This window comes from Alosa pseudoharengus, unplaced genomic scaffold (genome assembly GCF_046254945.1).
Source record: "Alosa pseudoharengus isolate Yale_2024_CS ecotype anadromous, Long Island Sound unplaced genomic scaffold, YU_APseudo_1.1 YU_APseudo_1.1_scf_11, whole genome shotgun sequence".
Classification (NCBI taxonomy): domain Eukaryota; kingdom Metazoa; phylum Chordata; class Actinopteri; order Clupeiformes; family Clupeidae; genus Alosa; species Alosa pseudoharengus.
Genome location: NW_027468576.1, coordinates 41453335 through 41929692, shown reverse-complemented (window position 1 = coordinate 41929692; position 476358 = coordinate 41453335). Strand labels below are relative to the sequence as shown.

Sequence of the window (476358 nt, the reverse complement as noted above, 5' to 3'; positions counted from 1 at the left end):
ATAGGGCAGACATTCGAAAGACACGTCGCCGCCGCCGAGGGCGCGCGATCGGCCCGAGGTTATCTAGAGTCACCAAAGCGGACCGGGGGCACGAGGCCCCCGGATGGGTTTTTGGATCTGATAAATGCACGCATCCGCAGCCCCCCGTGAAGGGGGCCAGTCAGCGCTCGTTTGCATGTATTAGCTCTGGAATTGCCACAGTTATCCAAGTACGGGTGGGAGCGATCAAAGGAACCATAACTGATTTAATGAGCCATTCGCAGTTTCACTGTACCGGCCGTGTGCACTTAGACCTGCATGGCTTAATCTTTGAGACAAGCATATGTTACTGGCAGGATCAACCAGGTAGCTGCTGGTAGCGAGCCCGACCCCCCGGAGCGTGGGGGCCTCTAGGGCAGGCCTCCCCCGAGAGGGAAGCCCGCCCACGCAGGTGCTGGCAGCGTGGACAGAGGACCACGTCGTGTGGACCAGGAGGACTCGGAGAGTGCGCTTCAAGGCTGCCGCGGGGCTTGGACGGAGCAGGGGGTGAGCCCTGCCCGCCTCGCCGCCGACGGCCTCCTGTTTCGGACGGCTCGGTCAGACGGGGCTTCTGGGCCTCGCAACAGAACGTTTCGGCGCTGGGGGCGGAGACTCCGTGGAGCCTCATGTACCCCCGGCCTGGTGGCGGACCCGCTGGGTTCGGGGAGGGGCGTCCGGCCGCACTGGGCGGTCGGGGTGCCTCCCCTGGCGGGTCTCGTACTCCAATCGGTCAGGTGATAGCGTTTGGGTGTGGGTTAAACCTGCTGAAAAGTGTCCCCGGAGCTTAGATTTTTGGCTGTGAGCATGCACCAGTATGTACCCCGTAGGGCGGCAGAGAGAGGCCGTGGAGGCGAGTCAGACATGCGGGAGGTGTCAGAGAGTCCCTGGGAACATTCTGTGAAATTTTGGTTTCAGACCTCCAGGGCACCCCCATGCCCCCTTTAACGTGCCCCAGCACAGTGCACCTCTGCCTGGGTAAGCGTTCGGCCCTTTCTGGGGGGTGTGGAGGTCAGCCAGACACGTGGGAGGTGTCAGAGAGTCCCTGGGAACATTCTGTGAAATTTCGCTTGGATACCTCCATAAGACCCCATTGACTCACATATGTGTCCCAGCACAGTGCACCTCTGCCTGGGTAAGCGTTCGGCCCTTTCTGGGGGGTGTGGAGGTCAGCCAGACACGTGGGAAGTGTCAGAGAGTCCCTGGGAACATTCTGTGAAATTTCGCTTGGATACCTCCATAAGACCCCATTGACTCACATATGTGTCCCAGCACAGTGCACCTCTGCTGGGCAAGCTTTCGGCCCTTTCCGGGGGGTGTGGAGGTCAGCCATACCCATCCAAAGTGACAGAAAGTCCCAGGGAACATTCTGTGAAATTTCGCTTGGATACCTCCATAAGACCCCATTGACTCACATATGTGTCCCAGCACAGTGCACCTCTGCTGGGCAAGCTTTCGGCCCTTTCCGGGGGGTGTGGAGGTCAGCCATACCCATCCAAAGTGACAGAAAGTCCCAGGGAACATTCTCTGAAATTTTGCTTGGATACCTCCATAAGACCCCATTGACTCACATATGTGTCCCAGCACAGTGCACCTCTGCTGGGCAAGCTTTCGGCCCTTTCCGGGGGGTGTGGAGGTCAACCAGACATGTAGGAAGTGACAGAAAGTCCCAGGGAACATTCTCTGAAATTTTGCTTGGATACCTCCATAAGACCCCATTGACTCACATATGTGTCCCAGCACAGTGCACCTCTGCTGGGCAAGCTTTCGGCCCTTTCCGGGGGGTGTGGAGGTCAACCAGACATGTAGGAAGTGACAGAAAGTCCCAGGGAACATTCTCTGAAATTTTGGTTTTTGACCTCCATGAGACCCCATTCACCCACACATGAGGCCCAGCTCCATGCACTGTGGTCGGGTACTCAACTGGCTCAGTCCGGGGTAGCCTGGATGTCTGGGAACTTCCATGCACTCTGACCATGTGTCTGATACTCCAAAAGGCCCAAAAACACTGCCATAGTTCGGGGAAAACCTACTGGATGCATTGCCTGGGAGTTCAACTTTTTGCCAAAATTATTCTAAGTCCACTTTTTTACCCTCTCCTCGATTTCGCGCCGATACCCGGCGCGGGGGGGTCAATAAGAGTACCTCCAGGCCAAGGGGAGCTCCTCAGAAGTGTCCGAAGCCGTCGGACACATTTGCTGGCCTCCCTGGGTGTCCGTTTCTGGAGCCTGCCACCTGCCCCGCGTATATAATTAAATAAGTAGGGACTTAGGTTTTGGACGAGTTTTCTCTTTTGGACTTAGGTTTTGAGCGAGTTGTTCCTTTTGGACTTAGGTTTTGAACGAAAACCCATGGTTAACCTAGCCACCCATGGTATACCTGCCTACCCAGGGTGAACCTGCCTACCCAGGGTGAACCTGCTTACTCCTGTGTCCCGCAGGGGGCGACATTTCCCGCTTTTTTTCCATTTTCATCAGTTTTATTCTATCTTTTTTTACATTTTGCCCATTTTTACACATTTTCAGCCCAGCTTCCATGCACCTCTATAGGCATGATTTTTACACATTTTGGGCATTTTTGGACACTTTTCTGGGCAGCCTTTTCATCCATTTTGGGGCTTTTTGGGGGGTTTTGGCCTGTTTCTGGCCCTGATGGAGACACAGAGAGGAGGTTTTTTTCAACATTGGGAGCCTTTTTACACATTTTGCCCATTTTTCCCCCCAGCTTGGAGGCACTTTCCTGGGCAGGAATTTTAACCACTTTGGCCAGTTTTGACCTCTCTCTGGCCAGCCCCCCCACACTTTTTGACCACATTCTCCTGCGGGGGCCTTGTTTTTTCTACGGGGGCTACTATTCCCAGCCGTTTTTGGGGTCGCCACGGCGAAGGGGGGGGGACTTTTTTGGGCATTTTTTGCATATTTTGGCCTCTTCTATGGCCCCCAGCTACTCACCTGTTGCACCCAGACAGGCAGGGAGCCTAGTGGGCATTGACTTTCACCTCTGTGTGGGTTCACTACTTGCCTTTTGCCACCAGGTGGCGGCGAGAGCTCAACTCCAATCTCAGGCTTTTTTAAACAGCTATTTTAACAGTTTTTGCCCTTTTTGACCCCCTGTCAGTATTTTTTCGACCCCAACCTCCAGTGGCCTCTCCGGGCATGAATTTCAGACAGTTTGACCATTTTTAGCCTCTTGTGTTTGCAGCTATTTGCTCCATTTTCACCGTTTTCAGCTTCCAGAGGGCTTTTTTTTTAAATTGGCTACCTGGAATTCAGAGGCTTGCCCTGCAGGGCAGGGAGAGGCCTGGGGATGAGTGCTTGTGCTCAGACGGGCTCAACTTGGGCCTAGGAGTAGGGAGAGACACACAGGGATGTGCTAGACCCCCCCCAGCACGCACAGCCACACACACGCACACGCGCGCGCGCAGGAGATAGAGAGGGAAGAGGAACGGCACATGTGCCGTCGGGGACCCAGGGGGACCAGAGTCAAGCTCAGAGTCAAGCTCGACAGCTTTTATGGTAAAAATGGCCCCCCCCCACAATTTTTACATCGTTTTTCTCGTCATGTTCAGCACATGTTCAAGCCCATCTTACAGAGGCCTTTCTGGGCAGGAATTTGAACCTTTTGTGGCTTATTTGTTTTAAATACAAGCATGTGATAATGCAGTGGGATGCCTACTCCACACCTCAGGGATGCAGTGTTTGAGCTGGCATTTCCGGAAACATCCTGGTGTGTAGGTGTTCGCTCCTAACCCTAACCCTAACCCTAACCCCTACCCCTCATCTTAACCCTTCCTTAATTAATTATTTATTTATTTATTTATATTGTTTTTTCTTCCTTCTTCCCTCCCCTTTTCTAATATACATAGTTTCTATTTAAATAACTAGATGTACCGCATAGCGGTACAAAATATGACCGCCGCTCAGTCCTGCACATCCATTCCGCGAAAATAAATCATATTAATGAATTTGTCTCCATCTTCTACTCCATTCCCTACTCTTGAAACTTTTGTGTATGCTTGTTTGAAATGTGTGTTTGCACACATTCCGCACACAAAGTAGCCTACTGGCGCTGCAAAGGTGAATAGATTTGTTTCTGGGCCAAAAAATCTGTAACATTGTTATAAAACCTTTAAAATCTCTAAACAATCACAAGTAGGGCAGTTCATCACAGTCCATCCATTGCAACTGGACTGATGAAAGGTACACCTGTAGGCTACATTGTATTTGGGAAAAGCAGAAGGTAGCAGCATAATGTATTTATTTATTTATTATTAAACAAAACAATCCCTGTCAGTTCCATGCAGTTTTCAACAGCTATCAAGAAGAGAGGTCATGTCATGGATTTTTGTGAATGTTTCTTCTTCTACATATGCATAAGTTTAGTCATCTAGTTCAAATGATATTCAGCTTTATTGTCAATGCACAAATGAAATACCAGTAGTCTAAAACAAAATGCCGTTTTTCCCAGTGGTGCAAATAACTGACATGTCCAAAGGGCCTTCATGAAATGCGTTGCGAGACTGTTCATACACATTTTAACGGGCAAAGTTGAAGAGCTACTCTCCGTTATTGTTTGTGCAAATAATATGCTGATTCATGTTCCCTTGCATTTTGCAACCATGAGGTCAATGGTTAAGCTCAATCTTTTGACGCAATCTTTTGATTTTCACCCAGCCTAGTCCATGGTAGGCGCCCGATAGAAATATTGTTTAATTTTGCGATTGAGATATCCACGCACTGGCGCCCCCCCTGCGACGTGTTCGCCCCCCGGTTTTAGAGCTATTCTAAATGCAAAAATGCATAGAGGGAGTTATGACAAAACCGTGACTGTTAACAAACTATAAGCTATATAAGGTAGGCCCTATGCTAGGCCTATTACACAACACAAATTGTCGCTAGGCTATGCTGGCGACCCAAATAAAATCTCCGTTGGAACCAATGGCTTACACCTTACAGTATCAAGCTGCCACCTCTTGGCGAAAAAGTTAATAGTTTTGCATATCAGTAGTAATACATTTCACGTAGCTGTGAATCACGGAAAGGGCGAATGAAGTGGACACTTCTAAACGGAACCCAACCCACTGTACAGTAGCTCAAGGTCTGTGGCTAAAGCAGCCATGATGAAAGCGTTATCATTGTTTGGATACTTCACACACACGTGTTTTTTAATCGCATAGACTTCAACTACCAAGCTGGAATCAAAGCACATCGACTCCCCTCTCACACCCTAAACACGCACTTCGAACAAACAAAAAGCGCCTCAGTCTCACGGAATAGCCATAGGCAAAACTGTATCTGACCCTTGTAACGTTGGTACTAAATCATTCATCGCAAAGAATGATTTTTGTAGCACGTGCAACAAATATGTGTAGGTACAGCCCTGCCCTGAATACATCTCAACGTGCGCTCTAAAACATCTGGTTTAAATGGAGATTGTAGATCATCACGGGATCATAGACAGGTTATCTTTCAGGTAGCCTATATATTTTCCATTAAAAAACCATCACGTAGCGAACGTGTTGTGGCTAACTCACTTAGCTCCTGTTAGTAGCCTAGGTTATGGTCATAAGCAAATGAGATGACAGTCGAAAGATACAATTAGTGCTGTTATCGATTTGCTTGGTAGCTTATAAACGCATTTATGGTTTTCTACAAATACATCAATAATCAAATTGGCCTCCATCACTCAACCATGCTAACGGTAACATTATTTTACCTACGTTCTGCTATTGATAGGATTAACGTAGCCTACCTGCAGTAAAAAACAAGCATGTCCGATAAACATTCTCAGATTTATTTCGGCTTCAAGAGGAAATGGGAATTACATGTCATGCAGAAATCATCCTACCCTTAGACGTTCTCTGCGGTAAACTACTGTAGCCTACAGTCTTGTCCTTGTAGGAAGCATAGTGTCTTTCCAACCCATTTAAGATTAACTTCCAACAAAATTACGTCTCACTGCAACGATGCGCCATCTAGTGGACAAACGACTACTTATCGCCAATACTGGAAATGCAGCCATGATGATGATGATGAATATTTATTTTGGCTTTCTTTTAATCCTACTGAATTTGTAATTATGTATCGGCCGTTCTAATACCGATAGTATGTGGGTGCCTGTGTGTGTGTGTGCATGTGTATATGTGTGCACCACCATCTACAGGCCAATGAGTGTAGAGTCACTAAATGTACACATAACTTAATTTTTTAGACCCCCCCATGGATGAAATTCTACGAAACTTGGCATACCCCCAGAGAATGTCAGGTTAATCATACACATAAAATTTGGTGCAGTTCTGAACGTCTTTACTGAAGAGAGGGGCGATTAAAGCAGAATGATATTGCATTTTCATTTTTTACCGGGGGGGTGCAAATCACAAATGAGTGATTATGGGCTAGGTTGATATGGGCCCTTGAGACCAACATACCATAAAAATTTCTTCATCCTCGGTGCCACGGTTCAGGTAGTTATTGAGGAAAAACTGCATTTTTTGGGTTTCGGGGGGCCCAGCGCGGAGGGGGAGTGGCCCCCGGGGACCAAACGAAATTTTTCCGTAAAAGTCTAGTGGGGCTACATACCCACCAAATTTCATGTGCCCTGGTGTTTCGGTGCCCCGGGTATCATTGACCAAAATTTCAGGAAGTAGATGACGGGGAAAAAAAAAAAAAAAAAAAAAAAAACAACTTTGACAATCCCTATATGACCGCTTCGCTAGCTTTGCTAGCGGCGGTCATAATTATCTTTATATATATTATTTTATTTTTAGACAGTTGACTTCTTCCTACCTTTATTCCCCTCCTTGTTGGTGTGGTTGGATCCAATCGGCCAGTGCACCCACAGTCACCCACTCCACCAAAGATCATGTTCCCCTAACCTAACCCTAACCCTAGCAACTGCCTACCAACCACCTCAAGTACCTTAGCAACAGGCTAGCAACCACTTCCATGATTGCATCCTAGCAACCAACATAGCAACCCACAAGATGAGCCCAGCAACCAGCATAGCAACCAACTTAACTACCCTTGCAACTGCTTAGCAACCACATGAGGTACCCTGGTGACAGCCTACCAACCATCTAAACTACCCTAACAACAGCTTAGCAACCTAACCCTAACCCACTTCCACAGTTGCATCCTAGAAAGCTACATAGCAACCAACATGATTTGCCTAGCAACCAGCATAGCAACCACTTAAGTACCCTTGCCACTGCCGAGTTACTACCTCAAGTACCCTAGCAACAACCTAGCAACCATCTTAAGAACCCTGGCAACAGCCTAGCAACCACCTTGATAGTTGTATCCTAGCAACCAACATAGCAACTGACATGATGCTTTTATTGTAGGTCCTGTCCTGTCCTGTCCAGTAGGTCAGGAGGAGATTTGTGGGAAACCAGGTGGAAGCCTACTTGAAAAGGAAGATGATGTTGAAAGGGAAGAAGATGTTGAAAGGGAAGATGATATTTGTGAATTTGATAGGCTTGAATTAAGTGAGAGTGAGTTCTCCACTTTCCAGAAGTGTTCAACGCCCATCTCGGGGCGCAACATGGGCCACCAAGATGGGAGTAAAAAAAGTGAAGCTTCTACCAGTTGCACATGCAACTGCGAGTACTTTGAAGGGAGGTTACAACAGCTGGAGGAGAAAGTGGAAAAGTTGATGATGAAGCAGACACCCAGCAGCACAAAAATCCAAGCACCCGTGTCAGCGCAGAAATGGCAGCATGTGGGCTTGGGGAAGAAGAAAAGTCATATGTTTAGTAGGTTTCCCTCCTTTTTCATACACATTAAATCAATTTCTTATTTTAGCTTACTTTGCAGTTTTGAAGCTAGCTCCCCCTGACCTAATCAAAGTGTCCTTGAGCAAAACACTAGCCTTGCCAAAAATGTCATACAGTTTTGTTGCATGCTGCATGTTCCCCAGTACACAGTGCAGCACACACTGCTGCCTACCCAATTAATTCAAAAGTTAAATCAAAAGTTTATTGAGCCTCAAACACTACTCCCCAGTATGCAGCATGGTATACAAGCAGCAACAGAGGCCTATCAGTACATCATTAATTAATGGACTGTAGATGCTCCTAATTGAGCCCCATACATTATTAGTCCTGTGCTATTTGTCTGGTACTGCATACCACACGCTGCTCTCTGCAGAGATCCGTATGTCAGCAGTATGTAGTAGGTATTTTCAGAGATGGCAACTGTTCCCCGTTGCTTCCAATGTGCACAATGGTGACTTGCATGGCAGCCTCTGACATCGGTGTGTGATTGGGTGAATTTGAGGCAAACTGTACAGCTCTTTGGAGGAGAGCACTATATAAGTGTAGTCCATTTACAATTTAATCTTAACTTTGTTGTGCTGCAGACAAGGTTCTTGATGACTTTTACGAGTTTCGTCTGGGGGCACGAACAGGGAGAAAGGACCAAGAGAATGCTCGGCAAAATGCTAGCCATGCTCACCGCTTTTGACTCTACATGGTGGCCGATCATCCATTGACTCTCGTCTCCAAAAGCCTAAAGTTCTTAGGCCAGATGGATAGGCTTCGCACGTAAGTATTTTGTCACTTCAGCCGTGTTACACTAACTGGCTGCTACACAAATTACTTCTATATTTTCACATGGTTTCCAGTTGATTTAAGATGTTTTAAATAATGAGAATCTGGAAGTTATATGGAATGTGGAAGCTGGTGTTGGGTGACTTGAGCATGTTTACCTTTTTTATAGATGGCCGACATATCTCCAACAGAAGGGATATGCCCCAACAACGATTAAAAACCAGATGAACACCATCACCTTGTTCATTAAACACATCCAGAATTCATTTTTGGATGTCAGTCTGCTCAAACCAAAACAAATCAGCAAAATTCTTTACGAGCTGCAGAGACTTACAGCTGACATTCATAGAAGAGTGTTAGTCCACAGGCAAAACGTTTTGCGCTGCAAAAGTGGTAAACATTGTCACTGCCTTTCAGTCTGACAATACACACTTTCATATATATATATATATATTTTTTTTTTTTTCTCAGTGCCCTAACATAATTATTGGCACCCCTGTTAAAGTTGGCTAAAACACACACATTAAGACTGTTTTAATAATAATTTGTCAATAATTTTCCTTCTCCACATATTGAAACCATTGATTAAAAATAAAACCTTGAAGAGAATCAAATTCAATTTGATAGACCTCTGTTTCATTTCCATATCATTCTAAACCATGGAGTAATGGAATACTACCTACTTTAAGAGATAGAAAATTGGTTGAAAATGATTTAAGTACATTAGTATTTATCTGATTTTGCAGGGGTGCTAATAATTGTGGCACGTGTTTTTGTGAAAAATATTTATTTATTTTTATGCATTGTGCTTTCTGAGATGAAATTATTCTCTATTATTTTCATTATGAGACCTTCATAAATTCCCAAAGAGATTGTTTATTCATTCCACTTTATAGTCATCTTTACCAGGAGTGCCAATAATTATGGAGGGCGCTGTATATATTTCATATCTTGTCATTTCATGAAAACCTTAAAAGTTTTTGATGCATGTCAAATTTAGTTTTCATAGCGGACCAGCTTGGTGCAGGCCAGGAGGTCAATTTCATGATGACAGCCAAGAAGAAGATTTCTGAACTTTTTGGTAATATGGCATACAAGAGTGCATAAAAATTCTGCAGTTTCAACATAGCTACCAGCATAGCAACCACCACAAGTACCCTAGCAACAGCCTAGCAACCACCTCCACAATCGTAAGCTAGCAACCAGTAGAGCAATGGACATAATCAATCTACCAACCAGCATAGCTACCGCGATGACTACTTTAGCAACAGTGTGCCACAAAGTTCACCTCAAGCAACTGCAATTTGCATTTTAATGCACTCTTAATTCCCTACATTGAATATTTAAATATATCTTTGTTTTCTAGAATGCTTGACCAGTGATGAAGCACAGTCAGATGACCATGCCAAGCTCATGGGCTATATAATGGGCTACTTGTCCATGCTCACTGGCCACAGATCCATTGTTCTGATCAACATGACGAAGGAAAATGTGTCCAAATTCGAAACTTTCAATCACGGCAAACAATTCCAAATACTGGTTAGTATTTTTTAATCAGGGAATTGCATTGTTCCTGTACAAGTCACCATTCCATAATTACATAATCATTCACATTTTCTTACTGTTCTTCATTTTCTTTATGTCCTGGGGCGGTGGTGGCGTAGTGGTTAAGGAATGGTTAAGGTTAGCGTGTCAGTAGCCTGAAAACTGTGGGCTCGAATCCCGTCTGCCACTGTTGTGCCCTTGAGCAAGGCGCGTAACCCTAAGTTGCTCCAGGGTGACTGGCCCTGATGTGAATGCTCCAGGGTGACTGAGCCAGATGTGAATGATATATAATAGATTCAAGATTCAAGGGTTTTATTCGTCACATACATAGAAATACTATTGTATGAAATGTAGTGAAATTGCATTCAGAGAGAAAAAGAAAGAAAGACTTGGTTACAGGAGAAGTAAAATAAGTAAACTAAATTTGTTAAAATAATAGGCTAATAATAATAATGGCAAAAAGAATGTCCATCAGGATCAGAATGGTCAGGATCCGCCTGTAGTTCTAGGGATGTGGCCATCAAGAGGGAGTAGAGAGAAGAGATGAGTGATGAGAAACTCTCAGACAAGGTGGGCATGGAGGCGTCAACACTGCCCTCCGATGTGGATTCCTGTTCAGTTTGCATGAGCAGTCCCAGGGCGGCAGATGACATAGACGGCCCGCTAGCACTAGTGGATCCACATCTGAAACCCACATGCAGGGGACAGCGCTATCGGATGTAGAGTAGGCCTAGCCATCTTGATGTTAATATTTAAGTTGATCAGCCTCCGCTGGAATGATGCAATATAATATAATATAATATAATGTAATGTTTTGGATAAATGCTTTGGATAAAAGCGTCTGCTAAATGTAAATGTAATGTTCTTTTCCAAGGTGGACGAGCACAAAACCTCTAAAACACATGGGCATGCTGTGTTGATTCTCAATCAGGAGCAGTTTGGCTGGCTTGAGAAACTAACCAATGGCATGTGCTGTTTACCTGGTCAAGACAGTCCTTATGTGTTTCACACAGTACAAGGCAATTAGATCCAGAAGCCCGTTTACTCTCTTCAAATGGCTTGGGCAGACAGTGGAATGACAGGCAAAATTAATTTCACCAAGATACGGAGCAGCGTCTCCACTCAAGTAAGACATTGATATAGATTGGGGACTGGTCATAGAATACAATTCCAATCTTCCACATAAGTTTCTGACCATAGGGTGCAGTTTTGAAATGTAATATGACCATAGATTAGATTTTGGAAGTTGGGATTTGGCCATGGATTTGAACTAGTTGTAGATTAGAATTTGGAAATGGGAATCCTCAATATGCAATCTATATATGGATCCAAGGGTACAGGGAAATAATGGCTCTTTCCCACTGAGCCGTTTTGGCCCTACTCTACTCGGCTCTACCTGCTTACGGCGCTTTTCCACTGGGAGTTGGACCTGGAACCTGGTACCATTTTTGATACCTGCTTTGAGCAGGTTCCAACCGGGCTGAGTAGGTACTAAAAGTGAAGTGAATAGACAGATGGCCACTGATTAGTCTGAGAAGGGCGGCGAGAGAACTTCTCATCAGCTTTAGCGAGTGACCAGGAAAGTCTGTTTAAAATTATTTAATTCTGGGTTTATGGCTTGTTATTTTCATCCACCAGCCAACCACTTGCTTTAACAGGTTAGCAACCAGTTACTGCCGGGGAAGGCTATTGATGTTATCAGAATTTCAAGGCAGATCAGTGGTGAGGGTAAAGCCTGCGGGGGTGCTGTAGCCTATGGCTAGGTTAGCCTAGTGTAGACTTGCCTGTTTGGGCTACCCTTCGCCACACTCACTTAATTCAGGGCCAAAGTGGAACTTTTTTGAGTGGAAAAGCAAACCGGGCCGGCCAAAGTGTGTAGAGTAGTGCTGAGTAGAGCCGAGACGAGTTGGTACTGTGCAGTGGAAAAGCGCCATAAGTAAGCTTATCTATTACACACTTATAATTACTGGGTGCAAGAAATGCAGTGAAAATATCTGTGGCGGCAGTCTATCTGTACATTAATGGGAAGGGGGGGGTAATCATGTTGGTTACAACAATTTGTACATTAATGGGGGGCACACATACATACCATGATTGACATCACCCACATACAGCACAATGCCCCCCCACTACCACCACTCCATCTCCCTGTCAATATATCCTGAAGACCCAGCTCTTCAAAGACTATCTCCTGATCTCATGAGCTCCTGATTAAATTTGAGTTGTAGCTTGAATGTTAATCCTCTTTTTGTAAGTCGCTTTGGAAAAAAGTGTCTGCTAAATGTATAAATGTAAATGTAAATATGCCCCCTCCCCCCACACATACTCATTTCAGACAGCCTCTGACATACATCAACCATCCTACACGTAACAGCACACCATAACCATACCCCTTTACACCACATAACAGCACACTGTCCCATCTCCCTTGTCATCCACCACTACCCCACCATGGGACATAACAACAGAGTTTTTCTTTGCCCCTGGAGTGCTCTTGGCTGCTTCTTGTTTGTGCCCCCAAATGACTTTCATATGTTTTGGATTCCAGGCCCAGAAACACCTCACTGAGAAGCAGCGAAGGGATGTTGCAAAGGCCATGGCCCATGACCCTCAGACAGCAGAGAGATTTTATGTGGCTTTGCCCGATAAGAAGAAGAGCTACCAAACAAGGGAGCTGCGACTCAAAGCACTAGGGATGGCTGCAGAGGAAGAGGAATCCCTGAGTACACCTGAGACGAGCTCTGATGAAGATGAACCTGTGCTAGATGATGAGTCTGACTCTGCCTCCTCCCTTTCATCTGGAGAGATAAGAAGGCTGCAAGACAGACGTAAGAGGCCTTATCCAGAAGCCAGTGTTAGCATTACCTTCGGAGAGGAACAAGAGGAAAGTCCCTGTTCAAAGTCCAAAAGGAGACTTGATTTCTCTCATCAGTCTGAGGTTCCAGAGAACATACATATTCGCATTCACACACCATCAAAATGTTCAGTGGTACTCCACAGACTGAAGGAGTGTAACATACAACATCATTGTGGGAAGCCAGCTGAACAAGCGCCATCTCTTACCCATGAAACATCAGAAGAGGGGTTGAAACCAACAAAATACCCAGCTGCAGAGATCCAAGCTACCCCAGTGAATAAACCAGGCTCCCTGCAAGGAGCCCCAGCAGAAGATATGGCTGAGAACCCAGATGCAGAGTACATACCTCCACTGAAGACTCAGCCAGACTCCCAGCCATGTTCCCAGCCAATCCCTGACACCCCGGCAGAAGATATGGCTGAGAACCCAGATGCAGTTTACATACCTCCACTGGAGACTCAGCCAGACTCCCAGCCATGTTCCCAGCCAATCCCTGACACCCCGGCAGAAAATATGGCTGAGAACCCAGATGCGGAGCTAGCGACACTGGGGGATGAGCTTGACTCCCTGCCAGGTTCCCAACCAATCCCTGACACCCCGGCAGAAAATATGGCTGAGAACCCAGATGCGGAGCTAGCGACACTGGGGGAAGAGCTTGACTCCCTGCCAGGTTCTCAACCAATCCCTGACACCCCGGCAGAGGATATGGCTAACAACCCAGATGCAAGAAACCCAGGTGTGGAGCTCCTTGGGTTGACCCTTGGGTCCATTTAGGGTTAGGGTTAGGGTTGATCCCAAGTTAATTTGAAAGGTTAGGTTACAAAGGTTAGGTTTATTTGAAGGCGTCTACAGAAGGGTGACATGAGCCTGTTATAAACATGGCATGGCGTGTATCATGAACATTATTATATTATTCACACCTTACTCATGTTCATGACTGTTGTATTTCGTGTCATTCGGTTTTTGAAATGCAAATTTAGAGGTGCAGACTGTAGAAAAACCGAATGACACTTAATGACACCAGTCACAAATATGAATAAGGTGTCATGAATGTTCTTGATCTGTGTCATGTCAATGACAGACTCATGTCATCCTTATGTAGACACCTTCAAAAAAGAGGTTTCTTGTTTATTGTGCCCTAAATAAAACAGGTTTCTTGTTTATTGTGCCCTAAAATATATTTGTGAATGTAGTATATATATATATATATATATATATTGTGAATGTAGTTTTTCTTTCTACATTTTCTGTTTATATTTTACAGACTACATTTTTATTTTTATAAAACTTGGAAATATTTGTACAGAAACAATATTTTGATACACATTTAATTTTGGTACACATGTATTTTATTTTATTTCCATCATGAAACTGTTTAAGCTATAAAGTAAAAAAAAAAGAAACTGTTTAAGCTATTTTCCCTGTTTAAGCTATTTTCTATAGCTTTTTGTCTAATATATGCTTTAAATCAAGAAAGATAAAGTCAACATGTTCAACAGCAATTTTCATCTTTCTTTGGTTTTTGTTTTCAACATTCATATTGGACTGCACATTTAGCTGAAATTATCAAAAATCAAAAGATTGGGATTGTCTGCCCCCAAACAAAACAGAACATATTAAAGGCCATTTTTAAAGAACAAAAGTACAATGAGTACAATGTCAAATGCAATGGCGCCGGTGTTCAGGGCCGTCAGAACGCTTCTCTCTACTTTTCAAAGGGCTAGAATGCCATTCTTATGTAACAGTAGTACCACAATTACATAAAGGACCACAATGGCCGCGAAGATCAGGCCTATCAAGGCCATTGTAAGTGGACCATCATGACATGTGCATCTGTAAGAGAGAGAAAACATTTTAAAAATCACAAAGTTCATAGTATGCAAAATGTTCCGATTCATGGTGTTTAAGGTAAAAACATATTTTTGAAATGCTCTTCTTGACAACACTTATTTGTCATTAACCCAAAATAGTGTTGTCACGATACCAAAATTAGGACTTCGATACGATACCTGCCATAAATATCACGATGCTCGATACTGAAACGATACTACGGCGAAATCCTAAGATATCTGGACAAGAAAGGACTCATAACTCCTCCAAGTGTATTGAGTCATTTGTGTTGAATTCGGTGCAGTTTTGTAGTGTGCAGGTCAATTCTGGGTTCTAAACTTCTAAACTTCCTACATAATTATTATTTTTTATAGTCAGTAAAATAGTAGGCCTACTTTGTGTGATTAAGTCCTTGTTATAGTTCATTTGTTGTGTTGTGTTTTGGCAATAAAGTATCTTTAAATAGCCAAACTAGGCTAGATCAAGGTCAGTGTTACTTAGGTCAATTACTTCATGCAAATCACTGAATGCTATGCAGAGGGGCCTAATCTTTAGGCCATCTGATGTACAGTATAGGCTACCCTAGGCCTTCCCGTGTTAATGGGATTTCTTTGACAGTTGCAAAGGGTGAAAATGTGAGGATAGTCTTCTTTGCGCCCAGTGTACAAGTACGACGTTCCAAACACTCAGGTCTTCGTCAGATAGGCTTACACCATTACCTGTTGCAAAATATCTGTGTGCATTACTTTACGTCTATTTCTTTGATAACATGATTTGCTACCACGTAACAATAAGCCGCTATTATTATTAGGACTCAACACGCTTTGATGGTAATATGCTGTGGGCTTTAATTAGGGCATTTCGGGTAGCCTATCCTACATCTGGGCAATAATTATTGTACAAATTGCAGTCTACATGCCATGACAAATATTACCAGTAGTACTGACCGAACATGAAATAGATTGTTTGGTAGGGTTGGTATTCTGGCGTGAACATTTCGCTTTCATCACGTTAGCACCCTATGATTACAGCTCGTTATGTCTCGTCAAAATGATTACAGCTCGTTATGTCTCGTCAAAATTCATTGATGAAGGAAGGTTCGCTTTATCCCAAAGAACCATACTCGTTTCACTTTCACAAAACAGAAGAGAAGAACTTGCCACTAACCATGTAGTTGTGTTTTCTATAGCATATTCGTTAACCTGTCGTTCTTTGAACTCTTTAAAAATGTTGGGATATGTCTGCGAGGTGTTTAGCCAAGTTCCATGCGTAGCATACTGCTTTTAAATGACTTTAAAACATATTTTACAAACGGGCCTCTGTGTACCTGATGGCTTGCCTTCACTATTCGCGATGTATCCGAAATAGTTCCAGATTTCACATCACCTTTTGCTTTATCCACAAGGCCGAGGACTGACTGCAAAGAACTATGTTGACGTTGCTGCGCGCTCACTCACTCAGAGCTGCCTGCTTGACACGCCCACTTGCCTAGATGCGTGCAAGGAGCAGTGAGAGCAGCAGTTCACACAGACCGTTATTATTTTAATAAAGTATCGATTCTAAAAACGTCGGAAATCGTATCGTTTTTTGCGTGAAGGCATCGTGATACCTTTTTAGTATCGATACACCGTGCAACACTAACCCAAAAACAAAAATCACACTTGCCTACAGGATCTTTCTGCATGATTTGTTGGTGGCCTCTGTTCGTGGCCTCTGATGGGTTGCACCTGGTGCACAAACAATCTCACTGGCTCTGCTTAACCCATTCGCGCTGGATGCTGCATGACGCAACATTGACCCTCCCGCTGGATGCTGCGTAGCGCAACATTGACCCTCCCGCTGGATGCTGCGTAGCGCAGCATGCTTTTTATTTCATGTTTCTAGGTGCTACAGAGGCTTAGATATAAAATTTTGGTAGACGTTGACAATTTTTAGTATGTTTTCAGAAAACCCTCAGGAAATAAGGTTATTTAGTCTAGAATGCCATAGGATTCTATAGGCGTTTTTAGCAGGCATTTTAGGCGTAAATGGGTTAATAAAGGTGGACATTACAAGGATACAAGGATACAAGGAAGTTTATTGTCACATGCATATAGTTACTAAGTGTAGGAAATGCAGTGAAATTATGTCTGGTGTCAGCCTATTTGTGCATTTATGGGGGGGATAAAGTGCAGTAGAGAAGGGGTTTAGTTGATTAAGTGGCAAGGGCTGCATAAGAAGGGGGCAGATTGAAAGTATTTCTGGAATCAGAAAACTCTAGCATACAATAACTTTATGCTTGCAATAACTTTAACATATGGAAGATGCATTTATCCAGAGCCACTTCCATTTTCAACATTACATTACATCTCATTCCAACTATCAATTATATCAAGGTCAGTCGCCCTAGACCAACTTAGGGTTAAATGCCAGGGCACAACGGTGGCAGCCAGGATCAAATCCACAATTCCAAGGCTACTTGCACGCTAGCCAGATTCCTTAAGGCGAGACACGGCAGGTGAAAACATCGTTTTTTCATGCACTGGTCAATTTCGAGATTTTGAGCTAGTCTGTTACCTTAGCATGTATTCTATCACACTAATACAACAAAAAAATCCGATTTATACATTTACGTGTTTATTTCATTATATTGTGTCTACTCGCGCCTGTATATTTATCCTAAATTCAGCAAAAGTTAGCATTCTAACCTTGCATGCACTCCCGCGACTGTGACCCAAAACATATCGTGTGTAGTACCGTTGGAAAGCTCTGTTTTTCCTGTATCACGCTATGTGATCCATATATGGACACTTCCTTTGTATCAGCAACCAATCGCGAAAGTTCAAAGACGAGTCTAGGCTGAGAACGGAATCTCATTGGCTGTCTTTCAAGGCTGTTTTCTCAAAACGAGTTTCCTCTCCCACTCTGAGCAAGGAAACTCCACTTCAGAAGCACTTACATACACCAAACTTTCTAGACTTATGCCTAACTATATTTCGAAGATATTTACAGAGGGGTTTGTTGATATATTATTCCTAGCCTGACTTACATGACATTTTATGCCTAAAAACATGGCAAAAATCGATTGTTTAGGGCTATTGACATTATATTCTGATTTACAGGATAACTAAAGTAGATATTCATAAATCCCTCTGTAAATTTTTCAACATCTATTATCTGAACACAATGAAAACATAATTTTGAACCTGGCTGTATCCAATGCTCAGGTTTCTTGTTTTAAAATGTATGCAAATTAGCGCATTTCCAAAAATAAGAACAGCCATAATTAACTATAGTTCCACATTTACATCTATTTCATATGCAAGACGAAATTCCATTAAAAATGGATTTTAAAAGTTTAAAATTTGCATGGAAACACTGGTTAACATGACAGTAGGATGTTTGACACTAGCATAAGTGATGAACAACCAAATTACAACACATTTTGTTGAAGAAAAGTCTAAACATGACAGAGCTATTCCTGACTTACCCTGTTCTTGATTCTGGAGTAATACTTCCTGCTTCCTGTTTTGACAGGAAGTCCAAGTTTTCATATACATGCATTTACTGTTTAAAAGATGAAAACCTGGAAGGCAAGTGCATTATGGGTAATTGAAATGGAAATGAAAAGCAATCTTTCCGGTAACTTTTTAGTAGTAGAGTAGTAGGCTTAAAGTATATTAGTAACACTATGGTGCTTTATTACACTTTATTAATGTATAGAAATGCTATGCTATGTTAATATGTAATACATTTTTCTACACACCTCACTATATACACGCTGGAGGGGAATCCAGGTTGGACCTGGAAACAGAGAAAGAGAGCGGAGAAACTCTGGATTTTAAAATTAAATACAATTTATCCTTTAGGTCTTAACGAGAAATTACATTGATTTTAACCCTCTATACCCCGTAACGGCCGTCGACGGCCGTTCTGTATTCTCCTGTAACGGCCGCGGCCGGCCGCAATTCTTAAAGAGACACCTGCTACAGTATAACCTTCATACATGAAATAATACAGCGTTAGTGGGTACATAAACACCAGACTTTTATTTTGACACACTTAAATGGCTAGGTCGCTATTGACATTTCTCCGGTATTTTTGAGTTTAGCCTGTTGACTGACCGGCTGAGGACTTACGGTGCCTCTGGAGTTATGGCTTCTAACAAGCGTTCGCGTCTTTTCTCATTAGATGAGATAGTATTGATGTGCATCCACCATGTTTTGATGTAAGTGACGATCACATTGATGTAAGAAAATGACAAAATAAAAACATGAAAGTGTAATATATTTAACGTTAGCATCCTCCCGTTTGTCATGACTGACTAGCTGCCTCTCTGGCATAAAAAAAATCGTATGGCTGTCACTGTGAAAGTTTGAGTTTGAGTTTAGCTAGCACCAGCAAAATATAGGCATAATTCAGTGATGGGTCATGGCCTAATTAACAATAAAGTTTATGATAAACCCATGCCAGGTTTATTTGCAGTTATATCTTAACACATAACATTAACATTACCCCTTTCTGGCATGTACAGTAAAGCTAACATTATCAAATCCCACTTACAGATAGTTATTGCAAACTAGGCTACTATTATGTATGTCTCTCTCAATGAGTTTTTATGTTGACTAATAACCAAAGCGGGAACCACCGTTGTGTTTTCTGCTTATGGATGTTAGGAAAATGTATTTGTATACAAGTAGGCCAATGTCTCGTCATCTTTGTGATTACAAAAAAGCCTGCTAATTTGCTACCTTCACTGATGTAACGTTAGTCTGAGACTCGTAATGTTAACGTTAGCACAGGATAGGTTGAAGGTTAGTGAATGAATGCAACAGGTTCATTATCATCAACTGATCAAGTTTAGATAAATTATATTTATATAACATGATGTGCATGTAAAACAAAACGTAAATCCATGTCAGGTTTAACAGTCCCTGTTCTTGGTGACATGCTTATCAAATGAGTCACGATTTCATGCGCTATGCTTCTGGCCTACGTTAGTTCATATCCTCATCATTTTTTAGCTGTAGCCTAAGGCTTACTGTCCAGCTAAATCCCAAATAAGTGCAAGATATGCCAGTCTATTTCAATGAAATCAGTATTCATATAGTATCTTGTTTCCCAGCTTCTAATACATAAATATGTGAACCATATTTATAACTTTTTGTTAGTGAAAGACTTTGAGACTGTAAGTGAGTAGGCCTATGGCCGTCTATGGGAAACATGAATATATAATTCTTAATGGATCATATATCATTTGAAAGAAACTTACAATTGACACTTTTCATTAGATTTTTAGTTATTCTTGGTTATTTGAAATGTTTCTCAAATTGCCCTTTTCTCTTAGAATTCCCAGGAATCTGGGGCATTGTTATAGAATTCCACTGGGGTATAGAGGGTTAAACTCTCTCCTCTACTCTCTATTTTTTTATTGCCAATTGAAGTTGAATAAAGCTATTTATAATTTACTGTCTGAGTCCATGGTTTTAATTGTATTACATTTATATTGTTATTGTTTTATAAACTATTATTGTATACTATTCTTATGGGTGTATTTATATTTATATATGTCTATAACCTATTACATCTTAACACATTGTAACAGATTATTTAGGGATATGGTCTATTTATTTTAAAAGTTTAACCACTAATTAAATGATGTATTTAATGTTATTACAGACTTATAAAATATTTATACCCTATATATTACATATTTATTACATATTTGATACTTGTATTACCTACATTTATTTATAATGGTTTTACTGTTCTAGTATTATCATCTATTTATTATCTATTTATTATCTTTTTATTATCTTATTTTATAAATATAGACCATGGACATTTGTATTTTAACATATCACCTGTTTAGAGCAGAGAAGGAAATTTGACAAAGAGGCCTGTGCACAAAAGAAAAAAACTTTCACACACCAAATTATCTCCTTAATTCTAATTCTAAACCTAACCTCCAAAAGGGGAGCCCAAAAGCTATTACCCAGCCTCCTCCAGTGGGCAAAATGTAAACGCGCACCCAAACTGTGGCTAAACGCGCACCCAAACTTTGGCTAACCCTAGCCCGGCCCGGGAAAGACTTGGGGCCGAGCCCTTTGTTAGGTCAAAGCACCTCCTCATAATGTACCCAGCACAAGTTAAAGCTAAACTCCAGCATCTTCCACTACCCAGCAAAGTGGAATTTTCTCTCCCGGGCAAAAGCTTTACTCCAGCCTGGCTTAGGAACGAGCTAGGGCCAAGCCCTTTGGGCGTCGAGACCTCCTGCTGGAGGTGAGCCAACCCCTGAAAAATCTAAGCTCTAGCACCTTCCCTCGCCCTGAATTTAAACACCCCAAGGCTGAAGGTACCAAAATTGGGCCCAGGCATTGGTGTTTCTCGGGCCCAGAAAGTCCCAGGATTAAGCCCATTGGTGGGTCGAAGCAACCGCTCGAGAGGGTCTGGGGGAATTTCAAAGCTAAGCTCTAGCCCCTTCCGGCAGGCCACAGGGGCCCCAAACATCCGGGAACAGGTGTTACTCCCCAGGGAGAACCGCGGGGTCCAGGGTCACCAAACTCGGGTCACACATAGGGACCTAGCCCTTAACCATAACCTCCAAAGGGGAGCCCGAAATCTCTTACCCAGCCTCATCCGGTGGGGAAAATGTAAAAAGCCACCTCAACTTTGGTTAACCCTAACCCGGCCCGGGAAAGACTTGGGGCCGAGCCCTTTGGGGGCTAATTACCACAGCCTAAGAGGCCCCCAAACCAAGTTCGAGCTAAGCTCTAGCACCTCCAGGAAGGGCTGGGAGTAACCCCCTTTTCATTTTAGTGAGCAGGGAGGCCTTTGGGGTCTTAAGTCAAAGAAGCTGGTTTCAGTGAAAATGCCCTCCTTGGCCCGAAATAATTTACCTCGAGATATCGGCCTGATTTTCATTTATGTGCAACAGGTCTCTGTGCTGATTCGGGAACGCCTACCACTGCGTCCGTAACCCCATCTGATTCCAAGTTATGGCTTCCCAAAGCTGAGAGGTCAAAAAGGTCACCTAATACTTCGAACAGGTTTTTGGGGGCTAACTCCGCTATGCAGTAGGCTAGAGACTTGCGGCAACTTTTGGCTGAAAGCTAGCTTTCCGCCGATGGAGGAAGTTCATTTTGGACCCTCTACCCCCGGTGGAAGGCTTTCAAAATGGCCCCTGATGTCAAGGAGGTCGTCTGACTTAATTAGATAGGAATTTGAATATCAGAAATGATTTTGAAACCTCTTTGCAGCTGGAGTAAAAGGGAAGCGATGAGCACTGAGCCCACCGTTGCATTCTCCTCATCGAGGGCTTTCGTGTGGATCAGATCCCATGTGCGCAATCAATATTATTACAGAGTTTGCTCCAGGACAGAGCCACCTACATGGCACACTACTATGTAATAGAGCTGTCCAAACTTGGAGGGTGGCTCTACGGGGACCTCCAAAGACGACGCTTCGGGGCTGGGGGCCACAGCACCTTCCTAACCCCTAACTCTGGAACCCTAGGGAATGATGATACAATAACTAGTGTTGACAGGTGATGAAATGAGATGATAGTTGGCTTACTTTTATGGCGATACAGACTTCGAGGTACCGCCGGAGTGTTGACCCAGATATATTTAACATCTGCAGAAAGGCCCAAGTCTATCCAACCATCCTATCAAGAGCCCAAGGCGACAGACTTTATATCATACTTACATTCTGGACCAAGTACAAAGTCCATTCAACCATCCTAAGGTGGCTAAGGAGATAGAGACTTTCAGTCACTGCCTGAGTGAGGACACAGTAATACCTACTATCTAGACTAAGTTCCTAGTCCATCTGACCATCCTATGTTGGCAAAGGACATAGAGACTTCCAGTCACTGCCAGAGTGAAGACCCAGTCATACTTAACATCTGGACCAAGTCTTAGGTCCTCCATCTATTTATCAACAATCAATAATATCTCATAGCCAAAGTATGCAAACTATGGTGTGAAAAAACTGTCCCTGGCCTCCCATACAGTGAGCAAATTGATGTTATTATTTAACTCTAAAAAAGGAATGAAACAAATTCCTTTTAGATCAATTTATGGATTCATTAAATAAATTTGGAATAATATCAGTCATCTTTGACTTAAATCTGGAATCATCAACTACGAACTTGAAATGTGGAAGTGGAATTAGGGTTAGTATTTATGGTCTTATAGTGACCCCCAGTGGTCATGTTTGATACTGCAGTCATTCCAAATTAATATTCCCAATTCCAGATTCCAACTTCCATATCCTTCACTAAAAGATAGGAATCTGGCATAATATTCTGTCTCCATTGACTTTGAATGGGTTTCCCCTAACCCTAAAACTCAACACTGCGTGGTCTCTTTTCGTAACCACTACACCTGAACTTAATTCTAAAACTTAACCTTAAAACGGTCTGGCCTCCTAAAACTCCACACTATACGTCATGCCAAACCCAACTACAGACTCACTCGGAACACATATGTATTGTATCCCTGAATCTTACCCAACTACTAACCTTAACCTGTCACTGCAACATTATGCCTTAACTTAACCCTCAACTTAACCAACCCATATCAATAGGTTTTCTCATCTTGACCCTACACCTAAAAATTCAGTCCTAAAATTAACCCAATAAGACCTGACCCTTAAAACTCTACACTTCAGGGTCCCTTATCGTAATCCTACACCTAAATTTAATTCTAAACTTTACCTTAAAACGGCCTGGCCTCCTAAAACTCAACACTATGCCCTATTATTTTAGAAACTCACCATTTTGATCTGCTAGGACGCCACCCTAATAATCTGATATGTAGATAGGACTAAGAGGAATCCCAAGCCCATAAAAGCTTTCTACACCAGGAAGTAACCACAGGTCTTGTGACAATGCTTAACAAGCGCTGGCCCGTGCATTTCCCTCGATTCCTCCTTCAACCTCGCTTGGAGTAAATCCAAGTTTGGGGAGGATCGTTGTACATTGTTTCCCACCTAACCCCAACCCCATGACCCCCAACCCCTACCCCTCGGTTTGGACGTAATTCTGACCCATGTCCGAACTTGGCTGGACGAGGAAAATTCTCCCCTAACTTTGCGCGTGCCTCCCTTTCCTACGTCACTGTCTGTCTCTCTAAATTCAATGATCACTAACGTACACTTTAATAAATAAATAAATAAATAAATATATAAATAATTTCTATAAATAAATTACATTCATGGATAAAAAGATTGAATATCTATTAAAATCAGAACATACACAGACACGATTTTATGACTTCAGAAAACGAAAATGTCAATATCAGTCAATGGTGGTGAGAGCATATATAAGGAACTGCAGGCTATGGAGGAGCTCATTTGGCTTCAGAGCTTGGTAGAGTCAACATCTCAGTGCTAACCACACAATTCAACTTAATTCTGGTTCATAGCCTGATGAAGAGACATTTTTAGTCTCGAAACGTTGCAACGTGAACCAGAACGATAATTTGACCTTTGAAACATGACTATAGACAATAATTGGACTGAAGTTCACTACAGACGTGGACGAATGGTCCCTCGTAGTCGAATAAACTTACCACAATGAAGATCCACTTCCCGTGGCCGTTCAATTTCCCGAAATCGTCCATTTGCAAACGATGTGGCCTACCGTATGAGTAGTGTGGACCGTTGCAATTACCAAACTAGACCCTACCAAAAACGTCCATTTGCAAACGATGTGGCCCACCAAAGAGATGGAGCAAACCGTTCTGAATACCGAAATAGACCTTATCATGATCCTAGACAAAAACCTTACCAAGATCGCTCGATTTCGAGCAATGCGGCCTACCGTAGAGGTGGCGCAAATCGGACTGATTATCGAACTACACGAAAGGATGAGACCTACAACAACGATGATAATTACCCCATCCTTTATCAAAACAGGCCTAAATATCGAACTGACAATAGGTACAGGGCTGCAGACCAGAGTCAAAATTCCAATCGTTTGACTTATGCACAGGTGGTAAAGGGAAATCAATCACGAGACCAAAAAAAATCTGGTCCATCTAGGAGGACTAAAAATAACCCCAACGGATCTCCAGATCAGCCACCTAGAATGTCTGCACCGCCTGAATTACGGGCTATGGCAAAACCGATGGTCAAATTGATTAAAATGGTGCATCATCTGCATGAAGTGTCAGACGAAAACACACAACCCCCTACATTCACTGCATTGAAGGATTATCTCTCAACAATAATCCATCCAGCATATTCAAATGAGAATACCCAACTCTTATTAGAGGGAAATGCTAAGAATTGGATGCATACAACTTGCTTGATTTTACAAGAACACTATAAACAGGGTATTGAGGATATTCTTACAAACTTGGTCCCTTTATTGGAAGAAAATTGGCATGTGGCTTTTGACATAGCACAAAGATGGGCCAAGAGAGAATTGGGACAAAGACTTACCCCTGATACAATAACACAGGTTGAAGCACTCATTACTGCTGAATTTCCCAAAACAACAGATAGGGATACAAGAAAAAATACTCCTGAACACCAGGAGGTTAATCTGATTGATATTGAAACTCAGGAACCTCCGGCCGGGGATGAAACATCCACGGAGGAAAATCCTTCATCCTCACAAGCAAGGCCTCTAGAACAAAGAGCAACGCGTTCAAAGCGACCAGGCAATCCATGTGTACAGGCAGTGAACGTGGAAATTACAACATGTTCTTTGGAAGTCAATGATCAAGAAACTGATGGTGCGATAATGGGTGATGTTCCTGTGGATTCAGCGCCTTCAGCTGAACTTCAGGACTCAATCCTTGATATTGATCTGGAATTACAACAAATCAGATCAGATGAGACTTCAAAAACCTCTGCAGAAGGGGCAGAAACAACACAAGCCAACAAAACACCATACAAAGCAGCAACACATTACATTTCACCAATACTTACACCAGTTACAAACACAGGGCTGGTTACAAAACAGACAGTACTCACAACACCAATCAACAAGGTGAACAGACACATTCAAACAACCAGAAAATTGACAGATTGGGGGCTGACAATACGAAAAAAATGGGTGGTAAATGGGGACTCTAATATTTCCCGTATACCCCCATTCCAAATCCCAAACTTACAACTGGATAGCTATCCAGGTGGCACGTTTTTACATGCAGAATCACTAATAAAGGCAGCTACCATCAACGTTCCTGTTGAGAAGATTGTCTTGTCTTTTGGCATAAATCATAGGGATCAAAAAGCACAAGAAACTGCGATTAAACAACTACAGGCAGCGGTTAGAACAACCAAGAGAAGGCTGCCACATGCTGAAATATGGATCCCAGGGATTCATATTCCAAATAGTCTAAGTGATACACAGAAAGATACTATGTTGGAACTGAACAGATACATCAGAACACACACAGGCTTCATTCCAGCTCTGCCTAGTGAGGAATACAGAGTTATGGATGGTGCGCATTGGACTAAAGACACAGCAAAAGCTATGTTACAACATTGGGCTGAATTTTTAAACTTCAGAGCCCTTTAAACTTCAATTTTGAAGAGGGCTATAAAACCATAGTTAATCTCTCAAAAGGTTTTCAGCCTACCAAGGCGCAAGTTACACTACTTAATCGAGGTTTGACTGTTATTCCCACACTAGACCTTATGAAAGATAGAAAAAGACAATTAAAACTTGATTTACAAAATTATCATAGACGGCTGAAATTGGAAAGTTTCTTTGAAGGAAAAAAGAAGACTGAGCCTACTCCTTTCACTCCAAAATCTGATTGGACACCAGGATTAAGTCAACTTCCTCCTGCTATTAGAAAGATCATAATCGCTGATGAATATGCCTTTCAGCATCTCAATTGGGGAATAAAAGTAGCACCAAATCTGGAAATGGAAGAAAAACTAGCGTTAAAACAATTACAAACAAACAAACACATAGTTATTAAGCCCGCAGATAAAGGCAATGCAATAGTAATCTTGGATCGAGAACAGTACCTATGGGAAGGCCTAAGACAACTCAATAGTTCAGAGCATTATGCTAAATTACAAAGCCCCATTTATCCACATACGGGCAAGGAGGTAAAAACTATTTTGGATAATCTGTGTAAAGATGGATTCATAAACAAAAAACAGAGACAGTATCTTCTAGGAAACGATACACCTAGACCCAGAAGATTCTATCTCTTACCAAAAATACACAAAGACAAAACACAATGGAGTAAACCAGGAGAAATTCCTCCTGGAAGACCCATCGTGTCTGACTGTGACAGCGAAACATATTTTATAGCTGAATATTTAGAATATTATCTCCATCCCATCTCTATAAAACATCCAAGCTACTTGAAAGATACCTATGATTTTATCGAGAAAGTAGGACAGCTCCAAATCCCTCCTTCAGCCCTCCTTTGTACTATAGATATCGATAGCTTATATACAAATATAGAAACGCCACTTGGCTTGGATGCAATACGCGAGTGGTTTTCACGATATCCCGACGTTAATAGGCCAGATAAATATTAACTTCAGTTGTTACACATCAGTCTGACAAAAAATGATTTCGAATTTGATTCAGAATTTTATTTGCAGATTAAAGGAACAGCCATGGGAAAGAAATTTGCACCCTCATATGCAAACATTTTTATGGCTAAATGGGAGGAATCGGCCCTAGCCACGGCCGCCCTCAGACCACTCCATTATTTTCGTTTTCTCGACGATATTTACATTATTTGGAATCACTCAAAAGAGGAGTTCGTCAAATTTGCACAACATTTAAATAAACATACTGACTCGATAAAAATTAAATACACAATTCATGAGACGGAAGTAAATTTTTTGGATACGATAACATACAAAGGTACAAGATTTCAACAGACTGGTCAACTGGATTTTAAGATTTATTTCAAAGACACAGACACCCATTCGTTACTATTTAAAACCAGTTATCATCCGAAACATACATACAGAGGGATTGTGAAGTCACAGTTACTTAGGTTCCATAGGATTTGTTCGGACAAGGAACACTTCTATGAGGCAACACAAATTTTATTCACAGCCCTCAGAGAAAGGGGATACTCTCGAACGTTCCTTCGAAAAGCCTTGAAAAACTTTCTCAAAACCAGAAAGAAGGAAGATTCTAAATCGAGAATTATCCCCTTTGTATCAACTTTTTCAGAAAACAGCGTCCAGCTGAATAGATTGACTAAAACTAACTTTGAGAAGTTTCTAAAAGGCACAAAAATCCTTCAGAAACATAAAGCTATTGCTGCATTCAGGAGAAATCACAATCTAAAAGACCTCCTAGTGAAAAGTAAGTTATCTTCACTTAATCCTAAAAAGACCTTGGATAACAAACAATTTTTTAAACCCAAGAAGTGGGTAGTCAATCATTCAAATGGACAAGTTTTTAAAATTACAGACACTATAACTCATCAATCCCTTAACTGTATATACTTAATAAGTTGTACGAAATGCAATGCTCAGTATGTGGGACAGACAAAAAATACCATCATAACTAGACTATACCAACATATACATAACATTTTAAATAAGAAGGAGACACAAAGACATATAGTTAGTCATTTCATAAAACATGGTCTTATTTCTCTGCAAGTCTGTGGCCTCCAAAGCAATCAGTCTTGGAATCTCACTGAACAACTGGCTACTGAGAAAAAATGGATTACACGACTGGATACAAAATTTCCAAAAGGTTTGAATGATGAGTAGATGGACATGACATGGAATTAGGGAAGGACAGAGCCTAACCTGGTCTTGGTCATTTGGACGGGTGTGTTAGAATGAACCTAAACCCTAACCCCAACCCCATGACCCCTAACCCAACCCCATGACCCCCAACCCCTACCCCTCGGTTTGGACGTAATTCTGACCCATGTCCGAACTTGGCTGGACGAGGAAAATTCTCCCCTAAACTAAATCCTAACCCTAACCGATAGCAAACCTGCTTAAAAATCTAAGGCCTTATTTTGGCATTGTGTGTGTGTGTGGGGGGACCCTGATGAAGAGGGGCAATGGACAGTGCACAACATGGAGTCCTGGACTTCGGTCTGGGACCCATGAGTTCGTGAGAGTAAGGCCATCTCCCGGCTCGACCACACCTTGCTGGTGTTGGCCGGCAACACCATTGTGTGGGAGTGGGTCCTCTTGGACCAGGAGCTGGCAGTCAGCAACCTCCAGTTCCTCCTCCCTGTCTGGTTCCTGGTTGCTGGGTGCTGCTGGGGCAACCCTAGCCTCACCCACCTTGAAAGGGATGTCGGGTCCCAGCTGAAACAGCTGGAGCCCTTCCACATTTAGAGGCAGAGTGAAGTTGCCCAATATTTTCAGCCCCTTTAGGCCCTTGATGGTTACAGGGCAGGTCCTGTAGAGGTCTATAAGGGACTGGAACACCACAAACGTGTTGTTCTGTATAAAGGCAATACAGCTGACGAATGTTAGCAGCCGAAGCTGCTTGTCTTCATCGCTGGGGGTTTGGGGGTGCCTCCACCTGACCACAAGCCTCTGCAACACCGGAGACAGCCAAGGCATGCCCCACTCCCTGTACCTTTGGACTCCGGTCTCAAAGCACAGCTCCCTCTTTACCGCCAGCTCCAGGATTGAATTCTGGAGTGTCAGGCTGTAGGGCATGACTCTCTCGGCTTCACTGAAGTATACTTCAGTGTACTCCCTGCCGTCCCAGTTTACCCTCCGGACCTTTCCCTTGAATACCTTGAAACGAGGGAACCACCTCAGGCCGAGCATCTTCATGCCCTCCTTGACCAGCATGGAGAAGTCATGGCCAAAGTGCATGTGTATATTGTATGCCCTCTGAAAGACACATGGAAACCGAAAGTTTCTAATGTGGTCTTCCACCATCTTTATGAAGGACTCGATGCTGATCGAGTCTGCCACGACCCCGGGTTTGGTAGTTGACGACAAGTCGTCCAAAGGAATGGCGAAATTCCTTTTGTAAATATCCTTGAGAAGGATCAATAGGAGCTCCTTCCCAACCACTGCCGGGCCAGCCGACAGCGAGTCTGAGAACAGAAAAATTCTGTTGATCCTGTCTCGTTGGATAAGACCTCCAGGGGCGGCCGAGTGGGGCGCCAGACCCAAAAACCCCTGGGTCCTTGTTAGGCTCTTCACGTGAGTGGAGCTCGTGCCCAGGCTCACACTATATGGGCGGGAGGTAGAGGACCGTGGCTGGCCGTGGAAATACTCTTCCAGAGCCAGCTCGCTCTGGAAGGCCTTCCACGCATGGTCGTACCCGCCCATGTGTCATGAAGTCTGGTAGAGGTCCCTGAGCTTTCCGCACAGGTACCTTAAAACACCCTGGGTCACTGTATGCAGTCCCCGCCCTTCAATATCTCTGAAGGGCAACAGCATGGCTTCCCTTGAGAGCATGGCATGAAGGCCCTCCATGAGAAAAAACGAGGCCACATCCAAGAGTTCGGGGATGCCCCGTTCTGCCCCGAACTGGAGCACCACCTCCACCCTCGCGGGCAGCTGAATGTCAACAAGCTCCTCAAAATGAGCCATATATTCCTCAGCCCGCCATGCCAAGGCCACAGACTGTTGTGGGTGCAAAACACCACAGCCAGCGATTACCGCCGTAACCGGATGTTTAAAAAAAGGCACCTGGTGGGTGTGCGGTGAATCACAATAAAATCTCAAATATATTTATTGGGAAACATTTCCTTGAAAAAGGCACTTTGTGTGGTATTACATGTTTCTTTTAGAAGACATACAGACAAATAAGAAGCAAAGACAGCAACAAAAAAAATATATATTACAGAAAAACCACAAACTAAAACTAAAAAGGTAAACAAAAAAAAACCACAACATACACAAGACATAATTCACCCCACCCTGACCCCAAGCCCAGTACCCATGTCAACCTTCCCCAGGAGTGCATTGCTACAGACTTTATTGTTCAGTTTCCCTATCCAGGTAAGAGACCAAAGGTTGCCAAATCTTCTCAAAATCCCTCAGTTTATCTTTTAAGATGTATCTGATTCTCTCCAGGTGAAGAGTGTCTGTCAAGTGTGTCAGCCAGTGTTTGAAGGTAGGCACCTCTTTCTTTTTCCAGTGGAGAAGGATCAGTTTTTTGCCAGTTATAGCACCATATGCCAGGAGACGCTGTTGTGCTATGTTAAGCTTTCGAAGGATCCCAGATATTCCCAGAATAATCAAAATGGATCTGGTGCTATCTGAACTTTCAGTATCAAGGAAAAGAAGTGGAATATGTCACACCAATATTGTTGTAGTTTAGGGCATAGGGCATAACTGTGTGAAAGGTTAGCCTCCATGGATTCACTTTTCTCGCATAGGGGTGATGCATCTGGAAATATTTTATGCAGCCTAGCCTTTGAGTAGTGTAACCTGTGCAGAATTTTAAACTGAATTAAACAGTGTCGGGCATTAATGGAGCATTCGTGGATGTACTCTAGACTCTCTTCCCACACGTCTAGGGATATCAGGGTTCCAAGCTCTTTTTCCCATCCTTCCTTTATACTGACCATCTTGGGAAGGGACATACTTTGTAAGGTGTCGTATAGTTGAGAAATTTTAAAGCGTGAGTTGGCAAACATTCTGATAAAGTTCTCTAGCTTGTCTGGCTTTGCCCTTTCAAAATTAGGGAGGTGCGTTTTAACATAGTTTCTGACCTGAAGATATCTGAAAAAGTGATGCTTGGGTAAGTTGTACTTCTGTAAGTTGGAGTTTCTGCTGGAGCAAAAGTCCCCTCAATATACAGGCTTCCAATATTACAGAGCCCCACTTCCTTCCAGACACTGAAAGACCCATCAAAAGTGAAGGGAGTGAAGGTGGGGTTTGCTGCTATTGGCAATAAAAATGACAACGTGCTGAGATTGAAATGTTTTTTTAGTTGTTTCCATACCCTTATTGTGTCATGAATAATAGGGTTGTGCTTATAGTATGCTCTTTTGACTGGTACAGGTGATAGTATAACTGCTCTTATAGAGTATGGAAAGCAATCCTCGCGTTCCATCTCTAGCCCATCAAATGGAGATGGGGTGTCCTCTAGCCAATGTGCAATTGATCGTAATGTGGTGGCCCAATAATACAACTTGAAATCAGGCAGTGCTAGCCCTCCATTTGTTTTGTGCTTGCAAAGATGGTCTTTTTTAATTCTGTGTGCTTTATAGTTTCATACAAAGGGAAGGATGATAGAATCCAGTTTTTTAAAGAAGGATTTAGTAAGGAATATAGGTAGGTTTTGAAAGAGGTAAAGTATTTGAGGAAGAAAAATCATTTTAATAGCGTTGACTCTTCCCACTAAGGAGAGTGGGAGTGTTCTCCAAAACTGAATGTTGCGTTCAAGTTTCTCAAGTAGTGTAGGGAAGTTGGCCTTATAAAGGGCACTGTATTTCTTGGTGATTACCACTCCCAGATAAGTTAAGTTGTCTTGAGTTATACGGAAGGAAAGCTGTTTGAGCCATTCCTGATTCTCAACTCGTATTGGTAGCAGCTCACTTTTACCCCAATTGATCTTGTATCCAGAATAAGTGCCAAATGAGTGAAACACTTCCAGTATTGATGGGACAGTTATCTGAGGTTGAGTGACATATAATAAGATGTCGTCAGTGTACAAAGATATCTTATTCTCTGTACACCTTGTATTATAACCATGAATTTTGGGATGTGATCGAACGGTTTCTGCAAGCGGCTCTATGGATAGGGCAAATAGCAATGGACTAAGTGGGCATCCCTGCCTTGTGCCTCTGCCAAGTTGGAATGGAGTAGAAAGGGTCTGATTAGTAAGTATCCTAGCGCAGGGGTTATTGTATAATAGTTTAATCCAGGAAGTAAACGTATGGCCACAATTGAACTACTATTGAGCAACTATTCACAGGATCCAAGATGGCGGCGCGTACACACGCAGCGACCTCTCTCTGTCCCAACCGTACGGTGTTTTGTTCGTTTAAAAAGTGTTTGTCCGAAAGTTTTACGTGTTCGTCTCGTCTTACTACGTCGTACTACAAGTACAGCAGACAGTTTTTAATTGACATCTGCAAAAGCAAGTTTTGCAGCGTTCTGGACTTTGCAACAGAGACGCTAAAGGAACTCGGACTACTCCGGCCTGCAACAACACCGGACTCGCCTGCTACTCCTCCCCCGGAAAGAAAGCGTCGGAAGCGGTGTGCGAGGAAGCAGAAGAGGGGCAAGCGCGGAGGCGTCCGGGCCAGGCTAGCGGCCAGCCCAACTCGCCCAGCCATACCATCCATTCTCCTGGCAAATGTACGATCACTGGACAACAAAATGGATCACATACGACTGCTGAGATCAACGAACCGGACAGTAAGTAACTGCTGTGTGCTTGTCTTCACTGAGACTTGGTTAAATGACAACATTCCGGACTCTGCTGTACAACTGGAGCAGCTAGCATGCTATCGAGCAGACCGGGCCATTGTAAAGGGAGGTAAATCACGAGGAGGAGGAATCTGTGTTTACATCCGTGATGAATGGTGCCGGGACACTGTAGTAGTATGCAAACACTGCTCACCACTGGCAGAGTTTATGATCATAAAGTGCCGTCCTTTTTACCTGCCAAGGGAAATTACTGCGATTCTGCTAGTCGCAGTATACATCCCGCCTACCAACAACAACAACGATAAGAACGCGGCTCTTAGTGAACTGTACCAGGCTGTCAGTGAACAACAGACGGCACACCCAGACGGTTTCACCATCTTCACTGGAGATTTTAACCATGCTAACCTTAAAACTGTACTTCCAAAGCTACACCAGCATGTTGATTTTCCAACAAGAGGAGATAACATCCTGGACCTGGTCTACACTACACACAAAGGAGCATACAAAGCCACCCCCCTCCCCCACATTGGACTTTCAGACCATATCACTGTTATGCTAATGCCCGCATACAGACAAAGGGTAAAAGTGAACAAACCGGTTCGTAAGCAGGTAAAAGTGTGGCCTGAGGGAGCCTCCGATGCTCTTCAATACTGCTTTGACACAACAGACTGGGAAATGTTTAAGCAGGCAGCCACTTACAACAACCAGACAGACATAGAGGAGTATACAGACACTGTAACCTCTTACATCACCAAGTGCATTGATGATGTGACCCACACAAAAGACATCATCACTCGGGCTAACTGGAAGCCATGGCTGACAGGGGATGTCCTCAGGCTGCTGAGGGCCAGAGACAAAGCCTACAGAGCTGGGGATGAAGCTGGCATGAGAACAGCGAGAGCCAACCTGTCCCGTGGCATCAAGGAAGCAAAAAAGGAATACACTCACAAGATAACCACCCACTTCAAAGACAGCAGGAACGCACAAAGCCTATGGCAGGGCATTCAGGCCCTCACGGACTACAAGCCCGCGCCACAGAGCTGCGAGAGCAACATCCCTCTGCTCAACAACCTGAACCGCTTCTTTGCTCGCTTTGAAGCACAAAACAGCACCTGCCCACAGAAGACCCATCCCCCTCTACATGAGCAGCCCCTGTGCCTCTCTGCCGACAGCGTGAAGAGGACACTTGCTGCTATCAACACCCGTAAGGCAACAGGTCCAGACAACATCCCTGGTCGTGCGCTGAAGGACTGCGCAGGGGAGCTTAAGGATGTCTTCACAGACATCTTTAACACTTCCCTGAAGCAAGCCATCGTCCCATCTTGTTTCAAAGCTGCCACCATCATACCTGTGCCGAAGAAAACTGCTCCATCCTGCTTCAATGACTACCGCCCTGTGGCACTGACACCCATCATCATGAAGTGCTTTGAGCGGCTTGTCATGTCACATATCAAATCCATTCTCCCCCCCACCCTGGACCCCTTCCAGTTTGCATACCGAGCCAAACGGTCTACAGAGGATGCAATCTGCTCTGCCCTCCACCCAGCCCTCACCCACCTGGAAAAAAGAGACTCATATGTGAGATTGCTGTTTATAGACTTCAGTTCTGCATTCAACACCATAATACCACAACAACTCATCTGCAAACTTGACAAACTGGGACTCAGTACCTACCTCTGCAACTGGCTACTGGACTTCCTCTGTCAGAGGCCTCAAGTAGTACGTGTTGGCAACAATACCTCAAGCAGCATCACACTGAGCACAGGGGCCCCCCAAGGCTGCGTGCTCAGTCCACTGCTCTTCACCCTGCTGACACATGACTGCACTGCAACCTACAGCAACAATCACATAGTGAAATTTGCTGACGACACAACTCTGGTGGGTCTCATCACCAAGGGCGACGAGACTCAATACAGGTTGGAGGTCGACCATCTGACCACGTGGTGCAGGGACAACAACCTCCTGCTGAACGTCAGCAAGACCAAAGAGATTGTTGTTGACTTCCGGAGAGGTCACACCCAACACCTGCCACTGACCATCGACGGTGCTGTGGTGGAGAGAGCGAGCAGCACCAAATTCCTGGGGGTGCACATCAGTGAAGACCTCTCCTGGACCACCAACACAGCATCACTGGCGAAGAGAGCTCAGCGCCGCCTGTACTTCCTGCGGAAACTCAGGCGAGCAAGTGCTCCACCAGCCATCATGACCACATTCTACCGAGGCACCATTGAGAGCATCCTCTCCAGCTGTATCGCTGTGTGGGGCGGAAGCTGCACTGAATACAACAGGAAAGCCCTGCAGCGCATAGTGAACACAGCTGGAAGGATTATTGGTGCTTCACTCCCCTCCCTGAAGGACATTTACACCACCCAACTCACCCGCAAGGCGACCAAAATTGTGAGTGATGCAAGTCACCCCGCTCACAATCTGTTTGATCTACTGCCCTCTGGGAAGAGGTACAGAAGCCTGCGCTCCCGCACTACCAGACTCACCAACAGCTTCATACACCAAGCTGTTAGGATGCTGAACTCTCTCCCTCCTCTCCCCCCTCCACCCTCAGCTACATAACATCCTGGACATTGGACCCACAATGGCCGCCTGCACCACTCCACTTGCACACTTGTACACTTTGCAACTTGTTGCTGTTGTCCTGAAAACACAACACTTCTGCTGCTCTTACATAACTTGCACCACTATGCCACTTTATTTCTTACTTAGGTCAAACAGAACTACCTCAGCCTCTTATTGGCCTGACTTTGCACTAGTATTTTATTTTATTGACTGTCTATGCACAATTTCAACCAAATTTTGCTGCTCTTATTTTTTCATTATATGTGCCCTCTTATTTACTTATTTACTTACTTTTTTGTTTACTTGAATGTTATGTTTGTCTGTGGACTTAAAATTGGTAAAATATGTCTTGTCTCCACCGTGGGATAGTGAGAAACGTAATTTCGATCTCTTTGTATGTCTGGAACATGTGAAGAAATTGACAATAAAGCTGACTTTGACTTTGACTTTGACTTTGAACTTCTCCAAAACTGCAAATAAGTAAGGCCATTCGACCCTGTCGAATGCCTTTTCGGCATCCAAACTAAGAATAGCAAGGTCATGTGTGGATGGTCTAGGGCAATGTATAATATTAAAAAGGCGTCTGAGGTTGTGAAAATAATTCCTATTGGGGATAAACCCAGTTTGGTCCGGATGTACTAGTTTACTCATAAAGGCGTTAAGTCTCTTGGCTAATGTTTTGGCGAGAATTTTTTGATCCGTATTTAATAATGATTATTGGCCTGTATGAGCCCACCTCTTCTGGGTCCTTCCCTTTCTTAAGGAGTAGGGTGATGGTGGCCTCAGACAGCGTCTGTGGCAATATGCCATCCTCATATGACTGTGTATAATTTACGTAAATAAGGAACCAGCAGCCCACCAAACTTCTTGTAAATCTCATTACTTAGCCCATCAGGGCCTGGGCTTTTACCATTAGTCAGTGACCCTATAGAAGCTAATACTTCCTCACATGTAATGTCTGCATTTAAGACCTTTTGCTCCTCTTCACTTAAAGAGGGGAGTCTGCATCCATCGAGGAATAATTGTACTGTAGTGGGTGACGTGTTATGTTCCGGTGTGTATAAAGTTTCATAAAATTGCTTGAACCGGTCGTTAATGTCTTTATGGGAGGTCAAAGCTATACCCTCTACTGACTTGACTTTGTGAATAGCCCTGTCATTTTCAATTTTCCGTAATTGCCTCGCTAACAATTTATGTGGTTTATCACCAAATTCAAAGTATTTTTGTTTAGCAAAGGTAAAGGCTCTGCAAATTCTGTCAGACAGTATTTTATTCAGCTTGTATTAGAGTGCTGCAATTTCTGTGTTTTTCCAGAGAGGGTTGTTGAGGATTATCCATATCCAACTGATGAATGCGTTCTTCTAATTCTAATTGTGTTGCTTTATTATGCTTTTTGAGGGACGACTGGAAAGAGATAATGCAGCCCCTCAGGTAAGCCTTAACCCTTTCGTGCCCGTGCCGAACATTCCATTTTTGGTGCTGGATGACCTCCTCACATAAAAAACCTTATTTCTTGAGTATAATACATACCATCAATGGGAAAAATATAGAGTGTATGAAATGGTCAGCAAGTTGTGGGCTATTTAACAAAAAAAACTGTATTGGAATATCATTAACCTTTCAAAAGTTATGTTATGATATTTTTAGTGATCAGTGTAAAAAAATGCAGGAAACGGGATTTAGAATGTTGACAGAATTCACATTCACTTTCTCACCAACAACATAAAAGTATGCATAAAAACTAATAATCAAGTCCGAAACAATGGTTTAGATGTATTTGGTCTATAAGAATAAACCATTTATTTGTATATAAGCAAATGCTACAGTCAATAAGAATGACATTAAAAAAAACATACTGTACCTTACCAGTAATACAGGATGTAAGTATACTGTATTCATTGAAGACCATTTCGGAAAAGAGACATAAAATACATTTGATTCAACAAATACAACTTCCTTATATAAATCAGTATAATATGAAAATTATATACATATATAAAATGTATTATTATTCATGAAAAGCTAGGAATACAATCAACATCACTCAAAACTCAATGTGTTCTAAACATTTGAAAGTGGATTACATACTTAGAACAAGCCTGTGGAGAATAAACACATATACACACAAACTCATACCCACACACACACTTACAGAGGAGGATAGGGAAAGGTGGGGTGGGGAACCTGAAGGTTGAACACAGAACAGCTATGACTCATTACTAAACGCATCCCCTTTTGCAGAATGCCAAATCTGACAGCAATTTGTTTATCAATAAAACAAATTCGCCTACACTCTAAAAAATACTGGGTTATTTTCTCAACCCAAACGCTGGGTTGAGGCTGTCAGGGCATTTTGTGGGGTTGTTTTTACTCATGTTGGGTTATTTTCTGTAACCCAGCTTGTTGGGTTAATAGTTTAGGACAGCGCCCCTCCTCTCTCCCACCTGACGTGGAATACACTACCTGGGTGACTTTAACACAGCTGCATAGTTATTTGAGAGTTCGAAAAAGCATCGTTATTCTTCCAACCGTCCAGTCCACCAGCTGTCAGCATGCAATGGAAATCAGGCGATTTCGTAAGGTATGTATCTTTAACTTTTTTTAAATGTTTTATCTAGACGGATTTTAAAAGTCCACCCTGAGATGTAGAAGCTACCCTTCATGATATGAATGGATATTCTGCCTGCCAATTTCGTTCAGCCTCAAACAGGTTAACAATTGTGTCATTCATGCTAACTAACGTTAGCTAACATTAACTTACAATTACTGTTCATGTTAAATATACACAAAGACAGACTCATAAAAACATAGTTCTTTGTTCACTGGGTATGAACTGCTGACAGAAACAAAACGAACTTTTACAACTAACTAAAATGAGCATACCAAGCTGGTTAACATTAGCAGACCATATAGCTAGCATCAATGCTAATTAAATATGCTTCGTGGTGGTTGTAGCCTAGACTATGGTTGCAGCTAACGTTTGTCAGCTAATATTAGCCAACACAGTTGAAGTAATATTAGTCTCTTCACAAGCCACACGTACGGTAATAATAATGGCAAACAACATTTTATTAATTCATTCAGGGTAGCTTCATATTATAGCCATGTAACTTAACGTTACTGGGTGTTTTTGGTTGTAGCAGAGAAGACGGGCTCTGGTTGTAACATCAGACAGTCATTTAGTTAACGTTACCCGGTAACGTTAGCATCTAGAACTAGAAGCTACAAGTTATTATAACAACTCCATAGGTGGTCTTGGTTTCCGAGTGTGTTGCGCTTATATTTTGTCTCCTGGTGGATTTTTTAATGTTTGTCAACATCATTCAATGATAATGGTTCATGAAAATCTTGATATAAAGTTCTGTAAATAACAGTGATTAATGCACTCTTTTTTTTTTTCTTTGATTCACAGGGGTGATGCCCAAAACAGACGGTGGAATCTAGGGCTGTCACTTTACGTTCGAAAATCGATTGCACAATCGATTGGACCAAACAACACAAGTTTCGAAAACTAAAATAGGGAATCGATTTTAACCAAATATGAACACTATTAAAGACTATAAAAGAATTCCGAAGTGCAGTAAGCATTGCGAAAGCTAAAAAGAAAATTCCCACCAATTTTACGCACCGGAAACAGCTGTTTCAATCAGCTGCTGTGCTGCTCAGGTTTTGCCAAAAATGGAGGACAACGCGATCAACCTGTGCGACATGAGAGAGGAGTGATAGGCCCTAATAACTTGAGGAGTTCGGTGTGGAAGTACTTCGGATTTTTGGTATATCAAACTATGGAGAAGAACAAAGCGGTAGGCTATGCAAACTGTGCAATGGAGTTCTACGTAGGCGAAATTTGTTTGACATTTCTAATCGTAAACACAGCTACGTTGAAGCCTGCAGTAATGTTTGTCACTGATGTAATGGCAGGATACTCGGCTTATTGTTTTTCGAGAATGTAGCACTCCTGTTTGTCATTGTGCACGAATCTTCACGCCAATAAATCATCAGAAATATTGCTGGCTTGCGTTTACAAGCACCCTCTTTACGTTCGTCCTAATGCCTGTTATTTTTTTGTGGATTGGCCTATATTTGGCGTTGAAAATGGAAACGTCTTTAGACATGAAAAATCGATTTTACAATCGATTCCATGAACACTTATGTCTCAATAATCGAACAGGATTTTTTCACAAAAGTGACAGCCCTAGTGGAATTTGCCTGCCTTCATGGAAGTATCACAAGCTTTTTCTAGCTATCTGTTCAAAAAATAAACTGCCAAATAAATAAATGTCGAACTGTTTTATTTCATTGCATGGCTATTGTTGCCCATTGGATGGATTTTAAAACATTATATTGTAACATTAATGATTTGCAAACATTTATTTCAAATTATTATCAATTAATAGTGATTGGATTAAGGAGAAAAATAAGATACTTAGAATAACCCATAAATTAGGTCAGCATAACCCAGAAATGACAGTGAAAATAATATAAATTCTGGGTTGTATAAGATAGCCTACCCAACAATTATGTAGGTTTAACCTAACAGTTTTGTTACAATAACCCAATGTTTGGGTTAGACTATCAACCCAACTCATTGGGTTGACCGAACAACCCAATTTTCGGGGCTAATATAACTCAGTGCTGGGCTCGACCACTATTTACCCAGTTGGTGGGTTGAAATTGGGTTGTTTTTAACCCAATGTTTTTTAGAGTGTACCTTTACACTCCAGGGCCATACAAGCTACTTTAGTTTTATTATGTACGTTGTTTTATAACAAGCTCCTGCTGTACAGGAATATGTACTTGATGGAAAGATGACAGAGTAGTAGTTGGAGCAGCTGAAGGTGAGGCTGAAATTTCAACAGAAATGCCTACCAGCTGTTGTGATAGATTTCCTCCAAATTCTTTCTGGTTGTAGCTACCAAACCTAGGTTCAACACCAGATTCTGCATTGCATTGTCAAACTTGAAATAACAAGAAGCTACTGACAACGGCAATGTCAATGGAGAAAAAGTGCTTTCTGGTATTCTGCGTTTTTTGGAGTACACAATATGTATTCATCATTTGGTCAATGTCCCCTGATCCCTGCCAAGACTTGGTTCCCCAGTAGCAATGGATATTAGGGAGGGAAGTGAACCCCATGTAAATTATCAATCCCAGAAACCTGAAACTCTTCTGGGGTCTTTGTCCCATGCCCCTGCACTGTTTGCATACAATGGCCTACTAAGCACAAGCTCCCATTCCTTCCGGTTGGTAAAACCACATATGCCTGGGACAACAATGTGAGTAAAAAAGAACATAACAAGTCTATTTCACACAGTTTTTTAGTCTGCACCATCCTACGCATGGCACATAAAGCTATACCTTCTTCCTCCATCCCCTCATGGTCTTCAGCATTGTGAGCGCAAGCTCATGAGCAGTCAGCTACCTCTTCAGGCTTGCGAGAAGGTCTGTGTAGGTCTTGTCATCCTCCATCTGAAACAAGAGCGAAATCATACAAATACCTTTATTAATGTAAAAAATAACACACAAATGCACACAAAAGAAGAGGTAGCCTAAACTATTGAAGCATCCTCAGAAAATACTCGAAATATTTCTAAGTAGGCCTGAATGAAAAATCATTGTATTACACATGGGTTTAGCTACCTAAAATCTGATTGCCTGGCTGGCATCAAGATAAAGACAGATTACATTTCACCTAGTAACAAACTGCTGAAATGCAATAATGACATTTCTGACAGAATATGAGATTTCACATCATGTTTTCTATAACTAAATATTGGGAGGAGTTGTGCTTCATCTATTTCAAGTCATTCCATCTTAGAAAATGTTGAGACAAGCACGTCTGATGTTTGTTATTTAGAAGTTAGCAAGCTAAAATAGTTCACTACAGACTGCACTACAGATAACAACCGGAGGAAAGGCAATAAGTTAATTACATTTCTGACAGAATATGTGATTTCACATCTTATTTTCTACAACTAACGTTACATATTGAGAGGAGTAAAAATATCGCTCAACTTATTTCATGTAAGAGAACGCAACTTAGAAACGCGGCGCCCATTGATTTATTCAGCTTTGGTTTGCTATACTGTCTTGCCAATATATAATGCTTACCTAACAAGCAAATTGGTACTAGAAAACAAACTTACCTACAGGTTATATACTTAGAGGTTTTTAAATGAAACTGTCAAATGAAAATAACTGACATCAAAAGCAAACGATAATATTGCAAGCAGTTCAGAATTATACAGTTAGCTAAGTTACGTGACGATGCACTAGCCCCCCGCTAAGCCATAATGTTGACGCTGATGAGAAAGCATATTACTGTCAAATAACATGATTTAAGGACTTCAAATTAAGATAAACCATAACTAGAACCGATGTTAAAACAATATTACCTCAGTTTATCCAGCTTTGTGGTTTCCAGTCGAGGTAAACTCCAACTTAAGTGCAGGTGGCATCCAGCTGTACACGTCAAATGCACCGACTCAAGTGAAAATATTTTTTCAAGACTCATCTTCAAGTATCCAAAACATTTCGCGCCATAAACCCCTTAACCAATCATATCAAATTGAAGCTTATGTTGTCAGTATTACGGGGAAGATTTCAGAAATAAAATCAGTCATTGGACAGCTGAGATATTAGATGATTGGTCATCGTTAAAATTTTAACGAAATTAGAACGGTCGGGCTTGTAAGGGTTAAAGGTTTCCCATAGTAGTGTGGGGGAAATGTCATCTTTATCATTGGTTTCAAAAAAGAGCTGTATGTGTATTTCTAAATATTCACAAAACTTGACATCCGTAATATGTTGAGGGTTAAATCTCCAACTTCTATGGTTAGGAATATTTTCAGAGAGCTTAAGCATAAATTACACTGGACTATGGTCAGAAATAATAATATTGTGATACTTGGCATTATACGAGAGTGGTAATAATTTGCCATCAACTAGAAAAAAGTCTATCCTTGTATAGACATTGTGTACTTTGGAATGAAAGGAATACTCTCTGCCAGGAGTTAGAGATCCGCCATATATCAAACAGATTCATATTTTCAGTGTATGATTTTACAAGGTTGCATCACAACACAAAGTTAAAGTCACCACCAATGACTAAATTAGTGCTAGAGATGTCTGGTATTAAGTTTAGGACCTTTCTAAAAAACTCCGGGTCGTCATTATTTGGACCGTATATATTCAGTAGAGTTATTGGGGTAGAATGAATTTCCCCCACAAGAATGACATATCTTCCATCCCTGTCAATTATTGTAGACAGATGCTTAAAGGGAACTCCCCTACGGATCAGAATAGCTGTGCCTCTAGCCTTTATAGTAAAATTAGATTGATAAATCTGTTGTATCCATCTACATCTAAGTCTAGCATGCGAGTCATTCCTCAGGTGCGTTTCTTGCAAAAAAATTATGTCAGCCTTCAATGATTTAAGATGGGCAAGCACCTTTCCTCTTTTAACTGGTTCATTAATGCCATTCACATTCCAAGAGCAGAAGGTTATATTACCCCACTATTCCTATTCTGCATTCCAGTATGCATTACGTGGGTAGATTAAGGGCATACATTAGTCTCTCCTTCTCTGTTTGATGTCTGTAAGCTGAATGCCACTCCTCCCAATATTCTCCCATACCACCCATCCTCCCACCCACCCTAAAAACACAAAACACATAGAAGAACATAATAATGTCAGTTGTACACTTAGTGCGTAGTTTAAACCTTCTGAACAGAGAATTAACTCTAACTTTAACAACCAACAGTGGTCAAACTCTTAATCTTAGTAACTCTACAGTTGTAGAATATATAACCAAACCTACTTTAATCCAAAATTTAAGGTTATGCATCAACCTTGGGGTACATTGAAAGAGTGTAAACTCCAAAGTCCTGTAGGCCTACAGACTTGAAAAGGCAAAAATAAATAACCATATAAATGAAACTGTGAGGCCTATTAGTTTAGACAAAATAAAACAGTATCAATATTACCAAATGAGGACTGCCTTCAGGAGGGTGGCCAATCAAAAGAAAATGGAGGAAATAGCTGCCTTAAAAGAAATGTGCATTCTGTGCTCACGGCCATGAAAGTAATGCGTCTCAGTCTTGCTCCTGGCCGAAAAGCCGTTCTGCAAACTGACGGGCCTCCTCTGCATCTGTGAACGTGGACTCATTCCCGTTGTGCGTCACTCTCAGCTTGGCCGGGTATAAGAGACCAAATTTAACCCCGGGTTTGTTTCGTAATAAGTTCCTGGCTGGGGTGAAAGCCGCTCGGCGTTTAACTACGGCGGGTGGAAAGTCTCTGAAAATTTGAATTTGTTGACCTTGGTACTTAAGGGTTCTGGACTTCATGATCTTGTGTAGAATATCCTCAAGGGTATGGCAGTAATGGACCCTGAGAATCAAGTGTCGTGGTGGCTCCTCATCCCCAGGGCGCTCCCGTAGGGCTCTATGGGCTCGGTCAATCACCGGTTTCTCATCAAGCTGCAGCACTTCTGCTAACAGCTGGGCCACGAAATCTCTCGGTTTCTGACCTTTTTTCATCCCCTCTTTAACTCCAGCAATCCTCAAATTCTGCCGCTTAGACCGCCCCTCCAAATCCAGGCACTTTTCTGAAAGTTGTTCCACTTGGCTATGTAGTTTCTTAACTTTAGCTTCGAGATCCACCACAACATTGGAAGTAGCATTAGGCGATTCACCCAAACTTTTCAGTGTGTCATTTTGGCTGTCTATGCGGGCATGTACAGCAATAAATGCATTATCAGTATCTGTTTTCAGAACGGCAATTTCTCCTCTCAAGATTGTACTCACGTCTGCAATTTTTTCATCAATTTTGTCACAGATGTCCGATTTAGCTTTCGACAAGTCTTCTCGCAGGGATGCTATGGCGGCTAGCACAGTTTGATCCGCGTTCTGAGCACTCGGCTCCGGGTTCTCTTTCCCAATCTGGCTCGGCGCTTCAGTTGGGCCTCCATCCCCAAACGGCTCGGCCTTGGAGTTCTGCTTGGTTCTCCGCATTTGGAATACACTGTAGATACTAGGAGTATCGTAGATACAGAAACCTTCAAGCAAATGAGTCAAAGTTGCGTAGGTTTAGTGTAAAATGTAATTTTAAGTTAAACTCTGCAGGAGCTACAGCCTAGCGCGTCTTATCTCCTCATTGATCAACAGCGCCCCCCACACACAATAATCGAATCACAATAAAACTGAACGTGGTTCAGTTTTGGCTCCTCTGGCCGCTTGTCCAGGAAACCATGGACCAAAGGGCCGAGGTCCAGCTCCCTGGAGTCGAGGTTGGATTGGTAATTGGCCGATTCGTGGATGGAAAGATTTGTGTATATGTGGCCCCTAGGCCCCATCACCTTATCCAGCCCATGTGAGTAAGGGAGCCTGGGGACACCAGCGGATTTGCCCGGATTGACTTGGCGGCGTGAACACTGATGCTCACCACCTCGGGCAAGTCCACGATGTCTGACAGTTTCAATGGTGCCGGGTCTTTTTGGCCGAACAACCCTAGGGTCAACATGACCTCAACACCATCGGGCAGACTCGTCATATCGATGGCTCTGTCCAGCAGAGTGAGGACAAACATCTGGTCCGGCGGACACACGGCCATACATGAGAGGTCTGCCCCATTCCTCTGAAATGTGGGCATTGCCTTTTGAAATGAGTTGAGGTCCTTTATTTGGTCCCTGAAATTACACACCACATCGTGGTAAATTTCCACTGTCATCTCCCTAGCAGCCTGAGCAGTGGGGAACTTGTGGGATGGAACCGTTTTTTCAAACGGCACCACGGACAGCACAAGGTGCCAACCCCCGTCCACGTGTGCCACCCTGACCCCATGGCACTTTGAGAATTCAGTTAGCACCTGCGGGGAAAACCCAGCGGTGCCAACATGTTTCTTTAAAAACGGCCAAGTGCAGTATGCCTTGACCGTGTCGCCCATGTAAAGCTGGCGTACGCCAGCGTACAGGGTATAGAGGGACTTTAACTGGATGACAACCCCGTCGAGGTCTGCCCTGTAAACGAGCTCCTCAGGGTTGGGGTGTGGGGTGGGGAAAAATGGCATGACCAGTTCGTCCTCCCGGAGGAACTGGGATGCACTGGGGTGGGCTCTGTAACCCTTAAGTAGGGTACAGGTGTTTTGAATTGCAACCTCGTTGAACTGCATGCTCTCTGTATGCTCTCTGCTCTCTGTAGCTCTGAATGGCACTCGTGCTGTAGCACCCCTATTTATACCCTCTGGTTTCTCAGAAAAAAAAATGCAAAATGCAACAAATATTTAATCTTATCATATTTGTTTCTCTTGATAGGAAGATCGACCATGCCCTTTCCATTGGTACCACTCCCGACGTTGTACGACGTCAGAAAATATGCGTAAGACAGTTCGTTTTTTTCCAATTTTGAAAAAATCATAACTCTGGAACCGTACGTCGTACAACCTAGTGGGTGGTACCGTTGGAAAGCTCGTGGTCGAATGATGTCTGGCGGATCATGGTTTCGAGTCTCTATGACCTTTGGTTCTCGAGTTATTAACGAAAAACCAAATGCCCATTGAATAAGGTAAGTATTTTCTGAGGTAAGTATTCTCTGATTTGTTTCTCTTGATAGGAAGGTCGTAGAAACCTCAAACCAAGTTCTACCCCCACTAAATCGGCCATGCCCTTTCCAACGGGACCACCCACGACGATGTCGGGAAATATGCGTAATAAAGTTCGGTATTTTTTAAAAATCGTAACTCATGAACCATATGTACAACCTAGTGGGTGGTACCGTTGGAAAGCTCGTGGTCCAATTATGGGGGGCGGATCATGGTTTCGAGTCTCTACGACCTTTGGTTCTCGAGTTATTAACAAATAAACAAACGTAAAATGGACGGTGCCAAGGTAAGTAATGTTTTAAGTTCTGTCTTTTTTTAGGTCAAAGGTCAATCAAAGGTCAAAGGTCATTCAAAGGTCAAAGGTCAATCTACTCCCTTACCATACCCTTATACTAACCATAACCCTTCGTCTAAGATTTGAAGTGTAGCCCTAAGAAAAATTTTTATGGGAAAAAAAAAATTCGACTCAGAATCACCTAAAACGTACTCATACACTTTCTGGGGGAACTTTTTTCAGAACCCACTTTGGACTTTTCAATGGGGAAACTTCAAACGGCTATAACTTCCGAACGAAAGGTCATAGGTCAAATATTTCCGCCTCCCCAAAACCGGCCACGAGGAAGCCGAGGAACTTGTCCGCTTCTTTCTACGACCTTCCGTTCTCGAGATATAAGGATTTTAAGGTTTATTTTTGGTTTTTAATCAACTTCCGGTCATCGGAGGAAGTCGAGGGTGGGCTCAATCGAAAGGTCTGGCCCTTTAGTATATAGTCTCTACTACCTTCCTATCTTGAGTTATGGCCATTAACAATGAGGCCGGAGTTATTAGACACCCATCTAATTCGGGGTTTTAACCCTTTCGTGCCATTCCATTTTTGGTGCTGGATGACCTCCTCACACAAAAAACCTTATTTCTTAAGTATAATACATACCATCAATGGGATATACATACCATTGTAATCAGAAGGATCAGTTCTATGAAATGATGTAAAATACATATGGTAATGTTGATATAGTAATGAACAGTATTTGAAAATCCTCTCCAAATGTATATCCGGAATTTGTCAACATTTTATTTAATTCACATAAAAATGAATTTTACAAGATAGAGAAACATATAGAGTGTATGAAATGTTCAGCAAGTTGTGGGCTATTTAACAAAAAAGACTGTATTGAAATATCATTAACCTTTCAAAAGTTATGATAATTTTAGTGATCAGTGTAAAAAAATGCAGGAAGCAGGATTTAGAATGTTGACAGAATTCACATTCACTTTCTCACCAACAACATAAAAGTATGCATAAAAACTAATAATCAAGTCAGAAACAATGGTTTAGATGTATTTGGTCTATAAGAATAAACCATTTATTTGTATATAAGCAAATGCTACAGTCAATAAGAATGACATTAAAAAAAAACATACTGTACCTTACCAGTAATACAGGAAGTAAGTATACTGTATTCATTTAAGACCATTTCGGAAAAGAGAAATAAAATACATTTGATTCAACAAATACAACTTCCTTATATAAATCAGTATAATATGAAAATTATATACATATATAAAATGTATTATTATTCATGAAAAGCTAGGAATACAATCAACATCACTCAAAACAAGTCTGTGGAGAATAAACACATACACACATATACACACAAACTCATACCCACACACACTTACAGAGGAGGATAGGGAAAGGTGGGGTGGGGAACCTGAAGGTTGAACACAGAAGAGCTATGACTCATTACTAAACGCATCCCCTTTTGCAGAATGCCAAATCTGACAGCAATTTGTTTATCAATAAAACAAATTTGCCTACCGTTACACTCCAGGGCCATACAAGCTACTTTAGTTTTATTATGTACGTTTTTTATAACTCCTGCTGTACAGGAATATGTACTTGATGGAAAGACGACAGAGTAGTAGTTGGAGCAGCTGAAGGTGAGGCTGAAATTTCAACGGAAATGCCTACCAGCTGTTGTGATAGATTTCCTCCAAATTCTTTCTGGTTGTAGCTACCAAACCTAGGTTCAACACCAGATTCTGCATTGCATTGTCAAACTTGAAATAACAAGAAGCTACTGACAATGGCAATGTCAATGGAGAAAAAGTGCTTTCTGGTATTCTGCGTTTTTTGTACACAATATGTATTCATCATTTGGTCAATGTCACCTGATCCCTGCCAAGACTTGGTTCCCCAGTAGCAATGGATATTAGGGAGGGAAGTGAACCCCATGTAAATGATCAATCCCAGAAACCTGTGAAACTCTTCTGGGGTCTTTGTCCAATGCCCCTGCACTGTTTGCATACGATGGCCTACTAAGCACAAGCTCCCATTCCTTCCGGTTGGTAAAACCACATATGCCTGGGACAACAATGTGAGTAAAAAATAACATAACAAGTCTATTTCACACAGTTTTTTAGTCTGCACCATCCTACGCATGGCACATAAATCTATACCTTCTTCCTCCATCCCCTCATGGTCTTCAGCATTGTGAGCGCAAGCTCATGAGCAGTCAGCTACCTCTTCAGGCTTGCGAGAAGGTCTGTGTAGGTCTTGTCACCCTCCATCTGAAACAAGAGCGAAATCATACAAATACCTTTATTAATGTAAAAAAATAAAATCACAAAACTACAGATTTGTGCATGTATGCACACAAAAGAAGAGGTAGCCTAAACTATTGAAGCATCCTCAGAACAGGGCTGTAGTCAAGACCACCTTTGTCGAGTCCAAGACAAGTCCAAGACCAGGACTAGTCGAGACCAAGTCAAGACCGAGTCCAAAGAGGTTCGAGTCCAAGACAAGACAGAGTCCAAAAAGGTTCGAGTCCGAGTCAAGACCGAGTCCAGGATAGGAAAAAAAGTCTTATGCATGACAGTATCAAGACAATCATTTTGGGTTATTATTATTATTATCTAAAAGCAAAAACAGTGTGACAACACCCAGGATTTGTAAGTGTAGCCATTCCCCTTCTCCTCCAATATTATTATAGGGCTGTCAAACGATATATATTTTGAAATGAATTCATCTCGATTAACCGCAATTAAAAAGTTTCTAAAGACTAAAGCTTCTTAAATGGCATATTAAATACAACATAAATCACAAAATTAATGAGTAACCACAAAGGTAAAAGTAAAACACTTTTATATTATTTAAATGATAATACTGACAGTAATTGTGTTTTAAAGTATTCATTTCTTAAGAAATACTACACATTTGATGCTGTTTAACTCATTTGTAAATGGTGCACTGTCACTTTAAGCCCATTGTGGCCACGTTCTCATAATGATCTTTTTTTACCAGCTCCATTGAAATATAGCCTATAGTCCACAAGCTCTAATATTGTTTGTACCACATGTATTGCACAATATTAACAATGATAAGCATGATATTAAGTTGGTATAAACAGCTTTCATTCCTTTAGAAATAGAAGCATGTAATGACATGATGCTAGCTAGACATTTTCTGTTTGCAATTAAAAGTGAATGATGAGCCTGAGCCAGTCACCTAGCTAGCTGAGTGGAATATGTTTCAATCGGCATAATATGTGCTTCATGTAAACAAATTATTGAAGACTTCAAGACTCACCAGTTCCATTACACAAAGGCAAAGACAACTCTTCATATTTTTGTCCATTTTTCAAATCACAGTGAGTGCAGCCTACATGTCGTGCCCTGGCTCTCACAGTTTATACCTGTCAGTAGTGTAAATAATATATAAAAAATCCGCATAAATCCGCAATCTCCTCTAACCTCGTCTTTGTTGCCTTCCTTCCCTGCTGAAAAAGCCAGCTAGAAACCAGCTTATGCTGGTAGCTGGTTTTAGCTGGTCTTTGATGGTTTTCTTCCAGCTCTTGCTGGTCTTTGCTGGTGTAGCTGGTTGGACCACCAGCTGGATATGCTGGCGTGACCATCTGAGGAAGCTGGTCATGCTGGTTTGACCAGCCTGTCGTGTGGGATACAGCTGGTGCAAGATGGTCATGCTGGTGACCAGCCTGCCAAGCTTGACATTGTTGGTGTAAGATGGTCATGCTGGTTTGACCAACATAAGCTGGCACGGCCAGTTAAACCAGCAGTGTAGACCAGCAACACCAGCTAAAATGACCAGCTTGAGGTGGTACGACAAGCAAAACCAGCTGAATTACTAGGGCTGTAACGATTTACGATTCGAAACCGAAATCGCGACATTCATATCCACAATACTGTGTCGCGGTGTGAAAAGGCAGAATCGCGACACACCCTTTCTAGTGTTTCACGCAGTGCTTTGCAGCTTATGCGGCCGCAAAAGCAACCCACAACTCCCGCTTTACTTATCGGTAGCCTACGTTGTCCAAAAACAAACAAATAAATAACAAATAATTTCATACCTCACCTTGCTTTCATTGTAGACTATGTGTGCAACTTTACCAAACAGTAGAAGTAAACCCCCTCTCCTTGCCCCGCTCTCTCTCGCGCTTCCTCCCTCTCAGTCTCCCTCCCTCTCCTGCTCAATGAACACACGCGACTTAAATAAAACATTCACAATCGTGAAAGCAAGGACGCATAGACGACTAGCTAAATTACTATTAAATCCATTAGCATGCTGCACATATTTGTTTAAAACTCTTGCATTGAAGTTGACTGATCATCTCAATACCAACGTTTCCCAAAAGGGCCTGTCCCAAGGAGAACAAGTATTACCTTGAAACTTAAACACACATGGGGAAACTGAACAGTCTAATCAGTAGACTATGATAGGCTAAGCTATATGCTACTTTGTTTACAATATTTCCAGGCTTCAAACAGACAGCTGAATTAAAGAGGTAGAGTTGTAATAAAAAATAGTAGGCCTAGGCTATAGGCTAATCTGCATAAAGTGTGCTGTCATAAATATCAGTCATTCAGAAAAAATATTTTTATATCAGGATATAAAATAAAAGATATATTATATTGTAATCCTCTGGTGTTCTAAGGGAGGCTATTAAAATGTTATTTAATAAAATGCCCCCCCCCCCAAAAAAAAAAAAAAAAAAAAATCGAGATTCATATCGAACCGTGGGTCAAAAATCATGATACAAACCGAATCGTAAGGTTGGTGTATCCAGCCCTATGAATTACCATCGTTAGGTGGGTAAACCAGCTGAAGGTATGCAAGAGATTTGCTGGTCTAGCTGGTCAACCATCATAGGGTGGTCAAACAAGCTGGTCAACAAGCTGGTCAACCAGCAAACCACCTTTAGCTGGTCAGGCTGGTTTTTTTCAGTAGGGTTTTATAAGTTTCTTATATTAAAAAGGAGATATCAATTATCATCAACAACGACAAGCCAGCTGGAGCCTGCCAATCGTTTTCTCTCCCTCTCGTGTGCGCTCAGACACGCTCTCAATTAAATGGAGTAGCATAGGCCTACGTTCAAGTTGGATCTTAATGGAGAGGACCCGAAAAGTATCATCTTTATGTAACATAATGTTTACAATGTGCATTTTGACATTGTAAACGATCTAACAAGAGTGAAAAGCAGTTTGCAGCAAAGCTACTATTTATTGGCTAAATGTTGGTTCCTCTTCATCTTCAGCTAACTCCACAGACAGTAAAATAAACTCTCAGGCTTGCGGTTTTAGGTTTTGCTGCTTCCGTTACGTGACATCAGCCCCCCACAAAGGTAAACACTATTGCGTTAATATTTTGTAACGGATTATGTATTTCAAAATGAATCGCGGCGATTAACACGTTAATTTTGATGGCCCTAAAGACACCTGGACTCGGTCGAGACCAAAAGCCATATTTGGCAAGACCAGTGGCCGAGACCGAGACAAGACCAAGTCCAAATACTAGCGAGTCCGAGACAAGTCCGAGACCATAGAAAAACGGTCTCGAGACCGGACTCGAGTACTACAGCCCTGCCTCAGAATATACTTGAAATATTTCTAAGTAGGCCTATGAAAAGTCATTGTATTACACATGGGTTTAGCTACCCTAAATGTGATTGCATGGCTGGCATCAAGATAAAGACAGATTACATTTCACCTAGTAACAAACTGCTGAAATGCAATAATGACATTTCTGACAGAATATGTGATTTCACATCATGTTTTCTATAACTAAATATTGAGAGGAGTTGTGCTTCATCTATTTCAAATCATGCCATCTTAGAAAATGTTGAGACAAGCACGTCTGATGTTTGTCATTTAGAAGTTAGCAAGCTAAAATAGTTCACTACAGACTGCACTACAGATAACAACCGGAGGAAAGGCAATAAGTTAATTACATTTCTGACAGAATATGTGATTTCACATCTTATTTTCTACAACTAACGTTACATATTGAGAGGAGTAAAAATATCGCTCAACTTATTTCATGTAAGAGAACGCAACTTAGAAATGCGGCGCCCATTGATTTATTCAGCTTTGGTTTGCTATACTGTCTTGCCAATATAATGCTTACCTAACAAGCAAATTGGTACTAGAAAACAAACTTACCTACAGGTTATATACTTAGAGGTTTTTAAATGAAACTGTCAAATGAAAATAACTGACATCAAAAGCAAACGATAATATTGCAAGCAGTTCAGAATTATACAGTTAGCTAAGTTACGTGACGATGCACTAGCCCCCCGCTAAGCCATAATGTTGACGCTGATGAGAAAGCATATTACTGTCAAATAACATGATTTAAGGACTTCAAATTAAGATAAACCATAACTAGAACCGATTTATCCAGCTGTGTGGTTTCCAGTCGAGGTAAACTCCAACTTAAGTGCAGGTGGCATCCGGCTGTCCACGTCAAATGCACCAACTCAAGTGAAAATATTTTTTCAAGACTCATCTTCAAGTATCCAAAACATTTCGCGCCATAAACCCCTTAACCAATCATATCACATTGAAGCTTATGTTGTCAGCATTACGGGGAAGATTTCAGAAATAAAATCAGTCATTGGACAGCTGAGATATTAGACGATTGGCCATCGTTACTTTTGTAACGAAATTAGAACGGTTGGGCTCATAAGGGTTAAGCCTATAACCCTAGTGACCACCATAGCAACCAGCATGATTGCCCTAGCAACCAGCATAGCAACCACGTTATTTATGCGTTTTAGCTTATTGGATGTTGCGTTAATGCAGATAACTTTTGATCCGTGTGCCCGATTTTCATAAATGAGGTACCGTCGGAATCCTTGGATGAGGCCGAGTTCCATGCCACTGATCAAACCCACTCTTGCAGTTCCTCGGAACCGCAATTCTAGTTAGTGGGTTTGATCCAGCAAGCCCACTATTGTTCTTCTTAAGTTTTCTTCTTGTTATTATTATTAGTGGGTTTGATCCAGCAAGCCCACTATTATTAGTGGGTTTGATCCAGCAAGCCCACAGCATGGCTGAAAGCCATGCTGTGGGCCACTATTGTTCTTCTTAAGTTTTCTTATTTATTATTTCTTTTCACCCACTTTTTGGCCGAACTACTGCTCCTAGACCGTTTGAGCTATCGACGCGGTTCGAACTCCAAAAATTCAGGCCCGAACCGGTGTAATTTGCTTGTTAATTTCGTGTCGCTGGCCCTTGTCGTTTTCGCGGTATTCCCGTTTTCGGCGTTTTTGGGCCCCATTGAAATGAATGGCGGAATGTTCAAGGATTCTAATTCGATTGTGACATCACAGCTCTAATTGTTTAAGCTTGCACCTGGCAGAGTTCTGAGCCATCTGGCAGAGCTCTAATGGGCTGGGCTGGGCTGTCTGTGTATATGAAGGTGTGTGCATGTAACTTTTGACCCGTATGTCCGATTTTCACGAATGAGGTACCGTTGGAATCCTCGAAAGAAGCCCAGTTCAATGCCTTGCCAGCACTAAGTGTAAAGGTAATGTAAAAAAAGATGAGACAGCGCGAAGCGCTGTCTCATCTTTTTTTTAAAGCCAAACCATGTTCATATAGGTCATTAAAAAAATAAATAAATAGTATTTTCCCAATCCATTCAGCCCAGTCCTATGCCCAGCTAGCTCCATTCAAACTTAGTCATGTGTACAGTTGTATAGATTATTACATTGAGAAACACATTTTCATACAGATATTATGCACATCCACGCATCATTACTATTCAAGTTAAGTTACTCATCATTGCCCGGCAAGAAGTCCACAATCAATTCAATTGTCTTGCCACGATCTGTGGAGCTTACAGACAACGTTATATTACTATAGGTTCTGTATGCTATTTAAAGCCGACCTAACGATGAGTCCCTTTAAGACGGTGTGTTGCAATGCATTCTGGGTGCTGTGCTGTGATCCGACGGCTCGTCACCTGACCCACCAAACACAACGATGCTTGAACCAGAGCACTTGAACTAAACGTAGTAAAAATAAATAGCTACCAAGGCTCCAAATAGCAACACACTTACACCGTAGCATAATGAGGGTATCTACATGTAAACCGAAGCATTCAGAACTGTGTAAGTCTACAGGCAGTTTATTAAAAAGAAAAACAGTACCGTTCACGTCTCGTTCACACAGACGGGCGCCATCTTGAGACAACAACTCTCTGGGATGTGGCGTAATCTCCCGTGAAACCTTGTTGCCAGAACAGCAGGAAGAGGTTACAGGATAGCAGCACGAAAGATACACAGGATGCACACGGAATTTGAACGAATTTGAAGACATCGAACGAACCCTTTTTGTTTGATGGACGTCCTTATCAGTCTATGGTCTAACTTATGAACGTGTCGGGTCAACGTCAACGATAAGTAAGTTAGGCTAACGTAAACGTTAGCTATTTGCTGTTGTCATATGCTATATGCTTTAGGCTACGTGATGGCCATTTATCACACTCATTTTAGGTACTACTTTTACGAGGTCTGTAGTTCTGTCAAAATGTATCTTGTCGTTTAACAGACTACATGGTTATCTTCCTTAGACTTCGTAGATGTAGTTACTACAATTTGGAAGCGAATTTCGAAGTGTAAATATGGTTTTAATGTGTAAACAGACCAACCGCGATTTTGCAATGAAGTGAATGGAGTCTTTTTAGGTAGGGCTACTAGGCTACTTTCACGAAGTCTGTAGTTCTGTCAAAATTTATCTTATCTATGAACAGACTACATGGTTATCTTCCTTAGACTTCGTAGATGTAGTTACTACAATTTGGAAGCGAAATTCAAAGTGCAAATGTGGTTTAAATGTGTAAACAAGACGCCTGATGTTTAATATATGTTAATGAATGGGCACAGTATTATTGTGTACAGTAATGGGCTATCAGTAGTATGTAAACAGTTCACGTGTTATGTGATTTACATAAACTAGTAAACAACAGAAATGTTAAAAGCTGGTATTGTGTTTCCTGAATTCTTACATTCAGGCATTCAAATGAAATGTAATTAAATAGCATATCAATCATGCAACAATGCAAAAACAATGAAACTAGTGTAGGCCTAATTATATTTTACATTAGTAAAGCAGTACTCTGATGTGCATGCTTTCACAAACTTTTGTGAACAATCTTAGCACTTTAAACATTGACTGTTTTGAAGTGCATGTAGGCAATATAGTATAAAAATAATAATAATAATTGTGATATCGTTACAATTTGATGGGGGGGTGGGAGGAGGGGTGCATGGGTTCATGTAGGTGGGCCCTATGACCCCAAAGTATGCCTTGACTGGGCCTCAGGTCAAAGAAGTTTGAGAAATGCTGATGTAGACGACAAAGCAGCAAGGAGGCGTCGTGTGATCATTTAAACAAGTTTTATGACAAGGTCGATGAGGGTGGGAAAAATCGTACATTTCTGTCCAAACTTTGCCCGCACTTCAGTCACATTGTCTTTTAAGAAAATGCAGTCCATTTTTCGGTTTCAGCAGCCAACAACCTTAGAACTGACCCTTCAGGCCTCTCAGGAGGCGCTGGCCTTTAAACCGTAGCCAGAAGAGAGTCAGCAGAAATTTGATTGCCTTTAAAAAATCTGACTTCTTAAAAAATGTTAAACTGGCTGCATTACATGATTATTTCTGAGATTCTGATACGTTTTTAACCATGACCTATACACAGTTCTGGTTCGAAAATGTATCTCTTAAAATAATCACTTTATGCAGTCCGCTTAAGATGGCTTACTAGCAACTAACTAATTACCCTAGCAACAACCTAGAAACCACCCCTGTAATGTCAACCTAGCGACCACCATAGCAACCAGCATAGCAACCATGTTATTTATGCGTTTTAGCTTATTGGATGTTGCGTTAATGCAGATAACTTTTGATCCGTGTGCCCGATTTTCATAAATGAGGTACCGTTGGAATCCTTGGATGAGGCCGAGTTCCGTGCCCCAGATCAAACCCACTCTTGCAGTTCCTCGGAACCGCAATTCTAGTTCTTCTTAAGTTTTCTTATTATTTATTATTCCTATTCACTACTGCTCCTAGACCGTTTGAGCTATCGACGCAGTTCGAACTCCAAAAATTCAGGCCCGAACCGGTGTAACTTGCTTGTTACTTTCGTGTTGCTGGCCCTCGTCGTTTTCGCGGTATTCCCGTTTTTCGGCGTTTTTGGGCCCCATTGAAATGAATGGCGGAATGTTCAAGGATTCTAATTCCGATTGTGACATCACAGCTCTAATTGTTTAAGCTTGCACCTGGCAGAGTTCTGAGCCATCTGGCAGAGCTCTAATGGGCTGGGGTGTCTGTGTATATGAAGGTGTGTGCATGTAACTTTTGACCCGTATGTCCGATTTTCAAATATGAGGTACCGTTGGAATCCTCGAAATGAAACCCAGTTCCCAGCCCATTAGACCCAGTTGTAAAGGTCATGTAAAAAAAGATGCGCTGTCTCATCTTTTTTTTAAAGCCAAACCATGTTCATATAGGTCATTAAAAAAAAAAGTATTTTCCCAATCCATTCAGCCCAGTTCTATGCCCAGACAGCTCCATTCAAACTTAGTCATGTGTACAGTTGTATAGATAACATTGAGAAACACACATTCATTCAGATATTGTACACATCCACGCAACACTACTATTCAATTAAGTTACTCATCATTGCCCAGCAAGAAGTCAACAATCAATTCAATTGTCTTGCCACGATCTGTGGAGCTTACAGACAACGTTGAATTACTATAGGCTCTGTATGCTATTTAAAGCCGACCTAACGATGAGTCCCTTCATGACGGTGTGTTGCAATGCATTCTGGGTGCTGTGCTGTGATTCGACGGCTCGTCACCTGACCCACCAAACAACGATGCCTGAACTAAAAGTAGAGTAAAAATAAATCGCTACCAAGGCTCCAAATAGCAACACACTTACACCATAGCATAATGAGGGTATCTACATGTAAACCGAAGCATTGAGAACTGTGTAAGTCTACAGGCAGTTTATTAAAAAGAAAAACAGTACCGTTCACGTCTCGTTCACATATACAGACGGACGCCATTTTGGGAAAACACAACTCTCTGGGATGTGGCGTAAATCTCGCGTGAAACCTTGTTGCCGGAACAGCAGGGAAGAGGCAACAGGATAGCAGCACGAAAGATACACAGGATACACACGGAATTCGAACGAATTTGAAGACATCGAAGAACGAACCCTTTTAGTTTGATCGACATCCTTATCAATCTATGGTCTAACTTATGAACGTGTCGGGTCAACGTCAACGATAAGTAAGTTAGGCTAACGTAAACGTTAGCTATTTGCTGTTGTCATATGCTTTACGTGATGGCCATTCACCACACTGTTTGGATGTTACTAGCTCTCAGTAAGTTACAGTTTATTATAGTCATGTGATTTACATAAAGTAGTAAACAACAGTAATGTTAAACGTGTCAACAAGTTAGATTCTACCCCACAAGCCACAATAGGGAACGTTCAAGTAAGCGTTAGCACATATACAAACCTATTAATGTTAGCCAACATGCTAAGCATTGAAAATGAATGCGTTAGCAATAGCCACTGCTTTTTTGAGCTAAAATGCATGGAAATGCTTTAAAAACGTAATCAGCCAAATTGACTCACTTCTTAAGACCCTTGGTATGGTGTTACAACGATGAGTCGAAATGTAAATTGTTAGTCCTATGGTTTTAATGTGTAAACAGCCCAACCGCGATTTTGCAATGAAGTGAATGGAGTCATTTTAGGTACTACTTTCACAAGGTCTGTAGTTCTGTCAAAATGTATCTTATCTTTGAACAGACTACATGGTTATCTTCCTTAGACTTCGTAGATGTAGTTACTACAATTTGGAGGCGAAATTCGAAGTGTAAATATGGTTTTAATGTGTAAACAAGACGCCTGATGTTTAAAATATGTTAATGAATGGGCACAGTATTATTGTGTACAGTAATGGGCTATCAGTAGTATGTAAACAGTTCATGTGTTATGTGATTTACATAAACTAGTAAACAACAGAAATGTTACAAGCTGGTATTGTGTTTCCTGAATTCTTACATTCAGGCATTCAAATGAAATGTAATTAAATAGCATATATATACTCTATCAGTGTATGATGCTTGCATGAGGGAAACATCCCAAAACAACAGCACCCATATAATTGCTGTTGTTTTGAGAAGTATTTCTCATGCAAGCATCATGCAACAATGCGAAAACAATGAAACTATTGTAGGCTTAATTCTATTTTACATTAGTAAAGCAGTACTCTGATGTGCATGCTTTCACAAACTTTTGTGAACAATCTTGGCACTTTAAACATTGACTGTTTTGAAGTGCATGTATAGCAATATAGTATAAAAATATTAATAATTGTGATATCATTACAATTTGATGGGGGGTGGGAGGAGGGGGTGGGTTCATGTAGGTGGGCCCTATGACCCCAAAGTTTGCATCAATGCCACATTGTCTTTTAAGAAAATGCAGTCCATTTTTCGGTTCCAGCAGCCAACAACCTCAGAACTGACCCTTCAGGCCTCTCAGGAGGCGCTGGCCTTCTAACCTAGTGACCACCATAGCAACCAGCATGATTGCCCTAGCAACCAGCATAGCAACCACGTTATTTATGCGTTTTAGCTTATTGGATGTTGCGTTAATGCAGATAACTTTTGATCCGTGTGCCCGATTTTCATAAATGAGGTACCGTTGGAATCCTTGGATGAGGCCGAGTTCCATGCCCCAGATCAAACCCACTCTTGATCAAACCCACTCTTGCAGTTCCTCGGAACCGCAATTCTAGTTATTAAGTGTGCTTGCAAAGCAGCACACTTATTGTTCTTCTTAAGTTTTCTTATTAATATTATTATTATTATTCCCGTCTCCCTAATTTTCTTCCAGCTCCTGTGCCTAGGCCCTTTGAGACAGAGACACAGTTCCAACTTTAAAACGTCCGGGCAGTACCGGTGTAACTTGCTCGAGAAGATGACGTCAAGTGGGCGTGTCGTTCGTCCGCCATATTGGATTAAATAGAAAGCGAAACTAAATTTTCACAGGTCACAAATTTGGTCCGAACGCCACGAAACTTGACGTACATTATCATTGGACCAAGCCTCACAAAAGTTACTAGAAGGATTTTTGATTTTCGAAAGCGTTTGCCCGTCACAGCCAAACGAAATCAGCGGCGAAGCTCCGAAACAGGAAGTCGTCCATATCTCAGGAACACTGTCACATATCGATACCAAATTTTGTATATGAACTGGGGACTCCAGTTTGAGGGTGCATAAGGTTAAAAAAAAAGAGACATATTCCAAAAGTTTCCATCATTTGGCAAACCACCCACAGGAATTTGGTTACTCTCACCATTCACCTTTGCACCATTCACCTTCTATCACAATGCCTTCCAAGTATGCTCAATATCTCTGGGCAGCCACAGTGTCTCCGGGCAACCTTGCCCAATCATGAATTCCTTGCTCTGCCATGGGATAGTATGGACTTACGAACTGAAATAGCAAGGAGAACAGTAACTATATATAGCTTACATAATAGAGTTGTTTTCACATTGCCGGTATTCAAATTAAATGTTTCATTATTGTTAAATATCATGATGGGAGAGTATTATTAAAAATGTTACAAGTATGCAAATGCATATGTTTATGGGCATTTAGGTTTTACTGTGTTGTTTTGTCGTAAAGACATGCAAGGCATTCTGGGCCGTAATGAACAGTGGTCGGCAGCACTCCATAGGCTACGTATTAATATGAAAAGGTGTTTCTGTAAACCTAGGGACAATAAACAGCTATCTCTGTTACAAAAACGAGCTGGTAATCGCTCATTGAAGAGGGAACTATGATAAAAAGATTGTTTTTCTAAAAGCATGGAGTTGACGAAAGAATAAGCAAACAATGTCACGTTAATGTTAAATAGCCTAATGCTAGGTGGCAATGTTGTATTAGCAGAGCAAAGATTCTAGAACAGAGCTTCAGAGAGACACGTTTTGAGTTCGTGGCCAAGTACCTAAAATATCGGTTTCCATGTGTATGTGCTGGATGGCGTGCTTCCTTTATGAAAGTAAGTGTTTTATAGAGTTACATACATAATGAGTCATGTTGTAGTGGTCAACATAAATGTGCCCCTTCTGTCATTAGAATGCTAAGCGGAGATTTAAAATCATTCATTTCTTGTGTGGCTAGAAGCTAGCTAGCTATGTCAGGGAGGAGATGTTGCTGTAACGTTATGGGATTTATGTCGCTTAGCGTAATGCCATGGTCATTTGATATGAGATGCTTGTACTCGTAACTTCGTCACTCGTAACTTTAGGACTCCTATTTTTTTTTACTAAGAGTAATTCAGGAAGCATTTTAGCTCTAAAATTAGCGCCTGAGTCTGTGACAGCTTAAGCGAGGACTCCTAATAAGACCGATTCACAAATAATGTTTTGTGGTGGCATTTCACGTCGCGATGTTTTGAAATGCGTCTAACAATCACGAGGGAACAATTTTGCATTGTAGGCATAACTAAGGGATGCAGTAACACCACCAACAACAACCAAAACTAGCCTACTCATTGTTTACATGTACATTAAATGTAACGTTTCATTGTGAATCATTGTGAAAAGATTCTCCTCTTTGCAAACGTTGGCATAGGCATATGGTGACAGATTAGATTAATAATGTTGCTGCGTGAATCACGGTAAGCGCGAATGAAGTGGCCACTTCTTAACAGGAGTCACTGTATGGAAGTAAGCTAAGTAAAATAGAGATGTTTAAAATAAGATAAAGTTAGGATATTCCCGCTTGACAACGGCAGAGATAACTGGCCTTTGGCCATAGCAACCATCCATTTAGAACGACTGGCCTTCATAGCAACCAAGGATCTTAGCTGTGATTCATGTAGTTACAGTATGCATACAATGTGATGCAAAGTATAGAAAGGTAATGAAATATACAGAGACAGGTCAAGAAATATAGTGCAATGTAGACAGTAGTATACAGTTGATTTACAGAAGGTGGTTTAGAGTAATATGAATTAAATATAAATATGTGCAGTGTATTAGCAGTTATCTCATACAATAAGTAGAATAATGTATGTAGATGTAGCAGTAACATTATAATAGTATAAATAATAATATAGATATTTGCAGTATATTAACAGAATATAATAAAACAGAATAAATATGGATATTCAATATGACATATATAACAGATATGTACATAACATACAGCTATGTGCCGTGTGGAAACAGTGTCATTGTAGTGCAGAAACAACATTATAAGAGTAGTAAGAATAAGTTAATGTGCAGGATGAATAGTATAAAGATCAGTAGAATAACTGTATAAATGTAATTACAGTAGGCCTATGTACATTTGTAAATAAATAGAAAACTATGGGTGAGAGGGATAAATTAATTTTATTTAATCGTAAAAGTAAATTGCATTCAATTAAATTGCAATTAAAAATCTTTCCAGTAGGCTTAAATATCACGCAAAAAGTACAACCAAAGCTGAGCTTGATCAACTAGAACGTCTAAAGAACCAGAACTTGAGTGTAGTTTTTTGCTGGGTCCCAGGCCATGTTGGTCTGAGGGGAAATGAGAAAGCGGACAGTGCTGCTAAGCAAGCCCTCAATGAAGAAGTCACAGAATGTCAAATCCCTGCCCCAGACCTTAAACCTATACTGAACTCTTACATCACAGATAAGTGGCAATCTGAATGGGATTAATGTACCAACATCAAGCAAGGAATGTGAATTTTGGCACGTTTTCATGATCCACTGGGTCGTTATGGGCCACACAAAATACGGTGTTGCTAAAATTACTCCTATTGTGGCTATTAGAGACATGCGTTCATGAGTATCCAGCTACATTCAATGAGTTAAGTAAAATACATTCACACACAAAAAAAAACATCACTAATGTTGTGGACATTCCTTTATTCTGAGATACATCAATAGGCTCTCAAAACAATCCCAGACATAAGGTCTTTATAGAGCAAATCCATATAGACCAGGGGTGTCAAACTCATTTTGGTTCAGGGGCCACATACAGCCCATCTGATCTCAAGTGGGCCGGACCAGTGAAATAATTGCAAAACATCCAAAACATCCACAGCTTTTTTTCAGTAGGCTATGCTTTACCCTTCAGCCTACATTTGTAGCCTACATAATCACACAAGGCCGTAGCCAGGATTCTTCAAATACCGAGGTCAGGGGCGTCGCTAGAAATTTTGGGCACTCCCCCCCCATTTTGCCAACAACCATATATTTGTTCAGATTATAACATGTTTTGTTTATAACTTGAACCAACACACTTTTCCACAATATTATTTTTTTTAGATGCACCTGTATATCTGAGCCTTTTCCCAAATTGGCTTTGGATATTTATACTGGACCCTGCTCCATCTGTTATTAAGAATGAGCTGCTTCTCCTCATCAGTATAGCAAATGTTGCAGAATTTGTCATAGGCTGCAGATCTTGTAGGCTACCTTCCGACACAGTGAGTGTCACATCTTGACTCTCACTTGGAAGGGCCCTTCACTTATCATTTCCCTCTTCTCCTCTTTCTTCTCAACTGCCTGATTTCTATGTGTTGGATTTCTTAAAACAACAAGTCTCTAAATTACTGAACAATAATTGATATAATTTGACAATAGGTAATATTTGTGCCATGAGATAATATCCTTCACAACATTATCCATCCTATATAACATTGATAGCTTCGTTTTCAATGCAGTTTAGCTAACTGCATCTCCACTGAATTTCAACATACATTTTCATTATTTAGCATCTCATTGGTAGCCCTAGGCCTAGCCTACATTTCTCACCTTCCCTCCTTCTCTGTCTGCTCTTCTGCTGGCTTTCCAAACGTTAACTTTGTAACAGCCTTTGTTCAGGTCAGGTGAATTAAGATTAGAAATTAACAAGACGTCAAGTTTATTTTTAAATGTATTTTTAAACTATGTGAGCTGCGTTGCGTTCGTTAATTAGTTTAGGACACACTCCGCGATAGCCGACTAGACTCTACGTTCGTTTTGACATGTCCTAGGTAGGCTATCATGTGACGGTCCGTTGATGCAAAGATAATTGTCTCGTCGGATAGGCCTATTTGTAGCCTAGGCTACTTAATAAATGAAACGAAACTTGAAGAAAAAAATACCGAGGACATGACCTCGGTGTCCTCTATGGTAGCTACGGCCATGTAATCACAAGGGATATATTAGATTATTACACATTTATCCAGAGAGGCCAATGAAATTGAAATAAAATGCATTTCACTCTCGTAAACAACTGGTTTATTTTTATAGTTGAGTGGATAGGCCTACATTTTTACATCTGACCACCTGAACCAACTCACCACACTAAACTCAAGTGGGAGCTATGAAGAAAGTTAACATCCTGCCTTAAAAATGTAAATGTGCAAATGTATGAAAAATAAAATGAATTTAACAAACATAAGTTAGCAGTGCATGAGCAATACGATCAACTGATACGATTAGGTTACATCAGATCAAATCATTTTGTAGGCTAGGTGGTGGTGCTGTGTAATAGGCTATCCACCATAAAGGCCAGATCCTGCACCCATTCCGGGCATTTAAATTGCTACTGGTCTGCCTTTTTTCTCCAAGAACTGTCCAATTTCCTCTCGTAGTTCAAAGAAACGCTTGAGTACGGCACCTCGGCTTAACCACCGTACTACAGCGTGGTATGGTAAGCCAGACAGAATGCCATTATCACTAAGAAAACAGTCAAACTGACGGTGAGTCAGACCTCGCGACCTGATTAAATTTACAGTTTGCACAACCACACTTTAACATGATCCAAGTTTAGTGTTTTACAACACAACACTTCCTGGTGCAAAATACAATAAAATGCCCAAACATCTTGTCCTCCGTTTGCAGGCTGCACTTTGTCTCTGAATTTTGTCGCAACGCCTGCTTTTCTCCCGACAATGTAGCCAAACTGACAGCACAGGACCAGTCAACTCCGAACTTTTTTTTTGTTTTATGGCTGCGCCTAGCGGCTGAATTGAGCATTTCGGTTATTTTTTTGAAAATTCATAACTCCTCACAGGAATGGGCTAGAGATTTTTTTTTTTTTGACATCGTCAGAAATTTATTCTCTATTTATTCTGGGCCGGATTAAACCATCTAGCGGGCCGCATCCGGCCCACGGGCCGTATGTTTGACACCCCTGATATAGACTATTTGTCAAATAAACCAGTAAAACAGAATTAGGGGATGGAATATATAACATTCACACTCATAGCTCATATTTTTTAAATAAATCAGTGAAAAAGTATCCTGACAAACAAGCAGCATTTTAATGCCTTAGTCATATTTCATAATTTCAAATTTTTCTCTAGGTTACCTGATAGCCCAGTTTGAGAGGTGCAAGACGCGTGACATTATTTATTTTTGCAGCCAATCACTGCTGTTGTTTTATTTTATTGATTTGATTTTAGTCATAGAAGCTAAATTCGAAGGCAGGCCACAGGTAAAATCCAACGAACCGCATTCACCCCGCAAGGCAATAGTTGAATAGAGCTTTTGAGGTATTGCCACTGCTCCAACACTGAAAGGCACTGTTAGAATGCTTGGATCAAGCCAGGTTCAGCATAGCGTATGTCACTGTCTGCTCACGTTGGTGACCGGACCAGGGCAAGCACACTTTCGCAGTTCCCGCCAGAAATGCAGTCTAGTTATCAATGTAGCCTTTTATTGTTTTTTTGCCATGAATCGTCTGAGCTGTGATGAAATCGTGTGTTGTTTAAAGTTCAGACGATTGCTGTAGGCCTAGGCTACTGCCCATATTGGAATAAAAAAATAAAGGCCCACCCTACTTCGCAAAAGTCTACTCTGTTGAAAAATCCTGGCTACGCCACTGTTAATGACCTCATGTCGGAATGGCAGGACGTTTGAAAAAATGTCAAGTGCCGCTACTCCGACAATGGAAAAAAAATGTTGCAGTAGTGGGACGCTTGAAAATTAATGTTAATGCCGCCACTTCGCGATTAGACGCCAATTTGGTTTTGTTTCCCAATAGTATTTATCACTGTTTACACACATCAGTGTTGCAGTGCCGTCCTGAATCATAGGCTTCTTCAGTTCATAATGATTCTAAATATCAGGTTAATTCCAACACTTAATTTTATTATAAAGTCCAGTAAAATCCAGCAATCCAGTTAACTCAACTCATGTGATGTCAGACAGTGTTTTAAACTTGCGACACCACACATGTCATAATGACATCAACTTTGATTAAGGTCAGACTGACATCTGATGACACAAGGTGCATTTTGTGTAGAACAAATCCCACTGGAGAGAAATCTACTAGCTTTCTAATGGAAAATTGAAATGAATATTATTTGGGGTGAACACCTGAAACATGATCATATCATGAAGTACATGAAATCTATTACACCATTCCTCACCATAACACAGACCAAATAACCCTTTCCATGAATGCAAATTCTATTAATGCAAATTCTACAGAAGGCAACTACAAATGCCTTTATGCCAAATGCTGTAGTGTTAGCCACACCAGGCCCAAGGGACACACACACTGATGGAAACATACACACACACTGTAGTATAAGTGGTCTGTTGCATGAATACACACACTGTAGTACAAGTGGTCTGTTGCATGAACACACACACTGTAGTATAAGTGGTCTGTTGCATGAATACAAGTAAATGTAAATTGATTAATTCAGAAATATCTGCTAATCTGTCCTTTTAAACGCTATGTTATGGAAAAATACAGTATATAATACGTATTGGAGTTATGTGTGGAGAATTCATTCCTTCTTCCATTTGATCAATAAAGTATCTATCTATCTATCATTTGGTGATTATAATTGATGGAAAAGCCAAATATCTAGGGTGTTTCTTCCTACATTCACATTTCCATATGGGAATTTGTAAATATTGACAAATCTCTGAGTGCAGGTAGAAAAAAACAATCAACCAGCCATGCCACTGGTCCTAGGATACTCAAAGAATACGGTCAGGTTAACCTAACTGTTAATTTAGTTGTTTCATGTCATAGCCTGAACGTGGGCTGTACAAAAAAGGGTCAAACTAAGAGTTTAGTTAATGATACATTTCAGATTAAACATGTTCTCAGCCAAATTTGGAGTATAAAAGGGGACCATGCTGGTGTTGTTCTTTACATCCATCCGACAATGAGAGTGGTTGTGCTTGCACTGACTCTGGCCCTTGTGGGTAAGTTGACTCATATTTTTTAATTCAGGTTTAAAATACGTGTTCAGAGTAGCAATGCCATGGAACTTATTCAAGACTTTAAATCAACTTCTTGCAAAAATCTTTTTATTTGTATTATTTTCTAGCGAGTCAACATATTAATCTTGGTGAGTGTAAGCACTTGTTAACTTTATCATAAGTTATTATATTTTTAGAGTTATTGGGGAAAAGATTCAAACGCAATAGGTTCTCAAAACAACCTGTTTAACTCCACAGCTCCTGAGTTTGCTGCCTCTAAGACCTATATCTACAAATATGAGGCGCTGCTTCTTGGTGGGCTTCCTGTGGAAGGTCTGGCCAGAGCAGGAATGAAAGTCAGCAGCAAGGTTCTCATCAGTGCTGTGGCTCAGAACACCTACTTGCTGAAGGTAAGATAACACCCTATTTTAGTTCAAAAATGTGTTAAAAAAAAAAAATTCAGTGAATGATTATTAATGAATGGTCAATTTAATTTAATTAGCTCGCAGATCCTGAGATCTTTGAGTACAGCGGTGTCTGGCCAAAGGACCCCTTCGTCCCAGCCACCAAGCTCACCTCAGCATTGGCTTCTCAGCTTCTGATTCCCATCAAGTTTGAGTATGCTAATGGTGTGGTTGGCAAGGTGTTTGCCCCCGCTGGAGTCTCTGCTACAGTTCTGAATGTTCACAGAGGTATCCTCAACATTCTTCAGCTTAACCTCAAGAAGACACAGAATGTTTATGAGCTGCAAGAGGTGAGAAAATAAACAGGAATGATTATATCATACTGTTTTCAGATAATGTTCTGAAATGAATGAAAAATGAATGTCATCTCATGAATATGTCCATCTTTGCTCTTAAGGCTGGAGCTCAGGGAGTGTGCAAGACCCAATACATCATTAGTGAGGATGTGAAGGCAGAGCGCATTGTTGTCACCAAGTCCAAAGATCTCACCAACTGCCAAGAGAGGATCATAAAGGATTTGGGCCTGGCTTATTTGGAAACACTGGTCAGTAGAAAAAGATCATTTAGTTCAGATCTGGTGATGTCTAGTGATCTTATAATAACTGCCCAATCTCACACACACAGCAAGCAAAGAGCCTGACTGGAGCCGCAACCTACAGCTACATCATGAAACCAAGTGCCACTGGTGCTCTGATCACTGAAGCCACAGTTCGGGAACTTCATCAGGTCACACCTGTTGCTGAGATGGGTGGAGTTGCACAGATGGAAGCCAAGTATGTATTATTACATGTTGTATGATCCTATCATCACAGAATATATTGATAGCCTATGAATTAAATGCCTTATAACTATCTATTTCTCTTTCCAGGCAAAGCCTGACCTTCCTGGAGATTGAGAAGACTCCCATTGTGCCCATCACTGCAGACTATGTGGCCCGCGGATCCCTGTTCTATGAGTTTGCCACTGAAATTCTTCAGTCTCCAATTCAGCTTCTGAAGATTAGTAATGCACAGGCTCAGGTGAATTTATAATGTGTCATATAAGCACCTGCACACCTCCTTGTCTCAACTCATTTTCAGATACTTCATCATCTCAATTCATTTTTCAGATTGTGGAGATTCTGCACCATCTTGTTGCCAACAATGTGGCTAAGGTCCATGAGGATGCTCCTCTGAAGTTCATCCAGTTGATCCAGGTCTTCCGTGTGGCCAGTTTGGAGAACATCGAAGCCATCTGGACCCAGTTCAGGGCCAGGCCAGAGTACAGGTAATACATGGCATAGTTCAAGGCCAGAATACAGGTAATACATGGCATAGTTCAAGGCCAGAGTACAGGTAATACATGGCATAGTTCAAGGCCAGAGTACGGGTAATACATGGCATAGTTCAAGGCCAGAGTACAGGTAATACATGGCATAGTTCAAGGCCAGAGTACAGGTAATACATTGCAGACAGAATACAGGTAATACATGGCATAGTTCAAGGCCAGAATACAGGTAATACATTGCATAGTTCAAGGCCAGAATACAGGTAATACATTACAGACAGAATACAGGTAATACATGCCAGGCCAGAATACAGGTAATACATTGCATAGTTCAAGGCCAGAGTACAGGTAATACATTGCATAGTTAAAGGCCAGAATACAGGTAATACATGGCATAGTTCAAGGCCAGAATACAGGTAATACATTGCATATTTTCAGTATTTCCCAGCACCTAAATTGAAATATTTGTACATCATGTATGTACATCTTGTTTTAGACGTTGGATTTTGGATACCATTCCACTTGTTGGAACACCAAATGCTCTGCAGTTAATCAAGGATAAGTTTCTGGCTGAAGACATCAGCATTCCTGAAACTGTTACGATTCTTGTGGCTGCTGTGCATATGGTTCCTGCTGATCTAGAGATCATCAGACTCGTCAATGTAAGCATACCAAAGCAGCATAGGTTTTAATAAAACATTTATATTTAAAAAAAACCTAATATGTCTACTCTATCAATCACACAGATCCTAGCCCTGCACCCCAAGATTCAGGCAAACCCTGTTCTGCGTGAGATTGCTATGCTGGGATATGGTACCATGATTTCCAAGTACTGTGCTGTAGTTCCTACATGCCCAGCTGAACTCCTGAAGGTGAATATTTCCCTTAGTCATCAGCATTTGCCTGAATTTGCATAGTTTTTCTTCATAATTGACAGAAAATATTAAACGTCTTTCTTTAGCCCATCCATGAACTTGCAGCTGAGGCTATTTCTAAGGCTGATATTGCTGAGATCACCCTGCTGGTCAAAGCTCTCGGGAACGCTGGTCATCCTGCCAGTCTTAAACCAATCATGAAGATCCTCCCTGGATTCGGTTCCGCAGCTGCTGCTCTCCCTATCAGAGTGCAAGTCGACGCCATCTTGGCTCTCAGAACCATTGCTAAGAAGGAACCCAGATTGGTAAGTCTAGTATGCATCTGCCAACAAGGAGAATTACAAACCCAACTCTTACTGATGTCTAACGGTATAGTTTAATTTGGTCTTGTAGATCCAGCCATTGGCCCTGCAGCTGTTTGTGGACAAGGCCCTCCACCCTGAGCTGCGTATGGTGGCTGCTGTGGTTCTGTTTGAGACCAAACCCACAGTTGCACTGGTATCTACTATTGCTAGCGTTCTGAAGAAGGAGACCAGCATGCAGATTGTCAGTTTTGTGTATTCCTACATCAGATCCCTTACCAGGAGCACTGTCCCAGACTACGCCACAGTGTAAGCACACTTTGCCTTTGTGCATTTTGCTTTCCTCTTGAACCATGGTTAGTTGTCTAACACAGTCATCCATGCCCATGTTAGTGCTGCTGCCAGCAATGTTGCTATCAAGATCTTGAGTCCCAAGCTGGACAGACTGAGCTACCGTTACAGCAAAGCTATCCACCTTGACATCTACAAAAGTAAGTTTATACCCCTCTGCTCTACTAAATAAGAATAAACATTACTAGTTAAATTACGAGAAGTGCTGTATTCAAGGCGGGTTTAGACCAGTCTAGGTTCTAAATAAGGGGGGGGGGACAATAAGTAAAGTGGTATAAATAAATAATGCAGGTTTATTAAATACAAGTATACATTTTCTCTGAGATAATAGAAGAGAGAATATTAATAAACTAGAAAATTACCATTGCATGTAAAAGCAAACTGCTGTGTATAACATTACTTACAGTATGATTATTCAGATTACATAGACTTAAAGCATTCTTGAAAACCACGTCCTTGGTTAGATGTTAGCTTAGAGTATATGGCAGTCAGTACAAATAAATGGTTAATTCAATATTGATCAACATTCTTTGTTTTAATACAGTACTGCAGAAACAGCAGAATGATACTCAGAACACACTAATGAACACTTAACAACCAATGCAAGCTTCAAGTCAAAAAAATCAAAGTTGTTGAAACCAATTTTAAAGTTAACCAATAATGATATGGGAGAAAACAGTCTACTGAATGTCTACTGAATTTGCATTCTTACAGAACTTGATGATGCCAATCATATTATCCTAAGACAGATATATTAATCAGTTATCAGCAGGGTAGGAATTTCACGGCGGCCATGGCCGTCGTAGCCCCTTGCATTGGCCGTGAGGCCCCTTTGAAAATCAGAGGTTTACAGGTTACGGTGGCCTTGGTGCCCCCTTCTTTCAATATTCTGCTTTGCGTCCTACTAATAGCGATTTTTATTTAGCTTGTGCTAAATAAAATTAATTTACTCTTTTACGCAGTGGAGAAAGTGACAGCGCAAGAAAGAAAGTGCGTCCAAATTCACCCATTCTCAGTTGAACTACTCGCGAAGTAGCCTATTCATCACACAGACATCACAAGTATCACATGAAAGAGCTTTTTCTCAGCTTTTAAACGATGTTAGCCGATAATTGCTGTGTTGAACGGTTCGCGAGAAAAGTAAATAATATAATTCAATTTAATCATACATTCTACTGAAGGTTTTGCGTCCCATGATCTCCCTACCCATTCATCTCGGTGGAATACTTTACGAACCCTTCTTTTAACACATGACAAACCATATATCAGAATAAACAGGAAACCTTACCGAACACAAAGGTGTAAAGCAGTCCCCTGTACAGTTAGCCGTTCCAGAGTAATCCAGTTTGGAATTTGCAGTAAAGTTCGACATACATGGATGTCTCCAAATTTGGGCTTTAAGTTTTACAATGTGTTTAAATTGTTCCACATGATTTCATAACGGGCCAAATACAAAATAAATGTTACAAATATCGCCTAGATATTGGTAAATCAGAGGACAGCTAAGAGTTTGTGAAAGTAGCCTTAATGATCACAAAATGCATGCATCTAGGCTATTTGAGTTTCTTAAAGCTGATCTGTGCTTAAATTGTTCAATACATGATTTCATAACAGGCCAAATATAAAATAAATGGTGTATCATGTTTCATGTTTTTGTAATGTTTCATACAGTGATGCAGGTCTACTGCAGTGAATAGGCTAAATACAACTTTGATCATTTTTATAGCATACTACTGTATAGTTAACTTTGGCCTTGGTGCCCTGTCTTGTGGCCTTTGTGCCCCCCACCAAATATGCCCAACTGAAGGCCAAGTGGCCTTGCCCCTAGAATGGTGAAATTCCAAGCCTGGTTATCAGTATTCTGAACTGGCAGCAACAGCTAGAGGTCTAACAGCATAACTAAGTTTCACAGATGTTACAGCACAGGTATGATTCAAAGGTATGAATGGTTGACAAATATGATTCACAGGTATACAAGTTCCATATAGTTAATTATTATAGTCCTCACACAACAATATAGTTCTCAGAATGTTTCAGTGTAGATCTCAGAAACGTCTCAGTATGGTTAAATGGTATGTGCACAGATATGTTGAGATGTGGTCACATGTTTGTAAGAATGTATGTTAGTAGGTATGTTGCTAGCAACATTGTCAGAGATGTATGGTTGACAGGTGTGCACAGACAGGCACACACACAATGTCAATGGTCATCACCACTGGTCTGGTCTGGAACCTAAAAGACAAAAGCAAGCAAGTTTAACAGTTATACCAAAACAATACAAGGAATGTCTGCAATTGTACAATTGTTCAATACACAGGGCTGTACAGTGCGACATATATGCATTCATTATCTAGGTGCTTGATTGTATACAACTGTGAAAAGGGACCTGATGAAACCCATCAATAGACGAACTATGATAGCATACCGTGATAGTGTTTACTTAGGCTACATAAGAATCAACAGCCTAGAATGAAAACGTAGCCTGGTCTATTTACACAAACAAGCGGTGTACAACGTTTGGTAAATAAAAACAGGAGCATATTTGTTAGCTTTAACTAAAATGTGAACGGTAGCTACAGTATAACATTACGACCATCAACAATGAGTATTCATGCCATGAATGAAACCATGATGGGTTTCATCAGGTCCCTTCACACAGTATAATCAAGCACCAGTCTGCATTTATAATCTATTCTAGGTGCTTGATTCTATACACCTGTGGAAAGTGACCTAATGTTAAATAGAACCAGAGTTTACGTTTACGTTCTAGTTAAAACGCTGCTGCCTAATGAAATGTAATGTTAGTGCTTAGCTGGGAGCCAACTGTTTGACTGTCGTTAGCTATCAAAACCTACAGCTAACCGGTCACTGTAAAGTCGACGACATTAACGTTGATTAACAGTGGGTTTCCTTACATAATAAATATCAACGTAATAAGGTGCTAACATTAACTATTTCACTAACATTAACGTTAACGTTTTCTAACGTTATAACGTTAGTTTTTGTGACCCACTGTCATACATGCTAACGTTATAGCCAGAAAATGTCTAATAGGAAACATAACGTTTGACGACATGAATGACTCAAATACCAAAAACCAAAACACTTACCTTGTTTGTTATTAGAGAAATGTGCCTCTGAAGGAGAGTTTTACGAGCAAGTAAAGTATCACGGCAGGCGAAAACGTCCAAAACGTTCAGAATATTCACAGCTCCAGTGGGAGAAAGATTGTGGTGATTGCTTTCAGCTGCCGGTCACGTCATAATGCTAAAAGTTGCCGCCACAGCGGTCAATGTTAACTCTATGGGAATTTTTTTGCTCTTTTATCTTAAATATCTCAAAAAGTATAACGTTCACAAATATGAAAAATACATTGTACGATTGTCCGTTACAAGAGCTTTGTAGGAGTCTTTGAATGAGGTCAGACGGTTCAGCAGTTTCAGTCGCATTAAACGTTGAATTTGGTCGGAAGAAGAACTAGAAAATAATTTCCTGAAGGAAATACAGTGCATGAAAATGCAAAAATATGATGTAAAATATCATACAGAGTAAAAACAAATAATATTGGTTGCTAGGTAGATGAGGTTTAATATAGTTGGAATGACTGAACAGTTAAATAGGTGGATAGTTTAAATGGTTAAATTATTTAGGTAGATAGTTGACGATAACTGACACTTTGAATGGCTCTAATGTTTGCTAGCAGTTATGCTAACTATGTTAACAAAGATAATAATGTTAACCAAGTTACTATGCTAACTAGCATACTAACAATATTAAAATGCTAACTATGCTAACCATGTGACTTAGCTAACCTAGCTAATCAATTTAGTAGTTATGCTAACTATTCTAACTAGCATGCTAACATGCTAACTATGTTAACCATGTTACTTAGCTAACCTAGCTAATAATTTTTAGCAGTTATGCTAACTATGCTAATTAACATGCTAACTATGCTAACCATGTTACTTAGCTAATCATTTTTAGCAGTTATGCTAACTATGCTAACTAGCATGTTAACATGCTAACTATGCTAACAATGGTTGAAGCTGCATTAAATGCGTTAGAACAGTGGTTCACAAACTTTTTTAACAGGCATGTACCCCCTGAGACATTATGATTTTCCAGAGTACCCCCAACACCACCAATTGTTAACAAGTTTTTTTTTTATTGTTTTATTAATATTTATTTTTATCAATTTTGTCTAAAATAGTGAATAGGATCATAAACACATGATACAAATCTCATCAATAGTCAACATATGATAGGCCTACAAATGTGCTGAATAGAATGATTTTAAATAGATCTGCACCTAATCTCACACACAATCGTCTTGTTGAATGCAGTGATCTTATCTGCTAGGTGCTTTGCCTTGTAACTGGAGATTTAACTCATTGAGCTTTCCAAATATATCGCTAAAATAAGCCAGCTTCGTCAAGAAATGTTCATTAGTGAACGTGCTTGCAGATTCAAACATGCGCTCTTCCTCCAAGAAGAGGCGACTCGGAGCTCAAACACGCGACAGCACTTTACCTCGGGAAAACCTTGCCTCGCTGTGAAACAGTAGCCTACAGCCTTTTGGTCAGTTCCCATCTCCTCTCAAAGTGCGGAGAATAGACACGCTTTTAAGGGCCGGGTCTTGATGAAATTCACCACTCTCACAACCTCGTTCAAAATCTCATTCAGGTCGGGACTAACTAAGCTGCCTTGACACAAGCGCTTCCCTATGAATAACACAGTGCGTCCATTGCGCATCGGGTGCTACCTGGGCCTAGGCTACAGATAAAAAAATAAATAAATAAAACTCCTGTTTTTCACGTCAGTTCGCGCCCCACCTGGCATGTCTCCGCGGCCCACAGTTTGAGAAACGCGGTTTTACCCTCTCTGTCTCCACTCTCGAATATTTTGTTAATCCGGAGAAAATAAGATTTTGATGTGCAGTGCACATGCGGAAGTTAAGTTACCAACGTGGGATAGAGAAAACGTTTGAAAAGGCATAGGCTAAGTTATGACTTATGATATTTTTTCGCGTACCCCCTGAAATCAGTCCACGTACCCCTGGGGGTACGCGTACCCCAGTTTGACAACCGTGGCGTTAGAAGAAGAAGAAGAAGCAGAAGAAGAAAAAGCCTTGGAAGAACAGTACAGTGCATTTTCATGCACTGTAATAATTATAAAAAGAACAGTGATAATAGTCCATTGCATTTACATGCAATGCATAAAATAAAAACATAAATAGAAACCCCACAAAATAATAAGAGCTCTTAAAATACAAAGTATCAAATCAATAGTTAAAATCTCAAATGTCCAAAAGATAAAGAAATACTCGTGAAAGATAGTGTGAGTGTACAATGTCAGTGTATGTGTGAAGGCTTATCTGTGTCCAGGGAACAGAATAAGGGTTGGTCCAAGGGGTCAAGTTCAAAAGGTTGGGAATCCAGTGTCAAAGGGCAGAACAGTTCAATCGGGATCCAAGGGGACTGACTCGCCATCCAACGAAATCCAGAGTACATAAAAAACAATCCGCTTACAGCAGTTTGAGAATACTAATCAATATATTAAAGTTATGACATCTCATTAAATTCCAATTCTAAAACAAAGCTCTTCAAGCTTTCTAGATAGCAAAAAATATGTAGAAGGAAAGGTAAGCTGATTCAGATAGGTAGACTTTGAAAAAAGTTCGATTATATTACAAAAGTATTATTTTTCTCAAGAGGGTCATCAATAATGTCTAGTTATGTTCATTCAAGTGGAGCATCCAGAGTGAAAAAACAAACCAGTCACCTAGGAGATGACTATACCAAAATAAAAGTCTTTGAGAATACTTTCACTTTCAACAAGACCAGAAAGAGAATGAAAAATAAATAGATATAATCATGTAAACTCAGCTTCTTGTTCTTGCTATTTATTCATATTTATTTTATTTATCCATATTTATATATTTATTTAGTTATTGGACTCAGACCATTCTAATACTAAAGTTATGGTCTTAGCAACCAAACTTTTAGGGTGGGTTACATACGCATGTTTATATTTAGCATTTTTCTGAATTTATCCAGGTTAAAATGAAAAGCAGAATAATTGGTTTTAAAGTCCCCCCCTGTTCTGAAGTAAAATTCTCTATTATCTATAAAGGTCCTGTGATGGCTGGTGCTGCCGGTACTGCTTTCATCATCAATGATGGTGCCACCATTCTGCCCAGAGCTGTTGTGGCCAAAACTCGTGCCTACCTGGCTGGAGCTGCTGCTGATGTTCTGGAGGTGTGATACCAACAATGTTCTCAGATCAATCTCATCTTGTTCTCATATCAATCTCATCTTGTTCTCATATACATCTCATCTTGTTCTCATATAAATCTTATCCATATTTCCATCATTTTATCTAATGTGTTACTTTTTCACTCTCAGTTTGGAGTGAGAACTGAGGGAATTCAGGAGGCCCTTCTGAAAACTCGTGTTTTGGAAGATTTGGAGAATGACAGGATCACCAAGATGAAGCGTGTCATGAAGGCGGTATGTAAAAGTGAAATCACTTTTCACTTAATTATTTTCAAAAGTAAATATCTTGAGAATATTGAAAAATATAATTTTTGACTGTGATAACATCTTATCTTCTTGAAGATTGCTGAATGGAAGGCCTTGCCATCTAGCCAGCCACTCGCATCTGTCTACGTGAAATTCTTTGGACAGGAGATTGCTTTTGCCAACATTGACAAAGCTATTGTTGATCAAGCAGTTCAGGTATACAATAATGTCTTCCCCCTGCTTGTTCATGAGGTGACACTGTCATATGTCTTTGGTTTGACTTCCAATGATATGATATGATTAAAGTGTGGAAATGTTATTGTCCTGTTTATCTCCAGCTTGCCACCAGTGCCGATGCCAAGACTGTGCTGAAGGATGCTCTGAGGGCACTGCAGACTGGCATTACCGCTCAGGCTGCTAAGCCTCTTCTGGTCGCAGAGATTCGCCGCATCTTCCCCACTGCTGTTGGTGTGCCAATGGAGCTCAGTCTCTATTCTGCTGCTGTTGCTGCTGCTACCATCAAAGGTAGGTAGGATTAGGATAATTATGCAATAATGAATGGGCATAATTGGCATTTTTCAATGCTATTTGTTTTTTAATACAATACATCTCCCCTCCATCCAATATCTACAGTGAAATCAACAATTACCCCTCCTCTTTCTGAACCTCTCAATGCTGCGGAGCTGCTGAAAGCAGACATCCAGTTGGAAGCTGAGGCCACTCCAAGGTACATCTCAACATTTAGTCAACATTCAGCTTTCAAAACACATGTACGTTTGAGAACTGACTTGTTTGTGCTTGTTTTTGCATTCTTATCATTTCTGCAGGTGTAAAGTATAATAGAATATATACAATAGAATATTTATTTATATATTTATATTTATATAATATAATTTAATCATTTATTATATATTTTAATACAAATATTATTATTATTTTTAAGAAAATAAATTTCACTATTTTACAACCCATTAAGGTATTTGAAAATAAATAAACGAATAACACTTTTCCACTTTTTATACTGACTACTAAATATATAACGACTCATTTACTGTTCAATTCCTGCAGCAGTGCTTTCACTTCAAAGCATGTGTCATATACTGTAATCAAATTGTCTTCCTCATGTAGTGTATAATTTACGGTAGAACCTGTTGCCTCAGCCTCAATTTGTGTGCACACGGCCCTGCAGTATCATGTCCTTTTATGGGGATTGCTAAAGATATTGATGAATGAAGCCCATTTACTTTAGTAGAAAACATACAAAATGTAGATCTTCTCCTTCCTCAGCATCTCCATGCACACTTTTGCTGTGATGGGAGTCAACACTGCCTACCTTCAGGCTGTCGTCATGGCCACAGCCAAGGCTGTCACTGTGCTTCCTGCTAAGCTTGCTGCAAGAGCAGACATTCCTAAACTGAACTTCAAGATTGAGGCTCTTCCTGTTGTGACACCTGAGCACATTGCAGACATTCGGTAATATTACCCGTGTTAAACGATGTGAAAAATAATATAGATATTATATAGACATTCATGACTATAAGCCTGTATGATTTTTATTACTCCTAGTGTTGAGACACTGGCTATTGCACATAACATTGAGGACCTTGCAGCTGAGAGAATTACACCAATGGTACCTGTTGTTGCTGCACAGCGTGTTTCTGCTGAGTACAGTTTGGTAAGTCTAATGGGAATGGTTCTTTTCTTACTTTGAGGTATTTTCTGATGCGCTGATGATTCTCTCTTGCAGTCTCAGTCCGCTGAGATCATTTACTCTGATGTATCATCTGAAGTGCAACCTCAGCTGAAAGCAAATGCACCAATCCACAAGACACTTTGTGTCCCTGCTGCTCTCCTGGGAATTAAGGGATGTTTCGAGTTCACCTCTAGCAATGCTGCCTTCATCAGGAACGTTCCCCTACTCAACCTAATTGGACAGCATGCAGCTCTTGTTGCCGTGAAACCAGGTCAGTTATTTATATATATATGTTATGAATTTCTGGAGTGGATAGGAGTAATCAGATAGTTCAACTCAACCCATTTTTCGTCTTTTGTGTAGCTGATGGCCCAGCAATTGAAAGACTGGAGGTTGAAGTTCAAGTTGGACCCAAGGCTGCAGAAAGGCTCCTGAAGGAGATCAACATCATTGATGAGCAAAGTGCCGAGGGCAGAAGCATTGTTTCTAAGCTGAAGAAGATCCTTGAGCCTGCTCTGAGAAACAACTCTTCCAGCTCCAGCAGCTCCAGCAGCTTGCTCAGCTCCAGCCTGTTTGGCGTTAGCAGCTTGTTGAGTTCCTCTAGCTCCAGCTCTAGCTCCTCCAGCTCCCGCATGTCAAAGGTCAGTTTGGGCCATATCACATGGTATCATTGATCAAGAATGTTAATGTGTCAGGACTGAGGACATGATTCATTCATTTTTTGTATTTATGGCAGAAGTTATTACATCTTTTACACATTATTATCCTACTTTTCTGTAGGCTTCTTTTAAGGACTACCCATTCAAGAAATTCCACAAGAACCAGGTATAATCAGTGTTGAAAAAGCTCAAATATCTAAAGTATAGTGAAACATGTCTAACATGTCTCAAATATCTAAAATATAGTGTGAAACATGTCTAACTCCAATATGTGTGACTGGATATCAGCACTTGGTCTCTCAAGGAATCTCTGCTCAGAAGCTCGGAAGCAGCGCATCCAGCTTTGAAGCCATTTACCAACAAGTAAGGTCAATGAAATGACACAAGCCATTTACCAACAAGTAAGGTCCATCAAATGACACAAGCCATTTATCAACAAGTAAGGTCCATCAAATGACAAGCCATTTACCAACAAGTAAAGTCCATTAAATGACACAAGCCATTTACCAACAAGTAAAGTCCATTAAATGACACAAGCCATTTACCAACAAGGTCCATTAAGGTCCAATAATGCATCAACCATTTACCAACAAGTAAGGTCCATTAAATGACACAAGCCATTTACCAACAAGTAAAGTCCATTAAATGACACAAGCCATTTACCAACAAGTAAGGTCCAATAATGCATCAACCATTTACCAACAAGTAAGGTCCATTAAATGACACAAGCCATTTACCAACAAGTAAGGTCCATTAAGGTCCAATAATGCATCAACCATTTACCAACAAGTAATGTGCATCTAATGGCATACATCTCTATACTATAATTTGGTACTGGGTGGAAATTAATCTATCTATAAATTGCAGGAACGTTTGTCTGTGTGTGTGTGTGCCACATATCTGTCGAACTGTTGGCCCGATTGATTTGAAACTTGGCAGGTGTCTCGGTACGGGCACGAGTAAGTGCAGTGCCAAGTTTGACGTTGTTTGAATAAGAAATGCAAAAGATATCGGTAAATATATCGGTAAAATAGGCACACATTGGCTTTCCCCGCTCTGCTGTAGCCACTCCCCCATCTGTGTGTTTGTGTGTTAACCGCATATCTGTCGAACCATTCGTGGGATTGATTTCAGTTGGCAGGTGTCTTGCTTGCACACAATGATTCCGCGGATTTTGCAAACAACATGGCAACAAACACAGATATGCAGTGGCTAATTAAAATGACGTGAAAATGCTGTGCAATAAACTAACACTTGGAATAGCCCAGGCTACTTTGGACTTGAGACTTTGACGAGCGAGGGAAGTTATTCAATAACATTAACAATAAACATATAGGGCCCTATCATGACATTCTAAAGTGCATCGTCACTCGTCAAAAGTCTATTCAAATTTAGTAGGATGTCCAGTTCACATTGGGAGGGGTTTCGTTATCAAACGTGGAGCGCATGACGCAACAAGGTGTTCCTAGGTCTTTTAATCAGTCATATGGGTGTGTTTGGGGCGTAACATCATTTAAACCAATGAGAATGACATCTGTCATTCCCTTTAACAGCGCAAAGCGTGATATGTCAAATAAATGCATCGGTATTTTGACATTCAACGGCGCATTTGAAGGAGGCTGCTTGCGAGACCGTATGAAATAGTCATTCTTAAACCATGCTTTACTAAAACCTAGCATAGCCTTCACACATTTGCACTCGTCTATTATTTGAACTCATTGGCAAAGTGAAACTAACTTCACCAAAGTGTCAGTCAACGAAGACAGTTATATGCAGTTACTTTCACTATTGACTGACAATGAAACAAAATTTATCTTTCACTATTGACTGAGAATAAAACAACATTTATCCTGCAGAGGAGTTACTTATATCTCGTGATAGTGCGTCTTCAGCTGTGCTCCATACGTGTGTCTCGCCTCTCCCCTAATCACTTTTAACTGTCATTACCAATTTGCAAATGATGGTGAATAACTACTCATCATGAGATGTACAGTATTCCGTAATATCTATTCTAATTATTTTTCCCATTGTAATCGTGCAATTTGTAATGCTTTGCATGGACGTGCGCTGGTGTGCGTTCATGAATGATAGAAGGATGGTGCGTGCACCTGCCAATATGACTGTTGACATGCACTCTTAAAATAGCATATGAACAACTCGCCATTGACTTCTGACCAGGTTTAGGTGGTGTACGATAGCGATTTTTAGACAACGCGCCAGGCCCCTCCCTAGGTTGTTAATTGCCACACCCCTGGGCGCAATGTTTAAAACGTGCAAAATACCGAATTAAACTTTGCACGGGTGGAAAACGAGTTTTACGCCATGCGCTGGTGTGCAAAATACAGCCCATAGCCTTAACTCAAAGCAGTTATTAGGCTTGTCATTTTCATATGTAAAAATGTCACATGCAGACATCAGGGTTGCCAACTTTGGGTGTTTGGCTGGAGTGAGATTTTGTGAAGTCATAGTGCGTGTGCGTTAAATTTTTCCCTAAACCTAATTTTAAAAATGTCTGTCCCCTGACTCTTTTGCTATGTATGATCACTGATTTATGTAAAAAAAAACCGAATAGAATGGAAAAGTTTCTTCAAAATGTACAATTAATTTATTGAGTGCACTTGAAAACAAGACCAGTGTTTTTAACCCTATGTCATGGAAGGATTATGAGCCACTGGGCCCCTGGGCACAGACATGAAAAGGGGCGCCCTGCCCACCTGAAAAAGGTAGTAGCTCAGCAATTGTAGGGGGGTCTGGGGGCATGCCCCCCCGGTAGAAAAAATTGAAAAATAACCCCTTAAATAATGACTTCTGGCGAGTTTTGTGGAAAGAAATGGACGGATTGAGACTTACAAATATGAATGTGTGTATGAATGTACGTATGTATCAGGGATGGAAATCAATATTTTTTTTCATCCTACCATTGTGGCTGGTGGATTCCAAAGTCTCCCAGCCACTCAACTTTACTACCAGCCACTAGAGATACAGTATGAACATTTGATGAAAAATCATGACCAAAATGATCACGGTTATTGGTATTATTGCGATATGATTGTGCTGACTTTTTTTCTAAACCTACCATCAATGTTGAATGGAACTCATAATTTGCCTGCCCTTCATGCCCAGTAGCAACAAAACTAAAGGTCACAGAACAGCTAGTGTCATAAAAGTGGTGTGGCTTCTTTAAGACACAATCCACTGGTGTGAGTTCTGGAGCCATCCAACTTTATCTAACTCTATACTACTACATCATCTAATTTTAATATTATGTCTAGGCTATATTTAACATGTAAGCTATTTTCTATTTAGCCTGTTATGAAATCATGCATTGACCAATTTAAGCACACTTTTTTCACTTAAAGGAAAACGCCACCCAAAATCAGTAGTAATATATGTTCTTACCTTAACTTTCACGAGTTGAGTCATACCTCTCCCGCGCCGGTAGGTGCACTCAAACGCTCTGGCGCGCGGCGCGAATGTGTTAGCATGTTGCTATGCTAGCGGGCTCTGCCGTGGCCGTAGAGAGAGGAGCATAGCAGTAATCAAACACCTCCACGTTTTCCCTACTTAAATACAGTTGCACGAGTAGTTGATAAAAATGTGTAGGTCACACAACATGAAACGTGGCGATTTTCCAAGCGAATAAACAGGAGAACTACAATGTGTGGCGCAATAGCACTTGGGAGTACTTCGACCTAGCGTAGTAATATTGTTAACACCTAATTGTAGATCCTATCCACCACAGAGTTTAGAATCCATGCTGGATCGACCCTCAGCCTCTCCCTCCCCTCTGAGCGAGAGAGAGGCACACACACTAGAGATGCACTGATGGGCTATTATTTCAACCATAACTGCATAGCAAAACTTATCATCCATCAGCCATCCATCAGCACCAAAGTTTGTTGACCAATTTTCAAAACCGCACCCGCCCACCATCCGTTGGTTGTTTTAATGTAGGCTATATGGGTGATGCAGCGCTGCTGACGTGAGGCTAGAAAGCCCTTGCCTGTTCTAGAAAGACTGATCTAATGCAGCAAATATATTAAAAGGCTAAAGTCGTACATTGGCTAGGCCTATCCCCAGAATATCAGCAGCAAACTCAGTCTCTGTCACGCAAAACAGTCTCCAAATAAAACGCACATCGGCCTGTTGCCTATTCTGCCATGCAGCTTGTGACAATATATCGTCCAAAATGCTTGATTGCATTACATTCTCCACATTTTTAGCTAAATTTTCATGTACCACATCAGCATTTTTGTTCAGTGAATCTTTTGTAAATTGCTTTACAATTACCGTCGGGCCTATAGGCCTATTGCCTGGCTTGCCTCAGCTTCGGTCACGTCCTTTTACAATTTTATCATTGTAATAAAAAACGCAATTTGCCACATAATTTCAGCATGCTCCTGGCCTACTAATTAATGCCTATTGTACTTTATTTTTTGCAAAAAGAAAGAAATCCTTGATAAAATAACAAGTCATTCATATTATAGGCTACTTTACAAACTGTTATGTCAGGTTACTGACAAGCCTGTTCTGAAGTCTTTTTCAGACAGACGTCGCAATTCATTTTATAGCAGGCCATCGGACAAATATGACGCCTCGATATTAAAGAAACTCCGACTCCATTCATTCTGAAAGTCCACCGCAGAACAGTGCAACGTGCATGTTCACATTTTTAATAACAACCGCCAAACTTGCTTGCTTGCCTTACACATCTAAGTTTTCCGACTATTTTTCTTACCTTCTTTTTCCGCTGTGGATGTTATTGAGTTTGTAGAAGTTTTAGCTCTTACGTTCTGAACATCTCGCACTGCCATCGCCCGATGTCATTTCTGAGTCATATCACTCTCTGTCTCTCTTTTAAAGGCCTATTCCCTGAATGGTAGGCTACAATTATGTGTTTTATATATAGGCTAATATCTAAACAAAATAACCCAGGCAGTCTCATCTAGGATATAACACAGGTTGAAGTCAACGTCAAGTTGGTTCTATTTAGGGAGGTGAATGTGTGTAAACATCTGTAGATGACTCAGAAATGACATGAAGACAAGGAGTGAGTAGTGGCAAGAGGCAAGCCAAAGTCTGCTGACAAGGGCCCGACGGTAATTGTAAAGCAATTTACAAAAGATTCACTGAACAAAAATGCTGATGTGGTACATGAAAATTTAGCTAAAAATGTGGAGAATGTAATGCAATCAAGCATTTTGGACGATATATTGTCACAAGCTGCATGGCAGAATAGGCAACAGGCCGATGTGCGTTTTATTTGGAGACTGTTTTGCGTGACAGAGACTGAGTTTGCTGCTGATATTCTGGGGATAGGCCTAGCCAATGTACGACTTTAGCCTTTTAATATATTTGCTGCATTAGATCAGTCTTTCTAGAACAGGCAAGGGCTTTCTAGCCTCACGTCAGCAGCGCTGCATCACCCATATAGCCTACATTAAAACAACCAACGGATGGTGGGCGGGTGCGGTTTTGAAAATTGGTCAACAAACTTTGGTGCTGATGGATGGCTGATGGATGATAAGTTTTGCTATGCAGTTATGGTTGAAATAATAGCCCATCAGCGCATCTCTAGTGTGTGTGCCTCTCTCGCTCAGAGGGGAGGGAGAGGCTGAGGGTCGATCCAGCATGGATTCTAAACTCTGTGGTGGATAGGATCTACAATTAGGTGTTAATAATATTACCACGCTATGTCGAAGTACTCCCAAGTGCTATTGCGCCACACATTGTAGTTCTCCTGTTTATTCGCTTGGAAAATCGCCACGTTTCATGTTGTGTGACCTACACATTTTTATCAACTACTCGTGCAACTGTATTTAAGTAGGGAAAACGTGGAGGTGTTTGATTACTGCTATGCTCCTCTCTCTACGGCCACGGCAGAGCCCGCTAGCATAGCAACATGCTAACACATTCGCGCCGCGCGCCAGAGCGTTTGAGTGCACCTACCGGCGCGGGAGAGGTATGACTCAACTCGTGAAAGTTAAGGTAAGAACATATATTACTACTGATTTTGGGTGGCGTGTTCCTTTAAATACATGCATGCTTAGCATTTTGTGAAAATAAATCATTATGGCTACATCGACAAACTCTTAGCCATGAGGTGTATATCCTCTGATTTTAATATTTACAGATATATAGGTATTTAAGCACAGCTCAGTTTTAAGACACTTAATGCCCAAAGTTGGAGACCATATAGAAATTTGCTACCATTTAAAAACCGGATTACTCTGGAATGGCTTATTGTACAGGGGATTGCATTACACCTTTGTCGGTTTGTCATGTGTTGAACAAAAAAAAGTGAGATATTCCACCTATTTGAATTGAGAGGAGTGCAGAGTATATAAGTATAGTATATATACTCTTTTGATCCCATGAGGGAAATTTGGTCTCTGCATTTATCCCAATCCGTGAATTGGTGAAACACACTCGGCACACAGTGAACACACAGTGAGGTGAAGCACACACTAATCCCGGCACAGTGAGCTGCCTGCAACAACAGCGGTGCTCGGGGAGCAGTGAGGGGTTAGGTGCCTTGCTCAAGGGCACTTTAGCCGTGCCTACTGGTTGGGGTTCGAACCGGCAACCCTCCGGTTACAAGTCCGAAACGCTAACCAGTAGGCCACGGCTGCCCCTGAGCTATAGAGTAATATGATTATTTCTTGAAAGTTAATTTTCTCGCGAACCGTTTATCACAGCAAATAGCGTCTATAGCACTGTATAAAAGATGAGAAAAAGTTCTTTCATGTGATGTCTGGGCTACTTCGCGAGTAGTTCAACAGAGAAGAATGGGCGGCCACACTTTGTGTCCGTCTACCTCATGTCTAAATAGCAGCGTGTTCCGAAGGTGTCGCCGGACCGGATTTAAATAGCCATCAGAATAGGTGCCAACTCTCACGCATTGGCCATGAGACACACGCATTTGATTAGTTATACACACTCACACGCCACACCCCCGATTTCTCACGCTGAAGTGTCAACCCGGTCGGTCAGATGCCTGAAAAATTAGTTTAGCCTATCTATAGATCTACCTGTTGAGACACGGTTATGCTTTCAGAGACGGTGAAAGGGTTCAAGTGCACCCCGTCTGTGGAATTTTCTAAATTTTCTCTCATTTGCGATGCTACTTCAGAAGCCGTCCCAGGCGCATTCCCCCCGCATTTCCCCGGCTTCAGGTATGCTTTGAGTATTATTGAGTAGGCTATTTTTCACGCTGAAGTGTCAACCTGGTAGGTAAAATACCTGGCAGATGAGGTTCAACTAAACTAAACCTATACATATGATATCACACATCAGGTGAACGTGCGGAATCTAAGCTTTCCAATGATATTAGCGCCAAGTTGCTGTGATAAATGGTTTGCGAGAAAATTATCATTGAACCGACGTGCAATTTAGGCTAATCATATTTGCATTTTGCACACAGTGCACACCCATTACTCTCGGTTTAATATTTCACTAACCCTTCACACAACACGTGGCAAACCCAATATCACAATAAACAGCAAACCGTAACGAATACGAGGATATAGCATGCCTCTGTGCAATAAGTGGTTCCTGAGTAATCCGGTTTTGAAATTGCAACACATTTCTACATAGCCTCATTGGGGCGAAATTATAATGTATTCTAATGTAAACTATTTGTCAGTAGGCTTACATACATTTTTGTAAATTGCTCAGCCGTAGATTATCCCACTATATGGTTCTTATATTGTCAGGTTCCAGCCAATTCCATTACAGATAAATTACTATATTTATATTGGCATGCTTCCTAGTGACATTAATGCAAAAATATGAAGAAAATCAAATAACGAGACACAAATATTGATATAAAGCCTGACATAAGCCATATGCAAACATTCACATTATGCAGATATGGTTACATCCTGAAAAAGGAATAGCATGTAGGCTATAGGCTATGGCCATTACAATGACCAATATATTAATAAACTAGCTGAATAACACAGGTGACCACTTCTGCATAATTTCATGTGCTGAAATATACACACATTTTTGAACATTTCTGAACTGTGAAATGTAGCATATGTTTTTGTGGTTTTGAACTTATTGCAATATCACCATAACTATTCCACCTGTGTGTGCATGGTTATAATTCTGAAGTGCAAAATAGCTTAGGCTACAGCACAAATATTTCCATAAAAATAAGCAAGTCTGACCTCTGAATTTATTTAGAAAGTGCACTTGATTGATGCATTTAAAAGTTAAAATATACAAACATTTCTTAAATTCTTACAAAACACCCACCCACTTTTTAAAATTGTTGTTTGGACCCCCTCACTTTTGCCGTGCAAAATACCAGTGCTGTTTTCAGCATCTGTTTAGTGCTTCATTGTCATTTTCTTTGGATTTACGGTTAGTTTGATATTTAATTTACTTTTGGACTGTTTGATTATATTGTTAAATGTTGGGACTGATGGGCACTGAAATCTGGGGAGGTATTTGATGATCACTATTACGTTCCATGTAGTTGAAAGAGTGTCAGGATTTCAAACAAACCATCCGCTTTCATTGAACGTCTGCGGTGCTGTAATGGAAACCTTATTGCGTAGCCAAGTAGCCTATTGAGTTTTTTTTTAATTATGCATGATTTACTTTTTATTAATTTCGTAGGCTGGCTTTATTTTGTTATATAGAAGTATCTAAATAACCTGTTAAAATGTACCAGAATTCAGGAAATTGCATCTAGTCCAAAAAAATTTTTCTGGGGGAGGACCCCCATACCCCCCCTCTGAAATGTCCCACCCACTTTCACAATGCCTCCAACGCCCATGGTCCTAGTAGTAGGCTAGATCCCTTTGATACCAATGTTCATTTAACTCTGGGACCCTGGTCCCAGGGATGGATTACTGCACGGGCCTTCCGGGCCCAGATCCAGGGCCCCAAGGTGTCAGGGGGCCCTGAAGCCCAAGCCTTTGCATGGAATCATTGCCTCAATATCAACACATCAGGATGTAGGTTATGAATCTGATTGAATTTAGTATTGGCAATCCCCAAAATGCTAGCCTGACGAGCCAGACCCACATTCAAATGTAGGGTCTGGGCACTCACCGTTTGCAGTGCTCAGTCCGAGGGGCGGGATAATCGGTTGTCTTTCAAATTCCCTCTGCACGCAATAGGACAGCACTGAGTCCCATGCGTTTTCCCACCAGCGGAGCTAGTTGGCTAGTTCAAACTTTTGCCATCTCAAAACAAGCTTAACTCGTGTCACACTGTTGGCCAACAGCAATATCCATCTTCTTTGTTTTCAAGTAGCAGGGAATTCAAGCCAAACCGTTGCAACTCTGCCATCAATCATTATGTTATGCCCCCCTAACGACTCTATAGACGATTTGATTGGCCTGATAGAAGTTAAATTTTTCGAGCTTACAAGCCAACGGAGAGTTGCTAGACTAGCCATGGAAGCAAATGTAATTTGCTGCCGCTAGGGTGTGTCTAGATTTCTAAGCTACCAAAATGCACCAGAATACAGGAAATCACATCAAACAAATGAAAAAAATTCTGGGGAGGACCCCCAAACCCCCCTTCCACATATGCGACAATTAGTGGGGAGCCCTTAATGCATGTGGGCCCAGGGGCCCGAAAGTTCATAATCCGTCCATGCCTGGTCCCTACACCTGAGAACCACTGATGTACGTTTTTTTTACTGTACGGTATAATGCTGAATGAGCCAAACTAAAATTTCCGCAGCAAAATTTTGGTTGGCCCCACCAAATCTCACTCCAAGGTTTTTTGAAAAGTTGGCAGCCCTGCATCAGCATGGTCTAGTATAGTCACATCCATAAACCCAGTTAAAATAGCCTAGTCAGCACGGTCTAGTATAGTCACATCCATAACGCCAGTTAAAATAGCCTAGTCAGCACGGGCTAGTATAGTCACATCCATAACGCCAGTTAACCCTTTAGGCGCCAGAGTTTTTTTTTTTTCGAAACGTTCGATTTTGACATCTTCATTTCAAATGGCTATATCTTAAAAGTGATAAGAGATAGAGGCTTTCTGTAAATTAGAGAAATATTAAGGATGACCCAAAGTTTATGTAGGGATTAAATTGCCATATCTAATTTGCATATTATGACATCATATGGTGGCGGCCATCTTGGATTATAGAATTTTTTTAGGAAAAGTCGCATGTTTGAATGATAAAATGCACCACTTCTTTCCCCCCAAAATGTCCCTCACCTTCTGTATGCTATATTGCACAATACTGAATGCTCAGGTAAATAGTAAGTAGTAAACAAACTGTGTAAATCATAACTAATAAATGGCAGAAACAAACCGAATGTCTGCCATCTAGTGGAGTGGAGGTGGAACGAAATATGACACCCTATTGGACAAAATCGGCCGTTTTATTCAGTGCCGCATCTTGTCGAGTAAACTCGACCGTGGCGCCTAGAGGGTTAAAATAGCCGTCAGCATGGGCTAGAACAGGGCAATTACACTACGGTCACATCCATAACGCCAGTGAAATGCTTTTTGTCACATCCTTAACGCCAGTGAAATGCCTTGGCATTTGTATGATGTGAATGATAACATTCATTTTTTCTGCATTTTTTCTCATGTACATTCTTCAGAAATAGCAAATGCTCAAATTTCATGTAATCATTCACATCATACCATACCATCACATTTTATTGGCATTATTGCCCTATAGTCATCAACAGAAAATGAACTGATTGCAAAAAAAAGAATGGATTTGGCATGTCATTTCCTGCGTGTGCGTGAGAGCGTGAGATTGGTGCTGAAAGTGTGAGTGTCGCGCCAGATGCGTGACAGTTGGCAACCCTGAGACATGCCTAAATTCTGCTTACTGCACATTAATTAGGCTAATATATTATAATATTCAGTTTTCATTATTAAAATCTTAGCTGGAATGATGTTTTTCCCTATCATCCTATTTTTAAACCAGGTGTACCTGCGGGCATGTTATTGGGCTACGGGTCTCCTACAGGAATGGTATGTTTGAACGGGCACTGCACTAGAAATATTTCATTTTTAATCCATACTTTCAGAACAAGTTCCTTGGTAACGGTGTCGCTCCTGCGGTGGTGGTCCTCTTCCGTGCTGTGAGAGCAGACCAGAAACTGCTGGGATACCAGGCTGCTGCTTATCTGGACAAGGCCAACTACAGACTGCAGACCATCATCTCTGCCCTGGCTGAGACGGACAACTGGAAGATGTGTGCTGATGGTGTGCTTCTGAGCAAGCACAAAGTCATGGTGCGATTCGGTCACACATTTGACCTTTTCAGCATTTTCTTCAGATTTGGCTTGAAAGTAAGTTTCAACCATTATTGTAAATGGTTGAGTGTTTGACATTTTTGTGCAATCAGGGTAAGGTTGCATGGGGAGCAGAGTGCCAGGAATACGCCACTATCCTGAAGGCGGAAGCTGGTCTTCTTGGTGCTAGCCCTGCAGCCCGTCTTGAGCTGGAATGGGTGAAGATCCCTAAAATTGTCACCACCTATGCAACCAGGTACTTTGTCATTCATCAAAAACTGTCAGGCTATAATGTACAATCCAGGAATATTTTTTGAACATATTTTTCCACCCAGGCTGGCTAAGTATATCCCTGGAGTCGCTCTGGTGGCTGGAGTCACTGTCAACAAAGCCAAGAACAGTGAAAAGGAAATTGAACTGACTGTTGCCATTCCCACAGAGAGGACCGTCGATGTCATTGTGAAACTGCCAGCGGTGAATATATCCAAATAGCCTCATAATTATTTTCAAACGAATGAATCATGCTGATGTTCATCACACCGCATGTTTTGTTTGTCTAGATGACTCTCTCCAAACTGGCCCTACCTCTGCCCATTGCCTTGCCTATTGGTGCTGATGCTGTTATTCAAGCCATTCCCGAGGACAACATCCTCGACCAGTTGCATTTCCTGTATGCTGAGGCTACCTCTGGTAGGAACAAATAAATATGCAGTGAAAGATGTGTGATTCACTTTTGGTCCCTGCTCATTTACATGAAAAAGTTCATATTTACTTTCAGCCCAATGTAGTTTGGTCCAGAAGAAACTGACCACATTCAACAACAGGAAATACACAATTGAGATGCCACTCTCTTGCTACCAAGTGCTGGCTCAAGACTGCACTCCAGAGCTTAAATTCATGGTGTTGCTGAAGAAGGATCAGATTACCCAGCAGAACCACATCAATGTGAAGATTGCTGATATGTGAGTATTCCTAAATATGAATGGCCCATTGCATCATAATGGTGTAGCTAAGAATGCTGATGATTTTGCTGTGTCCTCCTGTAGGGATGTTGACCTGTACCTCACTGGCAGTGATGTCCTGGTGAAGGTTAATGGTGTTGAGGTTCCTATTTCCAACCTTCCCTACCAACATCCCTCAGGTAAACTGAACATTTTCCTTTTCCTTTGATCCAAAAATACTTATTTTTTCCACGACTGTTCTATAACAATATGTTTCTGGCTTTAGTCCCAGTTCAGATTAGACAGAAAGCTCAGGGCCTGTCACTTTACGCTCCTAGCCTTGGTCTTCAGGAGGTTTACTTCGGCAAGGACACATGGAGGGTAAATATAGCTAAAATGTCACATCAGCATTGTTTTTTTTAGAAGAAATACAAGTGGATAAAACTCAATAAAAATGTTCTTTAGGTCAATGTTGTGGACTGGATGAAGGGCCAGACTTGTGGGCTCTGTGGTAAAGCCGACGGAGAGATCAGACAGGAGTACTCCACACCCAGTGGCTACCAGACCAAGAGCTCCATCAGCTTCGCCCATTCCTGGACCCTTCCAGCCGAGAACTGCCGTGACAACACTCGTAAGAAAGATACCTTTCAATATCCATCGGAAGCTTTGGCAGGAATGTTCTTCTCCTGTCTTGATGTGTTGAAATGCCTTTCTTTTTGTTTCAGAGTGCCGTCTGAAGCTTGAATCTGTGAAGCTGGAGAAAGAGTTGATTGGCCAGGATTCTAAATGCTATTCTGTTGAACCAGTGCTGCGTTGTCTGCCTGGTTGCGTCCCCGTGAAGACCATGCCAGTCACTGTTGGATTCCACTGCTTGCCCTCAGGTGAGTCTTATATATCACTTGGTGGCTAATAAACTGATTTCCTAGTTGATCTAAACATTAACGTTGTGCTTAACCCTAACCCTTATATATCACTTGGTGGCTAATAAACTGATTTCCTAGTTGATCTAAACATTAACGTTGTGCTTAACCCTAACCCTAACCCTTATATATCACTTGGTGGCTAATAAACTGATTTCCTAGTTGATCTAAACATTGACGTTGTGCTTAACCCTAACCCTAACCCTTATATATCACTTGGTGGCTAATAAACTGATTTCCTAGTTGATCTAAACATTGACGTTGTGCTTAACCCTAACCCTAACCCTTATATATCACTTGGTGGCTAATAAACTGATTTCCTAGTTGATCTAAACATTGACGTTGTGCTTAACCCTAACCCCTAACCCTTATATATCACTTGGTGGCTAATAAACTGATTTCCTACTTGATCTAAACATTAACGTTATGCTTAACCCTAACCCTAACGTTGTGAAAAGCTTAACTGAACCTACGCTTATTTTTCTTTTCTTTAGACTCCATCAGCCGCTCGGTGGATCTTAGCAACATCTCTCAGAAGAGTGTGGATCTGAGGGAGACTGCAGTAGCTCACATGGCTTGCCAGTGCAATGCAGATTGTGCATAGAATGTTTTAAATTCCAGCCCATATATTTATCAATTAGGTATGTCTGTCCCTGTCGTGATGCTAAATCCCATGTATGCAATCTATGCAAATGAATGAAATAAATAAACATTCAGCACTTACATTTGCAATTTCATCAATTTTAATTTTGTGCCAATATGCACATGGTTTATCAGTTAGTCATCCAGTCTTTGAATATTTGAAAGTAACTAAATGTACCGCATAGCGGTACAAAATATGACCGCCGCTCAGTCCTGTACATCCATTCCGCGAAAATAAATCATATTAATGAATTTGTCTCCATCTTCTACTCCATCCCCCACTCTTGAAACTTTTGTGTATGCTTGTTTGCACACATTCCGCACACAAAGTAGCCTACTGGCACTGCAAAGGTGAATAGATTTGTTTCTGGGCCAAAAAATGTGTAGCATTGTTATAAAACCTTTAAAATCTCTAAACAATCACAAGTAGGGCAGTTCATCACAGTCCATCCATTGCAACTGGACTGATGAAAGGTACACCTGTAGGCTACATTGTATTTGGGAAAAGCAGAAGGTAGCAGCATAATGTATTTATTTATTTATTATTAAACAAAACAATCCCTGTCAGTTCCATGCAGTTTTCAACAGCTATCAAGAAGAGAGGTCATGTCATGGATTTTTGTGAATGTTTCTTCTTCTACATATGCATAAGTTTAGCCATCTAGTTCAAATGATATTCAGCTTTATTGTCAATGCACAAATTAAATACCAGTAGTCTAAAACAAAATGCCGTTTTACCCAGTGGTGCAAATAACTGACATGTCCAAAAGGGCCTTCATGAAATGCGTTGCGAGACTTCATACACATTTTAACGGGCAAAGTTGAAGAGCTACTGTCCGTTATCGTTTGTGCAAATAATATGCTGATTCATGTTCCCTTGCATTTTGCAACTATGAGGTCCATGGTTAAGCTCAATCTTTTGACGCAATCTTTTGATTTTCACCCAGCCTAGTCCATGGTAGGCGCCCGATAGAAATATTGTTTAATTTTGCGATTGCGATATCCACGCACTGGCGCCCCCCCCTGCGACGTGTTCGCCCCCCGGTTTTAGAGCAAAAAACCGTGACTGTTAACAAACTATAAGCTATATAAGGTAGGCCCTATGCTAGGCCTATTACACAACACAAATTGTCACTAGGCTATGCTGGCGACCCAAATAAAATCTCCTTTGGAACCAATGGCTTACACCTTACAGTATCAAGCTGCCACCTCTTGGTGAAAAGTTAATAGTTTTGCATATCAGTTGTAGGCTAATACATTTCACGTAGCTGTGTGAATCACGGAAAGGGCGAATGAAGTGGACACTTCTAAATGGAACCCAACCCACTATACAGTAACTCAAGGTCTGTGGCTAAAGCAGCCATAATGAAAGCGTTATCATTGTTTGGATACTTCACACACACATGTTTTTTAATCGCAATAGACTACAACTACCAAGCTGGAATCAAAGCACATCGACTCCCCTCTCACACCCTAAACACGCACTTCGAACAAACAAAAAGCGCCTCAGTCTCACGGAATAGCCATAGGCAAAACTGTATCTGACCGGTGTAACGTTGGTACTAAATCATCCATCGCAAAGAATGATTTTTGTAGCACGTGCAACAAATATGTGTAGGTACAGCCCTGCCCTGAATACATCTCAACGTGCGCTCTAAAACATCTGGTTTAAATGGAGATGTAGATCATCACGGGTGCGTTAATAAATCTACATTGCGGCGAGTTGACACAAATTATTCACTTTGACGAATTTATGTAGTTTCAGTTACTTTACTTTGAGCCATGCTCTTCCTTACTTGAATCACCTTTGAAAATAGAGGATTGAAGTAGCCTATATGGGTGTTTGGGAATGAACGTTGACTCAGATGCTTTTTGAGACCTTGATCAGAAATGTCCCAGCCCGGTGTTTAGGATGCATCATAGACATGTTATCTTTCAGGTAGCCTATATATTTTCCATTAAAAAACCATCACGTAGCGAACGTGTTGTGGCTAACTCACTTAGCTCATGTTAGTAGCCTAGGTTATGGTCATAAGCAAATGAGATGACAGTCGAAAGATACAATTAGTGCTGTTATCGATTTGCTTGGTAGCCTATAAACGCATTTATGGTTTTCTACAAATACATCAATAATTTAATTTAATTTAATTTATTGTGCTTATAGAGCGCCAAAACATAACACATGTATCATGGCGCTTTACAGAATGTAGGCAATCAGAGAAAGAAGGAAAGAAAGGAAGAAAAGGAAAGCAAGAGAGAGGCCCATGGGTAACAAGGGCGAGGAAAAACTCCCTAGAATTGGATATATATATAGGAAGAAACCTCGAGCAGATCCACGACTCAAGGGCCTGACCCATCTGCCTAGGGTCAGTACATGACAGTAAGGTCTGTATACATGACAAATGCATATGATAGTCGGGTGTAGAGAATAAGACATGGTGTTAAGCACTTGAGCTGAAAGTTACAAGAGGTGGGATGATTACGTATCCGTTATGGTAATTCGTTATTCCTGATTTAGTGACAGAAAGTTCAATAGTCCAGCGTTGGGACTGTCCAGGGGAAGGGAGTTTTCGAGGGGCATGTGGTGGGTTGGCGGATGGGCCAGTAATCCGGGCAGAGTTGTCATAGGCTGGTGGTGGGTCGCTAGGCTGTACGGGCCAGGAGTCCAGATAGGGGGCAGTAATAGGGCAGTCGAGGATGGGACTTCAGGTGAGATGGGTGAGAGGAGGGCCAACACACGGATGGTTGATGACTGGTGATGATATACCTCACAAGTGAGGTACAGTAAGGGGGAAGAAAGAGAGATGTAGAGTGGGTTAGTATTACTGAAAATCAAAATGGTTAATGTCAATAAGTAATCAGTAGTACTATATGTTGTTACAGTATACCATGGTGGGAATAGGCAAGAGAGGGAGAGTTGAGAGAGAGAGAGAGAGAAGGGGGGAGAGGAGAGGGGGGGGGGGGTTGTACGGCGTGACACATGAAAAGTCCATGACAGCACTATGCTATAGCAGCATAACTAAGGCGAGGGGTAGTCGACACCAGCGCAGGTATGGTCAGTGACCACCATCGCACGTGCGACTGGGGTGCCAGTCACACGAGGACTCAGCAGGGTGGTCCATTCCAAAAAACCCTGAGGTTGGCCTCCATCACTCAACCATGCTAACGGTAACATTATTTTACCTACGTTCTGCTATTGATAGGATTAACGTAGCCTACCTGCAGTAAAAAACAAGCATGTCCGATAAACATTCTCAGATTTATTTCGGCTTCAAGAGGAAATGGGAATTACATGTCATGCAGAAATCATCCTACCCTTAGACGTTCTCTGCGGTAAACTACTGTAGCCTACAGTCTTGTCCTTGTAGGAAGCGTAGTGTCTTTCCAACCCACTTTAGATTAAAGGACAATTCCGGCGCAAAATGAACCTGGGGTTAATAACAAATGTGTACAGAGTTCGGCCGTTCGCTGGGATTTATTTTCATGCTAGTCGAATGTGACCAGTTTTATTGCAAACCGCTAATTAGCGTTTAACGCTAGCCTTCGGGGCACACGTACAGTAAAAAGGAAATCGCTATTTCTATACCACTAACAAGGCTCAAAATAGCACCACACTTACACAGTAGCATAATGAGGGTCTCTACATGTAAACCGAAGCATTGAGAACTTTTTAAGTGTACAGGCAGTTTATTAAAAAGAAACACATTACCGTTCACGTCTGGTTCACATACAGGCAGGCATCTTGGGGAAACAGAACTCTGGGATTTGAAGTGAATTTAGCGTGAAACGTTGTTGCTGAAAGGAAGCACTGAACGCAACAGGAGACGAGATGGCAGGTTATTTGAACGAATTTGAAGACATCGAGGATAAACCTTTTCGGTTTGATGGACGTCCTTATCTTTTCAAGCTGGAATATAGGCTACCGACAAAGAGCTGCGGGAGCTCCGTGAAAGGGCTACGAGAGAGAGAGCTACCTGAAGTCAATGCTACACACAGCCTCGTACTTCTGGAAACTGGTGGTGTACCTGCGGACTTTGTGAAGCTATGGCCACCGAAGAGGAGTGCCTGTGTTGCATGGAGTGGGACCTGTTGCGTTGTGACACCCAAGACACACAGTGTTTTGTAGAGTCTGAAGATTTCCCCTCATTGATAAACAGGGCTGTAGTTGAAACTATTTTCCATGTCCCGAAAATAAATTGGAGGCGGCGATCCATACCAGAGGGACCAGATGGACATCCACTAAGTAAGTACTAGACAAGTTATGTTACATCGGAGCTATTATTTCTGATAGGCCTATATTGAGCAAATTACGTTGATTTTAGTTCACATTGCCTGCCTGTAGGCTATGTGAACCAGACGTGAACAGTAATGTGTTTCTTTTTAATAAACTGCCTGTACACTTAAAAAGTTCTCAATGCTTCGGTGTACATGTAGAGACCCTCATTATGCTACTTTGTAAGTGTGGTGCTATTTTGAGCCTTGTTAGTGGTATAGAAATAGCGATTTCTTTTTACTGTACGTGTGCCCCGAAGGGTAGCGTTAAACGCTAATTAGCGGTTTGCAATAAAACTGGTCACATTCGACTAGCATGAAAATAAATCCCAACGAACGGCCGAACTCTGTACACATTTGTTATTAACCTCAGGTTCATTTTGCGCCGGAATTGTCCTTTAACTTCCAACAAAATTACGTCTCACTGCAACGATGCGCCATCTAGTGGACAAACGACTACTTATCGCCAATACTGGAAATGCAGCCATGATGATGATGATGAATATTTGTTTTGGCTTTCTTTTAATCCTACTGAATTTGTAATTATGTATCGGCCGTTCTAATACCGATAGTATGTGGGTGCCTGTGTGTGTGTGTGCATGTGTATATGTGTGCACCACCATCTACAGGCCAATGAGTGTACAGTCACAAAATGTACATAACTTAATTTTTTAGACCCCCCCATGGATGAAATTCTACGAAACTTGGCATACCCCCAGAGAATGTCAGGTTAATCATACACATAAAATTTGGTGCAGTTCTGAACGTCTTTACTGAAGAGAGGGGCGATTAAAGTAGAATGATATTGCATTTTAATTTTTTACCGGGGGGGTGCAAATCACAAATGAGTGATTATGGGTTGATGTGGGCCCTTGAGACCAACATACCATAAAAATGTCTTTATCCTCTGTGCCACGGTTCAGGTAGTTATTTAGGAAAAACTGAATTTTTTGGCCCAGCGCGGAGGGGGAGTGGCCCCCGGGGACCAAAGCTTCGCTAGCGGCGGTCATAAAAATACCAAACCTTGATTTTGTTTTACAAAAGTGACCAAGTTAACCAATTCAAGGTTTTTAAAGGTAGGCTAGTAGTGCCCCAATGGCCTAATGGTAACAAAAAGATAGATAGATAAATAGATACTTTATTGATCCCCAAGGGGAAATTCAAGGGTCTCAGTAGCATACAGACATTACACACAACATGCACTTACAGCAGAAATGGTAAATATAAGTATAAGTATAAACATATAACTAAACTCCACTGTACAATAAAGACAATAGAAGATAAAAAAAACTAACAAAACTAAATACTAAATATACAATATAAATTAAATTTAAAAAGTCCAATGTGCTTGAGGGTGATCAAGCATAAGACGCTTGTAGTGACAGGGCCGGGACTGGTAAGATGCTCAAGGGAGTGAGTGTCATGGTGAAGGTGCAAAAAGTAGTCCAACCATAGTCCTTTAATTATGTGTGCATGGTAAGGTGCTCAAGAAAGTGAGTGTCATGGTGAAGGTGCAAAAAGTAGTCCAACATTAGTCCAACAGTGCAACAGTGCAAGAATAAGGTCTAGAGACCAGCATAAATAATATGGACAAATAGGAGAGTAAAGTATAATGTAGACAAGGTGATATAAAAAACTATGTCAGTGCAAGAACAGGTTGAGGTAATAAGGTTAAAGCCATTCAGTATTGTAGCAGAAGCCTGACCGCAGCCATTGATCATGTGTGCTAATATACAGTGTAGCAGTAAAACAGTAGTGAAAACATTAGGCTGTGGACATTAGTAAAACAGTAGTAAAGCAGTAGTGGGCAGTCAGCAGGGTTGGGTAGTAACGGATTACATGTAATCTTGATTACGTAATCAGATTACAAAAATCAAGTAACTATAATCAGCCCAGATTACAATAAAAAAATTGTGTAATCAGATTAGTTACATTGTTGGGGATTACCTGATTACATTTTATCATGCAAGCAATGCAACTTTTTAATGATAGCCTAGTTATCTTTTAATTCGACAAGCTTCGGGCTTGCCGGTTCGATCCCCGACCAGTAGAAAAAATGTGGGCGGGAGAAGTGGTTGAGCACTGCTCTCCCATGCCCACATCCACGACTGAAGTGCCCTTGAGTAAGGCACCTAAACCCTCATTGATCCCCGAGCGCCATTGTAGCAGACAGCTCACTGCTCCGGGTTGGTGTGTGCCTCACCCCCACAATTGAAATGGACATGGTGTCATTCAATCTTGTCTCAATAACAAAATAAATCAGTCAGATGTGCACCACCACCAGGCATACTGCTTATTTTCCCCTGGGGGATGAGGGGGCACTGGAGGTCTTGGAGCGCGACCTCACAAGCAGGGACCTTCACCAGGAATTGGTGAGCTCCTTTTGATTTCTCTTAGAATGGTATGCTGAGTGATTTATCAAACAATAGTACTTTTATTTTGAGTAAATAATACCACTGGTTCTTTTATAGGTCATCACTCTTGGATTGGCAGGGGGAATGGATGTGAAGGACAGTGTCTCTGGCGCATACTGAAGCAGGCCATTAGGAACAATCTGGCCAAGAAAATGTCATGGCGGGGATTGAACGGGAAAATCCCGTTTGAGAAATTACATCTCAAATCAGTTGTTATGGGTAAGCATTTAAACTGTTCATCACTGTTCACAAATATCCTGTTCTCGGCTCTGACATTTTTTTCCCCAAAGGCTCCTGTAGCTATAGGGATATCAGGCTGAAACCATCATTCAACTGTCAGCCAATTCTTAGTAGAATTTAACTGAACTCAAAGCATTTTTGCAATGTGGAAGACAACAGAACCTTCACACCTATCTTCCAGATGATTAGTTTGTTTGACAATGCTTACAGTTCGCATAGTGAAGAAGATTGTAGCATACATTATTGCTGTTTAGAATCTGTTAAATCACTGACACTGAAAACTTGTTTTGTGTTTGTTCTCATTTACAGATGCAGTGAGGAGAAATCCATCATGCTTATCTGCTACAAACAAAGAAATTGAGGAGGCTGTGAAGAGGTAGTTTTACTGGGCTGGGGATAGGGAGGGTGGGAGGAAAAACCACCAGCTGCCTCCCAACCAGGAGCAACAAGCAGAACAGCTTTAATAAAACATATATCATTTTAAAATATTTTGCTTCATTTAATTTTTTTTGCATAACACACAGAACCTAGTTTAACCATATAACTTAATATGAGCCTAGAATACTAGGACATAGTAGGTTTAAATAAATAAATAAACAAATAAATAAATAAATAGAAACACTTTGGGTCAGTTATGGCATCACTTTGGGTCATTTAAGGCCTCTTTTCGGCAAGGTTTTGGGGTTTTGGCAACTCTTTGGGATATGTCTGGCTACATTTTGGTATTCCAAAATTGGTTTTGGCTGGGTTTTGGCCGCCTTTTGTTTTTCTTTTGGCAAGCCTAATTTGGCCTAAATTTGGGCCGTACATCATCCCAAAGCTTTGCCAAAATGGCATGCCAGTTTTGGCCCAAATTTGGGCCAAAATGATTTTGCTATCTGGGAAGGCTTGACTACACGGTGGTAGCGAAAATCGAAATCTGCTTTTGATAGCCTACCGGTGCCGCTCCACAAAACGAAAAAATATCTTAATTTGCTGTCTATTGTCAGTGTTGGGGGTAACGCAACTACGCAAATCAAAACAATGTCTTAATTTACCCTACTTCTTGACTGCAATGTAGTCAATTGCCTGCTTGACATGTCATTTTTATTTTTCTGTACAATAAACAAATACATCTGCTTTTGCCGCAGAATTACATTCATATTTGGCTGACTGCAGACACGCCACTTCCCTCCCCATATTCCAAGATTAAGATAGTAGCCTATACAAAAAGCACTTCATACTATCATAAAAATTTGTTAAAACGAATAGCTATTTGGAATTTGACAAAACACTGGTCCTCATTTTGCGAATGCGAGGACGATATGAGCCTGTTGCATTTAGTTAGATGTCCGAGTCACGCATAATGTTTGAAAACCACTGGCTCGTAATCACAATAATTTAACACACGACAGTTGGATAGCCTACTTCATCATGTCCCCATGCCTACATTTTTGTGAGTAGCATAGAGATCGTTAAAATCAATAAAGTATGGCTCTCCGTTTGGGTCATCGAAAATGTATATTTTTAATAGACTACCGTCGAAGATGCTGACTTGCAAAAGCCTCGGGATAACACGTTATCTCCACTATCATCAGTCATGCCCCTTGATCAAAGTGGGGAATGAAATAAAAGTTTGAGAACCACTGGCTTAACAAGTTACCTGCAGTCCAGAACACACAGAATCTGTTGCAATATTCTGATGATCGGCGATGATATCGGCAAATGTTTGTTTTCCAAAGTAAGAATTTCACTTCACCATGCACCTTCGACAATGAATAGCTCATTACACTTGTTACTGTTAAACGTAGGCCTACCTGGTATCATTACAAACATTATTCTGTGTCCTAAAACTGGCATATTTTATGGCATTGTGTCATGTAAGTTCGTTGCAAAATCTAGAGAAATGTGTGAGGTGGTCAGCGGGGGACAATTGAGACACACATTGGATTGTGTTATTACTTAAACATTCCACACTATCCACAGCTGTGGTAGGCCTATCAGGGGCAGGAGGATTACTGTTAGCGCAGGCTTTATATAAAATTCTTCAACAGAAGGCCTCGAATGTTGTCTTGTTTGTGGAGCGCTTTGCTTCGCTTCTGTAATCTCAGCTTCATTGAAAATGAGGGCTTCCCTCAATGACCCTCCGAGAATTAATAAAGGTTGAATGAATGAATGAATGAATGAATGAATGCAGGCTTGCCCAAAATAGGCTAAAGGCCTGTGGTTTGCGCAGCCTACAGTAAATAACAGACACGCCAGAATGTGCGTTATGATGCTTTTTTACGAGCAAGATGTTTTTGGTACCCTACGCACACTGCATGTTCTTAAATAACAATGATCATCAGTAATATTCGACCATTAATTTGGGTAAATGGGCAAGCGTGACCACCTTGATTGGCTGATGATTGTAATGCGGGCATGATTCCAAACACCTCCCTTACGATGATGAGTGACAGGACAGGTCTCAGAATGCGTGCGCTACACAAGGACGGAAGATGATGAATAACTGGGGCCGTAGGCTATTCACAAAGGCTTTTATCTTACTACTAGGAGTAGGCTACTCCTAAATCGCACTTAAAGATTTTAGCTTGGAGTTTTCTCTTAAAAGTTATTCACAAAGCCTTTCAGACAACTCCTAAACTAGGAGTGAGTCTTCGTTGCTATGTATGACATCATTACTCATGCACGAGCTTGACTGAAGTGACCACCTTGATTGGCTGACGATTGTAACGCGGAAATTCCAAACACCTCTCTTCCGATGATGAGTGACAGGTGACAGGTCGGAGAATGCGTGCGCTACAAAAGTAGTGCGAAGGACGGAAGATGATTAATAACTGAATAAAAAGGCCTTGCCTAAATGAATAAAGAGTAAGGCAAAACAAATAGCCTAGTAGCCTAATGAAACATAGGCCTATGGATTGATGCAGTAGCCTACCTTTGCAACATTATTAAATTAATCTGTCACCATATGCCTAGGCTACGTTTGCAAAGAGGAGAACATTTTAATTTGATTCACAATGAAACGTTGCATTTCATTTACATGTTAACAATGAGTAGTTTTGGTTGTTGTTGGTGGCGTTATCACTTTTATGAATGCGAAATTGTTCCCTCGCGATTGGAAGCTCCTGTTGCGCATAGGCTACGCATTTCAAAACATCGCAACGTAAAATGCCTCAAAAAAGCTGTTTATGAATAGGTCTTAGTGAGTTAGGAGTCCTCTCGACATAAGCTGTCCCAGACTTAGGTGCTACTTTTAGGTCTAAAATGCTATATGAATTACTTTTTGTGAAAAAATTAGGAGTCCTAAAGTTAGGAGTGGCACGCCCATTATTTTTAGGAGTTGCTCCTAAATTTGACAGTTAGGAGCTACTTTTAGCCTTAAAATTCTTTGTGAATACGGCCCCTGAATAAAAAGGCCTAGCCTAAATGAATCAAGGCAAAAAAAATAGCCTAGTAGCCTAATGAAACATACGGATTGATGTAGTATCTTTGTAACATTATTAAATTATTCTGTTACTATGCTTACGTTTGCAAAAGAGAACATTTTAATTTGATTCACAATAATGTTACAATTAATTTACATGTTGACAATGATTAGCCTAGTTTTGGTTGTTGTTGGTGGCGTTATTGCATGTTAGTTATGCCTACAATGCAAAATTGCTTCCTCACGATTGGAAGCTCCTGTAACTGCATAGGATTTCAAAACACGGCAAAATGCCGCAGGTTTGTGAATAGGTCTGTGAGTAAGGAGTCCTCTTGACTTCTTTTAAGATGTCAGAGGTGGGAAGGTGTGATTTGTTGGGGGCAGGGCCGATTAACTGGACACAAATGTCTGATGGCCCCCCTTCCCCCCAGCCAACGTGAATCGGGTGGTTAGTTAATAGGCCTATCGTGAAGATTTTTCCTGCCATCTAAGGCACGAGCGCATCTGTGAGGCCAAGCATCACCAAGTAGCTCGTTTGTTTACAACTAACATTCAATTTAATTAAACTGCTTTATAGGCTATGCCGAAATATTTTTCAACATTTTGAATATTAGTGTCGGGTGAATTGAAATGTTCTCAAAGTATCCTTATGGCTGAAAGCTGCTTGGGATCCCCCCGTCAAGCAATATAACCATACAAACGCGCTTCCTGCACTCATTGTTTCAAAAGGAGTAATTTTGGCTTTGTCAGAACTGAAGAGCTGTGGACGGCACAGCACGGTATGCCCAATGAAAATAAATTAACGCAACGCAACACAACACAGACCCCGCTTCTCTTGCGTCAGTCACTGACATGAACGAAACACAGAACCCGCTTCTCTCACGGCAGTCACTGACAGTAACCTAGAATAAATGCATGGGGGAAAACACTTCCCCATGACAAAGACATCGTAAAACACTGAAAGTTAATATTTTGTCACTAGCAACATACATCTGTCCTTTGACAAATGTGTTATGTTCCAAGTAGCCTATGCGTAATTCTGCTTCATAAAGTTGAACAAATACATATGCTTATTTCACAGAAAATATAAATAGCCAGTTAGGGTCTACAGTGCAGAGTTGGTAAGTTATGGTAGGCCAACTTGGAGTGAACATACAAACAGGGGAAATTCTTTCTCTTGTAGCTGAGTAGCCTCAGGTGTGCACGTAGACATAAGGCCGAACATGTAAGCGCCAATGAATCGTGCTCTCACGACAATCACGCCGTTAAACTTAAATAGGTTAACATCACTCTAAGTTCACCTTCAAGCAAGGAAAACGATGATTTGAAGACATCTGTTTCGTTGGAAGGGCAAGGGGTAGCAACAGGGCAACACAGAGACAGGCCCGATGGCAGGGCTGTTATGAGAGTATTAAAATATGGGATATTCTACGGGAAAACATTAAAACGGCAAGACAGCGGGGGAAAGTTAAAATACGTGATAAACACGGAAAAAGTTGGCATGCATTGTTTCGGTCCCCGTGCACAGGGATTATTTGTCATATTATTAATCACATATGATTATTTGTGAAATTGTGCAAACAGGCGCAACACATTTGAAAAGGAAGGACTGGTAGCATGCAAGCTCACGGGAAAGATTGATTTAAGGCGAGACACTACAGGTGAATAGGGTAAAATTTTTAACAAGCAGATATCACTATGAAACTTCCACAGTTGATTACTTACATTAATATGAGAAAAATGTATTACAAGTTTGCTGTAATTTAATGTTTACATATGCAAATTAGGCATTATCTAATTGAATATGCGCTAATTTGCATACATTTTAAGGCACGAAACCTGAGCATTGGATACAGCCAGGTTCAAAATTATGTTTTCATTGTGTTCAGATATTAGATGGGGAAACATTTACAGAGGGATTTATGAATATCTACTTTTGTTATCCTGTAAATCAGAAAATGATGCCACTAGCCCTAAAAAATCGATTTTTTTCAATGTTTTTAGGCATAAAATGTCATGTACGTCAGGCTAGGAATAATATATCAACAAACCCCTCTGTAGAAATCTTTGACATATAGTTAGGCATAAGTCTAGAAAGTTTGGTGTATGTACGTGCTTCTGAAGTGGAGTTTTTGAGCTCAGAGTGTGAGCGGAAACTCAGTTTGAGAAAACAGCCAATGAGATTCCGTTCTCAGCCTAGATTTGCCTTTGAACTTTCGCGATTGGTTGCTGATACAAAGGAAGTGTCCATATATGGATCACATAGCGTGATACATGAAAAACAGAGCTTTCCAACGGTAGTACACATGTTATGTTTTGGACCACGGTCGCGGGAGTGTATGCAAGGTTAGAATGCTAACTTTTGCTGAATTTAGGAGAAATATACAGGCGCGAGTAGACACAATATAATGAAATAAACACCTAAATGTGTAAATCGGACTTTTTTGTTGTAGTAGTGTGATAGAATACATGCTAAGGTAACATACTAGCTTAAAATCTCGAAATTGACCAGTGCATGAAAAAAACGATGTTTTCACCTGCCGTGTCTCGCCTTAAGAACGTTATCACAGTGTGTGGCTGTGGCGCGCGAAAGACAGCGACAATTGGCAGGGGAGGGTCATGTCTTTTTTAACAATTCTGTCGGAGGGTCATTGAACAATTTCTAGCAGGCAAGAGAGGGTCATGGAACTTTTGACTGATGCACTCAAAATTCCTCCGGTGGCCCCTTAAATAAATAACGAACAGTCCCTAGATTGCTGCTGGGCTATATGTCTTGGTTCATGTCTGTTAACAACTCATTGCCGTCAAACGCATAGCCTATCTCGCGGTTGTATCCATTACAAACAAACATGCAATGTGATCGTCTGGGATTGGGGAGAGGACTAAATGCTCTACTGAATAAGCACAAAGTCAAATATTTAAATGAAAAACACTCTTTAATAATAAAAAAAAATAAATAAACCGCTAATGAAGTAAACTTGTGACCATCAAAAATTGTTTATCGCCTATAACTCCGTGATAACAGGACGTAACAGGAAGGCATTTGGCTGAGCAACGGAGGTTAATATGCTCTATATTTTGTCCAAATGATGTCTGTCTATCATCGTTGCACTCGGAGAAAAACAGAATGTTTAATTTGTCCTGCGTTTCTTCTACGGCTGCAAACGGGATTCACTCGCAGTTAACCAAATATTTCTTTATTAGGGCAGGGCAGGCATATTTCTGGCTATTAAATTATTTCTAAACCAGTCTGCTAAAGTCTGTAGTGAAGTCTGTGTAGGGTTTTCCAGGCTCCATTTCTTTTTACGAGACACCCTGCTCACTTGAGCCATCTACCGGTTGTTTGGGTTGTTGCAGCGTCTCACTGGAAAAATACTAATTAAAGTCGTGTGATACCGCGTGATCCCACGCGCGGACCGTGAGTCAAGCTGGCCAAGTCGAAGCACTGCCCACTGTAGTGGTCAAACATTTATTTACGTTTAAACAATTGTTTTCGTCTGCACATATTTCTCTCCAGTCGGAGATGATAGTTTAACTTTAGAGTACTATAAATAATGAAAGAGGCTATTGTCTATTGACAGTCTGACTCTGGTCAGTAAAAGTTGACTTTTCAGCCGGGGGGGGATTGGATGTCCCCACCAAAGCTGAGACCAAACCTACGCCCTTGCACTGGAACAATCCTTCCTAAAACGCGGTGGGGGGGCCCTATCACAGAAAACGAAAACTCTCAGACCAGCAGCATATGTCCAAATTTCAATCTTAACCGTTCTATTTCATCAGAAACAATCTGAAAACAGGGCTTTAAGTGTAAAATACCGAACTTGTCCTTTAAGAACATTTCTGTTCACACAACACATTATTTGCGATCTACACACCAATTACAGATACAGAAGTATCAAATGGAAATATAAAGTCAAGTCAACTTTATTTATATAGCACACTTCATAGGTCATTCAATTTGTAGTTTCTACATCAGGTAAGTTGTATTTGCCATAGACTGTACATAAGATAAGCTACCAGACAAACATAACATTCAAGTAAACAATAAATGAGTAAATAAGAAGGCACATACAATGAAGAAATAAGAGCAGCAAAATTGGGTTGAAATTGTGCATAGACAGTCAATATAATAGTGCAAAGTCAGGCCAATAAATGGCTGAGGTAGTTCTGTTTGACCTAAGTAAGCAAGTGGCATAGTGGTGCAAGTTATGTAAGAGCAGCAGAAGTGTTGTGTTTCCAGGACAACAGGACAACAACAACAAGTTGCAAAGTGTGCAAGTGTACAAGTGGAGTAGTGCAAGGCAGCCATTGTAAGTCCAGGATGTTATGTAACTGAGGGTGGAGGGGGGAGAGAATTCAGCATCCTAAGCCTGGTGTATGAAGCTGTTGGTGAGTCTGGTGGTGCGGGAGCGCAGGCTTCTGTACCTCTTCCCAGAGGGCAGTAGATCAAACAAATTGTGAGTGGGGTGACTTGCATCACTCACAATTGTGGTCGCTTTGCGGGTGAGGTGGGTAGTGTAAATGTCCTTCAGGGAGGGGAGTGAAGCACCAATAATCCTTCCAGCTGTGTTCACTATGCGCTGCAGGGCTTTCCTGTTGTATTCAGTGCAGCTTCCGCCCCACACAGCGATACAGCTGGAGAGGATGCTCTCAATGGTGCCTCGGTAGAATGTGGTCATGATGGCTGGTGGAGCACTTGCTCGCCTGAGTTTCCGCAGGAAGTAGAGGCGGCGCTGAGCTTTCCTCGCCAGTGATGCAGTGTTGGTGGTCCAGGAGAGGTCTTCACTGATGTGCACCCCCAGGAATTTGGCGCTGCTCACTCTCTCCACCACAGCACCGTCAATGGTCAGTGGCAGGTGTTGGATGTGACCTCTCCGGAAGTCAACAACAATCTCCTTGGTCTTGCTGACGTTCAGCAGGAGGTTGTTGTCCCTGCACCATGAGGTCAGAAGGTCGACCTCCAACCTGTAATGAGTCTCGTCGCCCTTGGTAATGAGACCCACCAGAGTTGTGTCGTCAGCAAATTTCACTATGTGATTGTTGCTGTAGGTTGCAGTGCAGTCATGCGTCAGCAGGGTGAAGAGCAGCGGACTGAGCACACAGCCTTGGGGGGCCCCCATGCTCAGTGTGATGCTGCTTGAGATATTGTTGCCAACACGTACTACTTGAGGCCTCTGACAGAGGAAGTCCAGTAGCCAGTTGCAGAGGTAGGTACTGAGTCCCAGTTTGTCAAGTTTGCAGATGAGTTGTTGTGGTATTATGGTGTTGAATGCAGAACTGAAGTCTATAAACAGCTATCTCACATGAGTCTCCTTTTTCCAGGTGGGTGAGGGCTGGCTGGAGGGCAGAGCAGATTGCATCCTCTGTGGACCGTTTGGCTCGGTATGCAAACTGGAAGGGGTCCAGGGTGGGGGGGAGAATGGATTTGATGATGATGGGTGTCAGTGCCACAGGGTGGTAGTCATTGAAGCAGGATGGAGCAGTTTTCTTCGGCACAGGTATGATGGTGGCAGCTTTGAAACATGATGGGACGATGGCTTGCTTCAGGGAAGTGTTAAAGATGTCTGTGAAGACATCCTTAAGCTCCTGCGCAGTCCTTCAGCGCACGACCTGGGATGTTGTCTGGGCCTGTTGCCTTACGGGTGTTGATAGCAACAAGTGTCCTCTTCACGCTGTCGGCAGAGAGGCACAGGGGCTGCTCGTGTAGAGGGGGAGGGGTCTTCTGTGGGCAAGTGCTGTTTTGTGCTTCAAAGCGAGCAAAGAAGCGGTTCAGATTGTTGAGCAGAGGGATGTTGCTCTCAGCTCTGTGGAGCGGGCTTGTAGTCCGTGAGGGCCTGAATGCCCTGCCATAGGCTTTGTGCGTTTCTGCTGTCTTTGAAGTGGGTGGTTATCTTGTGAGTGTATTCCTTTTTTGCTTCCTTGATGCCACGGGACAGGTTGGCTCTCGCTGTTCTCATGCCAGCTTCATCCCCAGCTCTGTAGGCGTTGTCTCTGGCCCTCAGCAGCCTGAGGACATCCCCTGTCAGCCATGGCTTCCAGTTAGCCCGAGTGATGATGTCTTTTGTGTGGGTCACATCATCGATGCACTTGGTGATGTAAGAGGTTACAGTGTCTGTATACTCCTCTATGTCTGTCTGGTTGTTGTAAGTGGCTGCCTGCTTAAACATTTCCCAGTCTGTTGTGTCAAGAGCATCGGAGGCTCCCTCAGGCCACACTTTTACCTGCTTACGAACCGGTTTGTTTGCTTTTACTCTTTGTCTGTATGCGGGCATTAGCATAACAATGATATGGTCAGAAAGTCCAATGTGGGGGAGGGGGGTGGCTTTGTATGCTCCTTTGTGTGTAGTGTAGACCAGGTCCAGGATGTTATCTCCTCTTGTTGGAAAATCAACATGCTGGTGTAGCTTTGGAAGTACAGTTTTAAGATCAGCATGGTTAAAATCTCCAGCGAAGATGGTGAAACCGTCTGGGTGTGCCGTCTGTTGTTCACTGACAGCCTGGTACAGTTCACTAAGAGCCGCGTTCCTATCGCTGTTATTGTTGGTAGGCGGGATGTATACTGCGACTAGCAGAATCGCAGTAATTTCCCTTGGCAGGTAAAAAGGACGGCACTTTATGATCATAAACTCCGCCAGTGGTGAGCAGTGTTTGCATACTACTACAGTGTCCCGGTACCATTCGTCATGGATGTAAACACAGATTCCTCCTCCTCGTGATTTTCCTCCCTTTACAATGGCCCTGTCTGCTCGATAGCATGCTAGCTGCTCCAGTTGTACAGCAGAGTCCGGAATGTTGTCATTTAACCAAGTCTCTGTTAAGTGACAGGCAGCAAGATGTAACCGTTAACTAGCATAACAGCTAATCTTATCGTTTCATTATGTTGGTGACGTATGTAACGGAGTTAATAAATAAATAAATATTTCATATTTTATTTGCAATAGCTTCGTGAACCTTCACCAAATCCTGATTTATTTTCGTTTCCCTGTATTAGTTTTAGAGCATGTGAACCTGTACTGCCCCTTTAAGAGACTAAGTTTCATTTTGTTGCCATCTCCGGTTTTCCTCAGTCTGCGGTTGCTGGTCTGAGGAAAGGTATACTTGTTTGTTAGCCGCATTATGAACATTTGTTTTACTCAATAAAATATCCATTATAATGCAGTCATAAGGGTGTAGGTGATGTTAGTGAACAAGCAAACTTAGATACATACGGTGTGATTTTGTATTTGATGCATTTAGATTAAGTACACTGTTTTCTCTGCTAACAGGCTACTGATATCCCGTGTGTATGAAGACTGCATGTCACAAGTTTTCTTGTTTTATGTCAATGTGTACAGCTCCACTTCGATGGAATAAAGCAACCAGAACACCAGTGCATGGCCATTCTTTACTTCAAAAGCAGACTCACACAGAACGCAACGCAGGGCCCGTTACACGTACATCGTTCGAGACTAGAGATGTAGTCCACTGAGTGGATTCGCAAAAAAACAACATAACTTCTCATAAGTCTATCGAACAACAGTACTTTCTTTTCGTGAAAAATTATCTTCTAAATTCACACACATCATATGTGACATTCGTGGCACAATGCAAACAGGACCAAAACATAATTGTTATCTCTCCATTAACTCCTGTTCATATTTCTTTTGAAAGATAGGTCCCATGGACCGGAAGTAGAAGGGCGTGCACCAACAAACAACAACAGAAGGCACCAGCCAATCAAATTACGGTTATACATCAAGTCATTTGCATACATGGATTTCTATGGAACGTCACAAAAACATGCGTGCGCAACCAAGAGGCAGAAAGCACCATAGAACAGCATAGAGCAATGCAAATGAGCAAAAGAATAAAATGAGTTTTTGTGCTGAAAACTGCACCAATTCGAAATCACGATGGTTAGAGAATGTTAAATATGTTCAATATCCCTAACGGAATGCATGTCTTCGCCAAAAATAACAAAATACGATGTTATATTAATAATCCAAATGAACGTCAAACTTTGAAATTTAGTCTGAAATGAGATGTTATTATCATTGAGACAACAGGGGTATACAAAAAAATCCTATTGTAGCTTACAGCAGCCGACTATTTAGGTTAAGTTTATAACATTGTGGACGGCCACCAATCGTCTTCTGCCTCACGGCTGCGCGCGCATCTAGTTTTGTTGGTAAACGGGAAACCCGTGTATAGAGCATCGAAGTCCCGCCCCTCCTCCGAGAGAGCTTAGTTTCCGGAAGTAAATTTCCCATTCATTTCTCCCATTGACGTTTTGGAAAAATCCGTATCTAAAGAGTTTTAGAGCATGTCTTAGGCTAATCAGCTACGGCGTAACTCATAAGCATACAACATATCATTTCGAGTGAAAAAATTAAGAGAAAGTCCAAAAAAAGTCAAAGGTACAAGACTGTGTACATATTTTTATTTCCGAGCGAAGGAACTACTCATCCCATAAACCAGTGGTTCTTAAACTTTTTGTCTGGCGACCCCACAAAAAAGTATGGCGAGGTCTGGTGACCCCACTTTCCCCAAATCTATTCTAGGTCCTTAGCCTACTCAAATACCCCCCTCAAACGTTAACAACTAAATCAAGCAAAAACTAGAAAGCAAAGCATTTGTTTTATTTACTCCATATGAACAAGAACCGAAAAGAAAACCAAACAATCACGATTAAACAAGTGTAGGCTGCCGCCATATCAGATCAGAGTGCTATGTGCGTAGCGCACGCGCATACACAAGCACGCACACACACATACACATGCAGCATTAGGCCTACAACGTTACATTAATTAAAGCAGCCTCCTGTCTACCTGCATACACAAGCACGCACACACACATACACATGCAGCATTAGGCCTACAACGTTACATTAATTTAAGCAGCCACCTGTCCATTTTGGCTAGTAGGCTACCTATGTCTTTTGTTTTGTTTTACTTAAAATAGCGGGAACAAGTTGAGTTTGCGTAGTGGGAGCAGATAGTTACATTGTTTCCAGGCCCGGAGTGGGGAATCGGGAGAATCGGGAGAATTCCCGGTGGGCCGCTTCACTTTTGGGCCGGTCGAGGGAAAAATATTAACATTTGCCACGTTAATATCTTCTCAGTTGGCTACACACGTTCGGATCCTATGCCTAACACCACAGCCTCTGCATGGGTTGTTTTCCCCTCCCAAGAAGAGTTAATTTGTTGGGTCCATATAGCCCGTCTTTTCTAAAAAGTTTTCTCAGATACCAGCTGGGCCGGCCCTACCGTAGTGATAAGCGTCAGGGAGGATGGATGGTAGAAAGAGGCTGCCAAATCTGCCAAGCTTCCAGATTTTTTTTGAAGAGGACAGAATAAGTGGCAACTGGTAAATTAGCCATGATTATAGCGCCGTAGCCTAATTATTGGGCTAATACTGGACGTTGTAGCGTTGTCAACCTATTCGCAAGCAACATATTAAATTGAACTCATAAATTGAACTCAATAATAATTTCAGACTGAATACAGAAAATAATTGGCGACCCCACGGAAGTTTTTGGCGACCCCATTTGGGGTCGCGACCCCTAGTTTAAGAATCACTGCCATAAACCACCGCGCCTCACTGAAAAATATATAAGCAGCACGAACCAGCGCGAAATCATTTCCAACCATTTTTCTTAACAGCGACAGCACGCGAACCCTTTCCTCCAAACAATGATTTTTATATAGTTAATAGAAGTTATTTCAGGAATAATCGTGTAAATAATAGTATTTTGGTATTGAATGTTATATTTACCATCGTGTATTTTATCTTGTGTGTGTGAAACCGGTTAACGTTAACATTAACGTTAGCAACATTGTGCAGTGCTTCATATCTGACTGCCATCCTGATGCATGGACCGGTGCATGGTCTGCTCTTGGACCACCATATTCAGTTTATTAACTTGCTGTGAATTATTACACAAAATGTTCATTAAATGTACGAAGAACTATTTCTAGGTTAATGATTGATGATATGGCTCATACAGTATAAAGGCTACAGTAGCCTAGCTAATGTTAACTAGCATTACCAACCTCCCTGCAAAACTCACCACACAACTTCGTAGGTTTGATAGGTCTTGTTCCTCATGCTGGCCCTTACAAAACCCACAAGCTGACCCTCGACACACAACAGTCAATAATGTGACCCGATTTAAAGTGGTTTTCACCCCTTTGGACACTCTTGATTTCGTCCTTGAAACAGTGAAATATTCACGGGGGCATGGACGGTTTGCTAACCATTTTACAGCAGTGTCTAGCCGGTGGTAGCATCCAGCCTGTGCTATCAGCTAGCTAGCTAGTTCAAAGGTTTAAGTACTTAATGGGGATATACAGGGAGCCTGTCTCAAATCGCGTACTTCTGCACTTACAATACCTAATTTGAGTGCATGAGGGTGTTCACACTGACAATTCCAACGACACGAAGGGCGCTGCAAGTTCCCGGATGGTGCACTCATAACGGTCAAAAAGCTGAGTGTGCAACGCTGGACACTTTTCGCCCTTAACGGACGCCATCTTGGCCAGATAGCGGAAGGGGAGGGAGCGTTTTCAAACTCGTGGAAATCGCGGTTGAGAAAGCTGAAGCAGCAGCAGTGGAAAACAGACTTTACAGAGGTACAAGCAAGTTATAACATAAACGGTTCATGTTTTGACACAGTATGACCATGTCACTGTCGAGTTGAGGACGCCAATAAAGTTATGTTAAAATGTTTGCGATCGTCATTTCCGTGAAGTGCACAGAGTTAGTGTTTGATATGAGACAATACTATTTTGTTAAAATTTGTGCACTCCGCCAGTAAGCACACAGTGCACATAGTGTACTACACGAAAGTGTACTCACGTAAGTACACCATTTGAGACAGACTCAGGGCTTTTCAAGCCTCGACTAAGTTGATGTTTCATATAAACAACAATTCATATTCATAGAAACAACAAGGTCACTAAAACATAATATATTTCATACCTGTGTTGCAGCATGTAGGCTAATGTTAGCAGCATTATAATGACATTCTAATGTCTGAAAGGCTAATGATTAGCCTGTCGGCTAACTGAAAAGTTAAGTGTTCAAACTAGCATTTCCAGTGTTCTATTTGATGGTGTATTGGCCCTGACTAAGTTTGTGTGATATATAAACCACAATCCTTGTTGATACAAGTACCAATGTTCGTCTAGAAAGTTTCTATTCACATTAAGAATTTCGCCATAGGCAGTAAAAGACTCCGACATCTTTGTCAATAATTTTCGCTGATAACGTTTTAAACTATGACCTTAACGGCCTTTCCACCAATCAGAGGCATCACTGTGGGATTGTGGGATTGTTCAGGATTGTGGGTAATGAAGTACTTATCCAAGACATCGCGAATAAAAGACATTTATCTCAAAACAAGGTTAGTGCCCCGTGAACTTTTGCCGTCTTCGAGCATACACAATCGCTTAGTACAGCCGTAGCTGGTTTTGAGTCTACCATGTGCAGTTAAGTTTTTATGGCTTATACCCGAATTGTCAATGGAGAAATTGCATTGAATTCTTACTTCCGGAAACTCCTGTGGGCGGGACTGTGATGCTCTATAGCTTCCTATTTGCGGGAACGCCCACTGGCATGCATTGACGGAACGTGTGGGAGCTAGTGATGGGTAAATGAAGCCTCGAGCGCTACTCGGCACATTTCCCTAATGTGCCGAGTAATGTGTCGAAGCTTCGAAACATGGAAGATAAGGAAAACACAGCGACATCTGGTGGTTTGCAGAAAGCCCCGCAGTCACGGAGTAGTGAAAAGAATCCAACGTTCAACACAATGCCAAAGCTTGAAATGTTCTCATTCATTACATTAAAAGTGTTGCAAGAAATGTGCGTTTGTTTCAATTCAATACAATAAAATACGATTAGGCAACATAATCCCGTCACTCGTTATCACATGAAGATTGGTGTTTCCGTGGAGGCGTGAAATCATGTTATCCCAGTCAATGATCCAATCGGTCTCCCATCCACTTAACGACCGCAGTAGACACTACTTAGCTTCTGAACCAGAACGAAGTATTATCAACCTCAACACGCTATGGACGAGAGTGAAAAGGAAACGACTAGGCGCCTAATTAAACCAAACCCTACATGGCCTGACATAGTTTGACGTTTCATGAATCAAACTTTCAATAAAAGGAAAATATTATGTCAGCCTGTTAGGCCTACATAGAAATTATTAGCCTGTATTGCTTTTAAATGACATGATTGAAGTTGAGACAAGATTGCAACGCAGACACGTTTTAATGTCATTGTTCTAAATGGCAAAGCTTTAGGCTAGGCCTAGGCTATTTCTTTATTTCTATGTGCATGATATTATGGATTATGGACATTTTCCGGAAAGAAAAGAACGTAAATTCACAAACAGAGAAAGCATCCTATATAAATCAGGGCTACCCACAAATTTCGCCTGGCTCTTGCAATACAACACAACTCATTCCGACACTAGAGCGGGTGCCCTGGTTCGCGCAATTCAAAGCCTTTGAATCAGATTCTGAAGCAGTCACGTGGGTGTGTGTCCCAAACGAAGCTTCAGACGTCACACTCACAAACCGAGGCCTCGTTTGTCATCAGTCACGTGATTTTTATGGAAACGACACAAGCCTCGAACCGGGGCTTCATCTGGCACGCCCCTTTCTGCTCGACACAAGCTCCGAAGCCTCGCTTCATTGGGCACATCACTAGTGGGAGCAGTTACTGCTATTCTCCTTAAGTCAGAGCAACATTTTAAATTGTTCCCTGTTATATTTAAGTATTATATTGTTTTGTATTTCTATGTCGCTTTGGACAAAGGCGTTCGCCGTTGCCAAATCACATAACCATAATAACCATATAAATTGAATGGCCAAGGCGTGGCGTTTGTGTTGACGTATGGCCCGGAAAAAAAATACCACAAGGGTCATGTTTGGAGGGGTTGGGTCTCACAGGCGAGCTAGCTGGCTAGCTTCCCTGTCAAGCAATTTGTGCTTGTGACTTTTGATTTTACAAGACGCAAGATTACGGGGGGAGGCTGACCTTTATATCGGTTTCCCCCCCGGATCTGGAGACATGGAGTCACCTACAGAGGCAGAACTTTTGGAACGCAGGTAATTGACTCACAAGTCTACTAGATTTTATCTCCGGTTTTGACAGCTAACCTTAGTGGTAGCCACCTATCGCCCAAATCCGTAACAGCTAGCAGCTAGTCGGTGAGCTAAGTAATTTAGCAACGCACATCTTGGAGATTTGCATATCTGCCCTTACTAATTGTTAAGGTATTTCTGTGGAACTTACCCACTCTGCATGAACATATTGACAACGGCTGAAATCATAATATACGAAACTGAGCAGCTAATGCAAGAACTGTAAGTTAGGTTAACGTCATTGTAGCTAACGTGAACTTACAGTAACGTTCATGTTAGTCGAGTCGCAACGTTTTAGTCGTTTGGTAGACTTTAACTCTACAGACAGGCTTTTTATTAGTTTTGTGGCATAGCTAGCTGCTACATGTGTTGATGACGCTAGGTAACACAATAGATTAACAGTAATTTAATAAATGCATTCACCGCGGCTCTCTGAACTGGATATGAGGAGGCTAGTTTTCAATAGCGAGCTAACGTTAGCTAACTTCACCACCGGACGTTTTGGCTTTTTTTTTAGCCCATGTTGGTTGTTAACATCACAGTTTTATCAGGGCACATCTAGAACATGAAATGGTCAAATTGATATTATTTGTAATTTTTCTCCCCTTCAACTTAACCAACTTGCGGGAAATCCGTTACGTCCGTGACGATACCTAACGTATATCTAAGCTAGCTAACTATTAGTTAGCAGCAGACCGTAGCAAACGTTGACTTGATCTGTCACCAAAGATCCTTGATAGAACTACCTGCTCCGCTTAAACCCTCTCTGGTTGTTACCATTGACTGTAGAATGATTCTATGTCTAGTTCTGTGGTTGTTACCTTAACTTGATTTGTCATAACGTAATGTCATTTGGGGTAACGTTAGGTTAGACAGCCTTCTTTCCTCCGTCAGTATCCTTATTATCGACAGAAACACGTTATGCTGTAAATTTGCCATTGCAAAGCTTCAGTATTGATTGTCAGCCACTAACCATTCGTTGTCTTGTCTTGTCACTTTTAAACAGTGATACTTTTAACTTGAAATAGAAATTAAAGCAGTTTCATGGTATTTTCTTGTTGTAGTTATGGGCCAACCAACAGTCTCCTACCAAACTGACAGTCGTTTAATGGGAAACCCTATGTTATTGTCTTAGTTGTATGGGTTGAATAATGTATGCAGTATAAGCATCGTTTTTCATTCTCCTTTTATTGTTTCGTCTCCAGTGCAGCGTTTATTTTCACAGTAAGACTTGGCATGTTTGTGGATATTGTCAATGCCATTTGTATCTGTAGTCAACACTGGACTAGGAAATGGGTGGTTGTGGGGATGTAGAGTTGCTGAGGGCACATCTGAGGGAAGAAAGTAGACGCCTTCAGCATTCTTCTGTATACAGGTCTTGTAGTTCTAACCTTTTAGGCTTCATTTAATTGGAGAGCAAGCATGTGATGCTACTTATTCAGGCCCCATTCGGCACATCAAACAGGTCTGCTTAAAGAATATCTGTTTTTAGGTCAACAACACAAGACTGCGTTCTTACCTTACTGGCCCGTCTGTATTTGATCAGCAGGGGCATTTGTTAATGATATGAAATCAACTTTTTCCTACCAAAATGCAATGAATGAGGCTTTTGTGGTTTGCGTAACCTACCCAAACCACTTTGTCTTCAGGCAGGGGAACATGTATGTTTTCTTGTGGTTTTGAATAGTAGGCTGAGATTGTTCTGAAAATAACGCAAAACTCCAGGGCTCAGTGCTGATGCCAGAGAAAAGGAGGAAGTCCTGGATCTGAGCTTGCAGTTTAATTGTTAGACAAGCTACTTTTCAGGATTATCATCACATGCTTGTTCTCCAATTAAATGTAGCCTAAAAGGTTAGAACTACAAGGCCTGTATACAACATGCCAGATAGGCTACATCTCTGTTTCCCACTATGCGTCTGTTAATCCTCTGAAAGGAAATTTCAATCCAGACAGGTACCAGCTACTGCAGCCTTGGTCTAATCTTGGGTCAGTCTCGGTCTAATCTTGGGTCAGTCTCGGTGTGTGTTCCTCTGGGTCAGTCGTGGTCTAATCTTGGATCGGTCTCGGTGTGTGTTCTGTTCCTCATGTTCCATGTGTTGTCCTCTCCCAGGAGGGAGCTTTGGAAGCTGCTGTCCAGCCTGAAGACCACAGTGGAGGGGCTGCTGTCCACAAACAACCCCAATGTGTGGTCGCGCTACGGAGGTCTTCAGCGGCTGCACAAAGACATGAGCAGCATTCTGAGTCATGGGCTGAAGAATGAACAGGTATGCTTAGCCAGAGCAACAGTCCTACGCTGGGACCAATCAGATTAATGGCAGGGCCCAAGAGAAGGCACACACAATAGGCTTTCTTGAGTCTCACAGTTTTAAGCCAGAGACTTTCTAATGAGGAGACACAGCACTCAAAAAATCCTCCATAGAAATGCATGGGGTTAGTTTGTAACGTTGTCTACACATATCCCACCCCTTCCTCGGCAAAACGTCGACATGTGAATACATTGAGCCAATCATGTGTTGTGAAGACATCTTCCCAATCATGTGTTTGCCGCTGGAGCAAGATTGGTGTCGTGAAGCCTTGCGTACGTGCATTTCTGCTGAATAGGATGCCCGATGAGTGCCCAAAAAGCGTTGCTATATGGCCGCCGAGTGGAGGGACTTGCCTAAAAGGACTTTGTTTAAGCTAACTTGTGCAAGGATATGTGGATGAAATTCATTATGTTTTCCATGTTATTTGGGAAAAAAAAGTATAAGTATAGAAAGTATACAGTGGGGAGAATAAGTATTTGAACCCATGCTAAAGTTCACTAAAGTTGACTGTGTTAGAAATTGATCTTAATGCCTTAATTAAAACAAATAGTAAAAATGAAGAATGTATCGTAAATAAATAAATGTTCTTCCTTAAATTACAGGGGCAATAAGTATTTGACCCCTATGTTAAATTCCCATAGAGGCAGGCAGATTTTTTATTTTTAAAGGCCACTTATTTCATGGATCCAGGATACTATGCATCCTGATAAAGTTCCCTTGGCCTTTGGAATTAAAATAGCCCCATATCACATACCCTTCACCATACCTAGAGATTGGCATGGTGTGTTTTTCAGTTTGCCTATTAGCTGGTTTGATTTGCATTGAACCCAATGAGCATTTTAGTCAACTTTAGCATGGGTTCAAATACTTATTCTCCCCACTGTCTATACCCTTTTGATCCCGTGAGGATAATTTGGTCTCTGCATTTATTCCAATCTGTGAATTGTGAAACACACTCAGCACACAGTGAACACACAGTGAGGTGAAACACACACTAATCCTGACGCAGTGAGCTGCCTGCTACAGCGGTGCTCTGGGAGCAGGGAGGGGTTAGGTGCCTTGCTCAAGGGCACTTCAGCCATTCCTACTGGTCGGAGTTCGAACCGGCAACCCTCCGGTTACAAATCTGAAGCCCTAACCAGTAGGCCACGGCTGCCCCGTGCCAACTACTCAAATTCCATTAAACCCAACCCATGTAGGCTAGACCTTAATTTCACAGCCTAGGTATGTTAGCAACACAGTGCTTGAGAGCATTGATTGTATAGAACAAATAAAAAAGAAACCCTGCATGGAATTTATCTGGGAATACTGAAGGTAGGGGCGAGCTACCTCGCTGGCGTATTTTAATTAGGTTCCTTGGTTAAAATATAATGTAGGATACGTAGGTTTTTCACAAAGTTGCATCTGCTAATAAACTTAAACATGAACAAAAACAAACGTGATTTCCTGTGAAATCCCTGACTGTTAGCCTACTATTATTTGTTGACATCAAACCTGGAGAGGAACTAACGGCAGCTGTTCCTGCAGTTCACTTGCATGTTTTTATTATTTAAAAAAAAAATAAATAAATAAAAAATTAGGCTACTGATCATGTTCAAATCAAATTGTAGGAGTGCCACTGCGCCGCTGCTGAAGTAGGGAAGTGAAAACGCTGCCCAGACACACAACTAGCGTCCAGATGAGAGAGGGTTTCTGATTGGAGAGGGTAGTAATGCTCTAATTTATGTCCATTTGGCTGTTTCTGGTTGTTGTCTGATCTATGCTATTGTGTGTTTCAGGTGTATAACAAGCAGAAGGACTACTGGCGTTTTGTGTGGTGTGTTCGGTACATCAGCCCCCACCTGGCCTCACATGTGGAACAGGTACGGTACAACTCGCTCTCACTAACTCACTCTCCTAACCACTATCATCCAGCTCTCACTAACTCACTCTCTTAAACACTATCAGCCAGCTCTCACTAACTCACTCTCCTAACCACTATCATCCAGCTCTCACTAACTCACTCTCTTAAACACTATCAGCCAGCTCTCACTAACTCACTCTCCTAACCACTATCATCCAGCTCTCACTGACTCACTCTTTTAACCACTATCAGCCAGGTCTCACTAACTCACTCTCCTACCCACTATCAGCCAGCTCTCACTAACTCACTCTCCTACCCACTATCAGCCAGCTCTCACTAACTCACTCTCCTAACCACTATCACCCAGCTCTCACTAACTCACTCTCCTAACCACGATCATCCAGCTCTCACTGACTCACTCTTTTCACCACTATCAGCCAGCTCTCACTAACTCACTCTCCTACCCACTATCAGCCAGCTCTCACTAACTCACTCTCCTAACCACTATCACCCAGCTCTCACTAACTCACTCTCCTAACCACGATCATCCAGCTCTCACTGACTCACTCTTTTCACCACTATCAGCCAGCTCTCACTACTTAAACACTATCAGCCAGCTCTCACTAACTCACTCTTTTAACCACTATCAGCCAGCTCTCACTAACTCACTTTCTTAAAGGGGAACTACGCAGTTTTTTTTACCTTAATTTACCTTAACTGAACAGCTTCGGAGTCAGTGAAATGGTTATATGACTTTTTTGGGTTGAATGGTGGCCGTTTCGCTTCCCCCTAGCGCCTGTGAGCTGAAAAATCACCCGTGCAACTTTGGGACGGCGGGCCGACGTGTCGCAGCCGAGTCAGACAGTTAACTTTTAATTTCTTGAACTTTATTGCCTTTGGCTGTCTCTGACCTCCTGCACAGCTTGACCTCCACCAGCCCTTACACTGTCTGTCCATGAACTCTATGAAACACCTGACGGTCACTTTCAACTTAAGGATGACAAACCTTATGGATCACATTGCTCCAATAAAACTTAAAACACTTGAGAATAAAAACAGAGCGCCATGGTTATCTAATCCCTCCATCAAACTCCTTAAAAGGGATTGTAGCAAGTCTGAAAGGAAGTGGCGAAAATCAAATCTCCAGATAGACTGTGACACTTTTAGAGGAAAGCTCAGTGTATATAATGATGCAATCTGCAGGGCTAGGCAGTTCTTCTCAAATATTATCAATCATAACCTTAACAACTCTCGGGTGCTATTCTCTACTGTTGAAAAGCTAACATCTCCTCCATGTCAACTCCCCCTCGATCTGCATTCAGCAAAAGCATGTAATGACTTTGCCTCTTTCTTCACAGAAAAAAATTAACACAGACTCACAAAGAGCATTAGTGCTAGTCTTACTGGACCTAAGCGCAGCATTTGACACAGTGGACCATGGCATTCTTCTCCATAGACTGGAACACTGGGTTGGGCTATCAGGCACAGTTTTAAACTGGCTTAAATCCTACCTTGAAGATAGGAGTTTCACTGTAACCATTGGTAGCTGGTCCTCTTCACCCACTCCACTAACATGTGGTGTCCCCCAGGGGTCCATCTTGGGCCCCTTTACTTTTTAATCTGTACATGCTTCCACTTGGACAGATTATTCAAAAGTACCAGATTTCTTACCATAGTTATGCAGACAACACACAAATCTATTTATCTCTGTCACACAATGACTCAACCCCAAGCTCTATAACAATGTCTTGCAGATATCAACATATGGATGTGTCAGACTTTTCTCCAGCTAAACAAGGAGAAAACTGAAGTGATAGTATTTGGTAGCAAAAAGGATAGGTTGAACTAACATCACTTTCTAATAAGGGATTCTAGGTTAAGACCACTGTAAAAAACCTTGGAGTCCAAATTGACCGTGATCTCACATTTAACAACCATATCAAGTCAGTCTCTAAATCGGCCTTTTATCACTTAAAAAATATTTTCAAAATTAAGAAGTCTCATGACAAAATCAGATCTGGAGAAACTCATTCATGCCTTTGTATCTAGCAAGCTTGACTACTGTAATGGTCTCCTTACTGGCCTACCAAAGAAAAACATCAGGCAGCTCCAGCTGATCCAGAATGCAGCTGCAAGGGTCCTTATGAAAGCCAGGAGGTCAGACCACATCACACCCCTACTCAGAACTTTACACTGGCTCCCAGTCAGTCAAAGAATAGATTTTAAAGTACTGCTCCTTGTTTTTAAATCACTAAATGGCAGGGGGCCCACTTATCTTGTAGACCTCCTCCAATATCACACCCCCTCTAGACCCCTTAGATCCCAAGACAGACTGCTTTTATCAAAGCCAACTGTCAGAACCAAAAGCGGTGAAGCCGCCTTTAGTTTTTATGCTACTCAGCTAGGGATGTAACGGTATGAAAATTTAACCTCACGGTTATAGTGACCAAAATTATCACAGTTTTCGGTATTATCACGGTATTTCTAAAAGTGTGTTCAATATGTTCAGAAAGCACTGATGGGCCTACACAAGCTGAAATAGTTTCAAAAAGTGTCCCGTTCACTTTTTTCTTCATGTTTGGCTATGTGCTTATAGCTTAACTTACCCTACCATAACTTGGAGTTTGCTATTTCTGTTATTTGGATGCAATGAGTGAGACTGAAGTAAGCGTTCAAAATAAAACTTTAGGCTACTGTATTCTCCTGATAACGTGAGTGGAATGGATTTAATGTGGACACAAACATAAAAAGACGCAGAGTGGCTACATGATACAGGGCACATTTTGTGGTGAAAAAGTTCCGCCTTTTAAAATCAGGTGTAGCCTAATCCGAATCGTAGTTAAAACCATCAATTGGACAACAGAATCAGTAGGGTACCAGTTGTGTTTCATTGTACCAGGCCTACTGTATGTCAAAAGCAGGCTCGGATGAAGCTGGGAAGGATTAAACACACGGTTTCCACACCGCGGTAATCAACAGGGATAATCATGATGTTTGAAATGAAAACGGTAATTATTATTGCCAACATTTTTATTGTGGTTTACCATTATACCGGTAATCGTTACATCCCTATACTCAGCTGTGGAACCAGCTTCCCATCTCAATTAGAACTGCACCCTTAATTGATACATTTAAAACCAGTATCAAAACCCATCTATTTTCTGTTGCCTTTTCTTAGAACATCTTTTTTGCTTCATCTGCCTCATCTGTTTTTCTCTATTCTACATTGTTACCTAACACTCCTTCAAACTCTCCATTATGTAATACATTTTGTTTTTTATTTATTTGATCTTATCTTCATTTTATTGTGTAAAAGCACTTTGGGTTGCCATTGGTATGAAATGTGCTATATAAATAAAATTGCCTTGCCTTTTGCCTTATGGCAGAGCCAGCGAAAAGAAGCCGAAAGCAAGTAAACTGTTGTCGGAGGAACAGGGAAAGAGGTAACAGCAGACTGACAGATTGAGGAGTGTCGTAAATCATATACTCTGAAGCTGTAGGGGCAGCTGTGCTGAGAAACCTGCGAGCAAAAAGCGAGAAAAAGAAATTGCCAAAACTGCATAGTTTCTCTTTAACCACTATCAGCCAGCTCTCACTAACTCACTCTTTTAACCACTCTCCCAGTCAGTCATTATATAAAGGGCTGAAGGAAGACAGTAGTAAGTTTAATTGGGGACAATGTCCATTTTAAAGGAATTATCCGGAGTAAAATGCACTTTAGATCGATTTCCGGATGATTGGGGGTACATACGTTGAGTTGACATCAAAATTATGTCATTCGGATGTGTTTTAAGAAAGTTCGATTGTACCGTTTTCAGTCACAACTCGTAGCCTGGAAGTGAGCGGGGCATTTCAATTGCGCCGCTACAAAACGCTATTTTTATACCTCTTCTACAGTTCCAAACAACATAACACTTACGTGGTAGTGAGTAGAGGGTCCCTAAAGCCAAACCGAAGTATCCCGAGGTCTTTATGTGGTCGAATAGCGAGTCCAGAATGAATTTCATCAAGCCAGTACCTTTCCGGGAATGTTGCCATCTTTGCCGCCAACTTGAGGGGAAAGTCCGTAGGAGTCTTATTGCTGTGTAACACGCTCTGGAAATTCACAATTTCGTCGCCGTTTAAAAAAAAGAAAAAACATAGTCCAGTCCATACAACTTCATTTCAATTTCGAAAGAAATACTGGACTATGTTTTTTTTTTTTTAAAAAACGGCGACGAAATTGTGAATTTCCAGAGCGTGTTACAACACACTCAGTAATAAGACTCCTACGGACTTTCCCCTCAAAGTGGCGGCAAAGATGGCAACATTTCTGTAAAGGTACTGGCTTGATGAAATTCATTCTGGACTCTCTATTCGACCACATAAAGACCTCGGGATACTTCGGTTTGGCTTTAGGGACCCTCTACTCACTACCACGTAAGTGTTATGTTGTTTGGAACTGTAGAAGAGGTACAAAAATAGCGTTTTGTAGCGGCGCAATTGAAATGCCCCGCTCACTTCCAGGCTACGAGTTGTGACTGAAAACGGTACAATCGAACTTTCTCAAAACACATCCGAATGACATAATTTTGATGTCAACTCAACGTATGTACCCCCAATCATCCGGAAATCGATCTAAAGTGCATTTTACTCCGGATAATTCCTTTAAAGTAAGAAACTGTGAAATATGCTCCAGCTTAACTCTATTCGCTGTCTTTGCAGTTCAGCCAGCTGGAGCCAGTGCTGAGCAGTGGCGTGCAGGCCCAGGGCGAGAGCTACAAGGCAGAGCGCTGGCTCCTACACAGCCTGCAGGGCCACCTGCTCTCTGCCCAACTCAAGCCCCTGCTCAAACACCACAACAACACCCGCAAATATTACAACGGTAAAACACATTGCAATACCTCTCTCTCATTCATGTGTCTGTCAAGAAGACTCTCTCTGTCTTTTGTTTGTAAAGATATCTGTCTCATGATGGCCCTGTTAGTAGTTTGCGCTTATCAAAGCCAGCAGAGTTATTTCTGTGGTTTATATCAAGTCATAGGATACAGGCAGAAAGTCAGTAAATGCAGGTTGGGGCGCTCTACTTTTTATAGTCTTTGTAGATTACTTTGAATTGCTCTTGTCTGTAAAGTGCTGCTCTTGTGCTGTAAACAAACTTGCCATGGGTCAGACTTGTATCTGTTGTCCCCTCTAAGCATACTAGGTTGTTAACGAGTTGTTATCGTTTCTTGGTCCAGATGAGGCGTTTGTGCTGAGCGAACCCCACGTCTCTGCCATGTTCCAGTGCTTGGAGGCCGTGGAGCAGAATGACCCGCGACTACTGGCTCTCATCGACACCGTCAGAGTATGTGCTCTGCTCTCACTCGCCCTGTCACTCACCTTGTTACTTGCCTTCTCACTCACCCTCTCACTCTCACTCACCCTCTCAGTCACTCGCCCTGTCACTCACCTTGTTACTTGCCTTATCACTCACTCACCCTCTCACTTGCCTTCTCACTCACCCTCTCACTCTCACTCACCCTCTCAGTCACTCGCCCTCTCACTCTCACTCACCCTCTCAGTCACCCTCTCACTCTCACTCACCCTCTCACTCACCCTCTCACTCTCACTCTCACTCACCCTCTCAGTCACTCGCCCTCTCACTCTCACTCTCACTCTCACTCACCCTCTCACTCACTCACCCTCTCACTCTCACTCTCACTCACCCTATCACTCACTCACCCTCTCACTCACTCGCCCTCTCACTCTCACTCACCCTCTCAGTCACCCTCTCACTCTCACTCTCACTCACCCTCTCACTCACTCGCCCTCTCACTCTCACTCACCCTCTCACTCACCCTCTCACTCACCCTCCCTCTCACTCACCCTCTCACTCACCCTCTCACGGTCACTCACCCTCTCACTCTCACTCACCCTCTCACTCACCCTCTCACGGTCACTCACCCTCTCACTCTCACTCACCCTCTCACTCACCCTCTCACTCTCACTCACCCTCTCACTCTCACTCACCCTCTCACTCACCCGCTCACGGTCACTCACCCTCTCACGGTCACTCACCCTCTCACGGTCACTATCCCTCTCACTCTCACTCACCCTCTCACTCTCACTCACCCTCTCACTCTCACTCTCACTCACCCTCTCACTGACCCTCTCACTCACCCTCTCACTCACCCTCTCACTCACCCTCTCACTCACCCTCTCACTCACCCTCTCACTCTCACTCACCCTCTCACTCACCCTCTCACGGTCACTCACCCTCTCACGGTCACTCACCCTCTCACTCTCACTCACCCTCTCACGGTCACTCACCCTCACCCTCTCACTCTCACTCACCCTCTCACTCGACCTTCTCACTCACCCTCTCACTCACCCTCTCACTCTCACTCACCCTCTCACTCTCACTCACCCTCTCACTCACCCTCTCACTGTCACTCTCACTCTCACTCTCACTCACCCTCTCACTCGACCTTCTCACTCACCCTCTCACTCACCCTCTCACTGTCACTCTCACTCTCACTCACCCTCTCACTCACCCTCTCACTGTCACTCGTCCTGTCCTGCTGCATGACGGTACCAATTCATTTCTAGACCTAGTGAATGACCTAGCAAATGTCTATCTCTGTGTCTTGTCTATCACTAATAACTCCCCTCCTCGTGTGCTGTCTTGTCTATCACTAATAACTCCTTGTGTGCGGCAGCTCTCCCATCTGAAGGAACCCTCCTCGCTGGGCCTGCTGAAGAGCCAGAGCTTGTGTCTGCTTCCGGGGGCCATGGGAGCCTGGAGGACGCCAGAGGCCCAGAACGGGCTGTCGCGCCGCATGACCACGTCCCAGTGCTCCCTGAGGGAGGCGTCGGTCGTCACGCCCCTGGGCCTGGCTGAGAGCATCTCAGGTTTAGCCGCTGCGCTGCTACACTGACATTACCTTCGCTAGCATGTACATAGGAGGAGCAGCACTGACATTACCTACGCTAGCATGTACATAGGAGGCGCAGCACTGACATTACCTACGCTAGCATGTACATGCTACACTGACATTACCTACGCTAGCATGTACATGCTACACTGACATTACCTACGCTAGCATGCACATGCTACACTGACATTACCTACGCTAGCATGCACATGCTACACTGACATTACTTACACTAGCATGTACATGCTACACTGACATTACCTACGCTAGCATGCACATGCTACACTGACATTACCTACGCTAGCATGCACATGCTACACTGACATTACTTACACTAGCATGCACATGCTACACTGACATTACCTACGCTAGTGTGGGTACCTGATCTGCATGGGTTACCAGATCTGCATGATACGTCACAAAATACATTCTGATTGGTCTATTAGCCGTTGCACTTCGAGAATTTAATTGGTCAGAATGTTGTTTGCTGTTCGATAATTCGCCTGAGTTTATTGTTTTCTGTTGAAGGACCCAACGTGCAGGAAGGAGTGCAGTGTCTTTGAAATATTGAACTAGCCAGCAAGCCGCTAAACATCGATAGGCCTACTGTGTCCTACCTACCGTTTTTTTAATATAAACATATAAATCATTTGTTGCAGTATTAAATTGCAAACTTCTAGCCTGTCAATCCTTGAAAATACAGAACTAGCCAGCTAGCCACCAAACATCGATGTACTGTCTAAGGAACGTCACCTATTATCAACCGTCCCATATCTCCAACCTCTTATTTGTATGTGTCACTTAATATTCATTTCTATACAATCCAAGACGGCGGATTCCTAAAGAAACGCAAGCACCCACACCATAGGTGTATCTAAATTAGCTATGTACAAAACATTACATTTTACCGTGACTCGAAGAGCTGTAAACAGTGTTGTAACTGTAAGGCTGCGTGTACTAAACCTCTTGGAGCTCCAGTGTAAATTTGATTTGCGTTGCGTTGATGTGCCGTGAGAAAGGTTAAAAAAATAGGCACCCACCAGCCCAGCACTAAACTCCAAGCGTGGTAAACAAAACCAGGATACTGTTTTTTGTAATTTAAACAAAGGAAACATTTGTTGCAGTATTACATTGCAAACGTCCTGTCAATCCTTGCAATACAGAACTACAGCTAGCCACCAAACATCGATGCACTGTGTTATCTACCGTTTTTTTAATTTGAACAAAGAAAACATTTGTTGCAGTATACTAAATTGCCAACTTTTAGCCTGTCAATCTATATATGGCTGTGCTATTTCTTATCCTGGACTGCCACCCACTCGATAGAAAAGGGCAACAGCCTAGTAATTATGTGAATAAAAACCTACATGTTTGAATGACCAAAAACGGACTAATAGGTATACCACACAATTGCATGTCATTGACAGTGAGTGGAAACTTTAGTCATTTGCATTTATCATGCTAAAAATCTGACATCAAAGGGAAAATTGTAAGTCTATAATGTTGGTTTGGCTCTTCATTGATTCACTCATCTTCCGAAAGTTTTTAAAATATGTTCATAGCAGAAATTGATGCATACAATTAATTTAGATGAATTAATCACAGAGTATGTAATTAAATACATATTTTTTTTCATCGCTTGACAGCCCTAGAAGAAACATATTCATGACCTGACAACATTCGTCAGTGAATCGGTATTGGCACAACCTACTGACATGTCTTGAGGTTAAAACGAGACCCTCGATATATCAGACATTAACATTTCTCTAATATGATTTACATGCAAACTACTGGAAACATTGACGTTGTTAACCCTCGACAAAACCCAATCAGACTAAAGAAATTGACGAGCTATACATGTATGAATAAAATGGGCAGCAAATGCAATTAATTTCTGTGAATCTTAAGTTTAAACACGCCATACTTACTTTAAAGCCACTCTTGTAATACTATAATTTCTAGGCTACCTTTGCTTGCTTCCAATTACATATACTAAAAGGCATCATATCTAATATCAGCTGATTACACACATAAACTGTAAAATGTAGCTTGTCCATACATTTGGAAATCCATTACCACCCATGTCAAACAAATCAATTCCAGAGAAAACAACAGTGGACATGTTTATTAGTGTGTGAAGTGTTTCACAATGTGTGTTGCATCTTGTAAAGATATTCATTATGAGAAATCAAGTTTCAGTGTCCATGTCTGGTCGGTGCCAGTCCAAAGGTAGATCACTGTCTCACTGTCCATTGAGGCCTGTCAACCTGTGAAAATAAAACCAACAAACAATTAGTGTTTTAAACCGGTTTTAAAAACTGTGGAAGAACTTTAGCTTAAAGGTCTATAAATACTGAGAGTCTGAAATAAGGTTTTTGCCTTTCTCTTTAGTAGTTTATTAATCTCTGCGCAAAGAGGTCTCATAGACATCAGGCAATCAGGATACAGAGACAAAGTCTGTGCACCCAAGAGACAATCAGTTGTTTCTCACACACATATTTATACCTTACATCGTATCATAATATCATCATCATTACACCTTCTCTGCACACACGGAAATAAGGACCCGTAGAACTTTGGGAAATCCCATTCAAGTCAATGGAGCGTTCTACTTGCAAATAATAATAACTTTTACAGAATCTGCATGGAATCAACGAAGAAGCATAAATCAGCCTTTAGGAATACTCTTACTAGCAGGGTTCCTACGCAGTATGGAAAACCTGGAAAAGTATGGAATTTGAATTTAGTAATTTCCATGTCTGGATAAGTGTGGAAAAAAGAACAAAAGAGAAATATTTGTGTTTCCAGACTATTGCATTTGTTGCAGTACTAATCACTTCACTCAGGTCATAATGAACCGTTCCTACTGTTGGGTAGCTTAACTGTCAGTCCCCATCGTCAAGATACAACTAAGATACAACTAAAAATGACCCAGCTAAATGGACGAATATTAAGTGTCATTTTTTAGTTCACTTCAGTTGTCCATACCTTTGTTTTCACCAAGTTATCCCAAACCAGATGTGGCCGCAATGTCGAGAATATGGTCAGAAAAATCTACCGAGAAGTTTGGAAATATGAGTATGGAAAAAGTATGGAATTTTGAAATGGAAAATGTGTAGGAACCCTGTACTACAGTCTCTTGTTCATATTATAAAACATATATTCAGAATGTTACCTTTGCCCAGTGAGTTAAGATGACACTATGATACTGATGACACTTCTTCAAGAAAGTCATCAGATAACTTAAAAAGAAGTTTTCACAGAGATGAATATCTCGGCATCTTTATTTCTGAGAGACAGCCTCTCTCTGCTCTTTTTTACTAGAGATGCTCCGATCAGCATTTTTGGGGCTGATCACCGACCACCAAAATCATGATCTGCCAATTGCCGATCACAGAATGGCAGGGGAATGGGAATCTTTTATCTATAATCTATCAGAATTTCCACCAATTGTACCATTTGTACCAATGATTGCACCAATGATTGTGGCTGCCTGGTACAGAGGTCTATGCGAAAATTAAGTGTTAATATTAGAAAGGAAAAAAAAACTATGGAAAACAAACTCTGAAGATATTGGTTATACTTACAACATAGCACACACACTCATGGTGTGTTACTCTTACCTGGAATATAAAAACGCGATGTTGGATTCACGATCGTTTTGCGTTGTGTTTTAGTTCTGATGTCTGTATTGAAGATGGTCAATAAAGCTTGACGGCTGGATCAGGATCGGTGATCAAAAGAATTTATTGTAGATGGTACATCACTCACTAACCGAGCACAGGCTAAGTCTCAAACAGTAAAACTGCACAGAGTCTAACAGGTGTGGTAGTTAGTAGAAGCGGGCTGCTGCTGAGCGTCTTGGCATAAGATGCTCCCCGAGTCGCTTCCTCGATCCGTCTCGAAGTCCAAACCTGAGACAAAGCCTGTTATACTAAAATCATATCAACGTAAATCATGCCAACGTGGAAGGTACCAACCACTGTACAAAACCCGGCCCTGGCCAGATGGAGATACTAGCCCGAATAGGCAGACATGCTGTCTCCCTCGGCCCATGTTATCACTGATGTTCCTCAGATGTTCCTAAACATCGGCCTGTATGACCTTCCTGCTGGTACACAGGCCTAAGGCACAGTTATGTACAATAATATGAACCTCTCCCTGTTGTATACTACACACAGTAACACAAAAGTAACACAGATGAACACATCAGAATACATACAGAAATACCCCAGATTTCTACAGTCCCCCCTCTTGATCAATTAAAAAACACAGATTTTTATAGATCATACAAAACAAATAAAAGGAGTCTGATGTGGTCTAAAGAACAGAGGACAAACCAAGACAAGATTACTTCTCTAGCACTTTGAAAAAGGAAAAAGTGCCGGTGTCTTAAAAGAAAACATAATAACTGATTTCGTTCCGGAGGATTGTCTCACACATAAAAAGAAATTAAAAAGGAAAGGAATCAAACCCACATCCCCGGTTCATCCCGAGGCTGGGCAGGAGGTACTCTAACAGGGGCCAATCTTGGAGTGGTAGTGGTGGCACGCTTGATGATACACAACACCACTTGGATAGCTAAGTAGATGACAAAGATGGGAATGAGCAGGGGCAAAATTAACTGGACAATCTGAGCAAACAGGGACCCACCCCAGCTACTCAACCAACCTCCCAGGGACCAGCTACCATTATCCCGCTTAAGCTGCTGCACGTTGGCGTAAATATCTTTGATGTAATTGGAGACATTAACGGTCGAGTCAGGCACATAAGTACAGCATTCCTGTCCAATCAGAGCACAAGCACCTCCCTTACTGGCCAAAACCACGTCCAGGCAGAGCCTATTCTGAAGGGCAACCTGTCTTACTGCATACAGTTCCCGTTCAATGTCTGAAAGAGCGCGTGCAGTGTCATTAGCTACTACATCAACAATGTGTACCAGATCTCTAATCTCATCGAGTGCCACAGTTAGGCCATAAGTTGGAATTAAAGCGGCAAAGAATCTCTGTGTCGGGGTTGCAACAATACTGTGACCCCCAAAAGCGTCACGCTTAGTCCTAGGGTGTATGGATGTTGACTCACCCACCAAATGTTCCCTCTCCACAATCCTCACAGCTGGAACAACATAAGCTAAATAACAGGAGCCTTGCCAATTAGGGGGAAGATAGGAATATGCATACTGTCCACACACAAACATGGAACCACGTACAGGGGCTAGTGCATTAGTGACGACCGTGCTTCCTGGTGTTACACCTGGAACACGCATCATCGGGGGAAGGGGAATAAGGACCACTTCACCTGACTGTTCAATGGAAACCTCAATCTGTCCAACCGGAACTTCATATGGGCAGATGCTCTGACCTACCACCGACCGTCCACTCTTGTCGGCCACCCAACAGATCACACCACGTGGGGCATAACTCAATTTAAGCTTAGTAGGGGGCCCTCCGACCCATGGAGGATTTGGAAAGATGTCATCAGGGGAACTATTTGTAGTACTGTTAAAGGCTGCTACATACTCTGGGATGGTAAAGGGGATGGCTATGTAAGGATACACTTCAGAGGCAGATGGCATTAACCCGCATACCCAACACGAATGCTTACGCTTGGCCTGGGCCAACCCATGAGCCGTCTTCAGGAACGTGTTGTCCTTGTGCACATCATGATGGCTGTCATACAGAGTATCAGTAACAATAACCAGGTGACACAGGATAACAGCACAACAAAACAACATTCTCGGGGACATTTTCGGAGACACACAACAACAGTTACACAACACAGAATTCAGTGAGCTGATTGCTGTTAGAGAATGATGGAGTTGAGGATTCCTTCGGGAAACAGAGTCTTTTTGGAGAGAAGTGCAGGAGACCGGCAGGCAACAGTTCAGTTCAAAGGCAAAGTCTCTGTCCCAGATGTTGTCTGTGGCTCCCGGCAACCTCATAGGCACATGTGGAGTGAAAAGAAAGAGCAGTATCAGTTGAAGGATAGTCATGAAAACAATAGTATATATAATCATCTATTATAGGGGTGTAGAAACCTCCCAACCCTGGTCCCCCAGTGAGTCCCCGGTTAACCCGTTGCTGCGTGTTCAGCTCCCTTACGGGTGTCCCCAGAAACCAACCTCTAGAACCAGGACTACAGGATTACTCCCCCCTCTTGATCTAGCTTAACTGTAATCATTCTCAAAAATCGGCAATTGTAATTGTATCCTCAGATTAAACATTTCATATATCAGTAATCACACATATTTAATCATCAAAATCAATTATAAGACTTATCTAAGTCTATAACTTTTCATAACATGAGTTTGTGTCAAGAAGAGTCCACTACCACAACACTCTGAGCATGTTCGGATTCTCAAAGGAAAGCTTCTACCCTCGGATCCCTAACCTTTCATTTCTCCTGACGTCATAAATTCCTGGTCAAAATTAAAGTCTCCCATGAATCTTCCCCCCTCTAGTTCACACCTCACCCCTAAAAGATCGGCGGAACCTCAGATAGAATTCGTACCCTACCCAAGCGCGTCATGTTTCAGGCGGTTCTATTAGTTTGCAATGGCTCGCATGTATCCACTTTTCTCTCACCCTGGACCTTCACTGCCAACTGTGTTATCAACAAAATCTGATCTGAGCAGATCTGTTCTGGCAAACCGTATCGGGGAATGATGTCTTTCACAAGGACTTTGGCAGTGTGTAGTGCAGTTCCGGATCGTGCAGGGAACGCCTCGATCCACCTAGAGAACTTGCACAGAACAATCAGAACGTCGCGATAGCCTTTGCACTTTGGAAGAGTGATGTAATCTATCTGAAGAACTCTGAAAGGCTCTGGTGGAGCAGGTGTTTTCAATGTTGGCAGCTTGACCTTTCTGTCGTGGTTGTTTTGCCGACAGGTGGCACACCGCTTGACGATGTCCCTGGCCGATGCTGTGAACTTTGGGGCCCACCAGACCTGTATGAATCTGTTCCTCATCTTTTCCACTCCCACGTGTCCAAGTGAATGAATTTGCGTCGCCAGATATGGCAGAAGACTTTCTGGAGCCACTGTTCGTGTTCCAAACCTCCACAAGTTGTCATCCTGGAGCTTCGCCGCATTTTCAATCCAAGTCCACTTCTCTTCTCGGCTTGCGCTGTTCTGCATGTCTTTGATGTTGGCCAAACTTTCCTGTTTCCGTTCTTCCTTGACCTTCTTTGTCACTCTCATCATGCATTTCTCGTTGTCATTTTCAAAAAATGTCCTGTTACCGTTAGATCCGTCCATGTTTCCATTTCCGTGTCCATTCTCGTTAGTCGTTTCGTTATCCCCCCCTCTCTTTTTCTTGCGGCTGTTCTTGACACCGCATCCGCCATTGCATTGCCTCTTGCTTCAATGGTGCCTTGCCTTGTATGTGACTTTACTTTGATCACTGCCAGGTCTTTTGGCAGCTGCATTGCATCCAACAATTCTGCCACAAGCTGTCCATTCTTGATGGGACTTTGTTTCACACACGGAGGTGGTTTTCCCGTCAGTCTGACAGGTTCCATTTCCAACAGTCCACAGTCATTCTTTCCCTTAGCCCATGCTGGATGTTCCAGGAGATCCTCTCTTTTTAGCCTTCTCAGGTTCCACAAGACTTCTCCATCTCCTTCTCCAATGGCTATGGTGACTGGGGCTGTCTGCTTCAGACTGCATTTTTCTCCGGTTGGTCCACCAGCTGTCTTGATGATGCCTGACAGAGGTATTTTGTGTTTCTCCAATAGGTCGGATGAAAAGACTGTAAGTTCAGCACCAGTATCAATCAAGAATTAAATTTTGATGTGTTCTTCAAGCAAGGCAGTAGCATAGAGGGTGTTGTCGGTTCTCGCTGGTTGGTACAGCACAGACACGCCGTCGGTGGTGGCTACTGTGCGCACAGGGCATATGAGTGCCTCGTCAGCTGACTCATCCCCGGCATCCCAGTCCTCCATCGCTGGCCTGGTTTTCATTGTCTTAGGCCTTGTTACCGGAGCAGTCGCTCCCTGGGCAGCATTGGATGTAGATGCCCCATCATTCACTGGTGCAGGTGGGGGTGGGGGAGGTGGGGGTGGGGGTGGGTGAGGTAAAGAGTTGACAGGTGGGGGCGGGGGTGGTGGTTGTGGTCGGGTAGGGAAAGAGTTGACCGGTGGGTGAGGTGGGTAAGGGCTTGTAGCCAGTGGTATTGGTAACAACAATAGAGGAGGAGGTACTGAAGCTATGGCTAGTGGCTGTGGATAGCCATACTGGAGTGGAGCAGTTTGATGACGGTTGGTTGCAGACGTTCTTCCTTGTCTTTGTGGATTGTAGAAAGCAGTGGCTGCTGATGGGGCCAGAATGATTTGTTTCGTGTCACCTGCTGGCTGTTGATCAGGTGGGGTTCCCATAACAGCAGCATTCTGTCCAATGAAGCTGTCTTTATCAATGTCCACTGCACTTCTAGATGTCTCCACCATGGCTGTTGAGTCCAAGTCAGGCAGAGTCGGTTTGAGGCGGGTGCTTGGTTGCCTGTTGCGACCCCCGCCCACAATAGGTGCCGGGGTGTATGGGAGGAGTTGGCTCCTCCCCATTGAGTGGGCCTCTGAGACTACTCCTCTTCGCCTCATTTCACTCTGTTCTGGCAACACATCCGCTTCCATGAGTTGTTCATCCAAATCACGTCTGTCCATCTCTGTTCTCCAAATCCTGCCTCGGATCTCTAGTTCCAACTTCTCTATTTTTCTTTGTAATTTTTCCTCAAATTTGCCCAATTGTAATTTCACTGCCATCCAATCTGACACATAGTCGTGTATCTCAGCTAAGGCCTGCAACTTAGTTTTCCTACCAAGAACCATATCTGGATTGTGCTAATATCAAATCATTAAATATTAAATTGTACTATGTGTTTCGTGCAGTGACGTGATCCTTTATTTAAACTTTTAACTTAAATTTGTCAGTAGTGTGGGATGTTTTAGTGCCAACTTTTGCGATTCTGCTTTGGCCAAAGAAAAAAGAACCTCTCTCTCTCTCTGTCCTTCTCCTTTTTTTTCCCACACACGCACACTCACACACACGCTCGCTGCTCCCGCCATGCAGGGAAAAGAAAACACTCTCTCCTTATCTCTCTCGCTCCGTAACCTGGCACTTGGTAAATTATTTTACTCACAGCATGAAGCCACAACAATAAATTTCACCAGTGTCAGTTCCACTTAACTCAGACTATTTCCTCTCTCCCAAAAACGGCTGGACAACGACAAAAAATTAATGTCTCACTCACACTTTTAACAATCTCTCGTTAAATTCATAGTTGACCAAGTCAACAAAAACATAGGTTGGAAACCCTATCCCACTTTTCAATTACTGCACAACCAAAACACCCCCCTCTGGTGATTTCGTCTCCTCTCTGTATCACTGTAACGCTAAGTTTAGTCTTAGGCCATTAAACTAAACAAAGACCTTGAGAAACAACCACACCGTTCACTTCAGCAAAAATAATGACTGTAGCAACAGTAACTCCTTCTATTTTCTCTTCGGCACCCGCACAGCAACTTCACAAAACCCACACAGCTTTTATCACAAAACCCACACAGCTTAGTATGTAATGGCAGTACAGAAAAAAGAAAAGCTTTAATCCCCCAAGCTTGTCCGTAGTTAATCGATTACTTCTTTTAATTCGTTCACGAATCTATTCCAATTACCCAAAATATGTGTACACTTTAACCGTTTACTTTTTATCAGAAAACTTCTTATATCCAATGACGTCTAGAGCTCATCAATCATTGATATAGGTATATAGGTGTGTTACTTGTCAAAACACTTAATGACACAAACTTCAATACTCCCATTAATGTGCAGCTTTAAATCAAAACATTCTAATTTACTCCCTAAATTATGTCTATTTTTTTAACTTTACTCTTGGTTCTTTTCACGCACAGAGGAGAAAAAACTCTTTGCTTTCACCTGGTCAGAGTTTCTTCACTGCGGCGGGTGCACACGCACACCGCGTCCTCCCTCTTGGTAGGCTTCCAGCTGGGGTTGGTCACGTCAGCCCGGGGCCCAAAATAGACTCTTCTTACAGATGTGAAGTTTCAAAATCTGCCCTCGAAGTCTGTTTGAACCCGAAGTCTGTTTGAACCCGAAGACTCAGTCTGACCTCGCCGAATGGATGTTCTCGTCTTCCCCCTCCTCTTGCATCCGGGTCACGGCACCAAATGTTGGATTCACGATCGTTTTGCGTTGTGTTTTAGTTCTGATGTCTGTATTGAAGATGGTCAATAAAGCTTGACGGCTGGATCAGGATCGGTGATCAAAAGAATTTATTGTAGATGGTACATCACTCACTAACCGAGCACAGGCTAAGTCTCAAACAGTAAAACTGCACAGAGTCTAACAGGTGTGGTAGTTAGTAGAAGCGGGCTGCTGCTGAGCGTCTTGGCATAAGATGCTCCCCGAGTCGCTTCCTCGATCCGTCTCGAAGTCCAAACCTGAGACAAAGCCTGTTATACTAAAATCATATCAACGTAAATCATGCCAACGTGGAAGGTACCAACCACTGTACAAAACCCGGCCCTGGCCAGATGGAGATACTAGCCCGAATAGGCAGACATGCTGTCTCCCTCGGCCCATGTTATCACTGATGTTCCTCAGATGTTCCTAAACATCGGCCTGTATGACCTTCCTGCTGGTACACAGGCCTAAGGCACAGTTATGTACAATAATATGAACCTCTCCCTGTTGTATACTACACACAGTAACACAAAAGTAACACAGATGAACACATCAGAATACATACAGAAATACCCCAGATTTCTACAGCGACCTGCTCTGACCTACTCAGTGTTTCCTCTAGAAAAAAAGGTTACAAGGCTACAGTATGACAAAAACTGGGGGTCGGGGGTGTCACTCCCGGGGTTTTTAAAAAAAATTCTAGTTGCTAATCACACCATTTAACGTGACTTGAGAGAGAGACGGGATTTAAAGACACGTCACGTTAACCCATGCATTGGTAACGCTTTAGAATAACATGTGCTTATTAGGTATTAACAGTGCATAATAAGCAGTTAACAATTCATTACTAACAGTTAGTTAACTGTTGTTATCCTTTAATAACATTAACTAACTGTTAACGTGCAGCTTGTAAGTGTTAATAAGCAGCCTTTTAGGTTACTTACAAGCATATTTGTTAACAGTTGTAAGTGTTAACAAGCAGCTTGTTAATGCTTGTTAATGGTGTATAAGACAAAAAGGTGGATAACTAATACGCTTATAAGACCTTTCTTACCTATTTGTAGTACATTTTGCAGCCCCCCAATCTAAAGCGAGGACCATGTAGCCTATAGTTCCACAAGCCCAACCTTCTATCTCTCTATACTATATCTCTCTATCTAGCTTGGTTTAGCTGTGAGAAATGCACCTTTAAAATTGTTGCAGTGAGCAGGAATCGAACCCCGGTCTCCTGCTTCAAAGAGTGTTAACTGCTTATTATGCACTGTTAATACCTAATAAGCACATGTTATTCTAAAGCGTTACCCATGCATTAAACCACATGTCACTGCTTGAACATACCGGTAGTTCATGTTGACAATGGAGAAAACGCTTGGCTTACTTCGTTTATGACAGAAATTAACTTTGGTGCCAACATGTTGTAGAAACAAAACCCACAACACTGCCTTTATTTGGTGCAAATCTCCTTTACTTTCGTTTGTTAGGCTATAGTCCGCGATTCACTAGACTCACCGCAACTGCATACACAATGTTTTTGGCCAAGTTTTTCTTTAATCCAATTTACCTTCGTTTCTACCCGTCGTTGCATTTTTTTCCTGCGTCGAATTGCGATTGAGTGCGCATCTAATGTAACAGTGGTGTCTCTGCGGAGACATCCACTCTCCATGTTTCATTTTTGCTGTTGCGAGCGAGCTAGTAGGCTACGATATGGGAAATACTTTCAATACGATCTGTATTTCCTCTCCCGATACACGTAAAAAACCCAAAGATTTCATAGGTCTACAACTGTAAGATTGACTCTGACCGAGAGTTGGAAAACCCATTCATAAATGTACGTTACGCGCAGACTGTTGGCCACTGTTAGACTTACATTTCTTCTCCTGAAGTAAGTATGCTAGGGTAACATTACTTAAAGACCAAAGGACTGATTAATGTTGTTTTCATGAGGGGAAGTGACAGTTTTGTAACTTCAAAATGTTATCAAGCAATTGTTATGGTAAATTCAAGTAAATCATGTACTCACCTTGATCGGTGGAGAGTTGTTGTTAGTTGGAGGGTGGTGATCTGCTGTTTCGCACGACAAATATTCAAGGTGATATCCAAGAGTCGTCTTTCAGAAAATATAGCTTTTGGCTGAGGATTGCTTTTGACAATGCAAGTGCTACTCTGAGAGCGGCAGGAAGAATAAACTTCTGCAGTGTGTGTGTATATATATGAATATATATATATATATATATATATATGAGTTACTTATATGATGTTCCACTAGCATATGAGCTAGTTTACTGTTGATTTCACTACTGTCAAACAGCAATGCAATAGCGTTACACTTAAGAAACATAAAAATAGATCAAAGTAAAACCTAAAGTTAGCTTATTTTCCCGCGATTACAGCAGGGTTAATCAGACAGCGTTGTTTGCAGCTGTGATGTCACACAAACCAGCCAACCACATCACTGTTGCTGTGAAAGGGTCCACTTTAAATATTAAAACTTTTACATCAGGCATCGCTTGAGCAGCTACGCATCTAACCCAGCCAAATTCTACTCTCGACTTTGGACAAATGAGGCGGCGACGCATCATCTATTATGACGTATCATGCAGATCTGGTAACCCATGCAGATCAGGTACCCACACTAGCATGCACATGCTACACTGACATTACCTACGCTAGCATGCACATGCTACACTGACATTACCTACGCTAGAATGTACAGGAGGAGCAGCATTGACATTAGCTACGTTAGCATGTCCATAGGAGGAGGAGCAGCATTGACATTAGCTACGCTAGCATGTCCATAGGAGGAGCAGCATTGACATTAGCTACGCTAGCATGTCCATAGGAGGAGGAGCAGCATTGACATTAGATACGCTAGCATGTCCATAGGAGGAGCAGCATTGACATTAGCTACGCTAGCATGTCCATAGGAGGAGCAGCAGCATTGACATTAGCTACGCTAGCATGTCCATAGGAGGAGCAGCATTGACATTAGCTACTCTAGCATGTCCATAGGAGGAGGAGCAGCATTGACATTAGCTACGCTAGCATGTCCATAGGAGGAGCAGCATTGACATTAGCTACGCTAGCATGTCCATAGGAGGAGCAGCATTGACGTTAGCTACGCTAGCATGTCCATAGGAGGAGCAGCATTGACATTAGCTACGCAAGCATGTCCATAGGAGGAGCAGCATTGACATTAGCTACGCTAGCATGTCCATAGGAGGAGCAGCAGCAGCAGTGCGAGAGGCCTTGGGAGGAGAATAGCTGCCTCTGTGTGCTGCTGAGGTAACATATCACTCTGAATAGCCCACGAGGTGTCTAAATGGGTTTCCTGTTTGGGCACAAAAAGTGCACAGTGTTGAAAATTCTTTGCATGTGCTTTTTGGCGTTCTTCTTGAGCGTGGGTGATTAGTATGAGGACATGGGGAATGTTATCTATTTTAAAAACATTAAGCTCACACAGTCTCTCTCTCTCTCTCTCTCCCAGGCGCTGCGCGCCGGCATACGGAGGTGTCAGACGGTGCAGTTGGAGCTCCGTGGGACTGCGCTGGTGGTGGCGTCTCTGGGGAGCAGCAGCAGCATCCGTCCTGCTCTGTGCCCCACATCTCACTGACGGAGCCCCCGGCCGGGGTGGGGACGGGGGCGGGCGTTTCGTCATCAGAGGCGCTGGAGCTGGACGACGGACCGGAGTACCTGGCCATCGGGAACCTGGGCCAGCGCAGCCGGCGGCGGGACTCGCACAGCTCCACGCGGAGCAGCGAGCAGGCCGAGGGAGAGGGAGAGGGAGAGGGAGAGGCCGAGGGAGAGGGCGAGGGCAGCCGTGGCGGTGGAGAGCCAGTGGGGGGGGGGCAGAGTCTTGCCACCGCAACGGTGCCACGGCGATGCTCCTTCTCGGAGGGCCAGCGGGGACCGGGACTGGCACACGGCAGGGGTCACACACGGTCACTATCTGACACTGGGCTCACGCAGAAGAGAAGGCTTGGTGAGTAGAGGACTGGTGTGTGTGTGTGTGTGTGTGTTAGTTTGAGACAAAAACAGAAAGAGAGATGTCAACTACGAGTGTTTGAGGGGTGGCACGGTTCACAAAACCCACAGTTTGGTTCGTATCACGTTTTTTGTTATTTTTCCTTTTAATCTTTAACACTCTGAGGAAAGAAAGGAAAGAAGAGATTTTGATACAGCAAGAGTGAAGACATTGATGATTTTAAATTGCTTTTGAATTGAATGCCTTTATTGTCATTGTACTTTACACAATACACAACACAATGAGATTAGGAGCGCTACTCCACCGGGTGCCCACAATAAATACAATAAATAATCGTTACAGAACATATAAAAACCTCGTAAAAACAGTAAAAGACATACAAACAGAATAAGAAACAGTAACAGAGCAGATAAGTGCAAGTATTGAATTGCAGGCGGTGACTGTAAGGGACTGGGTTTGTCTAGCTACATTTGTTTAGGGAAACTATTGCATTTGGAAAGAAGCTATTTTTAAATCTGGTGGTACTGGATTGTAACGCCTACCAGAGGGTAACAGTTGAAACAGGTGGTGGCCAGGATGAGTATTGTTCTTGAGAGAGTGCAGCTTTTCATTTGTTTGGCAAAAAAGTAGAATGTGTTATTGCCATCTACAGGAACGTTTGTGCCTTTGTAGCACACGAAGATTGACTGAAATATTACGGAACAGTTTATTTGTACACAAATCGTAGCCTACCCGTGCTATGCAAAATAGCTTCTATGCTACCACATAACATTGACAAGCCCTGTAGCTGCGCACTTTCTCTCCTGTCTCTGCCGAATTGAAATGATCCTGTAGAACGCTCAACTGAACTAGCGTAATGAATACTGAACTAGCGTAATGAATACTGAACTAGCGTAATGACGTGTTGCACAATGCTTGCACACAGTTGCATTTCTATCTACCGTTTTCTTTCCACTGTCATCATAGGTCAATTTAAATCCAAAATGTTCCCACACACCATACTTATGCGACCCTGGTGCATCCTCCAACTCTGGGCTGCCTTTGTTATCTCTCCCACTTGCCATTTCTACAGGTGACCCGCAGCACTCCACACTTCCGCTTTCACGTGAAAGGGGGAAAAACTGTCTAAGGTCACATATGGGCATAAGGCTACATTACGCATGCCATCACATATGGGCATAAGGCTACATTACGCATGCCATGAACCTTCAAAACCGTATGATGCACACATGCCCCGAACTGAGACTATCCAACCGAACGGTTTGGACTTTTGTCATGAACCGAACGGTGCACACATGCCCCGAACCGAGACTAGCCAACCGAATGGTGCACACATGCCCCGACCAAGACTAGCCAACCGAACGGTGCACACATGCCCCGAACCGAAACTAGCCAACCGAACGGTGCACACATGCCCCGAACCGAAACTAGCCAATCGAACGTTTGGACTTTTGTCATAAACCGTGCCACCCCTATTGCTTAGAGGCCTGAGAAATTACTTTGATTTCCTTGTTTGTACATGAGGCATGGTTAGTGAGGTAGGTGGGTGTGTGTGTGTGTGTGTGTGTGTGTGTGTGTGTGTGTGTGTGCTCGCATTTGCTTCAGTTAGAAGTGTGTGTGTGTGTGTAGGTTAGTGCAAGTGTGTGTGTGTGTAGGTTAGTGCAAGTGTTTAAATGCTTCAGTTAGAAGTGTGTGTGTGTGTAGGTTAGTGCAAGTGTGTGTGTGTAGGTTAGTGCAAGTGTGTGTGTGTAGGTTAGTGCAAGTGTGTGTAGGTTAGTGCAAGTGTGTGTGTGTAGGTTAGTGCAAGTGTGTGTGTGTGTAGGTTAGTGCAAGTGTGTGTAGGTTAGGTGTTTAATTGCTTTAAAAGTCTTCCCCTTACCTGGGCTCTTGCTTTCTATTATATCCCTCTGTGGTTCAGGGTAACCTTTGCCTCACTCTCTCTCTCTCTCTCTCTCTCTCTCTCTCTCTCTCTCTCTCGCGCTCTCGCTGTCTCTCCTCTCTCTTCCCCCCCCCCCTCTTTCTCTCTCCCTCTTTCTCTTTCTCTTTCTCTCTCTCTCCTCTGCTGAAGAAGGGGGACACAGGAAAATCACCATAATAATAGAGGACCCTGTGGCAGGTTGGCAATGCTGAACGCCACTACTTCCTCCCATCTTGCTTTACATGCTCATGCTTCCTCCCATAGATTAGATATACCTATATCTATATCTATGCTCCCTCCCATAGATATGCCTATATATCTATGCTCCCTCCCATAGATATGCCTATATATCTATGCTCCCTCCCATAGATATGCCTATATATATATGCTCCCTCCCTCTCTCCTCCTCTCTGTGTTTGTGTCCCATCGTATCGCAGCGCTATTGGCTAGCGGGTCCAACCGATCTGCTCTCTGACCACGTGTGTGTGTGTGTGTGTGTGGTTTGTGAAAGCAGCATGTAAATATATGGAGGATTCATTATTGTCTGTTTGTTACTTTGGCTTTATAAGGTTGTTCATTGTAGTGTTTTTTTGGTTAATTTATCATGCATTGATAGATCGACATATGTGTTCATTACATCCAAAGATTGTTTTTTGCTCAAATCCAGTTATGTGCAAAAGAGTCTTGGCCACAGCACACCTGACCATACACCCATAATATGGAAGCTGACACTGGGATGTTTGCCAGGCATGTTTGAATCAAAGTTCTGGGTTTTTCTCCCAGACCAGATCTCATGCTAACTGGACCTATTGAAATTCTCACTTCCCTCTTGGACCTTCTGCTGAGGAAAAAAAAACATATTTTAAGAAAAGATGATGGGTTAAAAGTTAGTGTAACTATGCAGAGGAATTGTAGGGAGTGACCTGTCTAAACAAACAGTATCTTGAAGTGCCTACACACAACCTCAAACTGGAATTTAGTCATTTATAACATGGTTAGCACACAGACCGAGATTGAGAGTGGGTCTGGAAAAGGTCAATTGACCTATGACTTCCAGCAGGGGCGTAACTAGCAGTGAAATGAAACTTAGATTGGTGCATTAAACGTGTGCACTGGACACAGACGCAGGACTATACCAGGGCCGCTAGAGACACAGACGCAGGACTATATGGACACAGACGCAGGACTATACCAGGGCCGCTAGAGAGACACAGGACTATATGGACACAGACGCAGGACTATACCAGGGCCGCTAGAGAGACGCAGGACTATATGGACACAGACGCAGGACTATACCAGGGCAGCTAGAGAGACGCAGGACTATATGGACACAGACGCAGGACTATACCAGGGCCGCTAGAGAGACAGACGCAGGACTATACCAGGGCCACTAGAGACACAGACGCAGGACTATACCAGGGCCGCTAGAGACACAGACGCAGGACTATATGGACACAGACGCAGGACTATACCAAGGCCGCTAGAGAGACACAGGACTATATGGACACAGACGCAGGACTATACCAGGGCCACTAGAGAGACGCAGGACTATATGGACACAGACGTAGGACTATACCAGGGCAGCTAGAGAGACGCAGGACTATATGGACACAGACGCAGGACTATACCAGGGCCGCTAGAGAGACAGACGCAGGACTATACCAGGGCCACTAGAGACACAGACGCAGGACTATATGGACACAGACGCAGGACTATACCAGGGCCGCTAGAGAGACAGACGCAGGACTATACCAGGGCAGCTAGAGAGACAGACGCAGGACTATACCAGGGCAGCTAGAGAGACAGACGCAGGACTATACCAGGGCCACTAGAGACACAGACGCAGGACTATATGGACACAGACGCAGGACTATACCAGGGCCGCTAGAGAGACGCAGGGCTATATCAGGGCAGCTAGAGAGACCAGGGGTATATGGTACGTTATTGTCCTAAGCGGGTGTAGTCGTGCTATGAAGTGGCAGTTTGGGGACGATGCAAAACATTCTTGCCTGTATGTGAACTGCTCATCCAGAATCAGCGCTTTTATGTTTTGAAGCTGATATCAGTATGGTTTAGGCTCCAACACATCACATTCATTTTGTTTTCATTTGTGCATGTATTTCATCCCATGATTATTTTCAACACCTTGCTGGCACAATTCAGGAAACTGGTGAATATTATTAATATGTGCCTTGTGTGTGTGTGTGTGTGTGTGTGTGTGTGTCTTTCTTTGTTTGTGTGTGTGTGTGCTTTTCTTTGTGTGTGTGTACATGCGTGCTTTTCTTCGCGCGCGCGCGCGCGCGCGTGCGTGTGTGTGATTTCAGAGTCGGCTGTTGATGACGCCTGTGGGAAGAGCTATGACCCCTTCTCCCCCCACAGCAGTGAACGTAGCAGCCCCAGCTCTCTCTATATGGAGTCCAGTGAGTCACTCACACACACACACACACACACACACACACACACAGCAGCCCCAGCTCTCTCTATATGGAGTCCAATCAGTCACACACACACACAGGGCTGGGCGATATGGCTGAAAACTGTATCACGATATAAGTGTATCATATCAGTCATATCAGTAATTATTGTTCACTTTTATTTTAAACTTAAACACTTTTATTTTAAATGTAAATACTTTTATTTTAAACTTTCCTGATTTTAATCACCTCAGTTACCAATCAAAGCAAACAGGGGGAAAAAATATCAACACAACCATGAAAAACACTCTATAGATATATAAATATATACTCTAATAAATGTGCACATAAGTCTGAATGAAAAGCAGCACTGGTTGAAGCCTGGAAATACTGTAAACAAAGTAGCTTAATTACCTAGTTTATCATAGTCTACTGGTTGGACTGTTCAGTTTCCCCACGTGTGTTTAAGTTTCAAATTAATACTTTTTCTCCTTGGGACAGGCACGTTTGAGTCTTGGAAAATACTTTTCCATTTACATCAGGATTGATAAGAACTTAGCAGTCAACTTGAATGCAACATTTTTTAACAGATTCGTGCAGCATGTTAATGATGCTAACAAATGTAATAGCAATTTATATATATATATATATATATATATATATATATATATATATATATATATATATATATATATATATATATATATTTATTTCAGACCCAGGGGGATCCATATCATAGTAAAAAACACACAGGGTAAAAATACAAAAAAATAAAGAAGCCTCCCACAATGTTCACTGTCTAGCATACAGACATTTTCACCAAAAATCTGACAGAACAGGGTTAGCCAACACAGCAATAAGTCATTTTCTGACACAGATACCCTACATATAAATCTATACATCAGATTACATAGGACAGCAGAGCAGGTAGGTACCCAAACACTCACACACACACACACACACACACACACACACACATACACACACACGTAAAGCAGCAGAGCAGGTAGGTACCCCAACACTGACAAATAACTGGCTTGCACTGGAGCTTCTTGGAGCTCTCAGCAGCAGCCTCATGCTGTCATTATACGCCACTGTGAGTTTTCTAATGCTGCCTTGTTTATAACGACACCATAGGTGGGACCAGTGTATATACACACACACACACAGCAGACAGACACTACAGCAGCACAGAGCACTGTGAGTTTTCTAATGCTGTCTTGTTTATAACGACACCATAGGTGGGCAGTATACAAAGGTGTACAGTACGCTCTAAAGAGTGAGGTCTTCACAGATACATAGCACATGCTAAACTTACGACCCAAAATGTTTGCTTGAGCATACAGCTTCCGTTGCTGCCATAGATATCTTTGTCATCCGACAGGTCATTTGCAATAATATGGCCCAAATATGTTATCTCACTACACACACTGAGTGCAGTGCCAGAGAGATAGAAGTCAGGGAAGGTTGACTGTCTGTCTTCTTTACTTCTGATAATCATGATCTTACTCTTTTTAGCATTGTATTTTATATCAAAATCAATACCATACTGTGTGCATATTCACAGTAGCTGTTGGAGACCAGCACTATATGGGCTAAAAATGACCAAATCATCTGCGTACATAAGGTGATTAATCACCAACTCTACAACCTGTACCACATGCAATTAAGATCAAGGCCAAATCATTCATATATATATTTCAAAAGAAAAGGAGACAGAATTCCGCCCTACCGACACCATTAGTCACTTGGAATGGAACAGATGTTACATTCCCCCATCTCACTCTCATTGTCTGATGCAAAAATAATTTTTGCATAACACGATCAATCATGATTAACACGATCACATGCTTTAAAAGCATAAATGAAGCACATGAACATTGTGGAATTTTGCCTATTATATTTATCTAAAATTTCCTTTAGTGCAAAAATACATAAATCAGTGCCATGCTTTCGTTTAAAACCAAATTGGTTTTCAGTAGACAGGACGTACCTCTCGCCTAGACAGCAGAACTGTCTCCAGCACTTTGGACATGACACTGGCCAGAGCTATTGGCCTGTAATTATCTGAACTGTTCAGCTTCCCCACTTTATCTTTGATAACTGGTACAAGCACAGCAGAGAGCATAGAATCAAGTAATCAAAAAAACCTGTGTAGCATATAACCACCAGAGGACGGTTTCTTGCTGGTAAGTTTAATTTGTTCAGCTGTAATATTATCCAGACCACAGGCCTTATTATCTCTTAACTTCAATATTGCTTCATGGACTTCAGCAGAAGTGACAATAACATAATCATTAAACTCTACATTATCCAACACAAACGGATTACTTTTTACACAGTTTAGCAGTTCATAATATTGGTTCCGCCATAACTGTGATATTTCATCAGGGCCACTCACACCATCTATGTTAGATGGAAAAAATGTAGATAGATAGATAGATAGATACTTTATTGATCCCCAGGGGAAATTCAAGATGAAATTCAAGATGTTTAGTCAGTCGTCTTGCACGATTGTGAATGTTTGGATTAAATGTGCATGCTCAGGAGGGATGCGTCTAAAGTGTTAAGCCCCTTCTCAAGAAGAATAACTTAGATGCCACCATGCTAAACAACTACAGGCCCATATCCAATCCACCTTTTATTGGCAAAATCATTGAAAAAATACCCTCTAATCAAGTAACAACCTTCCTAACATCAAATGGGTATTTTTATTACTTTCAGTCAGGTTTTCAGGCAAATCACAGCACTGAAACAGCTCTTATTAAGGTTTTAAAAGACATACGCCTCAATAAAGATGCAGGCAAAACATCAGTCCTAGTGTTATTGGACCTTAGTGCAGCCTTCGACACTATTGATCGCAACATATTACTACACAGATTAGAGCACTGGGTTGGACTTTTTAGGTATAGTCATCAACTGGGTCAAATCATACCTACAAGAAAAAAGTTTGTTTGTTGCTATCGGCAACTGTACCTCTACGCCAACGTCCTTGACTGTGGTGTCCCCCAGAGGTCAATCTTGGGGCCACTATTATTCAACCTCTACATGCTCCCACTTGGACAAACCATCACAAACAATTTGATTTCCTATCATAGCTATGCCGATGACACCCAACTTTACTTAACTATTTCGCCAAATGACTATGGTCCCCTTAAATCTCTTTGTCAGTATATTGACAAGATTAACAACTGGATGTCTCAATTTTCTTCAGTTGAACAAAGAAAAAACTGAAGAGGAAAGACTTAAGGTTGCCACTCTCCTTGATATTAAAGGGCTTAAAGCAAAGGATACTGTTATAAATCTTAGTGTCATAATTGACAGTGATCTAAATTTAAACAGCCACACAAGGAATAACTAAATCAGCTTTTTACCACCTCAAAAACATTGCCAAACTTAGAGGGCTAATGTCTAAACATGATCTAGAAAAACGTATTAATGTGTTCATCTCCAGTAGGGTTGACTACTGCAATGGGCTTTTCACAGGCCTTCTTAAAAAGACTATCAAACAGCTTCAGTTGATACACAAAAACATTTTATGCTTTTATGTACTATCACCTTGTGTGTTTTATGTGTTCTTATTATTATTACAGTGCATGAAAATGCACTGTACTGTTCTTCCTAGGCAACTTCTTCTTATTATTATTATTACAGTGCATGAAAATGCACTGTACTGTTCTTCCTAGGCAACTTCTACTTCTTATTATTATTCCGCTTACCACTTTTTCCGTACGCAATTTCTCTTGAACAGTTTAACTTAGAAACTTCATTCAAACTTTGTAACGTAGGTCTTCAAACAGATCGGGTTGGTATGACTTCAACTTTGAAACTTTTATACTTTTTAAACTATTAAAGAAAAACTTTTTAAAAATCCCCATAGACTTAACATTGCCGATTATGACATCATAATACGGCCATTAAGCAATTAGAATCCTATGGCAGGTGTTCAGGCCACCTGCAGCCTCAGGCTTTAAGCATACATTCTGGGTCAATTAAGACTACACATCCTATTCAACTGTTTCCTCTGCCCAAAACTGTTTCAAAATAAAAGTCCTCACTACAATAATCCACTGTTAAACAATGTAACCCATTAAACTACTGAACTTTTTACATTCAACTTTTAAACAGTCTACTTTTAAACTATCATTAAACTATCTATCTATTAAACTAGCTGTCTATCAACAACTTTTAAACTATCTACATTCAACTTTTAAACTTTTAAACTATCTACATTCACTAGCTGTCTATCAACAACTTTTAACTTGTTATCAACTATGTCAACACTGTTCATCAACTATGACTCCTACCCACTGTAGCTAGTTAGCATGGTTAGCAAAGTTAGCATGTTAACATTGATTGGCTAGGTTAGCTAAGTCACATGATTAGCATAGTTAGCATGTTAGTTAGCATAACTGCTAAAAATGATGAGCTAAGTTAGCTAAGTAACATGGTTAGCATAGTTAGCATGTTAGCATGCTAGTTAGCATAACTGCTAAAAATGATGAGCTAAGTTAGTTAAGTAACATGGTTAGCATAGTTAGCATGCTAGTTAACATTTTTAGCAAAACTGCTAAAAATGATTAGCTATGTTGGCTAAGTAACATGGTTAGCATAGTTAGCATGTTAACATACTAATTAGCATTTTTAGCATAACTACTAAAAATTATTAGCTAGGTTAGCTAAGTAACATGGTTAACATAGTTAGCATGTTAACATTGCTATCATAGTTAGCATGTTTAGCAAAACTGCTAGAAAATGTTAGTTAAGTTAGCTACATCTTAACATCTTAGTTAAGTTAAAACATCTTAACGTTTGTCACGTTACCTAACTTAATTGTATGTTAAACGACATTAGAAGAATACTTTGTTCATCTAATTGGTTGATTTGGCCCGTCGATAACCAATAAAGGTGGTGATAGACAGATGGTTTATCCAATCAGCTAACCAGTATGTCCGCCCCTTCCCAAAAGTTCTTCAATGAAAAGTTCCCAGATGGATATGCGGAGCAAATCCATCTGGCGGAGTCAGGTTAATAAAACATTAGCTAAGTAACATGGTTAGCATAGTTAAAAATCTTAGCATAACTGCTAGCAAACATTAGAGCCATTCCAACCTTCAGTTATCGTCAAATATCTACCTATACACAGCCATTAAACTATTTGAATATCAACATTCATTCAACTTCCAGTCTGTCAACAACTTTTAAACTATTTACCTTCAACTTTTAAACGGTCTACTTTTTAACTATCATTAAACTATCTATTAAACTAGCTGTCTATCAACAACTTTTAAACTATCTACATTCAGCTTTTAAACAGTTTACTTTTAAACTATCAACTTTTATTAAGCTATGCAACCACCATGTCTATCCTAGCATTACCGTAGTAACCAATTATCAACTTAAGCATTTTCATGCACTAGTAATTCCTTGGAATTGCATTTCTAGTTGTTATTATTTTTCTTCTTCTAACGCAGCTAATGCAGCTTCAACCGTTTAACGTAGAAACTTCATTCAAACTATGTTACGTAGGTCATGTGCGCTATGTATTTTTCAGCTTTGTAACTTTTATACTTTTTAAACTATTAATTAAAAACTACTCAAAATTTCCCCATAGACTTAACATTGGGCTGTGACATCACAATAGAGCCGTTAAGCAATTAGAATCCTATGACAGGTGTTCAGGCCACCTGGATCAACTGCCAGTCTCAGGCTTTAAGCATACAAACTGGCCCTATTAAGACTACACATCCTGTTTAACTGCTTCCTCTGCCAAAAACTGTTTCAAAATAAAAGTCCTCACTACAATATTTCACTGTTAAACAATGTAACCCTTTAAACTACTGAACTTTTTAACTGTTCAGCTGTTACTTGTCATCAACTATGACTCCTACCCACTGTAGCATAGTTAGCATGTTAGCATTGCTAACATTGTTAGCATTTTTAGCAAAACTGCTAAAAATGATTAGCTAAGTTAGCTAAGTAACATGGTTAGCATAGTTAGCATTGTAGTTAGCATAACTGTTAAAAATGATTAGCTAGCTTAGCTAAGTCACATGGTTAGCATATTTAGCATGTTAATTAGCATAGTTAATTTAGCTAATTAGTTAAAGTTAAGTTAGCTAAGTAACATAGTTAGCATGTTAGCATGCTAGTTAACATAGTTAGCATAACTAAAATGATTAGAAGTCACATGGTTAGCATAGTTAACATAGTAACTTGGTTAACATTATTATCTTTGTTAACATAGTTAGCATAACTGCTAGCAAACATTGGAGCCATTCCAACTGTTAGTTATCGTCAACTATCTACCTAAATAATTTAACCATTTAAATGATCAACCTATTTAACTGTTCAGTCATTCTACCAAGCAAATAATTTAACCATATAAACTCATCATATTTTTGCATTTTCATGCACTGTATTTCCTTCAGGAAATGCTTTTCTAGTTATTTTATTATTATTCTTTACTTTATAAAATAAACTTGACTTGACTATATGGAGTCCAGTGAGTGGCTTACATTTTACAAATTAGCGGCTACCGATATACAGCGTAATGGAACTTAAAATATGCTTGTGTGTGTGCCTGTGTGTGTGTGTGTGTATTGTTTATTGAGGTGTAGATGGCTCCCAGTACAGCAGTGTCCCAGATGGCATGTTTCGGAAGCCGTCGGAAGGCCAGAGTCTCATCAGCTACCTCTCAGAGCAGGACTTCGGGAGCTGCGCAGACCTGGAGAAGGTCAGCTAACACCCACCATTTAAACACCTCAGTGAAGCTAACACCCCAACCGCCATTTAAACACCTCAGTGAAGCTAACACCCCAACCACCATTTAAACACCTCAGTGAAGCTAACACCCCCACCATTTAAACACCTCAGTGAAGCTAACACCCCAACCACCATTTAAACACCTCAGTGAAGCTAACACACACCATTTAAACACCTCAGTGAAGCTAACACCCCCACCATTTAAACACCTCAGTGAAGCTAACACCCACCATTTAAACACCTCAGTGAAGCTAACACCCCCACCATTTAAACACCTCAGTGAAGCTAACACACCCACCATTTAAAGACTTCAGTTAAACCAGCTTTTCTCAAACTGTGGGTCAGAGACATGCCAGGTGGGGCGCGAACTTTTAATTTATTTTTATCTGTAGCCTGGGCCCAGGTAGCACCCGATGCGCAATGGACGCACTGTGTTATTCATAGGGAATCGCTCGTGTCAAGGCAGCTTAGTTAGTCCCGACCTACATGAGATTTACGTCTATTCTCTGCACTTTGCAAAGAGATGGTAGCTGACCAAAAGGCTGTACTGTTTCACAGCGAGGCAAGGTGGCTTTCCCGAGGTAAAGTGCTGTCGCGCGTGTTTGAGCTCCGAGTCGCCTCTTCTTGGAGGAAGAGCGCATGTTTGAATCTGCAAGCACGTTCACTAATGAACATTTCTTGACGAAGCTGGCCTATCTTAGCGATATATTTGATCTATCTTAGCGATAGGTACATTTGAGTTAAATGTCCAGTTACAAGGCAAAGACAAGCACCTACCTCACCTAGCAAATAAGATTACTGCATTCACCAAAAAAACTTGAGGTATGGGACAGGCGTCTCGATCGCGACAGTTACCTTTGAGATTTCTGAGCGAAATCGCTGAAACGTCTGATTCGGGAGCCACTCTTGTGATCCCATGTATCCCATGTAACAGTAGGCCTACATCACATCCCTGCAAAGTTTATTTCAAAAATATTTCCCAACCAGCAGTGCTCAGTATAACTGGATTATGGATTCATTTAATGCAGCATGTTTTCATTGAATATATTGTACAACGCTGTAAAATGGCCTATGGCTTCCTAATATGTTGCTGGAAAACAGAAATATGTGTGTTATTATGTATTTATTAGGGCCCGAGCACCCGAAGGGCGCAAGGCCCTATTGTTTTTGTAAGGATTATTATTATTAGGGCCCGAGCACCGAAGGGCGCAAGGCCCTATTGTTTTTGTAAGGATTATTATTATTATTAGGGCCCGAGCACCGAAGGGCGCAAGGCCCTATTGTTTTTGTAAGGATTATTATTATTAGGGCCCGAGCACCGAAGGGCGCAAGGCCCTATTGTTTTTGTAAGGATTATTATTATTATTATTATTATTATTATTATTATTAGGGCCCGAGCACCGAAGGGCGCAAGGCCCTATTGTTTTTGTAAGGATTATTATTATTATTATTATTGTTATTCCACTGTTTTGCTTTCCTGTTTTTGAGGTGGTTAACATGGTCGAAAATTCTTGAAATTTGGCACACACGTCAGGTGTCACGCATCGCAGTTAGGAACAAGAGCTTGACCTCGGGTGTGGCCCAGAGACTCGCTAGCGCCCCCTTAGGTGACTGATCCCGTGGTTGGCATATATTTTGAGGTGGTTAACATGGTTGAAAACGCATGAAATTTAGCACACACATCAAGTGGTACAGTGAATAGACAGGGATAAAAGCTTGGCACCGGGCGTTGCCCAGGAACTCCATAGCGCCCCCTTACGTCACAGTGACTTGTGGTTGGCATATAGTTTTAGATACACACACCAAATTTGGTGGGTGTATGTAACTCCCAAAACCAAACAACTTTTGTATTAACATGCCATTAGCCACGCCCACAGGAAGTGAGGTAATTGAGATTTTGTGCATTGTGGATATGATCGATCAATTTTAACGTACTCCTCCTAGACGGTTGATCCGATTCATGTCAAAGTTGGTATACATGACGCCGAGATGTTCCTGATTATAAATTGTGAAGCCTTTTTTTGATATGTTGTCATTTGACGAAATGGCGAAATTATTAATTTTAATACCCTTCCACATAAACAATACATGTGTCATAATTCACCATGCATGGCTTGAAATGTTTTAAATTTTACAGGTCATTGAAGACCATGTTAATGATAACATTCACATGCCCATAATGCATGTTTGGCATAGCGCCACCAACTGGCAACAGAAAGAATGACAATTATACTGATGTCACATGATCAATTTGAACATACTCCTCCTAGACGGTTTGTCAGATTCATTTGAAATTTGGCAAACATTATGCCAAGATGTCGCTGATGTTAAATTGTGAATGGATTTTTGAATGTTGTAATATATTTGATATGATTTTAATATCTCACCACATAAACAGGAAATGTGTCATAAATCACAGTGCATTGAATGAATGGTCTGAAACTTCTCAGGTTAATAGATATCATGATTATGATGATATCCAGACACCCAATGGGCCTGCCTGGCATAGCGCCACCACCTGGCCAAGCAGGAAATGTGCCAGAAATGGACAATGCCTTAAGTGATTGATCTGAAACTTTATAAAATATTGGATATCATTATTGTGATGATATTCACATGCATAATTCACAGGCCTAGCATAGCGCCACCTTCTGGCCAAGCAGGAAATGTGCCAGAAATGCTCTATGCTTTGAATAAATGGTCTGAAACTTTTCAGGTTAATAGATATTATGATTATGATGATATCCAGACACCCAATGGGCCTGCCTGGCATAGCGCCACCACCTGGTCAAGCAGTAAATGTGCCAGAAATGGACAATGCCTTAAGTGATTGATCGATCTGAAAGTTTACAAACATTTTGGATATCATTATTGTGATGATATTCACATGTGTAATTTTCATGTCTAACATAGCGCCACCATCTGGCCAACCAAAAAGTGTATCAGAAATGTTCTTTGCTTAAAATGAATGGTCTGAAATTTCTCAGGTTAATATATATTATGATTATGATGACACCCAATGGGCCTGCCTTGCATTACGCCCCCACCTGGCCAAGCGAGTAAATGTGGCAGAAAATAAAATACAAAAACAAATAGCACACGCATCAAATATGTACATTTCACAAACGCACCACGTCGGTGCTTTGTTGGATTCCGACATGTCACGGGTTGCGGCCCGCAGGTGCTCGGGCCCGCCATCGCCGCTTGCGGCTATATTTATTATTGTTATTCCACTTTTTTGCTTTCCTGTTTTTGAGGTGGTTAACATGGTCGAAACCTCTTGAAATTTGGCACACACGTCAGGTGTCACGCATCGCAGTTAGGTACAAGAGCTTGACCCCGGGCGTGGCCCAGGGACTCGCTAGCGCCCCCTTAGGTGACTGATCCCGTGGTTGGCAAATATTTTGAGGTGGTTAACATAATCGAAAACGCATGAAATTTGGCACACACATCTAGTGATACAGTGAATAGACAGGGATAAAAGCTTGGCACCGGGCGTTGCCCAGGAACTCCATAGCGCCCCCTTACGTCACAGTGACTTGTGGTTGGCATATAGTTTTAGATACACACACCAAATTTGGTGGGTGTATGTAACTCCCAAAAACAAACAACTTTTGTATTAACATGCCATTAGCCACGCCCACAGGAAGTGAGGTAATTGAGATTTTGTGCGTTGTGGACATGATCAATTTTAACGTACTCCTCCTAGACGGTTGATCCGATTCATGTCAAAGTTGGTATACATGACTCCGAGATGTTCCTGATGATAAATTGTGAAGCGTTTTTTTGATATGTTGCAATTTGACGAAATGGCGAAATTATTACTTTGAATACCCTTCCACATAAACAATAAATGTGTCATATTTCACCATGCATGGCTTGAAATGTTTTAAATTTCACAGGTCATGGAAGACCATGTTAATGATAATATTCACATGCCCATAATGCATGTTTGGCATAGCGCCACCAACTGGCAACAGAAAGAATGACAATTATACTGATGTCACATGATCAATTTGAACATACTCCTCCTAGACGGTTTGTCAGATTCATTTGAAATTTGGCAAACATTATGCCAAGATGTCGCTGATGTTAAATTGTGAAGGTATTTTTGAATGTTGTAATATATTTGATATGCTTTTAATATCTCACCACATAAACAGGAAATGTGTCATAAATCACAGTGCATTGAATGAATGGTCTGAAACTTCTCAGGTTAATAGATATCATGATTATGATGATATCCAGACACCCAATGGGCCTGCCTGGCATAGCGCCACCACCTGGCCAAGCAGGAAATGTGCCAGAAATGGACAATGCCTTAAGTGATTGATCTGAAACTTTATAAATTATTGGATATCATTATTGTGATGATATTCACATGCGTAATTCACAGGCCTAGCATAGCGCCACCTTCTGGCCAAGCAGGAAATGTGCCAGAAATGCTTTATGCTTTGAATAAATGGTCTGAAACTTCTCAGGTTAATAGATATTATGATTATGATGATATCCAGACACCCAATGGGCCTGCCTGGCATAGCGCCACCACCTGGTCAAGCAGGAAATGTGCCAGAAATGGACAATGCCTTAAGTGATTAATCTGAAAGTTTACAGACATTTTGGACGTCATTATTGTGATGATATTCACATGTGTAATTTTCATGCCTAACATAGCGCCACCATCTGGCCAACCAAAAAGTGTATCAGAAATGTTCTTTGCTTAAAATGAATGGTCTGAAATTTCTCAGGTTAATATATATTATAATTATGATGACACCCAATGGGCCTGCCTTGCATTACGCCCCCACCTGGCCAAGCGAGTAAATGTGGCATAAAATAAAATACAAAAACAAATAGCACACGCATCAAATATGTACATTTCACAAACGCACCACGTCGGTGCTTTGTTGGATTCCGACATGTCACGGGTTGCGGCCCGCAGGTGCTCGGGCCCGCCATTGCCGCTTGCGGCTATATTTATTATTATTATTGTTATTCTACTTTTTTGCTTTCCTGTTTTTGAGGTGGTTAACATGGTCGAAAATTCTTGAAATTTGGCACACACGTCAGGTGTCACGCGACGCAGTTAGGTACAAGAGCTTGACCCCGGGCGTGGTCCAGGGACTCGCTAGCGCCCCCTTAGGTGACTGATCCCGTGGTTGGCATATATTTTGAGGTGGTTAACATGGTTGAAAAGTCTTGAAATTTGACACACATATCAGGTGTCACACAAAGCAGCTAGGTAAAAAAGCTTGGCCCCGGGTATGGCCCAGAGACTCGCTAGCGCCCCCTTACGTCACAGTGACTTGTGGTTGGCATATAGTTTTAGATACACACACCAAATTTGGTGGGTGTATGTAACTCCCAAAACCAAACAACTTTTGTATTAACATGCCATTAGCCACGCCCACAGGAAGTGAGGTAATTGAGATTTTGTGCATTGTGGATATGATCAATTTTAACGTACTCCTCCTAGACGGTTGATCGATCCGATTCATGTCAAAGTTGGTATACATGACGCCGAGATGTTCCTGATTATAAATTGTGAAGCCTTTTTTTGATATGTTGTCATTTGACGAAATGGCGAAATTATTAATTTTAATACCCTTCCACATAAACAATACATGTGTCATAATTCACCATGCATGGCTTGAAATGTTTTAAATTTCACAGGTCATTGAAGACCATGTTAATGATAATATTCACATGCCCATAATGCATGTTTGGCATAGCGCCACCAACTGGCAACAGAAAGAATGACAATTATACTGATGTCACATGATCAATTTGAACATACTCCTCCTAGACGGTTTGTCAGATTCATTTGAAATTTGGCAAACATTATGCCAAGATGTCGCTGATGTTAAATTGTGAATGGATTTTTGAATGTTGTAATATATTTGATATGATTTTAATATCTCACCACATAAACAGGAAATGTGTCATAAATCACAGTGCATTGAATGAATGGTCTGAAACTTCTCAGGTTAATAGATATCATGATTATGATGATATCCAGACACCCAATGGGCCTGCCTGGCATAGCGCCACCACCTGGCCAAGCAGGAAATGTGCCAGAAATGGACAATGCCTTAAGTGATTGATCTGAAACTTTATAAAATATTGGATATCATTATTGTGATGATATTCACATGCATAATTCACAGGCCTAGCATAGCGCCACCTTCTGGCCAAGCAGGAAATGTGCCAGAAATGCTCTATGCTTTGAATAAATGGTCTGAAACTTCTCAGGTTAATAGATATTATGATTATGATGATATCCAGACACCCAATGGGCCTGCCTGGCATAGCGCCACCACTTGGTCAAGCAGGAAATGTGCCAGAAATGGACAATGCCTTAAGTGATTAATCTGAAAGTTTACAAACATTTTGGATATCATTATTGTGATGATATTCACATGTGCAATTTTCATGCCTAACATAGCGCCACCATCTGGCCAACCAAAAAGTGTATCAGAAATGTTCTTTGCTTAAAATGAATGGTCTGAAATTTCTCAGGTTAATATATATTATGATTATGATGACACCCAATGGGCCTGCCTTGCATTACGCCCCCACCTGGCCAAGCGAGTAAATGTGGCAGAAAATAAAATACAAAAACAAATAGCACACGCATCAAATATGTACATTTCACAAACGCACCACGTCGGTGCTTTGTTGGATTCCGACATGTCACGGGTTGCGGCCCGCAGGTGCTCGGGCCCGCCATCGCCGCTTGCGGCTATATTTATTATTGTTATTCCACTTTTTTGCTTTCCTGTTTTTGAGGTGGTTAACATGGTCGAAACCTCTTGAAATTTGGCACACACGTCAGGTGTCACGCATCGCAGTTAGGTACAAGAGCTTGACCCCGGGCGTGGCCCAGGGACTCGCTAGCGCCCCCTTAGGTGACTGATCCCGTGGTTGGCAAATATTTTGAGGTGGTTAACATAATCGAAAACGCATGAAATTTGGCACACACATCTAGTGATACAGTGAATAGACAGGGATAAAAGCTTGGCACCGGGCGTTGCCCAGGAACTCCATAGCGCCCCCTTACGTCACAGTGACTTGTGGTTGGCATATAGTTTTAGATACACACACCAAATTTGGTGGGTGTATGTAACTCCCAAAAACAAACAACTTTTGTATTAACATGCCATTAGCCACGCCCACAGGAAGTGAGGTAATTGAGATTTTGTGCGTTGTGGACATGATCAATTTTAACGTACTCCTCCTAGACGGTTGATCCGATTCATGTCAAAGTTGGTATACATGACTCCGAGATGTTCCTGATGATAAATTGTGAAGCGTTTTTTTGATATGTTGCAATTTGACGAAATGGCGAAATTATTACTTTGAATACCCTTCCACATAAACAATAAATGTGTCATATTTCACCATGCATGGCTTGAAATGTTTTAAATTTCACAGGTCATGGAAGACCATGTTAATGATAATATTCACATGCCCATAATGCATGTTTGGCATAGCGCCACCAACTGGCAACAGAAAGAATGACAATTATACTGATGTCACATGATCAATTTGAACATACTCCTCCTAGACGGTTTGTCAGATTCATTTGAAATTTGGCAAACATTATGCCAAGATGTCGCTGATGTTAAATTGTGAAGGTATTTTTGAATGTTGTAATATATTTGATATGCTTTTAATATCTCACCACATAAACAGGAAATGTGTCATAAATCACAGTGCATTGAATGAATGGTCTGAAACTTCTCAGGTTAATAGATATCATGATTATGATGATATCCAGACACCCAATGGGCCTGCCTGGCATAGCGCCACCACCTGGCCAAGCAGGAAATGTGCCAGAAATGGACAATGCCTTAAGTGATTGATCTGAAACTTTATAAATTATTGGATATCATTATTGTGATGATATTCACATGCGTAATTCACAGGCCTAGCATAGCGCCACCTTCTGGCCAAGCAGGAAATGTGCCAGAAATGCTTTATGCTTTGAATAAATGGTCTGAAACTTCTCAGGTTAATAGATATTATGATTATGATGATATCCAGACACCCAATGGGCCTGCCTGGCATAGCGCCACCACCTGGTCAAGCAGGAAATGTGCCAGAAATGGACAATGCCTTAAGTGATTAATCTGAAAGTTTACAGACATTTTGGACGTCATTATTGTGATGATATTCACATGTGTAATTTTCATGCCTAACATAGCGCCACCATCTGGCCAACCAAAAAGTGTATCAGAAATGTTCTTTGCTTAAAATGAATGGTCTGAAATTTCTCAGGTTAATATATATTATAATTATGATGACACCCAATGGGCCTGCCTTGCATTACGCCCCCACCTGGCCAAGCGAGTAAATGTGGCATAAAATAAAATACAAAAACAAATAGCACACGCATCAAATATGTACATTTCACAAACGCACCACGTCGGTGCTTTGTTGGATTCCGACATGTCACGGGTTGCGGCCCGCAGGTGCTCGGGCCCGCCATTGCCGCTTGCGGCTATATTTATTATTATTATTGTTATTCTACTTTTTTGCTTTCCTGTTTTTGAGGTGGTTAACATGGTCGAAAATTCTTGAAATTTGGCACACACGTCAGGTGTCACGCGACGCAGTTAGGTACAAGAGCTTGACCCCGGGCGTGGTCCAGGGACTCGCTAGCGCCCCCTTAGGTGACTGATCCCGTGGTTGGCATATATTTTGAGGTGGTTAACATGGTTGAAAAGTCTTGAAATTTGACACACATATCAGGTGTCACACAAAGCAGCTAGGTAAAAAAGCTTGGCCCCGGGTATGGCCCAGAGACTCGCTAGCGCCCCCTTATGTCACTGTGACTTGTGGTTGGCATATAGTTTTAGATACACACACCAAATTTGGGGGGTGTATGTAACTCCCATAAACAAACAACTTTTGTATTAACATGCCATTAGCCACGCCCACAGGAAGTGAGGTAATTGAGAATTTGTGCGTTGTGGACATGCTCAATTTTAACGTACTCCTCCTAGACGGTTGATCCGATTCATGTCAAAGTTGGTATACATGATGCCAAGATGTTCCTGATTATAAATTGTGAAGGTTTTTTTTGATATGTTGTAATTTGACGAAATGGCGAAATTATTCATTTTAATACCCTTCCACATAAACAATAAATGTGTCATAATTCACCATGCATGGCTTGAAATGTTTTAAATTTCACAGGTCATTGAAGACCATGTTAATGATAATATTCACATGCCCATAATGCATGTTTGGCATAGCGCCACCAACTGGCAACAGAAAGAATGACAATTATACTGATGTCACATGATCAATTTGAACATACTCCTCCTAGACGGTTTGTCAGATTCATTTGAAATTTGGCAAACATTATGCCAAGATGTCGCTGATGTTAAATTGTGAATGGATTTTTGAATGTTGTAATATATTTGATATGATTTTAATATCTCACCACATAAACAGGAAATGTGTCATAAATCACAGTGCATTGAATGAATGGTCTGAAACTTCTCAGGTTAATAGATATCATGATTATGATGATATCCAGACACCCAATGGGCCTGCCTGGCATAGCGCCACCACCTGGCCAAGCAGGAAATGTGCCAGAAATGGACAATGCCTTAAGTGATTGATCTGAAACTTTATAAAATATTGGATATCATTATTGTGATGATATTCACATGCATAATTCACAGGCCTAGCATAGCGCCACCTTCTGGCCAAGCAGGAAATGTGCCAGAAATGCTCTATGCTTTGAATAAATGGTCTGAAACTTCTCAGGTTAATAGATATTATGATTATGATGATATCCAGACACCCAATGGGCCTGCCTGGCATAGCGCCACCACTTGGTCAAGCAGGAAATGTGCCAGAAATGGACAATGCCTTAAGTGATTAATCTGAAAGTTTACAAACATTTTGGATATCATTATTGTGATGATATTCACATGTGCAATTTTCATGCCTAACATAGTGCCATCATCTGGCCAACCAAAAAGTGTATCAGAAATGTTCTTTGCTTAAAATGAATGGTCTGAAATTTCTCAGGTTAATATATATTATGATTATGATGACACCCAATGGGCCTGCCTTGCATTAAGCCCCCACCTGGCCAAGCGAGTAAATGTGGAAGAAAATAAAATACAAAAGCAAATAGCACACGCATCAAATATGTACATTTCACAAAACGCACCACGTCGGTGCTTTGTTGGATTCCGACATGTGATGGGTTGCGGCCTGCAGGTGCTCGGGCCCGCCATTGCCGCTTGCGGCTATATTTATTATTATTATTATTATTATTATTAGGGCCCGAGCACCGAAGGGCGCAAGGCCCTATTGTTTTTGTAAGGATTATTATTATTATTATTATTATTATTATTATATTAACTTTGTCTCAGAGCGTTTTCCTTTTTTGAGGTGGTTAACATGGTCGAAAACGCTTGAAATTTGGCACACATATCAGGTGTCACGCAAAGCAGTTAGGTACAAGAGCTTGGCCCTGGGCGTGGCCCAGGGACTCAGTAGCGCCCCCTTAGGTGATTGAGGCAGTGGTTGGCACATACTTTCAGCTAGACGCATCAAATTCGGTAGGTATGTGTATCTCCCCAAGATGAACAACTTTCGTATGTACAATGCATTAGCCACGCCCAACAGGAAGTGAGGTATTTGGGATTTTGTGCGGACTAAAATGTGATGAATTGTGATGCCAGAAGACGTTCTTCCCATCGGTGAAAACGCATGAAATTTGGCACACACGTCAAGAGGTACCATGAATACACAGGGGAAAAGCCTTGGCACTGGGCTTGGCCCAGGAACTCCATAGCGCCCCCTTATGTCACTGTGACTTGTGGTTGGAATATAGTTTTAGATACACACACCAAATTTGGTGGGTGTGTGTAACTCCCAAAAACAATCAACTTTTGTTTTAACATGCCATTAGCCACGCCCACAGGAAGTGAGGTAATTGGGATTTTGTGCATTGTGGACATGATCAATTTTAACGTACTCCTCCTAGACGATTGATCCGATTCATGTGAAAGTTGGTATACATGATGCCAATATGCTTCTGATTCTAAATTGTGAAGCTTTTTTTGATATGTTGTAATTTGACGAAATGGCGAAACTATGAATTTTAATACCCTTCCACGTTAACAATAAATGTGTCTTAATTCACCATGCATGGCTTGAAATGTTTTAAATTTCACAGGTCTTTGAATACCATGGTAGTGATGATATTCACATGCCCATAATGTATATTTGGCATAGCGCCACCACCTGGCAACAGAAAGAATGGCAATTACATTGATGTTACATGATCAATTTTAACATACTCCTCCTAGACGGTTTGCCGGATTCATGTGAAATTTGGCTAACATTATGCCAAGATGTTGCTGATGTTAAATTGCGAAGGGATTTTTGATATGTTGTAATATGTCATGATTTTAATATCTCACCATATAAACTGGAAATGTGTCATATAATCACAGTGCATTGAATGAATGGTCTGAAACTTCTCAGGTTAATAGATATCATGATTATGATGATATCCAGACACCCAATGGGCCTGCCTGGCATAGCGCCACCACCTGGCCAAGCAGGAAATGTGCCAGAAATGGAAAATGCCTTAAGTGATTGATCTGAAACTTTATAAAATATTGGATATCATTATTGTGATGATATTCACATGCGTAATTCAAAGGCCTAGCATAGCGCCACCATCTGGCTAAGCAGGAAATGTGCCAGAAATGCTCTATGCTTTGAATAAATGGTCTGAAACTTCTTAGGTTAATAGATATTATGATTATGATGACACCCAATGGGCCTGCCGTACATTGCGCCCCCACCTGGCCAAGCAAATACATGTGGCAGAAAATAAAATACAAAAACAAATAGCACACGCATCAAATATGTACATTTCACAAACGCACCACGTCGGTGCTTTGTTGGATTCCGACATGTCACGGGTTGCGGCCCGCAGGTGCTCGGGCCCGCCATTGCCGCTTGCGGCTATATTTTATTATTATATCTGCAGCACCAGCTGATTTTAACTCTGTTGAAGAGGATATATTTAGAACTTGTCATTATTTCAATAAATTTGACAATTTTAAGCTTGACCTACCACTTTCTTAGAGCGATGAGGGACAGGTGGGACTCGAGAATGCCTCCTTGATCAAAGTGGGGTATGAAAGAAAAAGTTTGAGAACCACTGAGTTAAGCTAACACACCCACCATTTAAACACCTCACTGAAACTAACACCCACCATTTAAACACCTCAGTGAAGCTAACATGCCCACCATTTAAACACTTCAGTGAAAGTCAAGTGTTTGTCTTGGGAATTTATGGATATATGTTGCCATATTGTATGCTGCATGTATGTACATGCTATGGCTGTATACAAGTAAAACTGAAATATTGTATATTGTAATATATCAATTTCCTGACCCCTCACTTCCGCACTTTGTGCAGGAGAACGCTCACTTCAGTATCTCTTTGTGCAGGAGAACGCTCACTTCAGTATCTCGGAGTCGCTGATCGCTGCCATCGAGCTGATGAAGTGTAACGTGCGCCGGCAGCAGGAGGCCGAGGAGGAGGGCGACAGCGACAATGAGATCCAGCAGCTCAAGCAGAAGATTCGTCTGCGCAGGCAGCAGATCCGTCGCAGCCGGCTGCCGCCCAACAGCCTCTCACACCACGGTAACAACCTCTTACATTCCACAAGAGCCACCTCTTGCACCATGGCAACAACCTCTTACATTCCACAAGAGCCACCTCTTGCACCATGGCAACAACCTCTTACATTCCACAAGAGCCACCTCTTGCACCATGGCAACAGACTCTTACATTCCACAAGAGCCACCTCTCGCACCATGGCAACAACCGCTTACATTCCACAAGAGCCACCTCTTGCACCATGGCAACAACCTCTTACATTCCACAAGAGCCACCTCTTGCACCATGGCAACAACCTCTTACATTCCACAATAGCCACCTCTCACACCACGGCAACAACCTCTTACATTCCACAAGAGCCACCTCTTGCACCATGGCAACAACCTCTTACATTCCACAAGAGCCACCTCTTGCACCAGCAGCGTGTGGAACCACAGTGACATTCTGTCTCACTGCAGTAACAGTCTTCCTCACCTCAGTAACAGATCAGGTGATGAGTGCATTGAATGTATGGAATGTTGTGTCCCCGCAATAGTAAACAGTGTTTGTGTAACAAATGTATTGCAAACGTGCCAATTACCAACCATTTCGTTTGAAAATTCTAAAACAACAATGTTTTTTAATGCATCAAAATAACTTTTGATAAATGAACCTTACATTTTTCAGTAGCTATAGGTGTGTAGATTTGGTTCTTACCGGGGCTTTTACTGCCTGAAATATCCGATTTTGTTTACCACGCTCGGAGTTTAGTGCTTGGCTGGTGGGTGCCTATTCCCAACCTTTCTCACGGCACATCAACGGTTAGCCCAAGAATTCTTGTCGCAAATCAAAATTCCACTGAAGCTCCAAGCGGATTTGTACACACAGCCTTACAACACTATTTACAGCTCTTCGAGTCACGATAAAATGTAATGGTGTGGGTGCATGCGTTTCTTTAGGAATCCGCCGTCTTGGTTTGTATAGAAATGAATATGGTTGGAAATACAGGATGGTTGATAATAGCTGACGTTATGATAACTACCGTGGAATGTATATGTAATCTTTTGGTTCCCCTGCTGTTCCATTCCAGCATTCCATTCCACAGACAGTGGAGGATCCTGCCGAAGCTCCCAGGATTCTGTTCACCTGTCGGACTCTGGCTCTGCTGGAGAGGTGGAGGAGTGTGAGCTGAAAGGTAGAGAGAGAGTGTGTGTGTGTGTGTGTGTGTGAGTATGTGCGTGTGTTGGTGTGTGAGTATGTGCGTCTGTTGGTGTGTGTGTGAGTGTGTGTGTGTGTGTGTGTGTGTGTGTGAGTATTAGAGATGCGCGGTTCGCGGTTACAGCCGCGGACTCCGCGGTTAAACCGCGGATCGGGCGGATGACGTGAAGAAATATAATATTTTAATTAAATTCGGGCGGGTGGCGGTTGAACCAATCAAATGAAAAAAATATAGCCTATACATTGTTAAATTGTGTTACCTACATCCGAAAAAAACACTTTGAAATCGTCAAATTTTCATCAGGCAGTTTGGCCTAGTTGCTTCTATGCATGCTGCTTTGTTTATCTATCAGAGACGGTGTTGCGGAATTGGTGTATTCCGATGTTTCACTGAGCAACCCCTCACGCACGCACACACACACACACACACACACACACACACACTAAAGGTAACAAAGTTTAAATTAAGGAGCCTATCGTAGCCTACCAGCATGTTTTCCTCTCCAGTGTGCAATAAGAAAGTAGAATAGGCTACAGTCCAAGTTGACCGATGATTAATCTCTCATGTCACGTTGGTAGGCCACTAAGCAAATCTGCAACCTATGAGCCCAGCTGCCAGTATTGGAGGAGGCCTAAACATCTTGTAGACGAGACTGACTGGGTTATTTTGTTTCGATATTATATATAAAACACAGTCATTGTAGCCTACCATTCAGGGAATAGGCATGTAAAAGGGAGACCGATTATGGAGTGTTATGAAGAACTGACATCGGGCAATGGCAGTGCGAGATGTTCAGAACCTAAGAGCTAAAACTTCTACAAGCTCAGTAACATCCACAGCGGGAAAAAGAAGGTAAAAAAAATTGTCGGAAAACTTAGATGTGTAAGGCAAGCAAGCAAGTTTGGCGGTTGTTACTAAAAATGTGAACGTGCACGTTGCACTGCTGTGCGGTGGACTTTCGGAATGAATAGAGTCGGCGTTTCTTTAATATCGAAAAAGACACGCTCTCTTCCCATGCAGTCAAAATGAATGGGAGTCTTCTTCAGAACAGGCTTGTCATAGTGTCACCCTGACATGACAGTGCGTAAAGTAGCCTATAATGTGAATGACTTATTTTATTAAGGATTTCTTTCTTTTTGCAAAAAATAAAGTAGGCCTACAATAGGCATTAATTAGTAGGCTAAATAGCAGCATGTTGAAATGATGTGCCAAATTGCGTTTTTTATTACAATGATAAAATTGTAGGCTACAGGCCGATGTGCGTTTTATTTGGAGACTTTTGCGAGACAGAGACCTAGTTTGCTGCTGATATTCTGGGGATAGGCTACAACATAGCCAATGTAGGACTTTAGCCTTTTAATATATTTGCTGCATTGGATCAGTCTTTCTAGAACAGGCAAGAGCTTAGCCTCACGTCAGCAGCACCGCATCACCCATATACATTAAAACAACCAGCGGATGGCGGGTGCGGTTTTGAAAATTGGTCAAAAAACGTTGGTGCGGATGGATGGCGGATGGATGATAAGTTTTGCTATGCGGTTACGGTTGAAATAATAGCCCATCCGCGCATCTCTAGTGAGTATGAGTATAAGCGTGTGAGTGTGCGTGTGTTGGTGTGTGTGAGTGTGCGTGTGTTGGTGTGTGAGAGAGTGTGTGTGTGAGTATGTGCGTGTGTTGGTGTGTGAGTGTGTGCGTCTGTTGGTGTGAGTGTGCGTGTGTTGGTGTGTGTGAGTGTGTGTGTGTGAGTATGTGAGTGTGTGTGTATGAGTGTGTGTGTGTGTTGTTGTGTGTAAAGGAACACTTGTTGTTGTTGTCGTTCTTCTGACTGATAATCATGTCCATCATGCCTTCATCAATCATTATTCATATTGCCGTGCAGTACTTCAAACCATTAGCACAGGCTTGAATTCAGCTTTAACAGCATAACAATATGCATGATTCTTAAGCCCACTGCACACAGACACACTCTATTTCAGGACCGTATCTGCACAGTGCTTTGCACTGTTTGTATTTGTTATCGGTGTTGCACCAACGTTGGCCTTTGGCTGGTCAGAGATGAGTCCAGTCTGGGGTCAGTCTGACACCAAAGAGGAGTGCTACTGGGGGTGTGTGAGAGAGTGTGTGTGTGTGAGTGTGTGTATATACGAGGAGTGCTACTGGGGGTGTGCTCCCATGAGCCTACAGCATGGGCAGAGCCACACTAACAGCTGATGGAGTGTGTGTGTGTATCTGTGTGAGTGCGCGCACGTCTCCGAAGTTCTGGGAGTCTCCCGATAGCGGCTTCCTGACGCCCGCAAATTAGATCAAATCTCCCGGAATCTAGAAGGAACAAGAACGCGCAAGCCAGACCGGGAATTCAAATCGCGTGTGCATCTGAGTTTAGCGCACACACGACGGAGAGGGAGAGAGAGGGGTGATGCGTGTGTGCCTGAAGTGCATCCAAGACAGAGAGCATCCTGGCCTGTTTTGCTAAATCAACCAATCAATTTTCAGTGTAGGTGGGCTTTTATCTTTTTTCTCCCGAACTAAATTAATCAGTTCAGTGTATCTAGGAACAGGAGCGTCATGGCAGAGTCAGTGGCCCCCAAAAAGGAACATTTAAGACCCATTTCACATCAGACTACACTAGGGGTGAACGATTTTGGAAAAAAATCTAATTGCGATTTTTCTCACCAATATTGCGAGTGCGATGCGATTATTTTTAAGCTCTTTATCTTCTGTCTTATTCAACAAAGACAAGCAATATATTATTCTATAGTATGACCAACACAAAATTAGATAAGTTAAACATAAACTGTTCTTTCCTGGAGCCCAGGCCTATGTTATGATGGCATTAGGTCATTGAATAAGATTGATGAATGAAATATTTTTTATTTAACTATTTTAATCACATTAGTAGACCTATATTTGTTGAACTTCCAGCCTTGTAAACATTTAATGATTCTGATTCGTTTCTATTTTGTTTCTATTTCATGTAGATAGAACCTTCTTTCGATAGTTAACAAATACATGCAGTGGCACTGACACGGCTTCTCATTGTCCTGTGCTCTCCATAAACGCGCGCGCACGCCCACACCCACGCCCACACACACACACACACACAGACCCGCTCCTCTCCTCTGTAGGCTACTTGCACGTGAATCGGAACAAACTACTGTAGATTGTTGTAGCGCAAATAAATGCGGCCGAATGACCGTTCGGCTCGGTGTTAACTAAAGGTTAGCATCATCAACACCGCAGCGCAATACGCATGCATGCAAATTAACTAGTTTGTTCATATCACAACAAAGCCAATCGCGGAGACAAAACTCTTTAAACAGGCAAAGTTATCAGCAGTTAGCAGCATGTATGTAGCCTAGAGCCTTAGTAAGCTAATGTTAGAACAGCTGGGTTTTTGGTGGTTAGCCGTGTCAACTACTTGCGGATAACATTATGCATCAATTCATTACCTGTGAGATTAAATGTTTGTGCCGCCAACCCCCTTTGATATCGCAAATGCCCCCACTGTCACTGTACTCCAGTAAACAAAGTCCCCAGTGCACAGGTGAATGGCTGCTGTGCAGCCTAAACAGTCGTGGAGTTTTAATCGTCAACTGGACAAGCGAACGAAGTTACCAGCCAGAGTAGCAGCACAGGGGAATTATGAACTAGAACCAGGGACATGGCAGGTTCGGGCAAAAGGTAATGAAGAGGTTTTTAACCAAAGTAGCTCTACTGATCAGACCTTTCTTGACACTGTTAGCTGGTCCTCTTGTTTACGTTTTTTGCTTTTTCAATGGTCGGTGAGAAGAGTCGGTGGCGCGTCGGCAAGCGCAAGTATAAATGCGTTTTGTTGACGTCACATATTACAAATCGCAGCCTTTGCGGTTTGAAAATCGTGTTTCATCATATCGCGATATTATCGCAAATGCAATAAATCGTTCAGCCCTAGACTACACAAAAGTGTACCCTTGTCTCATGAGAGTAAAACATAATGATAGTCTTGCACACTGCACTGTTTGTAGCATTGCCCATGGCTGCAAAAGACTTGTTGAGGTGAGTTTAACAAGTGTCATTTAATTTGCTATTATTCAGGCCTATACTAGATGGCTAGTTGCCAAAGCTAAATTCTTTCAGAATTTCTTTGATTTGAATATTTTTTGGTAATGCTTCGTGTAGGTCTTAAATTTCAATCTTTATGATCTTAAAATGTCTTAAAAAGGTCTTAAATTTGACTTACTGAAACTTGCAAGAACCCTGCAAGAACAAGTGTTGACTGTGACCTGGAGAGTGGGGATTTAGAGCTGGGTCAGAATATTAATAATAATAATAATAATAATAATAATATTAGGGCTGTCAAAATAACGTGTTAATTTTGATTAATTACAGAAATATTAACGCATTAAAAAATGAACGCTGATTAATCGCATTTCATTGACATTTGACACAGGGCAGTCTGGCTATAGTGATTGAAGGAGGCAGATGAGAAAGCACTTCTTTGAATGAAACATTTAGCCTATAGGCCAACTTTACCTAACCCTACCTTTTAAAAAAGAACGGCCAGACTAATCTGTTAAACTGTTGACAGGAACATCAATCTACTATTTCTGCAGTAAGGAATTTCCGTTGCCTACCATAGGAGTTCGTCAAGTATCACCTCAATGCAAAGCATTACGGAGGTGCGAGTTAGCAGCAGACCTCTTGATGATGATAATGCTAGCTGAGTTAGCAACACACCTCTTGATGATGATGATAATGCTAGCTGAGTTAGCAGCACACAGTTAGCACACCTCTTGATGATGATAATGCTAGCTGAGTTAGCAACACACAGTTAGCACACCTCTTGATGATGATGATAATGCTAGCTGAGTTAGCAGCACACCTCTTGATGATGATGATAATGCTAGCTGAGTTAGCAGCACACCTCTTGATGATGATAATGCTAGCTGAGTTAGCAGCACACAGTTAGCACACCTCTTGATGATGATAATGCTTGCCGCCAGCCGCCATGTGCACTTGTAGGCTATGCTGCTTGTCTCGTTTTCCTACTGTTTAGTTTAATATTTTTCTACTCAAACGTGAACTGCTCCATTTCTTATCCTGGACTGCGGGACAGAAAAGGCAACAACCTAGTAATTATGTGAATAAAAATCTACAACATAGCCAAAAAAAAGGATGAATCAGAGGGGGTATATCACATTTTACCTTGGTGTTAGGGTAGCCTACTCTGCACATGCCATTGACGGTGAGTGGTAACTTCAGTCATTTACATTTATTATGCAAAAAATCTGACACCAGGCACTACGCTGATGCCTGAGCCAAAGGGAAAATTATAATAAAAGGGAAAGACGTTGAACTTTAAAGTCTATAATGTTGGTTTGGCTCTTCATTGATTCACTCATCTGCCAAAATTGACTACGGTCTTTGGTGTTTTTAAAGATCCTTTTTAATACTACTACTACTAGGCTGGCTGCATGTATTAAACATGAACAGCAAAGACTACATAACAGACGGAGACTGTGCTCCAGACAGCGGGTACATAAGCTACGTTACCATTTCAAGCTTTCTTTGATAGGCTAATCCTACAGTCATATTAGCTACAAAAGACAGTGACAGCTCCACCAACCTGCCGCTGAGTGGGCTGTAAACAAGGCTGTGCTTTGCAGGTAATTGATGCCTATCGATTTCTACGTGCTAGGTAGCTGACAGATAGATCGTACATGGCTTCAGATGTATTTTTTGGTTACAAAACCTGACTTTTTATATTTAATAGTGCATATTTCTCGCTAACTTTTGTAAAATATCGGGCCACAAACCCTGAACTTACTTGTTGATACAGAAATAAGGGCTTCTATGAGTTAGCACCGCCATCTTGGATAACGTTTTTGAGTTAACTTTCAAGCAACGAATGTGTGTGTATGTGTGTGTCCTGCAGATGGCTGTGGGTGCGAGGCCTTGATGGTGGTTTCTCAGAGTGGCCTATCCCTGTCGCTCGCTTCCCTCTTCTCAGGTACCTGCAGGGAGCAGGGTGGGTGGGCAAACAACACCTGACAGATAGTCGCCAACTCTGGCTCACATCCGGCTCAGATTAGGGCCCAATCTAAGTATATATACTCTTTTGATCCCGTGAGGGAAATTTGGTCTCTGCATTTATCCCAATCCGTGAATTAGTGAAACACACACAGCACACAGTGTGGTGAAGCACACACTAATCCCGGCGCTGTGAGCTGCCTGCATCAACAGCGGCGCTCGGGGAGCAGTGAGGGGTTAGGTGACTTGCTCAAGGGCACTTCAGCCGTGGCCTACTGGTCGGGGTTCGAACCGGCAACCCTCCGGTTACAGGTCCAAAATGCTAACCAGTAGGCCACGGCTGCCCCTAAATCTGGTGCTGGTCCCAACCAGCTCCTATGCAGATTTAGGCCTGTTGGTCTTTTTCACATACGGGACTGATCTGATGCCAAAAACACTCCAGAGTCTGTGGCTGTCTGTCAGCGCAGCTTGTTGCACTAGAGATAACCCTACAGGCTAAACACAAAGCAAAGCGAGTCTGTGGCTGTCGGTGCAGTTTATTGCAGTAGAGCCAATCATACAGGCTAAATGCAAAGCAGAGCGAGTCTGTGGCTGTCAGTGCAGCTTGATGCACTAGAGATAACCCTACAGGCTAAACAGTGCAGCTTGATGCACTAGAGATAACCCTACAGGCTAAACGCAAAGCAGATCCTGCTTACAACACCGGACCGCTCAGGCATGCACACGTTATCTGGAAAATGTACTGCCGAGTCTCTGGTAGGAACATTTTGTAAGTGTGTGTGTGTGTGTGTGCGCATGCTTATGTTAGACTGTGTGTGTGTGTGTGTGTGTGCATGCTTGCTTATGTTACTGTGTATGCGTGGGAGGAATTGTTCACTTCAGTTCTGCAGTTTTACTCCTGAGTAGAATTAACTGCCATTTTTGTTTGTATTCGTCTAATTAACTTCGGTCGGTTTTCTGGCGTCCTGTCTTTGTTTGTACAGCTTGTGCTTTCTGATGGCTCTCTGAAATTCCATCTTGCTTTGATGATTAGTCAGCTCAGGCGACACCAGACTCACCTCTACAGATTAGTCACCTCTACAGATTAGTCAGCTCAGGCATGATGCCAGACTCGCCTCTACAGATTAGTCACCTCTACAGATTAGTCAGCTCAGGCGACACCAGACTCACCTCTACAGATTAGTCACCTCTACAGATTAGTCTGCTCAGGCATGATGCCAGACTCACCTCTACAGATTAGTCACCTCTACAGATTAGTCATTTTAGGCATGATGCCAGACTCACCTCTACAGATTAGTCACCTCTACAGATTAGTCAGCTCAGGCGACACCAGACTCACCTCTACAGATTAGTCACCTCTACAGATTAGTCAGCTCAGGCGACACCAGACTCACCTCTACAGATTTACTTCCTGAAAATGTTTGCTCCTTCCGCTCTCCCTCTTTGGCAGTTAATGTCCTGCTTTGGCTGCTCTCTTGTCTGGCTTGCTTGCACACACCCATATACTTCTGAATCCAGAGCACTAAATGTTACATGTCACCCAAAAGAGAGTGCTGCTCAGCGAGGCATCACTTGAAGAGATTATCTCTAAAATGGGAAATTAATATAAAGTACAAAAATAAAGTATATAAAAGTTTATTATCGGCTTTCAGTAGCCTATTAGTGCACTCATTTAGCTCATTTCCACCAACGGCGCGGCTCGGTTTGGCTCCGTTAAGCAAAGCACAGTAGTTTTTTAGTGTTGGTAGGTGGGATGTATGTTGAGTAGCGTTCCATACAGTTAACGAGACCACAGCTTTCATAAGTATTACAAATATGTATTCAGTTCTACCGCTTTGGCTAGCTAACATTAGCTGCTAGTAAAAGACTGGAAACAATAGGTTTCTGCTCAGCACGGCTCCGTTGTTTTGGCACGCTTCGCAAATTCTGACCATGGAGACAGTAATAATTATGTTCCGTACTGTACCGAACTTAGCCACGCTGTTGGTGGAAATTGAGAACCAATTGAGAACCATCTGAAAGGGTTTTTATTTTGTGTGAATAATAAAAAAAAATCTATTTGATCTTCTTTTCCCATTTTGGACTAAAACTCTTCATTCTCACATTCATCAACATTCATCCTAGTTAGAGAAATGTACCCAGCCAACAAAAAACCATGAACTCACCAAGACATTCAGTATGAAGATTAAAATGAATTGCGATACCAACAGTATGCAATATGTCATTTTGCTTTCATCAAATATAACACCCACAGTAATGATTTAATGTTTCACTAATTTATAGAGTGTAAAGTGACACTTTGGATGAATATGTACCAGGCTCATGTAGCTTTTAGAAGTTATTATATATATACTCTTTATAAATATATAATCTATATAATAAAGTTATTATATATACTCTTTTGATCCCATTGTTATGGCTTTTCCTGCTCAGCTGAATGTCATCACAAATATTTCTTTCTTCCATCTTGTTGGTCTTGCCTGTTAAGGTATCTTTTATATGGTAATTATTTTGATAGGCCTACTGGTAATTATTATCAGTAGATAAAATCTTAATTTTTATCCATATTTATGTTCTATCACATCTTTGTCTCTCAAGGTCTATCTTCTAGTCATAGTTACGATGGAAAACTAAATTTTGATACGGTATTGTACAGGATTGTGTGCATTATGTGCTGATGTGTTCTAAAGGCAAATCTATTCCTTGCTAATAGATGCAGACATCAAGAGAAGCGTGACGTCAAGCAGCAGGTCCTTCCTCAGCTCTGAGTCCATGTGAGTGACGTTTCATGTCTTTAGTCAAGAATGCACAGGATTACATCACAGTCCACTGAGCTGAGCAAATGTAGCAAATATAATCACGATTTCAGATGTGGCTCAGGCTAATTGCAGGACCAGTGTGTTGTAGTAGCGTTATTGCTCTGTGAGCACGGTTGTCCCTGTGATCAGAGTAATGTCGATCTTGTAAATTTTTGTCTGGAGGTGTAAATCAAGAGTAATGCTATTTAAGATCTAATCTTGTGTTTTCCCAGTCATATGTCATGTTTTTGTGTCATCAGTACCATATATTTATCTGATGCTCTTATTTCACCATAGATCCCCTAGCTTCCTCCAGTCCAACTCTGCAGAGTCCGTGGCCATGGGGCTCCTACGGCAGTTTGAAGGCATGCAGCTCCCAGCAGCCTCAGACCTGGACTGGCTGGTACCAGAACATGATGCTCCTCAGAAGGTATGTGTACAGTGGGCAGTGCTTCGACTTGGCCAGCTTCACTCGCGGTCCGCACGTGGGATCACGCGGTATCACGCGACTTTAATTTGTATTTTCCCAGTGAGACGCTGCAACAACCCAAACAACCGGTAGATGGCTCAAGTGAGAAGAGTGTCTCGTAAAAAGAAATGGAGCCTGGAAAACCCTACACAGACTTCACTACAGACTTTAGCAGACTGGTTTAGAAATAATTTAATAGCCAGAAATATGCCTGCCCTGCCCTAATAAAGAAATATTTGGTTAACCGCGAGTGAATCCCGTTTGCAGCCGTAGAAGAAACGCAGGACAAATTAAACATTCTGGTTTTCTCCGAGTGCAACGATGATAGACAGACATCATTTGGACAAAATATAGAGCATATTAACCTCCGTTGTTCAGCCAAATGCCTTCCTGTTACGTCCTGTTATCACAGAGTTACAGGCGATAAACGATTTTTTAAGGTCACAAGTTTACTTCATTAGCGGTTTATTTTTTTGATTATTAAAGAGTGTTTTTCATTTAAAGGTTTGACTTCGTGCTTATTCAGTAGAGCAATTAGTGCTCTTCCCAATCCCAGACGTTCACATTGCATGTTTGTTTGTAATGGATGCAACCGCAAGATAGGCTACGAGTTTGACGGCAATGAGTTGTGAACGGACATGAACCAAGACATATAGCCCAGCAGCAAGGGACTGTTCGTTATTTATTGAAGGGGCCACCGGAGGAATTTTGAGTGCTTCAGTCAAAAATTGCATGACCCTCCCTTGCCTGCTAGAAATTGTTCAATGACCCTCCGACAGAATTGTTAAAGACATGACCCTCCACTTGCCAATTGTCGCATGTCTTCCGCCCGCGCTGCTTTGCGCCACAGCCACACACTGTGATAATGTTCTTAAATCAATCTTTCGTGAGCTTGCATGCTACCAGTCCTTCCTTTTCAAATGTGTTGCGCCTGTTTGCACAATTTCACAAATAATCATATTAATAATATGACAAATAATCCCTGTGCATGGGGACCGAAACAATGCATGCCAACTTTTTCCGTGTTTATCACGTATTTTAACTTTCCCCCGCTGTCTTGTCGTAGAATAGGCTATCCCAGATTTTAATACTCTCATAACAACCCTGCCATCGGGCCTGTCTCTGTGTTGCCCTGTTGCTACCCCTTGCCCTTCCAACGAAACAGATGTCTTTAAATCATCGTTTTCCTTACTTGAATGTCATAAACATACAACTTTATGCAGCAGAATTACGCATAGGCTACTTGGAACATAACACATTTGACAAAGGACATGTAGATGTATCGTAACACCCCCAATTATCACCACTTTTGTTCAGAAATTCTAAAACGATGTTTTTTAACACTTCAAAATAACATTTGCTAAATTAACCTTACATTTTTCAGTAGCCATAGGTGTGTAGATTTGAACAAAATCTGGTTTGGTTCTTAACGGCACATGGACGGTTAGACCGAGAATTCTTGTCGTGAAATTAAAATTCCACTGGAGCTCCAAGCGGTTGTGTACACGCAGCCTTACAACACTGTTTACAGCTCATGGTAAAATGTCATTTTTGGTACATAGCTAATTTAGATACACCTATGGTGTGGGTGGTTGCGTCTCTTTAGGAGTCCGCTGTCTTGGTTTGTATAGAAATGGATACAAGTGACACGTACACGCAAGACGGTGGAAATACGGGACCGACGGTAGGGGGAGTTCCGATATGTTGCTAGTGACAAAATATTAACTTTCAGTGTTTTACGATGTCTTTGTCATGGGGAAGTGTTTTTCCCCATGCATTTATTCTAGGCTACTGTCAGTGACTGCCGTGAGAGAAGCGGGTTCTGTGTTTCGTTCATGTCAGTGACTGACGCGAGAGAAGCGGTGTCTGTGTTGTGTTGCATTGCGTTGCGTTAATTTATTTTCATTGGGCATACCGTGCCGTGCCGTCCACAGCTCTTCAGTTCTAAATCTTGGAAGCTTGCAAGCTGAAGCTTGGTCTCACAGATGCGCTCGTGCCTTAGATCAGGGGTCCCCAACCTTTTACTTACCATGGACCGGTTTGATTCCCATTTTTTTTTCACGGACCGTGGGGGGGGTGTTTCGGGAGTTCCATGTTCCATATGTGTTGTGCATGCATTACTTGAAAAGAACTAGCTCCAGTTATGTATGAACAGTGAAGGTAACGAACTCTTAAAAACGTGAAAAACGTGAACTTGAAGAAGTGAAAATGGAACAATATGAACAATGAAAATTGAACAACTTGAAGCTACATCTATCAAGTGTGAACATGCTTAACAAAATATGGGAACAAAACATGGGAACTAAACGTGCATTACGAATATAATCAGTGGGAGCCCTGTGCTTGTTTCCCTGCAACAAGACAATGACACCCTCAGTGTGTTTGAAATGTCCGATTGCGCAATTTGGTTTTAGTTGCAGTCATTGCAGAAAACCCGGCCTCGCATAGATACGTGGTGGGATATGGTAGCAACGTTTTCAGCGCTTTTACGGCTATCTCGGGATATTCTGCTTTGGTTTTGATCCAAAAACCCGCCAGAGAGGTTTCCTCATACGCACTCTTAAGACCACCGTCATTTGCAATTTCGATCAACTGCTCTTCCTCCTGCGCTGACATGTTAGGACTATTCGGGATATTGACAAATGGCTTGCGGACCCACTCATTGGTTTGCCGTGGATCTTTGGAGGATGGGAAGTAGCCTAACGCTCAAACTCATTTGAAAGCGCAACAAGGTGATCGCGCACCAGCTGCAAGAGAAAGGGCCCTGCCTCAGTCTCTCCCAAAACCCCCACTACTGTTTGGAACATATCAAATACACCCCGTCCCCATTCGTCCCCACAAATCAAGCTTGGCTTTAAATGCAACGACTTTATTTGCCAGTTTAAAGACAGTCGTCATTCTCCCCTGGAGTGACAGGTTGAGGTCATTAAGCAACCCGAATATGCCACATCAGTCCTCATCACTAAAATGTGCAGCTAACGGTGACTTTTTTTCTGTAAGAAATCTCTGCAGCGGCTCTCGCAACTTAAACACACTGGCCAGTGTCTGCTAAAGATGCTTGTTTTTTGTTGCTCATTCTAGCAGTTTAGCTAACTTCGTGTGACACTACCGTTCGCCAAGAACTGATCAAGTGAAGTGAGCTGACCTGAGGCTGCGCAGCGCTGAAGGCAATATGTAAAGTGTTGAAGGCGGGACAGACGTAAGAAAATAGACCTTGCAAAATGCAAACATGCGTGCAATCAAACAACTGCATATAGGCCTATGCCATGTAAAAACGTGACATTATTGCGAATTAAATTGAGTTTAGTTTGCATGCATTTTTTAAAAACTCATGTCGTAGGCTACGGCCTGGTTAGGAATGTACGGGCCGCGGCCCGGTGGTTGGGGACTGCTGCCTTAGATGGCAGGAAAAATCTTCAGCCTATTAACTGACCACCCGATTCACGTTGGCTGGGGGGGAAGGGGGGCCATCAGACATTTGTGACCAGTTAATCCGCCCCTGCCCCCCAACAAATCACACCTTCCCACCTCTGACAGCTTAAAAGAACTCACAGACCTATTCACAAACCTGCGGCATTTTGCCGTGTTTTGAAATCCTATGCAGCTTTCAATAGTGAGGAAGCAATTTTGCATTGTAGGCATAACTAACATGCAATAACGCCACCAACAACAACCAAAACTAGGCTAATCATTGTCAAAATGTAAATTAAATGTAACATTATTGTGCATCAAATGAAAATGTTCTCTTTTGCAAACGTAGGCATAGTAACAGAATAATTTAATAATGTTACAAAGATACTACATCAATCCGTATGTTTCATTAGGCTACTAGGCTATTTGTTTTGCCTTATTATTGATTCATTTAGGCTAGGCCTTTTTATTCAGGGGCCGTATTCACAAAGAATTTTAAGGCTAAAAGTAGCTCCTAACTGGCGAATTTGTAATTTGTCACTCCTAACTTTAGGACTCCTAATTTTTTTCACAAAAAGTAATTCACGAAGCATTTTAGACCTAAAAGTATAGCACCTAAAAGGCTGGGACAGCTTAAAAGAATTCGAGAGGACTCCTAACTCACTAAGACCTATTCATAAACAGCTTTTTGTGGCATTTTACGCTGCGATGTTTTGAAATGCACTATGCGGCAACAGGAGCTTCCAATCGCGAGGGAACAATTTTGCATTCATAAAAGGAATGCAATAACGCCACCAACAACAACCAAAACTACTCATTGTTAACATGTAAATTAAATTTAACATTTCATTGTGAATCAAATTAAAATGTTCTCTTTGCAAACGTAGCCTAGGCATATGGTGACAGATTAATTTAATAATGTTGCAAAGGTACTGCATCAATCCATAGGCCTATGTTTCATTAGGCTACTAGGCTATTTGTTTTGCCTTACTCTTTATTCATTAAGGCTAGGCCTTTTTATTCAGTTATTAATCATCTTCCGTCCTTCTCACTACTTGTGTAGCGCACGCATTCTCCGACCTGTCACCTGTAACTCGTCATCGGAAGGGAGGTGTTTGGAATCATTGCCGCGTTACAATCGTCAGCCAATCAAGGTGGTCACTTCAGTCAAGCTCGTGCATGAGTAATGACGTCATCTATAGCAACGAAGACTCACCAAAGAATGTTACTTCTATACTCTTTGGACTCACTCCTAGTTTAGGAGTTGTCTGAAAGGCTTTGTGAATAACTTTTAAGAGAAAACTCCAAGCTAAAATCTTTTAGTGCGATTTAGGAGTAGCCTACTCCTAGTGGTAAGATAAAAGCCTTACGGCCCCAGTTATTCATCATCTTCCGTCCTTGTGTAGCGCACGCATTCTGAGACCTGTCACCTGTCACTCATTATCGTAAGGGAGGTGTTTGGAATCATGCCCGCGTTACAATCATCAGCCAATCAAGGTGGTCACGCTTGCCCATTTACACAAATTAATGGTCGAATATTACTGATGATCATTGTTATTTAAGAACATGCAGTGTGCGTAGGGCACCAAAAACATCTTGCTCGTAAAAAAGCATCATACCGCACATTGTGGCGGGTCTGTTATTTACTGTAGGCTGCGCAAACCACAGGGCAAGCCTGCATTCGAGGCCTTCTGTTGAAGAATTTTATATAAAGCCTGCGCTAACAGTAATCCTCCTGCCCCTGATAGGCCTACCACAGCTGTGGATATGTGTGGAATGTTCAAGTAATAACACAATCCAATGTGTGTCTCAATTGTCCCCCGCTGACCACCTCACGCATTTCTCTAGATTTTGCAACGAATTTACATGACACATTGCCATAAAATATGGCAGTTTTAGGACACAGAATAATGTTTGTAATGATACCAGTTAGGCCTACGTTTAACAGTAACAAGTGTAATGAGCTATTCATTGTCGAAGGTGCATGGTCAAGTGAAATTCTTACTTTGGAAAACAAACATTTGCCGATATCATCGCCGATCATCAGAATATTGCTCTGGACTGCAGGTAACTTGTTAAGCCAGTGGTTCTCAAACTTTTATATAATTCCCCACTTTGATCAAGGGGCATGACTGATCATAGTGGAGATAACGTGATATCCCGAGGCCTTTGCCAGTCAGCATCTCTGACGGTAGTCTACCCTATTAAAAATATAAGTTTTCGATGTCCCAAACGGAGAGACATAGGCTACTTTATTGTTTTTAACGATCTCTATGCTACTCACAAAAATGTAGGCATGGGGACATGATGAAGTAGGCTATCCAACTGTCGTGTGTTAAATTATTGTGATTACGTGCCAGTGGTTTTCAAACATGCGTGACTCGGACATCTAACTAAATGCAACAGGCTCATATCGTCCTCGCATTCGCAAAATGAGGACCAGTGTTTTGTCAAATTGCAAATAGCTATTCGTTTTAACAAATTTTTATGATCGTATGCTTTTTGTATAGGCTACTATCTTAACCCATTTAGGCCGGGAAAGCATTGGCGCATTTCTACCATTAAAGCCGGGAGCGATGTTGCGTAATTCTACCATTGAGGCCGGGAAAGCGTATACGTCGATTTCCGCGTATAAGGTTTTTTTTGCACCAATTATCGGCCTCTGGGCCAATGAAATGCATCAGAATAGACACGAGGGAGTGTCGTCATGTTCCTCGTGACATTGTTTTGAAATTTCTTCGAGCAAAGCATGGAGGACTTTGATAGCGAGGAGATTTCGGAAGGTATGATTTTGAGGAGATTCTCGGCTTCGATGACATTATTGCTGATGACTTTGAACGCGCTCTCCCCTCCCTAATGTTGCCTGCTTTTGACATAGCCCTGGTAGGCTACAAAACTTGTACCCTACTGATTCTGTTTGTCTAATTGATGGATTTAACCCCGATTCGGATTAGGCTACACCTGCTTTTAAAAGGCGGAACATCACTGCAAAACGTGCGCTGTATTATGTAGCCACTCTGCGTCTTTTTATGTGCACGTTCACATTAAATCCATTTCACTAACGTTATCAAGAGAATACCGTAAAGTTTTATTTTGAGCACTTTCTAGGTCTCACTCATTGGATCGATCAAAATAACAGAAATAGCGAACTCCAGGTTATGGTAGGGTAAGCTATAAGCACATAGCCCGTTAAACATGACCAAGTCAATGGGACAACACACAATGCCACGGTAACCTACCTAGGCTATGGAATTGAGAATGAAAGCTAATTACTTTCACGTTTTTTCTCAAAGTGACAGGCACTCAATTAGACCTACATATCACCACTGTAATGTCATTAAAGACAAGTGCAATAGTTTAAAAATCAATATGTATTCAAATTACTGAATATTTTTAGCTATAAGTAATTATGCAGATCATAAAATACTAACAAAATATATGAAGTTTATGAATTCAAAATATTAAATAGAAACATGACAAGCCATCATTTTGTGTGTGTATGGAGGGTTGAGCAGAGACTAGGATCACCACTACTGTGAATAATCACACAGTATTCATTATTACTGATAAGTGTCAAGGTGGTGGTGGCCCCAATTTGCCTATGTTTTTGTAATATAATAAACACAGTTACACTTTTTGAAACTATTTCAGCTTGTGTAGGCCTATCAGTAATTTCTGAACATACCAATAATACATATAACCAGGCAGTAGATGTCAACCAGAATGACAAGCTGTAGAAAATGCACTGGTTTCTGATAAAATAGTGCTGTTCCTGCACTGACACATTACATGTTTTATTTTTGTGAAGGTGTAACTGAATAAACCCAATTTCTTAGCAAAGCCACAGGTATAAGCTCTCAAATACTTTTTAAATTTTGTTCCTATCTGCTACAGAGGCTGAGAAATCAATCATTAAGTAGGCGTTGACACAATTGCTGAATTTCCAGAAAAACTTCAGGTTTTAGGGGGTTTTCTGAAATCACCCTTAGGTTTTACAGGCATTTTTTCCAGGCGTTTTAGGCCTAAATGGGTTAATCTTGGAATATCGGGAGTGGCGCGTCTGCAGTCAGCCAAATATGAATGTAATTCTGAGGCATAAAGCAGATGTATTTGTTTATTGTACAGAAAAATAAAAATGACATGTCAAGCAGTCAATTGACTACATTGCAGTCAAGAAGTAGGGCAAATTAAGACACTGTTTTGATTTGCGTAGTTGCATTGCCCCCAACACTGACAATAACATAGCAGATTTCAATTTTCGCTACCACTGTGTAGTCAAGCCTTAAGCCATACCCAAGTAGCCTTAATCGAGGTGATGTTTAATTATGCATGATTTATTTTGTTATTGAATTCGTAGGCTGGGATTCCTCTCGGTAACAATTATGTTTGGTAGCCTCCTGCTTTTTCAGAGGGGGCGGCAGTCAGGCTACTGACAGAGCGATGTACAGTGGCAGAGCGACGCACAGTGGCTGAAAGTGGTACTAAAGCTTCACGCAGCTTCACGCCTCGTAATGCGCGAATGAAGTGGCCATTTGAAAGCAATGCCCACTGTACAATGCACACACACACACACACAAACACACACACACACACACAAACACATACAAACAGACCAGGGCCCGTATTCACAAAGAATTTTAAGGCTTAAAGTTGCTGTGGTGAGAATTACAAATGACGTGGAAACAAAACCGAACTGAGATGTGTTAAGAGAGGAAGACGCTCCCAGGTTTATTACAAGCCGGCTCGGAGGAGAACGTGAAACAAGTTGCCTTGTTCAAGTCACCTCACAAACTGAGATGTCACAGCCTTATATTCTGTTAGTAGGCTCTTTGTCTGCTCCAGTGGAAAAGTTCAGACACGCCCCGGACATATGCGTGCTTAATTGGTGCCGACCACCTATGGTGAAGTCTGGCATAAGACAAAAGCTGGGCCGTCGTACATGAAGACTTGATTTGAAAATGGTCGAGGCGTGTCTTCACCAGGCACAGCAGTTAATGCAAGTATGAGTGAGACAGGCTGATGGAAGTTAAGATTACATTTGTATACTGTATGTTCTTACAAATAAATTTTTACTACATTGCTCCTAACTGCCGAATTTAGGAGAAGCTCCTAAAAATAATTGGCTTGTCACTCGTTTTTTTGTTGTTGTTTTTTTTTTTTGACTAAGAGTAATTCTCTAACCACTTTTGCCCTAAAAGTAGCACTCTCTGGGACAGCTTACAAGTCGAGAGCACTCCTAACTCAATAAGACCTATTCACAAACACTCCTAAGCCTCTTTTTGTGGCATTTCACGTCGATATGCTGATGTTTTGAAATGAACATGCGGTTACAGGAGCTCTCAATCGCGAGGCAATAATTGTGCATTGTAACTAATGGATGCAATAATGCTACCAACAACCAAAACCATTCATTCATTCAAAACTACTCATTGTCAACATGTAAATTAAATGTAACATTTCATTGTGAATCAAATTAAAATGTCCTCTCTTTGCAAACGTAGACATAGCCTAGATATGGTGACAGATTAATTTAATAATGTTGCAAAGATACTACATCAATGATTCATTAGGCTACTAGGCTATTTGTTTTGCCTTACTCTTTATTCATTTAGGCCAGGGGTGTCCAAACTTTTTGACTCAAGGGCCACATTGGGTTTTGAAAATTGGCCGGCGGGCCGCACAGCACCAATGAGTCGGTGCATTTGACGTGGACAGCCGGATGCCACCTGCACTTAAGTTGGAGTTTACCTCGACTGGAAACCACAAAGCTGGATAAACTGAGGTAATATTGTTTTTACATCGGTTCTAGTTATGGTTTATCTTAATTTGGAAGTCCTTAAATCATGTTTTTTGACAGTAATATGCTTTCTCATCAGCGTCAACATTATGGCTTAGCGGGGGGCTAGTGCATCGTCACGTAACTTTAGCTAACTGTATAATTCTGAACTGCTTGCAATATTATCGTTTGCTTTTGATGTCAGTTATTTTCATTTGACAGTTTCATTTAAAAACCTGTTAGTATATAACCTGTAGGTAAGTTTGTTTTCTAGTACCAATTTGCTTGTTAGGTAAGCATTATATTGGCAAGACAGTATAGCAAACCAAAGCTGAATAAATCAATGGGCGCCGCGTTTCTAAGTTGCGTTCTCTTACATGAAATAAGTTGAGCGATATTTTTACTCCTCTCAATATGTAACGTTAGTTGTAGAAAATAAGATGTGAAATCATATATTCTGTCATAAATGTAATTAACTTATTGCCTTTCCTCCGGTTGTTATCTGTAGTGCAGTCTGTAGTGAACTATTTTAGCTTGCTAACTTCTAAATGACAAACATCAGACGTGCTTGTCTCAACATTTTCTAAGATGGCATGACTTGAAATAGATGAAGCACAACTCCTCAATATTTAGTTATAGAAAACATGATGTGAAATCACATATTCTGTCAGAAATGTCATTATTGCATTTCAGCAGTTTGTTACTAGGTGAAATGTAATCTGTCTTTATCTTGATGCCAGCCAGGCAATCAGATTTAGGGTAGCTAAACCCATGTGTAATACAATGACTTTTCATAGGCCTACTTAGAAATATTTCGAGTATATTCTGAGGATGCTTCAATAGTTTAGGCTACCTCTTCTTTTGTGTGCATACATGCACAAATCTGTAGTTTTGTAATTTTATTTTTTACATTAATAAAGGTATTTGTATGATTTCGCTCTTGTTTCAGATGGAGGATGACAAGACCTACACAGACCTTCTCGCAAGCCTGAAGAGGTAGCTGACTGCTCATGAGCTTGCGCTCACAATGCTGAAGACCATGAGGGGATGGAGGAAGAAGGTATAGATTTATGTGCCATGCGTAGGATGGTGCAGACTAAAAAACTGTGTGAAATAGACTTGTTATGTTCTTTTTTACTCACATTGTTGTCCCAGGCATATGTGGTTTTACCAACCGGAAGGAATGGGAGCTTGTGCTTAGTAGGCCGTCGTATGCAAACAGTGCAGGGGCATGGGACAAAGACCCCAGAAGAGTTTCACAGGTTTCTGGGATTGATCATTTACATGGGGTTCACTTCCCTCCCTAATATCCATTGCTACTGGGGAACCAAGTCTTGGCAGGGATCAGGGGACGTTGACCAAATGATGAATACATATTGTGTACTCCAAAAAACGCAGAATACCAGAAAGCACTTTTTCTCCATTGACATTGCCGTTGTCAGTAGCTTCTTGTTATTTCAAGTTTGACAATGCAATGCAGAATCTGGTGTTGAACCTAGGTTTGGTAGCTACAACCAGAAAGAATTTGGAGGAAATCTATCACAACAGCTGGTAGGCATTTCCGTTGAAATTTCAGCCTCCCCTTCAGCTGCTCCAACTACTACTCTGTCGTCTTTCCATCAAGTACATATTCCTGTACATCAGGAGCTTGTTATAAAACAACGTACAAAACAACGCATGCAAAAGGGGATGCGTTTAGTAATGAGTCATAGTTCTTCTGTGTTCAACCTTCAGGTTCCCCACACCACCTTTCCCTATCCTCCTCTGTAAGTGTGTGTGTGTGTGGGTATGAGTTTGTGTGTATATGTGTGTATGTGTTTATTCTCCACAGGCTTGTTCTAAGTATGTAATCCACTTTCAAATGTTTAGAACACATTGAGTTTTGAGTGATGTTGATTGTATTCCTAGCTTTTCATGAATAATAATACATTTTATATATGTATATAATTTTCATATTATACTGATTTATATAAGGAAGTTGTATTTGTTGAATCAAATGTATTTTATGTCTCTTTTCCGAAATGGTCTTCAATGAATACAGTATACTTACTTCCTGTATTACTGGTAAGGTACAGTATGTTTTTTTTTAATGTCATTCTTATTGACTGTAGCATTTGCTTATATACAAATAAATGGTTTATTCTTATAGACCAAATACATCTAAACCATTGTTTCTGACTTGATTATTAGTTTTTATGCATACTTTTATGTTGTTGGTGAGAAAGTGAATGTGAATACTGTCAACATTCTAAATCCCGTTTCCTGCATTTCTTTACACTGATCACTAAAAATATCATAACTTTTGAAAGGTTAATGATATTCCAATACAATTTGTTAAATAGCCCACAACTTGCTGAACATTTTATACACTCTATATTTTTCTCTATCTTGTAGGGAAATATGATGAAAATTCATTTTTATGTGAATGAAATTAAATTTTGACAAATTCCGGATATATATTTGGAGAGGATTTTCAAATACTGTTCATTACTATATCAACATTACCATATGTATTTACATCATTTCATAGAACTGATCCTTCTGATTACAATGGTATGTATATCCCATTGATGGTATGTATTATACTCAAGAAATAAGGTTTTTTGTGTGAGGAGGTCATCCAGCACCAAAAATGGAATGTTCGGCACGGGCACGAAAGGGTTAATAAGCATAATAATAATAATAATAAGCAGTTAACAATTCATTACTAACAGTTAGTTAACGGTTGTTATCCTTTAATAACATTAACTAACTGTTAATATGCAGCTTATAAGTGTTAATAAGCAGCCTTTTAAGTTACAAGCATATTTGTTAACAGTTGTTGTGGTAACAACAGCTTGTTAATGCTTGTTAATGGTGTATAAGACAAAGAGGTGGATAACTAATACGCTTATAAGACCTTTCTTACCTATTTGTAGTACATTTTGCAGCCCCCCAATCTAAAGCGAGGACCATGTAGCCTATAGCTCCACAAGCCCAACTTTCTATCTATCTATCTATCTAGCTTGATTTAGCTGTGAGAAATGCACCTTCAAAATTGATGCAGCGAGCAGGAATTGAACCCCGGTCTCCTGCGTCATAGAGTGACCTGTTACTGACTGAAGAACATTTTTGAAGAAAATGTTTATTGATTCTATATTCCGATAATATTCTATATCATACCAGCTATGCTTTTTACAAATATGTTTCTGATGGAAAAGTGGTGTTTAATTAATGCAGCAACAGACCATGAATGTTCGCCTCTGTTCAAGGCAAACTGAAACATGTTTCAAATCGATTGCGAACGTTCGCCTATGTTTACGACTTTGAACGCACCCACTTGTCGTCTTTAAGCCTCGGTTGCTAGGTAACCGAACTATATACAAAGCTGGCATAATATCTTTAGACTGCTGACAAACTGTTTTATGCATTCACTGAACAAAGATTATGGAAATTAAACACCACTTTTCCATCAGAGACAAATTTTGTAAAAAGGGACCTCCGGCTTTGCAATGTAAGAGGGCGGTCACGCTTAGGGACAGCTCCCACATATTTTACAATTTAAGTGCACTACTTCGACGTTTACCCTTTTTGACCGTACTCATTATCTTGAAAGTGAACTTGCCTACATTTTGAAACGATTCAACTGGCTCACAATGTCGAGACAACAGCGACAAGGAAAAGATTCTACAACTCAAGCCGCTAACAGTGACTAGCCTGGTGCAGGAACTTGAAAAACTCAAAGAAAGTTTGACCGGAGAACTCAAAACGTTCCTCACGACATCGTTAGAGACCTCCCTTACACCTATACGGACGTCTCTCGAAACCATCAGCGCTGCATTGGACTCTCATAACCAAAAGATAAGGACCATTGAAGATACACTCACCACCCATAGTGACGAGCTAGCCGAAATAACAACAAGACTGGATCAGCTTGAGAAAGCCAATGCTGCACTTGCATCCAAAGCGGAGGACCTTGAGAATCGTTCCAGACGACAAAATTTAAGAATCGTTGGTTTACCTGAAGGTCTGGAAGGACGTTCGCTGTTGGAATTCATTTCGGAGCTTCTGCAAACAGTCATTGGAAATAATGTTTTCCCCACTTCTCCAGAGCTAGACAGAGCGCACCGTACACTAGCTCCAAAGCCGGCCTTGGGACAACGTCCGCGAGCCATCATTGTTAGATTCCATCGCTACCAAGACAAGGAGCGTGTGCTTCAATGGGCAAGGTCGCAGACGGAAGATATAAAGTTCTGTCATTGTATGCATTCAATAATGGGAGCAAATCCCTTCTTGTGTTACAGGGCTGTACGTTAACTTTTTTTGCAAGTAGCGCTGGTGCTACAGAGGTTAAAAGTTTTGTAGCACCAGCCACAAATTCTGTAGCATCAATATAAAACCTCTAAAATCTCTAAAAACAATCAGTTCATCACAGTTCATCAATTGTGGTTGGGATCTAGGCCTACTGCAACTGGATTGATAAAAGGTCATGTAGTTGTAAACAACTCACCTGGCTACATTGTGTTTGAGATGAACAAAAGCTATCAGCATGATATGTTATTTGGTTGTTGTGTTTTTGTAAAAACAAAAAAACAATCCCTGACAGTTCCATGCAGATTTTTCAATGGGTATCAGGAAGACAGGTCATGCCATTGATTTTTTGTTAATTTTTCTTATTCATGCATTGGAAGTCAGTTAATTTATTTTTGAATAAGTAGAAGATATGCTGAAGATTTTATTCCACTAAGATTTAATTCACATTTAGTTCATATTTCTAAGTTTTTAGATTAGTGTAACCCTACATTCAACCTTATTGTCATTGCACAAGTGAAATACCGTAATTACATCTAACCAGTGGTGCAAATGAGTAGGCTAACTGACATGTCAAACAGTGCACCCATGAAATGCATCCCTAGACTGTTCCATACAAACAGGCTACAGTAGGTAGCCTACTAAAGATAGCTGAAGGTCTGTGGCTAACGCAGTCGTAATTAAAGTGTCGTGAAGGTTTTTTCGGAACCGATCTTGTATAGGTTATTAAGCACTACTAAGCGAGACTGTTGCGCATGAAGCGGGCTCATATTTGACAGATAGAAGCGAACGTCCTGGTGGACTTTTTTCTTCTAAGTTTTAGATCTAAATGGTGTTGTTTGGATAAGTTGTTCGTTTTAAACTAAACTAAAAATGCCAAGCAACAAGGCGATTGCCACAAACTTCTACCTCTGCTTGCCTAATCTAATCACCTCAGCCCGGCCCGGTCGGAAGATACTTTCGCTTTAGGCTAAACATAGCCATCACTTGTTTGATTCGCGAGGATAATTTGCAAGGTGTTGTTTGATTTGGAATTGGATTGTTTGGATACTAGGTCTACAAAGAAGTAGACATAGTTTTTAATCGCGTAGACTGCAACTAAGTTGAAATTAAAGTAGCCTACATCGATTTCCCTCTCACAGAAGTAGTCTATACATATGCACTTTAAACAAACAAACAAGCGTTTCACCGGGAGCCTACACCGGGCGCGTAACGAAGAGCTCCGTTCGCGACGCGCAAAAACAGAAGACGGGTCTATTTTTATTTTTTTTAAAGTAGCCTACGCGCCGCTATCACATCTGGTGTAGCCAGTTGCACTGATCACAGTAGAAGGTAATTCCTGTAGCCTCCCTGTCAGTCTCACACGCATGCATTGTATTGCCATAAGCAAAACTGTATACTGTAGCACCAGTGCTACGTTGGTAAATCATCCATCGCACAAAAAAAAATTTTTGTAGCATGTGCGACATATATGTCACACTGTACAGCCCTGTGTTAGATAAAGGGAACGTTTTGTACTGCATTGTTAGGAGTGGATTTGTATGTAGACCTTCGGCTCACTTCTGAGGAAGGACGAGCATAGGCTTTGAAAAACACTGGCAGACTGTTCTAATGCTGCTGGGGTTTTTTTTCCAGTTTTGTTTTATGGGGAGATGTGTGTGTGTGGGAGGGGTATGTTGGTCACATTCTTTCAATATGTCAGGAGTATCTATTGCTATGTGTACAACTGGTTTCATATACTATCTTTAGTTGCTTATCATACATTTTCAGTTATCATATAATATACATTAGTATTCATGAGTGATACTCATGGTAAGATGGATAAGTTACAGATCAAATTAATTTCATGGAATGTGAGAGGATTAAATGGTCCTGTTAAGAGGGCAAAAGTTTTTCAACATCTTAAACAGATTAGATTATTCCACCTACCTGTTAAATTAGTCTGTGTGTACGCTTCTAACTTTGATGATGCTGAATTCATGGCTACACTCTTATCCACTATCCCAAACATGGATACGCATCATTTAATTTTCGGAGGAGACCTAAATTGTGTAATGAACACTCAGCTGGATCGCTCAAGCACTAGAGTAACCAGTCTATCAAAAATGGCAACAACGCTACAGTCATTCATGAGAGATTATGGAAGCTGTGACCCCTGGAGATTCTTATATAATGACACCAGAGCCTACTCATTCTACTCACATGTACATCATGCTTATTCAAGGATAGATTATTTTTGTATCGATAAAGAATTACTTACATCTATACACTCTGTTGAATATTCAGCGATAGTCATATCAGACCACTCCCCAGTATTGATAGATTTCAGATTTGATTCTCCATCAGTGGGAACCCCACAATGGCGATTGAATACATCATTACTATCCAATGATGCCTTCTGCTCTACTATAGCACAAGCTTTTGAGGACTTTTTGTGTTTTAACAACTCAGAAGAGATTAATTCATCATTACTTTGGGAGACCCTAAAAGCTACCATCAGAGGACAAATAATTTCATTCTCCTCCTACTCTAATAAGCAACGCAGAAAGACACAAACAGACATAATCGATAAAATAACGGAAATCGATAGGCAATAACTCCTACACCAGAGCTGCACCAACAAAAAGTTAATCTCCAAACTGAGTTTGATCTCACCTCTACAGAGAATGCAGAAAAAAGCATACTGAGATCTAGGGGGACTCTGTATGAATATGGCGACAAGGTGAGCCGTCTACTGGCTCTCCAGCTTAAACACCAAGCAGCATCACGACACATCTCTCAAATTCATGATCAGTTAGTTGGTCCTACAACATGTCCCCTGAAGATCAATGCAGCTTTTAAAGCATACTACACCAAACTTTATGCTTCTGAACCCCCTCCTACAGATTCAAACATGAACATATATTTGGACAACATAGATATACCGACTATTGATATTTTAACACAGATATCACTAAATCAACCAATAACCCTTGGGGAAATATATGACAGTATTAGGGAAATGAATAATGGCAAAACACCAGGGCCTGACGGGCTACCGCCTGAGTTTTATAAAAAATTCTCCAGTACCTTAGCCCCTTTATTACTAGATATGTTTAACCATTCCCTGTCTATAGGAGCACTGCCAAAAACCTTGACAGAGGCGTCTATTTCAGTTATCCTTAAAAAGGATAAGAATCCTACTGAATGCAGTTCCTATCGACCTATATCACTGCCAAATGTTGATGTAAAAATACTAGCAAAAACACTGGCGAGAAGATTGGAAACATGCCTTCCCTCAATAATCTCTGAGGACCAAACTGGCTTCATCAGGGGTTGTCAGCTATCATCAAACATAAGACGTCTATTAAATATTATCTCTGCCCCATCCAATGCGATAAAGCCTGAAATAGTGCTCTCATTGGATGTGGAAAAAGCCTTTGACAGTGTAGAATGGGGGTACTTGTTTAAGGTGCTGGAAAAATGTGGGTTTGGGAAACAATTCATAACATGGATATGCCTACTTTATTCATCACCCCTTGCCCGTGTTAACACAAACAGGCAGCACTCAACATACTTTACTCTGTCCCGCGGGACCCGCCAAGGGTGTCCACTGTCACCTTTGCTGTTCGCCCTTGCTATTGAGCCGTTGGCCATTCTGCTGAGAGGATCAACACATCTGCAGGGGAATCAGGCGGGGAAACATTGAGCATCGCGTGTCTCTGTATGCAGATGATCTCCTAATTTATATACCAGATCCCATCACCTGTGCTGATAAAATCATACATATACTAGAAGAATTTGGTACATTTTCAGGCTACAAAATCAATCTCCAAAAAACAGTATGTTTTCCAATAAACTCAACAGCCAAAACACTCACACAGGGACAAATACCTTTCAATCTTTCACCAGAAAGTTTTCAATATCTAGGGATTAACGTTACCGATTCATTTCAGGGGTTACATAAAAATAACATGGCCAAACTAATGACTAAAGTGAAAGCCGACCTACAGAAATAGTCTAGGTTGCCATTGTCATTAGCGTACAAACTGTAAAAATGAATGTCTTGCCAAGATTTTTGTTCCTTTTTCAATGTTTACCTCTCTTTCTGACAAAATCATTTTTCAAAAAGCTTGATCAAATTATTCTCCCATTCTTGTGGGCAGGCAAGGTTGCCAGAATTAACAAAAGCGCTCTGCAAGCAGCAAGACAAGAGGGTGGCCTGGGCCTGCCTAATTTCATGTTCTACTACTGGGCAGCAAATATACAAAAAATACTCAGCTGGTGGTACGAGAGTGAGTTAGATGGTGTAAAATACTCAGCTGGTGGTACGAGAGTGAGTTAGATGGTGTAAACTCAGCTGGTGGTACGAGAGTGAGTTAGATGGTGTAAAATACTCAGCTGGTGGTACGAGAGTGAGTTAGATGGTGTAAAATACTCAGCTGGTGGTACGAGAGTGAGTTAGATGGTGTAAAATACTCAGCTGGTGGTACGAGAGTGAGTTAGATGGTGTAAACTCAGCTGGTGGTACGAGAGTGAGTTAGATGGTGTAAAATGGAGTCCCTCTCTTGCCGCACCTCCTCACTTGCAGCTCTAACATGTTCCCCTTTACCCTTTTCAGCCACAAATTATACCTCAAATCCCGTAATCCTGTCAACCTTGAAAATATGGGCACAATTCCGCAAACACTTTAAATTAAACAACTTCATCCTCCTTGGTCCATTATGCTATAATCATAATTTCTTACCTTCCAAACTTGACTCAGCTTTTACACTTTGGAAGGAGAAAGGCATCACATCATTCCGAGATCTGTTTTTAAATGGGACTTTTGTTGAATTTAAAAGTCTGTCCCATGAGCGTGACTTAACCCAAAGCAATTTCTTCCGCTATCTTCAGGTACGCAGTTTTGTTAAGAACCATTGTAGCACATTCCCATTACAGCCTACAGATCTACCACCAATTCTTGACCGACCTGAAAGCCTGACAGGGATGTTGTCTAAGGGTGTGTTCGAAACGGGAGACAGCTGCCTACTGCCTCCCTCCCTACATAGAGAGCTGTCTCACTAGACATGACTTTGGATTAAATGCATCTTTTAAAAATGAGCGTAGCACTCTAGAATCTTTGGTTAACACTACGGTATGACGTTAGCAAAGGCCTGACGTTAAACTAAATCAGCTTACGTAAGCTAGCAGGCTAAGGGTATAAATTAGTTTTACGGCCGGCAGATATATCAGACCAGACGCTATTAATGGTTACAACAATGGCATAATCCGATAGTAAATTCTTTATTTTTCATCTCTTATCTACAAATCTAAGCAAAATAAGGTCACACAAATGACATTTTAAACAGATTCAGCAGCCATTACCGATTTCATCCGCCATGTTTGTTTACCTTTCACAGCTGTTTCACACGTTGCCGCAAGGGATTATGGGTAGGAGGGAGCATGAAGTGTGCATCGATGCCTCCTCCAAAAATGACCATTATTTGGGAATTCTAAGATATCTTAAAAGGCAGCAGAATTAGTTTTTTCGGTTTCGAACCGCACTTGCTGCCTTGCTCCCCAGTTAGATATCTTAAAAGGCAGCAACTTTACCCGTTTCGAACACACCCTAAGTTATACACATATATCCTTCAATCCAACCCCTCTCCACTGGTCAAAATTAAACAAGAGTGGGAAAACGAGCTAGGAGTCCAATTTCAATACAAGGCCAAATTACAAGTAAATTACTCTTCATCTTGCGCCCGTCTTAACTTAATACAATATAGAGTGCTACACAGAATGCATTTCAGCAAGGCTAAATTAGCAAAGTTTTTCCCGGGCACCAGCGAGGCCTGTAATAGATGTGCCTTTGTCCCATCTGACCTAGCCCATACCTTCTGACCTAGCCCATACCTTCTGGCTATGCTCAAAACTAACAGGATTCTGGAAGAACTTTTTCAAGATTATATCTGAGGTTTTAGATATAGATATCATTCCCTGCCCACTTGTTGCCGTATTTGGAGTTCCCCTGAACCACTCTGAATTTAGTAAACAGAAATTAAATGTTTTAGCATTTGCCTCTCTGATTGCCCGCAGATGTATCCTTCTACACTGGAAGTCACCTAAGCCACCAGGAGATAAGTCTTGGGAGACTGATTTAATGTCATTCCTTAAGCTAGAAAAGATCAAATTCTCACTAAGAGGGTCAACTGAGCAATTCTACACTACATGGCAGCATCTGCTCTCATATTTTGATAAGGTAGCTATGACCCCTTCCACTTAGAGAGAGAAACCAAACATTTATGTTTTTTTTTTTTTTTTTAAACAGTTGTACTCTGACAACAATATCAGCGTACAGATACAAGTTGTTTGATGTGATACATTAATGGAGAAAGGTGGACCAACTTGGGGTGGGAGAGTGGGTGGGTTTTTTGTGGGGTTCTTTTGTTCTTTCTTTATTTCTTTTTTCTCTTTTGTATATGTATGTTTGTTTAAAAAAAAAAAAGAAATGCCGGACAACATCCAAAAAAAAATTTTTCTAATAAAAAAATATAAAAAAATATAAAAAAAAGGAAAAAAATAGTGAGCAGCCTGATAACCAAATTAAATGCTTGGCGGGCCGGATGAAAGTGCTTGGCGGGCCGGATCCGGGCCGCAGATTGCATAAGTGCATCCATGACATGCATCACTAGACCGTTCCATACACATACTGTAGGTAGCTTATTGAAAATAGCTGCGTTCCATACACATACTGTAGGCAGCTTACTGAAGATAGCTGCGTTCCATACACATACTGTAGGCAGCTTACTGAAGATAGCTGCGTTCCATATACATACTGTAGGTATCTTACTGAAGATAGCTGCATCTGTGGCTAAAGCGGCACTAGTTAGTGTTTCGGAACTGATAATGTTCTTGTGAAGGTTAATTAAGATTTATGTTGTGCATAAAGCATAAAGTGGGTTCAAATTTGACAGATCGAAATGAACAGTCCTGGTGGACATTTTTCTTTTTTAAGTTTTATATCTGAATGGTGTTGTGTGGATTCTAAGTTGTTTGTTTTAAACTGAACTAAAAATGCAAAGCAACAAGGTGATTGCCACAAACTTCCACCTCTGCTTGTCTAATCTGAATGCACCTTGGCTCGGTCGGAAGATACTTTCACTTTAGGCTAAACATTTATATGCACACACACACACACACACACACACACACACACACACACAGAGCTGGTTGACTGATTGGCGTGTGCTTCCGCAGCTCCTCCCTATTCCGGACTCTCTCCCCATCTCCCCTGACGACGGCGAGCACGCAGACATCTACAAGCTGCGGATACGAGTGAGAGGCAACCTGGAGTGGGCTCCCCCGCGACCTCAGATCATTTTCAACATCCACCCCGCTCCAAAGTATGTTCAGCTATTATATAATATATGTTCAGATATTTGGACCCAGAGTTGTACGTGCCATCCATTCAAAATGTTTTCTAATGTTTAATGACTTGACCAAAGTGAGAACAATGTAGCACATTTGAGGGAAATCAGTTATTCTACTTTATTTGTGGGTGCTGATTCTAAATATTCTGTTTAACAACATATCACATAGGCCTCAACATATTACTTAGGCCTCAGCATATATCACATACATATATCACATAGGCCTCAACAAATATCACATAGGCCTCAACATATTACATAGGCCTCATTTTGTTGTCAAATGTAAATCTGCAGAGGGAATGTTCGCTGTCTCTTATTACTTTCCTCTGTCCATGGCTGCTCATAGAACTGTATTTAGAACACAATTGACCGATCCCAAGCCCCTCCTCCCATTGTCAGTCCCATAGTTACTGTTGCTAAGTCGGACAAGTTTGCAGGAAAGTGTGCGAGAACGCGTGTTCAACATGGGGACGCAGCACCACCATTTAGCCTAGTGCAACAGTGTATGCTGGATTTCTGGGCGTCAAGTAATATTGATATATTCAAAAAACAGAGGCTAGAAAGGCCTTCAGTATGCGGAAGGACACATTCACAATGTCCACTGTTATCAACGAGGTGGAACACCACAAATTGAAACCAATCCGGTGTTACGGATCTTAATGGGATGCATGTTAACTGGGGATAAGCATGTTATCACGAGCAGGTAGTTTACCTTATTTGCTACAGATGTGACTCTGATTCAATAAACAGGTCTGTGCAAACATATGGTGTTGACGTGTCCATAACAAAATCTAACCATATTTCGAGGATTAATTGAAGACGGGACCAAGTGCTGCAGATCCAAAGTTCCCACGCAACTTGGGAGAGTGGCTAGCCTATAAGCAGCTCATGTTGGGGAGATGGATATAGCTTCGCTTCGGTAGGCCGATAGCCTACTTATTATTTTGAATGGCTGCTTTAGAAGGAAGAGTTCAAATAAACATGATACAAGTATATTGAAAAGAAACCACTATCTATCCGAGTTTAAACCCCACACACGACATATCTGCATGGCAGGCAGACGCTAGCAGACGTGTTGTCTTGCACTAGACTTCATCAGTGCCCGCTTATGCTGTACTTAATTTAAATGTGGCCAATGTAGTAGGCCTAATATTGGCGATTTCGAGACTGCATAGCCTATAGCCTACAGCCAGGCATAGTTTTGAATCGGCACATGATTTGATCTTTAGAAGACATTGGCTATCTCGTTCAGCCATCAAATGCATTGCAGTAGGCTATTAGCCTATTGCGTTTGTTGAAAAAATAATCGTTAGCTTATTTCTGTGAACATTCTTCTATCCCAAGTTAAACATGGCAAGTTAGCCTGTGCCTAAAAGCTGAAAGTAGCCTATTCTTGTGTGTAAGGCGATACGTGATTGAAGGTGTAGCCTATTTGCGCGTCTTCCAATCGTATGAGTGTGCGAGTTCAGTTCCTGCAAGGTAGGTAGGCTATACTTTTTTGCGTAGGCTTATGTTGCCGTTTCAACAGTGGAAACCAGGTTTAGTTATGATTTTGTGTGTAGTTATGAACACAAATAAAGGGAACATTTTCGTACACACTCAGATTTCTTTACTGAAAAGTAGCAGCCTATCCAAGTTGCGCAAATTTAGGCCTATGTGTGTTAACGTTTCACACGGTCAGGATATCGGATGTCACTTCTACAAGTACCCCAGGCATATATTTGAACCTTTTTGAGCTCTTTAGTTATTTAGTTACTTAGGCTACTCGCAAAAGAAGCATTATAGCATTCGCATAACCGGTGTATTGTCAAACAGAATGGACACTAGAAAATTCAAAATTGACCGAGGTTGACCGAGGTCCTCCGAAGTCCTCATTGTGACATAGTAAAAGGGGGCGGGGCTTGGGATCGGTCAATTTAGAACACAATTTAGAACAATCTCTTACATTCCACAAGAGCCACCTCTTGCACCATGGCAACAACCTATAGACCCTTTCAAGAGAGTTCCATTATCAGCATCATAGTTGGCCCCACAAGACTTCCTTTTTAACATTCAATATGTTATCTTAATGCAGAGGAAGTAGATTGGGAGCCAAATAGAATGTTCAAGCATTGTTTTTGTTTTTATTGTTGAAAGGCTCTATAGACCGGTTTCAGGTCCCTAACAACCGTCGTTAAGGACGAACTCGGAGGACAAGCAAACCCAGAGCCGTATAGCAATACATTGAGAGAAAGACGCATAGAGCTTGAAAATTGTTAACTTTTGGCAGAGAAAAGCAGATGGATATTCCCCTGTGTGGTACAGGAGACATTACATTTTTTTGTGATGTGTCCGTTCAAAGCTAAAAATGTTTAAAACGCCAATAAAGTAGGCAGGCCTAGGTGCTACGAAGCATGCATTATGAAGCTACGAAGTTATGCCACAAATGTTATCTTCATGCTCAAGAGGAAAAACTCAAGTCATGTAGGCTAAATAACATAGGGTTGTGACGTTAACAAAGTGTTTTTTTTTATCATATTCCTCAGCATATCATTTTAATGAGAGACTTATGATCCATGAGAACGGAGGCTAACGTTAGCCTACATTTCACGCAAATGACAATATGCAGGGTAGCCTAAAGTTAAAGTTGACACTCCATTTGAGTTGTTTGTTTTAAGAAAGAAGTAAGGGTGTCACGATTTCGATTTTATATCGAAATCGATCGAAATTACATCTCAATCTCGAACTTCGAACTTAAAAGTAGAATCGACGATGCAGCCACACCCCCAATGTCACGTCCAGCATGTATGCCAAGATGCACAAACACACACGCACGTGCTGAACTGCAGTCAACACTCCTCTAATTTTAGGCTGCAGCCAGTTAAAATATAGCCTACACATCAATCTACCGAAATCAAAGCCTCTCTTGCTACTTTGAAATCACCGGTGTGGAAGTATTCATTCATTCACGTCAATTAAAAAAAAAACTTAGCCTACTCAACTTAGCAAGTTAAAAGGTGATCTAGTTACAGTCCAAAGTTACTTTAAGGCTTAAAATGCACATTGATAAGTACATATTCCATGAACACTAACCTTGGGTCTCTTTGGAGTGTGCTGAAACAATCAAATTATCATTCTGTGTTGTTTCATTTCACTATGTTCACGTCTCTGTTTTAGCCTAATGTTAGTTCTGTTTACATTAACCTCGCGGTTGGAACGGTTTCAAAATAAAAAGCGGTTTAAAAAAAAAAGCCCCCCGGAACAGAAAAGGAAAAGGCCAAAAAGAGTAAATAACATATAAGCAATGCATTAATAGTTATATTTAAAAAAAGATTGAAAATCGAATCGAATCGTGACTTTAAAATCGAAAATTACATCGAATCGAGGATTTGGAGAATCGTGACACCCCTAGAAAGAAGACATGGGCTTGCAAGTAACGTTATTGCATAGGCCTACTATAAGGTAGCCTAGCTTATAGCTAATCCGTCATAGGCTCCTGTCCTGTCAGTTAACATCCAGCACAATGCATTTTGTGCATTGTAACATTATTTCAGTCAATCGTTCAATGTGTGGCCAGCATAGGCTACTTTATCAAAGTAATTATCCTCTGACCTCAGGGGGAAATGATTGTCCACCCCTGTCATTATGTACCCTTTGAGTAGGTAATGTTCTCACTAAATCTAAACTAGCTTCTAATTGTTTCTGCAGTCGAAGCCCTAACGTTAACATTAGCTTAAGCCTAACCTAACTTCACAGTGACTGGCCACATGTTTAGCCTACCTTCCTTAAAATCCGTTCCTTTTTCATAGGTAAATCCGCTACACCTCTAGATGAAAACAATCCAGACTCGGCTACACTGAAATATTTCGGCAATATGTTTTTATTCTTCATCTTATATCAAGTTCAGCCAGCTTGTTTTCTATGCGCTGTCAGTGTAAACAACTAGTGCTTGTCCTCCGAGTTCGTTCTTGACTACGGTTGTTAGGGACCTGAAACCGGTCTATTGCACCAGCAGGGTGTGGAACCACAGTGACATTCTGTCTCCTCTTATCACTTTCCTCTGTCCATGGTTGCATCTATAGGCCTATATCAGGGTTCCCGCGGATCCTTAAAAAGTCTTAAATACAACTTTCGTTTTTTAAGGCCTAGAAAAGTCTTAAATTGTCTGGGATGTCTTGAACAAAAAGGAGATATTAAATTTGCGTATGGGACCGCCAGTGAGTGAGCGAGTGCAAGAGAGCGAATAAAATGTTTCCATCGGTTCCGTGTATTTAAAACGGAAAAGTGACTATAAGGCTACGGGAGGAAGTGTAGTGGCTGCAGAGTGAAGATGTTTTTCACGCGCATTGCTTCTGTCACTCTTCTGATAATTTGCTGTGCAATTTATGAAGGAACCACGGACTGACAGAAAAAGAAAACAAATGTTTTCGCAATCAGGAGGAAATATTGTACATGTTAAGTTGATCTGTTTGCATCTTTCCAGCGTGTGTTGCTGGCCTAGCCTAGGGAAGAAAATATCGGTCTAAGTTATAATACCTGTAATATCTGGATGGATGGCAGCGTTTCCCAGTAGGCCTACTTCGCTAAAGTTGTGAAATATAACCGCATATTTTTGGAATGTCGGCGACTGGCTACATAAAAAAAAACGTGCGTTCATAATATGTGCGTGCTTGAGATGAAACCAGCAGTTTTCAGCAGGATCATGCGAGGAGGATTTGGTTGGTTTAGATACAACTGGTCTGCAAAATGTAAAGCAGTGGATTAACTTTAATTTGCTGTGCTGCATATGGGACAATAGATGATCGTAAATTATATAAAGTAGGCCTATTCAAATATTTAAATAGCTTAGTCTAACTTTGAAAAAAATATTGAAGGTAATCCAGTCCAGTGCACATGTCTTTGGCAAGTAGCCTAGGCTACTACAGACACAGGTGAAGAACAGAGCCTCAGCAGTAAGCAAAACCATATGTACAGCCAGCTTCAAAAGCAAGCAGCTCAGACCCTAAAATTGGGCATTCATAGCTGTGAAGGTCATTCACACACACTTATTTTTCTTTCGCCAAAATATATTTGGTAACTTCTGTAGACATCCAAAATGGGGTGGGGGTTAAAATTAGTAGAAAAAAAAACTATTGCATGAAACAGTTTAAGGTGTTGCATGTATCTTTTTGCCATGGTATAGTCTTAATTTTTCCATTTAGATGTCTTGAAAAGGTCTTAAAAGTCTTTAAATTTGCACTTGGAAAATGTGCAGATACCCTGTATATGGTGGCAAGCCTGCTGCCTCCTCGTATCACTTTCCTCTGTCCATGGCTGCTGCTAGACCTGTATGGTCGCGCTGCCTAGGCCTTTATGAAAACAATAGGCACACTTACTGGAGACAGTCGCACTGCCTATAGGCAGAGACTTTCTAATGAGGAGACACAGCACTCTCAAAATCCTCCATAGAAATGCATGGGGATAGTTTGTAACGTCTACACATATCCCACCCCTTCCTCGGCAAAACGTCGACATGTGAATACATTGAGCCAATCATGTGGTGTGATGTGAATACATTGAGCCAATCATATGGTGTGTTGTGAAGACATCTTCCCAATCATGTGTTGTGAACTCGCTGCTGGAGCAAGATTGGTGTCGTGAAGCTTGGCGCACGCGCATTTCTGCTGAATAGGATGCCCGATGAGTGCCCAAAAAGCGTTGCTATATGGCCGCCGAGTGGAGGGACTTGCCTAAAAGGACTTTGCTATAGGCCTATATGAAAACAATAGGCACAGCCGTGGCCTACTGGTTAACGCTTCGGACTTGTAACTGGAGGGTTGCCGGTTCGAACCCCGACCAGTAGGCACGGCTGAAGTGCCCTTGAGCAAGGCACCTAATCTCTCACTGGTCCCCGAGCACCGCTGTTGTAGCAGGCAGCTCACTGCGCCGGGATTAGTGTGTGCTTCACCTCACTGTCTGTTCACTGTGTGCTGAGTGTGTTTCACTAATTCACAGATTGGGATAAATGCAGAGACCAAATTTCCCTCACGGGATCAAAAGAGTATATATACTTATACTTACTGGAGGCAGTCGTGCTGCCAATAGGCCTTTATGAAAACAATAGGCACACTTACTGGAGGCAGTCGTGCTGCCTATAGGCCTTTATGAAAACAATAGGCACACTTGCTGGCCCTATATCCGTCAGCACATCAACAGTTAGACCGAGAATTCTCGTTGTGAAATCAAAATTCCACTGGAGCTCCAAGCGGATTTGTACATGCAGCCTTAAGTTACAACACTGGTTACAGCTCTTTGAGTCTCGGTAAAATGTAATTTTTGGTACATAGCTAATTTAAATACACTTATGGGGTGGGTGCTTGCATTTCTTTAGCGATTATAGCAGATCTAAAGTCCTCAGGGAGACGACCTACACTCTGATTTTATTAAAAGGATATGCAAGCGGGGACTCACGAGCAGTTAGGGCCATCATTTTTTATGATTCCCGAAACCCCATTCATTCGTGCATAGGATTTTTTTTCTAATGAACCGGAACATGCAAAAATGCTAATGAACGCATACAAAATGACGGTAGTGTCTACCACACTCTTGGTGAGTGACTCAGTTATGGTGTTTAAGTAGCCTAATTGTTTAAAACTACTTAATTGTTATCACAGCAAGTCACACATGTCTAGGCAATCATAAATTTGCTTGTCATCTAGGCCCTATCAAACCCTTACGTAAAAAAACTGCATTGTGTGACAAGAAAACTGCAGGTTTTTTTCTGCAGTAGGCTACTGCAATATTTTTGTGTCCAAAATATTGCATTGTAGGCCTGTGTTGTCAGTCAGGGTCAACCTATAAACCTACGCTTTATCAGAGCAGCTGTAGCCTACTATGCCTATTGGTATTGGTAGGCCTATATGTTATTGTTTACACTTTTTTGCACAGCTGTGTTAGAGCAGTCTGAAATCAGTATAATTAAAGCTGGTTGTGTTGACATAATTGTCATGTTGAGTGAATACGAAACACTTGGCTCTTTCTGTTTAAAATATCGATATATATCGTATATCGCCAATCAGCCCCAAAATATCGGGATATCAGTTTTGGTCCATATTGCCCAGCCCCAGGCCAGAGCTAGAGCAGCATTAAGAGGCCAAATGCCTAGAACGCCAGAGCTGGCATTTGAATTGGATGTCCTCTGGCTGCATTTTTATGATCTAAGTGCATGATCTAAAGTGCATGATCTAAGTCCATGGTTTGAAGTGCATGTGCAAGTTCATACAGGGCGTCTCCAACAATTGTGTAATAGATGAAGAAATGGTTTGGACACAAGGACCATGGTTCAAAGTTGTTGTACTTAAGTTCTGTAATTAATCATAGGTGTGTTTTGGATGTAACACACACCCAAAACACACCTTTGATTAATTACAACCCCCCCCCCCTCTTTTCTCTGTGTGTGCTGTGACCCAGTCTGACCCTGCTGGCCATACCCATAATGCAGTGCAAGGGGTTATTATGGAGTATAAGGGGTTATTTTTAGCTGTAGGCTAGATATGGTATAACTAACTGGTATAACTCGCGTCCAGTGAATTATGCTAAACTAGGATACCAGTGTCAGACAGGGTTATTGCATTGTTTTATCATAAGTGATCAAAGCCGTTGATTAAGCTGAATATGCATTGAAAAGACATAAACCTGGCTAGTAGAAATGAAGAGACATAAACCTGGCTAGTAGAAATGAAGCCAACTGGTCTGTGTTCCCATTCTGCCCCATCAGGAGGAAGGTTGTGGTGGCCAAGCAAAACTACAGATGTGCTGGATGTGGAACGCGCATTGATCCAGGTACAAAAACATGCTAATGTGTTACTGTAAAAATGCCAAATGCCATGAACATATTGAACAAATAACATATTGAACACGTGAACATATTGAACAAATAACACATTCAACAAATAATTTTGTTGCAATGTTCACCCTGCAATCCTCTGGTTGCAGATTACATCAAGAGGTTGCGCTACTGTGAGTACCTGGGTCGTTACTTCTGCCAGTGTTGCCATGAGAACGCCCAGGCGGTGGTGCCAGGCCGCGTGCTGCGCAAGTGGGACTTCAGCAAATACTACGTCAGCAACTTCGCCCGTGACCTGCTCGGCAAGATCGCAGGGGACCCCCTCTTCAACCCCAACGACATCAACAGTGGTCTCTACAAGAAAGTCAAAGCACTGGAGACTGTCAGGGTAGGCACCGTCTGGTTTAACCTTACACGTGTCCGTGTGACTTCGATATTATGTCTGCTTTTGCAGTTGCCACCATTGATTACTTTCCCAAATGTATATGTAGTGATCTTGCAAACATGATGTTTAAGAATAGGCTAAGGCCATACTATGCCATACAAGGCCTTTTACTAGCATTTCCTCAGTTTTGCTTAGTTAAAAAAGAAAGAGACACAGATATGATGGCAGTTGATGAGTCTAAGGGTGATGAGTCTAAGGGTGATGAGTCTAAGGGTGATGAGTCTAAGGGTAGGTTATGTGCTAGTCTGATGCAATGGCCTGTGAGCATTCTGCTCAAAAAGCATTTTGCCTGAAATAGAGGAAATGACCAGCCCTCTGAAACTCTCTAGGCAGTCTGTTTCAGGAAACACTGATTGTGCTTTTGAGTGTTAGAGGCTGGCAGATCAGCCCCAGATTATGTTGCACAGAAAATGCACATTCTTATATTCTAGTTCTAAATTCTAGCTCTTACATTCTAAATGCACATTGTTAGTCTTCTTTGATTTTTTTTCTTTACAGTGCATTAAAATGCACTTTTCTGTTATCCGAAGTCTTATTCTTCCCACCAAATTTCTGAGTCTAATTCAGCTTCAACCGTTTAATGTAGAAACTCCGTTCAAACTTTGTAACGTAGGTCTTGAAAAGGACACTTGAAGAATGCATTTTTCGTTTTTGTAAATGTTTTGAGATATTAACATGAATCAAACTTATTTTTCCCCATAGACTTTGCATTGGCACTATGACATCACAATGGGCTAATCAAACTGATTTGCACCTGTATTAACTGACAGCTGCTCAACTACGCCCCCTCACAGAGCCAATTAACGACTTAGAATGCAATCAACTGCACCTGTGCTTTCTCACTGACCGCAGCACCTTCAATGGAACCTCTTCTCTGTGTCTCTTTCCATTGAACTGGATAGCTCACTTCCCCACTTTCTTTCACTTCTTTTTCTTCTCTACATTCATTAAACTATCTGTTTATCAACATCCATTAAAACTATTTACCTATGCACATCTATCAATTCACTATTAAATAATTTAGCTATTTAAACTACTCAATTATTGAACTGTTCAGCCATTCCAACTGTCAGTTGTCATAAACTATGACTCCCGCCAACTGTTTCCTCTGCCCACAACTGTTTCCAAATAAAAGTTTGTTTTGCATTTTTATGTTAATGTATGTATGTGTGTGTGTGTGTGTGTGTGTGTGTGTGTGCTCTGAAATGTTCTCTTCAAATAAGTATTCAGTAGTTAATATGAGGCATAATTTCATAGGTTTTAAGAGTTCAACTGTTCCACATGAAGAACCTCTTCAAGACATGTCGCTTGGCCAAAGAGTAAGAATAACTTTCATTGCTGCATGCAGAAATATAAATGTTGAATTCCTCAATCAGTGACTCTCTCTCTCCTCCCTCCCTCCATCATTCTCTCTCTCTCTCTCCCCCTGTAGTGTGTTAGATCAGTTTGACTCTGTCCCAGGCCATCTAACGGAGGACCTGCACCTGTTCTCGCTGAATGACCTAAGCGTGGTGCGCAGCGGAGATCTGGCCCCGAGGCTGCGTGAGCTGCTACGGCAAGGCTCCACCCACGTGGCCAGCTGTGTGGTGAGACAGCACCTCAATTAACACAGCAATTAACACAGCAATTAGTTAATCAATTAGAGCATGAATTAGCACGTCAATTAGTTTATCAATTAGCGGGTCAATTAGCACACCACTTAGGAGTCTGTGGTGGTGAGACAGCATATCAATATAGAATCCGTTAGCATCAACAAAAAGTAAATGCCCAGATAGTAGCCTAGATGCTACAGCACAGCAGGCCTGACTCTGTCCAGATAGTAGCCTAGATGCTGTGACCCAGCTGATGACCAGGGGCGTCCCCCAGGCTGAGATGCTAAGATTTACCTTGAGCAATCAGCTCACAGCATTTAAATTAATAGAGAGTGGTAGATAGGTAGATAGATAGATTGATTGATTGATTGATTCCCAAGGGAAATGTAGAAATTATTTTAAAAGTGTATTCTATTCAAACATCTCCACACTCACCCTCTCATCTGTTTTTGTTTATCTTGTCTTTCTGCAGCTGTGCCAGGCTAAGGGCTTTGTCTGTGAGTTCTGTGGCAACGACAAAGACATCATCTTCCCCTTTGAACTCAACAAGTGCGAACGCTGCGAAGGTGAGCTCCCCCTGGTGGTGGGAGGACTGAGCGCCACACGCTCCTCTCAGACCCCCTCCTGGAAAGACTGGAGGTTTCCTGTCCCCCGCAGGCTGGCTAGACTTCTGTCCCAGGACAGGAGAGAGGGGGAGGGAGGGGAAGAGGAGAGGGGGAGGGAGGGGAAGAGGAGAGGGGGAGGGAGGGGAAGAGGACAGGGGGAGGCAGGGGAAGAGGAGGCAGAGAGAGTGAAGGCAAGGCAGGAGGAAGACAGCAGTGAGAGAGGAGACGGAGAATCAGGAAGCAGTTTATCCCTGGAGAAGAAGGGAAAGGAGGAGGAGGAGAAGGGAAAGGAGGAGGAGGAGAAGAAGGGAAAGGAGGAGGAGGAGGAGGAGGGAAAGGTTGAGGAGGAGAAGGAGGGAGCTGGAGATGGAGCTCACACTGATGGGCCAAAAAAGGAGACCATAGTGACACTACTCAAATCCCACAAACCTGCCAAACTGATCCATGCTTTCTTCACTGAGAAGAAAGATAGTAGAAAAGAGACAGAGGGAGAGGGGGGAGTGGAGAGGGAAATAGAGGATGGCAAGAGAGGAGATGGAAGAAAGAAAAAGGACAAAAGAAACTTGTTTAAAAAGCTCAAGTCTAGAGCATTTAGTCGGTCTTTATCTGAGCAAAGGGAAGAGAAACTGTCAGACAAACAGTATGCGTCAACACCAGAAGAGACCACAGAGTATGCAGGTGACCACATTAAAGTTGTTGGAGGACTTTCCGAGAAAATTAGCGATGCTAAAATAGATCCGTCACTAAAAGGGGAACTTGAAACTCCTGCAGGGAAAGACTCAGATGCTCTAGCCAAACTTGCACTGAAAGATGAAACCAAAAGTCACTCTGACAAGGTAATCAAGCCTGGTAAAGTGAGCATGAGCGGTGCTCACGAGAAGCTAGATGATTCAGTCAAAAGCGCTCCTGATGTCAGAGAGGAAGAGACAGGCCAGAGTGCAGGGGAGACCGCAGGGAGCTGGAGGTTGAGGAAAATGCGCAAGGCCAGGAGGCTGAGCCAGGGAAGGAGGCTGAAGGAGCGAGGCAAGGTTGAGAGAGGAGGAGGAGGAGGCAAGGTAGAGAGAGGAGGAGGCAAGGTTGAGAGAGGAGGAGGAGGAGGAGGCAAGGTAGAGAGAGGAGGAGGAGGAGGAGGAGGCAAGGTTGAGAGAGGAGGAGGAGGAGGAGGAACAGAAACTGGAGAATAGAGGAGAGCGGTCTGTGCCGGAACCAACAGTGTCCACTCAGAAACACTTGGAATGACCTGCTGCACAGCCTTCACAAGGCGTGTGTGTGTGTGAGTTTGTGTCATGAATGAAATATGTTCGTATGAAATAGATGTGACTAATAGATGTGGCTGTGTGGTTTTACGGTTCTTATTTAATATTTTTTTTATTAATTATAGTTGTTGTGTGAACTTGTTTTGCCCATGCATCTGGCTGCGCTGAACTCCGTGGTATTGGGTGAAGGTGGTGGTGGTGGTGGTGGTATTGGGTGAAGGTGGTGGTGGTGGTATTGGGTGAAGGTGGTGGTGGTATGTGGTGGTGGTGGTGGTGGTGGTATTGGGTGAAGGTGGTGGTGGTGGTGGTATTGGGTGAAGGTGGTGTGGTGGTTGAACGGTCATGTTCCTTTTGCACTTTCTGAGTTGGTGGTTTGACGGCTCTGCTTGAGTGTCAGTGCTGTCCAGTGTCAGTGCTGTCCAGTGTCGGTGGAAGGCCGGGGTGGTGGGCTGTGTGTTCTGTTGTCTTTTTCTCATGAAGTCTCTGGCCTCAGTAGAATGAATGTTATTATTTATGGGACGTAGTGCGTAGTGCCTACTTGCTGCTAATGTGTTCTATGGTGGTGGTGGTCCTACCAGTTCATATTTTCATACTCTCTTGCTGTATTGACTAGCAGGGACTAGATTGTCATTGGCATTGATGCAATGCTTTTAGGTTCTTCATCTTGGCTGATTTTGGAAATCAACAGTTGAGCTTTGTAAAAGTGTTTTAAGTTTATTAGTTTTTAAAATGTTACATATTTTCATGAAGCTCTGAATGCTTATGTAGCATGAAAGCTGGAGAAAGTGTTGAAAGAGGCCTTCACAAGTGTAGACTCTCCAGAAGATTATATTTGAATGTATTTTCTAAGTAGCCTCCTGTTTTTATACTGAATTCCTGTCAACTACCACCAATATTGTTATGTCATTGTGTTGAATAAACGTTTTAATTATTTTATTCTGGTTTGTGATTTTAATGAATTCAGCATGATTTGGGGCTATCTTTTATTCATTTCTGACATGAGTCGTTACGGAGTTCAGATGCTTCTGTTCTGATGCCCACAGTCCTCTCAGCTCATCTAGTAAACCCAATAGCAGAGTTCTGCGGCTATGTTCTCGTAGCAAAACAAAACCCTCCTTTGAGTCAACGTCCCTCAGAACAGACCATGGAAATCATCTGTAGATCGTGATCAGATCATGATTCCCTGTGAACCAGCCATTACACTGTTAGGGTAGACTCTGTCTGTCTTAAAGTGCTTGGCTGTTAGGGTAGACTCTCTCCATCTTAAAGGAGAATTCCGGTGTGATATTGACCTAAAGTGTGTTGAAACATGATACCGAGTGTGAACGTATGTCTCATAGCCCATCTCGGCTTGTCCCCTGCACTCCAAAATCTGTTAGCCGATGCTACCAACAGCTTTTTCAATGGTGGTGCTTCGGCATCGGGCTAGCCATGCAAATAAATTACACCATTTACGAGGCCCAATGTATCTCCACACTTCATTGGTAAACTTCCGAGGGCCCTGACATTTAAAACGAGACATTGAGAACTTTGAAAAAGCACTGGTAGTTTACTTACAAGACGATTTATACAGACAGTATCTTCACGAAGTTTAGTGTTTGCAGCCATCTTGAATTTAGTCACGATAAGTCGAGCGATGAGTAAGAATTAACAGGTATGATGAGGGATCAGATTCCAAAAATAATTCCGTGGAAATGCATGGATTCCAGTTTCTTCCAGTAGCAGCAACTGGAATCCATGCATTTAGCAAACGCTAAACTTCGTGAAGATACTGTCTGTATAAATCGTCTTGTAAGTAAACTACCAGTGCTTTTTCAAAGTTCTCAATGTCTCGTTTTAAATGTCAGGGCCCTCGGAAGTCTACCAATGAAGTGTGGAGATACATTGAGCCTCGTAAATGGTGTAAAACAGTGATTTATTTGCATGGCTAGCCCGATGCCGAAGCACCACCATTGAAAAAGCTGTTGGTAGCATCGGCTAACTAGCGCCAGATTTTGGAGTGCAGGGGACAAGCCGAGATGGGCTATGAGACATACGTTCACACTCGGTATCATGTTTCAACACACTTTAGGTCAATATCACACCGGAATTCTCCTTTAAACTGCTTGGCTGTTAGGGTAGACTCTCCGTCTGAAACTGCTTGGCTGTCATGTTGAACTTTTGTTTTTGTTCAGCTCCACCCTGTTAAAACCTGAAGTGGTGATTGGTTTGTTTTTGTTCAGCTCCACCCTGTTAAAACCTGAAGTGGTGATTGGTTTGTTTTTGTTCAGCTCCACCCTGTTAAAACCTGAAGTGGTGATTGGTTCTCTGAAAGGCCTATCATAACACTTCCTCTTTTCATAACCTTGCTGGATGAACCAGTTTGTCCGGTTGAGTTGCTATTGGGGTAATGTGTGTCAGATGACAATGGAATCAGGGTTTGGATACTTGTGACTTGGCGCAACAGTGAAGCTATTTACTGTTGTTTTCACATATGGTCTGATTAGTTGATCACATTGCGTTAGTCAGAAATAAAGTGTCCTTGTTCTGGTTGCATAACTTTTTGTTGTTGTCAAAGACTGCTTCTCCAGTTGTTTGTAGAGCGAGTGAAACATTAACAAAAATAAACACTTTCTCGTCTCCCTCTCAGACTGTAAAAATAAACTCTCTCTCATCTCCCTCAGACTGTAAGGCGTGCTACCACCGCATCTGCTTCAAGGGTGGCAAGGAGTGCCCACGGTGCCAACGCCTGGCGGCACGGAGGAGGAGCATGGCACAGAGGAACATGGAGGAGCAGGAGGACCTGGAGGAAGACCAGGGGGGAGGGGGGGGCTGAGCCACTGTGGAAACAGGTGAAGGAGGGAGTGCATGGACAGAGAAGAGTACTAACCCAGCCTTTTTCTCTCTCTCTCTCTCTCTCTCTCTCTCTCTCTCTCTCTGGTCTCTCTCTGAGTAAAAACCCAGCCTTTCTCTCTCTCTATCTCTGAAACAGAAACAGAGTACTATGTCCAACGAAGTGGCTTACTGGGCGATTATGCCAGAATCTGATGAATGTCAACCTTACTTCACAACCTTTTTTTGTTTTTTCATTTAATGTGTTTGAGATGTAATATAATAATCGTGTTTAAATATGGTTTTTATGGCTTGTAAATTCACGTATGAAAATGTTCTGCCTCATTAATTTAAGTTGATTTTCTTTTCTTTTTCTTTTTAAATTTGGCGGTTTAAAAGCAAAAAATCTACTAAAAGCACTGAGAATCCTGTTCTAATATTGTTATTGTCATAAAAACATCTTATGGGGTTATAGGAATATTAATCACAGAAATGTCTGCCTCCTCAGTTCAGTGGTCCATTGTTTCTCAGCTGCTTGACGTTTTTGGAAGGATTCATGTTTGCTTATATTCCTAGCTATTCTTGAGCAATATCAAGATATTGGTCTGATCGTTCTTGTTGCAGGCTTTTTTTGCCTGTGTGTGTGTGTGCGCGCACGCACGCGAAATGTAAATGCTTGAAATCTGTGTGCACCAGTGGAAGTGGCCCACACGGCAGCCTTGTGTGCTAAAGCAGTGCCGCTGTCATTGGGGTCCTGCTGTGTTTTATTGCACTGGTGTTTTGATAAGAGTGCTGGCTTCTATTTCATAGCTGTGGTATGTTTCTGACCTCCTGGACCAGTTCAACCAGTTCACCAGCTGTTATGGTCATGGGTATCTCTGAAACTGATATTCATTTGTCTATTATGGTCATGGGTATCTCTGAAACTGATATTCATTTGTCTTGCTTTTAAGGCCAGAGTCTGTGAATATACTTAAAGGCATCTATCTTGGAGCAAAACAGTCTGACAAACGTTTTTGCTTTTTCCTGATGTGATCCTGCGATTTAAAACTTCCAAACTGCATGTTGTGCTGTCTGATCCTTCACCAGCCTTAAGCCAACTACCTGGAAACTGGCTTTAAAGGGTCACTTGTTAAGCCAACTACCTGGAAACTGGCTTTAAAGGGTCACTTGGTAGTGCGGTGCTCAAGCATTTTCTTGCAGACAGTATCTCACTCTGGTAGTGGGTCAGATAGGATCTGCTCCAGAATCCACTGCTGTACTTGAGAGAACCATCTCCCATGCTGTGGTGTCACAGCACCCCCTACGAGTGGAGACCAGCAATAACAACATGCTTTTCCCCCCCATTGCCAACAGTTGAAAGCCCTTATTTGCACTGACACAGGGTGATGTGACATGGGGTAAGAGTGAGCAGGTGTGTGTGTGTGTGCGCGTGTGTGTGTGAGAGAGAGAGACACACACAGGGTGATGTGACATGGGGTAAGAGTGAGCAGGTGTGTGTGAGAAGGTGAAGAGGCTGCTTATGAATTGTGTTCATATTTTATTGTGGCTGTTGTCCATTTTAAAGCCTGCTGACCGCCGCCCCAGTGTGTGTGTGTGTGTGTGTGTGTGTGTGTGTGTGTGAGAGAGAGACACACACACTGGGTGATGGCTGTTGTCCATTTTAAAGCCTGCTGACGGCCGCCCCAATTGCGCCCCCTGCTGACGGCCGCCCCAGTTGCGTGGGGTTCTTCTTGTTGACGGCCTTTTTTATGTAGAGGCCTATTGTAAGATTAAGTGCACTACTGATAAAGATGTGTTTTAATATAAATATTATTAAATACTATTGTTGGACAATAAAATACTAATTTGACTGTTCTTCAGCACTGATGTTTATTCTTTCAAAGTTGCATTAAATTCTTGATTAACAACCATACAAACAAGGTCTAAGTTGATCACAGATTTCAAAACAATTGAATATTACTGAATAATTTGATAGTCCATTTTTAAGCTTCCACCTATAACCTGAAGATTATTATAATAAAAACCTCAAAACTGTCCCACTAAAACTAGAAATGTTCTTAACATTTGGTTATTTTTATTAATAACCAATTCTCCAACAGTCCATACAGCTTCTCTTAATGAATAGTGAATACTATAATATGCACAAATCTAGTTATATTTTTGTTAAATTATTTACGTGTGTGTGTGTAGCACCCCTCTGCTTAGTAACCAAACTTTAAGGTGGGCTACACGTGTGTGTGTGTCACTGGTAGATCCAGATGCACCACATGCAGATGATGACGATGGCGTAGCAGGTGATGAGGAGCAGGTAAATGCGGAAGAGCAGGAAGTCCAGGACGTAGCCCACGTGGCACCACTGCTCCAGCAGTACAGTCTCCTGCTGCAGCTCCGACAGGTGCGAGCGGATCACGTTTACGTCCCGGCAGATCTGAGTCAACTCCGGCACAGCCAGGGGTAGCGCTCCCGACACTGGAGTGGGGGGACAGAAACAGACTTTATCTCAAGTGCAGACTTACGGGCAGCCAGCAATGGGTTCGTTGAAACACTGGAGGGTTCAACCTGAGGGTTTTATCCCTGGCCAAATTGTTCAGATTATGAGAAAATACTTTATCATAAAAAATAGGCTTTCTCCTATATTACTGTCTCCTGAACAAAGTCTGGTTTATGCCTTTAATGAATTTCAGCCACTTATGAGGCTTCAGATTGGATACCATTCTCTATTAAGAGACTTAAATAGCAGAAAGTTATTATAATTGTCATTGTGCAATAAATGATCTTGACTTCTTTTCAAATCGGGGAGGATTCAGAATTCAAAATCCACTGTTGGACAAAGCCTTGGTAGGGGTAATGGAATTTGGAACACATATCTCACTGTAAAGCCTTGGTAGGGGTAATGGAATTTGGAACACATATCTCACTGTAAAGCCTGGGTAGGGGTAATGGAATTTGGAACACATCTCACTGTCTCTGTTCTGGTTGGCCGCTGGGGTTTGGGTCGGAGGATGTATGGCCAGGGAGCTCGAGTTGTCTGGCTTCTGGCGGATGTCGGGACGGGTTTTCTCGGGCCAGCGATAGCAGATGAGCTTGGCGATGTAGCCCAGCACAAGCACCTGGACCCAGCGCGGGACGTGGCGGTACTTCATGGAGTTGTGGTGGAGCACGTTAGTGATGATGACCGTCTCCAGGAGACTAATGACCATCAGGGCCAGACACACAGAGAAGTAGATTCCTGAGGAGCCACACAGTAATGATAAGTATTATTAAATTATTATAGTTATTAATATTATAATTATTATTATTATATTATGTATTATATTGTGTAATACAATATTACACAATACAAGTATTATTAAATTATTGATAAAGCACTGAGCACAAAGTGAAATCCCCTAGTGAGTGTTACTGACTGAGTAGGGAATTATTAATGAGGTGACTGAGTAGGGAGTTATTAATAAGGTGATGAGGTGACTGAGTAGGAAGTTATTAATGAGGTGATGGAGTAGGGAATTATTAATGAGGTGACTGTGTAGGAAGTTATTAATGAGGTGATGGAGTAGGGAATTAGTAATGAGGTGAAGGAGTAGGGAGTTATTAATGAGGTGGCGGAGTAGGGAGTTATTAATGAGGTGATGAGGTGACAGAGTAGGGAATTATTAATGAGGTGACTGAGTAGGGAGTTATTAATGAGGTGACGGAGTAGGAAGTTATTAATGAGGTGATGAGGTGACGGAGTAGGGAATTATTAATGAGGTGACTGAGTAGGGAGTTATTAATGAGGTGATGGAGTAGGGAATTATTAATGAGGTGACTGAGTAGGGAATTATTAATGAGGTGACTGAGTAGGGAGTTATTAATGAGGTGACGGAGTAGGAAGTTATTAATGAGGTGATGAGGTGACTGAGTAGGGAGTTATTAATGAGGTGACGGAGTAGGAAGTTATTAATGAGGTGATGAGGTGACGGAGTAGGGAATTATTAATGAGGTGACTGAGTAGGGAATTATTAATGAGGTGACTGAGTAGGGAGTTATTAATGAGGTGATGGAGTAGGGAATTATTGATGAGGTGACGGAGTAGGGAGTTATTAATGAGGTGATGAGGTGACGGAGTAGGGAATTATTAATGAGGTGACTGAGTAGGGAGTTATTAATGAGGTGATGGAGTAGGGAATTATTAATGAGGTGACGGAGTAGGGAATTATTGATGAGGTGACGGAGTAGGGAGTTATTAATGAGGTGATGGAGTAGGGAATTATTAATGAGGTGAAGGAGTAGGGAATTATTAATGAGGTGAAGGAGTAGGGAATTATTAATGAGGTGACTGGGTAAGAAGTTATTAATGAGGTGATGAGGTGACGGAGTAGGGAATTATTAATGAGGTGATGAGGTGACGGAGTAGGGAATTATTAATGAGGTGACTGAGTAGGGAGTTATTAATGAGGTGATGAGGTGACGGAGTAGGGAATTATTAATGAGGTGACTGAGTAGGGAGTTATTAATGAGGTGAAGGAGTAGGGAATTATTAATGAGGTGACGGAGTAGGGAATTATTGATGAGGTGACGGAGTAGGGAGTTATTAATGAGGTGATGAGGTGACGGAGTAGGGAATTATTAATGAGGTGATGGAGTAGGGAATTATTAATGAGGTGACTGAGTAGGGAATTATTAATGAGGTGAAGGAGTAGGGAATTATTAATGAGGTGACTGGGTAGGAAGTTATTAATGAGGTGATGAGGTGACGGAGTAGGGAATTATTATTGAGGTGATGAGGTGACAGAGTAGGGAATTATTAATGAGGTGACTGAGTAGGGAGTTATTAATGAGGTGATGAAGTGACGGTGTAGGAAGTTATTAATGAGGTGATGAGGTGACGGAGTAGGGAATTATTAATGAGGTGACTGAGTAGGGAGTTATTAATGAGGTGATGGAGTAGGGAATTATTAATGAGGTGACGGAGTAGGGAATTATTGATGAGGTGACGGAGTAGGGAGTTATTAATGAGGTGATGAGGTGACGGAGTAGGGAATTATTAATGAGGTGACTGAGTAGGGAGTTATTAATGAGGTGATGGAGTAGGGAATTATTAATGAGGTGAAGGAGTAGGGAATTATTAATGAGGTGATGGAGTAGGGAATTATTAATGAGGTGACTGAGTAGGAAGTTATTAATGAGGTGATGAGGTGACGGAGTAGGGAATTATTATTGAGGTGATGAGGTGACAGAGTAGGGAATTATTAATGAGGTGATGAGGTGACGGAGTAGGAAGTTATTAATGAGGTGATGGAGTAGGGAATTATTAATGAGGTGACCTGCTCAATGGAGAGGAGCAAATAATACCAGAGACAGAAATGTCCATGACACCATATATACTATACTATATATACACATCATGCTAGAATCCTTAGAATGCATCAAGGTGCCATTACAATAAAGATATATTCAAACTCAACTGGCATTGCTGGGACACTGACCACTGACCCCACTCACAAATCTGTCAACACCTTTAAAATCCCCCCCAAGTGCTGTTTCACCCCTTTAAAATCCTGCTCCCTCCATTAGTTAGGGAAAGTTAGACTTTTTTTTCCCGCCAATCTGGAAAAAAAATTCTTACCAATAGCTTTTTTACTATGTGTTCCTATAGGTGGCTAGTAACACCTCACAATTTATCCACGGCCAAATCCTCGGGGAAACACCTGGAGAGCCTATCAAGTTTGGGGTGCCCAGAGGGACTGGGCGAAAATAATGAAAACATTTTGTTGACCAATATTAGCTTTTGAGATGTCTAACTAGGGTTTTTTAGGAGTGCTGAATCTATCCCAGCCATAAGTTTTAAAAGTCCATAAAAAATCCATAACAAGTGGTTTTATTGAACAATTACAAAACAAAACTTTCTTAATCAGTTTAAAATTTAACAAACCTCATCCCTCAACTCCCCTGCACTTCCTCACTCCTGTTATCTTCTGGCTGGTTGATGTTCTGGCAAGACTTACCATGACGGTTCCAACAAGCAGAAATACAGTTGACTCGTTGCTTTTTACAGCAGCAACTGAGAGTGTCACAGACGCCTGCACAGTTGCAGCTGACAAACTTCAGAAGGTAGTCTGGTGCAATGGGATCTGGTGTGACTGGTGCATAATCATGTTCTCCTTGTTTCTATCCACACTCAAGGACATCTAGTGATGGATTTTGTAGCAGTAGCCAATCTCTGGTCTGGAGATATGCCCGCAGAGAGTGCTATAGTGTATGCTGCACCTCCTGTAGTCGGAGGTAGTTTATAAGGCTTGACACTAGTTATGTTGTCCTCATGAGTTTTACATGTTGCTCACTGTCCACCCTCAACATGACACTCTTTTCTCTCTCTATCTATCTCTCTCTCTCACACACACACACGCACATTGACTCTCTCACAAACACATTCACAACCACACACCCACACATCTATGCACATTGACTCTCTCACAAACACATTCACAACCACCCACCCACCCACACAAACACATATGCACACACTTACAAATAAAGTTCACACCTTCACTGATACTGTCTCTCTCTGTCTGTCTCTCTCTCACACACACACACACACACACACACACATGCACAAATACACACATGCAAAATGTCCTTTCTCACACACACCATGTTGAGACAAAACTATCTGTGATTATAGTACCAGTGTGTTACACGCAAAGTGTGTGTGTGAGAGTGAGGGAGAGAGAGTCAGTCCAATGCGGAGAGTGGATGGTGATCAACAAAATGTAAAACTCATGAGGATTAACTGAGTTAATATTTTTGTAAATATTTTATTATATCTTTTCATGGGACAACACTGAAGAAATAACACTTTGCTACAAAGTAAAGTAGTGAGTGTACAGCTTGTATAACAGTGTACATGTGCTGTCCCCTCAAAATAACTCAACACACAGCCATTAATGTCTAAACCGCTGGCACTAAAATGAGTACACCCCTAAGTGAAAATGTCCAAATTGTGCCTAAAGTGTTAATATTTTGTGTGGCCACCATTATTTTCCAGCAGTGCCTTAACCCTCTTGGCCATGGAATTCACCAGAGCTTCCACTCCATGGCAACATCATGGAGCTGGTGGATGTTAGAGACCTTGCACTCCTCCACCTTCCATTTGAGGATGCCCCACAGATGCTCAATAGGGTTTAGGTCTGGAATAAGGCTTGGCCAGTCCATCACCTTTACCCTCAGCTTCTTCAGCGAGGCAGTGGTCGTCTTGGAGGTGTGTTTGGGGTCGTTTTCATTCTGGAATACTGCCCTACGGCCCAGTTTCCGAGGAAGGGGATCATGTTCTGCTTCAGTATGTCACAGTACATGTTGGCATTCATGGTTCCCTCAATGAACTGTAGCTGCCCAGTGCAGCACTAATGCAGCCCCAGACCTTTACACTCCACAACCATTCTTGACTGTAGGCAAGACACACTAGTCTTTGTACTCCTCACCTGGGGCCTCATTTATAAAGCGTTCTTACACACAGATTTGATCTTAGACCGTGCGTACGCTCAAATCCATGCCAACGCTCAGATTTATAAAAACTGTCTTTGACGTGGAAAAGTTCTTATCTCCACGACAGGTTCAAACTTGACGTACGACCATTTCCTTGTGGTAATGCCGGGGTACTGCAAGTAATCTGAGGTCTAAGTGTGATGCATTTTCAAAATTCCAAGACCAACGATCTCATGTCTTTCTTTGCCATATGCATGATCAATATCAGAAGATTTTTAAAGACGTTTTTGGACGCAGCTTAATGTTTCATGGTTTGGCATAAAACTGCTAATGAGAACTGTAGCCCACTTAAGAAAGTGAAAAGACGTATAGCTTACTTATTTCACAATATCTAAAAAAAACCACCAAGACCTACGATAGAATAATTGAAACATTCTTACAGGTGATCTAGTATATTTAGTGTTCTCACCAATCTAATATTGACCATCAAATGTCCAATTGCCCTCGTTTAGGAGAGGAAGGCATTCAAAAAGGCATTCGAACAGTTTGATAATGTTATTGTGCAGTATTGGGAATATAGGATAGTATTTGATCATACAGTTTTGAATGTTAAAAGTGAATAAACTTTTTTGAGAGGTGGATAAACTCTAATAAGAGGTGGGTAGGCCTAAACTCTATTTCTGAAATTTCAGAGGTGGATAAACTGCGTTTACTCGCGTTTAGCCTCCACTACATCCTAATTTGCGCTCATAGGCCTATTCCCAGCTTCGTAACAGAAAGGTAATATTTGACTGTAAGCTATACAATGTAGGCTATAGATATTTTATATCATATATAGCCTACACAACCAAGGGACGGAAGTTATCTTCTGAAAGCAGGGCATCTTCATTTTTAGAGTTGCGTAAAGAGGTGCAGAGCGCGGCGCGCCTTTGCTTTTTTTGACTGGCAGTGCCCAAGATCAGATGACAATACGTGAGTTGAATAATGTAGGATAAAATATAAAGGTAAGCCTAAAGCAAACAATAAAGGACAATGTTTAAGCCATTGGACATTATTGAAAGAAAATGATAGCAAAGATATGCAGAATGAATGTAAAATACCGGCGAACTAGGCTACTTTTTCAGCAAAAACATAGCCTAACCTAAAAGAAACGTTAAGCCTACATGACATATCACGCTTATAATTTAGTCCTCTGTTTTGTAGGCTAAATCAGCATATTACGCTGGGTCATATTGGAAACGCAGTAGCCTACTGTATCATAACGTACAGGATTATGCTGTAGGCCTAAAGGTCTTTCCTTCATAAGGTAGGCCTACCATTTTTTTTTCAACAAAGTAGGCCTAAATGTTGATTATTCACATTACTGCAAGCAAAAGGAATGAAAGCGAGTAGAGGACAATGGACATGGATGCATACGATCTCTTTCCAGAAAGCCTTGCTTGGAAAAAACATAATTATTTAAGCTATTCGAACTGACGCATATAGTTAACATCAGATGGCATAGGCTAGGCCTATACAATGTTTTCAATATATAATTTTACATAGGCTACCGCTTTTAGGCCATTGATTTCATTAAAACATATGCTAATGATATTGATGAGGGGGTGTTTACAAGGCGGAGACCTAAAACCATCTTGCTGCGCAAAAGTTGATGTTCATTTGTGATTTATGATGGGCACATCTGGAAGGGTGGCATACGCACGTTTTTTTGTGCGTACGTTCGTTTTCTCTGAATCACACGTACAATCATTTCAGAAATGATCTAAGATCAAATGAAGGATGGTTTTTACGCAACACTTTTATAAATGAGGCCCCTGGTTCCCGCCACACACACTTGACACCATCTGAATCAAATAAGTTTATCTTGGTCTCATCAGACCACAGGACATGGTTACAGTTATCCATGTCCTTAGTCTCCTTGTCTTCAGCAAACTGTTTGCGGGCTTTCTTGTGCATCATCTTTAGAAGAGGCTTCCTTTTGGGACGACAGCCATGCAGACCAATTTGATGCAGTGTGCGGTGTATGATCTGAGCACTGACAGGCTGACCCCCACCCCTTCAACCTCTGCAGCAATGCTGACATCACTCATACAGTGGGCAGTGCTTCAACTTGGCCAGCTTCCCTCGCGGTCCGCGCGCGGGATCACGCGACTTTAATTTGTATTTTTCCAGTGACGCTGCAACGACGCTGCAACAACCGGCAGAGGTCTCAAGTGAGCAGGGTGTCTCGTAAAAAGAAATGGAGCTGGAAAACCCTACACAGACTTCAATACAGACTTTAGCAGACTGGTTTAGAAATAATTTATTAGCCAGAAATATGCCTGCCCTGCCCTAATAAAGAAATATTTGGTTAACGGCGAGTGAATCCCGTTTGCAGCCGTAGAAGAAACGCAGGACAAATTAAACATTCTGGTTTTCTCCGAGTGCAACGATGATAGACAGACATCATTTGGACAAAATATAGAGCATATTAACCTCCGTTGCTCAGCCAAATGCCTTCCTGTTACGTCCTGTTATCACGGAGTTACAGGCGATAAACGAGTTTTGATGGTCACAAGTTTACTTCATTAGCGGTTTATTTTTTGGATTATTAAAGAGTGTTTTACATTTAAAGGCTTGACTTCGTGCTTATTCAGAAGAGCATTTAGTGCTCTCCCCAATCCCAGACGTTCACATTGCATGTTTGTTTGTAATGGATGCAACCGCGAGATACGCTTGTCATAGGTGCCGATACCGTGGGTGCTCTGTCTCTCGGGCACCCACTGAAAACATCGAGCACCCACGTGTGCCAGCTTACAGTCCCGGCTAAATTTACATTAATTTAAAATCAAACATCGCAGTTTATGTTAAATGCAGCATCTCTCATAATGTGATTGGATATGTTGCTGTCAATTCCCTACTCCATATACTAACCACCAATGAGAGCGTCTCTCGTATGAAAATTCCTGACACTTCCCACCTGAAGAATTAACGCAAGGCTTTGTCGGGTCTTCAGCCCCGAATGTTTAAAATGTATATAGCCCTGAATATCATTTTAAAAGTAGTCTGACAAAGCTTATTGTTTTGCGACACAGCTAAACACTGGTACCTCATAGAACGTCTATAACAGCCTAGGTGGTCGCAACTCACAAAAGTAAAGCAGATAGAAAAAAACTCACGCAAATCTAGCCTACAACACACAGACAGCTTCATGCGCAGGGAAGAGAGCGCGCGCGCGCACTGTGCTTTATGATTGTTGGCTTCTGATGGTATCTTGCTATTCACTGAACTGCATTAGGTGACACAAATGGTATTGCCTTTATCCAGGGTTGGGTAGTAACGGATTACATGTAATCTGGATTACGTAATCAGATTACAAAAATCAAGTAACTATAATCAGCCCAGATTACAATAAAAAAATTGTGTAATCAGATTACAGTTACATTGTTGGGGATTACCTGATTACATTTTATCATGCAAGCAATGCAACTTTTTAATGATAGTCTAGTTATATTTTAATTCGACAAGCTTCGGACTTGCCGGTTCGATCCCCGACCAGTAGAAAAAATGTGGGCGGGGAAAGTGGTTGAGCACTGCTCTCCCATGCCCACATCCACGGCTGAAGTGCCCTTGAGTAAGGCACCTAACCCCTCATTGATCCCCGAGCGCCGTTGTAGCAGACAGCTCACTGCTCCGGGTTGGTGTGTGCTTCACCTCACTGTGTGCTTCACCTCACTGTGTGTTCACTGTGCTTCACTAATTCGCGGATTGGGAGACCAAATTTCCCTCACGGGATCAAAAGAGTACTTACTTACTAACTTATTTACTATTTGGGCAGGTCTCTCGGCACACTGCCTGATCTTTTCCTCCTAATCTTAATGTAGCCTCTTGTTTTAGTGTTACCGTTTACTTTGAGAAAGTCACCAGGTCCCCCTGGTTGAAAAACATCCCAAAGGAATAATTTTCTCACCCCCACAATTGAAATGGACATGGTGTCATTCAATCTCAGGCCATGTCCCTGGGTCAAAAAAATCCAGCGAAAGCTAAATTCATTGTCCAGGTGTGGCCTTGGGGCAGCCGTGGCCCACTGGTTAGCACTCTGGACTTGTAACCGGAGGGTTGCTGGTTCGAGCCCCGACCAGTGGGCCGCGGCTGAAGTGCCCTTGAGCAAGGCCCCTAACCCCTCACTGCTCCCCGAGTAATCTGACCCAACCCTGCCTTTATCTTATAACTCCTTGTCTGAGCGACTAACAGGCCTATGGTTTTTAAAAGTCAGATGTTCCCTGACAAAGACATTCGAAAATTAAGAATGTTTATTGACTTGAAAAATACACTAATTTTTGCAAACTCCCTTCATTCAACCCTTGAAGACATCGCGGTCTGGTGCGCTATGTAGATAGTTTCTCGTACCATTTAATTTCTCAGAATGTAGGTCTACTAGGCCTACAATAACGTCATTACCAAATACATCTTTTATTTTTAGTTGATCATCCACAAAGAGTAGCATAGGCCTACTGTGCACAGTGCACTGACGACTGTAGCAGCCCAAGGTTGTTGTAGATGAGAGGCAACCCCTTGTTTCAGATAGCCTGGACAACATGTTACCTGGGTGTTGCCTACGTTATTAATTAATGGTAGGCTACAATAGTTAATTGATTTGCGTAACATATTAGTTGGCTCAAAGAGTAGGGAATCAGGATGGAGAGAGTCACGCGTGTGTTGCTTTTGCGGGATCGAATCCAGTTTAATGCTAGTTTTCAAAACATATATTTTACATGTCTTTTGTCCGAGTGGCTGTAATGTAGCCGAGTGCTCATGGCGTATGAAAAGCGACTTCAAACCGCCTAAACAACTTGTTTGTGAATGTCTGACAACTGCTGCAGCGCATGCATGCGCAAGGAAACCAGTAGGTGGAGAAACCAGAAGGCACACAACACCGGAGAGCACGATTCATTGGCGCTTGCATGTTCGGCCGTATGTCTACGAGCGCACCTGCCTACCATCAGGCTACTCAGCTACTAGATGAAGAATTTCCCCTGTTTGTATGTGTAACCCACATAAATTGCACTGGGTTATTGACTGTAGTTGTAGCGTTTGCCCCCTGTCCATTAGGGGTCGCTGTGCTGCATGTGAACGAGTGCATTGCACATAGAGGAAGAGTCCACAACTGCGTTTTTTCCCCCTGAAGCTCATAGAGATATTGCGAGTGAAAGAAAGATTAAGATTTATCAACGTTTCGACACTTCACCGTTTATTTTTGAACTAATCCTTTGTTTAACTTTTTCAAGAAGACGTTTCCAGTTGAATTATTACTCCTGAAGATCGTTTGTGTCTTAAATCATTGAATCTCCGATTGTTTTTTTTGTTATTGTGCATCTTCTGCCACGATTGAGAGAGAGAGAGAGATACGGCGAGCCATCCTAAGGACTGTGACCAGTGTGTGTGTCCGCCTACCTGTGATGCCTGTGGCCTGGACGCAACCTGTTCTGGATTACAGATAAGATTAAGATACACATCACTAATTTCCTACCCGGGTAGTGATTAATAAGGCCTTGTTTCATCTTTTTTTTTCCTTTACAAAAGTACGTACGAAGATCTCTTTTTTGCATTTTTCTACTTTTTCCCTTTTTTTTGAGGATTTAAAGGATACGTGAACATTGATATAGAAACATTGAACTCTGGGATTGGAATATTGAACTTTGGGGTTAAACTTTATTATATTGAACATTTTGTTACTGACTGACTTTACGCGACTGACTTTAAGGGGTTTTACATTTTTCTATTGTGGTTCAATATCTTTTCTTGTGTGTCATAATAAATGTTATTGTCTTTTTCTTCATCTAAATACTGGTCGTTGCCAATTCTCTCCCTATAGCCGAACCTAGCTCTGATAACTCTGGTAATATAGTAGTCCTATATATTGCGTTAAGTTAGAAGCGTTACATCCTTTTTCGTGGCGAGCCAGTCAGGAGAGTTTTGAGCACGACCTTTACCGTTAAATCAACATTTTTGCGTGTTTTGTAAGCATTACGTGAATTATCACTTTTTTTGTTACATTTAGTGAAATTGTTTAAATTTGAGACATGGATTTTGAGCAAAAGTATGGTGTTAAACGGGAGTGTTCTATCGCTTTATTCAGTGTTAATCACACTGATACTGATGCAGACATCACTGAAACTTTCGAAAAATACGGTAAGGTAGCTCAAATAGTGAGATTACCAAGCGAAGTAGACGGTAAGTGTTCTGCCATTGTTGAATTTGAATCTGACGTTGCAAGTGTTTCCATCGAGCCCCACTTTCCTTCTAGCATACAGAATATCACCGACACCACTGTAACATGGTACATAAAAAGTGTCGAAGCCCTCATGCTGACAGCCCAAGACTCTAGCGACTCTAGTGACTCTAGCATCCTAGATGACAGTAGCGACGCTGACTCTGTCCATAGTGCCACTCCCCTCATAACTAGATCTAGAAAGACCCCCATGTCTACGAAACCCTACTTAGAGACACCGAAGCAGACCAAGACGAAACCCCGTGCTGTGGCCAAGCAGAGCGATACGCCCCCTACATCCGAGGAGCTGGACGAAAACATGCTGAACCCGCCAGAGGTGAGACGCATTGTCGTTGAACATGTTATAAAGAACAATGCCCCACAATCCCAGAACCAGTCTAAGTGGTTGCGCTCCTTCTCAGGCAAAGTGCCAAAGCCACCAGGCGAAGCTGACTTTGAAACATGGCTGCTCCATGTCGAACTGATGTCGCATGATCAAACCTCGATTGAGGTACAGCGAAGGAAAATTCTGGAAAGCTTGCTTCCCCCAGCGTCAGATGTTGTGAGGCAGCTAGGTTCATCTGCCCACCCTAGAGACTACACTAGGCTTTTGGAGTCTGCTTATGGCATCGTTGAAGATGGTGAAGAGATTTTTGCTAAGTTTCTCAATACGAATCAAGACCCTGGTGAAAAGGCTTCCAGCTACCTGCAGAGGCTGCAAACTCTGCTAAGCACTGCTGTGAAAAGAGGCGGAGTCAAGCCGTCTGCTGTCAACCGCCACTTGATGAAGCAGTTTAAGCGTGGTTGCTGGGACCATGACCTTGTCCTGCAGCTGGAGCTGAAAAGTGAAAAGTCCCTCGATTTTGCTGACCTCCTGCTGCAATTAAGAACTGAGGAAGACAGGAGAGCAACCAAGCTTGACCGCATGAACCGCCACTTGGGGTCATCCAAAACCAAAACCTCAATGAACGCTCAGAGTGTGGTGAACACCACCTGCGTCTCTGAATACAATGCCAATACACTACAAGCATACGCACTGGAAACTGAGAATCTGAGGAAACAAGTTGCCGCGCTGCAAATGCAGCTTGACTCCAAGAAACATAGAAAAGAAAAGAAACAAAGACCTGCAGTCCCCCAGTCTGCCCTGAACCAACCCACAATCCAAGCAGAGGCTCAAGTCCACAGAGCAACTTCTCAGGTTACACCCAGACCTCAGCCCAAGGCCTGGTTTTGCTTTCGATGTGGAGGTGATGGCCACATAGCCAAAGCTTGTGAGAACCCCCTGAACAAGGCTGCTGTCGACCTCAAGTATAAGGAATTGAAGGTGAAGCAGGATGAGTGGGCAGCTAAGTACGGTCTTCATTTAAACTGAGCATGGCTTCTGGAGAGGGGCATCCTGAAGCCATTGAAAGAGACACTAGTCCCAAAGAAAAGAAAAAAGCCAAAAGTTGCTCCCTTATGCCCACAAGAGAGGAGCTCATGACTGGATTAGTCGGCTCAAGGTCCATGGTTAGTGTCACCATCGGAGGAATCCAGCATGAGTGTCTAATTGATTCAGGTTCACAAGTGACCACGGTCTCACAGTCATTTCACGAAACCTACTTACCTTCTCATCCAGTATGTCCCTTAGACGACATAATCGATGTGGAGGGAGCAGCAGGCCAGCGTGTGCCTTATACAGGCTACATTGAAGTTGACATAACATTCCCTGAAACTTTTATTGGTAGGCCCAAGACTGTAACCGCCTTGGCCCTCATTGTCCCTGATTACAGTGCCATCTCCGTCCTTGTTGGCACTAATGCCCTGGACCTTTTGTATGAAGGCTTCAATGAAAGTGCCAGTGCGCCTGTTCAAGAAACCTGTGCATATGCTGTTCTCGTCAAGCACCTTCGCAGTCTGTACAAGAGCAAAACTGCACACAATGACAGAGTGGGTGTCGTCAAACTCTTGCACAAGAAAGCTGTAGTCATCCCACCAGGCCAAAGAATGGTGTTAGACGGCTACACAAGAAACGTCAATAGCTTTCCTGAGGCCCCCTTGCTCGTTGACTTCCCCTCTCGTTCACTACCAAGTGGGCTGACATTTTGCTCTTACATCATGTCAAGCCCCAGGAAGACATCTTTCAAAGTCCCTGTCTTGCTGAAGAACGAAACAACACATGACGTCACAGTGCCAACACACTGCACTTTGGCAAACCTCACAACTCCACTTTCAATTTCTCCACTAACCTCCCTGAAGGATGAAGGCCCAACCGGGTACGCTGAGCCTGAACACCCTGTGACTGCTGAGAGCCCCATTGCCTTCGACCTCAGTGATTCACCTCTCTCTGAGGAGTGGAAAGAAAGGATCGAGAAAAAAATGAATTCAATTCCAGAAGTTTTCGCAAGAGGTGACCTTGACTATGGACATACAACAGCAGTCAAGCACAAAATCCGCCTCTCTGATCCAACACCCTTCAAGCAGAGGGTGAGGCCTATCCACCCGTCCGATTATGAAGCCGTCCGTCTCCACCTGAAAGAGCTGTATGATGCCAACATCATAAGAGAGTCTGAAAGTCCGTTCGCATCACCTGTCGTCATCGTAAAGAAGAAGAGTGGCAAGATTCGACTATGCGTTGACTACAGGAAATTGAATCTACAGACAATCAAAGATGCTTACGCTTTGCCGAACATCGAGGAAACCTTTGCAGCTCTAACAGGGTCCAAATGGTTCTCCGTAATGGATTTGAAGTCAGGCTTCTACCAGGTGGAAATGGAAGAGGACGATAAACCCAAAACCGCCTTCGTCACGCCCATGGGATTTTGGGAATTCAATAGGATGCCTCAGGGAGTAACCAACGCTCCGAGCACCTTCCAGAGAGTCATGGAGAAATGCATGAGTTCCCTAAACTTGAAGGAAGTTCTTGTTTTCTTAGACGACCTCATTGTTTTCTCAGAAACCCTTGAACAGCACGAAGAGCGGCTTATGAGAGTCTTGCACCGTCTAAAAGAATTCGGGCTCAAGTTATCGCCTGAGAAATGTCATTTTTTCAGGAAGTCAGTGAAATAATTGGGACATGTTGTCTCGGAGAATGGAGTTGAAACTGACCCTGATAAGATTTCAGCACTCACCACTTGGCCCAGGCCAAACAATATCAGGGAGCTCAAGTCTTTTCTCGGGTTCACGGGCTATTACAGAAGGTTCATCAAAGACTTTTCGAAAATAGCAAAGCCCCTCAATGATCTGACTGCCGGCTATGTCCCTGCAAGGAAAAAGAACAAAACCAAGTCCTTCACAAATGCAGACCTCAAGTCACCTTTTGCAGAAAAGTGGACGTCTAAGTGTGAGGAAGCCTTTAAAACCCTCATTGAAAAGTTGACTACTGCCCCGATCCTTGGCTTTGCCAATTCAAGCTTACCTTACATACTACACACTGACGCGAGCCTTCATGGTCTTGGGGCAGCCCTGTATCAGCAACAAGATGGACAGATGAAAGTCATAGCCTATGCCAGTAGAGGACTGTCAAAATGCGAGCGAAGATACCCCACTCACAAGCTTGAGTTTCTTGCCCTTAAGTGGGCTATAACCGACAAGCTGTCAGACTACCTCTACGGAACTGAGTTCACCGTTGTTACGGACAACAATCCCTTAACTTACGTACTGTCGTCTGCCAAACTTGACGCTGCCGGACATCGGTGGCTTGCCGCCCTGTCCAACTTCAACTTCAACATCCAGTACCGGGCTGGCAAGAGAAACCAGGACGCCGACGGTCTGTCCAGGCGCCGCCATGACTGCGAACAGGCAGATTCCAGTGCTGAGGCCGAAGACAACCGAGTGCAGCAGTTCCTGACTAGGTTCATGAGGGAGGAAAGCGACGCCACCTTCCCTCAAGAAGCAGTCAAAGCTGTTTGCCAGAGACACAACCTAGAAAAGCCCTGTAACACAGAGGAAGACAGTAACTACTTACCTGTGATCGTCGAGTCCCTTGCCATTGATGCAAGCGCTATCCCGCCCGAGTTCATCCACACTGATTTGCTTCCAGGGTCTAGCACCCTCCCCAGAATGTCACAGCTGGAATGGGCTGCTGAGCAAAGAGCTGACCCAGTAATCAGCAAGGTCATTGACATTGTCACTGCAGGAAAGCGGCTTTCATACCGGGTGAGGCAGAAAGAGGACAGAGAAGTCCAACTGATGCTACGAGTTCAGGATCAACTTGTCATTGACAATGCCGTCCTCTATCGTAAGAGAGTGAGCAAGAGTGGGCCATTGTTTCAACTTGTTCTTCCCAAGAAGTATCGTGAGACGGCTCTTGAAAGTCTACACGACCTAGTTGGCCACATGGGATTCGAAAGAACGATTGATCTTGTCCGCATGCGTTTCTATTGGCCGAGGATGGCCATGGACGTAGATGCAAAAGTAAAAACCTGTGAGAGATGCGTTCGTCGCAAAGCAAAAGCTGAGAAGACAGCTCGTCTTGTAAACATTCGGACCAGCAGACCCCTAGAACTAGTCTGCATGGACTACTTGTCCTTGGAGCCTGATGGCCGTGGGACGAAGAACATCCTCGTCATCACTGACCATTTTACTAAGTACGCTGTCGCCGTACCAACCGCTGACCAAAAGGCCAAGACAGTAGCCAAAGCTTTGTGGAACCAGTTTTTTGTCCATTATGGCCTGCCCGAGCGTCTGCATAGCGACCAGGGTCGCGACTTTGAGTCTGCAGTGATCCAAGACCTCTGCCTTCTCCTAGGGATTAAAAAGACAAGAACTACTCCCTACCATCCGCGTGGTAATCCGGTAGAACGGTTTAACCGTACGCTTTTGGAGATGCTGGGTACCCTTGAAGAGGAAAACAAAGTCAAGTGGCGTGACTATGTTCAACCTTTAGTGCATGCGTACAATTGCACCAAAAATGACACAACAGGCTTTTCCCCCTACCAGCTGATGTTTGGGAGACAGCCAAGCTTACCTATCGATGTTGCATTTGGCCTTAACCCAGCTGGTCAGAGCAGAGTTACTCACACAGACTATGTGAAACGTCTCAAGGAGAACCTGAAAGAGAGTTACAAAATTGCAATTCAAAACAGTGAGAAAATCGCCCTGAAAAACAAAGAAAGGTACGACATGAAAGTAAGAGAAACTGTCCTGGAAGAAGGAGACCGTGTCCTGGTCAAGAACGTCGGATTGAGGGAAAAAACACAAGATAGCGGATCGTTGGAGCCAAACCGTTTACAAAGTGGTGAAGCGCATCAATGATTCTCCTGTCTATGTCGTTGCCCCAGTGAACTCTGATGGTCCCGAGAGGACGCTGCATCGTGACTTACTTTTACCTTGTGGCTTCCTAGCGCCATCCATCGAAGCAGAAGTGACTCAGTGCAAGCCAAAGAAAACAGCAGCCCAACCCGCTCAAAGTCCAGCATGTGAGGAGGGAGAGCTGTTGAGAGATCCCTGTGAAAGTGAGGAAGAACAAGTCATTGACTATCGTGTCCCTGACACTACTTACCCGTCGATCACTATTGTGCACGAAATCCCTCAGACCAAAGCAACTCGTTCAGTGAATCCCGCACAGTCAGACCTCCGACCTGAAGCCGAGGTGTTTCAGCCTGCGGCATGTCCACAACAAGACCCTGGCGCGGATGAGTCTTCCAACTCAAGTGAAGACGAGCCGAAAGAGAGTGAATTGTCTACTGATGTAGAAGAATCGGTTGCTGATGTAGAAGAGGAGAAGGAGACGACAAACCTTGTGGAAGAGGAGAATGAGTTGGAAACAGTGCCTGAAACAGAAGAAAGAGTTGAGCAGAAATCTATGGGAAACACAAACCCTGATGAGTCATCCGAACAGGAATCCAGACTGGATGATGTCCAAGAGGGAGAAGATCCAGGAGACACAGAAGTGAGACGATCAGCTATACAGAGAGCAGAGCCTGACCGACTGACATACCGGACGTTAGGAAATCCCCTGACGTTAGTAATGCAGTCTTTATTTAAGGGACTTGACCACGCTTTTACTAAAGCTTTAGACTTAACTCCAGTGATTACTCCCACTCACTTAGACGTAAGTCACTGCAGGCACGATTTGATTTAGTAGTACATGCAGAGGCGCATGCACATTCAGGAGGGGAGGATGTAACCCACATAAATTGCACTGGGTTATTGACTGTAGTTGTAGCGTTTGCCCCCTGTCCATTAGGGGTCGCTGTGCTGCATGTGAACGAGTGCATTGCACATAGAGGAAGAGTCCACAACTGCGTTTTTTCCCCCTGAAGCTCATAGAGATATTGCGAGTGAAAGAAAGATTAAGATTTATCAACGTTTCGACACTTCACCATTTATTTTTGAACTAATCCTTTGTTTAACTTTTTCAAGAAGACGTTTCCAGTTGAATTATTACTCCTGAAGATCGTTTGTGTCTTAAATCATTGAATCTCCGATTGTTTTTTTTGTTATTGTGCATCTTCTGCCACGATTGAGAGAGAGAGAGAGATACGGCGAGCCATCCTAAGGACTGTGACCAGTGTGTGTGTCCGCCTACCTCTGATGCCTGTGGCCTGGACGCAACCTGTTCTGGATTACAGATAAGATTAAGATACACATCACTAATTTCCTACCCGGGTAGTGATTAATAAGGCCTTGTTTCATCTTTTTTTTTCCTTTACAAAAGTACGTACGAAGATCTCTTTTTTGCATTTTTCTACTTTTTCCCTTTTTTTTGAGGATTTAAAGGATACGTGAACATTGATATAGAAACATTGAACTCTGGGATTGGAATATTGAACTTTGGGGTTAAACTTTATTATATTGAACATTTTGTTACTGACTGACTTTACGCGACTGACTTTAAGGGGTTTTACATTTTTCTATTGTGGTTCAATATCTTTTCTTGTGTGTCATAATAAATGTTATTGTCTTTTTCTTCATCTAAATACTGGTCGTTGCCAATTCTCTCCCTATAGCCGAACCTAGCTCTGATAACTCTGGTAATATAGTAGTCCTATATATTGCGTTAAGTTAGAAGTGTTACATATGTTCACTCCAAGTTGGCCTACCATAACTTACCAACTCTGCACTGTAGACCCTAAACTGGCTATTTATATTTTCCTGTGAAATAAGCAAATGTATTTGTTCAACTTTATGAAGCAGAATGCACTAGGCTACTTGGAACGTAACACATTTGACAAAGGACAGATGTATGTTGCTAGTGACAAAATATTAACTTTCAGTGTTTTACGATGTCTTTGTCATGGGGAAGTGTTTTCCCCCATGCATTTATTCTAGGCTACTGTCAGTGACTGCCGCGATAGAAGCGGGTTCTTTGTTTCGTTCACTTCAGTGACTGACGCGAGAGAAGCAGGGTCTTACAATGACCGACAAAGCCAAAATTACTCCTTTTGAAACAATAAGTGCCGCTTGACAGGGGGGATCCCAAGCAGCTTTCAGCCATAGGCTAAAGCTACTTTGAGAACATTTCCTAATTCACCCAACACTAATATTCAAAATGTTGAAAACTATTTCAGCATAGCCTATAAGCAGTTTAATTAAATGTAATGTTAGTTGTAAACAAACGGGCTACTTGGTGAGGCTTGGCCTCACAGATGCGCTCGTGCCTTAGATGGCAAGAAAAATATTCACGATATAGCCTAGGCTAAGCCTATTAACTGACCACCCGATTCACGTTGGCTGGGGGGCAGGGGGGCCATCAGACATTTGTGCCCAGTTAATCCGGCCCTGCCCCAGCGTCGGCGTCAAGGGCGGCCCATAGGGGGCCAGGCCCGTCCAACTGAGTTCTCTCCCTCACATAAAAAAATCTAAATATTATTATGCATGATTGAAATTAAATCCATATTGAACACTGATGTTGAACACTTACTACTCAAAATGAAACATGACATGTATCAACTATGCTACTGTTGATTATGTGCTTGCAAACTGCGTGATGCAAACTGCGCGATGAAAAGGGATTCTGCACACTCGGACTACTTTAAAGAACATTTTGAGGGATCACATAGCCTATGTGCAATGTTGTGATATTATCAGTATGTGTAATTTGCTTTTGAGCAGGATCTTACAAGAACATTTCGAAATTAATGGAAAGACACAGTGAAGCCTATAGCCTAGGCTTGTTAGTGGTGAGTCTGTTATAGCCTATACTTGTATTGTAGCCTATGCAACGCTATTCTATTAAAATTATTCTAAATGTTGTGTGCTAGTTTATTCAACGGCTATGACCGCTATGTTCTTGCACTATTTCCCCCCTTGATCACATTGATTCATTTATCCAAAAGGCTCGAAGGATGCTCTTTATTATATGGCAAAATAACGAATAAAAGTGAGGTGAGGTGCCCCCCCTGTCAGTGCTCATAGCCCCCCCCACCAGTTGCTCTCTGGCGCCGACGCTGCCCTGCCCACAACAAATCACACCTTCCCACCAGCTGTGACAGCTTAAAAGAAGTCGAGATCACAAGTCGAGATCACAGACCTATTCACAAACCGGTTTTGTGGCATTTCGCCTGTTTTGAAATCCTATGCGGCTACAGGATCTTGCAATCGTGAGGAAGCAATTTTGCATTGTAGGCATAACTAACATGCAATAACGCCACCAACAACAACCAAAACTAGGCTAATCATTGTCAACATGTAAATTAAATGTAACATTATTGTGAATCAAATTAAAATGTTCTCTTTTGCAAACGTAGGCATAGGCATAGTAACAGATTAGGTTTATTTAATAATGTTACAAAGATACTACATCAATCCATATGTTTCATTAGGCTACTAGGCTATTTGTTTTGCCTTACTCTTGATTCATTTAGGCTAGGCCTTTTTATTCAGTTATTCATCATCTTCTGTCCTTGTGTAGCGCACGCATTCTCAGACCTGTCACCTGCCACTCATCGTAAGGGAGGTGTTTGGAATCATTCCCGCGTTACAATCATCAGCCAATCAAGGTGGTCACTTCAGTCAAGCTCGTGCATGAGTAATAACGTCATCCATTGCAATGAACACTCACTCACTCTTAGTCAAAGATTCTAGAGCGCTCAGCTCCAGAATCTGTTCAGGAGTTGTCATTTTTCCTTACTAAGAGTAGCCTAGCCTAGGCTAGGTCTGAAAGGCTTTGTGAATAACTTAATAAGAGAAACTCCTAGCTAAAATATTTTATTGCTATTTAGGAGTAGCCTACTCCTAGTGGTAAGATAAAAGGCTTTGTGAATATGGCCCCTGGTGTCTAACCCAATGTTGACCACCTCACACATTTCTCTAGATTTTGCAACGACCTTACAATGACACAATGCCATAAAATGCCAGTTTTTAGGACACAGAACAATGTTTGTAATGATACCAGTTAGGCCTACGTTCAACAGTAACATAAGTGTAATGAGCTATTCATTGTCGAAGGTGCATGGTGAAGTGAAATTCTTACTTTGGAAAACAAACATTTGCCGATATCATTGGATAGGGGATAGCCTAGGCCTAGGCCTACTTGTTTATTTTTTACGAAGCCTACAATGGCCAGTTCAGACAAAGCCGAAATTACTCATTTTGAAACATTTGTATGGTTATATTGCTTGACTTAAATCCCAGAGAGTAGGCTACCGCACCCCACAGTGATGGCCCTAGCTAGTGGTCTTACGCGTTCAGTGTGGGGTAGGCTATAAACAAGCTGAGAATTTAGCGGTGTCACGTCTGCCTGTCACAGACGTGGGGAGCTGAAGCTTGGGATACAGTTACAGTAACAGTATTTTATTTTACTTCTTATGGAATATTTTTTTTTTTCACTTTTATAAAGGCTTTGTTTGAATGCTGTTGGAACAAATAGTAGTAGTTGATTATAAAGGCAACTTTCTGTTGCAATATTCTGTGTGTTCTGGACTGCAGGTAGCCTAACTTGTTAAGCCAGTGGTTCTCAAACTTTTTCTTTCATTCCCCACTTTGATCAAGGGGGCATTGACTGATGATAGTGGAGATAACATGTTATCCCGAGGCCTTTGCAAGTCAGCATCTCCGACGGTAGTCTACCCTATTAAAAATATAAGTTTTCGATGTCCCAAACGGAGAGCCATAGGCTACTTTATTGTTTTAACGATCTCTATGCTAGGCCTACTCACCAAAATGTAGGCATGGGAACATGATGAAGTATCCAACTGTCGTGTGTTAAATTATTGTGATTACAAGCCAGTGGTTTTCAAACATTATTCGTGACTCGGACACCTAACGAAATGCAACAGACTCATATCGTCTTTGCCGGCTGCAGAAGTTAGCCAAATATGAATGTAATTCTGCAGCATAAAGCAGATGTATTTGTTTATTGTACAGAAAAATAAAATGACATGTCAAGCAGTCAATTGACTACATTTTGTTATTGAATTCGTAGGCTGGGATTACTCTCGGCAACAATTATGTTTAATGGTAGATCCTGGGGCGGCAGGCAGAGCGATGTACAGTGGCAGAGCGACGCACAGTGGCTGAAAGTGGTACTAAAGCTTCACGCAGCTTCACGCCTCGTAATGCGCGACTGAAGTGGTCATTTGAAAGCGATGCCCACTGTACGTCTATTTTCCAAAGACAACATCTGGATATGACGCTGAGCATGTGCACTCAACTTCTTTGGTCGGCCATGGCGAGGCCTGTTCTGAGTGGAACCTGTCCTGTTAAACCGCTGTATGGTCTTGGCCACCGTGCTGCAGCTCAGCTTCAGGGTGTTGGCAATCTTCTTATATCCTAGCCATCTTTATGTAGAGCAACAATTATTTTTTTCAGAACCTCAGAGAGTTCTTTGTCATGAGGTGCCATGTTGAATTTCCAGTGACCAGTATGAGAGTGTGAGAGCGATAACACACCTGCTCCCCATTCACACCTGAGAACTTGTAACAGTAACAAGTCACATGACACTGGGGAGGGAAAATGGCTAATTGGGCCCAATTTGGACATTTTCACTTTCACTTCAGGGTTGTACTCACAAGCGGTTTAGACATTAATGGCTGCTTGTTGTGTTATTTTGAGGGGACAGTAAATTTACACTGTTACTGTATACAAGCTGTACACTGACTACTTTACATTCTAGCAAAGCGTCATCTCTTCAGTGTTGTCCCATGAAAAGACATAATAACATATTTACAAAAATATTAACTCAATTAATCCTCATGAGTTTTACATTTTGTTGATCACCGTCCACTCTCCGCATTGGACTCTCTCTCACACACACACACTTTGCGTGTAACACACTGGTACTATAATCACAGATAGTTTTGTCTCAACATGGTGTGTGTGAGAAAGGACATTTTGCATGTGTGTGTATTTGTGCGTGTGTGTGAGAGAGAGGGAGAGGCAGTATCAGTGAAGGTGTGAACTTTATTTGTAAGTGTGTGCATATGTGTTTGTGTGGTTGTGAATGTGTTTGTGAGAGAGTCAATGTGCATAGATGTGTGTGTGTGGTTGTGAATGTGTTTGTGAGAGAGTCAATGTGCATGTGTGTGTGTGTGTGAGAGAGAGATAGATAGAGAGAGAAAAGAGTGTTCAACATTGAGGGTAGACAGTGAGCAACATGTAAAACTCATGAGGACAACATAACTAGTGTCAAGCCTTAGAAACTACCTCCGACTACAGGAGGTGCAGCATACACTATAGCACTCTCTGCGGGCATATCTCCAGACCAGAGATTGGCTACTGCTACAAAATCCATCACTAGATGTCCTTGAGTGTGAATAGAAACAAGGAGAACATGATTATGCACCAGTCACACCAGATCCCATTGCACCAGACTACCTTCTGAAGTTTGTCAGCTGCAACTGTGCAGGCGTCTGTGACACTCTCAGGTGCTGCTGTAAAAAGCAAGGAGTCAACTGTATTTCTGCTTGTTGGAACTGTCATGGTAACTCTTGCCAGAACATCAACCAGCCAGAAGATAACAGGAGTGAGGAAGTGCAGGGGAGTTGAGGGATGAGGTTTGTTAAATTTTAAACTGATTAAGAAAATTTAGTTTTGTAATTGTTCAATAAAACCACTTGTTATGGATTTTTTTATGGACTTGGAGTAATTTTTACTCAAAACTAATGGCTGGGATAGATTCAGCACCCCTAAAAACCCCTAGTTAGACATCTCAAAAGCTAATATTGGTCAACACAAAATGTTTTCATTATTTTCGCCCAGTCTCTCTGGGCACCCCAAACCTAATGGGCTCTCCAGGTGTTTCCCCGAGGATTTGGCCGTGGATAAATTGGGAGGTGTTACTAGACACCTATAGGAACACATAGTAAAAAAAGCTATTGGTAAGAAATGTTTTTGCAGATTGGGGGAAAAAAGCCTAACTTTCCCTAACTACATCTCTGCTTTCAATTACGGTATAGGCTTAAACTCTTAAAGCAACACCAAAGAACTTTTCCTCTGTCGCACGCATGCAATTTGTTTATCCAACGGCTTTGTAAATAACGATGTCCATAGACAAGGTAGAATATGTTGCATGATTTTATGAAAGTAGGCTATTGCGACATCATGCAGGTCAAATTTGTAGTTTCTTATGTCTCATTCCATCGAACTACAGATCCGCTACCCGATCTGGCAAACTTACATAGTGCGGTTATAGCCGATAGAGGACCGCAAACAAATGCAGAAGTGCCGTTCACCCTGTTACGAGTTGATGAACCACAGAAACAATTTTGGAAACATTATTTTAAGGTACAAAAAACTCTTTGGTGTTGCTTTAACTCCACCCTTATTCCCTGGCCATTCTAGTCCGTTATATCTGTATTTATCTGTTTATTATATCATTAGTTTTATTTTGTACATCACTTTTGTGAGTGAACGCTTTGTTTAAATGTGCTTTATAAATAAATGTACTTGTACTTAAAGTCCCCTTCACAAAGACTGAGTCCATCTGAATTGCTGCTGTGCGCTGATGCTCTGACCTATGATGGGTGTTCCGTTTGCTGTGCTGGGCAGCAGGTCGTTCATGATGAGCAGGAAGACTGTGTAGCCCAGGATGAGGGTCATCTTGAAGGAGGCACGGTCCACACTGTGGGGCGGCAGGTAGAAGGACAGGATGTCGATGACCATGAGGAAGGAGCTGGGGATCAGGAGGTTGACCACATACAGGATAGGCCGTCTTTTTATCACCACCTACAGGGGGTGCAATGTCATGCAATGTGGGCAACCAGTGTTATGCATTATACACTCCCAAGGAATACAATAACCACTAAACAGAGAAAAAAGTGACGTTTCAAAACATCAGTCAAATAACTGCATTACCACTCCTCCAAGCTAGCCTGTAGAATGTAAAATGTAGGGTCTGGGCACTCACTGTTGGCAGTGCTCAGTCCGAGAGGCGGGATAATCGGTTGTCTTTCAAATTCCCTCTGCACGCAATAGGACAGCGCTATGAGTCCCATGCGTTTTCCCACCAGCGGAGCTAGTTGGCTAGTTCAAACTTTTGCCAACTAAAAAAAAAAAAAGCTTAACTCGTGTCACGCTGTTCGCCAACAGCAACATTTATCTTCTTTGTTTTCAAGTAGCAGGGAATTCAAGCCAAACCGTTGCAACTCTGCCATCAATCATTATGTTAAGCCCGTCTAAAATCTCTATACACAATTTTGATTGGCCTGATAGAAGTTTAATTTTTCCAGCTCACAAGCCAACGGAGAGTTGCTAGACTAGCCATGCTTGCTATTGAGCTTTGGTGCATCCTACTTCTATCAATGGTCCTTGAGATGCTTCTACAACTTGATTGGAGTCCACCTGTGCCTAAATGAATTCACTGGACATTATTGTAGCATCGGTGGATGTACATGTCTGATGTTGAATGAGTGTCTCCAAGAATGCAGTGTGAGTATATGCTATAATGTGTAATGTCGGTTATAGTAGTTGTATTTGCGTTTACCATGTTGTGTATTTGTTAGCGTGTTAGTCTCTTTGGTTGTAACTCATGTGTTTATCCTCGTGTTGATGTGTGTGGTAAACCCTTATTGTGTGTTACATGTGCGGCTGAGACTACCCCTGTGTTGCCCTATGTAGTTGTCTGAGTCTGTCTGTGTTTTGCATTGATGCCTGTTCTAATAAATGGCCGTCCTGGCCAAAGGTGATTCTTGTCTGTGGGTGAGATCTCAGATCGCTACATTATGTTTATATAAGGTCTCACAGTTGATGTGTATGTCAGAGTGAAAACCAAGCCACAAGGTCGAGATAATTGTCCGTAGACCTGCAAGACAGGGTTGTGTCAAGACAGATCTGGGGAAGGATACATGAAAATGTCTGCAGCATTGAAAGTGCCCAAGAGCACGATAGCCTCCATCATTCTCAACTGGAAAAGTTTGGAGCAACCAACAGTCTTCCTACATCTGGCCGCTCAGCCAAACTGAGTAATCCGGGACGAAGGGCCTTCCAGAGTTCCTTGCAAGCGTCTTAACAAAGGGTATTTTATTATCTTTGTAATCTTTTATTTCTTACAAATTTACAAAACACTCCAAACACCTGACTTTTTTCTGGAGTATTGTAGTGTGTATATTGTTGAGAAAAAAATGAATTGAATCCATTTTAAGATGAGTCTGAAACATAACGAAATGTGGAAAACTTGAAAGGGTCTGAAAACTTTCTGGTTGCACTGTACATACAGACACATTTACAGAAGGCCTATGTCTGGTCATTACAGACACATTTACAGAAGGCCTGTCTGTTCATTTCCGACACATTTACAGTAGGCCTATGTCTGTTCATTACAGACACATTTACAGAAGGCTTATGTCTGTTCAATTACCAATATGGAATTAGCTACATGGAAGCCTTGTTGCTAATATTTAAGTGGTTGAACTGGTACAGCAAAGTGCTGATACCACCAAGGCCCTCCCATCAACCATACATGGGGATAGATAGCATGAACATGGGGATAGATAGCATGAACAGGGATAGATATGAACATGGGGATAGATAGCATGAACATGGGGATAGATATGAACATGGGGATAGATAGCATGAACATAGAGCTGGGTTTAAAGTCTAATAAATAAACCTGTAGATGTAAAAATCCAAACATAATGTATTATTTAGTCTTTCATTCTCTTTTTTACCCAGAATGTGATGATGTCCCACTCGTCGATCCCAAACTGCAGGATGCTGGACTCCCCCAGGATGACCACCAGCTCCCACTCACCACTGGCCTCTAGGTACTGCTTTGAGTTCCCCGACATCTCCGCAAAGGACAGGGCCGGGCTCACCCTCACGTCCTTTACTGAGCACCAGGACAGGAGGAGGAAAGAGGAAGGAAAGGACTTGCTTAAAGTCTAGATTATGGGAAAGGACTCGCTTAAAGTCTAGATTATGGGTTGGACATGCTTAAAGTCTAGATTATAAGAAAGGACTCGCTTAAAGTCTAGATTATGGGAAAGGACTCGCCTAAAGTCTAGATTATGGGTTGGACTAGCTTGGCTAAGACCAAACCAAAGTGTAGATTATGGGTTGGACTAGCTTGGCTAAGACCACACCAATTCTCTGTTGAATGCAATGAACTCTCAGATTTGTGTGTTTGCCAGGCGATTGTTGCCAGGCGATTGTTGTACAGTTATCCATGAGAAACAAATACAAATGTACAGTATGACAGTCATCTGGCATGTGCACAATAAGAGCTTGATTCCACTTGATTTGGTTGATGAGGAAAATGGCATTCCATCTTGCTTGTGTGTGTGTGTATGTGTATAAGTAAGTATAAGTATATACTCTTTTGATCCCGTGTGGAAATTTGGTCTCTGCATTTATCCCAATCCGTGAATTAGTGAAACACACACAGCACACAGTGAACACACAGTGAGGTGAAGCACACACTAATCCCGGAGCAGTAGGCCATGGTGGTGGGTGTGTGTGTGTGTATGTGTGTGTGTGTGTGTGTGTCTTTAGAGACTGTAATGTCCTCTTGTGTGTGTGTTTGTGTGTGTATGTGTGTGTGTGTATTTAGAGACTGTAATGTCTACTTGTGTGTGTGTGTGTGTGTGTGTGTGTGTGTGTGTGTCTTTAGAGACTGTAATGTCCACTTGTGTGTGTGTGTGTATGTGTGTGTCCACTTGCTTGTGTGCATGTAGGACCCAAAGGTGAAGGTGCAGTTCTGGATGTCAAAAGGGAAGCTGAATATCTCCAGGTTGCAGGCGCTCACAAGCCTCAGCATGCGGTCGTAGCGTATGTGCCCCGTGTGGTTGACATACACAAACGGGCAGGCTTGGGACACGTCGTCATCCACGCTGAACCAAACAGAAAGGATACACACACACACACACACACACACACACAACGTGAGTAAAGCACTGCCACTTCTCTCTCTGTGAGATGAAATAAGGATACAGAGAAGCTCACAATTCATATACGATGATGTCAGGCATCCAGAGATCCTTCACCGGGAGGGAGATTTTAGTGACACCGTCACATTTGTGAGGATCCCATATGAGGAACTCATGGAACCAGTACTATGACGGGAAAAGACACACACACACACACACACACACACACACACACACACACACACACACACACACACACACACACACACAGTACGGTTACGAGTGTGAACTCAATACATGCAATGTGCAATACATGGCTTGTATGGTTCAAGCTGGGTGCAGTTCCTACTTACAAGTCTAAGCCAGAGGAACGTAGTGAGGATCTGTGTTTTCTCATTCTGTAAGATATGGTCAGATAAGGCAAAAGTTATGGTTCTATGTTTACCTTTGTCCAGTACTTATGTCCAGATCAACATAGAGATGGTTTTACTGAGCACAATTCTGCCGCTTTTCCCTGGTCAGAACTCCAGAGAGAGGAACTAGGAATCTGGACTGGATACTAGGAATCTGGGAATATTCTGTAATCTGGGGATATTCTGTAAAGAGGACTGCTCTGCTTTGAATTCTCCAACATGATTGGCTGTTATGGCAGGTTTACCAGGGGTATGGCTCAGAGCAGACACCTTTATCCAAAGCAGATTACAACATCATGACAATACACAATAACAGTAAGCAATATGTTAACTAAAATACATCGCAATATATTAACTAAGATACATCGCAATATATTAACTAACATACATCACAATATATTAACTAAGATACATCACAATATTAACTAACATACATCGAGCATTTATTATACTAAACGCTACAGTAAGACTGAAAGCAGCCTGGTGGTGCAGCAGTGCTCTGTTGAACTCCAGAGATTCCCTTCACATCGTCACAGACGTCACAGACAGCCCTTACTGGTGAACAACGTAAAGCCAACGTAAAGCCAAATCATAAACCCATCAGCTGAGTCACAGATGCCATGCTGGTACAACATACTACATGTCCACTGAAGCACACGCCATCACTCAGCAGTCACTCACCACACCAAGCACGGCATAGAGAGTGAAGGAGATGTTGGCGATGGTCGGGTTGCTGAGATTAACCGCTGGTCTGAAGTTTTTTCTGTCAAACACGTCCTGGAGCGACTCGTAAGTAGGTCCGCTGTGACCCTCACGACAACTCAGTTCACAGAGGCACACACACACTGAGGGAGAGGACACAGCCAAAGGTCAACTAATACAAATTAATTATAAAAGGTCAACTAATGCAAATTAATTATACAAGGTCAACTAATACAAATTAATTATAAAAGGTCAGCTAATACAAATTAATTATAGGACTGAAGCATCTCCTCTTTTGATTTAAAGAATACGCCAGGTTCAAAATCAAGAAATTTGAAGTCACGAGAATAGCAGAATAAATGAATAAGAGGATATTCATGCATACACACTGTACTATATGAAAAGTGAACCAAGAAATACCATCATCTTTTTTCATCGTCTGGTTTCTATGAAATGTCTGTTCTCTGAGGGAACACAGTGAGAGTCTCCTTATGTGAGCTGTGTCTCACAAATACCATCATCTCTTTTCATCAAAACGTCTGGTTTCTATGAAATGGCTGTTCTCTAACGGAACAGAGCGAAATACACTCCATATGTGAGCTGTCTGTTCTCTAACGGAACAGAGCGAAATACACTCCATATATGAGCTGTCTGTTCTCTAACGGAACAGAGAGAAATACACTCTATATGTGAGCTGTCTGCTCTCTAACGGAACAGAGCGAAATACACTCCATATATGAGCTGTGTCTCACAGAGTGACTGATGAAGAGCAGTACCAGATATAGATAGATAGATAGATAGATAGAGATAGATAGATAGATAGATAGATAGATACTTTATTGATCCCCAAGGGGAAATGAACTTACCTGTCAGCAGAAAGATACAGGATGTGAACAGGTGACCACGGGAAGGTCCCATCCTGCCAGTCAAACTTTATTTTGCTTTAACTTTAACTGCTTTATCTTGACTTTACCCTTATTTGCTCCTTGTTCATATAAAAACCCTGAGAAAGCTTCCCGTGTCAGTTTTTAACCCACCAGTCTCCTACAGGTGGCTGCTTAAACTCCTTAGGAAACCGCTGGTAACAGCATACAAGCCTACATGTTTTTTAACACCTGCAGTAACGACTCAAGCATAAAGATATTTTCCCTTAGTGATAAGCAACTGCAATGTGATTTTTTTTTTTTCCATCTACGCCTTTCTGCAAACATCTCTCTCATAATGTCACACCTTTAATTGGTGAGCAGAAATCATGTTTGTGTATTTGTATTGTGGCTTGTTTTTAAATCATGTTTGTGTATTTGTATTGTGGCTTGTTTTGAACTATCTTCACATCTTAAATTACATCTGGTGTATTAATCCATGAATGGGTTCATATTTATGGATCCTACTTCTATTTATGTGGAAGTATCTTATCTTCTATTAACTACAAAATGGGTTCATATTCATGGATCCTACTCTATTTATGTGGAAGTATCTCATCTTCTATTAATTACAAAATTAATTGGAAACGTTTGTTTTGTTGTTAATCAATTTATGATTATTATCATGGGTAGTACATGTGTCTATATAGCAATCATACATTAATCTAACTTAATATACTAGAACCATTAGAATTTATATACTAGAACAATTAGTATTTATATATTAGAACCATTAGTATTTATATACTAGAACCATTAGAATTTATATACTAGAATAATTAGTATTTATTCAGTTTCGAAAACAGATTCTGCAGTGGCATGTCATAACATCAATGTATGCATGTTTTTATGTCATGTTTTTTTGTCATTCAACGATCAATGTATGCATGTTTTTATATCATGTTTTTATGTCATTCAACGATCAATGTATGCATGTTTTTATATCATGTTTTTGTCATTCAACGATCAATGTATGCATGTTTTTATATCATTCAATGATCAATGTATGCATGTTTTTATGTCATTCAACAATAAATGAAGGCTATAATAATCTAATTTAACAAGACAAACTACTTCAAACAAATGGTTTTGAGCACGCACTGAGTGAGCTCTGGCAAACAAATGGTTTTGAGCACACACTGAGCTCTGGCAAACAAATGGTTTTGAGCACGCACTGAGTGAGCTCTGGCAAACAAATGGTTTTGAGCACACACTGAGTGAGCTCTGGCAACTAAACATTGTCCCAGTGGATCCATATGACGATGATGGTGATGAAGCTGACGGTGATGAAGATGGCGTAGGAGATGAACAGGAAGCGGTCGACGACGTGGCCAATGTGGATCCACTCCTCTGTCTTGTGGTCCGGCTGAGAGCCCTTGGACACGTGCCGATGGATGGCCTGGACGTGTCGCCTCAGCTCCCTCAGCTCCAGCACCGTCTCACTGGCCGTGTCTTTAGCAGGGGACTGGTCCACTGCATCAGCACCAGCTTTAGTCTCCACAACACTGGCTGAGAAAATATGTCAATGGGATCATACAGTTACTATGGTTATGTATTTGCCATTTTGACACTTCTATCCAAAGCAAAATATAGGAAAAACAACAGATATCATGGTGACAACAAATCACTATGATGTACAATGACTGGACAATCGTGGAAAGCAGGCTCGGACTGGCAATCTGTACAACCGGGCAAATGCCCGGTGGGCCGGTCCAACATAACTTTTTTTAAAGTTATTTATTTACGCGCTACCAAGAGCTTCCATTTACTGCACCATGTAGGCTATTGTAGTGCGGTTTGTCTGTCAACATCAAAAAAACTACGAAGTCTCTCCACCGAGTATTACATTAGATGCACAATCAATCGCAAATCGGTGCAGGGAAAAAAATGTGGTTATCAACTGATAGGTTAGTAACGAAGGTAATTTTGCAAATGTGGCGACAGCACACAAACTTGGGCAAAAACGTTTAGTATGCACTTGTGGTGACAGCCTACAGTTAATGTGAATCATGGACTAAGAAAGTAAAGGAGATGATTTGCACCAAATAAAGGCTGTGGTTGTGTTTCTAGTTTGTTTTTAGTAGCCTATTCCTGAAACCTGTCCCTCTCAAATCCCTTTAAAATGGTGTGATTAGCAACCAGAATTAAAAAAAAAAAAAAACTAGATGTACCGCATAGCGATACAAAATATGACCGCCGCTCAGTCCTGTACATCCGTTCCGCGAAAATAAATCACAGTTCAATGTCTCCATCTTTTACTCCATCCCCCACTCTTGAAACTTTTGTGTATGCTTGTTTGGCATGCCTGAGTGTGTGTGTGCGGCTGCACAGAAAGTAGCCTACTGGTGCTGAAAAGTAGCCTGGCGAGCCAGACCCACATTAAAATGTAGGGTCAGGGTACTCACCGTTCGCAGTGCTCAGTCCGAGGGGCGGGATAATCAGTTGTCTTTCAAATTCCCTCTGCACGCAATAAGACGCAATAGGATATTTGTTTTCAAGTAGCAGGGAATTCAAGCCAAACCGTTGCAACTCTGCCATCAATCATTATGTTAAGCCCACCAAACGACTCTATACACGATTTCAATGTCCTGATTAAGTTTCGATTTCTGGAGCTCACAAGCCAACGGAGAGTTGCTAGACTAGCCCTGGCAGCAAATCTAATTTGCTGCCGCTAGGGGCGCGTCTAGATTTCTAGGCTAGCTGAAAAGGTGAATAGATTGTAGAATAGCCAAAGAAGATGTAGCATTGTTATGAAACCTTTAAAATCTCTAAACAATCACAAGTAGGGCAGTTCATCACAGTTCATCCATTGCAACTGGATTGATGAAAGGTCACTTACACCTGTAGGCTACATTGTATTTGGGAAAAGCAAAAGGTATCAGCATAATGTTATTTATTTATTTTTAAACAAAAACATCTCTGTCAGTTCCATGCCGTTTTCAACAGCTATCAAAAACAAAGGTCATTTTTGGATGGATGGATTTTTTGTGAATGTTTCTTCTTCTACATAAGATTTTAGTCATCTTTAGTTCATGTGATACTATGGCAAGCCGATTGAGCATTTATTCAGATATCTTGATATCAGGCATAATTGTCATGTACATGCAAGCCATTTCTGTCCACTAGTTAACTAGTTAACTAGTGACAGCCAAAATGCTCACTAGTTAACTAGTAAGGCCCAAATTCTCTCTAGTTAACTAGTTCATATGTTTCATATCTTACTAGTTAACTAGTAATGCTCAGCATGTTCACTAGTTAACTAGTGGACACTGAAATGTGCACTAGTTAACTAGTTTAAAGACTTCTATATTTTACTGGTCAACTAGTAAGGTACAAAAATGTTTACTAGCTGACTACTGAATGTCAAATTCCCACTTGTTAACTTCTATGTAATTTGGCCAGCCGCTTGGCCATTTATTCTGATATCTTGATATCAGGCCAACATGCAAGCCATTTTTGTCAACTAGTTAACTAGTAAGCCATGTTTGTGCACACTAGTTAACTAGTGACAGCATAAATGCCCACTAGTTAACTAGTGAACACATATTAGCTTCACTAGTTAACTAGTGAGAGCCAGAAATGTCCACTAGTTAACTAGTAAAGGCCAAAATGCATACCAGTCAGCTAGTTGAAGGCTTTTGGGTCTCACTAGTTAACTAGTGACAGCCAAAAATGTGCACATGTTTACTAGTGAAGGCAAAACACCTCACTAGTTAACTAGTTGCAGTAGGTCAATGTCACTAGTTAACTAGTGAACCATAAATGGCTGACTAGCTAGCTAGGTGATGGCAGTAGGCTGACTAGTTAAATAGTTGATGCATCATTTGTCCAAACTAGTTAACTAGTGAGGTCATACATGTATACTAGTAAACAAGTTCAAGACAAAATTCACACTAGTCAACTGGTGGCGCAGAATTCAAATTAGGAGGCGGAGAATTCTGGAAATTGAGGCTTTCTATTGGCTCCCTGTTTCTGAGAACATGACAACCAATCACAGCCCAGAATTTCACAAAATCCCACCCACAACATTTGTTAACATGCTGGCCAAAGGAACTTTAACTAGTAAACTAGTGACTTCAATGTGACACTTACATGTAAACTAGTGAAGGCAGAACTGCTCACTAGTTAACTAGTGAAGACACAAATGCCCACTAGTTAACTAGTGAGGTCTAAAAAGTGTCACTAGTTTACTAGTGTGCACCAAAACACTCACTAGTGAACTAGTGATGGCAATTTCCATTCGACTAGTTACCTAGTGAAGTGCAAAAAGTGTCACTAGTTTACTAGTGTGCCCCAAAATACCCACTAGTTAACTAGTGAAGGCCAGTTCAGCCCCACTAGTTAACTAGTTAGATGCCAAAATGGTCACTTGTTAACATGTAAAGGCCAGAATACCCACTAGTTTACTAGTGAGGGTGTTGTGGGCCTTACTAGTTAACTAGTGGCATGTATATTTTGTTCACTAGTTAACTAGTTACACCTAAAAAGAGAAACAAGCTGACCGTTTTTGTCCACTAGTTAACTAGTGGAACAATTGAAGTCTTACTAGTTTGCATGTGTGGCAGTGAAGCAGCTCACTAGTTAACTAGAAAATGCAATTCCAGGGAATTACCATTGCATGTAAATGCAAAAAAGCTGCTGTGTATAACATTATATTACTTACAGTATGATTATTCAGATTACACAGTCTTACAGTATTCTTGAAAACCACTTACTTGGTTAGATGTTAGCTTAGAGTATATGACAGTCAGTAAAAATAAATGGTCAATTCAATATTGATCAACATTCTTTGTTTTAATACGGCAGAATGATACTCAGAATACACTAATGAACACTTACCAATGTAAGCTTGAAGTAAAAATAACAGTTGTGTATATATATATATATATATATATATATTATATACACAGAACTTGATAATGCCAATCATATTATCCTAAGACAGATCTATTTATCAGTGGTAACTCTGAACTGGCAGCAACAGCTAGAGGCCTCAGTTAATGGTATTAGGTCAAATTTGATGGTGATATATACAATGAAGAATAAAAGAGTCAGCCCTTCAGATGATCAGTTTTAGACAGAACTTAGGTTAGAATCTTATTTTTCACACAGCACAGCTCAGGTCTAAAAAGAGAGGTCTAACAGCACAGCTATGTTTCACAGATGTTACAGCACAGGTATGATTCAAAGGTATGAATGGTTGACAAATATGATTCACAGGTATACATGTTCCATATAGTTAGTGAGTATAGTCCTCACACAATATATTTCTCAGAATGTCTCAGTGTAGATCTCAGATAAGTCTCAGTATGGTTAAATGGTATGTGCACAGATATGTTGAGATATGGTCACATGTTTGTAAGAATGTATGTTAGTAGGTATGTTGCTAGCAACATTGTCAGAGATGTATTGTTGACAGGTGTGCACACAGACAGGCACACACGTAATGTCATACACGGTCATCACCTCTGGTCTGGTCTGGAACCTAAAAGGCAAAAGTAAACAAGTTTAACAGTTATACCAAAACAAGGAATGTCTGCAATTGTTCAGTACAACTAAGGTATTTAAGTGAAGTTGTTACATTACATTAGGCTGACACATTATAACCTAACGACTAACATGGTAAACAGTTTTAAGCTTTTTAAACAATTCTCTCAACAATTCTAGGACAATTAAAAAAGGTAGAGCAGGCCTACAATACAGTTGTTGCACCATCAAGCTACTGGGGCCTGTACTACGAAGGGAGATTAACCTACCCAGATGTAACCCAGGGTTACTTTGTTAAACCGGGGTTGACAAAACCTGGTTATCTTAAGTGGTGTTAATCGGTACTACGACGCTGATTATGAAGTTGATTTGTTGAGCCGGGGTTAACCTCATTGGAGTTTGTGCGCGTTCACATAAAAGGGGCGGGTTGCAGCGCAAATCACCACTTTCAGTGATGACGCGTTCACCTTATTTTACAGATGAGGAATGCACAATTATTATGACAAGTTATGAGGAATTAAAACCCACTCTACGACAAAAATCAAATACGTCGGCAGTGAACAAAGCAAGGCAAGGCTGTTGGCAACGTATTGCAGATCGGGTAGCCTAAATGCCTAAAAGTAAAGTTTTATGTCCACATGTTCTTCAAATACGGAGGATTAATAGCTTGCGGAATGTATTTAATGAGTTTAAATAATTAAATTGCTTATTTATTTTGAGTTCATAGAAATGCCTACAGATGCAACACAATTTAGAAGTGGGCATATAGATTACAGTAATAAGGATAATTGAATGTTTAAGTAGCCCCATTGACTGATTTAGTGTAGCCTATGCCTAATCCTGTGAACATTTCAGATGCAACACCATTGCCCAACGCACATGGCAGCAGGTGAAAATGAAACACAAACACATTATTCAGAATAGTGGTTTATATAGTCATAGCTTGCATTAATATTTCTTAATTATAAAAAAAACCTGTAGGCCTATGCTTATAGCCTTCACTTGGCCTCTGTTTTACAGCTAACAAGAAAAAGGTGTCTTTGAACACTACTGTAAGGCACCAGAGTGTTTTACAGTAGCAGGAGTTGGCCATCGCAAATAATAGTGGAAGGCCGATTATGGAGGGGGTTGAGGGAGGCATTCGGTCGGATTCTGGTGCTGTGGAAATGTGTAGCCTTTATGTGCAGGGTACAGTAATATGACATTCAATTCAATACGTTTGTAAAAATGGTGATTTTAATTAATTAGGCCTACTATATGTCCGATTTATTCTTGCTCAGATGTTCAGCATACTGTAAAGGGTGTGGTTAACAGAAACCTCGGGTTAACCAAGAACATAACCTGGTCGGAGCAGGTTTGAGATGCAGCGTAAATTGCCATGGCAGCATACCTCGGTTAAAACCTATCCACCTTTCGTAGTACGAAAGAAGAAGAATAATAACAGATAAGAAGAACAGTGATAATAGTCCATTGCATTTACATGCAATGCAATAAATATCAACGGATAGGATAAGTGCTAACGTTAACTATTCCCCTAACGTTAGAACTACCGAGTTTGGCTACTTGTGACCTATCATTTCATACATAGCCTAGGCCTATAGTAGAATGCTATATAACATAATGTTTGACGACATAAATGAGTCAAATACCAAAAATCGGACCACTTACCTTGTCTGTAGTTAGAGAAATTTGCCTCTGGAGGTGAGTTTTACGAGCAAGTAAAGTATCACGGCAGGCCAAAACGTTCAGAAGATTCACAGCTCCAGTGATACAAAGATTGCAGCTGTTGCAGTGGACCAGCTGTTGATTGCGTTCAGGTGCAGGTCACGTCATAATGCTAAAAGTTGCCGCCACGGCGGTCAATGTTAAGTCTATGGGATTTTATTGCTCTTTTATCGTAAATATCTCAAAAAGTATAAAGTTCACAAATATGAAAAATACATTCTACGATTGTCCGTTACAAGAGCTTTGTAGGAGTCTTTGAATGAGGTCAGACGGTTCAGCGGTTTCAGTCGCATTAAACGTTGAATTTGGTCGGAAGAAGAATAATAATAAGAACAGCGATAATAGTCCATTGCATTTACATGCAATGCAACTAATGCCTGAAACGGCTATTATGCAAATTCTAACGAGAGAGTGGGTAGAAGACTCCTATTGGGTATTATGTAAGAATCCTAAATGTAAATTTACTGTTCATAGCCTCGCGATCAGGTCCTGATGGGTGCCCCTAGTGGCTAAAGTGACACACTGCTCTGCAACGGTACTTCAGTATAGATACATAGTAAAGCAGAGCCTGCAGTATGCAGTATCTCATATTCTGTCAAAATGGTTTTTAATAATAACAGGGAAACCCCATGCTTTAACAAGTGAGCTCTTAGTGATCCACACCAAAGATTCATGGGATCGATTTTAATATTATTCTTTGTTTATTGTTGCTAGGCAACCACAGACATAAATGCATCCATTTCAGTTGCACTTTTCTGATTAATAACCGAAAAACAAAAGATTGTACACATTAACTGCACATGGTTTCAAAAGTAATTAAAAGCTCAAAGATCAAGAAAAAAACTTCATGCACTTCTAAGGAATTGAACCCTGGTCTCCCACATGATCGTCTGCTGCTTAACCACTTGAGCTAGTCTTGCCACATAAGCAAAGCTATCATCAATGTTCATGTTACTGAAACGTTTTGTTGCTAGGCAACCATATACAAATGCCTCCAGTTTTATTGCGATTTTCAGACTAATAACTGAAAAACTAAAGATTGAACATTAACTGAACGAAGATTACAGCAATACACCATAACTTTGTCACTAGACTTGTTATCAAAACATATTTTTATGCTCAAACGATCTTAGTTTATAAAAGTTTGCTCTTAGAACAGCCTGGACGAAGTCAGCCATGTTTTCTAGGTTTCTGAGTCCTAAATAGACCAATCAAAATCCTTGTTCCGCCTTCTTCATTTGCATGCAAGTGCGACATTGCACACTAGTTAACTTGGCCAGCATGTTAACTTGTGTGCCACATGCAAATGTTGTAGGTGGGATTTTGTGAAATTATGCACTGTGATTGGTTGTCATGTTCTATTTGGACATAGGGAGCCAATAGAAAGCCTCAATTTCCAGAATTCTCCGCCTCCTAATTTGAATTCTGCGCCACTTGTTGACTAGTGTGAATTTTGTCTTGAACTAGTTTACTACTATACATGTATGACCTCACTAGTTAACTAGTTTGGACCAATGATGCATCAACTAGTTAACTAGTGAGCCTGCTGCCATCACCTAGCTAGCAAGTAAGCCATTTATGGTTCACTAGTTAACTAGTGACATTGATCTACTGCAACTAGTTAACTAGTGAGGTGTTTTGCCTTCACTAGTAAACATGTGCACATTGTTGGCTGTCACTAGTTAACTAGTGAGACCCAAAAGCCTTCAACTAGCTGACTGGTATGCATTTTGGCCTTTACTAGTTAACTTAGACATTTCTGGCTCTCACTAGTTAACTAGTGAAGCTAAAATGTGTTCACTAGTTAACTAGTGAGCCTTTTGGCTCCCACTAGTTAACTAGTGTGCATATTTTGCCCCTCACTTAACTCGTTCACACAAACATGGCTCACTAGTTAACTAGTTGACAAAAATGGCTTACATGTACATGACAATTATGCCTGATATCAAGATATCAGAATAAATGCTCAATCGGCTTGCCATATGATACTTTATTGTCAATGCACAAATTAAGTAACAGTAGTCTGAAACGTTATTGTTAATGCACAAATTAAGTAACAGTAGTCTGAAACGAAATGTTGTTTTACATCTAACCAGTGGTGCAAATAACTGACATGTCCAAATGGGCCTTGATGAAATGCGTCGCTAGACTGTTCATACACATTTTAACGGGCCAAAGTTGAAGAGCTGTTGTCCGTTATTGTTCGTGCAAATATAGGCTGATTCATGTTCCCTTGCATTGTGTAACTGAGGTCCATGGCTAGTCTGGCTTTCACCAGACCAAGCTCAATCTTTTAAGAAATCAAAAAATAAATAGTGGGCAGATCAGGCTGGGTTCACCCAGCCTAGTCCATAGGCACCCGATATTGTTTAATTTTCCGATTGAGACATCCACGCTCTGGCTATTCTAAATGCAAAAATGCATCAGGGAGTTATGACAAAACTGTAACTAACAAACTAGATCCTAATAGAAAGCTGTTAGCTTCCCTAAGATACAGGTAGGCTTATAAGGTAGGCCTATTTACAACATAAATTGTCAATAGGCTATGCTGGCGACACAAATAAAATCTCCTTTGGAAACCAATGGCTTACGCCTTACAGTATCAAGCGGACTTAAACTGCCATATCGTGGCGAAAAGTTGTAATAAAATTCACGCAGCTCCATGAGTCAAGGAAAGCGCGAATGAAGTAGCCACTTCTAAATGGGACCCACTACACAGTAGCTTAAGGTGTGTTGCTAAAGCAGCCATAATGAAATGAAGGTGTCATTGTTTGGATACTTCACACACACGTGCTTTTTAATTTCACTTTTTAATTTCATCAAAGCACATCGATTCCCCTCTCACACCCTGCACGCACTTATAACAAATAAACAGGCGTCTCAGTCTCACGCATGTATAGGCAAAACTGTATCAGACCGGTGTAACGTTGGTAAATCTTCCATTGCACAGAATGATTTTTGTAGCACGTGCAACAAATGACAGTCGAAAGATACAATTACATTGCTGCTATCAATTTGCTTGGTATAACCGCATTTATAGTTTTCTACAAATGCAATCAATCAAATTGGCCTCCATCACTCAACCAACGCTAACGGTAACATTACCTAGGTCCTTATTGATATTATAAGATTAACGTACCTGCAGTAAAAACCAAGCATGTCCGATAAACATTTTTTTTAGACCCCCCCATGGATGAAATTCTACGAAACTTGGCATACCACCAGAGAATGCCAGGTCAATGATACACATAAAATTTGGTGCAGTTCTGAACAGATAGGGGCGATTAAAGCAGAATAATATTGCATTTTCATTTTTTACCGGGGGGTGCAAATCACAAATGAGTGATTATGGGCCAGGTTGATGTGGGCCCTTGAGACCAACATACCATATTCTTTATCCTCGGTGCCACGGTTCAGGTAGTTATTTAGGAAAAACTGCTTTTTTTGCGGTTCGGGGGGCCCAGCACGGGGGGGGGGAGCGGCCCCCGGGGACGAAACGAAATTTTTCCGTAAAAGTCTAGTGGGGCTACATACCAGAGGAGGCTTCTATAAGACTACAGGTGAAGCAGTGCTTCACCAAAAAAAAGTAAAAAACAAAACACAAAAAAAATCTTATAATAATCCCAATTTTACTCCTTTGAAACAGAAATACAGTCACTAACACGAACTGTTTTCCTGAAATCAATTCTGTGAGTGACAACAGCGCCATCAGTCACCCGCGGTGGAACAGAGAATTACAGTGAATCAGACTGCTTCACCAACTTTTCGTTTTGCTTCACTACCATAGATATCTTTCCCCATTGACTTCAATGTAAATCGAGTGAAACCCCAGGCGGCTCGTGGATTTTTTCCGTTTCAATTGATCCTTATGGCAGATAAGTCCCACCCGTGAAGCAGTGACCGATTGGGCAGAATTTCACACTTCCTGCCGTTGAATATGATTGACGCAACACTCTGGCTAATCACTGTCTCCATTAGCTTGCCATCACTTTTCAGTTGCCTTTAGTGACCTCACTAGAGTTTCATTATAAATTGTGTAACTCATTCACATAGTTTGTTTTACATTCATTTTGTAAGGTACATCGGATTTTTTTCTGTGTAGGGGAGAACGTTTTATTTAGAAGTATTGTGTGTAGCTCTGTGTTTTCTAACATAAGCTAGGTGGAAAGCTTGCTAGCGGTCTCCCCAAAGCTAACGTTAGTGACTCGCTAAGTCCTAGCAAAATGGATTCGACGGAAGTTTCAGGCGATGAACATCGTTGACCGCAATTTACAGGATTCTTTACAGTTTTTTGAAATGAGGACCTATGAGTGAACGCAGAGGGGAGACCAATAGACTTCCTGTGAAATTAACACAGTTCGTGGGTGCTACGGTAAGGATAAACTTGTTCCAAGTAGGCTATGCATTGATTAGTAAGTGCAGCTTCTCAACGTAGCCATCCTGTAAGTTCACTGATGTGTTATGATAACATTAGCCTATGTTATGGATGTGTTATAACGTCTTGGCTTCCCATTTTAAATCCTCAATTTTGTCAAAGACAATTCAGAACAATCTACTTGAAGCTAAATTTCAACTACCATTTAAAAACGAAATAGACACTGATTGATTCAGAAAAAAATTCTAGGATTCTTCAGTGTATCAGGAGGCAAATGTCAAGTGGATTTTTACTTCTGTATAGAAGGAAGGCTGTGACAGAAACAAACCGGTTGGTCAAACATATGCCAGAGCAGCAGTCATGGTATAATGTATCCCAGAGGCAAGAATGTGTCTCAATAGGCTACTGAATTTGACATTGCTTATGGGGCATAATTAGTAGCTTAGAATAGGGCCTATTGGAAGGTTGTTGTTTCAAGATGTGGATATCAACAACTTGGCATTAATAGGCTACACTGCAAAAACTGCTTATCTAATACAGTCTAACCAAGTGTTATCCATCTTATCAAGATCAGAAAATATAGTTGGTATTGTTTTCAGTATAGAGACTTACCTAGTCACTAATTAGTGCTAAAGTGGAGATGCTCTTTTTTGGGGGCATGGCCATAGATAGCCTAGTCTTTGCAAGCAATATGTCTAACAAAAATATGCAAACTTATAATAATAATAATTATAATAATAATACATAAACCTTGTTTACTGTCTTGTCCAGTCTTAGGCCTACTACACCCCATTTGTGGCCTGTACTTTGAGATGGTGGTAAACAGGTCTTGATTTCTCAACAAATTACTCTGAGCTCTCTGACTGATCAAACAACATAGCTTTTGTTTATGCCATTGCAGACAGTTCAATGTCATCGTGTGTCTCATACATGCAACCTCACCAACTTTGGCAGGTGTGTTAGGCACAATGTTCGTTTCCGTGGGGGGGGGGTCATAATTTCATAACTGCTTCACTAAAAAAAAATACCACCAGCCGCCACTGCTACATACCCACCAAATTTCATGTGCACCGGTGTCCCGGGTATCGTTGACCAAAAATTCAGGAAGAAGATGACGGGGAAAAAAAAACAAAAAAACTTTGACAATCATTATATGACCGCTTCTCATAATAATCCCGGAGAGACACCCCCGGACCCGCGTGTTATTGTGATTAGGCTATTGTATACAACCATACTCTACCTGCACTTGGTATTTAATGCTTCTTTGCACTTCTGGTTGGATGTCAACTGCATTTCATTGGCTCTGTACCTGTACTGCTACATGACAATAAAGTTGAATCTAATCTAATCTAATCTATAGGTACAAATCTAAATGTTTGGGTTCAGTTGCTACAGCATAATACTCTGTGTTTGTTATTTATGGGGGGAATCAGGAGGCGATTTTGGTATCGGTGGGCTTGTGGGGGTGTGGTATCAGTGGGCTTGTGTGTGTGTGTGTGTGTGGGGGGGTGGTTGGTATCAGTGGGCTTGTGTGTGTGTGTGAGTCCTCGGTCCAGTGGTGGGCCGGTCCAGGAGAAAATTGCCAGGGCCGAATTTTGTTCCCATTCCGACCCTGGTGGAAAGTTACATAACAGTTCACACAGATACCTTGATTTTGGAAAATGAAGACTCCATCATCCTTTTTCTTCCGGTATAGACAGACGACGCGTGCCATCACCTCTAGGACGAGGACCCTAAGCCAGCGTGGCACTGGTGGGAAATCCTTGGAGTTGTGCAGCATGTTGGTGATGACAATAGTCTCCAGTAGACTAGCCACCATCAGAGCCAGACAGATGGAGAAAAACACATCTGGGGGAAAAGTCAATAAAGCAAATGGAGAAAAACAAATCTGGGGGAAAGGTTCAATAAGGCATTAGTCAGCGTTAGACAGGAGTTAGTATCTCAAATTCACATTTCATATCAGTGTCACAGTTTTCTGTGTAGCAGACCAGATCTGAGGGAACTAAGGAGACACGTTCAGAACATACATCATGGTGTTGTTCTTCAAATACTGTACTGACCTTGCTCTTGTATTGTACTGACCTTGCTCTTGTATTGTACTGACCTTGATCTTGTATTGTACTGACCTTGCTCTTGTATTGTACTGATCTTGATCTTGTATTGTACTGACCTTGGTGTTGTTAATGCCAGTACAGGTTGTATGTCAGCTACTACTTAGAGCTGCAACTAGTGATCACATTCAAAATCAATATGTTGATTGTTTTCTCAATTAATCAAGTGTTTTTGAAATCCCAAGATGACGTCCTCAAATGTCCCCCTATTAATTGATTATCGAAATGGTTGTCAATTATTTTTTTGCCAGTAAATACTCAGGAGTGGATTGGTGTTTCATTACTGATTACACTGGTGGACCCTGTTGGTCTTACTGATGAGTGGAATAGTTTGGTCTTACTGATGAGTAGAATGGTGTTTCATTACTGATTACACTGGTGGACTAGTGTTAATTTTGTCACCTATTTTTAATTTAGTCTTAGTCTTGTGACGAAATGTCCTTTTTAGTCTTTGTCATATTTAGTCATTCAAATATCATTTTTGTTAGTCAAGTATTAGTCGACTAAAAGTCTCGTCATTTTAGTCTAGTTTTAGTCAAAAGAAAACTAAAGGTATCTTAGTCTTAGTCAGTATCTTAGTCTTAGTCAGTTTTAGTCAACACAGTCTTTTTTATAACAAATTATTTCTGATTACCATTTGAGTCAAATAGTGTTTCACACATCTCAATTTTCCAATAATATTGTGTGTCCAAAGGGCTACTCGTCTGTTATAATTACTCATTCTGATTTTTTGTCAGTCAGTATGTTTATATGCACAGGTAAGTCGAGCTACAGTTATAGCTCGGCTGGGATTTGACCATAGACAGTAAAAGATTTGAATGGACCACTGTCATATTCGTAGACCAGTGTTTCTCAAAGTGTGGTCCGGGGATCACTGGTGGTCCGCAAGCTATCCCAAGTAGTCCGCGAGCAGACGTGGTCAAATATAATATATATGAGTTGTTTGCAATATTGAACCAACTTGTATGTAAAAACAGTTCTGCAACACTGTCTATGTAAGATATGCCAGTTTAAATCATACAATATAAATCCACACAATAAGCAAAGTGCAAAGACAATAAGCAAGGTGGTTCAGTGAGTAGGCCTATTGTGTAGACTAATTATAGGCTACTGTTAAAGTTTTTTTTTTTAGCTAGGGTTAGTTAAGTGGTCCTGAAACTGAAAAAGTTTGAGAAACACTGTCATAGGCCAAAGTATTAATGTTTTACTCCGCCTCGCTAGATGGCGATATGCGCCCAAACACAACACATTCCCCAAACAGACTCTCCATCTTAGCCATAGCTAACTTGCTAGCGAACTTTCCATATTAGCTTACTTGCTAGCAAACTTTGCATCATCAGTCTAACTACTTAAATAGTTGACATTACATGATGAACATTTTCGTATGGACATTCTGGGGGATGTTAATTTGTATGAGAGAAGCTTCAACTTCTGGGCATAAGCATTGTGGCATAAAGCTCCAGTGTTCTTGTTCCATGTAGTTTTGTGTTGCAGCCACAGGGTTGCAGAGACAGCACGTAGACTAGCCTACAGGAAAGCTGTTGCGTATGAACTCATTCGGAATATTTTGAAAACGTAACAACTAGATATTCCGTCTTCTCATTTTGTAGACAAAAATGAAGAGAGATTTTATCTTAGTTTTTATTTCATGCAAAACATTTTAGTCTCGTCTTTTTTCGTCAACAATAATGCATCTTAAGATAGTCTTAGTCAGTGTTTCAGGACATTACTGCCGTCTCGTCATCGTCTCGTCTTAGTCATGAAAAAAAAGGTCGTTGACGAACATATTTCCTCTCGTCTAGTCTGACGAAATTAACACTATGATTGACCCTGTTGGTCTTACTGATGAGTGGAATGGTGTTTCATTACTGATTACACTGGTGGACCCTGTTGGTCTTACTGATGAGTGGAATGGTGTTTCATTACTGATTACACTGGTGGACCCTGTTGGTCTTACTGATGAGTGGAATGGTGTTTCATTACTGATTACACTGGTGGACCCTGTTGGTCTTACTGATGAGTGGAATGGTGTTTCATTACTGATTACACTGGTGGACCCTGTTGGTCTTACTGATGAGTGGAATGGTGTTTCATTACTGATTACACTGGTGGACCCTGCTGGTCTTACTGATGAGTGGAATGGTGTTTCCAGTGACGGGCAGCAGCTCGTTCATGAGGAGCAGGAAGACGGTGTAGCCCAGAATGAGGGTCATCTTGAAGGCAGATCGGTCCACGCTCTGTGGGGGCAGGATGAAGCTGAACAGGTCCAGTGTGATGAGGAAACAGCTGGGGATGATCAGGTTCACCACGTACAGAGTGGCTCGCCGTCTCAGGGTAATCTAAGATCAAATTCAGTTAGATACGAGTCCCATTTAAGTCAAATGAGCCTCCGACATTTACATACAGTCACCATGCAGCAGAGGTGGGAGTAAGTCACACATGTGCAAGTCACAAGCAAGTCTCAAGTCTTATATTAACCTTCAAGTCTCAAGCAAGTCCAAGTCATTTTTTGTGACAGTCAAGCAAGTCAAGTCAAGTCTTAGCTTGGGTCAAGCAAGTCAAGTCAAATCATAGCCAAATCATACAAATTCATGATGATTTACCCATGTTTTCATTTTAAAATAAACTAGTTATGAACTGCTGGAGTTTTATTTGTAACAAACAAATAGACATTGCATTCATTAAGCCACATAGCCTACATCTTAACGGTTTATAGAATAAGATGAAATGTATTCGAATAAAATAAATGTATTTCAAGTAGACCTATTATAAAATAGCCTATTATTGTTTCAATATGCCTCAAATATTAGGTAGCCTAAGCTACATCAAATCATGAAAATATATTCAAACAGTTCAAGTTACACCTGTCCTGACCTGTCACATCTCCAGGGACCCAATAATGTTGAAAAAGTGAACTAATAAATCAATCAAACGCTGCCTGCCACCAACATCATTGCCAAACTTTGACAAGTGCGACAGCGCAATGGGTTTTAGGAGGATTTAGGACCGTCAATGCTATATCATATTATAGCCTACATAAGCAGTGTTGTAATGTAACGGAGTACAAATACTTCGTTACTGTACTTAAGTAGAAATTTCACGTATCTGTACTTTACTTCGCTATTTAAATTTATGTCAACTTCCACTTTTACTCCACTACATTTCCTAGATAAAATGTATACTTTTACTCCGTTATATTTCCACTAAGCATCTTCGTTACTCGTTACTAAAACATAAAATTAGAAAAAATGTGTGCGACTGCAATAAGGGAGGTTTGGCGAATCACTGCTCCTAGATTGCATTACGCACGCTCCGCACGCTGCGCACTCTATTTCAGCTCTTGTTTGTTGCTAAAGGAGGAGGACCGCCATGGAAGCACGAGCACCTACTGGAGGACCTCCAGTTATCATAGAAGACCACCCCGACGATAGTGGTGAACTCGGTGAACAGGGTAGTGGTGAATATAACGTCATACACCCGTGGCCGTATTTGCAAGAAATGTTTCTGTACATCGACTACCTGCCCTAGCGGCCTGTGAAAGGCTATTTATCCATAGCATCGCAGGAGTTGTCTTCAGTCCAAGAAGAGTAAGACTGAATCAGGCCCGGGGTGGGTAATCGGGAGAATTCCCGGTGGGCCGCTTCACTTTTGGCCCGGTCGAGGAAACAAATATTGACATTTGTCACGTTAGTCTATCTTTTCTTAAAGTAGGACACGTTCCGCATTCAGTGCATGACACCAATGCAATGCCTCTGCATGGGTTGTAGCCTACGCGAGGGAGTTCTCCCCTCCCAAAAAGAGTTGGCTGGGTCCATATAGCCCGTCTTTTCCAAAAAGTTTTCTCAGATACGGATAGCCGAGCCGGCCCTACAGTAGACAAGCGTCAGGAAGGATGGAGGGTAGAAGGGGCCAGGAGAGACTGAGCAGCAGATCAACCAGTCGACCACTGAAAATGATGAGCCCGAAATTAGTGATGAGGAGGCCATGACTACAGGGACAAGTAGAGAGGATAAATTAAAGTTATTTAATGTAAGAAAGAGCAATTACCATACATGATAAACCTATATGCCTTGTTTGCTCAGAAGAGGGTGTAGTAGCCTAAAGGAGTAGGCTAAATCACCAAATAACAATATAACCATGCAAAAAACATGTAGCCTAAACATTAGTTCAATATGCCTCTTTGTGGAAGCATGAGATAGGCTACATTTCAAAGGCTTTCTTTCTTTCTTTCTTTCTTTCTGTTTTGGTAACTTGTGGAATATTTTTTGTTAACTTCTCAGTTGAAGTGAATTATTATATAACCTTTACACATTTGTTGAACCATGGTACTAATAAAAACTACAGGATAGTAAGAGCTGAAATGTTGCTTAATTTATCCAATTTCCACCACTATGGTCGGTCTTGGGCCTGAAACTCCCGGGCACTGAATTCTGGCAACTTTGAAAACCAGCTTCTTTTGAAGATGAACAGACACCTTTTCAGTTTCAACTAATGACTGGCATATTAGTAGCTGCTGGACATAGGTGGCCTGTGTGTGTGTGAGTGACGGTGACCTGGGGAGTAAGCCCTAGAAATGCTCATGCCACATGACCAAAATGTTCTCCCTACAAGCAGGTCATTTTTTTTGTGAAAGAAATAAGTTATTGATTTTTCATTTCAGAGAATTGTGCCTAAAAAGTCCTAGAAAAGAATGTGATTTGATTTGATGAGTGAGATTAAGAAGATATGGGAACCCTGAATATGCTTTATGCTTTACTATAAGAAAGCCAAAATAAAGTTTACAATAAAAGTTCAAAATAAAACCGCTTGCTTTTTACTTTTACTTCAAATACTTAAGTACATTAAATATCAGAACATTACTTTTGATATTTAAGTACAGTTATCAGATACTTTAAGACTTTAACTTAAGTAATATTCTAAAAGGCAACTTTCACTTCTACCAAAGTCTTTTTCTAGTACGATACTTGTACTTTTACTCAAGTATTGCTTTCTAGTACTTTATACAACACTGTACATAAGCCTAACATGTGAAGTAAGCTACTTTTCGCTGATTGCTGGCAGTTAGCTAGGCCTACTTACTGTTGTTAGCCTACTACTAGGCTGTAACATATGGAACAGGGACGTGTTTAAGAGGGAGGGAGAAAGAGAGGCGCTTACTTTAGGTTACATTGTCAACATTTTCGCTATCATTTTCAAGATTAAACTTAGACAAGAACATTTTTCACTTTGCCATTTCACACATTTTAACCTAATATGGCGTTAACTAAAAAGCATAATAGATTCAAAGCCAACTCTTAACATGCCTCAAATTTGACGTTAGGTTTCTAACACAACTAACTTCTGACGGATGAAAACACTTGCAGACTGCTGTTCATTTCTCCTTTGAGTTGTCAGATACATCATCTTAGCCTGACGAGCCAGACCCACATTAAAATGTAGGGTCTGGACACTCACCGTTCGCAGTGCTCAGTCCGAGGGGCGGGATAATCAGTTGTCTTTCAAATTCCCTCTGCACGCAATAGGACAGCGGCAGTGCTATGAGTCCCATGCGTTTCCCACCAGCGGAGCTAGTTGGCTAGTTCAAACGTTTGCCAACTTAATAAAAGCTTAACTCGTGTCACACTGTTCGCCAGCAGCAACATCCATCTTATTTGTTTTCAAGTAGCAGGGAATTCAAGCCAAACCGTTGCAACTCTGCCATCAATCATTATGTTAAGCCCACCTAACGACTCTATACACGATTTCATTGGCCTGATTAAGTTTCGATTTCTGGAGCTCACAAGCCAACGGAGAGTTGCTAGACTAGCCCTGGCAGCAAATGTAATTCGCTGCCGCTAAGGGCGCGTCTAGATTTCTAGGATAACATCATCTGTGAAGCCAAACAAACATTATTATGTTTTGGCATAAACGTAGAGCCTTCCATATTTGCAAGTTAGCCTACCTCAGCCTGTCTCATTTGATCTGGCACTTGCTGGTCTGTCGCGTCACTTGGTAACAATGACAGGTTCGCTCGCGTGACGCATGCAACCTAAGCAGATTTTCTAATCGTAAAGTTCACTCCTTAATATCTATGAAAAAAATAAAAAGTCAAGTCATTTCAAGTAATTTGTCTCAAGTCTAAGTCAAGTCTCAAGTCATGAATAGCAAGTCAAAGTCAAGTCGAGTCTTTTATACATGTTGATCAAGCAAGTCTCAAGTCCTAAAAAATATGACTCGAGTCTGACTCGAGTCATGTCATGTGACTCGAGTCCCCCATGTCTGCCATGCAGGGTTCAGAATCAACACTTAACGGTTGTATCAGCGATTTCAGGCCCAAAAAAGGCCCAAACATAAATTATCACATTCATCTAATCTTTCCTAGCTGTCTGCCCCATAAGCAGGCCGTCAAAAAAACGTGTCTAGGGTCCGAGATCTGTACACAAAAACAATTGCTACCAGCAAGGGTTGGCAACCCACTCAAAAGCAAAATAAAGTGTTTCAACCAATAACCGATGATATGTGCATTTAGGAGAGTTTTCATTGCACGGGAGGGAGGGGAAGGGAGTAGCGAGCAAGCTCTCTGTTTTGTTTGAACATCAACAGAAGTGACGTATCCCCGCTATCGCTGATACAACCTTTAATAATAAAATTCCTTCTCAGATTATAATGACAAGCTATTTGCTGTCACTATTCATAATATTTACCATCTTTAAAAGTTCAAGGCTCATGTATATGTTAACAAATGAATATTTCATCTGGGCCCTCTTAATGTAAACACTGCATATCACAATCACAAGTAAACTATGAACATGGTGATCAGTTCTAGGTGATTCAGTTCTATCAGATCAGGTTCTATATTTATTAACACTACCACTACCATTAACACATATTGCATTTTTAGCTGTTTTTAAGTTACTGAAACTGAACTGAAATAGATGACGATCAAAAACTCATGAAAACACACAATCTGGACATTTTATCTGGACATTTAATCATAACTCGGCTTTTGATGGTTGCCGCTTTGGGTCAAATCAGTGATGTATGCACGTCAGGTCAAAACCAGGCCATTTATTTTCATGGGTTTATCACTTGGTGGCAGTCTAGCCAGGTCTCGCTAGGTCACTTCCCGGAAACTTAAAAGGCAACACTTCATAAAACATTTCATAAAAGACGCTATATCTCCATATCTAGAAACAAAACAGGGATTTTGATGAAAACTAGCCACTGTTTAGCTTGGAATTTCTCAGGTACAGAGGCATGTAGAAATAAACGGTTTGTACCCACTCAGAGCTTAAAGTCTCACCTTTTAAACGAGCCATAGTATGTGTCCATAGCTATAACAGAATACGCTGTGGCTAAATCATCAACAATGATTTAGATTGCTGGCACTCTGGGCCAAAGCTTCCGAAAACAGCGCAGCATTCAAAGTGTTCAATAGCAGTTTCAGTACATTGTAATTGTAATAGCAGTTTCAGTACATTCTAATAGCATTTCCCTCCTGTTGGTGCGTTCAGTACCCACATAGTAGGTGAGCTCTTCCCAGCTGTTGCCGTCGAAGGTGACGAGGTTGTGTTTGTACGACGTCATGCCCAGCAGCTCCCACTCCCCCATAGTCTGCATCAGCTCATTGGAGCGCTGCAGGATTTCCTCCACCGACCTTCCAAAGTACATGTGGACCGTATCAGCTGCCCAGGGATGAGACCAAACACACACCAGATTAGGACCAAGCACAACACGAGTAGGACCAACCACACACCTTTAAAACTGCTTAAGCATCATCAACACACCAAGTGATCTATAGTTTAAAACTGCCGTAAGCATAATCAACAAAGGTTAAATACTCAGTTATGGTAATGTTTGGTAATGACTTATGATGGCTGCTTGACAAGGAAGAAGTAGTTGGAAAGTTTGGAAATCCATCAATTAAATCACAGGAAAGAAAGATAAGATATTTCGTGACAAAACAATAAAACTGATTGGTGTGGTGTGAGATGCACTGTTGAGTCACTACCTACCATACCACCAAATGCAGTGTTGGCTCACTATAACACACCACCAAATGCAGTGTTGGGTCACTACCAACCATACCACCAAATGCAGTGTTGGCTCACTATAACATACCACCAAATGCAGTGTTGGGTCACTACCAACCATACCACCCATAGACTGTATATATAGAACTGGACAGTGTGGCTGCATTCTGCAGTGTTCTATGGAATTGAAGCCGCCGAGGCGACGCCATCTTGGAAAATTTGGAGCCAATTTGAAGTGCGGCTGCGCAGCAAAAGTTGAAGCGGAGTCGCGGTCAGGCACGCCCACTCAGTTAAACATGCCCCTTGCCAAGTGAAACCCGCCCCTTCTCCTTTCCACAACACAGGTCGACTCGGCGCCGAAGGCTAGCTGGCTGGATGAATTTTGCGGCTGTGAGTTAGCTAAACAGTACAAACAACAATCGGTTTGTTCTTGTCTGGTAAGTGTTCCGTATCAACTGAAAAGTTTTTTTGTCTATTGGTGTTCTTAAATACGTCTAACAGAGCTTATTATGTTGATTATAGACTGTGACAATTTAGTATGGTGAATAAATACTAATGAGCTAACAACAGAAATACGGACAGCGAATTACATGCTAACGTTAGCAGCTACATTAACGTTACCGTTAACGGGAGGCTAAAGTCGTTGAAGTGAAGATTAGCACACAGCTCCCGTAAGAGTCGATGCATGATATACTTGGTTTTATTAGTTGTTGCTGTTTTCAAATATCTCAATGTATGCCATCTCAACATGGAGTAACCATTGACTGTACATGGGGATTAATAACACTAGACAGTCAGTACAGTATATGATGTGATAAAGCAACGGTATGATGTGATAAAGCAACGCAAGTAATGTGAAGCATGGACCTCATCAACCTCATGTTAATGTAACTACTAGCCAGTTTGCCAGCGTTGCATTTTTTCTAACGTTAACGACAGACACCTCTGTTAGAGCTACTTCTGTGATGGTAGGTCGATAGCATAGATAGACTGTAAAAAATAGATCGGTAGGTCGGTAGTTGTAGACCGCATAAGTGAATGATCGATAAATGAAACGCCTGCATTAAACACTACGCCAAGAACCAGTCACTTCCCAGGGATATCGGTGAACATTTGAGAAAGACCTTAGTTTGTCATCTAACGTCCATGATCAGTCATACTGATAACGTTATTTTTCAAGCTGACGCAAGGTAATAACATTCACACCGCATATTTAAATGTGTAGTTAACATCAGGTAGGCTGTGAAGTTTATTGCACACATTTTTTTAATTAATTGGTATTACTAGTGGTGTTGAGTGCCTGATTAGATGCTTTGTAATGTTGTAAAATTGTCTGACTAACTTTATTGTAACTTTCCTTTTTGCAGGTAAGATATGGGTGATGGCTGAATGTACTGGAGGTGGCGGCAAGGTGGTCTCCATGGTCTACATTAGTCTGCAAGCAAGGGAATGCCTACGTGAAATAGTTTGGCTGGGGTGGTCTGAGGTGGCATGTCCTCCCCCTTTCTCCAAGTCCCCTGACATCCATCTCCCTGACATCACCCACCGTCACTGGATCAACCTGAAGCCCCTTATACATGGGACATGGCACAGCACCACTACGTTCTGAAAACACATGACTTTCAATAACTTGCGTGGCACCAAGAAAGGTCTGCCGCTGCTCTGAAACTTCTGTTAATGTGACATCATTCATACTTGAGGCTGTACACATCCCTTTGTTTCTATTTTCTTTATTGATGTCACCCAAACTTCAACTTTCTGTATGCCCCTGCAGGCACGGCGCCAGGATTTCAGTTTTGGATGGGCCAAATAAATTTTGGCTGGGCCTTATAATTTAGACCGTTGTTTGCCTTGCTAAAGCAGAATTTACGTTTTCTCTTTAATATTTGTAGGCCTACGTGCGGTGCGACCGCTGTCTCTTTGGACCCTCCGTGACTCTGAAAGACGCACAAGCAGTGCCGCTTTTCAAAATGATATGGATTCCCGTATTGTGTAGTGGCATAGACTTTACTGATGATGTTCTCACTTTTGTTCACTTCAAGTAGGCCAATATTTTTCCAGCAACCGTAACACCGTAAGAGATTATAGTAGCCTATAGGCTATCACGGGTCCTAAACTGTTACACACCGTTACGTTGTAGGCTACTGAACTTTCTTTTAATAAGAGCAGTCACTTTTTAAAAATTTTGCTATCCAGCATTCAATATCGATGATAAATAAAACTAGAAGCTATAACTAAATGTATTGCCTTTACAGTATGCCATGCTTCTCCCCCTGTAACACAAGACGCTGACTCGTGACTGTTTATTTGTATACGTTCCATACACGGAATTTATTTATTTTTTCATTTCATAAACAGGTTGAACAACTTGATAAACGTGGCTCATCTGACATCACAAGTCAAAACAAATATCGTAAGCTGCATTAGGCCTACACTAACAATAACTAGGCTTATCATTATTTTTGACTAACATAAAACTGAAGGGCACCCAAACGGCAACACACACACACACACACAAACGGCCAGGTAACACAGCCAGTAGCCTAGAACATTAGGCCAACACTCATAGCACACATAGCATAGAGTGTACTTAAACTGCTCTCCTACTTACACTCATAGCACACATAGCATAGAGTGTACTTAAACTGCTCTCCTACTTACACTCATAGCACACATAGCATTCTTAAACTGCTCTTCTACTTACACTCATAGCACACATAGCATAAAGTGTACTTAAACTGCTCTCCTACTTACACTCATAGCACACATGGCATCTTAAACTGCTCTCCTACTTACACTCATAACACACATAACATCTTAAACTGCTCTCCTACTTACTCTCATAGCACACATAGCATCTTAAACTGCTCTTCTACTTACACTCATAGCACGTAGCACAGAGTGTACTTAAACTGCTCTCCTACTTACACTCATAGCACACATAGCATCTTAAACTGCTCTTCTACTTACACTCATAGCACACATAGCATCTTAAACTCCTCTTCTACTTACACTCATAGCACACATAGCATAGAGTGTACTTAAACTGCTCTCCTACTTACACTCATAGCACACATAGCATCTTAAACTGCTCTTCTACTTACACTCATAGCACACATAGCATCTTAAACTGCTCTTCTACTTACACTCATAGCACACATAGCATAGAGTGTACTTAAACTGCTCTCCTACTTACACTCATAGCACACATAGCATAGAGTGTACTTAAACTGCTCTCCTACTTACACTCATAGCACACATAGCATAGAGTGTACTTAAACTGCTCTCCTACTTACACTCATAGCACACATAGCATAGAGTGTACTTAAACTGCTCTCCTACTTACTCATAGCACACATAGCATAGAGTGTACTTAAACTGCTCTCCTACTTACACTAATAGCACACATAGCATTCTTAAACTGCTCTTCTACTTACACTCATAGCACACATAGCATAGAGTGTACTTAAACTGCTCTCCTACTTACACTCATAGCACACATAGCATCTTAAACTGCTCTCCTACTTACACTCATAGCACACATAACATCTTAAACTGCTCTCCTACTTACTCTCATAGCACACATAGCATAGAGTATACTTAAACTGCTCTCCTACTTACACTCATAGCACACATAGCATCTTAAACTGCTCTTCTACTTACACTCATAGCACACATAGCATCTTAAACTGCTCTCCTACTTACACTCATAGCACACATAGCATCTTAAACTGCTCTTCTACTTACACTCATAGCACACATAGCATCTTAAACTGCTCTTCTACTTACACTCATAGCACACATAGCATCTTAAACTGCTCTCCTACTTACACTCATAGCACACATAGCATCTTAAACTGCTCTCCTACTTACACTCATAGCACACATAGCATTCTTAAACTGCTCTCCTACTTACACTCATAGCACACATAGCATCTTAAACTGCTCTCCTACTTACACTCATAGCACACATAGCATTCTTAAACTGCTCTCCTACTTACACTCATAGCACACATAGCATCTTAAACTGCTCTCCTACTTACACTCATAGCACACATAGCATCTTAAACTGCTCTCCTACTTACACTCATAGCACACATAGCATCTTAAACTGCTCTCCTACTTACACTCATAGCACACATAGCATCTTAAACTGCTCTCCTACTTACTCTCATAGCACACATAGCATAGAGTGTACTTAAACTGCTCTTCTACTCACTCATAGCACACATAGCATCTTAAACTGCTCTCCTACTTACTCTCATAGCACACATAGCATAGAGTGTACTTAAACTGCTCTTCTACTCACTCATAGCACACATAGCATCTTAAACTGCTCTCCTACTTACTCATAGCACACATAGCACACATAGCTGCTCTCCTACTTACTCATAGCACACGTAGCATCTTAAACTGCTCTCCTACTTACTCTATTAGGCCAACACTCATAGCACACATAGCATTCTTAAACTGCTCTTCTACTTACTCATAGCACACATAGCATTCTTAAACTGCTCTCCTACTTACTCATAGCACACATAGCATTCTTAAACTGCTCTCCTACTTACTCATAGCACACATAGCATTCTTAAACTGCTCTCCTACTTACTCATAGCACACATAGCATTCTTAAACTGCTCTCCTACTTACTCTCATAGCACACATAGCATTCTTAAACTGCTCTCCTACTTTCTCATAGCACACATAGCATTCTTAAACTGCTCTCCTACTTACTCATAGCACACATAGCATTCTTAAACTGCTCTCCTACTTACTCTCATAGCACACATAGCATTCTTAAACTGCTCTCCTACTTTCTCATAGCACACATAGCATTCTTAAACTGCTCTCCTACTTACTCATAGCACACATAGCATTCTTAAACTGCTCTCCTACTTACTCATAGCACACATAGCATTCTTAAACTGCTCTCCTACTTACTCATAGCACACATAGCATTCTTAAACTGCTCTCCTACTTACTCTCATAGCACACATAGCATTCTTAAACTGCTCTCCTACTTTCTCATAGCACACATAGCATTCTTAAACTGCTCTCCTACTTACTCATAGCACACATAGCATTCTTAAACTGCTCTCCTACTTACTCTCATAGCACACATAGCATTCTTAAACTGCTCTCCTACTTACTCATAGCACACATAGCATTCTTAAACTGCTCTCCTACTTACTCTCATAGCACACATAGCATTCTTAAACTGCTCTCCTACTTACTCATAGCACACATAGCATTCTTAAACTGCTCTCCTACTTACTCATAGTACACATAGCATTCTTAAACTGCTCTCCTACTTACTCATAGCACACATAGCATTCTTAAACTGCTCTCCTACTTACTCATAGCACACATAGCATTCTTAAACTGCTCTCCTACTTACTCATAGCACACATAGCATTCTTAAACTGCTCTCCTACTTACTCTATTTTCTATTTTACATGAGTAGTCGGCGAGGTTTGCTATTTTTAAAAGTGTTAATGATTTCGTCCCAGTCGAGAGTAGCGGTCAGATCTCTCTCAAACGTCAACAGGCAAAGTGAGTTTAGGCGAGTGGTGAGCATGGTGCTTCTATTTGCCGTTTTAATTCTCTTCACACTGGAGAAAACCCGCTCGACTGTGCAGGAGGTCATTGGAATGGTGATCAAAGCTTTGATGAAGCTATGGACATTCGGGAAAACGTCCTCGTTACATATATCAATCAGCTCAACCAGACTTTTAAATGTTTCTCCTCTTTGTCGTTTCCTGTCAGCATGCTGCAGAAACACTGAAAGCTCAGACTCGGTCACTTTGATATTAAAACGCTTTCCTGCATCATTGAGATTGTTTTTTATGTTGGCCAAGCTGTTGTCAGTATTGTCATATGTAGGCGACAAGAGAGCGGCTGCAGATCTCATCAGACCATAAGTGTCAGACTGGAACCGGGTGCTAAGTTCATTAAGCTGACAGTCTAATAGTTCATTTGCAATTGCTCGCAAGTCACTGTCATTCCTGACCCTTTTCGATTTTCCCAATGAGGCAGTAACTACACTTCCATCAAATCGACTTGGTAGCTTTCTTGAGCGGGGGGGCATATATGTATCCCAATGTTCTATATCATTATTCACCATAATTGTATCCGTCATTGCCAACATCTTTGAGAAAGCACTTTCCCCAGAGCGCATGTCTGTCAATGCTTGTTTAAGATTTTCAATTAAATCCACTGTGTCTGTCACTGAGAGGTTGATGGACTGGAGGCCTTTTGTTGCAAAGTCTGATTTGTTGAACAATTCCTTAAAAAGTACCATGAGAAATATGAATTTCTTTGTTCTCATCTGCTGTAATAATGACTGAGCATCAATTTCAGTCTGTCCTCCCTCTTCTGCGTATTCTGACAGTACTTCCAGGATTACGTCATAAAGAATGAACACTTTACTCACTGTTGTCGATCTTGAGGCCCATCTTGTGTCACATCCTCGTTCCAATTCCAGTGGTCTCTGGTCGGGCCGCATCTGTCTTTGTGCGTCAATGAAACGAGCGTGGCGTTCACTACCACACATAAAAGTGTGCAAGTTGTTCACCGTGTCGAAAAACTTTTTGACATCTGCCGACGTCCTTGCCACAGCTGCTAGGACTAGATTCAGTCTATGCGAGTGACAATGTACGTACACAGCATTTCGAAAAGTGCTCGTGAGGATGTTGAACACCCCCCTTCTGTCCAGCCATAACAGATGCACCATCAAAACCGAAAAGTGCTCGTGAGGATGGCTTGAACACCCCCTTATGTCCAGCCATAACAGATGCACCATCAAAACCGAAAAGTGCTCGTGAGGATGGCTTGAACACCCCCTTATGTCCAGCCATAACAGATGCACCATCAAAACCGAAAAGTGCTCGTGAGGATGGCTTGAACACCCCCTTATGTCCAGCCATAACAGATGCACCATCAAAACCGAATCCAACACACAGGTTTGGGTCCAACTCAAAAGGTGTCAGAACGTCCATTATTTTCTTAGAAATGGCCTGAGCTGTCATCTTGCCTGTGTCTACAAGGCCAACTGCTCGCTCCTTCACTGTGCCCATGTACACATATCTTAAACACACGGCCACCAGTTGCTTTTTTGATATGTCCTTACATTCGTCAGCTAGGATCGCATAGAAAGTTCCCTCTCTATTCACTTCATGTTTTATGCGTCGTAGCAGTAGAGTGGATGCAGCTTCTAGTAGATCATTTTGGATCTCATGACTAAGCATTTTTGCATTACCAGGAAGAGCATCCAAACGTGCTTGTATTTCTGGTGAATGCCTGCAAAGAAGTCGAACCAGTTCAAGAAAATTGCCTGCGTTTTTTTGATCATCATTTTCCTTGTATCCATGCAAAGGAATTTCTTGCTTTGCGCATGTGATCAAAACGTCAAGTATGGCTTTTATATGCTCTCGATTTCTCTCTATAATCTCACCTTGTCTACCCTCAACAAGCTGATGGAGGATTGTGCCACAGTCAAACGATTCCCTAAAGTTGTTACATTTCTCCAAAGCAAACTTATGAGCTTTGCTGCTTTCATGCTTAGAACAAGCGTTATCGATGTGTTTCCAGTTTCTATATCCTTCATGGCTAAACCTTTCTTCCTCGCCCGAACTAAAATGTCGGCACATTTGACAGAATACCGAATCTTTACTAATGCTATACTCCAAAAATGGGTATATGTCATACCAACGCGAGGAAAAGCTCCTTCTCTTGTGCCCGATTACAGACATAGGGTACTGTTTAAGTTTGGGCTGTGTTGCTGGTTCATTTACTGCCGATAGGTCAACAGTCAGTGAAGCAGTGGTAGTGGTCGATGAAGATAGCGTGGGAATAGGCCTAGGCATACATCCATGAAATGACTGTTGACTGCTGCTTGCTTCACTTTCACCAGTATGGAAGAGGAGGTCTTGTCCCTCGACGACCCCTGCTCTGCTAGCAGAGTCCTCCACAAATGAGCCCACACTAGCATTAGTGCTAGCATGTTTAGGAGGTGGCGGTGAGAGGATATGTGGACCTGGTAGCGGTGGTGGTGACTCCGTTCTAACTCTTTTGCAGCTAAGATATTGAAATATTGACGACTGTTTTGCCATAGCAATGAAATGAATTACACAACGTAATTACACTTCACCATCTCCTGCATCTGGATTAACGAACAACGTGTGTGTGTGTGTGTGACAAGCTTGCGTGTGAGCTCGCGCCTCTTAACAGACGTTGGTGATTGGTTCAGACTTCGCACTATAGATTTTATGTTTTTTTTAATGCTGTTTTAGTAGGCATATGGAGTCTATTGTGTTCCTTTATTTTATAAAAAAAAAATTCAGATTAAAAACAAAACAAAAAACAGAAAAATAGGGTGGGCCTGTGAAAAAGTGGGTGGGCCCAGGCCCAGCCAGGCCAACCCGTAACGCCGTGCCTGTGCCCCTGAACTCACACAAATTGTACATTGCAATGCGCCATTTAACCAGTGGTGTAGTCTAGTTAGTTAGTTGTAGTGGTGGGTATACTGTGAGCAACCCCAAATGTTATTAAATACGTATCCTTGCCTATTTTAAATGGGTATACTGAGATGGGGGTTCACTCTTTATTACGACATCCCGTTATTACGACAACCCTCTATTACGACATACCGTTTTAACGACATGCCTCTATTTAGACATGCCCCTACTCCGACTTTTTTTAGTACCGCTATTCCGACATTACCAATCCTCATTTTCAATTTATCTCAGTTCCTGTATCCTATCAAATTCCAACATCCTAGATGCATTGATGAGCTGTAGTCATGTCATCTGCAGCTACATCAACAATCCACCCGCCATCCACTCCAAACAATGTTTTTCCCAATAATTGATATCGGCACACATTTCAGTCAAAACCTTAGGTGATTTTGAACTGGCCATGTGAATAAATGTTACACATTATATGTAAAACACAGGTAGCTCTCCTCATTTTATTCTCTAAGCTCTCAGGGGAAAACGGTCGGAAACTCCATGCATCAAACAAACTCTGTGCGTGCAGGCCACCTATATTAATTCATTAATGGCCGTCAATCATGCAATGGCCAATTGCGCAAAGACAGGCGGAATTCTTGCTCCAGTAGCCTAAACCACTTCAGTGAACGTTCAAATAACCCCCAGAGTTCAGTGTCCATCAGGGTGTTCAAACTGGGTGTGCGATATATTCAAGTTGCTTATATTGCATTTTAGAGGACAATGATAAAGCCACGTATAGGCCTACGCCATGCAACGCATTTTGGCTTGCCAGCAGGTTGGATAAACTCAATTTACTACACAATAATGTAGGCTAGGAATATATCTTTTATATGTCATGCGTGCAGTTGTTGAATTGCACATAACATGTCTGCATATTTATTTAGTCTTCTTTCTCTCGACTCTAGGCTAGCGCATGCATTATCATGGCCCTATAATTGTGCAAAGACAGGCGGGATATCCGACGCTCCTTTTACAGTAAACCACTTCACAACGAACGTTCAAATAACCCCCAGAGTTCAGTGTCCATCAGTCCCAACATTTAGAAACATAATCGAAAAGTCCAAGAGTGAATTGGGTGTGTTTTGATTTTGAGAGAGACTGGAGAAGGGCCGTATGTCTCACAGCAACTGCGATTACCTTGTTTCTTGAAGGCTATCCTAACCTCCAAATATCCACATCTAATGAGGGTCGGCGACTATCCAATACCCAATACTATTTGCAATACCCTCGATATGCATATTATTGGAAAGTTTAGTTTATGGCCGTTCGTGTGAGTAGGCCTACAATAACTTAATTTTGTAAATTTTACCAAAACGACTGGTTTCGCCTTGCAGGGTCACATTTCATTTGTTGTCTTATCTTTTTTTATTCAAAACAATTCGTAGGTACCCAGTAAACAAAATAAAGTCCTGGCGACGTCCCCTAAAGGTCCCCTGGCGAACGTCACCTCCTCGACATTGTGTAGGGTTCCCTTGACGTCCCGCGGACCTCTATTCGGGAGGTCTAAAAGACGTCCACGAGACTTTGAGAGGACGTCCTGTAATGGTCACCGCGACGTTATGCGCGCGACGTTTATATTTCCGCGATGGTTAAAAAAAACAAAAACATGAAGCGCGATTTAGTATGGTAGGCTATTACATCCTGTAAGTCTCAGCGTTGCTAGGAGAGAGGGGGACGGAACAGCAACGACAACACGCATCAACGACTTGTTCTACAACTACACAATCAACATCACTCACCTCATATTTTCACGCATGTATGACAAGATCACGTCCTCCGAATGTATTACACTAATGATGAGTAGACATGGACATTTATACCGGGCTAGGATGTGCTGCTTTCACATCTACGGTGTCATTTTCTTCATAAACTAGTACGACGTTTTAATGGGCATATCCCGTAGCATATTGTTCAAAACATCATCAGAGTAGGCCTAGGCTAGCCCAAGATAAATAGTTCAAACCATATTGTTTCAAAATATTAAAAACTAATAATAGCCAAAAATACTAAATGAATCGCAATGCATGCTGGGAAGCAAAACTCAACATGAAATAAAGTAGGCTACATGAAACATAACTAGAATGCATTGACGTTATATCCACTCGTTTTCTTGGACCTGTGATCAAACAGGCACAGCCTAATGTAAGCCTATCTTCCTGGAACATTGCAGATAAAGAAAAATGTATCGTTTTCCCTGAATGCTCTTTGTAGCCAACTTTAAGATGAAATAAATAGAAAGATGTTTCTATTCTATATATCATTGTTTTATTAATAAACAGTAAGGCTCTGGTGAGGCAGAGAGCTTGCTCCTCGTCAGAAATCTCATCGGATAGGCTATGTGCACTCTTTGCTGTTTCCACAAGGAGCTGCTGTAACATCGGGGACAGCTGCGTGACACTTTTAAACGCGAGCATGCGTCAAATAAATTACAATGACATTTAAACAAGTCATGAAGAAGCAGTATCCTTAATTCTTCTGCAATGTAGAGCTAGATCGTTTTGCTTTACAAATTAGGTAGCCTAGTCACTTCTGTTGCTAGACAACCCTAAACAAATGCTACGTTGTCTGTTTTTAACATTTCTCTAGTTTTATTGCATCGTATTCAGCTCCAAAAGTCGGTTCAGTCCCAATTCGGCCGTGTGTGTGTTTCTGAAAATAAAACGGATAATAAGTAGGTGATTACGTTAAATAAACCACTGCCTATTTAGAGCATGTTACATGCATCACGTAATGACAGTTATCTGAAGAAATGCGCATTGTAGGCTAAGCTAGAAGAACAGCGACTTTGCTAACGTTACACCAAGCATCACATCAGCGAATTTGATAAAATCCCTTCCCTAGTTTGTAACATTATACATTAACGTTAAACTCAAAATGTATGTGCTACATAATTCAGCATGTATGCTGAATTATGTAGCATATACATTTTGAGTTTAACGTTAACAACCCTTTTCCCAGTTTATGAATATAGGCCTACTTTGCTCATAGACGCACAACTTCATAAACTGTATATGATATGTTGCCTTAGACTACGGTAGGCTAATGCAGCTACTGCTAGAGATACTAGATAGATAGATACTTTAGTCATCCCCAGACGTAACGTGAAGTTGTGCATGGATGTGATGTCTCCGTCCTGCAGGCGGTAGCCAGAGCGCTCTCAACTCCGCTGCCATGTGTGAATAAACAAACGTCCCCCTCATGTCCCCGGTATAACGTTATTGTCGGGTCCTTAGAAGGTATTTGAAATGACCAAATGCAAATGTCATCCAAGGGACCTGACGGTGACGTCCCCAGAAAGTCCTGCACCGGACGTCACACAATAACCAAACGATAACTTGCTCCGGACGTCAATAAGGTCACCGGAATGTCCGCTAGAGAACATGACGTTCGGGACCAATCGGGGACGTCGTGAATGTCGGCATAAGGTCCGGGGGACGTCCCGTGTTTGTCGGGTATCTATACTCAAGTCTAATTACCACCAGACACAAATAATCATCACCTAGGTTAAATCTTCTCTCTCTCTCCAAAATCTCTTCCTCTGAGATGCACGCTATAATGCAGGCTATAATTTAGACTACCCGACATTTCAAATGTAACTCTCTGTAATTTATTAATGTAGCCTTTTATTGTTTTTTTGCCATGAATCATCTGAGCTGTGATGAAATCGTGTGTTGTTTAAAGTTGGGACGATTACTGTAGGCCTAGGCTATACTGCCCATATTGGAATAAAAAAAATAAAGGCCCACCCTAGGCCTACCTCGCAAAAGTCCACTCCGTTGAAAAATCCTGGCTATGGCACTGTTAATGACCTCGTGTCGGAATGGCAGGATGTTTGAAAAAAGGTCAAGTGCCGCTACTCCGACAATGAAAAAAAAAAATGTCGCAGTAGTGGGACGCTTGAAAATTAATGTTAATGCCGCCACTTCGACTATTAGACGCCAATGTCTAAGTAGCGGCATGTCGGAATAGCAGCATGTAACCACTGAGATGATGATGCTTTTTAAATGGGTTTACTGTGTAGTCCTGTGTATCACGTAGACTATACCACTGCATTTAACTGCCTTGGTATTTAAAAGTCAGAGGCCATTGCTTAGTAACATTTAACAGTAGCCTACACAAAGATGTAGATGTTACAATAATATTAATATCAGAATAATTATTGGTTTATACTAAATCAATATTGAATGTTTTTTTTTTTTTTTCTTTTGTGTGATGTATCATTCAGAATGCTGCAACATGACTGGTCTTCAATCAGCCAAAGAGGACACATCGTAACTCCTCTCCTAGTTACTCTCCATTGGCTCCCTACAGTAGCCAGAATTAAATTTAAATCTCTCACTTTGGCCTATAGCAGGGATTCCCAAACTGTGGTACGCGTACCCCCGGTGGTACGCGAGCTGCTTCTAGGGGGTACGCAAGATGAAAAGGGCTATGGCGGACAGGTATAAAATGAAAATTTTAAATCTTTTGTAATTAATTCATGAATAAATACATAATTTCGAATCAGGTCATAATGATATGGAAACATGAAATTAAAGGATATCATTTATAAACTCTGTATGTGTTCATCAAAAAAAGGGCAGCTTATTAAACATGACGCCTGGAATAGCTAATAGAATGCGTTACTTTTGAATGCGTTGGATGGTCCGTGGGGGGAAAGTTTCGCGGATGTAACAGGTTTTTGAAAACAACAAAAACAGAAAGGAGGGAAGGAGCAAAGCTAGGAGTTATTTCAGATGGCAAGAAAGGTACATAAGCTAGGCTTTACATTTAACAAACTAAAGGTAGCCTAAGTTTAGCCTTTCTAGGCTGTATAGCCTAATGTTGTCCAAACGAATACATCCTTGTCATGCGTTGTTGTAGGCCTATTAAGAATTGTATGTGGATGTAGTTAGGCTACTATGCAGGCTAATTTTCATAACTTTTTAACTGACCAAATGCACGGACAACCGGGAAACGGACAAATATTGTCAACGCGCGGGGGGGGGGGGGGGGGTTATAGAATGCGTTACGTTTTTATGTGTTTGTGTGTCGGATGGTGGGGGTACGCGAGCCGAGTCGGAATGTAGGCGGTGGTACGCGGGGGGAAAAGTTTGGGAACCGCTGGCCTATAGGACACTGACTGGATCTGCTCCTTGTTATTTTAATTCAATGATCAAGATATACATCCCCAACCGCCCACTGTGGTCTTCTGATGAGTGTCTGTTGTGTCGACCTGTCTTAAACGCTAGGTCAAATTCAAGACTCTTTTCCTCAGTGGTTCCATGTTGGTGGAATGAGTTGCCCAGTGCTCTTCGTTCTTGTGATAGTTTTTGGTCTTTTAAGCACTAAATACATTATGGTTTGTATGCAGTAGTACTGTTTTATTTTCATTATAGGCTGTTGATTAATTTGACATTGTTTATTATTGATATTCTCCTTAATGTAGTCTTACCATGTTTTTGTTATTATATTATTGATTGAATGGGCATTATTATTTATTATTGCCCCCCCCCCCCCTCATTTTCATTGTTTATTTCATTAGGCTATTGATTGATCCCTGTTTTAAGTATTATATTGTTTTGTATTTGTTAAGGGTAACCATAACCATCATCATCATAATGTGGTATTTTCTTATGCACTTGAAACAAAGAATAAAAATGTTTCTTTAAACGTAGTACCACTTTAACCACATCACACACTGAACAGCAAAGTTCCTGATTATGTGTAAAATGTTTACAAAGTATCCTGATGTAGTAGATCCATGTTCTCATATTTTTACAGCTGACATGAAGGCTGCAGTATTACATTTTTGATTTATAATGGAGCACCCTCTCTGGTGAAAGACTAGCAAGCATGTGGTAGAGGCATACGATTACAGACATATTGAGAGAGCCTATCAATGAGTTGTCGCAGTTTTCAATTTAGACGTATTATTTTGAAATGATGTACGTCTACGGGAGGATTACACATCACTGGCAACACCTGATCAAATCATACCAATGCAAAATGCTTCTCCAGCAGTGCAATCGCAGGTAACAACGATACCATAACGCATTTTCAGATACCGCTGTTCTGAGCATACTAAGCAAGTTGGCCATTTGTAACTTTGAATCCCTCCTCACGTTAAGCTATGGTCCAATAATGTGTTCACTAAAACACAAGTAACGTTATTTGTCGGGCTGATTCATAAATGGGCATACCGAGGTTGTCGACCTAGCAGGCTAGGTGGCGTTTATTGCCATTCGCAAAACTAAGCAAGAATTAACGTTAATGAAACTTAACATCGCCTTCTCCAGTGACAAAGTGTATTCAAATGAAGTTGCAACGATGATGGCGGCAATCACTGGTTACGTTATACCATTTGAAACAAGTAGGACTGTAAATGATGGTGACTATGGCTAACGTCACTTCGGATCAATATAGCAAGCAGAGCCCTTTTACTTTACCTATCAACTGGCTAATGCTAGCATGATGTAGCATGCTATGAGCTAATATACTTAGCATCTACGAAAGAACAGCACATATCTTTTTTCACAAAGAATCGGTCACAACTAACAACGATGTCTCTTACAAACAACTACACAATGTATGACTATCAATATGTATTTAGTCAGACTGTGATAAGATATAGCCTAATGATAATAACAGCAACACTTCTTTAGGTTAGATTATGTGTCGAAATCAGGTGTCGTTAAAATAAGTGAGCGATAACGTGGTAGTGTCTGCAGCCTAGACGGTAAAACATAATGGACAAAGCGTCGTGTCTGCAGCCATCCAGCTGTCAATCATAGGTGTAAACACACCCTTTTTAGATTTTTTAATATAACATTAAAAAAAAATATTTCAGTGAGAAAAGAAAAATTGTGTGTATTGAAGCATCTTGAAAACAATTTTTTCGAATAAAAAGTTGTTGATACAAAAATAGTTTTAGGTGAGAAAAGGGACACGGAAAGTTGGCTACTTGGCCATTGAAATACATGGGGGTGGGCGGAGTTACACATTGTACTGCAGCCAGCCACCAGGGGGCTCTGGACTAACGCTCGCATCACTCTTAACAGACGGCAGTCCAGTTCTATATATACAGTCTATGATACCACCAAATGCAGTGTTGGGTCACTATCAACCATACCACCAAATGCAGTGTTTGGTCACTACCAACCATACCACCAAATGCAGTGTTGGCTCACTATACCACCAAATGCAGTGTTGGGTCACTACCAACCATACCACCAAATGCAGTGTTGGCTCACTATAACATACCACCAAATGCAGTGTTGGGTCACTACCAACCATACCACCAAATGCAGTGTTGGGTCACTACCTACCAGAGGAGGCTCCTTCATTGAGGAAAGGGAGGAACACCCTCCCTAAAATTTCAGAGAAAAATAAAAAATATATAAAGTGAATTACTAATCTGATAAATTACTGTTAATATTACTATTTTTAACACTTTGAATGAACAAAATCGTTCCAACAGCACAGCACCCCCTATCGCAATTGAAAATTACTGTATGGAGGAGCTTCCTCCTCAAGCCCCTCATTGAAGTCCATTATAAACGCCTCGGACCCCAGCGGCTCGTGAATCACGTCGTTTTCAATGGCCAAGGGAGGAAGCTCCTCCGTACAGTAATTTTCAATTGCGATAGGGGGTGCTTTTTTTAGCGGCAACGGTTCAAGAATGTTATCTGCAGTCAAACTACGAATCTTATGTTGAACGGAAAGCTTGTTTTTTGCTCGTGAAATAAACAGTTCAATGGAATCAGAGGACAATCTCAAATCTTTTATAGATTCAAATACACTGATAATGTTTATCAAAGCAGGAAGACAGCTCCAAAAATTCATATTCCAAAACAAGATGGTAAGTGTAGGCTACTGAATGCTACATAGTCAGACAAATAGGCTACTCATGGCTAACTGGTAACGTCACATACGTGGACAGTTCACATACGTGGACAGTTCACTTGGTGATAAAACATTTTTGGATAGTTATGCGTTGTTATAATCATCCAAGTTATGCCTTAACTAAACAATTGTTAAATAAGGTTCTTATTGTTATGTTCTTGTTTTCACCGTTCTAAATGTATCTTTGGATGGTAACATTGTTAATGAATGTTTCAGACCATGATGCATTCCTTTAATGACGTCTTCAATAACATTTGCCTTTCGAGTATGCTTTCATAAATTCCCACTTAGCTATTACAACCTGTCTTTAAATTATAGTGATTTGGCTTTAAAAACAATAGCATGTTACAAATAACCACATTTAAGGTCTATTTTTAATGGTAAATAGTTACATGGTTTTATAAAACAAGTGTCTATTTTTATTATTATAGACTTTTCTGCCAATGTATTACATTGAGCAAAACCTCCAGACTTTCCGTAATTTTGCACATCTGGAAAACAGTATTTCATAACTAGACCTACATATCTTCCCTGACTTCCCAGACCTAAATTTACATTTATTTACATTTACATTTATTAATTTAGCACTATTATCCAAAGTGACTTATATATTTAAATTATATTACAGTCCATTGTCCCTGGACGAATTGTTGAGACATTGAGAATGTCAGAACAGCATTTATTGCACAACATTGCCAGTTAAAATGCTACATAGTACATACTGCTGCTATAAATGTGTCTGGGTAGGCGGCCTACATACTCTATTGTTCACATATGCCACCAACACCATCACAACCTCACATTTGCCACTAACGCCAATCAAGCAGACATTCCTTCCTCCGTTATTTTTTTAACCACCAGCCACCACTGCTACCTACAGTGGGTCCCTGTTAAGTTTGGACGGGTTCCTTCAGGAATCACGATCCCCATTTTCTCGGCAGAAATGGCACAAACTGCAGTTGACACAAACAACCACAAGGTGTCACTTTGGTGCCACTACTATTTTGATGCGACTTGACTTACTGCTTCCATGATGCAGTTTCCAAGTCAGTAGAACAATCAGAGAAAGCTGAGCCATTACCAAACATATATGATAATACAATAGCGTGAGTTTATATATCTTATACCCTATTTGTCATGGTTACTTATAGATTTGATAGTGTAACGATAAGCGCATAAGAGCATAAGAGACTTTCAGCGGGGGCACGGAAACTTAAATTGATCACGGTAGTTTAAGCTTACACTTGACAAAACATTCTAATATGAAAATGTAGATGCAATTGTTGTAAGATGGTGCAGCTCCTTTAAGAAAGCACCGTGCAAAAAAGTAGACGTGCTGTTGAGACTGGAGCGAGTCATATTCAAAATGCAAAAAATAACACCGCAGATAAAACCAATTATCCTCATTCGTTGTAACCGCAGCATGCCTGCTTGCCGATGTTTAAACAAAAAAGATATCAAAGCACCTTTTGCGTTTGAATGTAACACGAAGAAATGTTTAAACAGCTGGACAAAATGATTTAGCTAATTGATTATAGCCTGTACACCAGCAATTGTTGAACATTTGGAAAAAGATCGCTCAGCTGTTGCCAGTCACAGGCAATGCCAGAAACAACATGAGAGCAGTACACACTTCCCCGAATATGGATGTTACACTGTCATAATCTACCACCAGCATTTTGGCAAGTTGAAAAATAGATGACTTCTGTGAAATCTCTGCTTTAAAGCAAGACCTAAATGAGTGGAGTTGTGTTGGGAATGTCGGTGCAATGTCCATGCTATAATGGTCTGACAAACGTACTGCCTTTTCAAGCAGTTCATCATCACCTGCGAGTTGAAGGATCATAGGATGTAAAGACTCAAACACATAACAAGTTTCCCGCATGCTTGCACATCTTTGGGAGAGCTGACTGATTATGATGTCCAGAGTTGCATTAGATACCTGCACTTTGAAGTATCTCTCTGCATCGGTTAAGCGTTCATCTTCCGATAGTTCGTCGAAGTGACGCTTCACTCTCCGTGCTCTAACATTTTCAAATGTACTCTGAACCCCCATTTATTTGCGAGTGTCTGCGCTGTAGCCTTGGCCTGGTCAAAGGCACGCAGGTAGTCAGAAAGGACCGGTATAGAATTTTCCAGCAATTGCATTGCGGGGGTAGCAACGGGCCCCGGGAGGTCACAGGCCCTGGTGCGAATGCACTTGCTACACCTACTATAGTTACGCCACTGCGTGGAGCGCTAATGTGTCTACTGTAAATCATTCATGTGTGAAAGTCATTAGGCTGGAAGCGCTAATGTGTCTAAGCTCATTAGTCTACTTTCAATAGGCCTACTGTACAGCCTGAGAGGGGGAACATAACCTATAGCCTAGGCTACTGTAGAGTAGGCCTACAGTAGGCTAAACAATCTGTTGTGAAAGTCTGCAACGAAAGTTTCCTAATGGAAGCGCTAACGTGTCTATTGAGCTCATTAGCCTACTTTCAATAGGCCTACTGTACAGCCTGAGAGGGGGAACATAGCCTAATGTAGAGTAAACAATCAGTTTACTTAGTTACATTTGTTTAGTTAAATCCAGTTTTCTACTCTATCTCCATGATATGCTTAGCCTATAGAAAGACGAAGTCGGGAAAGTGCTTCAGAGAAAACGTATTTATTGAAATAATGAACAGTCTACATTCAACATTCTACAGTCTAAATTTAAAGCACGTTGAATACCTGGGAAGATCTGTGTGTTGTGCGGAGGAATTCGTTGATCTTATTGATGCAGTCCTTCAGTTCACTCCTCCCCATAGCAGGGAACTTTCGTTGCAGTGTTGAGACCACAAAGTTTTTCACATTCTGCGGCAATGCTCGCTTGCCCTTCGCTCCATCCCAGTTGGTGGTTTTGCTCCAGGCTTTATAGTGTTCCTCTGTGACGATGGACCTGAAGAGCAGGCATCCGTATCTGCCCACTTGGCCGTAGCTCTGTTGGTGAATCTTAGCGTGGTCTTCGGGACCAACATCACGCAAGGTCACGTCTGCGTGTTGACTAGGAACTTGGATGCTGTCGTTGAGTGTGACGGAGAGGGCCAATGGAGACATCTGCAAGGAGGACGTTTCTGGAGCTGGTGTCAAAGTCAAAGTCAAAGTCAAAGTCAACTTTATTGTCAATTTCTTCACATGTTCCAGACATACAAAGAGATCGAAATTACGTTTCTCACTATCCCACGGTGGAGACAAGACATATTTTACCAATTTTAAGTCCACAGACAAACATAACATTCAAGTAAACAAAAAAGTAAGTAAATAAGAGGGCACATATAATGAAAAAATAAGAGCAGCAAAATTTGGTTGAAATTGTGCATAGACAGTCAATAAAATAAAATACTAGTGCAAAGTCAGGCCAATAAGAGGCTGAGGTAGTTCTGTTTGACCTAAGTAAGAAATAAAGTGGCATAGTGGTGCAAGTTATGTAAGAGCAGCAGAAGTGTTGTGTTTTCAGGACAACAGCAACAAGTTGCAAAGTGTACAAGTGTGCAAGTGGAGTGGTGCAGGCGGCCATTGTGGGTCCAATGTCCAGGATGTTATGTAGCTGAGGGTGGAGGGGGGAGAGGAGGGAGAGAGTTCAGCATCCTAACAGCTTGGTGTATGAAGCTGTTGGTGAGTCTGGTAGTGCGGGAGCGCAGGCTTCTGTACCTCTTCCCAGAGGGCAGTAGATCAAACAGATTGTGAGCGGGGTGACTTGCATCACTCACAATTTTGGTCGCCTTGCGGGTGAGGTGGGTGGTGTAAATGTCCTTCAGGGAGGGGAGTGAAGCACCAATAATCCTTCCAGCTGTGTTCACTATGCGCTGCAGGGCTTTCCTGTTGTATTCAGTGCAGCTTCCGCCCCACACAGCGATACAGCTGGAGAGGATGCTCTCAATGGTGCCTCGGTAGAATGTGGTCATGATGGCTGGTGGAGCACTTGCTCGCCTGAGTTTCCGCAGGAAGTACAGGCGGCGCTGAGCTCTCTTCGCCAGTGATGCTGTGTTGGTGGTCCAGGAGAGGTCTTCACTGATGTGCACCCCCAGGAATTTGGTGCTGCTCGCTCTCTCCACCACAGCACCGTCGATGGTCAGTGGCAGGTGTTGGGTGTGACCTCTCCGGAAGTCAACAACAATCTCTTTGGTCTTGCTGACGTTCAGCAGGAGGTTGTTGTCCCTGCACCACGTGGTCAGATGGTCGACCTCCAACCTGTATTGAGTCTCGTCGCCCTTGGTGATGAGACCCACCAGAGTTGTGTCGTCAGCAAATTTCACTATGTGATTGTTGCTGTAGGTTGCAGTGCAGTCATGCGTCAGCAGGGTGAAGAGCAGCGGACTGAGCACGCAGCCTTGGGGGGCCCCTGTGCTCAGTGTGATGCTGCTTGAGGTATTGTTGCCAACACGTACTACTTGAGGCCTCTGACAGAGGAAGTCCAGTAGCCAGTTGCAGAGGTAGGTACTGAGTCCCAGTTTGTCAAGTTTGCAGATGAGTTGTTGTGGTATTATGGTGTTGAATGCAGAACTGAAGTCTATAAACAGCAATCTCACATATGAGTCTCTTTTTTCCAGGTGGGTGAGGGCTGGGTGGAGGGCAGAGCAGATTGCATCCTCTGTAGACCGTTTGGCTCGGTATGCAAACTGGAAGGGGTCCAGGGTGGGGGGGAGAATGGATTTGATATGTGACATGACAAGCCGCTCAAAGCACTTCATGATGATGGGTGTCAGTGCCACAGGGCGGTAGTCATTGAAGCAGGATGGAGCAGTTTTCTTCGGCACAGGTATGATGGTGGCAGCTTTGAAACAAGATGGGACGATGGCTTGCTTCAGGGAAGTGTTAAAGATGTCTGTGAAGACATCCTTAAGCTCCCCTGCGCAGTCCTTCAGCGCACGACCAGGGATGTTGTCTGGACCTGTTGCCTTACGGGTGTTGATAGCAGCAAGTGTCCTCTTCACGCTGTCGGCAGAGAGGCACAGGGGCTGCTCATGTAGAGGGGGATGGGTCTTCTGTGGGCAGGTGCTGTTTTGTGCTTCAAAGCGAGCAAAGAAGCGGTTCAGGTTGTTGAGCAGAGGGATGTTGCTCTCGCAGCTCTGTGGCGCGGGCTTGTAGTCCGTGAGGGCCTGAATGCCCTGCCATAGGCTTTGTGCGTTCCTGCTGTCTTTGAAGTGGGTGGTTATCTTGTGAGTGTATTCCTTTTTTGCTTCCTTGATGCCACGGGACAGGTTGGCTCTCGCTGTTCTCATGCCAGCTTCATCCCCAGCTCTGTAGGCTTTGTCTCTGGCCCTCAGCAGCCTGAGGACATCCCCTGTCAGCCATGGCTTCCAGTTAGCCCGAGTGATGATGTCTTTTGTGTGGGTCACATCATCAATGCACTTGGTGATGTAAGAGGTTACAGTGTCTGTATACTCCTCTATGTCTGTCTGGTTGTTGTAAGTGGCTGCCTGCTTAAACATTTCCCAGTCTGTTGTGTCAAAGCAGTCTTGAAGAGCATCGGAGGCTCCCTCAGGCCACACTTTTACCTGCTTACGAACCGGTTTGTTCACTTTTACCCGTGTCGAGGTGCACCTGGGGATTGGTCTCTCAGTTTCTCAGTTTCTACACGTGGAGCGCTAATGTGTCTAGGCATACTGTAAATCATTCAAAATGTGTGAAAGTCATTAGGCTGGAAGCTTGTCTACTGTCAGTGACTAATGCGAGAAGCGGGTTCTGTGTTTTAGGCTATGCATTTTTCCGACACTTGGCTGCAAGCTCCCCTCCCCCACCCCCTTCTTTCACAAGCAGTGCAGCTTTCTGAAGCGGTGCCTTTTGAAGCTAATGTAACAAATACCACCAATATTGTTGTGTGGCAATAAAAGTCTATCCAGGGTTTGCGCAAGTAGCCTAGCCTAAATAGGCCTATATAAATAAATTAAGGACATGCAATCCTTAAAGCTTAACATAGCCTAGATTAATGTCCCAAAACAAGTCGTTTTATGCGCTCATTATACATGGATTTCTATGAAACGTCACGAAAACATGCGTTCGCAACCAAGAGGCAGAAAGCACCATAGAACAGCATAGAGCAATGCAAAAGAGCAAAAGAATAAAATGAGTTTTTGTGCTGAAAACTGCACCAATTCGAAATCACGATGGTTAGAGAATGTTAAATATGTTCAATATCCCTAACGGAATGCATGTCTTCGCCAAAAATGACAAAATACGATGTTACGTTAATAATGCAAATGAACGGCACACTTTGAAATATAGTCGGAAATGAGATGTTATTATCATTGAGACAACAGGGGTATACAATAAAATCCGATTGTAGCTTACAGCAGCCGACTATTTAGGTTAAGTTTATAGCCTAACGTTGTGGACGGCCACCAAGCGTCTTCTGCCCCACAGCTGCGGCACAGTCTTGAGTGACCGGATTCGTTTTCCTTTGTCATATGAATGCTGTCATTTTGTTAACATTAGGCTACTGTTAAGGAGATGCTGTAGGCAAAAGCTATATTTCAACCTCGTTAGTGTCAGAACTATTCACAAGGTTTCTGGGCAGCATTTTTATGTTCTGTTAGCAAGCGAACTTCTCATGACTACCGACAAAGTAGCCTACTGCCAGCTGACGAAGCTCTCATTTTAAAACATTACTGAGAGACAGACACTGTACAATCAAGAAATCTTGCCACTGAATCCAAAACTATGTTTAACATTATGTACAAGGCTTAGGCTACAGTGGACTAGCATGTTGCAGGGGCTGCTAAAAACACAGAGAAACGCACTGAAAACTCGGCCAATCACAGCCCTTGCTGTCGAATGCGCCGTCTGGTTCGACCGTGGAACTCCACAGCGGACTATGCTGCCCCCAAGCGGCTGCAGTTGTACTTACATTTCACCATTCACCATGATCGTGAATGAAGTGTCAATTTTTAACGGGGACCCACTGTACCATACCACCAAATGCAGTGTTGGGTCACTATAACATACCACCAAATGCAGTGTTGGGTCACTACCATATGCAGTGTTGGGTCACTACCTACCATACCACCAAATGCAGTTTTGGGTCACTATAACATACCACTAAATGCAGTGTTGGGTCACTATAACATACCACCAAATGCAGTGTTGGGTCACTACCTACCATACCACCAAATGCAGTGTTGGGTCACTACCTACTATACCACCAAATGCAGTGTTGGGTCACTATAACATACCACTAAATGCAGTGTTGGGTCACTACCTACCATACCACCAAATGCAGTGTTGGCTCACTATAACATACCACTAAATGCAGTGTTGGGTCACTATAACATACCACTAAATGCAGTGTTGGGTCACTACCAACCATACCACCAAATGCAGTGTTGGGTCACTACCAACCATAACACCAAATGCATTATATGTTTGTGTGTCTCACCGGAGTGCATGTAGCTGTGGAAAGTGAACGAGCACTTCTGTATGTCGAAGGGGAAGGTGTAGATGTTGAGATTGCAGGAGCTCTTCACCTTCACGGGCATCCCGTCGGTCACGTAGCCTGTGTTGTTCACCCGCACGTAGTATGTGTCAGGAGCCTTGTTCTTGTCCACACTAGACACACATTATAGCACGGCAGATAGCCACATAGGGTTCATTACAGCATGGCAGCACGGCAGGGCCAAATAGGGTTCATTACAGCATGGCAGAGAGATAGCCACATAGGGTTCATTTGATCTTTTTTTAAAAATATAGAATTTCTGTTTAATTTAGCCATAGGACTATACCGTTACTTTTAAATGTTTCCCTATATTTTAATTGTTGTTCCTCAATAAACAATAAACATGCCATATTGACAATCAGTTTTAAATTATAACTACGGAACTGTGAACAGCTATACGGTTAGGCTCAGGGTTAGAAAATTAGAATTAAATTTATTTTAGTATGTAGTTGGTTTGACTATGGTGCACTGGCCAGTTGTTCTCGCCCCACTATTCCCATCTAAAAGTCCAATAAAATAAAATAAAATAAAATGAAAATAAAAGTTAAAGAGAAGAGGTAAAAGAGAGGAGCTATAAAAAAAGAGACACAGAGTGGTTTAAAACTTTAATTTAATTTTTCATTAAAACCTGTTGGGTGTAATGTTTGAAGTTTTAAAATCCACAATCTCTCTGCTCTTTTCCTCTGTAAAACAGTCCAGCCTGGGTTCCCTTCAAGGCCACAGACCCTCAAATGTGTGATGTTGTGCCTCTGGAAGTGTGTGACGAGGTAAGTGTTGCGTGTATTTTTGTGTATGTTGTGCAGATGTTGTTTGAGGCGTATGCGTAGTGTATGTCCAGTTTCCCCGATGTATAACATGTGGCAGTGAGTGCAGGTGATGACATATACTAAATTGGGAGTGTCTAAGTTTAATGGATTGGTGGGTGCAGAACAGTGACTATGAATATTGGTGATAAAAAGGTGAGGGGTGAAGTGTACGTTTTCTTTAGGGGGTGGGGGTTGTAAGTGACGGGTGAAGGTGGTGCGTATGAGGAGGTCTTTGAGGTTTTTATTGCGTCTATATGCAGAGATGAGTGTGTGGTGTTGGAAGGTGGGGTGTGTTGTTTGGAATTCAGTATAGTGTTGTTTCAGTGTGTGGTGAAGGTGTTGTATGCCGTGTGAGTAGGTGCCAATAAGGGGCAGGAGATGGGGTGTGTCAGGGTTGGGGTTAGGAAGAGGGTTGGGGTTAGGGTTAGGAAGAGGGTTGGGGTTAGGAAAAGGGTTGGGGTTAGGGTTAAGGTTAGGAAAAGGGTTGGAGTTAGAATCAGGGTTAAGGTTAGGAAAAGGGTTGGGATTAGGATCTGGGTCTGGGTTGGGGTCCGGGTTGGGGTTAGGAGGAAGGTCTGGTGTGGGAGTGGGTGATGGGCAAGTGTTTGGGGTGTATGAGTGAGTGGGAGCAAGGGCGGCCAGAGTGAAGTGCTTAATGTGGCGGAGGAAACGTTTAGAATAGTGCCTCTTACGGAGGGCTTGAAAAAGTTGTTGTATGGCATGGTGAAGGTCTGTGGGAAAGGAGCAGATGCGGTGAAAGCGGATTATTTGTGATTTAACTATGGATCTAAACGTGTGTTTGGGGTGATTACTGTGCTTGTGTAAAAGTGAATGAGTGTCTGTGGGTTTAAAATAAACTTTGGAACTAAAAGTTTTGTGTGTGGGTGAAACGGGGGTGAAAAAGATGGTGGTGTCTAGAAAATTAATCTGGTGAGGGTCAATAGTGGCCTTGAGTGAGATGGATGGGTGATGTGAGTTTAAGGTGTCTAAAAAAGTGTTGAAATCCTGTGGGGGGTGTGGCCAAGCTCCAATGATGTCATCCAGAAAAGGAAAATAAAAAGTGGGTTGAAGGGGGCACTTGGCTAGGGCGGCCTGCTCCCACTCACTCATGTAAATGTTGGCGTAGGAAGGTGCAAAGCGTTGACCCATGGCAGTCCCATGTACTTGTAGGTAAAGTTTATTGTCAAAGTTAAAATCATTGTGAGTGAGACAGATTTCTAAAAGTTGCAGGAGGATGGTGTCCGGTCTGTGAGGGTCTGGGTACTTTTGAAAAGTGTTTTGAACTGCTTGTAATCCGGCGGGGGTGTTGATATTGGTGTAAAGGCTATCTACGTCTAAGGTGAAGAGGTAAGTGTGGTGTGGGACTGCCATGGGTCGAAGCCTGGTGAGGAAGTGGTATGTATCCTTGAGGTAGGAGGGGTGTCTGTTGGAAAGGGGGTTGAGATAGGAGTCAATATAGATGGATATGTTGTATGTGGTGCTGTTGCAGTCTGACACTATGGGCCGACCAGGAGGAACCTGAGAGGGAACTGTCCAGGTGTGTGGGGGTTTGTGAATTTTGGGGAGGAGATAGAATTGACGTGGTCGGGGGTGATCTGGTCCTTGTAAAAATATGCTTTGTTTATGGTTAATAAAGTGTTGTTGGTAGAGTGAGGTGACTAACCGGCGGATTTCCGACTGTGCTGCAGGTTGGGTGGACTGTGCAATGGGTGAATAGAACTGGGTGTTGTTAAGCTGTCTGTGTGCTTCAGTGAGGTAGTGATGGGTGTCCATGATTACAATTTTGGAACCCTTATCCGCCGGTTTGATGACTATGAATTTATTGTTGGTGAGTTGTGAAATGGCCTGTTTTTCTGCTAGTGTGAGGTTACTGGTGGTGGGGGGAGGGAGGTGCCTGAGAAAGGAATTGAGTGCCTGCCTGTCCCTGTAAATGTGTTTAACTAATTGCTTATCTAATTGTGAAGTGTGGGGTTCCCAAGTGGAGGGAAGAGTGAAAGGGGTGGGAGTGTAGGTGTCGTCTGAGGGAAAGTGCTGGAGAATTTTGAGGCGGCGGTGATAAAGGTGTAGGTCCCTCTGGAGTTCCTCCCGGTCAATCCGAGTGGTGTGTGGAATGAATGTAAGCCCCCTTCTCAACAGAGAGCGTTGTGGGGAAGTGGGTTGGAAAAGGGTGGAAAGGTTCATGATTAACTCATGAGGGAGGGTGGGAGTGGGTTGAGGGGGTGAATGTGCAGGAGGGGGGGTGGGGGTGGGAGTAGGGGGGGCCAGGGTTATGGGTGGAGTTATTGAAAATGTAAGTATTGGCAATGCGCTCAGGGTTAGGGTTAGGCTCAGGGTTAGAGTAAAGCTGGTGAAATATTTCCTACATAATTAAGGTGAGTTTGTAGCGCAGGGTATTGTGTACATAACAGGGCCTTCAGTACTTACAATTCATTAATCACCACATCTGGCCTTCAGTACTTACAATTCACTGATCACCACATCTGGCCTTCAGTACTTACAATTCATTGATCACCACATCTGGCCTCCACAACTTTTCCCGGGGCACAGTGATGACGGAAGTGCCGCACTCCACTGGGTCCCAACTCAGAGACTCAATCCTCCAAATCTACACAGAGCACAGTAACTTCACACATCTGGACCACTGAATCTTCACACATCTGTACCACTGAAACTTCACACATCTGTACCACTGAAACTTCACACATCTGTACCACTGTAATGTTGTTGTTTTTTTGCGCTAGTTGTTGTTGTTGTTTTTACATGTATAGCGCTGTATGTGTTACAATGTAGCTGAACATTAGAGAAAGTTATGTTCACTAGAATAAAACTCTTACCATTGTCTGCCAGATAAATGTCTCTAGTATTTGTGCCTTTTCATCCTGAAAAGAGTGCATGAGATCATAACTTCAGCTTACTTCAGCTTACTTCAAATCAATGCAAACTGCATCTGTATAGTATCACAATAATACAATTCTTGTTGAAACGCACCACGCCTAAGATGGCATACAGGGTGAAGTAGATACTGATGTTAGTATGTGTGTTCTGGTTGTTGACAGGACGCACTGCGCTGAAGATGAAGACGTCTGTATTGAAGGCAGCGAGGAGGGACTGAGTGGTGGGTGCAGAGCAGTTCAGGGTCACCACAGGACTCACACACAACGCTGTGCAAACAAAGATATTAAACAAAGATATTAAAAAGGGTGTTTTGATGGAAATTAAAGTTTAGTTAGGGTCACCACAGGGCTCACACACAACGCTGTGCAAACAAAGATATTAAAAAGGGTGTTTTTATGGAAATTAAAGTTTAGTTAGGCTCACCACAGGGCTCACACACAACGCTGTGCAAACAAAGATATTAAACAAAGATATTAAAAAGGGTGTTTTTATGGAAATGAAAGTTTAGTTAGGGTCACCACAGGACTCACACACAAAGCTATGCAAACAAAGATATTAAACAAAGTTATTAAAAAAGGTGTTTTGATGGAAATGAAAGTTTAGTTAGGCTCACCACAGGGCTCACACACAACGCTTTGCAAACAAAGATATTAAACAAAGATATTAAAAAGGGTGTTTTGATGGAAATGAAAGTTTAGTTAGGCTCACCACAGGACTCACACACAAAGCTGTGCAAACAAAGATATTAAACAAAGATATTAAAAAGGGTGTTTTTATGGAAATGAAAGTTTAGTTAGGGTCACCACAGGACTCACACACAAAGCTATGCAAACAAAGCGTTCTATATTAAAAAGGGTATTTTTATGGAAATAAAAGTTTAGTTTTGAAATGTTCTGGGTAACCATTTCCATGTTATGTTTGCTTAAAAATTGAGCCCAATTCAAGAAAGGAGAGAATACATCATAATTCAAAAACACTTTCCATGGACTAAATCTTTCTTTATACTGTGTACACATTTGTTAAACCACATGCTATCTATTCATGCTATCTTACCATGTATAAACAGACTACAGATGGTCACAAGTACTCCTCTATGGCAACGATTCCCTTTTGGACACTGCAGTACATAAATATGATCAAGTTAATTCATTAGCTATCAAATATTAGCAAAGAATGGTTGTTCATTAATGAATTAAAACATAATATATAAATGCAAATACTAGCACGTGTGTTGAAAAAATAAGCTTACTGTGATAAACATCATTTTACCTTTGATAAATGTGTGTAAATCATTGCCACTGATCATCTGACTTGGGCTTAGCAGCATACAATCTGTTCTCCGTGTGTGCTGTTTCTTATATCACTCGTAGTATTTAATCATCTCCACTCCACCGACAGCTCATTTCCATAGACAAATGTGTCAGACAGCATTTCCATGATCTGCTTGAGGCCTGCATTCCAAAGTAAAGCAAACAAATCAAATGTGATGGTTGCCGTGGTGACAGTGTTTTCCTGCGGCCCGCAGGTGCTGCACAGTGCATGCTGGGTCTAGTTGTGGTCACACGTGGACAAACCTCACACACTGCACACACAGTGACCACAGACTAAACAGACCTGAATGCCAGAGGTACCATGGGTTACGCAAGTCACCAGGTGCCATGATCTGAGTAATCATGCCCCACCTCAGACCCCCAATCCCTCATGTTCTCCACTGAACTCGTGGAATCCGTAGGTGTGTGTGATGCTTGCAGCTTTGAATGTTTTGGGGCAAAATCAATGAAACTGGAAACACCCAAATTGCTTTGCCAATGATGCTACTGAGGTGAGCAAGACAGGGAGACTGACTCATTCTGAACATCTCATGCATTTACGAATAATCACAAGTCCCACACATTGGGTAACAAATTATTTAAACAATATTTCTCAATAGAGTTAGAGTCCAGGTAATAAAATGGCCTGTCTGCAGTCCAGATTTGTCAAATTAGGTGCATCATGGAATTAAAAACATGACTAAGATAAGCCCATTCTGTTGAGGAACTGAAATCCTATATCGGGGAGTAATGGGACAACATTTCATACTCAAAACTCTAGCGACTGGTCTCCTCTTTCCTAAACATATACAACATTTTGTTAAATGAAGAGGTGAAGAAACACAGTGGCAAACATTCCCTGTCCCAACTTTTTTTTAAACATGTTGCTGGCATCAAATTCAAAATCAACATATATTTGCTATGAAATAGTCAAAAAGTTCATTTTGAACATATTGATATGTTTGATATGTCCTTTTTGCTGCTAAACATGGGTTTACGAGACTTGTATATTATCACATCCTGTTTTTATTTGCACTTTACACAACGTCCCAACTTTTTCTGACTTGGGGTTGTATGTAAATATCCACTCATTTGCATACATTTCCATAAACTGAAAACTGAACTTTGAATGAAGACAAGTTCCAAATGAATGTTTCTCAAAATAAATGTTTCACGAGTGCAGTGGCCGTTCAAACATGCCATTCCTGATGCCTGAAAATAGGTTGATAGGGAAAAACATTGTTCCAGCTAAGCATTCAATAATGAATACTGAATATTATATTATATTAGCCTATAATTAATGTGCAGTAAGCAGAATTTAGGCATGACATAAGCCTAACATTCTGTAGAAAATATTACAGATTCACGCCCCCCAGGCATTCGAATGGCATTATACATGTGGATGGGTCTGAGAATGTTATCTGCAGGGTAACATACAATACTACTACCATAGATCAAGCTGCTTCATGCAATAGCATGACTTATGCTTATAGTTCTATTCCAACGTTGATTTCTACCAAACGTATAGTAAAAAGTAAAGACAAATTTAAAACTAGAAACCTAACAAATATTCTTTCCATACCTCAGCATATTCCTCAAAAGCCAGAGGCATTTTCAGCTAACATGGGTTTACTGAATATAGGTGCACTTACTACCAAAACCTTTGCAATCAATGATTTTATTAGTGAAAAACAATTGGATTTTCTGTTTCTTGTTGAAACCTGGCTGACTTCAGACAGCGAAGCTGTTCTTGTTGAAACTTGTTCCCCAAATTATAATTTCTTCCACTCAATTAGACAAGGCAAACAAGGTGGTGGAATTGCCTCCATTCTCTCAAACAAATATAGTTGCACTAGAGTCAATTTTGGTGAATTCGCTTCCTTTGAGTACATTGCCCTCACTGAAGGCTGACCCAGCTGTACTTCTATTAACCTTATACCGCCCTCCTAAACTATGGGCTGGCTTTCTCGACCAATTTTCTGAACTTATGTCGCTCATCATCACTAGCTATGATCGGATAATTGTAAATGGCGACTTTAATATTCATGTCAATAAGACAACTGATGCTAAAGCCAGTAAGTTCCTTAATGTGTTGGACAGTTTAGAGCTAAAGCAGCATGTTACAGGACCCACCCACAACCTTGGTCACCCTCGATCTAGTCATTTCTAGAGGGATAGAAGTCACAGACTTATCAGTAAATGATATAAATATGTCTGATCATTATTGTGTATCTTTTAATATAGTACTACATACTCCAAAAATTCATCCCGAAATTGCAATCAAATCGCGACTCTTGGACATTAGAGCAGAACAGCAGTTCATAGCTCTTATAGACTCCATAAAATTATATATTTTACATCATCCCATTGATCAAATGGTAGAGGCTCTCAATCATGAATTAGGCGCTATGCTTGATAGAGTGGCACCCTTAAAGACTAAAAAAAGGCCCTGTAGCAAACTGACACCTTGGATGAACGAAAATATCCATGATCTAAAAAGATCATGTAGAAAAGCTGAGAGAACATGGAGAAAAACTAAGTTACAGGTTCACCGTGCCATTCTAAAAAAAAAAATAGCAAATTATAATAGAGCTATTCGGAATGAGAGAAGGAACCACTTCTCTAAGGTAATTGCTGAAAACGGTGGAAACTCTAGGGTGTTGTTCTCTACCATTGATAGGCTATTGCATCAAACACCTTTTGATACACTCAGTCAGGCATCCTCTCTAAGATGCGAAGAATTTGCAGACTTCTTCAAAAACAAAGAAATTTCTATAAGGGAGGCTATTGGTAACACAAGTAATGTTTGATAGTACAGCCAAAAACAGCCCCCCAAAATTAAGGTCCTTTATCACTATTACTCAATCTGAGCTTGGTAAAATTATAACTCAAACCGGCTCCTTAACATGTGTTTTAGATCCAATCCCTACTAGATTCCTCAAAAAAGTATATGATAGCTTAGCTCCCTTTATTCTCAAGGTAATAAATACCTCATTAGAAACAGGTATATTTCCAACTGCTTTTAAAACCGCTGTTGTGAAACCTTTACTTAAAAAGTCAAATCTTGACCATACCAATCTGAGCAACTACAGGCCTATATCAAATCTACCATTCCTGAGCAAAGTACTTGAAAAAGTTGTTTGTAATCAGTTAAATACCTTCCTCAACGAAAACAGTATCCTTGAAAAATTCCAATCAGGTTTTAGATCAAATCACAGCACAGAAACGGCTCTAGTAAAAATAGTCAATGATCTCAGACTGGCTACTGACTCAAACAAAGTCAAAGTCGCAGCGAAGCGGCGGTCATATAGGTTTAGTCAGAATTTTTTTTTTCTTTTTTTTTTTTTTCTTTTTCGCATGCCCACATTTCCGTCAATGAGTCCCGGGACACTGAAAGACCGGGGTACACGAAACTTGGTGGGCATGTAACCCCACATGGATAGCATGGAACCATCGTTTTTCGTTTTGATCTGCAGCCCCCCCGCTGGACTGGACCCCCCGAAAGGAGGGTAGGGCAGACACAGTTTTCTGTGAATATCTCGAAAACCATAGGGTTTAGGAGGACCATTTTTTTTTGTATGTTGATCTCAAGGGGCCATATCAACCCATTCCATAACTACTCATTTCATGTATAGCGCCACCTAGTTAAACACAAAAAAGTACAAATGAGGTGTTGTAATTGAAGGTATCTGTGACCTAACATAGTCAAAACTGCACGAAATTGGAAGTGTAGGATCATTATGACACCCTCTGTATGCACGCCAAATTTTGTGGAATTCCGTTCATGGGGGGCCACACAATAAATTAATTTATGTTACTATACACCAACTGGCCTGTAGGTGGCCGGAGACAGTTTTCTGTGAATATCTCGAGAACCATAGGGCCTAGGAGGTCCACCTTTTTTATGTATGTTGGTCTTAAGGGGGCATGTCAACCCATCCCATTACCACTTATTTCATGTATAGCGCCACCTAGTTAAACATTAAAAAGCAAAAAATTAGGTGTTTTCATCACAATATCTCTGGCTGACAAGGTCAAAACTGCACGAAATTAAAAGTGTAGGATCATTATGACACCCTCCGAATGCATGCCAAGTTTTGTGCACTTTCGTTCATGGGGGGCCTTACAATAAAATAATTTATGTGTACATTTAGTGACGTACACCAACAAGGATTCCCGGGACACTGAAAGACCGGGGTACACAAAACTTGGTGGGCATGTACCCCCACATGAATAGCATGGAACCATCGTTTTTCGTTTTGATCTGTAGCCCCCCCGCTGGACTGGACCCCCCAAAAGGAGGGTAGGGCAGACACAGTTCTCTGTGAATATCTTGAGAACTGTAGGGCCTAGGATGACCATTTTTTTCCGTATGTTTGCCTCCAGGGGTCATGTTAACCCATTTCATGTGCACACATGTGCACAAACAGATACACACACACACACACATACATTCACAGTAATCATACGTATGACACATTCTCACACAGTAGACATATGTACGCTTGCATGCACAGGCACATACGCAGGCACACACACAAGCACGCACACACACACACACACACACACACCCACACACATAACATAAACATGTACATGCACACAATTCAAGAATTTCTCAGAATTATGAACAGGCAAGATGGAGGTGGGGTTGTATAAAATGAATTTTACATGTGAAATCTATGAACTAATCATGTTTTGGTACTTGTTGTCTAGCAGATATCAGTGAGAATTGAGTGTAGATAATGCAATTTAGTCAGTGAGACAGTTAGAATCATATAGGCCTTTCAGCGTGATTTATTTTTGTGGAATAAATGTGCTGGACTGGGCGGCGGTCATATTTTGTACCGCTCTGGGGTACATCTAGTTCTTCTGGATTTGAGTGCGGCATTTGACACCATTGATCATAGCATCCTAATTCACCGCCTTGCGAAGTGGGTGGGTCTCTCTGATAATGCTCTAAACTGGTTTCAAACCTACATTACTGGCAGAGATTTTTATATCAGATCATGTATCTGAAAAACATGACTTGCCTTTTGGTGTGGCCCAGGGGAGCTGCCTTGGTCCCCTGCTATTTTCCCTATATATGCTTCCATTGGGAAACGTCATAAGTCAGCATAATGTAAACTTCCATAGCTACGCAGATGATACCCAATTGTATATTTCTGTGGAGCCAACTAACCCAGATGGCCTTTGCTCCCTCACTGCATGCCTAACCTCCATTAATCAGTGGATGAGCAAAAATTTTCTGGGACCAAAACTAAAGCGAGATATTGTTCTTAGTAATCTGGGGAACTTGGCACACCAGGTCAAACAAAAAGTAACAAGCCTCGGTGTCATCTTAGATGCAGAGTTAAGTTTTAAGCCCCATATCAGTAAAGTTACTCAAGCAGCCTATTTCCACTTGAGAAACATTGCCAAAGTGCGGCCCTTTTTAACTCAACAAGATGCAGAAAAACTAATTCATGCCTTTATCACTAGCAGGTTAGACTGCTGCAATGCACTTTTCACTGTTCTTCCCAAAAAACATCTAAAGAAATTGGCACTCATACAGAACTCTGCGGCTAGACTTTTAACTAAGACTAAGAAGAGAGAACACATCACCCCTGTGTTGGCTGAACTGCACTGGCTCCCTATTTCCTATAGAATTGATTTTAAGGTTATGTTAATTACTTACAAAGCTCTGAATGGCATAGCACCTTCATATATCTCTGAGCTTTTAATATCTTATCAACCACAAAGGAAACTTAGATCATCCAATTCTAATCTTTTAATCGTACCCAAAGTGCTCCACAAACAAAGTGGAGAAGCTGCTTTTATCTATTATGCCCCCAAACTATGGAACACCCTGCCTCTGTACATCAAGCAGGCGAGTTCAGTAAATATTTTAAAAAAGATCTGAAAACATACCTGTACAGGAAAGCCTTTAGTTAAATCATCTTATCCTGTAGACTACTTTTTCAGATTATTCTACATCTGTTGCTATTGGAGGGCGCAGCCAGCCAGAAGCAGATGGGCTCCCCCTATTAAGTCAGGTTCTGCTCAAGGTTTCTTCCTGGAATATGGGAGTTTTTCCTTGCCACAGTTGTTGCTCACAGCAACAATTTTGAAGGTGCATTTCTCACAGCTAAACCAAGCTAGATGGAGAGATACAGTATATAGAGAGATAGAAGGTTGGGCTTGTGGAACTATAGGCTACATGGTCCTCGCTTTACATTGGGGGGCTGCAAAATTTACTACAAATAGGTAATAAAGGTCTTATAAGCTTATTAGTTATCCACCTCTTTGTCTTATACACCATTAACAAGCATTAACAAGCTGCTTGTTAACACTTACAACTGTTAACAAATATGCTTGTAAGTAACTTAAAAGGCTGCTTATTAACACTTACAAGCTGCATGTTAACAGTTAGTTAATGTTATTAAAGGATAACAACAGTTAACTAACTGTTAGTAATGAATTGTTAACTCCTTATTATGCACTGTTAATACCTAATAAGCACATGTTATTCTAAAGCGTTACCGCTTTATTTGAATATCCCTTCATACACCGAATGCAACTCAAAGTACTTTTGAAACAAACTCGTCAGTGCGCACTGTGGTCAAAATTAATCCAAGACAACTGGTGTGAGACTGCAGCTTTATTCACGACGCCGGGAGCATGTTACCCACATGACATGTCAAAGTAACAAGCCCACACATCTGTGGGTGAAGCCAACTCTTATACCCTTAACACACACCCACAGAAATCACAAGTTGTCACCCTCCAGTCATCACCTAACCATCTGGTATTTTAACAGAGATAAGAAATGTTTACGACCCCCCATCCTGAGGGTTACCCACAGTTCGGTGACACAGGGGTTAATTAGATAGATAGATAGATAGATACTTTATTGATCCTCAAGGGGAAATTAAAGGGTCTCAGTAGCATACAGACATCACACACAACATGCACTTACAGCAGAAATGGTAAACATAAGTATAAGTATAAACATATAACTAAACTCCACTGTACAATAAAGACAGTAGAAGATAAGACAGATAAGAAAGTCCAATGTGCTTGAGGGTGATCAAGCATAAGACGCTTGTAGTGACAGGGCCGGGACTGGTGAGGTGCTTAAGGGAGTTAGTGTCATGGTGAAGGTGCAAACAGTAGTCCAACCATAGTCCTTAGTTATGTGTGCCTGGCAAGGTGCTCAAGAGAGTGAGTGTCATGGTGGAGGTGCAAAAAGTAGTCCAACATTAGTCTAACAGTGCAACAGTGCAAGAGTAAGGTCTAGAGACCAGCATAAATAATATAGACAAATAGGAGAGTAAAGTGTAATGTAGACAAGGTAAAATAAAAAACTATTTCAGTGCAAGAACAGCTTGAGGTAATAGGGTTATAGCCATTCATTCATTCAGTATTGTATCAGAAGCCTCACCGCAGCCATTGAACCGTGATCATTTTGGTCACTCTAACCGTGAGATGAAATTTTCATTCCTAGAACAGCTCAATGGCCCTAGGAACAAATGACTTCCTCAGCCTTTCAGTTGTGCATGGCAGTGAGCGAAGTCTCCAGGTGATCAAGCTCTTTTGGTTTTTGATAGTGCTGTAGAGCGGATGACATTCATTGTCCAAGATGTTGATCAGTTTGTTTAGGGTCCTTTTGTCAGATATTGAAGTGATGCACTCCAGTTCAGCTCCCACTACAGAGCCAGCTTTCCTTACCAGCCTGTCAATTCGCCCAGCATCCTTCTTCTTTGTGCTTCCTCCCCAGCATACCACTAGAAGAGGGCGCTGGCCACAACAGACTGATAGAACATCCTGAGGAGCTTGCTGCACACATTGAAGGACTGCAGCCTCCTTAGGAAGTACAGCCTGCTCTGTCCTTTCTTGTAGAGTACATCAGGGTTGGCTGACCAGTCCAGTTTATTGTCCAGGTGGAGACCCAGATACTTGTAGGTGCTTACCACCTCCACATTGACCCCATCAATGGAGACTGGTAGCAGAGCGGGCTTAGACCTTCAGAAATCCACCACCATCTCCTTGGTCTTTGAAGTGTTTAGTTGAAGGTGATTGAGTTTGCACCACTGCACAAAGTCCTCCACCAGGCTCCTGTACTCCTCCTCTTGCTCGTCCCTGATACACCCCACAATTGCAGTATCATCAGAAAACTTCTGCATGTGGCATGACTCGGTGTTGTAGCAGAAGTCAGATGTGTACAGGGTGAACAGGACTGGAGAGAGCACAGTTCCCTGTGGCGCTCCGGTGCTGCTGATTACAGTGTCAGAGAGGCAGTTCTTCAGTCTGACGAACTGTGGTCACTCGGTCAGGTAATCTGTAATCCAGGTTACCAGGTGAGCGTCCACACCCATCTGCAAGAGCTTGTCTCCCAGTCTGAGGGGTTGGATGGTGTTAAAAGCACTTGAGAAATCAAAGAACATGATTCTCACAGCACTTTTCCCCTTGTCTAGGTGAGAATGTGTCCTGTGTAGAAGATAAGTGATGGCATCGTCCACGCCCACTTTCTCCTGGTATGCAAACTGTAACGGGTCTAGTGCATGGCGTACCTGGGGTCTGAGCATACCTAAGACCAGCCGCTCCATTGTTTCCATCACATGTGATGAAGTCATTAAGCTCGCTGGGGTGTGGTTTCTTGGGAACGGGGGTGAGACATGATGTCTTCCACCGTGTTGGAACTTGTCCGAGACTTAGACTCCAGTTGAAGATGTGCTTCAGTGGCTCCCCCAGTTCAACAGCACAGGCCTTGAGCAGCCTTGGACACAGTCTGTCAGGCCCGGCTGCCTTACGAGGATGGAGTTTTCATAAAAGATAACTTACTTGGTCCGCTGAAATGATTGGGGGGGGGGGGGTGAGGGGAGTAGAGGGTGAGGAGGAGGAGGGGTGCTTCTGTGAGGGTTGTCGTGTGGCTAGAGACTGATGGCTGTTGGCTGAAGCCATTGTTGCCGCACTACTCGTGGTCACCATGTGGGGGAGAGGTGCGATAGCCTGATCAGCAGTGATGATGGAGGGGGGGAGGGGGAGGGGGGCAGCATCTGGGGTCTGTGTGTCTGATGGCTGTTGACTGAGGTCGTTGTCACCTCTTTGTTTGTGGTAGCCATGTGGGGAAGGGGTGCAATATCCAGTGATGGTGGGGGTGAGTGTTGCCCTGGTAATGAGGTGGGGTGGGGGCTGGGGGATGGGCAATCGAACCGGTTGTAAAAGTGGTTCAGCTGGTTCGCCCTGTCCAGGTCTCCCTCCACAGAGCTGCTGCTCTTCTTAAGGCCAGTGATGGATTTCATACAGTCCCACACCTCCTTCATGTTGTTATCTTGCAGCTTCTGTTCCATCTTCCTTCTGTAGTCCTCCTTTGCCTCTTTCAGCTTAATCTTGAGTTCCCCCTGTACTCGCCTCAGCTCTGCCATGTCCCCCTCCTTAAACGCCATCTTTTTCCTATTGAGAAGGGTCTTGACATTACTGGTTATCCAAGGCTTGTTATTTGGATAGCAGCGTACAGTCCTTGTGGGAACAACAATGTCCATACAGAAGTTCAGATAGTCAGTAGTGCAATGTGTGACCTCCTCTAAGTCCTCTCCATTCAGTCCTCTCCAACATTCCAAAATAGGAGTTTCAGCAAACACAAGGGTCAGAGTAAGGAGATGACAATTAGATTTCACTACATGTATATAAGGTACACTAAACATTCAATGAGAAACATAAAAATTATCCCACATATTCCCCCCTGTGGAGCTGTAAAGCTACATGTTTAATAAAGTACTCTACATGTGTATATACTAACACAACTAATCTAATCAACATTATATTTAAACCTACCAAACAATGGTTAAAAGTTACTTCCTACAATTAATCAGATTATTGAAGTTCTAAATCTAAATTACAAAGTTACGTTATCATCAGAGAGAGTAATGATACACCTTCTGTCAAAAATGATGGATGGCCCTAAGGTCAGAGGTCATATCAAAAATGTGCTGATTCAGGGGGGCGGGGCTGGTGGTGGGGGCCTTGTTTCTGAAACTTTTTAGATTTAGAGAACATTTAGATGTTTAGACTTTAAAGTAATACTTTTTTAAAATGTATTATTGAAAAATAAAAATAAATTAAAATAAAAGTCTGTAAAGCACAACCTGTGTCAGGGTTGTGCAGGAGGACCCAAATGCAAGACTCCACCAGGCAGAGTTACGGACTAACACAATTTATTTCTACATGAACTTAACAATTAAAGGCTAACTTACAACGGGGCTTTGAGAAGACAAACAGAGAGACAAGCCGACAAGGAACAGAGAAACAGGAGGGTAGAAATACACATACCAATTAACAGAAAGACAGAGGACTGGACGAAACCAACGAGACAATAACAGGTAACAGGTGAGGAAGCAGAAACGGAGGGAAACCTAACAAGACAGGAAGCACAGACCAAATAAGGATTTGTATAGATAGCTAGCCTAGAAATCCAGACGCACCCTAGCGGCAGCAAATTAATTTGCTCAGCCTGTACGTCTAGTATCGAACCATAGGAATTTCAATTGGCTAACGCCGTGGACCTCATCCAATCACAGCGCTCTATTTTGTTAGAGAGTCTTAAGGCGGGTTTAACAGGATAACGACAGTCCTGCGACGGTGAACAACAAGGAAGGTGGCTATGGCGAACGAAGAGCGGTTGTTTGAATCGGCGTTGGCGTCAACTTTGGAGGAGTTGGACTTGTGCTTTTCTTTGAAAGTAGAGCAACACAATGCACTTAAGTCATTCCTTTCGAAGAAGGATGTATTTGCCGTTTTGCCGACCGGATACGGATATGGTCGTAGCGCTGGCCTATTGCATGCCTAGGCAGTTTGAAAGACAATTCTCTGCCCGCCCCTTGGATTAAGCAGGTGAATGATTCGATTCCAGACTATACATGTCAATGATATAGGATGGCCCGCCAGGCTATAACAAGACAGGAAGCACAGACCAAATAAGGAGATGGGGCGGAGACAAAGACAGGTGACAGGCAGGTAAACACAAAGCACATGGGGAACAGGCAAGACCAAAACAGAGGACACTACACAAAATGGCCACCAGGGTGGCACAAAATCATTAGTCCAGTCCAGATCCTGACAACCTGAGTGTGAGACAACAGAGTTGAACAGAATTTGTACTGGGGCCTGTGCGTTGGCTTGCGAGGGCTCTGAACCCAGGGAGCCTGGGTTCCCTGGGCCTAGTAGCGGTAGAGGCAGGCAGGCAGAGTCCTGGGGATGGCTGCGAGAGAGAGCCTGAAGTCTGGAGCTCCTAGTCGCACATCTTCTAGTGATGGGCAAATGAAGCTTAGGTGAACCACTAAACCACAGCAGTGTGAAGCTAGCAACACTAATGAAAAAATCCAATATGGCTGCCACATGTAGATTTTTCAACATAAAAGTCCTTACCCAAACCAGTATATGTAACCAAAAATATTGGTTTGCTAAGGACTTTTATGTTGAAAAATGTATGTGTGGCGGCCATCTTTTTGCTTTTCAGCTAGTGTCGCTAGGTTCACACTGCTGTGGTTCAGTGGTTCACCAAAGCTTCATTTGCCCATCACTAACGTCTTCTCCCTCCGATGGTTTGACGGCAAATGACTGAAAAAACGGGAGGTCTGGGGGCGTGATCAAACAAATGGGGAGGAATCAAAAATGCCTGTGGGGTTGGGTTAGAGGCTTAGTGTACAGGCACAGCAGGGGGTAGGAGTTGAACTCGCACATGTAGGCCTATGCTGCAAACGCAGGCATTCCTTAACCATTAAGACACGCTGGGCCATCAAGGACGAGGGGCGTAAAAACAGAGAGGATAAAAGGAAAAGATACAATCAGGCCTGGGCAACCCTTTTAAAATTCTCCTTTAAGCAGCATCAGAGCGCATAAGAGGTGAAACCTAGGCTAACCATTGTGTGAAAAAGGCTGAGCAGAGAATTCCTTCTCCAGCGCGGAGGGTCCCATTAAAGCCTGCAAAGCCTCACTTCACTGATGAAAATGCTAATGATGGAACCGGTGGTGCTTTTACAACATACTCATTGTGTGAAAAAATGTCTGAGCAGAGAATTCCTTCTCCAGCGCTGAGGGTCCCATTACAGCCTGCAAAGCATTACCTCACTGATGAAAATGCCAATGTTGGAACCGGCGAGGGGTCGGCGTTATTTGAGACGGAGCCGCAGCCTGAACTGCCTTGGAACATTGTTTTGCTCGGGAGGGAGCGAAGATTAATGTGGAGATGTCACCAGTGCTCGGGAGGAGGGTAAGAAGTGGAGTTAGGCATGATGCAGTTTCTCCCCGTTTATAAGAAGCATAGTTTTAAATTGAAGCCTCATGAGTTTTTTCTGTTTTTGTTGAGATGCCAAAGCGTAAATCAGAGCATCGCTACACCATTCAATGGGTTTATTGCGTTGATTGAGGTTATGATTAACCAAAGTTTGCACAAACCTTATTCAAAGAGCATTTATATCGATGGCCTCTCCAAAGATGTTTTAGTTATCCGTATGTGTAAGGATGTGACTCGGATTAACGTGTTTCATTTCAGAAGAATGAACGCGAGAAAGCATGATCTTGTTGTACCGAGAAAAATGACCTTTCACCTAATAGATTTGCCTATATTGTTTCAAACCTTACAAGAAATTGAGTACTATTTGAATGTAAAAACTACAGGTCTACAATATTCCCCGCCTATACCTCCAAATGATGAAATTAATGATATTGAAATGAAATCGCTATCGTCCGAGTTATCAATGATGGAACTCGGCTCGCCCCCGAAAGAAGCAAATGAGATGATGCAATATAAACGTTTTTCAACACCATCACCTGCACATTTGATGTTTAAACGTGTTTACTTTTAAGAATGAAATAAACTTTTATTGTATGTCTTCATCCGTGTTCTTGCTTCATCTCTATCATCAATGTTGTCCGTAGACTTGATTTTTGTTTAAAAAGACACCCCAAGCCACACGCACAAACACACACACGCACACATGTGCGCTTCAATCACTTGCTGCGTCTCGGCGTCTCCACTCGCTGAAAACAATACCCAACGTTCAAGGTTAGGGTGAAAGTTTAGAGAAGAAATGCACCTTATCTGATCATCATCCTTGAGAGAGCGTTTTAAAAATAAAATAACAGTAACTGAACTACTCGGGCCTTTCATACAAAGGACCATGCACGCAAGCCTCCTATTCATACAAGGGTCATATACACAGCCCCTAATGAATGTAAGAAATGAGGTAGGCTTAACTCTTATCTTGATTTTTGAAAAACGCAGCTCGCCAAGTCATGAGACATCAGGTTCACACGCACACACACACACACACACGCGGGCGCCTCAATGGCTACATGCGTGTCACTGTCTCAACTCAGGGTAAAACAATACCGTACGTTTAAGGTAAGGCCTAAGTTTAGAGAAGAATGTCAAAAGGCTAGTGCATTCTTTTTAGCCTGGGAGGAGAATAAAAGCACCTCATCTTTAGTGATGTTATACAGAAGACAGCAAAGGACTTGTTTCCTGATCCGAGAAGAGAGGGCCAAACAAAAGAATCCAACAGAGCACGATGGACATGGGCGGATTATGAACTTTCGGGCCCCTGGGCCCAGATGTATTAAGGGCCCCCCACTAATTGTCGTACATGTGGGAGGGGGGGGTTTGGGGGTCCTCCACCAGAACATTTTTAATTTGTTTGATGTGATTTCCTGTATTCTGGTGCATTTTGGGGATGGCCAATACTAAATTCAATCAGATTAATAGCCTACATCCTGATTTGTTGATATTGAGGCAATGATTCCATGCAAAGGCTTGGGCTTCAGGGCCCCTGGGCCTGGGCCCGGTAGGCCCGTGCAGTAATCCATCCCTGACGATGGAAGAGGGTAGACCTGCACCCGCAAATATTAACGAATGGTAAGACTTTACGCTCTCTTTCCCCTTTTCATATAAGCTAGGCTACGTTAATATATTTACTGTATCATTCATATAAACCTGAATGCTTCTTTTATAGCGTAGGCCCACACGCTGCAAGTGAGGAGAGACTATTAAACCCTCCCACTCCTGGTGAGTTGAGGCCTAGGCCTATAGACTATGAAATGATTTGCTTCTGGAATATTCTTACATAGCCTTATTCATTAGTCTACTAAATGTTTTTTTGTTTTTTACGTGTTTGTAGGCGGAGAAACTAGCCATGTATTAGGTAAGTTTTATTTCAACCTGCTTTACCCTACCATTCACACACTATCCGCGTCCGCTTGGAGGGAGAGAGGAAATGACCGCTTTGGACATTTAAAACGTTTTTAGAGGTTTCAATAAACAACCAAACAAAAGCCCTAGATCATAGTTTATGTTCTTTTCCGCAGATGGTAACGACGAAATCATACAAAGCAACGATTTCGAAGGTGAGTAGCCCGCATGTCGAAATGTTCAATAGCCTACCCTCATAGACATACAGCTGTTTTTGAACAAAAATAATTTGTTTTTTCAAAACCTTTTCTTTTGTTAGATATACTTGGCCAACTCGATGCTGAAGGATTGGAACGTAAGTAGGCTATTCACTATATTGTTAGACTATTAAAAAATTAAAATATGTTTTTTTAATACATATGCTTTTTTTTTCATACAGAATTTCTTGTTCCTGAAATCTTTGAAGAATTCTCATCGGACGAACTGACCCCCGGTCAAGACCGACCTAATACAGTTTCCTCACGTAAGTTGATTTGATTCGCCCTAAAAAAAAACCCTAGTGTATGCAGAGAGTTTAGAGGGAAATTGCACTCGATCTGAAACGACTTGCGATTAAGTATCATAGATCCTGTTCTGTTTACACGTTTGGATAAACTAATACGCGAGATAGCTCGGGACTTTGATTTAAATATTATAAGGAATGCGACCGTATTGAAACGGCTGGCGTCCGTTACTCGTTAAGACGATATTACCAACATTAATAATTTGAGCAGCCTATTCTGATCGATGTTTGGGTTTTTGCTGTTTGACTCTATTGGTTTAAATTGTACCGGATTAATAATTCTGAGTAGGCTATTCTGATCGATGTTTGCTGTTTGACTTTTGTTTTAAATTATAGTGGAAATAAAAGCTCTGTCTGATGGTAGCCTGTTTGCTGTCTGACTTTTGTTTTAAATTGTAGTGGAAATAAAAGCTCTGTCTGATGGTTACTTTTCAGCCTGTTTGCTGTCTGAGTTAAATTGTAGTGGAAATAAAAGCTCTGTCTGATGGTTACTTTTTAGCTGTTTGCTGTTTGACTTTTGTTTTAAAACCTACTGGATAATATAAAATGGATAGTTCTAGCGATAATTCCATTGAAGAACAGGTTTAATTTGATGATGTGTCTCAAGAATACCGTAGTCTGATAGACCAACTGAGAATGTTATCAGCTCCCAATATTGCTACACCTGTTGTTGATAATGTTAATGCAGCCTCAACTAATATGGCTACAGATGATTTTGATAATGTTAATACAGAGCCAACTAACGAAGAACATGTTTCATTTGATGATTTGTCTCAAGAATACCGTAGTCTGATAGACCAAATGAGAATGTTATCAGATCCCACTATTGTTGAAGAGGGGACGGTAGGGGTCAGTAGAGCTCACGATTCTGTCCAAGGAGGAGGTGCTGGTAGTAGGTCTATTGACATTTCTGATAATGACCCGTTAGAGGGTCCTAATTCTACCTCTGTTCAGAGGGGAGGAGGTAATGACTCAAGTTTACGTTTGTAACAGACCAAAGTTTCGCAATGTAGAGTTTATAACAGTGGTCCCCAAACTACGGCCCACGGGCCGGATACGGCCCGCCACCTCATTTTGGGTGGCCCCCCAAAACATGTCCGTCATAGCAGAGACTTTCTAATGTGGAGACACAGCACTCAAAAAATACTCCATAGAAATGCATGGGGCTAGTTTGTCACGCCAATATGGCCGTTGTGTACACATATCCCACCCCTTCCTTGGCAAAACTTCGACATGTGAATACATTGAGCCAATCATGTGGTGTGATGTGAATACATTGAGACAATCATATGGTGTGTTGTGAAGACATCGTGCCAATCATGTGTTGTGATCTCGCCGCTGGAGCAAGATTGGTGTCTTGAAGCCTTGCGCACGCGCATTTCTGCCGAAATGGATGCCTTACGAGTGCCCAGAAAGCGTTGTCAAATGGCCGCCGAGTGGAGGGACTTGCCTAAAAGGACTTTGGTGATAGCAACCGGCCCGCACGGGAGTACGACATCGTCAAACTATAACCTCCGCAATTTCCCCCATTCATTCTCTATGGCGAGTCTTAACAGTACACATTAAAAACTCTCTTTGTCCACTGGTGGTTATTTTGGCGCTGTTTCGCGTTTGCCATCAAAAACGGAATGAAATGTAGGCCTTCCTGCAAACAATGTAAGAGGCCTATGCTGACTGCATCAGTGCTCAAAGTATTGTAAAAGTTTATCAATTAATTGTTAATAACTAACTAACTTCTATTCAAGTCATATTTCTGGGACTTTCTGGGATAATTATTTCTATTTTGTATTCACTCGTTCAAATGTTCATAGGCCTCCAAAGAGGTCACAAGTTCAGGTGAGTGAAAGAGAGAATGGTGGTAATTTCAGACCACTTCAGGGTGATTCTCATGAAGCTGTGGTTAACATGTCCAGGTTCTATTTTCCGAAAACAATATTTTATTAATAGTAACTATGATGTTTTCTACAAAGACAGTAAAGAATACTATAGGGACAGATGTTTTTTACTATAATTATAACACAAGGATTAAAGTTCTCCGTCATAGGACGGATTTCCGTCAATTTGATTTTAGAAATGTCATATTTGAGATCGATGCAGATCCGATGAGAAAAAAAAAGGAGGGGGGGGGGGACTGTCACCTTTGCTTTTCCTTTTTTAAGGCAACTACAAATATTAGGTAAATGTTTAAAGACCTAATGTTCTTGAGAACTTTCTGTGTCTCAATCCGTGACCGCTCAAGACGATACGTCCTATACGGCCTACGTCAGCCATGAGTTTCGCTTTGTATGTTGTAGCTACACACTTGTCTCGGGCGTTTGCTTAAAAAAAAGAACACGTATGGAGGACTATAACGGTCTAAAAGTTGGATTATAGTGACACAATCGAGACAGCTGATGAGGTTGGCCAATCCGTTTAACTTTTTTGGATATGATATTGTGAGCTCTATGTGCGAATTCGGAGGCTGTGTTCTTTCCGTGCATCAATGTAGACACTTACTATCGCGAACTCTTGTCAGGGGAGGTCATTCATTTTGGGTGTCACCTATGACTTGAACAGATAGCCTGCTATGCCACCCGATGTAGGCTACTATTATTGTTACAGTTTTGAATCAATGCAACTTAACATTATGTGTAAAGCGACGCAATATAAACCGTAGCCTATGCAATTTATTATCCCGTCTGTTATGACATACACAATAGGTTGTGAGTGTATGTTGACAAAAAATAACCATACAATTAAAATAGTCAACTTAAAACTTTGCTATAAAATATTATTAATTTATAGCACAAAACCATAACCAGTGGGCCTACCAGAACCTCGCATATTAGCGTCATGATTTGTGTGCGTCTATTTGGCAAGGCCACTAGCTGTCATGGATGCATTGTTGCTAAAGGAAGGCAGGTGTCAAAAGTTAAAAAATAAATGCAGATGGGCAGCTGTTGGAAACGGGGGAGAACTAACAAGCCATGGTGTAAAGAAATTAAAGTGCCAGGAGTTTGCTTTTGCGCGGTTCGCTGCAAGAAAATTGTTTATGGATGCAATAGGAAAACGTTTTAGCACGCCACCAATCAGAAGACCGCCATAAGGTTAACGTTCGTGCACTTCAGGACATCTTCCCTACCTGGTGCAACTAGCCACCACGACAGAGGTAGGCTACGTTTATCTATGGCTGACCGTTTTTACGTTTAGAAAGTAGGCTACGCATGTTCTTTCATAGCGCAACACGACCTGTCCTTAACCATATCGCAACCTCTTGTCAACCTTATACAATCTGTTGCTGAAGACAAAAGCGCCGTCTCCAGATTGTCGTTACAAATGCGCAGACCTCCTGCATGAGCACACACAGTATTGCTGCTCATTGGAAAACTGAGTTGTCTGTAAAACTCAAAATTACCATGTTATCATTAAATGCGGATGAGGCAACAAATGGAAATATGAACAATATCTAGAATGTTCTGATTTGTTACTTTGATGAGGAAATGGGAAGTCTTGCAAACTTGATTTTATAGATTTTACTTGGTGTTGAATTGCATATTAACAAGAAAAAAATCTCCCCTTTAAACACTTTTGGCCTGAAGTAATTAAATAAGAGTGTGTTAAAGCCTTTCTACAATATTGCTGCAGTAGAAAAGAACAGCAATGGCTAATCAGCAATGGTCAGGGATGGTACTAAAATATATTTTTGTTCATCAGGAAAACTCAATCTCAATCAAGAACACTCTCAATTCGCCTTATTCACATGGCGGCCATTGGCGGCTAAAACGAGGCTACAGGGTACACAAACCATAGGATTGTTATCTTCTATGCATTCACCTGTAGGTGGCATTAATTATATAGTAAGTGTACCCTGTAGCCTCGTTTTGGTTTAAACAATGGCCGCTGTGTGAATAAGGCGAATACTCCCTTTACTTTGCTGTTTGCATCTTTTTGTACATTAAAAACCAATAGGTCGCGACCGCAAAAGGGGTGCTATCTCTAGGTAGATATGAACAACGTATGACTTATGGCCTGAAAAAAGTTCAGTCAAACGATTTTTTTTCACTTTAATCCCTGAGTAGGCCTAGTGCGAGCTGTGCAACTTCTCTCCACTCGGCGCGCGCGCGAGGCAGATCAGGCCATGCTGCTCGCAGCAGGAGCAGAGACGGTGTGACACGGGGCAGAGGAGCCATGCATAGTTTAGTGCAAGATGATGGCTTTGAGTACTTGGCCAATGAGGAGCAGTACCAAAGTTGGATCACGCCCTTTGATCAGCCAATTGGTTATCTGGGGGAAAGAGAACTCTCCAATGCCAATTCGCCCCTAGATTTTCTATCACTCTTTCTCTCTGATGAGTTCTGGAATTTACTTGTTATAGAGACAAATCGCTATGCCCATCAGTTTTTAGCATCCCATCAACTCCAGCCACACTCCAGATTTCATCAATGGTCTGACGTAACTGTCAGTGAAATGAAAGCCTTCTTTTCTCTGCATTTGAGTATGGGTCTGGTAGAGAAGTCAGAGTTGGAGGATTATTGGGCTGAATATTGGCCAACAGCAACACCTGGATTTGGGAAGGTGATGTCCAGGAATAGATTTGAGATGATTTTGTCTTTCCTTCATTTCAGCAATAATGAGGAGTATGTTGACAGGGGTCAGCCAGGCTATGACAGGCTATTCAAAATCCGCCCAATCATTAATTTGGTCATCCCCCGGTTTTCAGCAGTGTATGGCCCATCTAAGCAGCTGTCACTGGATGAAATGACCATTGCATTCAAAGGGAAATCCACACTCAAAATGTATAACCCAAACAAACCAGACAAATATGGTTACAAAGTATTTGTTCTGAGTGAAGCAAAATCAGGCTATGTGCTACAGTGGTCCATGTACACTGGACAAAATAGGCCTAATGCTGATTTCGGTGCCACACACCTTGTTGTCCGTGAGCTGATGGCCCCGTACACAGGGAAAGGGCATGAGGTGTACATGGACAGCTATTACACCTCGCCAGCCATAGCAGATGAGCTGGCAAGCAATGATTCGTGTTTGTGTGTGACTGTCAGCAGTAACAGGAAGGGGACGCCAAAGGGCCTCACCCGTGAACGGTTACCATTGAGCAAGGGAGATGACCCAGTCTTCATGAGGGGAAGTTGCTAGCTTTTGGCATTTGGCTGAGCAACGGAGGTTAATATGCTCTATATTTTGTCCAAATGATGTCTGTCTATCATCGTTGCACTCGGAGAAAACCAGAAGGTTTAATTTGTCCTGCGTTTCTTCTACGGCTGCAAATGGGATTCACTCGCAGTTAACCAAATATTTCTTTATTAGGGCAGGGCAGGCATATTTCTGGCTATTAAATTATTTCTATCAGAAAGACTCAGGGAGGTACAATGAAAGTTAACACATGTTTTAATCCATCAAAGGATATACAAAAGGCATAAGCAACAATAAGACAGTCCCTGGCATAGGCCCCGTCCTCGGTCCAGGTCACCGAGTGTGCAGACCCTTGCAGATCCTGCCGGTATGAGACGGCAGGGGCGGAGCCTACCCCCAAAGAATAAGAAATAAAAGATACCCACCAGAATGCTTAGATGGTCATCCTCTCTGAAATAGAGCATAAGAATATTAAACAGTGCATGTTGTATTATCCGGTTGAGCTCGGGAGATGAATCAGAGAAAGCAAGACAGACAGCAGAGACACATGGAGAATACACTACTAACAAAATAAACTGATGACTTGATGAGGATGAGGATGATGGTGAGGATGGTGAATCCATCATAATCATCCTCATCCTCATCAAATCATCAGTTTATTTGATCAATAGCACACTCTCCATGTGTAACCACCTGTGACTCAAATTCTATGATTGATTTAAAGTTATGGAAGGGAATTGAGCTTGCAGATGTTCAACCCATTGAACAAGACTGCTCGAGTGACTAGTGCTTGCAGAAGCTTAGCTTAAGGGTTAACTAACGACGTGCAGGGCGATGAGCTTGCAATTACAGATGCTCAGGGGCAGTGCAGGGGATAGAGCCTGCAGTTGCAGATGCTCAGGGTCAGTGCAGGGGATAGAGCCTGCAGTTGCAGATGCTCAGGGTTAGTGCAGCGGGATAGAGCTTGCAGTTGCAAATGCTCGGGGTACAATGAGCTTGCAGTTGCAGAAGCTCAGGTTAGTGCAGAAGAAATAGCGCTTGCAGTTAAAGAAGATTATGACCTGCACAAATGCGACCAAGCCAGTACGGGCACCAGAAACGAAGAGATGAGTAATATGATTAAATTTAGATAACCACCACCAGACATTTGCAAGAGGAAGTACATTCATTACAAAATGCTCATTACTGCTGAGTGAGTCTTTAGTAATTAAGAACTCATACAGTAACCATACAGTCCGTAGATTCTTGTGAGCCTTGTGACTAGCAATTGGAGTAGCTAGCTCTTAATTGATAAGCAAGTTGATGTAAAATATTACAGTTTGTGAACTCCATTTGTTACGGTTCAATGGTGAACAGGAGCTGCAAGGACAAGATGTACAGCAGATGAAATTAACAGACTACTGTCCATCCGGCAGAGGTAAAGCCATGTTAAAGAAAGCTAAATAGCACAACGTATAGGCCTACTATTAGGATAGAAATGTAAACAAAGCAAGGTTTAGATTAATGAATTAATTATGTTGACTTACCCAAAATAACAGCACAGTGTAGTGTCCATGACCGATTATATCCGATTTAAGTACGACCCCTAAATGTGATGACTGTTTCCGTGAGCAAGCCGCATCCTGCAACGGAATGGAGCTAAAGCAGATCCAAGGGCAAGATGAAAAGAGTGAGCCATGCTTTTGCACCTTGCTCTTAGAAAGGCCCCCCAAAATAAGATGAGCAGCATAGGTAACGTTAGCTAAACGAGACAGGAAAACATGAAATAGACATTGTCCATGGGTAATTAGTTCAGAGAGAAAAGGTATAGAGAAACAGAAAGCTTGAGCACTCTCTGGTGAAAAGAAGAAAATGACCAGCATGGTCTGCAGCAATTGCAGCGAAGTCGAGGAGCTTGCACAAGCTCAGAGCTTTCGTAAGCTCGGTTCTTGCACGGCAAGAATGTAATGCAATGTGGTGCAAATCCCCGTGGAACGTGCTTAATGATCGTTCGGTTCGATAACGATTGATGATTGCGATTTGATGATTGCGATTCGAGTCGACTGCCGAGTCGAGTTGCGTATGTATATGATGAGTGAAGTAGGGTGATGGTAGGATATAAAAGACATTAACTGTTGTGACGTGAGATTACCCGAGGTTTTGCTTGCAGAAGCTAGACCAAGGGCGGCGGTGCGTAGTGACTGAAATGTATTAACACTTTATTCTGTGCCTAAAGTGCCGGCTGTGCGTAGTGACTGGAGAAGAGTGGCTCGGGTCCATCGTAATTAATATAATGCTTTAGCTGAGCCGAATAACCACCACCAGACCTTTGAAAGGTAGCTTACCTTATTTGACGCTTGCGAGTGCTATTTGCGCATCTAGAAGGGCTTGACCCTGAGATCTTATATAGGACTCGTAAGCCGACGAAGACCATCTTCCGAGCAACTTGATTGAGGATGCAGGTAATCCTAGAGCGGCTGCTGACGTTGCAGCGCCGATGCGAAAGGAATGGCCAGTATATTGGGAGGTTGAGAGCCCGCAGCTACCAACCGCTGTCGACAAGTGGATTCTGAACCATTGTTTAGACATAGATAACCCAGTGGGTAGAAGAAAGAGGTGCATTAGGAGAAGTGTGTGGGCGAAGTTTAAGATAGTTGATCATAGAAGTATAGGGACAGAAGAGTTATTTACTTTAGAATCTCTGATAATGACCACAGAACCTGAGGTGTCCATTTTGGAATGTTTCAGAATTACACTATAGAAGTGGGAGGAGAAGAGGATGGCTGAGCGAGCCAGATCCTGAGAAGGGTTAAAAACCTGGCTGTCAGAACAAAATTCCCCAGAGCGCATGAACCCATAGAAAGCCATGAGGAACACATTCAAGGAGTGAATTGATAGGGAGTGAAAAGAGAGCCAGGGTTAACTAACCAGCAGCAGACCTAAGGACACAACAGGACAAGACAGATCAATCAACAGATACATAGCTGGAGTACACTAGCACTTATGGATGGTCGCTGAGGATGGTTTAGCATATAACTAAAATAAAGACAAGAGCTGGAAGAGTAATCCTCATCATGCTGACTGGGTGAAATAAGATTAAATGTGAAACAAAGCACTGCTCCAGAGCCAAGAGTAAGTGGGTGTTTAGAATATGTGAACCAGCATCACAGACCTTGTAAATTAAATAGTTAGAGTGAATTGGTGATGTAGCCTAATAATTGCTGATTGATTTGATTATATGACGATTGAGAATTATGTGATTGAGATCCGAGGACATATGGATATCTGATAGTGAATTGCAAAATCTAATGATTTAACAGTGCAAGTTCACTAATGCTGCTGCTCCTACTGTGGTGGGATAAAGACATGAAGGGTTAGCATATAGCTTAGATGAGGAGGTAAATAAGTTGACATCACATGACCTGGATGAAGTAAGATTAAATATGAACCAAAGCACTGTCCCTCGATGAACGTTTTGGCTATAGGCCTACGTGAACCAGCCCCGCATCCCTGCATGAAGTAGATAGTTACGGTGAGGGTCAGTACTCCACTGCCGACAGATGCATACCCTTAAATTAGAGAGAGAGGCATTTACATTAAACGAAGAGGAGCTGCTCCTGAAATTGAAAGATTATTAAGATGTTAAGTAATGAACAAATGGGAAGGAATGCCATCCCTGTGCTTGCGGCTGCCGTGACGTAATGGGAGATTACGAATGACGACAAGCAAAGTGCATTGTGCTTGGAAAAAGTATATGAATGAGTGCAGTATTGGCCTGAAGGAGAGTTTGTGCCTGCTAGAGGTGTTGCTCTTTTGGCAGAGAAGAGTTTGAGGAAAGATCTTGTTCTAGTCCCTACAGCCTGAAGACCTGCAAGGAGGAATGGAGTGGTTAGAGAGGAAACATAGCATTTTCAAAAGGACCTAGCAGGCAGGCAAATAAACAGCCATGATACATTTACATTGCCATTACGTTGCCATTAGTTAAATCAACGAACACAATGTATGGGCCTACATATTATGTAGACACATAACCAATGACAGTAACAGACAATGACAGACAATAATGATCAGCCAGACATGAGAATGAAAATAAGATTAATAAGCCTTCAGGTGCATCGGAAATATTATGGTTAATGACATTAGTAGCCTAGAAAGGGACAGGGACTAGGAAGAGTACTTTTGTCCCTGTTGGCCTTCCATACACGACAGCCTGACCAGCGAGACAATTTGCCTAGATGTGGACCTAGCAACGCTGTATCATGGCAGCTTTGGCAAGGAAACCATCGCGAGTGTCGATAACTGGAGTAACTGAGTTTAAGAGGTTCCGTACATGTATGTTAACAGCGTAGCCTGATAAGTTTGACGGTTTTCGTCAGAAAAGTTTAGCAACCATATTTGCGTTGTTAGCGATATGATGTTAACCTCATTAAGCAACTAGGATCTAACACGAGACTAGGGTGAAAGAGAACCTTCAAGCCGCGGAACTTGTCTCTTTCCGTTGATAAGACCGGGCGGACAACCCGAACAGTGGCAACAATTTGGCCTACCTTACTCTCCGACGTTTACGAGCTACTATCCTACATGGAAACCCCCGAGACTTTAGTGAGATGCGTCCAACTCAGTTGAAGCGAACGTAAGGTAGGCTAAGCTACTAGTCTGTGACTGCATCACATGTTAAAGTTGTGGCAAAGTGAATGACTAGCTACCCGTGCATGGATACGGAACATCGAAAATCGGCACCTGAAAGCAACAGGCAGGTGCAAAGTAAAGTGATTATAAAGGCTGATGCAGACTGGTGATTGGTCGGAAGTAATGAATGAATGAGTGACGCATGCATTGAGTCTTCCTGACAGAATTTACGCTAAAGCTTCCATTTCTAAACCAGTCTGCTAAAGTCTGTAGTGAAGTCTGTGTAGGGTTTTCCAGGCTCCATTTCTTTTTATGAGACACCCTGCTCACTTGAGCCATCTACCGGTTGTTTGGGTTGTTGCAGCGTCTCACTGGGAAAATACAAATTAAAGTCGCGTGATCCCACGCGCGGACCGTGAGTGGAGCTGGCCAGTGAAGCTCGCGAGTGAAGTCGAAGCACTGCCCACTGTATAAGTCATCGGCATCCTTTGTATCACTCTCTCTCTCTCCCACCGTTTATCTTTTTGACACACCGCACTGCAAATCACTTCTACTCACCTACACAGGACCTACACGCATCCACACACTTCATTTTCACCCCCTAGACATCTCCTTTATTCTAGCCTACTTTAAATTAATTTATTATACGGCTCTTCACAATGCAAGTAGAACGATTGACTTGAATGTGATTTTCTAAAGTTCTACCGGTCATTATTTTCATCTAAGGACCTCTAAATAATGACCGCTGTCAATGGCAACGGTTTTTCAAAAGTGAAGGCAAACGGTTGATCAGCTGTGTTCTAAAGAATGTTTGATTCAAGTTCAGTGTGTGTTACGAACTATTTGTTTCTCAGCAGAAGCCACAGCGAAACGGTAACAAATAAATGTAAAGAGACATATTGTGGAGTTTATTTTTTCGTTTTGGCAAGTAGCCATATAATAAGTGGGATAATGTATAGAACTCCGGTCATTATTGGGAAAATAAGTCCCTTCAGGGCGAAGCAAGACCCCTCCACTGGCATGTCGGGGTCCGGTTCGCCCTGTCGGGACTTATTTTCCCAATAATGACCAGCGTTCTATACATTATCCCTTACATAATTTATTTATAATTGGAATTTGTTGTCAGCCTCTTTTGTGTTGTGCCGCGAGCTGGGCGTAACAGTAGGTTATACGTGTTGCCATTTTGGTTAAAATCAAGTAAACACACTTGAAAGAGAACATACTTTAACAGTTATGAATATATTGGTTCAGTTCATCATGATTGGAAAACCGCTCATGTTCTCCTTTAAAGGGCTGAGGATATGTTCTCCTTTAAAGAGCTGAGGATATGTTCACCTTTAAAGAGCTGAGGAAATGTTTCCTTTAAAGAGCTGAGGATATATTCTCCTTTAAATAGCTGAGAATATATTCATAAATGTTTCACTTTCCATCATGTACGTGTTTGAAGAACCTGTAAATGTACAGTATTGTTTTATTCAACTTTTAACTGCACCACACACCCATGGCTTGTTTATTTCTTGACTTAGACTTCATAAATTGATTAAAAAAAGTTTTGGACATCCAGTTTGTGACTGAATTTATGACACATTTATGAGTAAACACTGAATTGTATAGCTTGTATACAGCAAAAATGGATTCAGCAAAATCATATGGAAACAACACATGTAGTACTTTTCCACATTTTGTCCAGGGCTATTTCTCACATTTCGGTCCTGACTATATGATTCATATTATCATATTCACTTGTGTGTGAACGGCAAAGACTGAAGAGCAGTGCACAGAACCAACAGCCCTTCTGTGTTAGTGAAACCATGTAGCGAGAACAGGTGGTGATACCAACACTTACTGACATGTTACAGAGTCCAGTCACATAAACCAGTCGAGAGATTAAGCACACATATCCAAAGCTGAACTTTTTTTCAGCATTGACTAATAATTGGATATGTTTTAGATAAAAGATAGAATAACACACTACTGTATTCAATACTGCAGTGGTAATATCCTGAGTGCGATTAATAAATCGTGATTCTAAAATATTGTCTGATCAGCTAGTTGTAGTGGTACCCTGGGTATATGAAATAGGCTAGGCTTGGCATAAAAAGGGCTATTGCACAACACCAAATGTAGGAAAATCTTTAATAATTTTGAATATTTGTGTGTAAAGTTTAGGCAAACCTGGAAGAATAATGGAAAATCTGTGACAATATTTAAATCTTAAATCTCAGTCTGTTCTTAAATTGCACTATTCCTACCCTCTCTTTCAACTGTATATTGTATCTTGCCTGTTGAGGGCTCCATGGACAATTTGCACTGCCGTTTCCCACCCATAACACTGCAAAAACTGCTTATCTAACAAAATCTAACCAAGTGTTATTAATCTTATATCAAGATAAAAAAATCTAGTTGGTATTGTTTTCAGTATAAAGAGACTTACCTAGCACTTTCTTGTGAAAACATTTGACTTAATTTAAAAAAAGTTTGACTTATTTTAAGACATCTCATCCTGAAAACAAGCAAATGTCTGCCAGTGCGTTAAGCAAATTTGTCCTAAAAACAAGCAAATTTGTCTGCCAGTGCGTTGAGCAAATTTGTCTTGATAAGAGTCCTTAAAATAAGTCAAAGTCTTAAATTAAGTCAAAATTTTCTTTTGAGAGAGACTAGGTAAGTCTTTTAATACTAAAAACAATACCAAATAGATTTTTTAATCTTAATATAAGATTAATAACACTTGGTTAGAATTCATTTTTTGCAGTGAATGTTCTATTTATTGCAAATGTACTGTAATTATACTTATACATAGCCATATTCTCCTGCTCTTCATTCCATTCTTACTGTTCTGCTTTGTTGTTTTATGTTTTTTGTTATTTATTCTTATATGTTAAGTGTATTAACTGAGTGTTAACCAGAGTCAAATTCCTTGTTTGTTTATGCAAACCTGGCCAATAAAGCTGATTCTGCTGATTGTGATTCTGATTACAACTGATGGTTGATATAATACCATAGACCGACAAATATCCCAAAGGAACATTTCATGTTTTGAAAATGTCTTTCCTTTGTTTCACAAGAAATAAATCAACTTTGTTTGAGACTTTATTTCCTATGGAGGTGAATTAGGGCTGGTTCATAGTCTATACAAGCGATGTGGATGCAGTTAATAACGCAACAAAGCACGTTTTGAAATGCCTTTTCTATGTCTATGCTATATAGACGATGTGCCCAACACATTTTGCCACACTAGTACTGTGTGTGTCAAACCCTCCTGTAACTGGGTGTGTTCGTGTAGCTTACAGTATGTTTGTGGAAGTTAGTTATGAGTACAAACAGAACGGTTGAGCTGAATTGAGCAAACAATTGATGTTTGATTGAATCTGGATTGCGTCAACAATGGAAAGAATCGCAAAGGATTCAATTTGTCACCCAAACACACGTAACAATGGAAAGAATCGTAAAGGATTCAATTTGTCACCCAAACACACGTAACAATTCCAGCTGAACTGTGAGATCTGTTCCCAGCTTTATTTGCGTAGACTATGAATCAGGTCTTGTTGTAGCCCTTCCAGTGCTGGTTCTGCACTATATTAGACCTCTACAGTCATTCAAGAGTGTAGTATCATGAACAGCTTACAGGCATGCATAACAATCATACACTTTTGTAATATAATTTAGTTGGAATATTTTGTTTTATTCATACCACATCCGCAAAACCAAATAAAAAAATGTAGTGTTAAGTCATGCGATCAATACACTGTGGGCCAGATGTACGTACATTTGCGAGCGTAGCATTATCAGCACCATGGACAAACCGCAGATAACGAACGCTGTGTATGTTGTATTTACCAAACTTTCACTTCATCAGGCAATCTGCACCTTTCTCCGCCCCTCAATTTACGAACGTTCACAACTGAACGGCATAGTCTATAAGCGCAGTTGAATAAAGTTAACTGATGACAACATTAAAAAAGAATCAAATGTTTAGCGATCATGAAATAATACAATACATGATAAGATGTCAACAAGCAGGGAGAAAATGAAGATCAGTAGCTCACCTGCGTGAAGCTGGCCCCCCATGTTATTCAAAAATGATTAAAAACACTGCTATTCGTTTGTGCTACGTTTGTGCCATAAAAATGATCGTTTGTGCTGTTAAGGGTTTTAAGTAATTAAACTTTACATTTTCTGGCCAGTGATGTCACTCAGCCCCCCCATACTTGTTCAAATTTCCCCAAAATAGTCTCAATCGTTTGTGCTATGTTTGTGCTAATTTGTGCCGTTTAAAGTAACATTTCTGCTACTATGTTTTTTAAGATATTCCACGTTATTTGTTACATGTGTGACGTCATCCAGTCCCCCATCAATGTCCAAATCTTTCCAAAATGGTCTCAATCGTTTGTGCTAGGTTTGTGCTGATTTGTGCCGTCAAAAGATACATTTGTGCTACTATGTTTTCTAAGTTATTATGGTTTATTTATTACTCACGTGACATCACCAGCCTTAGCCTGACGAGCCAGACCCACATTAAAATTTAGGCAGCAAATGTAATTTGCTGCCGCTAGGGTGTGTCTAGATTTCTAGGCTACACCAGCCCCCCATCAATGTCCAAAACTCACCAAAATGGTCTCAATCGTTTGTGCTATGTTTATGCTGATTTGTGCCGTTAAAAATAACATTTGTGTAGCTATGTTTTTTTAAGTTATCACGCTTGTTACAGGTGTGACGTCATCCAGCCCCTCATATCAGTGTCCAAATCTCCTCAAAATAGTTGCGATCGCTTTGGCTACGTGCGTGCTGATTTGTGGCATTTAAAGAAACGTTTGTGTACTACTACAACTACAGTTGTAGTTTATGCTAGACAATGTCAATGTCCAATCGTAGTCCTAATCGTTTGTGCTGATTGTGCTGTTAAAAAAAGAAACATTTGTGTTGTTATATTTTTTAAGTTACAAAGCTGTATCGTGCTGATCTTAACCGAGAAAAGAAAAGATGTGCTACTATTTACGTGGCTGTTTGTGCTGCCAAGGATTCTATAGTACACCAGTTGCTTGTGCATAACGTCAGAATTACTGCAACCACTACCAGAATAAACCTGCAGGCCATTACTCAGCTGTGGAGAAACACCACTCCATTCTCCGGCCAGTAGCGTCTGCAGGTGTGCACAGCAGTGTGCGTAGGCCTACTATCACGCAGCTACGGAGTGGGCTACGAGAGACTTACGAGAGATCATTTCCCCTGTGTGTGTATATTCACTCCAAGTTAGCCTACCATAACTCATCACTGCACTGTAGCCCATATTCTATAAAATAAACAATTCAATAATTTTATGCATCAGAATTACAGTGGATTGTGCACACAAGCAGCACATAGGCTACTTGTTGCTGACCCAAGTCTCCAAGGCCACCGTGGATATGAAACTTTGCAAACAGCAAAAACAGAAAGGAAGGAGGCAGCAAAGCTATAGAGTTATTTCAGATGGGCAAGAAGATAGGCTAAATTGGTATGTTTGTCAAAATAATGTTTAAACATTAAAGTCATACGACAGTAAACTAAAACTAAAGGTACATTTGTAGCCTTTTTAGCACTTAAAGTTGACTAAATTAATAGGCTACTCTTTAGCTATAAACCCAAGAAACAGCTTCCTTACACTTATGTTTTCTCAGATCAGGAAAAACATTTGGTAGGCTACTGTTTGGGACGATTTGGCCAGTGTGTGTGAGACTGATGTCATGCGCATAGCAGATAGAACTTGGTAATGTAAAAATATAGTTACAGAAAATACATTGATGGGGCTGGGTATCACGTGTAATAGGCTAAACATAGGAACATAGTAAGAAATGTCGGCGCAATCAGCACAAACGATTGGGTATAGGCCATTGATGGAGGGGCTGGGTGATGTCAAGCATAAGCTACAACTGCTGGACAAGGCCGCTGGACAATTTACATAGAAGCCTACCCTGCAAACGTTTATTTAAATGGCACAAATCAGCACGCACGTAGCATAAATGATCGCGGCTGTTTTGAGGAGATTTGGACACTGATGAGGGGCTGAATGACGTCACACATCTAACAAAGCGTGTTAACTTAAAAAACATAGCTGCACAAATGTTATTTTTAACGGCACAAATCAGCACAAACATAGCACAAACGATTGAGACTATTTTGGTGAGTTTTGGACATTGATGGGGGGCTGGATGACGTCACACGTGTAACAAATAACGTGGAATATCTTAAAAAACATAGTAGCAGAAATGTTACTTTTAACGGCACAAATGAGCACAAACATAGCACAAACGATTGAGACTATTTTGGGGAAATTTGAACAAGTATGGGGGGGCTGAGTGACGTCACTGGCCAGAAAATGTAAAGTTTAATTACTTAAAACCCTTAACAGCACAAACGATCATTTTTACGGCACAAACCGGCACAAACGAATAGCAGTGTTTTTAATCATTTTTGAATAACATGGGGGGCCAGCTTCACGCAGGTCAGTAGCTCTACTCAAACTACTTGTGCACGTAGGCTAAAATCTAGCAAGTAGGAAAGTTTAAGTGGATGATGTGAAAGTGAAAGTAAGACATTCGAAAGGCCAACAAAAGTTAAGGTTGCTTTTGATATGGCACAAAGACGCAAAACTGGTGCTCTAAACAGTGATTCTGTTGTCTTTGAAAGGTTCTCTTATTGATGCATTTAACCGCAAACCGCATTTAACACCTGCTTTTACAAGGCGGAAATATTTAGGCACAGAATAGACGTGCAGTTTTTGTACATACCACTGAATACATAACTAGTTGCTCTTTACGCTTCCCCTCTCATCTTTTTACGCTAAACTCCCACTTTCCCCTGGACCCTCCCATGAATGCATATGCATAACACAGAAATATGCAATTTGGCATTTTCAGCTCCCGTGACAGGCAGTCTGTGCTCTTACCCTGTCTGTACATACCTCGCTATGTTTTTTCACGCATGTTGCAAAACAAATATGCATTAAGTGGGCGCAAAAGCGTTAGTACATCTGGCCCTGAAAGTTTTAAGTAATAAAAATAAAATCAATTGATGTAATGATGTGACTGAATATGAGAAAAAAAATCATCAAACTATTTTATCTGGTAAACAACAAACAGTTTGTAAAGAGACTGGCATAGTTTCTCTAAAGTACTAGAGAGAATAAAAGACTCTGCCCAAGTAAAACACTCAAAACAGCTCTTTCCAGTGACAGTGTGAAAAAGAAATGCAACCTGACAGAGAGAAACATGAGAGTGAGCTCTGGCAAACAAATGGTTTTGAGCACACACTGAGTGAGCTCTGGCAACTAAACATTGTCCCAGTGGATCCATATGACGATGATGGTGATGAAGCTGACGGTGATGAAGATGGCGTAGAAGATGAACAGGAAACGGTCGACGACGTGGCCAATGTGGATCCACTCCTCTGTCTTGTGGTCCGGCTGAGAGCCCTTGGACACGTGCCGATGGATGGCCTGGACGTGTCGCCTCAGCTCCCTCAGCTCCAGCACCGTCTCACTGGCCGTGTCTTTAGCAGGGGACTGGTCCACTGCATCAGCACCAGCTTTAGTCTCCACAACACTGGCTGAGAAAATATGTCAATGGGATCATACAGTTACTATGGTTATGTATTTGCCATTTTGACACTTCTATCCAAAGCAAAATATAGGAAAAATAAACATTAACAACAGATATCATGGTGACAACAAATCACTATGATGTACAATGACTGGACCCTGGTGGAAGGTTACATAACAGTTCACACAGATACCTTGATTTTGGAAAATGAAGACTCCATCATCCTTTTTCTTCCGGTATAGACAGACGACGCGTGCCATCACCTCTAGGACGAGGACCCTAAGCCAGCGTGGCACTGGGGGTAAATCCCTGGAGTTGTGCAGCATGTTGGTGATGACAATAGTCTCCAGTAGACTAGCCACCATCAGAGCCAGACAGATGGAGAAAAACACATCTGGGGGGAAAGCCAGATAAGGCACAGGAGTTAAGACCACACAAGCAACACAATGTTGTTATTTTACCTTCAAATAACTCATCTTGCTGAATAAGAACGATGGGGCCTCTGCCTCTCATTGCCAACACACGCCTGGGATCCTGGATATTGTACTATGTACACATTACAACTTAAACATCCCTTACAGAAAATTCAGGTTTCTGGTGAACAGTTCATATTTTCACATGCAAATTAGGTTTCTGGCTAACAGTGGTTAACTTTTGGCAATGTTGCAGCAAATTTGCAACAATTTCATATGCAATTTAGGTTTGTCACCAGAAGTTTACTGGAAGTTTGCCATTATTGGTTAAGTGTGGTGGCAAATCACTGGCGAACACATTTGCCACTAGTGGCAAACTCATTGTTGCCAGAACATTGTTACCAGAACATTTGTTTTCCACAAATCACCCACAAGTTGCAAATCTCCCGCAAACATTTCATTTTTGTAAGGGATACTATGTAGGGTTGTGAGGATATGCGATACAATCCTGTGTCACAGTGTAAGGGATACTATGTAGGGTTGTGAGGATATGCGATACAATCCTGTGTCACAGTGTAAGGGATACTATGTAGGGTTGTGAGGATATGCGATACAATCCTGTGTCACAGTGTAAGGGATACTATGTAGGGTTGTGAGGATATGCGATACAATCCTGTGTCACAGTGTGAAAAGGCAGAACCGTGACACACCGTTTCTAGTGTTTCACGCAGTGCTTTCCAGCTTATGCGGCCGCATAAGCAACACACATTTCCCACTTTACTTACCGGTAGCCTACGTTGTCCAAAAATAAATAAATAAATCATAATTTCATACCTCTCGTTGTGTTCATTGTAGACTATGTGTTCAACTTTACCAAAGAGTATAGAAGTAAACCCCCTCTCCTTGCCCCGCTCTCTCTCGCTCCCTCTCCCTTGCTTGCTTGTTACTATTAAATCCGCTTAGCATCATTAGCATGCTGCACATATTTGTTTAAAACTCTTGCATTCAAGTTGATTGATCATCTCAATTCCAATGTTTCCTAAAAAGCCTGTCCCAAGGAGAACAAGTATTAGGCTACCTTGAAACTTGGGACACATGGGAAAACTGAACAGTCCAATCAGTAGACTATGATAAGCTAGCCAACTATGCTACTTTGTTTACAATATTTCCAGGCTTCAACCAGACAGCTGAATTAAAGAGGTAGAGTTGTAATAGAAATAGTAGGCCTGGGCTATAAGCTAATCTGCATAAAATGTGCTGTCATAAATATCAGACATTCAGTATTCTCTTTTTTTTATATCAGGATAAAACAATACAGATATACTATATTATATATTACATTGCAATCCTCTGGTGTTCTAAGGTAGACTATTGAAATGTTATTTAAAGCAATGGTTCAGAATAATTTTACCCTAGGGTCCTTTGCACCATGACCCCGAGCCAAACACCCTCCCAGAACGTGTTTTCCCTTGGTCAAACCCTCGTCGAGTAGCGCTGTCAGAAACGAATGACTTTCTGCAAGCGTAATGGAACCTACTTTTATCTCGTAAATTACCCCACTAATAATGCCCTGAATGGTAAGAAACTTCTACAGTAGTACAACTATGTTCTTTACTCATAAAACAAGGCAAGGCACCAGGGGCCGTATTCACAAAGCCTTTTATCTTACCACTAGGAGTACTCCTACATCGCACTAAAAGATTTTAGCTAGTAGTTTTCTCTTAAAAGTTATTCACAAAGCCTTTCAGACCTACTCTTAGTAAGGAAAAATGACACCTCCTAAACTAAGAGTGAGTCTTCGTTGCTATGGATGACGTCATTACTCATGCACGAGCTTGACTGAAGTGACCACCTTGATTGGCTGGAATGATTCCAAACACCTCCCTTACGATGATGACAGGTCTGAGAATGTGTGCGCTACACAAGTAGTGCGAAGGACGGAAGATGATGAATAACTGAAAAAAAAAAGGCCTAGCCTAAATTAATAGAGTAAGGCAAGACAAATAGCCTAGTATCTTTGCAAAATTATTAAATTAATCTGTCACCATATGCCTATGTACGGAGCCCTCCGGGTGACATGGGGAAAAAAAACATGGGTTAAAAAAAAAAAAAAAAAAGTAATGGGGAAAAAAAACTTGAAGAAGAAAAAAAAAAACGATGCACTTTTGCGGGATAGTTTTGCGAGATCTCGCAAAACTTTTTGCGAGATCCCGCAAAAGTTTTGCGAGATCTCGCAAAACTTTTTTTCTACTTTTGGAACTTGCTGGGCTTCCTACTTGACCCCAATAGGCCCACAAACCACTACCGCCAGATGGCAATCGTATCATGATACTATGATTGCTCTATCACTGTTACGTGTTGTGGGTTTTCTGGACACATTACATAGGCCTATGAAAACGGGAGGGAGAGGGAGACACCTGCGTGCAGACACGCACACACAGCAGGCTACAATAAATTGCCTAACAGACAGCAGCCTAATTTCGAGGTATCACTAATAGCCTACCTATTAAATAAATGTAAAGGACACAGAACTGTAAGCTCAAATTCAAAAACGTTTGAAGTCTACCCAAAGATATGCAAAGGGAATATATATAAATTGTGTTGCATATAGCCAGCTTAATTAATGTCAATTTAAAGATTATGATTAGCAGTTTCTATGCCTTTTTCCATTGATAGTTACAGGAAGCCACGTTGTTGTTTAAACTATTGTTGCTTCTAGCCCACGTTACCTCCAGTTTCACTTGCTGCAGGCTTAAACAACCGTTAACGTTTGTTTTCAAAACTGTGCAACTCACCGAGTGGTTAGTGGTGTTCATTGATGTTCCAAAACAAGTAGCGTAGCGAAATACAGTTTCTGTCGTCTTTTATTTGGCATTTTGTAAAATCCCATTGATTTCTGTCATTGCACGTTGATATTACTGCGCCACCGTCTATGCTTCAGGTTCAAATACGAATCATACATTGCGCCGATATATTAGCTTTTAATAGTCAACGAACTCCACTAACCACTCGGTGAGTTGCACAGTTTTGAAAACGAACGTTAAGGGTTGTTTTAGGACATGTTTGAGTAGCCTACTACAGTATGCCCATTGCCAGCCACCCTGAGAAGTGAAAAGGCGATTCAAAACGAGTCAGAGAAGTCGAGACAGGACCAATCGTCAAAATTTCGGTGTCCACCAGTCTAGTTCTTCCAAAACAAACCAGAAAAGGCCCTTAAAGTGCTAAAAACCGGAATTTTCCTTTAAGTACAGATTTTGAGTATTTGTACTTCACTAGAGTTAATTTTTTTAAAAATACTTTCACTTTCACTTCACTACATCTGAATGACAAAAATCGTACTTTTAACTTCACTACATTTCTGTTAAGGCTCTCGTTACTTTTAACTTTCAATAAACTAGGTCTAGCCTATATCGAAACTCTGTCCCCCCCTCCCCTCTCTTCTAAAATGTGATGGTTTGTTCGCAGGTGACAGCCTATCACTAATCAGGGTTGCGTCACATCTGTGCACTAGGCTATAAAACCAAGTTCAACGTCTAACCGTTCTCTATTCCTAAATCGACAGCAAGATGGAGGTAGACGGAGACGGAGATGAAGGCGGATGCCCTGTCGAGTACTCGCACACACAGTGATGGGGAGTGAATTTGTGGACCCATGTAGTCTTGTTTTGTTTACAGTATAGACAGGCAACCATTTTAAGTGATGGGAAGTGAATTTGTGCACCCATGTAGACTTGTTTAGTTTACTTAAAATGGTTGGCTGTCTATACTGTAAACACAAAGTGGAGAGGGAATTTGTGCACCCATGTAGTCTCTTTTGTTTCCTTGAAATGGTTGGTTAGATTTAAGCATGAAGTAGGCTGTGCTACACACACACCTACCTTACTTGCCCTCAGAAACAATGAGCCACTGTTGGACCTGTGATGTAAAGTTGCTTGAATGTTGCTTTCATGTCAAGCCAGTTTGATAGAAAATAAACATTTTCTTTCTGTCAGTTGGGTTTCTTCATTCTGTAACATTCTATAATCCCTTATTCTGCAGCTTATACAAGCTAGTCAGGGGCATGCATTTAAGTGTTAAACCTTACACATGTAATTTCAAATTGTACTTTAATACTTAAGTATTTTTAAAATCAAGTACTTCAGTACTTTCACTTAAGTACAATTTTGAATATGCAACTTTTACTTGTATCGGAGTAACATTTGACCAGTAATATCTGTACTTTGACTTAAGTACTGAAATTGAGTACTTCGCCCACCTCTGATAAGGATGTAGATCCAGGAATGCACTAATATTTTGTTCGTAGTACCAGTTTGCAAAAAATATTAGTTAACACTAAGTTGTAAACACTTCGGAAAAAAAAATATTAAAAACTGGGATATACCAAAAAACGTTGATGTAATCGCTTCCTGCCAGGACTTTTATGGGCTTTTCCCAAATCACAGAAGTATTTAGGAGAGTTTCAAATGCACGGGAGAGAGGGGGAGGGAGTAGCGCGCTAGCTGTCTGTTTTGTTTGAACATCAAATTAAGTGACGTTACCCCGCTATACAACCTTTAACGTTGACTACGTACAGGTGTTGGCAGTAGCTGAGGTAGCTGTGTTATTGGAGAATGGGGCAGTAATGAGGTAGCTGTGTTATTGGAGAATGGGGCAGTAATGAGGTAGCTGTGTTTTTGGAGAATGGGGCAGGGACCAAATGCTTTTAATCGTTTGAGTCCCAGGAGAGCAGGGACCAGGACAAGATGCCGGCAAGGATGGAGGGAAGTAAACGCCGGGCCGCACGAATAGGACCATAACAAGAGCGAAAGAGAGAGAGAGAGAAGCCAACGCAGAACAGAGGACGCCACGGAACTAGACAGCCTGGAAAGCTAAGTAGCCCCATCTTTCACTACGTAACAGAGTGTGACTGAATGTTTCAAGCCAAACGCCATAAGCACTCCCTCCTGGGCCAGATGCCTGTTTAACCTGTTTTTAACCTGTTTTAAGCTAGTCCCTTTGTTGTGATGTGTGCCCAGCCTAAAGCTAATGGCCATATGCGAAGTGTTCTGTTACCCCTTTGAACTGCCCCACCTGGATTTAAGCTAACGTTGTCCCCTTGGAGCGGAAGCCTGTCCCTCGCTATTAGCACTTGTCCCAGCCAGCTAATTGTTGTATGGATACTCTCTGAGTGTCTTTCTTGTGCTTAGCACTTGCCCTAGCCCGACTGACTGCCATACGAGAATGCCTTCTTGCCTGTTGAGCTGCCGCTAACTGGATTTAAGCTAAAGCGGTTCCCTTGGAAGCGATAGCCTGTCCCTAACCCCCACTTTAACCCACGGCGCTTTGCACCACACCGGGCGCCCTCACAAGCTAGCCCTGGCCTACCCATCGACCGCCCCCAGCTCTGCGCCCCAACCTGCCTTGGGATAGAAGTGCTGTTATGTGAATGAATGAAGGGCTATAACCCTATTACCTCAACCTGTTCTTGCACTGACATAGTTTTTTATATTACCTTGTCTACATTATACTTTACTCTCCTATTTGTCCATATTATTTATGCTGGTCTCTAGACTTTATTCTTGCACTGTTGCACTGTTGGACTAATGTTGGACTACTTTTACTTTTTGCACCTTCACCATGACACTCACTCTCTTGAGCACCTTGCCATGCACACATAACTAAAGGACTATGGTTGGACTACTTTTTGCACCTTCACCATGACACTCACTCCCTCGAGCACCTTACCAGTCCCGGCCCTGTCACTACAAGCGTCTTATGCTTGATCACCCTCAAGCACATTGGACTTTTTAAATTTAATTTATATAGTGTATTTAGTTTTGTTAGTTTCTTATCTTCTACTGTCTTTATTGTATAGTGGAGTTTAGTTATATGTTTACACTTATACTTATGTTTACCATTTCTGCTGTAAGTGCATGTTGTGTGTGATGTCTGTATGCTACTGAGACCCTTGAATTTCCCCTTGGGGATCAATAAAGTATCTATCTATCTATCTATCTATCTATCTATGTGTGCTGTTAGAATGTGCTGTTATGAGTGACCCCCTTTCCTACAGGCTGCGATCCAGGTCCCCTCTGGTGAAGCGGCCACTGGGACTCTATCCAGAGGTAGGCAAACCCTGAATGTTGAACGGCTGGCTGCCAGGTGGCCGACCCTGCCTAACTGTTTCCTTATCTTCTCTAACCAGAGTCCGGGGTGGTGTGGGCGCTAAGTCGGGGAGCGCGACCGGAGACTCACAGAACTGGGACTTCAACTCTGGCAAGGACTCCCATGCCCACTAGTTTCACTTTTTAAACAAAAATAAAATTGTATATTTTTTTACTCTCCTCAGGTTTTATTGGCGAGTGGTTGCTCCTTGGGGTAGAAAGTAATTGGGGCATACAGCTCCTTGGGGTAGAAAGTAATTGGGGCATACAGCTCCTTGGGGTAGAAAGTAATTGGGGCATACAGCTCCTTGGGGTAGAAAGTAATTGGGGCATACAGCTCCTTGGGGTAGAAAGTAATTGGGGCATACAGCTCCTTGGGGTAGAAAGTAATTGGGGCATACAGCGCCCCCTAGCGGGTACGTGTGTGTGTGTGTGAACTGGGTACCCTCTTAGTGCTACATGGGTTTTACTTTAATATGTGTGTGTATAATGTGATATGTTTGTCAAAAAGAAGTACTCAGGAGTGGAATGGCGTTTCCAGTGACGGGCAGCAGCTTGTTCATGAGGAGCAGGAAGACGGTGTAGCCCAGAATGAGGGTCATCTTGAAGGCGGATCGGTCCACGCTCTGTGGGGGCAGGATGAAGCTGAACAGGTCCAGTGTGATGAGGAAACAGCTGGGGATGATCAGGTTCACCACGTAGAGGGTGGCTCGCCGTCTCAGGGTAATCTGAGTTGTTAATATAAAATGAAAGTGCATTTCAGCATCAACAAACTTTAGTACTGTAAATATTTGGTATTGTACATATTTAGTATTCTGTATGAAGGAATTAGTAACATGAAGTGAAAGTGCATTTCAGCATCAACAAGCCCCTAACCCCCCACTGAATGCTGGATTAAAGACTGCCTACTGCTCCGGTTGTGTAGGTGTACTCCTAGTGTGTGGGGGCTCCAAGCTCATTGTTCCAAGTGTGTGTGTGTGTGTATGAATGTGTGCACACTACACCTGGATGGGTAAAATGCAGAGAACACATTTCCTCACAGAACCCCCTTCCCCCATGTACGGTGCAACAGTTTTCAGACCCTTTCAAGTTTTCCACATTTTGATATGTTTCAGTGGATTATTGGAATAATGTCACAGGGATTAAAGTGAAAAAAAATCGTTTGACTGAACTTTTTTCAGGCCATAAGTCATACGTTGTTCATATCTACCTATAGAGATAGCACCCCTTTTGCGGTCGCGACCTATTGGTTTTTAATGTACAAAAAGATGCAAACAGCAAAGTAAAGGGAGTATTCGCCTTATTCACACAGCGGCCATTGTTTAAACCAAAACGAGGCTACAGGGTACACTTACTATATAATTAATGCCACCTACAGGTGAATGCATAGAAGATAACAATCCTATGGTTTGTGTACCCTGTAGCCTCGTTTTAGCAGCCAATGGCCGCCATGTGAATAAGGCGAATTGAGAGTGTTCTTGATTGAGATTGAGTTTTCCTGATGAACAAAAATATATTTTAGTATCATCCCTGACCATTGCTGATTAGCCATTGCTGTTCTTTTCTACTGCAGCAATATTGTAGAAAGGCTTTAACACACTCTTATTTAATTACTTCAGGCCAAAAGTGTTTAAAGGGGAGATTTTTTTCTTGTTAATATGCAATTCAACACCAAGTAAAATCTATAAAATCAAGTTTGCAAGACTTCCCATTTCCTCATCAAAGTAACAAATCAGAACATTCTAGATATTGTTCATATTTCCATTTGTTGCCTCATCCGCATTTAATGATAACATGGTAATTTTGAGTTTTACAGACAACTCAGTTTTCCAATGAGCAGCAATACTGTGTGTGCTCATGCAGGAGGTCTGCGCATTTGTAACGACAATCTGGAGACGGCGCTTTTGTCTTCAGCAACAGATTGTATAAGGTTGACAAGAGGTTGCGATATGGTTAAGGACAGGTCGTGTTGCGCTATGAAAGAACATGCGTAGCCTACTTTCTAAACGTAAAAACGGTCAGCCATAGATAAACGTAGCCTACCTCTGTCGTGGTGGCTAGTTGCACCAGGTAGGGAAGATGTCCTGAAGTGCACGAACGTTAACCTTATGGCGGTCTTCTGATTGGTGGCGTGCTAAAACGTTTTCCTATTGCATCCATAAACAATTTTCTTGCAGCGAACCGCGCAAAAGCAAACTCCTGGCACTTTAATTTCTTTACACCATGGCTTGTTAGTTCTCCCCCGTTTCCAACAGCTGCCCATCTGCATTTATTTTTTTACTTTTGACACCTGCCTTCCTTTAGCAACAACGCATCCATGACAGCTAGTGGCCTTGCCAAATAGACGCACACAAATCATGACGCTAATATGCGAGGTTCTGGTAGGCCCACTGGTTATGGTTTTGTGCTATAAATTAATAATATTTTATAGCAAAGTTTTAAGTTGACTATTTTAATTGTATGGTTATTTTTTGTCAACATACACTCACAACCTATTGTGTATGTCATAACAGACGGGATAATAAATTGCATAGGCTACGGTTTATATTGCGTCGCTTTACACATAATGTTAAGTTGCATTGATTAAAAACTGTAACAATAATAGTAGCCTACATCGGGTGGCATAGCAGGCTATCTGTTCAAGTCATAGGTGACACCCAAAATGAATGACCTCCCCTGACAAGAGTTCGCGATAGTAAGTGTCTACATTGATGCACGGAAAGAACACCGCCTCCGAATTCGCACATAGAGCTCACAATATCATATCCAAAAAAGTTAAACGGATTGGCCAACCTCATCAGCTGTCTCGATTGTGTCACTATAATCCAACTTTTAGACCGTTATAGTCCTCCATACGTGTTCTTTTTTTTAAGCAAATGCCCGAGACAAGTGTGTAGCTACAACATACAAAGCGAAACTCATGGCTGACGTAGGCCGTATAGGATTGAGACACAGAAAGTTCTCAAGAACATTAGGTCTTTAAACATTTACCTAATATTTGTAGTTGCCTTAAAAAAGGAAAAGCAAAGGTGACAGTCCCCCCCCCCCCTCCTTTTTTTTTCTCATCGGATCTGCATCGATCTCAAATATGACATTTCTAAAATCAAATTGACGGAAATCCGTCCTATGACGGAGAACTTTAATCCTTGAATAATGTGTCTAGATTGATTGGGGAAAAATTAATTGAATTCATTTCAAGATGAGTCTGAAACACAACAAAATGTGGAAAACTAGAAAGGGTCTGAACACTTTTACAGTTGAACTGTTTGAAGCATGAACTTGATTTTGATGTGACAGTTTCTTTACTGATATTAAATGATAGCTTCAGCGAAAGTTCTACTAGGAAGACTCGTAGTCTAGCCTTTACTCCTCCCATGCTTACATGGAGCCAATCTTAGCTTTGCCTACTTTTCGGGAAAGCCCTGCAATCTGATCATTCACTCATTCAATCAGCGCTAGCCTATAGGAATTTAGTGGGCTCTTTAAATATGTACCACCTAACACTGCTTCTGCTTCTCAATACGCCGACTTTGACGTCCCCTCCACCTCCCCTCCAGCCACCTCTGCCAGCAGTCCAAATCCATCGGGCATGGCTTGCCTACCACATCATCTTCCTTCAGCCACCAGTTGGTCCCCGTCTTGTCGTGGGGGGGTAGGCTCCCCACCCCTGCCTTCATCCATCGGCAGAAGACGAGATCCGCGCATCGCTGGAGGGATCCGAGAGGGGGCCTACGCCAAAGACTGTTACCTATTCAGGACTCTTTATAATGCGTGTATCCAAGCCGTTCCTTTACTAATTAAATTGTTAACTGATTCTATTCTGTCTACTGAGTCTTTCTGGTAGAACTATAAGGATTAACTTCATGCAGACCATCATGGTAACTCTTGACTTGTGTAGTGGTGGTGTGCTGAGCACTCACATGGTAGGTGAGTTCATCCCAGGCGCTGGACTCGAAGATTAAATCTCCTTTGGAAGATGTGATGTTCAGCAGCTCCCACTCTCCCATGGTCTCCATCAGCTCCTTGGAGCGCTTCAGTACCTCCTCCACAGGCTTTCCAAATGACAACCGCACAGAGGCAGCTGCACACGGACAAGATGAGGACGTACCAGATTAGGACACAGAGCAGTAGCACTCCCACTTATGCACCAATACGCACTCCCATTAATGCACCAATATGCATTCCCACTAATGCACCGATACACACTCCCACTAATGCACCAATACGCACTCCCACTTACGCACCAATATGCACTCCCACTAATGCACCGATACACACTCCCACTAATGCACCAATACATCTCAAATATTCATATAGTTTGATAACAACTTGTAAAATCTCAAATATTCATAGTTTGATAAAAACTTAAATAACTTAAGTAAAATCTCAAATATTCATATACAGTACAGTGGGCAGTGCTTCAACTTGGCCAGCTTCCCTCGCGGTCCGCGCGGGATCACGCGACTTTAATTTGTATTTTTCCAGTGACGCTGCAACAACCCAAACAACCGGCAGATGTCTCAAGTGAGCAGGGTGTCTCGTAAAAAGAAATGGAGCTGGAAAACCCTACACAGACTTCACTACAGACTTTAGCAGACTGGTTTAGAAATAATTTAATAGCCAGAAATATGCCTGCCCTGCCCTAATAAAGAAATATTTGGTTAACGGCGAGTGAATCCCGTTTGCAGCCGTAGAAGAAACGCAGGACAAATTAAACATTCTGGTTTTCTCCGAGTGCAACGATGATAGACAGACATCATTTGGACAAAATATAGAGCACATTAACCTCTGTTGCTCAGCCAAATGCCTTCCTGTTACGTCCTGTTATCACGGAGTTACAGGCCATAAACGATTTTTGATGGTCACAAGTTTACTTCATTAGCGGTTTATTTTTTTGATTATAAAAGAGTGTTTTTCATTTAAAGGTTTGACTTTGTGCTTATTCAGTAGAGCATTTAGTGCTTTCCCCAATCCCAGACGTTCACATTGCATGTTTGTTTGTAATGGATGCAACCGTGAGTTACGCGTGTGACGGCAATGAGTTGTTAACAGACATGAAACAAGATATAGCCCAGCAGCAATCTAGGGACTGTTCGTTATTTATTGAAGGGGCCACCGGAGGAATTTTGAGGGCTTCAGTCAAACGTTGCATGACCCTCCCTTGCCTGCTAGAAATTGTTCAATGACCCTCCGACCAGAATTGTTAAAAAAGACATGACCCTCCCCTGCCAATTGTCGTTGTCTTCCGCCCGTGCTGCTTTGCGCCACAGCCACACACTGTGATAACGTTCTTAAATCAATCTTTCCCATGAGCTTGTATGCTACCAGTCCTTCCTTTTCAAATGTGTTGCGCCTGTTTGCACAATTTTACAAATAATCATATGTGATTAATAATATGACAAATAATCCCTGTGCACGGGGACCGAAACAATGCATGCCAACTTTTTCCGTGTTTCTCATTCCGCGTCTTGCCGTTTTAATGTTTTCCTGTAGAATATCCCATATTTTAATACTCTCATAACAGCCCTGCCATCGGGCCTGTCTCTGTGTTGCCCTGTTGCTACCCCTTGCCCTTCCAATGAAACAAATGTCTTCAAATCATCGTTTTCCTTGCTTGAAGGTGAACTTAGTGTGATGTTAACCTATTTAAGTTTAACGGCGTGATTGTCGTGAGAGCATGATTCATTGGCGCTTGCGGCCACATTTACACATAGCCGGGTATTTAGAAAAACTAATATTTCCCCCCCTCCGTTTTCAATAATAACATCGTGCACACAACATTGTTTTTAAAAAACTTGTCATTTACATCAAACTGCATAAATACGCTGTCGAGCGCCATAATAACTATGCCAAACCTATGGGTGGCAGTGTAGGGAAAGGAATAAAGCCATGCTGGCCAATCAAAATCCTCAGAATCAACACCAACGACTAACACGAGCAGTAAAAATGCTGACCTCCGTGCGATCCTTCGCCTCTGCTCCTCCATGTAGAGCAGTTGCTGCAAATGCAAACAGGCCAGAAGCGTTTGCACAAAAGTAAAAATTAGTAGCACCTTAACAGCATCCATGATAATCCTGATCAGTAGCCAAAGAAACTGTAAACATCAGGCGCTCACGTGACGTTAAGGATTTTCTGGCGCATAATGTGACGTTTAAGAAGCTAAAACGTTGACACGGCAGCACATAACCGGCGTTATCAGAAATCTCCACTTTGGCCGGAGGTTTTAGAAATAATCGTTTTCTGTGATAAAAACAGGGTTTTGGTGTAAACGAGAGGCCAAACCGCAGGGGAATATCTGCGTTTTCCCTTCGTGTAAACGGGGTCTGCATGTTGCAAATGTTGCTTAAAAGTGTAACTGTTTATTGAATATGTATTTGCTGTGAACATTGGTGTTTTTATGGATTCATGTGATTGTGGATATGCACACAAATATGGACATTTAAATACTGTAAACAATGTAATGGACTCTAATATCAGGATGACTAAATGTGATACTAAAATTGTGAAATATTTGACTAGTAATAGAAAAAGATATCTGGATTGCCTCTAGTAGGGGAGATGACTAGTTGAGCTGTGTGATAGATTTACTAATTGACTAATTGATGACCTGAGTCAATGGACTATGTGACTAATTGATGTGATGACTTGAGTCATGTGATGTATCAGTGGCCTATCACCTGTTGGGATGGGACCTTATTTTATCTCACTTGCTTAGTTTTGAATTGAGCCTGATGAAGCAACTGGCGAAACGCGTTGCTCAATAAAAATCACTAAGAAATATAACAGTGTGCGGTGGCCACCTCTTTTTATATATGTACTTTAAAACCGGCAATCCACCAGCACCTTTTTAAGTTGGCTGTGCAAAGGGATCTCTTCTATTTTTCAAAGAATTTCCCCTGTTTGTATGTTCACTCCAAGTTGGCCTACCATAATTTACCAACTCTGCGCTGTAGCCCCTAACTGGCTATTTATATTTTTCTGTGAAATAAGCAAATGTATTTGTTCAACTTTATGAAGCAGAATTACGCACTATAGGCTACTTGGAACATAACACATTTGACAAAGGACAGATGTATGTTATAGTGACAAAATATTAATTTTCAGTGTTTTACGATGTCTTTGTCATGGGGAAGTGTTTTCCCCCATGCATTTATTCTAGGCTACTGTCAGTGACTGCCGTGAGAGAAGTGGGTTCTGTGTTTCGTTCATGTCAGTGACTGAGGCGAGAGAAGCGGGGTCTGTGTTGCGTTGCGTTAATTTATTTTCAATTGGGCATGCCGTGCCGTGTCGTCCACAGCTCAGATCTGACAAAGACGAAATTACTCCTTTTGAAACAATGAGTGCGCGTTTGTATGGTTATATTGCTTGACAGGGGGGATCCCAAGCAGCTTTCAGCCATAAGGCTACTTTGAGAACATTTCCTAATTCACTCGACACTAATATTCAAAATATTGAAAACTATTTCGGCATAGCCTATTAACTGACCACCAGATTCACGTTGACTGGGGGGCAGGGGGGCCCATCAGACATTTGTGCCCAGTTAATACGGCCCTGCCCCCAACAAATCACACCTTCCCACCAGCTGTGACAGCTTAAAAGAAGTCAAGAGGACTCCTAACTCACAGACCTATTCACAAACCGGTTTTGTGGCATTTTGCCTGTTTTGAAATCTTATGTGGCTAGGAGCTTCCAATCGTGAGGAAGCAATTTTGCATTGTAGGCATAACTAACATGTAGTGATGTAGTACTCGAGTCCGGTCTCGGACTCGAGACCGGTCTCGAGACCAATTTCTGCTTTCTCGGTCTCGTCTCGGACTCGTTCCTTCAAAGACTCGGTCTTGACTCGGTCTCGGACCACAGTGGGTGGAGAAGGACTCGTAATTTCAGACCGAGTCCTCGAGACCAACGCATTTTTTATGTTCATATAAAAAAAACACACAACACATAACATCAATAATAATAAAATGCAATGTTGACCGGCATTATTTAAAAATGACATCCCATGGTGCAATGCAAATATACTGCCGTCAGAGCCGTTTATTTATCTCTATGGCTCTGCTGCCGGTGAGTGTCTATAGGTCAGCATAGTCCATATTAAGACGTTAAGACTGCTCCTCTAAACAATTCCCAATCTAGCTTAGTCTGTAGGCCTAATGGTTGATTATTAACTGGGGTGATATTAAATTATGAATATGAAAACTGACATTTTTTTATGGTCTTGGTCTCGACTCGGTCTCGACTCCTAAAGGACTCGGTCTCGACTCGGACTTGCTTCCTCAAAGACTCGGTCTTGACTCGGACTCGACTGTATTTGGAAACCTACAGACTCGGTCTCGACCCTTCAAAGACTCGGTCTTGACTCGGACTCGGCATAGGCGGTCTCGTCCCCATCACTACTAACATGCAATAACGCCACCAACAACAACCAAAACTAGGCTACTCATTGTCAACATGTAAATAAAATGTAACATTATTGTGAATCAAATTAAAATGTTCTCTTTTGCAAACGTAGGCACAGGCATAGTAACAGATTAATTTAATAATGTTACAACGATACTACATCAATCCAGTATGTTTCATTAGGCTACTAGGCTATATAGGGACTATTTGTCCTTGTTTATTTTTTACGTAGCCTACAATGGCCAGTTCAGACAAAGCCGAAATTAACTCGTTTTGAAACATTTGTATGGTTATATTGCTTGACTTAAATCCCAGAGAGTAGGCTACCGCACCCCACAGTGATGGGCCTAGTGGTCTTACGCGTTGTGTGGCAGTGTGGGGTATAAACAAGCTGAGAATTTAGCGGTGTCACGTCTGCCTGTCACAGACGTGGGGAGCTGAAGCTTGGGATACAGTTACTACAGTAACAGTATTTTATTTTACTTCATATGGAATATATATTTTTTCACTTTTATAAAGGCTTTGTTTGAATGCTGTTGGAACAAATAGTAGTTGATTATAAAGGCAACTTTCTGTTGCAATGTTCTGTGTGTTCTGGACTGCAGGTAACTTGTTAAGCCAGTGGTTCTCAAACTTTTTCTTTCATTCCCCACTTTGATCAAGGAGGCATTGACTGATGATAGTGGAGATAACGTGTTATCCTGAGGCCTTTGCAAGTCAGCATCTCCGACGGTACTCTATTAAAAATATAAGCTTTCGATGTCCCAAACGGAGAGCCATACTTTATTGTTTTAACAATCTCTATGCTACTCACCAAAATGTAGGCATGGGAACATGATGAAGTATCCAACTGTCGTGTGTTAAATTATTGTGATTACAAGCCAGTGGTTTTCAAACATTATGCGTGACTCAGACATCTATGCAACAGACTCATATCGTCCTCGCATAGCAAAATGAGGACATACAGACTGCTCAAATAACAGGTGTACCTCCAGTTATGCACGGTTTTAGTCAAGTCATTTAAATGTGCTGGTGAAACAGTTGTGTACTCTGGGCACAGTTCTGGGTACAGTTCTTCCAGAGCTTCGTGCCAAGTAATAAGCGTTGAGTCGAGATGTTTGTGTGAATGAAACGAAGCGTATAGGCCATAGTGTGACATGCGTAAACCAATGGTGTAGAGATGACGCCACAGGGTTTAAGGCCTTTTCACAGTACATCATGTGAGCCAGAGCCGATATGGCCAGAGCTGCTGCTCTGTAAAGGTATTCTGTCCCACCCAAATTTGCTGAACTACTTGCGAAGTAGCCTATTCATCACAGACATCACATGTATCACACGAAAAAGGTTTTTATCAGCTTTTAAACGATGTTAGTGGTTAGTTGTTGTGGTAAACGGTTCGCGAGAAAAGTAACTTTAATCTAATCATATTTTTTGCGCCCTTCTCCCTACCCATTCATCTTGGTGGAATACTTCGCGAACTTTACCTCAACACATGACAACCCATATATCAGAATAAACAGCAGACCTTACCGAACACAAAGGTGTAAAGCATGCCCCTGTTAGCCATTCCAGAGTAATAGTAGAGTAGTTTTAAATTTGCAGCAATGTCTTTACAGGGTACCCGCGGAGTCTTAAAAGTATTAAAAAGTATTAAATTTCATTTTCCTAAATTAAGGCCTTAAAAAGTATTGAATTTCACCTCAAAGTCTGGGATTTTTTCACGGAGGTCTTAATTTTTCAAATGATCAGTAGATTTAGTCTAATATCCTCACGTAGCGTAAATCACAAGGATTAAAGTTCTCCTTCGTACGACGGATTTCCGTCAATTTGATTTTAGAAATGTCATATTTGAGATCGATGCAGATCCGGCGTGAAAATAAATAGGAGGGGGGGGGGGGTCTATCACCTTTTCTTTTCCTTTTTTTTAAGGCAACTACAAATAGTAGGTCCGATGAATGAATGTGTGTGATGGTAAATGTTTAAAGACCTAATAGTGTTCTTGAGAACTTTCTGTGTCTCAGAGATCGCTCAAGAAGATACGTCAACCATGAGTTTCGCTTTGTTTATGTTGTACACGCTTGTCTCATTGGCCTGGGGCGGTTGCTTAAAAAAAAAGAACACGTCTGGAGGACGGTCTAAAAGTTGGATTATAGTGACACAATTGAGACAGCTGATGAGGTTGCCCAATCCGTTTTTTTTTTTTTGGATAGGCCTATGCTATTGTGAGCTCTATGTGCGAATTCGGAGGCTGTGTTCTTTCCATGCATCAATGTAGACAATTTCTTACTATCGCGAACTCTTGTCAGGGGAGGTCATTCATTTTGGGTGTCACCTATGACTTGAACAGATAGCCTGCTATGTCACCCGATGTACTATTATTGTTACAGTTTTTAATCAATGCAACTAACATTATGTGTAAAGCGACGCAATATAAACTGTAGCCTATGCCTCCCGTCTGTTATGACATGTACAAAAATGTTTTTCACAATTTGCGACGGAAGGTTTTGACTGAGCGTGTTAACAGTTCGCGATATTATTATTTTATGTTGAGTAAGGGGGTCAGTCGTGTTTGTGACGCACAGACAGCCTTGTAGCCTATTTTGCTTAGGCCTCACTTTTAACGACAGTAGGTTGTGAGCGTATGTTGACAAAAAATAACCATGCAATTAAAATAGTCAACTTAAAACTTTGCTATTATTAATGTATAGCACAAAACCATAACCAGTAGGCCTACCAGAACCTCGCATATTAGCGTCATGATTTGTCTACGTTTATCTATGGCTGACCGTTTTTGCGCTAAGTAGCTAGGCTACGCATGTTCTTGAATAGCGCAACACGACCTGTCCCTTACCATTTCGCAACCTCTTGTCAACCTTATACAATCTGTTGCTGAAGACAAAAGCGCCCTCTCCAGATTGTCGTTATCAGATGAGCACACACAGTATTGCTGCTCATTGGAAAACTGAGTTGTCTGTAAAACTCAAAATGACCATGTTTTCATTAGATGCGGATGAGGCAACAAATGGAAATATGAACAATATCTAGACTGTTCTGATTCATTACTTTGATGAGGAAATGTTTAGTCTTGCAAACTTGATTTTATAGATTTTACTTGGTGTTGAATTGCATATTAACAAGAAAAAAACTCTCCCCTTTAAACACTTTTGGCCTGAAGTAGGCTAATTCAATAAGAGTGTAAGTTAAAGCCTTGCTACAATATTGCTGCAGTAGAAAAGAACAGCAATGGCTAATCAGCAATGGTCAGGGATGGTATTGAAATATTGTTTTGTTCATCAGGAAAACTCAATCTCAATCAAGAACACTCTCATTTCGCCTTATTCACATGGCGGCCATTGGCAGCTAAAACGAGGCTACAGGGTACACAAACCATAGGATTGTTATCTTCTATGCATTCACCTGTAGGTGGCATTAATTATATAGTAACTTAAGAGTACCCTGTAGCCTCGTTTTGGTGTTTATTTGGTGCTTTACTTTTATGTTTGCATCTTTTTGTACATTAAAAACCAATAGGTCGCGACTGCAAAAGGGGTGCTATCTCTATAGGTAGATATGAACAACGTATGACTTATGGCCTGAAAAAAGAAAAAAGCTTTTTTTTCACTTTAATCCCTGAAATTAACTAGGTTCTATTCTGTGTAAATTTGTCCATGAAGCAGGACATTCAGTCACATTACTACCGCGACAAATCTTTGCGTTGCCACTGCACTGCTGTCATGTTCATGTTGGCATGTTCAAACACTTAGTAATTAAAATAGTAATTATTTGAGGTTTAATCTTACCTTTAATATTATTTATTCTATCCGAATGGGTGCGATGTAGGTATTAAATTTCATCTGAAGTGGTATTAAAAAGGGTCTTAAAAAGTCTTAAATTTAGGTCTGACAATTCTGGGGGTACCCTGCTCCCGTCTGTTATGACATGTACAACAATGTTTTTCACAATTTGCGACGGAAGGTTTTGACTGAGCGTGTTAACAGTTCGCGACATTATTATTTTATGTTGAGTAAGGGGGTCAGTCGTGTTTATGACTCACAGACAGCCTTGTAGCCTGCTTAGGCCTCACTTTTAACGACAGTAGGAGCATATGTTGACAAAAAATAACCATGCAATTAAAATAGTCAACTTAAAAACTTTGCTATTATTAATGTATAGCACAAAACCATAACCAGTAGGCCTACCAGAACCTCGCATATTAGCGTCATGATTTGTGTACGTTTATCTATGGCTGACCGTTTTTGCGCTAAGTAGGCTACGCATGTTCTTTCATAGCGCAACACGACCTGTCCCTCACCATATCGCAACTTCTTGTCAACCTTATACAATCTGTTGCTTAAGACAAACGTGCCCTCTCCAGATTGTCGTTATCAGATGCGCAGACCTCCTGCATGAGCACACACAGTATTGCTGCTCATTGGAAAACTGAGTTGTCTGTAAAACTCAAAATTACCATGTTTTCATTAAATGCGGATGAGGCAACAAATGGAAATATGAACAATATCTAGACTGTTCTGATTCGTTACTTTGATGAGGAAATGTGAAGTCTTGCAAACTTGATTTTATAGATTTTACTTGGTGTTGAATTGCATATTAACAAGAAACAAAATCTCCCCTTTAAATACTTTTGGCCTGAAGTAATTAAATAAGAGTGTAAGTTAAAGCTACAATATTGCTGCAGTAGAATAGAACAGCAATGGCTAATCAGCAATGGTCAGGGATGGTATTGAAATATTGTTTTGTTCATCAGGAAAACTCAATCGCAATCAAGAACACTCTCAATTCGCTTATTCACATGGCGGCCATTGGCGGCTAAAACGAGGCTACAGGGTACACAAACCATAGGATTGTTATGTTCTATGCATTCACCTGTAGGTGGCATTAATTATATAGTAACTTAAGAGTACCCTGTAGCCTCGTTTTGGTCTTTATTTGGTGCTTTACTTTGCTGTTTGCATCTTTTTGTACATTAAAAACCAATAAGTCGCGACCGCAAAAATATTTTTTTTTCACTTTAATCCCTGAAATCAACTAGGTTCTACTCCGTGTAAATTTGTCCATGAAGCAGGACATTCAGTCACGTTACTACCGCGACAAAGCTTTGCGTTGCCACTCCACTGCTGTCATGTTCATGTTGGCATGTGCAAACACTTGTAAACAGTAATTATTTGCAAGGATGGATTACTGCACGGGCCTACTGGGCCCAGGCCCAGGGGCCCAAGGGGTCAGGGGGCCCTGAAGGTCAAGCCTTTGCATGGAATCATTGCTTCAATATCAATAAATCAGGATGTAGGCTATGAATCTGATTGAATTTAGTATTGGCCATCCCCAAAATGCACCAGAATACAGGAAATCACATCAAACAAATTAAAACATTTCTGGGGGAGGACCCCCAAAACCCCCTCCCACATATACGACAATTAGTGGGGGGCCCTTAATACATCTGGGCCCAGGGGACCGAAAGTTCATAATCCGCCCATGATTATTTGAGGTTTAATCTTACCTTTAATATTATTTATTCTATCCAAATCGGTGCGATGTAGGTATTAAATTTCATCTAAAGTGGTATTAAAAAGGTCTTAAAAAGTCTTAAATTTAGGTCTGACAATTCTGGGGGTACCCTGCTTTATTTGTGTCTCCAACTTTGCGGTTCCTAATGTGTTTAAATTGTTCAATAGGTCTACATTATTTTATAACAGGCCAAATACAAAACAAATGTTACAAATATCGCCTAGATATCTGTAAGCATTACAATCAGAGGATATACATACAGGGCAGACAGACGCTCATGAGTTCATGCTTTGTTTTTTCGCTGGATTTTATGATAGCCTATTATGGCAACTGATTGCATTCCAAGCTACAGTCAACTCTAGCAGGCATTGAATGACTGGAGACTTTGTGAATTTATAGATTGACATAATGTAGTGTCTCTGCTATTGCTGCTTTTGATCAGATTGATTTGCAATCTCCTGTGGTGGGCTGGACATAGCATCGAAATCCCCGCCCAGATTCCCCTTTCCGCCTTGACCCATTCACACTGGTGCCGGAATGAAAAAACTCGGCAAAATGTCTAGGGGGCTTGGTAGTAAATTTGGCGAGACACTTTGTCCCGCCGTTCCGCCTCGGTCTATAAGAGAGCCTACGTTTGTATGTAGGCAATTTATATTCACAATACTTAGGCCTACTAAAATAAATAGTATTTTATTTGTATTGGTTGTTTAGAGTAAAAAAAAATCGGTCGGTCTTAACGCAAGTTTACAACCGGCAAGTCGGTCGGACTAAAAGGGGAAAAAAAAAAATATTTGGGTCTGTTCTAAATTGACAGGGTCGGTCGGGTTACGGCAAACGAAAATATGCCTGGCAGTGTTTTGTTTCGCGTCTGCAGAAGTCAGCCAAATATGAATGTAATTCTGCGGCATAAAGCAGATGTATTTGTTTATTGTACAGAAAAATAAAAATGACATGTCAAGCAGTCAATTGACTACATTGCAGTCAAGAAGTAGGGCAAATTAATTTACGAAACCAAAACGTGGGTCATAGTTGTCTAAGCCTCTATTGCGTAGCCTGTTAAAAACGTCGCCAGATAGTATTAAATCGGCAACAACATTGTTTTCTGCAGAAGCCTACCTAAGGCTACAGATTAATTCTGAACAGTTATTTCTCTACTGGCTCAATTATCACACCACTGTTTTGATTTGCGTAGCTGCGTTACCCCCAACACTGACAATAATGTAGACACCAAATTTCGATTTCGATTTTCGTTACCACCGTGTAGTCAAGCCTTAAGACATACCCAAGTAGCCTAAATCGAGGTAATGTTTAATTATGCATGATTTATTTTGTTATTGAATTCGTAGGCTGGGATTACTCTCGGCAAGTCTCCTGCTTTATCAGTAGGGGCGGCAGGCAGAGCGATGTACAGTGGCTGAAAGTGGTACTAAAGCTTCACGCCTCGTAATGCGCGAATGAAGTGGTCATTTGAAAGCGATGCCCACTGTACACACACAAGAAGTAAGATGTTTCTCTCTTCAGCACATTGTCAAAAACTTGTAGTTACAAACAAACAATGTATTAATGTACATGTGAACTTTTTTTAGGAAAATGCTAGGGCCAGAAATATTCGATCTCCTGAGGGAAATTACAGCTACCTTGTAGATAAAGATGCACCTCAGCTAGAAGTGAAAAGCCAGAAATATGCCTTGGGATGTGGTCTAAGCCACCAGGTGAGAGAAATAATAAAAAAAGATGCAGTATCCAGGTTTATAATTGTTGTTTTATTATGTGTTCTTATATTGAGAATATATACATATATACATACTATAAGCATAGTCTTATTTATCACATTGCCAACCAACACATCACACTCACAGTTGTTACTTTCTCAAAATATGAGGCTGGAAATTGGACAGTACACTCACCACATACCAAATCTGATTAATATTTCCCAGTCTTGTGTTTGGAATTTTGTGTGATACTATTTTAAACTTTTTTATTTGGGCAATAGCCCTCTCTACATGCACCCTATGCTATACTTTGTTTCAACAACATCACCAGCTGGCATCTGCATTTTGGACTTTGCAAAGGGTGGAATGTTTAACTGAATGCCTATTGAATTGAGTTCATCCTCTATAAGAAATCCTTTGTCTGCCATTACACCATCACCCTTATGCAAGTACCCTTTCTCAATTAATCTTTCCAGCTGTGGAATGATTCCACACTGTTTAACTATTTCCTTGTCTGACACGGAGCCTGTGTAAAGTGTTGATGTAAACATCACAGCGCCACGGGGGTCACACGCTATAAGTGATTTTAAAGTATTTGTGCTTTTGTAATTTGAATAACTTTGGCTTTGTAAAACAAGAGAAGTCGGGCGTTCAATTTTTAATTCAGTGCAGTCTAATAGAGCAAATGTTGTTGGATAGTCTTCCTTATAATTAGTGGGCATGTTCTGTGCAATAATGTTTCTAAAGGGCCAAATGGGCAATTCACCTAGTATGTTGTACATGTAATGGATCCACGAATTGAAAATATTGCTAGCACTTTGTACACTAAGGTTGAAGGACAAGGAAAGGTTTTGCAGATCTGCATTATTGCGTAGTTTCATTAAAACAAAAAGCAGCTGCGTATGGGCATCTCATCAGTGCTTCTGTCTTTTCTGATGTATACTATGGGAGATTTCAGTAGACTGCACAGAGGATCTTTTGGAATGCCAAATAGGGCGCACAACTGATTAAAGCGGTCATATGTAAAACCAGTGCTGTATTGGAACATTTTAGGACTATGATTGTCTTGTAGCAGTTCAGGTGTTACCATCTTGTTTTGGAGTGTGTGTACATGTACTGTCAACCTTACAATCTCTTTTTCTTTTCAAACCAATTTCTCCGTTAACTTTTCATTCTCTTCCTCTAACTTCTTCACTCTCTCCAATTGTTCTTGTTGTTCCAGGGTATCCTGGTGTTCAGACTCTGGACTCTGAAGATTCTCTGGAAAGACAAACAGTTATACATCAACTCCTTCCATTTCATTATATTTACCACTTCTTTTCTTTTTCACAGCTTCCCCTTGTTACTAACACAGAAATACCTACTGATGGAGAATCTTCGGCCCAACAACCTGAATTTCCTGATTTCCCTCTACCACCCCAACCCTCTCATTTCACCACAGTAATGAGTCAAATTGCCATGCAACGCTACAACAAATTAACAATGCCATTATCAGCTTGTAAATTATTAGAATACAACACCAAACCTCAAAGTAGAACAACTCTGTGGTTTGATGCTAGATCACAGTGTCTTACAGCAAGTGATTTTAAAAGAATCTGCTCTAGGAGAGCAGATTATGAAAAACTTGCAACAAGCCTTAAGCACAAATCAGCAGTGCAGACCAAGGCTATGAGAAGGGGCTTGGCATTAGAGAGTGTAGCAGCAACAGAATACACAAAACTAAGTAACAATATTGTGTTACCCTGTGGTTTTGTTGTAAATCCCCATGCCCCACACCTTGGTGCTTCACCAGACTTTAAAGTAATAGAGGGAGGACAGAGCAACAGCCCAGAATATGGACTTCTTGAGATAAAATGCCCTACTGAGGACAGCTTTGAAACCTTAACTTATCTTGCGAAGCTGGAAGATGGAAGGTACAAACTAAAAGAGTCCCACTGCTACTATTACCAGGTGATGGACCAGCTTGGCATTAGTGGTTTGAAGTGGTGTGACTTCTGTGTACTGTGTGTACAAAACTACCACCTGGAGCGGATATGCTTTGATGAGGCCAAATGGGAGCAAATGAAGAACAAGCTTGACTCTTTCTTTTTCAATTACTACCTCAACTAGAGGGCAATACATATCACAAATAATAAATGTCACTTGCCTTTGTCACTAGCATCGTTCTCTTCTTCTTCATAAGTAGTGAGGGAGATGGAGGACTGACCATCACTTTTCCATCTGTGCAAAAATAACAACAAAATAACATGTTCTTAATGCCATATTTCTATGTATTTTTTAACATACTTACCGTTTAGCTGGGGGCTTTCTGCAGCCTCCAAGGTCTCTGGTTTGGCCTGGTGTTGCTATGCCGACGGGATTTGGATAATCCGGAGTTGGTCTCCCATTTACGAAATGCTGCAATGACAACACAACACGTTGGTCCTTGTTTCTAAGAGTTACAGAGATGTCCGCTCTTTAAAAACAAGAAATACACTGTGTGCAAAATTATTAGGCAAGTTGGTAACACTTTATTTTAATGTGTCGCTGTTACAGTGTACCTACCTGATTAGGTACAGTGGTACAACCTGTGTAACAACATATACTATTAGGTACTATCATTGTACTTGCATTATGTATTTGTGGGTACCTACATATAGTTGTTACATTGTAATACCGAGTGCTTTTACAAAACTTTGCCAATTTGCCTAAATTTTCATCAGAGGCAAAGAGCTGACCTGAGACCTGCTGGATGGGGTAAATCTGGTCATGGTAGATTTGATATACAAACCATTCTTAGCTCCAGTCAAGGCCTCATTGTCTTCAGTGTACATGTAACAGCTGTGCTGCTACAACCTTGTTACACTTTGATACAGTGGAATAAACGTATTAAGTGTACCAGTTAATTACTTACATGTACATATGACATGTATGTTATGTCTTCGATGTCTTGGAACAGGTCTACTAATTCACTACATAGTACATATATTAACTGTGTTGGTACACATTTATTGTTCTTTGATACAGTGGCATAAACCCATTAAAATGAAGTGTACCAGTTAAGTACTTACAATTACATATTACATGTATGTTGTGTCATTGGTGTCTTGGAACATGTCTGCCATTACCCTACATACTGTAGTACATGTATCAACTGTGTCGGTACACATTTATTACTCTTTTGATACAGTGGAATAAACCCATTAAAATAAAGTGTACCAGTTAAGTACTTACATGTACAAATTATATACATCCTGTCAATGATGTCATGCATCCTGTAATTGAAACGTGTCTGCTGTTACACCACACAGTACATGTGAATTAGTAGACCTGTTCCAAGACATCGAAGACACAACATACATGTCATATGTACATGTAAGTAATTAACTGGTACACTTAATACGTTTATTCCACTGTATCAAAGTGTAACAAGGTTGTAGCAGCACAGCTGTTACATGTACACTGAAGACAATGAGGCCTTGACTGGAGCTAAGAATGGTTTGTATATCAAATCTACCATGACCAGATTTACCCCATCCAGCAGGTCTCAGGTCAGCTCTTTGCCTCTGATGAAAATTTTGGCAAATTGGCAAAGTTTTGTAAAAGCACTCAGTATTACAATGTAACAACTATATGTAGGTACCCACAAATACATAATGCAAGTACAATGATAGTACCTGATAGTACATGTTGTTACACAGGTTGTACCACTGTACCTAATCAGGTAGGTACACTGTAACAGCGACACATTAAAATAAAGTGTTACCGGCAAGTTGTATTTCTGAAGATTAATTGTATAGTTGAACAAATACAATGATGTCAGTCAATCAAAAATGTTATTAAACCTCAAACCTGAATATTTAACAAAGGGAAAGTGAGTTTTGGCTTTCTCAGGAGAAAATCTATGTGTGCAGAATTATTAGGCAACTATTGGTGTGCAGAATTATTATGCGACTAAATAAGAAACTAAAATTTTCCCACCCCACTTGTTTATTTTCATTTCTAAGAGTAAGAATAAACAAAATAAACAACTCAAAATGTACAAATAAACACTTCTGACATTTCATGAAATATTCAGCGACCAATATAGCCACCCTTCTTTTCAATAACTGTCATGAGCCTTCCATCCATGGAGTCTGTTAATTTTTTGATCTGTTGATGATGAACATTATGTCCAGCAGCAACCACAGCCTCCCAAATGCTGTTCAAAGGGGTGTACTGTCTTCCCTCACTGTAAATCTCACATTTAAGAAGGGTCCACAAGTTCTCAATGGGTTTAGGTCAGGTGAAGAAGGGGACCATGTCATTATTCTGACATCTTTAAAGTCTTTGCTGGCTAGCCACTCAATGGAGTACTTGGATGCATGTGATGGAGCATTGTCCTGCATAAAAAACATGGCCTTCTTGAAGGATGTAGTTTTTTCTGTACCACTGCTTGAAGAAAGTATCTTCTGAAAACTGGCAGTAGTTTTGAGAGTTGATTTTAAGTCCATTTTCAACCCTAAAAGGTCCAACTAGCTCATCCTTAATAATAGCAGCCCATACCAGTACCCCACCTCCACCTTGCTGGCGTCTGACTAAGTGGAGCTCTGTGCCCATTAGTGATCCAGCCACGGGCCCATCCGTCTGGTCCGTCAAGAATCACTCTTATCTCATCTGTCTATAAAACCGTTGAAAAATCTGTCTTCAGATATTTCTTGGCCCAGTCTTGACGTTAAACTTATGAGTCTTAAGTGGTGGTCGTGTTTCAGCCTTCCTTACCTGGACCATGTCTCTGAGCACTGAACACTTTGTACTTCTGGACACTCCAGGTAGGTTGCATTTCTGGAATAAGGCCGCACTGGAGGTCAATGGGTTCCTGGTAACTTCATGTTTAATTATTCTTACGTCTCTAGCAGTTATTCTGCGCCTTTTTTTCTCCACACGTTTCTTGCAACCCTTTTGACTATTTGCAACAAAACGTTTGATTATTCGGTGATCACGCCTCAATATCTTTGCTTCTTCAAGAGTGCTGCATCCCTGTGAAAGGCATTTTACATTTTTTTTTGCTTTTCAGAGTCTGTTAAATCTCTTTTTTGGCCCATTTTGTCTGAGGTAAAGAAGCTGCCTAATAATTATGCACACCTTGATTGTAGGGTGTTGATCACTTTAGGCCACACCCTCCCTCATTACACAAATACACATCAACTGATGATGCATAAATCCAATTAGCAGTCAGGTTTATATAGGTTGGAGTTGGAAATATGCATAAAAATGATGATAAGGTAAAAATACTCACTTGCCTAATAATTGTGCACACGGTGTATATGGTTTCGCCATATTTAGAATGATACATCCTAGGCTGTCTTTGCAAAAGTTAAATGGTGCAATCAATTAATTGTTTTGACAAGACCAGAATAGATAGATAGCTAACTGTTGGTCTGCTGCAGTTAGCTACAGTTACAGCTGCTACGTTAACAGCTAGTTCATTGGGCACACACTAGCATAACACTGGTTTCATACGCTAGCCTATAATGTTATTACATACTAACTACATTACCTTTTTAACGATGTATAATAAAATCTAGTCGAACTATATGAACTAAACAGTGAGATGACAAGTTAGCTCGTACTATCAACAACTTACCTTGAAGCAGACGTAGGTATTTTTATTTATTTTCGTTGGGTTGAGCTGACTATGCGGTCTCCCACATAGTTTAATCCACTGAAGGCCTCTCTCATGTTGGGGTTTGGGGAAGGGGAAAAAACAGACACCACCCTCCAATCTTTCTGGATATCTCGTATCCGAGTGGCAGGTACCATATGCGCAGCGTTTAGGCATGACCGAAAAAAGCCCAATGTTTGACAGACCTCCCTTGGATGGGGACCGTTGCTAACGTAGGATTGGACAGTACGCGTTCTGAGGCGAAAGGTCAATTGAGACTTTAAAGTTATTATTGAAGTCATGCAGCAGGAAATAGCCTGCCCACGGTGACACACACACTGACTAGCAGGAGTAGGCTAGTCAGTAGCTTACTAAAATCAAACAGTAGGCTAGGTAATTTTAGCTATATAATTACCCTTGGCAAACGGCAGCAGTTTGTAGCCTAGTACCAACGTCATGTGTAGGCCAACCTTTAGCCATCTGCAATGAGGGAAAGCTAGTTGCTTGCTAAAACAAACAAAGTGGCAAGGGATGTAACGTGTTAGAAGTTACAAGCTGGGACCCATGCAAATCATAGACAAGTGCTATTTCAAGAAAAAGTCCTTGTATATGGGTCTACAGGCATTTCTTAGTAAAAGTTGGGAACAGGACTTTTTATCATAATTAACATGTGCTGAATCCAACTAGCCCTGTTCCCAAGCAGAATTTTGAGTTTTTGACCATCTAATTAGCATAAACAAAATGGCGATTTTGGGCACTTTCTTCGGACAGGCATCATTATATCATTGCTTCATTGGTAAACATCTTCTTCGTGGTGGGGAGACACATGTTTGGAGTTTAAAATCATTGGAGTTCCTTTGAACTAATCACGAACAACCGTTAACTAACAAGCTAGCATCATATCCTTGATTCCAAATGGGAAAGATGGCCAGCAGTCACATGTTTCATTTGATTAGATTATCTTAGATTCAACTTCATTGTCATTGTGCAGAGTACTGAAAATATATAAGTGTATGTGCAGTATGAACAGTATAAATATCAGTAGAATATCGCTATGTTTAAGTGTAATAAAGTGTGTACATTTATAAATATAAATAGAATACTATGGGTGGGATAGGGGCAAAATGTTTCCCTCTTTGTTGTACCTGTGAAGGTTGCCGACATGGACACCTCAACAGGTAAGGAGGCACCGGGGGGGGGGGGGGGGGGTTGGGGGCGTTGATGGAGGGGTGTGAGGAACCAGTGATGCGTTGAGCAGTTTTCACCATCCTCTGCCGTCCTTTCCAGTCGGAGGCAGAGCAGTTGCCACCATACTGTGACACAGTTGGTGAGGATGCTCTCAATGGTGCAGCGGTAGAGGTTTAGAAGTTCACCAGGATCTGAGGAGAGAGGTTGTGTTCTTTAATTTCCTCAGGAAGAAGAGATGCTGGTGAGCCGTCTTGATCAAGGTAGAGGTATTGAGGGTCTAAGAGAGGTCCACAGAGATGTGGACACCCAGAAACATGAACTGGTGACATGCTCCACCTCAGTCCTGTTGATGAGGATGGGGCTTTGTGTGCTAGCTTTTGACTTCCTGAAGTCCACAATGAGGTCTTTGGTCCTCTTGGTGTTGAGAGCCAGGTTGTTGTCGGTGCTCCACGATGTTAGGTGCTGGACCTCCTCCCTGCAGGCTGTCTCATTATTGTTGCTAATGAGAGCAATCACCGTAGTGTTGTCTGCAAACTTGACAATGGTGTTAGAGCCATAGTATGCAGTTGTAGGTGAAGAGGGAGTAAAGGAGGGCTCAGCACATGCCGGTGTTCAGGGTGAGGGTTGAGTGGGTGCGGTTATCTAATCTAACAGACTGCGGTCTGTTGGTTAGGAAGTCCAGAATCTAGTTTGAGGGAGGTATTGATGTCCAGTTCACTGAGTTTGGTGATCAGTTTGGAGGGGATAATGGTGTTGAATGCTGAACTGAAGTCAATGAACAGCATTCTCACATAGGTGTTGCTATTGTCAAGGAGGGACAGGGCAGAGTGAATTGCCGTAAAGATGGCATCCTCTGTGCTCCTGTTCTGGCAAATTCTCTTGAAGCACTCTATACTGCAAACAAAATCTACCTCTGGGTACAAATAAAGTAACTTGAACTTGAACTAGTTATGAAGTTATTAATCTAGCTATTAATTCAAAGGACATTCAATCATTTTACTAACACAAAGGTTATGAAGAAATATGGGTAACACTTTATGGTAAAGGTACATGAATTATCATGAATTCATGCATGAATTAATTCATGATTTATGCATTACTTCCTTTATCCTTTATATCCTATTAATCATCAGGAATTGACATGAATTCATATACTCTCATTCATGATGACCTCACGTATGAACAACACATCAACTAAAGCATTAGGTGTGATGGGTATATCATTGTGATTTATGATTTCTTAAGCATGATCATCATGATTACATGAATTTTAGGATAATTGCTCATGCATTCATCATGTCTGTGGCCCCTCAATTAAAGTAGTGAATAATGACATGTGTTTAGAGAACTCCAAAGTTATGAGAATTTGAGCAGTGATGTGATAGTCATGATCATGGTTAATACATCATAATCCATAATGATGTGCCCATCATACCTAATACTTTAGTAATGTGTTCATGTATGAGGTCACAAATGGCAAACTATGGACTCAGTAAATTCCTGGTGATTAATTAGATATTAATGAATGAAGTAATACATAAATCATGGGTAAAGGCCTGTGTAACTTAATCCGAGACTACATACATTACCAACCTAATTCGCTTCAATTATGTAAAATGTAATGTAAATCAGGTTTTATGGCCAAGTATACTTGGGTATACAAGGAATTTGTCTCTGCATGTATCCCATCTGTGAATTAGTGAACACACAGGTCACACATTGAAGCACACATTAACCTGGAGCAGTGAGCTGCCTTGCTACAGTGATGCCCGGGGAGCAGTGAGGGGTTAGGTGCCTTGCTCAAGGGCACTTCAGCCGTGGATGTGGGCATGGGAGACTAGTGCTCAACCTTTCCACCACCCACATATTTCCTACTGGTCGGGGATCAAACCGGCAACCCTTTGGTTTCAAGCCCAAGACCTAACCAGGCCACAATTTTAAACTTTACATTTCATCACTACACATCTTTCTTGACCCTCAAAAAACATAAGTCTTATTCGTCAAATACTGTGTGCCTGCTCAGTTATAACATTTTAACAATTACATTTTTCAAAGGTTTTTTCAGGTAATTAACATAGGCATAATACTAGATTTTTTTTCTTTTTTTTTCACAGCCTGTATCCTTGATCTATTGGCCAAGGGAGATTTCTGTAAACAATATGAATTAATTTACATGGTATAATGACATCCGCCCAATGAAAGTGCCCAAAAGCGACATTTTGGCAACCATTTTGTTTATGCTAATTAGATGGTCATAAACTCAAAATTCAGCTTGGGAACAGGGCTAGTTGGATTCAGCACACCTTAATTATGTTAAAAAGTCCTGTTCCCAACTTTTACTAAAAAATGCCTCTAGGAAGCACATATCTCAAAAATATCACCTGTCTATCACAGAATAAAGGCACATTGGCTACTGAAACAAATTTGAGTGACAAACAACTTAGGATAGACAACACGTTGGTTCCAAGCAAACTTTACCAAAGAACCACGAAGGACTGGAAGCCTGATTTATCAGAAATGTCACATCTATATAACATGGCCGCTTGCAATGTTCAAGTGTGATTCACGGGATATTTAGCCTACACTGACCTCAGTTCCAGTGTTGCCAACTATTTCAAATGGAAAGTAGCTAAAGCCAGCTCCAAAAGTCGCTAAATGTCGCTAGATGACGTCATGCACTAATTTGCATATCTATTACGTCACCAGGTCGTGACCCCCCCCCCCCTAGAGATGCGCGGATGGGCTATTATTTCAACCGTAACCGCATAGCATCCATCCGCACCAACGTTTTTTGACCAATTTTCAAATCCGCACCCGCCCGCCATCCGCTGGTTGTTTTAATGTATATGGGTGATGCGGTGCTGCTGACGTGAGGCTAGAAAGCTCTTGCCTGTTCTAGAAAGACTGATCCAATGCAGCAAATATATTAAAAGGCTAAAGTCCTACATTGGCTATGTTGTAGCCTATCCCCAGAATATCAGCAGCAAACTCAGTCTCTGTCTCGCAAAAGTCTCCAAATAAAACGCAGCCTGTAGCCTACAATTGTATCATTGTAATAAAAAACGCAATTTAGCACATCATTTCAACATGCTGCTATTTAGCCTACTAATTAATGCCTATTGTACTTTATTTTTTGCAAAAAGAAAGAAATCCTTAATAAAATAGCAAGTCATTCACATTATAGGCTACTTTACGCACTGTAACCCACCGCACAGCAGTGCAACGTGCATGTTTACATTTTTAGTAACAACTTGCTTGCTTGCCTTACACATCTACGTTTTCCGACTATTTTTCTTACCTTCTTTTTTCCGCTGTGGATGTTACTGAGCTTGTAGAAGTTTTAGCTCTTACGTTCTGAACATCTCGCACTGCCATTGCCCGATGTCAGTTCTGAGTCATATCACACCATAATCTGTCTCCCTCCCTTTTAAATGCCTATTCCCTGAATGGTAGGCTAAAATGACTATGTGTTTTATATATAATATCGAAACAAAATAACCCAGTCAGTCTCATCTACGAGATGTTTAGGCCTCCTCCAATACTGGCAGCTGGGCTCATAGGTTGCAGATTTGCTTAGTGGCCTACCAAGGCTCTGCAACGAGACGCGACATGGGAGATGAATCATCGGTCAACTTGCACTGTAGCCTATTCTACTTTCTTATTGCACACTGGAGAGAAAAACATGCTGGTAGGCTACGATAGGCTACTTAATTTAAACTTTGTTACCTTTAGTGTGTGTGTGTGTGCGTGCGTGAGGGGTTGCACAGTGAAACATCGGAATACACCAATTTCGCAACACCATCTCTGATAGATAAACAAAGCAGCATGCATAGAAGCAACCATAGACATAATATACATAGACGCCGCATTGGCTGCTGGAAACAAGAAATGCGGCCACCATCTTGGACCGGTCATACTCCTCGTTGCGTTGCAGCAGAAAACACAAGATGACAGCACTGTGCAGCATGTTCCTGCTCAAATCGGTGGACCATACTCGGGGGATTTACTTTTCACAAGTAAGATTTAACATTACCGTACTATTGGTTGTATTTTGTATTTTCGAACAATGTGGCCTGTATCATAGCTACATCTATGACCTTTGCAGCAAAAAAAAATGCGTGAAAATCTGTTCGGTATTCAGTGAGGTATGATTAATTAAGTGCGCTGACAGCTCATCGCACCGGCCAAACAGATTACACTGAGTGGAGTGGATGACCGGTCCAAGATGGCGGCTTCACGTCTCGTCAGCGCTAGTAGGGAGTAGCGGTCGATGCAGCGTCTATAGTATATTATGTCTATGGAAGCAACTAGGCCAAACTGCCTGATGAAAATTTGACTATTTCAAAGTGTGCTCGTTTTTTTTCGGATGTAGGTAACACAATTTAACAATGTATAGGCTATATTTTTTTCATTTGATTGGTTCAACCGCCACCCGCCCGAATTTAATTAAAATATTATATTTCTTCACGTCATCCGCCCGATCCGCGGTTTAACCGCGGCTGTAACCGCGAACCGCGCATCTCTACCCCCCCCAAAAAAAAAAAAAACGGTGATGGCCCTTTAATTCCCCTTTACACCTGTTTGCTTTTCTCCTAGGCAACTTTAAGAGCCTAATTTAATTATATTTAATTTAATATACTTGTATATTAGGGTAATTGATACACTTTACACTTCTGTATCTTGTCATAGTATACACCAGAATGAGCAGTAAGTGGCTGAAATCAGTCATTTCCAACCTATTCCCAACTGCTGCATTTGCTTTGCACAGCTTGAAGTCTGATTATAACTTCACCATAGGCTACACACAATTTAACCTTACGACAATGGAATACATATGGCATATATATGGCATACATAGCCTAAACGAATGCTTTAGGTTTTTCTAACTTGTATGCTCGATTTTGAACTATATCTGCTTGTGAATGAAGTTGTAGCCTACTTTCCTTTGTTGAACGGTGCTGGAAAGCGTTTCCCTGTCATCATTTCATTGCTCTCGTCTCGTTGACTCTGGTTGTAATCTCACCCACCCGAAGTTGCTGCATCTTCCAATAACGTTGTCTGAGCTGTTACATCTATAGAACATCTACTTCTGTGGATAACATAGGCTGATACTACATACTGTAGGCCAGTCATTACTTTTATAATCATGGGGCAACGCTTTGGGCGAACTCGATGCTAATTCACAAACGAAACAGGCATGAGACTCTTAGCCTGCTACACAGCACAGCCGAACTCACTGCTCACTCAGAAGAGTAAAAAGGGACGTTACATGCCATCACATCAGAGTCTCAAAAAGTCTCCAAGAACGCCAGAAAAAGTAGCTAGATTTGTCGCTAGTCGCTTTTTACAAAAAAAGTCGCTTGGGGGGTCTGAAATCTCGCTAAATATGGCGACAAAGTCGCTAAGTTGGCAACACTGCTCAGTTCACCCTATGCCTCCAGACAAGCAGTAGTGGCTACTCTGTGAGCCTGTAACTATTAACTCATTGAATGCCAAGCTGTTTTTTGGAAGCTTTGTCCTAGAGTGCCAGCAATCTAGACCATTGTTGATGATTTTTGTACAGCTACAGCATACTCTGTGTTATAGCTATGAACACATACAATGGCTCGTTTGAAAGGTGAGACGTTAAGCTCTCAGTGGGTGCAAACCGTGTATTTTCTACACGCCTCTGTTCCTGAGAAATCCCAAGCTAAACAGTGGCTAGTTTTCATCAAAAGTTTTTTTTCTAATCATATGATCATATATTCAAAACAAAGTAGCCACACAAACTTAAGGGTCATAAACAGACCGACATATGAATTAAGATAATATCTGATCCAGTGAACCAAAACAGGAAATGTAATGTGGAACCAAAATGCAAAATGTATTTTAATGTTACCATTTTGCCGGGTTGATGAGGTCAGGTGGGGCTTGAAAAATTCTCCACCTCCAAAGTTGAGAATGAAAAAGTTTCAGAACCACTGGCAGGGCTCTCAAGTTTTGAGGACAGGCGAGAGTGAAATTCCCCCCCCCCCCCCCCCCATGTCAGGTGTGTGATGAGCTAGTTCACTCACCATTGTACATGTAGCTGTTGAAAGAGTATGTGCACCTCTGTACGTCAAAGGGGAAGGTGTAGGTGTTCAGATTGCAGGAGCTCTTTACTCCTACTGGCAATTCATCCGTCACGTAGCCTGTGTAGTTCACTCGGACGTAATACGTAGCAGGGGCCTTGTTCTCATCCACACTACACAGGAATCACACAGGCAGAGGAGAGCCACACTGCTTGGGTTTTTTGGAGGTCTAAACTCCATCCATTTTAGCTTCAGCTAAAAATTCAATTAATTTCCCATTTACATATTTACTGTTAATGCATCAATGTATGATATCTTCAAGGATCAACACATTATGGGGTAAAGCTTAACATTAGAGTTAGCTGGTTGACTATATCACACATAATCAATGTGAGTTTGTTGATTATTGTATAGAACCATTTGAATAAAAGTAGTACAGTAATTTATATGCAACTGTGCCTTCAGTACTTACAATTCATTAATCACCACATCTGGCCTTCAGTACTTACAATTCATTGATCACCACATCTGGCCTCCACAACGTTGTTCGGGGCACAGTGATGACAGTGGTGCCGCACTCCACTGGGTCCCAACTCAGAAACTCAATCCTCCACGTCTGCACAGCGTACAGTCACATCACATCTCCCACAGTAAAATCTCTCACAGTCATTTCACATCTCCCACAGTCATATCACATCTCTCACAGTCACATCTCCCACAGTCACATCACATCTCTCACAGTCATATCACATCTCTCACAGTCACATCTCCCACAGTCAGGGTAGGAATTTCACGACGGCCATGGCCGTCGTAGCCCCTTGCGTTGGCCGTGACGCCCCTTTGAAAATCAGAGGTTTACAGGCCACGGTGGCCTTGGTGCCGCCTTCTTTCAATATTCTGCTTTGCGTCCTACTAGCGATATATATTTAGCCTATGGCCTGTCAAAACAATCTTAGCATTCACAGCGCAAATTACGCAGTGGAGAAAGTTAGCGCAAGAAAGAAAGTGCGTCCAAATTCACCCATTCTTCTCAGTTGAACTAAGTAGCCTACTCATCACACAGACATCACAAGTAAAGAGCTTTTTCTCAGCTTTTAAACGATGTCAGCCGCTAATTGCTGTGCTGAACGGTTCGCGAGAAAAGTAAATAATATCATTCAATTTAATCATAAATTCTACTGAAGGTTTTGCGTCCATCTCCCTACCCATTCATCTCGGCGGAATACTTCACGAACCCCTCGTTTAACACATGACAAACCATATATCAGAATAAACAGCAGACCTTACCGAACACAAGGGTGTAAAGCAGTCCCCTGTACAGTTAGCCGTTCCAGAGTAATCCCGTTTTTAATTTGCAGTAAATTTCAACATACATGGATGTCTCCAAATTTGGGCTTTAAGTTTTACACTGTGTTTGTTTGTTCCACATTATTTTATAACGGGCCAAATACAAAATAAATATTACAAATGTCGCCTAGATATCGGTAAATCAGAGGACAGCTGACTAAGAGTTTGTGAAAGTAGCCTTAATGCATCTAGGCTATTTGTCTTTCTTAAAGCTGAGCTGTGCTTAAATTGTTCAATACATGATTTCATAACAGGCCAAATATCAAATAAATGTTAAATATAGCCTAAATATCTGCAAATATTAGATGATCAGATGATTTACAGTTATATGTAATGAGTCATGTTTCATGTTTTTGTAATGTTTCATACAGTGATGCAGGTCTACTGCAGTGAATAGGCTAAATACAACTTTGATCATTTTTATAGCCTACTACTGTATAGTTAACGTTGGCCTTAGTGCCCTGACATGTGGCCTTTGTGCCCTCCACCAAATATGCCCAACTGAAGGCCAAGTGGCCTTGCCCCCAGAATGTTGAAATTCCAAGCCTGCCCACAGTCACATCACATCTCTCACAGTCACATCACATCTCCCACAGTAACATCTCTCACAGTCATTTCACATCTCCCACAGTCATATCACATCTCTCACAGTCACATCTCCCACAGTCACATCACATCTCTCACAGTCACATCACATCTCCCACAGTAACATCTCTCACAGTCATATCACATCTCCCACAGTCACATCACATCTCTCACAGTCACATCTCCCACAGTCACATCACATCTCACACAGTCATATCACATCTCTCACAGTCACATCTCACAGTCACTGCATGTCTCCCACAGTCCCATATTCAACAGTCATTGCATGTCTCCCATTTATTTGTTACACACGTGATGTCACCCAGGCCCCCATGATCAATGTCCAAATCTTCCCAAAATGGTTTCAATCATTTGTGCTGGTTTGTGCCGTTAAAAATAATGTTTGTGCAGCTATGTTTTTTAAGTTATCACGCTTTGTTACAGACGTGACTTCATTCAGCCCCTCATCAATGTCCAAATCTCCTCAAAATAGTATAATATATATAATATATAATCCTTTGTGCTACGTGTTACACTTCTAACTGCATGTTTTGCAAGAGAAAAATGAATGAAATCCCGCACACCCTGAGAGCTCCGTTTTACTGAACTTTACTGCATGGTGTCCCAGTCATCCACCTACGTTACAATGTGGCTACTGACGTCATCAGTATATGACATCCCCCCTTTACTTGGATTAGAACTCTAATGTACCCCTTTACATAAATCATCAGTCGGCCTACTTGAACAATAACCATAATGAATCAAATCATCAACATTTTCTGTCAAATCATCATCAACACATTATCTGTCGAAATAAACCGTGTTTCTTTTCAAATAAACATTTATGCCCTCTAGCACTGTGCATACATTTCCATTGAACAAACACATGAACATATGCATTCCTATAACACAGGGATTCCCAAACTGTGGTACGCGTACCCCCGGTGGTACGCGAGCTGCTTCGAGGGGGTACGCGAGATGAAAAGGGCTATGGCGGACAGGTGTAATTAAATCTTTTGTAATTAATTCATGAATAAATACATAATTTCGAATCAGGTCATAATGATATGGAAACATGACATTAAAGGATATCATTTATAAACTCTGTATGTGTTCATCAAAAAAAGGGCAGCTTATATTAAACATGACGCCTGGAATAGCTAATAGAATGCGTTACTTTTGAATGCGTTGGATGGTCCGTGGGGGGAAAGTTTTGCGGATATAACAGGTTTTTGAAAACAACAAAAACAGAAAGGAGGGAAGGAGCAAAGCTAAGAGTTATTTCAGATGGGCAAGAAAGGTAACATTAAGCTAGGCTTTACATTTAACAAACTAAAGGTAGCCTAAGTTTAGCCTTTCTAGGCTGTATAGCCTAATGTTGTCCAAACGAATCCTTGTCAGGCGTTGTTGTAGGCCTATTATAAGATATGGTATGTGGATGTATTTAGGCTACTATGCAGGCTACTTTTCATAATCATAACTTTTTAACTGACCAAATGCACGCACCTAAAACCGGGAAACGGACAAATATCGTCAGGGGGGGGGGGGTGCGTTACGTTTTTATGTGTTTATGTGTCGGATGGTGGGGGTACGCGAGCCGAGTCGGAATGTAGCCGGTGGTACGCGGGGGGAAAAGTTTGGGAACCGCTGCTATAACATATTCACTTCATAACAAAGCTTGTGAATCTGGGGCATTTTCACTTCTCTGCGAGGTCGCTCTGTCTGTATTGTAGGAGGTCGACATGGGGATGACCCCTGGGCGAGCATCTCTGGTGTAGACCTCACAGCATGATCAACGTGTGTGTTCTGTGTCAGTCACTGTCTGTGTTCCACTTTCACCAGGTGGTGGTGTCTGCTCGGCTGGTGTGTACACTTTGACATGTGTGGTGTTTCTGGAGTACTGAGCCCCGGTGGGTGACTCGACTACCACATTGTTACCGTTCTTACTGATTACCGTGTGAGGTGTCTGGTTAAATGTTGTTGTGAACTTATCTGTCTTGTCCTGTTTCAAAAGCACCTCGTCTCCCACCTGCACTGGGGACGCTTTGGCTCCACGCCGCTCGTCAGCGTACACTTTGGACTTGCCCTTGCGTTCAGCATCAGTGTCCCGGGCCTCGAGGTCACTCCTTGGTGTACTGATGTCTGGCAGCTTTCCTCTGAGCTTTTGATTGAACAAGAGTTCGGCGGGGCTCCTGCCCGTGGTGGAGTGGTCAATGGATCTGTAAATGGTAACATATTTCCGCAGCTCCTTCTGCCAGTCCAGTCCCTCCGCCTGCGCGATGCGGATCCGTTTCATGATCGAGGCGTTTTGCCTCTCGACTTCTCCATTCGCTTGTGCCCATCTAGGTGTTGTCTTCACGTGTTGTATGCCGTTCTCTTGACAGAAGATCAATGCATCTGTACTTTGTGCCTTAGTCTACCGTCCACCCAAAATTAATTGTAATTTCATTCAAGAATTTGCTGAACTTCTATCTTTTATGGCCTCTCGTGCTGATAAGTTATTAATCTTGGGGGACTTTAACATCCACATATGCTGCCCATCTAAACCTTTGGTCAATGAGTTTTTAGGCCTTGTGGACTCTTTTAACCTTGTGCAGTCAGTTATGGCCCCAACACATCAGAAGGGTCACACACTAGACCTAGTGTTGTCCTCTGGTTTCTCAGCTTCCAATGTTAAAATAGTTGATACTGGTGTGTCTGACCATTTTATGATTTTATTTGAATCTTCACTGTTTTGTCCCCCCCCTCCACCCCCCTCATCCTACTCCCTTGTCAGAGCTATTCATTCCACCACAGCCTCACAGTTCACTAATACTTTTATGCTCTCTCTTTCACCTGCTGTCTTAGATTCTCTTTCCACCTGCACCGACACTGAGGATCTACTTACTCTTTTTAATACATCTTGCCTTGCCACTCTTGATTCTGTAGCTCCTTTGAAACAAAAGCGGTGTAAATCCAATAGGTCAACTACTCCTTGGCTAAATTCCACTACCTGTTCGCTCAGAAAGGCTTGTAGGAAAGCAGAGTGAAAATGGAAAAAAGATAAACTACAGGTCTTCTATGATATATTTAGAGATTCTCTTAAGGCTTATCAAATCACTGTCAAAGCAGCAAAGGCAGCTTTCTATGCTGAGCTTATTCACAAAAATGCTCACAGACCAAAAGTGTTGTTTAACACAATTAATAAAATCATAAATCCTCCTACTACAATGTCCTCTCTTCCTGCTACAACAGAAACCTGTGAGATGTTTCTCAATTTCTTTATTGACAAAATTGACAACATAAAGTCTCATATCACACCCTCAATTTCTGATCCTGCTTTGTATCAGTCTGTAGTTTGCTGCCTCCAACAATTCCAACCAGTCTCTTCCTCACAGTTGTCAGACGTGGTCTCTAATATGAAGCCCTCTTCTTGCCACTCTGATATTCTTCCATCTCACCTTTTCAAAGAAGCTTTTGCGGCTATTTGCCCTTTTATCTTGAGCATCATTAATAGCTCCCTGGCTAATGGAGTAGTACCCTCTGGCTTTAAACACGCTATTGTGCAACCTCTCCTGAAAAAACCTTCCCTTGATCCCATTGATTTGAAAAATTATAGGCCCATTTCTAAACTGCCCTTTCTGGGGGCTTCCGGTATGGCGTTGTGGGAGTGAGACACGCATTACAGAGCTCCCAGTGAACTTGTGAAATTACATTGTTTAAACATCGCCCTGGTCTTCAATATTCACTTTTGTGGAATCATACATTTGTGAGATAACGTTAACTACGCTTTATTCTAACTTTTCTGCTGAAATGAGTAGCAAACCGAAATCCTCGCAACAAACTCCATCGACACGGCAGGCTAGTCTTGCTAGCAAACTTTCAGCTATGGTGGAGGACAAGAATAGTGGCAAGGTGGAAGATACTGTATCCATGCCTCAACCTGTGACTGAACTAGCTAAGCAGAGGTCTGTTCTAACAGAGGACATCTCTAAGTTGATTCAAGATTCGCTAAAGCCACTCCAGACTGCTGTGGATGCTATACGGGACACCGTCAACTCGTTCCAAGCTAGACTGGCATCAACAGAGGCTATAGCTGGTGAGAACTTCGAGCGCTTGAACACTGCTGAGGCAACTATAAACACGTTGAAAGTAGCAAATCAGGAATTGTTAGATCGGGTGGATGATCTCGAAAACAGATCACGCAGGTCGAACCTGCGAATTGTGAACATTCCGAAGGGCAGCGAGAATGGCAGAGACCCCGTTAAATTCATGGAAGAGCTACTTATGGAATGTCTGGGGTCGAGTGTTTTCGCTGAGCCACCTGAACTGGAGAGAGCGCATAGATCCATGGCTCCTAAACCAGCACACGGGAAGCCTGCTAGAGCATTTGTGGTGTGTTTTCGAAGCTTTCAACAAAAAGAAGCAGCGCTGCGTTGGGCAAGGAACCATGAGGTTAAATTCCAGGATGCTAGCCTTCGGTTCTACCCCGACCTGAGTGCTACCTTGGCAAAAAAACGCAGTGCTTTCAAAGGAGTTAAACAAGCGTTGTACGAGAAGGGAGTAAAGTTTCGCTTGGTGTATCCAGCCCGTCTGAAAGTGCTTCTGGAGGAAGAGACGATTACCTTTGAATCACCGGACGAAGCACAGGAATTCTTCGACAAGCGCATTCGGTCTAAGGAGTGAAGGGAGGTGATGGACGTTTGTAAATAGTAAAATGTATGACACTTTCATACTGATGTTAACTGACAGATGTTGGGACTTTTGTAGATAACATAGGCCTAAGCTTAGCTCTTAAAGGATGTTCACCGGTAAGACGTCTTTAGCGAGCCTGCAGTTTATCCCATTTTGGGATCTAGACATAGGCAGTTCATGCGCTATGGGTTTCAGTTTGCTATGTTTTTTTTGTTGTATAGGGGGAGGGGGTGTTAAGGGTATGGGGAGGTGCGTCATGGGATTTCATTGTGAGTCAGTTTTATTACCAGTTTGTTATGAATAACAGTAGGCTTAATCAAGATTTAGGTGAAGCTGTCAGATTTATAAGCTGGAATGTCAAAGGGTTAAATGGTCCTGTGAAACGAGCAAGAATATTTGCACATTCCTGAAATTGCTTTTTTGCAGGAAACTCATTTATTGGTGAAAGATCAGCTCAGATTAAGGAAAACATGGGTGGGTCAATTATTTCATTCAAGATTTATTCATAAGTCTAGGGGGGTGGCTATCTTGATACATAAAAAAGTTCCTTTTAGCCCAACAAAGGTAATAGAGGATCCACAAGGGCGTTATGTAGTTGTAGTAGGGTCTTTATATTTTAAGCCTGTCATACTGGTGAATGTATATGCCCCTAATTGGGACGATGAGAGATTCATAGAAAGAGTGATAGCATCCATACCAAGTCTCAATTCCCATTCTCTCATTTTTGGAGGAGATCTAAATTGTACAATTACTCCATCTTTGGATCGTTCCTATCCAAAATCTAATTCTCCCTCCAAAATGGCAAAGAGACTGTCAATGTTCATGGATCAAGTAGGCTGTACTGACCCATGGCGTTTCTGTTTTCCATTGAGCAAGACATATTCTTATTTTTCCCATGTACACCATACATACAGTAGAATTGATTATTTCTTTATTGATTCTGCATAGCTGTCTTCGGTTAAAAAAATTGAATATTCATCTATAATTGAATCTGATCATGCCCCAGTAATTTTAGATCTTTCTTTATTACACAAAAGTATGGAGTACACGCCATGGAGATTGGACACTTGTTTATTGAAAGAAAAGGGATTTATTCAAATGATTTCATCAGCAATTGATGATTTTCTTGAATTTAACAGAGGTGATGATGTGTCTCCTACTACATTGTGGGAGACCCTTAACCCTCTATGGGACTAATTAAGGAAATTCATTAAAAAAATTTAATGACCTTTGATTTTAAGTGTATTAAGGCCTAAAATACATTTCCTATGCTCACTTTCCCAAATTGACCTTTGACCTTTATTTTGGGGTATCGTCATTTATAAATGACTTTATCCCATTAGGGTATATATTTTTCCGTGATTTCTTAATGTAAAAAACAATTGATTAAAAAACAATGGCTTCATTATCCATGAACATATTTTATTGAAAAACACTTTAAAAATTTCATTTCAGAATGATTCTAAAAGAATAAAAAATACAAAAAAATATGCAAATTTGTCACATTACTGATGAAACTGAACCAGGCAGTTCTTTTTTGGTGTGAAGCATAGGTGAACATCGCATTTCCTGCACTTCACTCTTGTTTGCCCTGAGCAGTTACCATTCTTGCATCTGCCTTGCTTTTCAGTGTAGTATGGCCAGTGGGCAATGCCATCCTTTCTAACCTCTTCTTGAGGGCGTGATTCCCTCCTCTTACAAGCCTGCTTTCGGGGAGTCTCCACTTGACTTGGCCGCCCCCGTTTGGCCCTTTCTGTGCCCTCTGAGCAGAGAACATCAGCGACGATTGACTTGAACTCCCTTAGACTGAGTTCCCCTCTCTGTGACTGACCACTTGTCTCACGGTCTCGACGGTAGAGTAACCATGAATTGACACAAATCATGTCCATGACATGAAAAAAGATTCGAAGGTACCACTTGCGTGACCTGATCTTCGTTCGATACAGTGCTATGAGTGAATCCATCAAATCAACGCCCCCCATATGTTTATTGTAGACTGCAACAGAAGTGGGGCATGTCACGTTGATTGTTTCTTTTTTCTTTTTGTCCCATCTTTCGACCTGAGAAACTGGGTGTGCACCTGTGAAAGTGCTAAGCAGAGTAACACTGCGGTTGTCCTGCCACCTGTTAACAATTACCTGCACCCCTTCACACATAGCAACCTTCTCCTCAAAATAACCCCTTCCCATTTTTTTCATTTCCTTGTCTGTTTTCAAGGGACATCCTTTCAACCTGTTTGTTCTGACTGTGCCAAGGCAGTGGATACCTTTCTTTGCCATTTCTACTTCAAGCCCTATGCTAGTAAACCAGTTGTCATGGTATAGCTTGAAATTCTGGTATGGAGGTATTATGGATGCTACACGCAGGACTATATTGCTGCTTGCACCCAGGTCAGGCATCCCACTGACTGGTTGAATTTTGCCAACATGGAATTCAAAGTTGTATGCCATACCCTTGGAGTCACAGAGCACATACACCTTGTAACCCCATTTATGGGGCTTTTGGGGGTTATAGTTTTTCAAATGACTCTTCCCTTTGAAAGGGATTATTTGCTCATCAATACTTAGATGCTCAGTCAAAGGGATGCCTCTCATGGTCTCAACTGTAAAGTCAAGAAATGGTCTGATCTTGAAGAGCGGATCTTGGCCTAGATTATGAGGGCCCTCCATAGTGTTGTCATTGAAATGGAGGTTGGCTTTGATCTGTTCCCATCTTCTCATTGGCATCACATCAGCAATTTTGTCAATGTGAGAGTGTGTCTGCCAGCACATGCGTTGTGCAGGAACACCATAAATGCCCATATGAAAGGCACAGCCAATGAACTGCTCCATCTCTTTCTCTGAACAATTCAGGGGTGCGTTTACATTGCTCTGTACAGAGTAGAGATTGGTCTGCTCTACAATGTGTTTGATGCACTCAGGGGAGAACATCTGCCTAAAATAATAGGTTGGTGAATGCACCCTTTCTGCTGTGGCCAGACGTATCTTCCAGGCAGGGACTGGGTAATGGGCACGGATCGCTGACTTCCACAACAACCTACGGCCTATCCCTGGTTGAAGATCCTCCTCACTGTCTGGCTCCTCATTCTCGTCCTGTCCTTCATTACTACCATCTCCCTCATTGTCGCTGTCTACCTGTTGCTCATTGCTTACACTGGGCTCCACTCTTACAACTACCTCGTCCTCATCACTGCTGGATTCACTGTCCTCACTGCCCTCAGGAATAGGCATAGCTGTCCCTCTCACCTTACCATAAAACTTAGAAACTTCCTAAGAAAGATGTATGAATAAATAGTTTGACCCTGCATCACAACAGTAGAATCTACACCACAACAGTAGAAACTATTACGGAAATTTCTATCCCTTAATGGGACTTTGTCATTTATACACAGTGTTGCCACAGTTACCTTGAAAAAGTAATCTGATTACTGATTACTGATTACTCCTTTAAAAAGTAACTTAGTTACTTTACTGATTACTTGATTTTAAAAGTAACTAAGTTAGATTACAAGTTACTTTATTAGTTACTTTCAGCAGCTGCCAACAACACCCCCAACGCCTCAACATAAAAATGATAACCGGTTTTGCCAATACTCACTATACTGGAAGTGCATTTTAACAGCAATGTATAGCAGACATCCCAACCTAACCTATTTAGATACTGAAATTCAGATGTTTGTTCAATAATGTCTAAGTACACCAAATAAGGAAGGCCTATTGATAGAAATTGTTATAGTAAAATATGTAGATTTTTTTTTTCATGTAGCCTTGGCAACTAGCCATCTTGTATAGGCCTGAGTAATATGCAAATGAAATTACACTTGTTAAACTCACCTCAACAAGTCTTTTGCAAATCATTTAACCCGCCGTGAGCAATGCTAAAGTCGCTGTTACAAACAGTGCAGTGTGCAAGATTATCATTATGTTTTAATCTTTTGAGACAATTGGGTACACTTTTGTGTAGTCTGATGTGAAATGGGTCTTAAATCTTCCTTTTTGAGGGGCACTGACGCTGCCATGACGCTTCTGTTCCTAGATACACTGACTGAACTGATTAATTATGTTTGGGAGAAAAGAGATATAAGCACACTTACACTGAAAACTGATTGGTTGATTTAGCAAAACAGACCAGGATGCTCTCTATCTTGGATGCGCTTCAGGCACAAACGCACCACTCCTCTCTCTCTCCCTCTCCGTTGTGTGCGCATTAAGCTATGCACACGCGATTTGAAGCAAAGATTCTAGAATCTTTGATTTGAAGTCCGGTCTGGCTTGCGTGCTCTTGTTCGCTCTAGGTTCCGGGAGATTTTATGTAATTTGCGGGCGTCAGGAAGCCGCTATCAATATGTGGGAGACTCCCAAAACTTCGGGAGACTTGGGATGTCTAGCTAGACAGCGAATAACGTTGTCATGTTTAGCTGACACAAACTCAAAGTAATGACTGATGAAATGTGCATCTCTCTCTCTCCCTCCATTGTTGTTTTCGTTTGTGTCGCTGCACGTGAATTGTCCTCATGCTGAAAACGTGAGCATAGCCTACATGACATTAATCCCCAAGACAAGAAGAAAGCAAAGAACAGGACAAAAATAGTAACGCACAGTAACTTAGATAAGTAACTTTAATCTGATTACTGGTTTGTAAATAGTAGCGCGTTAGATTACTCATTACTGAAAAACGTGGTAAAAATAGACTAACGCGTTACTAAGTAACGCGTTACTGGCATCACTGTTTATACATGACATGCACTTTTTAACTGTTTTGAAGAAAGATTTGTAGATTTCTTCACATGAAATGACTAAAATAGTTTAAAAAACTGTTTAGGCTATTTAGTTATATATTTTATTGGTGATTTATGTGTGTTTTATAGCTTAAAAATGGACTTACCATGATGCTACTCATGCATGTGACCTAACATGTGCTCTTGTCTCCTGTACTTCCTTGTTGCATCACATGGCATCCTGACATCATATAATCTTTGATTTTATTGGTTAGAGGGGATTTTAGATGACATATTTAAGGTACAATATGATTGGTTAGAGGCTTGTGTTATTTTTTAAAGCTGTTTTTTGAAGCGTCATTTATAAATGACGAAGTCCCATAGAGGGTTAAGGTTGTTATTAGGGGAAATATTATTTCATATAAATCCATGCTAAATAAAAACAGATGTTTAGAGCAAGAAAAATTGATCAAAGCTATACAGGCGATAGATTGTCAATATTCAGCTTCCCCATGCCCTGAACTTTATAAAGAAAAAGTAGAACTTCAGGCTAAGTATGAGTTGTTGGCATCGGAAAAAACTGAAAGGATGTTGTTGAAATCTCGGGGCATTATGTATGAACATGGAGAAAAGTCGGGTCGTCTCTTAGCCCACCAGTTAAAGAGCAGATCATCTGAGCAACATATCTCTTGTATTATGAAAGATAATGGGGAACTTACAGTTGATCCTATAGAAATGAATGATATATTTCAGGCATTCTATTCAAAATTGTATTCATCTGAAGCTCCTAAAGACAATACAGTTATGGATCATTTTTTTAGCAATTTAAATATGCCCAAAATTGATACAGCTAGTAGAGCAGAATTAGAGTTTCCGGTCACGCACGGCGAAATTGGAGATGCAATTAGGACCATGCAAAGTGGAAAAGCTCCGGGCCCTGATGGGTACCCAGTTGAATTTTTCAAGAAATTTTCTGGGCAACTAATTCCACTTTTACTTGAAATGTTTTAGGAGTCAAAAGCTAATGGTACTTTGCCCAGGACACTGACTGAAGCTTCTATAACTTTATTGTTAAAACCAGGGAAAGACAGAAAGCAATGTGGGTCATATCGCCCTATCTCTCTCCTTAATTGTGATATCAAAATATTGGCAAAAGCACTGGCTCGCCGTTTGGAAAAAGTTATGCCAGAGGTGATCTCCCCGGACCAAACAGGTTTTATGACGGGACGACACTCTTTTTCAAATGTGCGTTGCCTTCTCAATGTCTTATACTCTGAAGTAGTCGTTTCATTGGACGCTGAAAAAGCGTTTGATAGGGTAGAGTGGAGTTTTTTGTTTGAGTGTTAGAAAAGATTTGGTTTTGGCCCAGATTTTAGATCGTGGATTGAGCTTTTATACTTCAGCCCAAAGGCATCAGTAGTCACCAATAGGAATCACTCCAAGTTCTTTTCCTTGACGAGGGGAACACGTCAGGGATCGCCAATTAGTCCACTTTTGTTTGCTCTAGTTATTGAACCTCTTTCTATTGTGCTTAAGTCAAAGCCAGAAATATGTGGAATTTATAGATGGGGTTTAACCCATAAGGTATCTTTGTACGCTGATGACTTATTGCTGTACCTATCTGACCCTATGCATAGTATTCCCCATGTTTTGAATATATTGCAAACATTTAGTATTTTCTCTGGTTACAAATTGAACCTAACTAAAAGTGAGTGCTTTCCTATAAATGCCTTGGGCCGGTCTCTTAAGGACTCAGATCTACCCTTTTGTATGTCCAGGGATGGGTTTAAGTATTTAGGTATTAACTTGACTCAACATTTTCCTGAGCTATACCATAAAAACTTTACCCCATTAGTAGGCAGATTAAAGTCTGATTTTCAGAGATGGAATGCCATTAGTTTGTCACTGGTTGGTAGGATTAACTGTATTAAAATGAATGTTCTCCCTAGATTTCTTCATCTTTTTCAGTGCATACCAATTTATCTGACTAAATCATTTTTTCAATCTATTGATAAGTATATAACATAATTTATTTGGGCGGGTAAAGCTCCTAGAATTCAAAAGAGATTTCTTCAAAGACATCGTTCCAATGGAGGCTTGGGTTTGCCAAATTTACAATTTTACTATTGGGCGGCAAACTGCCAGAAAATACTCTATTGGTGTCAGTCTTCAGATATGGTCTGGTGTGAATCTGAAAATAACTCTTGTCTTTCAACTTCACTCCCAGCTTTAATAACGTCTAAAATTCCTCTGGCTATTTCAACACATACTTCAAATCCAACGGTCATTAACACTTTACGTATTTGGCAACAATTTAGAAAACATATAGGTTTACCTAATTTCTCCATTCAAGCCCCAATTTGCCATAATTACTCATTTATTCCAGCTAGAATAGATGCAACGTTCTTAGAATGGAACAGGCAAGGCCTTGTCAGATTTAAAGATTTTTATAAGGATGGTGTATTTGCAAGTTTCAATGACATATGCGAAATATATCTCTCCTGCTCAAATCATTTTAGATATCTACAGATTCGCCACTTTATTCGTAGTAATACAACAGATTTTCCAAATGAACCAGATCCATCTGTCTTGGAGGATATCTTGGAAGTGTCTTCTAATTTAAAGGGACTTATTTCCAGAATTTATAACATCATCACTTCCCATGGTGACAATATTTTGGATAAGATTAGAGCAAAGTGGGATGCTGAACTAGGAGAGAAGATACCAGATAGTATATGGTCGGAAGCTGTGCGTCGGGTTAATGGGACTACATCATGTGCTCGTCTAAGCTTAATCCAGTTTAAAGTTTTACATAGGATGCATTTTTCTAAAGCTAAATTGGCAAAAATGTTCACAGGCATGGATGAAAATTGTAGCAGGTGTCATAGCGCTCCAGCAACTTTGACTCACATGTTCTGGTCATCCCCATGCTTGGATCAATTTTGGTTAGGGGTCTACGAAACGTTATCTGAAGTTATAGAAATAGAATGTGAGCCCAATGTGTATACCTCAATTTTTGGAGCCGTGCCGAGCGACCATATAGGACTTGCTAGGTATAAAGATATATTAGCCTTTTCGACTTTGCTAGGCGGCAAATTCTTTTACATTGGAAATCCCCATACCCACCAAAAGTATCTGTATGGCTGACTGATCTTATGATGTATTTGAAATTGGAAAAGATGAAGTATGCACTCAGAGGGTCTAATGACCTTTTTTATGGTATCTGGAACCCATTAATAACATATTTTGAAAAACTTAAGTCCCTTCCTGAGAGTCCCTAATGTCATGAAAAGCACTGAGATGGCTAAGGCCTAAAGAAGTCTGCAATATTGGTTTTATGTACCATTGGTTTGTTTACTGGATTTTGTATGTGTGTGTACACATGTATTCTGTTTTACTGGATTATGTATTTATTTTATTTGGTATAAGATAGTTATAAGTGTACATGTGACTTAACGATTGTCTTTGGTTTGACTGGCTACATACTAAGACGCACAGAGGTTCAGAGGGTGGGTTTTTTTATTTTATTTTATTATTTTTTTTTTTTATTATTATTATTTGAAAATGTAAGAAAAACAAATGTATTTCATGTAAGTATGTACAGTGGGTCCCCGTTAAAAATTGACACTTCATTCACGATCATGGTGAAATGTAAGTACAACTGCAGCCGCTTGGGGGCAGCATAGTCCGCTGTAGCGTTTCACGGTCGAACCAGACGGCACATTCGACAGCAAGGGCTGTGATTGGCCGAGTTTTCAGTGCGTTTCTCTGTGTTTTTAGCAGCCCCTGCAACATGCTAGTCCACTGTAGCCTAAGCCTTGTACATAATGTTAAACATAGTTTTGGATTCAGTGGCAAGATTTCTTGATTGTACAGTGTCTGTCTCTCAGTAATGTTTTAAAATGAGAGCTTCGTCAGCTGGCAGTAGGCTACTTTATCGGTAGTCATGAGAAGTTCGCTTGCTAACAGAACATAAAAATGCTGCCCAGAAACCTTGTGAATAGTTCTGACACTAACGAGGTTGAAAATATAGCCTTTGCCTGCAGCATCTCCTTAACAGTAATGTTAACAAAATGACAGCATTCATATGACAAAGGAAAACGAATCCGGTCACTCAAGACTGTGCCGCAGCCGTGGGGCAGAAGACGCTTGGTGGCCGTCCACAACGTTATAAACTTAACCTAAATAGTCGGCTGCTATAAGCTACAATCTGATTTTACTGTATACCCCTGTTGTCTCAATGATAATAACATCTCATTTCCGACTATATTTCAAAGTGTGCCGTTCATTTGCATTATTAACGTAATACCGTATTTTGTCATTTTTGGCGAAGACATGCATTCCGTTAGGGATATTGAACATATTTAACATTCTCTAACCATCGTGATTTCGAATTGGTGCAGTTGTCAGCACAAAAACTCATTTTATTCTTTTGCTCTTTTGCATTGCTCTATGCTGTTCTATGGTGCTTTCTGCCTCTTGGTTGCGCACGCATGTTTTCGTGACGTTTCATAGAAATCCATGTATAATGAGCGCATAAAACAACTTGTTTTGGGACATTAATCTAGGCTACGTTAAGCTTTAAGGATTGTATGTCCTTAATTTATTTATATAGGCCTATTTAGGCTAGGCTACTTGCGCAAACCCTGGATACTTTCATTGCCACACAACAATATTGGTGGTATTTGTTACATTAGCTTCAAAAGGCACCGCTTCAGAAAGCTGCACTGCTTGTGAAAGAAGGGGGTGGGGAAGGGGAGCTTGCAGCCAAGTGTCGGAAAAATGCATAGCCTACAACACAGAACCCGCTTCTCGCACTAGTCACTGACAGTAGACAAGCTTCCAGCCTAATGACTTTCACACATTTTGAATGATTTACATGCGGGAAACTTGTTGTGTGTTTCAGTCTCGCAGGTGATGATGAAACTTGTTGTGTGTTTGAGTCTTTACGTCGTATGATCCTTCAACTCGCAGGTGATGATGAACTGCTTGAAAAGCCAGTACGTTTGTCAGACCATTATAGCAGGGACATTGCACCGACATTCCCAACACAACTCCACTCATTTAGGTCTTGCTTTAAAGCAGAGATTTCACAGAAGTCATCTATTTTTCAACTTGCCAAAATGCTGGTGGTAGATTATGACAGTGTAACATCCACATTCGGGGAAGTGTGTACTGCTCTCATGTTGTTTCTGACATTGCCTGTGACTGTGGCAACAGCTGAGCGATCTTTTTCCAAATGTTCAACAATTGCCGGTGTACAGGCTATAATCAATTAGCTAAATCATTTGTCCAGCTGTTTAAACATTTTTTCGTGTTACATTCAAACGCAAAAGGTGCTTTGATATATTTTTTGTTTAAACGTCGGCAAGCAGGCATGCTGCGGTTGCAATGAATGAGGATAATGGTTTTATCTGCGGTGTTATTTTTTGCATTTTGAATATGACTCGCTCCAGTCTCAACGGTGCTTTCTTAAAGGAGCTGCACCATCTTACAACAATTGCATCTACATTTTCATATTAGAATGTTTTGTCAAGTGTAAGCTTAAACTACCGTGATCAATTTAAGTTTCCGTGCCCCCGCTGAAAGTCTCTTATGCTCTTATGCGCTTATCGTTACACTATCAAATCTATAAGTAACCGTGACAAATAGGGTATAAGATATATAAACTCACGCTATTGTATTGTCATATATGTTTGGTAATGGCTCAGCTTTCTCTGATTGTTCTACTGACTTGGAAACTGCATCATGGAAGCAGTAAGTCAAGTCGCAACAAAAATAGTAGTGGCACCCAAGTGACACCTTGTGGTTGTTTGTGTCAACTGCAGTTTGTGCCATTTCTGCCGAGAAAATGGGGATCGTGATTCCTGAAGGAACCCGTCCAAACTTAACAGGGACCCACTGTACCTTTGTTGTTCTTGGTTAATAAAAAGAGATTTAAAAAAAAAAAATAATAAACTGCCCTTTTTCTCTAAGATCTTAGAAAAAGTTGTTCTGTCACAAGTCTCTTCCTATTTAAACACCTCTAATATCCTTGACAAGTTTCAATCTGGTTTTAGACCACTTCATAGTACAGAGTCTGCCTTACTTAAGGTCCATAATGATCAATTGCTCTCTGTTGACTCTGGCTCTTGTGCCCTATTGGCTGTTAGATCTTAGTGCTGCTTTTGACACCATAGACCTCTGAAGTTCGCCTACAAAAAAGGTGCCATCTTTGACATCCGGTATCTGGCGATTTTTCCTATGGGAAAATAACATGGGGATTTTGAATAATCGCACCTGTTAAAGTCTCGTGGGGATGAAAAAGTCTGAAATGCAGACGTTTTCCTGAACACACTTTTGTCCTCTGCCTTCGAGTGGATACTGTGATCTCCGGTAAGTCAAGGCGGCACACTTAGATTTTTGCTACTCCAGAGCTAACTTGCAATGCAATTTGCCATAGGTAGTTAGCTTCAATTAACAACCGGATCTCCTTATATGGGCAAAGATGGCCGTTTTGGATCTTTTTTGTAGGCGAACTTCAGAGGTCTATTGACCACAAGATCCTTTTAAAACGCCTGGGTGTTGAAGTTGGTCTGCAAGGCACTGTATTAAATTGGTTCAGATCTTACTTAACTGATAGATCTTTTTCAGTGCATTTAGGCAATGCTTCTTCGTCATCTGCTCCCATTAAGTGTGGTGTCCCCCAGGGTTCTATTTTAGGGCCTCTATTATTTTCTTTATACATGCTTCCCCTGGGCTCCATTTTCAATCAATTCAATATTCGTTACCACTGCTACGCAGATGATACCCAATTTTATATACCGGTGGCCCCTGAAAATTCCTGCTCATTGACAAACCTTTTTCTTTGTCTTAATGACATTAAGAATTGGATGGCTAACAACTTTTTACAGCTAAATGACAGCAAAACTGAAGTAATCATTTTTGGACCACCAAATTCTGTCAACAATGTGAGCAAGTCTCTTGGCCCTCTGTCTGTTAACCATCACAGTGTGGTCAAGAACCTAGGTGTTTTCCTAGACTCTTCTCTGACTTTTAATAAGCAAGTCAACAGCGTTGTCAAGGCAAGTTTTTACCAACTTAGGACAATAGCAAAGTTCAAGTCTTCTCTCTCCTACAGTGATTTATAAATCCTTATGCATGCCTTTATTTCCTCTAGGCTTGATTATTGCAACTCACTGTATGTAGGTGTAACTAAATCTACTCTAAACAGACTCCAGCGTGTCCAAAATGCTGCAGCCAGATTACTGACTGGATCTAAGAAACGTGACCACATTTCACCTGTGTTGGCTAAACTGCACTGGCTTCCTGTGGAACAAAGAATTAATTTTAAAATTCTTCTGTTTGTTTTCAAAGCTTTACATGGTTTAGCACCTCAGTATTTATGTGATCTTTTAATTCCTTACTGTCCTCCTAGACCTCTTCGATCATCTTCCCAGTGTCTTCTTTGTGTTCCTTCTGCCTCTCTTAAATCCAAAGGTGACAGAGCTTTCTCTGTCTATGCTCCCCAGCTTTGGAATAGCCTTCCTGATGTTGTGAAATCCTGCCCCACTATTAGTAGTTTTAAATCCAACCTAAAGACCTACCTCTTCTCCCTAGCTTTTTACACACCTGACTCCCTCACCTCTCCCTTTTTTTATATGTTTATATGTATGTATGTTATTATTATTTTTTTATTATTATTATTTTATGTAAAGCACTTTGGTGCAATGCTATTGCTTTGAAATGTGCTATATAAATAAATTTGACTTGACTTGTAACTTAATGTGTTAATCCGTAAATAAAGTTTAGAATGTGTAATGAAAGTAAATGTGTTTTGTACTGTAGCATAGATCCTGAATGTTATTGTAACTGAATGATACGAGAACTTAATGAATGACAATGTAACCGGGTAATATTTCAAATGTGCATGAACAAAGACTGTGTGTGTGTGTGTGGAGAGTAGGCTAAACGAGAATTCTGTGCGGCGGCTGGTCCGACTGTAAGGATCCTAATTACCAGGCTGATGATAATCTTTTCAGTCATATATTGACTCTTGATCAATTACTAAGTGTGGGCCTATTGTGGGCCTACTGTCACATGTCCACAGGAGCAGTTAACTGTAGGGACAGGAAATGTAATCAAATGTATACCTTGTCATGTCTTGATTGATTCACTCTCACTACAACAATGGTCTCAAGTCTCATCAAAGTACTCTCAAATCAGCTGACCTCCAACCATGTGATCCCAAATCAGCTGACCTCCAATCATGTGATCCATATCAATGTAACCAACCACAAACTAGGTAGCCTATTTAAGTGAAGTTTACGGAGCATTTTTGTAGTCATCATCCTCTGAGCTGGTATGTTCATTCTCTGATTGCTTCATATGGTTTCCTAAATGTTCCTTTAACCTGTGTTCGTAACTTTCACATTATTCATTTAGATGTACCTTCTATAATGTATTGGATGAATAGCTTGTATCTGACAAATAAATTGTTATGCTTTGACCCGCATAGTTTTCTAGAATTTCTTTAGATATCCCTCAAAGTTTAAGATGTGCCAGGGGGAACGGCTAGGATTAGTCCCTAGGGCCGTGGGGCTAAATCAGTGAAAGTAGGCATGCTACCAGGAGAACTGGCCATCGTATTGTACTGTGGTGGGTCACTGATTTTATTAGTAGTCTGGAATTAGACAGCTAACCTTAGCACACCCTGAACCCTCTGTAGCTTCGGTAAGATGTTCTGTCCAGATGAGTATAGTGGTCCAGGCCAGCACTATAGCCTCTGACCAACTTTCACACTAGGATCATTACTTAGTAAATGGTGCCTCCCGAATTAGTCGGCCGAGGAGGGCCTTGCACACTATTCTTGGGGAAGTTGAGTCTAATTAAATAGCTAGAAGGCATTCTACATCGGCCTACTATGGGTAGTAATATTACTTTGACTGAAACTTCTCCATATCTAGCGGGGTCAGAATCATTAGGTTAACAGGGGTTCTATAATCAATTGTTATTTCCAACAGCGCGCGGAAGCTTCACGATTTCCTTTGACCACTCCCAGTTCCCTTATTGGTCCTGACGAGTGACGTCTTATACGACCGTCACACACACCCTGAGAGATAAGTTTTACTGAACTTTACTGCATGGTGTCCCAGTCATCCACCTATGTTACAACGTGGCTACTGACGTCATCAGTATATGACACTACGTTTGTGCCATTTAAAGAAATGTTGGCCTATTAGTTGTAGCCTATGCTAGACATTACCCAGCCCCCAATCAATGTCCAAACATGTCGGACTTCAATTCCAACTTTGAAGTTCGGGTAGATCAACTTTAAGTGTCGTTCCATTGTACTTTTTCCCAGTAGGAGGTCAGAATTCTTGACTTCCTAGTTTGTCTGGAATGAAATTGGAGAGTCCAACTAGGAAATATCTGACTTCGAAATTGTCTGGAATGCAGCGTTAGAATCAATCGTTTGTGCTGATTGTGCCGCCATTTGTCTTATTGTGTTTACTTGCCACACATATGAAGTTACCCAACCCCATCAATGTGTTTTCTGTTGTTATATTTTTAAATTACCCAGTTGTATCTGCTATGCGCATGACATCAGTTTCACATACATTGGTCAGATTGCCCCAAGCAATTGTTTTTCCTGATCTGAGCTGAAAACATATCAGTACTTATGCTGGTAGCTGTTTTTTCGCTGGTCTTTGCTGTTGTAGCTGGTTGGGCCACCAGCTGGATATGCTGGCGTGACCATCTGAGGAAGCTGGTTATGCTGGTGTGACCAGCCTGTCTTGTGGGATACAGCTGGTGCAAGATGGTCATGCTGGTGACCAGCCTGTCAAGCTTGACATTATTGGTGTAAGATGGTCATGGCCAGTTAAACCAGCAGTGTAGACCAGCAACACCAGCTAAAATTACCAGCTTGAGGTGGTATGACAAGTAAAACAAGTGGAATCACCATTGTAAAATAGGGTGGTCAAACAAGATGGTCATCAAGCTGGTCAACCAGCAAACCACCTTTAGCTGGTCAGGCTGTTTTCTTCAGCCGGGTTATCAAGACAAATTAGCAAGACAGTCTTTCTTTTCTAACATTATCAATAGAAGTTCAAATAACACTCGTATTCTATTTTCAACTGTTGATAAGTTAACAAATCCCCCCTCACAATTAGCGCCTGAACTTCTCTCAACTAATAAATGCAATGAGTTTTCATCTTTTTTTAAAGGTAAAATTGACAAAATCAGACTCAACATATCTGCTCAATTACTAATTCAACAACCTGAACTTCCAGCAACAAAAAGAGGGAAACTTAACTTGATGTCAGAGTTCAGCTTGATAGACTACGAAACACTTGGAAAAAACTATACAGAATCTCAGCTCTTCCACATGTGTCTTTAAACACTCTGCCTACCAATTTCTTCAAAACTGTTTTTCACCTCATAGCGGCGGATGTCCTTCAAATTATAAATGTATCACTGCTGTCTTGCACTTTTCCTAAGTCACTGAAAACAGCTGTTGTAAAGTCACTTCTCAAGAAGAATAACCTGGCCCATATCCAATCTACCTTTTATTGGCAAAATGATTGAAAAAGTAGTCTTTAACCAATTAACCACCTTCCTAACATGAAATAGGTATTTTGATTACTTTCAGTCTGGTTTTCTGGCAAATCACAGCACTGAAACAGCTCTCATTAAAGTTTCCAATGACATTCGCCTCAACACAGATTCAGGTAAAACATCAGTCCTAGTGCTACTGGACCTTAGTGCAGCATTTGACACTGTTGATCACAATATTTTACTACACAGACTAGAACACTGGGTTGGATTTACAGGCATAGTTATCAGCTGGCTAAAATCATATCTACAAGAAAGGAGCTTCTTTGTTGCCATCGAAAACTGTACCTCAACACCAACGTCCTTGACCTGTGGTGTTCCCCAGGGGTCGATCTTGGGGCCACTATTATTCAACCTCTATATGCTCCCACTTGGACAAATCATCCAAAATAATTTGATTTCATGTCATAGCTATGCAGATGACACACAAATTTACTAAGCTCTGTCACCAAACGACTATGGTCCTCTTGAATCTATGTGTCGGTGTATAGAACAATTCAACACCTGGATGTCTCAATTTTCTTCAGCTGAACAAAGAAAAAACTAAAGTCATTATATTTGGTAAAAAGGAGGAAAGACTTAGGGTTGCCACTCTCCTTGACACAAAAGGTTTGAAGGCAAAGGATACTGTTAAAATCTTGGTGTATTAATTGACAGTAATCTAAATTTCAAAAGCCACACAAAAGCGATAACTATATCAGCTTTTTACCACCTCAAAAATATTGCCAAACTCAGAGGGCTGATGTCAAAACAAACTCATTCATGCATTTATCTCCAGCAGGGTTGATTACTGCAATGGACTGTTCACAGGTCTTCCAAAAAAGACTATTCAGGTGATGCAAAATGCAGCAGCTAGGATTCTAACAAAAACTAAAAGAACTGACCACATTACTCCAATTCTTAAGTCCTTGCACTGGCTTCCAGTAAGGATATCTTGGTTATCCTGGCTCAATTTATCTGTGATCCAGTTGCACAAACGCGGGATAGGGGGCAGCAGGATATGTTATGGTATAAGTTACCATGGCGATTTATTCTGTGGAGCTAGCCTGCTCCAGACCAGGCTAAATTCCAGGATCTATTTAATCTCATCCCTTATCTCAGTCAGCAGTCACCACAAACGGAAACCAATAATTTTTCCACTGCCCACTACACATTGTTATCACATATACCTAGACCCACTGTCATTATTTAAACGTTTGTGATCATTAAATAATTTTTACATACTCGCCATTCCCGACCTGTCATGCGACAATGTGACGTCATGGGAGTGCCTAATCATTTCGCGCGTGGTGGTTGCGGCACTAGTTGCAATATTCTCCTAAACAGAGGTGTTGCTGTTGTGAAAAGGCTATCGCTACCTACTTCACACCGTAGAAGAAGCAATGAAGCCGCTCTAGTTGCCATGGTGAATCTGTGATCGGTGGCGGGGTCTATTTGAGGGAGCCGTGAGAGCGCACTTATCCAGGATAGGTTTCACCTGGCTTGATGGATCCGTGTCTGCTCATCCTGGCTTGCTCGTTGTGCAACCAATTAAGCCTGTACGCTTGTGTTTTGGATTCATTGAGCGCAGCTCAGTAACTTATCCCGGATGTCTTAATTCTGCTTTTGTGCAATAGGCCCCTGCTTCAGCAGTACACACCTTCTTGGCCTCTCAGGTCCCAGGTGAAAAACCTATTAGTAAAACCTACTGTTAGAACTAAACATGGTGAAGCAGCTTTTAGCTGCTATGCAGCTCAGCTCTGGAACCAACTTTCGGATGACATCAAAAAGGCCCCTGTAAAACTGTAGGCAGTTTTAAATCTAGACTTAAGACCAAACTGTTCTCAGATGCTTTCTGCTAACTGCGCTGATTTACAAATTCTGAATCTGCCTTGATAATTATTCTACCTTTTTCTTTTCTTACTTTTTTACTACTTTTGCCTTTGTTTTTGCTTACTAATTATTCTTTATTTTTAAATGATTTTACCTTGTGTTTTATGTTTTCTTTTTATTATGATCTTTACCTTTTGAACTATTATTTAACTATATTGCCCTTCTATGCTTTATTGTTTGGTTTTGTTTATATAAAGCACATTGAATCAGTGTTTCCCACAGAATTGGATTCAATTTGTGGCGGTAGCTGACTTTGACAAGGTGGGGGGGTGGTATTAAGATCGTCTTGGTAGTGTATAGTATAGGTCTAATTGAGTGCCTGTCACTTTAAGACGTTTGACGGAACCCTTGCAATTGTAACATAGTTGAAAGGCTGCTGATGTGTGGATGCAATTCATAACGTTTTCTACATAGTTAAAATAAAAAAAAGTAAAAATCCCTCCGTGGGACAAGCACTTTTGAATTTTGGAAAACACTTTTCCATTTACATCGGGATTTTGCAAACATTCAGTGTCAGAGTCAATAAAATGAGCCCTTCAACGAAATTGACAAGCAGCTTAGAAGTAGGCTAAGCATACTAAATTCGACATCCAAACAGTATTCTAAAGTTAGCTTACTGCTTGATTTCATAACTTAACTTAGTTTAGTCTCTTCAATGTAGCCTACTATGCTGTGATAAGACCTTAGCAGAGTTCACTTCAATGCAGCAGTTTTGAACAAATTTGCGCAGCAATGTCACGATGCTAAGCGGATTTAATAGCAATTTAGCCAGACGTCTTCTATGCAATGCTTCTATGTGGCAACAACAATCCTTCAACAATCGTGAATATTTTGTTAAATGCACATGCAGAGTGGGGCAGCGGGCTATGAGAGAGAGCAGGGCGGGGCAAGGAAAGGGCGCGTGCGTAAAAAGCGCAGCTCAATGGCAATGCAAGGATTTGACCCTTATATTTAATTTTAATTAAATTAAATTAAATTAAACATAGAATATTCATCTGTGGCGGCCGATTTTTATTTCGTGGCACCCCACCACAGATTAGTCAATGTATGGGAAACACTGTGAATGACCTCTGTGTATGAAATGCGCTATATAAATAACGGAGTGTCTATTTACACCCCTGGTACGAATAGCCTTGGCCACACAGCTGAGCAGACAGGGTACTAATAGAACACATTGCTGTGTGCACCGGGGTACGAATAGAATTCACTTCTTATTGCACCAGGGTACGAATAGCATACACAGACTTGACTTGACAAATTTACTTAAGGCACTGGCAGACACATTTGCTTGTTTTTAGGACAATTTTGCTTAACGCACTGGCAGACAAAGCTTGTTTTCAGGATGAGAAAGAAATCTAACTCTAAGTCAATGATTTTACGAGAACCTGCTAGATAAGTCTCTTTATCACTGAAACAATACCAACTAGATTTTTTGATCTTGATGTAAGATTAATAAGACTTGGTTAGATTTTATTAGATAAGCAGTTTTTGCAGTGCACAAACATTACATTAACAAATAGCATTGTTTTCAATCATCACCTTCAATCATTAACATCACAGAGGTCTCCCACAGTCATTGCAGCCATAAAAAAGGGTTGTGAATACAAAACACTTACCAGTGACTGCCAGATAAATGTTTTCAGTATCTGTGCCTTTTCGTCCTGAAAATAACACACTTTAAGCTTATAATCTAAGCTGTGACGTTTTACACATACTCAAAGCCAATGCAAACTCTGCATAACTCCACAAAAAGAGAGAGTATTTGTTGAAACTCACCACTCCTAAGATGGCATAGAGGGTGAAATAAAGACTGATATTGGTAGGAGTTTGCAAATTGTTCACAGGACGTGCATCAGTTGAGTTAAAGATGTTGGCGTTGAAGGCATCAAGGAGAGATTGTGTGTTTGGTTCTGAGCAGTTTAGAGTCACCACAGGATTCATGTACAAAGCTAAAGAAACAAGGACTTCAGTATTCAAAGGTGGAATGTTTGCAGACAATAGGAGCAATATGAGAGATAGAATAGAAGTGAAGAGAACACTCAACATCATTAAAGGTGCTGTTGGGTAACGTCACTTTATTTGATGTTAAAAAAAAACAGAGAGCTAGCTCGCTACTCCCTCCCCCTCCCTCCTGTGCAATTGAAATTCTCCTAAACGCGCATATCGTCGGTGATTGGCTAGAACAGTTTGTTATGTTTTTATGGTCCAGGCTGGACCAAGTTGTTTTTGTTGCCGTTTGCCGGATGGTGAGTGATGTCCCTGCTGAAAAAAACAGCCTGACCAGCTTAAGGTGGTTTGCTGGTTGACCAGCTTGTTAACCAGCTTGTTTGACCATCCTATGATGGTTGACCTGCTAGACCAGCAAAACTCTTCAGCAGGTTTACCCAGTTTACAATGGTAATTCAGCTGGTTTTGCTTGTTGAACCACCTCAAGCTGGCCATTGTAGCTGGTGTTGCTGGTCTACACTGCTGGTTTAACTGGCCATGCCAGCTTATGTTAGCCATTCTTGCAAACCAGCATGACCATCTTACACCAACAATGTCAAGCTTGACAGGCTGATCACCAGCATGACCATCTTGCACCAGTTGTATCCCACACTACAGACTGGTCACACCAGCTACACCAGCAAAGAACAACTAAAACCAGCTACCAGCATAAGCTGGTTTCTATCTGTTTTTTCAGCAGGGGTATGTGACAAAAATGTTTTGGCTTAGAAACCACGTCACTTAGAGCACTTATAAGGCAAGGCAAACCCTTTTTAACAACTACAAGACAACATGTAAACATTTAATTTGTAAACCACAATACATGCTATGCTATCTTACCATGTATGAATACACTAAAGATGAATCCTCTTGGACTCCATATGTTTTGACACTGCAATATACGCATTCAGATGAGTAGAGAGGATAGTTATGTACACAATTAATGAATGAATATATTTGTAAATGAAACATATTTTATAGAAACATAAATAAAGCTTACAGTGTAATTTTAGGACAAATACAAAGATAAATAAATCACACATGAAATAATTAATCTATTATTCATAGACAAATAATGAACAGATACATTTTAGACTACCGTATTTTCCGGACTATAAGTCACACCAGTGAAAAAATGTGTCATGAAGAGGAAAAAAACATATATATAAACATATATATAAATATATATATGAATAAATAAATAAATATATATATATATATATGTTGCACCTGAGTCGCAGGACCAGCCAAACTATGAAAAAAGTGTGACTTATAGTCCGGAAAATACGGTATATATAAAACACATGTAAATCTAAAATACTATACAGAAGTACTATATATATTTAAAATTCAACTCACTGTGATAAATGTCTCTGATAGATGTGTGGAAACCATTGCCACTGATCGTCTGAGTTGGTTTTACCGACATACAATCTGCTCTCTGCGTTTGTGTGTGTGTGTGTATGTGTGTCTGTGGTAGTTGTTTTTTATACCACTGATAGTATGTCATCATTTCCACTCCACTGACAGTACATTTCCATACAAAAATAAGCACCCCCACCCCATCATTTCAATGATCTGCTTAGTGCTTTGCATCTGCGGCTCTGTGTTGCAATAAGACACCATCTTTTCAATGATCTGCTTAGTGCTTTGCATCTGCGGCTCTGTGTTGCAATAAGACACAAATAATTTCAATGATCTGTTTATGGTGGCCTTACATTGTACGATTTTGGTCTGTTTTCACAGTCGGCGACTAAATTCCCAAAGTCGGACAGAAATGGGGGCAGTTGTGGCCTACTGGTTAGCGCTTCGGACTTGAAACCAGAGGGTTGCCGGTTCGAACCCCGACCAGTAGGAACAGCTGAAGTGTCCTAGGGCAAGGCACCTATCCCCTTACTCAGTGTTGGGAAAGTTCACTTTCTACGTGAACTAGTTCAAAGTTCAGTTCACAAATTTTAAAATGAACTAGTTCAGTTCATAGTTCATAATTCAAAATTTTGAACTAAGTTCACACTTTCCAAAAATGAACTAGTTCATAGTTCTTTTTTTTTTTTCATATGTTGCTGCGAGCTATTATTTTTCAAAATTATTGCCACAGCCCATATAGAATGCAGTTAATTTGGGTTGAGGATCTGTCTTGACAGTCTTTTGATTTTGTATTGGCTTGCACATACCTTGAAAGGCTAGCCAGGTGCTTCAGTTCAATGTGCCGTTTCAGGTTTGCTGTGGATGTGACTGAAGTGCGGGCAAAGTTTGCACAGAAATGTACGATTTTTCCCATCCTCACCGACCTTGTCATAAAACTTGTTTAAATGATCATACGACGCCTCCTTGCTGCTTTGTCGTCTACATCAGCCTTTCTCAAACTTCTTTGACCTGAGGCCCAGTCAAGGCATACTTTGGGGTCATAGGGCCCACCTACATGAACCCACCCCCTCCTCCCACCCCCCATCAAATTATAATGATATCACAATTATTATTATTTTTATACTATATTGCTATACATGCACTTCAAAACAGTCAATGTTTAAAGTGCTAAGATTGCTCACAAAAGTTTGTGAAAACATGCACATCAGAGTACTGCTTTACTACTGTAAAATATAATTAGGCCTGCAATGTTTTTGCATTGTTGGATGATGCTTGCATGAGAAATACTTCTCAAAACAAAAGCAATTATATGGGTGCCGTTGTTTTGGGATCTTTCCCTCATGCAAGCATCATACACTGATAGAATATTTATATGCTATTTAAATACATTTCATTTGAATGCCTGATTGTAAGGATTCAGGAAACACAACCAGCTTTTGTGAATGGTAAATGGCGGATCAGATCATGCGTAAATCACTGATCTGGAGATCTTTAGCTATCTTTAACTAAGACTAATTAATAGCTTTTGGCTGACTTTAATACTTAATGCTAGACAGTGTTTTATATAGTCTGTGCTCTGTTTTTATGGAAGTTGCGTAAATCCACGTCGTTCTATTAAATGTCGTTTCATAATTAAATAGCCTTCCAATAGGTTGAGCTTAGCTTTGCTACCAACGTGCACACGCATGCATTGAATAAACGCTCATACCACGACTTAATTCTATGCCTCTATGTTTGATGACACCAAATTAACAAGTATTTCCTACTAATTGCAGAAACGTTTGTTTTCTTTTTCTGTCCGCGGTTCCTTGATCAATTGCGCAGCAAATTATCAGACGATGCCCCGGGAATAATTTCACTCTGCAGACCAGCATTGTCCACGTTGCGGACCGCGGCCCATAGTTTGAGAAATGGTGACCTGCATGCTGCCATATTAAGGCCTTTTTACGGTGTGTTTTAGCCGGGTTTTCATGTGGAAGGCTGTGTAGAAATCTGGCACCCTATTGAACGAAGTTAAACTGAAAGAGCGTGCCGTTCACAGACACCAGAATGAACGAGTTCACAGTAACGTTCATCAGGCAGTAATGCAGGACGTTCAGTTCAAATTCGGTCAAAATATGAACGAGTTCATGAACTTTCGTTCAATGAACGCGTTCAGGCACAACACTGCCCTTACTAATCCCCGAGCGCCGCTGTAGCAGGCAGCTGACTGCGTCAGGATTAGTGTGTGCTTCCCCTCACTGTGTGCTTAGTGTGTTTCACTAATTCACAGAGTGGGATAAATAAATGCAGAGACCAAATTTCCCTCACGGGATCAAAAGAGTTTATATATACTCTTATATATATATACTTACTATACTTAAATCATGGGATCAAAAGAGTATATATACTTACTATACTTAAATCATGGGAGTTGTACTGGAATCGCGGCGGGCTCCCGTCAACTAGATCGTTATGTGTAAGGTGCCAATCTTAGCGGTTTTAAGTCAGTCGGAGTAAGTCTTTTTCTAGTTTTGCCGTTACGACAATATGAAACATGTTTGATATTATCGTCTTTTGAGTCGTGGCTCATGCAAATAGTGACGTGAACAATAGGAAAAGCAATAGTGACCTCTCTCCAACACCAAACAGGAAGGGGCAAGTAGGCGACAGCTGTAGCCTACGTGATTATTTGTTATTCCTATAATATTTGTAATTTCTTATACATCTTTAGTCGGCTCTTCCACATGACAAAACAACTCTATATCGGTTAGGGATGTTACGCATGAAACAATGCTGCAGAAACACAAAAATATGACTTTGAGTTTAGTAGGCTATCATTTCAGTTCCTGTTGATATCTATTGCACAATGGGTAATAATTTAAAGGAATCTAGTTGCAGTCTTGTAAATAGTGACCCTGCAAGATCCCTAGTTGTTGCAAAATCATAGTCTGTGACTTAAAACTCTACTACTTGTCTTTAGATGTGAGAGGGTCTGAGACTGTAGTCTTTCAAAAATCTTTTCCAAATCTTTGCAAATCTATACAAAGTCTGTGAGGAGGGCTTTAGTGCTTTGCATCTGTGGCTCTGTGTTGCAAGAGCCAAAGTGTGACAAAAGCATGTTGTGGTCATGCAAATACCTTGGTGCTTGGCAAAAAAACTAACAAGCAAATATGGTGGTGGCCTGAAGTTTCCAGTAGCTGCAAGAAGGTTACAGCACATGAGTGAGTTTAGCTGCAGGCAAATGGAGAGAAATGAACTCAGACACAGGACTATGGACTACACATGGCACAGAGGACATGACACAGAGGGCAAAGGTCATGCCCATGGGCTAAGTAGTGACCCCCCCCCCCTCACCCCATCCCTCAGGATTCCCTCTGTAAACTATCTCTTCAGCGCTGACAAAAACAGCCTGACCAGCTAAAGGTGGTTTACTAGTTGACCAGCTTGATGACCAGTTTGTTTGACCACCCTATGTTGGTTGATCAGCTAGACCAGCAAATCTATTGAGAAAATATACCTTCAGCTGGTTTGCCCAGTTTACGACGGTGATTCAACTGGTTTTGTTTATCGTACCACCTCAAGCTGGTCATTTTAGTTGGTGTTGCTGGTCTACATCGCTGGTTTAACTGGCCATGCCAGCTTAAGTTGGTCATTCTAGCAAACCAGCATGACCATCGTACACCTACAATGTTGGCAGGCTGGTCACCAGCATGACCATCTTACACCAGCTGTATCCGACATGACAGGCTGGTCACACCAGCATGACCAGCTTCCTCAGTTGGTCACGCCAGCATGTCCAGCTGGTGGCCCAACCAGCTACACCAGTAAGAGCTGGAACCAACAAAAACCAGCTACCAGCATAAACTGGTTTCTAGCTATTTTTTTTCCAGCAGGGTTGGAATCTGAAAGAGAAGAGAAGAAAATAATGTAGAAAAAGTAAATATAGAAAACGATATCAGTGCAAGAATAGGTTGAAGTAACAGGGTTACAGCCATTGGTCAAGTATTAAGTATAAAGTATTAAGTGCATACACAATGGGAGGGAGGGAGGGGTTATGCATATGTGCTAATATAGCATGTAAACAGTGTAGCAGTCAAACAGTAGGCCATCAGTACACAAACATGGAGAAGGTGGAAAGGCAGACAGACTATGCAGAGAAGTCTATCCCTCCTCTTCCCTTTAGTGAAGCATTGAATGTTTCACAGTTCAATGGCCTTGGGGACAAATCTGTCAGTTGTGCATGACGGTGAACGAAGTCTCCAGCTGATCAAGCTCTTCTGCTTTGTAAAAGTGCTGTGGAGTGGATGACATTCATTGTCCAAGATGTTGATCAGTTTGTTCAGGGTCCTTTTATCTGATATTGAAGTGATTCACTCCAGTTCAGCTCCCACGACAGAGCCTGTCTTGTCGCCCAGCATCCTTCTTCTTTGTGCTTCCTCCCCAGCATACCACAGCATAGAAGAGGACGCTGGCCACAACAGACTGGTAAAACATCCTGAGTACAGCCTGCTCCGTCCTTTCCTGTAGAGTGCTTCAGTATTGGCTGACAGGTCCAGTCTATTGTCCAGGTGTAAGCCCAGATACTTGTAAGTGTTTACCACCTCCACATTGACCCCATCAATGGTGACTGGTAGCCGGGCGGGCTTAGACCTGCGGAAATCCACCACCATCTCCTTGGTCTTCGAAGTGTTGAGTTGAAGATGATTGAGGTTGCACCAATACACCTCCACCAGGCTCCTGTAATCCTCCTCCTGCCCGTCCCTGATACACCCCACAATTGCAGTATCGTCAGAGAACTTCTGCATGTGGCATGACTCAGTATTGTAGCAGAAGTCAGATGTGTACAGGGTGAACAGGACTGGAGAGAGCACAGTTCCCTGTTACAGGGATGGCAGTGGCTGTGGGACAAGGCCTTGAGACACACGCATTTCAATGACTTCACACGCTCACACGCCACACACGGCATTTCTCACTACGAGAAATTATTAACTTGCCCACACAGAAATTTCTAAGGGCTATATTTTACAAACGTGTCACACAACGTTGCTGTCTGTGCGCTCATTCAGCTCAGAGAGCTGCTGTTCAGTTACTAACCTATCGGCCAATCAGAAAATAGGTCTTTTGTTTTGACGTGGGTCTGGTCCGCGGAGTCGTGGAGTGAAATAGGCCCGGTGCTTCGTCTGATAATTTGCTGCGCAGTTGATCAAGATACCGCGGACCGACAAAAAAAGAAAACAAACGTTTCTGCTATCGATGTCATTATAAAGTGGTGGTATGAGTGTTCATTCAATGCAGGCGTCTGCGCGAGAGAAACTAAAACTAATCGATAACGTTAACATCAAAGCTCCGCTTCAACCTGTTGAATGCTATTTAATTGTTTAACGACACTTAATAGAACAACGTTGATTTTTGAAACTTCCATAGAAACAGAGCAGAGACTGTATAATACACTGTATAGCACTGAGTATTGTATACTCAAATTTGAATATAACGTGGCCAAAAGCTATTGTAGCCTTCTTTCTATCTGTTAAAGATCAACAGATCAGTGATTTACGCCTATCTGCTCGCCAAAAAAGCTGGTATTGTGTTTCCTGAATCCTTACATTCAGGCATTCAAATTAAACTTCATTACAGTAAAAAACATGTTTTTTTTTTTCTCCATTTCCTACCAATGTATGATTCTTGCATGAGGGAAACATCCCAAAACAATAGCACCCATATAATTGTTGCTGTTTTGAGAAGTATTTCTTTTCTTATGCAAGCATCATGCAACCATGCAAAAGCAATGAAACTAATTATATCTTACATTAGTAAAGCAGTCCTCTGATGTGCATGTCACAAAACATTTAAAGGGACACCAGGCAACGTTTTCGTGTTAATTAATCATCTTCGTAAGTCGGTATATGGTTAAATGACTCATTATGGGGCGAATGAAGGCTCTCTCGCCCGCCCCTACTGCCTGTAGGAAGAATATCCCACTTGCAAGTTCGGTGTATCCTACCCGCCGACCGAAGCAGGGTCAGTTTACAGCACAGAGGCAGGCTAACGAAACGCTAGAGATTGTTGCAAACGTGTGTATAGTGGCAGAGCCGGCGAAGAAGCAGCGAAAACCCTTGACAGAAGACGCAAAGAAAAAGAAAAGAGCTTCAGACCGATCGAGGGGGGAGTTTCGTAGAGAAAAAGCATCAGGCTTGCCTGGTGTCCCTTTAAGAGAAAGTGCATGTATAACAATATAGGCATAATAATGATTGTGATAATGATAATGACAATTTGATTGGGAGGGAGTGGGGTTGGGTACGTGTAGATGAGCCCTATGACCCCAAAGTCTGCCCTGACTGGGCCTCAGGTCAAAGAAGTTTTAGAAAGGCTGGTCTACATAACCTGCATCAGACTGAGGTTTGCAGTGATGCGCCTGAAGGCACGGGTTGAGGACCCAGTCAGTTACGTCACAATATGCACATTTGTTTAAATTCATACCTACGTAATCACCATGACCAACATTGTACTTTTTTTTACTTTGAATCTTGAAAAAAAAAATATTGACCTACCTACCGACCCATTTTTTTTTTTTTTTTTTTTGGCTGTTACTGCAAACAAGAATATTTTTAAGGATGGCCTCATGACTGTGAAAATGGCTGACATTGAACCACAGTGCTTTAAATGGGAGCCCCCAGTATCAGTCATCAAGGCATCAAAATCTGCCACAAACACTTACAACACACAACATCACTCATAAACACACACACACACACACATACACACACACGGACAGAACCACCACTGTTCAAGAGTGTGTTTGAAATAATGGAATTTGTGCTCTCATGAAGCTGGGTCGATGGGACATGGGGAAGGGGGTTTGTTGATCGGGGGGAGGGGGCGTGGCACCACGAGTAGTTCAAGCAGACGTAGCAAAGATTGTTAATCTTTGGACTTAGGACTTTCATGTACTTCGATCAGGAGGGAGGGGGCGTGGCACTGTGCTAATGCCACGCCCCCCCCCCCCCTGAGAAAAGTCTCACTCCTTGCAAACTTCAAAACTTGAGAGCCCTGGACCCTGGGGTCAGGGCAAACCCAGGGGCAGGGCAAACCCTGGGGTCAGGGCAAACCCAGGGGCAGGGCAAACTCAGGGGCAGGGATGGGCACAAATACATCAAAATGTATTTCCAAATAAAATACCAAATACCCACCTTAAAAATGTATCAAAATAAACTACAAAATACAGCAGCCAAAAAATGTATCAAAATAAAATACTGTATTTTTGTATTTTCAAAATACGACAAAATACTTTTTTCTAAAAGCCTTTTTTGTCTATCCCTTCCCTACCTGGAAAAACATCTGAAAGCAAGAGAGGTGAGCAAGGGGGGTTGGTGGGGGCACCTCACCTCACTTTTATTAGTTCTTTTTCCCAAATTGCCATATAATAAAGAGCATCCTTCGAGCCTTTTGGATAACTGAAACAATATGATCATGGGGGAAAATAGTGCAAGGACATAGTGGTCATAGCCTATAGTGTTTAATAGACTAGCACACAGCGTTAAATAGAATAGTTGGCTACAATACAAGCAAATAGGCTATAACAGACTCACCACTATCAGGCCTAGGCTATTTATTGACTGTTAGTCTACTGTTTGAGTTTAGAGATGTACTGTTTTACAGCAACAGGAATGCCGACTCTACAACTGTTGCACTTCCCAGCCAGTTGGCGTAATAGATTGCCCACTATGAATAAGTGACAATAATTCAAAGACAAACAATCCAAATGGATGACTTATTTAGAAATTTAAGCTAGGTAGCATTTCATCACAGATGAATAATTTTGTATACACCTGAAACTGAAACTGAAACACCTCTATCAATGTAAATAAAAAAGGTTGTCACATTAATACCATCCAATCAGTTAAGTCAATAAGCCAATCATTATGGCATTATCAATCATTTCTTATTTAAAATGTGCAAAATTGGAAATGTCCTTGTTTGATGTATCTTGTCAAGTTACCATAGCACTGAAATATTTCACAGGTCAGAGAACATAGACAAATTTAAAGTCTAGAAAAATCAGTCCAGCAAAGGAAAATAAACTGAAGCAGAGGGGCTTGACCATGCAAGGGTACCACAGACAGACAGAGACAGAGATTTTGTGCTTTATAGATAAATGTCATCACAGTGTTTCACAGAAAGTATTTTACAGTATTTTGAAAATACAAAAATACACAACACTGAAGTATTTTGATACAAAATACGAAGGCATTTTCATTATCTCAATAAAATACAAATTACAAAATAGTATTTTGTATTTGAAATACATATTTTAAATACATGTATTAGAAATACTGCCCATCCCTGCCCAGGGGTCAAGGGAAACCCAGGGGTCAGGGCAAACCTAGGGGTCAAGGGAAACCCAGGGCGGGCAACCTATCCATGACGGGGGGATGTCTATGTGAAAGCAGATTAATAGAAAATGTAGTTTCTTCCTGTATGGTGGGCATCACAACTAGCAGTGTGAGAACTAGCAGTGTCCAGACCGGCCTTACAACACACATGCTGGTAAACTGATAACATGGGACATTGTAAAGCTTCCATTGTGTGCCTACAGTAAGGTCGGGGTAAAGGGGCAGTGTTGTGCCAGTTCACAGCTTTTCTGAACTAGTTCAAGTTCAGTTCATACATGCTCAAAGTGAACAGTTCACGTTCAAAGTTCACAATTTTAATTCTGAACTAGTTCAAAGTTCAGTTCATTTTACTTTTTTGGTGAGATATTCAAATAAATACTTTTTCTCACACTACGAGCTAGAAATCACTAGGCCTATACGTTCTTTGAAGTTGCTCATTGCAGACATTTGCTCATGACACTGCAATTGTGGGTTTCTTACCAGGTGATGTAACTTGCAGCAGTACAGACAAGGTAGACCAGTCTCCGTGCCATCACTTCCACTAGCCATTTGTTTTAAATTGCAGCGCTTTCTCTCACTCTCCTCATTGGTCTCTCTCTCTCTCTCTCGCTCCTCCAGCCCTCCGCGCTCTCGTCGTTGCCTGCTATGCGGCGTTGCTATGCCTACCCCGCTCTGCTGCAATTCATCACGGGTAACGTTGTGCGGAAGCCCGTATGCTATTCAACTATTCTCAGCCGGACACTACGTTGCCCGCAATGCATTGCGCACACAATGTCAAAACCATTTCTGTCTGGTGATACATGATTTAGACCCCGTTTACACGAAGGGAAAACGCAGATATTTCCCTGCGGTTTGGCCTCTCGTTTACACCAAAACCCCGTTTTTATCACAGAAAACGATTATTTCTAAAACCTCTGGCCAAAGTGGAGATTTCTGATAACGCCGGTTATGTGCTGCCGTGTCAACAGGGATAAACGGCGTTTTAGCTTCTTAAACGTCACATTATGCGCCAGAAAATCCTTAACGTGATGTGAGCGCCTGATGTTTACAGTTTCTTTGGCTACTGATCAGGATTATCATGGATGCTGTTAAGGTGCTACTAATTTTTACTTTTGTGCAAACGCTTCTGGCCTGTTTGCATTTGCAACAACTGCTCTACATGGAGGAGCAGAGGCGAAGGATCGCACGGAGGTCAGCATTTTTACTGCTCGTGTTAGTCGTTGGTGTCGATTCTGAGGTTTTGATTGGCCAGCATGGCTTTATTCCTTTCCCTACACTGCCACCCATAGGTTTGGCATAGTTATTATGCGGGTTGATGTAAATGACAAGTTTTTTGAAAACAATGTTGTGTGCACGATGTTATTATTGAAAACGGAGGGGGGGAAATATTCGTTTCTCTAAATACCCGGCTATGTGTAAATGTGGCCTTAAGCGGCACCAGCGAGAATACAGGAGGGAGGAACTTTATCTCGTTGCGTTTCAAAAGAGAAAACAGATGTCACTCAGTTTTCAATGGAAAACAAATTCCAACGTTCATTTACAGTGATGTCTGCCGTTCATGGCACATAATGTGAACTAATTCACGTTCAAGTTCTTTATTAAAAAATGTGTTGCGTTCAGTTCAACGTTCACGAAAAAATGAGCGTGTTCAATGAACGCGTTCTTTTGAACTCGTTCACGCACAACACTGTAAAGGGGTACATTATGTTAACCACCCATATGCAAGCTGTACAATGGATGACTTTTGACCTTTACCAGGGCGCACAAGGCCAATACATAACAGACTGTCATGGACTCCAGGGGCCTGTACTACGAAGCGGGGTTTCTGGCTTATCTGGGTAACTTCGAGAGTAACTTGATCACGTGTGGCGTAACTTCCCGATTAACCCGTACTACGAAAGGTGGATAGGTTTTAACCGAGGTATGCTGCCATGGCAATTTACGCTGCATCTCAAACCTGCTCCGAGCAGGTTATGTTCTTGGTTAACCCGAGGTTTCCGTTAACCACACCCTTTATAAGTACCACCCCTCCACTAACAATTTCTCCCGATTAGCCTACTGTGTCCTAAAATAAATCGGACATAGGCCTATGCTGAACATCTGAGCAATAGCCTAAAATAAATCGGACATAGCCTACAGTAGGCCTAATAAATAAAAATCACCATTTTAACAAACTTGTTGAATTGAATGTCATATTACTGTACCCTGCACATAAAGGCTACACATTTCCACAGCACCAGAATCCGACCGAATGCCTCCCTCAGCCCCCTCCATAATCGGCCTTCCACTATTATTTGCGATGGCCAACTCCTCTGCTACTGTAAAACACTCTGGTGCCTTTCCTCCTCGAAGACACCTGTTTCTTGTTAGCTGTAAAGCAGAGGCCAAGTGAAGGCTATAAGCTAGGCCTACATGTTTTCATAATAAAGAAATATTAATGCAAGCTATAACTATATAAACCTACTAGGCTATTCTGAATAATGTTTTTGTGTTTCATTTTCACCTGCTGCCATGTGCGTTTGGCAATGGTGTTGCATCTGAAATGTTCACAGGATTAGGCATAGGCTACACTAAATCAGTCAATGGGGGCTACTTAAACATTCAATTATCCTTATTACTGTGATCTATATGCCCACTTCTGAATTGGGTTGCATCTGTAGGCCTTTCTATGAACTCAAATTAGGCTATTTAATTATTTCAACTCATTTCAGACATTCCGTAAGCTACTAATCCTCCGTAACACATATTTGAAGAACATGTGGGAATAAAACTTTACTTTTAGGCATTTAGGCTACCCGATCTGTAATACGTTGCCAACAGCCTTGCTTTGCTCACTGCCGACGTATTTGATTTTTGTCGTAGAGTGGGTTTTAATTCCTCATAATAATTATGTCATAATAATTGTGCATTCCTCATCCGTAAAATAAGGTGATCGCGTCATCATTGAAAGTGGTGACTTGTGCTGCAATCCGCCCCTTTTATGTGAACGCGCACAAACTCCAATGAGGTTAACCCCGGCTCAACAAATCAACTTCATAATCAGCGTCGTAGTACCGATTAACACCACTAAAGATAACCAGGTTTTGTCAACCCCGGTTTAACAAAGTAACCCTGGGTTACAATTGGGTAGGTTAAGCTCCCTTCGTAGTACAGGCCCCTGGGCTTTGAGTGTGTTCACTAACATGAATGGTGATAGGTGGCAGGAAGCAATTAGCCCAAATAGGTGCAGCAGCTCCTCATCATCTCCCAATGACAAGACTTTACTGCTTACATATTCGGCCTTTGACTGTGTTTGATTTAATGATGTGATTTTTTGAGACTTTACTTCATGTTGCCCATTCCTGTGTTGTTCTTACCAATCTATTTAAGTATATAAGTATATATACTCTTTTGATCCTGTAAGGGAAAAGGGCAATCTCACACCATCATTTCCATGTTGTGTGTTAGGTTCGCTTCTCTGTGTTGCTAGTGCATGTCTACTGTATGTGTGGAGGAAACATTGTGCTAATGCAAATGCCTGTGTGCTTGGCAAAAGAAACATTAAGAAAATATGGTGGTGGACTGAAGTTTGCATGCAGCCTTCAGGTGGTTTTACAGAAGATGCATGGGTTTAGCTGTAGTCCCATGGAGGAGATGAACTCTGGCACAGGGCAAAGGACAACAGAGAGACCAGTAGGGCAGAGGTGAGATGGTTATGTAAGTGACCCAGTGCCACATGGGTATGTAAGTGACCAGGGGCCTGTACTACGAAGGGAGCTTAACCTACCCAGATGTAACCCAGGGTTACTTTGTTAAACCGGGGTTGACAAAACCTGGTTATCATAAGTGGTGTTAATCGGTACTACGACGCTGATTATGAAGTTGATTTGTTGAGCCGGGGTTAACCTCATTGGAGTTTGTGCGCGTTCACATAAAAGGGGCGGATTGCAGCGCAAATCACCACTTTCAGTGATGACGCGATCACCTTATTTTACGGATGAGGAATGCAAAATTATTATGACAATTATGAGGAATTAAAACCCACTCTACGACAAAAATCAAATACGTCGGCAGTGAACAAAGCAAGGCAAGGCTGTTGGCAACGTATTGCAGATCGGGTAGCCTAAATGCCTAAAAGTAAAGTTTTATTTCCACATGTTCTTCAAATACGGAGGATTAATAGCTTGCGGAATGTATTTAATGAGTTGAAATAATTAAAATGCCTATTTTGAGTTCATAGAAATGCCTACAGATGCAACACAATTTAGAAGTGGGCATATAGATTACAGTAATAAGGATAATTGAATGTTTAAGTAGCCCCATTGACTGATTTAGTGTAGGCCTATGCCTAATCCTGTGAACATTTCAGATGCAACACCATTGCCAAATGCACATGGCAGCAGGTGAAAATGAAACACAAACACATTATTCAGAATAGTGATTTATAGTCATAGCTTGCATTAATATTTCTTAATTATGAAAACATGTAGGCATAGTATGCTTATAGCCTTCACTTGGCCTCTGTTTTACAGCTAACAAGAAAAGGGTGTCTTTGAACACTACAGTAAGGCACTGTAGCAGAGGAGTTGGCCATCGCAAATAGCCTAATAGTGGAAGGCCGATTATGGAGGGGGTTGAGGGAGGCATTCGGTCGGATTCTGGTGTGGAAATGTGTAGCCTTTATGTGCAGGGTACAGTAATATGACATTCAATTCAATACGTTTGTTAAAATGGTGATTTTAATTTATTAGGCCTAGGCCTACTGTAGGCTATGTCCGATTTATTCTTGCTCAGATGTTCAGCATACTGTAGGCCCGATTTATTTTCGGACATACCGTATTCTTGGTCAGATGTTCAGCATCACCACATGAATGTCCACGTACGGGCATTGCTATGAGACGTCTTCCTAGATCATCTGACAAAGATAACGAATTCCCTCGGCTGACAATCTACATCTTCATAGAGAATATCGTCCGGGTAGGCTATATATATTTTCTGGCGGTCTCTAAAACCCCTTGCCCTGCGAAGAGAGTCCCTCACGATTTGCGCTCCAATGTCGTATGGATCATCCAGGTACGCCGACATGTCTCGGGAGAAATTGTTAGTGGAGGGGTGGTACTTATAAAGGGTGTGGTTAACGGAAACCTCGGGTTAACCAAGAACATAACCTGCTCGGAGCAGGTTTGAGATGCAGCGTAAATTGCCATGGCAGCATACCTCGCTTAAAACCTATCCACCTTTCGTAGTACGGGTTAATCGGGAAGTTACGCCACACGTGATCAAGTTACTCTCGAAGTTACCCAGATAAGCCAGAAACCCCACTTCGTAGTACAGGCCCCAGGTAACCAGGTGCCATGACATGGGTATGTAAGTGACCAGGTGCCATGACTTCCCCCAGCAACCATCCCCCATACTTGCTCCCCTTTATAAATGAGTTGTGGCAGTCTGTATGTCACAGTGTGCAAAATATCATGTATTCACGTTTGTATTGTTTAATGCACTTATCTGTGTCTTGTGTGCTGTGTGTGTGTTTAATGCACTTATTTGTGTCTTGTGTGCTGTGTGTGTGTTTAATGCACTTATTTGTGTCTTGTGTGCTGTGTGTGTGTTTAATGCACTTATTTGTGTCTTGTGTGCTGTGTGTGTGTTTTGCTTTCACGTGTGGACTTGATACTGCCGCCACAGCTGCTCCAAATCATGATCAATTAACGAACTCAAGGACTCAACAATCCAATCTGTAGGAAGGAGGCCGCTTAATTTAATGAGTGGGAACAGGTGTGTGGGAATGTTTTTCAGGGTCAGGGTCAACAGGCGCAGAGGAGAAGGAACACGTCAGGCAAAGAACTGCACAAGCACAGCGGCCCAGCCAGAGGTGGCCTACCCAGCCGGACACACAGCAGAGCAGTTCCCAATGCGCAAGCTATACCCCGGGTGGCAGATTTGGTCTGCACCCGGCAATGTGAAAAGTCAGTGAAAACGCTACAGATAAAGAGAGCAAGAGATATTGGATCACTTAGCTCTGAATCAAGCATCAGTTCACCAGCAAAGAGAAGGGCAGATACGATTGATGCAGATTCAGTGGATATAAAGGACCAGGAACCAAACCAACGACTGTCAAATCAACACCAAGGCGCCTTGTGTCCATCTGGAGTAGGTGCAGCACCAGGGATGGCTTTGAGTCCACCAGAGAAAAACCGCTCAATAGTCAAAGTCATCCAGAATGAGAAGTGCTGCACATTACCACTTGAACAGTCTATCCTGGGGGTGTTGCCCCTGGTCAAAAAGAATGAGCAACTTGTTTAAGACACTATATACCATTAAAGAGAGTCTGTATTTCCAGGACCTCATATTTGAGTAGGCACACATCTGTGTCTGCATATCTATGGCTATTGAACACCTGATCAAAAACTGTGATAGTCAACTGTATGTTGACTATAATGATAGATTACAGTGTTCAAGTTATTCTCCTGACCAGGTAAAATGTATTCCCAACAATAATAACTTTTCTCTCCTCCATCTAAATGTTAGAAGTTTGCAAAAACACCACAATGACTTAGTCTCCCTCCTACCTACCACCAAACATGGCTTTGATGTGGTGGGCTATAGTGAGACTTGGCTAAATGAGAGATCACATCTAGATTCACTAAATATTGAGGGATACCAGCTTTTTAACAAAAATAGACCAGATAGAATAGGAGGGGGTGTATGTTTGTATGTGAAATCTAAACTCAATGCTCGCGTGTGTGAAGATCTTAAGATTGATGATGGTCAGTCCGATTCCTTATTTCTTGAGTTAAAAACCAGCAATGTCATAAATTATGTAATTGGAGTGGTCTACCGCCCACCAGACTCAGACTTCAACTTATTCAGGATGAAGTTAGATGAACTTTTGTTTACCCTTAACACCAACAAAAAGGAATGTATTATCCTGGGCGACTACAATATTGACATAGCAAAAAATGGCATGGAAAAAATTGATTTCATTAATACTCTACATTCATATTCTTTTTTTCCTACAATTAACACCTATACAAGGGTGACACAATATACAAAAACTATCATTGACAATATAGTCACTAACATACCAAATGCCAGTCTGAGATCTGGGATAATTATATCTAACCTCTCTGATCATTTCCCCATACTGCTATCTATTGACCGAGTAGTAAAACACTTGACTTCAAAACAGAAAATAAGAGTTAAAATCATAAATGATAAAACAATGCAAAATTTGTGCCATAACCTACAATATAAAAACTGGAACTCCATCTATCATTGCAGTGGTCCTGATGCTGCATATAATGCCCTTGTAGATACTATAACAGATTCCATCCATTGTACCATCCCTGAAAAAGTGGTTGTAAGCAGCACTAAAGCCCATAAACCATGGCTGACATCAGGCATCCTGAAATCCATTAGTCATAAAAATAAACTCTACAAACAATACTTAAAAAACCCTAATGACACAAACAAGGAAATTTACAAAAAATTTAGGAACAAACTCACACATATAATCAGAAAAAGTAAAAGGGATCACTAAACAGATTGCCTTAAAAAATCACAGGGGGATTCCAAGAAAATGTGGCAGATTCTTAATAGTGCCCTTGGAAGGGGCCAAAAAGACTTGGTTCTCCCTGACACTGATAGCTGTGGATCAGCTGATGACGATCTAGCAAATCACTTTAATAACCACTTTGTATGTACTGGGGAAAACCTAGCTAGAACCATTATTCCACCCAGAGGAGCATCTTTTACCCAGTATTTACATGGGGAGTTTCCTAATTCACTTTTTATGCGACCAACCGATTCACACGAAATCTGTGCAATCATTGGGAGTATGAAAAGCTCCAGAACATCAGGTGTTGATGAAATTACATTACATTACATTACATTACATTACATTTGGCTGACGCATTTTTAGCCAAAGCGACTAACAACATGGTAAACAGTTTAAGTTTAGAGCAATTCTCAACAATATTAGGACAATTTAAAAAAAACATTAGAGTACAGTAAGAATAAGTGCATCAGTGAGTGCTGTTTTTAACAGTTACGTGTCAGTTTAAGACGGCTGGTGAGTGCTAGGATCAGCAAGACTTGTTGTAAGTGTTGCTATGAGAGGAGATGTTCTCTAAAGAGCTGGGTCTTCAGGAGTTTTTTGAAAATGGAGAGGGATGTCCCTGCCCTTGTAGGAACTGGCAGTGTGTTCCACCAGCGAGGAACAACAGATGAGAAAAGTTTTGATTGGCCTGAGCGTACCGGAGGTAGAGCTAGACGTCGTTCGTCTGAGGAGCGCAGCGGTCTGGAGGTAGCGTATGTCTGTATGAAGGCATTCAAGTAGGTGGGAGCAGAACCGGAGACTACTTTGTAGGCAAGCGTTAGAGCCTTGAATTTGATGCGGGCCGCCATAGGTAGCCAATGTAGCTGGATGAGTAGCGGGGTAACATGTGCCCTCTTGGGTTGGTTGTAGACCAGGCGCGCCGCCGCGTTCTGGATCATCTGAAGTGGTTTCACTGCGCAGGCTGGGAGACCTGTCAGGAGGGCGTTGCAGTAGTCGAGTCGTGAGATGACTATTGCCTGAACCAGAAGTTGGGTGGCATCTTGAGTTAAGTAAGTCCTGATTTTCCGTATATTGTAGAGTGCGAAACGGCATGACCGGGCGACTGAGGCAACATGATCTGAGAAGTTTAGTTGGTTGTCGAGAACAACTCCTAGATTTCTTGCAGTCCTGGTAGGTGAAACAGACAGAGAGTCAAATTTGATGTTGATGTCGTGGTGTATGGTAGGTTTAGCTGGGAGGACCAGCAGTTCAGTCTTTGAGAGGTTCAGCTGGAGGTGGTGTGCCTTCATCCATGTAGCTATGTCTGAGAGGCAATCCGAGATCCGTGCTGAAACCAAGGGGTCATCAGGTGGAAAGGACAGATAGAGCTGTGTGTCGTCTGCATAGCAGTGGTATGAGAAGCCATGCGAACGGATAATCTGTCCCAAGGAGGTGGTGTAGATAGCAAAGAGAAGGGGGCCCAGTACTGAGCCCTGGGGGACCCCTGTGGTGAGATGGTGAGGTGCAGATAGCTGACCAAGCCATGATACGTTAAACGAGCGTCCTGTGAGGTAGGATTCAAACCAGGAGAGAGCAGAACCGGAGATTCCCATGTTAGCGAGTATAGAGAGAAGGATGCGGTGATTAACCGTGTCAAAGGCAGCCGATAAGTCAAGCAGAATGAGTACTGATGACCGAGCGGTCGCCCTGGCTTCTTTTAAGGCTTCTGTTACAGACAGCAGAGCCGTTTCGGTAGAGTGGCCGCTTTTGAACCCAGACTGATTTGGATCCAGAAGGTTGTTCTGTGAAAGGAAGTCAGAGACCTGTTTGGAGACTGCTCGTTCAATGCCTTTGGATAAGAAAGGCAGGAGTGAGACAGGGCGGTAGTTCTCGACTTGAGCAGGGTTGAGAGAAGCTTTCTTAAGTAACGGTGTTACCCGGGCCGTTTTGAACGCTGTTGGAAATGTGCCGGAGGTTAGCGATGCATTGATCACGTGTGTGATAGCTGGTGCGATGGTCGGGCTGATGGACTGAAGTAGGCTCGTAGGTATAGGGTCCAGCGAGCATGTGGTAGGACGGCTGCATGTCAGGAGTCTAGATACTTCATTCTCGGAGAGAGGCGTGAATGCTGAAAAAGATGATCTAGCAGTCCCTAGAGGTTGTAGGAGTGCGGTATCTGAGTCCGATGCGTTGAGTGGGCATGTAGAGAATTGACCGCTGATTGCCGCCACTTTGTTTGTAAAAAATGAGGCGAGGGTATCTGCAGTAAGGCTGGATGGAGGAGGAGGCATCTGAGGGTTGAGTAGCGATTTGAAGGTTGAAAAAAGTTTTCGAGTGTCTGTAGCACTGTTGATTTTGTCATTGTAGAAAGCCGTCTTAGCAGCAGTGATGCTGGCTGAGAAGGAGGCCAGGAGTGTCTGGTAGTTTTTGAGGTCATCAGTTAGTTTGGATTTGTGCCATTTCCTCTCCGCGGCTCTGAGTCTGGTGCGCTGCGATCGGAGGGTATCATTTAGCCATGGATGAGAGTGTTTGGATCGAGCTGGCCTTGTGGTAAGAGGGCACAGCTCGTCTAGACACGAGCTCAGTGTGGAGCAGAGCGAGTCTGTGGCCTCATTAACCTCCAGAGAGGAGAAGGTGTTGAGTGGAGGTAGGCCGGAGGCAACCACAGAGGAAAAGTGCGTTGGAGACAGGTTCCGGATGTTGCGGCGGAACGTGTCCATCGGCTGAGGAGCCGGAGGCTGTTCTGTCAGGCTGACGTTGAACCGGATGAAGAAGTGGTCAGAAAGATGGAGAGGCGTCACCGTGAGGGTGTCTGTGCTGCAGTTCCGAGTGAAGATTAAGTCAAGCTCTTTGCCAGCTTTGTGTGTCGGTGGGCTTTGAACCAGTTTGAGGTCAAAGGAGTGGATCAGGGCCAGAAAGTCCGCTGAGCCTGATCACCGATCACTGTGATGGCATGGAATTCGAATGAGACATATTTGTTTGAAGGCAGTAGCGGGGTGAATTTCCATTTGTTGGAGATCAGCAGGCCCGTCCCACCTCCTCGTCCAGATGGACGAGGGGTGTGGGATAGTGTAAGGTTAGTGGAGAGTGCAGCCGGGGTGGCTGTGTTCTCTGGTTTGATCCAAGTCTCAGTGAGAGCAAGGAGTTCCAACGAAAGATGGTTGGCATAGCCAGCTATGAAATCCGTTTTGTTGACTGCGGATTGACAGTTCCACAAGCCCATGGAGAAAGAGGTTTCTGTAGGTGAGGACCGTTTAAGTTGCTGTAGGTTAAGGCGATTTCTGCCCCTTTTGGCATGATGCCGTTTTCTGCGATGGCCGGTGATAACAGATATGGTGGAATGGCACATTTTTGCCTTTGTCGGCGCCTGTGCTCGGTGAACTTGCACAGGTAAACTTGCTTGTCTTGACCGCGTCCGTCTTAAACGAGGACGCCTGAAACGAGGGCTGACGCTTACGCTGACGCTTCAGCAACAGCCTCTATTGTTATGCTGACAGGAATTGCCTGCAGCTGTCCTCGTGTCTCACTAATGATGAATCAGCGTAGACCGCCCTCTGACGTTCGCACAGCTTAGATTGTTCAAAAGGGTGTTAATTACTGTCAACTGAAAGTCCGCTCGCTCACACCGACCGAAACTCGCAGTTTCAAGTAGCCTCCTCCCTCAGCTGTTTCCAAACGCCCAGAGTCCAATTGTAAACAATTGGAGAGGATTTGCCAGTAGTGGCCTATGTGTTCTTCCTTTCTCTCTCCCAACTCACTGCAGTTGTTGTCTGATTACCTGAGAGGTGCTCCGATATTATAAGGAGCTAGTCACGTCTGATCCCGCCCTCTGACGTTCGCACAGCTTAGATTGTTCAAAAGGGTGTTAATTACTGTCAACTGAAAGTCCGCTCGCTCACACCGACCGAAACTCGCAGTTTCAAGTAGCCTCCTCCCTCAGCTGTTTCCAAACGCCCAGAGTCCAATTGTAAACAATTGGAGAGGATTTGCCAGTAGTGGCCTATGTGTTCTTCCTTTCTCTCTCCCAACTCACTGCAGTTGTTGTCTGATTACCTGAGAGGTGCTCTGATATTATAAGGAGCTAGTCACGTCTGATCCCGCCCTCTGACGTTCGCACAGCTTAGATTGTTCAAAAGGGTGTTAATTACTGTCAACTGAAAGTCCGCTCGCTCACACCGACCGAAACTCGCAGTTTCAAGTAGCCTCCTCCCTCAGCTGTTTCCAAACGCCCAGAGTCCAATTGTAAACAATTGGAGAGGATTTGCCAGTAGTGGCCTATGTGTTCTTCCTTTCTCTCTCCCAACTCACTGCAGTTGTTGTCTGATTACCTGAGAGGTGCTCCGATATTATAAGGAGCTAGTCACGTCTGATCCCGCCCTCTGACGTTCGCACAGCTTAGATTGTTCAAAAGGGTGTTAATTACTGTCAACTGAAAGTCCGCTCGCTCACACCGACCGAAACTCGCAGTTTCAAGTAGCCTCCTCCCTCAGCTGTTTCCAAACGCCCAGAGTCCAATTGTAAACAATTGGAGAGGATTTGCCAGTAGTGGCCTATGTGTTCTTCCTTTCTCTCTCCCAACTCACTGCAGTTGTTGTCTGATTACCTGAGAGGTGCTCCGATATTATAAGGAGCTAGTCACGTCTGATCCCGCCCTCTGACGTTCGCACAGCTTAGATTGTTCAAAAGGGTGTTAATTACTGTCAACTGAAAGTCCGCTCGCTCACACCGACCGAAACTCGCAGTTTCAAGTAGCCTCCTCCCTCAGCTGTTTCCAAACGCCCAGAGTCCAATTGTAAACAATTGGAGAGGATTTGCCAGTAGTGGCCTATGTGTTCTTCCTTTCTCTCTCCCAACTCACTGCAGTTGTTGTCTGATTACCTGAGAGGTGCTCCGATATTATAAGGAGCTAGTCACGTCTGATCCCGCCCTCTGACGTTCGCACAGCTTAGATTGTTCAAAAGGGTGTTAATTACTGTCAACTGAAAGTCCGCTCGCTCACACCGACCGAAACTCGCAGTTTCAAGTAGCCTCCTCCCTCAGCTGTTTCCAAACGCCCAGAGTCCAATTGTAAACAATTGGAGAGGATTTGCCAGTAGTGGCCTATGTGTTCTTCCTTTCTCTCTCCCAACTCACTGCAGTTGTTGTCTGATTACCTGAGAGGTGCTCCGATATTATAAGGAGCTAGTCACGTCTGATCCCGCCCTCTGACGTTCGCACAGCTTAGATTGTTCAAAAGGGTGTTAATTACTGTCAACTGAAAGTCCGCTCGCTCACACCGACCGAAACTCGCAGTTTCCAGTAGCCTCCTCCCTCAGCTGTTTCCAAACGCCCAGAGTCCAATTGTAAACAATTGGAGAGGATTTGCCAGTAGTGGCCTATGTGTTCTTCCTTTCTCTCTCCCAACTCACTGCAGTTGTTGTCTGATTACCTGAGAGGTGCTCCGATATTATAAGGAGCTAGTCACGTCTGATCCCGCCCTCTGACGTTCGCACAGCTTAGATTGTTCAAAAGGGTGTTAATTACTGTCAACTGAAAGTCCGCTCGCTCACACCGACCGAAACTCGCAGTTTCAAGTAGCCTCCTCCCTCAGCTGTTTCCAAACGCCCAGAGTCCAATTGTAAACAATTGGAGAGGATTTGCCAGTAGTGGCCTATGTGTTCTTCCTTTCTCTCTCCCAACTCACTGCAGTTGTTGTCTGATTACCTGAGAGGTGCTCCGATATTATAAGGAGCTAGTCACGTCTGATCCCGCCCTCTGACGTTCGCACAGCTTAGATTGTTCAAAAGGGTGTTAATTACTGTCAACTGAAAGTCCGCTCGCTCACACCGACCGAAACTCGCAGTTTCAAGTAGCCTCCTCCCTCAGCTGTTTCCAAACGCCCAGAGTCCAATTGTAAACAATTGGAGAGGATTTGCCAGTAGTGGCCTATGTGTTCTTCCTTTCTCTCTCCCAACTCACTGCAGTTGTTGTCTGATTACCTGAGAGGTGCTCCGATATTATAAGGAGCTAGTCACGTCTGATCCCGCCCTCTGACGTTCGCACAGCTTAGATTGTTCAAAAGGGTGTTAATTACTGTCAACTGAAAGTCCGCTCGCTCACACCGACCGAAACTCGCAGTTTCAAGTAGCCTCCTCCCTCAGCTGTTTCCAAACGCCCAGAGTCCAATTGTAAACAATTGGAGAGGATTTGCCAGTAGTGGCCTATGTGTTCTTCCTTTCTCTCTCCCAACTCACTGCAGTTGTTGTCTGATTACCTGAGAGGTGCTCCGATATTATAAGGAGCTAGTCACGTCTGATCCCGCCCTCTGACGTTCGCACAGCTTAGATTGTTCAAAAGGGTGTTAATTACTGTCAACTGAAAGTCCGCTCGCTCACACCGACCGAAACTCGCAGTTTCAAGTAGCCTCCTCCCTCAGCTGTTTCCAAACGCCCAGAGTCCAATTGTAAACAATTGGAGAGGATTTGCCAGTAGTGGCCTATGTGTTCTTCCTTTCTCTCTCCCAACTCACTGCAGTTGTTGTCTGATTACCTGAGAGGTGCTCCGATATTATAAGGAGCTAGTCACGTCTGATCCCGCCCTCTGACGTTCGCACAGCTTAGATTGTTCAAAAGGGTGTTAATTACTGTCAACTGAAAGTCCGCTCGCTCACACCGACCGAAACTCGCAGTTTCAAGTAGCCTCCTCCCTCAGCTGTTTCCAAACGCCCAGAGTCCAATTGTAAACAATTGGAGAGGATTTGCCAGTAGTGGCCTATGTGTTCTTCCTTTCTCTCTCCCAACTCACTGCAGTTGTTGTCTGATTACCTGAGAGGTGCTCCGATATTATAAGGAGCTAGTCACGTCTGATCCCGCCCTCTGACGTTCGCACAGCTTAGATTGTTCAAAAGGGTGTTAATTACTGTCAACTGAAAGTCCGCTCGCTCACACCGACCGAAACTCGCAGTTTCAAGTAGCCTCCTCCCTCAGCTGTTTCCAAACGCCCAGAGTCCAATTGTAAACAATTGGAGAGGATTTGCCAGTAGTGGCCTATGTGTTCTTCCTTTCTCTCTCCCAACTCACTGCAGTTGTTGTCTGATTACCTGAGAGGTGCTCCGATATTATAAGGAGCTAGTCACGTCTGATCCCGCCCTCTGACGTTCGCACAGCTTAGATTGTTCAAAAGGGTGTTAATTACTGTCAACTGAAAGTCCGCTCGCTCACACCGACCGAAACTCGCAGTTTCAAGTAGCCTCCTCCCTCAGCTGTTTCCAAACGCCCAGAGTCCAATTGTAAACAATTGGAGAGGATTTGCCAGTAGTGGCCTATGTGTTCTTCCTTTCTCTCTCCCAACTCACTGCAGTTGTTGTCTGATTACCTGAGAGGTGCTCCGATATTATAAGGAGCTAGTCACGTCTGATCCCGCCCTCTGACGTTCGCACAGCTTAGATTGTTCAAAAGGGTGTTAATTACTGTCAACTGAAAGTCCGCTCGCTCACACCGACCGAAACTCGCAGTTTCAAGTAGCCTCCTCCCTCAGCTGTTTCCAAACGCCCAGAGTCCAATTGTAAACAATTGGAGAGGATTTGCCAGTAGTGGCCTATGTGTTCTTCCTTTCTCTCTCCCAACTCACTGCAGTTGTTGTCTGATTACCTGAGAGGTGCTCCGATATTATAAGGAGCTAGTCACGTCTGATCCCGCCCTCTGACGTTCGCACAGCTTAGATTGTTCAAAAGGGTGTTACGCTCGCTCACACGACCGAAACTCGCAGTTCAAGTAGCCTCCCTCCCTCAGCTGTTTCAAACGCCCAGAGTCAATTGTAAACAATTGGAGGGATTGCCAGTAGTGGCCTATGTGTTCTTCCTTTCTCTCTCCCCAACTCACTGCAGTTGTCTGTATTATAAGGAGCTAGTTCACGTCTGAATCCCGCCCTTGACGTTCGCACAGCTTAGAATGCTAGTCACGTCTGATCCCGCCCTCTGACGTTCGCACAGCTTAGATTGTTCAAAAGGGTGTTAATTACTGTCAACTGAAAGTCCGCTCGCTCACACCGACCGAAACTCGCAGTTTCAAGTAGCCTCCTCCCTCAGCTGTTTCCAAACGCCCAGAGTCCAATTGTAAACAATTGGAGAGGATTTGCCAGTAGTGGCCTATGTGTTCTTCCTTTCTCTCTCCCAACTCACTGCAGTTGTTGTCTGATTACCTGAGAGGTGCTCCGATATTATAAGGAGCTAGTCACGTCTGATCCCGCCCTCTGACGTTCGCACAGCTTAGATTGTTCAAAAGGGTGTTAATTACTGTCAACTGAAAGTCCGCTCGCTCACACCGACCGAAACTCGCAGTTTCCAGTAGCCTCCTCCCTCAGCTGTTTCCAAACGCCCAGAGTCCAATTGTAAACAATTGGAGAGGATTTGCCAGTAGTGGCCTATGTGTTCTTCCTTTCTCTCTCCCAACTCACTGCAGTTGTTGTCTGATTACCTGAGAGGTGCTCCGATATTATAAGGAGCTAGTCACGTCTGATCCCGCCCTCTGACGTTCGCACAGCTTAGATTGTTCAAAAGGGTGTTAATTACTGTCAACTGAAAGTCCGCTCGCTCACACCGACCGAAACTCGCAGTTTCAAGTAGCCTCCTCCCTCAGCTGTTTCCAAACGCCCAGAGTCCAATTGTAAACAATTGGAGAGGATTTGCCAGTAGTGGCCTATGTGTTCTTCCTTTCTCTCTCCCAACTCACTGCAGTTGTTGTCTGATTACCTGAGAGGTGCTCCGATATTATAAGGAGCTAGTCACGTCTGATCCCGCCCTCTGACGTTCGCACAGCTTAGATTGTTCAAAAGGGTGTTAATTACTGTCAACTGAAAGTCCGCTCGCTCACACCGACCGAAACTCGCAGTTTCAAGTAGCCTCCTCCCTCAGCTGTTTCCAAACGCCCAGAGTCCAATTGTAAACAATTGGAGAGGATTTGCCAGTAGTGGCCTATGTGTTCTTCCTTTCTCTCTCCCAACTCACTGCAGTTGTTGTCTGATTACCTGAGAGGTGCTCCGATATTATAAGGAGCTAGTCACGTCTGATCCCGCCCTCTGACGTTCGCACAGCTTAGATTGTTCAAAAGGGTGTTAATTACTGTCAACTGAAAGTCCGCTCGCTCACACCGACCGAAACTCGCAGTTTCAAGTAGCCTCCTCCCTCAGCTGTTTCCAAACGCCCAGAGTCCAATTGTAAACAATTGGAGAGGATTTGCCAGTAGTGGCCTATGTGTTCTTCCTTTCTCTCTCCCAACTCACTGCAGTTGTTGTCTTTAATTAGTAGCGTCATTCTTAAGGGCATCATGACTCACATTGCTGAGCCTCTAGCTCATTGTGTAAATCTCTCCCTGTTTCATGGGATAGTTCCAAAACAAACCAAAATAGCTAGAATCACGGCAATATATAAGTCAGGTGATAAGAATGATATTGGCAATTACAGACCAATATCAATTCTGCCCACCTTGTCAAAGGTATTTGAGAAGGTAGTGCACAAAAGATTGAGTAGCTTCCTAGATAAATATAACATACTTGTCCCTGCTCAGTCTGGCTTCAAGAAGCAAATCACTACCTGCATGGCTATCTTAGACCTAACAGAATACATCAGCCAGGCCATTGACCATAATCAACACGCTATTGGCATATTTCTGGATCTGTCAAAAGCATTTGATACTATTGATTTTAATATTTTACTTTACAAACTGCAGCATTATGGAATTAGAGGCACAGCACTGAGATGGTTCAAAAGCTATCTACAAAATAGAGAACAATTTGTATGTGTCTGATCAAAGGTCTGTACAAAAACACATCACTTTCGGAGTACCCCAGGGATCTATCCTTGGGCCTCTTTTGTTCATTATTTACATTAATGGCATTGTCTATACCTTCGAGGCCTTTCATAAAGTATTATTTGCAGATGACACTAACTTGATCTTCTCCCATAAAAATCTTAGTGTCTTACAGGAGACTGCTAACAGGGAGTTGTTGAATGTTGACACCTGGTTTAAGTGCATTAAATTATCATTAAATGTTAATAAAACAAACTACATAATATTTCGCTCCATAAAAAATAAAGACAAATGTGGAAAACACCTGTATCTCTATCAATGGCCATATCATTGAAAGAGTAACATCAACTAAGTTCTTGGGGGTAGAAATAGATGAATTTATCAACTTTAGAAGTCACACTGATAATCTAGTAAGCAAACTTTCAAAATATGTTGGTTTATTTTTTAAAATTAGACACTTCCTTCCACTTCCTGCTCTTCTTACACTCTATAAAACTCTGTTTGAACCCCACATCACCTACTGCAACATTATCTGGTGCAACACATACCCTAGCTATCTCATAAAACTACAGTCCCTCCAGAAAAAAATTATACGCTCCATAACATGGTCAAAGTACAATGCACCAACAGCACCTCTGTTCCACAAACTTGGACTCCTCAAACTCACGGACATTAACACATATCACAATGCCTGTACCATGTACCAGGTGGTAACCAAAATGAATAGCCGCCTAGGTGATCTAGTGCCAATCTCTTATCCGCAGCACACTCATTATACCAGGAATAAACACATAATTTCCGGTAAAGTAAGGAAATTGAAGAGCACTAGCCAGAGTATTGTTTCTAGGGGACCCCAGGTGTGGAACATGCTTGAAGGTTTCATAAAAATGTCTCAGTCCTATTTGGTCTTCAAAAAAAATGTTAAATTAAAACTGCTGTCATCTTATGACATAGTGACTGTTGTGTGACTGCTGTGACTTATGGGTCCAAGTACATTATTATGTCTATTATGTCTCTTAACTTATGACTGGGATGAGATTATTCTATTGTGTGACTGCTATGTTTTATGAGTGCTAGTATAAAATATGTTTGTGTTTGATTCCTTTAAGCTGTTTTATGGGAGATAAGGGACTGTGTTTCTGTTAGTGTGTTTAGGGGTGGGGTGGGGTGGGGGTCCATGGGTGCCCACTACAAGCATTCTTACTAGGGTTCACCCCTTCATGCTGCTATTGTGTTGTCGTTGTGTATTTATTGTATGTGCTCTGTCTGTTTGCTTGTGTGTGTCTGGTTTTACAGCATGAATAAAAAAAAAATAATAATAATAAATAAAAAATGTGAGTAGCTCCATTTTGCCTCAAGCAACATAACGTGTATCAGTATCTTGGTAGTCTGCTCCGTACTGCCCAAAGTCTCGTTCATTTCAGCGGAGCGATTGCATCGCTGCTGGTGATCGGGGTGGAGAGCTGAGTAGCCTGTATCTGTGGAGGACGGGATGGTATCGAGCTCCTGGAACACTTGTAGGTTGCCGTGCGGGTGACTGCTTGGCTAGGCTAGGCCGGGCGGGTGACTGCTTGGCTAGGCTAGGCCGGGCGGGTGACTGCTTGGCTAGGCCGGGCGGGCCACTGCTTGGCTAGGCTAGGCCGGGCGGGTGACTGCTAGGCTAGGCTAGGCCGGGCGGGTGACTGCTTGGCTAGGCTAGGCCGGGCGGGTGACTGCTAGGCTAGGCCGGGTGAACACGGAAGCTGCTTACTCGCCTGCTTGCTTGCTTGCTTGCTTGCTTGTCTACTGCTGTGTTGACTGTGGGAACTGCTGTTGGGCATCTGGCGCTGCTGCTGTGTTGACTGTGGGAACTGCTGTGGGGCATCTGGCGCTGCTGGTGGCTGTGGGAACTGCTGTGGGGCATCTGGCGCTGCTGGTGGCTGGCTGCGGTATTACTAGCTGTGGTCTCCTTGTTTCATTACAGTGTTTGTTGTTTTAACTGAATTTATTGTGATTGACTTGACATGTCTATACTTAATAAATTTGTAATAAGATTTTGAGCCCCTTTGCCTCCCTGATTAATTACACTGCCTACTGCCATTGATCTTAATTATTCAGGTTAAAACCTATATTGCTGTCTGGTCACGGGCAGCCTTAAGACTGCTACTAATCTGGTGACATGTATACGCAAGTGTGTGTGTGTGATGAGGCTCAATAGATTTACTTTTCAGGGAAAAACTACCAACACCAAAATTCATACCACAAGTAGGAAAGTATTGAGGTGAGGAAGCCATAGAGAAAATAACTTGCTATGTTATGTATAAGTTTATATTATAATATTGAGTATGACTCTCACATATGATTATGTAATAACATACATTTGAGTGTGAACTGTGAAGAGTGGTGATGACAACGGTGACGACTATGTTCAAAAGTTTGATACTACTATAATTTGTAGATACTTGGATTTGTAGATATTATACCGTGGTGGTGGTGGTAGCATAGTGGTAAAAAGCAAATATTTGGCAGTATCTTACACTCATTCCTGTACCATTATGGCTGGGATATCGTAGTTACGGTTTCCATGCAGTTTAACTATGAATCAGCTGATCGAGTGTTACTCCTTACAGAGAAATTATGTAGAGCAGAAACATACGTATTTTCAGCAAAGGCTAAACGCTTCAGGTTTTATTTCCACTTTTTACATATAGTACACCACTTACAGTAAAGCATATTGGGCTGACACTTAATGTGGTATACAATATCATAACAGCTGTAATGAATAAATGATCAGTGCAATTATCTGATTGAAGACGATTCTAATTCAGACTGTCACAATAATACAGTTGCCTGTTGTGGTTGACTTTCACAGATTGTATTTAAATAGCATTTAAACTGCATTTAAATAGCAATGTCAATTCTACAGATGAGTAGAACTCGGTACAATACAGGAAGTGGTATTACATGAGAGATATGGCCAGTATAGATGAATTGTTTTGAACTTGGAAAAAAAACAATCTCATTTATCTTAAACATCTACATGCACTGATGTTACCCTTAATAAATCACCAACTAATACAACTCAGTGATCTTCTTCATGGTAGCCAGAGTACCATGTAATCCATATAACCACTAAAGCAATGATGCTGAGGAGGAGGAAGATGATGTACACCCAAAATACGATGCGGTCTATGACCAGCCCAATGTAAAACCAGTCCTCTTCGGTTTGGTTTGCTGTGTCCGGTATCTCCAGCTGTCTTTGAATGGCTCGTAGGTCGTCTCTCAGGCGCTTTAGCTCCAGCAGGCTGGCGTCTGTAGTCTGGGGCTCTTTAGCCTCTCCTGTCCCCTCCTGTTTCTCCCCCTCATAGGGGGCAAAAGGGTTCCCACCGCGGCCTGCTGCTGACACAGTTGGTGAAGCTTATGAAACATTACAGATATACAAATGCGTGAAGCTATGAAATATCACAGTTGGTGAAGCTATGAAATATCACAGTTGGTGAAGCTATGAAATATCACAGTTGGTGAAGCTTATGAAACATTACAGATATACAAATGCGTGAAGCTATGAAATATCACAGTTGGTGACGCTTATGAAACATTACAGATATACAAATGCGTGAAGCTATGAAATATCACAGTTGGTGACGCTTATGAAACATTACAGATATACAAATGCGTGAAGCTATGAAATATCACAGTTGGTAAAGCTTATGAAACATTACAGTAATACTTCATAAACCCCACACCCCAGAAATAATAGTAATAATAATAATTATAATAATAAACATTTCGTAACACCTCCATATGTAAATCAACGTACTCTGATTTTCAGCGCGTTTGCGCTTTCCCAGGCAGACTAGTCGTGCGAGGTATTTGAGGAAAAGCACTCTTATCCAGTTGGGCATTGGAAGGTCACGGATGGAGCCACATAGCATGTTAGTGATGAGGATGGTCTCCAGCAGACTGCCCACCATCAGCGCGAGACACAAGGAGAAAAACACATCTGGAGAGACACAAGGAGAAAAACACATCTGGAGAGGGGAGGAGTCCAAGATTAGGACAGGGAAACAAAGGACAGTTATGGAATCTCCTCCAATGAGAGGACCATTCTGGAATTCAAGGACAAAAATGTTCTTGATTGTCTTTACATTTCAGGTGCAATTTTGCTCTAGTCAAAAGAGAACTGTTTTTAAAAAAGCATGTGCCATAGGCCAGGCACTGGTGGACCCTGTTGGTCTTACTGATGAGTGGAATGATGTTTTATTACTGATTACACTGGTGGACCCTGTTGGTCTTACTGATGAGTGGAATGCTGTTTTATTACTGATTACACTGGTGGACCCTGTAGGGTCTTGCTGGAGACCCTGTTGGTCTTACTGATGAGTGGAATGGTGTTTCATTACTGATTACACTGGTGGACCCTGCTGGTCTTACTGATGAGTGTAATGCTGTTTCATTACTGATTACACTGGTGCCCCTGTAGGGTCTTGCTGGAGACCCTGTTGGTCTTACTGATGAGTGGAATGCTGTTTCATTACTGATTACACTGGTGGACCCTGCTGGTCTTACTGATGAGTGGAATGGTGTTTCCAGTGACGGGCAGCAGGTCGTTCATGAGGAGCAGGAAGACGGTGTAGCCCAGAATGAGGGTCATCTTGAAGGCGGATCGGTCCACGCTCTGTGGGGGCAGGATGAAGCTGAACAGGTCCAGTGTGATCAAGAGGAAGCTTGGGATCAGTAGGTTCACCACGTACATGGTTGGCTGCCGCCTGAGTGTAATCTATAAACAAACAAACTTGTGCTTTAGTATAATGTACAATGTATAATTACAACAGTTATCTAATCAGACTTAAGATGAATGAATGTGCAGTGAGAATTTTAGTAAGTAGGGTGAGCTCACATAGTATTTGAGCTGATCACGCGTCGTCCCTTCAAAGTTGACTAGTTCATGCTTTAAGGCCCTCATGTCTATGAATTCCCATTCTCCCTGGGTGGCCATGACAACCTTGGACCTGTTGAACATCTCTTCCACCTGATTTCCAAATGATAGCTGAATCTCATCAACTACAAGCACACAAGCAAATAAAAAGCATCACAAAAGTTAAAAAGAACAGTTTACTAATTCATCACAAGCCCTCTTAAAACTCAGGCCATCCATGCACAGCCTGCCCGCTAGTGAATAAGGGTGTGCTTTAAGGCCCTGTTTCTGGCCAGGCCGATAGCTAAAAGTACTGGTCCTCTCTCACCATGGTGTATCCAGGAGTTGAAGGTGTAGGAGCAGTTCTGTATGTCAAAGGGGAACTTGAAGATGTCCAGATTGCAGGAACTGATGACTTCCACTGGCAAAGCATCCTGCACCTCCCCCGTGTGACTCACGGTCACATAGTATGTCTCCGGGGCGTTGTTCTCATCCACACTGGGCAGAAAGTCAGTGCGTGTGTTATCATTAACAGGAAACTCTAAACATTTTAGATTGCTTTAAAACAAGTGGATAATGTAAAAATTGCTTCAGTATGTCTCCGGGGCATTGTTCTCATCCACACTGGGCAGAAGGGTCAGTGATTATGATGTTTGTGTTACAGTGTTTTCCATACGTTGACTAATCTGTGGCGGGGCGCCATGAAATCAAAACCGGCCGCCACACATTGATATTCTTTATATCCCATTAGGATCATCAAGTGCCCACATGGTCATTTGGGGGTCCAAATATGGGGTTCCAAAAAAGTCACATTTGCCGGAGAGGGTTTTTGGACCCCCATAAAACCCCCACCAGTGGTACTATAACCCTCAAATTAATTTTGGAAAGAGCAAAGTTCCCAAACATAACAAATAATCCTGTTTAGAATAAATATGATAATTAATCGTGGTGCTACGGCCACCCAAAAAGTGAAAAATCACACATGCCGTCAATCTTTTTTAGGACTTTGGTGACCCACCTCTCACCTAAACAGTAAGGAATGTTGATTCTAATTATGTAGTACAGGCTACAATAAACCACCACACCAGTTTCCAGCCTTCTACCACTATTAGAACAGACGTTATGGGCTTCCAAAAATGGCAATGGATGAAATGTGAAATTCCAATGTGTCAATTAGGGCCATGGCACCCGAATTTCAAATGGACGGCACGGGAAAACCGTTTGAGATATTGACCTGAAACTTCAGATTCCTTTGTTTGGTAACATAAGGCATATTTTCACCGCTTTTCAGCAAAATCTGAGAGGTACCATGTACATGATACCCCGATTTTGGCTGTTTTCACTTGGAATGACCCTGCTACGCTAAACCCCCACTAGCTAGCGAGCTAGCCATTAATAAACCAAGCTAAACACATAGGGCTCACAATAAAACGGTCGAGCAAACACATTGTTCAAGAGACTATCAAATCACATTACAAAAAGTTCACCCAAGAGTAGGCTACTTACAATTTCAACAGCAACAAAGCCAAGTCGGAGTCCGTTTTGCAGTCTTCTTAGAAACTACAATCTGACTACATTTTCAAATATTTCCGCCGAGTTACATCGGGATGTGTTCGGACCGCGACCAGAAAGCTGTATATTCGGTTTTTCCGCGGAGAAGCACTAGGGGGAGACGAAGCACCCACCAAACGACCCAAAAAGTGTTGTAGAACCATCAGAACGACTCTCAACCTGCATAATTAAGGTCATTTTTGCTCAAATTGTTGCATAGGGCCTCTTTAATATGTCTAGGGCCGATTTCTTGTATATGGATTAAGTTTAGTTGTTCTAAATTCTTTCAATGGAAATCTCCATTGAGTTTGTCTTTTAGTCCATGACTACACTTTAGTCCATGACTACACTTTAGTCCATGACTACACTTAATCTATGACTACACTTACTGTAGTTCATGACTACACTTACTGTAGTTCATGACTACACTTTACTAGACTTAATCCATGACTACACTTTACTACAGTTTACTACATAACTACCCTGCAGAAAAAAACAGCTAGAAACCAGCTTATGCTGGTAGCTGGTTTTCTTCCAGCTCTTGCTGGTCTTTGCTGGTGTAGCTGGTTGGGCCTCCAGCTGGATATACTGGCGTGACCATCTGAGGAAGCTGCTCTGCTGAAAAAACCGGCCTGACCAGCTAAAGGTGGTTTGCTGGTTGACCAACTTGTTGACCAGCTTGTTTGACCACCCTATGATGGTTAACCAGCTAGACCAGCAAATCTCTTGTGAAAACATACCTTCAGCTGGTTTACCCACCTAACGATGGTAATTCAGCTGATTTTGCTTGTCGTACCACTTTAAGCTGGTCATTTTAGCTGGTGTTGCTGGTCTACACTGCTGGTTTAACTGGCCGTGCCAGCTTATGTTGGTCATTCTAGCAAACCAGCTTGACAGGCTGGTCACCAGCATGACCAGCTTCCTCAGATGGTCACACCAGCATATCCAGCTGGTGGCCTAACCAGCTTTACCAGCAAAGACCAGCAAGAGCTGGAAGAAAACCAGCTAAAACCAGCATAAGCTGGTTTCTAGCTGTTTTTTTCAGCATTTGGTGAGGTCCCTTATCATGAGCAAAAAACATGTTTGTATTTTCCTTATTTCACATCTTGAAGTCCAAGCTATATTTCTCATTACCCAGTCTTCAATTAGACGGTCAATATGAATCTACACAATTTATATGAATAACAGCAAAGGAACTCACATTTCATCAATGATGATGTCAGGGACCCAGAACTTCTTCCTGGGCAGAATAATGGATGAGCTTCCACACTGTGTTGGGTCCCAACTTAAAAATTCAATTTTCCATCCCTGTCATAACAGGAGAATTTAGCATTTAGCGCACAGGAAAATGTACATTAGGACCTCCACCACTAGGCACATTTTGGGGGCAGCCTTGGCCTACTGGTTAGCGCTTCAGACTTCTAACTGGAGGGTTGCTGGTTCGAACCCCGACCCTTAGGCACGGCTGAAGTGCCCTTGAGCAAGGCACCTAACCCCTCACTGCTCCCCGACCGCCGCTGTTGTTGCAGGGAGCTCACTGCGTCGGGATTAGTGTGTGCTTCACCTCACGGTATGTTCACTGTGTGCTGAGTGTGTTTCACTAATTCACGGATTGGGATAAATGCAGAGACCAAATTTCCCTCACGGGATCAAAAGAGTATATTTATTTTTATTTTTATTTTTTTTTACATTGTAACGCTTGTCATAAGCTGTTATTAGCTGTGGTAAGGCACGTCACATGCTGTCATTAGCTTTGGTAAGGCACATTAATGCTGTCATTAGCTTTGGTAAGGCACATTTCATTCATTACGTTCAGACTAAGCGTCTTTTTCGCAGCTGCCGAGGCCCGTTTTAAATTATAATCCTTTAAAATAAAAAGTCGTCGGCTTCTTTTAAAACGCAACTGCAACCATCTTTTTCTGCAGCTTAGAAGTTGAGAAATATTCAACTTCTAGTGGAAAAACGGCATACGTCATGCTGTCTTTTTTACGAATGACCAATCACAAACAGATTACCGAGCCCTGTGCTTTCCCATGACAACAAGTAAAAAATGGAGAAGGTGACAGAACACCGGTTGAGAGACGCGTATTAGTGTCTGAGCATAGGGAAATGACTTCACAACTTTACCATAACATACCAAAAGCTATAGCCAACCCCAATTTTTTCTTCTGTGATATTTTGTATACACACATAACGTTAGTCACTTTGCCTATCGCAAAAAAAACGCTTCTGGCCGCTCTTTTGGAACACGAGCACGGGCAGATTCTGCATAACTTCCTTTGTCAGAAAAAGATGCTAAAGTCTGAACGCACACTAATGCTGACATTAGCTTTGGTAAGGCACATTAATGCTACAATTAGCTATCGTGATGGAGGACGTCCAGTGGCGTCATAACGTCATGTGATTTTAATCAGCACTTCATATCGACTCTCGGGTTGAGGCTCGGTCAATCCAGGTTATTTGACTGCTTCTTAACCCTTAACCTTGGGTTGGGCACAGGCTGGGCACAGGTTGATTTGGGTTGGGCATGGGCTGATTTAGCCATAAACGCCATAGTCTTGGGTTGGGCATGGGCTGATTTAGGCATAAACGCCATAGTCTGTGTTGCTGATAATTAGATAATTATCATAATTATGAAAAAATAAGACAAAACTGAGGGGGTCCATAATACATATACACAAAGCTTAAAGAAATACGTAAACAAATACCTATGCACTCTATCGAACATTATTCTGGGTGGTGACCAGGCACAGTCTGAATTGCCATAACCATGGTGTATCCACTGTCAACAGTGGTCGTAATTGCAAGAAAATGAGTTACACCTTGGTCAAATAACCCTAGTTCGACCCACGTCATTGGTATGAAAAGGACTTTGAGAGGCTAATTTAGGCTAATTTTCATACACTGATCTTTTATGAATAAAATCCTTGAATTATATTTGTTACATCTTGTTACCTTTCCTGCCCGTTCCTCTTGCGTTGCAGAAGAGCTCTCTCACTCGCTCCAGGGCCAGAACTAATTCCCCGCTCTAGGGCAAACACCCTTCACAACAGTTCTCTCTCCAGTGAGCTTGTTTGTGTTTATTGGCTCGTTCGTGTTTATTGTCTTTAGGCGTTCAACATATAGAACAGTGGGAATAGAAAGTAAAAGTAGCTATAAACTCCGACAACTATACTGCCTCTTGTCACACACCCCTTCTGCACTATGTTACCCACAATGACGCTCGACAAGTAGCTCACGTAAAACCCCTATTCTGCAACAATCTGATAAAGTCCTGGAATGACACATAAAAATAGAAGGGAACTGGAATTATTTTGTCAGAATGTGTCGTTCATATTTGGTTTGCTTACATTGATATTCAGTCATGGAGATGCAGTGTGTTTTGTATTTGACTTTGCAAAGCTACATACCAAGGTCAACCAGATTAAAGTCTTCAGAATCTGTGCCTTTTCATCCTAAAACACAGATACCAACAAGCATAGAGTTACACAGTATTGGCTAAAAAGGAGCAAGTGTAGGGTATATTAAACAGAGGAAGTCATAGAGTTACGCAGTACTGGCTAAAAGGGAGCAAGTGTAGGGGTATATTAAATAGAGGAAGTCATAGAGTTACACAGTATTGGCTAAAAGGGAGCAAGTGTAGGGTATATTAAACAGAGGAAGCCTTAACCATCCTACAGTCAAGAGGAGTGGGAATGCTGTTTATGACCCACCACTCCCAGAATGCCGTAGAGAAGGAAGGAGATGCTGACATTAGTGGTGGTGTTCAGGTTGTTGACAGGACGCACAGGTGACATGTTGAATATGTTTTCCTTAAAGGCAACGAAGAGGGACTTGATGGTTGGTTCAGAGCAGTTTAATGTCCCCCCATCCTCCAGAAACAGGGCTGTAAAGTCAGATATGCGCTATGGATTACTGATGGAGTTTAGAGTTTGATAGCATGCAGATCATGGAGAGGTCACACACATGTGTCCTGCCTTACCCTGTAATACTAAGCCATAGACCATAACTGTGACATAGATTTTTCTCCATCGCCCTTTGGCCTGTAATACATAATTGTCAAATGTGCAGCAACTTCAAGCAAGACTGAATTCATATTTCAAGTTCCTACAGAAGACAAGTGAATGTGCCCTGTAAATAAGAAAAACATCAACCAGATTTAACATTAACATTGGTAAATCTTACCTCTTCTCTGTGAAAATTAGATGTAGCCATTAAACTATTCAGTGTGTTAGATACAGTAACACTATACAGCTCTATCTGCAAGTCCTCAGTCTGGGTTTAAGTACTCATGATATTCTATCTTTGCATAGACAAATCAGAGAGACTCTTTTTAATGCCGCGTTGACCTGAATTCATGACACTCACTTTGAATAAGTGGATTAAAAGTGTGAAAGTTAAAAAAAAAATGTGAAAGCTAGAGAAACCATGACTTGGCTATAACTTTTACCTTAACAATGCAGGGATTCATATTAGCCAAATGTGTTGTAGATTTATTAAAAATGTCAAACAATATTTTGTTCTTCACTCTACTCTAAATTAACCTCAAAACATGATTAGGTGAAAAATGTAAACATACATAAAGTGAATGGTCATTCATCCTGGTATTCCAGTAGACTGAATGATTGATTGCTGTGGTAACTTGTATAATAACCAGGACCACAAAGGATGTTGTACCGAGTGGTAGCTTTTATATGAAATGTAATTACAGTGCATGGAAATGCACTGTACTGTTCTTCCTAGGCAACTTATTATTATTATTCCGCTAACCACTTTTTCCGTACCCAATTTCTCTTGAACAGTTTAACTGAAACTTCATTCAAACTTTGTAACGTAGGTATTCAAACGGACCAAGCTGCTATGCATTTTCAACTTTGAAACTTTTATACTTAAACTATAAACTATTAAAGAAAAACGTTTTAAAAATCCCCATAGACTTAACATTGCCGATTATGACATCATAATACGGCCATTAAGCAATTAGAATCCTATGGCAGGTGTTCAGGCCACCTGCAGCCTCAGGCTTTAAGCATACAATCTGGGTCAATTAAGACTACACATCCTATTCAACTGTTTCCTCTGCCCAAAACTGTTTCAAAATAAAAGTCCTCACTACAATAATCCACTGTTAAACAATGTAACCCATTAAACTACTGAACTTTTTACATTCAACTTTTAAACGGTCTACTTTTAAACTATCATTAAACTATCTATCTATTAAACTATCTGTCTATCAACATCTTTTAAACTATCTACATTCAACTTTTAAACTATATACATTCACTAGCTGTCTATCAACAACTTTTAACTTGTCATCAACTATGTCAACACTTTTCATCAACTATGACTCCTACCCACTGTAGCTAGTTAGCATGGTTAGCAATGTTAGCATTGCTAACATTGTTAGCTTTTTTAACAAAACAGCTAAAAATGATTAGCTAGGTTAGCTAAGTCACATAGTTAGCATGCTAGCATGTTAACATGCTAGTTAGCATTTTTAGCAAAACTGTTAAAAATGATTAGCTAGGTTAGCTAAGTAACATGGTTAGCATAATTAGCATGCTAACATGTTAGCATGATAATTAGCATAGTTAGCATAACTACTAAAAATGATTAGCTAAGTAACATGGTTAGCATAGTTAGCATGCTAGCATGTTAACATGCTAGTTAGCATGTTTAACAAAACTGCTAAAAATGATTAGCTAAGTTAGCTAAGTAACATGGTTAGCATAGTTAGCATGTTAGCATGCTAGTTAGCATTTTTAACAAAACTGCTAAAAATAATTAGCTAGGTTAGCTAAGTAACATGGTTAGCATAGTTAGCATGCTAGCATGTTAGCATGCTAGTTAACATTTTTAGCAAAACTGCTAAAAATGATTAGCTAGGTTAACTAAGTAACATGGTTAACATAGTTAGCATGCTAACATGTTAGCATGCTAGTTAGCATAACTACTAAAAATGATTAGCTAAGTTAACTAAGTCACATGGTTAATATAGTTAGCATGTTAGCATTGCTAACATAGTTAGCATGTTTAACAAAACTGCTAGAAAATGTTAGTTAAGTTAGCTAAGTAACATGGTTAACATGTTAGCATTGCTAGCACTGCTATAAAACATTAGCTAAGTAGCATGGTTAGCAGAATTAAAAAACTTAGCATAACTGCTAGCAAACATTAGAGCCATTCCAACTTTCAGTTATCGTCAAATATCTACCTATACACAGCCATTAAACTATTTGAATATCAACATTCATTAAACTGCTAGAAAATATTAGCTAAGTAACATGGTTAGCAGGTTAGCATTGCTAGCACTGCTATAAAACATTAGCTAAGTAGTATGGTTAGCATAGTTAAAAATCTTAGCATAACTGCTATCAAACATTAGAGCCATTCCAACTTTCAGTTATCGTCAAATATCTACCTATACACAGCCATTAAACTATTTTAATATCAACATTCATTCAACTTCCAGTCTGTCAACAACTTTTAAACGATTTACCTTCAACTTTTAAACGGTCTACTTTTAAACTATCATTAAACTAGCTGTCTATCAACAACTTTTAAACTATCTACTGTCTATCAACAACTTTTAAACTATCTACATTCAGCTTTTAAACAGTCTACTTTTAAACTATCAACTTTTATTAAGCTATGCAACCACCATGTCAATCCTAGCATCACCGTAGTAAACCATCTCTATATTATCTGTTTGAACTATACATGATATTTTACATCACAACTTTAGCATTTTCATGCGCTGGTAATTCCTTGGAATTGCATTTCTAGTTAAATGAATGCTGTAGTATTAGAGAGCTCAGGAACAGCACATTCTTCTTACAGGAGACTTCACTAGAACACGTTTACAAGGAGGCAGTGCAAGACTAACTATCTAAATGCATAGACTCCACCTAGTGGTATGAAATGTAATTACTATTCGTAAGTATACAACAATTGCGTTTCAAATTTGATTGGTAAACGCTCCTCTGATATATGCACTGCCACTGGCATACAGACAGGGACTTCAGCATCATTATTTTAACGTAATATCAAATAATATGACAATATAAAGATGGCTTAATATCACATTTAAACAGATTAGACAGCAACATGTCTTCTTAATTTCCCCAACGTCATCCTTAATATCCTACTGGCTTCTTTGAGGACATTTAGACAAAACTGCTGTGAGAAAAGGGATCAGCTGTTGTAAACCCTCTATATTGTGTCACAAAAAAGAACTTCCTTCACTGCTATAGGTTGAGAAGAATATAAAACAAGTTATAAGTCACCCTTTATGTTGTATTTGGTTATAATTATAATGATAATAATAATAATAAGCTTTATTTGTATAGCACCTTTCATACACAGAATGCAGCTCAAAGTGCTTTACATTTGGAGCATGTAACACAATAATAGAGTCAGTCAGTCATTATCAATCAGGTTATTACCTAGGTTAAGTAATAACCTATTGACGTTAATAAGCAAATTGATAAAATTGATAAAAAGCTTACAATGCATTCCCTATTTTTGTGACTATGGCACTGAGATTAGGAATATCTTTAATTGTGACTATGGCACTAAGATTAGGAATAGCTTTAATTGTGACTATGCCCCCCTCAGCCCCCAGTAGGGGGCAAATGGTATTGCAGTTGGGTCTGTCTGTCCGTTTCTGTGTGTGTGTGTGTGTGTTTCACTCACATGCTAATTTAAATATTCAGACAAGGTGGAGAGGGTCAGCAGATCTCTGTCCTCCTGCATCCTCATCTGAAACGTCTCAGTGTTGCCCTGCCCTGTCAGGCCCATGCATCCTCATCTGAAACGTCTCTTTAATCATTAACGTTGTGAGACTCTGCCGTGTTGCCCAGCCCTGTCAGGCCCAGGACTCCCTGGCACAAGAGACACTGTGTCTCAATGGGACCTTCCTGGTCAAATAAAGGTTAATAATAATCACTGTACACACACAGTAGGCCTCTGTCCCAACACTGTACACACACACACGCACACACGCACACACACACACAGTAGGCCTCTGTCCCAGCACTGTACACACACATACAGTACACACATACACACACACACACAGTAGGCCTCTGTCACACCACTGTACACGCACACACATACAGTACACACACACACACACAGTAGGCCTCTGTCCCAGCACTGTACACACACATACAGTACACACATACACACACACACACAGTAGGCCTCTGTCCCACCACTGTACACACACACACATACAGTACACACACACACACACACAGTAGGCCTCTGTCCCAGCACTGTACACAGTCACACACGCACACACACACACAGTAGGCCTCTGGCCCACCACTGTACACACACACACACACACACACACACACACACACACACACATACAGTACACACATACACACACACAGTAGGCCTCTGTCCCACCACTGTACACAGTCACACACGCACACACACACACACACAGTAGGCCTCTGGCCCACCACTGTAAACACACACACACACACACACACAGTACACACACACACACACACACACAGTAGGCCTCTGTCCCAGCACTGTACACACACACACACACACAAACACAGTAGGCCAGTCTTGTCCTCCATGCTACTGCACAAGAGAGAGCAGGACTTGAGACTGTCGGCATTTTATTTATACTGTATGCATTTTTACTATAAGCATTCCTTCTCAATGTGTTATTTTCCCTGGTTAAATAAAAAAATGAAAAGATGTGTTCTAGGCAGAAATATTTTACCATCCCAGACTCCATTCCAGGTCACAAACTCATTTTGCCAGCTCTATTAAAATAAGATAAGATCCTCCTGCATCCTCATCTGAAACGTCTCAGTGTTGCCCTGCCCTGTCAGGCCCATGCATCCTCATCTGAAACGTCTCTTTAATCTTTAACGTTGTGAGACTCTGCCGTGTTGCCCAGCCCTGTCAGGCCCAGGACTCCCTGGCACAAGAGACACTGTGTCTCAATGGGACCTTCCTGGTCAAATAAAGGCTAATAATAATCACTGTACACACACAGTAGGCCTCTGTCCCAGCACTGTACACACACACACACACACACACACACACAGTAAGCCTCTGTCCCAGCACTGTACACACACATACAGTACACACATACACACACACACACAGTAGGCCTCTGTCCCAGCACTGTACACAGTCACACACGCAATGTGTAAAGGGACCGATGTTATTAGTACAAATCAAAAGTCATTGGTTGGACCAATGCCCAATGCTGAGAGGAAGGGGCAAATGGCCTTAGTAAAGCATGTTCTATAAGGAAGCGTTAAGAGTGTGTGGTGTTATGTCTAGTATATGTAAATGTTTGTCTTGTCTGTCTTGTCTTAACCTCTGTGTATGTATGTGTGAGTTTCGATTGTTCATATCCCCCTGTACGAGTGAGAGTTCTCCATCCAAACTGCCCTATCTGTCTCTGACCCAATCTATTAGTGACTCCTTTGATCGAATAAAATGATTGATAGAAATAAGATTGAAACAAGGCCAAATAAGTTTACTGTTACCACATGGAATGTAAATGGAGTCAAGGATCGGGTCAAGCAACATAAAGTCCTGCAGCATTTAAAAAAGTTGTCCTCAGATATTGTCTTTTTGCAAGAACTTCATTTTAAATCTGGTGAAATTAAATGGCTTAAAAAGCAGTGGGTTGGAGAGGCATATGAATCTAATTATACATCTAAGAGCAGAGGAGTAGGTATCTTAATAAACAAATTCTTGGGAACGGAAGGCATTTTTGGAATCTGTAAAATTGAAATACTTATCATTGGAACAAAGGGAAGAATTGAGGAAAGATTTTTCAACCTGAATTCAAAGAAGCAATTGATAGCTTTTCTAAAGGTAAGGCACCAGGCATGGACGGCCTGCCTATTGAGTTCTATTCAACTTATTGGCCCCAGATAAGAGGTCTCTTTCTAGAAATGGTAAAAGGAGCAAGTACCAAGGGGACATTACCTTACACAATGTATCAGACTATTATTAACGTAATCCCTAAATCAGGTAGAGAATGTAATACACCTTCAAATTTTAGACCTATAAGTCTGATAAATTGTGATAACAAAATAATTACAAAAGGTGCTAAATAACAGAATGAGTAAAGTACTGCCATCAATTATTCATCAAAATCAGACTGGCTTTATACCTCATAGAAATTTAAAGACAAACGTCAGAACTTGTATATCTTTGACACAATGGGCAAAAAAAAAAAAAAGTAGACCTAACCTTAATGGCGGTCGATGCTGAGAAAGCATTTGACCGCCTTGAATGGAATTACCTATATGATGTGTTGGTTGCATACAATTTTCCACCAGAAATAGTTAATTTAATTCAAACTATTTACAAGTCACCAATAGCATTTGTATATTCCAATGGGATCCTATCTGATGCAGTCCAGATAACAAGAGGGACAAGGCAAGGATGCCCATTATCGCCAACGTTATTTGCCATGGCTATCGAGCCAATGGCTCAGAAAATTCGTCAATCAAAAGAGGTAAGTGGTTTGGAGGTGGGTGGACAAAGTTATAAACTCAGTTTGTTTGCAGACGATCTTATGCTGTATTTAACTAAGATTGATAAATCTATTCCCCACCTTTTAGAAATTATAGATACATTTTCTAAAATATCAGGTTATAAAATGAATGTTGAAAAAACAGAGCTTTTGGCAATAACTGAGAAGATGCCTAATAACAAAGAATTGCTAAAGTTTAAATGGCAAAAAGAAAGAATCAGATACTTGGGATGCTATATAAGTTCTAACAAAACAAAACTATATAAGGATAATTATCTCTCTTTAATCAATGAACTGAGACATAATGTAGACAAGTGGGTAGACTTGCCAATAAACCTAATAGGTCGAATTAATTTGATCAAAATGATATGGTTACCAAAGTTTTTATATATCTTCCAGACAGTACCGGTAAGGCTTCCAAGAGATTTTTTTACATTTTTACATTTTTACAATTTTTTTTACATTTTTACATTTGTAAATAAATAGAAAACTATGGGTGAGAGGGATAAATTAATTTTATTTAATCGTAAAAGTAAATTGCATTCAATTAAATTGCAATTAAAAATCTTTCCAGTAGGCTTCAATGTCACGCAAAAAGTACAACCAAAGCTGAGCTTGATCAACTAGGACGTCTAAAGAACCAGAACTTGAGTGTAGTTTTTTGCTGGGTCCCAGGCCATGTTGGTCTGAGGGGAAATGAGAAAGCGGACAGTGCTGCTAAGCAAGCCCTCAATGAAGAAGTCACAGAATGTCAAATCCCTGCCCCAGACCTTAAACCTATACTGAACTCTTACATCTCAGATAAGTGGCAATCTGAATGGGATTAATGTACCAACAACAAGCAAGGAATGTGAATTTTGGCACATTTTCATGATCCACTGGGTCGTTATGGGCCACACAAAATACGGTGTTGCTAAAATTACTCCTATTGTGGCTATTAGAGACATGCGTTCATGAGTATCCAGCTACATTCAATGAGTTAAGTAAAATACATTCACACACAAAAAAAACCCATCACTAATGTTGTGGACATTCCTTTATTCTGAGATACATCAATAGGCTCTCAAAACAATCCCAAACAGACATAAGGTCTTTATAGAGCAAATCCATATAGATTATTTGTCAAATAAACCAGTAAAACAGAATTAGGGGATGGAATATATAACATTCACACTCATAGCTCATATTTCTAAAATAAATCAGTGAAAAAGTATCCTGACAAACAAGCAGCATTTTAATGCCTTAGTCATATTTCATCATTTCAAATTTTTCTCTAGGTTACCTGATAGCCCAGTTTGAGAGGTGCAAGACACGTGACATTATTTATTTATGCAGCCAATCACTGCTGTTGTTTTATTTTATTGATTTGATTTTAGTCATAGAAGCTAAATTCGAAGGCAGGCCACAGGTAAAAGCCAACGAACCGCATTCACCCCGCAAGGCAATAGTTGAATAGAGCTTTTGAGGTATTGCCACTGCTCCAACACTGAAAGGCACTGTTAGAATGCTTGGATCAAGCCAGGTTCAGCATAGCGTATGTCACTGTCTGCTCACGTTGGTGACCGGACCAGGGCAAGCACACTTTCGCAGTTCCCGCCGGAAATGCAGTCTAGTTTCTATTTGATCTCCAATACAAATCAGTGGTATAAGATCTTTTCTATTTGATCTCCAATACAAATCAGTGGTATAAGATCTTTTCTATTAGATCTCCAATACAAATCAGTGGTATAAGATCTTTTCTATTTTTCTTCTTTTCAACCTTGCCCACTCATGAAATCTTTGCTCTGCCATGGGATAGTATGGACTTACGAACTGAAACAGCAAGGAGAACAGTAGCTATATATAGCTTACATAATAGAGTTGTTTTCACATTGACGGTATTCAAATACATTTTTTCATTATTGTTAAATATCATGATGGGAGAGTATTATTAAAAATGTTACAAGTATGCAAATTCATATGTTTACGGGAAATTAGGTTTTACTAGGTTGTTTTGTTGTAAAGACATGCAAGGCATTCTGGGCCGTAATGAACAGTGGTCGGCAGCACTCCATAGGCTACGTATTAATATGAATAGGTGTTTCTGTAAACCTAGGGACAATAAACAGCTATCTCTGTTACAAAAACGAGCTGGTAATCGCTCATTGAAGAGGGAACTATGATAAAAAGATTGTTTTCCTAAAAGCATGGTGTTGACAAAAGAATAAGCAGGAAATGCCACGTTAATCTTAAATAGCCTACATAACGCTAGGTGGCAACGTTGTATTACATTTCACTAAATGCGGTGGAATTAGTGTGAACTTCACAAGGAAGGAAGGTGCAAATATTATGTAATTTATAATGGGAAATTATTGGAAATGTTATTTCTTGTTTATTCTAATTGCAAACCACACACATCCATTCGTAATCACACGTACACATTTAATACTGGAAGACTGTCATTTCATTATTTGATGTTGCTTAGCAACGGGGACAGACTTCAGAGCAAAGATTCTAGAACAGAGCATCAGAGAGACACGTTTTGAGTTCGTGGCCAAGTAGGCTACCTAAAATATCGGTTTCCATGTGTATGTGCTGGATGGTGTGCTTCCTTTATGAAAGTAAGTGTTTTATACAGTTAACGTTACAGACATAATGAGTCATGTTGTAGTGGTTCACATAAATGTGCCCCTTCTGTTATTAGAATGCTAAGCGGAGATTTTAACATCATTCATTTCTTGTGCGGCTAGAAGCTAGCTAGCTAGGTCAGGGAGGAGATGTTGCTGTAACGTTAACGTTATGAGATTTATGTTGCTTAGTGTAATGCCATAGTCATTTGATATGAGATGCTTGTACTCGTAACTTCGTCACTCGTAACTTTAGAACTTCTTTTTTTTTTTACTAAGAGTAATTCAGGAAGCATTTAAGCCCTAAAAGTAGCACCTGAGTCTGTGACGGCTTAAGCGAGGACTCCTAATAAGACCTATTCACAAACAATGTTTTGTGGTGGCATTTCACGTCGCGATGTTTTGAAATGCGTCTAACAATCACGAGGGAACAATTTTGCATTGTAGGCATAATAACTAAGGGATGCAGTAACACCACCAACAACAACCAAAACTAGCCTACTCATTGTTTACATGTACATTAAATGTAACGTTTCATTGTGAATCAAATTAAAAGATTCTCCTCTTTGCAAACGTTGGCATAGGCATATGGTGACAGATTCATTTAATAATGTTGCTGAGTGAATCACGGTAAGCGCGAATTAAGTGGCCACTTCTTAATAGGAGTCACTGTATGGAAGTAGGCTAAGTAAAATAGAGATGTTTAAAATAAGATAAAGTTAGGATAGCACTATGCCCGCTTGACAACGGCAGAGATAACTGGCCTTTGGTCATAGCAACCATCCATTTAGAACGACTGGCCTTCATAGCAACCAAGGATCTTAGCTGTGATTCATGTAGCTACAGTATGCATACAATGTGATGCAAAGTATAGAAAGGTGATGAAATATACAGAGACAGGTCAAGAAATATAGTGCAATGTAGACAGTAGTATACAGTTGATTTACAGAAGGTGGTTTAGAGTAATATGAATTAAATATAAATATGTGCAGTGTATTAGCAGTTATCTCATACAATAAGTAGAATAATGTATGTAGTAGTAACATTATAATAGTAGAAATAATAATATAGATATATGCAGTGTATTAACAGAATATAATAAAACAGAATAAATATGGATATTCAATATGACAAATATATAACAGATATGTACATAACCAGTGTTGGGAGTAATGCGTTACAAAGTAACGCGTTACAGTAATTCCACTACTTTTAGTGGTAACTAGCATGTAACGAAGTATTTTTGTAAATCCAGTAACGCAATTACAATTACTGAAATTTCAAAGAGTTCGTTACTTGCGTTACTCTGTTGATCTTGAATGAACGACTGCAGACAAGATGCACATTTGCTGCTTGTCTCCCGACCTTAGCTGTGTTTCCAGCGATTGTGTTTCATGTTTAGATTGCAGATGCATTCTTTACAGTTAATAGCCTCCTCACATTCCTCCTTATTTCGGATTTATGCTAAAACACACAAGAGTGCATTACCAATTTAAATGGGCATCTTAAAAGTTTTTTCCCTTTCGTTTCCATCTCGTAAGCTCCACTACAGTAAAAGCGCATTTGTTGTTTATCTCCGCTCTTTTTCGCCTATTGCGCAAAAGCCTCGTTATATCAATTTCTCATTCTTACAACATAGCCACGCCACAACACCAATAGGCTACAGTAGCCTATATATAGCCTTGGCACAAGCAAGCACACGTTTAACTCGAGAGGAAAATGCAGATTTCACTTACCAGATAAAGAAACCTCCAAATAGCCTACCGTACGTACTAAGCGACTTGAGTTATTTGCACAGTATGTTTACATCGGAATTGACGTCCATGGTGTTATGGATTCATTTGTCTGCGACGGAACATGCAACTTCTCTCTGGAACACCTTATCAGCTGAAGAGTAACCTTCTGCATAGTGCACGACAATCCCAAACTCTCAGATGCATTAGAACTTATTTGTGCAGCGCAGGCTTTTCCCAAACTGCTGGTGCTTAAAATGCTATATAATACAACTGTGTTCAAAGCAGGATGAGGATAACCTAAGGTTGTATGTCTGTGTGAGCAGACAATAACTACTTTGAAAATAGGCCATTTAACATTGTTTCACATTACATCCCATTGAACTCATTCCATGTAGCCTACAGAAGGATTGCAATAATAATGATAATAATAACTTATTACTATATTGCAGAATTCAGTGTCAGTGCACCACCATGCATACTACTACTACTACGCAAGCAGTAGGCAGTGTACTGTACATATCTATCAAACCACCTAGATCAGTGTTTCTCAAACTTTTTCAGACCAAGGACCACATAACCAAAAAAAAAACCCTCACGGACCACCTAGCTAAAAAAAAAGATTTCAACAGTGTATTACACAACAGACCTACTCACTGAACCACCTTGCTTGTCTTTGCACCTTGCTTATTGTGTCAGAGGATTCATATGATTTAAACTGGTGTAGCTTACATAAGCAGTGTTGCAGAACTGTTTGGATTTACATACAAGTTGGATCAATGTTGCAAACAACTCATCTATATTATATTTTACCACGCCTGCTTGCGGACCACTTGGGGTGGCTTGCGGACCACCAGTGGTCCCAGGACCACACTTTGAGAAACACTGACCTAGATGGTGAGGGTGGCGCAAAACAAGGTCAGGGAGGCCTTCATGCATTGTATGTTTTGGGGTCGGAAAAAGTTTGAGAACTCATGCACAAGGCTATTGATTTGAAGGCCTGTTGAAACTACAATAAATAGGTCCAAAAATTAGGTTTATTGTGTGTGTGACTGTTCAGTACTGTTCATATTGACATTTTAAAAGCAGACTTAAAAGTAACTCAAAAGTTACTTTCTCTAGTAACTAATTACTTTTGATATACAGTAATTGGTAACGTAATTGAATTACTTTTGAAAGAAGTAACTAGTAACTGTAACTAATTACTAATTTTCAGTAACTTGCCCAACACTGTACATAACATACGGCTATGTGCAGTGTGGAAACAGTGTCATTGTAGTGCAGAAACAACATTATAAGAGTAGTAAGAATAAGTCTATGTGCAGGATGAATAGTGTGAAGATCAGTAGAATAACTATGTATAAATGTAATTACAATAGGCCTATGTACATTTGTAAATAAATAGAAATCTATTGGTGAGAGGGATAAATTAATTTTATTTAATCGTAAAAGTAAATTGCATTAAATTAAAATCTTTCCAGTAGGCTTTAATGTCACGCAAAAAGTACAACCAAAGCTGAGCTTGATCAACTAGAACGTCTAAAGAACCACAACTTGAGTGTAGTTTTTTGCTGGGTCCCAGGCCATGTTGGTCTGAGGGGAAATGAGAAAGCGGACAGTGCTGCTAAGCAAGCCCTCAATGAAGAAGTCACAGAATGTCAAATCTGTGCCCCAGACATTAAACCTATACTGAACTCTTACATCACAAATAAGTGGCAATCTGAATGGGATTAAAATGTACCAACAACAAGCAAGGAATGTGAATTTTTTAGCACGTTTTCATGATCCACTGGGTCGTTATGGGCCACACAAAATACGGTGTTGCTAGAATTACTCCTATTGTGGCTATTAGAGACATGCGTCGTTCATGAGTATCCAGCTACATTCAATGAGTTAAGTAGAATACATTCACACACACACAAAAAACATCACTAATGTTGTGGACATTCCTTTATTCTGAGATACATCAATAGGCTCTCAAAACAATCCCAAACAGACATAAGGTCTTTATAGAGCAAATCCATATAGATTATTTGTCAAATAAACCAGTAAAACAGAATTAGGGGATGGAATATATAACATTCACACTCATAGCTCATATTTTTTAAATAAATCAGTGAAAAAGTATCCTGACAAACAAGCAGCATTTTAATGTCTTAGTCATATTTCATCATTTCAAATTTTTCTCTAGGTTACCTGATAGCCCAGTTTGAGAGGTGCAAGACACGTGACATTATTTATTTATGCAGCCAATCACTGCTGTTGTTTTATTTTATTGATTTGATTTTAGTCATAGAAGCTAAATTCGAAGGCAGGCCACAGGTAAAAGCCAACGAACCGCATTCACCCCGCAAGGCAATAGTTGAATAGAGCTTTTGAGGTATTGCCACTGCTCCAACACTGAAAGGCACTGTTAGAATGCTTGGATCAAGCCAGGTTCAGCATAGCGTATGTCACTGTCTGCTCACGTTGGTGACCGGACCAGGGCAAGCACACTTTCGCAGTTCCCGCCGGAAATGCAGTCTAGTTTTATATAGTGAATGTCATTGTTTTTCCTTTACTTATTCATTATCCTTTCAGTAGCTACAGAAACATTGTTTTTAGATTTAAGATCTATAATTAAATGTAATGGTGCAGTTCCTTACTGTGGATGAGTAGCAGATGGAGTCCTTTGGCCAAGCATCCATCACTACACCTCTCGTATTCATTAATGTCAATTAACTTTCATTGATCTAGTCCTTGGTGTTCCAAGACTTCTTTTGACATTATGTGTATAAATTCAGAGGATTCATATTCACTCATGCACTAATATTCTGATATACAGATTATATTCGCTTACCCTTAGCGTGGTTTTAGAAACTCTAATTCCGCTCGTTCCATTTCAGCTCTAGTTCTGCTTGATTGTCATGTGTGTTGAGTGTATTTATCTCTCTCCTGAAACAATGTGGTTTAGTTGTTGCTTGTGCTTGGTGCTTGTGTCAGCCTTGTTTGACACTGTGTAAAACACACTTCTGTTTTGTATAAAACACACTTCTGTTTTGTATGATCCCATTTACTCTCTCAGCATCTATGAATGTAACATGTAGCGCCAAATACAAATGCAGTGGTTGGGGAACTTTGGTTATGTAAACAATTAATCAATTAACCAATCATTTTTATTTTATTTTGAGGGCAGAATCACCATGCAACATGTCTGTTTTGAATAGTCCCATTGAATCTCTCAAAGAAGCTGCAACCCAAATCAAGTGGTTGGTGAACTTTGGTTATAGAGCCAATTAATCAAGCAGTTTGATTTAAAAGGGCAGACTCACCATGTGGCATAGTCCCAATGCAATTTACAAGTACAAATAATTCAGACAAAATCACTCTGCAAGAAAGTCAAATTACACTATTCATACTAACTTTATACTGAATGTATACTGATTAATACTAAATATTATACTAACTTTATACTGAATGTATACTGATTTGCACTAAATACAAAATATACTGGGCCCCAGTGCAAGATATTGAAAACAATCGAATCTAAATAGATTATCAGAATCAGCTTTATTGGGCAAGTTTGCATACACAAACAAGGAATTTGATTCCGGTTAATCTTTGATCTCAAAAAGTACAACACTCACTTAACATATAAGGGGGGACTGGGATGATGGTGGAGCATTTGAAGCAGGAGGGCACTTCACACAGCTCCAGGGACTGGTTAAAGATTGGTTAAAGAATCTCACAGATTGTTAGCGCAGGGGGGGGGGCGGTTGTGCATTGAGGGAAACCCTTTTGTGCGTGAGGGGTGTGATAATGGGTGCTTTTCAAACCCAGACATCCCAACCTGCAAAAAGTCTTTAGCCTAGTCAGTCGGCCTACACCAAATAAGGAAGGCCTATAGATATAAAATATTTAGATTTTGGTAGTTTGGTGTTTTCATGTAGCCTTGGCAACTAGCCATCTAGGCTATAGGCCTGAATAATATGCACATTAATTGGCACTTAAACTCACCTCAACATGTCTTTTGCAATCATTTCACCTGGCATGGGCAATGCTAAAGTCACTGTTACAAACAGGGCAGCGTGCAAGACTAGGCCTATCATTATTTTTTACTCTTATGAGACAAGGGTAGCCTACATTTTCGTTTTTTTTTTGAGGCACTGACTCTGCTATGATGCTCTTATTCATACACTGAACTGATTAATTAAGTTCGGGAGAAAAGAGATCAATTAAAGCCCGCCTACACTGAAAACTGATTGGTTGATTTAGCGAAACAGGCCAATCAGGATGCTCTCTCTCTCTTGGATGCGCTCAGGCACACACGCACCACCCCTCTCTCTCTCTCGTCGTGTGCGCGCTACACTCAGATGCACACGCGCTCTCGAATGCTCGCTCTTGATCGCTCACTCTAGATTCCGGGAGATTTTATCTAATTTGCGGGCGTCAGGAGCCGCTATCAATATACGGGAGACTCCTGGAACTTCCGGGAGACTTGGGATGTCTGCAAACCTGCAGTAAAAGTCATTCAGGTCATCAGTCAGTCTGGGATTTTCTGCAGCATGGTGGGATGGTCTCTTGTAATCCGTGACCTGTTGCAGGCCTTTCTAAACTGATGCAGGGTCATTGGCTGAGAGACTATTTTGAAGTTTCTCACTGTAGCTTCTTTTGGCTCCCTGATCTCCGTTGTCAGCTTGTTCCTGGCATATGACATGAGTCACATGTTACAGATGAACCATAAATGGTTGACATCCTGAAAGAGAGTTCTCAAGTGAAGGAGAGTTCTCAAGTGAAGGAGAGTTCTCAAGTGAAAGAGAGTTCTCAAGTGAAAGGGGCACATAGGCTATTGTTTGAAGCATCTCTAAATGTTTGGAACCCCCCCTTGCATACAGGTGTACAGGTAGGCAGGTGTGTTTGTGGGGCAGCCGTGGCCTACTGGTTAACACACGAGCGCCGCTGTTGTTGCAGGCAGCTCACTGCGCCGGGATTAGTGTGTGCTTCACCTCACTGTGTGCTGAGTGTGTTTCACTAATTCACGGATTTGGGATAAATGCAGAGACCAAATTGTTGGAAAGACACTTTAAGTAGAATGCTAATAGAATGGTTTTTGTGTGTTTTCTGTTATCATGCATGACGTAATCTGTCAGTTGGGTTTTGATTTGAATTTAAATGTCAAATTAAGCTGTAACCGTCACTCTCGTTTTGGATGTATGTGAAGTGCAGGTGTGCTTTAAGTAAAGGGGCTTTTTCGCCATTTTAACTCTCCACGAGAGTCATCTCATTATTATTATAACCAATAGGTTATGGGCCCAGGACATGCTGAGAAGAAGCCGTAAGAATTCTTTGAGAAAACTTTAAAAGAAAGAAGAAGGATGGCGGAATTGAAAGTTTCAATTATTCCGCTGAACGGCTCTAACTATCCGACGTGGAGAGTGCAATGTCAGATGGCTTTAGTGAGAGAGGGGCTTTGGGGAATTGTGAAAGGCGAGGTAGACAGCCCTAGTCGATCAGAGAAAGAAGAATTTGCGAAGTTTATTTCGAAGAGAGATCGCGCTCTGTCTACGATTGTGCTGTCAATCCAACCATCTCTGCTTTACCTAATCGGAGAGCCTACGGATCCCTCCGTTGTCTGGCGCAAGCTCGCGGATCAGTTTCAAGCAAGAACGTGGGCAAACAGACTGGCACTGAGGCGAAAACTTCATGCTCTACGCCTGATGGATGGTGAGTCAGTTCAAGATCATATTAAGAGTATGATTGAAACGTTTGAAGCACTGTCAGTTATTGGAGATCCGATAGATGAAGATGACCGTGTAGTTTGTTTGCTCGCAAGTCTGCCTGAGTCATTTAACATGATAGTTACAGCGTTAGAGGCAAGTGTGGATGTGCCGAAAATGGAAGTTGTGACTGAGCGTTTGCTGCATGAGGAGCGCAAAATGAAGCAACGTGATACTGATACAAGCAGTGATGCAAAAGCAATGCTCAGTAAGCAGAAATTTAAAGGGAAAGGTCCAAAATGTCACCACTGTGGAAAGTTTGGCCACATCAAACGAAATTGCAGAGATTTGTTGAAAAATGAACAAAATGGAGATAAACGAAGTCAAAAGGGATCAAAGCAAAAATTAAACAAGGCTGAAGTGAAAAGAGCAAATGACAACTAGAATTGCGGTTCCGAGGAACTGCAAGAGTGGGTTTGATCTGGGGCACGGAACTCAGCCTCATCCAAGGATTCCAACGGTACCTCATTTATGAAAATCGGGCACACGGATCAAAAGTTATCTGCATCAACGCAACATCCAATAAGCTAAAACGCATAAATAACGTGGTTGCTATGCTGGTTGCTAGGGCAATCATGCTGGTTGCTCAGGTGGTCGCTAGGTTAGAAGGCCAGTGCCTCCTGAGAGGCCTGAAGGGTCAGTTCTGAGGTTGTTGACTGCTGAAACCGAAAAATGGACTGCATTTTCTTAAAAGACAATGTGACTGAAGTGCGGGCAAAGTTTGCACAGAAATGTACGATTTTTCCCACCCTCGTCGACCTTGTCATAAAACTTGTTTAAATGATCACACGACGCCTCCTTGCTGCTTTGTCGTCTACATCAGCCTTTCTCAAACTTCTTTGACCTGAGGCCCAGTCAAGGCATACTTTGGGGTCATAGGGCCCACCTACATGAACCCACCCCCTCCTCCCACCCCCCATCAAATTGTAATATCATCACAATTATTATTATTTTTATACTATATTGCTATACATGCACTTCAATACAGTCAATGTTTAAAGTGCTAAGATTGTTCACAAAAGTTTGTGAAAGCATGCACATCAGAGTACTGCTTTACTAATGTAAAATATAATTAGGCCTACACTAGTTTCATTGTTTTTGCATTGTTGCATGATTGATATGCTATTTAATTACATTTCATTTGAATGCCTGAATGTAAGAATTCAGGAAACACAATACCAGCTTTTAACATTTCTGTTGTTAGTTTATGTAAATCACATAACACATGAACTGTTTACATACTACTGATAGCCCATTACTGTACACAATAGATTAGTATCTTCGAATAGTCAAGGTTGTTGACTGCTGAAACCGAAAAAAGGACTGCATTTTCTTAAAAGACAATGTGACTGAAGTGCGGGCAAAGTTTACACAGAAATGTACGATTTTTCCCACCCTCATCGACCTTGTCATAAAACTTGTTTAAATGATCACACGACGCCTCCTTGCTGCTTTGTTGTCTACATCAGCATTTTTCAAACTTCTTTGACCTGAGGCCCAGTCAAGGCATACTTTGGGGTCATAGGGCCCACCTACATGAACCCACCCCCTCCTCCCAACCCCTATCAAATTGTAATGATATCACAATTATTATTTTTATACTATATTGCCTACATGCACTTCAAAACAGTCAATGTTTAAAGTGCTAAGATTGTTTACAAAAGTTTGTGAAAGCATGCACATCAGAGTACTGCTTTACTAATGTAAAATATAATTAGGCCTACACTAGTTTCATTGTTTTTGCATTGTTGCATGATTGATATGCTATTTAATTACATTTCATTTGAATGCCTGAATGTAAGAATTCAGGAAACACAATACCAGCTTTTAACATTTCTGTTGTTAGTTTATGTAAATCACATAACACATGAACTGTTTACATACTACTGATAGCCCATTACTGTACACAATAATACTGTGCCCATTCATTAACATATATTAAACATCAGGCGTCTTGTTTACACATTTAAACCATATTTGCACTTTGAATTTCGCTTCCAAACTGTAATAACTACATCTACAAAGTCTAAAGAAGATAACCATGTAGTCTGTTCATAGATAAGATCAATTTTGACAGAACTACAGACTTCGTGAAAGTAGCCTAGTAGTCCTACATAAAAGGCTCCATATTCACTTCATTGCAAAATCGCGGTTGGTCTGTTTACACACTAAAACCATATTTACACTTCGAAATTCGCTTCCAAATTGTAGTAACTACATCTACGAAGTCTAAGGAAGATGATCATGTAGTCTGTTCATAGATAAGATACATTTTGACAGAACTACAGACTTCGTGAAAGTAGCCTAGTAGTCCTACATAAAAGGCTCCATATTCACTTCATTGCAAAATCGCGGTTGGTCTGTTTACACACTAAAACCATATTTACACTTCGAAATTCGCTTCCAAATTGTAGTAACTACATCTACGAAGTCTAAGGAAGATAATCATGTAGTCTGTTCATAGATAAGATACATTTTGACAGAACTACAGACCTCGTAAAAGTAGTACCTAAAATGAGTGTGATAAATGGCCATCACGTAGCCTAAAGCATATAGCACTAGCATATGACAACAGCAAATAGCTAACGTTTACGTTAGCCTAACTTACTTATCGTTGACGTTGACCCGTTGACGTTCTTTTTAATAAACTGCCTGTAGACTTACACAGTTCTGAATGCTTCGGTTTACATGTAGATACCCTCATTATGCTACGGTGTGAGTGTGTTGCTATTTGGAGCCTTGGTAGCTATTTATTTTTACTACGTTTAGTTCAAGTGCTCTGGTTCAAGCATCGTTGTGTTTGGTGGGTCAGGTGACGAGCCGTCGGATCACAGCACAGCACCCAGAATGCATTGCAACACACCGTCTTAAAGGGACTCATCGTTAGGTCGGCTTTAAATGGCATACAGAACCTATAGTAATATAACGTTGTCTGTAAGCTCCACAGATCGTGGCAAGACAATTGAATTGAGTGTGGACTTCTTGCCGGGCAATAATGAGTAACTTAACTTGAATAGTGATGCGTGGATGTGCATAATATCTGTATGAATGCGTGTTTCTCAATGTAATAATCTATACAACTGTACACATGACTGTGTTTGAATGGAGCTAGCTGGGCATAGAACTGGGCTGAATGGATTGGGAAAATACTTTATTTATTTATTTTTTTAATGACCTATATGAACATGGTTTGGCTTTAAAAAAAAGAGCGCTGTCTCCTCTTTTTTTACATGACCTTTACACTTAGTGCTGGCAAGGCATTGAACTGGGCTGAATGGATTTGGAAAATATATATATATATTTTTAATGACCTGTATCAACATGGTTTGGCTTTAAAAAAAAGATGAGACAGCGCGAACATTACCTTTACACTTAGTGCTGGCAAGGCATTGAACTGGGCTTCATTCAAGGATTCCAACGGTACCTCATTCATGAAAATCGGACATACTGGTCAAAAGTTACATGCACACACCTTCATATACACAGACAGCCCAGCCCAGCCCATTATAGCTCTACCAGGTGGCTTAGAACTCTTCCAGGTGCAAGCTTAAGCAATTAGAGCTGTGATGTCACAATCGAAATTTGAATTCTGAACATTCCGCCATTCATTTCAATGGGCCCAAAAAACGCAGAAAAACGGGAATACCGCGAAAACGACAAGGGCCAGCGACACGAAATCAACAAGCAAGTTACACCGGTTCGGGCCTGAATTTTTGGAGTTCGAACCGCGTCGATAGCTCAAACGGTCTAGGAGCAGTAGTTCGGCCAAAAAGTGGGTGAACGGGAATAATAAACTAGAATTGCGGTTCCGAGGAACTGCAAGAGTGGGTTTGATCAGGGGCATGGAACTCGGCCTTATCCAAGGATTCCAACGGTACCTCATTTATGAAAATCGGACATACGGGTCAAAAGTTACATGCACACACCTTCATATACACAGACAGCCCAGCCCAGCCCATTATAGCTCTGCCAGGTGGCTTAGAACTCTTCCAGGTGCAAGCTTAAGCAATTAGAGCTGTGATGTCACAATCGAAATTTGAATTCTGAACATTCCGCCATTCATTTCAATGGCCCAAAAAACGCAGAAAAACGTGAATAATGTACGATTTTTCCCACCCTCGTCGACCTTGTCATAAAACTTGTTTAAATGATCACACGACGCCTCCTTGCTGCTTTGTCGTCTACATCAGCCTTTCTCAAACTTCTTTGACCTGAGGCCCAGTCAAGGCATACTTTGGGGTCATAGGGCCCACCTACATGAACCCACCCCCTCCTCCCACCCCCCATCAAATTGTAATATCATCACAATTATTATTTTTTTTATACTATATTGCTATACATGCACTTCAAAACAGTCAATGTTTAAAGTGCTAAGATTGTTCACAAAAGTTTGTGAAAGCATGCACATCAGAGTACTGCTTTACTAATGTAAAATATAATTAGGCCTACACTAGTTTCATTGTTTTTGCATTGTTGCATGATTGATATGCTATTTAATTACATTTCATTTGAATGCCTGAATGTAAGAATTCAGGAAACACAATACCAGCTTTTAACATTTATGTTGTTTACTAGTTTATGTAAATCACATAACACATGAACTGTTTACATACTACTGATAGCCCATTACTGTACACAATAATACTGTGCCCATTCATTAACATTAAACATCAGGCGTCTTGTTTACACATTTAAACCATATTTGCACTTCGAAATTCGCTTCCAAATTGTAGTAACTACATCTACGAAGTCTAAGGAAGATATCTATAAACATACTACATGGTTAAGATACATTTTGACAGAACTACAGACTTCGTGAAAGTAGCCTAGTAGCCCTACATAAAAGGCTCCATTAACTTCATTGCAAAATCGCGGTTGGTCTGTTTACACACTAAAACCATATTTACACTTCGAAATTCGCTTCCAAATTGTAGTAACTACATCTACGAAGTCTAAGGAAGATAATCATGTAGTCTGTTCATAGATACGATACATTTTGACAGAACTACAGACTTCGTGAAAGTAGCCTAGAAGCCCTACATAAAAGGCTCCATTAACTTCATTGCAAAATCGCGGTTGGTCTGTTTACACACTAAAACCATATTTACACTTCGAAATTCGCTTCCAAATTGTAGTAACTACATCTACGAAGTCTAAGGAAGATAACCTTGTAGTCTGTTCAACGATAAGATACATTTTGACAGAACTACAGACCTCGTAAAAGTAGTACCTAAAATGAGTGTGATAAATGGCCATCACGTAGCCTAAAGCATATAGCACTAGCATATGACAACAGCAAATAGCTAACGTTTACGTTAGCCTAACTTACTTATCGTTGACGTTGACCCGACACGTTTATAAGTTAGACCATAGACTGATAAGGACGTCCATCAAAATTCCGTGTGTATCCTGTGTATCTTTCGTGCTGCTATCCTGTTGCCTTTTCCCTGTTGTTCCGGCAACAAGGTTTTTACGCGATATTTGCCACATCCCAGAGAGTTGTTGTTTGGTGAGTCAGGTGACGAGCCGTCGAATCACAGCACAGCACCCAGAATGCATTGCAACACACCGTCTAGAAGGGACTCAGCGTTAGGTCGGCTTTAAAGAGCATACAGAACCTATAGTAATATAACGTTGTCTGTAAGCTCCACAGATCGTGGCAAGACAATTGAATTGATTGTGGTCTTCTTGCTGGGCAACGATGAGTAACTTGATTAGTAATGCTGCGTGGATATGCATGATATCTGTATGAAAGTGTGTTTCTCAATGTAATAATCTATACAACTGAACACATGACTAAGTTCAAATGGTATAGGACTGGGCTGAATGGATTGGTGAAATACTTTATTTATTTATTTTTTTAATGACCTATATGAACATGGTTTGGCTTTAAGCGCTGTCTCCTCTTTTTTTACATGACCTTTACACTTAGTGCTGGCAAGGCATTGAACTGGGCTTCATTCAAGGATTCCAACGGTACCTCATTCATGAAAATCGGACATACTGGTCAAAAGTTACATGCACACACCTTCATATACACAGACAGCCCAGCCCAGCCCATTATAGCTCTGCCAGGTGGCTTAGAACTCTTCCAGGTGCAAGCTTAAGCAATTAGAGCTGTGATGTCACAATCGAAATTTGAATTCTGAACATTCCGCCATTCATTTCAATGGGCCCAAAAAACGCAGAAAAACGGGAATACCGCGAAAACGACAAGGGCCAGCGACACGAAATCAACAAGCAAGTTACACCGGTTCGGGCCTGAATTTTTGGAGTTCGAACCGCGTCGATAGCTCAAACGGTCTAGGAGCAGTAGTTCGGCCAAAAAGTGGGTGAACGGGAATAATAAATAAAGAAATAAACTAGAATTGCGGTTCCGAGGAACTGCAAGAGTGGGTTTGATCAGTGGCACGGAACTCGGCCTCATCCAAGGATTCCAACGGTACCTCATTTATGAAAATCGGGCACACGGATCAAAAGTTGTCTGCATTAACGCAACATCTAATAAGCTAAAACGCATAAATAACATGGTTGCTATGCTGGTTGCTATGGTGGTCGCTAGGTTGACATTACAGGGGTGGTTTCTAGGTTGTTGCTAGGGTAATTAGTTAGTTGCTAGTAAGCCATCTTAAGCTGACTGCATAAAGTGATTATTTTAAGAGATACATTTTCAAACCAGAACTGTGTATAGGTCATGGTTAAAAACGTATCAGAATCTCAGAAATAATCACGTAATGCAGCCAGTTTAAGATTTTTTAAGAAGTCAGATTTTTTAAAGGCAATCAAATTTCTGCTGACTCTCTTCTGGCTGCGGTTAAAGGCCAGCGCCTCCTGAGAGGCCTGAAGGGTCAGTTCTGAGGTTGTTGGCTGCTGGAACCGAAAAAAGGACTGCATTTTCTTAAAAGACAATGTGACTGAAGTGCGGGCAAAGTTTGCACAGAAATGTACGATTTTTCCCACCCTCATCGTCCTCGTCATAAAACTTGTTTAAATGATCACACGACGCCTCCTTGCTGCTTTGTTGTCTACATCAGCATTTCTCAAACTTCTTTGACCTGAGGCCCAGTCAAGGCATACTTTGGGGTCATAGGGCCCACCTACATGAACCCACCCCCTCCTCCCAACCCCTATCAAATTGTAATGATATCACAATTATTATTTTTATACTATATTGCCTACATGCACTTCAAAACAGTCAATGTTTAAAGTGCTAAGATTGTTTACAAAAGTTTGTGAAAGCATGCACATCAGAGTACTGCTTTACTAATGTAAAATATAATTAGGCCTACACTAGTTTCATTGTTTTTTGCATTGTTGCATGATTGATATGCTATTTAATTACATTTCATTTGAATGCCTGAATGTAAGAATTCAGGAAACACAATACCAGCTTTTAACATTTCTGTTGTTAGTTTATGTAAATCACATAACACATGAACTGTTTACATACTACTGATAGCCCATTACTGTACACAATAATACTGTGCCCATTCATTAACATATATTAAACATCAGGCGTCTTGTTTACACATTTAAACCATATGCACTTCGAATTTCGCTTCCAAACTGTAATAACTACATCTACAAAGTCTAAAGAAGATAACCATGTAGTCTGTTCATAGATAAGATCAATTTTGACAGAACTACAGACTTCGTGAAAGTAGCCTAGTAGTCCTACATAAAAGGCTCCATATTCACTTCATTGCAAAATCGCGGTTGGTCTGTTTACACACTAAAACCATATTTACACTTCGAAATTCGCTTCCAAATTGTAGTAACTACATCTACGAAGTCTAAGGAAGATAATCATGTAGTCTGTTCATATATAAGATACATTTTCACAGAACTACAGACTTCGTGAAAGTAGCCTAGAAGCCCTACATAAAAGGTTCCATTAACTTCATTGCAAAATCGCGGTTGGTCTGTTTACACACTAAAACCATATTTACACTTCGAAATTCGCTTCCAAATTGTAGTAACTACATCTACGAAGTCTAAGGAAGATATCTATGAACATACTACATGGTTAAGATACATTTTGACAGAACTACAGACTTCGTGAAAGTAGCCTAGTAGCCCTACATAAAAGGCTCAATTAACTTCATTGCAAAATCGCGGTTGGTCTGTTTACACACTAAAACCATATTTACACTTCGAAATTCGCTTCCAAATTGTAGTAACTACATCTACGAAGTCTAAGGAAGATAATCATGTAGTCTGTTCATAGATAAGATACATTTTGACAGAACTACAGACTTCGTGAAAGTAGCCTAGTAGCCCTACATAAAAGGCTCCATTAACTTCATTGCAAAATCGCGGTTGGTCTGTTTACACACTAAAACCATATTTACACTTCGAAATTCGCTTCCAAATTGTAGTAACTACATCTACGAAGTCTAAGGAAGATAAAACTGTAGTCTGTTCAACGATAAGATACAGTTTGACAGAACTACAGACCTCGTAAAAGTAGTACCTAAAATCAGTGTGATAAATGGCCATCACGTAGCCTAAAGCATATAGCACTAGCATATGACAACAGCAAATAGCTAACGTTTACGTTAGCCTAACTTACTTATCGTTGACGTTGACCCGACACGTTTATAAGTTAGACCATAGACTGATAAGGACGTCCATCAAAATTCCGTGTGTATCCTATGTATCTTTCGTGCTGCTATCCTGTTGCCTTTTCCCTGTTGTTCCGGCAACAAGGTTTTTACGCGATATTTGCCACATCCCAGAGAGTTGTTGTTTGGTGGGTCAGGTGACGAGCCGTCGAATCACAGCACAGCACCCAGAATGCATTGCAACACACCGTCTAGAAGGGACTCAGCGTTAGGTCGGCTTTAAATAGCATACAGAACCTTTAGTAACATAACGTTGTCTGTAAGCTCCACAGATCGTGGCAAGACAATTGAATTGATTGAGGACTTCTTGCTGAGTAACTTGATTAGTAATGCTGCGTGGATATGCATGATATCTGTATGAAAGTGTGTTTCTCAATGTAATAATATATACAACTGTACACATGACAAGTTCAAATGGAGCTAGCTGGGTATTGGACTGGGCTGAATGGATTGGTGAAATACTTTATTTATTTTTTTTATGACCTATATGAACATGGTTTGGCTTTAAAAAAAAGAGGAGACAGCGCTTCGCGCTGTCTCCTCTTTTTTTACATGACCTTTACACTTAGTGCTGGCAAGGCATTGAACTGGGCTGAATGGATTTGGAAAATATATATATATTTTTTTTTTTAATGACCTGTATCAACATGGTTTGGCTTAGTGCTGGCAAGGCATTGAACTGGGCTTCATTCAAGGATTCCAACGGTACCTCATTCATGAAAATCGGACATACTGGTCAAAAGTTACATGCACACACCTTCATATACACAGACAGCCCAGCCCAGCCCATCAGAGCTCTGCCAGGTGGCTTAGAACTCTTCCAGGTGCAAGCTTAAGCAATTAGAGCTGTGATGTCACAATCGAAATTTGAATTCTGAACATTCCGCCATGCATTTCAATGGGCCCAAAAAACGCAGAAAAACGGGAATACCGCGAAAACGACAAGGGCCAGTGACACGAAATCAACAAGCAAGTTACACCGGTTCGGGCCTGAATTTTTGGAGTTCGAACCGCGTCGATAGCTCAAACGGTCTAGGAGCAGTAGTTCGGCCAAAAAGTGGGTGAACAGGAATAATAAATAACTAGAATTGCGGTTCCGAGGAACTGCAAGAGTGGGTTTGATCTGGGGCACGGAACTCTGCCTCATCCAAGGATTCCAACGGTACCTCATTTATGAAAATCGGGCACACGGATCAAAAGTTATCTGCATCAACGCAACATCCAATAAGCTAAAACGCATAAATAACGTGGTTGCTATGCTGGTTGCTAGGGCAATCATGCTGGTTGCTCAGGTGGTCGATAGGTTAGAAGGCCAGTGCCTCCTGAGAGGCCTGAAGGGTCAGTTCTGAGGTTGTTGACTGCTGAAACCGAAAAATGGACTGCATTTTCTTAAAAGACAGTGTGACTGAAGTGCGGGCAAAGTTTGCACAGAAATGTACGATTTTTCCCACCCTCATCGACCTTGTCATAAAACTTGTTTAAATGATCACACGACGCCTCCTTGCTGCTTTGTCGTCTACATCAGCCTTTCTCAAACTTCTTTGACCTGAGGCCCAGTCAAGGCATACTTTGGGGTCATAGGGCCCACCTACATGAACCCACCCCCTCCTCCCACCCCCCATCAAATTGTAATATCATCACAATTATTATTTTTTTTATACTATATTGCTATACATGCACTTCAAAACAGTCAATGTTTAAAGTGCTAAGATTGTTCACAAAAGTTTGTGAAAGCATGCACATCAGAGTACTGCTTTACTAATGTAAAATATAATTAGGCCTACACTAGTTTCATTGTTTTTGCATTGTTGCATGATTGATATGCTATTTAATTACATTTCATTTGAATGCCTGAATGTAAGAATTCAGGAAACACAATACCAGCTTTTAACATTTATGTTGTTTACAAGTTTATGTAAATCACATAACACATGAACTGTTTACATACTACTGATAGCCCATTACTGTACACAATAGATTAGTATCTTCAAATAGTCAAGGTTGTTGACTGCTGAAACCGAAAAATGGACTGCATTTTCTTAAAAGACAATGTGACTGAAGTGCGGGCAAAGTTTGCACAGAAATGTACGATTTTTCCCACCCTCATCGACCTTGTCATAAAATTTGTTTAAATGATCACACGACGCCTCCTTGCTGCTTTGTCGTCTACATCAGCCTTTCTCAAACTTCTTTGACCTGAGGCCCAGTCAAGGCATACTTTGGGGTCATAGGGCCCACCTACATGAACCCACCCCCTCCTCCCACCCCCCATCAAATTGTAATATCATCACAATTATTATTATTTTTATACTATATTGCTATACATGCACTTCAAAACAGTCAATGTTTAAAGTGCTAAGATTGTTCACAAAAGTTTGTGAAAGCATGCACATCAGAGTACTGCTTTACTAATGTAAAATATAATTAGGCCTACACTAGTTTCATTGTTTTTGCATTGTTGCATGATTGATATGCTATTTAATTACATTTCATTTGAATGCCTGAATGTAAGAATTCAGGAAACACAATACCAGCTTTTAACATTTATGTTGTTTACAAGTTTATGTAAATCACATAACACATGAACTGTTTACATACTACTGATAGCCCATTACTGTACACAATAGATTAGTATCTTCAAATAGTCAAGGTTGTTGACTGCTGAAACCGAAAAATGGACTGCATTTTCTTAAAAGACAATGTGACTGAAGTGCGGGCAAAGTTTGCACAGAAATGTACGATTTTTCCCACCCTCATCGACCTTGTCATAAAATTTGTTTAAATGATCACACGACGCCTCCTTGCTGCTTTGTCGTCTACATCAGCCTTTCTCAAACTTCTTTGACCTGAGGCCCAGTCAAGGCATACTTTGGGGTCATAGGGCCCACCTACATGAACCCACCCCCTCCTCCCACCCCCCATCAAATTGTAATATCATCACAATTATTATTATTTTTATACTATATTGCTATACATGCACTTCAAAACAGTCAATGTTTAAAGTGCTAAGATTGTTCACAAAAGTTTGTGAAAGCATGCACATCAGAGTACTGCTTTACTAATGTAAAATATAATTAGGCCTACACTAGTTTCATTGTTTTTGCATTGTTGCATGATTGATATGCTATTTAATTACATTTCATTTGAATGCCTGAATGTAAGAATTCAGGAAACACAATACCAGCTTTTAACATTTATGTTGTTTACTAGTTTATGTAAATCACATAACACATGAACTGTTTACATACTACTGATAGCCCATTACTGTACACAATAATACTGTGCCCATTCATTAACATTAAACATCAGGCGTCTTGTTTACACATTTAAACCATATTTGCACTTCGAAATTCGCTTCCAAATTGTAGTAACTACATCTACGAAGTCTAAGGAAGATATCTATGAACATACTACATGGTTAAGATACATTTTGACAGAACTACAGACTTCGTGAAAGTAGCCTAGTAGCCCTACATAAAAGGCTCAATTAACTTCATTGCAAAATCGCGGTTGGTCTGTTTACACACTAAAACCATATTTACACTTCGAAATTCGCTTCCAAATTGTAGTAACTACATCTACGAAGTCTAAGGAAGATAATCATGTAGTCTGTTCATAGATAAGATACATTTTGACAGAACTACAGACTTCGTGAAAGTAGCCTAGTAGCCCTACATAAAAGGCTCCATTAACTTCATTGCAAAATCGCGGTTGGTCTGTTTACACACTAAAACCATATTTACACTTCGAAATTCGCTTCCAAATTGTAGTAACTACATCTACGAAGTCTAAGGAAGATAAAACTGTAGTCTGTTCAACGATAAGATACATTTTGACAGAACTACAGACCTCGTAAAAGTAGTACCTAAAATCAGTGTGATAAATGGCCATCACGTAGCCCAAAGCATATAGCACTAGCATATGACAACAGCAAATAGCTAACGTTTACGTTAGCCTAACTTACTTATCGTTGACGTTGACCCGACACGTTTATAAGTTAGACCATAGACTGATAAGGACGTCCATCAAAATTCCGTGTGTATCCTGTGTATCTTTCATGCTGCTATCCTGTTGCCTTTTCCCTGTTGTTCCGGTGTTGTGCCCCTTCTGGTTTTTCCACCTACTGGTTTCCGAGCTGTTTCCGAGCCTGTCCAGATGTCATGTATACCTATCAACAGCAACTGACTGCTACCCACGTCGACAGATTCGCTACATATTCATAAACATTTTACTGGCCTTTGCATGTCGCACCTCAATAAAAACTGCACTGAACTGAACTGAATACCTGAGCACTACATTACTATAACATTTTCCAGCGGGGAAAATGCTTTTTTAAAGTAACCTAATTTCGATTCTCTGTGTCGCGCTGGATTTGAACCCTCATCAGCAAAAGTATCACCATGCGAGACCGCCTCGCTCTCCACTAAACTATCAGCATCTACATAACTTCCGGAATATACCGCTGTGTTCACTCAGTAGGCCATGATTCACCGTTTATCTGAATATTTTGAAACAACTGGTTACCTTGATTTAGGCTTCAAAAACATAACTGTATCATGCACCCTACCTTCTGTTACACCTCTGCGCTATCCATGTGCAAGGATTTGTAATAAAATCTACCAGGCAACGCACGGATCATGAAACAATGGGTCTAAAACAACTGGTTACCCTGGACTGAAAACGCATGATCTCGCTCTCAAACAGCTAGGCTGCAATAGCCTACGTTCCTTGGATGCATAGGCCTACACTGGCCTTTGCGTGTCGCACCTTAATATAATCTGTACTAAACTGAACAGCTGAGCACTATAACATTCTCCAGCGAGAAAAATATTTTTTAGAAGTCGCCTAATGACCATGACCATGATCTAGATTCGAACTCTCTTCAGGAAAACAAATTACATGCATGACCACACCGTTCCCCACTACACTATCAACACTGTGTCGATAGTCGTTTAACTACTTTCTATCAGGTCATACATCACTGTTTGTCTGAATATTCCGAAACAACTGGTTACCTTAATTTAGGTTTAAAACATATCGTGCACTCTGCTACACCGCTGCGCCATCTGTGTGCAATGATCTGTCAAAAATTCTACCAGGCAGCATATGGATTCTGAAACAATGGGTCTAAAACAACTGGTTACCCTGGCCTGGAAACGCATGAATTCGAGACTGAAAAACAGCTACAATAGCCAGTTCCTTTGGTTTAGGACAAGCAGATTTCTATGGCCATGGCGTCTCGTTTTTCAAAGTTATAGCCTATGCTATCCTACAACGTTATGTTTACGACGGAAGATAAGTATTTGCAACCCCTACAATGCTTTTCATTTCAGGTTTTTAATTTTAAAAGGTTAACCTCATATCCCTGTTATCACAAGCAGCTTCTAAATTGGGATGAAACTGGTTACCTTGCCTCAATTAGGCTACAGATGAAACACAAGCTGCTTGCGCATATACCAACATTATGTGCTAGTTAATTTGCACCAAAAGCTCTCCAGCTACAGCTGTTGAGTGTTTGACAGCGAGATCATGCGTTTTCAGTCCAGGGTAACCAGTTGTTTTAGGCCCAATGTTTCATGATCCGTGCGCTGCCTGGCAGAATGTATGACCAATCCTTGCACATGAATAGAGGTGTAACAGAAGGTAGAGTGCATGATACAGTTATGTTTTTAAAGCCTAAATCAAGGTAACCAGTTGTTTCAAAATATTCAGATGAACGGTAAATCATGGCCTACTGAGTGAAAACAACGTCATGTCCTAAAAGTTTTGTAGTTGTTGGTAGCGGTTGGTAGTGTAGTGGAGAGCGAGACAATCTTGCATGGTGTTACTTTTGCTGAGGAGGGTTCGAATCTAGCGCGACAGATCATCGAAATTAGGTTACTTTTTTAATAAAACATTTTTCCCGCTGGATAATGTTATAGTGATGTAGTGCTCAGATGTTCAGTTCAGTACAGTTTATATTGAGGTGCGACACGCAAAGGCCCGTGAACTGTGTATGAATCCAAGGAACGTAGGCTATTGCAACCTAGCTGTTTGAGAGCGAGATCATGCGTTTCCAGGGCAGGGTAACCAGTTGTTTTAGACCCATTGTTTCATGATCCGTGCGTTGCCTGGTAGATTTTATTACAAATCCTTGCACATGGATAGCGCAGAGGTGTAACAGAAGGTAGAGTGCATGATACAGTTATGTTTTTGAAGCCTAAATCAAGGTAACCAGTTGTTTCAAAATATTCAGATAAACGGTGAATCATGGCCTACTGAGTGAACACAGCGGTATGTTCCGAAAGTTATGTAGATGCTGATAGTTTAGTGGAGAGCGAGGCGGTCTCGCATGGTGATACTTTTGCTGATGAGGGTTCGAATCCAGCGCGACACAGAGAATCGAAATTAGGTTACTTTAAAAAAGCATTTTCCCCGCTGGAAAATGTTATAGTAATGTAGTGCTCAGGTATTCAGTTCAGTTCAGTGCAGTTTTTATTGAGGTGCGACATGCAAAGGCCAGTAAAATGTTTATGAATATGTAGCGAATCTGTCGACGTGGGTAGCAGTCAGTTGCTGTTGATAGGTATACATGACATCTGGACAGGCTCGGAAACAGCTCGGAAACCAGTAGGTGGAAAAACCAGAAGGGGCACAACACCGGCAACAAGGTTTTTACGCGATATTTGCCACATCCCAGAGAGTTGTTGTTTGGTGGGTCAGGTGACGAGCCGTCGAATCACAGCACAGCACCCAGAATGCATTGCAACACACCGTCTAGAAGGGACTCAGCGTTAGGTCGGCTTTAAATAGCATACAGAACCTTTAGTAATATAACGTTGTCTGTAAGCTCCACAGATCGTGGCAAGACAATTGAATTGATTGAGGACTTCTTGCTGGGCAACGATGAGTAACTTGATTAGTAAAGCTGCGTGGATATGCATGATATCTGTATGAAAGTGTGTTTCTCAATGTAATACTATATACAACTGTACACATGACGAAGTTCAAATGGAGCTAGCTGGGTATTGGACTGGGCTGAATGGATTGGTGAAATACTTTATTTATTTTTTTTATGACCTATATGAACATGGTTTGGCTTTAAAAAAAAGAGGAGACAGCGCTTCGCGCTGTCTCCTCTTTTTTTACATGACCTTTACACTTAGTGCTGGCAAGGCATTGAACTGGGCTGAATGGATTTGGAAAATATATATATATTTTTTTTAATGACCTGTATCAACATGGTTTGGCTTTAAAAAAAAGATGAGACAGCGCTTCGCGCTGTCTCATCTTTTTTTACATTACCTTTACACTTAGTGCTGGCAAGGCATTGAACTGGGCTTCATTCAAGGATTCCAACGGTACCTCATTCATGAAAATCGGACATACTGGTCAAAAGTTACATGCACACACCTTCATATACACAGACAGCCCAGCCCAGCCCATTAGACATTGCCAGATGGCTTAGAACTCTGCCAGGTGCAAGTAATCAACTCTAGCAGCAGAGCTCTACCAGGTGCAAGTAATGAGGTGCTGTGATGTCATAAAGCCCCAGCATTCCGCCATTGATTTCAATGGGGCCCAAAAACGCCGAAAAACGGGAATACCGCGAAAACGACAAGGGCCAGCGACACGAAAGCAACAAGCAAGTTACACCGGTTCGGGCCTGAATTTTTGGAGTTCGAACCGCGTCGATAGCTCAAACGGTCTAGGAGCAGTAGTTCGGCCAAAAAGTGGGCTTATAGGAAGATATAATAATAATAATAAGAAAACTTAAGAAGAACAATAGTGGGCTTGCTCCGCAAGCCCACAGCATGGCTTTCAGCCATGCTGTGGTCTTGCTGGATCAAACCCACTAATAAGAAAACTTAAGAAGAACAATAGTGGGCTTGCAGGATCAAACCCACTAATAAAGAAAACTTAAGAAGAACAATAGTGGTCTTGCTGGATCAAACCCACTAATAAGAAAACTTAAGAAGAACAATAGTGGTCTTGCTGGATCAAACCCACTAATAAAGAAATAAAGAAAACTTAAGAAGAACAATAGTGGGCTTGCTCCGCAAGCCCACAGCATGGCTTTCAGCCATGCTGTGGTCTTGCTGGATCAAACCCACTAATAATAATAATAATAATAAGAAAACTTAAGAAGAACAATAGTGGGCTTGCTGGATCAAACCCACTAATAATAATAATAAGAAGAAAACTTAAGAAGAACAATAGTGGGCTTGCTGGATCAAACCCACTAATAAGAAAACTTAAGAAGAACAATAGTGGGCTTGCTGGATCAAACCCACTAATAATAATAATAATAAGAAAACTTAAGAAGAACAATAGTGGGCTTGCTGGATCAAACCCACTAATAATAATAAAACTTAACAAGAACAATAGTGGTCTTGCTGGATCAAACCCACTAATAATAAGAAAACTTAAGAAGAACAATAGTGGGCTTGCTGGATCAAACCCACTAATGAAGACAATGAGTGTGTTGGTCTAGTAGTGAGTCATGCATTATCAGTGAAATCTGCTGGAAAAAGTAATAGCTGGATTGTGGACTCTGGAGCTACCTGTCACATGTGTAATGATAAGAAGATGTTCATTGAATTCAATAGCTTACAGCCAACACAAGAAGTCACACTAGGTAATGGCTATTCAGTTGAAGCAACAGGTCGTGGTGTTGTTATGCTGGAAATGATTCTTGCTGACATAACTCAAAAATGCAAGCTGAACAACGTGCTGTATGTACCACGCCTGTCATACAACCTGTTGAGCGTGTCCATGGCAACACAGTCTGGGAAGATTGTGAAGTTCAGTGAAAATGAGTGTAGTTTAATGGATGCGAATGGAAAGCAAATTGCAGTTGCAAAGAAAGTGGATAGCCTGTACTACATTCATTGCCAAGAACAATTGCCAAGAAAAGCTAATTCAGCTGCTGCGGAGAGTGTGCACAAGGAGACAAAAGGAACCATTTGGCATCGTCGTTTTGGTCACCTTGGACTGCAAAATTTGAAGAGGCTGGCTAAAGAGCAGTTAGTGGAAGGATTGGACTATGATGTCCTGAAAGACACTGACTTCTGTGAGTCGTGCGTTGAAGGAAAGCATCATCGTGGCAAATTTCCAACTGATGGCAGAAAAAGAGCTAACGAACCACTTGGCTTAGTGCACAGTGATGTTTGTGGAAAAATAAATGAGAAGTCACTGAGTGGAGCAGAATATTTTCTAACATTTATTGATGACAAGACTCATTTTGTGTGGATGTTTGTCCTGAAACGCAAAGATGAAGTCTTCAAAAAGTTTGTTCAGTGGAAAGCAGAAGTGGAAACATACACTGGGAGAAAACTAAAAGTTCTTCGACCAGATAATGGAGGAGAATACACTTCGAAGGAGTTTGAAGCGTTTCTGAAAGCAGAAGGAGTGCGACATGAACTAACCGTGCCAAAGACCCCTGAACAGAATGGTGTTGCAGAGAGGATGAACAGAACACTGGTTGAAACGGTGAGATCAATGCTGGCTGATGCAAAGCTGCCTCAGAGGTTCTGGGCAGAAGCTCTCGCAACAGCAGTATACCTGAGGAATCGAAGTCCAACAAAAGCAGTAGCAGACATGACTCCATTTGAAGCCTGGGCTGGAGAGAAACCTACTGTGAGTCATCTACGTGCATTTGGATGTGATGCCTATGCCCACATACCAAAGGATGAAAGAAAGAAATTGGACTCAAAGGCAAGAAAATGTGTTCTGCTGGGCTACGGAACAGAAACAAAAGGATACAGATTGTATGACATAAAACAGGCAAAAGTCTTCTACAGCCGAGACGTGATATTCAACGAATTAGTCTGTGGTGCTGAGACATCTGACTTATGTGAAGAAAACATTGAGCACAGTTTGGTGGAATTCGACTGCATTAACAGTGAAGATCCGGATATCACTGAGACAGCTGAGCCTGAGACACGAAGGCCAGAAAGAACTCGAAAACCGCCTGATCACTACGGAGAGTGGGTGACAGTTGCTAACAGTGACCTGCGTGAACCTGAAACTGTGTGTGATGCGCTTACCAGTCCTGAGAAATCAAAGTGGAAAGAAGCAATGCAGAAAGAGATGGAGTCTCTATATGCAAATGAAGTGTGGGACCTTGTGGAATTACCTGAGAACAAGAAAGCCGTAGGGAGCAAGTGGGTCTTCAAAGTCAAAGTCGACGCTGATGGAGAAATCGAAAGACACAAAGCTCACCTGGTGGCTCAAGGTTTTTCTCAGAGATTTGGATCTGACTATGATGAGACATTCAGTCCAGTGGTCAGGTTTGAGTCTGTCCGCACAGTTGTTGCACTAGCAGCGCAACATGGACTGAAGCTGCATCAACTGGATGTAAAGACTGCCTTCTTGAATGGTGAACTCAAAGAGGAGGTGTACATGAAACAGCCAGAAGGGTTTGTTATGAAAGGAAAGGAAAATCTTGTTTGCAGACTGAAACGCAGCATTTACGGATTGAAGCAGTCTCCTAGATGCTGGAACATTGTTTTGGATGAGAAACTAAAGAAGATGGGATTCCTGCAAACAAAGTGATCCCTGCATATACACAGCACCTGAAGGCGAGATGTTTTTAGTTGCAGTGTATGTGGATGATATTATTTTGGGTGGAGGAAGTGACAGACGCATGACGGAGGTGAAGAAGGAGCTGGCAAAGCACTTCGATATGAAGGACATGGGAGAGCTCAAGCATTTCCTGGGAGTGAAGATCATACAACGTCCAAATGGAAGCATTTGGATGGGCCAGACATCTTACACAAAGAACATTCTGGGAAGATTTGAAATGGCTGGACTAAAACCATTAGACTAGTTTGGACCTAGATGGATATTCTACCTGCAAGTGAGAAGGAGTGTTGGAAAGACACTTTAAGTAGAATGCTAATAGAATGGTTTTTGTGTGTTTTCTGTTATCATGCATGACGTAATCTGTCAGTTGGGTTTTGATTTGAATTTAAATGTCAAATTAAGCTGTAACCGTCTAGCCTGGTGTTACCATCCTACGTACTTCCGGCCAAAATTCGATTTCAGCCTCGCACGTAGTCTGGCCCAACAGACAGTATGCGGTTCGCGTACAACCGCGCCAATCAGCGAACAGTTGAGTGATGACGCGGAACTTGCCTGCCGAGTTGATTGTTGTAGTCCAGCGAAGCTTGTAGTTCAACATTATAGCAACAATGGCGACGGAGGAAGAGACGCTAGAAGCTATCCGCGAAGTTGTCTCAACTCTCGAGGGCATCACGCAATTAAAGCAGGAACAAGAGGCTTGTCTTGTCAATTTTATAAATGGCAAGGACGCCGTAAAACTCTCCTTCTAACTGGCTTTGGAAAAAAAGTTTGATTTATCAGATGGTGATTACTAAACCTAAACGCACAAGTGTACTACATGCATCACTACTTTTCATGTTTTCAAATAAACGTTTGCTGCTCGTTATTCTCCCCCCTACTCTCAAATTACCTTTACAAAATCAATGCGGCCTACTTAAGGAATGGAATGTTTGCTACTAGCTACCCTACCCTACCGAGCGGGGCTCAAGGCGAGGCTGTGTGTCTTGACGTGAGCTAGCCGGTTACCAAGCGGGGCTCAAGGAAAGGCTGCTTTGATTGTGCTTGACTGGGACTAGCGGTTACTGAACTGGGCTCAAGGTAAACCGCTCCGTGTTTGACAGAGGCTAGCCTGTGGCCGAGCTGGGCTCCAGGCGAGGCTACCGTGCTTGTGGACAGTAACGTTAGCCAGTCACCGAGCGTGGCTCAAGGTAGGCTGCGTTGTTTTATGCCGAGGCAAGCTCCAGGTTAAATAACACGTAGGTCGTCAGTACAACTTATCCGAGAGTGTAGTCTGAATAGCCCGTGGAGAACAAATTAAGCTCCGACGAAGTCACCGGGCTGCGTAGAACAACAATCGTCTGATAAGCGGCGAGAAGAGATAACAGGGAAAACTGGCGTGTGACAAGAGCTGATATAATCTCGGCGACGTGACGCTTTTGGTGTACAACTCTCGGTCTGTGGCTGGCGCAAGTTAGAGATATATCCACTACGAAGAGACTGCCCTAGCGGCCAGGTAGCCTGCATACTAGCCAGCGGTCTGTTTACTACTGAGAGCAGAACAGCCTGAAGCGGAAGTGGTAAGCGTAAAAGCCTGAACTCCGGCGCACAGCACACGTCATTACCAAACGTTGCTGATTGGTTAAGGGAACTCCAATGATTTCAAACCTCAAAATAAGCATCCGCCCATTACCGAGACGGATTCTTATTACTTTGTTCCAGACTGTATGACGAAGAGAAATCGTAGTCACAGGCGGTAAGGGCCAGGCTAGTAACCGTCACTCTCGTTTTGGATGTATGTGAAGTGCAGGTGTGCTTTAAGTAAAGGGGCTTTTTCGCCATTTTAACTCTCCACGAGAGTCATCTCATTAATATTATAACCAATACAAATTTCCCTCACGGGATCAAAAGAGTATATGGGCCCCTTAGTGTCTGTGTCTGCAAACCCTTAACCTTAACCCTTAACCTTAAATGTAGTTCTATGTCTTGGTGTCACGGGTACGCTGGCGACTACACCGCTCTGTCCGGCATCTATTGTCTTTGTTAGTCTGTGTCAATGACAATGTCTTATATGTGGAGCGCTTTGGGTTGCACTCTGTGCATGTTAAATGCGCTATACAAATAAAACTGACTTGACTTGACTTGACTTGTGTCTGCAAACCCACTGTAACACTGGCCTCTGTGTTGCCAGGTAAGCCCACTGTAACACTGGCTTCTGTCTCAGCCACATCCCTGCCAGCTCTGGGCCAGAGTCACCCCAGATATGCACCTCCAGCACCAGATGCACCTCTCTGTGGGGTACACACGTTAGGGATCTCAATGTAAACATGTCAAATGTGTGGAATAGCATGTTAGCGTGAGCAAATAAGACTAAAACAACATTCCTTGAAGAATTTTATTATGGAGATGATCCTACTGAATCCAGCGATACCACACTGGACACAGAACCGGTCATTCACATGGGTTTTAAAGAGCATCACCATTCAACAGTTGGGTCTGTTTTGCATGTGATTTCCCTGGATGTAAGATAACCAGGTATCAGGATAGCTGTCGGTTTTAAAGCACATACTGGGTTAAATGCAGAGACTAAATTTCCCTCACGGGATCAAAAGAGTGTATATACTTATACTATACTGGGATAAATGCAGAGACCAAATTTCCCTCACGGGATCAAAAGAGTATACTTATACTGGGTTCCACCTGTGGTCACATGGAGAGAAATGAAGGTACAGGACTATGGAGTATGAAGAACATGTCTCAGGCACAAGACTATGGATGAACATCCCTGCTGAAAAAAACAGCCTGACCAGCTAAAGGGGGTTTGCTGGTTGACCAGCTTGTTGACCAGCTTGTTTGACCACCCTATGATGGTTGACCAGCAAAACTCTTGCGAAAACATACCTTCAGCTGGTTTACCCACCTAACGATGGTAATTCAGCTGGTTTTGCTTGTCGTAGCACCTCAAGCTGGTCATTTTAGCTGGTGTTGCTGGTCTACACTGCTGGTTTAATTGACCGTGCCAGCTTATGTTGGTCAAACCAGCATGACCGTCTTGCACCAGCTGTATCTCACACAACAGGCTGGTCAAACCAGCATGACCAGCTTCCTCAGATGGTCATGCCAGCATATCCAGCTGGTGGTCCAACCAGCTACACCAGCAAAGACCAGCAAAAGCTGGAAGAAAACCAGCAAAGACCAGCTAAAATCAGCTACCAGCATAAGCTGGTTTCTAGCTGTTTTATTTCAGCAGGGATGACTTAGAACATGAACATTAGATTAGATTAGATTGGATTAGATTCAGCTTTATTGTCATTGTGCAGAGTACAAGTACAGAGACAACGAAATGCAGTGTAGATGACCACTAGCAGTGTTTTATTATGATATACTTTTTGACTGATTTTATGTGACTTTTATTTTGACATCACGCTATCTGCATGATGAACTAATCTCTTCCGCTCACACTCATTCAAAAAAAAAAAAAACACAAGAAGGCACGTTACAAGTCTAGAGCCAGAGATCGGAAAATTTACTATAACCTTTAACTAAAGTGTTCTTTGAAGTGTGCAGCATTCCTGGTCACCCTTTTGAGTCAATGCTTGATTTGCTTTAGCAGTAATAATTTAAGAACATTTATGAAGTTGCTAGCTAAGTAGTTAAGTTAATGGCGGTAGCCTTCCCTGGATCACAACTCTTTAGCACCCCTTGATACGCGGAGCAAGGTATGTGGTTCATTGTAATGTACTGTACTATGTATTTCATATTAATTCATTTCATACGTTCATGTAAAATGTAATGAGATTCATTTCTTATAATGGTTATTGCCTGCCAATGCTGTTATCAATGTGATGCTAGCTTGCTAAAGTGCATTTGTCAAAGGACTATTTTGTATCTGGCTAAATTGCCTTTGTTATTTTCCTTTCAAGTTTTTACGGTGTTGGTGCTATGCACACTCGTCTGAATTAAAATACACCCGTATGGAAACACTCCCAAGCCTGTTTATTCCAAGTTGAGGGGCTGCTACAGTAAAAACTCGTCGCTGGATGTGGAGTGAAAACTCAACTCGACGTTAGAAGGACTGCCATCCGCCACTCTGTGTACAAGACTGCCATCTTCTGTTCAAAGCCCTCACTTCAACCGGCACCCAGGCAAGATTCGTAAATGCTGATTGCTGCATAAAACCACAGGGACACTTTGATTGCGAACAGTGATATTTATGTAATGGACTTTAGTCACCTTTATAAACAATATACTGTAGCCTACATGTTTGATGCTCTGCTCTAATTAAATCATACATTTGTGAATTTAAAGATACAGAAAGTTAATTTAAAAAAAAAAAAAAATTTGAACTAATTGAATCTGTTAAATGTAAAATCATTCTCGGGTAAATCTGTATGTTAGCACTCATTGCTAAGCTGTTTGCGTATTAGCCTACATTTTGTTGATGATAATCGCCCAGTGCATGTTTGATATTAAGTTTTTGTTGAGTTATTGAGCTATATTTCAATAATTGAACTGTGGTTCAGTAGTTCAGTATAACCAAACAGCAACACAACCTTAACAAAATGTCACTTAGTGGAGAAGAAGTAGCTAGCACACATGACCCACCCATGAAAACAGATAACCCACAGCCAGTCAGGTCTAGTTCACGTGAAAGAACATTCACAGAAAAGGGATTAGAGATGCACAAACAGGAAGCCATTAAACACAAGAAAGAATTCATGAGAGCTTATGGCTCCTGGAAAGAGATGACAGGAAAGGTTAGGACCGCACTAAAATCATTCTGTTCTCAAGATGAACTAAATAAAATCAGAGAAGAAATCCAAATTCTACACAGTGCAGTAAGTGAATGTTATGAGCCCATTCACCGCAACCACAATGCCACTCCAGACATTGTACCGAAAATGGATGCTTGTATAGCACTCACTGCAGAGTTCAGCGAAATAATAGAGAAGCGGCTAGAAACTGTAGAAGAGGTCTTCAATCCAGACCTTGAGAAAGTACGAGTGAGGATGGCACTTAAGAAGGATGAGTATGAATCTATCTTCGGACACACAAAGACAGATACTGTACTCTCTCTAGCAGAAAATTCAATCCACTCACAGGGCTCAAGCAAACATGTAGATGCGGGAGCAGAACTCGCAGCTTTAACAAGGTTAAAGCAGTGTATCAAATACAAGCTCAAGAAGAAGTTCTTAGCAAGTTAGAAGAAGAGAAGCAGCTAGTTCTTAAAAGGTTGGAAGAAGAAAGGCAAGTAGCTATTAAAAGGATAGAGGCAAACATGCGTCAGGAAAAGAAAAGACTACAGCAAATTCAAGCAGAGTCAGAAGTAAGAATAGCAGAGGCGAGAGTAAACGCATATGAGAGCCTTGAATATGACTCCAGAGACTGGCTAAAAGGGACTGATTACACAGTTGAATTCAAAGGCCAGCTTAATCCAAAGGCCAACGCATACCAGCCTCCACAAGCACACGCCAATGCGCTAGCATCTCCTGAGAAAGATGGCCTTACCCAAGCACTTATTAATTCACTCAGTATGAATCGCCTGCCTGCTCCTGAGCCACCAAAATTCTCTGGTGAAGCCCTAAAGTATGTAGACTGGAAGATGTCTTTCATGGCCCTCATAGACCGCCAGCCTCTCCCAGCTCATGAAAAAATTTTATATTTAAAAAACTATCTGTGTGGAGAAGCACGTAAAGCTGTAGAGGGATTCTTCTATAGAAATTCAGAAGAAGCCTATCAAGGGGCCTTGAAGGTCCTGGAAGAAAGGTACGGAAACCACTTCATCGTGCAAAAGGCCTTTAGAGACAAGCTCATGAAATGGCCCAAAGTTGGTACCAGTGATCCTGCTGCACTTCGAGAGTTTGCTGACTTCCTGCAAGGATGCGTTGAAGCGATGCCTCATGTGAAAGGATTGGCCATCTTAGATGACTGTGAAGAGAATCACAAGTTGTTGAAGAAATTACCAGACTGGATCACACGAAGATGGAGCAGAGTCGTTACAGAAAGGTTGGACGAATCCGGGGATTACCCAAGCTTTTCCTGTTTCACAAGGTTCATTCAAAAGGAGGCTCGGATAGCCTGTAACCCTGTCGCCTCTCCACTTCTGATCAAGGCCACAGATGACAGAGAGAGCTAGAGCACTTCACACAAACACTAAAGGGAACAATCCCATAGAAAAGGTTGAGAAAGTGTTCAGCAACAAGTCAAAGCCACCTTGTCCTATCTGCAAGGATGAGACGCACAGCGTCGTAAAGTGCCCTACCTTTGCAGCAAAATCTCTGGAAGATAAGAAGGCCTTCATACGGGAAAACAATTTGTGCTACGGATGTTTGAGAAAGGGACACAACAGTAAGGATTGCAAAACACGGCACACCTGTGGCACATGCAGCAGACGTCACCCCACCTGCCTACATGAAGAGAGAGAGAACCGATCTGCGGAAGCAAAAGAGAAACAGTCCACTTCCACAGACAAAGGCACTAGTCAGGAGGAGATCAAAGTGACGTCCCATGCAGTTACGCAGCGCGTCTTTGCCACATCAAGCATCGTCCCTGTTTTCATGTCATCTGCAAATGAACCACAGAAAGAAGTCATAACGTATGCTCTTCTGGATACACAGAGTGATTCGACGTTCGTCTTGGAAGACCTACTCGAAGAGCTGAACGTGGAGACTAAACCAGTACAGCTCAAACTGAGCACCATGACGGCTGTTGACACACCCATAGCAAGTAAAAGTGTCTACGGTCTACAAGTTCGAGGACTACAGTCTGAAAAACAGATTCAGCTACGCCAAGCCTACACTCGTGGCTTCATCCCGGTCGACAAGTCCTACATCCCGACTTCCAAAACAGCTCTACTCTGGCCTCATCTAAAGCATCTAGCAAACAAACTTCCGCTGCTTAAGGACTGTGAGGTGGGACTGTTAATTGGAAGTGATTGCCCGTTGGCGTTAGCCCCCCTGGAAGTCGTCATAGGAGGCGAAAATGATCCATTCGCCCAGAGAACGGAACTCGGCTGGAGCATCGTAGGCTCATCCAATCCACATCTGGATCGCCAGGGAAACCAGAGGTTCGTCCATCGAGTAACAGTGAAGGAAATACCAGCGCCATCAACCACTGACGTGCTGAAGGTCTTGGAATCAGACTTCAATGAAAGGAAGTATACAGACAAAGACAAGTATGTGTCACAAGACGACGTTCGCTTCATTCAACTCCTGAGTGACAACATAACTCAAAGGAAAGATGTACACTATGAAATGCCCCTTCCTTTCAAGAGCACCGAGCCTCCTCTGCTACCAGACAACAAGAAGCTGGCTACAGTTCGACTGCAGCACCTAAAGAAAAGATTGAAAATTAATGAGCGGTATAAAGAACAGTACAAGGCCTTCATGAAAGATATGATAAAGAAAGGTGACACAGAGCCAGCCTCTCCTGTGACGGGACAGCAGACGACGTGGTACATACCACACCATGGGGTGTTCCACCCCAAGAAGCCAGAGAAGCTTAGGGTCGTTTTTGACTGTTCAGCGAAGTTCCGTGGTGTCTCACTAAATGATACACTGCTAACAGGTCCTGACCTGATCAACTCTCTCCTTGGAGTGCTCTGTCGTTTCAGGAAAGAGGCTGTAGCAATCATATGCGACATCGAGAAAATGTTCCACCAGTTTTATGTTTCTCCTGAACTACGGAACTACTTACGGTTTCTCTGGTGGGAGGATGGAGACCTCGAAGCAGAGCCTCAAGAGTATCAAATGGCTGTTCACCTATTCGGCGCCGCTTCGTCACCTGGATGTGCCAACTTCGGTCTGAAGTACTTGGCACGTCAATACAAAGAAGAGTACCCATCAGCGTCAGCCTTCGTTGAAAGGAACTTCTACGTCGACGATGGACTCATCAGCGTCCCCTCCGTAGAAGAAGCAAAGGAATTGATTGCTGAAGCACGAGCGTTGTGCAAGAGAGGAGGCCTGCGTCTACACAAGTTCAACTCAAACGAAAGGTCAGTTCTGGACTCTGTGGATCCAACTGAGAGAGCAGTTACATCTGAACCCCTCAATCTGGATCTAAATGCAGCTCCAGCAGAACGTGCTCTCGGTATCCAGTGGTCCCTTGAACATGACACCTTCAGCTTCAATGTAAACCCACAGACCAAACCCTCAACACGTCGCGGCATCTTATCCGTCATTGCTTCTTTGTACGATCCAGTCGGATTCGTGGCTCTGTTTATCCTAACCGGAAAGTGCATCCTCCAGGAGCTGTGCCGTCGAGGAATTGGATGGGATGACCCACTTCCCGAAGACTTAAGTCCACGGTGGGAGAGATGGAAGAGCGACCTACAAAGGCTGAAGGAAGTCTCAATACCGAGATGCTACCAACCACAAGGCTTCTGCAACACTGTCACGAGGGAACTACACCACTTCTCAGATGCCAGCAATATAGGATATGGCTCGTGTTCCTATCTGAGAAGCAAGAATGAAGATGGTGAAGTTCACTGCAGCCTTGTGATGGCAAAGGCTAGAGTTGCACCTACAAAACTCACAAGCATTCCAAGATTGGAACTTTCAGCAGCAGTGGTCGCTGCAAGATCAAGTGTCATGCTGAGAAACGAGCTTGAAATGCTGATCCATGCAGAATTTTTCTGGACTGACTCCCAAGTTGTCCTGGCTTATATCAACAATGAAGCAAGAAGGTTTCATGTCTTCGTTGCCAATCGTGTGCAAATGATCAGAGAACACACCAGCCCCAGCCAGTGGCACTACATAGACACAACAGAAAACCCTGCTGACCATGCGTCGAGAGGTCTCAATGCAGTCGACATCTCCTCAACAAACTGGCTACCAGGACCCAAATTCCTGTGGGAGCAAGAAATACATCCAGAGTCTCACCTTACTCCAGAGTTGCTTGTCGGTGATCCTGAGGTCAGGTCAATGCAGGCGTTTGCAACCAAAGTTGAACCTTCCAAGTCAGACATTCTTACCCGTCTAAATCGATTCTCCTCCTGGTCAAAACTCCTCAAAGTCATTGCAAGAATCAAGAGGTTGAATTCAAAGCAAGCACATCCTGGCAAACCTGTGAGTGTGGAAGAACGCGAGAGAGCTGCCGAATCAGTGATGAGGCTCGCACAAGAAGAAGCATTCTCCCAAGAGATGAAGATACTTCAGAGGGGAGAAAGTCTTCAAAACTCCAGCCGTCTGTTTCGCTTGGATCCCATCTTAGAAGGAGGAGCACTTCGTGTCGGTGGTAGACTAGATCAGTCATCCTTAAGCATAGAAGTCAAACACCCCTTGATTCTACCCAAAGAAGGACATATTACCAAGCTGATCTTGACCCACTGCCACGAGAAGATCTGTCACCAAGGACGGAATCAAACACTAACAGAACTTCGAGCCAATGGGTTTTGGGTCATCGGTGGAAGTAAGTCAGTCGCTAAGCTGATACACAGATGTGTGAAGTGCAGAAGACTGAGACGGCCTGCAGAAGAACAACGCATGGCAGAGCTTCCTAAGGAACGTGTGGAAGTGTCTGCTCCCTTCACTTACTGTGGCATCGATTGCTTCGGCCCATTCATCACTAAGAAAGCCCGCAAAGAGCAAAAGCGCAATGGCTTAATCTTCACTTGCCTTGCCTCTCGATCTGTTCACATTGAGATGCTTGAGGACTTATCCACAGATGCATTTATCAACGCCTTAAGATGCTTCATCAGTCTCAGAGGAGCTGTTCGTCAACTCCATTGCGATCAAGGAACGAATTTTGTGGGAGCTAAAAATGAGTTCAAAGAAGCACTGAAGCAATGCGACACCAAAACAATCGAGAGCTTCCTCGCAGAAAGGCAATGTGAGTTTATCTTTAATGCTCCCTCAGCAAGTCACGCTGGCGGCGTCTGGGAGCGCCAGATTCGGACTGTCCGTAATGTCCTAAATGCCACACTCTGTCAATACTCAGGCAGACTCGACGACTCTGTTCTACGAAGCAATGGCCATTGTGAACAGCCGTCCGTTAACCGTAAACGGGGTAAACGATCCTACCTCGCTCGAGCCGTTAACTCCAAACCATCTCATATTGATGAAGCCCAAGATTGCCCTTCCACCGCCTGGCAAATTTGAGAAGGAGGATGTCTATGCAACTAAAAGGTGGCGAAGAGTCCAGTACCTCGTCGAACAGTTCTGGAGCCGGTGGAAGAGAGAATATCTCATGAACATCTCCACACGGCAAAAGTGGCACACGACTCGACGCAACCTTAAGGTAGATGACTTAGTCATTATAAAGGAAGACACCCCTAGAAATCAGTGGCATCTGGGACGAGTGGTTGAAACCACAAAGGAGAGCGATGGACTAGTGCGTCGCGTCAAGGTGTTAGTAGGAGAAAGGACGTCAGTGAAACAAGATCGATCGCCCTACCAAACCTTTGATTATAGAAAGGCCCATTCAGAAACTAGTTCTCCTCCTCGAGAGTGAGTGATCAGTCTAGTTGTCTACACCTTTATTCCCCTTATGACATAGGCTACCTTCCCTTAGTTATTAAGTAGTACTCACCTGCACATATCTAGAAACACTGATGCAGACATAGGACTCAAGTATGAGCCGTTCAGCCAGGTTGATCCTTGTCTTCACTCTTCATAACATGAGTGGTGGGAGTGTAGATGACCACTAGCAGTGTTTTATTATGATATACTTTTTGACTGATTTTATGTGACTTTTATTTTGACATCACGCTATCTGCATGATGAACTAATCTCTTCCGCTCACACTCGTTCAAAAAGAAAAACACAAGAAGGCACGTTACAAGTCTAGAGCCAGAGATCGGAAAATATTACTATAACCTTTAACTAAAGTGTTCTTTGAAGTGTTATACCACTTTGCAGCATTCCTGGTCACCCTTTTGAGTCAATGCTTGATTTGCTTTAGCAGAAATAATTTAAGAACATTTATGAAGTTGCTAGCTAAGTAGTTAAGTTAATGGCGGTAGCCTTCCCTGGATCACAACTCTTTAGCACCCCTTGATACGCGGAGCGAGGTATGTGGTTCATTGTAATGTACTGTACTATGTATTTCATATTAATTCATTTCATACGTTCATGTAAAATGTAATGAGATTCATTTCTTATAATGGTTGTTGCCTGCCAATGCTGTTATCAATGTGATGCTAGCTTGCTAAAGTGCATTTGTCAAAGGACTATTTTGTATCTGGCTAAATTGCCTTTGTTATTTTCCTTTCAAGTTTTTACGGTGTTGGTGCTATGCACACTCGTCTGAATTAAAATACACCCGTATGGAAACACTCCCAAGCCTGTTTATTCCAAGTTGAGGGGCTGCTACATGCAGTTTGTGTCTAACCATAACCATAAGTGCAAAAAAGCAGAAAAAGTGGAATGTGATATACAAAGTAGGTGGTGCATAGACAGGACAAGATATATAGTGCAGTGTAGACAGTAGTATACAGTTGTTTTCAGAAGGTGGTTTAGAGTAGTATAAATTAAATATAAGTATGTGCAGTGTATTAGCAGTAAACTTATACGAGCAGAATAAATATGGCTATGTAATATGAACAATGTATGAACAACATGTACAGATATGTGCAATGTAGTGGCAGTACCATTATAGTAGTAGTAAGAACAATATAGATATATGCAGTGTATTAACAGAATATATTACAGAAAAACTGAATAAATACGGATATTTAGAATGAACCATATAAACAGATATGTACAGTATGTACAGCTATGTGCAGTGTGGTAACAGTACCAATGTAGTGCAGAGACAGTAACATTATAATAGTGTTAAGAATAAGTGTATGTGCAGGATGAAGAGCATGTCTGAAGAGCATTTCTCAGGCACAGCACTATGGATGACTCTCAGACATGAAGGTGAAAGGTGACTTGTGTTACGTGTGAAACCAGATGCTGAGATTTGAGAGAACATTACCCCCCTGCCCCACCATTACCCCCTGCCCTACCATTACCCCCCTGCCCCACCATTACCCCCTGCCTCACCATTACCCCCCTGCCCTACCATTACCCCCCTGCCCCACCATTACCCCCTGCCTCACCATTACCCCCCTGCCCCACCATATCCCCTCATTGCACAGCTGTAAGATCAATAGGTGAGGAGGAAAGGTTGACGGACATTGAGCTTAGAAACACCTGCACACTGTTTCACTTGCTATTCCAGTGTTATAATTCTGAACACAATATATAAGATATAATAATTAATTTAGTTTTACAAGTGAATGCAGCTCTGGTCATTATCAGGAAATAAGTCCCAACAGGGCAAACTGACTTATTTTCCCGATAATGACCGGTGTTCTATACATTATCCTGCTTATTATACGGCTACTTGCCAAAACGAAAAAATAAACTCCACATGACATGTCCCTTTACATTTGTTTGTTACAGTTTCGTCGTGGCTTTTGCTGAGAAACAAATAGTTTGCAACACACGCTGAACTGGAATCAAACATTCTTTAGAACACAGCTGATCAACCGTCTGCTTTCACTTTTGAATGTAGTTCCACTGCAAGAAGTGACCGGACTACTTGCGGAGTGATATGAAGTTCCAATGCAAGAAGTGACCGGACTACTTGCGGAGTGATATGAAAGACGTTAATTAGAAGCACAAAACCTGTTGCCATTGACAACGGTAATTATATGTTTGCAGCGGTAATTACATTAATATATTTTACCGTAGAACGTGGGGAAATCCCATTCAAGTCAACGGAGCGTTCTACTAGCATTGTGAAGAGCCGTATAATAAGTACATATAATGTATATCATTTCTATACTGATGATATTAGTTTGTGTGTGAGGGCTGAAGAGTATGAACAGGGTTCTCAAGTTTTGAGCTCAGCTTGGAGTGAGATTTGGGGCGGGGGGCACTCACCCACTAAAATGTTTTGCTTGTGTGTAGAATTGAATAAAGTAAGTGCATTATTTACTAAGATGAGTGCACCATTTATTAAAATAAGTGTGTAAAACTTGCGCACTATGTAGCAAAAGGGGTGCACACATGGGCAGATTATCAGATGTGAAATGGGCCCCCCAGGCACAGATGTGCACAGATGTGAAATGGGCCCCCCAGGCACAGATGTGCACAGATGTGAAATGGGCCCCCCAGGCACAAATGTGCACAGATGTGAGGGCCCCGCAGGCACAGATGTGCACAGATGTGAAATGGGCCCCTCACTTCAAAAGGTTGGTAACTCAGCTTTAGGTCTGGGTCTGGGGGCATGCTCCCCCAGAAGATTTTTTTTTTTTAAATAACCCTTTTTGGAAAGAAGCATTAACACTTTGAGACCTTGAATGTGTCATTGTATACATCCTATATCTTGTTTTTGTTTATTTTCCAAGACAGTCTGGGATTTGTAGCCATCTAGCATAGCTTATGTCTCTTATGTCAGCCTTTATATCAAGGGGAAACCATTTGTGTTTTTATGTCACCAGGAAGCAATAACTTTTGATATTTAGGTGGGATAGATTGGAATTTTCAAATATAATAATCTTGACGGTGGGATATTCTATGGCTCACCAATTTACGAGATATATGTACTGAGTGAGACAAATATTTTATTTATTAGGCTAATTGCTTTTTTCACTTGAGTAGCCTATTGCCACTGAACCATTGGATCAAGAATGGGCATGCCGAGACCAACTTTTTATTTTTTATAAGGACAGCAAGTTAATTATTTTGGGTTGCTATTACATTATGGTGGTTGGCAGCTCATTGTCTGCAGCAGTCCTGTATCTTTAGAAAAAAAAATATGTGTAGTAGCCTATAGGGGAGACCGGGGCTGGTTGTCTCACGGGTTGGTTGTCACATTGCTTATTCCAGGCACACTAGGTGATGCTGTGGTAAAATTTTGATATCAAAATGTTACCCTTTGATAGCTTACTCATTTGCACTAGCAATTTTGCTGAGCAGACACACAGCATTGAGGTGAGGAGACAATTTTTAAATTTCATGGGTCAGAGTAAATTTTCATGTTGGTGTTGTTTTTGTATTGAGAGCTTGTAGGATATTAGTAGTTCAAAAACAAAACACTCATTAAAAAGCCAAAGGTAGTAGCTTTATTTTGAGTCATATTTTAGCTATCAAGTTAAAGCCATGTGGCAGCTAGGTTAACATCTTTGTCAAGAGGTCAGTTGGGGATGGTTGTCACATAGCTCGTGGGGTTGGTTGTCACATGTGTTTGTTGTCACTGAGACACAGTTGTCACTGTGTTTGCAACTTTGTTTGCAACTTACATGATAATAAAGAGGTTTTAGCAAGGAAAATGATTTCATTTCATTTCTCAACACAGTAGACAATTCAAGTAACTGATCACCTCCTTTAATCCCATTGTTTAAACATAAGGGGCATTGATGACAACTATCATAGGGGTGGTATTCATATTAAAACTTATTTGCAGTTTCTAGCTTAAAAAACTAAAAAGTTACACATAATTTTTTAAGATCCCATTTTATCACTGAAATCCCATTGAAACTCTATAGGGACAACCAACCCCATACCCTGTGACAACCAACCCCGTGATGGGGTTGATTGTCACATTGTGTCAGAGTGTCTTTGATGGTTAATTGCTCCCTGTTACAATACATTCTAAAAGTAAAAATTATACACATTTAAAGCCAAGACCCCAAGCTTTCATTTCATGTAGGAATTACTGCTGAAAGAGTTTTTGAAGATGAGCAATTCATGCATGAGTGAAAATTGTGACAACCAACCCCGGTCTCCCCTACTCGCTCAAATTGATAACACTCATTGATAATAAGCTAATTTCATTTATTGTTAACATGGTCCATGGAGGCTCAGACGGGTGTCCCGGGATGAAGACGCCGCTAAAAAGCACAAACGAGTGCGAAAGTTGCAGCCGTGACGACAGGGAAAATGCAGGCAGCCACGAGAGTGATTGGTCGTATTCAGGGTGCGATTTGTAGGGGGGGATGGTGAGGATTTCCCCCCCTCTGGTTTTCCTATCCCTACCTCTGCTAAATTATTTTTATCGTCGGGGGGGACATCATTTATCCCCCTCTGCCCCTCATATTGATTAATGCTACTTCATATAAGTAAAGCGCTGCAACGTGAGAACAGTCTAGTAGGCTAGCCTACATAATAATCTGACATCAGAAACGCACCGTCACCGTCAGCACTGATGCTGCTGACACAGTGGCTGCGTGATAACTTAATTTGGCCTTGATCGTGCAGGACATTTCAGAATGTCGAGTGTGTAATCCATCATAAATGGCTAGGTTCAATGGAAAAGTTAGCTGGACAAATGAAAGAAAACGAGAAGGATTCAGTGAAGCATAATAATGTTTTAGAACCTTCAAAATTAGAAAAATGATGCAACTGAGATGGAGGACAACTGCACGTAGAGTAGAACGTAGGCCTGTTGTCCGAAGGAATGAGGAGATATTTGCTGAATGTCACAAAAGTGTTACAGAAATTGCTTGGCATCGCTTTTTCAATGGCTCTCTACCGAAACACCTGTAGTTTGCGGAGGACGAACGAGAAAGCACTCGTTTGATAAATCAGCCAGTAGTAGACAAATAACTTTTAGAAATAATCTGTACTGCAAAAACGAATATTGGTGGGTATTTAAACTATCTAGCGGGTGTTTTAACAGCTGCAAGAAATAGAAGCTTCATGGTCTTTATGTTCTGGTTTGTAAATTATTTTCATAAAACTTCAAGTTGCCCTATAACTTTACTCTCCAAACTCTTCACTGCACTGTAGGCAATTAACTGACAGTATGATAAGCTATTTATTTTCTGTAGGCTACAATAAACACATTTATTTTTTCAACTTTTGCAATATTACGCACTTGGCTACTGAACGCAAATCAGCAGGAGAGAGAATGCACGTAGCCTACGCAGCGTGTAGCGCAATGTGTAGGCTATTTGGTTACCAACTAACACTGTTAGCCAATTCACTAACTTAAGACTTCAGTGCCATCATATACAACGTTTTTTACACAACAAATACAGAAAGGATGGAGGCAGCAAAAGTAGAGAAGTCATTTCAGATGGGGCAAGAACAAGGTGAATTTGTATGCTTGTCAAAACGTAGTCCTACCCTGCATTAGAGGAGCTGATCATCATACCAAGCACACTCGCTGTTTAAAGTCATACACCACGGTAAACTAAAACTAAAACGTTACAAAGGTGGCAAAAATAATATAGGGTATTATTAGCCATGACATTACTAGGCTATGAATCGTTCGTTCATTTTTTTTTTTTTTTGGGTGGTGGGGGGGGGGGGGGGGGGGGGGTTTACAAACTTATTCAAAATCATCCCCCCCCTCTGGTTTTTACACAAATCGCACCCTGGTCGTATTAATGAACGTTGCTGATGTCTGGGTTACACAAAGCTACAACGACACTTCATTATGTTTTCTTAATGTCCGACAGTTTAGTTTAGTTTATAAATAAGAAAATAATTTTGCCATGAAGTAGCCTAAGCTAGGCCTACAGCGTTACAAGTGTTCGTAGAAAGGCCTGATTTACACACACTTTTAAAGTGCCATAAGTAGGCTGGTTTACCAAAATGACAAACAGTTGAATTTCTGAATAAAAATAATTTTGGTGCAGTTTTGACGTGTAACCCCACATAAGCGCACAAACATAACGTTTGCTATTTATGTTTTTGATTTTGCTGGTGAGTGGTGCGCTAGTTCTGAACCCTGCGAGATAAGA

General features: G+C 41.6%; 6 protein-coding genes and 1 non-coding gene across 10 annotated transcripts in view; 2 read left to right on the top strand and 5 right to left on the bottom strand.

Annotated features, from left to right (window-relative positions):
• The window catches only part of LOC143117558 (18S ribosomal RNA), a 1855-nt gene extending 1507 nt beyond the window's left edge, over positions 1-348 (bottom strand). Inside the window, exon 1 of the ribosomal RNA XR_012986009.1 lies at positions 1-348. This exon is cut by the window's left edge and continues 1507 nt beyond it. This is a non-coding gene — a ribosomal RNA (18S ribosomal RNA).
• A 66400-nt stretch (positions 349-66748) lies between these two features.
• LOC143117469 (vitellogenin-like) lies at positions 66749-92627 on the top strand. The gene is made up of 34 exons (XM_076279218.1): positions 66749-66803; positions 66929-66949; positions 67059-67210; positions 67303-67554; positions 67662-67808; positions 67889-68037; positions 68133-68283; positions 68373-68530; positions 69027-69192; positions 69277-69402; positions 69492-69710; positions 69799-70016; positions 70101-70198; positions 76191-76315; positions 76463-76567; positions 76676-76795; positions 76918-77104; positions 77213-77306; positions 77867-78052; positions 78146-78233; positions 78327-78543; positions 78636-78913; positions 79053-79097; positions 79220-79294; positions 89956-90162; positions 90276-90418; positions 90498-90636; positions 90723-90852; positions 90941-91124; positions 91209-91303; positions 91390-91484; positions 91569-91734; positions 91829-91984; positions 92518-92627. Exons 1-34 carry the CDS (start codon positions 66764-66766, stop codon positions 92625-92627), a joined length of 4842 nt encoding a protein of 1613 aa, XP_076135333.1. The 5' UTR covers positions 66749-66763.
• A 23160-nt stretch (positions 92628-115787) lies between these two features.
• On the top strand, positions 115788-212832 carry rubcn (rubicon autophagy regulator). Of its 4 annotated transcripts, none has more exons than XM_076279214.1 (21): positions 115788-116096; positions 118243-118396; positions 120217-120300; positions 124986-125145; positions 125501-125607; positions 126962-127154; positions 140856-141350; positions 145596-145691; positions 152300-152421; positions 164949-165144; positions 166190-166294; positions 172233-172307; positions 175041-175101; positions 175423-175555; positions 196290-196435; positions 204198-204262; positions 204416-204654; positions 205969-206030; positions 206144-206297; positions 206776-206869; positions 210828-212832. In XM_076279214.1, the coding sequence occupies exons 1-21, from the start codon at positions 116059-116061 to the stop codon at positions 210977-210979; spliced, it is 2931 nt and encodes a 976-aa protein (XP_076135329.1). In that variant the 5' UTR covers positions 115788-116058; the 3' UTR covers positions 210980-212832. The 4 variants fall into 4 exon arrangements, with proteins under 4 accessions (XP_076135329.1, XP_076135330.1, XP_076135331.1 ...); XM_076279215.1 differs by having other exon boundaries at positions 115790-116096; positions 152306-152421; XM_076279216.1 differs by lacking the exon at positions 172233-172307 and having other exon boundaries at positions 115790-116096.
• A 388-nt stretch (positions 212833-213220) lies between these two features.
• LOC143114158 (5-hydroxytryptamine receptor 3A) lies at positions 213221-242951 on the bottom strand. The gene is made up of 9 exons (XM_076275645.1): positions 242900-242951; positions 242013-242176; positions 241272-241316; positions 240995-241104; positions 240713-240882; positions 239722-239882; positions 237571-237781; positions 213941-214207; positions 213221-213447 (listed from the first exon to the last, which is right to left on the bottom strand). The coding sequence occupies exons 1-9, from the start codon at positions 242949-242951 to the stop codon at positions 213221-213223; spliced, it is 1407 nt and encodes a 468-aa protein (XP_076131760.1).
• A 1236-nt stretch (positions 242952-244187) lies between these two features.
• On the bottom strand, positions 244188-293877 carry LOC143114150 (5-hydroxytryptamine receptor 3C-like). The gene is made up of 9 exons (XM_076275633.1): positions 293832-293877; positions 292311-292483; positions 292157-292201; positions 291821-291927; positions 288460-288629; positions 264155-264318; positions 258783-258993; positions 256191-256391; positions 244188-244465 (listed from the first exon to the last, which is right to left on the bottom strand). The coding sequence occupies exons 1-9, from the start codon at positions 293875-293877 to the stop codon at positions 244188-244190; spliced, it is 1395 nt and encodes a 464-aa protein (XP_076131748.1).
• Positions 293878-324459: 30582 nt separating this feature from the next.
• Positions 324460-387768, bottom strand: LOC143117467 (5-hydroxytryptamine receptor 3E-like). The gene is made up of 10 exons (XM_076279213.1): positions 387759-387768; positions 387240-387291; positions 386190-386362; positions 386030-386074; positions 361132-361238; positions 360626-360795; positions 336044-336204; positions 332641-332851; positions 325762-325962; positions 324460-325575 (listed from the first exon to the last, which is right to left on the bottom strand). Exons 3-10 carry the CDS (start codon positions 386352-386354, stop codon positions 325298-325300), a joined length of 1338 nt encoding a protein of 445 aa, XP_076135328.1. The 5' UTR covers positions 386355-386362; positions 387240-387291; positions 387759-387768; the 3' UTR covers positions 324460-325297.
• A 28733-nt stretch (positions 387769-416501) lies between these two features.
• Positions 416502-423895, bottom strand: LOC143114141 (5-hydroxytryptamine receptor 3A-like). The gene is made up of 9 exons (XM_076275621.1): positions 423871-423895; positions 423602-423774; positions 423299-423343; positions 421090-421196; positions 418666-418835; positions 418320-418483; positions 417989-418199; positions 417240-417422; positions 416502-416818 (listed from the first exon to the last, which is right to left on the bottom strand). The coding sequence occupies exons 1-9, from the start codon at positions 423893-423895 to the stop codon at positions 416502-416504; spliced, it is 1395 nt and encodes a 464-aa protein (XP_076131736.1).
• Between the last annotated feature and the right edge of the window lie 52463 nt (positions 423896-476358).

Excerpts from the sequence above, each read along its gene's own strand:
- LOC143117469 (XM_076279218.1), top strand. The coding sequence starts at position 66,764 with ATGAGAGTGGTTGTGCTTGCACTGACTCTGGCCCTTGTGG. Across the intron at positions 68,038-68,132 it reads GTTGCACAGATGGAAGCCAA|GCAAAGCCTGACCTTCCTGG; the intron begins GTATGTATTATT and ends TTCTCTTTCCAG. Across the intron at positions 76,568-76,675 it reads TGAAGCGTGTCATGAAGGCG|ATTGCTGAATGGAAGGCCTT; the intron begins GTATGTAAAAGT and ends ATCTTCTTGAAG.
- rubcn (XM_076279214.1), top strand. The coding sequence starts at position 116,059 with ATGGAGTCACCTACAGAGGCAGAACTTTTGGAACGCAG. Across the intron at positions 127,155-140,855 it reads CCTGGCTGAGAGCATCTCAG|GCGCTGCGCGCCGGCATACG; the intron begins GTTTAGCCGCTG and ends TCTCTCTCCCAG. Across the intron at positions 206,031-206,143 it reads ACATGTCGCTTGGCCAAAGA|TGTGTTAGATCAGTTTGACT; the intron begins GTAAGAATAACT and ends CTCCCCCTGTAG.
- LOC143114158 (XM_076275645.1), bottom strand. The coding sequence starts at position 242,951 with ATGGGACCTTCCCGTGGTCACCTGTTCACATCCTGTATCTTTCTGCTG. Across the intron at positions 241,317-242,012 it reads TCTATGCCGTGCTTGGTGTG|AATGAGAAAACACAGATCCT; the intron begins GTGAGTGACTGC and ends CATATCTTACAG. Across the intron at positions 241,105-241,271 it reads CGTTCCTCTGGCTTAGACTT|TACTGGTTCCATGAGTTCCT; the intron begins GTAAGTAGGAAC and ends TTCCCGTCATAG.
- LOC143114150 (XM_076275633.1), bottom strand. The coding sequence starts at position 293,877 with ATGGCACCTGGTGACTTGCGTAACCCATGGTACCTCTGGCATTCAG. Across the intron at positions 292,202-292,310 it reads TGTATGCCATCTTAGGCGTG|GATGAAAAGGCACAAATACT; the intron begins GTGCGTTTCAAC and ends CACTCTTTTCAG. Across the intron at positions 291,928-292,156 it reads CATTTATCTGGCAGACAATG|ATTTGGAGGATTGAGTCTCT; the intron begins GTAAGAGTTTTA and ends TGCTCTGTGTAG.
- LOC143117467 (XM_076279213.1), bottom strand. The coding sequence starts at position 386,354 with ATGAATCCTGTGGTGACTCTAAACTGCTCAGAACCAAACACACAATCT. Across the intron at positions 336,205-360,625 it reads CAACAGCTACATGTACAATG|CTGCCTCTGTGCGGTTGTCA; the intron begins GTGAGTGAACTA and ends GTCCGTGTGCAG. Across the intron at positions 325,963-332,640 it reads AAACGCCATTCCACTCCTGA|ATGTGTTTTTCTCCATCTGT; the intron begins GTACTTCTTTTT and ends CTTTCCCCCCAG.
- LOC143114141 (XM_076275621.1), bottom strand. The coding sequence starts at position 423,895 with ATGGTCTATGGCTTAGTATTACAGG. Across the intron at positions 423,775-423,870 it reads CTATGGCTTAGTATTACAGG|CCCTGTTTCTGGAGGATGGG; the intron begins GTAAGGCAGGAC and ends CTGACTTTACAG. Across the intron at positions 418,836-421,089 it reads GACATCATCATTGATGAAAT|TGTGGATGAGAACAACGCCC; the intron begins GTGAGTTCCTTT and ends CTTTCTGCCCAG.